General features: G+C 42.2%; 3 protein-coding genes across 8 annotated transcripts; all 3 read left to right on the forward strand.

Annotated features, from left to right (window-relative positions):
* Positions 1-92,676: 92,676 nt before the first annotated feature.
* Positions 92,677-398,869, forward strand: LOC124606047 (phosphatidate phosphatase LPIN2). Of its 6 annotated transcripts, XR_006978694.1 has the most exons (22): positions 92,677-92,787; positions 226,008-226,079; positions 266,797-266,847; positions 367,538-367,864; positions 368,082-368,338; positions 368,646-369,446; positions 370,151-370,431; positions 372,368-372,448; positions 374,983-375,242; positions 377,452-377,658; positions 377,818-377,968; positions 378,099-378,330; positions 380,918-381,162; positions 384,808-384,957; positions 386,573-386,729; positions 386,810-386,958; positions 387,072-387,199; positions 387,877-387,988; positions 391,003-391,117; positions 393,982-394,085; positions 394,367-394,555; positions 397,216-397,353. XR_006978694.1 is itself a non-coding variant. In XM_047138010.1 (21 exons), exons 5-21 carry the CDS (start codon positions 368,150-368,152, stop codon positions 397,406-397,408), a joined length of 3,555 nt encoding a protein of 1,184 aa, XP_046993966.1. In that variant the 5' UTR covers positions 92,677-92,787; positions 226,008-226,079; positions 266,797-266,847; positions 367,538-367,864; positions 368,082-368,149; the 3' UTR covers positions 397,409-398,869. The 6 variants fall into 6 exon arrangements, 5 of the variants coding, with proteins under 5 accessions (XP_046993966.1, XP_046993983.1, XP_046994000.1 ...); XM_047138010.1 differs by lacking the exon at positions 394,367-394,555 and having other exon boundaries at positions 397,216-398,869; XM_047138027.1 differs by lacking the exon at positions 394,367-394,555 and having other exon boundaries at positions 377,455-377,658; positions 397,216-398,869.
* A 12,795-nt stretch (positions 398,870-411,664) lies between these two features.
* LOC124576112 (FK506-binding protein 15-like) lies at positions 411,665-428,750 on the forward strand. Its single transcript, XM_047131204.1, has 3 exons — positions 411,665-411,770; positions 411,881-412,524; positions 428,337-428,750. The coding sequence occupies exons 1-3, from the start codon at positions 411,665-411,667 to the stop codon at positions 428,748-428,750; spliced, it is 1,164 nt and encodes a 387-aa protein (XP_046987160.1).
* Positions 428,751-499,637: 70,887 nt separating this feature from the next.
* LOC124576278 (fructosamine-3-kinase-like) lies at positions 499,638-543,533 on the forward strand. Its single transcript, XM_047131205.1, has 5 exons — positions 499,638-499,667; positions 540,392-540,730; positions 540,916-540,969; positions 543,102-543,243; positions 543,343-543,533. Exons 1-5 carry the CDS (start codon positions 499,638-499,640, stop codon positions 543,531-543,533), a joined length of 756 nt encoding a protein of 251 aa, XP_046987161.1.
* The last annotated feature ends 33,183 nt before the right edge of the window (positions 543,534-576,716 follow it).

A 576,716-nucleotide genomic window follows, 5' to 3' on the forward strand; every position in this document is an offset into this window, starting at 1 on the left:
ATAAATGATTTTTAAGCAATTTTCTTTGTAGACTGATTGTACTTCCCCAGTATTCTGCCAATAAACCGAAATCTACAACCTACTTTACCCACAATTGAACCCATGTGATCAATCCATTTTATATCCCTCCAAAATGTTACACCCAGTTATTTGTATTAGTTGGCCGATTCCAACAGTGACCCACTGCTCTTATAGTCACAGACTACTACGTTTTCTCGTCTTGCGAAGTGCAAAATTTTACATTGCTGAACATTTACGGCAACTTGCCAACCTTTGCACCACTTTAAAATCTTATCAAGATCTCACTGAACATCTATGCAGCTTCTTTCAGATAATACTTCATTATAGAGAACTGCATCATCTGCAAAACCCTGATTTTACTATTAATGTTGTCTGCAAGGTCATTAAAATACAACATGAACAGCAAAGGACCCAACACACTTCCCTGAGGTACTCCCGAAGTTACTTCTAATCTGATGATCACTCTCCCTCCAAGATTACATGCTACGTCATGCCTACCAAAACGTCCTCAATCCAGTCACAAATTTCACTTAATACTCCAATGATCATTTTTCTGACAATAAGATGTGGTACTGACTCAAATACTTTATGGAAATCAAGAAATACAACATCTACCTGATTCCCTTTATCTGTAGCTTTCAGTACGTCGTAAGAAAAGTGCGAGTTGGGTTTCACATGATCGATGCTTTTGAAATCCATGCTGGTTCGCATTGAGAAGCTCATTTTCCTCGAGATACCTCGTTATGTTTAGGCTCAGAATATGTTCTCAGATTTTACAACAAATGGATGTCAAGGATACTGGACAGTAGTTTTGTGGAACACTTCTATTATCTTTCTTGTAGACAGTTGTGACCTGTGTTTTTTCCGAGAACTGGGCACGGTTTTTTGTTCGAGTTATCTACGATAGATTATAGTTAGAAGAGAGGTTAACTTAGCAGAAAAGTAAGTATAGAATCTGACAAGGATTCCATCAGTTCCTGGAGCTCTGTTCAATATTAATGATTGCAGATGTTTCTCAACACCACTGACAGTAACACTGTAATGGAACTGACGAATAGACGTCATTTTATTTTATGATGCACTAATAGACGTCACTTTATTTTATTATTCACTAAAGTCGTGTTATAAAAGCTTTTGCTTAAGATAATACCACAGTCTAATATAACAGTCGCGACACTTCGCCTCGATTTTGTTGCCTACAGCGCCAGCAGCGCCCCAAGCGGCTGGTAGGTTACACTGTGAGTTCGGCGCGATCGTGAAGGAGAATAGTGGTTGTTTATTTTGATTTTTACAATGGCTTTTACTGGCGGGAGCGTTTGTAGCGCAATAAATTGCACCAACAACAGAAAGAAGACACCAAAGCTGTCTTTTTTTAGGTTTCCTAAGGATCCTGAGAGGTATAACCATCATGTTACTAAACTGTATCGTCAGGATTCACTTGCAAACTATATGTGTATAAATGATGAATGTTTCGTTTTAGGAGCAGAAAATGGCTTGTTAATAGCAGGCGAGAAGACCTCATGAAGAAAGACCCAGTGTACCTGTATAGTAATATTAGGTTTTGTTCGCTACATTTCGAACAAAACCAGTTCATGAACGCAGACAACAACAAACTCGTGTGGAATGCAGTACCCACCCTGTTTGACATTCCAAATAAGCCACCTCAGCTGACGATGAAGAGGAAACTGCCACAAAGATTCGACAGTCAATCTAAAGCAGTAAAACAGTCCTATGACACAGAAGCAGCTGGTTCAGCTCACCATGTATCAGTGCCAGATTCGTGTGAATCGTCAACACAGACCTGCTTTGACGATGAAGTGGTTAGATTAAGTGCAGCTGTTCGTGTCTTGCAAAAGCGTGTGAAGTGTCAGAATGTGCAAATCGCTAGACTTCGAGCGAAACTATTACGGGACAAGGAAAGTGTCTACAGACAGCGACAGAAATTGTATCAGAAGGAGCAAGTGAACAAGGACAAACGAATGTTAAAGACTATAGGATCCCCATATTTAAAAAAAGATGCCCTTGACTTGTTGTTAAGCCAGATTAGCATGCCATTGAAAGAGAAACGTGCTGCAAGATGGAAAGACGAAAATAAGCTGTTTGCTCTAAATTTACTATATTACAGCACTCAGGCATACAGGTTTTTATCAGAATGTTTTATGCTTCCATCAGTGCGTACACTACAAAGGTATGTGGAAGGCATACAAATAAAATGTGGGATAAGTGACAATATATTCCATCTTTTAAAGCAAAAGGTGCAACATTTTTCTGATAATGATAAACTTGTGAATATGTCATTGGATGAAATGTCGCTAATGGCAAATTTGACATATGACAGCACTTCTGACACTGTTATTGGTTTTGAGGACTTGGGGTTTACACGCACAGCTAAAATTGCCAACAGTGTGTTGGTGATAATGATTAATGGCATTTTTTCATGTTTCAAACAACCATTGCTTTACTGTTTTTGTAAAGGAACAGTGGGAGCTATTCATTTGACTGCTATATTTTATGAAGTAGTCAAAAGACTTAAGGAAATTGGCTTGGTTGTGAAGACCTGTGTGACTGATCAGGGTTCAAATTGGACTGGAGAAAGAGACTGGGAATTACACAAGACAATCCAAGTTTGGTATATGAGGAGCAGAAGATCTATTTCTTCTATGACACCCCACATTTGTTTAAGAGCATCAGAAACAACCTATTTAGGTATGACATAATTCATACATCAAATGATGGTTTGGTTGGTACTGCTTCTTGGAAGGACATTTCTCAGCTCTATTCGAATGACTTGCACAGGAAATACAAGTTAGCTCCCAAGCTGACTAAAAAAGCTGTCGAACTGCCAGCTTTTTCAAAAATGAAAGTGGGTACTGCAGTTCGTGTGTTAAGCCATACAGTGGCAGCTGGTATTGACACACTTGTGTTTTGTGGTAGTATGCCATTATCTGCAACTGGCACTTCAGACTTTTGTCAGAAAGTTAATGACATTTTTGATATCTTTAATACATACAGTGTGAAAGGGCCTGTGCATCTAAGGAACTGTATTAGGAGTGATTCAGAGCATCTGGATGTTCTACATGTGATGAAGCCATGGATTCACTCTTGGAAATTTGTAGGCTCTGATGGAAAAGATTACTCCCTGAGGATAAAATGTGTAAAGGGGCTTCTAAGCAATATATGTGCTTTGGAAATGCTTGCTGCCGAGGTACTGACTGGAACAAAATTGTACTTATTCTCACGTAAAATTAACCAAGACACATTGGAAAACTTTTTTTCAACTATAAGGCAGAGAGGTGGTTTTTGCAGCAACCCATCTCCAAGGCAGTTTTGTGCTGCATTTAACAACTGTACACTAAGCAAACTGATAAATTCTTCTAATGTGGCAAGCAGTAATTGTGAAGGAATTGACTGGGGTCAGGCAATACTGGACATGAAATCTGCTCAAACATTAAAGGTCTCACAGTTGTTATGCAGTAGTGATACAAGTTCTGCAACAAAGCTACCAAATGTGGAAGTTCCAGCAGACCTTGGAGAACAAAACAGTATGAGATATGTGTTTGGTTACATCTTGAAGAAACTTTTTTCTTTACATAATTGTGTCAAGTGCAGGAATCTACTTGTAGACAACAGCCAGGACTTAGATGCAAATGACAAATTTTATTGCCATTTCAAAAGTTACGAAGACAATTTTGGAAGCTTGGTTATTTGCAGTGAAAATATTTGTTTATTTTTTAGGGATTGTGAAAATCAGATGGCTTCAGTTTTTGATGAACATTCTCACAAGAAAAACTGTGGTGAATTATATGTGAACTTGTTGATGGCTGTCCCAGGTTTTCCTCCTGGATGTTGTGAAGAAACTAAGCTGCTGTTAATCAAGTTATTTGTTAAAGTGAGACTCGTTTACAGGCTGAAATATTGGAATCAAGACGTAGTTTCTAACAACAAGAAAGCAAATAAGAAACTGAAGAAGTTGGCTCATTTGGGCTGCTGATTTCTTTGGTATGTATTTCGTTCACTTCTGTTGTTAGTCACTTAATTTCCCTTGCTTCTTTCGTGTGATGACATTATTTTGTCAGCACCTTCTTCACTGACAGATTGTTTGAAAATTATACAAATATTTGGTTTTTCGTGAAATGTAGTGTAATCAGCTCATTATAGTGTTTTCAGCATATTCTTCCCACTATTTGGCAGTTGCTTGTCCCACTTAGAATAATAAAAAGATGAAGGTCGTACTTGTGGCAACAGGCGAAAATGACAAACAAACGCAGTAGGCCTACAGAACGATAAACGAGCTGTCGATCGTTTTTGCAAGTAGAGGTACATGTCTGTGCTTCTGACATGTGAATCTGTGTGTTTATATTCTTTTGATATGAACGTGGTAAGCTGCAATTCTGTCCAATGTCACAAGTGTTTCTTCACGAATGTGTTGTAGCTTGCCACTCTATTCATGATTTTTGTCCGTGCTGGCGCTTATTTTAGAATCATTTTTAGAAACATATATGCCTTCTGATACCACACAAACCCTTGGAGGCAAGAAAATAACTCAAATAATGCGGAAATTACGTAGGAAATGGATGTAAACAAACATTATGCTTACGACGCGTCTGACGTTCACCTTACCTACCGCTTGGAGCGCTAGTGTCGCTCCATCTGTCAAACGGCAACAACTTTTACAGCAGTGAGTGTCGCGACTGTTATATTAGACTGTGATAATACTAAGTTAGGTGTTGCGATCAATAATCGATATTGGAATTGTATGTTCTTTGTAGCTTATGACCGTGATCTTTGGTCTACTACGGGCTTTCGGTCACTTGTGTGTTGGCCGCGGTTGAGTGTAGTTGTGCATATAGTTCTTGCAATAAATGTGTTTGATACAAAGAAACCGTGGAATACTGCGTCATTTTTCGATAGTCCAGTAATAATTAAAAAACCCGCACCTTTTTCTTGGACCCAAAGCAGCCAAGGAATCATCGCCTAGACAACAAGAAGCCACAAGGACAACGCAGACACAGCAGCATCAACAAAGGAGACATCATGGCCAGCTCTACTAAATTACTTTACAGCCATTAGCCACACCATAACGGTGTCCTTATGGAGTTAAGTTTTCCTGCACAGTAGAGCCGGTTCGTGACAACTGGGGGCTCGTCCGGGATCTAGACATTTATATGTACTGGATTGACGAAATCTGTTGTGCAGAAGTCTAATGACCACGTGGTACGAAGCAATAAAGTGGACTGACCACACGCGTGAGGACCAAGACTGAAAAGATAAGTACATTTGTTTAGTGCTGTTTTTTTTTTCCTTTTATTATTTTGTGTGTGTGAAATTTCACGAAGATGACCATTGTGAAAGAGAAAAGTGGTGCGGAATCTGAACATGAGTGTGGAAATTTGTTAGTCTTTGGGGACGTAGACATACCGATAAAAACGGAAGACGAGTCAGTCAATGAAACGGATCAGAGCCTTAATCCCTCAGAACGTGAGACGTCGGACATTAAATTACTGTTACAAATGATGAATCAATCGTTAGTTTTTAATCAGACTGTTGCAGCCCGCTTACAAGCTAATGAAGAACAATTGCAAAGCATGAATCAGTCGGTCGCGGACAATTTTCGGGTTATAAATCAGAAAGTGTCGCGTCTAGAGGGAACTATGAACAAAAAATTTGATAATGTCTTAGTTTGGGGTAATAAACTTCGCAACGATATTTTAAAGATAGACAAGAAACTTAGCAAGGCAGAAACAAAGATTTTAGTGGTAGAATCTAAAGTGGGAGAAGTAAATTCTAGTCTGAGTAACAAAATTCAGTCTGTAAAAAATGAACTGGTCACAGACAGAGAGGAAAATGCAAAATGTTTTGTTAATGTTAATAATCAAATAGATACAGTTTGTGTAAATGTAAAAGCTATGGCAGTAGATCTTGAAAGTAGAGTAGACTCTAAACTAAATGTTGTGAATGATAAAGTGGAAACAGTCAGTAACACGGTAAAACTACACGAGATTGAAACTAAGACAGATGTTAGTGAATTAAAAAGTACAGTATCAGAGTTGAACCAAAAGTTTGAAATATTTAGCAATGAGGTAGCTAACAAAAAATTTTCTATGAACACATGTACCTTATTATCCAATATTCCAGTTAAAAACTTTTCTAATGAGTGTAGTTTGCATCCTGTCGACTTTCTGCAGAGTTGTAGAGACAACTTTTTGCCCAATATGAGTGAAAGTTTCAAAATTAAGTTTGTTAAAAAATTTTTGGAGGGAGAATCTTTGTCATGGGCCAATCAAAATTTTTCTATGGACATGTCTTATGCAGAATTTGAAATTGAGTTCTTGAAACGGTTCTGGTCCGAAACTGAACAAGCCAGGATAAAGAGCGAGTTCCTAAATGGGCCAAATTATAGAGAAACACAGGGGACTATGAAACAGTTTTGTAAGAATCAACTGAACAAACTTGTGCATTTGAGTAAACCCTTCGATGAGCTCACACAGATAGATGCTTTGAAGAGAAGGTTGCCAACAGATGTGCAATGGGACCTAGTGTATGGACCAGATGACAACATTGAACAATTTCTTAACTATGTGGACAAGCTTGACAGGATTATAGACAAAGTGGGGAAACCAAAAAACTATTTCAATCACGCACAAAGAGGTGGGGATCATAGTTGGGGAAACACTGATTTTAACAGGAGGGAAAACAGTAGGCCCAACAACCATAGTTTTCATCATAGGGAACAAAATAGTCACAATATTAATAACAATTTCCATGCAAGGGAAAACTATAATTTCCATTCGAGAGGACAATCTGGGAACAATTGGAACAGAAGTAATTACAGGGATTCTGAAAACAGGAATTGGCGTGAACATAGTGACACCAGGGGTCAAAATGCTATGGGAAGTCCTGAAGCAAAAAACTAGTGTACGCTCCATTGTCGGTCCACAAGGTAGGGGCGAAAAGCATAGATAATAGAAGGACCAATAACAGTGACTACATTGCACCAAGAGATACGTCTCAAGTAATGAGTAGTTATCTTATGAATGTGTACTACCCTCTAAACACAGTACCTGTTAAGAATGAACACATTGATTGTAATAAAGAGCCAGAGAAGATATTCAACTTAGTTGAATTTTATGAATGGGCAGAAGCTTGTAGTTTGTCAGAGGACCTGCAGATTAACGATTTAAATAATCTAGGAATTGATGCACTGATGAGGGAACCAAGTGAGCAAATTGTCGACACTGATTTAACGGGCAAAGAATTAAAAACACCTGGGTGTGAAAGCAACGTTTTAAGTTTTCGGGATAGAGAGGTTGATGATTGTAGTATGTGAGGAAATGAAGATTTAATGATACATGATGATGGTGAAAAATATTTTGTTTGCTTGAAAGAGGAAATGGAGGCATTAGGTGTTGTGGGAGATACTGATATGCATGTTGTAGATGTACCCAAAAGTGTTATTAACAGTTTAAGTGGTGTTAATGCCAGTGTCACAACCAATAGGCTCTGTAATCCAACATCTTATGAAGGAACCTGGGCAGTTGATAAAGATTCCCTGAACAGTGAAACTGACTGTGCAAGTAGGCTACCATGTACAATGAACAAAGGTGAATTATTTCTTTATAATATGTGGCTAAATAGTGATGCAATTAAAAATGATAGCAATTTTAGAAAAATGATTCTTAATATGTCTCAAATTTTATATCCTGATTGGTGGAAAAACATTAAACATATTATTGTTGAGCAACTGAAGGATAAATACCTTAGTGATAAACAATGTTATATGGGTGAAAATATTTGGATCAATGAAATTATCAATGCAAGCGACACTGCTAATGATGTGTGTGTTAATGTAATGACCATAGATAATAAAGGTCACTCAAACAAGAGTTTTTCACCAGAAATTTTGTATATAAAAATTGTCTGATTTTGATACCGTTTTGTGCCCTTGAAAATGTTTATTATTTGTTTAATATGTATTCACTGTATGAAGTGTTTGCAATGAATTTTCTGTGTAATATGCTAGCCATGTTAGTTTTTGATATTTCTGTATGTTAATGCAATTTGATTGAAGTTTAATAATTTGTGTACTTTTAGTTTGTGTAATTCTCACACCACACTTGTTGAGATGTCATTTAAAATGCAAGCCACTAATCTGCACTAAATCTGTCTTGCAACAATTAAGTTTTTTAAATTTGTTACTCTTAAAGGCAGAGTCCTAATTACTACATACTTAAGTGCTTGAGATGTCCAACTCTACAAGGAGATAATAATTTTCAGTAAACCACATGAATTACTGTATATTTCTCTCTCAACCACTGCAAATGCAAAGGCAGTAATATTTTTTTTAACTTTGATATATACATACCATTCCAAAACTTTCATCCATGATTCTACCTTTGCACTTTTATTGTGAATATGAACCCTCGGAACAAACAATTGAACATTTTTATCCTTGGAGTAATGTCTCTGTGATTAGATATTTTACACCCAATATGTTAATGCATTTGTATTACATGTTTATAGAATTTATTAGTATTTAAAGAATCTTTTTTGACCAGTTCATACCTGTATAGTATTACTCAGACAGATACTGTAAACTTCTCCCACTAGATAAACATTAGCAGAAGGTTAACTATGTATCCTAACCATGTACTTACATATAAACATTATGTAACTAAAAGGTAATCTCTATATGTGATTTTTAGATAACATGGCATTATAGACAACAAAGCAATACAAACAGCTAAGCTTTGAAAACAGACGCACTGCAGGACAAGCAAGAATCAGACCTTTTAACGGACGTCACCTATGTGCAGATGGTCAATGTGGGACAGACTGTGAGTAGTGTGAAAAGTGGACACTTAAAGAAAATAAAACAAGCCTGCAGTTAAAAGTTACAGTTCTTCAATGGTCTCATGTGAAGTGCTAAAACATTATGGACTCTTCTAAGTGAAAATTGTGAATCTTCTTTCGTATTTCATTTACCCTAAGGTTAAAAAATTGTATGTTTTCCTTTACTAAGTATAACAATTTCAGTGTTAGCATAACTCAAAGGAAACAGTCTTATTAAAAATTTTAATTTATTTAAAAACATTCTTGGCAGTTCCATTATTCTGTTGTCAGAATTTTGTTCGCATGTTCATACGTACAAAATTCTTGGGGGGCTATTGTAATGGAACTGACGAATAGACTTCATTTTATTTTATGATACACTAATAGACGTCACTTTATTTTATTATTCACTAAAGTCGTGTTATAAAAGCTATTGCTTAAGATAATACTAAGTTAGGTGTTGCGATCAATAATCGATATTGGAATTGTATGTTCTTTGTAGCTTATGACCATGATCTTTGGTCTACTACGGGCTTTCGGCCACTTGTGTGTTGGCCGCGGTTGAGTGTAGTTGTGCATATAGTTCTTGCAATAAATGTGTTTGATACAAAGAAACCGTGGAATACTGCGTCATTTTTCGATAGTCCAGTAATAATTAAAGAACCCGCACCTTTTTCTTGGACCCAAAGCAGCCAAGGAACCATCGCCTAGACAACAAGAAGCCACAAGGACAACGCAGACACAGCAGCATCAACAAAGGAGACATCATGGCCAGCTCTACTAAATTACTTTACAGCCATTAGCCACACCGTAACGGTGTCCTTATGGAGTTAACTTTTCCTGCACAGTAGAGCCGGTTCGTGACAACACTCATTTCATTCATCTTTTCAATGGTGCAAGGATTAAATTGGAGCAATTCTCCTGGATTTTCCTTTGTAAAGGAACATTTGAAAACGGAGTTAAGCATTTAAGCTTTTGCTTTGCTATCCTCAATATCAGTTCCTGTGTCATCCTTTAGGGACTGGACACCATTTTTGTTGCCACTAACAGCCTTTACATACGACGAGAATTTCTTTATGTTGTGTGAAAGATCATTTTACTGTACTCTGCTACGGTAGTCATTGAAGGCATCACGCATTGCTCTCTTGCCAACCAAAAGCGTTTCACTCAACATCTCTCCATCTATAGTCCTACGCTTCGCTTTACACCTATTATGCAGTAATCCCTGTTTCTTTATAAGTTTCTTTACAGCGATTATATGCCATGGAGGTTCCCTCCCATTATAAACTGTTCTATTGGGTTCCTATCTATCAGGGGAACGGTCAACTATTCTTCTAAACTTGAGCCAAAGTTCCTCTACATGCTCCTGACCTGTGCTGAAAGTTTCAAGTTCCTTGTTGAGATATGGCACTACTGATTTTTTATCAGGTTTACCGAATATATATGCCCTTCTTTTCTTGTAGTTCTTCTTTGTAATTTGATAATCATTGTTGCAACTGATAACAGTGACATGAGTGGGGTTCCAAATTCTCTGTTCTAGATTGTTTTCACAGAAGGCGTTTAGTAAAGTTTCACAGTATGTCTAATCACACCCACCACCAACAAAACTATCATTTTCTCTATTAATTGTTGGATGATTATTGTCCACTGATGATTACAGGATGACTGAGGAACTTATGTACAACTGAACTGAGGTTTTCTCTACAGTTTTCAGTGACATCAGGAGACAAATCTGATGGGCGACAGAAGTTCCCAATTATCATTTTATGCCCACTGCTGATGCTGAGTCTTGCCCAAGCAATCTCACATGCAGCTTCAATTTCTATCTCAGTGGATTTGACTTTATTGTCTACCGCAACAAATACATCACCTCCGTTTCCCTTTTTCCTATCCTTTCGATATACACTTAAATTACCCCCAAAAATCTCACTGCTATCAATTTTAGGTTTCAATGATCTTCCTGTACCTACTATTACGTGCTTTTCATGAGCGCTTCAAATTCTGGCACTTTGTTACCAATCCTTTGGCAGTTTACCATCAGGATTTTAATAGTCTCATCAATTTAGAAGCAAATGTTTCCTTTTATCTTCTGTCTGGACAATTTAAAAATCTATAATATGGTTAACAAGCTGTTTGTTTAACTCCTGGACTTGTTGATTGACAACCAAATTTCTTTTGCATTTTTACTCTAGAATTAGAATTTATCCATGTTAAACAGTCTCTTCCCCCAGTGTTGCTGTTGTTAACTACTAAATTACATTCTTTTTTACACTCTCCTTGCATTCGAAAGATATAATTATTTGTTAGATATTTGCACATTTCTTCTTTACTAAAAATACAAGCAAAATCTTGTGCTATGTCTAAATCTAATAAGTAATAGTGTTCCTTTTTAATTTCTTCTAAAATTTCTGGTAACTCTCTTAAGAATACATTTAACTTCAGCTTGTTCTTTTTTGTAAGGAACACCAATAGGATTATTATACAGTATTTTTGCCTTATAATTTCTATATCTCTGCTAGTAATTTTGTTTAACGCTTTGAACTATTTGTGTATTGGAATTTTTGCTTTAGTTCATGAGTAATCAAACTAAATTTAGAAACTCTAGATCTCAAAAAACTGTTAAATCTTCCACCAGCTACTTTTTTATGAGAAATTTTCTGTTTTAATTTTTCCTTTACAATCTATAAAATGTTATTTTTACGACCATGTTGTTGCTGCAAAATAGTTCTGCAATTGGTATAAATTCATCCAATTTTTTTCTCCTTTTCTGAAAATAATATCTCCTGTATTTGCAATAAAATTATTATTCTTTGAATTTTCTGTAAATAACCAGAACCCAAATCTTTTGTGGGATGGTTTTTATTTCCAAGTAGCTCTCTTTTAGGATATTTTTTGTTTTTAGTGCTTATTTCATTTCCAACTTCTGTTTATCAGACAAATTTTAATTTGAAGTAGGTAGAATTAGAGATACAAAATTTTTCTTACAGGACATAAAAATGCATAAAATTTAATTATTTTCAAAAGGTAGTTGAAACTGGGTAGTTGAAAAAAAGTAAAAGTTATTTTCGTACCTCTATGACTTTATCTCTAACCAATGAGTAAACCACGAAGGGTCATAGCCTCAACAATGTGAAGACAAAAAGCAAGAAAAATGAAGTACTTCATCCTTTAGAAATATTTGGTGGATTATTCAAAGATTATAAAGAAATTATTTGGAAAGGAGTTTTATCTGCAATCCTTACCTGGTCTCCAAGTGCTGGAGTTGCCATTTTTCTATGAGCTGACCATAATCAATCTGGCATTGAAGATGTGACTACACTTACTAAGGCAAAATTGTTGTGGAATCAATGGAAATCTGTGCCCTGTGGTTGGATATAGAATATTCAGTCGACCTTGAGCAAGAGAGACTAATAATTCGAGGATTCCCATATTTCTTTGAACCATAAACCATAGAGATTGCTGGGTTGAATGGAAAGAGAAATTTTGAACTAGATATCACCAATTACTATAATTCAGCAAAATCTGATATGCCTTATTTCGTCTATGTAGTTTTCCAGATAAAAAGGAAGAATAATCAACTGATTGACTCTTCCTTGTTTGTCCACATCAAATTACAGAATACCTATATAAATAATGAAAGAAATGGAATCCAGATCCACCAGATAACTGTCTGAAAGTGTGTGATGCTTCCCTAGATTTTAAGAGAGCCACACAACTGAATAGTGACATAAATAGAAGTACTTTCAGTTTTACAGAAAAGTATCTTATCCGTATTAAAAATATGTCTATGAGAATGAATTTGTTAACTACTCAGAAATGAACAGTGAATCTGTGTGCCACATTCAGTGATAAAACTCCGAATGGTACTCTTGCCTGTATAGTCATGTATGGGAAGAAACATTTAATGTATGATGCTCAACCTAGAATTTTGAGTGAAAATTCTTAATCTTCAAAAATTTTATTCTTATACACTACTGGCCATTAAAATTGCTACACCACGAAGATGACGTGCTACGGACGCGAAATTTAACCGACAGGAAGAAGATGCTGTGATATGCAAATGATTAGCTTTTCAGAGCATTCACACAAGGTTGGCGACACCTCCAACGTGCTGACATGAGGAAAGTTTCAACCCGATTTCTCATAGACAAACAGTAGTTGACCGGCGTTATCTGGTGAAACGTTGTTGTGATGCCTCTTGTAAGGAGAAGGAGTGCGTATCATCACGATTCCGACTTTGATAAAGGTCGGATTGTAGCCTGTCGCGATTGCGGTTTATCGTAACGCGACATTGCTGCTCGCGCTGGTCGAGATCCAATGACTGTTGGCAGAATATGGAATCGGTGGGTTCAGGAGGGTAATACGGAACGCCGTGCTGGATCCCAACGGCCTCGTATCACTAGCAGTCGAGATGACAGACATCTTATCCGCATGGCTGTAACGGATCGTGCAGCCACGTCTCGATCACTGAGTCAACAGATGGGGACGTTTGCAAGACAACAACCATCTGCACGAACAGCTCGACGACGTTTGCAGAAGCATGGACTATCAGCTCGGAGACCATGGCTGCGGTTACCCTTGACGGTGCATCACAGACAGGAGCGCCTGCGATGGTGTACTCAACGACGAACCTGTGTGGACGAACGGGAAAACGCCATTTTTTTCGGATGAATCCAGGTTCTGTTTACAGCATTATGATGGCCGCATCCGTGTTTGGCGACATCGCGGTGAACGTACATTGGAAGCGTGTATTTGTCATCGCCATACTGGCGTATCACCCGGCGTGATGGTATGGGGTGCCATTGGTTACACGTCTCAGTCACCTCTTGTTCGCATTGACGGCACTTTGAACAGTGGACGTTACATTTGAGACGTGTTAGAACCCGTGGCTCTACCCTTCATTCGATGCCTGCGAAACCCTACATTTCAGCAGGATAATGCACGACTGTATGTTGCAGGTCCTGTATGGGCCTTTCTGGATACAGGAAATGTTCGATTGCTATCCTGGCCAGCACATTGTCCAGATCTCTCACCAATAGAAATCTCTGGTCAATGGTGGCCGAGCAACTGGCTCGTCATAATACGCCAGTCACTACTCTTGATGAACTGTGGTATCGTGTTGAAGCTGCATGGGCAGCTGTACCTGTACACGCCATCCAAGCTCTGTTTGACTCAATGCCCATGCGTATCATTGCCGTTATTACGGCCAGAGGTGGTTGTCCTGGGTATTGATTTCTCAAGATCTATGCACCCAAATTGCGTGAAAATGTAATCACATGTCAGGTCTAGTATAATATATTTGTCCAATGAATATCCGTTTATAATCTGCATTTTTTCTTGGTGTAGCAATTTTAATGGCCAGTAGTGTAAATGGAGGTTCTGCTGAAGATGCTCAATAACACAAACAGTTCTAATTTCTTTAAAAAGAGTAGTGAGTTGGAAGTAAGTAATTTATGTTACATTACAGGATGTCAATATTTAAAAACTAGATACAGTGAGATAACTTGTATGGAGCTTGATAGTAAATTTTAAATTATTAGTGGTTGGGATTTTCAATTTCCTGAAGATGGAAATATTGAACTGTGATATAAGGGAATGAAGAAACTTAAAAATAATGATAATGAATTTCATGATCTAGAATTTTTGGTTCAATTGGAATTGGCTGCCACTGACTTGTTCATTATTAGTTTTTAAGCTATCCTTTTAAATATTTTTTGTTCAATAACTAATTTTATTTGTTAATTTATGCATGTAGTATGTGGTACGTTGTTGATTTTTATGTAGACGATATTGTTTGCTCAGTCATTTATGTTGTAGTGCGCTCAACATGCCCATTAAATAATGTCTGAACCACTACTTCCTCTTTAATGACTTTCGACTCTTATAACTGCAGTGTAGTTTTTGTACAACTTGTTGATAATTTATCACTCAGTGTATTTTATTCCTACTACCTTCAGAATTTGAAACAGTGTGTTCCAATGAACATTGTGGAAAGCTTTCTCTGAATCTACAAACGTATGATTGACTTTCTTGAACTGTTTTGTATGATAAGCTGTAGAGTCAGTAGTGCCTTGTGTGTTCTTACATTTCTCCTGAACCCAAAGTGATTCTCCCTGAGGTCGACGTGTACTAGTTTTTTCATTCGTCTGTAAATAATTCGTGTCAGTATTTTGTAAGCATGACTGATGTTCGGTAATATTCATACCAGTCAACACCTGCCTTCTTTGGAATTGAATTTATTACGTTGTTCTTGTACACTGTGTAAAATTAACTTTAATAATACAAATGCAGTAACTTGTAATGTTGATTGTGCATTCCATGTAATAAGCTAAACCTAAACGTTCTTTAATTTTTAATGAAAGTTTGTAAAGTAATTAATAATTTCTTTAGTCGAATAACTTTCGACGTAACTGTTACATAGAAGATGTAGTTCGGTGAAAGTCCGAATACGAATAAAGAAACAAATAAAAAAATTGTCTCACTAAACGCAATTACTTCGGTCAAAATCTTTGCACAAGGCTTTTGTCAGAAATGACGTGGAATGTCAGCGTTTGTGGATAAAGCTTTGAGTACATTCACTAAGAGAAATTTAAAATCCAAGAATCTGTTGAAATCGAGTCTCCGCATATGAGATAAGTTTTAGTTTTTCTTTTCGAATCGGTGTAACTCTCCTTTCGGCATTTCCCAGTTTTCTTCAATCTGCCCAACAGCCAGACCACATTTATGTTACGTCTTCAGTGCCAGGTCAGCTTTCCTTGTCCTTATCTACAACTTTTCTCTTTTTCTAGCCAGCATGCTAACTTTATCTTATCACTTTTCGCTCTCCTCTGTAGTTCTGACTCTCCTCATATTAGACAACATGTATTCCGATACAGTCCAGATTTGATACTTGTGCTGCTGCGTTTATGGTAGTAATTCATACTTCCATTTGACGGGAACGTAATGATAAAAGTTTTTACGTATATAAATAATTAAAAATCAGCAGCGAATCGCGTTGAAGAGGACCGCAGTAAGACAGCCGAAACGTCTGCAATTTAGTTGCTTTAGTAGTTTACAATGACTCGGGCCAATATCCAAAACTATTTTATGCAAAATGACAACGGTCTTGGTAGCCTCGGAACTTATAAAAACAAACAATTTTTCTCACATATTTTGCAGTAAAAGAAAAGCAAAGAGCCTCCAATTTCTAGAGTTTCTTATCCAAACGATTTGTTCGTTTTTAATATTTAATAATAAAGGTTACTTTTAATTACGCATATTTCATACGCTACAAACTATTTTATTTACACTTGTTCAGTTTGTGGCTGCTTGTATACAGGTGACACAGCTTAGCTATAGATTCTAAGAGACGAAGGGGTAAATATTAAGAACGAGCGCTGAATGTTGAAGCACACGCGCTGGCGCTTGGCGGCATGTAGAAGGGACGTTACGACACATCGCGTGTTTCCTCGTTAGTCGTCAGTACGATGTGATTTCGTCAGGAGCGGCAGAAGGACCTGGTGAGCGTCATGTGGAGAACAGTTAAGCGGACGGAGATCGTGGTCGGATGGTGGCCTTCCGAACGACCTTGCCACGGCTTTCTCTCCAGGAAGCGGCGCGCCGAGCTTATGTCCAACCCAACACCGTGCCAGATTGTACTGCCACCTGCCTTCACACCCACCCAGATCGTCCAGGACGAAACCAGGTCTTAAATTTGCGATCCTGGATTACTTTTTAAGATTCCGTACCGCAATCGGTAAAAATGGAACGCTTATAGTATCACTTTGTTATCTGCGTGTCTGTCCGTCTGTTAAGATCTCTATTTCACAGAATGGGTAGGGGTATCAAGTTGAAATTTCATGTCACATACTAAGGTCTACCGTCCCTTTGCTGTACGAAAACTTTAAACTTCTATGTCAATGCAGTCAAAAGATACGGCATTTACATAAGCTGATACTGGCAAATTCGCTCATCAAAAACTGTAGAGTATGTATCTATGTAGATGTAGGTTCTGCATGTCTAGCCGATCGTCAACGGAGCTCAGAGTGTTCGGCCAGACGGCTGGCTGCCCTCTGTAATAAAAAGACTGAGTGAGGTGCTCAACTAAGAACTTGAAGGGGTGTTTATGTGACGTTCGCCCAGACAAAATAATAACAACGACGAAGAAAATGAAGAATTTAGGAAACAAAAAAAAGGCATTAACGACTGTGTCTGGAAACCGAGGAGTCGCGCAATTGAATCTCGATCGAGCAGCGCATTTTTTCAGTTTTTGGTTTCAGTTGGCTTTCACCTCTTACATGGTGACCGTACGAAATTCCCGTCACCGGTTTCATTCATATTGATAGGGCGTGTAGGGCACGACTGGGACTTCATGCTATATAAATAAGAAGACGCAACTATCAACCGTTCTCGAGAAACCCGAGTCCTAACATTTTAGGCCTGCTTATACGCCTTGAATGGTCGTTAGCACTCAAGGAGTCCGAAACTGAGAGAATAAGCAGTTAGTTTCGCAAGCGTCAAGTCTTTGGATCGAATCTGCCTACCGGTAGTTATTTTTCATTCTCACGTTATTCTTCCAACGCGCAGTGTTAAAGTGATCCAGTTCAAACGCACTCTGCTGGTGCAACCTTATTTTTACATACTGGCAAGCAACCTTATAAAAAGACTATAAAATTGCGTGTATATCTTCGAACAGAATAGAGAGGGATAACTTCTAGACAAGTATGGATAAAAATTCAACCAATCATACACCATCAGCCATCTGTACCAATATACGGTGATATGCTTCCATATGTGTGGTTCCCTGCTAAAGAGTCTCATGATCGAGAACCGCTTATTAATGTCAACTATGTTTGTTTTGCAACAGATACACTAAAAAGTCGTGCACATGCAAAAATTCCTCACTCATCAAATGCTGGATCTCGCAATAATTACTAGTTTCCATGCTTCTACCATCAGTATCATCCTAATTCGTGCAATGATTCATAGGTTACCTATTACACCTGTTACAAACATAGGTACAATAATATTAATGACATGTCTATCTGATTTGATTGAAAGTTCTAGAGCATCGTTTTTTTTTAATTTCCAGTCTCTTTACGAAAAAAGACTTTTCTCCATTTTTCAGGATAAATATTATGCGTATATTAAATTAATCATTAAATACTGATAGGTTGCACAGTCATAATATATCTGTCTTCAGAGTCACGTGGCAATGAAGAAAATTACCAGTAGCGAGATTCCATCCAGACACTTTTGTGCTTATGGAACTACACGCTTACTCGCTCGGCAGCGAACTGCTCGAGTCTGTGCGACCATAAAAAGTATATAAAGAAGCCTAAAAGTTTCAGACTCGATCTTTTGGAAAACGGTTGTGAGTTGCGTGTTCCAGTTCAAATATGTTGAAGTCCTAGTCGTGCTCCACACACCCCGTCAACATAAATCATAAAAATGGTTCAAATGGCTCTGAGCACTATGGGACTTAACATCTGAGGTCATCAGTCCCCTAGAACGTAGAACTGCTTAAACCTAACTAACCTAAGGACATCACACACACCCATGCCCCAGGCAGGATTCGAACCTGCGACCGTAGCAATCGCGCGGTTCCGGACTGAAGCGCCTAGAACCGCATGGCCACACATGCCGGCAACAACATGAATCATATCGGTGGGGGGAAGTTCATACGGCCCCCTTGTCAGCGATGTGAAGAATCGCCAGAAACAACACGTGGTGCGGATTCCACATTAAACTGAGGTAGGTTAGGAACGCAAGTCGCCGAAGTGACGTACAACAGAAAAACTTACGCCAGGCCTTCATATATATTGAACAGCCAAAGAAACTGGTACACCTGCCTAGTATCGTGTAGGGCCCCGCGACCACGCAGAAGTGTCGCAATACGACGTGATATGGACTCGACTAATGTCTGAAGTAGTGTTGGAGGGAACCGACACCATAAATCCTGCAGGGCTGTCCATAAACCAGTAAAATAGTATGAGGCGGTGTAGATCTCTTCTGAATAGCTCGTTGCAAGGCATTCCAGATATGCTCAACAATGTTCATGTCTAGGGAGATTGGTGGCCAGCGTAAGTGTTTAAACTCAGAGGAGTGCTCCTGGAGCCACTCTGTAGCAATTCTGGACATTTGGGGAGTCACATTGTCCTGACGGAATTGTCCAAGTCCATCAGAATGCACAATGGACGTGAATGGGTGCAGGTGATCAGACAGGATGCTTACGTAAGTGTCACCTGTCAGAGTCGTATCTAGACGTATCAGGGGTCACATGTCACTCCAACTACACTCGCCTCACACCATTACAGAGCTTCCCCAGCTTGAACAGTCCCTTGCCGACATGCAGGGTCCATGGATTCAGGAGGCTGTCGCCATAGCCGTACACGTCCATCCACTCGATGCAATATGAAACGAGACTCGTGTGACCAGGCAACATGTTTCCAGTCATCCCGTTCTTGCAGGATCTTTTTCCGGCCGCAGTGATATTTGATGCTTTACCAGATTCCTGATGTTCACGGTACACTGGAGAAATGGTCGTACGGGAAAATCCCCACTTCATCGCTACCTCAGAGATGCTGTGTTCCGTCGCTCGTGCGCCGAATATAGCGCCACGTTCAAACTAATTTAAATCTCGATAAGTTGCCATTGTAACAGCAGTAACCGATCTAACAACAGCGTCAGACGCTTGTTGTTTTATATAGGCGTTGCCGATCGCAGCGCCGTATTCTGCCTGTTTACATATATCTGTATTTGAATACGCATGCTTTTACCAGTATCTTTGGCGCTACAATATAAAATACGTTGTACGGAACCCTTTGAGTTCAAGTCCTTATCGCCCTTGTCCACCCTCTTTTAATTGAAATTTTGAACATTGTTACTGGCTGAAGTCCAGCAACCGTGCGTTAACTTACAGAATATACAGAATATACTTACAGAATATACAGTCCGGGGACACTTTCAATTATTTATTGCACAACAACCAAACATTGTACAGATATCATACATATGTCATTTAGAAGAGAAACTCTGAAAGTTTTTTTTTCATATATACCGCCACAGCGTAGTTTGGTAATTTGACGACAGTCGGCGCTAGTCGCAAACACGGCTCGTTCAGGTGCGGCGCGAGCTTTCTGTGTGTTGGAGTTCCTGAAATGGCCTCCCCGATCACCAGATCTTACTCCGTGTGACTTCTTACTGTGGACACACATTAAAGATCTTGTGTAAGTACCGCCTCTACCAAGTGATGTAGCAGAGCTCCGGGAGAGAATACGGGAAGCGACTGCCACAGTCGACGATGCATGCTGGGACGGGTACGGCAGGAATTCGGTTATCGTATTGACGTCTGCAGGGTCACTCACGGTTCTCATATTGAATGTTTGTAAAAAAGAGCTTTCAGAGATTCTCTTCAAAATGCAATATGTATGACATCTGTACAATGTTTAGTTCTTGTGCAATAATTAATTGAAAGTGTTCCCGAACTTTATGTTCACCCTTTGTGTAGCCACCTCGCCTGCATAAAATTGTTGTCAAATTGACCATGGTTTCGACAGCACTAGGGCAGTCTAACATAGGATTACCTGTAATCATACCAAGAGTGAAAAACATCTGAGCAAAAATGCTATCGTCAATTTAATTGGTCCTTGCGTAGTCGTCGTCCCCCCCCCCCCCCCCCCGCCCCCCCTCCCTATAACCGTCCAGTATTGCGCACAACTGTCGTGTGGGGAGTCCCATCTATCTTTGACCAACCCAAAGAACTATTAGTTCAGTATAAAAACAGAAAATACATCAAGCAAATGTTATTTATCTACCATAGAGACAAGAGAGACATTAACCAACATGTCTGCCTTTCTAGCAACTTCGTTCGTTACGAAGACATGAACATATCTTTATTTGGTAAACCACCGCCTCCCCACAAGACTTGTTCGATATCCTACCACAGTGTGCCATTCACGTAAACATGCCGTTAATAAAACCGTTACACACAATTCATTTTGACTGTCCTCTGGAAGGATACAGTGCAGGCACCCGGGTCAGTGTTAACCGTCCACAGGCTGGAGCTGACACTGAGCAAATGGAATCACGAGGAAAATGCACACTGGTCATTCAGCCAACCGTCTTCAGTTGAAGCTTTTCTGAGTACAATGTACGCCAACGAAGAGAAGGTAGGAAAGTCAATCACCTGTGGAGAATAGAGATTAGCATAAGAGCAATGATCGTTTTGCCTTTTACTTTAATTTGTATTTATTTGCTATCGACTGCAGCAGGTGGATGAATTACGCGTACGCGTTAGCGCACGCGTCTTATGACAACCAACTGGAGCACGAAAACTTTGGTTGTAGGTTTACTCTACGGATTACATTACGAAAACAAATGTTAACGATATCTGTCAAAAATTTCGGAACATTCGTAATTTCGCAGCAGTGGTGCGAAATGCGGTTGGCGTTCCTGCACACGCCTGTGTTTAATGTGTAACTGCCGGACGTTTCATCGTTGTATGGCTGTTAGTTATTGTTCAGTGCAGTACTGAGTATAGCAATCTGTCGCACAGTTTGAGAATTTCGAGAAGGCAGAGTTAAACGAGCAACGCGTCTGCGTTAAATTTAGCGTGAAAATCAAAAAATTCTTTACAGTGGCACACTAAATCATGCAGGAAGCCTACGGTGATGCACGCTTAAGCCGCACTCGGTGTTACGAATGGTTCACATGGTTTAAAAATGGCCCGACAGAAGTTAAAGATGGACCTCGTTCAGAACGCTCTTCGACGTCCACCGACGACTCTCATGTCAGGAACGTCAACGAAATTTTGCGTGCCAATTGAAGACTGGCTGTCCGAAATATTGCAGAATAATGTCACATTTCAGTTGGATCATGTCATGAAATACTGACAGCATCTTGGAATGGATCATGTTGCCACCAAGTTCGTCCCACGGCTTATGATTCAAGACCAGAAAGACCTTCGGCTTGCAATCTGTAAAGAGCTTCTGGCTCGCGCAAGAGAGAACAAGATGTTTCTTGAGAGAACCATAACTGGTGATGGGACGTGGGTCTACGGTTATGATCTGCATCTACATCTACATCCATACTCCGCAAGCCACCTGATGGTGTGTGGCGGAGGGTACCTTGAGTACCTCTATCGGTTCTCCCCTCTATTCTAGTCTCGTATTGTTCGTGGAAAGAAGGATTGACGGCATGCTTCCGTGTGGGCTCTAATCTCTCTGATTTTATCCTCATGGTCTCTTCACGAGATATACGTAGGAGGGAGCAATATACTGCTTGACTCTTCGGTGAAGGTATGTTCTCGAAACTTTAACAAAAGCCCGTACCGAGCTACTGAGTGTCTCTCCTGCAGAGTCTTCCACTGGAGTTTATCTATCATCTCCGTAACGCTTTCGCGATTACTAAATGATCCTGTAATGAAGCGCGCTGCTCTCCGTTGGATCTTCTCTATCTCTTCTATCAACCCTATCTGGTACGGATCCCACACTGCTGAGCAGTATTCAAGCAGTGGGCGAACAAGCGTACTGTAACCTATTTCCTTTGTTTTCGGATTGCATTTCCTTAGGATTCTTCCAATGAATCTCAGTCTAGCATCTGCTTTACCGACGATCAACTTTATATGATCATTCCATTTTAAATCACTCCTAATGCGTACTGCCAGATAATTTATGGAATTAACTGCTTCCAGTTGCTGACCTGCTATTTTGTAGCTAAATGATAAGGGATCTATCTTTCTATGTATTCGCAGCACATTACACTTGTCTACATTGAGATTCAATTGCCATTCCCTGCACCATGCGTCAATTCGCTGCAGATCCCCCTGCATTTCAATACAATTTTCCATTGTTACAACCTCTCGATACACCACAGCATCATCTGCAAAAAGCCTCAGTGAACTTCCGATGTCATCCACAAGGTCATTTATGTATAGTGTGAATATGGTGTTGAAACCAAGGTTCAATCTTCACAGTGGGACGTGAAAGGCTCTCCAAGACCAAAAAAGGTCGTCAGGTCAGGTCAAGCTGACAGTGTTCTTTGGCTTTCAAGGATTAGTTGATCATGAATTCGTGCTACAGGGAGAAAGTGCTAATAGATGGCACTAACGGTTGCGATGCCTGTGAGAAAATGTGAGATGGAAACGGCCTGAAATGTGGCGAGACAATTCATGGCTCTTGCATCACGATAACGCACCGTTATATTCATCCCTGTTGATGTGTAACTATTCCGTAAAAAACGAAATAACTGTGCTGCCTCATCCGCCGTCCTCTCCAGACCTGGCGCCTGAAGACTTTTTTGTTTCCAAAGTTGAAACCCCTTCGAAAGGACGAAGATTTGCAACGACAGATGAGATAACAGAAAATTCGCAGACGACACTTCGCGCGGTCCAGCAAGAGTCGTACCAAGGCTGCTTCCGGAAGTGGAAACGACGTTGCGAGCGGTGTATCAATTTTGGAGGAGAGTATTTCGAAGGAGATCATGCGCAGTTAATGAAATTTTGTGGACGAAGTTCCGGTATTTCTTGAACAGACGTTGTGTTTAAGGAAGTACACTTTTCTTCCAAATACTATCAATAAAGTGCGCGACAAATGAACCGAGTCAATGAAGGTTTCATCTGCAAAGATTATATGTGTGAAATCAAGTGGGACAGATTTCTAAGGTCGTAATGTAGTTGACGCTCCTCTCACGGCTTCCTTAGGAATTTCCAAAACTACCTAATCATTTCGTTACATTACATATACACTACCTGATCAAGAGCAACCGGACGCCTATTAGTGCTCATTAACATGGATTGTGTCCACCCTTCGCCTTTATATTGGCTTTAATTCTGCTAGGGAAACTTTGAATGAAATATCTGAATGTCTGTGGAGGAATGGCAGCTTATTGTTGCTCAACAGTTGACGCCAGAGAAGATAGCGCGTACAATACTCGAATAGCTCCCGGGTCACGTCCTAAGTTGTCCATGATATTTCGACAAACAGACTCATTGTCATCTTGAGGTGACTCCTGATGATTGCTACTCGGCCAATCAGCAGCAGTCATCAGGAACCACCTGAAGATGGCAACGAGTCTGTTTGCCGAAATAGCGTGAAGAAGCTACGACGTGACCCGGGCAGATACCCGAGAATTTTAAAAGTCAGAAACACGCCTGGAAAATATCACATAGCATATCAGAGAAGGTAGTGGCGCGGGAACAAATTTGATGTTCTAACTCATCCCAGAGGTAGGGACTCTGGGCATACCATTTTGTTTCATGTTGACAAAGCATTGCCTCACAGATGCTGCTTTATGACAGGATCATTCTCATGTTGATACAAATAATCGTTGTCTCAGAACTGTTCCTCTATTGTAAATAGTGTTCAATGCTGTAAGATATGTTCATGTCCTTCGACATTCAGCGTTTTCTTAAGCGCAATAAGAGGACCACCCCTCAACCAACAAAAACACCACCATACCGTAACGCCATCTTCTCCATATTTCACTGCTGGCACCACACATGATGGCAGGTAACGTTATTCAGACACTCGCCAATCCCACGTCCATTTTTTGGATTGCCAGAGGGTGCAGAGTGCTTAATCACTCCGAATCACTCGTGTCCAGTCATGCACTGTCCAGTGGCGCCGCTCTTTATGTTGTGTCTAGGAATCCTGCATACTCGGTTCGCTCGACAAGCAATCAAACAACTCGCATTAATGAGTTTCATTACAAAACAATTAGTCTTCTTCAGAATGGACAACCATACATCTGCGCTACATAGGGATAGCTAATGATGGGTCGGTTAACGAAGTGGTTAATGTTGAAGCTGCTATGGAAGTCGGCTGCCACCAGTCGGGCGCGGCGCTTATGTCGTCTTCACGTAGGGGCCGCTGCTGTCGCGTTGTCGTCCTGGAGGGAGGTCGATCAGCATGGTTGACTTCTCTTCACAGCCTTCTCTTCTCTGTCGTTCCCGACTGGCGTGCCGGGGCTGACTTTACGCCGTAACATTCCTCCATCCCCCGCAAAGTGACGGACCGTCGTAGTATATGGAGCACGACAACAGGAAGGAGGCAGGAGCATGGTCGCTCTGATGGACCGAAAGCTGTGGCTGCAGGGGACGTCAGACTTCTGGTCGTACGCCGCCATCCGGCCTTCGCTCTGGTGGAAACGTCCCCTGGAAAACGCCCAGAAGGGTACACGGTCCACCTCTTCAGGCTGCTGCGGCGTGGGCTGGTCCTGTTATATCGGTAGGACGAGAGGAGGCGGAGGAGACGAAGTCTCCGTCTCCATGGGACCGTCCCGCGGTGTCGTGATGACACCCTGTGGCTGCGCCGTCCTCGGGATCCGTGAATCTGGGGGAAGAGATACAGAAGGATCACTGTGCCCATGACTGGCTAATTTGATTGTGATGTCGGCGCTGCAATCCGTCTGGGCCTGAAACGAGATACATACATGCGTCAAGTCGACGAAGGATCTCTCCTCGCGCCCACAGGCTACTTCCGTTAAAAACCCTAAAAAACACAATATCATGCGGCGCGAAGCGATACTTGCGGCCTTCCTATGGCACCAGATGCTGAGAATTGTGGAGCAGGTGGAGCAGTGTCCGATGGAAGTGGCTGTAAAGCAATTCCGCCGGCGATGGTCCATCGCGTGGATGCGAACGACAGTTGGCGAGAAACAGTTGCAATGCTTGGTCCCTGGTGTGTGCGGTGAGAAGTTTGGCCATCTGGTGCTTGAAAGTTCTGACGAAACGTTCCGCTTCTCCGTTTAACTGTGGATGGAACGATGCACTAGTTAGATGCTGTATGCCATTGCGTTCACAGAATGTTTCAAGTTCATTTGATGTGAACTGAGGGCCGTTGCCCGACACCATGACTTCAGGCAAATCTTCGAGGCAAAAAATAGAGGACAACGCCTGAACTGTGCTACGTGACGTTGTCGAGTTCATTGGCACAGCAAAAGGAAACTTGCTATGAGAGTCTACCACAATCAACCAACGAATGTTCCAAAAAGGTCCCGCAAAGTCCATGTGCAAACGTTGCCATGGTGATTGCGACTTAGGCCAAGCAGAGAATTTTTGTGGCGAAGCGGACTGATTTTCCGCACATGTGTGACGCTGTGATGTCATCTGTTCTATTTGGGTGTCCACACTCTGCCAAATACAGTATCGACGGGCTAACTGTTTCGTACGAACAATCCCGCAGGGAGAAGTAACTGGAACACTTCTTTTTGCAAAGCTTTGGGGATCAATACACTTGACTGCCCACTGTCGTTTTCAACAAGAATCATAACTTGCTGCACAGCGAGACTATGCCGATGTGCAAAGTACCGGTGCACTACAGAATTCGTTGTGCCCAACAATGAGCGAGGCAAAGATGTATGAATGTATTTTAGCAGAATGTTCAAATCCGAACCAGCTTACTCGACCTGTGCAATTTTCCTATAGTTTAGAGGGAAGGATAGAAGCAATTCAGAAACGTGAGTATCGATGTGACAACAAGATGCAACAGAAGCATCAAAGTATGTGTCAGGGGCAATCGGTAGAAATGAAAGTGCGTCCGCAAGACTATGTTGACCTGTCAGGCGACACACAATCTCGTACTGGTATTGAGACTACAACGAAGCCCATCTTTGTAATTTTTGGACTGTTCGTCCAGAAACCCGGTTCATCGGATGAAACAAGGACTGTAATGGCTTGGGATCTGTCACTAAGTAGAATTTTCTGCCATCAAATAGTGGTGGAATTCGGTGATACCATACACAGTATCCTATGCCTGTTTCACTATTTGTGAATAGTTACACTGAGCTTTGGAAAACGCTTTTGATGCGAAAGCAATAGGCCTGTCATTATCACCTAATCTGTGTGAAAGCACTGCACCGATTCCGTACGAGAAAGCGTCAGCTTGCAACACAATTGGTTTGTTAGGATCAAAGTGAACCAAGCATCGATCACTGAGCAATGCATCTTTAAGTTTTCGAAAAACTTCTTTGCACTCATCTGTCAAAACAAAGGGGACATTCTTGCGACGTATGCTATGCAATAGGCTGCGATTTCAGCAGTCGGTATGAACCGAATATAATAGTTCATTTTCTCTAAGACTGACTGCAATTCTGTGACATTGCGAGGAACTGACAGGTCACGTATGGCTAACAAATGCGACTGAAGAGGATGTACACCTTGTCTGTTTATGACATGACCAAGATACTGCAACTCAGGTTTAACAAAATCACACTTGTCCAGGTTACATTTTAGTCCTGTATCAGATAACACACAAAACAAAGCACGCAAATATGCAATGTGTTCTTCAAGTGTACGACCAGCTACGACAATATCGTCCAAATACTTTGAACAGTTTAGAACTTGAACAGTCAGCTGCTCCAAATACCGTTGGAAAATGTCGGGTGCAGAAGAACTGCAAATATTTAAACAAGCTCAAATGAGTGTTCACTACACACACGGTTTGAGATTCTTCATCTAGCGGTAATTGAAGACATGCGTCGTTCAAATCAGTTTTTGCAAAGTAGCGACCAGCGCCTAATCTGTCCATGAGATCCTCTGGGAGTGGCAATGGATAAGTATCAATCACAGTTTATGGATTGACAGTAGACTTAAAAGTCAACGCAGAGGCACGACCTGAAGGTTTGGGGAGCAAAACCAGTGGAGTTGCCCACTAACTTGTATGGGCGCAATAGCTCTTGCAATTATTTAAGTTCAGCGGCCTTTTTGTCCCGTAATGCAATGGGAACCGTTTTGGCCCAGCAAAATTTCGGCTGAGCATTGTCTTTCATAGTAATATGTGCAACAAAATTGTTAGCTTTGCCTAAACCTTCAGAAAAAGTTAAGGGAATTCTTTCAGCAAGCTAGCTACACTGTGTTTGGCATTGAATGCAGTCACTGACAACACATTATGGCGAATTTGAAAGCCAAACGAATCAAGGCCAAATACGTTCTCACAACCACGCGATTGTAGCACAGTGAAAGTCTCAGCTCGCATATGCGAGCGATACATGGCAGGGAAAGTACATTTTCTGAGAATGGGAACGTCTTGTCTATTATAAGCTGTCAGGTGCGTATTAGGTTTAGACAGGTGTGGGAAGCCTAGCAGTTCATATGTGTTACGATTCAGCAATGTAACAGAGGCATCCGTGTCCAATTGAAATTTCACACGATCTCCACAAAGATGCAAATGAACAAAAAGTTTGTTGGACTGGTGTAGCACTGAAGAAACTGTTTGCCTGCTTCTTTTGCTGATGCCAGCAGCGGGCTTTTAATACCCTGCATTGCACCACATTCACACATAGGCCCTGTGACTAGATCTTTGTGAGTGGGCAGAATTCGCATGTTTGCTCCGTTACAAACATATGGATTGTACGTGACCTTTCTTGCCACAAGCGTAACACTGCATGTCTGGAAGGGCTATCTTGGCGTTTGTGCCGTGAATAGCACCAAAGGCATGACTTAATTCTGTTCACTGATGTAGCCACCTGTTTAGAGAACTGACTACGCATCTTGGCGCACGTGTGCTGCTGCTGCCTACTGCGCCGGTTGTGAGCAAGGGACGACTCAACCCGAAAAATTGGTGCCTGCTCATATTTTTTGACTGCTACAGCATCTGAATAATGCTAATCAAGACTTTGCACTATGTGATGAAATGATAAATCTGACTGTTTCAAAGCTGTTCTCTAAGTTTGACATCAGTTGCACTGTACATGATCACATCATGCAACATAACATCTGAATATAAAGCACTACAAACACATTTTAATTTACATTTCCTTGTCATACCCTGAAAATGTGTTACCCACTCACGATAAGTTTGTTCTGACCTTCTCTTGCAATGAAAGAATTGACACCTAGACGCCATTACATTCACTTGTTGGTCATAATACACTACTGGCCATTAAAATTGCTACACGACGAAGATGACGTGCTACAGACGCGAATTTTAACCGACAGGAAGAAGATGCTGTGATATGCAAATGATTAGCTTTTCAGAGCATTCACCCAAGGTTGGCGCCGGTGGCGGCACCTACAACGTGCTGACATGAGGAAAGTTCCCAACCGATTTCTCATACACAAACAGCAGTTGACCGGCGTTGCCCGGTGAAACGTTGTTGTGATGCCTCGTGTAAGGAGGAGAAATGCGTACCATCACGTTTCCGACTTTGATAAAGGTCGGATTGTAGCCTATCGCGATTGCGGTTTATCGTATCGCGACATTGCTGCTCGCGTTGGTCGAGATCTAATGACTGTTAGCAGAATATGGAATCGGTGGGTTCAGGAGGGTAATACGGAACGCCGTGATGGATCCCAACTGCCTCGTATCACTAGCAGTCGAGATGACAGGCATCTTATCCGCATGGCTGTAACGGATCGTGCAGCCACGTCTCGATCCCTGAGTCAACAGATGGGGACGTTTGCAAGACAACAACCATCTGCACGAACAGTTCGACGACGTTTGCAGCAGCATGGACTATCAGCTCGGAGACCATGGCTGCGGTTACCCTTGACGCTGCATCACAGACAGAAGCGCCTGCGATGGTGTACTCAACGACTTTACGTGGGTGCACGAATGGCAAAACGTCATTTTTTCGGATGAATCCAGGTTCTGTTTACAGCATCATGACGGTCGCATCCGTGTTTGGCGACATCGCGGTGAACGCACATTGGAAGCGTGTATTCGTCATCGCCATACTGGCATATCATCCGGCGTGATGGTATGGGGTGCCATTGGTTACACGTCTCGGTCGCCTCTTGTTCGCATTGACGGCTCTTTGAACAGTGGACGTTACATTTCAGATGTGTTACGACCCGTGGCTCTACCCTTCATTCGATCCCTGCGATATCCTACATTTCACCAGGATAATGCACGACCGCATGTTGCAGGTCCTATACGGGCCTTTCTTGATACAGAAAATGTTCGACTGCTGCCCTGGCCAGCACACTCTCCAGATCTATCACCAATTGAAAACGTCTGGTCAATGGTGGCCGAGCAACTGGCTCGTCACAATACGCCAGTCACTACTCTTGATGAACTGTGGTATCGTGTTGAAGCTGCATGGGCAGCTGTACCTGTACATGCCATCCAAGCTCTGTTTGACTTAATGCCCAGGCGTATCAAGGCCGTTATTACGGCCAGACGTGATTGTTCTGGGTACTGATTTCTCAGGATGTATGCACCCAAACTGCGTGAATATGTAATCACATGTCAGTTCTAATATATTTTTCCAATGAATACCCGTTTATCATCTGCATTTCTTCTTGGTGTAGCAATTTTAATGGCCGGTAGTGTACCTGCAGCGTAATAAAGAGTGGAACCGTCGCCGGAAGTCGATAAGACGGTGACTCCCAATCTCTTAAAGCTGTACCAGCTCCGGCAGGCGACCCTGGAGGCCTCCGCAGCGCATGTTGGCTGCGTGCCTGGCGAGTGGCGAGGCCCCTGGAACTTCCGCAGTTGCCAACGGTCGTAAGGAAGCTGCAGCGCCGCTCATGGCTACCCGAGGATTGGCCCATGCAAGCCTGCGTGCTCACTCCGGGCTCTTACGCAAACTGCTCGATAGCCTCTGGCATACCAGCAAAGCTCCCAGTGCCATCGCCAATATGTTCTTCGGCATTTTTCCGTTTCTCAGCAAAAACGAAAGATCTGCATCCACATCCTGTAAAATGAAGAGGAAATATACACATAAATTAAAAATACTAAAAAATAAATGTAATATGCAAAATAATATGCAAATGAGGGAAATATAGGAATAAACAGTGTTTTACAGTTTCTACGAACTTCCAGCATGGTGGAATAACCTGGGTCAACAACTTCTGTTAATCAGTATAACGAAAAACCAGTCCAAAGTTCCAAATTTCACTTTTTTTATTCACTCAATGATTAGTTTCGGCTCGAGACCAATTTTCAAAGAATCGTAACATAGTCAGAAATGGTATTTCCGAAAATGAAATTTTGACTGCGTTACGATGATTAGAAAATGGGTCCCGGCCCAAAACTACTCATTGTGATTTTTCGTTGTACTGAGTGTTTTAAAGTTCCTGTTATACACTGCAACTGGTCGTAGCAGACGCCTAGTTGGCGAAGTCACACACATAACCATTTTTCCAGAAATGGGCCGTCTTCACGTTACAAGGAAAATAAAATCGATTCACGTTTTAAATCAGCGCGTTAATATTGGAATATGTTTCGTCGTTTCCCTATGACATGTTAGAAACAAAGAGAGCTAACATAATACATTTTCAGAATGAGATTTTCACTCCGCAGCGGAGTGTGAGCTGATATGAAACTTCCTGGAAGATTAAAACTGTGTGCCCGACCGAGACTCGAACTCGGGATCTTTGCCTTTCGCGGGCAAGTGCTCTACCAACTGAGCTTGTTTGGAAGGTAGGAGACGAGATACTGGCAGAAGTAAAGCTGTGAGTACCGGGCGTGAGTCGTGCTTCGGTAGCTCAGTTGGTAGAGCACTTGCCCGCGAAAGGCAAAGGTCCCGATTTCGAGTCTCGGTCGGGCACACAGTTTTAATCTGCCAGGAAGTTTCATAATACATTTTGTTTCTTCACTCATCGTGTCGGAAGAAAACAACATAGATTACAAATATTTACATCTTAACTAAGGACGAATAATAGGGACTGCAAATCTTGCACATCTACAGGACAGAACTTGGTAATCAAAAGAGCACTGACAGTGGGCAAAAAGCGAGACGGTAGAAGTGGGCCAAGTACCCGGGGAGGGACAGGGGAGAAAGAAACCTTCACAAACAGCACTCAAATCCTGCCTCATCACACAGTCACACCTATCAGTTTTGTATCAGTTTGAACAAAACCAGAACACGTAACGCATACTGTGTATCAACTGTGTCCAGGACCATTCTGTAGTGACTTGGCAAGACAGCCAAGCCACTCGGAGATAGCCGAAAGGCACGCTTTTAGCTCACGCAGACTGGCGTGAGCTCTGGAACAGTTAAGGGAATTAATAGTAGCAAATAAAGTACGTAGTTGATGTAATACTTAACTTTAATCCATAATTGGAGATCATCGCTCTTGTTGATACATCAATAATAATCTCAATATAAACTGGTAATGGCGCCTTGCTAGGTCGTAGCAAATGACGTAGCTGAAGGCTATGCTAACTATCGTCTCGGCAAATGAGAGCGTATTTGTCAGTGTAGCATCGCTAGCAAAGTCGGCTGTATAACTGGGGCGAGTGCTAGGAAGTCTCTCTAGACCTGCCGTGTGGCGGCGCTCGGTCTGCAATCACTAACAGTGGCGACACGCGGGTCCGACGTATACTAATGGACCGCGGCAGATTTAAAGGCTACCACCTAGCAACTGTGGTGTCTGGCGGTGACACCACACATTCCGTAGTGAGACCTCAGAAATATTTGGTCATTCACAGCGGAACAAACTTGTGCTGCACCCACTTCCCCTCTCGTCCACCAGCTCAGATCTTGAGAGCGCTCTTTACAAAGGCTGTGGTCCGCCCATCCCCTCATTCGCAAAACACAGGCTCCGTTAATTCATTCTAAAGTATAGGGTTGTGAAACGAGTCAACGTATACGTTAACAAAAATGGAGCAAATCATAATTACTTTATATACTGCACTTACAAAGATCTGTTCCTACACTGCTTAACGTCATTTGTAGTTTTTCAAGGTAAATTAGATTTTTTATTGAGGTGACATCCAATAACTAGTCCACATTGGGAAGCACAGAGCTCTCCCGAACCACCCACTGTGCAATTACTACTTCTCCACTGGCTACACAGTACTTGGGTTGGATTGATTTGGGGGGGAAGAGACCAAGCAGTGAGGTCATCGGTCTCATCGGATTAGGAAAGGAAATCGGCCGTGCAAAGGAACCATCACGGCATTTGCCTGAAGCAATTTAGGGAAATCACGGAAAACCTAAATCAGGATGGTCGGACGCGGGATTTAACCGTCGTCCTCCCGAATGCGAGTCCAGTCTATACAGTACTCTCCGCGTCCTTCTATGCAGGAGGGTCGCCACTCGTGCCATAGTGGTCAATATCCAGATGGTTTTGATCATAATGTGTACGATGCTGTTGGTCTGGATTTCTTTTTTCTGGGTGCAAATTTTTGTTGTATATCAGGAGGAGCAATTCCTTCTCTTCTCCTCTTTCCAGTCAAATACCGGCGGTGAGAATCTCTTTCACCAGCAGGATTCGAACCCGCTACTACCTATTTGAACGCCAACGCACAGGCGTGCGTTAGTGACCTCGGCAGCGAATGACGGTGGCCGGCCTAGTGGCGTGACACGGCGTGTTAGCATCACGCGAGGAGCGGTGTGCGTCACGCGTGTTTGGGATAGCGAGACGCTCCATACTGCTGTGTAAGCATCAGGGCTCAATTTTGTTTTGTCTGAGTATTGCGCGAAACCAAGCGAGTTGTAAGCAGTCCCATTCGTAGACTAACTGCGCAACACCTCTGCTATATTTTGACACAACATTTTTTTCTCTCAAATGTTATCAAATATGGCGCAAATCCGTTGAACGAAGTAAAGATGGACTTCTACGAATCCTTTACGCAGTAGACGAAGTGAGGCGAGCGTTACTAAGGTCAGGCAAGAAGCCTGTCGTTGGGGGAAGACCTGAGAGGCAAATTCAAATATAAAACTTCTCCAGAAAGGTTTGGCCATACATAGCCTGTATTGGCAGGTACATCCGCTGCTCTCGTATTGTGGGACCTGTGCCATACAAGGCACGTGCAATCAGGTGTACAGAAGTACAAAGCATGTGCATAAGTCCTCACAGTTTCTGGCTGTTCTCCCCGGGTTGTCACTGTGAATTTGCCTCCGGCATTGATTGTGGCTGATGTTAACTGCGGCCTGAAAGAGGAGGGGCGGTCCAACGAGGCTCCTTGGTATTTGGAATTGCGCACACTTCCAGTGTTTTACATTCCCAGGAGAGGTTTCAGTTTCATTTTGCTTCCCTCTTCCTGAGATGGATTTTTTTTTCTTTTTTTCTAAATTTGTTCAGTTTGAATGGTTTTCTTTCACAGACTGCGGAGAGGATGTTCTCAACTCTTACAGTTTTTATCATCCATGTGCATGGTGTCCCAAAATAACGTATACACTCTTTGAAACAGAATATCTCTTTAATTAAAGGAGACAGAAATACAATTTTTATGGGTAATAATTTAGAAGGCGGTGGAAAACATAACAATGCTTTCTTTTGTTTCAGGATTGTCAGAAAAAATGAAATGATAATTAAATGGACACTCAAGCTGCACTAGGCATTGATATACTTCATTGGGGACATGTTGAAAATGTGTGCCCCGACCGGGATCTCCTGCTTACATGGCAGACGCTCTATCCATCTGAGCCACCGAGGGCACAGAGAATAGTGCGCCTGCAGGGACTTTCCCTTGCACGCTCCCCGTGAGATCCACATTCCCAACATGTCCACACCACTACATTCGTAGTGCGCCTAATAGATGTTTGCCCATCATACTCATTACTCGTGGCAGATTAATCTATCTAGTCCCGTACGAGTTCGGGCATAGCATATGCGTTCGCACAAGAAGGTCAATGACCGGGAAGCCATATTTTAATTATATATGGCGGTGGTATCAGTTCCCGAAAGAACAGCTACCGTTGATGAACATGCAGCTTTGCTAGAATGAAATGATAATTAAATGGACACTCAAGCTGCGACTAGGCGTTGATATACTTCATTGGGGACATGTTGAAAATCTGTGCCCCGACCGGGGTCTGAACCCGGGATCTCCTGCTTACATGGCAGACGCTCTATCCACCTGAGCGTTTCTCAAACATACATTCGCTGCCAAATGGATAGGACGAAGAGGGAGTGTGGAGTATCCCGCTCGATCTCCAGATTTAACTCCTCTAGACTTCTTTCTCTGGGGTACTCTCAAGAACACAATTTACGCTGCGAGACCACACACACTGGATGGTTTTAGAGAGCAAACTGAGCAAGCTTGTGATGCTATTCTGTTGGAAACAATAAAGTTGGCATGTCGCTTAGTCGCAAGTCATTGTCGACGGTGTATTGCGATGGACGGACACCATTTTGAACATTTATCACCTTAAGTCTGACTATGAGGCACCTAACGCCACTAAAATTGTATTTCTAACCCCTTTCATTAAAGAGATGTTCAGTTTCAAAGAATGTATACATTATTTTGGGACACCCTGTATTTATCTCTCTTTTCCTTTTAGTTATTACTAACATACGCCTTTCCATTGTGTTTTGGGATACTCTAAATATGTATTTGGATCGTATACGCTAGTTTCTCTGCCGACGGCAGAATGTGACGGTGTACATTAGCTATGATCTTTCTGTTTAAGGCGCGCTAGAAATCTACTTTTGAATAAGCAGTTCAGTTACCATAAGGACTGCAAACCACTTTTATCCTCCTGTTTGTTGCAGTGTTCTTCTGTTTATTATTTTCAGTTGGCCACCGCTAGAAAACATTTTGTCAAAAGTTCAACAATTTATTAGCTATATCAAGTATCCATAGTCCACCCATCTGACTACAACCAAATTTGGTCTTCATACACAGAGCCAGGTGACGCAGTTATTAATTCATTGGACTCAGACTCAGGAGAAGCGGAGTCCAAATCACTGTCTGTACATCCAGATTTGGGCTTTCCGTTGTTTCCTTAATATGAGTGCGGTTATAAAATGCCTTTGAAAAGAACATGGTCGATTCTTTCCGGATCCAGCGAGACGGAAGCTTCTGATCTCTCCTTAGTAACATTGCTGAAGAGACCTTAAAACCTAGCCTCCTTCGTTTTTTAATTAGTTAGATATTTGGCTTACCAGATTATGTGCTCCGCTAAGTTCTTCGATTGTCTGTTAAAGTTATTCTCCAGCTGAAAAAATAGAAAACAAGGGAAAAATGTCATTCACAAATGCAAGATGCTCGGATATGATTCAGTGATTAGAGCTCTTTCTTCGTCCCTACAAAGCGATTAAAAAATAAATTTGCAACCTACCTGTAAAATATTCGGTGTGCGGGAGATTGTTCTGTGCGACTGTGGCTTGAACAACATGGGATATCGACCCACCACTCTTGCTGCCACACTCAGCTCACGCCAGTTCACTAGCTCTCACGGCCGCATGCGAGAAGCTAGGCACTAGGCAAGACATTACTAATTTCTTCAAGTTTCATAGAATGGAATGCTTTTCAGTTGCGACAGAAAACGCGCTCGCATACTAAAGTCGTCATACAGAACGTTTCCGTAAAAGCGTGCAAAAATTTAACAGGTCATAGGGAATGGACAATTTGAGGTAGGGAACCTGCGGTCGAAGAAGCCAGTTTAAGTAGATAATAGGAAAATCACATTACTGTGTACTTTTTTATTTGCCTTAGTTATAATTAACTGCAAATATCTTTAGTGAAGACAGGGTTGTAACCTCTCCCCGATGTTATTCAATCTGTATATTGAGCAAGCAGTAAAGGAAACAAAAGAAAAATTCGGAATAGGTATTAAAATCCATGGAGAAGAAATAAAAACTTTAAGGTTCGCCGATGGCATTGTAATTCTGTCAGGACTTGGCAGAGCAGTTGAACAGAATGCACAGTGTCTTGAAAGGAGGATATAAGATGAACATCAACAAAAGCAAAACGAGGATAATGGAATGTAGTCGAATTAAGTCGTGTAGTGCTGAGGGAATTAGATTAGGAAACGAGATACTTAAAGTATTAAAGGAGTTTTGCTATTTGGGGAGCAAAATAACTAATGATGGTCGAAGTAGAGAGGATATAAAATGTAGACTGGCAATGGCAAGAACAACGTATCTGAAGAAGAGAAATTTGTTAACATCCAGTATAGATTTAAGTGTCAGGAATTCGTTTCTGAAAGTATTTGTATGGAGTGTAGCCATGTATGGAAGTGAAACATGGACGATAAATAGTTTGGACAAGAAGAGGATAGAAGCTTTCGAAATGTGGTGCTACAGAAGAATGCTGAAGATTAGATAGGTAGATCACGTAACTAATGAGGAGGTATTGAATAGGATTGGGGAGAAGAGAAGTTTGTGGCACAACTTGACTAGAAGAAGGGATCGGTTGGTAGAACATGTTCTGAGGCATCAAGGGATCACCAATTTAGTATTGGAGGGCAGCGTGGAGGGTAAAAATCGTAGAGGGAGACCAAGAGATGAATACACTAAGCAGATTCAGAAGGATGTAGGCTGCAGTACGTACTGGGAGATGAAGCAGCTTGCACAGGATAGAGTAGCATGGAGAGCTGCATCAAACCAGTCTCAGGACTGAAGACCACAACAACAACAACATCTTTAGTAACACAATGAGCGTACCATTTGTATTGTTTCTTACAAAATGTGCTGAAAACTGACGGCCATCAGCCTCATTGCAAGTATGATATCGGCGAACAAGATTCTGAGGCACCCTGATAAATGTCCCTAGTGTGCTTCGAATCACATCACAGGCAGTTACAATTCTGACAGCTGATTCCCTCTCCATATAGACTGGGGTCTCATACCCAAGTGACTTTAGATATCCCCATAGCAAATAATCAGGGGGATTCAGGTCAGATGACGTCGTAGGCCGTGGAATAGGACCTCCCCTTCCAATCCAGCGACCAGAAAATACAGTATTCACGAACTGATGCGGTGCATCGCCATGTTGCATCCACATCCTCTCACGAATAGCCAAGAGTACGTTCTCCAGCAGCTCAGGTAGAACTCTTTGTACGAACCTAAAGAGCCGGCCGCGGTGGCCGAGCGGAACTAGGCGCTTCAGTCCGGAACCGCGTGACTGCTACGGTTGCAGGTTCGAATCCTGCTCGGGCATGGATGTGTGTGATGTCCTTAGGTTAGTTAGGTTTAAGTTCTAGGGCACTGATGACCTCAGATGTTAAGTCCCATAGTGCTCAGAGCCAACTACTTATCTCCATAGTCGCCGATCCGACTTAGACGTTTGTCGTAGCGTTGTACAAACTTTACAATATCCTCGTTATAGAAGGCAGCCACCAGTGCTTTCCGCCAATTCTCTATGCTGGCCTACAGCCCGTTCGTTGTCTGTGCCAAATTGTTGTCTTCATAGCCAGTAGTTCATGTGAGCAGTGACGAAACTCAGAGGGAGACAATTAAGGGCCATTGTGGGTAATCAAACATCTCCAATTGAAAACGATGCAGGAGCATCTTCATTGCCCCTGCAGAATGCGGATGAGAATTGTCTTGAAGAAGAAAACGCATGACAGTTACGTAGTGTTGGCTGCATAGCTTCAGACAAGATTTCTCACCAGGCCCTCGTACTTGGTGTTACATCACATTTGGATACGTGCATTTTATCGCGTATTATACAACTATAGGAAGCATAGCCAGAGTCCTCATGATATTTTATCTTTAACTTTGCTATCGGTACCATAGAAGATATAACACCATGAGATGGGGTGAAGAGAAACAATTGGGCGAATAGAAAAGAAATTTCCAAACTAATTGTATGCTGTCGTGTTGGAAGCAAAACGAGAATTCCATTCAAAAATTTGTTTTTCTGGGTTGGTGGTGAGTCAAACACAAAAATTATAAATTTCAACGTCGGCGACACTGTCAGTTGATGTTTTGTTTACCCTTCGAGAGGCATCGAATCTGTTTCTAAATTTGCTTACTTCGAACTTTATCTGTACGAACCAATCGAAATTATTATAATGGATCAAATATAATGACGCGATGTGCGTGTATTAATTTGTTACAAGTTATACATATTGACATGGAATAATATTAATAAAGGTCGGAGACCAGAGAGACAGTTTATTTAAATGTGACTTTTTTTTTTTGGTCATCAGTCTACTGACTGGTTTGATGCGGCCCGCCACGAATTCCTTTCCTGTGCTAACCTCTTCATCTCAGAGTAGCACTTGCAACCTACGTCCTCAATTATTTGCTTGACGTATTCCAATCTCTGTCTTCCTCTACAGTTTTTGCCCTCTACAGCTTCCTCTAGTACCATGGAAGTCATTCCCTCATGTCTTAGCAGATGTCCTATCATCCTGTCCCTTCTCCTTATCAGTGTTTTCCACATATTCCGATTCTGCGTAAAACCTCCTCATTCCTTACCTTATCAGTCCACCTAATTTTCAACATTCGTCTATAGCACCACATCTCAAATGCTTCGATTCTCTTCTGTTCCGGTTTTCCCACAGTCCATGTTTCACTACCATACAATGCTGTACTCCAGACGTACATCCTCAGAAATTTCTTCCTCAAATTAAGGCCGGTATTTGATATTAGTAGACTTCTCTTGGCCAGAAATGCCTTTTTTGCCATAGCGAGTCTGCTTTTGATGTCCTCCTTGCTCCGTCCGTCATTGGTTATTTTACTGCCTAGGTAGCAGAATTCCCTAACTTCATTGACTTCGTGACCATCAATCCTGATGTTAAGTTTCTCGCTGTTCTCATTTCTACTACTTCTCATTACCTTCGTCTTTCTCCGATTTACTCTCAAACCATACTGTGTACTCATTAGACTGTTCATTCCGTTCAGCAGATCATTTAATTCTTCTTCACTTTCACTCAGGATTGCAATGTCATCAGCGAATCGTATCATTGATATCCTTTCACCTTGTATTTTAATTCCACTCCTGAACCTTTCTTTTATTTCCATCATTGCTTCCTCGATGTACAGATTGAAGAGTAGGGGCGAAAGGCTACAGCCTTGTCTTACACTCTTCTTAATACGAGCACTTCGTTCTTGATCGTCCAATCTTATTATTCCCTCTTGGTTGTTGTACATATTGTATATGACCCGTCTCTCCCTATAGCTTACCCCTACTTTTTTCAGAATCTCGCACAGCTTGCACCATTTTATATTGTCGAACGCTTTTTCCAGGTCGACAAATCCTATGAAAGTGTCTTGATTTTTCTTTAGCCTTGCTTCCATTATTAGCCGTAACGTCAGAATTGCCTCTCTCGTCCCTTTACTTTTCCTAAAGCCAAACTGATCGTCACCTAGCGCATTCTCAATTTTCTTTTCCATTCTTCTGTATATTATTCTTGTAAGCAGCTTCGATGCATGAGCTGTTAAGCTGATTGTGCGATAATTCTCGCACTTGTCAGCTCTTGCCGTCTTCGGAATTGTGTGGATGATGCTTTTCCGAAAGTCAGATGGTATATCGTCAGACTCATATATTCTACACACCAACGTGAATAGTCGTTTTGTTGCCACTTCCCCCAATGATTTTAGAAATTCTGATGGAATGTTATCTATCCCTTCTGCCTTATTTGACTGTAAGTCCTCCAAAACTCTTTTAAATTCCGATTCTAATACTGGATCCTCTATCTCTTCTCAATCGACTCCTGTTTCTTCTTCTATCACATCAGACAAATCTTCACCCTCATAGAGGCTTTCAATGTGTTCTTTCCACCTATCTGCTCTCTCCTCTGCATTTAACAGTGGAATTCCCGTTGCACTCTTAATGTTACCACCGTTGCTTTTAATGTCACCATAGGTTGTTTTGACTTTCCTGTATGCTGAGTCTGTCCTTCTGGCAATCATATCTTTTTCGATGTCTTCACTTTCTCCTGCAGCCATTTCGTCTTAGCTTCCCTGCACTTCCTATTTATTTCATTCCTCAGCGACTTGTATTTCTGTATTCCTGATTTTCCCGGAACATGTTTGTACTTCCTTCTTTCATCAATCAACTGAAGTATTTCTTCTGTTACCCATGGTTTCTTCGCAGCTACCTACTTTGTACCTATGTTTTCCTTCCCAACTTCTGTGATGGCCCTTTTTAGAGATGTCCATTCCTCTTCAACTGTACTGCCTACTGCGCTCTTCCTTATTGCTGTATCTATAGCGTTAGAGAACTTCAAACGTATCTCGTCATTCCTTAGTACTTCCGTATCCCACTTCTTTGCGTACTGATTCTTCCTGATTAATGTCTTGAACTTCAGCCTACTCTTCATCACTACTATATTGTGATCTGAGTCTATATCTGCTCCTGGGTACGCCTTACAATCCAGTATCTGATTTCGGAATCTCTGTCTGACCATGATGTAATCTAATTGAAATCTTCCGGTATCTTCCGGCCTTTTCCAAGTATACCTCCTCCTCTTGTGATTCTTGAACAGGGTATTCGCTATTACTAGCTGAAACTTGTTACAGAACTCAGTTAGTCTTTCTTCTCTTTCATTCCTTGTCCCAAGCCCATATTCTCCTGTAACTTTTTCTTCTACTCCTTCCCCTACAACTGCATTCCAGTCGCCCATGACTATTAGATTTTCGTCCCCCTTTACATACTGCATTACCCTTTCAATATCCTCATACACTTTCTCTATCTGTTCATCTTCAGCTTGCGACGTCGGCATGTATACCTGAACTATCGTTGTCGGTGTTGGTCTGCTGTCGATTCTGATTAGAACAACCCGGTCACTGAACTGTTCACAGTAACACACCCTCTGCCCTACCTTCCTATTCATAACGAATCCTACACCTGTTATACCATTTTCTGCTGCTGTTGATATTACCCGATACTCATCTGACCAGAAATCCTTGTCTTCCTTCCACTTCATTTAACTGACCCCTACTATATCTAGATTGAGCCTTTGCATTTCCCTTTTCAGATTTTCTAGTTTCCCTACCACGATCAAGCTTCTGACATTTCACGCCCCGACTCGTAGAACGTTATCCTTTCGTTAATTATTCAATCTTTTTCTCATGGTAACCTCCCCCTTGGCAGTCCCCTCCCGAAGATCCGAATGGGGGACTATTCCGGAATCTTTTGCCAATGGAGAGATCATCATGACACTTCTTCAATTACAGGCCACATGTCCTGTGTATACACGTTACGTGTCTTTAATGCAGTGGTTTCCATTGCCTTATGCATCCTCATGTCGTTGATCATTGCTGATTCTTCCGCCTTTAGGGGCAATTTCCCACCCCTAGGACAAGAGAGTGCCCTGAACCTCTATCTGCTCCACCGCCCTCTTTGACAAGGCCGTTGGCAGAATGAGGCTGACTTCTTATGCCGGAAGTCTTCGGCCGCCAATGCTGATTATTTATCAAAATTTAGGCAGCGGCGGGGATCGAACCCAGAACCGAAGACGTTTTGATTACGAATCGAAGACGCTACCCCTAGACCACGGGTATCTGACTAAGGCCCTCTTTCTCGCAACAATTATAAATGAAAGTTTCTCCAACTGCGAGTTGGTCGAAAGCAGCGATAAAAAAAAGTAGAAATTCATGTGAGTGCTGCATTACTCGGGAATGCTAGGTTAGCTGTGATTCGTTCATGTAACAAGAAAACTTACTTATGATTTTACTTTTGTTCTGGACTGGGCTAGGGCATTCTATAGGTTTAAAAGCGTTCAGTTAGCTAGCAAACTCTTTCCTGTGACTAAATACGATATATTTAACAAGGTAAAATAATTTTCTTCGACTAAACCTACTGAGATAATCACCTCCTGCAGACAGATGGCATTCAGACTGTTGGAATCTATGGGGACTGATGGTGGGTTCGAGCCTGCTAGCGGTCCGGCTTTAAAGACGGAAGACTTAACATCAAATATAAATTTTCTTCTTATGCAGACCAGTGATCATTACTCCATGGGGAACGCTACATTTGCATGGTAGCCTCGAATCCGTCTGAAGTGATCCGCTGAATTCTTTTCTAACTGCAGTATTATAATAAATAGCAGCTGCGGCGGTGTCGAGCATACATAATTCTACGGCGACCGTCTTCTTAATATTACGCTGGAGCGTAAGTTCGTAGCGTCTTCCCATAGCTTTAATAAACACAACACGTACACGTAATAGAGTCGTTAGCCATCGATATTATATTGTTCTTCACCAATTACAACAGCCCACCAACGCTGGGATAACGTTTCGATTACGATAGTGTAGAAATCACATGGTTTTGAGGTGAAGAACTTGTCGAGTTATGTTCGGAGTGTATTTCATCCAAAAAGAAAGCTCTTGAAGAAGTCCACAGATAACAAGCAAGCAGAGGTGCAAATGTGGTCACCTGCTGATTTTTATGATTTTGGCTTTCAACATGAGGTACCCGTACACCAGTTACTTGAATCATCTCCATTGCATGCAAATGTTGCACGATGGTGGAGTAATCACAGTTCACCACATTTGCCAGTTCTCGAGTACAGTCATGTGGATCTTTGTGGATTAATGCGTTTAAAATCGTCAAACGTCCGATGACTTCCTGAACGTGGGAAGTCAGTAGTGTCAAAACTATTCTACTTAAATGGAGAAAGCCAGTTTTTTTGCCGTGCTCTGTCCAGTGGCATTGTTGTTGTTGTTGTGGTCTTCAGTCCTGAGACTGGTTTGATGCAGCTCTCCATGCTACTCTATCCTGTGCAAGCTTCTTCATCTCCCAGTACCTACTGCAACCTACATCCTTCTGAATCTGCTTAGTGTATTCATCTCTTGGTCTCCCTCTACGATTTTTACCCTCCACGCCGCCCTCCAATACAAATTGGTGATCCATTGATGCCTCAACACATGTCCTACCATCCGATCCCTTCTTCTAGTCAAGTTGTGCCACTAACTTCTCTTCTCCCCAATCCTATTCAATACTTCCTCATTAGTTATGTGATCTACCCATCTAATCTTCAGCATTCTTCTGTAGCACCACATTACAAATGCTTCTATTCTCTTCTTGTCCAACCTATTTATCGTCCATGTTTCACTTCCATACATGGCTACACTCCATACAAATACTTTCAGAAATGACTTCCTGACACTTAAATCTATACTCGATGTTAACAAATTTCTCTTATTCAGAAACGCTTTCCTTGCCATTGCCAGTCTACATTTTATATCCTCTCTACTTCGACCATCATCAGTTATTTTGCTCCCCAAATAGCAAAACTCCTTTACTACTTTAATTGTCTCATTTCCTAATCTAATTCCCTCAGCATCACCCGACTTAATTCGATTACATTCCATTATCCTCGTTTTGCTTTTGTTCATGTTCATCTTATACCCTCATTTCAAGACACTATCCATTCCATTCAACTGCTCTTCCAAGTCCTTTGCTGTCTCTGACAGAATTACAATGTCATCCGCGAACCTCAAAGTTTTTATTTCTTCTCCATGGATTTTAATACCTACTCCGAACTTTTCTTTTCTTTCCTTCACTGCTTGCTCAATATACAGATTGAATAACATCGTGGAGAGACTGCAGCCCAGTCTCACTCCCTTCTCAACCACTGCTTCCCTTTCGTGTCACTCGACTCTTGTAACTGCCATCTGGTTTCTGTACAAATTGTAAATAGCCTTTCGCTCCCTGTATTTTACCCCCGCCACCTTCAGAATTTGAAAGAGCGTATTCCAATCAACATTGTCAAAGGCGTTCTCTAAGTCTACAAATGCTTGAAACGTAGGTTTATCTTTCCTTAATCTAGCTTCTAAGATAAGTCGTAGGGTCAGTATTGCCTCACGAATCCCAACATTTCTACGGAATCCAAACTGATCTTCCCCGAGGTCTGCTTCTACTAGCTTTTCCATTCGTCTGTAAAGAATCCGCGTTAATATTTTGCAGCCGTGGCTTATTAAACTGATAGTTCGGTAATTTTCACGTTTGTCAACACCTGCTCTCTTGGGGGTTGGAATTATTATATTCTTCTTGAAGTCTGGGGGTATTTCGCCTGTTTCATGCATCTTGCTCACCAGATGGTATAGTTTTGTCAGGACTGGCTCTCCCAAGGCTGTCAGTAATTCTAATGGAATGTTGTCTACTCCCGGGGCCTTGTTTCGACTCTAGTCATTCAGTGCTCTGTCAAACTCTTCACGCAGTATCATATCTCCCATTTCATCTTTTCATCTTCATCTACATCCTCTTCCATTTCCATAATAATGTCCTCAAGTACATCGCCCTTGTATAGACCCTCTGTATACTCCTTCCACCTTTCTGCTTTCCCTTCTTTGCTTAGAACTGGGTTTCCATCTGAGCTTTTGATATTCATACAAGTGGTTCTCTTTTCTCTGAAGGTCTCTTTAATTTTCCTGTAGGCTATATCTATCTTACCCCTAGTGAGATAAGCCTCTACATCCTTACATTTGTCCTCTAGCCATGCCTGCTTAGCCATTTTGCACTTCCTGTCGATCTCATTTTTGAGACGTTTGTATTCATTTTTGCCTGCTTCATTTACTGCATTTTTATATTTTCTCCTTTCATCAGTTAAATTCAGTATTTCTTCTGTCACCCAAGGATTTCTACTAGCCCTCGTCTTTTTACCTACTTGATCCTCTGCTGCCTTCACTACTTCATCCCTCAAAGCTACCCATTCTTCTTCTACTGTATTTCTTTGCCGCATTCCTGTCAATTGTTCCCTTGTGCTCTCCCTGAGACTCTGTACAACCTCTGGTTTAGTCAGTTTATCCAGGTCCCATCTCCTTAAATTCGCACCTTTTTGCAGTTTCTTCAGTGGCATTATCGCCATAGAAAGCGCAAATGTTGCGGCTGGCTCCGCTGCTGTAACCTCTCTACTGAACTCAAACAAAATATGTCGGAAATGTTGCGGTTTCTGCACTTGGCACTGCATTTTCTAGCGTTCACAACTTCATTCACTAACTCCAAATGACAAAATGGCAATATGTTACCTCAAATAGCTACAGTGAACTACAAATAAAAATTTAAAAAAAAATGAAAAAAAAAAAAAAAACGCTACGACCTTACGGACCAATCTAATATTTTCAACTCAACGAGATACCGAGCAGCGTGTCCGACAAAAATTTCTGACGAACAAAATCTATTGCTTTAATCCTTTTTTTCTCGGATCACTATAGGAATTTCAACAGGTCTATTCAACAAACTTTAATGAACTGTAATTTAATAATCTTAGTCATCATTTAATGAACTTCATTGAGTTAAATTTGACAAGAGTAATAGGTTGCTGAACTATCTGTCGGCAGCCACGTAACTAAGTACCAGAAATATGTCAAGTATATCAAATATTGCCATTTCGCTATTAAATAGTGTAACGTTGTTGCTTTAATTTGCTATGAAAGCGGTGCTGATAGACAATAAAAGCGGGTTAAAAGCTGTGAGCTGTCTGGGGAAGTTAACCTTGCATTACTGCGCAACTGTTTCACCAGGTATCCAGTCTAGCTTACCAAATTCCCAACCAGACTAACATTAATTATAATCCTTTAATAGTCATACGACAACCGGTGATACATATATATATATATATATATATATATATATATATATATATATATATATATATATATATAAAAGAGAATTTAAATAAAAAGAAATAAATCAGTTTATATTTGGAAATTTATTTTAACATTGATCATTGAAATTTCAGCATATTAAACTTGATTCATAACTAAACTGGTGCCTTATTTAGGATTGTGAAAATGTGAGATTGTAATCTTACGGAACACATCAAACATGGAGCCAAGATTGGGAGACTGCATACAACACTGCCTTCATAAAATAACACACGAAGAACGTTGAAACATATGCAAGAGGAAATTAACCACAACCAACCGATTCAATTTTCACCCAAAGAAGTTACGTTCGTAGCACAATCCTGTCTGTCATATAATTACCACACACTGGTATACTAAATTCATACTAACTCCCTGTGAAATCTTCCCGAAAAGAGTAGCTGAGAGCTAGTTTGATGATTACACCACATGCTTCACGTGGTCAACTTGATTTACACAAAGAGTGTAACTCCACAATAATTTTGATAATTAAAATAAATTAGATCGAAAAGCAGTTTACAAAAGAAAAACCTCAAACTGATTACTATCGTCTTACTATTAACCTGATGGGTCAAACAATTGTATAAGCACGTGGTACTGGTCTCACAAAGTACACCCCACGTGGGTTGAACATAAAGAAAGGTTGCTATATTGAAAAATATTGTCAAGACGAGACGTTATAATCTCACGCACATTCGCATTGAAGATTGATGATGCTAGTTAGAGTTACTGATCAACACGTGGTTCCACTTTACTCACAAAGTAGTGACAAAGCAACTACCGGAATATATTCTGAACTTCACACTCGAATTACACTGCGTTGCAATTTAAGATAACATTAGATATTTTAGAGCTAAACCTGAAATAAAGGTAATTAAATTTTCAGTTAGGCTGAACTTAAGAAATCCATTGTCCTACGGACTTAGCAGACACGCGCTTAGCCGGAGATCTTACCACTTCAGACGCTCGCCTCGGACAGACTGACCTGGGCTCCTACCAAGGGTGCTTCCGTATACAAAACGGAAGTGACCAGAGAGGCAGCTTCCTATACCAACATGACAAGGGACGGACAGGACCATACTAAGGATAGAAACCTCTTTGCTTTTAGAAAGCGTAGCTGTTCCGACGTTGGTCCTACTGTTCTCTAGCAGACAGGCTTGTGTTACCATCCAGCATGCAACTAGAAATACATTTGCTCATTCATCCTCTCACACAGAAGGGAAAGGGGATGACAGTATCTTATCATATACAGTATATAAAAGAAAGCGGATGTGGGTTCCGTATGAGACTGTGTGATTTGAATCACATGTAACTGTGTTTTAAAGTGTAGTAGTGTGACAGATCGTTCTTGTTTATGTGTAAAAGTAACACGTTTCACTGCTCAGTCTCCTCCCAGATAGTCAGAAACACCACAGAAAATTTAGAAGAGGAATTTATGCCGTAAATGACCACATATTTAAGAAATTAACATGAAAGGAATCCAACAGAGACCTTTCAATAGTTATTTCATTGTGTTGATTTGATTTAAGTTCATGCTAAGCAAATGTGCAGTTCCGTTTCATTAACCAACAGTTCAGTTTTAAACTTTGATCTAACTTGTCTCAGGCTCATTGAAAATGTTGGGTTGTCTTTTTCTAGCTCCGTGGGTGAACAGAAAGGGTAACCTTCAGCGTTTCTTCAGCAGAAGATAACGAATTGTACGGAAACAAAGAACCCCAGGCACTTTTCTGAGCCCAGAAGATTATGCCGTCATTAAAGAATATGGAAAGAGTAAGCGGGCATTTAAATTCTATACATGTAATAATTTGTTATTTAGAAGGCAAAAGTTATGTTTTTTAAAAGATCAATACCGACTGAACACGTTTATTTTAACAGACGAGAAGTCATTTTTTAGTCAAGCAGTTCTTGTTCAAAATCTCTTTGTTACTTCTGGGAATAAAATTTGTTGATTAAAGGCATGGTAATTTAGGTAATTGATGTCAGTGACCTAATCTATTAACAAAAGAACAATTTCGTCAATTAAATGTTACAGCAAAGTAATTAGAGACATAATAATTTTTATTTGGAACACAGAATAAAAACTACAATTTCTGCATTAAGTTTGGTTTTTATATTAGAAAAACTTTTTTACAACAGTAATTTTGATTCTTATTCTCTTAGATCCAAAACATATTTTGGCGTGTCCCTAGTCATCCCAGGTACCAATAAATAGAGAGAGTAATAAGATTAACCCTGCTGTTTCTATTCATCCCTCTATGCGTGGTAAATAGAAACACCAAGCTTTTATTTTTTATGTTGTAAAAGCATGAGTTGGTCCCAAAACTAACTGTAAATTTAAATTTATGCGAAAGACATATAATCCCAAGCAACTCTGATTTTTATATTTCCTCTTAAAATTATCTATTTTTTTGTTTCAATATTGAAAACTGTTTCTATTCACACCATTCCGCGGTACACATAAATGAGATTTAACACTCATATCGCTATGCATGCGACAGCATGCGCACCTACTATGTTCCAAAACGCTGCGCATAAAAACGGGATTTTCCGATGCACATACCTCGGGTTCTGTTGGTGATAAAAAGGTAGGGTCAAATGTTTTGGATAGCCTTTGAACTAGGGACCATTTGTATACCCAACATGAGAATCGTCTTAGTATCACTATCCTATGGTAAAGGTCAATGGGAATATTGCACACTTCCTTCTTAAGCAAATCGGTTGGTTCTTTTTGCATTTAATGTGATCTACGGTGGACTTGATGGGACTCATGGAGGTACCATTAGTTGACGAGCGATTCCTTGGAAAACCTCACAAAATGCTTTTTTTTCTATATTTTCGGCGTCACCAGCGGACCAAAAGCCAGCTGACGATTCCACGATGGATGTTCTTTGATTTCAGTCAGGCATTTGACTCCGTCCCGCATTGCCGATTAATAATAATAATAAAAAAAGAATACACGCTTACGGAGTACCGGAGCAGACCTGCGATTGGATTCAAGAGTTTCTTGCAGATAGAACTAAACACGTCGCTCTTAACGGAACTAAATCGATAGATGTAAAGGTAATATCCGGAGTACCACGGGGAAGTGTGATAGGACCGTTGCTGTTTACAGCATACATAAATGATGTAGTAGAAAGGGTCGGATGCTCTTTAAGGCTATTCGCAGATGATGAAGTTGGCTATACCAAAGTAGAAACGCCAGAAGGTAGTAAGAACAACCTGCAGAGAACTGATGAATGGTGTAGGCTCTGGCAGTTGACCCTGAACGTAAATAAATGTAACATATTGCTCATACATAGGAACAGAAGTCCACTACTGTACAGCTACACTGTTGATGACAAACAGCTGGAGACAGCTTCTGCCATAAAATAACTAGGCGTAACTATCCAGAGCGACCTTAAGTGGAACGACCATGTAAAACAGATAGTGGGAAAAGCTGACACCAGACTCAGATTCATCGGAAGAATCTTAAGGAAATGTAACTCATTCATGAAAGAAGTGGCTTATAAGGCACTTGTTCCCCAGACTCTTGAGTATTGTCCATTTATCTGCGAGCCCTATCAGGTAGGATTGATAGAGGAGACAGGGAAGATCCAAACAAGTGATGCGCGTTTCGTCACGGGATCGTTTAGCTGGCGAGAGAGCGTTACGGAGATGCTAAACTAACTCCACTGTCACACGTTACAGGAGAAGCGTTGTGGATCACGGGGAGATTTACTATTGAAATTTCGGGACAGCTCTTTCCAGGAGGAGTCGGACAATATATTCGCCCCCCCCCTCCCCACATACACCTCGCTCATTGACCACGAGGAGAAAATTCGAGAAATAGGAGCCAATACAGAGGCTTATCGACAATCATTCTTCCCACGCACTATTCGCGGAGTTGAACAGTGTTGGAGGGATCAGATAGTGGTACTGAAAATACTATCCGCCACCCACCATTAGGTGGCTTGCGGAGCAAGATGTAGATGTAGATGTATGCACAACAATTGACTGAATTTTTTACTTTGTATTTCTAAGATCTCGATCTCGAACAGCATGAAAATTTTCTACATATCTTTATCCGTATACGAGATATAGAGGTTTAAAGTTTCCCCACTTGTACACGTAAAATCCGGTGCTAGGCGAAAAGGTAATTTATAAGGTGATGTAGTATGAAGAAGTATCCTGTAAAGTATCTCCGTTATCATCTGGGAATCAGATGTCCTAGTAAGGAAGCAAATGTAAAAATTTTTTGCCCGTAAAAACCAGTGTGAGGTATGAAATTAGTTTTCCATTATTTCAATTTCATATAAGTTAACTATCTAAATTTTACTCATCAACACATGTCTTTTCATACGCGTTATATGCCCTGCTGCAGCAGGGAAAAGAACCGAACTAGCGGAAAAATGCTCCTATCGGAGCGAATATGTTCCTGTTTATTTAAAAGACACTGACAGAAATGTGGCGTACCAGCTACCTCAGTCTGCCTTCCTCAACACCTTTAAACATTTTCCCAAAAATTTTCCCATGCGAATATATTCACACTTTTTCTTGCTGCGAGAGAAGAAGACAAGGGCAGTGGCAAAGAGACGGAAAAGTAATAAATGCTGGAAGACTGTACACAGTGGTTATGTTATAGAAAGAGCGAAGGAGACAATGGCAGTGTGAGAGAGAGAAAGGGGCACAGAGGTAGTGGAAAACGGTTGACAGAACGGTCCTAGGAAAAGAGAGAAGGAGACAGTGCAAGGGGGAGGAATAAAGAGAAAAAGAAAGTGGAAGTGTGTGGGAGCCAGTGATAATAAGAGACAGAGTATATGACAACGACAACGAGGAAGAGGGAGATAGTGACATGAGAAGAGACAGCAGCAATAGGAAGGAAGGAAGGAATGAGGTATTACCAGTAAGAGAGCGAGAGGGAGACAGTGACACTGAGCGGAGACTTGGTAGTACGACACAACGATGGGGGCTGTGCCTGTGACAAAGGAGACAATGACAGAGAGAGGCAAAGAGATAATGACAATGAGTTTGGTTGAATGAGTGAGTGAGTGAGAAAGGGTAACTGGTAGTTGATGGGTACGTGCGACTTACAGCGACGGACTAGTGGGAACGAGTAAGTTAGAATTAGGGGAGCTTGTGTGAACTTGTGATCTGCATGTTAAAAAATGCACGAATATGTTAGCGTGCCAAAAGTTAGGGGAAAATTTTTCAAGGTGCCGACGAAGGTAGAATGAGGCAGCTAGTACTGCACTTCTCAGTCAGTGTCTTTTTCGTCCAAGAGGCCTCCGTTGAAACTACACTTCTCGTGACACAGATGTGGTAATGGCAACGGCGGAACGGTGATCTTAATGTCTGGGTTGATTAGGGCACGTAGTTCATGTACATAAATTGCAACAGCTGAGCAGAAGTAAACAGATGCACGAGGCACGGAGCTGGCGGCGGACTCGCGAGGTGACGCTAGTAGAGCGCCCTCTCACAGCCAGCCATCAGCCTGAGGCCTGTGAGTATCCCGCCGCCCGCTGTCCAGGCGCGGCTCTTTCGCACAGTGGGCAGGCCGCCAGGCGGTGGGAGGCGCCGACACGGTTGGGTTTCGCAACCGCCTCCCAAATAGACCTCCGTGACCTTCGATACGCTACTTCCCAGACGCTCATCGTGGTCACGGTGCCTCGACGGGTAAATAAAACCTGGTCGCCAGCAGCGAATATCCCGACCCACGAGCAGTACTTGGAACCAGTCAACATGACTCTGCATCTCAAAACGAAAGAACTGGTTTTGTAGAATTGTATCATATATAGAGAGTAAATACCACTGACTACTGAAACCAACTGAACTTAGCGTGACCCCTACTACACTGAAGAGCCAAAGAAACTGGTACGCCTGCCTAATATCGTGTAGGGCCCCAGCGAGCAACACAACATGCCATGGACTTGACTAATATCTGAAGTAGTGCTGGAGGGAACTGACACCATGAAACCTGCAGGGCTGTCCATAAATCCGTAAGAGTACGATGGGGTGGAGATCCCTTCTGAACAGCACGTTGCAGCAAGGCATCCCAGATATGCTCAATAATGTTCATATCTGAGGAGTTTGGTCGACAGCGGAAGTGTTTAAATTCAGAAGAGTGTTCCTGGAACCACTCTGTAGCGATTATGGACGTGTGGGGTGTCGCATTGTCCCGCTGGAATTGCACAACGGACGTGAACGGATGCAGATGATCAGGCAGAATGCTTACGTACGTGTCACCTGTCAGAGTAGTATGTAGACGAATCAGGGGTCCCAAACTCCAACTGCACACGCCCCACACCATTACAGAGCCTCCACCAGCTTGAACAATCCCCCGCTCACATGCAGGGTCCATGGATTCATGAGATTGTCTCCATACCCGTACACGTCCATCCGCTCGAAACAATTTGAAACGAGACTCGTGCGACCAGGAAACTTGTTTCCACTCATCAGCAGTCTAATGTCGGTGTTGACGGGCCCAGGCGAGGTGTAAAGCTTTGTGTTGTGCAGTCATCAAGGCTACATGAGTGGGCCTTCGGCTCCCAAGAGCCATATCGATGATGTTTCGCTGAATGGTTCGCATGCTGACACTTGTATATGGCCTAACATTGAAATTCGCGGTAATTTGCCGAAGGGTTGCACTTCTGTCAGCTGAACGATTCCTCTTCAGTCGTCGTTGGTCTCGTTCTTATAGGATCTTTTTCCGGGTGCAGTGATGTCGGAGGTTTGATGCTTTACCGGATTCTTGATATTCACGGTACACTAGTGAAATGGTCGTACGGATAATGTCCACTTCATTACCACATCGAAGATGCTGTGTCCCGTCGGTCGTGCCGTTGTAACAGCTGCAACCAATCTAACACTGCGCCATACACTTCTTGTCTTATACAGGCGTTGTCGACCGCAGCGCCGTATTCTGCCTGTTTACATATCTCTGTATGTGAATACGCATGCCTATACCAGTTTATTTGGCGCTTCAGTATAGTACGGCCTCTGTAAATAAACATGTCGACCCATCCGCCCGGCGGTTTATCGACAAGGGACGGTGTGCCTGCAAGGCCGAATGTGGTTTTTAGGCGTTTTCCCACCTAGACTTGGTAAAAATAAATAAATGTCGTGTGCCACAACCGTCTGGTGCAATTTTTTCAATTGGGCCCCACTTCAGCGACTTGTGTGTCCTCAAAACCAACGGCACCTGCCTTTCCCCGAAACGTCACCCATCCACGTACTAGCCGGGCCCAACGTTACTTAACTTCGGGGATCGGTCGGGAACCGGCGTTACCAACGGGGCAAGGTCCTTGACATCCTCTAGCTGAATACATGGCTGGTACCCTAGTCCGCATCATCCCGTCTCTCTTACAAGATTCGCAAGCAGTTAGAAAACTTTCGCTCACTTCCACATGAATGACACTAAAAGCTGTCATTTGAGGCACGGGAGTTGCCTGGGTGGTGACTGGTACGTCTTCCGGCCATCCGTTAAATTAACCACGATGGATCCGTAAATAACCATGCCTACCCTAAGCTGATGCGCGACAAAGACACAAGAAAAAGAAGAAGAATCAAACGTGGCGATTGCTGGAACGTATCTGCTGCATGGAAAGGAAAGGAGGTTGCCAAGTCGAAATTCAAAGAGGTTACGTGCGCAACAATAGCAGATTGATTAGCGTTACACGACTCTGTATTTTAGAATTCAGTTTACAAGGGGAAGGCGGTCAACCGATTTAGCTCGTATTTGGTAGGTCGCTTGCGCACAATCTAAAATGAAAGACTGTGAGATACTCTGGCTCGACAACTACCCCTAAAATCCACGACGCGCAGTTGACTCTCAATTGACGAGATCGATAGATAACTGAAAACCGAGCATTTTTCATCTCAAATAAGGGGTCCACAAACGCATATTTTCCTAGAAATCTAGAAAGGGAATTTTTTCGACTTCCGCTTTTGCGCTGTTCGACGAAAGCGCCGTTGTTGTGGCGACCAGGCTCTGGCTGTGGAGAGGAGAACCTATGTTCGATTTCCATTATCACTCTACAGTTTTTATAAGTATTTTTGCCATTTCGAAATTGGTAGTCAGTGAAGCGTTAGTAAAGTATGTAAATCAAAACGAAATAACAACAAGGTAGGAAAAATACATTTATGAAACGACTTGGATCAGTAAAGAATTAAAAATTTAATCATAATCGATTTACAATGTCTCTACATTCAGTCTGTTACATGTCCATAATATCCTTCGGACCACTAAATGGGTGATGTCATATAAACATTCGAAGTAAATATACATGGGGCACCAAGAACATCTAACGAATGAAATTTCCGAGCAACAGCATTGTTCTTTCCGAAGATTCAGAGGAAAACAAACTTGGTTTACACTTTAAAATATGTATTTTTCGGAATTAATTTTGATTGATACCACGAGTACGATAACACAGTAACATTTGTGGTGAAAGTTGATCATGATTTATGCTGTGAATCGCTACTGCACCCAATCAGTTGTTCATTTACTGCTGGGTTTCCAGAAACCGATTATAATTTTAAAGCCTTGGAATAAAGTTTTTAATTTTGTGATTAAGTAAGCTTCACATGGCTGGCACACATGTGTGCAGTTTGGCGGTGTTACTTCTACAGTGCAAGTCGGTTGACCCTCACCCTCTATAAACATGCTGTCACACATGACCGTGTTAGTTTGTCCGCCCCATGAGTCTAATACCACATAAAACTTGATATCAGCCACGTTCGGTTTTAAAATGTTCTTAAGATGTGTTTTGAAAATTGAATTGTTCTATTTCCAGGATTTGGAGCAAGTGAGGTAAACATTTTTCAACGGGACGATTCAGATCTTCGATACCCCGAGGACCAAATTAATCATTAGTTACTTTTAAGCATGGGGAAACTTAGGCAATAGTTTTCCAGATGCTGTAATGAAATACTGCGCCGTGTACGAATATGTTATTTGATGTACACTACCAACTGCGACAAGAGTTAGTTTTTCTCCTGGTGCGACAACGTGTGTCTTGCTGCAGTCTTATTCCGAACTGGCTTCATGCAACAAGGCTTAAAATTTTAATTCTTTACCAATACGAGTCGGTTGAGAAATTTATTTGCCTACTTTGTTTTTATTCCGTATTGATTTATTTATCTTATTAACCCTCCTATGCCTGTATGCCTGTCAGTTTCGAAGCGAAGAACAATACAAATAAATAGAAAACTTGTACGTTGGCGGCAGCAACTTCAGCGGCAGTTTTCTCAAAAATGGGGGGCTCTTGGGAAAATATATATTAGAGTCTTTCATTTTAGGTTGTACATAAGTATCCTGCAAAATATGAGCCATGTTATGGAATCTCATAGTTGAGTGGGGGGAGGCGAGGAGGGGGGGGGGGGGGGGGGGAGGATTGGGAGGGACTACTACTGAGTCAGCTGCATCGGGACTTTATGCGGAATCAGCGGTGACGAGTGAAAATATGTACCAGACCAGGATTCGAACCCGCATCTCCTGCATACTAGGAGTTGCGTTAACCACACGCCATCCGAACTCAGTGTTTATCTCGCAACTGGGTGGACTATCTCGGAACGATTTCTGGCGGACCCACATTCCCACCTAGCGCCACGTATCCGCAACCGCCGTCCATGTACTCTATGTTCGCTGCTTTGAGATTCCCGCAGGAGGTCGAACGTAATTGTGCATTCACATTGAAGATGGTGGATTTGTTGCCCATTAAGACAAATTAATTATATGAATGCGTGGTGTCTGCTCTTGCGGACGTGTCCGAAAGAACAGATACCAAGTATTGATATAAATAATAAAAAGATAGCCGAATCGGTTGGCTAGGGTTGAGGTCTTCCCCTTGTTAGAGTAGTCTGCATCCTAAAATTGGTGGTATAGGATCAAAGGCTTTCCCTCTTACATAGCCCCCCAGCCCCCCCCCCCCCCTCCGCCACCACCTCCGCTAACCCCGCCCCTCTCCACCCGACCAGTTTTAGTCTAGTATCGCCTTATTAACGTTCTAGGCCTTTTTCCCGTGATGGTATTCCAGCTTGTTATCGATTACCCTATCTATGCCACCGACTCCCTTAAGAGACAATGAAACCGCGGTATACAAAGACGTCCAACACAAGATAGTTATAGCTGTGCTGACTGTGGATAAAAGCGGACTTACTGTGTCTTATAAAACAGCCTAATAAAAACGTTGAATGTTCATGCTCCGTGGTGACATTTTCTTTTTAATTTGTAGAATTGAAACCTTTAGTGTTCTAGAATACTTAGTCGATCCGGGAGTACAAAATTGCATAATCCGTTTTCAGAATGAGAGAGTCTCGATTTGGGTAAATAGTAAGAGCAGAGGAGAAAATAGCCGACGGATATGAAATCAGACATACTCCAATTTAGCTTCGGGCTACAACCATATCGTAAAAGCTCTGTAGAAACATAAATTGACAAGGTCAAAATGTATTATGAAAGTTATATTTGTGGGTTATTTGAGTAAAATGTAACTCAGGACCAGCATTCAATCAGAAGAATGTCGTAAAGATCCGGAAATCACCCTCAAATTGGTCGAAAGAACTGACTTCAGCGCTTAAGACTGAACCAAGAGGGTTCTGGTTTCCTAAATCTGACACATTGCCCTGCAGCCGTACCAACTTGGTTGCGGAATTCGTAGCCGTGTGACTGCGTCTCTCTCTGTGGTGCGCTCTATAGAATTAGAGATGATACCAACTCCTGGAGTGGACATTTTTTCGGCCTTGAACCTCTTCACTTCTATAGCGCAGAAAATAGCTTTTTATCCATCCGTCTGTTGTATCTTGATCCACACATGAAGGGCAGATGAGCACACTTGTAGTATGAAATGGCGGTGTTTCCCTTCCTCTTATAGAATCGATCTGCCGTGTAAAACTGAATATAATCTGATCATGTCCCCTCAGGCCTTATTTGCTCACGGAGAAACGGTAAACTGCTGTTTTTGCTAAATGGGGACAAACAGCAGGAAGCGATCGCTGTGAGAATAAGGAGCAAGAAACGTGTTGTGGACAATAGCCAAGAAATGCACGGTGTCAGTGCTACAGGATATTTATTAATTCATCATGCCTGTACAGTGCAGTGCAGTGGACGACACGCTTGATGAAACCACCGTTAGACAAGGTATTCGACGAGCCAACAGGGGCCTCGAAGCTAGCGCGACCACGGTGCAGCAGCTACTGACGCAGAACTTCAAATAGGCGATCCTCCAATTCAGCCGCGTCGCAGGCAGTCACAGGTACAGCCAGTGTCTGCGTGTCGGGAGTGGGCTCCAGATACACGACTTATTTCAAGTGTCTCCACCGGTAGAAATCTAAAGGGTTCAAGTATGGCATCTGGCTCGTCCATACAGCTGGACCACCTTGTCCGAGCCATCGGCCAGGGTAGATGTTGTTGAGATGTGTCTGCACGGAAATGCGGAACTCAGATGGAGCACTATCTTGTATTACCCACATTACCCTTTGGGTCACCAAAGGCACGTCTTCCAGCAAGGGAAGCAGGGTCATCCACAGGAAGAACAGGTACAACTCATCTGTGATGCATTGTGAAAGGGTGACTATTCCCAGGACACAGCAGCCAATAATCCCCGCTCACACACTGAGCCTGAACGTGTGCTGGCGGTTCGCTGCCACCATACTATGAGAATCCTCCATATCCCACAGGTGGGTGTTGTGAAGGTTAGCTATGGCCCCTTGTATAGGTTGCCTCATCTGTGAATAGTGTGGATGACAGGAATTCCAGCACCATGGTGGCCTGTGTGACTAACCACCGACAATAACATCGCCGTGGAGATAAGCCCGTATGTAATTAGACCTGCACGCATTGTAGGCGATACGGGTGGTGGCAGTCGCGGAGAATGTTCCCCGCGGTTGCCTGATTTAGCCCATGCTGGCACGCCGCACTCTAGATGCTGACACTGGCGTCATATTCTACAATGTTTCACACCTGTTCCTCTAAGGCTTATGTATATACTGGCCGCACCCACCTTTCATATTTAGCCATTCCCATAAACGAGCACATCTCACACAAACGATCACACACTGTTTCAAACAGTTTATGGCGCGATTGCTGTCAGCTCTCCCGGTACAGTCCTGCTGCTGCCGACCATTGTCATTTGGCTGTCCGCATGTACAGACCTCGTCAGGCTGTTGCTTGATGGGAGTACTGGACCGTTGTCTCACAGTTCTTAATTGCACGACACACGTCCACTCCTGAGTGAGTGAGCAACAGCAGTGAAGCAGATGTCCCGCAGTATTGACGTGTGAGCGGATCGCTGTCATAGATAACATTGTCTTCTTGAGTGTGAAGCTAAATACTAGTACTGACAGAACATTTCCATTTTTCTGGTGTGTTCTCATGTGAGCTTCCACTAATTGAAACCTACAAGATCTTTTATCTCCATCTTCAAGTGGATGTATCTCCCCTGGAACGCATTTCCAGCTATATGTCCATATGATCTGTTTTGCTCCTTACCTTTTCAGTGATTGTTTCGTGCAGTTGGTCCCCATATACGAAAACCAATCTACTTTCAGGGCCGGTTGTAATTCAATTAAAACTTATGAGCACGTGGTCCAATATACAGGGTGAGTCACTTAACGTTACCGCTGGATATATTTCGTAAACCACATCAAATACTGACGAACCGATTCCACAGACCGAAAGTGAGGAGAGGGGCTAGTATAATTGTTTAATACAAACCATACAAAAATACACTGAAGTATGTTTTTTAACACAAACCTACGTTTTTTTTAAATGGAAACCCATTAGTTTTGTTAGCACATCTGAACATATAAACAAATACGTAATCAGTGCCGTTTGTTGCATTGTGAAATGTAAATTACATCCGGAGATATTGTAACCTAAAGTTGACGCTTGACTACCACTCCTCCGCTGTTCGATTGTGTGTATCGGAGAGCACTGAATTACGTAGGGATCCAAAGGGAACGGTGATGGACCTTAGGTACAGAAGAGACTGGAACAGCACATTACGTCCACATGCTAACAACTTTTTATTGGTTTTTTTCACTGAAGCACATGTACATTACTATGAGGGGTGAGGTACACGTACACACGTGGTTTCCGTTTTCAATTACGGAGTGGAATAGTGTGTCCCGACATGTCAGGCCAATAGAGGTTCAATGTGGTGGCCATCATTTGCTGCACACAATTGTAATCTCTGGCGAAATGAATGTCGTACACGCCGCAGTACATCTGGTGTAATGTCGCCGCAGGCTGCCACAATACGTTGTTTCATATCTGGGGTTGTAGGCACATCACGGTACACATTCTCCTTTAACGTACCCCACAGAAAGAAGTCCAGAGGTGTAAGATCAGGAGTACCGGGCTGGCCAATTTATGCGTCCTCCACGTCCTATGAAACGCCCGTCGAACATCCTGTCAAGGGTCAGCCTAGTGTTAATTGCGGAATGTGCAGGTGCACCATCGTGCTGATACCACATACGTCGACGCGTTTCCAGTGGGACATTTTCGAGCAACGTTGGCAGATCATTCTGTAGAAACGCGATGTATGTTGCAATGCTCTCCGATACACACAATCGAACAGCGGAGGAGTGGTACTCAAGCGTCAACTTTAGGTTACAATATCTCCGGATGTAATTAAAATTTTACAATGCAACAAACGGCACTGATTACGTATTTGTTTATATGTTCAGATGTGCTAACAAAACTAACGTGGTTCCATTTTAAAAAAACGTAGGTTTGTGTTAAAAAACATACTTCCGTGCATTTTTGTATGGTTTGTATTAAACAATTACACTAACCCCTCTCCTCACGTTCGGTCTGTGGAATCGGTTCGTCAGTATTTGATGTGGTTTACGAAATATATCCAGCGGTAACGTTAGGTGACTCACCCTGTATAACTGTTTCCTGACGTTCATCCTCATATGCACGACCCATCTTCTTAGGTCCCATTGAGACATAAACTGACGGGAAAAAATATCGCAACACCAAGAAAGTTGGTAGACATGTTTCTACATCCGAAAGGTGATGTCTGCTCAGATTTCGCACAGCTTGTATAAGAGTGGCACTAGTAGTGCTATTATGAGGATGCAAATCAGGTTTGACAAAAATGCACGTTGTAATGGCCGTGAGTGTTAGTTATCTTCGAGATTGGACGTGGCGAGTTGATGTTAGTCAAGGATGCGTCTAAGGCGACAAAGACGCCATTATCGACACCTCACCGAGTTTGAACGACGTCGTGTTATAAGGCTGGATGTTCCTTCTGCGATTTTGTAGAAAGACTTGGCAGAAGTGTAGCCACTGTACATGATTGCTAGCAGCGGTGGTCACAGGAATGTACGGTCGCAAGAAGACCGGACTGTGAGCGGCCACATGCCACTACCGTGAGGAAAAACTATCGTGTTCAGCATACATCTCTGGTGCATCGTACTGCATCTGCAGCAGAAATTTGAGCAGCAGTTGGAACCAAAGAGACACAACGAACTGTTACAAATCGGTTACTTCAAAGACAGCTCGGAACCAGAGCCCTATAGCGTGCGTTCCACAGACAACAAACCACCGCCAACTGCGAGTTAATTTGTGTCAAGCGATAGCTCATTGGAGGACGAGGTAGAGATCTGCTGTGTTTTCTGATGAAAGCTGATTCTGCATCGGTGGAAGTGATGGCTATGTGTTCGTCAGAAGGAGGCCAGTTGAGTGCCTGCACCAACCTCTCTGCATGCTTTGGACCTACACCTGGAGTTATGCTGTGGGGTGCGATTTAGTATGACAGAAGGAGCACTCTCGTTGTTATCCCCCGCACTCTAACTGCAAAATTATACGTCAGTCTGGTGGCTCTAACTGTTGTGCTGCCATTAATGAACGGCTTTCCAGGGAGTGTCTTTCATGAGGATAACTCTCATCCACGTACTGCTGTTATTACCTAACATGCTATAAAGTGTGTTGACATGTTTTCTTGGCCTGCTCGATCTGCAGATCTGTCTCCAATCGACCACCTATGGGACATCATCGGATGACAACTCCAGCGTCATCCACAATTAGCACTAACCGCCCCTGTATTGACCGAGCAAGTGCAACAGATATGGAACTCCACGGCACAAACTGGCATCCGGCACCTGTACAGCATAATGCATGCACGATTGCATAGTTGCGTTGAACATTCTGGCACTTATGCGGGTCATTAATGTACCAGCATTTCACGTTTGCAATTGCTTTTCTCGCGCTTGTATTAACCTGTGAACTTGCAATATTAATCACTTACATATGTTACCTAGACACGTGTATTCCAGAAAATTTCATTACTCTGCATTAATTTTTACGTTTGAACCGTGGCGCGGCTGGCGCCTGTGTTCTCGCACTTAGAATGGCATCGCTGCCATCGATTATAGGGCCACCATCTTTGCCTTCCGCGATTCAGGCCGGTGGTCGGGTGGTTAACAGAGAGTAAAGAGACAGCAGAGTTGACATTCGCAGGGTCGGAGCTGGCCTGTTGACGTTTACCGTGAGGCCTGTGGTACGACGCATGTACGCTATGGGCAGAGTCAGCGGGAGATAATGCGCATACATAGGGGCAGAAATCCATTCCAGTACGATTATGCCATAGGTGGTAAATCATTGGAAGCGGTAACGACCGTAAAATACTTAGGAGTTACTATCCGGAGCGATCTGAAGTGGAATGATCACATAAAACAAATAGTGGGAAAAGCAGGCGCCAGGTTGAGATTCATAGGAAGAATTCTAAGAAAATGTGACTCATCGACGAAAGAAGTAGCTTACAAAACGCTTGTTCGTCCGATTCTTGAGTATTGCTCATCAGTATGGGACCCTTACCAGGTTGGATTAATAGAAGAGATAGACATGATCCAGCGAAAAGCAGCGCGATTCGTCATGGGGACATTTAGTCAGCGCGAGAGCGTTACGGAGATGCTGAACAAGCTCCAGTGGCGGACACTTCAAGAAAGGCGTTACGCAATACGGAGAGGTTTATTATCGAAATTACGAGAGAGCACATTCCGGGAAGAGATGGGCAACATATTACTACCGCCCACATATATCTCGCGTAATGATCACAACGAAAAGATCCGAGAAATTAGAGCAAATACGGAGACTTACAAGCAGTCGTTCTTCCCACGCACAATTCGTGAATGGAACAGGGAAGGGGGGATCAGATAGTGGTACAACAAGTACCCTCCGCCACACACCGTAAGGTGGCTCGCGGAGTATAGATGTAGATGTAGATCCCGGCAGTGACTTGATGGGACCTCGAGTTTGGTATCGCGGTGGCGCACTGTTGTGTTTTGGGGCTTTTCTGCTGCGAGGGCATGTATAGGTTCTTGTTAATGGCCATTGAAATTGAGATGTGTCTATGGCGTTACGGAGGAAATGTGTGATGCTCGCCGCTGTTGCATGTAAAAACGCTTCGTCTGCCTTGTGTCTGTGCAGGAAATTATGTGAAGCAAATAGCTGATACCACGGCGACGTCTTGCTCTCACGCGTTGTTGAATATATTTCGGAATTACTGAATGGTGAAGATAACCCACGTGTAAAGCAAATCAAGCCGTTTGCGCCATACTAAGGTACTGTTTTATTCTGCTTAAATCTCTGTCAGTTATTTGTGCATTTATATGCCCTGCTTTAGTTTCAGAAGTTATACAAGTGTGTAAACAGAGAGCTATGTGGAAAGGGATGTAAAGTTGAAACCCTTCCAGTAACTGAATACACTCGAACTCTGTATTACTGAAGGTGCCTTTCGATACCAGCACCCACCTTGGAATAAGTGTTATTCGGAGGTTGTCATCGTACTGTAAGTAATTATTATACACAAAATTGTTTATTCTGATTATACTAAATTGGAGATGTAAGATCAGTTGTGTGCCGCTGTAAATTACTATTGTCTCCTCTGTGTGGCAGCCTAGCATTGTCAGTGGCTTCAATCATTATTCCTGTCATATTTCGAGTTTTGTATTCGCGGGTTACGTGGTACCTTAGTTTGTTAAAGGTTAGAAGTATTTTACGTGTTATTAATATTCTGCTGTTTGCTTTGTCTAAAGAGGAGCTAGTCCTGTGAAGTAGTCGTTTATATTTTATTAGTGTGTTACGCGTTGTGCATTTCATGTTAATTGTTTTTAAAAAGCTACAAATGACTCTGTGTTTGTTGCAGGTAGCTGAAACAGACGTGTTCATGGGGGTCGCGTCCTGACGGGGTTGATAGTGGCCCTTTTTACCACGCCACATCCGGCTATCCTCCTTCAGTACATTTGTCTCGCTTCTATCGTTCCTAAGCTTGTCGAGTGTAATAAGGGCTTACTGTAATCACCTTATATATTTAAGTTAAGTATCTCCCTTGCCAGGAGCGAACCTTCGTGGGTATAGTCGTATTCTCATCTGTAAAGATTGATAGTATTATTCACTTGTTCTCGTCACAAGTATGATTATTTATCTTGTTATATTTAATGTCAGTAAAATGTAAGTGTTAGCGAGGTCCGAATTGGGACGTTGTATTCTCCTCTTGTGGAAACAAATTTAAGTGATTTTATTCCTTTTTTAAGTAGCTTTTAGATACGTACATTTTGCCTCCATGTTTGGTGTTTTTATGGCTTCCACGTTAATTAAAATTACAATAAAGGTAAATTTGGCAACGGAGGGTTTCGTGTATTCATTAGTTGCTATGTGGATCCTAAGTTAAGTGCAGGAACCCTACCAACGTTGTTGCTATTTTTTCCGCCAGTGTACATTAACCACACGGCGCATAGTATTGAGAACCTAAAAATACGAACATGGGCTCATTTGCTCTTCAACGATGTCTCCCTCTGGCGGGAACTAAACTTCAACGTTTACTTTCGTGTATCGGCCATGGCCTATGAGCCCCAACGTGTTGATGGATCACTATCGTGACCAGAGAATTTAGTGTCCTTATGGAAATTGGGAACAGATGTCGGCCCCATGTACTACAGCCTCGCTTGATCCTTTTCTGAAGATAGACAAGGGTTGAACAATGAAGTGACGGAGAAAACTGTGGAACACTTTTTCGGCTCTGTTTTGTGAAAGTTCTCATCGGTCTAGAGCAACACAGTCGTCGCAGCGTGAAAAGAAATCTGTGTCCTGTAACTTCCTGTACAGCGTCCTCTCCCAACAAAGAGAACAGAACTCTGTTGTCACGGACCATGTGACATGTTTGTCACGAGTGCTAGGTAATAGTAGACGCTACTGCAAAGGACGATACAGGGGGGAAAATACGACGAATTTGATGGAGGAAGGCCACTGAAACTTCATGGTAGGTTAAAGCTGTGTGGCAGACCGGGTCTCGAATCTGGGACGTTGCCTATGAACTGAGCTATTCAAGGATGACTCACGATGACGGCAGGAGAGAGGTACCGGAAGAAGTGAAGCTATGATGGGGATCCTGGATCGTGCTTGGATAGCTCAGTTTGTAGAGCACTTGCTCGCGAAAGACAAAGGTCCAATAGCTGGCCACTGTGGCCGAGCGGTTCTAGACGCTTCAGTCCGGAGCCGCGCTACTGCTACGGTCGCAGGTTCGAATCCTGCCTCGGGCATGGATGTGTGTGATGTCTTTAGGTTAGTTACGTTTAAGTAGTTCTAAGTCTAGGGGACTGATGACCTCAGATGTTATGTCCCATAGTGCTTACAGCCATTTGAACCATTTTTTGAACAAAGGTCCAAGGTTCGGATCCCAGTCTTGCACATAATTCTACTTAGTTGCATCACACACTCCACTGAAGAGCGAAAATTCATTCTAGAGGAAGAGGGATAATTATAATGTAAGGCAGAGATTATTTAGTATGACTATTTAGTGTCTAATGTTTGTTAACATATAGTATCCACAAGATTCTTGTAAACTTACCCTGAATAAAAGAACTTGCTTCTCGGAACCTATTCCTTTACATGTGGTTTACCACTCGTTATATGTGGATGAACCAAAGTTTAATATAGCGCTAATTACATGTCAAAAACGACCTTTCCTCCAAATACAGTGTAAGACAAAAAAATACAAACCGACGCAACACGAAGAAATTATCCGAATGGAACGGAAATCGCAGATGTGACGTATATGTAGAAACAAACAAATGATTACAGTTTTAGAAAAATTGGATGATTTATTCAACAGAAAGAGCTTCACAAATTGAGAGTCTGAGCTGCATTACTGGTCAAATTACGTGCTAGAGAAACCAAAATTGCAATTTAACCACAGCTACTCAAAGGAGATAGGAAGCTAGGGATGTTTGCTGATGGACAAACTCGTAGTTGGTACATAATTTTAATTTCAACTAAAGAACAGATTTCATTATTACAGAATCAGAATAACAATATATAAATTTAATTCGGACCTTTGTCCTCTTAAAAAAAATACAAAATACAAAATGGAATCACCGAAGATCAAGTCTTTAAATTTCGGACGCTTGTCCTTCACCAAAATTACAAAAACTATGTGATTGGATCATGAATTAATATAACAAACAGCATTTTAAAAATAATAATTAGATCTGATTGCAAAAGGACCACAGACGGTCACCACCATAAGCACACTATTAAGTTCATTGCTCACGTAACCAAAATTTACACAACACTAATGATTCACCTTGAGTTACTTATGAAAAGATCTCGTCCGTCCCGGCGGACAAGCCGGATATTTAAGTAAAGGACGGAACTGCGGCTTGTACTCGGAATAAACGAGCAGAAAGCAATCGCCAAGCAATTTCGAAGATGATCAGGCTGCAAGCCAGGGCAGAAAACACGCCGAACACACAAACGATCTCAGCCTGCCCGCCAAGGCGGCAACCCCATCTGCCTCACATACCAGACCATTTCTGTAACGCCAAATAATTCACGCGGCAGACAAATTCAAATTGTCATTCGCGTTTTTCAAAATTGTGCAAGGCTTACTAACTAAGTGACTATCTGTAGCCTAACTGAAAACCAAGCTGAGACATTTACCGAATAAAAGAACAACTAAAATTACACTGACTTAACCAAAGCTCTGCCCTTCATATTAAAAGAAAGTCTAAAACCAAGACTGGGCGAAGAGCACACTAACCAACATACTTCATCAAATTAACACAGCAAGGAACGTTTAAAACAAGCAGTAAAACTCTGTTTCCTTTTGCATTTGCCGAAACAATTAGACTCTGTTCCGCGGAAACAACACTTCAAAGCCTTAGACCTCGTAACTTCAGTATAACCCTGTCTTATTCAGAACCATCCTTAACTGATGTCCGACAGATACAACATGCCACCATAAGCTTCACAAATCTTCACAGGTTAACAGCAGAATATGAATCATACGTAAATTCATGCTTCCAGTTACGCGATGAGAAGACGTCCAGCATGAGACGACGGACCCGCCACCGTCTCGCACGCAATCGCGTTGACTAATCAGCACCGTACACACGGCGCGCTGCAAAACGGCGAGGACGGCGAGGACGGCGAGGACAGCGGATGGAGACGAGGGCCTGCCTTCAAAACATGTCGCCTCGTTGAACGCCGACCGGAGAGAGCCCCTCGGCCATACGCTTAAAGCCGGAAAACCCCTGGCCAAGCAGTCAGAGATATAGGACCAGGCGTGTCGATATAAGCGACGCAAGGGGAGCATAACTAGCGCCAGTCACCACGGCTCAAAGTCAATAATGTGTTTGTCCACCTCTGGCACATATGCAATCAGTAATTCGACTTGGCATTGATTGACAGAGTTATCTGATGTCTTCCTGAAGGATATCGTGCCAAAAACTCTGCCCAACGGGCGCGTTAGACCGTCAAAATCCCGAGCTGGCTGGAGGGCCCTGTCCGTAGTGCTCCTAACGTTCTCAATTGCGAAGAAATCCGGCGACTTCGCTGCCCAAGAAATGGTTTGGCAGCTGAAACTCTCGCCATGTGCAGGTAGGCATTATCCTGCTGAAATGGAAACCCGGGATGGCTTGCTATGAAGGCCAACAAAACGAAATGTAGAATATCGTCGATGTACCGCTGTGCTGTAAGGGTGTCGTGGATGGCAATCAAAGGGGTCCTGCTATGAAAAGAAATGGCACCCCAGAGCATCACTCCTGGTCGTCGGACTGCATGGCTGGCGGTAGGATTCGTATCCCACCGCCGTCTGGTGCACTTCCAGACACGTCTTCGCTGGATCTATAGTGCGACTAGGTTTGCGATAAGCCTTATCCCTGCAGTCTTCATCTATTAACGCCTATCCAACTGAAGCTACATGACAGATTGTCCAGTATGCGCTCGATAACCATACACCGTTCAAAACAGTAGTCAACCCCCATAGACTTCACATAATACTATGTAACACCTTCATGATAGTTCAGGAAGAACGAAAACCAGAAGTTTAGGTCACATCCAGCTGAAGCCACACATTGATAATTACAAAAAATGTTCAAATGTGTTTGAAATCTTATGGGACTTAACTGCTGAGGTCATGAGTCCCTATGCTTACACACTACTTAACCTAAATTATCCTAAGAACAAACACGCACACCCATGCCCCAGGGAGGACTCGAGCCTCCGCTGGGACCAGCAGCACAGTCCATGACTTGATAATTACATCTCGGAAGGAGAGCTACCAGGTAGTGGGGACGCTGATTGCTATTTTTCGCCTGCTGTTCCGAGTAGAAGGATTAAGATCAGGTGATTCACCGGATCAGTTGAGGTGCGATAAAGTGTCTAAGTGTTCATCAAACCAGCTACATACGTGTGCAGCCTTGTGAATATGGTTGTTGTCATCGTGGAAGATGGGAGTGTCCACACCATAATCATCATAGTGTTTGTTGGTCACCAAGAATGCTGGAAATATCCTGATTCACGTTCACGGTAACTTAAGTGGGCCCAACTCATGGTACGATAAACACAACGTCACAGAACCTCTGCAGTCTGAAATACGCCCTACATAAGCTGCGAGATGAATGCGTTATTAGACCGTCGGTGAACTAGATTTCTTGCATTGATTTAAAAAAGTAGCGAGTCGTCAGATCATACTACACAACTCCAACCAGCTATTATCCAGTTTCTGCGTTGTTTGGACTGTTGAAAACGGGCAGCTTTATTTGCCTCTGTGAGCAATCGTCTTCTACAAGGTGCCAGACTCCAAGTAACCATTACATGCAATTCTTTTTTCAATATTCTCTCCGTAACAGGTTGAGGTAAAATAATTTCATTGATAGCAGTAAAGCCTTTCACACTTGGAAAATTTTAGAACTTCTTAAACCGTATTAAGTGGCAGTTAATGGTGCACCATCCCTTGTAGACATGTTGGACAGTCAGAGATGCGCTGATCCAAACAATCGACTAGCACATACAAGCCACTTCACTGCCATGTCCGCCCCCTTAGCTGAATGGTCGGCGTATCTGATTGCCATGTAGCGGGTCAGGGTTAAATTTCTGGCTGGGCCTTGCCACGGTTCGCGCGGGTCCCCCGTCGGAGGTTCGACTCCTACCTTGGGCATGGATGTGTGTGTTGTCCTCAACGTAAGTTAGTTAGATTAAGTAGTGTGTAAGCCTAGGGACCAATGACCTTAGCAGTTTGGTCCCATAGGAACTTACCACAAATTTCCAAAATTTTCTCTGTTCGGGAACTGGGTGTTGTCTTGTCCTCGTAATCGTTTCATCATTATCGACACGCAAGTCGCCCAGCGTGGCGTCAGCTGAAAAGACTCGCGACTCGGCGGCCGAACTTTGCCAAGTGGGGAATCCCAGCCAACAGTGCCATAGGATCATTTCATTTCACTGCCAAGACTTTCTGTATGTCAATGGTGCAGATTCACATGTACCGGTTCTACACCGTCGACTCCGCTTTGTACTGACTAATGTACTTTTTTAAGGGGGTGATCAATAATTTGTATAGTGAGCTTATTTTACTACCCTACAGCTAACTAAACTAATCTAACACACTAAGAAATGAGGTTGTATGTCGCCTGTTGGGCGCCACAAGCTTCACTGGAAGCCCTGGTCCCATGACGACAAATTTACTGTCCATCGCCGGTTGGGCGCCAAAAACTCCACAAGAAGCCCTGGTCCCATGACGACAAATTGCTCAAGTGGCGGCCTGCCGGTCGTTACACGAGCGCACAGACCGGCGACCTCTCCACCTGGGGGTCCCAGCGTTTTAATTTCCGGACGCCGTCCATTGCAGGAGCGCCGCCCGCGGTAATTCCCCGTAAAACGCTGAAAAACACCGGATTGGGGATTAACAGCTCCCTCTGCATGCAGAGAGAGCACAATTAGGTTAGGTTAGAGAAGAGGACCCCAAGCGCTAGCGGGCCGTTTGCCCTATTTAACTCCCTAGTCGTCATCACCTTGTTTGGAGCTCACAGGCTCCAAGAAACAAACGTGACCGACGCCTTTGTACACCACTAAGACGACCAGATGGCATGGAAGATTCCCCAGCAAACAGTGCTGCGCTTTTGATAACTTCTCTTGGGGATTGGCAGAGACGCTGGAATTTTCTGCGACACGGGGAGAATTTGACCCGAAGCCTAAGTTGTAGCCCGTCTGATTCGAGAGCTCTCTAGCGTCACTGTTAGCAGGTAGAAGCAGGGAGGAGAGGAATCTTCTTGGGGGACCCCGCAGGTTCCGACCGGCAAAGCCTGACGCGAGGGCGACGGACGGCCACTGCGCCCGCCACTCCCATCTCACCACGCGTAGGGGCGTTCTTCCCACTGTCTGAGACCATTAAACCCCAGTGCAATCAGATATTAACTAGTATCCCCCTCTTTCACCATCATCAACATTAACACGTAACTATACTTTAGAATGAAAATGCAGTCACTTTGAATGCTTTTATTTGTACAATGACCCAAGATAATTGATATTTATTTTTGTAGGTATTTCATTAAAACTGTAACTAATGAGTCAATCAGGCAATTGGTACTGCTTATTTCTAACAACCTTTTTATCCTCTTCACTCCTGACATTAAAAAAAAATTCTCAGGGAATTTTTATTTCCCCATTTTCCACCAATACTAATAAACAAGCTCGACACTCATGCAAATGAAATACTTTTTTTGATGATTCAGTAATGCATAAATGGATGTACCCGTTTGTGGACCTGAAGTCTCATTTATTGTGAAAACTTACTAGTCGTAGCTGCGTATTTTCTCTCCCCTTTCATCCAATAATTTAAACGTTTTACTCGGCAATACATATATTTTATCTGAAACAGTAAACTGTATGGGTTAATGCTCACAGAAAATAGGGTTCTTAATGTTAATGTTTTTTAAATATAGGAATTCTAATACAGGTTTTTGTTGATAGTCTAAATTAACTTCACAGACGAAAGAAAATAATAACCATACAATCATTTCTGTTAACTAACAATTTGCCGTTGCTGTGGTCTGTAGTCGGAAGACAGGTTTGATGCAGCTCTCCATGCTACTCTATACTGTGCGAACCTCTTGATCTCCGATCAACTACTACAGCCTGCGTCCTTTTGAATCTGTTTACTGTATTCATCTCTTGGTCTCCCTCAACGATTTGTCCCCATAACTCATTCGAATCCTGCCCCGGGCACGGATGTGTGTGATGTTCTTAGGTTAGTTAGGTTTAAGTAGTTCTAAGTTATAGGGGACTGATGACCTCAGATGTTAAGTCCCATAGTGCTCAGAGCCATTTGAACCTTCCATGCCCCTGGACTCTTATTACTGTCGTCTGGTTTCTGTTCAAGTTGTAAATAGCCTTTCGCTCCCTGTATTTTGCTCCTGCTATCTTCAGAACTTCAAAGAGAATATTCCTGTCATCGTTGTCAAAAGCTTTCTCTAAGTCTGCAAATGATATAAATGTAGGTTTGTCTTTCCTTAACCTATCTTCTAAGATAAGTATTGCCTCAGTATTGCCTCAGGTGCTCCTACATTTCTCCGGAATCCAAACTGATCTTCCCACCGGTCGGCTTCTAATAGATCTTCCTTTCTTCTATAAAGGATTCGAGTTATTATTAAACTGATAGTTCGGTAATTTTTACACCTGTCAGCAACTGCTTTTTGTGGAATTGCAATTATTACATTCTTCTTGAAGTCTAAGGGTACTTTGCCTGTCTTATATATCTCGCATACCAGACGGAAGAGTTTTGTCATGGCTGGCTCTCGCAAGGCTATTAGTAATTCTGTCGGAATATCGTCTACTCCCGGGGCCTTGTTTGACTTGGGTCTTTCAGAGCTCTGTCAAATTCTTCTCACAGTATCATGTCGTTCATCTCACCTTCATCTACTTCCATTTCCTTTTCTATTATATTGCCTTTAAGTTTATCTCATTATGTAGACCCTCTATATGCTCATTCCATCTTTCAGCTTTTCTTTCTTTGCTTAGGACTTGTTTCCCATCTGAGCTCTTGATATTCATACTGCTGCTCCTCTTTTCCCCAAAGATCTCTAATTTTCCTGTAGGCAGTATCAATCTTTCGCCTAATGAAATATGCTTCTTAATCCTTACATTTGTCCTCTAACTATTCGTGCTTAGCCATTTTGTACTTTCTGTCAATCTGATTTTTTTAACGTTTGTATTCCCTTTCGCTTGCTTCATTTGCTGCATTTTTATATTTTCTCCTTTCATCACTTAAATTCAATATCTCTTGTGTTATCCAAGGAATTCTACTAGGCCTTGTGTTTTTACCTATTTGCTCCTCAGCTGCCTTCACTATTTCATCTCTTAAAGCAACCAGTTCGTCTTCTACTGTATTCCTTTTCCTTGTTCTAGTCAATTGTTATTAACGCTCCCTCTGAAACTCTCAACAGCCTCTGGTTCTTTCAACTTAGCAAGTTCCCATCTCCTTAATTTCTTACTTTTTTGCAATTTCTTCAGTTTCCATCTACAGTTCATAACCAATACATTGTCCGCCTCTGGTAGCAGCGTGGTCAGAGCAACAAAATGTCAATCCTAAGGGCCCGGGTTTGATTCCGGGCTGGGTCGGAGATTTCCTCTGCTTGGGGACTGGATGTTGTGTTGTCCTAATCATCATCATTTCATCCCCATCGACGCGCAAATCGAAAGACTTACACCCTGCAAACGGTCTACCCGACGGGAGGCCCTAGTCACACGACATTTACATTTTACCAATAAATTGTGGTCAGAGTTCACATCTGCCCTGGAAACGTCTATCAGTTTAAAATCTGGTTCCTAAATCTCTGTCTAACCATTACTTAATCAATATGAAACCTTCCTATGACTCCAGGTCTCTTCCTCGTATACAATCTTCTTTCATGATTCTTAAACCAACTGCTAGCGATTATTAAATTATGCTCTTTGCAAATTTTACCAGCTGGCTTTGTCTTTCATTCTTTTCCCCCAGTCCATATTCACTAACTATTTTTCCTTCTCGTCCTTTTCCAGTCCCCTAACACAAGTAAATTTTCGTTTCCTTTAACTATCTGAATAATTTGCTACCGCTAGTAAATAAATCTTTACGTTTCATGATAAGCTTCAAAACAATTATTATTCACAACACATAAATACATTGTACATTTGATGCACATTTCTATTGTCTTGGAAATTCAGCCAGGTTTCCTGCATTTTGAGGTAGTTGGCCAACTTTGTAAGACTTAACAACTGAAACTGGTTGCAGCACATCTCTTCTTGGCTTTTTATTCAGATTTTCTACATCATCTTCATCTCAGAGGAATGTACTGAGCCGGCCGTTGTGGCCCAGCGGTTCTATGCGCTTCAGTCTGGAACCGCGCGACTGCGACGGTCGCAGGTTCGAATCCTGCCTTGGGCATGGATGTGTGTGATGTCCTTAGGTTAGGTAGGTTTAAGTAGTTCTAAGTTCTAGGGTACTGATGACCTCAGATGCTAAGTCTCATAGTGCTCAGAGCCATTTGAACCATTTGAATATACTGAACTAGGACGTCTTCTCCTAGCCAGTGGCACAACATTTTAACGTTTTTATTGTTTTCCAGTCAGTTTAGTGTAGTTTAGGAGGACAATATTCAGCCAAGAATGAGAATTCCCTGTCAGACAATTCCACATTGTTGACATCAAAAATAATTAATGATTTCTCATCATTTAATATTTCGTGCAATGCTGTAGACCGTAGAAATAACTGTTATTTAGGTATTCCATTATTGGAGAGCTTTTTTTTCTTTATTGTGATTTTCAAACCTTTACATAAAGGTAGGCCGACAGCGGCCTATCTATGCCGCTCTTCGGCCATGGAAAAAGATACATTAAACAGGAAGACAGAAAAACGTACATGGAGGATACATATTCAAATAAAGGAAGGTGTTCACAGACGCACTGGTTGTATAAAAAAAATGTTCAGCAATATACACAAATGGAGACACAGAGTTGCACACGAGACTGTAAGAACAGTGAAGGAGAGACACTGATGATCTGATGGGAAGAGAAACACTAGCACAGTGGCGACGAACTTCGGCACACGAAAACATACTGTTTGGACGTAAAAGTCGGGGGCCTGCCATAGGGAAGAGGGGAGGGGAGGAGGGAGGGGGAGATGCCAGAGGGAGAGAAGAAGGGAGAGGGGGGAAGCGGGTATGGTGGTGGGGGGGTGGAGCCCAGGAAGGGGGGGGAGAAGGAGAGAGGAGACGGGAGGAAGTTGAGGAGGGAGAGATGGGAAAAGAAGGAGCCCTGGGGGAAAAACACAGGAGGAGGAAGTGGAGGATCAAATCTGGTAGGAGGGGTAGATGGAGGGGACGAGGACATCATCAGAGAGGGGGAGTTGGCGGAAACCACCTTGGGCAAGGGTATGGAGTGTGGTAGGATGGAGAGCGGGTGGGATGCAGATGTACAGGCACAGCAGCAGGGTGGGAAAGGATGGGAGAGGCAAGTGGGTGAGAGGGATAAAGTTTATGGGAGGTGTAAAGGATCGGTATCCGTTCAAGAAAGAGGAGGAAGTGTGGGAAAGGAATTAAGTCGTAGAGGATCCGCGTGGGGGATGGGAGGCAGATGCAATAGGCGAGGCGGAATGCGTGGCGTTCCAGAATTTGAAGGGACTTGTAGAAGGTAGGAGGGGCGGAGATCCAGGCAAGATGGGCATAACAGAGGGTGGGGCGAATGGGGGATTTATAGGTATGGAGGATTGTGGAGGGGTCCAGACCCCATGTGCTGCCTATATTGGAGATCTGACTGAATTTGGCAAATATGCATTAGGGCCTGACGTCCACATACGAGGACCTTCAGAAAATGTGTTATTTCGTAGTAATGAACAAAATTTGTGCAGATCTGAACTAATGCTCAACATCTAGAAACGTTAGCGTCCATTAAGCAAAAAACAGATTTTCAGTCTAATATTTAGGCATAATAAATATTCACATACCTTCCCGGTTTGCAGAAGTAATCATTTTCTGCTTAGGACCAGCTGTAAACTAACGCATGAGTCGTTCCATGCAAGGTGCAGCGCCCTGGTTTTAAAACTAGGAAGTGGAAGATCCACACTCGCGGACCGTCGGTCAATAAACGGAAGAGTACGCCTGTTTACGGAGAAAAACAATAATGAACGAAGGTCCACATTTGTGGACCGAAGGAATGGAGAGGCTGTGGAATGGTGAACAATTCTCAGTGCACTTCGAGCGCTACCTACAATCTTCCTCAGAAAAGAAGCGAACCATCCACATTGGGGTAGGCACACGTTGCAAAAGATGTTTCCTGCGCACCACTCCTCTTCCTAGCGGCACTTGCTTTACCCACAACTAGCACGCCCGTTTAATAGCTTAAAGTTAAATGTGTGCACTACGCTGTTTGTAAATCACTTGTTTGCTTGACTCCTTATTTCTGAAATGGCGCCGGCCGTTTTGGCCGAGAGGTTCTAGGCGCTACAGTCTGGAAGCGCACGACCGCTACGGTCGCAGGTTCGAATCCTGCCTCGGGCATGGATGTGTGTGATGTCCTTAGGTTAGGTAGGTTTAAGTAGTTCTAAATTCTAGGGGACTGATGACCTCAGATGTTAAGTCCCATAGTGCTCAGAGCCATTTGAACCATTTTTTTTCTGAAATGGCAGACATTGGAAAACTTCCGGTGGGACTGCTGGAATTACTGTAATCTCATCCGAAAGGTCTGCTGCAGTTCCTGAGGACTACGAGGGTTGTTGCGATACCCTTTAAACTTGAGGGCTCGGCCCACAAAGTAATCGCACACTGACACCGGGTGACCTGGGTGGACAGCCAGTGCCGCGACCAGACTGACCTCTGCAAACTGCTCTGCCATGACCTGCCAGGTGTGGAGGTTGTGTAAACGTGCTCCAAGGCTCGGAAGGCTGTGCGGGCAGTTGCTCCATCCTGTTGGAAATAATTGTAGGTCTTTTCCTCCTCCGTTAACACTGCCACAAATGGTTTAAAAATATCCGGGCCATTTTTATTGCCCCACCCTGTACAATGTAGGAAGTAGATGTGAGGTGTGTGGACTATGTGAGGAAAATGTTCATACATTCAATTCACAAGCTATAACATCCATGGTATTCTGGCACGCGTTACTTCTAGTATTTGTAATAAAAATATTTAATTATTGGGAACTTACGCAGTCAATATTACAGTCCTATGAAATAGAGACAATAGCAACGATGTTTTAAAATTAATTTAGTTTCATGATCGAAACATAATAGAACCCTTTTTCGTTTTTCCCCTCAGGGGGTAATTATCACATGCTGGGATTCACTGGTGCTTACGTCACACTGTTCTTACGCAGTCGCCCCACGTTTCTAAATCCTCCACAGTACACTCACTGATCGACTTGTTGAGAAGCCTTTAGGCATCAAGCTAGTGCTTGGTCTCACAGTTCTCAGTGGGAGAAGCTACTCATCTGTATTCAAGTGCCTGTTTGTTCATCGCATCGGAGTTCCATCCACATCACTACATCGATCCCCAAGTGTCATCGCCAGATCAACGTCGAGAGGCCAGCTTCTGCTGTCACGGACGATCGCTACTATCACCACCGGACCGCACGCGCTACGACAGCCAAGCTGTCAGAAAAAGGACATCCCTCGGAACCGCTTGAACCACTGCTACGACGACAACAGCAATTTACATCACACACCTTGCTGCCTGAACAACTGCTATGTGTCAGACGTTCGCTAGACCTTCCCAGAACTGGCGAATTGCCTGACGTTCACAAGCAGTTTTTAACGTTTATAGTCGCCGAATTACGACACCGACTTCGTGTTTTTCTAACAGATATTTACTTTTTTCTATTTGAAAAAAGCGTCTAAGAGAGCTTCAACGACATAACATGTATGAGACTTGATCAAATAGTATGAAGATAACAGAGCCGCAGACCACTGCCCCGTCGTCAGGAGGAGAGGTTCGACAAACGTCTGCCCTGCTATACAAATGTAAGCAAACAAGTATCTCAGTTATGGTTCTTGGGTTTACCAGCGCGCTTGAAACCCATCAGTCTGTGTTCTACTGTTGGAACAATCAGATAACTTGCTCGTACAGCTTCTGAGGCATGCACAACGTACACTCCTGGAAATGGAAAAAAGAACACATTGACACCGGTGTGTCAGACCCACCATACTTGCTCCGGACACTGCGAGAGGGCTGTACAGGCAATGATCACACGCACAGCACAGCAGACACACCAGGAACCGTGATGTTGGCCGTCGAATGGCGCTAGCTGCGCAGCATTTGTGCACCGCCGCCGTCAGTGTCAGCCAGTTTGCCGTGGCATACGGAGCTCCATCGCAGTCTTTAACACTGGTAGCATGCCGCGACAGCGTGGACGTGAACCGTATGTGCAGTTGACGGACTTTGAGCGAGGGCGTATAGTGGGCATGCGGGAGCCCGGTTGGACGTACCGCCGAATTGCTCAACACGTGGGGCGTGAGGTCTCCACAGTACATCGATGTTGTCGCCAGTGGTCGGCGGAAGGTGCACGTGCCCGTCGACCTGGGACCGGACCGCAGCGACGCACGGATGCACGCCAATACCGTAGGATCCTACGCAGTGCCGTAGGGGACCGCACCGCCACTTCCCAGCAAATTAGGGACACTGTTGCTCCTGGGGTATCGGCGAGGACCATTCGCAACCGTCTCCATGAAGCTGGGCTACGGTCCCGCACACCGTTAGGCCGTCTTCCGCTCACGCCCCAACATCGTGCAGCCCGCCTCCAGTGGTGTCGCGACAGGCGTGAATGGAGGGACGAATGGAGACGTGTCGCCTTCAGCGATGAGAGTCGCTTCTGCCTTGGTGCCAATGATGGTCGTATGCGTGTTTGGCGCCGTGCAGGTGAGCGCCACAATCAGGACTGCATACGACCGAGGCACACAGGGCCAACACCCGACATCATGGTGTTGGGAGCGATCTCCTACACTGGCCGTACACCACTGGTGATCGTCGAGGGGACACTGAATATTGCACGGTACATCCAAACCGTCATCGAACCCATCGTTCTACCATTCCTAGACCGGCAAGGGAACTTGCTGTTCCAACAGGACAATGCACGTCCGCATGTATCCCGTGCCACCCAACGTGCTCTAGAAGGTGTAAGTCAACTACCCTGGCCAGCAAGATCTCCGGATCTGTCCCCCATTGAGCATGTTTGGGACTGGATGAAGCGTCGTCTCACGCGGTCTGCACGTCCAGCACGAACGCTGGTCCAACTGAGGCGCCAGGTGGAAATGGCATGGCAAGCCGTTCCACAGGACTACATCCAGCATCTCTATGATCGTCTCCATGGGAGAATAGCAGCCTGCATTGCTGCGAAAGGTGGATATACACTGTACTAGTGCCGACATTGTGCATGCTCTGTTGCCTGTGTCTATGTGCCTGTGGTTCTATCAGTGTGATCATGTGATGTATCTGACCCCAGAAATGTGTCAATAAAGTTTCCCCTTCCTGGGACAATGAATTCACGGTGTTCTTATTTCAATTTCCAGGAGTGTATATGACAGTGAAACAATGAGTGTCGCCAAGCTATTAGAGCAGTGGTGGGTTTGTAGCCTGAAGAGTATACGGCTCCTGCAAAGCTCTCACGATGTCTTTGCAAACACTATAAAGAAACTCTAGAAACTGGAAGCGTGAAGACTAAAATACCCAAGGTAAAAAAAGTAAACTTTATGAAAATAAATGAAACTAACATTTTAACAGCAGTAAAACGCATTGCAAATGTCACTAAGAGACATCTCGGAAGTATGAATGGGTTCAACCACACGAGTGTTCTGCGAATTCTACATTCCATCGCATTTCATCCTCTTCACATTTCGCCGCATCTGCAGCTTCATGGCAACGACTTCCAAAATTGGTTACAGTTCTCCGAATGTTATCTACGAAAAGTGCAAAGTGATGCGGTATATCTACGCAAACTTTTGTTTAATTAGAAACATCGTTTACAAGCCATGGGCTAGTCAATCTGCGCAATATGCACTAATCGTCAGTTGAAAAGCCACGCTGACTCAAAGAAGAGGATGAAAGCAACGCTCTTAGTTAATCATCGTTTCTTGCGTGTTTTTCAAGACCGGCAAGACTGGTCCCTGTTTTGTTAATGAGACTCTAAATGCATTCAGGTATCTCGAGTTCCTAAGATATGCTGCTGCCGGAGTTGTTGGAAAACACCCCACTGGACTTACTCAGTGTGGTACCAACATGACGGATGTCCCTCCACTCCGCACATGTAATGACAGACCCTCTTAAGAGAACATTTGGAGAACATTGGAACTGTCGGCAAAAAAAAAAAAAACAAGATGTCTGTTAGAGAACAGCGACGACTCACGAAGGCATGAAATTCCTTATAACACATGCTTGTGCTGCCGTTAACTCCAGATGAAATTCAGTGTGCAGTAGAGTTTCTCCAGAATCACTTCATAGCGCTTAGCAGTGCTCAACGTCAACATTTTGAGCATTTGGTATGACAGCCACGATAACAAACACACGAACCGTACCTGAGTTACGTGGTTGCTTACATCTAGTATCAGAGGGAAATCGTTTGTGGAATCTCTTCTCCTGAAGGCAGGAGAGTCGTTTCTTGATACTGTTACGTCAAGTCCTATACATGTTAATTCGTTGAAGTTCTCTTAGAAGTTTCTTTCAAACGACGAGAAAAAAGTGTATAGATACATCAGCAAAAAAAAACAAAAAAAATAGTCGGTATCGGAAATCGGCGACTATAAACGATAAAAATTACTTGCGAACGTCAGAAAATTCGCCATATTGTTGTATACTCCAGGATTGTCAAGCTAGCGACTCATTCCCAAGAGAATCTCCATCATCATGGAAACCAGTGACCTATGTTCTCTTTCACCCCTACTCAGAATCATCTCCTCTTTAAGGGGAAATGGAGGAACTAAACACATCCATAACAACCCCCCCCCCCCCGGCCAAAAAAAGAAGCAACCAGAGCCTCCGGTTTATAGTGTGGACAGCAGTGACTAAAGGGATTGATTTGAGACTCAAAAAACGAGGACGAGGTCTGTTCAAAAAATTCCGGAATATTCGTAATTTCGTGCAAATGGTGTGTTTGAGCGAAATGCTGTTGGCATCCCTGCACACGTCTGTGTTTAGTGTGTAACTGCTGCAAGTTTCATCTGTGTATGTCTTTTAGTCGTTGTTCAGTGCTGTATTGAGTGGAACGTTGTGATGACAAAGTTAGAGGAGCAACACGCCTGCATTAAATGTTGCGTGAAACTCAAGAAAATATTTACAGAGGCACGCCAAATGATGCAGAAGGCCTACGGTGATGAGTGCTTAGACCGCACGCGGTGTTAACAGCTACCGATGACGCTCATGTCACGAACGTCAATGAAATTTTGCGTTCCAATCGAAGACTGGCTGGCCGATATATTGCAGAAGAGTGTAACATTTCATTTGAATCATGTCATCAACTCCTGGCACATCGTCTTGGAATGCATCGTGTTGCCGCCAAGTTCATCCCATGAGCCAAGACCAGAAAGACCTTCACCTCTCAATCTGTGAAAAGCTTCTGGATCGCGCAAGTGAGAACGAGATGTTCCTTAAGAGAATCAGAACTGGGGATGAGACGTGATTCTACGGTGATACAGTTGAGACCAAGGTTCAATCTTCACAATGGTTCGGGAAAGGTGCTCCAAGACCAAAAAAGCTCGTCAGGTCAGGTCAAATGTCAGAGACATGCTCATAGTTTTCTTTGACTTTGAAGAATTAGTTCATCACGAATTCATGCCACAGGGGCAAACTGTCAGTCGCTGGTACTGTCGGGACGTGTTGCGACGCCTGCGATAAAATGTGAGAAGGAAACGGCCTGAAATGTAGCGAGGCAATTCACGCCTCTTGCATCAAGATAATGCACCCACCCTGTTGATGAGTGACTGCTGCACAAAAAACGAAATCGCTGTGCTGCTTCATCCTCCATACTCTCCACACTTGGCCCCTGAGGACTTTTTTAATTTCCATAGTTGAAAACCCCGCTGAAAGGACAATAATTTGCAGCGACAGACGAAGTAAAAGAAAATTCGAAGACGGCGCTTCGCGCGGTCCACCAAGAGGTGTACAAAGTCTGATTCCGGAGTGAAAACGGTTTGGGAGCGGTGTATTAGTTGTGGAGGAGAGTATTTCGAAGGAAACCACGCACAATTAAAAATGTTCAAATGTGTGTGAATCTTATGGGACTTAACTGCTAAGGTCATCAGTCCCTAAGCTTACACACTTCTTAACCTACATTATCGTAAGGACGAACACACACACCCATGCTCGAGGGAGGACTCGAACCTCCGCCGGGACCAGCCGTACAGTCCATGACCCACGCACAATAAGTAAAAGTTAGACCTCATATAACCACCAGAACGAGAATTTTAAAATCCCACTGATATGCCCTCACTGCAAGCAACACCGTCTTCACAAACGGAAGATAAAGATGCACGAACCGAAAATCTCAGCTCTCACCCTCTTCCTTTGTCAAAAACGTGGACTCACTGTCCCCATACTTATTATTGATAAGTCACTCCTGAAAGCTGCCTGTTAAACAGCCACATTTAATATTCAATTTTGTTATTCTATGTTTCTTTTACTTCGTGAAATAGTTTCGTGGCATGATAGCAATGACGGTGCTGTGCGGAGCATCGGCTACAAATGTGAACATCTTTGGAAGTTTAGTCTGTGAGGATTGAATGAGTCTTGCTTCAAGACGCTTCCGGTAGTGCAGGCCTGAGGGCTGACCGGTCTGTAGTGCTATTGGTTGGTATGGTGAGCAATGTAGGGAGTTGTTGAGTGCGGCCTGTCGCAGGGAGGTTTACTGTTCGTGACAGTGTCGCTACTGGGACGGTCTGCAATGTGTGGTAACCGAAGAAAACTTCACGAGCCACGATTGCTAAAAAAACATTTTTTGGATGACCAGTTTCGACAGATCTACAATGTCATCATCGGATCTTATGCTTCGAAATATGTTGTAATATTTTAAAGCATAAGATCCGATAATGAAAGAGCAGCCCTGTTGAAACCGATCACCCAGTAAAATGCTTTGTTAACGATCTTGACTTGTTGAATTCTCTTCAGTTACCAGGGCTGTTGTTTGGTGAATGGTTTACGTTACTGGAGTTATCATTAGACATCATCCATCTCCAAAGTAATTTCATTGATAATTCGTGAGGTGCTTGTATTCCATGGTTAAATTTACATTCATGTTTCGGATTTGATATGAACACCGCGAGTGGACTTAACGTTCCACATGCCATTATTAATCCATTATGAGGTCAATAGCTACGAAGTTTGCAACAGAATCAGACTTTAGACTCTTAAGACGAAGAGTAATTCACTTTCATTTATTTTAACTTATTAAATGCTGTGTATCGTGCATGAATTTACAGTAAATAAGGCGAGATGCTGGAAAAGCTTGAAGAAACATTGTACGTACTTCTACCGAAGTGTATATGTTCAGTATTTCATATCTGATTGTTATAATCACTTCTCGGTTTTACATCTTCATTCCACGGTGACCGACTACGAGTCGTATTGGTAAAAAAATATTCATTATTCCTGGAATGAGATGATTTTTCGTGTTCACTTGTGTCCGATTTCTGATGGCATGCCTGCTAATTACCATTGTGCTGTTACGTAAGTGTGAACTGCTCCTTCAGACATTGAGAACATTTATAGAGCCGTCATTTGCGACTGACTGCTGAACGACTCTACTCCCTCAACGTACATTTCGCGAAAGGACCGCGACAAGGTAAGAGAAATCTGGGCTCGTACGGAGGTATGTAGATAGAAGTTTTTGCCTCACTCCGTTTGCGAGAGGGACAGAAAAAGGAACGACTAACAGTTGTACATGCACCGTATGGTAGCTTGTGGAGCATGTGTGTATAGGTAGATGTAATATGAGGTCAATCATTTTACCTTTTAGTTTCAATATGTTCCTTATTATACGTCAGCGATGGAGTGTCACGTGAACCCCTAGTACTAGATCTAGATTATCACGCAGACCAGGTACGAGTGACCAGTGTGCTCTGTTAAAGAGGTTTCTAATATTTCGCCGGGTGCAGAAACTGAGCGCACGTTAAGTGTGAAGGGATCATACATGTCATGCTGTTCGACAAGTCCTGTGAGTTTGAGTTGTTGCAAGCTGTTACTTCTCGGTATTTTAAGTTTTATACGTATTGATATATAAAGAGATGTTTCGTCAACTCAAATGGGAAGACGACGCTCTTTTCGTGAGGCACTATTGCAGAAATTTAGAGAACTGGCATTTGAGGTCACTGTGGCTCGATTCTATTGCCGCTAAAGTACATTTTGCATAAGGGCCACGAAGATAAAATACGAGAAATCAGGGCTGATGAGTAGGCTTGTAGACAGCCGATTTTCTCTCGCTCTGTTTGCGAGTGGATTAGTAAAGGAAATGAGAAATAATGGTATGATACCCTCCGCCATACGTAGTAGGGTGGCATATGGAGTCAGCAAGTAGGGTAGATGTAGATGTAGATGAAAGAGATCACTATAAAACATGGGACTGTAAGAAGGCTGTCACTTTTACCGAGAGACAGAAATGATTTGGTCAAAATACGCTGAAGATGAAGGGTCACATAATACGGTGATAGTAGTTCGTGCGTAGAAAGGTCGTTGCAGGCGACAAAACAGTAAGCTCCATATGTTCCCTCCATTCGCACTTGTAACGGCGGGGATTCATGCACTTCTAACGACGTGTACAGCACGAGACTAGTCACGCGGCGTGATACACCAGTGATTAGCAAACAAACATCTACCGGAGCACGTCGATTAATTCTAGGGACTGATACACTTGTGGAGGTCGCCAGCCGCTATTTGACTCGCAATGTAGGGTTAAAATAGTCGCTTCTCCAGTACTAACGATAAATACGTGCAAGCGTGCTCAAGACCCTACCACGGGAGATGAAAACAGACACCACAAACAGCCAATGTACCCCTTCCAGCTGGTTCCTTATAGCTTCAGCGGAAAGTTCCATTAAGACAAAACAGGATAACAGTTCAAAGCTATACCCGGTCGAGAGTCACTCGGAAATCAAAACACTTCAAATTTCCAACGAAGAAAATGAAGTTTATGAGCTTCAATCAGCCCTCACCATATCCGCCACGTCTATCAATACTACCGTCAGATAGATGATACACTGGCGGAAATTAGTACTTTGAGCGAACGGTACAAAAATGGTACTCCAGTAATTCCACGCCTGTGGATTCTCTTGATTAAAACTTCATGATGAAAACGTTTTTATGATTTTCAGACAGGAAGAAAGTCATTCCCGTAGATGAAAAAAGGTGAGAGTACGTGATTGCTCTTTGGTGTGTCTAACGTTACTGGGACTTGTATTGTGTATTATACTGGGGACCTAGAAACGACGGATAGGCTTCGTCCCACCGTAGCCCTCAGTGGTTCACAACCCCACAACAGACCGCAGCAATCCACCCACCCCACCACCGCCCCACACCGAACCCAGGGTTATTGTGCGGTTCGGGCCCCAGTGGACCCCCCTCCCCCCCCCCCCCCCCCCTCCTCCGGGAACATACCAGACGAGTGTAACCCCAAATGTTTGCATGGTAGAGTAATTTTGGAGTACGCGTACGTCGAGACAGTGTTAGCGCAGCAATCGCCGACATAGTGTAACTAAGGCGAAATAAGGGGAAGCAGCCCGTTGTGATGATTTGAAAATGAGTCTCGGCTCTAAGCTAGTCATCGAATGAATACAAAGTAAAAATTTGCAACTTGGACTGATTTTTCGTTCTATTGATTAGCGGAACTTACTGACCAAAGCTACTCCAGCATACTGGAAGTTCATAAAAGATGTGATCAGTTTTGTATTACCATTCAGAAACAACGAAGATGAGGCTTTAATGTTCCCCAACAGCTTCATTAGAGGCGGCATAGGAGCTCGGAATGGGCAATCATGGTAAATGATATTTGGACTACCTTGCCAACTGAAACATCCCAGTATTTGCGTCAAGCTATTTGAGGAGGCACCAAAAGCCAAAATCTGATTTAGTGAACAGGGCTTTGAATCCGCTCCTTCCGAATGAAGATCCAAGTGCCTCAATTGCTCCGATGTCTCGCTAGGCATGTATTGCTCGTTGGCAGACGTGATCGAGTTACAGATGCATCGCTGTATACACTTCTCGAACTTGTCCAGTGGCATTCCGAAAGTCATTTATATACTATTCTTGAAAAACTATTATCTCGGTCTCGGTATTAAGTTATGGAGCAGGTGATCAGACTGTATCAAAGGCAGCAAAGATGATACTGAAGTAATAGCAGATATAACCACTGTAAAATAGAAAAAAAGACATTGGTACTCATCAAAGAAATGCTCTGCTCATTCTTCGTGGACACAAATATTTCGTTTTGCATATCTCACTAGACAAAGAGTTACACGCCACTAATTTCCAACATTGGAGTAGTGTCAGTAGGTTCTGGGGTATGTACTGCTCCGAGAATGGCACAAAATTCTGGTACATCTTACAACACAAAGCCATAAGAACAGACGACTCACAATTTTAAAAGCACTTTCACACCGTAATATCTTGTCTGATTTGTGAAATATTTACATCATTGTATCCGCGATCTCGAAATAATGCACTGCACTGTTCCGTTTAAAACATCAACGTTGATATCTTCTCGACGCGTTCACTTCTGCACACCCTGTTTGCTGTCGCATTATGCAGCCACATCCAAGAACGATCGTTTAAATCATTTTTAGCTGCGACTATAAGCAGCACCTTTTCTACCATTAGGCAATACCAGGCGGGAAAAAGTGAAAAATCCGTTTTAAAGCGACCGAGGACAATGCATGAAAATTGAGGGCTGTCTTCAGCAACTGAGGACGTCTGGTCACTTTAGCTTAATGATTAAAAGTGTAAGAGAAGAGCCGAGCGGTCTAAGGCGCTGCTGTCATGGACTATGGGGCTGATCCCGGAGGAGGTTCGAGTCCTCCCTCGGGCATGGGTGTGTGTGTTTGTCCTTAGGATAATTTAGGTTTAGTAATGTGTAAGCTTAGGGACTGATGACCTTAGCAGTTAAGTCCCATAAGATTTCACACACTTTTTTTTTTTTTTTTTGGTAAGAGAAGATTTGCGCAGTTGTGCCGTTGGGTGTTGTTGGTGCTTGGTGGCGTGGGAGGGGTATAGGAGTGACTGATGGTAGTAAAAAGAGCGGACGTCATTTTTCAGTTCTCGCCTATGGCGACAAAACACCTAGTAATGGCCCTGCCCCTTAAATGGCCCTGTTTTTCAGGTTGCTCATTATATGTACAGCCAGCAAAGGATATTGAATGTCATAGTGCATTTCAACATTTCTGGATGACGATAAAGTAATAAATACGAGCTAATATTCTTTTATCACATAGATAAGAAAAATTCCGCCTTTTGCAACCGACCGTTTTATTTGTGTCTACTAAAAATGCCTCCCCTATTCATGTTAGGCATCTCCAGTAGTCTGTCCATTTAAGAAACCTATACTACATGCACCTAGTACATGTAGAACACCACACAGGTACATGAAAAGGACATATAAATGAATGTACGTGTAAAACACACAACTATATAGTTGCAAATAATTAGATAATTAAATGAGCTTCCAACAATCACAACAGCTCTATTATCAAAATATGTATAATTACATAATTTTCTTGTATATTATAGACCACTGAAGATGCATAGCACGAATGGGTGACACATGTTTGGTACACATAAATAAAATATTCGGTTGTAAAAGAAGGAACTTTTTCTTGTCTATATGATAAAGCATCACTGAAGCGGCAGCGTATTAGGAGGAATGACTGCATTTATTAAAAATATGGGCTACATACTCTCATATGGAGGAAGGCTATCTGACGCATCATGTGCCTTGCAGAGAAGGTTAAGGTTCAAATGGCTCTGAGCACTATGGGACTTAACATCTGAGGTCATCAGTCCCTTAGAACTTAGAACTACTTAAACCTAACTAACCTAAGGACATCACACACATCCATGCCCGAGGCAGGATTCGAACCTGCGACCGCAGCAGTAGCGCGATTCCGGACCGAAGCGCCTAGAACGGCTCGGCCACCGTGGCCGACGAAGGTTAAGGGATGTGCCGCTATCCCTTCTGTACATTACAGACCATTTTTGTTCTCATTGCTCTATCTTGACCAGACCAACTCCTAGAAGAAACGCACTTACTTTTCATGAGAAAATGTGATAAGTCCCGCGTACTGGGCACTGACTGCTGCTGCAGAAAAGCTGCCTCCCGATTGTGGACGTTCCTGATAAATCTTGGTACGTTTCAGGTTTATTTTTGGTTCATGAAACCCAGACAAATTTATGAACGCAGGCTTCGTGCTGAGATACGCTGATGACGTCGTTGTTTTAGCTGAAAATGAATGTATTGAAGCTGCGTTAAGTAGAATAGATAAAATTAAGAGAAAAATAACACAAAAATAAACGAGTCTAAAATAAAGGTTATGATCTGTGCCAAAGGAAGGGAAGAAAATGGTTCAAATGGCTCTGAGTACTATAGGACTTAACTTCTGAGGTCATCAGTCCCCTAGAACTTAGAACTACTTAAACCTAAGTATCCTAGGGACATCACACACATCCATGCAAGAGGCAGGATTCGAACCTGCGACCGTAGCGGTCGCGCGGTTCCAGACTGTAGCACCTAGAACCGCTCGGCCACCACGGCTGGCCGGAAGGGAAGAGAAAGCTAGAATACATGTATAGAACAAGCTATTGTAAGAAGCCGACTCATTTTCTTATTTAAGAAGCAACATCACGAGAAACTGAAGAATCAAAAAAGAAATAATAAACCCCAACAAAAAGTGTCTTCAGTGGAAAAATGGAGAAATTAATCACGAAAAGTAACAAGCTACCATTCAAAAAGATGTTCACAAAAGCCCACGTTTGGAATGCGGCGCTGTATGACTATGAGATCTGGACTCTAGAGACCGCATTAAGTAAAAGATTGAAGTCTTTTGACAAGTGTTATTACAGGAATTTCCTGAACACGATCACAAATAACAAAGTCCTTAAAAGAATGGGAGAGGAGGTTACTGATCACGGTTGTAAAAAGAAGAGTTCAGATTTATTTATGTCATCAGCTGAGACATGAGGGCATTCTAAAGAAAATAATAGAGAGGTGTGTCAATGGGCATTAGAACTAGAAGAAGGTCACGACTGTAGTACACAGATTATATTATAAAAGATGTCGGCTGCGGTTCCTACAGTAAGATGAAGAAGAAAGCAGAAAGACGTGAAGATTGGAGACTTGCTGCTACCGACGTTGCTGCCAATCAGACAGCTACCAACCAAACCTCGTATTCAGCACTAAAGGGAGGAAGGCTTGTAGACCATACTTCGGTTTCATGCCACCAAAAGATACACGAGTGTTGTCTTCTAGAAACGTCTCGCCAAAAAGATTCCTACGTAGTACTCAAAACTCAAGACGATAGCATGTTGTATCGTGTATTCCAACAAAGATGTGTGCAATAAAACGGAAAATGGCACGTACGACTAAGCACACAACAGATCAGGGCCCATGCAGAGCTTTTCAGCAATAAGTAGATCAATATAAATAATCTAAATAAAATTAAATTACAGTAAACCAAGGAACAATGTGTTCTAAAATAATGTAGGCTAGAAGAGAGTGTACCTGGACTGAAAAACTGCTTTGTCACAGTTCCACGCAAAGCCTCAACATCACCTGGGAAGTGAAGTAGGGTAATTAGTACAGGGCCCATCGATATTGTCTGTCATCCGAATGAGGCGCGGAACTAGACCGTGGAGAAGGTTGGACGTGCCAGTGTCTGGTCACTGTGGATTGCTTAGTAGAGGTACCAGAATCATTCTACGTTAAAGGAACGAATAAAAAAATCAACGGTCTCACACTGTAGGGTAGCCGAAAGACCTTAGCCAGTAGTTCACACCAACATACGGGACTTCACAGTCCTCTGTTTTAGCAAAGATAACAAATATCTCCAAACTCTTCTACTTTAGGTTTGTAGTATTTCTGAAAATTGGAATGAAATTCATCAGTTCGCTGTACTGTGTTCTCTGAAAAGAAATCACTTATTTGTGTTACGCTAATAGTGACGAGCGAATGGAAAATCAATAAATAAAGCTGAGCCACCGAAGGTGCTGTGGGGAGAATGAAGACATCGTTATTCAGAAATTCGTCCTCATTCCTGACGACAACAGAGTACAGATTCAGTCTTTGAATGATGATCGAACAAGTGACTTTTACTGACCGCTATGCAACTGCACTGAAAATTAGGACCAACATATACTTCGTTTTATTTCTTTCGTCCGTACCAGCGGCTTTCGCTACGGCCATAAGGAATCATGTGCTGGAAGATGGACGAGGGTGCAGCAAAGTACACATATTTATCCTTCAATTAGTCCGCAGTGTGAGATAGATATGTCTAGATACCACATTACAAATGTAGCCACACTGTATCATAGTCGCATTACAATAAGGAGACAAAAGTGATGGAATACCTCCTAACATCGTGTCCGACCTCCTTTTGCCCGGCATAGTTAGCAACTCGACGTCCCATGGACTCAAGAAGTAATTCAAAGTCCCCTGCAGAAATACTGAGCCATGCCGCCTCTACAGCCCACCATAATTGCCGAACTGTCGTCGGTGCAGGATTTTGTGCACGAACTGACCTCTCAGTTATGTCCCGTAAATGTTCGATGGCATTCACATCGGGCGATCTGGATGACCGAATCATTCGCTCGAATCGTCCAGAATGTTTTTCAAACCAATCGCGAACCATTGTGGCCTGATGACATAGCGCATTGTCATCCACTAGCATTTCATCGTTGTTTGGGAACATGAAGTCCATGAACGTCTCCATTTTTTTCATCATCTATCTTTTGAGTGGTTGGATGCGGCACTTCACGAATTCCTGTCCTGTGCCAACCTCTTCATCTCAGAGTAGCACTTGCAACCCACATCCTCAATTATCTGCTAGATGTATTCCAGTCTCTATTTTCCTCTATAGTTTTTACCCTCTTAGACTTCCTCTAGTACAAAGGAAGTTATTACCTGATGTATTAACAGATGTCCTACCATCCTGTCCCTTCTTCTTGTCAGTGTTTTCCATATATTCCTTTCCTCTCCGATTCTGCGTAGAACCTCCTCATTCCTGGCCTCATCAGTCCACCTAATTTTCAACATGAGTCTGTAGAACTACATCTCAAACTTCTCGATTCTCTTCAGTTCCGGTTTCCCCACAGTCCATGTTTCATTACCATCCAATGCTGTTCTCCAAACGTACATTCTCAAAAATTTCTTCCTCAAATTAAGATCCGTGTTTGACACTAGTAGAATTGTCTTGGCCACGAAAGTCCTTTTTGCCAGGTCCTCCTTGCTCCGTCCGTCATTGGTTATTTTGCTGCCTAGGTAGCAGAATTCAATCACTTCATATACTTTGTGACTATCAATTCTGATGTTAAGTGTCTTGCTGTTCTCATTTCTGATACGTCTCGTCGCTTTTGTCTTTCTTCGATTTACTCGCTGTCCATATTCTGTACTCCGTAGACTGTACATTCCATTCAGGAGATTTTGTAATTTTTCTTCACTTTCACTGAGGACATCAATGTCATCAGCGAATCTTATCATTGATATCCTTTCACCTTGAATTTAAATTCCAGTCCTGAACTTTTCTTTTACCTCAATTATTGCTTCTTCGAAATATAGATTGAACAGCAGGGCCGAAAGACTACGTCCCTGTCATACATCCTTTTTAATCCGAGCACTTCGTTCTTGGTCTTCCACTCTTATTATTCCCTCTTGATTCTTGACTCTTTCTACAGCTTACCCCTATTTTCCTCAGAATTTCAAACATATTTCACCATTTGGCACCATCGAACGCTTTTTCCAGGTCGATAAATCCCGTGAATGTATCTTCATTTTTCATTACTATTGCTTCCATTATTAATCGCTACATCAGAACTGCCTCTGTGGTGCTTTTACCTTTCCTAAAACCAAACTCTTCATTTAACAGTGGAATTCCCATTACACTCTTAATGTTACCACTCTTGCTTTTACTTTCACTGAAATTTGTTTTGACTTCTCTATACGCTGAGTCAGACCTTCCAACAAACATTTCTTTTTCGATTTCTTTACATTTTCCATGCAGCCATTTCGCTTTAGCTTCGCTGGAGCTCCTGTTTATTTCAGCCCTAAGCGACTTGTATTTCTGTATTCCTGAATTTCTATGAAGATTTTTGTACCTCCTTCTTTCATCGATCAACTGAAGTATTTCTTCTGTTATCGATGGTTTTTTCGCAGTTACCTTCTTCGTATCTACGTTTTTCTTTTCGGTTTCTGTGACTGCTCTTTCTGGAGACGTCCATTCCTCTTCAACTGAACTGGCTACTGAGCTATTCCTTATCGCATTTTCTATAGCCTTATAGAGCTTCAAGCGTATCTCTTCATTGTTTAGTACTTCCGTGTACCACTCTAAGTAGCTGAACATAAACATTTCAGGTCAATGATCGGTTCAAATGGAGGAGGGGAGCCAGTCCATCCCATGTAAACACAGCCCACACCCCAACAGCCACCGCCAGCTTGCACAGTGCCTTGTTGACAACTTGGGTCCATGGCTTGGTGGGGTCTGCGCCACTCTCGAGCCCTGGTATCAACTCTTACCAAATCAAATCGGGACACATATGATGAGGCCACTTTTTTCCAGTCGTCTAGGATCCAAGTGATATGACCAGGAGCCGAGGAGAGACACTGCAGGCGATGCCGTGCTGTTATCAAAGGCACTCGCGTCGGTCGTCCGCTGCCATAGCAACAGCACTGTCATCGTACGTCCCCCAACAATTTATAGGATTACTTCCCGCAGTGTTGCTTGACAGTTGGTGCTGATAACTGTACGGAAAAACCGCTGCTATCGATCGTTTTAAGTGAAGGCCGTAGATCACTTTGTTGTCCGTGTGAGAGATAATGCCTAAAATCTGGCACTGTCGGCACAATCTTGACACTGTGGATCTGGGAATATTGAATTCCCAAACGATTTTCGAAATGGAATGTCCCATGCTACCATTCTGCGTTCAAAGTCTCTTAATTGACGTCGTGCGGTCATAATCACGTCGTAAACGTTTTCAGACAAATCACCTGAGATGCCGGGAGATGCCGGTTGTGGGCTTGCAACCAATTTGTATTCGTGCTCCACACACTGCGCTTACACCTGGAGTTATGGTCTGGGGTGAGATTTGTACGGCAGCAGGAGCACTCTCGCGGTTATCTCACGGACCCTGACTGAAAATTTGTACGTCAGTCTAGTGATTCGACCTACTGCACTGCCAATCCAGGGGTTTTTTTCCCAACAGGATAAAGGTCGCCAACACTCTACAAAGTGTCGACATGTTGCCTTGGCCTGCTCGATCACCAGATCCAATAGCGACTTCGTTGGATGACAACTCCAGCGCTCTCGACAAACAGCATTAACCATTTCTGTATTGACATACCAAGTGCATCAGGCTTGAAACTCCATCCTACAAACTAGCATCCGGCACCTGTACAACAGAAAGCTCGCACGTTTGCATTCAACATTCTGGCGGTTACACTGGTTATTAATGTACCAGTATTTCACTTTGCAGTGGCTTATCTCGCACTTACATTAACCTGTGAGTCTGCAATGGTAATCACTTAAATATGTTACCTAAACAAATGAATTCCTGAAATTTCATTGCTCTACATTACTTTTTTTATGTAGCGATTTTTTCTGCTAGTGCGGTATATGTTTGACTACAGTAAGCAGTTTCAGCTGTATAAAGGATACCGTAGTTATGAAGATATGAAAAAATTTTCGCAAGACAGACTAAGGTGGAGAGCTGCATCAAACCAGTCTTCAGACTGAATACTACAACAGCAGCTATATGTTTTCGTGATTGTAAATGCCACCAGGTAAGTGTATATTGTAACCGAATTTTTTAGTGGATGCTTGTTTGTTTCCTTTCTCCTTCCGAGACTACAGATCGATTACGAAGCGCCTCCACCTGAATGTCTGGCGAGTCACGCCCCCCCCCCCCCCCCCCTTGCTGTCGGCTGACTCCTTCTCAGAAGCGGCGCGAGTACAAAAACAAGTGATGTTTTCGCTGGCGCCGCTCCCGCTACGCAGTAGGCCGAGAGTTAGCTGTAAACACTCCACTTACGCGGCCGATCGCACTACGCGCCGAGTCGGTCCGTACGACGCCAGGAACACGCCAGGTCCAGGGCCGTGACGTCAGGGGCGCCGATTGGCCGCTGCGGCAGCGCACGGCCCCGCGATTGGTCGGCGCGGGAGGCGTGTTCGCTCGGTTCCAAGGCCGGTCGCTGTCAATGAGCTGCGCGACGCTACATATATATATATGGCGGCGTAGCGGCGCCGGGCGCCTAGTACGTCACTCTCAGTCGGTCTGGCAGGTCCGCGAGACAGTGCCAGCCACCCAGGGTCGCAGCTACCGCAGTCTTCGTGATAGCACAGGTATGCAAAGCTTTCTCAAATATACTTCGTGGGACTGGCGGAAAAAGTCTTTTAGTTGTTAGCTGCATAACTCTCTTTCTGCATTAACATAGACATACACGGTGTCCCAGGAAGAATGGTTTATATACACGAATAAGAAAAGGATGCTCATTTGAAGCAAAAAAACCTTCATATGGACATGTGCCCTAATCCGAATGCCTTCATATGGACATGTGCCCTAATCCGAATGGTTTTCGAGAAACAACACATTTAATGTACATTTGTTTTAGGTCTAGTGCCACGCACGTGTACTTCTTATCCATGCAACTTTTTTGACGTTTTATTCTAGAGCAACATACATCATTGTTTTGAACTGCTTTGCTCGGGATATCTTTCTGCCATAGGAATAGGAATGGACTTAAGTTTTAACCCTGTGGGACTCCCTCTCTCATTTCTTACCCTTCCAGCATTGTTCGAATTATTCACCACGGTGTTTTGCATTTGGTTTGTTAACTGTGATTCAAACCAGTTATGTGCAAGGCCATCAGTTACATAAATAAATAACAATTTACATGAAACTCTTCTGGGTCTGGGCTCGCATTGTCAGCGTGTAAAACTTACGACTTTTCTGTCACTATTGTTGTAGGCGGCCTTCCTCAGGTTTCTATAAAAAAATTAAAAAAAATAAACTAGCTGAGGAAGTCCACTCGCAATAGTGGTCGATACGTCGGAATTTTTACGTATTGTCAATGAGGTCACATACCCAGAATAATTTTATTGACTGTGACAATGGCCGCGGATGGTTACGTTTGCATACATTAAATATGTTACAGCTCGGAAACCATTCGGAGTGGAGCATATGTCAATATGAAGTTTCTTGCTTTAAATCAGCGTTCCTGTCATATCCCTGAATATTGACCATTTCTCCCGGGACACCCTGCGTAATAATCGAAAAGGTAACTTCCAACTTATCGCTTATTTATGTAAATTTGTTACAAAAACGTGAATGCGCTTATCTTTGCGTCCGCTCAGTTCAATATCGACCAGGAGAAGAAAAATTACGTGTGTCTCTCATTTCTCATTTATTTTAAGACAACTGAAACTGAGTTGGCAGCAGAGACAAAATTGCTCAGCTGAATACCTAATCGATAGTAAAGGATACCTGACGATGAAAATAAAGGTGGAAACGCTGCGTAAAACCACGAAACTAATCAATAAGAGTTACGTCGTAGAAGAGGGCAGGTGTGATACAACTTCTATTCTCTCACTTTAGTGTTCTGCCACCATCGACGAAAATATGCAAATCACGTGCCATATATTGTCCACGTTTAACTGCTTTACACCTTAACCAGCCGAGGGCACCCCAAACGATGTTAAAAATCGCTATAATTCAACTATTAACGTAAAGAGATTTGGAAAGGGTGATCTACGAAAAATACACAGCAGGTTTCTACATCTACAGTTATACTCTCCAAACCACTATGAAGTACATGATAGTGTACTTTCCATTATACCAGTTATTTGAGCTTCTTCCCATTCGATTCAAGTATGGAGCGCGCCAAGAATGATTTTAAAACGCCTCTTTGACCGCTATAATATCTATATGCATATTCCGCAAGACACCTTATTGTGTTTGGTTGTGGGTACTTTGTGTGCTATGTCACTATTCCCATTTCCTGGTCAGAATCCCAGATGGTGTGCAGGAAAAATGATTGTTAAGTCTCCGTGTAAGTTCAAATCTCTGTGATTTTACGTTCACGGTCGTCTCGCAAGTTATACGCTCACAGAATTTTAACAGTAGCCCGTATCGCGATGCACAATGCATCTTTTGCAACGTCTGCCACTAGAATCGGACGAAGTTCTCAGAGACGCTTACGGGTTCCCTAAATCAACCTGTGACGAAACGTGCTGCTCTTCTTTGGACCTTCTCTGCTTCCTGTATTATTCCTTCCTGATACAGATCCCGACTCAAGAGCAATATTTGAAGTATCGGTCGAAACACGGTTTTATAAGCTACCTCCTTTGTTGACAGATTACGTGAGGATTCTCCTAATGAATCTGTCTGGCATCTGCCTCTCCCGCGGTTATTTTTACGTGATCGTTCCGCTTTAAACTAGTCCATAACTTTAAACTGGTCCGTTCACATACTCGCTGATATTTAGTGGATGTGACTGGGCCTTTCAGCCTTTTCATTTGCCGTATATTTCCACACAATAATCGCTTTACTCTTTAACTACTCGAGGGTACTCCAAACGACGCTAAACGTCTCTAAAGCTCCACCCTTTTCGTAACCAGGTACGGAAAGTATGATACACGAGGGCTGTCCAGAAAGTAAGCTACGATTGATCGCGAAATGAAAATCACAGTGAAAATCAGAAATGTTTCATTTGTAACAGTTAGCTACACCTTTCAGCTACTTCTCTACGTAGTCGCCGTTCTGACTCAGACATTCGTCGTAGCGTTGTACCAACTTTCCAATACCCTCATCATAGAAGGCAGCCGCCAGTGCTTTCCGCCAATTCTCTACGCTGGCCTAAAGCTCGTTGTCGGTGCCAAAATGTTGTCTTCATAGCCAGCGGTTCGTTTGACCAGAAACTCAGTGGGAGACAATTACGGGCTGTATTGTGGGTAACCAAACATTTCCAATTGAAACGATGCAGGAACATCTTCATTGCCCCTGCAGAATGAGACGGAGAATTGTCTTGAAGAAGAAACCGCACGACAGTTATGTTATGTTGGTTGCATACCTTCAGGGGAAAATTCTCACCAGGCCCTCGTACTTGGCGGGAGACACTATTTTCTATAACATCTTTACGTGCTCACTAAGAGCTCAGGAATGAAAAGAGCGACATAATTCTACCTAGAGTCATACTAGAGACACTGCCCAACACATCTTGGCACAGCTTTATCGGATTTTCATAGTCGTTTCCATTTCGCGACCGATCGTAACTTACTTTCTGGACAGCCCTCGTATATACGTATGAGGGGTAGGAAGGATATTGCTTTGAATGATCCCAATTTCATTTTGCGTTTTGAATCAGCTGCAACAACTACTGTAGTGTTGCACGGACTTCCGCGGGTACCTATCCACGAATGAGTCACATTCTAAAATTGCCATTTCTGAGATAACTAATTTGTGCAAATGCTTATGAATGGCACAATTTTTATTCAACGATCTAAAATTAAATGCCTCCTACGATTAAATTCAGGGTAACCAAAGAATTATTCACAAAAATATTTTAAATCGTAAAAGAATAATGCTAGGTTGTCAGTGGAAATTAAAAATATATAATAGAAAATAATCACAACAGTTGAGAAAAACTTCTCAGATAGTAATAAAAGCAATTAGGAAAAATGCCAGTCAAATACACCTTATAATGGAAGAACAGAAATAAGCATAAAAAGGAACACAATATTTCCGATCACGCTCGGCAATTGTAAATCTGCAGTTTATAAAATGACAATCAGTGCTAGAAATGCGCTATTTTTTTCTAATAAATACAGGGCCTACATCCCATATTCCAGAACGGGGCAAGTAACTCAGATCGAGCTTGGAATATTCTCTCATGACCGACTATAAGTTAAAATGTTAAGTTTTGTTCCACCAGACAAAGAGACAGCGGCATAGAGAGTCCCATCTTTCTTCGCAGTACACACTGAGCATATCAAAATAAAAGTCAATAGGGAAGTCTTTATCGTCTTATCTACTTCTTCTTTGTACATCTAGCATTTTTTTCTTGTATCGATTGGGAAACGAAAAACTTATTTCGGTGCGTAATCCACACAGTCGTAATTTTTCAGTGGCAAGCAATGGAGCCTATTGATATTCACAGTTGTTCTCTGCCATCCAATTTCTTCTTTTTTTATTTCTGCGGTGCGTCGTAATGAAAATTATGTAAAAAGTTATCAAACAACCATTACTACTACCAGTAGTTGAATTTATCCTCATTTTTCATCTACGACAACTTTCCGTAAACTCTCTCTCTATATGAACACACACACACACACACACACACACACACACACACACACACACACACACAAAGCGCTCAGACTCCTTTAACAGCCAGAAGTTGTTTGAGACAGAGTAGTAGGAGGGAACGCTGCCAACAGACTGCGCAAGTCTTACGCGGCGGCGTGCCGCATTAGTAACCCAAGTGCCATGAAGCGAATGCCCCGGAGCATAGGCAACCCCCCAGACGGGCGTGTCAGGCGCCGCGCGTATCGATTACGTCTCAGGCGCCACAACCATTCGGCGCCGGCGTACGAAACTGATACTGCGGGAAATCCATAACAGACTTACGTGGTGTGTGTAACTGTCGTGTAGTAAAGCTGTTTCTGGTCGCAGATGTGCAACACAATTACTTTCTGCCAACACATATTTCTCATGTTTTCATTATTTATGAGTTCGTTTGCACCTTAACATACTCACGAATATTCCGCTTTTAGAGGTCTGTTTATAAAAGATTTTTAACTTGTGTAAGTTCGTAATATTTCACGGCCAGTAGAATGCCGACTTACATAGTCGCCCTGAGAACGACCACTCCAATATCGGTCGAAACGTGAGCATTTGACTAATTTTAGTGTTTCATACTGATGGGGCCTAGTACCCAAAATGATTCTATTCAAGTTCTGTAACTCGGATAAATTCGACTTCTACTCATGGAGAAACCTGATTGACACTTGGTAGAAAAAAAAATTTAATTTAGTCCCAATTGAAGTGTGACAGTGCACGCCATATACTGCTTGAGATATGTGGTTGCTAAAAATAGCCAGTGAATGGTCGAAATCGGTCACAGTTAAAAGTGCGTTACTGTGATTGTGCCTACAGGAAATAATAAAAATATATGAGTAATGAAAATAGACATGTATATTCATTAATACATTTAGTTAACGGATTTCTTCCACTGATGACCTCATCTCACCCATAAAATATTTTCAAAAAGAAGTGAACTATTAAACATCTTAATCGAAGGAAGACGTTTCTTGTAGATAGTTTCACTTCTGACCGTGCTCACTCATTCATAGTCTTGTAGTAACTTACCTTTCTAGGAAACAAGTGCTTTGCAAACCGTATACCTGTGCAATTCTTTTACCATTCAGTCGTTCTCTCTACACTTTCTTGTATTTTAATGCGAATTTTAAACAGCTTTAATCGCAAATAATTGCACATCATATGATATACTTTCTCTTTTAAGGAACAGTACTTCGCATTCCATTGCTCTTTCACGAGTTTCTTACATTTTCGCAGTTACTCACCAGTATGGGAAAGGAAGAGGGAACCCTGATGTGAGAAAGAATAGAAAAATCAGTGAGATCTGGCAGAAAGGATAAACGTCAGAGCGGATATCATTGTATGTGAAGTAGCGTTGGGACAGGATATGAAGTGTGTATAGGTCCAGGATCGGGGAATGTGCTGTTGGGTCAGCAGCATTCTGGGGTTATTTACTCTAGATAAGGGGGGTGGGGGTGGGGGTGGGGGAGCGATAAAATTGCTCGAATGTTGTTTACATAATGTAGCTAAGGTAGATGGAGATGTTCACTGTGGCTGCAGGAATTTGATGAGCTGGTTCCGACAGCTTTTCATAATGGATGAACAGAGAGAAGAATTTGATAATTTGGTATCAGGTAACGGATATCTTCCGCCTTTCTTTGCAAGAGGCGATGCATTGGAGACGACGAAAAGAATACCAGCGCACGGATATCCGACCTGATTTCTGGGTGGACTGGCGACTTTCTAGCAAATATAACGCAGCATGTTGCTCTTAACGGCCATAAGTACCTTATGGCGTATCCTAAGACACAGTGATATAGATATTTTTGTTAGTGGATTACGTTGGAAACTCCGTGAACACGGACATACACTTGGTTCACGAATTGGCATTTGATCCTCAACATAAACAAATGCAACATACTGCGAATATATAGGCGGAAACTCACTTCACTGTATGAGTACAAGATTGTCAAGCAATCGCTGGTAATATGCAAACGTGCGGAATGATTTGAAGTGCAACGACGGCATAAAACTAGCCATAGGAAAGGCATAAGACAGATTCATTGTGATAATCCTCAGGAATTGTAGTGGACCAACGAAGGGAAAGAGATTGCTCACAAAATCCTCGTTCGACTTGTACTTCAGTGATGCTCCTCAGTATGTGACTCTCACAAGGTAGATTTGACAGAGAAGATCCAAAGGAGAGCAGCGCGACTCGTGACAGGTTCATTTAGTGAACGCGAATCCAGTTTCAGTGGTAGATGCTACAAGAGAGCTTCACGATGTGGTTTAATGTTAAAATTACGAGGGAATGGATACCTAGAACAGCCAGTCAACATACTGGTTCTACGTTCTACATAAACCCTCTGATAAGTATCCTCACATTACTGTATAATGCGAATCTGACTGCTAGATGTCACTAGAGGCGAGGAGTATTGTGTTGTCAGTAAGGAAGCGGTAACAGGAGAATGACTCGGTTACCAGAGGACAGTGACTTTGAACGAGGACTATTCATCTAACAAATTTACCAGTGACATTTAAACTAAAGCTCCACGAGTCGACTGTCGGTGATGTGATTGAGAAGCTAAACCGAGACCAGGCAGTCTAATGTACTGACGGCAGAGACTGTGGAGCACTGCGGAGTGTGGCTGTGAATAAATCGCATGAAATCGGCAAATGGAATCACTCGTGAGTTCCAAAGTGTTACCAGAAGTCCAGCTAGCACAATGACTGTGCAGTAAATCAGTGGAGCGACTCTTCATAAGCCACACACTCCTGTAATTAATGTTAAGCGTTGCTTGATGTGGTGGCAAGAGCGACGGCAATTGAATGGAAGAGGTGTGGTTTGGCGAATGCCTGGAGAATAACTTCTGTCACGTGTAGTGCCATCAGTGAAGTATGGGGAAGGTCGTGTTACGGTGTGGGGTTGTTTTTCGTGGTTAGCGTGTGACCCTCCCCCCCCCCCCCCCACCCCCTTTCCTGTTGCGCTCTAGAAAACACCAAATACGGAAATATATGAACGCATTTTACAGCACAGTGTACTACCTATAGCAGTGGAACAGTTCTGAGATGATGACTATATCAGCATGACAACACGCCCTCCCGTAAATCAGCACCTGTGAGGCAATGGTTTGTGGACAATAAAATTCCCGAAATGGACTGCCCTTTCCAGAGTCCCGACTTCAACACCACTGAACACGTTTGAGGAGACAGAACTTCGGCTTCGCTTCAGACCTTCTCCGATTTCGGCTCTTGAAGAAGAATGGGCTGCCATTCGTCCACAGCCCTTCAGAAACCTCTTTGAAAGTGTCCCCAGCAGAGTTCATGCGGTCGTAAATGAGAAGGGTGGACACATCCCACGTTAACCTCCCTAAATGGATGTCTAGATACTTTTTATCGCATAGTGTGTCTCGCGAAAACATCATGGAGGTAAAATTAGAGCCATCAGTCTTGTTTGAGAGACTTGACAGCTGCCTTTCTTCCAGCACTCCATTCGCGACTAGAACAGGGAACCGGAGAAGCGACAGTGCTGCACGATGTACCCGCTGTCACACTCTGTAACGTGGTTTCTGAGTGCAGGTGTGGATGTAGACTGGAGATGTAGACGAGCCGAGAGGCGAGAACATAGGGATTACTGGAGCTCGACACGGTCGGTGTGCGCCAGTGTGAGGCAGTGAAAGCCGCCAAGGACGCGGGCCGGCTGTTTGTTTACTGGAGCCCAGAACCCAACCTGCCAGCGGTACGGAGCGCTCCGTCAAGGACTCGCGCCCGAGGTCGCCCAGTCGTAAGATCGGTCTGTATCCGCGCCGAACCCCCTGCGTTGCTGCTGGGACCTCTCATTGGCTGAGGCGGCGCTCGGCGACCACGAGGACTTATCTCCTTTGCCGAATTTTGCTAACGCCAGAAATTAGTTGCATTGCTGCATATACTCGCCTCTAGGCAGAGGCCGTCGGTTTTAACGAGAACTTATCAGACGCGTGAGTCCTTGCTTGCACGATTGCTGTCTCGGTGGCCGTGGTCGTCTACCGGGTAGAGCACTAAACTCCAGCTCTGTAGGTCATGAGTTCAGTTCCAGATTTAGAGGGGGGTAAGGGAGTTTCTTGTTTCAGTCCCTCCAGAACTACCAGCACTGCCTGCCACCAAATGAATACCGAGGATCTTTCCCAGGGCTAAAAGGCAGTCGGGGCCACGGGCCCGACACTCTCCCCCTCCTAGTTCCGTGGCAAAGAAAGTTGCACCCTACCTGTAGTCAGGACAATAGCGCGGTCTTAGCTTGCCCAAGAAACTACACCTTACAGTACTGTCTCGTGTTGCTCGCTGGTTACTGGGTACGTGCATGGATACAAATCCAAAGGTACATCTTTCAATTCCCAGTCAGTCACGTTGTGTGTTTGTTTTGCTTATCGCTTCTTTCACCCATACCAACATCCCTTAATATGAAAAATGGCAAACTGTATCGAGGTTCGGATTCCACGTTTCATTGTGGGCTTCCCTATAACTGGTCGGCTTGCTCAGTTCAAAGTTGGGAGGAGAGCTATAGACTAACGCCTAGTAAATCAAACCAGCAATCGAATTGAGGACAAATTTACTTTTTTACCTCTCTTAGCGGCCATGAAGATAATGACTAGGCAACCGTAAGCTTGTTCGTAGGTGTAAGGGCAGTCATCCTCCCGAAACGCGTTCTTGACTGGAATGAGACGACGCTTTTTCATGGTACAATAAAAGATATCCTCTGCCACCCACCTCCCAGTAACTTACATGGCGTAGTTGTAGACTTAATTGTAGTTTTAGATAAAATAATGGAAGGCAGATTGAAGGACTATAGGGCATCTTTGTAACAATTGTGGACTAAAGAAAGTATATCGTTAATTTCAGATGCAATAAGATTGGCAAGTACAGAGGTACCTCATAATTCACAACTAATAGTAAACTAGCGACTCGCCCCACTGGCTGGGCGACTTCTCTGGCGAAGCAGTAGTAAATTATATACATAAACCTTCCTCGTGAATCAGTCTATCAGTGGAAACTGTATCAAAATTTCTGGGGTAGCATTCACATAATAACAGAAAAATGCGGAGGTCGAAATTAATTTGTGAATAAATCAGAAAGGCAGGTAAGTGTTAACAAGGACATAAGGCAGAGTTACAGGACGTAAGACAGAGTTACAGCTTATCACCGCAGTCGTTCAAGTAGTACAACAAAGAAGCAATGAAGGGAGTGAAAGAAAGCATCGGAAGAGGAACTGAAGTGCAAGGATAAGGGTTAGCAATGCTAAGATTTGCAGACAACATAACCATTGTAGTTGGCTGTAAAGGTTAGTAAACCTTCTGAAAGGAAGGAACTACCCAGAACGACTCATATACAGGGTGATCACAATAAAACTATACAAAACAAAAACGTCTGAACAGGCCTTGAAGGCCCAATGGTACCGAACGGCCGTCGTGTCATCCTCAGCCCTTAAGAGTCACCGCATGTGGATGTGGAAGGGAATGTGATCAGCACACAGCTCTCCCGGTTATTATCAGTTTTCGTCACAGGCGGCGCTACTTCTCAATCAATAGCTCCTCAACTGGCCTCATAAGCGCTGAGTACACCCCACTTGCCAACTGCACTCGGCACGGTGACCCACCCATGTGCTAGCCAAGCACAACAGCGCTTAACTTCGTCGATCTGGCGGGAACCGGTGTTACCACTGCGGAAAGGCCGTTGGCAAAATAAAACTGCCCAGAAATGTATTTCATGCATCCTAAGAAAGGCAACCCAACATACATCACCAGCTTACTCCCTACAAGGCAGGTGATATAAGTTGCATTGCCTGTCTTAAGACGCTTGAAATGTATTTCTGGACAGATTTATTTTGGTCATTTTGTATAACAAAAGCAATGGCGAAGGTGTTAAGGTAAAAGGCAAAGTTCCACATTCTGACCGTATACGGGCCAATCAGGCTCGTCCTATCGCTGTGACATCCTCATTAGATGAAAAGAGCCCCCAAACTTAGTGGATATTCTTTGGGTATGATACTTTTTTCTCTGTGTCAATAAATGTGTAAAATTATATGAAACTCTACGTAAGCGAAAGATTAAGGGACGATACCAGAAATAGGTTAGCATAGCCAAGAAAATTTTCTTCAATAACAAAGCATTTGAAAGTTTAAGAATAAAGAACTGAGAACATGTGAAATGTGGTGCTGCAGAAGAATATTACAGATTATCTGCGCGTATAAATTACGAAATGAATCAGCACTTAAAAGAACGGGTGGGGGAACAAGCCTCCAGAAAAAGGAATAGGTTATCGGGGCATCTAGGAATAGTTAGCCTGGATCTGGAAAGAGCAGTAGAGGGGAAACATAGCAGGGATGGATACCATCTGGAACACACCACACAGATTACATGAGAATGTTGTCGGGCCTGCTGATTGGCATGCCTGAAAATCCAAAGGTCGTGGGATCGAATCCCGAGAGAAATTTTTCAGTCTGTCATTAACCTAGCCTCCACCTCTCAACGACGTGAGCATTTACCAGGAGCGACACGTGGATCGGATTTCACGTTAAGCCCAAGGTCCCCTTCTCCTGAGAGAATTATTGGGGTCGGTTAGCGACACCTAAATCACTGGGACGAATGACTTGTACCAGGCGGCTGGGCCAGGCGGAATTATTTTTATTGTAGAGGATGTCGAGCGTTGCAGTTAGGTAGAGATGAAAAGATTAGGACAAGGTAGGGAAATACGGAGAACAGCACCAAACAAGTGAAAATGCTTTACGTTAAAGAAAATGAAGGCGTTAAAGCAAGAGTTAATAAGATCAAAACAGCGCACTACCTCACTACCGATATCTCTAATCAATATCCCTCAATTCTAAACTTAGACATTACTCTACAGTAATTCGCTCAGCAACACTTTATGCCTCAGACTCCAAACAAAAATACGATGGTGACAACACACTGGAAATCACAGAAAGTAAAATACTAAGGAAAATTTGGGGCCAGAGACCAAACGCAATACAGAAGACCTCTTAATAGTGAACATTATATGCATATTGGAAAAAAATTGCAGACATAATTATGAAAAGAGAATGGCTTTCTGTCGCAACAGACTGACAAACACTGTTTATTTATTTGGCAAATTTAAAAGGGAAGGGACTAAGATGAGATCCTAATTACTTCACAAGTTATTGAGGAACGACTGCCACTGAAAGAGAAATTACTAGATTCCAAAGGCTTTGACGAAAAACCCAACAAGACTGGAGCCACGAGGGCAGAAGAAAGAAGAGACAAACATATAGAAATTATGAGAAAAATATCGAAGAAAATATAATAGTAGTCCACAGTGGCTCATACGTAAATGAAGAAAAAAAAGGAAGAAAAAAAAGGAAGAAAAAGAAGAAGAAGAAGAAGAGATCCGCTGAAAACGCATTCTGGCGGCTTCCGGCGCCCTTTGTCTGTGAAAGGCCATACTGCTCCAGTGAATGCAGGCACAGTAGTATCATGAAACATACGCTGCCCTTTACCCTTTCAGAAACAAACGCTGTAGTAGTATTAAACTAGAGAAGCCTGGCAACTCTTCATATGGGGAAAAATGAGATACACGTGATAAGAGGGTAGCATATTCACCGAGCTTCAAAACTTGGACATCTGGAACAGGGAGCTAAATCAGTCAGAATTTAGTGAGCACATCTATTGTATTCGAACACAAAAAGAAAAAGTCTCGAGAAAAGACGGTTCATTGTCAGGGTGTGCAGAAACCAACAGACATGGTTGTCAGAGAGCTGAAGTCAGGAGCTTAAAACTATGTCAGCTGATAGACTGCAAGCAATTACTACTACTATTTTCTTCTGCAACCATTCCATAATCGCATTTCTCGCGAAGAATTACACTGATCCACTTCTGGTCGACACGAGTCATTTCTTTCTTATATCAAACGCGAAAATTGGACTGCCTTTAATATGATTCCAGGAAGGTAGATGATGGCGATTTCTTTAAGCTGTTCGCTCTTCTCAGGATCGGAACAACATCAAATCACTACCTTCGTGGATGTCAATACTGAAGTTTTTCGCAGAAATGAAGACACTTGCACAGGATGGTCCAGCTTGGAGAGCTGCATGAAGCCAGTCTACGAAATGAAGACGACGAAAACAGCTACATGTGACACTCCGGTAATATTGTGCTTGCTGCGATTAAAATAAACTTCAAAAAATAAATCGTAAACAAGCACCACTATTTGGTTTACGTCACATTTCTTTGCCATCTGTCTCGTACAGCTTAAAGGGAGAGTTCTCAATGTCGGCGATAAGAGTTGGCGACCTTTAAGAGCGGCAATTTATAGTTGGGATTTGGACGATCGTATAATTTTCATGCAATAATCGAAAACTTGACGGAGAAGTATGTAATTTCCTTCTCTTAGTAGAGATGGAAAGAAAATACATGGAAGTAATTATATCACTGCCGTTTGTCCACAGTGAACTTGCGCAGATTTCTTCTAATCACAGCGCGAGCGATTCAGTTGGGTTTTCTTCCTCTTCACATCATTCAAAACACTAGGAATGCGTTGTGTGGAGTTCTTGTGAAACAGTTTTCAGCGACGGCGCTGTCTGACGTCTTTACGCTACACTCAGTAACCGTGACGAAGACGGCAAATGATGCTACTGATGACGTCACGGTTAGCGATAATCTCGCCAGGTGTTTGTTCTCATTCTTGAAAACAACGCTATCAGCGGTGGTCGTATTTATCGTTTTTATCTGAGACTGTGCGGTGAGTGGTTAGAACGCAGTTCCGACATCTACCGCTAGAGGGCTGCAGAGTGGCCTTTCGCGCGTTGCCTGGCTGTATTCCGTCACTTCACTGCCAAGTTAGTTACGGTTGTTGTGAAATCAGGGCAGGTTAGAGAACATTTTTCCACGCAAGCGAGATATTATATGGCACCCTGCCTAGCTCCATTCCCGCTCCGCTAGGAAATTATTTACCTTTACTTGGACTCTTGTTTTGGATCTTTGAAATATAAAACTAAATCTGTGGAAATGTGTTTTTTCTATTGAAACGCGTACTACAGCAGAAATAAACTTATTAATTTTGTTCCAGCGCTAAATATTAAAAGAAGGAATCATTTCCATTTAATGTACATCTTAAGCTCCTTAAAATCTTTCAATGAAAGCAGAAAGTCAGACCTATTGTACAGCTCTAGGTTCAGTAAAAATAAGCAGAGAGGAAAAAATGAAAACAAAAAATTTGTTTTTTTTTTTTAGTTTAATAATGAAACTTTTTACAATCGTAGTTTACAGTTTGGACTTCAGTCGAAAAAGCGGAAAAGAAATACAAAAAAATATCGCCCAATTTTACGAGTATACTGACGTGTCCAATGTAAGAAAATGTTTAGCTGTGCAAGTTATATTTCTAGAAAACTCATCACCAAGTAGCTAAATTCCATAAAATTGATATAGACGATATTTTATGTATACAGCTGAAAAGCAAAACACAAAATTGTGTTTGACACGAAAGTGAAGTATTCCATTAACAAAGTCATGTGCAGACTGCACACGACCACAAACTGTAACATGTTAAGATAGGCCTTGGGTGAAATTTGAGCCCTACTAGAAGGGGACTTAATCGAAAAGTTTGTATTCCATATAAATTTATACTAACCAATAGGACAATATTTCATACTGAAAGTCAGTGACAGCTCGTAAGAACTCGCTCACCAGTTCTGTCGCCAACAGCTCTTTGACGGATCCATGTTTGCGCGAATGTATTTCCTTCTATTGACGTACACATAAATTATGGTACACACTGTATACAAATTTTGCGAGTGCATAATGTTTGAGAGTCTTGAGCTGCTCCAAGCACGTATCTTTCGTGCAGTTCAAAATGGTTCAAATGGCTTTGAGCACTATGGGACTTAGCTTCCGAGGTCATCAGTCCCCTATAACTTAGAACTACTTAAACCTAACTAACCTAAGGACATCACACACATCCATGCCCGAGGCGTGATTTGAACCTGCGACCGCAGCGGTCGCGCGGTTCCAGACTGAAACGCCTAGAACCGCTCGGCCACTTCGGCCGGCTTTCGTGCAGTTAGAGTTGATGAAGGACAAGAGATATGCTTTTGTTTCAGATAAATTTTATTTATAAGCGCAGCTGCGCAAAACATCCAGAAATAATACGCATTTCTTACAGGAGGTACATCAAAATGTTACCTTGGAGCTACACACTTTCACAGTGGGAATTCCTACAGTAGAGAATGAATCCACAGGGAGACAGTGCTGTGAAAGGGAACATGCGGTTCTTCTGGAACAAAATAAGAGAAGAATTCTTAGTTGAGGACTAAAAAAAAAAGGCCGGATTGGCCGAGCGGTTCTAGGCGTTACAGTCTGGAACCGCGCGACCGCTACTGTCGCAGGTTCGAATCCTGCCTCGGGCATGGATGTATGTGATGTCCTTAGGTTAGTTGGGTTTAAGTAGTTCTAAGTTCTAGCGGACTGATGACCTCAGAAGTTAAGTCCCATAGTGCTCAGAGCCATTTTTGAACTAAAAAAAAGAGTGTAAAATAAAAGCAGCTACACTCAAATAGCTTAAGGAATTCCAGCTGCTATGTTCAGAGGCTGCCTTCAATATAAGGTTGCTTTCACACGGGCACAACTATTACAAGCGACATTTATGTGGGTAATAGTTGTCACAAAAACCCATTGCGACAGCCCCTTACACACTCTCACTACATTTGATGCTCTTCAGTACGCCTTGTGGCTGACGATAAAATGGAGAGTTACCTGTATGCTAAATAGTATATTACTTCTTATGTGTAACGTTCAATATAATATAGTTATCACTAGCGCCCCGTCCCAACTTCACACCGGTTGCACTAAGTTTCTCTGGCCTGACGACTTGTCTGGCGTTGTGGTAATAGATTATATACATAACCTTAGCCATGAATCAATTTATCTGTTAGTGCAAACCGTATCAAAATGTCTACAGTAGTCCCTCACATTAGCCTTCACGTACAGAAAGAAAAACGCAACGGAGAACTTAAATTCCCAACATGTAATGATAAATACGTGTGGATTCCGGTCAAGTTTCAATGCTCTATGTCTATGGAGTTGCGGTGGCTGTCAAATTTAGTGATTTTCCCATCAGATTCCGCCTCTCCTGCAGTTGACAACTTGTAGCTCCCATAATTGCTTCAGGATGTCATTCCAAGCCTCAATTAAATAAGGAACATATAACAATACATTATTACACACTGATCATTACTACAATTATAAATTAAACACACAAACCTCCCTCGTGAATCAGTGTGTCTATTAGTGAAAACTGTAGCAAAATCCCTGAGTAGTTTCTGCATACAGGCACACCAAAACGTAGATTCTGTTAATACTAACCAGTCACTATTATATTAATCACAAAAAAGTCCGCCCCGGTAGCTGAGTGGTGCCGGCACGGTAGCTCAGCGTGTTCGGTCAGAGGACTGCTCTGTAATAAAAAACTGAGTTAATCGATCATCAACGAACTTCATCGGATGTCTTGCGACGTCCGCCCCGAGCAGATACAACGAACAAAAGCGAACAAAATGAGATTAAAAAAAAAGTGGGCAGCGCGACAGACTGGCAATCCTAAGGGCCCGGTTTCGATTCCCGGCTGGGTCGGAGATTTTCTCCGCTCAGGGACTGGGTGTTGTGTTGTGCTAATCATCATCATTTCATCCCCATCGACGCGCAAGTCGCCAAAGTGGCGTCAAATCGAAAGACTTGCACCAGGCGAGCGGTCTACCTGACGGGAGGCCTTCGTCACACGCCATTATTAAATTATTAAATCACAAAAAACCACGAATAAAATAAGCTGGTGCGACTCTTTACGGAATATACATTGTATATTAAGGCAGGAATATGACTCCTTCTCGGAAAGGAATAGAAAAAAAGTACTGACATCATTGAAACTTTTTTATTTTCCATGTAGTCTTCTAGTAGATTAATGTACTTGGTCCAACGATGTTCTAATGCCTTGATCCCATCTTGAAAATGAGTTTCCTCCAGGCCTGCAAAATAGTTGTCAACTCCGGCCATTAATTCTTCGTTTGAAGTCAATCTTCGACAACCAAGAAAAATTTTCAGTTTTGGGAAGAGATAGATGTCTGACGGAGCCATATCAGTTGAATAAGGCGGGTGCGACAACAGTTCATACCTTAGTTTGTGTAATTTTGCCATGGCGACGGCACATGTGTGCGGGCGTTCATTGCCTTGATGGAAGATAACTTTCTTCCTTGCTAAACCTGGCCTTTTCTCGCGTATCTTTTGTTGCAATTTGTCCAGAAAGTTAGCTTGGTATTCTCCAGTAATTGTTCGCCCAGTGGGGAGATAATCAACGATCAGAACCACATTCACATCCCAGAACACTGATGCCATCACCTTTCCCACCGAAGGAATTGTCTTTGCTTCCTTTGTTGGCGGAGAATCAGCATGTTTCCACTGCTTTGACTGTTGTTCTGTCCCTGGAATATAGTAGCGCACCCAAGTTTCATCTGTGGTCACAAACAGGCGCAAAATATCTTGTTTGTTTCTCCTAAAATGTGCATTCTCATGAGTTTTTGATCCAGCGTCAAGAGTCATGGCAGCACCCATCTTGTAAATAATCTTTTCATTTCTAATTCTTCAGTTAAAATGTGATATACCCTGATGACATCTGGCAAGCGTGTGCAATTTCATGCACATTCAATCGGCGATTCACCGTGACCATTTTGGCACTTTTGCAATGATTTCTGGAGTAGTAACACATCTTGGCCGACCACTGCGTGGATCATCATTTCCCGGCCAAATTAAATTCATTTGTCCACTTGGTAACAGTTGAATATGAAGGAGCAGAGTCCCCAGTGTATTCTGGAAATCAGTATGAATGTCCTTTGCTTTCATACCTTTCTTTATTAAGTAAAAATGGTTCAAATGGCTCTGAGCACTATGGAACTTAACTGCTGAGGTCATCAGTCCCCTAGAACTTAGAACTACTTAAACCTAACTAACCTAAGGGCATCACACACACCCATGCCCGAGGCAGGAATCGAACCTGCGACCGTAGTGGTCGCGCGGTTCCAGACTGCAGCGCCTAGAACCGCTCGACCACACCGGCCGGCTTTTATGAAGTACTTAATCACTGCTCGAATGTCGATTTTTTCCACCTTCGCAAATTACTACGCGGGAACGGCAACAGAGCCACGTCACCGCCACAGCTCTCTTCCAAGAGCACTGACGTGAGACGTGTTTGCAGGAACAGTCCAATGAATATCACGTGAACAACTCGTTGCGCTAGCGCTGACCTCTCGTGGTGAATCCGAGAACTTTCCAAACTACCCTCGTATTACGTTTTATGGTCGGAAATATTGAGTCCATAAACAAAACTGATGACAGTAGTGGTTTCGGAATTCAAAATAAACTTATAACTCCACATAAACAAAAGCATGTTGGTCTCACTGCGAATGCAGCACTGCATTAGAAAGTACGAAGAGTTCTAGCTCATCTCCTTTTCAGAAGAGTATACCCCATTAAAGCAATAACAACTCTTAATTAATTGTCCCTTGTAGTTACTGTGGTGTCACCGCCAGACACCACACTTGCTAGGTGGTAGCCTTTAAATCGACCGCGGTCCATTAGTATACGTCGGACCCGCGTGTCGCCACTGTCAGTGATTGCAGACCGAGCGCCACCACACGGCAGGTCTAGAGAGACTTACTAGCACTCGCCCCAGTTGTACAGCCGACTTTGCTAGGAAAGGTTCACTGACAAATACGCTCTCATTTGCCGAGACGATAGTTGGCATAACCTTCAGCTACGTCATTTGCTACGACCTAGCAAGGCGCCATAGCATTTGATACTTAATATTGTGAAGCTTGTACAGTAACGAGAGATGTTCACCAATTGTGGATTAAAGTTAAGTATTACAGCAACTGCGTCCGTTTTCTACGTTCTCATTTCCTTGTAATGTTCCAGACCTCGCGCCAGTCAGCGTGTAATTAAACGCGTGCATTTCGGCCTCCTCTAGCAACACAGTGTTGGCTCTTCTGCCAACACTTCAGTTACAACTTACAGCATTTCGCTCAGATTTTTCAGACTCCTTACTAAGATCAACCGGCCGGCGATGAGCCATTTATCGTTATACCTCAATGTCTCTGATCACGAGCATCTATGAGCAGAGAAGTCCCTTTAGCGCTCGAAATCAGCAGATAAATTACAGTTCAAACCAGCCTTCGTTACCGGTTTTGCAAATTTAAAACTGTCAGATTTCTCGCCATTAATTATCGTCATAAACCCCTGGATTAACCCCTCCAACCATATCGGCCGAAATATCCTATCGCGTGTAAGCGCCTAACTATCCTAACAAAAGCACTTCGTGATCGGCCGACTGAAACATCATTCACGGGCGTCTAGCGTACGCGGAAGGCTTTCTACACCGAAGTGACAAAAGTCATGGGATAGCGATATGTATGAATACAAATGGCGGTATTGTCGCGTACACAACTGCAAGAGGACAGTCCGTTGGCGGAGCTGTCATCTGCACTCAGGCGATTCATGTGATAAGGTTTCCGACGTGGTTGTTGGCGCACGACGGAAGTTAGCAGACATTGAACTCGGAATAGTAGTTGAAGCTAGACGCATGAGACATTCCATTTAGGAAATCGTTAGGGAATTCAATATTCCGAGATCCACAGTGCCAAGAGTGAGCCGAGAATACCAAATTTTAGGCATTGCCTCTCACAATGGACAACGCAGTGGTCGTTGGCCTTCACTTAACGACCGGGAGCAGCGGCGTTTGCTAAGAGTTTGTGTTAACAGATAGGAAACACTGCGTTGAATAACCGCAGAAATCAATGCGAGACGTACGACGAACGCATCCGTTAGGGCAATGCGAAGAAATTTGGCCATAGTGGGTTATGGCAGTAGACGACCAACGCGAGTGGCTTTGCTAATAGCACGACGTCGCCTGCAAAGTGTTTCCTGGGCTCCTGAACGCATAAATTGACTCAAGACAACTGAAAAACCGAGGCGTCGTCAGATGAGCCCCGATTTCAGTCGGTGAGAGCTGATGGTATGTTTAGAGTGTGGCAAAGACCCCACAAAGCAGAGGACCCGAGTTGTCAACAAGGCACTGTGGAAGCTGGTGGTGGCTCCAGAATGGTGTGAACAGTGTATCATTGACTGGAAATGGTTATGTTCGGCTACTTGGGAGATCATTTGTGGCCATTCATGTAATTCATGTTCCGAAACAACGATGGAATTTTTTATGGATGACAGTACGCCATGTCACCGGGCCACAGTTGTTCGCGGTTTATTTGAAGAACATTCTGGACAATTCGTTAGCGCCTGACATAAAGCCGGTCGATCATTCATGGGAGATTTTAGAGAGGTCAGTTCTGGCACAGACTCGTGCATCTGCAACACTTTCGCAATTATGGACGGCTATAGAGGCGGCTTGGCTCAATCTTTCTGCAGGGGACTTCCAATGACTTGTTGAGTCCACGCCACGTCGAATTACTGCACCACACTGGGCAAAAGGAAGTACGACAAGATATTAGGAAGTATCCCGCGACTTTTGTTATCTCAGTGTATAACGTTTTCTGTAAGATCTCAGCCACTGTCAGCCAAAGTTTTTCGCGTTTTCAGAGTGAGCCTGACCAAGAGAAGACTAAGAGTCGAATCAGAAATTCATATAATACTGTTTGTAAGTAACTTTAGTTCTCTATCCACAAGATGCCATATCATTTAATCATGTATGTTATATTTTTAAAGATATTCAAATCTCTTCAGTATGAATTTTCACTCTGCAGCGGAGTGTACGCTGACTTGAAACGTTCAGGCAGATTGAAACTAAGTGCCAGACGGGCAGTCGAACTTGTGACCTCACCTTTCGCTGGCAAGTGCTCTGTGGACTGAGCTATCCAAGCATGCTAAAAACCCGCATTCACTGCGTTACTTTCGTCAATGACTTTTTCTCGTACCTTTCATACTTGAAAGGTTCTCCTGCATACCTCCTTGAGGCTCAAGATGGTTCAAATGGCTCTGAGCACTATGCGACTTAACTTCTGGGGTCATCAGCCGCCTAGAACTTAGAACTAATGAAACCTAACCAACCTAAGGACATCACACACATCCATGCCTGAGGCAGGCTTCGAACCTGCGACCGTAGCGGTCGCCCGTTTCCAGACTGTAGCGCCTAGAACCGCACGGCCACTCCGGCCGGCTCTCCTGGAGGCCAGCTCTCCTTTCCTCCAAGACGTGCTAGTCCCGTAAGGCACGCAGAACTTCTTTGAAGTTTAAAAGATAGGTAACTAAAGCTGCGGGGGAGCGTCTGGAGCCGTGGTTGAATAGCTCAGTCGGTAGAGCATTTGCCCGCGAAAGACAAAGATCGCAGGTTCGACTGCCCATCTGGCTCACAATTTTAATCTGTCTGGTAGATTCAATATAAACCTTGCGTTTTTTTGGAATAGCCATAAAGCAGATTTTGGCAGCTAGACTTCAAACGTTTCAGGATATGGAAGTTCAGAAGCCAGAGAACTCTGTAGCACTTTACGCCCTTAAAACTAAACTGTTTCTGTTTGCAGCTACTCGGAGGAACTCTAAACACAGTTACTGGAGTTATATTTCAAGAGGCCATACGCGTTTCACCTATGGATGACTGTGCTGTGGCCGAGCGGTTCTAGGCGCTACAATCTGGAACCGCGCAACCGCTACGGTCGCAGGTTCGAATCCTGCCTCGAGCATGGGTGTGTGTGATGTCCATAGGTTAGTTAGGTTTAAGTAGTTCTACGTTCTAGGGGACTGATGCCCTCAGCAGTTAAGTCCCATAGTGCTCAGAGCCATTTGAACCATTTGACTATGCTCTTTACCAGCCGGCAATTGGGCGACGGCCCGTAATTGGCTACTACAATATCGAACCCCGCGCAATCTAAAGGTTCAACGACCGCATTACTGTGAAGCCATTAGAAAGACAACTTGCCCTACGATTACAGACAAGACGTGGGAATGGCCTTAGCAGTATCTGCCGAGTAATGAGCCCGCATCCTGCGACAGGATCGTGGCCAGCGTAGCGAAGTGCGGTATTTGAGGCACCGCACTAGCTAACATTCGGCAGGAGTTTGACGGACATCCGTCAGCGTACCTCGATTTCGGCTCCATGCATGCTATGTGCTTGCCGTGACTAAGTTGAAGCTTCTTTTTATCTCACACAAATATAACGGGGCATTCTTACACACCTTGTTTTCTCTGCAAAAGGTTTTACAATTTACCTGTACCTGCAGTAAGGAACGTAACATAGCACTGCTGACTATGGGGGAACCTCACATTCCTTGCACCAAGCATGAGGTGTTTAATCGTGGAATGATGGTCAGTTTTTGATGCAGTAATACCTCTTTAATATTTATAGTCTTGCAAAACTAGATTAGACATCATTATGAAAAACGTTCACGTTAGCAGTATTCTCCTCTCCGACCTGGCAGTGAGGTACCAAACGTGTAGTTGTGTTGATGTTTTTGTTATGAAAGATTATGAAGTGAGATTTAGTGCTTCTGATACTAGGGAGCAATATCTAATGAAAAGAAGGGACAGAGTGAAATTCAGTGCCTGCCTTGTGGTCCGTTCTTGCCAAAATTATTGTGAAGCTAAACGCACACACCTTTGCTCACAGTATTAAGAACCATTTAATACTAAGAAAATCCGCAGCGTAATGGGTCCAAATATCCTGGATGGACATTATGGATTACGAGGAAGGGTAGACCTATACTGCTAAAATGAAAGATTCAGTTAAAAAAAATAAGACTAGTATGTTCGGGCCATCTGTTTACGGCAAATTTGAAGAGGCTGACAGCAAATTTTCAGTATTACATTGATGAATAGACCCTCGAGTTACTAATATGTTTTATATTTCACAACTGGTTTCGGCTCTTATGTTGAAGTCATTTCCCCGTAGATCTGAAATTGACACGTAAACGCATAATGTAATGGATACGTAAATGCTGTACATAATAGGTCACAAAAGATCGAAACAATGTCGTGATTACGAAAGGAAGTCGGGTTGATTTAAAAGTGACATGCCCAATAACATCATAGGAAAATTAGGCGTTTCATGACTGTGAAAACTGTACATTCTGATTCACTGACAGTAGTGTCATATGTTACCTTTAGAAGGATATATATTTTGGCGTGTTCGAAAGTTTAAGTTGAATGCTTTAGCAATTGAAAGTAGTTATTATTTAACAAAATTCTAAAAAGTTGCGGGACAACAGCACTCTCTAAATATAAAGGAACTAAAATTTTAATGTACTTAACGGTAGCCGTAAAATTTCCGAGAAATAGTTCATGGAAGTGAAAAGCATCTTGAACTGGCTGGATTAAATCGAGGGTATATCTCAGACCGGAAAAAATATATGTCAGTGGTCGACAACTTTAAAGACTTCCATGCTGAACAGAAAGCCAACAGGGAAATTTTGAAATTTGTGGTAAGTTCCTATGGAACCAAACTGCTGATGTCATCGGTCCCTAGGCTTACACACTAATTAATCTACCTTAAACTGACTTACGCTAAGGACAAACACATCTATACCCACGCCCGAGGGACGACTCGAACCGGTGAGCCGCGACAACCGTGCGAACCGTAGCAAGGCGCCTCAGGCCGCTCGGCTAGTGATCAGGAGGGTGGACAAACAAAAAGAAGACAGATTGTTTGAAAAAGAATGCCAAAGCTTTGGGCTGTAAAGAAAGCTTCCAGTTATGTGTAATAGTTACCTAACCTAGTCTTTAATAGCTATTATCATTTTTTTAAAAAAGAGAAGAAACGTCTCTTCTTGCTTTTCTGCCAAATTCCGCTGATGAAAGTTTCACTGACGCCAGGACTCGCAACTCTGTCGTCCACCGTTTGATCGACGGCCTTGCATCATCCATAGTTAGCGACATTCACAAGTTTCGCGAGATTGCATTTCGCACAAAAGCAACATGTGTGGTAAGCATATTCCGTTTGATGCAGTGTATACGTGGCAGGGCAGCCCCGCCTCAGATCCACATACAAACTGTCACTGCGGGACTATACTTCTGGTGCGAGTTTCTGCTGACGCGTATTCCTCATTCAGAAAACCGTCTACTGTTCGCAGAGAAGAAGATGGGAAAAGTAATCAATTATTTTATTTTAACCACGAGATGTCTGTATAAAAAACCAAAGCGATGGGTTTACAAATGAAACAATATTTCAGGGCTTAAACTGTAGCAAAATTATAGAACAAATACGCAATTTGAGTGGCCGTGTGGTTCTAGGCGCTACAGTCTGGAGCCGAGCGACCGCTACGGTCGCAGGTTCGAATCCTGCCTCGGACATGGATCTGTGTGATGTCCTTAGGTTAGTTAGGTTTAATTAGTTCTAAGTTCTAGGCAACTGATGACCTCAGAAGTCGCTCAGAGCCATTTGAACCAATACGCAATTTCAGTTACTTACGGTATATTGCAACTTACTGTGATGGCATGAACATTAAAGACAAAACATTTTTCTTTAAAAAAGGAAGTGCGGTATAACTGACAGCACATTTAATCCATAAAATAAAGCTGAATCACGTTTGATAAAGTGATTGCAATCTCCGTGTGAACATACTGCAACAAACAAATGGACAGTAAACAGGTTATATAAGCTGCCGAGATAAAATTTCTAAGATCTGTGCCAGACTATGAATAAAAAAGAGGTAATAATACATGGAACGAACTGAACATTTCAATATAAATGGTGGAAAACAGGGCACCAAACTAAAATGGAAATAACGTTTAGAACGGATGAACAATAAAGATTTCAAAGGTCTTTTTGGAGTGCAAGCCAAAAGGACGATGGGAGCACAGTATCTCTCGAAGAAGGATCCAGGCACATTGGTCTAAGTGTTACAGATAAAGATGATGATGATGATGATGACGATGATGAAGATGCAAATGAGTCCCAGGAACGGATTGAGAAGCTAGAGACGTACAGTGGGCATTTAGGACTGAATGATGGCGTCACGCAAATATTCTCTATACAATTTAGAACCATTTTCGTGACAGTCAAGTTCGCGAACACCTGAATTACGTTCAGACGGTAACATCATGAAATAGAGAATGATCAAAGCCTGGAGCTGAGTGAGCATTATGTTGTGTATTACATTAGAGCCTTGTCAGACACACAATGAGAAGTCACGTGTCTCCTCGGCAAAAACGATGCCACCATGGCTTTAAATAACGTCGTACTCTGAACGTTTATCTCAAGCATCACCAGCAATATCTCTCTCTCTCTACTGACTGCAGTCGGACTTGACAGCGAGAGCCAAGCGGCTCGTACACAAACACAAAGGAGACACAGTGCGTGCCGCCGGCCCAATTGTTCGCTACTCACTATATGGTACTTATGGTCGGATGTCCCTGGCAATACAGGCAAGGAAGGCTACGACAAACGAACAGCGCTCGCCGCTACACTGACGAGGAGATGTGTAACAGATAATAATATACCTTTTTTTTCCTTTTTATTTGTTAGTATCTGCGAAGATATCTCGTAGACAGCGCTTTTTCATTGGCACTCAAGTCGCCGAAGTGGCGTCAACTAAAAAGACTTGCAATGCGGTGGCCAACCCCGAAGGGGATATCCCGGTCAATACATACCATACGATCATTTCATTTACACTGACTAGCTTCATAACACCGTACCGAGCGAGGTGGCGCAGTGGTTAGCACACTGGACTCGCATTCTGGAGGATGACGGTGCAAACCTGCGTCGGCCGTCCTGATTTATGTTTCCCGTGATTTCCCTAAATTGCTCCAGGCAAATGCAGAGAAGGTTCCTTTGAAAGGGCACGACCGACTTCCTTCCCCATCCTTTCCTAATCCTATTGGGCCGATGACCTCGCTTTTTGCTCCTCTAAATGGTTCAAATGGCTCTAAGCACTATGGGACTTAACATCTGAGGTCATCAACCCCTTACATTTAGAACTACTTAAACCAAGTAACTTAAGGACATCACACACATCCATGCCCGAAGCAGGATTCGAACCTGCGACCGTAGCAGCAGCGCGGTTCCGGACTGAAGCGCCTAGAACCGCTTCCCTGGTGGATGACGACGTACATCAGACACAGAGTTTCTAGAGGCATCCAGTTTGTCGACCTCTTTGCTCCATCTTCAAGGCACTGCTCAAGTGGGCGAAGAGCTACGCGATTATTCGTAAGAAAACACGCATTGATCATCAACGAAGATAATAAGAACGTGATTAATCAGGTATTCCCTGCGTGTCTCAAGTCCTCTTTATTCCGGGCGATAAGATACCTGCAGACAAACAGTCTGAGATTGAGGCTTCCACTCTGTCGCCTCCGCTTCGAGATATGAAGCGATACGAGATGCCTAGGCAAGCGCAACGCATCTCCTTTGACATTTCCTGGATATGATATTTGAAGTTAGTATCAAAATGGGAAACCCGGAAAAGAAGAAAACTGAAACATTTGAGATGTGCTGTTGCTTAAGGATTCTGAAAATTAATAGGACTGATAAGAAATGAGGAGCTTCTCCGTAGAACTGACGAGGAAATGAGTATGTACAAACTATGAGGGGGACTTAAAAAAAAAAAAAAAAACAAAAAAAAAAAAAAAAAAAAACTAAGTCCGCTAGCGTTGCTACCTCTGGATCACGGGGTCCCGGGTTCGATTTCTGGCCGGGACGGAGATTTTTTTCCACTATGGGATTGGGTGTTTGTGTTGTCCTCATCATTTCATCACCATTCTGGAAAGTGACGAGACTGGGTTGTGTAAAGATTGGGAATTTGTACGGGCGTTGATAGCCGCGCAGTTGAGCGCCTCACAAACCAATTATCAACAAAAGATAATTTACATTGTAGTCTCTCGCTAGAGCTATTGAGCAACAAGAGTGACACATTGTCAGAAGAGAGTACAAGTTCTGGGTTTCCTGCAGACACAGCTCTGCTGCGGTATGGATAACAGTGTGGGAATGAGATGGCGCGCCAACTGGAAACACACTCCGAAGTGAAAGCACGCGGGGCAGTACGAATCCTGTATTACAAAGTCTAAAGTGCGGACAAATTCACTATGAAGTTCTGGTGGTGTCTGGACCAAATGCAATGTTTCGTCCAGCCGTTGTGAAATGTTGCCAACACTCTGGTCGAGGGTGCAGAAGCGTGAGCGATGGTGATCAAGAAGGAAAGCCATCCACATCGACCACTGACAACTGTGACCAGGCAATTGAGATTCTGGTTCGCACCAATCGCAGATCTTCCGACGATGATGACGTTTACACATTGTTCTCGGATGGCTCCGTGAGCAAGCAGCAGATTTCTTTCGTCTAGAAACCGAGCGATTGGTAGAACGTTCCAATCACTGTTTACAGAGATATTGTGACTGTTGAAAATTAGTGTCACTCTGAATTACATACTTGGCCTGCCATAATAACATGTAACTTAATTTTTCTACATCTACACCTACATCTACATGATCACTTTGCAATCAGCAACTAAGTGCCTGCCAGAGGGCTCAATCGAACAAGTTTCAAACTGTTTCTCTACCGTTACTCTCGCTAAGAGTACGGGGAAAAAACCAACACTTACATTTTTCCGTGGGAGCTCTAGTTTCTCTTACTTTATTACAATGATCACATCTCCCTGTGTGGGTGGGCGCGAAGAAAATACTTTCGCGTGAGGAAGAAAAAGTTGGTGATTGAAATTTCGTTAAGCGAAAGAGTCTTTGTTTTAATGAAAGCCACTCCAACTTGCGTATCATATCCGTGACACTCTCTCCCGCATTTCGCGATGATGCAAAACGAGTTGCCCTTCTTTGAAAGTTTTCGATGTCCTCCGTCAGTCCTATCTGGTATGAATTTCACACCGCGCAGCAATACTCCAGAACAGGACGGACAAGCGTAGGATAGGCAGTCTCTTTAATAGACTTGTTGCATCTTCTAAGTATTCTGCCAATAAAACGTACTCTTCGGTTAGCTTTCCCCAAACATTATCTATGTGATCATTCCAACATAAATTACTCGTAATAGTAATCGCTAAATGTTTAGTTGAGTTTACAGTCTTTGGAGTTCAAATAGTTGAAATGACTCTAAGCACTATGGGACTTAACATCTGTGGTCATCAGTCCCCTAGAACTTGAAACTACTTAAAGCTAACTAACCTAAGGACATCACACACATCCATGCCCGAGGCAGGATTCGACTCTGCGACCGTAGCAGCCGCGCGGCGCCGGACTGAAGCGCCTAGAACCGACTTTAGACTTGCGTGATTTGTCGCGTAACCGAAATTTAGCGGGTTCCTTTCCAATATTTAGAGTCAACTGCCACTTTCTGCATCATGTATATCTTGTCTAAATCATTTTGCAGTTGTTTTTCATCATCGGCAAATGACAAAATCATCTGCAAACAATCTAAGAGGGCTGCTCAGATTGTCTCCTAAATCGCTTACATAGATCAGGAAGAGTAGAGGGCTTATAATACTTCCTTGCAGAACGCCAGATATTATTTTTGTTTCATTTGATGACTTTCCGTCAGTTACTACCTTTCTGACATGAAATCACGAATCGAGTGGCACCCACTGAGACGATAGTCCATAGGCACGCAGATAGATTAGACGTAGTTTTTCAGGAGTTGTGTCAAAATCTTTCTAGAAACACAGAAATATGGAATCAATTGTTGATCCCCTGTCGATAGCACTCATTACCTTGATGCCTCGTGAAAGGTGGCTACACTGTGCCACTGCGCCAGAGATTGCGCCAAAGAGTACTATTAAGCCGCCTCCACAGTGGTTGTCGAGAGTTCATGGCAGTCAGTGCTTGTTGAGAGTTCGTGGAGGTCAGTGCTAGTAGAGAGCTCGTAGAGGACAGTATGTGTTAAGAGTTCGTGCCGAGATGTGCTAGTGGGCACTGCTTGTCGTGAAGTCGGAGTGAGATGTGGTAGTAAAGAGTGTTGTTCCATGTTTTATGCAGTTATTTGATGGGAGAGATAGCAGATGTTATTGTAATGAGTGCATTTCGTCAATATATATGAAGGTAAAAATTACAATGTTCTTTTATTAATTGTGTGTCTGAAATAATGCGTCACTACAGGTTCAGTCAACAAAGCATCTGGCTTGTGTTCTTGTATTAGAGTGAATTCTGGTTTTCTTGCGTAATTATAGTTTTCTAATTTTCTTTTGTCACGTCAGTATAAATGTTAATAAAAAAATTCTTGTGTTATTGAAGAAGAACCGTGCCAGATGCGTACGTTGAGTCACACTCCCACATACAGAACAGTTACTTTTCTGCTTATTGGTTTCGTAGATTTTATAGTTGCTGGGGACTTAATTAATTAACTGTGTTCACGAAAATTTTCGTACATTGTTTGTTGCAGTCAGATAGCGTAATAATACTAGTCAGGGCCAACCGATTAAGAGACACAGCGTAATCGGACATACAGCTACCAAAAACAAAAATTTAAAAAGTATTTTCAATTATATTTAATTAAGCCCCCATGCACTCGTTGTAGGTGATAGGAGATGTTTTAAGACATCAGGGAGTAACTTTCATGATGCGAGATGGAGCCGTAGAGGGCAAAAATTTTAGAGAAAAACTAAGTTTAATATGTATGTAACAAATAACTGAGGACGTTGATGTTAGCGCTACTCGGAGGTGAAAAAATTGACAAGGGGCGAGAGAATCGTGATGAGCCACTAAGAAGTATAAGTCGCGTTTGCCCACGGTCCCAGGATTTATAAGGCCGTACCTACACATGGGCAGAGAATCAATCAGCTTTTCTGATTGATAAGTGGATTAAACGGGTTCGCTCCCTGGCAACATGAAGGGATTTTCCTTAGTGTGGGAACTGGAACGACATCTACGAAGCCGCGAGAGGGTTACTGAGTAAGTAGCTGAAGGAGGAGTAGAGATTCCGGTTTCGAAAGCCATCATTTATGACCAGGGAGGGGAGTGCCCAGAGTAATCGCCCACTTCCAAGATTGCCGTCAGACGACATCTTAGAGAGCTTCCACTCGAGACCAAAAGGTATGGAGGCAACTGAATTTATAGTGAGTTATTCAGGAAGGATGAGTGTCAGGCAACGTGAATGACTGGCCGAAACACTGTCCGGTGTGATGTACCATGTTCAGCTAGATAGGAAAGTACTACACGGTCCAGTCACGTTAATGTGACAAATGGTTCTGTTCGACGTGGACGTGCAGTAACCACTCACAGACGTCAGGTGGCAGCAATAGCACTGGAGGATATATAAATCGTGTCGGGGTAAACAGCGGAATAGTTGTCGTAATGCGGAAACGGAGCGATTTATCTGAGGTCCAAAAGGGCACGACCATTGGCTTTCGAACCAAAGATGGAAGCATTTCCGCAATGGCTGAGCTCGTAAATTGTTGGCGTGGCGCTGTTGTAAAGTATACTGCGCAAAGGACATTGGCGCTAGTCAAAATCGGCGCCGAGGCAACTGGTTCACCACAGGCCACAGATAATAGGCGTGAAATACGGCTGCGGAGATGTGCTCCGGCGAATAGACGTGCGACTGTTCTGACGCCTAGATACACCAAGGGGCTAACAACAGTGTCTCATCAACGACCGTTCGGCGAACGTTTCTGGTATGGGTTCCGCAGCAGGTGCCTGGTTCACTCGACCGTGCTGACTGCTGTTCATCGCCAACGAGGGCTGGAATTTGCACGCGTGTACCGTAACTGGACGTCCATTGAGTGGTGACAGGTGGCCTTCCCAAATGAATGGCGTTTTATGCTCCATCGGACAGACGGCCGTCCGCATCTAGGGCGTGAAACGTCTGAAAGCAAACACCCTGCAACAATCGTCGGAAGGGTCCAGGCCGGAGAGCATTCCCTGCGTGAACTCGTCGTTCTCGAAGGCACAATGGATCAACACAAATATGTATCTGTTCTTGGGGATCAAGTCGACTTCTACATACACATTATTTTTCCTTGGCACGACGTCGTCTATCAGCAGGACAATACAACGTATCACACAGCTAGCAGTGAACGTGCGTGATTCGAAGAGCACCAGGATGAGTTTACTGTACTCCCCTGGCCACTGAGCTCCCGGATTTAAACCCAATCGATAATCTGTGGGACGGCGACGACGGGGCTGTTCGCGCCAAGGATTCTCGACCGAGAAATCTAGCGCAGATGGAGTGGGCATGGTTGCAAATCCCTGTCGGTATATTCCAGAACCTCATTGACTCTCTTCCTGCATATCTCACTGTGATCCGCGCTCCAGAAGGTGGTTCTTCAGCCTGTTGACAGGTGGCCACATTAGTTTAACTGTACAGTGTGTTACCAGATAACATCTGTCTTTCACGGCACGGTAAAAATATTTGATACAAATGAAACAAGCCTGCATTCAGTTATTTCGATGAGTGTTAACGTTAATTTCGTTATTTACAGGGTTCCCAGTCCTTCGTAAACAGAAGCAAGTAAGGTCTTGGATTGAAATGAAATGATCGTATGGCATTGTTGGCCGGGAGGCCCCATGAGGGGAAGTTCGGCCAACCTATTGCAAGTCCTTTTTAGTTGACGCCACTTCGGCGACTTGCAAGTCAATGATTATGAAGAACACACAACAACCAATCATCACGAGGCAGAGAAAAATGCCTGACCCCACCAGCAATCGAACCCGAGACCCCGTGCGCGGGAAGCGAGAACGCTACCGCAAGACCACGAGCTGTGGACTAGGTGGGTCTTGGATTGATCGGTAATGAAGCAATGCAAAATTTATCGCATTGTCGTTGCAAGCAATGATATTTAGCACAATGTGTTGTTGCAAGTTCTGGATTATTTCACAAGCTCGCCGGACACACAATTATTCACCCCCTTAGAAGAGCATAGTTGCCTACTTGGAGCACTTTAGATGATGTGGAACTGATGGTAGGTGCTCAAGTGACTGTCCACCGCTGGCGTAAAAAATGGCAGTGAAACAGTGCGTATTTACCATTCGGTTGTAAGAAATCATCGTAGTAAGATGGGTCGAAGTGGGGACATTACAGAATGGCAGAAACGAGTTGTGTTTGGTCGTACCCGTGACCATACTGCCAATAATGTTGCCTAATACGTTGGTGTATAAATGCTTTCTGTTCAGCGGCTCTACAAGGAACAGTGCATCATTCGCAGCCACGTAAAATGGTCTCAGAGCAGTGACCGTAAAATGGTCGTTGAAGAAGTGAGGCACGCCTTGCCGGTGACAATTGGCTAAGTCACCTGAGTCAGGCCATGTTAATTCTTAATGTCGGAGAAAATTCTGAGACAGATGGTGAATTCTGGCAGTAAACGTCTTTGCAATTTTGTAGCTCTGCGGAACCTAATCGTCAATGAGTGGCTTCAGCTGGGCGGACAGCTGTATGTAATGCGGAATTGATCACTAAATGCCGTGCGACATGGAGCCGCCAATATAAATTGAGGCAGGAAGTGTTGTCAGTAGGGAAGCAGAAACAGCAGAATGAATCGGTTATGAGAGGTGAGTGACATCGGACGTCACCTATGCACTGAATGCCTCCTGAGTAACAGATCCACCAAGAACATTTCAAACCTTCTAAAGATGCCCAAATCGACTACTGGTGATGTGATTGTGAAGTGGAAATGCGATGTATCAACCATAGCTAAAGAAAGACCAGGCAGACCCTGTGTACAGGCGGACAGCGACCGCACGGCATTCCCTAGGGTGGTTGCAAGAAATCTCATGAATTTAGCGGAAGTAATCCCTCGTGAGTTCCAAAGTGCTACCAACATATTGTCTGGGCATAGGAAGTTGAAAGGAACGGGGTACAATGGTCGAGCAGCTCCTCATAAGCCACACATTCACTATGTGCTCAAAAGTATCCGGACACCTGACTGAAAGTGACTTAAAAAGTTCATGGCGCCCTCCATCGGTAATGCTTGAATTCAATATGGTTTCGGCCCACCCTTACCCTTGATGACAGCTTCCAGTCTCGCAGGGATACGTTCAATTAGGTGCTAAAAGTTTTCTTGGTGAATGGCAGCCCATTCTTCACAGAGTGCTGAACTGAGGAGAGGTATCGACGTCAGTCGGTGAGGCCTGACACGGCGTTCCAAAACATCCCAAAGGTGGTCTATAGGTTTCAGGTCAGGACTGTGTGCACTCCATTCCATTACAGGGATGTTATTGTCGTGTTACCACTCCGCCCCAGGCCGTGCATTATGAACAGGTGCTCGATCGTGTTGAAAGATGCAATCGCCATCCCCGAATTGCTCTTCAACAGTGGGAAGCAAGAAGGTGCTTAAAACATCGATGTTCGCCTGTGCTGTGATAGTGCCACGAAAAACAACAAGGGGTGCGAGCCCCCTCCATGAAAAACACGGCCACACCCTAACACCACCGCCTCCGAATTTTAATGTTTGCACTACACAGGCTGGCAGATGACGTTCACCTGGTATTCGCCATACCCACATTCTGCCATCGCATCGCCACATTGTGTACCGTGATTCGTCACTCTACACAACGTTTTTCCACTGTTCTGTCGTCCAATGTTTACGCTCCTCACAACAGGTGAGGCGTGATTTGGAACTTACCGGCGTGATTTGTGGCTTATAAGCAGCCGCTCGAACATGAAAGTTTTCTCACCTCCATCCTAACTTTCATAGTGGATCCTGTTGCAGTTTGGAATTCCTGTGTGATGGTCTGGACAGATGTCTATTACACATTACGACCCTCTTCAACTGTCGGCGGTCTCAGTCAGTAAACAGACGAGGTCAACCTGTACGCTTTTATGCTGTATGTGTTCCTCCATGTTTCCACTTCACTGTCACATCGGAAACAGTGGACCTAGGGATGTTTAGGAGTGTGGAAATCTCGCATACAGACGTATGACACAAGTGACACCCAGTTATCTGACTACGTTCGAAGTCCGTGAGATCCGCGGAGCGCCCCATTCTGCTCTGTCACGATGTCTAATGACTACTGAGGTCGCTGATATGGAGTACCTGGCAGTAGGTGGCAGCAAAATGCACCTAATATGAAAAACGTATGTTTTGTGGGGTGTCCGGATGCTTTTGATCACATAGCGTATATGTAGTCAATGCTAAGCGACAGCAAGTGGTTGAAGAGCGCCGGTACTTGACACTGGATGACTGGAAACGAATGATTTGGAACCAAGAAATACGCTATATCACGCGGCAATCTCATGGAAGGATATGGGTGAATTTATACTGCCATCATGAGTGGTACCAACAGTGAAGCAAGGAAGACGTGGTTTTACAGTATGAGAGTGTTTTTCGTGGGTAGGCAGGGGCGACCTTATTGCGCTTAAGAACACGCTAAATGCGGAAGGACTTCGTCGAGCAGAGGAACAATTCGGCGACAAAGTTTGTTTTTATGAGTATGACATTACACCTTCTCATGAAGCAGCGTCTGTCAGGCAACGGTTTGTCGACAATAACATTCCTCAAATGGACTGGTCTGCACAGAGTCTTGATCTGAAGCCAGTGGAACACCTTCGCTCCAGACCGCAGTGTCCAACATCAATACTTTCTTCGGTGCGATTCTGGAGCAAGGATGGGTTATCATTCCTCCACAGGCATTCAGAACTCTGAAAGTGTCCCCAGCAGAGTTCAAGTCGTCATAAGGGCGAAGGGTGGGAGCACCGGACATTAATGTCCACTAACAAGTATCCACATACTTTTGATCAGATAGAGCAGCATACCGGAAGAAAGTTGTGGACACTCTTTCTTGTCAAATTGAAACCATTATCAAGACTGGAGGTGGTGTCACACGGTATCAAAGCGATTTCTCATAGGGTTCAAAAAATGCTTCAAAGACTCTGAGCACTATGGGACTTAACTTCGGAGGTCATCAGTCCCCTAGAACTTAGAACTACTTAAACCTAACTAACCTAAGGACATCACACACATTCATGCCCGAGGCAGGATTCGAAACTGCGACCGTAGTGGTCGCACGGTTCCAGACTGTAGCGCCTAGAACCGCTCGGCCACCTCGGCCGGCTTTCTCATAGTGAAGACTCTTTTTTGTGCCATATGGTTACGTGACAGAATTACTGAAATTTGTTTCTTTTAATTCAGTGAAAAGTGATGCTGATGTGAAGGGCTGCAAATCGCCGTCCTGGCCTGGTCGCCACATGCCCTAGTTACGTCACCGGCGTTGTTGTGGCTGAGACCGGACAGGTGGCGCTGGCGGGTTGGGGGCCCGCCTTGATGTGCCTTGCGGAGGTACGGGAAAAGATCGCGACCCTGGCAGGCCCTGGGAATTCGCACGTGTTTACGCGGCGGCACGTGGTGGCTGCGGCTGCTATGTTTAGCCTATTAGCCGCCTCCCGCCATATTCGGCCCCTGGCACTCGTGTTTTCTGCGCTCTCCGTCTGACCGAGCGGCCGATGCGAACCGGACGCCGCTACAAGCGGTAAACAGCGGCCGCAGTCGCCGCTTATCTTCAGACCGTGACTCCGGTTGCGAAACCCGGGATGCGCTTCTTTTGTGACGAGATCTGCTGACGGCTGGGCGACTCCTATCATCAGCTAGCGACGTCAGTTGCCAGTTCTCGGGATTTTACCGCTCTGTGGAATGGCAGATATACAGTGCAACTAAAGTTGAAATTCCAGGTCGGCGAAGAGGTTCAAATGGCTCTGAGTACTATGGGACTCAACTGCTGTGGTCATAAGTCCCCTAGAACTTAGAACTGCTTAAACCTAACTAACCTAAGGACAGCACACAACACCCAGCCAGAGAAGAGGTTGAAAGTTGCGACACTATTTGTAATCGTCGTGCCGGCCGGTGTGGCCGTGCGGTTCTAGGCGCTTCAGTCTGGAACCGCGTGACTGCTACGGTCGCAGGTTCGAATCCTGCCTCGGGCATGGATGTGTGTGATGCCCTTAGGTTAGTTAGGTTTAATTAGTTCTAAGTTCTAGGCGACTGACGACCTCAGAAGTTAAGTCGCATAGTGCTCAGAGCCATTTTTTGTAATCGTCGTGAGTACTGCCTAGATAGCTAGACTTTGGTACACTTAGCTCGGCAGGACTATTGTACTACTCTAATCTCGTTAAGTTCGGGTGTTCTGCCGGTGGTCCGCCTCTTCCCAACACGATATTGCGGCGCCGTTGACTCGACTTCATCAGGTCTTCCCCGGTCTCAGGGGAAAGCTGATGAGGACTTCGAGTTACGGTGTCAAATATCGTGTTGGCAAGACGGCACAACACCCGATGCCAGCGAGATGACAAGTCACTGGGAAAGCGTAAGATATTCAAATTGTAGTACTTTCACTAATTATCACATTTGCTTATTTTTTGAAAGACATGTATCTTTTTAAAAGGGGTTCGTGGTCTCCTGTGGCTGGTTGGGGTAACTGCATTTTATTGAAGGTAAACTCTTCTAGATTGTTACCGTATATCACGTTCCTCTTCAATGTCTTCTGTACGATAGATGTTTCGACCCCTCTGGTGGAATATTCTTCAGGATACCGGTACTGTTAATTACCAGTGTCACGTTTACTAATAAAAAGAAGTTTTCACGCGTTTATGCTGAAGAAGCGTAGTTATTGGGTGAGGTTTTTCCGGTAACCATTGGTGGGCCATCGTCGTTAGAAAGCGAAACAGGCAGCACAAAATAGGGAGTGTGTTTATTAAGATATTGTAGTCACGCCGCCGAAGTGGCTTCCTGATCGTTGTTTGTATTCTTCGCGCACCGTATTTATGTCCTTGGTGGCAGGAGGCTGAGAAACTGTAAGCCTATGGCCCTCTTCTCTACTGAAGTTACTTTAGTTTTCGGAAATTTCAGTCGCTTCTCGGAGTTTCCAGCTATAAGTGTTGATTTTCTCGCGCAGCACACGTACCATGTTTAAAACAGTATCTTGACCGCAGATCTTTTGATGTTTCAGCGGGTGAGTTGGTGCAGTCGTTAGCACACAGACACGCATTCGGGAGGAGGACTGTTCAAATCCACGTCAGACCATCCATGATTTCCCTAAACTGCTCCATGTTAAAGTCAGGATGATTCCTTTAAAAGGGTACGGTCGATTTCCATCCCCTTCTTTCAAACATTCCGACCTTGTACTCTGTCTACAACAACCTCGATGTCGTGAGACGTTAAATCCTGATCTTCCTTCTTTTTCCTGATGTTCCGCTACCACAAATTTCACAAACTGTTTTAACCGCATACTCTTTAATACGTTCTTTTACAATCCGGACCCTTTCGTCCGTATACACCATGCCACAGCCACGCGTCACGTCAACGTTCTCCCTCTTTGCAGCTACCGGTTTCGCTTATTATGTACAATGACGATGACTTGCCAGTAGCAGCCCCAAGAATTTTATCTAATAACCCCACTACCTCAACATAAGCGCGGGAAAACTCCCTTTTATTAGTGAACGCGACACTGGTCTTTAACAGTGTTCGACTTACCGTAAACACTAGAATATTCTGAAGAAGATCCCAGCATAGGGGTCGAAACGTCGATCGTTCGGAAGAAAATTAAGAGCAGCGTGACTGGGCATATAGCATCCTAGAAGATTTTGGTTCCAATGACATCGGACACGGAAGACTGCGGAGTTAGATAACTGCATTTAGCGTGATTACTTATCGCCATTTATCTTTGTACCTGTATTCCACTAGCGTCCTTAGAAGCTGTGCTACTGAGAATTGGTCACTTCCATGCTAGGAACCACAGTGATTGTACATAATGGTAAATGGCTCTGAGCACTATGGGACTTTACATCTGAGGTCATCAGTGCCCTAGAACTTAGAACTACTTAAACCTAACTAACCTAAGGACATCACACACATCCATGCCCGAGGCAGGATTCGAACCTGCGACCGTAGCGGTCGCGCGGTTCCAGACTGAAGCGCCTAGAACCGCTCGGCCACACTGGCCGGCGTACATAATGATAATAATTGGTTAGTCGGGGTTATCCTGTACTATCGCCAGCTCGGTCACCGGGTATGACACCAACGATTTCTTCTTGTAACGCTACGTGAAGAGGCTCGTTTACTAGACTCCAATCGATATTCACGTGGATCCGGTTGCCATGATTGTCGCAGCCGCCAGATAGTACGTCAAACTTCTGCGATGATTGTGCAGACAGTCGACGATGCTCTGCTGTACATCCTGCCGTGGTCAAAGTAGTCGACATTTTGAACAACGCCTGTGCGGGAATAGTTATGCGTTTGTTACATGCTGTACTCTGCAGTGACAGAACAGGTAGAACACACTATTACAAATGTGTGTTTCCTCTGTTGTTGCATTAATCTGTGTTGTGTGTTGCTCTGTTTGGTTACTGCGCATTGCACGCCTACCGCAGAAACAAAGGTAGATGGGATAACAAACCGTATCATATCTTATATCAACATCCTCAGAAAATATCCCTGAATGACCTCTGAAATTTTGTTGGAAGAGATCTGATTCACACAATGTGAAGTTTTTTCATTGAAGAATGGAGCATGGGAAGAGTGACTGACTGGACGCCGCTGTGCGAGCTGTTTTTCGCTTAATTTAACCTGCACAATTTCTAAGACATAGATACTTTGGGGTCTAGAGAATATTCGTAGTTTGATTTAGGCCTAGAAAAACTGTTTCTGAAGTTTTCTGAGCACTTTCTTACGAGTTGCACGCGCGGAGTCTTTCTTCGAGGGTTTGTCAGTTGAGTTTTTTCCGCATGTCACTGACGCTCTATCTTGGGTCAAACAAACCTGTGTCCTTGTGTTGCCCATCTTTGGGTACGTTCAGAATCCCGTTTCAGTGCAATTTGGCGTCCCACACAGCTGAGCAGTATTCTAGAATGGGCCACCCGAATGTTTTGTAAGCCATGTCGTACGTAAAATCGTTCCACTTTCTCAGTATTCTACTAATGAAATGAAGTTCGGCAACTTACACCCAGTAATTTGTATAAACTTACTGATTTCACATGTGACTCACTGAAATTGTAGGCACAGAATGCCAATTTTTCTCTTTTTGTCAAGTGCACGGTTTTACATTTTGTACCTTTAAAGCAAGTTATCAGTTTTTCCAAAATTTTGAAATATTGTAAAGATCTGACATCGTTTTCCAGACAGTAATTAATTACAGATTAGTGCATCACCAACAGCAAGTCTGAATATGATCTACCAGATTATTAATACATAATATGAACAGCAAGTGTCCTAAAATACTTCCCTTGTGCACGCTGAAGTTACTTTCACATCTGTCGACGGCCCTCCATCCAAGACAACATGCCGCGTCCTCTCTGCCAAGAAATTGTCGACCCCGCCATAACTTTCGTTTCGTATCACAAACGATCGTACTTTCGTTAATAAGCGTTGGCGTGGCACTGGGCCAAATATGGTTATTGCGGCTGTTCTGTTGCCAAAATACACAGAGTTGTTCTTATGGGGCAGCCGCAACTATGTAAGTCCATTTAGTAAAATGAAGAAACAGCACAAGAGTTGCTTAATCCACCATCTTTTATTGTGTACACGACAGGTTTCCGAACACTTAAAGTTCCATCACTTGGTGTAAAAAGTAAAATCAACCATCTGAGGTCATGCTAACCACAATATCATCATGGAACCAAAGGTATAGTGTCAAAAGGATAAAAGGGACATAAATTCCATCCAAAACCGTCTCCTCCCTCGCGACCGGAAGCACAAACAGGAAAGCTGTCTGCTATCTAGTAAGCGCTAGGTACAAACCATCCACGAAGTGCGTTGCATTGTATTGTATGGGACTGGGGACCTAGAAACGAAGGAGAGGCTTCGTCCCCGCCGTAGCCCTCAGTGGTTCACAACCCCACAACTGACTACAGCAGTCCACTCATCCCAACGCCGCCCCACACCGAACCCAGGATTATTGTGCGGTTCGGCCTCCAGTGGACCCCCCCCCCCCCCCCCTCCCGGGAACGTCTCACACCAGACGAGTTTAACTCCAACGTTTGCGTGGTAGAGTAATAATGGTGTACGCGTACGTGGAGAAAGTGTTTGCGCAGCAATCGCCGACATAGTGTAATTGAGGCGGAATAAGGGGAACCAGCCCGCATTCGCCGAGGCAGATGGAAAACCGCCTTAAAAACCATCCACAAACTGGCCGGCATACCGGATCTCGACACTAACCTGCCGGGCGGATTCGTGCCGGGGACCGGCATGCCTTCCCGCCCGGAAGGCTGTGCGTTAGACCGCACGGCTAACCGGGCGGGCAACGAAGTACATAACTTTCCTGTTTGTGTCACGGGTCGCGCAGCACGGGGGAACGGTTTTTATGGAATTTATGTCCCTTTTATACTTTTTACACCGAACTTTCGGTTCCATGGCAACATTGTGCTGAGGGCGACCTCAGATGGTTAAGTGATTTTATTTTTTCACCACAAGATGCATCTTTAAATGTTCCGAAAGCGGTCGTGTACTCAACAACAGATTGTGGATTAAGGAACACTTGTATGGTTGCTTCATTTTACAAATATTTCCAAAATGTAGAGCTGTCCTTCCAGGCAAACACTTCGCTTTGTTGTTAAACTGTTATACCTTAGAATAACCGGTCACCCACTGGGTCGGGTTGTTCCGAGGCGCATTATAAGAGAGTTCTTCTCGGGAAGGACTCCGGTTGTTTACCATCAAGCTACGTCGGTCGCAACAACCGAATGTATTTGGAAAGCTCGTTCTCCTTGAGGGCACTCTGTCGGCTCCGGCCGTGGCATTCTGTCGCTGAGCAAGCACCGCCTACGACCTGTGCAACAGCCACGTAACTTATGTGACAGTAGTGGCCTCCGCATTCAGAGAGACGAACTTGTGACGAAATGATGCGACGAAGCAGTTCCGTAGCTCCGCCACGCAGCTCTTGAAGGCTAGAGTGCCCAACACGAAGAGGTACACATACGTCACACCGACTGTTGTCTCTTGGAAACGTCGTTTAATTGTTTTATTAGGACGAGATTAGTGTTTAGCGTCCCATCGACAACGAGATCATCAGAGACGGAGCGCAAGCTCGGATTAGGGAAAGATGGGGAAGGAAATCGGCCGTGCCCTTTCAAAGGTACCATTCCGGCATTTGGCTGAAGCGATTTAGTGAATTCACGGAAAACATAAATCTGGGTGGACGGACGCCGATTTGAACCGTCGTCCTCCCCAATGCCAGTCCAATCTGCTAACCACTGCGCCACGTCACCCGGTTAATATTTATTAGCTATTTGTGTACTATATTTTTTTATTATATGTGGGGCTTCAATAAGTAAAGCAATACATTTTTTCTCGACCAATTTCGGTTGAAAAAATTCAGATTTTGTTGTGGAACATCGTGGAGTATTCACGCTCCAGTCCCTGTAGATTATTGAAGTTCCGATAGATGGAAACGCTGTATTTAGCCTTCAAATTGACGCCTGTACGGAGAAGCGTTCCCAGAGCTGTCAGTGAGTTTCTTTTAGCGGGAAACCAGAGCATCCCAGACATTCGTAGGTGCTTGCAGAACGTCTGCGGAGAACTGGCAGTGAACAACAGCTCGGTGATTCGTTGGGCGAGGCGTCTGTCATCATCACAACAAGGTCGCACAAGTTTGTCCGATCTCTTGCCGGCCAAAAGCACACTCCTGCAATGTCGGAACGCGCGGATACGCTTGTTCGAGGTGCTTGACGGATCGCAACACATCGCTTCTCAATTGGACGTCTCTGTCGGTAGTGGGGCTCTCTGATGTCCTCCCTCATGATGCAAGCGTGAATTGAACTGTATCGTGCCAGCCTCAGGCTATTGAAGAGAAGGCCTCAGCGTGTTCTTCGCCACAAAAATGGAAACGAACTTCCTCGTTCTCCATGAGAACGCAAAGCCTCGCACAACTCTGCGAACCCGAGGGCCATCGTTGTACTGTTCTTCCCCATGCGTCCTACAGCCCGGATCTCGCACCTTCTATTTGTCTGGGCCAATGAAAGCTACACCCCGCGGGAAGCAGTATGTGGACGATGAGGAGGTTATTGATGCACCAAGACGCTGGTTCCGACGTCATACAATAGAGTGGGACCATGCGGACATGCAAGCCCTCTCAGTAAGGTGGCATAAAACCGTCGTACCGAACGGAGATTATGCGGAAAAATAGTTTCGTAGCCCCTCGTACAAACTAGTGTATCGAACAGTGAGAGAAAAGCAGTTTTACCTTTATCGCACCTGACTAAAAAGGAGAAAAAGAAAGCGGTGGTCAGCCTTGAACTGAAATGAATAACAGCTGTAGATTGTATGATTCTACAAAACAAAAATGGTTCAAATGGCTCTGAGCACTATGGGACTTAACATCTGAGGTCATCCGTCCCCTAGAACTTAGGACTACTTAAACCTAACTAACCTAAGGCCATCACAACACATCCATGCCCGAGGCAGGATTCGAACCTCCGACCGTTGCAGTCGCGCGGTTCCGGACTGAAGTTATATAAAACACTTAGGAAGTGCGTCCGTCAGACTTTTAAGTTCCATAGTGATGGAAGAGCTTGGGTCGTCTGATATTAAATTTTTCACGGTGGAAAACAAATTCTCTTCATGACGTTTTTAATTTTATGTCCAAATAACTGCATTTTTTGATTTCTAATTTAACTGCAACCAATTTCGAACCAACAAGATATCATCTTGATGCACATAATGCAGTAACTGATGTCAGTACATCCGCAACCAAAAATATCCGTACATTACTGTGTAGTGCGGAATAGACCATTAGGTGTCACGAGAGGAGGACTAATGTCCAATAATAAAAATGCTCAAATGTGTGTGAAATCTTATGGGACTTAACTGCTAAGGTCGTCAGTCCCTAAGCTTACACACTACTTAACCTAAATTATCCTAAGGAAAAACACACGCACCCATGCCCGAGGGAGGACTCGAACCTCCACGGGGACCAGCCGGACAGTCCATGACTGCAGTGCCCCTGACCGCTCGGCTAATCCCGCGCGGCTGTCCATAAATAGCTGTCGAGATACTTTTCATCGGATAACGTATATCATCTGAACATGAAGCAGCCCATCCAGCCAACAAAGCGTGTGGCTGCACCTCAAGCACCAGATACAACCAAAAATGTTCCGCTGTGAAAGTAGATCTCTCAGTTTAATTCCCTTTACGAATGTCAAAAATACCTCAAACTGAGCGATTGTGGGAAAAATTTCTCCTGCCTAAACTCGTAAACTTACTAACATGGTGGAATGCGCCATTACCAATGAAAATATAATTATTACACTTGAGTAAATCTTTCGATTAATTACTTAACCAATACGGTTTTGCGTCTTTAATAAATTGACTGGAGAAAGGTGGGGCAGCGTCCAGACTGAACAATTTTAACCATAGTAATAAAAGCAGGTCGTTCCATTTTTTAAAAAAAATCTCACCAGTGAAGTGCATATATTCATACGTTCAAATCGCAGACGCCAGTCTATAGTATAATTATGCCACACGTTTTACACTCGCCTATTATGAAATTTGTGCAGACTAGAAAATCTCCTACCTAGTAATCAGCGTGTATTCTGCAAACAAACATCTTGTGAAAGTAAATTTGCTCTTTCGGTGCATGAGATCCAGAAAGCCGTAGATAATGGTGCCCAAGTTGTGTTCCACGTCTCCGGAAAGGGATTCTATACGACACCGCACTTTCGCTCAGTGGACAAAAGAAGTGCTCATGGATTACCGAACCTGCTTTGTGATGGGATTCAGAACGTCCTAGCAGACAGATCTCAATAGGCTGTACACACCGTCACATGGTAGCAAAGATAACATCGTTTTATCTAGAACAACGTTAAGCCACACGGTAGCAAAGGTAAAACTTAATCTTTTTATCTTTGCTAACATGTGATTTTGCCTTTTTCAGCCACATTTGTACTTCAATTTGCATACGAGGAACCAAGAGTGGCGTTGTTATGTATTTCCATTGTTTCGTCTTCTGATTTTATACTGTGGGACCTATTGTACCATAGTTTACATAATGTATAATATAAATTTACACCGTACAGAGGAACGGACTGGCTGCTTCAAAATTGCACAAAAGCGAAATTAAGGTGGCCCATCATAAAATATAGACAACCACTAACGAACATAACATCTTACAATCAATTTATAGCCAATTAAGTTAATGGAATCTACTTTATTTTTCAGTCGTTTACGTATCACTCTCGCAGAAACCGTGTAGATAAAATTACACTAATCAACAGCTCGCACAGTGGTACATAAGTGACTGTGCTTCCCTCGTTCCATCAGCGAAGGGAACGAGAAGAAATAATAGGGGATAATAAAAAAAATGTGGACTGCCAAATATTTGATGCTGGTTCGCGCACTGTAGCTGAAGGTGTATAGTCTATTCGACTTGACGTTTAGCTCTGGGTTTTCACTTTCCAGAGAATTTAATTACATTGAATGTTATGCAGCAGAACAGGAGCCTTTGTTTCACATATATCTCTCGGCATATTCCCACTTGTTATCGTCTTACCTTATTTTTAGACTGCTCAGTTTTCTGCGAAATACCGCCACTTCTCAGACTGCCGCTATTTACAACGCTATACGAAGGTAACACCAACAAAGTTTCGACCCAGAAAGTCTTCCAAGTCTTCCGCAGAGCCACCCCCCCCCCCCCCCCTCCTCACATACACCTGATAAATGTCGTGCTTCCTTTGCTTGTGTTTTCTACTTCCGTGAAAACATCTGTAGACTCGCCGGTGCCCGTGTTTGCTATTCTGAGGCCCCGACATAGAAAGCACCAACCAAATGCTTCAAATTTATCTGAAATTGCGTCAGTCTCTCGAAACAGAAACAAATCTCACCAGCTTGTGTAGCAGTCGTGATATCGTGAAACTTGACCTGGACTCGAAACCAGAACATTACCTTTCGCGGACAATACTCTTACCGGCCGAGCTATTAAAGATCGGCACCCCTGTTACAAATATGCAAGTTGCTCTCTCCTGGTTCTCAAACTTTACAGCAATCCTTGCAGTGCTAGTCTGGTAAGGTGTGCAGCTGAGGTTCTGCGAAGTTTGTAAACTGGAAGTGAGTCTCTGAGAGTTCTTCGTGCCTCGTGCTTGACAGCTCAAGTGGAAAGAGTACTGCCTGCCAAGTCAAGGTTCTGGATTCGAGTCCCGGTCCCGCACACAGTTTTAATCAGAACAGCGCACGTTACTGTGTAGGATAAAAGATTCGTTCTGGATTCGCAAATTCGGCTGAACTGCGTAAACTTCTTCAAAATGCCGTTGACTTTTAGCGGTATAGGTAACTCCTTTTCGGTTCATTGGAAAGAAAAGACTTCCACTTGGACTAGAACATTCACTGATAATTTTCTGAAAAGACGTAGAACAGAGTTTTCCAAAGTGGTACACATTTAATGCTGCCGAGTTATAAAATAATAGAGGAGACTAGAATGACATCGCCGGCCGAAGTGGCCGAGCGGTTAAAGGCGCTACAGTCTGGAACCGCACGACCGCGACGGTCGCAGGTTTGAATCCTGCCTCGGGCATGGATTTGTGTGATGTCCTTAGGTTGGTTAGGTTTAAGTAGTTCTAAGTTCTAGGGGACTTATGACCACAGCAAAAATGGTTCAAATGGCTCTGAGCACTATGGGACTCAACTGCTGTGGTTATCAGTCCCCTAGAACTTAGAACTACTTAAACCTACTAACCTAAGGACATCACACACATCCATGCCCGAAGCAGGATTCGAACCTGCGACCGTAGCAGTCTCACGGTTCCGGACTGCGCGCCTAGAACTGCGATACCACCGCGGCCGGCTATGACCACAGCAGTTGAGTCCCATAGTGCTCAGAGCCATTTGAACCATTTTTTTAGAATGACATCAAGAAACTGATGGGATACGTTGTGGCAGAGCGAAGCTCTGGACCACACCATCGTTCAAGGCTGGATGTTTTTTTTTTTTTTCGTAACAACGAATAAAATCTTCAATAAAGTCGTCTGTGAACGCCTGGAGGCCAAACAAAAAGTTTCAGTGCAGTACTCCATCTCTATTATTCTAAACTTCACTGGAGTTCTGCTGTGTACATAAGTTCTAATATCTACCGCAGACGGAGCATATATTCGGATTGGAAAAGCTGTGGAAGGAAATCGAATATTTCATTATGAAAATGAATCGTCCCAGCATCTAACTTAAGTGATTTAAGAAAACCAAGGATGATGGACCCAGGTTCTACCGAAAGCCAGTCCAGGTTGAAACTTCCTGGCAGATTAAAACTGTGTGTCCGACCGAGACTAGAACTCGGGACCTTTGCCTTTCGCGGGCAAGTGCTCTACCATCTGAGCTACCGAAGCACGACTCACGCCCGGTCCTCACAGTTTTACTTCTGCCAGTATCTCGTCTCCTACCTTTCAGTCTGTACAGAAGCTCTCCTGAGAACCTTGCAGTTTTAATCTGCCAGGAAGTTTCATATCAGTGCACACTCCGCTGCGGAGTGAAAATCTCATTCCACTCCAGGTTCTTAATCACTGGCAAACTCGTTCCCGACGTTTATGGTAATTAACAACTACATATTATTTTAGTCAGCTGTATTAGTACAGCATTTTTATTTGCAGTTGTCACATCGGAAGATAATGCGACTTTTTTTCTGTTCTGCGTGTCATGTCTTTTCAGAAAGATGGCGACCGTTGTGCTATATTTTTCACATTTCTCAGATGCTCAAATCAATGTGACAATATCTGGGATGTCGAGCCAGCACAGGAGGTTGTGCGACGTTGAAACTCTTCTCCCACCAAAGGCATGTTTCCTTTCTATCTTTCCTTCAATGATAAGTTGCACTAAGCTTCGGAAATTGTGCCCAAAATACAATACTTTCCTGAGTTTCATAGTGGTTATGACTTCAGTTTTGTTATCAGTACGGCGAAATACCTCATGACTGGTCAAGTGGTCTACCTATTGATCATTAGCATGCAGCGGTACATCCACATTTCAAACGCCTTCACACTGTTCATGGATGAGATTTTAAGTCTGAAAGACTCTGCTTTACATAGTAGTACAGATAACGCACCCGGCTGGTGTGGCCGAGCGGTTCTAGGCACTACGGTCTGGAATCGCGCGACCGCTATGGTCGCAGGTTCGAATCCTGCCTCGGGCATGGATGTGTGTGATGTCCTTAGGTTAGTTAGGTTTAAGTAGTTCTAAGTTCTAGGGGACTGTTGACCTCCGAAGTTAAGTCCCGTAGTGCTCAGAGCCACTTGACCCATTTTGAACAGATAACGCAAGTAATGTATGGTAAATCGAAGATCGCAATTGAATTTTTTAAATGCTGCCCGTGCTCTGCTCTTTATCGTGATTCCATATTTCTGCTAGCTAGCATCTTAGGAATTCAATTTTTATTATACTCTGAAGTATGTCCTATACAGTGTGATAACCTTTTTGTCTGTTCTTTTATTGTTAATTACCATAAGTTTAGTTTTTTTGGAAATATATTCAAACTGTTTGCTAGTGTTCCTCTGCTCAGGAGTTGTATGTTAGTCGCGCGGGGTAGCCGTGCGGTCTGAAGCGCCTTGCCACGGCTCGCGCGGCTTCCCCCTTCGAAGGTTCGAGTCCTCCCTCGGGCGTGGGTGTGTGTGTTGTCCTTAGCCTAAGTTAGTTTAAGTTAGATTAAGTAGGGTGTAAGCCTGGGGACCGATGACCTTAGCAGTTTGGTCCCATAAGACCTTACCACCACCAGGTCTATGTTATCAGAAAGTATCACATCGTCCTCTGCGTAACATAGGTTGTTTACATGTGTACCATTGACCTTGATTTCTTTGTGGATTGGTTCGATGATTTTCGACAGATAGCTTCGGAACATAAGGTGAAGTTCGCAGAAGATAATCGGCAGTCTTGTCTGATATCTTTTAGTATTCTGAGTTCATCTGAAACACGGTTGCCAACCTTAATGTGTCGCGTTTCGTTCCAATACAGCTTCTCAACTGCTCATTTTAAAATAGATTCTATGAATCTGAGCTGATCAATAAGACTGTGCTGTTTAACATAGTCTTTTCACGATGTATGAACGTCTGTTTACTGACTGAGACCATTTTTCGGTTACACCTCGACTGTCAACAATTAATAAAGGAAAGGAAAGTATCCCTGCAGGTCGTAGATCATTGAAATATGGGAGCTTGATTTCAATGAATCATTCAAGACAATAGAAATCACACATTGGCTGTTTGAACTTTCTAGTACTTTTCTTTTCATATTTTATGACAGAGCAATCCGGGCGGACTGTTTGAGAATTCGGCGCTTTACAGGGATTGGATCTTTTCAGGTAAGTCTCAAGGAGCCGCGATGGGGGCGTTCCCAATAGAAATATGTGCTGCTTTAATTGTTTTAGTTCATGTACAGTGAAAAGTATATGCGACGCTTCAAACCAATGTGCAATACACGTCCCGTACTTTCCCCACACACGCAAGCCGCAACATAACACTTCGACCGCCTTGAAACGTGCTTCAATAAAATTCTGGTACATTCCATTAAAACCATACACCTGGAGATTAAACAGATGATGGACAATTGGTAACTATGTGGTGGGCTGACGCCACATTCCCCGCAAACTTCATACTACAAACCACACTGAAAAACGTCGTTCCATGCAAGCAGCATATTACATAGCAAGCTAGTTTTAATACAGTAAGCATTAAATGAGAAATTTTAACTTCGCAAAACGTCGTCTGCCTGGTGTTAATTCTGTCAGCCAGTCACGGCATAGGACATGTGACGCCATCTAAACGTTACTATGTCGTCACATACGTCACGCGCTGTCCCCGCGCCAAAAGTTGCAGCAACTTCTAGGCATGTCAGGTGCCGCCGACGCAATAGCCTGAACTACTAACATTGGCCCACTTACCAGAGGACATCCCGTGGCGCGAGAATAGTACGACATATACAAGATTCAATTCATACTAAACGATCAGTACGATAGCTTCTCGTGAAGTAGTATTTGTTGGTTTCGCCACCTCACAAGCAAATTAGCACCGTTAAAGCTAACCTTGGCGTTTGGCTACACTACAGACTGCCTGTCAACACAACCTACAAAATAAAACAAACAATAATGCAGACATACTGAACTGAACTTTGTCGACGTTCTGTTTTATGCCCAGATCCTATATTTGTTTGATGTTGCGTGTCCTGTGTTGCGATTAAGTTGATGGGTGGCAATCGAACGACATACAGCTGGTTTACAGCTTGGGAAGCCAAAGTATCATGTTACATTGGATTACAAATGGCTCTGAGCACTATGGGACTCAACTGCTGTGGTCATCAGTCCCCTAGAACTTAGAACTACTTAAACCTAACTAACCTAAGGACATCACACACATCCATGCCCGAGGCAGGATTCGAACCTGCGACCGTAGCAGTCGCACGGTTCCGGACTGCGCGCCTAGAACCGCGAGACCACCGCGGCCGGCGCAGTACATTGGAATACATAAGTAATCCTATTGAGAGGGGTCTCTAGGATGTTGAAAGAAATCAAAGGCGTATATTTTATCAAAGTACATTACAACAGAATAAATTAATATTATGAAAATTATTGTGCTACTGCAACCATGTTGATTATAAAGTAGCCTGCTACTGTGAAAATATTCTTCAGAGCAGTAAGAGAAATGACCCAACAAAATTGTTTAATTTAATCAAAGATGACACCATATTACCCACAAGCCGTTTAAAATGAGGAAAACATGGTATTCATTCATATGACTGATCCCTTAAAATTGTTGCAATTGTTGTTTTTGGTCATCAGGAGGCTAATCAATATATGTATTTTTGGGGCCTAACCAGCTGTCAGAATACCAAGTATATTGATGAGGTTTGTGAAGAATGTAACACCAAATTTTTATAATACGATTCTGTATTCTGAAAATACTGTTCTAGTAAGTTAAGTTTTCCCAGAAGTCATTCAGTAGTTAATTAATAAATGGAATATGCAGAACAACAAACTATTTTCTTCTTCGTTTTGTTCACCATAATCGATGTTTAAGGAAAGCCTCCAGCTGTGCCAGTCATGCTTTGTGCAATGGAAAACTGCACCAGTTACTTCTTTTGCCATGATTAGCGCAACGCGTTTCGAGAATTCATTCTCATTTTCAAGTGCATTTGTTTACATACATATCTTTAGCAACGTTTGCATGCGTGATTTTCAGCCTATCTTGCAACGACGTTGCATTTTCGAGGCTATACTGCTATCGGAAAATCGGACAACATGAAAAAAAAAAAAAAAATGGCTCTGAGCACTATGGGACTTAACTTCTCAGGTCATCAGTCCCCTAGAACTTAGAACTACTTAAACCTAACTAACCCAAGGACATCACACACATCCATGCTCGAAGCACGATTCGAACCTGCGACCGTAGCGGTGGCGCGGTTCCAGACTGTAGCGCCTAGAACCGCTCGGCTACTCCGGCCGGCGACAAAATGAATCTTGGAATGTTTCTTATATGCTAATGCTAGAGATGGTATTTTTTCTGTCTATATACAGGTTTTGTGCCTCCCTCCTCCATTGCACAGAATATCACACGCACGCAATTCATCCATTACACTGTTATTTTTTATCAAACATTTTAAGTGATGAGCTGCGTGTCCGTGCTATTCTGTGCAATGGAGGAGGGAGGCACAAAACCCGTACATACACAAACAAAAATACCATTTCTGACATTAGCATATAAGAAACATTCCAAGATTCATTTTGTCAGATTTTACGATTGCAGTATAACCTCAAAAACACAACGTCGTTAGAAGAGATGCAGAAAATCACATATGCAAACTTCGCTAAGGATGTATATGTAAACAAATGCACTTGAAAATGAGAAGAATTCTCGAAACGCGTTGTGCTAAGCAAGAAAAAATAAGTAACTAGTGCTGTTTTCATTCTGATTTTCTTTCTGCTTCAAATAAGTTTTAGCAGTAATCACGCGAACCGCAAACGTAGATGAATGAGGCTTTTCTGTGATTCTATGCAATGTGTTTCCAATTGAGGTTGCTGTCTATTTTTAGCCCCAAAAACGTCTTTGATGGTTTTCGTATTTAAACTGACGTTCTACGAAAATATGGAGGTACCATGCAACGGATTTAATGAACTTACGGAAACGTATCGTTTTTGGCACGAAAATAGTGGCGAATGCGACGACAGCCCACGGTAGACATCTTGTGAGTTGTGCTCAGATTGTAACGTCTTTCCCACACGAGCCGTCAGTCCCGTGAGGACGGGACGCCCGCGGGCTGACAACAGCTGCTCTCATGCGTGGAGCGCCTGGCTGACGCCGGGTGACCTTGGGCGGCGGCGCTTACGACCGCGACCGCCCAATTGCACGCTTGTTGTCCGCACCGGAAGCAGCCAGGCTGGAGAAGACCAGCAGCAGGCCAGCCGCCTGCTGCAACGCACGGGCCCCGCCGCCCTTGCCCCCACACACGGCACTGACAGCTGAACTGCGCCCGCCTATTGAGACTACCCCGTGGGGCTCCTCGCACTGTGTAACCTCCCCACTATAGTTGTTTCTGTCTGAAATTTAGCCCAACTTTACCTCCTACCTTAAAAAACCTAAGTATTACCAAAACCATGTTTTCACAAACTGCTACCCAACTGACACTCACATGCTAACCCTTGACCAGACACAACCTAATTTGAAGTGAACTGTAACTGATCTGAATGCAACTTGTCTTTACATTAAATGTTCAACTAAAGAAAACAATCTGGCCCTAATCAAAATTTCCACTTACATCGCGTCTTGAAAACACTGTTGCAGATTTCTCGAAATCACAACCGCAAACAGCAAGCAGGCAGCGGCTCCGCTAGATTTCTATTTCTAAATAAAATTTCCAAACTGTATTCAAAATGGTTCAAATGGCTCTGATCACTATGGGACTTAACATCTGAGGTCATCAGTCCCGTAGAACTCAGAACTACTTACACCTATCTAACCTAAGAACATCACACACATCCATGCCCGAGGCAGGATTCGAACCTGCGACCGTAGCGGTCGGGAGGTTCCAGACTGTAGCGCCTGGAACCGCTCGGTCACCCCAGCCGGCCAAACTATATTCAGCCTGTTTCATACCACACGGTACCATGTGTTAAATATGTAATGATCAATGATGGGATGGATAGAGTAACTATTCATATGAAATGAAATTCTAAGACAACAATTCTAAAATGAAGTATGTATTCAAAAAGACAGAGTAAAACTTCGCGTGAACTTCACACTTAACATAGGTCTGAACAATACTATGCTTAACAAAGTACTATGTTAACAGTGAATGCCTATAAAAAAATCTGCTTAATCGGTTAATATGTTAATGCATGGCCGGCCGAAGTGGCCGAGCGGTTCTAGACGCTTCAGTCTGGAACCGCGCGACCGCTACGGTCGCAGGTTCGAATCCTGCCTCGGGCATGGATGTGTGTGATGTTCTTAGGTTAGATAGGTGTAAGTAGTTCTGAGTTCTAGGGGACTGATGACCTCAGATGTTAAGTCCAATAGTGCTCAGAGCCATTTGAAACATTTTTTTGTTAATGTATGACTCGGTGAAATGGGATGGTCTTTCTTTCAGCTATGAGCAAATGTACAAAGTTAACTGACAACAATCATCCTAAGAGACTAGGTAAGCAGTGCTGCAGTCTTACCTCAAGCTTCTTTTCTTCAAAAGTAATAACATTATTCAAACTTTATATCCTCTTCACTTTCTAATATATACTTCTTATTCGTCCTTGCTGTCCTTTACAGTCTTCCTTCATCTAACGGATATAATCATAAGTGAACACAGCATTACAGAATACCTGGCACACTCCAATTTCGAATATGCGCAGAGATGAAGACTGTGCAACAAGACCAAAGATTGTTTAACAGTAACGTAACTTGCTCTCTCTCTCTCTCCCTCTGACGTGCACATCGGAAACATACAAAAACCAAAATGACATGACCACCTTACAATTGTCAGTAACCGTCCTGGTATATCTATCCCCGCTGTTCTCATGAGTGGCTCTCGGTAAAACGTCCCGAAATACGAGGGCAGTTCAATAAGTAATGCAACACATTTTTTTTCTCGGCCAATTTTGGTTGAAAAAACCGGAAATTTCTTGTGGAAAATTTTCAAACATTCCCGCTTCGTCTCGTATAGTTTCATTGACTTCCGACAGGTGGCAGCGCTGTACGGAGCTGTTAAAATGGCGTCTGTAACGGATGTGCGTTGCAAACAACGGGCAGTGATCGAGTTCTTTTGGCGAAAAACCAGGGCATCTCAGATATTCATAGGCGCTTGCAGAATGTCTACGGTGATCTGGCAGTGGACAAAAGCACGGTGAGTCGTTGGGCAAAGCGTGTGTCATCATCGCCGCAAGGTCAAGCAAGACTGTCTGATCTCCCGCGTGCGGGCCGGCCGTGCACAGCTGTGACTCCTGCAGTGGCGGAGCGTGCGAACACACTCGTTCGAGATGATCGACGGATCACCATCAAACAACTCAGTGCTCAACTTGACATCTCTGTTGGTAGTGCTGTCACAATTGTTCATCAGTTGGGATATTCAAAGGTTTGTTCCCGCTGGGTCCCTCGTTGTCTAACCGAACACCATAAAGAGCAAAGGAGAACCATCTGTGCGGAATTGCTTGCTCGTCATGTGGCTGAGGGTGACAATTTCTTGTCAAAGATTGTTACAGGCGATGAAACATGGGTTCATCACTTCGAACCTGAAACAAAACGGCAATCAATGGAGTGGCGCCACACCCACTCCCCTACCAAGAAAAAGTTTAAAGCCATACCCTCAGCCGGTAAAGTCACGGTTACAGTCTTCTGGGACGCTGAAGGGGTTATTCTGTTCGATGTCCTTCCCCATGGTCAAACGATCAACTCTGAAGTGTATTGTGCTACTCTTCAGAAATTGAAGAAACGACTTCAGCGTGTTCGTAGGCACAAAAATCTGAACGAACTTCTCCTTCTTCATGACAACGCAAGACCTCACACAAGTCTTCGCACCCGAGAGGAACTCACAAAACTTCAGTGGACTGTTCTCCCTCATGCACCCTACAGCCCCGATCTCGCACCGTCGGATTTCCATATGTTTGGCCCAATGAAGGACACAATCCGTGGGAGGCACTACGCGGATGATGAAGAAGTTATTGATGCAGTACGACGTTGGCTCCGACATCGACCAGTGGAATGGTACCGTGCAGGCATACAGGCCCTCATTTCAAGGTAGCGTAAGGCCATAGCATTGAATGGAGATTACGTTGAAAAGTAGTGTTGTGTAGCTAAAAGATTGGGGAATAACCTGGTGTATTTCAATGCTGAATAAAACAACTCCTGTTTCAGAAAAAAAATGTGTTGCATTACTTATTGAACTGCCCTCGTACATCGCGAACAACAGGCCAAAGAGACATACGTGCTAGCTATAACTAGTGAGTAGACTGACTACTCAGTACGTCACTAGGCTCTGCTCAGGTGCTGCCTGCAACCATCGATCTGATCTGATCATACATGACTTTCACGACCGGTTGCCTTATTACTGGCGAATCTTCCGGGTCGTATGGTCGTGACCCATGAAACTTTTTTAGGGTGCGGTCAATATAGCCGGAAAACTGGAAATTTGTGGTAAGGTCTTATGGGACCAAACTGCTGAGGTCATCGGTCCCTAAGCTTACGCACTACTTAATCTAACTTTAACTTCCGCTAAGGACAACACACATATCCATGCCAGAGGGAGGATTCGAACCTCCGACGGTGGAAGCCGCGCGGACCGTGCAAGGCGCCTTAAACCGCGCGGCACAATATAGCCGATTTCATCGCCAGAACGTAGAGATTTCGGACGACAATAGGTGAAATTCAAATTACGAGACTTCCTGACTGATTAAAACTGTGTGCCGGAGCGAGACTCGAACTCGGCACTTCTGCCTTTCAGGCGCAAGTACTCTTACCGACTGAGTTACCCAAGCACGACTCACGGCCCACCCTCATAGCTTTCTTTCCCGTCCAGTACACAGTTTTTATCTACCGTGAAGTTTCATATCGGCGCACACTCCGCTGCAGGGTGAAAATTTCACACTGAAAACACCCGCCAGGCTGTTGATAAGCCTTGTCTCTGCAATATCCTTTCTTCCAGAAGTGCTAGTGCTAGGTTCGCAGGAGAGCTTCTGAGAAGTTTGGAAGATAGGATATGAGGTACTGGCGGAAGTAAAGCTGCGAGGGCGAGACGTGAGTCGTGCTTGGGTAGCTCAGTCGATGCCGGCACCGTAGCTCAGCATGTTCGGTCAGAGGGTTAGCTGCCGTCCTCAGAAAAAAAAAGAACTAACTTAGTGAAGGGATGAACGAAGAACCTGAACGGGAGTCATCGGCCGTCCAATCCGAACGAATTCAATGTACAATATAGAACAAAACGAGGTAAAAAAAAAATCGGTAGAGCACTTCCCGCGAAAGGCAAAGGTCCCGGTTCGAGTGTCGGTCCGGCACACAGTTTCAATCTGTCATGAAGTTTCATACCAGCGCACTGGCCGCTGCCTTCGTTCATAAAATTCAAATTAGTTTGTTTTTTCGGCCACATCGATCGTCACGGTACGAAACATAGATTGTGAGAAGGTGATAAGTTTAGTTAAAGAAGGAGTTTGAGGCAGCCTGAAAATGAAAATATCACGGTCGGGACGTAGTTCGGAACCTATAGACTGGAATCGCATGTTTATTGGAAACCGCAAGCAGGCAAAATAATGGTCGGAAATCTTGGGTGTAAATTATAAACTCAAAAAATAATTTCATCAAGTGAGAAGGATGGCGTATCTTACCGTCAAAGCTACTGTCGCGAACCTTTTCTAGGTCGTGAAAGGCGAGCTGTCTACAAATTATTATTACTGCTTACTCGCGTTCTGGTGCCTGTAGGGTGGTGATTCTGTTTCTGTCACATGAAGTGGTTTGTAATATGGTGTATGTGTTTCCACTTTCCAGTGCTAGATGTTCAGACTGTCTTAATCTAAAGTTTATGTTTGTCTTTCACACGTAAGCTGAATGGCAGTCACTGGAGATTAACTGACCTATGTATACACAGTTTCAAATAAATTCAGCAAAACAGAGTGTTTGTAATCTTGCTTTTCAAGGTCGCCAAAAATCGTCTCGAATACGTAAAGCCGAAGACTCATATGTGAAAGACTTTCGGATAGCAAAAGCTAATTTAGAGTAGCAGGAGAGGTCTGATTCGAACCTATTTTAATTTGCCTTCATAGTGAGTATGCAGTGGACACCCCCCCCCCCCCCCCCCGTCTTCAAAAGGTGACAATATCCGGGTTCACAACGCTGCACGCCCATGTTCCTGGTTTGACTAAAACGACGCATTTGCCGCACCTAGACTGGCCTGCTAAATTAGCCGATCTTTGTTGCACTGAAATCGTCTGGAATTACACTATTGGCCATTGAAATTGCTACACCAAGAAGAAATGCAGATGATTAACGGGTATTCATTGGACAAAGATATTATACTAGAACTGACATGTGATTACACTTTCACGCAGTTTGGACGCATGGATCCTGAGAAGTTAGTACCCAGAACAACCACCTCTGACCGTAATAACGGCCTTGATACGCCAGGGCATTGAGTCAGACAGAGCTTGGATGGCGTGTACATGTACAGCTGCCCGTGCAGCTTCAACACGATACCACAGTTCATCAAGAGTAGTGACTGGCGTATTGTGACGAGCCAGTTGCTCGGCCACCATTGACCAGACGTTTTCAGTTGGTGAGAGATCTGGAGAATATGCTGGCCAGGGCAGCAGTCGAACATTTTCTGTATCCAGAAAGGCCCGTACAGGACCTGCAACATGCGGTCGTGCATTATCCTGCTGAAATGTAGGGTTTTGCAGGGATCGAATTAAGCGTAGAGCCACGGGTCGTAACACATCTGAAACGTAACGTCCACTGTTCAAAGTGCCGTCAATGCGAACAAGAGCTGACCGAGACGTGTAACCAATGGTACCCCATACCATCACGCCGGGTGATACGCCAGTATGGCGATGACAAATGCACGCTTCCAATGTGCGTTTACCGCGATGTCGCCAAACACGGATGCGACAACCATGGAGCTGTAAACAGAACCTGGATTCATCCGAAAAAATGACATTTTGCCATTCGTGCACCCAGGTTTATCGTTGTGTACACCGTCGCAGGCGCTCCTGTCTGTGATGCAGCGTCAAGGGTAACCGCAGCCACGGTCTCCGAGGTGATAGATAGTCCATTCTGCTGCAAACGTCGTCGAACTGTTCGTGAAGATGGTTGTTGTCTTGCAAACGTCCCCATCTGTTGGCTCAGGGATCGAGACGTGTCTGCACGATCGGTTACAGCCATGCGGATAAGATGCCTGCCATCTCGACTGCTAGTGATACGAGGCCGTTGGGATCCAGCACGGCGTTCCGTATTACCCTCCTGAACCCACCGGCTAACAGTCATTGGATCTCGACCAACGCGAGCAGCAATGTCGCGATACGATAAACCGCAATCGCGATAGGCTACAATCCGACCTATATCAAAATCAGAAACGTGATGGTACGCATTTCTCCTCCTTACACGAGGCATCACAACAACGTTTCACCAGGCAACGCCGGTCAACTGCTGTTTGTGTATGAGAAATGGGTTGGAGATTTTCCTCATGTCAGCACTTTGTAGGTGTCGCCACCAACGCCAACCTTGTGTGAATGCTCTGAAAAGCTAATCATTTGCATATCACAGCATCTTCTTCTTGTCGGTTAAATTTGGCGTCTGCAGGACGTCATCTTCATGGTGTAGCAATTTTAATGGCCAGTAGTGTATTTTGAACTAAGAGTGAAACGCAGGTATCAACATCCCTGCAAGCTGGTAGCTCTACACTTTGAAGGAGTGGCTTCAGCTGGTAACGGCATACCTCACTATCATGGATACAGGCAGTGCTACACGATATAAGTGTGATGTCTCCTGAAGAACGAGTGCATTACTTGGGTTAGTTGTCAAGTCACTAGCGTTTGTCTTAATGTTCTGCCACCACACCACGTTTGTCATGTTGTCTTTGTTGTATATGGAACAGGACATTGTTCTCAGATGACCAAGGAATTGCTGCAAAGGATACTTCTGAAAGCATTCTGTCATTATAGCTAGGTTACTCTTCTTCCAGCTAAAAGAAATATTGGTTAAAGCACTTTCGCTCAAGCACAGCTGAAACGTTCATCGAAATGCGTATACCGATTCTTCATTTATATGTGAAAGAGTTTGATACAGTGAGAGAATTAGTACTTTTTAATTCATCCTGCCGCATCTCTCAGTGACAACTGACCCTTTTTTTCCAAAAGGAAGTCTCCAATTATTTAGAATAATTGCAATGTACGTTTTTGAAAACTCAGGAAATGGTCAAATGGCTCTGAGCATTATTGGACTTAACATCTGAGGTCATCAGTCCCCTAGAACTAAAACTACTTAAACCTAACTAACCTAAGGACATCAGACATATCCATGCCCTAGGCAGGATTCGGACCTGCGACCGTAGCGGTCGCGCGGTTCCAGACTGAAGTGCCTAGAACCGCTAGGCCGATTATCAGCAGATGGTGGCAAACCATGCTTTCACGTGAACAGGCATTCTGTTCTACATACGTTCCCGTGTAATTTATAATCATGTGATTTGAAATAAGGTGATTTTATTCTGTATTTCGTACAGCGCTGGCACATTTGGTGGAAGATGAACGCTCCCTGTGTCTCTGTGAGTGCTGTGTCGCCGTTGATAATACGGCGCCCTATGCATGGTCTCGAAAACAGCCTTTGTAGGTGCTTTTTGTGAAGTAGTCGGGTGAATAGAGTGGCGGCTTGCGTAATCACTCTTCAGGTAACAACAGACTATAGATGATACTATTTACTGCGCCATGTGTGTTAAGTTTATTCACATTCCATCAACGAACGCTACAAGAGAGGAATTAACGCCTCCGTAAGAGCTGTTGCTTGTTTGCTCTTTCAGATCACTGCAGGAGAGTTATATAGGGAGCTGAAGGATATTCGCGCAAGCTTTTCTCTCTACGTATTGGATAACTGCGATATCTGAGAAAAAGTCCGAATTTACAACTACCGACGGTTTTGTTGAGATATAACATAAAGATGAGAGTGGTTCTATTACTTTTATTGCGGCACACCAGAAGCTGAATGTGTCTATGGACGACTCTCTTATTTTTTTAATGTGAAAGTACCGAATCGTACCGTGGTTCGAAGACCACTTTCAACTGTAATCAGCCCTGTTACTGTAAGGGTTATTCAATTCAAAGGTCAGAGGAACGCTGGGAATGCCTTCTCCAATAAACCGTGGCTAGGAAAGCACTATGGAGCTCCTGCTCGTGTCGCCAGTACAGCTGTGCTGCTGAGCCTGCTGCAGCATAAACGAATGTATTTATTTGGAGGGCAATAGGACCCATTCATCGCTGTCTCACTACCGGGCATTGACACAGCCTATGAGAACCCCGCTCGGCGCAGCCGCCGCTCTCCCCCCCGACATTCTGTGGCTGAGGTCGCGGTTCGACCTACACGATGTGTATCGATCTCTCGCAGCGCGCCGCAGCCGGAGCGGCCGCGGCATTGGTCGACTTGGTCACGTGACACGGCGCGGCGCCCGCATCGACCGCCGGGGACTGTCCCCGATTCCTGCTCTCTCCAGACCCCAAGGCCGCTCCCGCACCCCACTCCACCTCGCCTGCTTTAGCTGTCAGCTGCCTGCCGGGACGGGGCGTTTGTTTGCAAAGCACATGAAATGGAGCTAGTTAATTCGCCCCAGTTTCCGTGCCCCCCCCCCCCCCCCCCTTCTGGACTGCCGAAGTCTGATTCACATGCGGATGATGTTGATCGCTGTATTTTGAGCAAAAGCAGTTCATTTCGCGCAGTCTTCATATCTACTCCCACAAAAGCTCACACACGATTCCAACGGTGTAGCAAATTAGTTACGGAGTTCCTAGTACCTCGTAGATAGTACGCGTGCACCATCTCAGTATCGATGGAGAGTATGCAGTATATTTGGATCACACAGGCACTTTTTCAAGCCACTGTTCAGTGTGTGTTATGTGAGTTAAGCGAGGGAAATACGACAGTCTTTGTATAATCCGCGCATTACAAACTCACACTCGTCGCATTCACATCAGTAAATGGAAAATGTCCATCCGATCGCTCCTGTCAATCACCGCTCCGTATGTCGGTTTGCACGTCCAAATTGCACTGGAATTTACGAAGTTTGCTGCAGGATTGTCGAACAGTCTATCTCGAATACCGTTTTTCAATATTTCCTCAAATGTGTTTTGAGAGAACAGTGTGGGCTTCAAACGGTGGAACAGTATGTGACGTCTTTCACAGACAGACATAACTTTCTCAGAACCAAAGGCCGAATATGTCTTCCATTCCCCTTCCCTGCATCCTCATACCGATATTTATGTAACTATAGTCGTCGGAATAGCTGAGCTTCAAATCTCGATGATGCACACCAGCTAAATGGATGATGAACCTAATAACAGTCCACGAGACTTCTTGGATTCTTGTCTTGTTAGAATGGTTTCGGTAACTAAACTACCTCGTTCGTCCAAAAAGATCCGAGACTGATTTCATTCTTGCCGTACGAGCGATGTCAGCGCAATAACTACCGTGGCAGCTTGTACCAACACTTTTAAACATGTACATTTTTTGAGTGTGTATGTGAAATATTATGGGACTTAACTGCTAAGGTCATCAGTCCCTAAGCTTACACACTACTTAATCTAAATTATCTTAAGGACGAACACACACACCCATGCCCGAGGGAGGACTCGAACCTCCACTGGGACCAGCCGCACAGTCCGTGACTGCAGCGCCCTAGACCGCTCTGCTAATCCCGCGCGACAAACATGTACATTCGACCAGTCATTTGTGAGTAGGCAGTTGGTAATGAACCTACGGCCTTAATGTGTCAACGTTGTGTGACGAATCGCAATGTAGGAATGAACTGAACATAACTAAATCAAGTGTTCAAACTATTCTCCAAAGTGTGTTCAAAAAGAGCGAAGCGTATTCGGTGTCCAGCACATCTCGGCCGGCCGCTGTGACCGAGCGGTTCTAGGCGCTTCAGTCTGGAACCGCGCGACTGCTACGGTCGCAGGTTCGAATCCTGCCCTGGGCATGGATCTGTGTGATGTCCTTAGGTTAGGTAGGTTTAAGTAGTTCTAAATTCTAGGGGACTGATGACCTCAGATGTTAAGTCCCATAGTGCTCAGAGCCATTGGAACCATAAGAGCACATCTCGACTCCCGAACAAAAAGCGATGGCTCGTGAACGCTTGCCGCATCATGGTTGAAACGAATACGCGAACAGTTCTTTTCTGTAAAAAGTCACCATGGGTGACGAGACTTGGTGTTATCATCACGAGCCTACAACAAAACGATAAAGTGCATAATACGTCTCTGAGCTTTCGTCAAGACCGAAGAAGGTGAGAATGTGGCGCGCGAGTTGAACACTATCACAAAGCAGGATTTCCCACAGTTGCATATGGTCATGACTCAAGCTGCTCAGACTCCCCTCTGCTCGCAACGCGCCAGAGGTTCTCCATACACAAAGATAAACAACGGCACAGCTACTATCATTTCGTCGTTGCCATCGAAACATTTCAATGAAGTTCCCTTGGCTATTACCCAGAATTTCGTTATAATTACAATCAAGTATATACAATCAGAAATAAGTAACATATTACATGGATTACATATTAAATATAGTTTCTATAATAAAGTTTACAGCTTCAGAATCATAAGTACAGCACAAGTTATCAAAGGATCAAAAAATTTTTGAATGATGTAGAAGGTATTTTATACGCATTTTCGGTGTTACATGGCGACATACCATCAGACTCCCGGAAAAATATCGTTCCGTGCGTTGTATTCAAATGGGGGATTACTTTGTAGCCGCCGGAGTGGCCGAGCGGTTCTAGGCGCTACAGTCTGGAACCGCGCGACCGCTACGGTCGCAGGTTCGAATCTTGCCTCGGGCATGGATGCGTGTGATGTCCTTAGGTTAGTTAGGTTTAAGTAGTTCTAAGTTCTAGGGGACTTATGACCTCAGCAGTTGAGTCCCATAGTGCTCAGAGTCATTTGAACCATTTTTTTTATGACTTTGTAGAGCACCTGACACATTGAAACCACCGTCTACACTTTCAAAGCAGCCTATACTAATGCGAAATTTTTTCCCAGTTGGAATTTTTCAAACATAGGCTTCGCATTCGTTACTTCTCCGGTTAATATCAAAACGTTATTGAGTAGTGTCTTTTATTACTCGTGAGCCATATTTTACGATTCTCAGACTAAATTTATACCAGCGAACAACTGCAAAAAGAATAACAGAAAAGATACACTAACTTATACACAAGTATCTGACGACAGTCTGGTATACGATTCTGCAAGGAATTCTCAGCTCCAACACATTAGGAAGCTCCAAGAATTTTCACTTCATTCCACAAATCGTCATTAATTTACGAAGTGATAGAAAGGTCGGTAACTCGTAAATAATGGAGGAAAGTGAACTTATACACATACATTCTGTCTTCCTGCAGTTCCAAAATGTGTCTGACCAGGAACGAATTTATTTGGTAGACGACAAAAGCAATATTAAATGGAGCGAAGGTTAGAGCTCATATCAGAGTTTAATGTAGAGTCGACAACGAAAGCTCTAGAACAGAAGACTAGAGAGAAGAAATTGCCGGTGCCATTGTCGTGGTTTCCCTACTTGCTTTAAGGCAGTATCGGAAGGGTTCCTTTCAAACAAATGCTGGTATTTTGATTCCACATCCATCCTTAATTTGACCTCGACTTCCGTCTACACTGGACTCGCATTCGGGAGGACGACGGTTCAATCCCGCGTCCGGCCATCCTAATGTAGGTTTTCCGTGATTTCCTTAAATCCCCCCAGGCAAATGCCGGGATGGTTCCTTTGAAAGGGCACGGCCTACTTCCTTCCCCGTCCTTCCCTAATCCAATGAGACCGGTGACCGCTATGCCTAGTCTCCTCACCCAAAACAACCCACATCAAGTTCCGTCTCGAATGACCTCGTCGTCGACGGGACGTTAAGTCTTGATGTTCCTTTTCACTCTGTCTCGGCACAGACACAGTGAAGCCATGAACCCAAGTTGTCAACATGGCACTGTGCAAGCCGGTGGTGGCTCCGTAAAAAATGGTTCAAAGGCTCTGATCACTATGTGACTTAACATCTGAGGTCATCAGTCCCCTAGAACTTAGAACTACTTAAACCTAACTAACCTAAGGACATCACACATATCCATGCCCGAGGCAGGATTCGAACCTGCGACCATAGCGGTCGCGCGGCTCCAGACTGAAGCGCCTAGAACCGCTCGGCCACTCCGGCCGGCGGCTCCGTAAAGATGTAGGCTGTGTTTAAACGGAATGGACTGTGCCCTCTGCTCCAACTCGACCGAAAATTTGCTGGAAATCCTTATTTTCGGCTACTGGAAGATCATTTGCAACTATTCATGGATTTCATGTTCCCAAACAAGTGTCGTGTCACTGGGCCACATTGCTCGCGATTGGTATGAAGAACATTCTGGACAGTTCGAGCGAATAATTTGGCCACCCAGGTTGCCAGACACGAATCTCGTCTAACATTTATGGGACATAATCGAGATGTCAGTTTGTGCACACAATCCTGCACTGGGAACACTTCATCAATTATGGACTGCTATAGAGGCAGCATGGCAACGGCCTTGCCGCAGTGGATACGCCGGTTCCCGTGAGATCACAGAAGTTAAGCGCTGTCGGACGGAGTCGGCACTTGGATGGGTGACCATCCAGGCCGCCTTGCGATGTTGCCGTTTTTCGGGGTGCACTCAGCCTCGTCATGCCAACTGAGGAGTTACTCGACCGAATAGTAGCGGCTTCGGTCAAGAATGCCATCATAACGACCGGGAGAGCGGTGTGCTGACCCCACGCCCCGCCTATGCGCATCCTCAATGAGGATGACTCGGCGGTCGGATGGTCCCGGTAGGCCACTCGTGGCCTGACGACGCAGTGCTTTATAGAGGCAGCATGGCTCAGTATTTTTGCAGGAGACCTGCAGCGTCTTTTTGGGTCCATGGCACGTCGAGTTACTGCACTTTGCCGGGCAAAAGGAGGTCCGGCATGATATTAGGAGGTATCAGACGACTTTTGTCACCTCAGTGCGTATGTCATGTACGTAGTGTAATTTTTCTGTTCATATGAATGTGTGCGGGTGTGCCTAGAAACGAGGAAAGTTTAGTTTGCGGATATCTGGGACGTGAGACGCATTCGTCAGAGAAGGAAAATCCCGGCTGCACGCGCCAGACCCCCTGTGAGTCACTGGCCAGACGGCGGCCGGCAGATCGACCCCTGGCTTAGCGCCGCCGCTGCTGTCAGCGTCCTTCCCGCTGGTGCGCCCGCCGCCAGTGCAGAGGCTGCGTTACGTGGTGTGGCTGAGAGGGGAGGGGGCGCGGGATTAAGTAACAGATGCGCCGACTGCTGCAGCGTCGCCAGCCCTCCGCTGCAGTCGACTCCGCCGCAGACAGCGGTATCGATTACTGGCGCGCGCGGCACGCCGGGAAATCACTGTGTGTAACCAACCACCAGCCGCCAGGCGTGTCACCCGCAGTTAACGACTACGTTCGCTCCTGAGAGGCCAGCTCCATCATCAGAATGCCCTCCGTACTCTCGCGTCCATTTCATACTTCCGTAATGCTGCTTAAGAGTGATGACGTAAAAGAAACTCGAACCTCAATCTAAGTCAGTCACTGGAATAAATCCAATGGCAACAAATGAACATATGTACCGGTCCGGGACTCTAACCGGATTTCCTGCCTTAGGCGAGTGGTCGCTTTAATGGCTTCGGCTATCCGAGCACGCTTTCCCAATTTTCTGCACACTGAATTCGTAGCGTCCACCGACAATTATCGTTATTGCTCGAGGCCTCGTCTTATCTCCACAAGAGAAGAGTTCTCATGTATTGTGCATCTGTACTGCAGGTATCGGAGTCTGGTGCATATGGCTGCTCAAAAAAAAAAAAAAAGTGTCGTTTACCTTGAGAGGTGATGGCACTAATCGAAAGAAAAATAAGCGCAATAATCATTGGTCCGGAAACGCAAACTTTCCGAGATAAACACGTGTTCATAGAGAGGTCTGCGCTACGCTTGGTTGCGGATATTAGCACAGTCGTTGCATTGGCACTCCATCAAATGTGTCGGCAGGGTATTATGATGACTTACAGCACTCTACCTTCCTTTAGGTGGTCTGCAGTCAGTCGTGTTGTAGGCTACGTTAGTATTCCTCGTGTTTGTGTGCCTTATTGCATAGTACTGTTAACTCTGGGTACGTATCATGGTGTTTTGCCTGCTTCCAAACGTAAATTCACTGATGTGTTTACTGTTCTTGCGCCGTTCGTACGTGCAAATGGTGTAATACATTTACATTTTCTCTCTTCCACCACTTGTTAACAATGAAAGCGTACCACTCGACAAGTGAAATGGCGGATATGATATTCTGCTATGGTTTTGCAAATGGACGTAACCAGCGAGCCCGTTCCCTCTACGCTGAAAAACACTCACAGCGCAGAGTACCTCTGATAAGCTGTTCTTCAGACTTTTCCAGCATCTGAGGGAGACATGTACCCTTGCACCTCGGAAGGACGACAATGAAAGGCCCCGCACAGTCTGGAGCGTGTGCTACGTTCGATGGAAGAAACCCCTGGGACCCGTGTGCAACGACTAGCAGCAGCAAAGGCGAGCCTCACTCGTATATGGGGGTACTTCATGAACAACTGCTCGCCGTCCGCTGTGACGGAGCGGTTCTAGGCGATTCAGTCTGGAACAGCGCTGCTCCTACGGTCGCAAGTTCGAATCCTGCCTCGGGCATGGATGTGTGTGATGTCCTTAGGTTAGTTAGGGTTAAGTAGTTCTAAGTCTAGGGGAGTGGTGACCTCAGATGTTAAGTTCGATAGCGCTTAGAGCCATTCGAACCATTTGAACGACTGCTGTACCCCTATCTTCTACAGCGTCTTCGGGCCCCAAGGCCACAGGATCGTCATGGCAGACAGTGGTTCTGTCAACGGCTGTTGCAGATGTGTGCCGCAGATCCACTGTTTACGTCCAAGATTGTATTCACCAATGAAGCAGGGTTCGCAAGAGATGGTGTTGTTAATTTCCATAACCAGAATGAACGGGTAGATGTAAACCCCAAGCAATTCAGGACAGAGGGCACCAACACCGATTCTTAATTAACGTATGGCGTACTTGGCAATAGGACATACTTGCTACATTCTTCATTATCTGGACTTTCTCAGTAATGTATTTCCTATCTTGCTGGAGGCTGTGCCACTGCAGCAACGAATACAAATGTAGTTCATGCATGATGGCGCACCAGCACACTATAGTCACAATGGCCGCGAACGTCTGACGCACAAGTTTCAGGACCGCTGGACTGGTCGGGGGGGGGGGGGGGGGCACACCTTGGCCTTCTCGTTCCCCAGACCTCAATCCCATAGACTTTTGATTATGGGGACACTTGAAGGAATTGGTATACACCACGCCAATCAACAATGTACGGACGCTGCAGGGTCGCGTCTTCATTGTGTGCCAGCAGGTACAACAACAACCGTATACACTTCAAAGGGTGCATCATTCCTTACACCGAAAGGCAGAAGGGTGCTGTTTCATGAATGGACGCCACGTTGAACACCTCCTGTAAACATGTGTTTATAGCAGAAAGTATACATTTCCGGACTCACGCTTATTGAACTTATCTTTGTTCCGATGAGTACTACCGTCACTCAAAGTATTTTCCCTGGTATTCCGGCAGATATTTGCAATTTCGTTTCCGTATTATGTAACTGGACTAAGCCCAGACATATACTGGGTGTTACAAAAAGGTACGGCCAAACTTTCAGGAAACATTCCTCACACACAAAGAAAGAAAATATGTTATGTGGACATGTGTCCGGAAACGCTTACTTTCCATGTTAGAGCTCATTTTATTACTTCTCTTCAAATCACATTAATCATGGAATGGAAACACACAGCAACAGAACGTACCAGCGTGACTTCAAACACTTTGTTACAGGAAATGTTCAAAATGTCCTCCGTTAGCGAGGATACATGCATCCACCCTCCGTCGCATGGAATCCCTGATGCGCGGATGCAGCCCTGGAGAATGGCGTATTGTATCACAGCCGTCCACAATACGAGCACGAAGAGTCTCTACATTTGGTACCGGGGTTGCGTAGACAAGAGCTTTCAAATGCCCCCATAAATGAAAGTCAAGAGGGTTGAGGTCAGGAGAGCGTGGAGGCCATGGAATTGGTTCGCCTCTACCAATCCATCGGTCACCGAATCTGTTGTTGAGAAGCGTACGAACTCTTCGACTGAAATGTGCAGGAGCTCCATCGTGCATGAACCACATGTTGTGTCGTACTTGTAAAGGCACATGTTCTAGCAGCACAGGTAGAGTATCCCGTATGAAATCATGATAACGTGCTCCATTGTGCGTTGGTGGAAGAACATGGGGCCCAATCAAGATATCACCAACAATGCCTGCCCAAACGTTCGCAGAAAATCTGTGTTGATGACGTGATTGCACAATTGTGTGTGGATTCTCGTCAGCCCACACACGTTGATTGTGAAAATTAACAATTTGATCACGTTGGAATGAAGCCTCATCCGTAAAGAGAACTTTTCCACTGAAATGAGGATTCACACATTGTTGGATGAACCATTCGCAGAATTGTACCCGTGGAGGCCAATCAGCTGCCGATAGTGCCTGCACACGCTGTACATGGTACAGAAACAACTGGTTCTCCCGTAGCACTCTCCATACAGTGACGTGGTCAACGTTACCTTGTACAGCAGCAACTTCTCTGACGCTGACATTAGGGTTGTCGTCAACTGCACGAAGAATTGCCTCGTCCATTACAGGTGTCCTCGTCGTTCTAGGCCTTCCCCAGTCGCGAGTCATAGGCTCGAATGTTCCGTGCTCCCTAAGACGCCGATCAATTGCTTCGAACGTCTTCCTGTCGGGACACCTTCGTTCTGGAATTCTGTCTCGATACAAACGTACCGCGCCACGGCTATTGCCCCGTGCTAATCCATACATCAAATGGGCATCTGCCAACTCTGCATTTGTAATGATGAACACTAACCTGTTGATGCTACGTACTGATGTGCTTGATGCTAGTACTGTAGAGCAATGAGTCGCATGTCAACACAAGCACCGAAGTCAACATTACCTTCCTTCAATTGGGCCAACTGGCGGTGAATCGAGGAAGTACAGTACATACTGACGAAACTAAAATGAGTTCTAACATGGAAATTAAGCGTTTCCGGACACATGTCCACATAACATCTTTTCTTTATTTGTGTGTGAGGAATGTTTCCTGAAAGTTTGGCCGTACCTTTTTGTAACACCCTATGGTACTCAACACTTCTTCCATGCGACACCTAGCGTCGACGGAAAGCATCTGTTTGTTTCCCGTTACAAACAAAATGAATTTAAAGTGAAATTTTAGGTACCCATTCGATAGAGCGCTCCCAGTTTAGTCTAGTGCGCAATTTTTTTTACCAGTATGTACTGACAGGGGGAGTAAAACAGGAAGAGTAACCAGTACTCCAGCGGTGATAGCACTGTCCTGGCACACGCTGACTCATACCGCCAAGCATGCAGCGTTATTGAGGCTCTGCTGGATTGCTGTTTATTCTTAGTGTCCCTGTTAATACATATCGATAGAACGAATATCAAAAAAATGGTTCAAATGGCTCTGAGCACTATGGGACTCAACTGCTGAGGTCATGAGTCCCATAGAACTTAGAACTAGTTAAACCTAACTAACCTAAGGACAGCACAAACATCCATGCCCGAGGCAGGATTCGAACCTGCGATCGTAGCGGTCTTGCGGTTCCAGACTGCAGCGCCTTTAACCGCACGGCCACTTCGGCCGGCTGAACGAATATCGAACTAGACTAAATTGGGAGCGCTCTATCAAATGTACACGTAAAATTTCGACTTAAAATAACTTGCACTGAATTTTCTGTCGGTGCCTGGCAGAACATGATAATGATATTAAAAAGGAAAAACACTTCCTAATGTTCTGAAAAATCATACTTACTTGGTCACGAACGGGCTTTCGGCTTCTCAGGCCATCTTCAGGTAACAACTGTCGCAAACAGAGATAAACATGATGGGCGACTTACACAGATATTATTTGTGCAGAAGATACAAAAATGTCAAAGCATTTGCAAAGGAAAATATTACAATACCTTCTAAAACGGACATTAATATTCAACTCGATACAGAGGAAACTGCAGCTCTCAGTACTCATACATATCCAGAAGCAGAATGTCCCACATGTAAAGATCATCAAGAATTACAAAATGTTAACAGAATCTTCCGTCGGTTCTTGGTAGAACAACATTATAATAATAAATGAAAAGCAGCAGTTTGCTTTTGTTCTACAATATTATTTTTATTGCTAACCGGTTTTCGGTTTACAAGGCCATCTTCAGGCATTTAAATGCCTGAAGATGGCCTTGTAAGCCGAAAACCGGTTAGCAATAAAAATAATATTGTAGAACAAAAGCAAACTGGTGCTTTTCATTTATTATTAATTACAAAATGAATAAATGAGGCTATGTGACCGGCGTCTTGTTCAGACAGAATAGTTTGAAACTGTGAATTAGGAGCGGCTGGTCCCGGCGGAGGTTCGAGTCCTCCCTCGGGCATGGGTGTGTGTGTGTGTTTGTCCTTAGGATAATTTAGGTTAAGTAGTGTGTAAGCTTAGGGGCTGATGACCTTAGCTGTTAAGTCCCATACGATCTCACACACATCTGAACATTTTTTGTGAATTACGAAAGAAAGGGAAATACATTGTCTTTGAAACCCTAATTAAAAATTCCTCGTTGTATGTGGCCACCGAAACGGATCTAGCCAGGCGGTCATTGGGCATATTCAGAAGAGAGACAAATACGTAACGAGAAGATTAGATTACAAATGGGTATAAAAGTGTCATTAATATTGAGCAAAAGCATTTAATATGGTATGATGGCCTCCAACGGATGGATGAATCCAGGTTACCTAGTAGGACTATACTTTGAATAGCACCGAGCAGCAGAAAAGGAGCAACGAGGGTAGTTTGGAAAGAGGGAAAAGTAAAAACAATGAGATCAAGATATTTAAGAGAAGATTAATGGTCAGTCTGGAACCGCGCGACCGCTACGGTCGCAGGTTGGAATCCTGCCTGAACCATCGATGTGTGTGATGTCCTTAGGTTAGTTAGGTTTAAGGAGTTCTAAGTTCTAGGGGACTGATGAACTCAGATGTTGAGTCCCATAGTGCTTAGAGCCATTTGAACATTTGAAGATCAATGGAGCGATAGAGAATCGTGGGAATTGGACATCGTAAAACGCCGCAAGATATTCTAAAACTGATATAATAATAAAAAAAAGTAAACGTTATCTGAAAAAGTGACTGAAGAAACAGATGTAGCTTTGCTTCATCTGCGTGGAACTGAGGCACGAGAAACCCCTGTTACCCCACATTGTGGATGCAGGAGATTCAGATTTATTGCTGTACACGTAAATTCAGATTTATTGCTGTGAGGAAATTCATTCCCTATTTGCAGGGCGTATCAGGAACACCTTTTACAAATTTCGGAGATATTAGCCTCGCATCAAAGCAGAAAAATCTATATAAACAATTCTCAGAGAATCTTTTTCTTAGTTAGTAATGGGTGTTTACATTCAGTGTGTTTCGGGATAAAATCCGGTAACTGAAGTTCGTAAGCAATAATTAAAATTTATTTTGTTATCTAAACCACTGATACTATCAATTCAACTTAATTTCAAATGGCTCTGAGCACTATGGGACAACATTTGAGGTCATCAGTCCCCTAGAACTTAGAACTACTTAAACCTGACTAACCTAAGGACATCACACACATCCATGCCCGAAGCAGGATTCGAACCAGCGACCGTAGCGGTCGCACGGTTCCAGACTGAAGCGCCTAGAACCGCTCGGCCACACCAGCCGGCCAACTTAATTTGTTGGTGCATTCTTTATATTCTTGATTAGAATGTGTTGCTGTGGAGGTATCTTAACATTCATGTAAATTTTAGGTTAATTAGTTTTGAACTTTTGACTTAAGTAGTAATAGTAGTAGTAGTAGCAGCAGCAGCAGCAGCCAGCAGCAGAAGCAGAAGTGTGCTACGTAACAAATTATCAGTTTCACTAATGCATGATACTCATTTCCTGAGCAGGTGGATATAATTTTATTGCTCTGTCGCACGGACGGAAGTGATACAATGCTCCATGGCGATGTCCAAATACGTTTCCAGGCAGAAGACGGTTGAGTCGTACACTTTAGCCTGTGACTGAACGAAGATGAGTCTTATCTCCTCCTCCTCCTCTTCCTCTTCCTCCTTCCCCTTCCCCTAGTTCGACAAATAATTGTACAGCCGTGCTAAGTGGATTGCTGAAAACCTGATTCTATGACAGCAAATTGTGCTATGTTGCGTTGCATGCAGTTAGATAATATTTCATTTCTTAAAGTGGTGATCTTTTCGACCTCGATTTTTCACGTTTTTCCTCACTCTGTGATTAAAGTGCTGACGGTGGTGTCAATAACCGGTTGTTTACAGGCAAATGGTATTCTATTGTTGCGATAAGTTGTTGCAGTATGACAATGGAGTGTCCACGTGGGAATCAAAGACGGTTGTCGTTTATTTAATGCTGAGAATAGGCCCCGGAAACCGCGCATCAACATATTGGAATGGTCCATTTCTGGAGATCGGTGAGGACTTTACGAGAAAGAAGCAGATAACAGTCTGGGTGCCGTATTGTGGCAATGTTCCATAAATCATCACATCCGCGTTGAGTGCAGGACAATGCCGAAACCGCCACCGCTGCGGAGAAAAGGCATAGTTTTTCGTAAGCACCTGTGTTAGAATTCTTTATCCAAAAACTGTAGGAGAGGACACGTGTCCCCTCTTGGCTTCCTGCCCAAAGTCTCTTCGGACCGAAGACCGCAGCAACATAAATATGACCATTGCGTCTCACTCGTCTACATAACACATAAAGTACGGTTTAATATGGACACTTTCCATAATAATAAATTGTCTTACGTGTGTTAGTTATCGTCCTTTATGACTGTCGGTGAATTGTTAAATATCTAGTTCGTGTCGAACTCGGGGTTGGATTTGGATCCATTTTGATTTGTCGTTAAGATACTTCCTCTAGAATACTAAATTCAAACTGAAATCTCGGAACTGCGGGTACATATTTAAGAAGTACAGAGCTAGGCGTGGGGAGTGAGTCAGCATCTCCGAACCGCGCTTGTGAATAACCATTAGCCGTTGGGAAGAGGCTGCGTGAGTCAGATTGCTGGTGCGCGGTGTGGGTGTCGAACAGAGCGCTGGCCGAGCCTGCAGGGGACTTTGGACCACTGGCTCCGCTCCAGTACCGAGAGACGCAGGCGGGATCTGTCGGCCGCGGCTGCCAGCGAGCGTGGGTGGCCAGGTACACACGGGTACCTTCTGGACTGTAGACTCCCACACAGACCGGAGACCGCCCATCAGTCTACACTACTGGCCATTGAAACTGCAACAGAGCGAAGGCAGCATGCGTGGATATGCTAATGATCAGCATCTTTTAAAAGCACAAAAAGTAGGTAGGTGCAACGCCATCTGCATTACGTGTGTAAGGTAAGATTGCGCAGCGATTTTCTCATTCTGAAATGGTATTTCAGTGTAGCTTGTTTGTGGGAACGCCGTGTTACGGCTTGCGTAAGTAGGAGAAATGTCTGCCAGCATGTGTCGGAATTTGAAACAGGAAGAATCGTCGACTATAGACACCTGGTTTATCTTTCCGCGGCATTGTTGCTAGTCTGGGACGGGATCAGACGAATGCTATCCGAATATGGAATCGATGGGTTCAGAAGGGCCATACTGGAAGCCACCAGCAGCTCAATAGGTCCGTGCGACTAGCGCTGGGAGAACATATAGAGGGTGGGCAAAACCGCCGTCTATGAAAAACGTTGGCATTCGAAACAGCTCCCAGTCGCCTCGAAATGAATGAATACGGGTGCTGCATGGTTTTCAAAGGTATCTTATACTATTTTCCCTGCAAAATATTCGCAAGTTCAGCTAACGATGAGGGAGGTGGATAGCCATCACCAAAGTAGTCCACAAAGGGTCAATAATATTGAGAACTGGTGACTGTGGTAGCCAGATGAGATGCGACAATTCATCCAATCGTGGACAATGCGAGCTGTGTGAACAGGGCTTCCGTCGTCTTGGAAAACAGCATCACCGTACTGGAACGAACATTGTGCCATGGGATGGACCTGAAGAGCCGAAATGGTCACATAATCCTTGGCAATAATGCGACCTTGCAGAGTACCCATGGGGCCCACGATTTGGCTGCCCAAACCATCACCGAACCCCCCCCGCCATGTTCGACGCTTGGGAAGTAAACTCAGCCAGAAGCTCGAATCAGTGTGCAACAAGACTCATCCGACCAAATGACGTTCTTCCATTACTCCGTAGTCCAGGATTTACGGCTTCAGCTCTATGTTTCCCTGTTATGTGCATTTGCATCAGTGATGAGTAGTATTGGATTTCACGCTCGCCCTGCAATTCCGTGCTTAGGCAGATCTCTACGTGTCGTGCGCAGACAAGGCTCGAGAGTGCGACGTTCGGTTCTACAGTGACCTTTGCAGCTGTGGTCGTCTTAGGTTTCGATACAATCCGCCACAGTCACCCACTGTACCGCACTCTCAATACAAAGATGTTTTTCCGCTTTCCCTGTCCGCGGTATAAGTCTCCGATGCGGCATCTCTTTAAACATCAGACATCTCGGCCACAATGGTTACAGAAACGCTCGCCATTCCAGCATCAACAATGTGCCCATGTTCTGATTCACTTAGCTCCGACATAATGCCCTCACAACTGCTCAGAACACTGTCTTAACTCGACAGATACTTGCAACTTATTGGGGCATTGCACATCTGCCGTTCGTGGTCAAATAAAACAGCGCAACCTACACTGAAGCGCGAAAGAAACTGGTATAGGCATGCGTATAGAAATACAGATAGATGTAAACAGGCAGAATAAAAAAAATTGTTCAAATGGCTCTGAGCACTATGGGACTTAACATCGGAAGTCATCAGTCCCCTAGACTTAGAACTGCTTAACCCTAAGTAACCTAACGACGGCACACACATCCATGCCCGAGGCAGGATTCGAACCTGCGACTGTAGCAGCAGCGCGGTTCCGGACAGAAGCGCCTAGAACCGCTCGGCCACAACGGCCTGCTAAACAGGCAGAATACGGCGCTGCGATCGGCAGTCCCTATACAGGACAAGTGTCTGTTGCATTTGTTAGATCTGTTACCGCTGCTGCAATGGCGCGTTATCAAGATTTAAGTGAGTTTGAACGTGGTGTTACAGTCGGCGCACGAGCGATGGGACACAGCATGTCCGACGTAGCACTGGAGTGGGGATTTTCCCGTACGACTATTTCAAGAGCGTATCGTGAATATCAGGAATCCGCCAAAACATCAAATCTCTGATATCGCTGCGGGTCGGAAAAAGATCCTGCAAGAATGGGCCCAACGATGGATAAAGAGAGTCTTCAACGTGACAGAAGTGCAACCCTTCCGCAAATTGCTGTTCATTTCAGTGCTGGGCCATCAAGAAGTGTCAGCATGTGAACAATTCAACGAAACATCACCGATATGGGTTTCCGGAGCCGAAGGCCCACTCGTGTACCCTTGATGACTGCACGACACAAAGCTTTACCCCTCGCTTGGGCCCGTCAACACCGACATTGGTCTGTAGATGACTGGAAACATGTTGTCTGGTCCAACGAGTCTCGTTTCAAATTACATCGAGCGGATGGACGTGTGCGGGTAAAGAGACAACCTCATGAATCCATAGACCCTGCATGTCAGCAAGGGACTGTTCAAGCTGGTGGAGACTTTGTAATGGTGTGGGGCGTGTGCAGTTGGAGTGGTATGGGACCCCTGATACGTCTAGATACGACTCTGACAGGTGACACCTAAGTATCATGTCTGATTACCTGCATACGTTTGTTCATGTGCACTGTGCATTCCGACAGACTTGGGCAATTCCAGCAGGACAATACGACACCCCATACGTCCAGAATTGCTACAGAGTGGCTCCAGGAACACTCTTCTGAGCTTAAACACTTCCGCTGGCTGACAAACTTCCCAGACATGAGCATTATGGAGCATATCTGGGATGCCTTGCAACGTGCTGCTCAGAAGAGATCTCCACCGCATCGTACTCTTACGGATTTGTGGATAGCCTTGTAGGATTCATGGTATCAAATCCCTCCAGCACTACTTCAAACAGTAGTCGAGTCCATGGCACGTTGTGTTGCAGCACTTCTGCGTGCTCACGGGGGCCCTGCACGATATTAGGCAGGTGTACCAGTTTCTTTGGCTCTTTGGTGTACATTCTTCCTACTAGACGTACACGTACATAAGTATAATAGGTTATCTGCTAGCCTTCCTAACGTTGCATTTCCACTCGCCAGCAGCGTATCTATCACAGCCGTACTCGAACTCTGCTGCGTGTAGGATGATCAATAAAAAGGATTGAAAAATAAAATGGTGAGACGGCAAATAGAACTGGTCTCAAAATTTCAGCTGAGAAACCAAAATTCATGACAAACATAGAAATGCACCAAAATTCATAGAAACACAGATAGCTAAAAGAGAGCGAGTACGTAATTTCAAATGTCTTGGAGAAAACAGAATGCATTAGAAAAATTTTCAGTAGATGTAAGATTTAACAAAATGGGGAGAGCGCGTGGTTTGACAAAGAATATTTACAACAAGAAAGGCATATCTAGAAAAACAAAACCAAAACACTATACCACAGTGGTACTACCAGTATGTTTGTAAGGATGTGAACGCCTAACAATGAACTATAAGCTGGACAGAATATTGGTACTTGAAAGGCAGATAGTTAGAAAAATAGTGGGTGCAATGCAAACAGCAGATGGCTGGAAAATGAGAAGTACTGAGGAGATCTACCAAAATGTAGAGAAAATATCAGAAGCAATGGCTAAATGAAAACTAATCTTTTTTGGATATCTCTACCGAATGAACGGGAACAGGCTCACGAAAGAAATATTCCTGTATTTCTAGAAGAAGAAATCGACAATAGCTTGGATTACAGAAATAAGAAGAGATCTACAAAGAAACAACATCAAAGGATCAGAAATACCAGACAGTAGTCTTTTTAAGAACAAAATATTAAAGTTAAAAGGCTTTCAATGCCGAAGAAATAAGAAATCGGGAATAACATTGACAGAAGAAATGGAAAGACAACATGTGGAGAAGACAGAGGACCCGGCTGGAGTGGCCGTGCGGTTCTAGGCGCTACAGTCTGGAGCCGAGCGACCGCTACGGTCCCAGGTTCGAATCCTGCCTCGGGCATGGATGTGTGTGATGTCCTTAGGTTAGTTAGGTTTAATTAGTTCTAAGTTCTAGGCGACTGATGACCTCAGAAGTTGAGTCGCATAGTGCTCAGAGCCATTTGAAGACGGAGGACTGGAAAAACAGAAAATAACAAGGAAGGATGAGGAACTGAGAAACCTCTGACGCAACTCATTTGCTGCGCATGATTTCGAGCGTCATTCAAAGGAGCATCAATGCCTTTCTAATCTGTTTTATTTGTTACCTTTAGTTATATGATTCTACAGAACTTTCATTTTCTTTTAATTTTCAAGTTTTGTTCACGAACAGTGAAAAATAATTTATTATAGATGGGTATTCTATTATTTTCCTAACTAACCTAAAACTTGCAAGCAGTTAAATGTTTTTTGCACAGCCAGACTTTATGCTGCTCTGTTTGATACCCCATTTGTCCATTTCTCACTCTTCGCTTGGCTATGAAAATTTGGACACAAGTACATTGTGTAGTTTATAGTGTGTCTTGTTTTCATACAGCTCAACGATCTGACCATAAAGTACACAAGCTTATGTAATTTTTTTTGTTGCAGGTAAGTCCTCGTTTATTTGAGGAAGAATTGGGCTACGCATTGCAGCAGTGAGTATTCATTGCCACCCAGTACATTAATTTACCGACTATGCCGAGATACTGAATGTCTTCGCAGAGAAATATGGTAGCGACACATCCAACACGCCCGCCATGAAGCGGCTCTACGATATGTTGTAGAAGACACGGAGCGTGGCAGATGCGGCCAAAAGTGCAGGAAGTGCCGACATCGGAGAAGCTGTTAGACGAGCTGGCTGCCAGTATGAGCTCTCCGTTGTTATTGCCCACAAGGCGCTGCCAGGGCGTCTAGATAAGCAAACGTACAAAATTCCTGCTGGTCATGAGGTGTTTCCTGAAGGCAATGGAAAGCATGTAGCTTTGAGTCTGTGGTTCATGTCATCTTTAACGCCAAATGGGAAAGAACTCTATGATAGGTTCCGGTCTGACGTGGATTGACTCCACCTTGATGTATATGTGAAGGTTCAGAATTCAGCCTTTTAGTCTACAGGAAACACATATCAGCTCTGAGAGTGTAGTCTGGACGATAGAAAGTCTGTGTTTCACATGCTACGTAGACCATCTTTATCATTTCTTTCATAGCTCTGAAATATTGACCGCTAAGTTCAGATGATGCAACAATTTGTAAATACCATACCTGTAGCAATAGACGACTTGCCCAATAAGTAGATTCCAAGGAGACGACAGTGACTTCATAAAGGCCTCACTAAAGGTTATTGGATGGTTAAGTTCTTTCGACGAAGAACTCTGCAGAAACTACTTAATTAATAACGTAGCTAAATGTTCGCTTGCTTTATTTTTATAACAATTTGTTAATAATGTCTTATGTTTGTCTTATATCTTAATTTTGTGATTGGAATTTGTCACACTTATCTTTAGTTCTGCCATGTGTTAAATAAACATACGAATTACATCCGCATCCATGCTCTGCAAACTACTGTGAATGCATGACAGACAGCACTTCCCATTGTACCACTTATTAGGACTGCAGCGCGGCAAGAAAGAGTTTTACATGCATAATCTTGTCCTCAAGGTCCCTGTGGGTGCGATGAGCACGGAGTTGTTGTATATTCCTAGAATCACCATTTAAAGTCGGTTCTTGAAACTTTGTAAGTACGCTTTCTCTGGGTAGTTTGCTTCTATCTTCGAGTTTCTGCCAGTTCAGTATCTTCACCTCTGCAACATGCTCCTAACGGTCAAACAAACCTGTGACCATTCGTGCTGCCCTTATCTTGGTACTTTCAGTATCCTCCGTTGATGCTATTTGCTACAGGTCCTACACACTTGAGCAATATTCTCAGATGCGTCACGCGAGTGATTTGTAAGCAGCCTCCTTTATAGACTGAGTGTATTTTCCTCGTATTCTACCAATGTACCGTATTCTACCGCCTGCTGTAGCTGTGACTGAGCGTACGTGATCGTTCAGTTTCATATCCCAGGTACTTGTATGAGGTGACCGATTCCAGTTGTGTCTCGTTGATACTGTAGTCGCCGGCCGAAGTGGCCGTGCGGTTAAAGGCGCTGCAGTCTGGAACCGCAAGACCGCTACGGTCGCAGGTTCGAATCCTGCCTCGGGCATGGATGTTTGTGATGTCCTTAGGTTAGTTAGGTTTAACTAGTTCTAAGTTCTAGGGGACTAATGACCTCAGCAGTTGAGTCCCATAGTGCTCAGACCCATTTTTGATACTGTAGTCTAAAGTGTATTTTGGTTTAGTGAAGTGCACGATTTTACATTTCTGAACATTTAACGCAGTTGCTGATCTTTGCACCATTTTGAAATCTTGTGAAGATCCAATCATATTTGCGTGTCTTTTTTCACATGATGCTTCGTAATCGGTAAGTGTGTCATCGGCGAAAAGTCTGAAGTTACTGTTAATATTGCCCGCAAGGTAATTAATATACGACACGACCAGTAAGGGTGACCACATACTTCCCTGGGGCACACCCAAAGTTACTTTCGATCCGAGATAACATGCTGCGTTCTTCCCAACTAGAAATCCTCAATCCAGTCTTAAATTTCGCGAGCTGTCTAACGCGCTGCAGTCATGGACCGTGCGGTTGGTCCCGGCGGAGGTTCGAGTCCTTCCTCGGGCATGGGGTTTGTTTGTCCTTAGGATAACTTAGGTTAAGTAGTGTGTAAGTTTAGGGACTGATGACCTCAGCAGTTAAGTCCCATAAGATATTTTGCTTGATACCCACCCGTAATTTCATAATTTTGATAATAAGTTACAAACACAATTAATGCAGTTTAAGTTCTCGTTTCCAGAACGCGTTACACGGAAAAAATGTAAAAGTGTTGTAGTAGCTTCAACCGTATAAGAAAATGGCACATGGGGCTAATTGCGACTGGGAACAGTGGTACGTCACTGGAGCAATATAAACAGTCGAAAGAGAGGCAAGCTACTGGCCGAACATTCGCGAAACATACATCAAACCCTCTCTTACTGCACGGCGTGGAAGCGTCTGCAAGCATTTGGACAGCTAACAATAGCAAGCGCGGCGTGAGGACAGAAAGCGTTCTGAAATAAAGAGCGATGTCTGCTGCTGAGATCCTGTCTCCAGTGTAGGCTGTGAGCCAGTCCTTGTGGTCTGTCTGCGGTGCAGCGCGCCGCTCCAGTCATGAGAGCTGGAGCAGGCCGTGTTACGACTTCCGCCCTGCTGCAGCTTGTCTGTCCAGTCCCGCACTCGTCAGCACTGTTTATTACCACGAACACATACGCCGCCATGACGCTGCTCTTGCCAGCGATACGCTTCGAGGTTGACGTCTTTCACCTTTACTTTTCTGTCTTACACTTTTAAGGATAATGAAAACTAAAACACACACACACACACACACATACTCTTCGCAAGAAACTGTACAATGTGGCGAAGATTACTGCATACCAACATTAGCGATTTTCTCTCCCATTCCAACGAGGAATGCGCCGTAATGCCGGCCACTGGTGGCCGAGCGTTTCTAGGCGCTTAAGTCTGCAATCGCGCGACCGCTACGGTCGCAGGGTCGAATCCTGCCTCGGGCACGGATGTGTGTGATGTCCTTAGGTTAGTTAGGTTTAAGTAGTTCTAAGTTCGAGGGGACTGATGACCTGAGATGTTAAGTCCCATAGTGCTCAGAGCTATTTGAACCAATGCGCCGTAATCTCTTATTTTTTTCCTTGATTTCTACGGAAAATATTCGACGGTGGCAGCATAATGGTCACGCAGTCTTTGTCGAATACTGATTGAGCAACACAGTTTCGCAAGAACAACACCATCTTTTCTCCATAGTTTCCCACTGCAGTTCCCTCATCATCTCTGTCTCTTTCGTACGGGCTGTACCTGGCCTGTTACGATCTTAAGAAAGCATGTCAGAAGTCGTTCGAAGTCTACTCCCATGCCTACCTCTGAAGGACTCCGAATACTGGGTCATTACTTTCAGACAACTTCACACAAACGTCTTGTATGTCGTTTCTTTTGCTTATGCATTGCACTTTCCCAGGATCCTTCCAAACAATCTAAATCTTCTATCTGCATTGCCCACAACTCTTTATAGTTCAATTTTAGAACGTAGCACTGCTGCGTTCATACGGGATCAACGTAGATGAGGAGCTCTTAAAATACGCGTGCAGTTCGGTGTTTATTGATAGAGAACTTATTTCCCAAAGCGTAACGTTCCATGGCGTGTATTTGAGCCAACTTTCTACTGCTGATTGGTGGCTAAGGAACGTATCATACCGCTCACAGAAACAACGTCGCCATCAAGGAATTCTTCTGGTGATAAGCATCTGCCTGTTGTATCGTCGAATGTAATAGGTTTTGAGTGAACAAAGCAGCTAGTGCTTTGATGTTAGCAGAGAGGCAGCAACAGCAGCAGAATGGGTCGATCAGAAGAGCTCAGTGACTTCGAACGTGGGCTAGTCGGTGGATGTCACCTGAGTAACAAATCATCCTTTTTAAAACTGCCGAAGTCGACTATTGTTGACGTGACTGTGAAGTGGAAACGTGAAGGAACAACCACAGATAAAACAAAACCAGGCGACCCTATATCACTGACAAACAGGGACCGTGAGCATTGTGGAAGATGGCTGTGAAAAAGCACACGAAATCAGGGGAGAGAATCACACGCGAGTTCAAAAGCGCTGCTAGCATTCCAGGTAGTACAGTGATTGTGCATAGGGAGTTAAAAAGAATGGTTACAATAGTCGAACAGCTTTTCATAGGCCACACATGTCTGTAGTCAATTAGGTAAAGAGAAATGCCGTCAGCCACACACCGTAAGGTGCAATGTGGAGAGCAGAAGCCGATTTAGACTAGAATGACGCAGTGGTGAAGGCGTTGAACCACTGTTGTGGACGAGATATTTTCATCAAGGAAGGAATTTGTTATAGACCATCTAAATCACCTGAGACGAATGCTTCACCAGCCTTGCCCAATTCAAGCTCGTAGTGCGTCGGCAATGACGTCGATGTTAACGACAGCCTATATTAAAACTTTCGATATTTGTTCCTCGTTCCATGGGAGGAAAGTAAAAAGTGCCCTCTCAACTGTGGACACGGTTCGATTGACGGAAAGTGGTTGCAGGAGTTCATTCAAGAAAGCATGCGGCCACCGCAATCTCCGCCTTGTTGGCACCGGCTACCAATCTCCAGGCGGCAGTGAAAGCGACGCCAACGTAAGGGAACTGGCCATTGGCCGTAATCGGTTGCGTAACTCCTGGACTGAAGGCGCGGACCTGTCTCCACTCTGAAGTCCGTACAGCTAGAGGAGGCACCTGTGAGCTGACCCATAACTTAGGTACCGCGCGGCTGCGTCGCTCGCCTGCCACGATCAATCACGTGAAGCGAATTGTTTACGCTTCCATGGCAATATCAATTCGTGCATCGAACAGATCTCAGTTACAGCTTAATTTCAGCGGGGTAAGTTGTGTTTGTAACACTCAAACGCGGCCGCGCGGGATTAGCCGAGCGGTCTGAGGCGCTGCAGTCATTGACTGTGCGGTTCGTCCCGGCGGGGGTTCGAGTCCTCCCTCGGGCATGGGTGTGTGTGTTTGTCCTTAGGATAATCTAGGTTAAGTAGTGTGTAAGCTTAGGGACTAATGACCTTAGCAGTTAAGTCCCATAAGATTTCACACACATTTGAACAACTCAAACGCGCTCGCATAATACAAATGGATGTCATTTCTACAGTGCTGTCCACTGGGTGACAAAAGTCATGGGATACCTCCTTATATGGTGTTAGACTTCCTTTTGCCTGGGGTAGTGTACCAATTCGATGTGACATACGTACAAGAAGTCGTCGGGAGACCCCTGCAGAAACGTTGAGCGATGCTGCTTCTATAGTCGTCCATAATTGCGAAACTGTTGACAGTGTAGGATTTTGTGTACGAACTGACTTCTCAATTATGTACCATAGATGTTCGATGGGATTCATGTCAGGTGATCTGTGTGCACAAAACTTTCTTCAAACCAGTCTCGAACAATTCTGGCTCAGTGACATGACGCAGTGTCATTCGTGAGAATTCCATCGTTAGTTGGGACCATGATGTCCTTGAACGGTAGCAAACAATCTTCAAGGAGCCAAACAGAACCATTTCTAGACAACGAACGGTTCAGTGGGGCCAGGGCAACCAGTCCATCCCATGTAAACACAGCCCACACCACAATAGCCACTACCAGCTTGCACAGTGCCTTGTTGACAACTTGGGTCCATGGCTTGGTGGGGTCTGCGCCACTCTCGGGTCCTACTATCAGCTCTCACCACATAAAATCGGGACGCTTATGACCAGGTCATGGTTTTCCAGTCGTCTAGGATCCATCCGATATGATCAGGAGCCCAGGAGAGGCACTGCAGGCGACGTCGTGCTGTTAGCAAAGGCACTCGTGTCTGTCGTCTGCTGCCATGTCTCATTAACGCCACATTTCGCCGCACTGTCCTAAAGGACATGTATGTCGTACGTCCACCATTAATTCATGCGGGTACTTCAAGTAGTATTGCTTGTCTGTGAGCACTGACTACTCTACGCAAACGCCGCTGCTCTCATACGTTAAGAGAAGGCCATCTACCACTGCGTTGCCTGTGGTGAGAGGAAATGCCTGAAATTTGGTATTCTCGGCACACTATGGACAATACGTCGGAAATCTTTTCACATGAATCACCTGAGTACACATACAGCTCCGCCAATGCGCTGCCCTTTTATACATTGTGTACGCGATACTACCGCCATCTGTATTTGTGAATATCGCTATCCCATGACTTTTGTCACCTCAGTGTATATTTAACTTTCTTCATGCGAGTTATCTCAGTACCTTTGCAGACTGCATTCAGGTAGATTCATATGGACGTCACCGAAACTGAACGGAGCGGAACAGCAGTTAGTTACGTGTTCCATTGAACAATCTCACAGTAACCGTTATGATGTGGAACGTGTCCAGTGCATAAAAATGCATGGGTGAATCAAAGGGGTTTTTGTGTTGTGTTCGCGCAATACTGAACGCCAACAAAACGTCACGTCTCCTAGTCGAGTGGTTGGTTCAAATGGCTCTGAGCACTATGCGACTTAACTGCTGAGGTCATCAGTCGCCTAGAACTTAGAACTAATTAAACCTAACTAACCTAAGGACATCACACACATCCATGCCCGAGGCAGGATTCGAACCTGCGACCGTAGCGGACGCTTGTTTCCAGACTGTAGCGCCCAGAACCGCACGGCCACTCTGGCCGGCCCTAGTCGAGTGCTTCAACATGGAAATAGGGTTATGAGGTACTAAAAAAACAGTATTAAGGAAGTATCATGGCAGCAGAGCAGCGTTACCGGGATGCGCAGACGGAGGCCAGCGCACCGCATCGAATGGCGGTTCGCACCTGACTGTTCGTCCACATAAATCTTTTCCTCGTCTTTCATTCTGTCCCGAAATGAGAGGGTGAGACTTTATTTCCACAAAGTTCTTCCAAGCCACATTTGACGAATGACAATTTTGCGGTTCTCTACGTCAAAAATTGAGCCATATGATATGAACTTTATTTTATTTTGTGTCCCTTATGCAGTCACAGTGAAGGGTGTGAGGTTCACGATATTAGGAAGTCCGTACACCCCTGATGTATTGTAAATCCTACACTCTACTGGAAACTGGAGGAACAGAAAACGTATGCACCAAACATTTTGAAAGATTGTTTATTTTCTCTCGAGAAGCTATATGCATGCAAAGGCAACAAAGAACGGATGGCTGCACACCGTCCTTTTGTTTCACCCTTTGCATCTTCTTTTCTTTCTTGTTGCTAAACAACGAAGTACCGTATCAGGGCACAAAGGAATAGCTGCCAGTGGCATTCCTTTATATCAATGGGGCAAGTTGAAAATTTGTACCGAACCACATTCGGACCCGGATCTCGTGCTTACTAGACAGATGCTCTGACCACTACGCCATCCGGGCACTGTGGTCACCACAACCGCACTGACACCCTAGCAGACTGAAATTCTCAACTCATACCACACACCCTCCCGTAAGAGTTAGAGCTTGGTGTGCATCTGCACTGAGGGGATCACTGGTCGTCATAGCCTTTTTTCAGAATGTCCGAAAGAACGGACACCATACATACAAATGTTCTGTATTATTCTCGCTCACTGGAGTTGACTGTTTCGTTGTTGAAGAAGCTATCACTAAAAAAACTGTTCTTTATCTGTCTAACTCTTATTGATACAGAGTGTCAGTCTTTTCGTTGCCGAGGTATTGCAAAATCTAAATAATTTTTTGCATTCAGACATGTCTCCCCTCGGCTAAAGAACAATTGAAGGAAAAATATGAAGTCCACTTGCAATCTTTGCAATAACTGTAGTATATGGAGAGGTTGTAACAATGGAAAATTATACTGAAATGCAGGAGGATCTGCAACGAATTGACGCATGGTGCAGGGAATGGCAATTGAATCTCAATGTAGACAAGTGTAATGTGCTGCGAATGCATAGAAAGAAAGTATTTTATCATTTAGCTGCAATATAGCAGGTCAGCAACTGGAAGCAGTTAATTCCATAAATTATCTAGGAGTAGGCATTAGGAGTGATTTAAAATGGAATGATCATATAAAGTTGATCGTCGGTAAAGCAGATACCAGACTGAGATTCATTGGAAGAATCCTAAGGAAACGCAATCCGAAAACAAAGGAAGTAGGTTACAGTGCTCTTGTTCGCCCACTGCTTGAATATTGCTCACCAGTGTGAGATCCGTATCAAATGTGGTTGATAGAAGAGATAGAGAAGATCCAACGGAGAGCAGCGCGCTTCGTTACAGGATCATTTAGTAATCGCGAAAGCGTTACGGAGATGATAGATAAACTCCAGTGGAAGACTCTGCAGGAGAGACGCTCAGTAGCTCGGTACGGGCTTTTGTTGAAGTTTCGAGAACATACACTCACCGAGGTGTCAAGCCGTATATTGCTCCCTCCTACGTATATCTCGCGAAGAGACTGTGAGGATAAAATCAGAGAGATTAGAGCCCTCACAGAGGCATACCGACGATCTTTCTTTCCATGAACAATACGAGACTGGAATAGAAGGGAGAACCGACAGAGGTACTCAAAGTACCCTCCGCCACACACCGTCAGGTGGCTTGCGGAGTATGGATGTAGATGTAGATGTATAAACAAAGAGAGCAATACAATATAGATTCAGAACATGCAAAATCGTAAACCCCACTACTATAACAAGTGCGGGCGCGTCGAGAGTAGATTAATAACCAATGTTAGCAGGCAACGTCAAAATCAAAGCTTTCTTCCCGAGAGTTCTTTACGCTGACGTTTCGTTCCGTTTTCTTGACGACCTTTGCGAATGCCGCCATTTTAAACGCATTCTGGAATGTTTTGACATTCCTTTCCGTTGTGTGATGTTCACTGTGAATCGCCCTTTATGCTCTCAACAGTCTCTTGTAGTTTTCTACCCAGCATAATACATAGCCACTGCGACAACACGTATTACATAGTACAAAGGTATGCAGGTTAATATTCCGCGCAAGCCCATGGCAGCGATATTTTAGTTCTGTACGTGACCCATTTTCCGCCCACTCATTTCAAAACGAACTGGGTTAAAACTACGGGATCTGTCCAATGTAACGGCATCCCAAGAGCCGAGAAGATTCCACCGGCTGTAAGCGCCTTCAGCTCCCACCACTGGGTCAGTACCATTGGCTCGGCTCCACTTTTGTGTAGACTGCGGCAACTAAAATAATTGCCGGCAATTTTGGCGTACTTTTTTATTTTGTTCAGCGTACATAACCTGAACGTATTCGAGGTGAACTAGTTCGCGGAACTGTTTGCCTCCGGCATGTTGTGTACCGGTTTCGCAAGCCTTCCTTGAATTACTTGCCTTCGAGAAAAGAAACAAAAAAATTTCCGAGCGTTTAGCGTTCCGAACGAAATGTATGTTTACTCCATCCATTGGAAGACGAACAGCAGTCTCGCAAAAGCTTTTCCTGGCCTGTTTCGTAGGACGTTCTAGAAAATTAGCGCAAACAATTATATATGTGCGTATTTTTCGAATTTAATCTAGAAGAAAGATCATATAGTAAAAGAACCAGGTGATTTATCATGAGTGTATACCAGCCTTCAGGTCAAGAAACTATTTCGCCCTTAGAATTATTATGAATTTTCCGTTTCTTTTACATCGCTGGTGGCTCTTCACCACAAATTTAGCTGTTAACGGAGAAGAATAAGTTGCAAGACGGCATCCTTTTGATGTTCTTAACGTCCTCACAGTTACAAAAATGTTAAGTTTTAAATTATAAATTCATTTACCATGGCGTCCTGATATTTGGTAGAACCTTATACATTTTCAGTTAATGTTTGTATTAATGAGGTTGCTTAACAACATTAAAGAAGTAACAAAATGCGAAAATCACTCAGCCACATTTCTTCAACAAAATGTACTAAGATATTTGTTTTCTTTTTTCAGTTTGGTTTCATTTTTCTTTTCCATGGTATGTAAAAGCTTCTGAATAAGAGATATATTTATACCTTTTAGAAAAATTATGTAAAATTATTGCTGTTGATATTCATCAGTGCTTTGCAGAACACTTTAAACTATAATTTTATTATTCAGTATACTTGATCTATGTATCGTAAAAAGATAGAGAGAAAATGCGAATGACTCAAAGAAATTTTAATTTCAGTGTCTCTAAATCTTAGCTTCTGGTAAGTATGATCTTATACCATGGAGTAGCCCGACAGTATTTGGAATTTATAGCAGGATGGCATGTCAACTAATGTTCTTCCGCAATACGACGAATAACAGCCAGTTTTGTAGATTCGTTGATGCTGTTTCAGTAACCTTTATTTTTTTTAAGTTTTAACCCTGACCGCATTAAAGAGTCTTATGCCACTTAGTATCTGGTTGCCTGAATGCCAGCTGTAGCCAATGACAACAACAAAATAAGCCACTATCTCTAGCACTGATTATGTGGCTAGCTAACGAAAGACAGATCAGTCTTCTATTGTAACATCTCACAACGTTATTAATGAATTAGAGCAGTTTACAAACTTAGTCAATTCCTAATACATACTTGGGTCATATACAGGGTGAGTCACGTAAAACGTTACACCCCTTTTATTTCGTAAACGGTTGCACGTATCGGAACGTCAACCGTATTAAAGTGAACCATCTATGTACTTTTTTTATTATAATCTACTATTAAAATCTACTGAGGAAGCACGAAATGAACAAATAAGACAAAGATACATTAAACCTATAAAACACACTCAAAAAGACAAAACTAGTGAGGAATCTAACATCTCAAAATATAATTCGAATCTTCAGTACGGAACTACTGGTATTTTCCGTTTATTTTTATGATATCAGTATTTGATTACTAGGCACTGTGCGGAAGATATTTATCCAGTATTGTATTGGGTAGGAATAGCGAATTATTACAGTCCATTATTTTATCTCAACTCCTCCCCTGCCCTCACATCCCGAAGGGTAAAATGTCACCACTGTCACTCAGTTACCCCAAAACCTACAGATTGAACACTAATATAGTTAGTTTTCGATTAATTTTACGTCACCCCCTTCACATTCCCACGCCATCGCTAAGAGTGCTGGCGGTGTCTTACGCCAGCAGTATAGTTTACCACATACTGAGTCATATACGCAACAACTTTGCTTCAAATTGCCTTAGACAAGCCACATTTATACCTACATATGACAATCTCCTTGGTCCCATCTCCGCAGATAGGGATGCTAGGGACATATTACCACCACGATAACTGCCTGCTGCTACTAAAAGCCATTAGTCATATACGCACCACAGTTCGTTCAAACTTCTCCACACTTTCCAGAGTCATACTGGAACATACACAAACACACCGTGTGTGTGTGTGTGTGTGTGTGTGTGTGTGTGTGTGTGTGTGTGTGTCTGCGTTGTTGAGGGGAATTTTCTGGGTGTTTTGGTGTCATAGACACGTGGTCTCCGGCGACTGCAATTAATTCGGTTTGCAGCCCCAACAACCCCTGTTTATGTGAAAATACTTTCACAGCAGTGGAAAATGCAGTATTACGCAGTCAGCAAAACGTACACCACTAAACACAGAGTAGACAGTTATGTAGAAATACAAAAGCGTTGAATATTGTTCTGGTGAGGTTACTGAAAACGTCGTCCGTTTATATTTATACATAACTGACACCTGGGTGCTAATGATTGCCTATCAAGCTCAAAACGACCAGGTATTTCACAAATAATGGCTGCATCTTCAGCTAGACGGGCAACCAGCTCTTCTGGAGTGTGTCGTACTTCAAACGTTTCATCTCCCATCACAAAAAGAAAACCAAAGCAGTTCAGCAACATCTCTAAAACAATATTTATCACACTGCAGTCTGAACACCGTCCCTGAACATCATTAAAGTCAAGTCCTTCACGGACCCCTGGCGGGGAAACGGTGTATCTGTGACTTTTTGCCACAAACAATAGCGTTTCTTCTTTTTATCTCTCCTAAATATTCCAAATTTTTTAATATGTTTTTTTTACACCGTATATATACTGCACGTCCCCCCTCAAGTCATCAGGGTCATTTTCTTTGGTGTTTGGGCAGATATTACCCATTTTGTTTTCCAATATGTAGGTGCAGTCAACTCAAATACGGCTCGTCACATGTTTCATACGACACCCAGTTGCTTTGATTCTTCTCTCAAACAAAACAATAAACCACGTTTCCCTTGACTCTGGTGTCGACACTGAAACACGAGACGAGCAAATAATTTTGTTTGAATTTACTCCCTGTTTTGAGTCATCGGGCTTACGATTGGTTTGATGCAGCCAACCCCGACTTCCTCTCCTGTGTCAATCTCTTCATCTCGAGTAGCACTTGCAACCTACGTCCTCAATTTCTTCCTGGATGTATTCCAATCTCTGTCTTCCTCTACAAGTGTTGCACCCTGCAGTTCCCTCTAGTACCGTGAAAGTCATACGCTGATGTCTTAACAGATGTCCTATCATCCTATCCCTTCTCCTTGTCAATGTTTTCCACACATTCCTTTTCTCTCCAATTCTGTACAGAACCTCCTAATTCCTTACCTTATCAGCCCACTTAATTTTCAACATTCGTCTGCAGCACTACATCTCGAATGCTTAGATTCTCTTCTGTTCCGGTTTTCCCACAGTCCATGTTTCACTACCATGCAACGCTGTGCTTCAAACGTAGCAGCTCAGAAATTTCTTCCTTATATTACGACCCATGTCTGATGCTAGTAGACTTCTCTTGGCTCTTTTGCCAGTGCTAGTCTTCTTTTGATGCCCTCCTTACTCCGCGTCCGCAGCTCGTGGTCTAGTCGTTAGCGTTGCTGCCTCTGGATCAGGGGATCCCGGATTCGATTTCCGGCCGGGTTGGGGATTTTCTCTGCTCGGAGACTGGGTGCTTTTGTCGTCCTCATCATTTTATAATCATTCGTGAAAGTGGCTAGATTGGACTGTGTAAAGATTGGGACATTGTGCGGACGCTGATGACCGCACAGTTGAGCGCCCCACAAACAGTCATCATCATCATCATCATCATCATCATCATCCTTAGTCCACCCGTCGTTGGTTTTTTGCTGCGTACTCCCTCTGTACATTACAAGAACGAAACTGCAAATATCTACAGAAACAAAGGAGGAAAGGTACCTAACAATGCTTAGGTAATAATTACGATTTTATTAGACATATCATAGCGCGTTCTCGGCAAGTCTCTTCTCCGTGTAGCTTCTGCGAGATAAGAGACGGAAGGGCTGATCGACCGCGTAGCGTGACAACAGTCTCACCACAAACCGCACGCCAAATTCCCAGGCCGTGTTAGGCCGGCCTTGGGTGTCGCTCTGTGAGACTGGGAGGAGGCGGAAGGTGAGCAAGAGCTAATCCTAGCTGCAGCCCAGCTTAACGAAACAGCCGACACGTAATCGAGGTGCAGTACACTTCCGCAGAGCGGGGGCGGTTTCGTATATGCAGACGCGGGGGTGGTGCTATATCTGACGGCTGCAGGCGCAACGGGACCGGCTGCTCCGGCAGCAGCACTCTCGATTCGTTGTACGACTCCTTTTTTAGCCTCCGCCATTACGCCCACCTCCGCAGACGAGGTCGCTAACACAGCCGTGTACAAAGGCGCTCGTCTCGGTGGTAGCCAGCCCGTGTAATCCACGTTAATGCAGATGAGGTGGGAAAACAAATGTATAATATCCGGATAAAGTATTGGTACCGTGTCGTTTGACAGAGTCTCGTCGATTAACTTCACTCTAAGAAAAGAAAATAACCAATAACAAAAGACGCACCACGAAGGAGTAGATAAGATGGATGAATACAGACAAACAAATGATTACATTTTCAGAAAAATTGGATTTTTTATTGAAGAGAAAGAGCTTCACAAATTGAAAAAGTCAATAACGCCTGGGTCCACTTGTCACTTGTTGAGTGACAAGTAGGGTCGTTTGGGGAGGAGACCAGACAGCGAGGTCATCGGTCTCATCGGATTAGGGAAAGACGGGGAAGGAAGTCGGCCGTGCCCTTTCAAAGGAACCATCGCGGCATTTGGCTGGAGTGATTTAGGGAAATCAAGGAAAACCTAAATCAGAATGGCCGGATGCGGGACTGAACCGTCGTCCTCCCGAATACGAGGCCAGTGTGCTAGCCACTGCGCCACCTCGCTCGGTGCCTGGGTCCACCTCTGGCCCTTATGCAAACAGGTATTCGACTTGGCATTGATCGACAGAGTTGTTTTCTATCCAATTGGCGCGTTAGATCGTCAAAACTCCGAGCTGGTTATAAGTGTCCTGTCCGTAATGCTCCAAACGTTTTCAGTTGGGGAGAGTTCCGGAGGCCTTTACTGGCCAACGCAGGGGTTGACAGACATAGAGACAAGCAGCAGAAATTCTGGCCTTTTACAGGCAAGCATTATGGTGCCGAAATGGTAGCCCAGGGTGGCTTGCCATGAAGGACAACAGAACTGTGTATAGCATATCTTCGACATACTGGGTGTAGAATATCTTCGACGCGGATGACAACCAAAGGGGTCCTGCTGTGAAATGAAGTGGCACACCAGACCATCACTGCTTGCTGTCAGGTTGTATGGGGGGCGACAGTCTCGGTGGTATATCACTACTCTCCGAGGCATGTGCAGACACGTCTCCATCCTGGAATCTCTGAAGGACACGGAGTTGCCTAATAATACTCGTGTGAAATAGCGTAATCAGCACTTGACAGAGGTGCACCTGAAAAAGGGATCATTAGGGTCTCTTCCTGGTCGGCTGGTCGAATTGTGCAATATACGAGTTTCTGGGGCATTCGGATGTAACATTGGCCCGATGTTGGACCGCAGGGGAACGCGAGGCCAGGGATAACTCTTCTTCAAGGTTCCAGTCGACCAAACCTCACCACCAAAAGGAAGGATGGCCCTATTCCGCACAAAGCACATTATAATCCCTTCACATCAGTGCCTGGCATCCAGAAACAAGTAAAGGGCGCCCTGCAACTTTCTCTGTCATTCCACACCATGTAGCAGCTGGACTACAGAATTAGCGTCCCACGTGTAGGCTGCCCTAGCACGACAACACAAACTGTGCGTTTAGAGTGGTACTGTGACCCGAGAGCGAGGACTGCTGTTGTGTGGCGTCGCAAATGTGTTCAGCGATATTCTCCACTAGCCCCGACGATCCGCGACCCACGAGTATTTCGGCGACCTAGGGAGTGCTCCCATTCTTCCAATGTTTTGGAGAGCGAAAGCGTTGTTATTCCTGGCGGCATGGTATGGAGAGCCATCGGGTATGACTTCATGACACTGCTCGTAGTGGCTCAGGGAACTCTGATGACACAGTGGTACATCACGGGCATGCTGCATCGTCATGCGTTACGTGACATGCGAAAGTACCGTGGTGCCATTTTTCAACAAGAGAATGCTCGTCCACGCATGGCACGTATCTCTATCAAGTGTCTGCGTAATGGCCCAGTAAGATTCCCAGGTCTTTCCCCAAACGAACATGTGTGGCATCAGCTGAGGCATCAACTACATTGCAGTGCCTGTATGCAGGATAACAAGGACCATTTACAACAGTTGTGGACTAGGGCGTCTCATGAAGAGAATCAGTACATGCATCCAGTCCAGAGGGAAAAGAGAGGGGGGGGGGGCTGCAACATCATACTGATAACTGGGCTCATACTGCCAAACGGAAATTTGACTCGATTTTGTAATCACCACGATAACTTCAAATATTCACTCAACTCGTGAAGTTTCATATTGTTTCCTCCTCCTGTCATGGGTAATTTACTTTTTTTGCTAGCCAGTATATAAGAGGATTCACATTTGTGAGGGATGACTTTCAAAACCCTGTTTGGCCAACAGTATTTACAGTTGTGTCGTTTTTCATAAATCGATTTAAACGAATGCAGGCAAAGTTCCTTCAGACATGTTTCGCTGCGTTCTATGCCCCCATCATTGTCCGACTTGGTTGACGTGTGTCTCGAATTACTTAGATGTCGACGGACCACTAAATTACATTGTTCAAAAGAATTAGGAGAACATGAGTTCTGGGCGTCTGCCATACTCCATTGAGCAATAACTGATGACTGGGTATGTTACTGAATTATACATTTATCTTTCAAAATTAAGTACACAATAATAGATTATCACAGCCTCGATCGTTTACATAAAAAGAACTGAAATGTCCGATAGGCGACGCAAGCAGAGTCGAAACAATCATTTACCCCGTCATCCTAGTGTTTTTCATTGGACTTCGAGAGCCTCAATAGTGTGTATACTCTCCGTGAGCGTTTGTCACTGCCTGACAGCTACATAGCATGCGCCATATAAGTCTGTGGAGCCCACCCTGTAGTATCCGTTTCTGTTCTTCAATGAGGGCCCATAAGCGTTCTTGGAGAGGCTGTGGTGGGACCACCACAGACACGTCTGTTCAGCAACTCCTGCATGTACACGTTGTGGTTTAGGTCGGGTGACACCACCGGCCGTTCCTTTACTTCAATGACCAGGCTTCACAAGACATTCCTCCTGACGCTCGCCACGTGGGCCCTGGCATTAGAAGGAATTCAGGACCACCACCATATGCAGCATCCACCAAATGGTCCAACAGGATCTGTTCGATGTACTGCCTGATAGACAGAGACAAGAGCCCCTCAACATCGCAGAACCATGGAAATCTGTCGATTTCCTCGACAACACTGGGCACTTACAGCTAACCACGAGTCTCCGCACACCAACCTTGTGTCAGAGGACATCTGCACTCGTCTGTGAACAACACATTTCGCCAGTGACGGAGTTGCCAGTTGACATGGGAACGGTAGAATGAACGCGAGCTGCAAGATGATGTCACGTGAAGCGAGGTACTGTAACAGGACGTCTGGGTCATACGGTCCATTCTCGTAACCTGTTCTTTACAGTACAATCGGACACAGCCGTTCCAGTGGCCCTTCTGAGATAGTGTCCAGTGCTCTGGCGGTATCCCTACGACACTGCAACGTTTAGATGGCCAGACATCGATCTTCACGTGGGGTTGAAATGCGTCGGTGCCCTTGCCCAGCTTGCCTTGTGAAATGACTTGTCTCCCTTTAGTGTGTCCATAACCAATGGACGAAGCATGCAGATGCATTGGCATCTGCGGCAACATGACCGAAATTGCATCCTTTTTGGATCAAACAGGCTATCCTAGCAACTTGCACTGCATTAAGATGTCGCAGTGCATGTGCGTAGTTGAATACAACGTCCACAAATGACAACTTCCATCTGTATATATGACCGGTATTCACTTCCTTCTAAGCTGTCACCTGACATTGTAATGCATAACACAGCCAGTAGACGGCAAATAATTTTAATTGTTGTCTACATTGACAGCTAAGATCTCAAGCCATTCAGTAAAACCACAAGTGCCGCCTGTATCAAAACAGATTTAACATTCTGAACTTTGATGCACGTGTCCCCCTAATTCTTTCGAACAGTGTATCGAGATAGTCCCACCCTCTGTAATATGGCTTCACAGGGATAAATATTCTGTGATAAAATTAAAGGATCTGTATAACACAGGAACATTCTAAAGGAAATATTGCACAGAACCATGCTGCCCGGTAGGTTAGTACGGATGCGGCTTTTGGATAGAAAAATAGTGCTTCCTGAATATAAAAAAGCAGCAACAATATGTTGCTCTTAAAAGAATATATAATGCTATTACTAATAAGTAACACTCCTTGTGAGCGCTATCACAAAAGAGAAGCGACATAACGATGATTTTACATAAGAATGGAAGCGTACAATTTCATTTATTTATTATTTAACTTCTGTTCTTTATGAAATGTAACCAGATTCCACCATGTGAGGTTCGTATGTAACATACTTTACAATCTAATTTCTGGCATATTTTAGAGGACTTTTTTTCAGTAGTGCGCTTCCAGTGTGCCCATTCCTGACGTTTAGTTCTTCGTATCGGGACTACAAAGTGACGTCACAATCAAAACCGACACCCATACTCAAGGCTGGTGTCGAACCTCCACTCTCCACGTTGTGTCCGTCGACGTTGTTGGTCGTTAGAGTAGAAATGCTAGGTCTGTTGTTCAAAATCCGCGAAGGAAATGTGCGGGATTTCTTGTGTAACAGGCAAAGAGAGATGTATTGCCGTATTATCTTATAAAATACTGAAGCACTGAAATATATCCGATGTTTCCACCGTACTGAAGTGGCGTTCCACAGGGCATAGTCTGAGGAAGGCATTTGCAACACGGTCGAAACGTCGGGTATATTTGAGTATTTTATAATAAGATGCGAGATTATATCCAGAGGGATTATAATGAGACTGACACCCGACGCGGAAGCCTAGTTATTTGCGAGGGGCTTTCAATAAGTAATGCAACAATATTTTTCTGAAAGCAGGTTGGTTCTATTCAGGTTTCCACTACGCCATATTATTTTCCACTCTTTTGGCTACAAAGCCCTATGTTTCAACATAATCTCCGGTCAGCGCGATGGCCTTACGCCTTCTTACTGGGAGATCCTGTACGCCTTTATGGTACCACGCTACTGGTCGACATCGGAGCCAAATTCTTGCTGCATCAACAACCTCCGCATGTCCCAATTACTGTTTCCCGCAGAGTACAGACCTCATTGGGCCAAACAGATGGAAGTCGGAAGGTGCGACACCTGGGCTGTAGGGTGCATGAGGAAGAACAGTGCAACGAAGTTTTCAAAGCTGCTCTCGGGTGCGCAGACTTGTGAGAGGAACGTGAAACACGATGAAGTCGTTTCTCCGATTTCCTGAAGGGAACGCAGCTGTGTGCGGCCGCGCGGGAGAATCGGACGGGTTTGCGAGACCTTGTTGCGATGACAGTCGCCTCGCCCAACGACTCACCTCGCTCTTGTTCGCTGCCACGTCTCCGAAGACGTTCTGCAATCGTCTATGAATATCTGCGATGCCCTGGTTTTCCGCCAAAAGAAACTCAATGAGCGCTTTCTGCTTGGAAGGCTCTCCGTTACAGATGCCACTTTAATGGCTACGTATAGCGCTGCTACCTATCGGAACTTCATGAAACTATAGCGGATCCATGACGTTCCACAAAAAATTCCGCATTGTTTGAACCGAAATCACCCGAGAAAAAATGTGATACCTTACTTATTCAACGCCCTTCGTATATCAGATCAACCCAGAGTTTGCCTGTGGCTGCTTACGGAATACATACCGAAAATTTAACCGCTGTCGTACCTCCCTGGGTGGAGACTGAGATTTTCTTTCTGCTTACAAGAGAACCTCCCCATCGAAGCCCCCTCAGATTTAGTTATAAGTTGGCACAGTGGATAGGCCTTGAAAAACTGAAAACAGATTATCAAGAAAACAGGAAGAAGTTGTGTGGAACTATGAAAAAAATAAGCAAAATATACAAACTGAGTAGTCCATGTGCAAGATAGGCAATATTAAGGATAAGATGACACCAGGAGCGCCGTGGTCCCGTGGTTAGCGTGAGCAGCTGAGTAACGAGAGGTCCTTGGATCAAGTCTTCCCTCTAATGAAAAGTTTAATTTTTTATTTTCAGACAATTATCAAAGTTCAGGCACTCACACATAAACAACTTCGCTCTCCAAAATTCCAGGACACGTTCAGATTTGCTCGGACATATGCAGGATTTGACGGTCTACACGCGGAAAAACTTGAAAACGTTAAAAACATGCTTTGACAGAGCGCAGGGAAAACTGTGCGACTATGAAACTGTTGCATTCATTTGTTGCAGTTTATGTGACAAACTCTATGTTTTCATCACTTTTTTGGGACTGCTTATCACATCCACAAGAAAACCTAAATCGGGCAAGGTAGAAGAACCTTTTTACCCATTCGTCAAGTGTACAAGTTAGGTGGGTCGACAACATATTCCTGTCAGTGACGCACATGCCGTCACCAGTATCGTATAGAATATATCAGACGTGTTTCCCTGTGGAGGAATCGGTTGACCTATGACCTTGCGATCTGTTTTCGGTTCCCATTGGAGAGGCACGTCCTTTCGTGTACTAATCGCACGGTTTTGGGGTGCGGTTGCAAAACACAGACACTAAACTTATTACGTCAATGAACGAACGGACAGATCATAACTTTGCGAAAAAATAGAAAGTAAACTCTTCACTTGAGGGTAGTCTTGAACCTAGGATCTCTCGTTTGCAGCTGCTCGCGCGAACCACGGGACCACGGCGCTCCTGAGCTCACGTTATCCTTAATATTGCCTATATTACACATGGACTACTCAGTTTGTGTATTCTGTTTATTTTTTCATATTTCCACACAACTTCTTCCTGTTTTCTTGATTGATCTTTCAGTTTTTCAAGGCCTATCCACTGTGCCAACTTATAACTAAATCTGAGGGGGGTGCGATGGGGAGGTTCCCTTGTTAGAACGAAGTCACCTTTCCATCTGCTTGTTGACACTGTTGTAACAAGAAGCTTGGACGAAGTCAGCAGCATTTCAAAGCCACACCCCTCCCCCTTTTTTGCGGCGTTTGTTTGGTGATATGGCGGATCTCCGAGAAACACACAGTGACTTCTGTGAGCTGAGGTTTCGCGCACAGGCACTTTGTCCAGTGCAGAGTAAACAAGCCGGCCCTCGGCGTAAACAGAATGTGCGGCGTGTTTGCCAGGGCCCTTGGCTCCTGCGCGGGATGTTTGTCGGCGTTCGGGAGCCCGCGGCTCGCGCCTTCCCATCGCACTTGTTTGCTCCTGGTCCCCTCTCCTGTTACTCTGTCACCGTCTCAAGTAGTGTCGCCATTGTGCTATTCACGGTTCTTTGTTAAGAATCGCAGCTCAGATCTCGTGATACCTATTTCAACATTAGCTTTCAGTGTAGTTATCCGTAACGCTCGGACATCGCTAAGCGGATTACATGGACACATACCATCTGAACTAATGTGACTGAAATGGAACAAAATTAACACTGCTAAAGTAATCAATTAAATGCGTGGATGTGACACTATATCAGGCAAGTTCGGTTTGAAATTCTGGACAAACAAATATACGTATCTGACGAGACCATTTGCTTCAGGTTGGGGGTTGGGTTGATTTGGGGGAGGAGACCAAACTGCGAGGTCATCGGTCTCATAGGATTAGGGAAGGATGGAGAGGGAAGTCGGCCGTGGCCTTTCAAAGGAATCATCCTGGCATTTGCCCGGAGCGATTTAGGGAAATCACGGAAAACCTAAATCAGGATGACCGGACGTGGGAGGCTTCAGGTGATTGTTTACAATAAGCAGGAGAGCCGCGTTAGAGTCCAGGACTCACAACTGTTCGTGATGTCGCCAAAAGGACGGTTTCTAATGTAATTTGTGAGTCACTAATGATGGTAGCACATCTTGTGAGTTCGGTGCTATTTTCAAAAAAAATGGTTCAAATGGCTCTGAGCACTATGGGACTCAACTGCTGAGGTCACTAGTCCCCTAGAACTTAGAACTAGTTAAACCTAACTAACCTAAGGACATCACAAACATCCATGCCCGAGGCAGGATTCGAACCTGCCACCGTAGCGGTCTTGCGGTTCCAGACTGCAGCGCCTTTAACCGCACGGCCACTTCGGCCGGCGGTGCTATTTTCATACCATAGCACTCTGAGTTCAGAAAAAATTGAAAACGGCGTTTTAAGAATAAATTAGTTACACAATCGAAATAAAGTCTTAATAAATATACAGCCTAATGGGGAAAACGTCGTTGTCAATTCAACAGGTTTATAGCTAGGCCGCCCAATATATAGATGTCGAGATTTTACACATTATTATGGGAGGCTAAGTAACGTTTACTGAATACTGCACTACGTTTCAAAGTGAGGCAGATACACGACACGTGCTCTTTCTTGAATACCGGCTCTCCACTGAAGTCTGCGAGAACAACGTTCAAGGATTCCCACCTTTGCCTCCCGATGTGGCTACGGTCGCAGGTTCGAATCCTGCCTCGGGCATGGATGTGTGTGATGTCCTTAGGTTAGTTAGGTTTAAGTAGTTCTAAGTTCTAGGGGACTGATGACCTCAGATATTAAGTCCCATAGTGCTCAGAGCCATTTGAACCATTTTGATTCCCACGTTTCTACAAACGACGGTCGGAAAGTTTTACAAATTATTCAGTTCTTCGACAATAAAAATGCGCTCCTTGGTCACGAGGAAGCCGTTTGAGAACTGCTGTGTGAATGTCCTCATCATTGGAACCCTCCAGATGTTCTTTCTGCTTGTCGAGAAGATGGAAGTCGCTCGATGCAATATCTGAACTTCCGAGCGGCATGACCGACGTGTGTGCTGGCTTTGTCAAATTTTTGGCACCATTTCATTACGGATGGTCACGACACTGAATGTGGTGCGTATACCGCCAGAATTTGACAGTGAATCTGCATATAAGTTAGAGGTTCTGCCCACAAGAATCGTACAGTCCTGCACGCTTCAACTTTGGAACATGTTTCCAGTAGCCGAGCTACTTCAGCTGCACGCTGAGGCACCTGTAATTCGTACCACAGCAGACCTGCGTCTGCAGCAGACCCAGAACATGTACACTCTTCCGACCATGCGCCACTCTTCTTCCCCATTTTAGAGTGGAAACCTTACCTTTTGAAGTTCCTAAGAACTTGCCGTAGATTTCTTTCCTCGTTCATCTCCCTACATTTATTCCTTTAACTATCGCTGTCTTGCCCGCACACCACCATATCAACAACAATTTTTAACTATCCACTAACTTCACACGAAAGTGTCTGCATTTTTTCTCAGCTACTTCACCACGGCAGGCGCTACATTACCATGCAACACTGTGCTCCAGATATATATATTCACGCAGTTTTCACATGAATACGATTGGGTCGAAGAATTTATTGTTGATATAGCCCAGTACCTTATACGGACAACGAATGTTAGACATGACCAATGTCAGTATCGAGTGTGCCGCAACTAATCGTAATAGGACCGCGAATGTTCTCAACACACACGAACAATGTAGCAATTAAGATCAACTCTACCTACTCACATTGTTCACTAACGATCACGTTAACAGGAATATAGGTGAAGGAAAGTAAGAAGACTAAGACTTGAACTTCTCCAATTCGATGTATTGTATGGCAGCTCTCTTTAAATGTGGATAAATGCTAAATGAGGATAAAATGCAGGAAACGATCCCTGAGAAAATGTCGTATTCACATAAGACCAGAAAAGTGTTCCACGGCAGGTACACCCTTTTGAAGGTGTATATAAAAGATCTGACAGTGACCCCAGTATCAGCACTAAGCAAGTAGCCTGCCAGCATGGCGTAAGCCGACCGTGTGGAACATTCTCCAAGACAACTGCCACTACCCTTACAATGGGTACATGCCTTGTTACCTACGGACTTACATCCATGGCGACGGTTTTGTCGCTGGTTCGCAGCACAGAACATCACGGTGTTGGGATTTCTGTCATCCATCATCCAATTCACATATGAGACTACCTTAACGAGGGATAGTATCATTAACCTTCACAACACCCCCGTGTGGGATGGAGAATATCCACGGAGTGATGGCCGCGAATCATCGCCATCGGTTTAGCTTCAGTGTGTGCGCGGGTACTATTGGCGACCGCCTCGTGGAACCATCCATCCTTCTAGAACGCCTCAGTGGTGAGACATATCTGGCTAAAACTCTACTATAGACAGAACATTCCAACTCGTCTGGTGTGCTTCCCATCACTAAAACCTACACTGTCAAAGATCTTACATCTCCACCTTCAAGTGAGTATCTCACTTGAAAGGCATCTCATTTTTGTTGTTCTCCCCCTTCCGTGTTTCGGCCATTTTGCGTAATCTTGTTTACCGAACTATGTTAGCAACCTGAATTAATTCACTTCTTCACTGCTCTTTAGGAATCAGATGTGTTATCCACTGAAATGTTGCTGTGAGGATTTCTACAGCCAAGTCACTGTCGCTTCCCTTCTTCTGTCCATTCGCAAAGAGTAAGTATTCTGTGTGCAACAACTACGAACGGACAGTGCCAACGGAAATTTAGAAAATACTTGGTAAATCAATATGTCGCTAAGAACATGGCCTGTCTGGGAACGGAGCGCGATTACGCTAGCACAGCAGCGCAGTTCGCGCCACCGCGCTGTATCGTTCACTGGCACGTCAAGGTCAGCCATCTTAACACGCTCTCACCTCTGTAACACATGATCAGCGTCGTGCTTTTCCACTTAGCTACTTTGCTTCCGCTGCCTATTTTAAGGCATAGACGTGCTTCCATGCGTCTTCATAAATTATAGAAACAGGGAACAAAGAGCGAAGTGATAAAATTGCAAAAAGAAGACCAGTAGTTACCATACTATAATAGCACATTTTGCTGGGAAGTATGGCAGCGTAAATGGAACTGTGACTCACTCAGCATTTCTAATTAAATGTTTTCTATCTGAGACTGAAGAATCAGTCCATTTATTGTACTAAATTGGTTCCGCCTGATTTTACGCAACACCAATTGTTTTTAGTTTCCTTACCGAACGTATTTTAATACATCTTTATTATCAACAGTATGGTCTTTATTACATTTGACTGTCATACGCGCTGGATGCGACTAAACTTCGTGGTTTTGAAATTAGCGCCTAACGAATTTGTGATATGCTGACTTGTATATAATACGTAATATAATGACTTGTCGTAGGTTGAATCATTCACGGAGTCATTAACAGCCGCGGAGTTCAGAAGATCCAACATGGATAAAATAACATACATAAGTAGTGTTTTTATTCCTCCGTCTTCCATGCCTCTGCATGCTTGGGTCCGGGGAAGTATATCGGTCGGCGAGTCTAGCCTTGGTAAGGAACTGCCGGCTGATCTAATTTTGGGGTGTGATTTAATCAATAAAACCGGCTTGGTCATGGATTATTCCGGGCACACCTTTTCCTTTAAGTTCACTCCTGATGAGAAATTTGGCCTTTGCGAATGCGCTAAACCTACTGTGCTTCTAACTGTCGGCGCGTTGGCCTTTGACTTCGTAGCTAACGAGTTTGATCTGGCCCGTTTATTGCCCCATCAGGGTTCTCAGTTACGCGATTTTTTGCGCACTTTTCCCCAGGTCCTGAACGATAACTTGCATGTTACTAACGTTCTTGATTATCATATCCGTCTGTTCGACAATATTCCGGTTAGGCAGTCCCCATATCGCCTCTCACCCCCTAAGGTGAAGATACTCAATTCTAAAATATCTCAGATGCTCTAACAAGGAGTGATTAGGCCCTTCTACATTAGCTTATGAGTCCCCAATATTTCTTGTACCTAAAGATCAGGGTCGCGATTTCAGACCTGCGGTTGACTACCGCCGTTTAAACGCTAAGGTTGTCCTCGAATCGGTACCACTACCTGATCTGCATAATTCTTTTACTTGGTTTGCCGGCGCTGATTGGTTTACGGTCCTTGATTTGAATCAGGCCTATTATCAGATTCCCTTGGCTGAAGAATGTAAACATGTTACCACATTTTGTACTGATTGGGACCTGTTTGAGTTTAACAGAGTTCCTTTCGGGCTAGCAACTGGCGCGGCTGTGCTTACTCGTTTGCTGGATAATATCCTTGACGACTTGAAGTTAGTCTGTGTGTATAATTATTTTGACGACTTAGTTATCTATAGAGGTTCGTTTCAGAACCATTTGGAACACATCCAGCAAGTTCTTTCAAGATTACAGATAGCCGGGCTGAAGGTTAAGCCTATTAAGATGACGCTAGCCAAGCAGCAGGTATCTTTCTTAGGTCATATAGTGTCGGGTCAGAGTATTCGCATTGACCAAGAGCGATCTAAAGCCTTACGGGCTTTGCCTCCGCCTACTGATAAGCGGAGAATTGCTAAATTCATAGGCATGGCGAACTACTTTAGGCGTTTCGTTCCCAGTTTTGCTCAGTTGAGGGCACCCTTAAATCAGTTACACCGGAAGGGCGCGCGTTTTGAATGGGGATCCGCCCAGGAGGCTGCCTTTGAGCACATTAAGGCAGCAATAGCCAATCCTCCGGTTCTTGAAGTACCCGATTTTAATTAAAGGTTTGTTGTTCGAACTGACGCTTCTATAGTTGGTATTTCAGCTTTTCTCTCCAGAAGTTTGAAGGGCAGAGACAGCCATTAGCCTACGCGTCTCGTCGGTTAACTAAGGCCGAACTTAAGTACTCGGTCTATGAGTGCGAGGCTTTGGCCGTTTTATTTGCATTAGAGAAGTACCGCTTCTACCTTGAACATCGGGTTTTCCAGTTAGAAACCGACAATCAGGCTTTGAGCTAGGTGTTGGCTAGGCCGCGTAAAACTGGCCGTATTGAACATCTTCGAAGCATGGCAATGATATCTAGGCTGAGTGTTGTTCCGGCAACATTGAGACTCATGACACAGTGATGGGGGTACGAGGTATACGGGAAAACGTGCAATTGTTGCTATTAGATAACGCACAAAAGAGCTGGTTCATACGACTAGTAAGAGAATTCTTAGTTGGATGAGACTGAGCACCAGCCCAGGATTCGAACTTGGACATCTGCCTTACACGGACACTGCTGTTCCATTGCATGACCCCATGAGGATTCCGTTGTGCATATTATAATACTTTATAAAAAAGCTACCAATCTCAGATTTGATGACATTCTTCTCTAACATATTTTATCGTTTCTTGTCGTCAGCTGTTTCGAAAATTCCTCGCCAGATGGCTGCATTGTATTTACAGGACAAACTGTGAAGTGGTCAGTGAGTGGTTCTCAGTGATCGATGAAGTTACTCGGCCGGTAGATAAGGCAACAGCGATCTGAAAGGATACTTCCTAGCACAGGTGTGGTGTTGTGGGAGAGATTTGCTGTTTAGTGAGCACTCAGATGCCCGGCAGCCAAAAGCCTCATATCAGAACGCGGAGCCATTGGTAAGCTGAACGTGGTGTTTAATTGAAAAGAGGCGGGCTTAATGAGGTCCAGCGGAAGACAATAAATGCCGTTCGTATCCGTGGAAACTTAGAGTGCTGTTTCTGTCAGTATATGTTTCCTTCCTTGACTTTGAACTGTTATCCTGTTTTCTTTAAGGAGGTAACTATCGGCGGGAGCTACTGCAAGCCAGTTGGACGCTTTGTAATGACTGTTTACGGCGTTTTTTCCAAATTAGTGGTCTAATTTCATAGTCGTTTGGATTTCTACAGGGCATTAATTAGTTATATAGGACTAGTGACAATTTTAACTCTTTTTCGCGGATCAGAAAGAGCTTAGCGACTTTTAATAATTTTTTCATAGTGTGGGGCCACAATCATAATATATTTCTTTAAAGTCAGTACCGCATTAGACTGTTTTTTATTTGCACTGTTACATTTGCACGATCATGATTTCGGCTTCAAAGTGACATTAATAAGTGTTTTAATGTTATATAGTGCCTAAGATGGCATTCTGTCGTATTTAAAATACACTATTAGACACATTTTAAATACAACAGTATGCCATCTTAGGAACTGTATAACATTAAAACACTTGATAATGGCACTTTGAAGCCGAAATCATGATCGTGTAAATGTAACAGTGCAAATAAAAAACAGTCTAATGGCGGTACTGACTTTAAAGAAATTTAGCGAGTTTGGTGACTAAGGCATTCTTCCTTGCAAATGCGAAAACTGCACACAAATGTGTTCACACGTTAATAACAGGTACTGCATATAATACATTTTAGCAGAAACCAGCGTTCCACATTCATCCTCTCACCCCAATGAAATTTTAAATGCAAATAATACGCACTGTTATACTTTCGTCATTGGATCTACTAGTGAATCCTGTACAGCAAAAATTTACCAAATGCAGTAGCATTCAGTGTAGTGGAAGTAAGTTTACATTGTACCACACGATACCATGTACAAACATCCGCTTTGACATGGTATACTACTGCTGCACAATAGTACCTGCTACAACGAATACGTCTTCTGTCACTAACACCACGAAGCGTACTCTGTGGGAAGAAGCAACACATACTCATTTCCGTGACAAAATGTAATAAAGTTGAACACAAGGTCTGTCAAAAGCTGCTAACATAAAGTTCTCCATCAAATGCGAGAAATTACGAAAAATAGATGCGAACAGAAACAAAGTAGAATACGAATAATATACTTACTACACATTTAAACCGAGCAGTTCACATATAGATTCGTAGGTAGCAACAAATGTATACGGAACACTATGCGACGAAGCCTGCTTTTGTTTCATATGAAAGAAAAATAGTATGGAATCATTTACTCCGCCTAATATTACAGATGCTAGCAAAAATGAAGCAGAATACGAGCAATATGTCCAAAACGCAATTCAAAGAGTGCAACACACACAAGAAGTCACAGTGAGCAACACAGTGTGACGAAACCAGCTTCGACACTGACGGAAAAAAATCGCAACATCAAGGAGGAGTTGTGCGACAGCACGAAGGCTGGTAGGCGTGTTTCTACATCTGAAAGATGATGTCGCTTCAGATTTCGCGACACTCGCGTAAGAGTGGCACTAGTCGCGCCACCATGATGATACAAATAAAGTATGATTTAAATACACGCTGTAACGATCGGGAGCGTTACTTACCTTTGAGGTCGTTTTTAAGGCGACGAAGTCCCCATTATCAACATCTCAATGAGTTTGGTTGGTTGATTTGGGGGAGGGGTCCAAAGAGCGAGGCCATCGGTCTCAGCAGATTTGGGAAGGAAGTCGGCCGTGCCCTTTCAAAGGAACCATCCCGACATTCGCCTGAAGCGATTTAGGAAAATCACCAATGAGTTTGAGCGAGGTCGTGCAATAGGGCTACGAGAAGCGGTATGTTCCTGCTACGATATTACAGAAAGACTTGACAGGAATGTAGCGTGGTTCATGATTGCTGGCAGGGGCGGTCACAAGAATGTACGGTCGCAAGAAGACCGAGAGCTCCGAGAGGGAAGTCCGTGGCGTTGGATGTATGGCTCTGGCGCATCGTACTGCATCTGCAGCAGCAATTTGAGCAGCATGTGACACCACAGTAACACAACGAAGTGCCACAAACCCGTTACTTCATGGATAGCTCCGAGCCAGACCTCCTGTAGCGTGCATTCCACTGACCCCAAATCACCGCCATTTGTTTCAATTGTGTTCAAGCAGGAGCTCTTTGGGGGAACAGGGTGGGGATCTGTTGTGTTTACTGATGAAAGTTGATTCTGCCTCTGTGCCAGTGATGGGCGTGTGTTGGTTAGAAGTAGGCCAGTTGAGGGCCTGCAGCCAACCTGTCTGCGTGCTAGAAACACTTGACCTTCACCTACACTTGTAATCTTGAGTGCGATTTCATACGATACCAGAAGCACTCTCGCGGTTATTCCATTCACCCTGACTGGAAATCTGTTCGTCGGTCTACTTATTCGACCTGTTTTTCTACCACTCATGAACAGCGGTCCGCCGGTCGGTGTGGCCGAGCGGTTCTAGGCGCTTCAGTCTGGAACTGCTCGACCGCTACGGTCGCAGTTCCGAATCCTGCCTCGGGCATGGATGTGTGTGATGTAGTTAGTTAGGCTTAAGTAGTTCTAAGTTCTAGGGGACTGACGATCTCAGATATTAAGTCCCATAGTGCTCAGAGCCATTTGAACCATTTTGAACAGCAGTCCACGGGGTGTTTTCCAACAGGATAACGCTCGCCCACATTCCGCTTTTCTTAGTCAATTTGCTCTACGGAGCTTCGACATGTTGCTTTGGCCTGCTGGATCACCAGATCTGTCTCCAGTCGAGCACATACAGGTCACCATCGGACGACAGCTGCGGTGTCATCCACAAACAGCGTTAACCGTCCGTGTACTGACCGACCAAGTGCTACAGGCATGGAACTCCAGCCCACAGAGTGACACCTGGCACCGGTAAAACATAATGCATGCACGTTTGCATGTTCACATTCAACATTATGGCGGTTACACCGGTTATAAATGTGCCAACATTGCATATTTTCAGTGGCTTATCTCGAGCTTATATTAACCTGTGATCTTGCAATGTCTTTCCGAAATTTCGTTACTCTACATTACTTATTTTTGGTGTCGCAAGTTTCTTTCCGTCAGTGTATGTACTACGAACAAAAACAAGTGTGGTAGGTTATAAATTACCCAATAGAAAACTGGGATGAAAGGTGATCAACTTGCAGTGCTCCAGGGGACAAGGCAGCGAACGAAAATCATCTTATCCGATGTCATTATGAGTTTCACCCCCCTGTGTGCGACCTAACATGTCATTAAAGCTCTTAGGAGGCGACACATGTAATTTTTCAACGCGACCGTTCGATTGAAAAGACCTTGACCGTCTTCCTTGCCCCCAATTTCTGCCTATACTCTGAAGACCTTTTGGTCAACTGGACAACTTCCTTCCTTCCTTTTCAGCTTGAAGACAGCTTTACCTATTAGTCATTATCATCTTCGTCAATTCGGAAGATGAGCAGCAAGCGGTGATACATATGAGTAAACAGTAATAAATCTCCTTTTACTCAATGATCCGAAATTCATGAGGATAAGCGGCATACACGAAAGACTGTAGTGTTCAAATGGTTCAAATGGCTCGGAGCACTATGGGACTCAACTGCTGCCGTCCTTAGTCCCCTAGAACTTAGAACTAGTTAAACCTAACTAACGTAAGGACATCACAAACATCCATGCCCGAGGCAGGATTCGAACCTGCGACCGTAGCGGTCTTGCGGTTCCAGACTGCAGCGCCTGTAACCGCACGGCCACTTCGGCCGGCGACTGTAGTGTAATGTAAAGTTCGCCCTGTGAAGAAAGCGGATGGTAACGGTTACGTTATTATATATTCTGGTGAATCAGAAATAGCTGTTAGGGTCGGTACCAAGAGTTGTTCACGGCCAGGAAGAGCAAGTTCGAGGAAGGCAGCTGTGTAGCAGCCCTCTTGTCCTATTGCGTCGTGTACCGCCTCTCACCGCTCCCCTGCAGCCTCACAACGCAGTAAGGAGTTGCCTGCCGTGTAGCGGCGGATGGGGTCGCTTTAAGCCGGACAGAACGGCCGCGCGCCGGACTCCGCTCTTGGCACCAACACGCGGAGACGCGTCCAACTCCACCTAAGACATTCATTCACGTCACACGAGTAAACAACGGTTACGTATAATTCGCGGTCAAGGTGTCATATAAATGTTGAAAAATGTGACCATTTTAAAAGAAACGTGTAAGCGTCGTGTACCATTACATACAACACACACTGCCGGACAGAAAAAACTGAAGCACGCGAAAGACATGGTCGGCTGTCAACGTCTCTTCATACATATACACACTATCGGCCGGTATGCAAATGATTAGAGTTGCTGTTCCCTGTGACAAGTACGACGACCACCAGAGGGCATTAGTGTCGTTCGCATTTAGTGTTCTTCCCAGGCGTGGTGGCGTATAGAAGGGTGGGAACAGCGTCAAAATGTTGAGTGACCGCTGCGGAGGACACAGAGGTATCGCGTACTCGTTTGAGACAGCATTATCAGCACCTGACAGAGGTCGGAAAGGACCTCGTTGTAGGCCTCTATTCGGCCGGCTGGTCGATTCCTGCAATATCGAGATTTGTGGGGCATTTGGATACGACAGTGCCTGATGTTGGACTGCAGAAAAAGTGAGAGCAAGCATACTTTTTTAAATGCAGCCTAGTCGCCAAATATGGGGTGTCTAGGAAACCTACTTTCTCGGATCGCTAGAAAACATTCATATTAATGAGTTTTATTATAAAATTTAAAAAAACACAATACTTAACTTGGTGTTACACAGATGCGTCGCAAGCAAAGGGCGACAGACAAAATAAGAAATATGTTCTATAACACTCCCCAAGTCTGCGTTACGTAGACAGTACAAGCAAGTGATTAGAGTTGACGCTTCTGTCCAAGTTGCTAGTCTTCAAGCTGCTGTAGAGGTGGCCGCGACAAGCCGGGCACGGCGCTGGTACCCTCTTCGCATGGGGGCCGCAGCTGAGACGTCGTCGTCCTGGCGAGGGGTCAGTCAGCGTGTGATCGGCTGACGTCTCCTCGCAGCCCTCTCTGTTCTATCGGTTCTGACTGGCGTTCCAGCGCGTGACTTTACGCCGTAACGTACTTGATATCAAGTTCCGGTCGACCACGTCTCACCATCCGAAAGGAGTATCGCCTTATTGTCCACCAAGACCAACTTACACATTGAATTTATTCGCAATTGCAAATATGGAAAACCATTAGCTGTGGAATGGAAGACGACAGTGAAAATTTGTGCCGCACTAGGACTCGAATCCGGATTTGCCACTTACCGCGAGCGGTCGCCTTACCATTCGGCTATCCGCGTACGACTCACGGCCAGACACAAACTTACATACGCCGTCAACCACGCGTCTACAACCTGTACCCGTACATCTATTATGCATATACCCGTACAGGTCAGACATTTTACTTGAAAGTCGCCTGCTCGGTATCGGCAGATAAATACGATATTGCAGTGCCTGTGTTATTCCGAACTACGATGCAAAGTGCCCTTGGACGCACACGCATCGTAAAACCATCGTAATTCCTCCATATCTGCGCTTCACATTCCAGAACAAGTAATGGACTTCCTGCTACATTCTGCTTGGAGACTTGTAACATCCGGACTAGGGGCTACCATCCCATGCGTAGGCCGTGTTTGGAGTGGCTTTGTGAATGGGAAGCGTGGACTGCTGGGGACGAATGACGCCGCATTGTCTTCAGTAATGACTTGCGGTTCTTCGTTCCCCCGGATGGCGATCGTCGTAAAGAGCAGCGGAGGCCTGCAGAGAAACCCCATTCTTCCAATGTTTTGGAGAGACACAGCGGCGTTACTCCTGTCGTCATGTTGTGGGGAGCCGTCTGATATAAAGTCAGGTCACGGCTGGAATTCTGACGTCACGACGATACGTCACAGAAATCCTGCTTCCTCGTGTGTTACCTCTCATCTGCCAGTGTTGCAGTGTCATCTTTCAAAAGAACAACACTCGTCCACACACTGCACGTGTCCTTATAAACTGTCAGCGTGATGTTGAGGTACTCCTATGGCCAGCAAGATCCCGAGATATGTCCCCTATAGAAAATATGTGGAACCACCTCGGATCCAGAAAAATTATCCAGAATATCAAGGACCAGTTACAACATTTCTAGGCCAGCTTATCGCAGGAAAGGATACAAAACACTTACAGCACCCTTCCCATCCGAATAGTACATGCAGAAAGGTTACAAGTGGCCTGATACTGCGAAGTTCTGTCTAAATTTCACTTGATTACACATTGCAGTAACATGATCCATGAAGTTTCATTTCTTTTCCTCCTTCCTTTCTCGGTACTTCATTTATTTTGCTAGGTAGTGTACTTACTGCTGCCGCGCGGGATTAGCCGAGCGGTCTAAGGGGCTGCAGTCACGGACTGTTCAGCTTGTCCCGGCGGAGGTTAGAGTCCTCCATCGGGCATGGGTGTGTGTGTTTGTCCTTAGGATAATTTAGGTTAAGTAGTGTGTAAGCTTAGGGACTGATGACCTTAGCAGTTAACTCCCATAAGATTTCACACACATTTGAACATTTTTATTTACTGCTTCTTCCTCTTGTCGAATCGGCCTTCTACAGATCACACTATTTCCGATGGACATTTTTCCTTGTGCCAGTGCTTCCCTTTAGTCCAATTTTCCCGCGTTCTAGTCTGACTTAAATGATTTGGCATGTGACTTGTAACGTCCAGAGTAGCTAAATTGTAGCGCCTAGCACTGTTCACAGGGGCGCGTCACAGCTGTGTGTTCTCCACACTGATCTACTGGTTTAAACTGTTTCTCTCTCTTAACAAAATCACGCAAATAGTCTGAAATTCAAGTAAGATGTAGATCTGCGAAGTATAAACATCTCAAAAATCTGTTCTTTAACTACCGTCAAGTTTATGTCAACTTTTTAAAAGTCCTTTCTCAGGTACTTACCCGTCCGAAAAACAGTTTCATATTTATGAGGCTGTATGTCGAAAATTATTAAGCTCCTCGTGATACATTTTTTTGTTTATCACCAAAATATCTGGCTCGCCAACGAGTCTTTCCAAAGCTTCCTGGCACTTTTCATTTTCTACGTATAAGCTTAGGAAAACAGTCGTATTCGCAGCTTTCTCAGTATTTAACTAGTAACAGGAATACGTTTAAAGTATCTATCATCGACAAAAAATCACAAAAGAGTAGTGAAATATGGCTCTGATCACTATGGGACTTAACTTCTGAGGTCATCAGTCCCCTAGAACTTAGAACAACTTAAACCTAACTAACCTAAAGACATCACACACACCCATGCCCGAGGCAGGATTGGAACCTGCGACCGTAGCGGTCGCGCGGTTCCAGACTGTAGCGCCTAGAACCCCTCGGTCACCCCGGCCGGCAGTAGTGAAATATAGATGTAATACATACCTCTGTAAAGTTTCTTAGCACCTCAAAAATCCATTCCCAAATATAATTAGGGCCTCAGTTATAATTTTTTCTTGATGTAGGAGTACCTTTCACGTGTGAATAATTTCCCGCTCCTGACGGGTAAAATGCTTTGCGCTAATTAGGGCCTCAGTTATAATTTTTTCTTGAAGTAGGAGTACCTTTCACGTGTGAATAATTTCCCGCTCCTGACGGGTAAAATGCTTTGCGTAGCGCGAGTGCCAGAACACAGGGAGCCGCCTGTGGCAGTGCAGTTGCAACCGGTGTACATACCAGGCCAGCCAAATCACAACTAATATCAATAGGACCTCGCTTTTCCTTCCTCACTTTTCAGCGTTTTGCCAGTTTTTAGTTTTGGCTATTCTTGGGGTTTCTTCTCGAGCTGAACACATTTTTTGGATACCATGTGTTATCACCACTTATTTCAGAATCTGATTCTACCGCGATGAGACACGCCTCCTTATCTTGATGAGAGAGTAGTGAACATCCGATTATTGAATGAGCAATGCAATCGTAGAAAACAACCCACTTCCCACGAATGATGTCTGCGATTTTTCCTGCAGCGCGGGAGAAATAAAATAAAACTGGCCCGGAAAATATTCAATGCACGTTAAGATAGGCAACCACACTTACATCATCTGCCCCAGGCGTGGATGATGTTCAAATGGCTCTGAACACTATGGGACTTAACATCTGAGGTCATCAGTCCCCTAGAACTTAGAACTACTTAAATCTAACTAACCCAAGGACATCACACACATCCATGCCCGAGGCACGATTCGAACCTGCGACCGTAGCGGTCACACGGTTCCAGACTGAAGCGCCTAGAACCGCTCGCCAACACCGGCCGGCGTGGATGATGTATTTTGGGTTCAGATCTTAAGGTGCACGGAATATTTTCCATGTCAATTTTATTGTGTCCACGCTGTGCATGTCCACAGAGTTCATGGTTCCGTCACCTTCTAAATTCACCATTTTCTTTTACTTTGCCTAGAATTTTGCTCAATATCTGTTTTCCTCTTACTTCTAATTTTTGCCTGCCGGTGTGACCGAGCGGTTCCAGGCGCTTCAGTATGGAACCGCGCGACCGCTATGGTCGCAGGTTCGAATCCTAACTCGGGCATGGAACTGTGTGATGTCCTTAGGTTAGTTAGGTTTAAGTAGTTCTAAGTTCTAGGGGACTGATGACCTCAGATGTTAAGTCCCGTAGTGCTCAGAGCCATTTGAACCATTTTTTTTTCTAATTTTTGGATAGGAATTTCACACAGCAAGTTATTCTGCGGCGCGAAGGGCCTCCGGTCGTATTAGTGTGTTGTAATGTCGTAATTCGGCGTTGATGGATACTAATTTCCCATTGTAGACCCTTGTGATAAGCTCATATCTATTGTCCTGGTCCGACGACAATCTTAATATCTCGGATATGCACAAGTAGCAGGTACACAGTTGCTGGCAGTCCAGAAGTCAGTGCAGTAGTCGAGGCAGCGCTTGTATGCCATCAGATTCGGAAATTCCATCCACTGAACCGCGCGCTAGCTTCCGGTTCTGTGTGTTGTTGAGCAAAACGCCGTCCGAGGCTCTGCAAGTGGTGAGAAAACCCCGCGAAAAGCAAGAAGTGAGCTAGTAGGCCGAATTGATCGTGAAGGTCACGTAAGTGCTGTATACAGTCGGTCGACCTTCCGCGTCCACACTTCAGGAAAACGCAGAGTTAAATCAGCCGGGCAGAAGGACGAGTAACGACAGACGACATTCAGTGTCAGCTTATCACATGGCACGTTTCCAACAGGAAACGATCAGAAGAATGTGCTGGAAACAACTGTGTTTTACTATGTGGCAGCGCCCCTGGATACGGTCATTAAAAATTAAAATTATCCCATTAACAATACGGTACCACACCCTGCTCACAGTGGCCGCCCCATGTTTCATGAAGTGCGAAACTGAGACAACAAATGTGACGTTCCGGTTGGAAGCACTTCCTCAGAAAGTATCACAGCAATCTTAGGAACACTTGAATAAATGTTGAAGTAAGTGTGTGAACGCAGGTGTGGAAGACTTTGATGGATGTTGTACCCCTGTTGCAAGGTTCGCTTTTTATCTTTATTTGGCAAATATATATTACTGTGATTTTGTGTCTGAATATCCTTCCTGCCACCCGTCGTAGATTGACGTAGGGGAAGAAAGTGGTGTCCGCCATTGCTCGTGAATCGTGTATGCTTCGTTGTGTGTGTTGCCGTTTTTTAATTTTCTGGGTGTATTGTTTTCTGAGGCGGGGGTTGTGGAGCAGGGCAGCATTTGCCTAAGCAAGTATATTAAACCGTTTAAAAACCACACACATTTTTCTGTATCGGGCTAAACACGAGACAGATATTTCCGGAAAAGATCTAACATATACCTTTATACTCAACACCTGCTTTTTAGAAACTTTTCTTTCTTCAGGAAAGTTTTTCTTGGTATTGCCGGTGTATATTTAATATCCTCTACTTCTACTGCCACTTCTTATTTCGTTACCAAATTTCAAATCTGATCTGCTACTCTCAAAATCTCATTTCCTAATTCAATTCCTTCTTTATCATTCTACTTCATGTGGCCACATGCCGTTACCCTTGATATGTTTTAATTGATATATTTATCTTATAGCCTTTTTCTTCAATACACTATTTAGTCTATTGAGCTGCTCTTTCAAGACTCTATACCTTCTCTGAAGGATTTGCAATGCCATCGGCAAACCTTGTGATTTTAATCCATTTCCCAGAACGTAATTTCGTTTCCAGTTGCCTCCTTAATTTTGTATACTGCTTGCCCAATATTCACACTGAATAATCGAATTCCCTTCACAGTTACTGCGTCCATTTCATATCCCAGTATTCGTACACCACTTCTTTGGCAGTCGCCTTGGTATACTTAGGGAAATGTAATTATCTTTCACTTAATTGGACGTTTTTGCTAATGACGCATCTTCAGACATAGGTGCGCGTATTTAAAAAACGTGAGCAAAGAAACGTTTGTGTATAAATTGGGTTGGGTTGATTTGGGGGAGGAGACCAAACTGCGAGGTCACCGGTCTCATCGGATTAGGTAAGGAAGTCGGCCGTGCGTGCCCTGTCAAAGCAACCATCCCGGCATTTATCTGAAGCGATTTAGGAAAATTACGGAAAACCTAAATCAGGATGGCCGGAGACGGGACTGAACCGTCATCCTCCCGAATGCGAGTCCAGTGTGCTAACCTCTGCGCAACTTCTGTGTGTAAGTGTTCTGTTTTCCGGTCACGTCAAATCTGGGTACAACCTGATGCTTTCGACTGTCACCTCCACCGCTTTCGTCAGAAGTAACTGACGAAGCAACCAAACAATTGCTCGTAACGAAAGCGATGAAGGTTGTATTCGAAAGTTTCAAGTTTCCCAGATTTGAAGCGGTAAGAAAACCGACAGCGTTTTATAGAAGTCATCGCTATGAACATACTTCCCAAATAAACATTTAACTATGGAAGCCCAGAAATAATATAGCAACGTAAATAATAGACAGAAGCGTAAGAATTTACTTCATTATAGTTCTTAAAAATGACCTGGAATAGGAGACGATGGCGAAGTTGCGCCATTAGCAGGAACCATACCGTCATTCACCAGGAATGACTTGGGAAAACAACAGAAATCCCAACTGCGGTCTCGCAAACTAAGCTCCATCCAAAATGGAGGAAAATAGATTGATAACTGAACCAACCAGCTTTGTGGACAGTGTTCCCTAACACTGCATGAGAAACGTTTCGGCGCCTAGCTATGAAGAATCCTCATTATTCAGAGTCGGTGCTGTACAAATTGGACGTAAACGGATAAGAAAGCAGCTGAAGATTTTTTTACTCGAATGAAATGTAATTACGTCAGAATCGTGTCTAATTATCATTATGTGCGTTCAATATAAGCAGCAGATTCCGTTAGAGATCGTTTCCATCCCTGATTCCAAAATGTCTACTTCCAAAAATTTTCCATCTTATTGAGATACTTTTTCATTCCGTGCTGTAATGTAACACTAGTTCGTCTGCAAAAACCATGTTGTCGATAGAATTACTTACATGCGCAAAGCAAATCACAGCGCAGTCGAGTCAAACACTCTTACGGTGTTTGTACGGCGCATATCAGGCTTTTAGTGGCCGTTATCAGGAGCACGCCTTTTAGTGACATGCTAGTTAAGGCGACTGTTTGTGTTGTAGCAGCGTTATGACGATAAATATTGTTTCCTTTTTGTCGGCAGCGGAAAGTGGGACGTGCGTTGAAATATTTATTCAAGGCAGCTGCGTTTGTACACGCTACAACGCAGCGATGGCATTGCAGACGCTTCACTGAAGCGTAGGTTCCTACAACACTTCACGTATTGATGAGGCAGAAAACCATCTCGGAAAACGTGTTCGTTTATAAAGTTTGATAAATGCTGACCGGCTACCGCTTAAGCTCATTATCACGCTGGAGATTCCAGCTAGATGAGGATTTCACGCCAGACAGGAAGACAAAGGCTTAAAGTGCCAGTACAATGCTCCGGCAGCCGAGCTAATGCCGGCCTCAGTAGCAAACATACAACTTCTTGTTGGAAAAAAAAGACTGTCTTATTTTATTCGGACTAAGCATACTCAACTTTTTGGGATAAGATGATACCTACATCGAACTTCCTGCTGTATTTTATGGCACTGTTGACTGTTTGTTTGTTGGTTGGTTGTTTTAGGGGTGGGGATCAAACAGGAGGTCACGGTTCGTTTGGATTAGGGAGGGATAGAAGAGGAAGTCGGCCGTGCCCTTTCCGGAATTTGTCTGAAGCGATTTAGGGAAATCGCGGAAAACCTAAATCAGGATGTCCGGACGCGGGTTTGAACCGTCATCTTCACGAATACGAACCCAGTGTGCTAACCAGTGCGCCATATCGCTTCGTGACTATTTGTGAAGATGTGTGTATTTAGCAGAACAATAAGCAAGATTTAACACTTTTCTGAAATTCATATTTCGTGGAATAATAAGCAACATTCAGTGCTTTTCTGAACTTCAGAAATATGAAACTCTCAAAAACAATCAACATTGCCACAAAATGACGCAGGGTTTCCTATGTAAGTAGCACAAAAAGCAGTCATTTTCTTACAAAGTTGGGCAGGTTTTTTTAGTTCAGTTTTATGTCCCGATAAAGTAAAACAGTCGTTTTTAGCATTCCACACCTCAGTCGATAAAAACGAAACGCTTACAGGTTCACCTTGTTCTCTGTGTGTCTCTCTGTCCGACTGTTCTAAATCCCTTTTCTCAGGAATTAGTTGGCGTATCAAGTTGAAATATATGTCTGATATTAAGGTATACGTTCCTTTGTCGATAAAAAAATGGAAGTATGGAAGTCGATGCAGTCAAAAGATACAGCCGTGTATGTCAATTATTTTGATAGTCAGAAATCACTCATAAACCTACAGGCTACTTCTCGTTCACCGAGAATCATCAAATTTACCAAGAAGCAAGGTTTCACACACCAAAAAAAGAAAAAACTTCGAAAATGGATAGTCTGCAATTATGTAACACTAAAAAAATGTTTGCCGGCCGCGGTGGTCTCGCGGTTCTAGGCGCGCAGTCCGGAACTGTGCGACTGCTACGGTCGCAGGTTCGAATCCTGCCTCGGGCATGGATGTGTGTGATGTCTTTAGGTTAGTTAGGTTTAAGTAGTTCTAAGTTCTAGGGGACTGATGACCACAGCTGTTAAGTCCCATAGTGCTCAGAGCCATTTGAACCATTTTTTTTAAAAAAAATGTTTGCCACTTGTTATCAGACTTTGTCCGTCCGTCTGTTAAGATCCCTTTCTCTCAGGAACGGGTTTACGTATCAAGTTAAAATTTATGTCACGTACTAAGGTCTATGACCCCTTGGCGATATAATAAACGTTAGCTTCTAAGTCGATGAAATTAAAAGATTCGGTCATCTATATCACATATTTTGATACTCGTAAACTCACTCATTTAAACCTATAAAACCTTGAAATAGAATCATGAAATTTGGCAAGAAGAAAGGTATCGCAATACAAATACAGCAAAAAATCCGAAAATTGTAATTATATCACACGAAAAAATATTTTTATTGTCATTTGTTATTCGACTTCAGACTTGAAATTGAAACATTCTCGAAAGTCTTGGAATCTGTGGGACCAATATCTTGCCAGTATCAGTGTCGACAACAGGCAAAAATCGTGGAAATCCTCGATTCCAGCAACGGATGAAACGTCTGTATACATAATTAAATCTGTTTGGAACCCTTAGTGCACAAGTCCTACTACCTCTTGGCCATTTTTCTAACATTGTTTATCGATTAGTGAGCACTACGGATTTATTTAAGCACATGCATATCATCCCAGTCCAACGGATCATTATCTACGGATACTGTAGAAATTATTTATTTCACTATTTCAGTTTCAGACTTTGGGCCATTTTCAATCGGTACTGTTAAAGCTTTTGCTTCAGCAGCATATCAGGCTTTAAATCATCCGCCATGCATACATGAACTTGGCTTGTATACATGTCGGAGGATCTTAAAGCCTGACATGTGCTGAAGGAAAATCTTTAGCAGTACCGATTGAAAATGGCCCAAAGTCCGAAACTGAAATAGTGAAATAAATAATTTCTGCAGTCAACAGTGTATACGACGTCCTTTAAAAATTCTAGATGATGTGCACCCGACCATGAGAAGTTAATCTACGGATATATTAGTGACTTGTTAACTCTATGAATTTATCTACAATATTCCCGCAAGCATGAGCAATTCTGAGATGCATAATGAACAGTACGTTTAACCTACTTTTCGTTGATTCAGATTATCTGCACTATATCTCTTGGCAACCTGATAAGGTTTCTTGTGCCAGAATACAAAATTCCGCGCTGTGTTGAAAAGAAGGATGTACAGCCTCTGCGGGACAGGAGAACGTGCCTTCAACATTTTATACGAAGGCCCGCTCTAAATTCTGGCGCCAGTTACAACGGGCTAAGCACCAGCCTTGCGGATTATTCCCGTCTGCAGTTTTCATCTGGTGAGCTGGCAAATTTCCAGCCTGTGACTCGCTCCCAATTGTCCCCGGCAAATTCCTCTCAACCTTCAATCACGGCATTAAAATTTCGCTACAGTAGCAAACGTGTATTCGGTCCTTATTAAATTCTATTTTATGACGTTCAAATTTTCCTGACCATCAGTTCTAAGTAATGTGTCAACTAACAGTAAGTACGCCTTTTAAAATGGTCCAACCTTTAGTCCATGGAATTACTATTTCGTAAGAATTGTCAACTAATATCCAATCTTCTTCAACTTCTGGCATCCTACGTTACTGATAAGTAGTAATATTAATGCTTGGTGAACAGTGCTGACAAACAGTATGAAAATATTTTAATACGATCATCAGCTTTAAAAGTTACGTCATACTGTCGATAAATTCGCTGCTGTTAATGTTTTTGGTGTTGAGACAGCAACCAGCCACAAATTTAAGTTTCTTTATTCAAAAGGTACCGTTACCGGTTTCGAGTCATTACGATTAATCGTCAGAAGGCTTTCATTACAACACGTGCTGCGTTTTTTACTGATTAGTTATCGTGAAATGTCGGTTTGGAGTACTTTCTTTCATAGTTTTCGTCCAGCAAAGTATGTCTTGATAACTGTACCGTTCTCCATGTACTGACCATGACTCTAGCATATTGCTACATTTAAGTACAACAACTGCATCTGACTAAATCCGTCTTCACCAGAACAAACATTTACAGTAACAAATAGCTGAGTTAGATGCAGATAGAGTTTATGATAGCTGCTACAATATTTTTATTCATTAGACATTCATAAACGTTACCTTTTGATCTTACACATCTAAAGGTTTTTTTCCATGGGTGAATGAATTCGTTGATCGTCCACGTACAAGTATGTGGGCTAAGTAAAAAAAAATAGTACAGGTTGTAGAAAATAAAATCTAATAAGAAGGTTGGTATATGGAAACAAGCCACACAACCTTAGGTTAGAGATGTACTTTTGTGATATAAGCCCATAACAGTGATTATTAGTGTCAACATGTTCATTGACCTCTGTAAGGAGTTTTCAAGATACGAATCTTATCAGTCGCAACATCGAGATAAAAGTTGATTGAGGACACATTAATACAAAAGTACATAGGTAAAGCTGACACCAGGCACCCCCACTGCGACGTCCGGAATAAAACCTGTTGGTAGTTCTGTGGAGGACTCTTGAGTCATACAATCCGCTTGCCGCTTGGGAACACAGGACATTGACGTACGAGATTCCGTAGTCCATTTGTCACGCTACCTGCGTAAGACTACGCTGCATCCATTAAACGTACAACACCATGAAAACAGCATTCACCAAACGTACGAAACGTCACATTGCTATGAAAAGTACAACATGCTTGACTATTGCAAATGATTAGCATTTCAGTACATATGGTCAAAACAGCTAAGAGAAAAGGTATGTAAATTACCTAGCGAATTTCTCATTCAGAAATCTTATCTGAATGTTCATTGTAAGAGATCGTGTTATGCCTCGTGCAAGTTTCTAACAGGAAAATATCTAAAATTGTAAAAATCAGTAGTCCTGCATCTCATGATAGTTTCGAATTCATTGTGCTAGATGTAACGCCACTTTACATTCCGTGCATTCTCACGTCGTTTCGCTTGGTACTTTGTGTTTCATCCAAGCTTTGCACATCGAACATTTTTTAACGTTACCTCTGCTTTATTTATTTGGTAATCAATATATGTTTCCTTTCTCTGACCGTGTATTGCTTTCTGGATAATGTACATATTGCGTAGAGCCATATCATACGTACGAAAAAAAAAAAAAAATTGCCGGCTTTCGTTTCCACGAGTGTGACTGTTCATGTTTACGTTTGGTCCGCATTTGCTTCCACGAGTTGGATTCGTCAAAGTACGGCAAGAGGTTAGGGCAACATATAGTAACACAGCCGTATCTGTCCGTCAGCATATACCATAGTTGGAGCCATTGTGGCTTCCATAGGTGGTATATCTATGTACTAAACTTCGCTCCCTGTATACCTCAGAGTCACCTACAGATTTAATCGCTATTGCTCCTACTACACTGTATACGCACAATAAGAAAAAAAAAATTCATATTTGCTATCCTCCAGTTTTAATGGGCAGCTACGTATTACGTGGACTACATATTCAAAGAAGACACAGCCGTGCACCTATACTGGCTATGGCGGGTGACGGTGCTCTTTTTGTAGGTCGAGGGAAGTTCTCAGAGATTGTTCTCGGAGGCGTCACATCCGCACAGCGTTGAGGCCGCGTGTATCTGGTGATACGTCCGTCTGACGGCGGATGTTGTGACAGATCCCCTCCCCGTTTGGTAGAGGTTTGTCCCAGACGTGTCGCCACCGAGTGTAGAAACTTCCACACCACATCCGGTGTACCTCCCAGGTATACCTGTATACGTGACCTGCGCATCTACACAACCATAGTGTACCAAATGACAGACGTTCTATTCTACACTTCCTGATCAGAAGTATCCGCACACTCCTATGTAATGTGGAACTGACCACAGGTGTCACGAGAAGCGGAATCGCCAATACAAAAGGGAGAGGGGGGGGGGGGAAGTTTGTGTTGTCAGTTGTCAGCAGAGATGATCGTTCAGGAGAGCTCAATGATTTCGAACGTGGACTAGTCATTGGATGTCACCTGAGTAACAGATCAAATGGTTCAAATGGCTCTAAGCACTATGGGACTTAACATCTGAGGTCATCAGTCCCCTAGACTTAGAACTACTTAAACCCAACTAACGTAAGGACATCACACACATCCATGCTCCAGGCAGGATTCGAACCCGCGACCGTAGCGGTCGCGTGGTTCCGGGCTGAATCTCCTAGAACCGCTCGGCAGTAACAGACCCCTCAGGGACACTTCAACTCTTGTAAAGCTGCACAAGTCGACTACTGGTGATGTGACTGTGAAGTTGAAACGTGGAGGGACAACTACAGAACTACAGCTAAACTAAGATCAGGCAAGCCTCACATATAGCCGGCCGAAGTGGCCGAGCGGTTCTAGGCGCTTCAGTCTGGAACCGCGCGACCGCTACGCTCGCAGGTTCGAATCTTGCCTTGGGCATGGATGTGTGTGATGTCCTTAGGTTAGTTAGGTTTAAGTAGTTCTAAGTTCTAGGGGACTGATGACCTCAGCAGTTAAGTTCCATAGTGCTCAGAGCCATTTTGAACCTCACGTATAGACGGACAGGGACCGTCTAGCATAGCGGTGTGATTGTAAAGAGATCGCATCAGATCAGCGCAATGAATCACTTCTGAGTTCCACTGTGCTACCATCCAACGCAATGACTGCGCGTAGGAAAAAGAATGGAGTACGATGCTCGATCAGTTCCTCATATTCGTATGTCATATAATTATGTAGTCAGTGCCAAGCCACGCTTGAGTTCGAGTTAAGAGCCAATCCCATTTGGCAGTCTATGACAGGAAACGAGTGATTTTGGAATGATGAAAGATGCTATATCCTGTGGAAATCTGATGGAAGGGTTTGGGTTTGGCGAATGACCAGAGGACGTTACCTGCTACCATGTGCAGTGCTAACAGTGAAGTAAAGACGAAGCGATGTTACGGTATGGGGGTATTTTTCGTGATTACGGTGTGGTCTCTTTATTGCGCTCAAGAAAACCCTTAATGTGAAAGAAATGAACCCATTTTACAGCAATGCGCACTGCTTAGAGTAGAGAAGCAGTTGGGAGATGATGATTGATAGTAGCAAGATGACATTGCACTCCTATTATAAAGCTGCGTGATTTGTGTACAAGAACATTCCTGCAATGGACTGGCCAGCCCGGAATCAGTTGGAACACGTTAGGAATATGTTAGAACACCGGCCCTCGGCCAGTATTACTGCCTTCTCTGGTTTCGGCTCTTGAGGATGAGTACCTTGTCATTAAAGACATTCAGACATCTCACTCAATATGATCCAGCAGAGTTCAGGCCCTCATAAAGTCAAACGGTGGATGCACCCTATGTTAACGTCCACTGTGGCTGGATAGTTTTGCCCGATTCTTGAATATTGTTCATCTATCTGGGATCCCTATCAGGTAGGACTGATAGAGGAGATAGAGAAGATACAACGAAGAGTGGCGCGTTTCGTCACGGGATCGTTTAGCTGGCGAGAGAGCGTTACGGAGATGCTAAACTAACTCTACTGGCAGACATTACAAGAGAGGCGTTGTGCATCACGGAGAGATTTACTATTGAAATTTCGGGACAGCACTTTTCAGGAGAAGTCATACATCATATTACTTTCCTCTACATACATCTCGTTTCGGGGTGCACTCAGCCTCGTGATGCCAATTGAGGAGCTACTCGACCGAATAGTAGCGGCTCCGGTCAAATAAAACCATCATAACGACCAGGAGAGCGGTGTGCTGACCACACGCCCCTCCTATCCGCATCCTCAAAAGAGGATGACACGGCGGTCGGATGGTCCCGATGGGCCACTTGTGGCCTGAAGACGGAGTGCTGCATACATCTCGCGTATTGACCACGAGGAGAAAATTCGAGAAATTAGAGCCAATACAGAGGTTTACCGACAACCATTCTTCCCACGCGAGTGGAACAGGGTTGGAGGGATCGGATAGTGGTACCGAAAATACCTTCTGCCACACACCATTAGGTGGCTTGCGAAGTGTGATGAAGATGTAGATGTATAACGTACGACATAGATTAACCCACTAGACACCACGTGTAACTTCTTAAAGCTTTATTATTACTTCTAAAGTCAAAGACATTTATTTACTAAGATAAATAAAGAACAGAATACTTATTTACAACCTTCAACATCTTCTCCATCCTGCTCTATCACTAGCGGTATGACCTGTTGCACAGACCGACTAATGCGTGTTCCGTCAGGTGTCTGAAGAATTAAAGTCCCCATTATTCCGTCTCTTCCTTGTCTTCTTTCATTTATGCGGCCTCTATGCACGTGCGCATCGGCTGTGTATCCCCCTGTAACAAGGAAGGCGTTTGACAGGTTTCCTGTTAGGACGCTAGACTTCATGGTAGTTTGTTATTTCGAGAGGGCGCTATTTCTTCCATCTCGTTTTGCATCTTTTCTCTTTGCCTCTCCTCTCCTCGAAGATCCTTCGTATACTGAGCTCAGGACCGGTGGGTAATGTAGTTAGCCTTTCGCATGTTGAGAACTGACTTGATGTCAGTGTTTCCGCGTCGCCTTGCGTGATTGGTGGCAATTTGATTGCAGCTTTTATTTCCACGAGTAAAGCTCTAAGTATATCCTCGTCTACAACGGATGTTTAGAAAATCTGTCTCTGGCAATGTTTCGTTGTCTGTACCATACGCTCCCACCAGCCTCCCCAAGCCACCAGTGATACAATGAATTTCCATGAAACACCGCACTGAGCAATGTGCTAGCTGACCTTCGTGTTCTTACAGAAATGAGAGAGGTCTTTTAGCTCCATGTTCGCGGCTTGAAATTTTTTATATTATGACAATAAATAGTGTTTGGGAGTCCTCTCCTGGCGGAAAATCTTCTGAATTTCATCAAATGATAGAAAATTTGTATTCAGTTTTTCATCGTCATAAACAGCTTTCACCGTATAAAAACTGAAGCTCAAAGCAAATGTCAAGCGACGAAAAGTCCCAGTGTGCATATTACGGTATGATCTATTGGCAAACTTACGCTCTGTGTGTCCGCAAACACGACCCATACTCTCCACACTGTTTTCATCAAAGTGGGCACCTGCTGTGGCGTGAATTTCAGATCAATATGCAGGGTTTACTCTGAATGTTCTCTCAACTTGTTTACTCCACCATCCGCGTGAACTCAGCAGTGTCTCACAGAACAGATAAATCACGCTTTGGGCGCATGTATGTGAAACAAACAAAAGAGGGGGCGGATTTCGTCCTTTACTCCCTGTGAGATGGTGTTGACAATAATACTTGCTTCCCAGAAGCTTTAGGTAAATAATGGTTAAACAAATAAGTTGTGATAATATTTTGACTCGATAGAAAGTTCTAAAGAGCCAAACGAGTAGTGAGTGTATTCCAAAATTGTTCAAATGGCTCTAAGCACTATGGGACTTAATCTCTGAGGTCATCAGTCCCCTAGACTTAGAACTACTTAACCCTAACTAACCTAAGGACATCACATACAGCCGGCCGAAGTGGCCGTGCGGTTAAAGGCGCTGCAGTCTGGAACCGCAAGACCGCTACGGTCGCAGGTTCGAATCCTGCCTCGGGCATGGATATTTGTGATGTCCTTAGGTTAGTTAGGTTTAACTAGTTCTAAGTTCTAGGGGACTCATGACCTCAGCAGTTGAGTCCCATAGTGCTCAGAGCCATTTGAACCATTTGAACATCACATACATCCATGCCCGAGGCAGGATTCAAACCTGCAATCGTAGCAGCAGCGCGGTTCCGGACTGAAGCACCTAGAACCGCTCGGTCACATGGCCGGCGAGGATATTCCGACTTAATAGAATGTTCCAAAGAGCCACATTCACACTTCCTTTATTTCTGTAACGGCTAGTCGATTCGTACTACAGTGGAATAGTGTGTGTGTGTGTGTGTGTGTGTGTGTGTGTGTGTGTGTTTTGTTTGTTGTTTGTTGAGAGGAGACGTCAATGTGAATCAGAGCGAGCAAGCTGATGCGGCATGCGTATTGTGCAACACAACGCAACGGCAGGGAAAGTGGTAGTGGGTGGCTTCTCCATTACCGCGACGACTGGCCGTGGATCCGCCGGAAGATATCAGCTCAGGCTGTGCCAACCTGTTCCACGGAAGCGCCTGAATGTTACAGTAAGCTCAGCATCAATGCATTGCACAAAACGCAACACTAGCAGAAACAGCCACCTAAGTGTTTGACACCACGGAAAACATTTACAGTGACGTAGGACAGTATACGCGAACTCATTAGAGAGGATGGTAGTATTTCTTTTTATTCATTTGTTTTCTGACTGGTTTGATGCGGTCCACCCCGAATTCTTCTCCTGTGCTAGCCTCTTCATCTTATAGTAGCACTTGCAGTCTACGCCCTTGTAAGGTGGCTACAATTTCGCACCTTACAAGCACTCATTCACATACTTTGCCGTGATCTACAACCACATTAGGTATTATTTGACAGGTAGTACATCGTATATATGAATATTTAAAGGAGACTGACATTGTCACATACGCCTTGTAAATAATTTTTAATGCTTATTGCATGAAAGATGACGGAGTGTCTTTATTATCATACTAGTAGAGGTTGGAAGACAGTGGAAATGAAACGGCAGACAGAACTCAAGCCTTGGGTGGAAGGCCCACACTGGTGTGTTGGTCCTGCTTAAACACAGGAAATAGCAAGACGGACGTCGTAGCACCTAAGCGCTGGAGCACAATAGAGTCGCGACTGTCCGGCTTTGTAGCCGAACCGGAAGGATTATACTTCAGAAACTACTAAAATCTTGGACGCAGGTGAGAGGAACGAAGAAGCGGCACCTCGGAAACCACGCAGGCTAGGTTATTTCCAAGGGTTTTTTCTCAGAAGCGTACCATTGTACGAGTATAGGATTCTCCTCGCAAACTTTCCGCGCTGGACGAAAAAAGACTACAATATGGTTGGTCGGCGTTTGGAAGAATCTGTAGAGAGGGAGAATATTCCGTGGTTTCGGGAATATGATTCATTTTCGGAATTACGATGGTGGGGAGCCAAGCCTTGCTGGCAAGCCAGCGGTGGAGATACGAGGTCTTCCGTTGTGAGCGCCCTTGTGTGACGGTCGCGCGATATCAGGTTTTGTTGGTACAGATGGACTTGCTGTCTTTGCTCTCAGTAGAGTTTATAGTTAGAACAGTTAGGAACTGTACTGTTGCGAACCTATACGATTCTGGACTTAACCTCCGGTCGGACATTGTTTCCGATGGATAATCCGGAAGAAAAGCTTGTCTACAGGATTTTATGGCGTCATCTACCCAGACGTTATTTGAGGTTTGTCCTGCGTTCAACCATGTCTCGTCCAAATAGCATACAGGCTAGCCTTCATCTCTCAACAATTGTATGGTTCGCAGATAATGCCACTTCCATAAAATATCATCCCTGGCTATTAGCGTGCCAACGCGTCCAACCAGAACATACTTAAAATTAATTCTTTTAATGATTTATAAAACATTGTTCTCCGAATCACGTTTAAAATCCCCATCCAGTCACCCACACATACGTTTTTAATGTTTTTATGAATACTTTAAGGCAGATACTGGGATGGTCCATTTGGAAATGATACATCTTTGTCCTATCCGACATTGCGTTCCGTTTATAATGACATGGCACCCTAATCATTTCTCTTTTCCCCTTTTGCTTGAATCGGGATGTCTCTAGAACTTGTAAACATCTTAGCTTACTGTACTTTTATCTTATTATAAGGACAGATTTCCACCGGTTTCTTTACTCAGCCAAAGAGGCAATCAACTGGGAAAGTATACCACTCTTGCAACTCGTCGAAAGCGAGTGTGGGAAGGTGCCGAATGTACCCGAGTGTGGGGAGCTCCCAGTTCGGCATCTGAAAAATGGTTCTAATGGCTCTGAGCACTATGGGACTTATCATCTGAGGCCATCAGTCGCCTATACTTAGAACTACTTAAACCTAACTAACCTAAGGACATCACACACATCCATGCCCGAGGCAGGATTCGAACCTGCGACCGTAGCAGCAGCGCGGTTCCGGACTGAAGCGCCTAGAACCGCGCGGCCACAATGGGCGGCTGGACATCTGACCCAGCTCCGCTGGTTACACGGGCATTATAGTGCCTTACGAGCGTTTACCTTTAAGGCGTCCTCTCATGGTACGTGAAAACAATCGTGGACGAGGAGTTGGTGACCTCGCATCGCAATTCCACGTTCCATTACATCGCGAAGCTTGAATGGGATATCTGGCACTTTAGATTTTTACCTTATTGACGGGAATGTGGTCAAGATGCAGCGTCGATTTTACGTCACAAGCAGGACTTAGGAGACACCGTAGGGAGTTGAACTCCGTATTTTGTGGTTTATATATTATAGCGTACGCTGTGTGAATGTAATTTGTTTCAAAGCACCAGCAAACTGAGAATCTCTCGAAAACGCGTCGTTTTATGTACGATTTATTATAATAAAATGATAGGGAACTACATATCGGCAGATAAAGGGTTCTAGAGTTAAAGTGCTATGAAAGTGCGACTTTTCAGTTCTACGGCACAAGTGAATGGTTTTTTGTTCAATTTTTCATAGTTAAACGTCAAGTAATCACATTTTTAGCTCCAAGCTTCAGACACTGTGTACCATACAACTAAAACTATGTTGTCAGTTTTCAAGTCTTACTATAGTTGATAGGCCGGCCGCGGTGGCCAAGCGGTTCTAGGCGCTTCAGTCCGGAACCGCGCGACTGCTACGGTCGCAGGTTTGAGTCCTGCCTCGGGCATGGATGTGTGTGATGTCCTTAGGTTAGTTAGGTTTACGTAGTTCTAAGTTCTAGGGAACTGATGACCTCAGATGTTAAGTCCCATAGTGCTCAGAGCCATTTGAGCCACTATAGTTGATAGTGTCGTAGACTGTAAGGAGAAAGGTAGCAAGTTCGCATCTGGCCACTTGCGAAAGTTTTTTCGACTTTTGTTCTCTAAAAGATTTTGTGGCTTTATTATTAATCTAATACAACTATTATCTCCGACAGTCGATATTATTAATAATGTATGAGGGGCAATCAAAAAATGCTGTTTGAAGGTGTTGCTGCGGCGTATATGTAACGTAGTGCGACTCGGATGCGGATGTATTAGCTCAAACATGTAATCAAGAGAATAGTATGGCATTTGTGTCTTTCCGATGTGCGTGCAGTAAATACGGGAACATGAACTATGGCACGTTCCTTCAGACGTAGGAAGTCATTTCTGAGCATGTAGGAACGACGACGAATACCGTGTGTAACGTGATTCGCAATTGGTAACACTTCCGGTGTAAGGACAGCATGCCCTTGCCTGGGTCATATCTGCGGGCGTGCATGCCTCGGGGCCGGTGTGCGCCTGTGCTGGCAGCTGCCCGCTCCTGGCACGTGTCGGTCGCGTGCGCGCGCACACAACACGCCCAGCGGTGTCTACTCACGCGCCGCTACACGTGCTACTGCCAGCTGCCAGCTGACTCCCTGCTACACCTGTCCCGTCTCACACACACACACACACACACACTTGAACAGGCTTCACCTGTCTGACTTACGGAGTAGCCTTTATATCCTTGCATTGCTGCCAAAGTTAATGTTGCTAGGGACGTCCCGAAATTGGGAATACGAGCAACAATCGATACTGTACCGCGACATTTATGTCTACGTATATATTCCGTAAGCCACTAAACACTACACGGCAGAGGATACCTTCTGTCATTCACTGCTAGTCTTTCCCATCCCTGCCGCGCGGGATTAGCCGAGCGGTCTGAGGCGCTGCAGTTATGGACTGTGCGGCTGGTCCCGGCGGAGGTTCGAGTCCTCCCTCGGGCATGGGTATGTGTGTGTTTGTCCTTAGGATAATTTAGGTAAAGTAGTGTGTAAGTTTAGTGATGACCTTAGCAGTTAAGTCCCATAAAATGTCACACACTTTTTTCCCCATCCCTGTTCCATTTGCAAACTGAGCGCGGTAAAAATGACTAACTCTACGCTTTGTACGAGCCTCCGTCGTGACTTAACGGGGCTTCTTGCCTCGGTGGAAAGTAGTTCAAGCAATCTGTACTGCTGTTCCTGCTGCTGCCTGTGGTGTTTGTTACTTCTTGGTTCGAATTTTTGTCTCGACGTCACTGTTTTGGACTTGGTCTCTTCTTTTGCTGCTGGTGCGTGATCGCTACTCGCGCAGTAGGTCCGGCCAGCGTGTGGTCGGCCGCCAGTGCATCTGATTGTCCGAGCCACTGCCCAGTTGCTTTTCTGACTCCCGCGTTGTGGCGTAGAATCACTTTGCTATTTGCCGGAAGCGCTGTTTTAGCAGCGGTATTCCAAAAAAAATTAGGAAATTTGTGGTAAGTTCCTATGGGACGAAACTGCTGTAATCAATCAGTAGGCTTACACACTACTTAACCTAACTTAAACTAACTTGCACTAAGGACAAAACACACACACACACACACACACACACACACACACACACACACACACACACACACACATATGCCCGAGGGGGGACTCGAACCTCCAATGGGGTGGAGGCGCGTGAACCGTGGCACGGCGCCTAGACCGCGCGGCTACCATGTGCGGCGCGGTATTCCAGCAAGCTGGCGAGCGAACTCTGCCGGGAGGAGACGATCCGCCATCTCCTCCATTTCTCGCTACGGTCCGCACACCAAGGCATCTCAGCATCGTTCGTAAGAGTCCGGACACCACATGTCTTCGCGGCCCTTCCGTGACATGTTTGGTGGTGGCTCTGAGCACTATGGGACTTAACATCTGACGTCATCAGTCCCCTAGAACTTAGAACTACATAGACCTAACTAACCTAAAGACATCACACACATCCATGCTCGAAGCAGGATTCGAACCTGCGACCGTAGCGGTCGAGCGGTTCCAGACTGAAGCGCTTAGAACCGCTAGGCCACTGTGGCCGGCGTTTGGTGGTGCCAGGAGGATTGTTTTCTAAACTTTCTCGGTAGTTCAAATGGTGCAAATGGCTCTAAGCACTAAGGGACTTGACATCTGCGGTCATCAGTCCCCTAGAATTAGAACTACTTAAACCTAACTAACCTAAGGACATCACACACATCCATGCCCGAGGCAGGATTCGAACCTGCGACCGTAGCAGCAGTGCGGTTCCGGAATGAAGCGCTTAGAACGTTCGGCCACAGCGGCCGGCTTCTCGGTAGTGTTTTGCGAAATAAAATGCCTTCCAGGGACTCCCATTTGGATTTCATGGAGTGTTTCCGTAATACTCACGAGTTGCTCGAACCTACCGGTGACAAATCTAGCCTAATGGATTTACTGGTGGCCAACTCCTTTTACTCCGTCGCTGACGTTTTTCGTAGAACCAACTGATGTGAATACAAAACAATATGACCACTTGTTTAATAGCTTGCTTGTCCGTCTTTGGAACGAAATACGTCACTCATTCTGCGTATCTGGGATCCGACAGTTTGTTGCTAGATTTGCGGAGGTATATGGCATTAGATGTCTATGCACAGGTCACGTAATTCGCGTAAATAGCGGGCCGCTGATTTGCGTGTGCGGTGATGGCGCCCAATGGCAACCAAGATGTGTTCCATAGGATTTAAAACAGGCGAATTTGGTAGCCGAAACATCAACGAGAATTGACTATAATGCTCCTCAAACCATTGTAGCACGGTTCTGGCTCCGAGACACGGACAATTATACTGCTGAAGGGTGACATCACCGAGGAACAAGACATCAAGCATGAACTGATGTAGGTGGTTCGCAGCCGTCCTATACAAACGCAGGAGAATGTCTACCATAGCGTAATACTGCCGCCACAGCCCGCGTCCGTGGCGCGCTGCATGTTTAGAGCCGCCGTTCACCCCGATGACGGCGTCTGTGGAGAAGACCATCAGCCGAGTGCAGCAAAAATGTAGTTCACCCCTAGATCCGTACCTTTCCATTGGTCGACTGTCGAATCCCGATGGTCCTGTGCCCACTGCAATCATAATGGACGATGTCGTTCGATCAACATGTGAACACGTAAGAGTGGTCTGATGCGGAGCTCCAGGTTCAACAATGTACGATGAACGTTGTGCTCCGAAACACTTGTGCGTGCACCAGCATTGTTGTCGCGAATGGGTCGCTGATGTGAGTAGAAATGCATAAGATTGCACAAGACGAACATGTAGGAATGCAACCTAACGTCAGCCAGGGCGCTGGGAAGCAGGAGAGGTTGCGTTTTGTGGCAAGGTACGCTGGAGCTACATGGCCAGCTACGACAGAATGTTCTGGAAGGACGACAGGATACGGGAGACGTGCGTGATCGCGGGGGATTGCATCAGACGAGGCTGTATAAGCAGGGCCTGAGTTACTTTTCCCTCGGGACGGGACTTAGTTTCTCGTTTGCTCAACTTACATTCAATGTGTTGGTGCCTCTTAGGGTTCGACAGTGGTCTTATCCTACCTCGTGTTTCGTCTCAGTTATTTCATCAGAAGTATACGTCCCTTAACCCACCGAGTTCCCTTATCTGCAAAGAATTTCCAGCTTGTTTTCCAGCGCCAGGACTTCGAGTTGGACGAGCCATCTCATTACTGGATTTAGCGTCTAGCTTCCATCCTAATCCGCTCGCACGATACTACAGACGAAACATTGTGCTCTTTCGGCACAGATGCCGCAGATCACCATCTCTCCTCAGACAAGCCTACGAACCCCACGTTCTGTGAAGGGTCATGCACTTCAACCGTTCAGCACCTAGTTTCACTGTCTTTCTACCTCTTTCGGTAGATGCTCACGACAGTAGCACGTGAACGTTTGGTCAACTTCGTCGTTTTCGAGATAGTCTTTCACAGGGTCTGCGTAATAATATCTTCCCTTTGTCAAAGTCGCCTATCTCAATAGAGTTCCCCATTTGCTAGGGTGGTTCTCCGTCCATGTCTCCTTCACTTACATACTCTTGTTAGCGCATCACGTGCCCGCAACAGGTTACGCCCAACATCGCGGTGGACAGTGGTCGTAAATGTTTCGACTCATCAGTGTATGTGTTAGTAATAGTATGAAATAACGCGAGTATTAGTATACTTTCGCAGTACTGTAATGCGACCAAGCTGTAAAACGGTTTCTTCTATCTGATGATCGCTGCACAATAGCCTAAGAATTATAGTACTTTCAACACTACTGCCCAGTCAGCAATCGTGATAATCTAATATATAAGAAACTATCAGCCTCGTTTGCGGTAATGAAACCAACCTTTACCTAGGTTTCAGCCCAAGTAATTGAGCCTTCTTCAGAAGACAAACGCGGTGGCCGAGCGGTTTTAGGCGCTTCAGCCCGGACCCGCGCGACTGCTACGTCGCAGGTTCGAATCCTGCCTCGGGCTTGGATGTGATGTCCTTAGGTTAGTTAGGTTTAAGTAATTCTAAGTTATAGGGGACTTGATGACCTCCGATATTAAGTCCCATAGTGCTCAGAGCCATTTGAACCTTTTTTTTTCAGAAAATAAACCTGATTATATAATATGTCTACGAGGGCATGGTCTAGAAATAAAACTAAAACAGCCGGAATAGGCCTAAGAGTTATCCTACGTCACTCAGTGGATTGAACATTTACATGTTTTGTGACAAATTATTTATTACCTTTTAAAGAAAATTATGTTTAAGAATTTTTTACCCATTTCACATCCATAAGGGACATTTCACATGGCATCTTTGGGACATACATTAGCATATTTCTTTTTCTTTCCAATTATTGTTTGTGTATTCTCGTTTTTCTGACATGATCTACATCCTGTAGGAGCTCCTCATTGTGGATCTCTTGAAACGAGAAGTACATCAAATCTAATTTAACACCTCTGATCTGCTTCCAAGTCTTCCCTTAACACGACCCGGCTTGGATCCCAGATGAATGACTCCAAGTGATGTGTCGCTTGTGTGGAAAAATGTTCTCCATCCAGCACGTATGGGTAGCAAAAAATTTATGTCAAGGCCAAAATTTTGTTTCCTGTTAAAATATTACTCCTGAATCACGACACACGAATTTCGATCGAAATTCCTCTACTGAAATCTAATAAGACCTAATAAAACATTTCAGCTGCAGATGAAACCATTATGTTGGATACCGGAAGCATCAAATTCGGGTTGTAGAATGTTTTCAGAAACATCCCATTTGAGAGAGACAGTTGCAAATGCAGTGACGATACCTGCCGCTTCCTGATACGAAAACGTAGCTACCTGGCTGCACTGCATCTTGTCAGTGCTATGCATCTGTCAGTATTTTGAATCGTTTAAGAGCCATTCTTATCAGGAATGAGTGCACAGCACGTGGGCCGTGGTTACGCAACTAGTGATCCTGTGTAAGCATCCAAAGTCGCCACATTGTTATGTTATCTTCACAGTAACAACTGACTAGAGGTGACTGACCCGTGCAACTCACCTTTAACAAAGAGCATTAGGCGCTAACTATCGATCTCTCATGTCGTATCTTCCACACGAAAGAACTCACTCCGTCGCTAGTGACTTCATCGTCGACGGAAATTTTCACACTAAACTTCGTTTCCTCTTTCTCTTCAGAAGTGGCTGCGCACGCATGCCAACAAAATGTGGTGCCGCTGGTGGAAATATTTTGAAAATCAGAAATTCGTACAAATATCTTGAAACATTGTTTATGAACGCCGTACACTCCTTCGTAATTTTTTCTCAGCTGTGTGTCACAGTGAACCGATAGATCTTTTTCTTAATATGTCCCAGCATATAAAAATTGAAGTGTCAAAATTCTTACCAGAAATACTATCGTTTTCAAAGTTTTAATTATATTTTGATGGTTTGTGACTGCAAAAGGCGTTTTATAGTGTTATGAAGTGGAATAAATCATTTGAAAAGAAGAGAAAACTGCTATTACAGTTTAACGTGCAGAGCTATAGCTTCCAGGAGAGGGAGGCGAGGTAACAACGAATCGGAAACGTGTCCAGAATTTACCAACTTCGCGTTGGTACAACTGCCAGCACGATGACTTTTCTGCAGTTTTCCACACTCGTCCAGGTAAATACCGAGCCGTTTCCCCATCTATGTCACAAAATGACAGCACACAAATGGTTACCAGTATGGTTCACACACAAAATTTACATGAATCCCAGATAGAGGTGGCGTAGGACTCTTCTAAGAGAATTGTGGCGAATCTTATCGTATCGTGCAATGGTTTTAAAAATAAAACTGCCCGCTCGTGACTGAGAGAGTAGCTATCATTAGCGGCTGGTATTCCCATGGCTGGACAAATACTGAACAAACATAGATTTGACGGTAAAATCCGTCCAAATGCATTAATGTGCGTTTCTGGTGATTGCATATTATGACAATAAAACATCTTGCCTTTTTCTTCCAGGTTTGCGTTTCGTAGTGCGTGAGCAGTCTACTGTCTACGAAACACTTCTTTGGACGAATCACAGTTTGTGAGGTGAGTACATATTATTTCGTGGTATTTTTTCCCGAGCGCACGCTAATTACAACGATATTTACTTTTTTTTAGCAAGCAGTTATGTCTTTGAAACAGAAAAGTATTCAAATCCCAGTCCATCACTCCAGATTTAGGTATTTTATCGTTTCCCTAAATCCTAACAGAGTTATAGCAATTCACGAAATATGAGGTTTAACGTATCGCTTATAAATGTTGTTTTGTCGGTAAAATCAACAACGTATCGCTTATAAATGTCTTTTTATCGGTGAAGTGAACAAACAAGTAATAATAATAATAATAATAATAATAACTGAAAAAAGAATACCATACGTGTGAAATCTCTAAGACTGGAGCCTTGCTCGACATACAGAGTGTCTAAGGAGGAATGGTCAATATTCAGGGGTATGACAGGAATGATCACACGAAGCGAAGAAGTCCACTAAACATGGGCTCTAAAATGCATACCTTAAGAACTATGAGTACTTGTTAAATAGAAGAGATATGTTTCTCAGTATGAGAAATGGACAAGTGGTCATAGTTCTTAAGGTATATATATTTTAGAACCCGACTTTGCTTCTAATAATCGTTCCTGTCACATCACTGAATGACCATTCCTCCTGAGACATCCTGTACACAGAAAGATCCAAAGTAACCTAAACCTGTCACGGATTTAGTTAATAATATGAATTGCTATCACATGTTCATTTCTTCCTTAAAATGGAGCAATAGAAAATTGTCGCACTACGGCAATAGGGGACTGTGCATATTACTTTTTATTTTATTTATTTTTATTCAACCTAATCTGATTAGGGCGATCAGCCCCTCTCTTACAACGAACCAGGGTTTTTTACATCACAGTTGCCTAACAAATAACAATTTTAATATGACAAATAGCATTAAAATGGTTTAATGTCTATAATCATAATCTCAGGAAATAATACTGACTGTGAACTAATGAAGTTAATGCTGGCAGTGCTTCTACTACTGCTGCTGTCGTAACTGATGATGACGACGACGATGATGATAATCACGAGCCTGAAAACGAAATACTGAAAAATCAACAGTGAAACATATTGCAAAAACACACACGCAATGAGTCTTCTACACAGGATTGGTTATGGTAGTCATAACCATAATATTCCAGTCGTAAAATTTCGATGTAAATAATGGTTCTACGTTAATTTTTTGTATGGTTGCAGATGACAAACCATGAGATAAAACAAGTACATTAAATAACAAAAACAATCCAGGAAATCCACCGGATATGTTAACAAGGCTTATACATAAAAGTTTGTCTATTTTGAAAATATGTCAATACTGTCTTAAAAACTCAAATTTATATATACAAGTAATAAACAGTATTCTTCCTGTTTTATAGAAGGATAATGAAAACCCACTGATGATGCTGAAACTTTAGCGAAATATATTTCGGAAATAAAAAGAAAAACAAAAATGGTGTTTTGCTCAAGACAGACCCTCTCCAAAAACAAATCTACGTTCCCGTACTTTGAATATATCGGAGAATACATCAAACCGACAGCTCTTGCAAAAACCTCACGGCAAAATCGCCTCCAGAAAAGCATAGTCCAAAACCTCTACAACAAAAAGTCCATGTCAAGACACTAAAAATTCGACGCAACAACACAGTCATAAAACCAACAGTCGTCTACGCAAGTGAAACACTGACCTTCAACAGAAAACACGAACTGGAAGAAACCAAAAAAGAAGAGAGAAAGATCAGGAGGAAAATTTTAGAGCAAGAAATACTCAAGATGCTTACCTTCTGCAATGAATCAAAACAACACAAAAACTTTCAAACATCGAAACTGAATTTAAGAAAATGCGAATGGAATTCTTTGATCATTTCAACTGACTGCCAGAAAAAGCGATTGACAAAAAGGATAATAGACTACAGAATATCACTTAATAACTCAACATCTTGGCTGAGTGAAACTCGAAAGGACCTCAAAAACGCAAACGTAAGACCAACTGTGAGGGATTTCGAGAACGTGACTAAACGATGGAGTGGGACAAAGGATATTGCTCTAATGGCAACGGGAGTTCCTGCAATGTTATCAGACGAGAGCGTTAAGGTAGAGGAGAGAGATGGCGTACAGTGTACGTTGATAAGACAATAGAGAAGGCAGAGGGTACGGAAATCTCTACACTTTTCTGTGAAGAATTAGGATAACTGTGAATATGATGGTGAAATATGGTCAGAGAGTCGAACATCACAGTACAACGAACACACTCATACATAATCAGTTCCAGGCGCCGTGAGGTTTCCTGAGAACGTCCTTGTAGGAAAACAACGTTGTGATCAATAATTGGAACTATAAGTATTTGTACAAGTTTTTTTTTTTTCAAGTCAAAAGGGAAGGGCTTTCTACATTTTTGTAGGTCATGGGGAGACGCTGATGGATTCTTGCACACTGCCGTTACGTGCTCAGCCCTTTTCCGCCACAGCCGGCCGAAGTGGCAGAGCGGTTCTAGGCGCTGCAGTCTGGAACCGCGAGACCTCTACGGTCGCAGGTTCGAATCCTGCCTCGGGCATGGATATGTGTGATATCCTTAGGTTAGTTAGGTTTAAGTAGTTCTAAGTTCTAGGGGACTGATGACCTCAGAAGTTAAGTCTCATAGTGCTCAGAGCCATTTGAACCTTTTCCGCCACAACTGAAGTCAGTAAGGCATTGAAGTATAAAATTTTAGCCTCCAAGATCCAAGCAAGTTCTTAGTCCAAATACTGGAATAAAAAATCACCCTCAATTGCGTACCATCTTATTGTTCAAGCTCGTCGCCGGTTGGCTGAAATGAACCGAATTGGACAAAGGTACCAGTTCGAAAACAACTCACTGCGCGTACATCTGTAGGGAATGAAAAGTAGGAGAAAGCTGAAACAAGGGATATTTACGGGAACTGAGAAAACACAGTTATAAAATGTGCCCTCGTTAGCAACAGACAGCTACCTAGTGGTGTGTACCATCCGGTATCGCTCTCATGACGTCGTTGTGGCAGGGCTACTACGGACACCGAAAGTGTCAAAGTGCCATCCTTATCCGTGACGGCAGACTCACTGCCACTGCTACGATCTGAGTCCAAGGTATTTTCATCTCGCTCAAGCGTGTTCCAGGTGTGCTGAATAGACCTGAGTTTCCACACAAGCACCATCGTATCCATGGAAAGCTCATCAAGCCATTTTGACACAACTAATCAGGGATGCGGAGTACTGCAGGCGTAAAAACGAAGAAAGAAAGGTTAGGGTTTAACGTCCCGTCGATGACGATGTTCTTGCTAACGTAGCAAAAGTTTGGATGGAGAGGGAAAACAACCGTGTACTTCTCAAAGGAATCCTCCAGGGTTGACGACATACGAGGCGCGTTGAGTAAGGAAAGAAACGCAGTTTGTTTTTCTGAGAGCAGGTTCGTTTAATTCAGGATTCCAATACACCACGCTATACCCCTCTCTTTTGTCTACAAAACTCTATTTTTCAACATAAGCTCCGTACAATCGACAGCCTTACGCCACCTTACTGGGAAGGCTTGTATACCAGCATGGTACCACTCTACTGGTTGACGTTGCCTCCTGCGGAGTGCATGCTTCACTGGGCTATACAGAAGGCACTTGGAGGGTGCGAGATCCGGGCTGTAGGATGGATGGGGAAGAGCTGGTGGACGAGTGTGTCAGCACCACCAACAGAGACGTCCAGTTGTCCAGTGAGGTGTTTGGCTGTGATCCGTCGACTACCTCGAATGAGAGTGTACGCACGTTCCAACACTGCAGGAGTCAACATTCTGCAAGTGCCTATGAACATCTGTGATGTTCTGGTTTTCCGCCTAAAGTAACTCAATGACGGCTCTCTGCTTGGAACCCATCGGCATTACAGACGCCATTTTAAACGTTATGTATAGCGCCGCCACCTATCGGAACATCAAGTTACTATTGTGGCTGAATCGGGAATATTCCACGATGTCTCTCAGGAAATTCCACATTTTTTTAAACCGAGATTGACCAAGGAGAAAAATGTGTTGCATTACTTATTGAACGCCCCTCGAACATTCCTTACCTATGGCGTCGTACGCAGCCGCAACACATTTGTGAATATTATCTGTTCGAGCACTGCATGAACGAGACGTTCTTACGCATATCGGATCACACTGTTTTCGCCTCCATTGTCTTTCTGTATTACCTAGAGTTCATGCCCCTGTCGGTAAATGGTAGTTCTTCTGGAGTTTCATTTTTTTTTTTTTTTTTAGCGTTTCTGCCTTCAGAAATATGGTGGTGACGTCCGAGATGGAAATAAAGAAAGTAGGAATTCTATTCTGGAAAGGACAGATAACTAGTTCGTATATATTGAAGAAACACAATTAAGAGGGTCAAGCGCGCACGATATATGGGAATTTATGGACTTTATTTTATATGATTTAGGATGCTCTTTGTCGTTGAATATCAGGGGACAGAATCTCACGGCTCCTAACTTCTTAACTTCTTAACTTGAATTACGTGAGGACGATTAATATTTTCATTGATGTTTGGTCATATAATTAGTTTCTTTAAAAACTATTATGATTGTTACTGATGACAGTCAATTAAACTGCAAGTAATCATTTAATTTCTTAGTCGAATTTTCTCCGATCAGTTGAGTCCATAGTGACATTGTACTTTCGCAAGGCCGACCTGCTCAAATGGTTCAAATGGCTCTGAGCACTATGGGACTTAACTACTGTGGTCATCAGTCCCCTTGAACTTAGAACCACTTAAACCTAACTAACCTAAGGACATCACACACATCCATACCCGAGGCAGGATTCGAACCTGCGACCGTAGCAGTCGCGCGGTTCCGGGCTGCGCGCCTAGAACCGCTAGACCACCGCGGCCTACCCGACCTGGTCCTACAATTTTAACTGGGCAGTAACGAATGTGAGTATCGAGAGACTTTCATGTAACGAAGCTGAAGCTGATCCGTAGCACTTTAAAGAGATCATGGACGTTCCCATAACAAGTGGCACCCAGCAAGTGCACGTGTCTATTGTCACTCTCCCCTCCCCTCACCCCCCTCCTCTCCCTCTGCCCCTCCATAGCAGAAGTCACAGACGCTACAGCCGGAGCTACCAACACTCGTTCACAATACAAGGCATTTCTCTAAGGCCCGCCGTAGGCGATCGAACAGTTTGCCAAATTATTTGGCAGTGTACTGTTTCGTTTGGCGTGCCTGGCAAAGACGGGATTTGGCGTGTTTGAGAGAATTTTGGACTGACGGCCAATTTGACAAATAACTTCACGTTAGATTTGACAAATAGAACTCAGTTGCTTGCCAGACTTCCGAGAAGAGAGACCGTATGCATTTGGATGTTGACAGCGTATTTTAAGAGAAAAACAATTTGTATTTCGGTTCATATCGTTGTATCGTGAATTCTCTCTTCTGCATGAACTAAGTTCGGAGAAATGTATGGACGTAGAAAAAAGATCAGATGCCATTACGAAAATAGGTAAGATGTTATAACTTTCCTGTCTCAATACAACGAGGGAGATACACGGAATTAGTATTTTATGCGCAACCTACTTCAGAAAGTAAGTGACACATGTCGTCCCATGCTAAGACCATGGCGCAACGAGTGTGCCGCATTGCCAGAGGAGAGTACACGGCTGGTCCCGGCGGAGGTTCGAGTCCTACCTCAGGCATGGGTTTGTGTGTTTGTCCTTAGGACAATTTAGGTTAAGTAGCGTGTAAGCTTAGGGACTGATAACCTTAGCAGTTAAGTCCCATAGGATTTCACACACATTTGAACATTTTGGAGAGTACATGTTCCGGATATCCTGAAGGCACAGTTCTGATGCGGTACTGATCACAGGTGTTTCACAGTACGTGACTGAAATGGTACGGCAACTGGAAGTGTACTCCAAAGTTGAAGTGCGCGGGACAGTGGTACCATGCGACTTCCATCGTCTCTGCAACCTGAAAGAATATCTGGGGGAAAAGATTTTCCAAAGATGAGGACGTTCGCAGCGATTCTCAAATGGCTCTGTGACTAAGGAACGGATTTCTGTCATCGAGAAACTGATCCGTTGGTAGAACGTTCAGACTATTTTATACAGTGACTTGCTGACTATTTTGAAAAATAGCGTAATGTATTGGAAATTTGTGGTAAGTTACTATGGGACCAAACTGCTGAGGTCATCGGTCTTTAGCTTTACACACTACTTAATCTGACTTAAACTAACTTACGCTAAAGACAACACTCACACCCATGTCCGAGGGAGGTCTCGAACCTCCGATGGAGGGAGCCGCGCGAACCGTAGCAAGGCGCCTGAGACCACGCGGGGTAAGTGTGAAACGTCCCCTTTGAACAATTATACATGACTGTCCTTAAACTGACACACAATATTTTTAGTGCAACGCAATCTGACTTACAAATAATCCGTACAAAAGAATGGCCCTGACTAACATTAATCTATACGTTTCACAAATCACTTACCTCACAAAAATCTTCGTTACTCGAACTACTGCAATACAGCGAGCGCCACTACTGCCAGCTAAATAAAAGATTCAAACTACTGAAGGCACTAACTACTGATAGGCATAGTTAGCGAATGAAAGATTTTGATAGAGAACAAACAATGTATTTACCTTAATAGCGTTCAAAAGTCATAATATAAATATATAGCAGTTCATGACATCCAGTCTTACAAATTTACTCTTTCTTAGTGAGACACGTCCAGATCGTCCGCTCTCAAAATTCCGCCATCTCTCTCCCCACGTCCACCACTGCTGGCGGCTCACCTCAAACTGCGCAGTGCTACCGCACTGTTAACAGCTAACTTCCCAACACTACAATAGCCAACAACAATGCAAACCAGCCACAGACTGCACGCAGCACAGCCAGTGATTTTCATACAGAGCGCTACATGGCGGTGGCGTTACCAATGTAAGAACCTAAATAGCCTACTTACATAGCCCCCATGCTCCCCACAAAAAATTTTACAAATTGTTTTGGGCAGTGGCCAACTATGATTTGATAAAATTTTTCATAATTACAATAACAAAGATATCAAATGCACACACTTATTGATACAATGTTGGTCAAAAGCTAAAATTTTCTCACAGTCCATAAAGACAGTCCTGATCGTTCATCACAGTAAAATAGCAGTGTTTTTCTCAAAGTCTGAGCAGTAAAAGAAAATGCACACGGAAGTAGTGGATTTCCATGCAGTCTTGAAGATGTAGTGTTGTCCTTCCAACGGAAAGACAGTGCTGACTCTTGACATGCAGACAGGTAATGGGCCACAACAGAGCAAACCCACTGCAGAGTCAGTCGAAGTTTTGAAGAATATTGGTAGGTAGGTCATCACAGAGTAGACCCACTGTAGTCCTGGTAGAGATTACGGTATTGGTGAGTCATCAAAGGTGTAGACCCACTGTAGTCCTTGTAGAAATAATGGTATTGTTGGGCCATCAAAGATGCAGACCCACTGTAGTCCTTGTAGAGACGGCCAGCAGCCATCTGTTGCGACTGTGTAGGTGCACAATCACCATCAAAGAGTCTTGCGGACAATATAGTAAGTCCATAAACCACCACTCGAGCACTCACAAAGTTTTGGAATTGTCCTGTTGCGACTGTGCAGGTGCACAATCACCTTCGAAGAGTCTTCCGGACAATATAGCAAGTTCATAAACCACCACTTGTGCACTCACAAAGTTTTTGGAATTGTCCTTAGAACCAGCAATGCTGTTAATCAGTCCCTTGCTGAATTATTAACACACGTCCAAACACTAACAGTCCTTTTTTTTCACATATTGTGCATATACTATGACCAACAGAAATGTGTGCAGTAAAATGTAACTTGATTTGACGAACTGGTGACTATTACAATTGTATAACATGAGAATACAATAACAAAGGTACAAAATAAATCATTAAAGAACATAACAATACAGATAACATTTGTAGTGGTACAGGCTTTACAAAAGAATAGAAATAAACATATACACCAGTGTTACAGGAATTATGATATAATTAAATACATAAAAGATCAGAATAGCTTTTGAAACACATGAGCATTAAAACAGAACAGAATAAATAATGTCCAAACATCTTTACAAAGAAAATAACATATTATTAGAAAAATTCCACAACATAACTCATATCAGCTAAACACATAAAGACAGGAGAAACACAAATTCACGTAGCGTAATAACACAAAAATACAGGACAGGGTTTGTTTTCAGTGTGACATTTGGTAATGCAGTCCAACCCAAAACTTCATTCCATAGATCTTTCGTCTTATTTCAACATTTGTTTCCACCAAAAAAATCCTATCCAAGCATGCTTTCTGTATTTATATGTTCACATATTTCTTACCTCATTATTTATTTTTCATTACCTTACCTCATCATTTATTTCCAAGAAAATCCTACCTAAATCTGTTGTCCATAAACCCTACTTTTTTGTTCATATCCTCTTTCAAAATATTTTTTTGGCCAAACCATTTTCTTACAGCTTCTCAATGCATTTCTTCCAATTCATCACAACTCGTTCTCTTATATAGCCTACCCTATCTTCAGCTAACTTAAATCTACTGAGCTCAGACGCTAAACTAAGGGACAAGGCAATGCAGCAGCACAAAACAATTAACACAAACACCAATGACAAAAAAATGCAAATTGGCAAAGCAAGCAGCACTAAATGTAATAACTTATATCTAAACATGACAAACCCACAAGCAGAAAAAATAGTACACTAAAGACAACAATGCAGATAAGGGAAATGTATATTCACATCTTAATGTCTATGTAATTAAAGTGGTGCTCCACAACTTATTCTACAAAAGAAATTACTAAGTACTTGAAAAGAAAATTCTGTGTGCAATTCCTGTGAAGGGAAATGTCTTTTTGTGCTCCTTCGGTTTTTTTTTTTTTTTTTGAAGTACATCATAAAGTTATTATTTGCTGGGTCTGTAGCCATAAAATATTTATGTTAGTACATCTATAAAATTTTATTTTAACCAATGCTGCAGTGCAGCTAGAAACTAGATATTAAACAAAATAGGCAAAGCAAGGCGTGAAACGTCTTTCACTAGCCATATGGCATTTCATAATCCAGTAAACAATCTTTCAACTAGCAAGACAATAGACGTTAAATGTTTCTCATCATTTCATTTCAGCAAATATCATAAATTAAGAACTCTACAGTATAATCATGTTTTCAAGTTTGAGCGTGTCGTATTTGCGATGTTTTCTACAAAGAACTGTCAATATCGAGGTTAATGGCCTCTTTTTTTCTCCACCTAATGGCTTTTTTTCTCCAGGCGACGCACAGCTGGGCGTCAACGACGCATTACGTCGAGGTCACTTAGCTTTCTTACCGAAATATTTACGACACCAGTTTGCACTACAGTGACAGTGTCCTCGGAGTCTTTCGTGACGGCATACATGAATAAAACGTTCTCGGTTTTCCAGCCGCGCCAGTTCAAATAAAATGCTCGAGCTTACGATGGCCATCTCCGCCATCGTCGTCAGGAGTTCAGTGTGCAAAAAATTTTCGCCTGCATTGTGATACTCTCACGCATTTACACACATTTCATAACTCTTAAAGTACGATTCTCAGCTTATTGATCATAAACATACCTCAACAGCATAATACACATCGTCATCGTAATAATATCATAACAGATCAATCACATCTCAGAATCGTCGCAGCTTCTTTCAATAATTTCAAGACCTTCAATAAAGTCATCTACCTCAAACGTACTTCAAAAATCATGATCCCTTACCAAATACATCATTCAAAGCTCTCATAGTATCACAATGGTTCCGAAAAAAATATGAACAGTTCACAAAGTACAGACAAAATACAATTTCATAAGTGTGAAGTTATCCAACTGTGTAATTACGTAAACATCTGACACTGATGTAGTAAAATAAATGTTTGTCTCTCTCAGTTAAATGATCAGATAGCTGTGTAATTTATGTGTTAGAGAAATATGGTACCGATGTGTAAAGTTGTATAAGCAAACACCATATTAGCTAGGGCTCCTTGTGCTTGCCAAACACATGGTACACAAAGTAGGCGTGTACACCTCTTAGGATTAATGTAATTATACCCTCAGGTGTTACAGATTACAGCAATGGAATGAAATGTATCACGGAAAACCTCTGTATCATTGTAATTCAAAAATCTTTAAAAATAAATGTTTTAAGTACAAAATTAATCACTCAAATACGTGTACTGTAGCGCTAAACTGTACGTCTTGTTATAAGATAATCTCTGTGGAAGTGCCGTAGTTATCGTCCTCCGAAAGCTAAGTTCTGCAGAAGTCAATGTACTTACCTCATGATAAACAAAATTGAAATGCTTTGCGTATAGATATCTTACTTATTACGCTTATTACCGTGATGAAGAAAGTATTGCGCTGTAACGTATTGTTGTGCTACAGAAAAGGCTGTCTCATTGTAGCTATACCACAAAAGTTACTACTAAAACATGTTTTACTTTCCAGAATAATTCAGAAAAACTGTGCAGATATAAAACAGAAACACCGCAAAAGCAACATTGTAAATTGTCACTCATTAGTAGCGTTGTGATAAAATCGTGTAGCTGTCACATAAACTAACCACTGTATCATCTGGTATCTCACAGAAAGTACTTTAAATCCAGAATGTATTTTCAAGTAAACCAAAATGTTGCATTAAAATCTCATTAGCAGTACCAGTATATGTTCTAAGTATGTAAGCCTGATAGTCGTTACGTAATCGTGCAACTAACAAGCAAGAACGTACAAATAACAACACTGTGTCGTCTGTTCACTACAACAATGAATTCGTAATTTCTGTTTAAAAATGTTCCCTAGGTTCTAGACTGGATAGTTAACTTTAAAACATAGTTGCATGTTAACAGTTTCTAAGTGTGACAAAGCATACTAGTAACGTGAAGTGAAAAGTTTTATAGCAAAGACTAAGTTAAAAAGCAGATTATCTCTCAATAAACGGTTTTACATGTGAAATGTGGTGCAATCCTTTACTCTTCCTAGTACACAGAGGTTCAACTTGAACGCAATTATCATGCTGTATACGTCGGTAAGGAATGCTAAAATTTTTCTCAAGGTTAGCGTCTATGTTATTTTTCTCTGAGCCAGCCGGCGCACGTGGCTGCCTGCGGTGCGAGTCATTGTCTGCAATCTCTTTGTTGGCGTGCGTCGTTATTGGGATTAGGAGACCAAACTTCTGCAAATTCACCTTGTCGAGAGGGCCATGCCCTGTTTGAATCCCGCCAGTTCTGATGCAATTCGGGTCTGTCGTTACGATCATATCGTCTGTCGTCATGTAAGTAGATTCCATAGTTTCTTTCTTGTGGGTCACGTGGTGGAGAATTTCTCCCTGAATCGTAACTGCGCACTGGACCGTTGCGTCTGAAGTTATTCTGTCCCCCTTGATAATACTTATTTTGATTCCCATATTGTCTGTTTCTCTCATTGTCTCTGTGATAGCCATTACTGCGGAGAGGTGATCTTTCCCTGTAATTATTACTACTCTGCCAACGGTTGTCATGCGGGTGGTGTCTGTTTTGGTCACGATTTACGTTGTAAGAATAGCCTTGTCGTGTCCATTTATTATTTCTGTCATCGCGGAATTGTGACGGATGTGACCTGTAATTGTTGTGCTCCTGTTTTCGCATTCCGCGATTGCGAGCGTCAATTTCCAATCCTTGTAACAGTCCCTGAAAAGCTTCAATGTCGTCTTTGCAATGTCCTGCCAAAATAATATGTCGTAAATGTTCAGGCAATTTGATTAAGCAAATGCGGATGAGTTCTGAGGGAATGTAAGGGTTTGACAGGTGCAACATGTCTTCAAAATATTTAACAAGACTGGAAAATTCAGATTGTTCGAAGCGTTTCATCATTATGATGCTATGTTTTACTCCGTCTTGTGTAGCTTGAGACCAATATGCTGAGAGGAAGGCATGATAAAATTCTCCTTCACTGTGACAATTGTGAATGACCAATCACATTCTTTCAGGTGGTTCATTCTCTAAGTAGCCACACATAAATTCTAATCTATGCTCTAATGACCAGTTGGGAGGAAAACAATGAGAGAATTGATGGAGCCACGCTAGTGGATGAATGTCGTTGCCGGAATTCTTAAATTTTTTGAATTTACGTGTAGTAATGAACAGTTTATAGTCAAAATCATCGTGTCGGCGAGTAGCATATCGGTCATTGTTACGTCGTTTCGGCGGTTCCATCTCAAAATTCGGTGTACCTTGCCAATTTCTTTCATAATTTCCGAAGTACCCCGTGTTATTATTTTGTGGCTGTTCCGTATTTCTATGTCCCTCTTCCCGTATTGGAGCGCGAGTGTCCTCTGAAATACGTAATTCTTGTATTACCTGTGTCAGCTGATCTTGTACTTCACGGATTTCTCTTTGGTGTTGCGTATTAATTTGATTCTGATTTTGTTTGAATTTCCTAATTTGTTCGCACTCTTCTGTGTCATTAAAGACGACCGGTTTTGTGTCGTTCAGATTATCATCTACCTTCGTAGTAGATAAATCATTTAGCTGATCCGAAAGTTCAACTCCTTTCTCTTGATAATGAACTAATTTCCTCCGTGTGTCTTTCTGAAACAATTTTCAGAGTATCTACTGTGTCCTTTAAGTGAGTTTTTGCAAGTTGCGTAACCAAATTGGTAGATGCAACTGAGTCAGTTTTAGCTTGCAAGGTCTCATGATTTTCATGAACAATAGTTTGCAGTTCATTTATGGCTGCTTCGTGATTCTGTAATGCATTGTCATGCCGCGAAAAAATAGGTTGAAAATGCTCACAAATTTGTGTTTTTACGTCATTACAGACTCTTTGACATTTCGATTCAATGTTATGTAACTCAGTAGTTAAATCTTCACGTGTTTGTTCAAGCGTATGTTCCACTGAGTCTAACTTTTGAAGCTTTTGTTCCATTGCGTCTAACTGTTGCTGTGTTTGTCTCTGGTGTTGTTCCATTGTGTCTAACTTTTGAAGATTTTGTTCCATTGTTTCTAACTTTTGAAGATTTTGTTCCATTGTGTCTAACTTTTGAAGATTTTGTTCCATTGAGTCTAACTTTTGTAGCCTTTGTCCCATTTGTTGCATTAACTGTAATAACAATGCACTGGTGTCTGAAACATGTTCCTCACTGCTTTTCGACAGTGAAGTTGCACCGGCAACATTCACATTTTGACAAGCAGAAAATGTGTCTTGACTTATTTGAGAAAACGGTGAGGACCCAAAACCTGAATCTGCAGTATTTGCAAGATTGTGTCCTGTCATTTCGCATTCCTGAGGCAAACTGTTGCCGACCGATCGATCGATAATGGTTCCCTGTTCACTAATTGTTTCACTGTCTACACCATTATTTGCAGCCCGCTCCATTTCCCTATGCACAATTACCAAATTACTACTTTGAACATTAGTTAATTCATTACTCGGCGGCGCTAACACACTGCTTTCGTCTTCACTGTCATTTCTCAGTTTACTTTGGAGCCTAGTATTACGTTTTTCACACGCAATAATTGTCACAATATTTCACACGATAGCACAGAAAAGCACAATTTGAAAAGCAAAAATAAGAAAACACATTAACATAGCACTGAAAATAATATCTAGTTAATCGCAAGCGCAGCTGCGAAATACTTGGTGCAAACTACATGTATGCCACAACTGTTTTACTGTACAACAATGAAAGACTGCAACTACAAAGGAGATTCTCTCTACAATTACGCGCTAGATATAAACAAAAGCTACACTAATTACACAAACTACAAGAAAAAATCAGAAGATTCCAGTGAGGTATCCTCGGGTAAGGGTCGACATATGAAACGTCGCCTTTGAACAATTATACATGACTGTGCTTAAACTGACACACAATATTTTTAGCCCAACGCAATCTGACTTTCAAAAAATCCGTACAAAAGAATGGCCCTGACTAACATTAAACTATACCTTTCACAAATCACTTACCTCACAAAAATCTTCGTTACTCGAACTACTGCAATACAGCGAGCGCCACTACTGCCAGCTAAATAAAAGATTCAAACTACTGAAGGCACTAACTACTGATAGGCATAGTTAGCAAATGAAAGATTTTGATAGAGAACAAACAATGTATTTACCTTAATAGTGTTCAAAAGTCAAATTTGTAAGACTGGATGTCATATATAGCAGGTCATGACATCCAGTCTTACAAATTTACTCTTTCTTAATGAGACACGTCCAGATCGTCCACTCTCAAAATTCCGCCATCTCTCTCCCTACATCCACCACTGCTGGCGGCTCACCTCCAACTGCGCAACGCTACGCTCTGTTATCAGCTAACTGCCCAACACTACAATAGCCAACAACAATGCAAACCAGCCACAGACTGCACGCAGCACAGCCAGTGATTTTCATACAGAGCGCTACGTGGCGGTGGCGTTACCAATGTAAGAACCTAAATAGCCTACTTACAAGTGTTAGTCTCAAGTGAAGTACAGCATTCATTAGAAGTTATTTGGCCTGCCTGCTATAATAATGTGTATTGTAATTTCTGAAGTCTCAGGCTCTCCGGTTTTTCGATAGGCGTCTGTGTATGGCGATATCTTGCTACTTTAAATAACTGACATTTGAGACTAAGTAGATATTCGTTGAGAAACGGGAATAGGTCTTTGCACGACAGTGCCCTCATTTTAAATACGAGGGCGAAGTAATTGTAACAGGTTATTAAAAGTTTGACTGTCCAATTGGAGAAAGTTGATGTAACAAATCATCAGGTTCTGTGCTTCTTATTTTCTTTAACAGATTTCCATGTGTATACTTATCTCTTACCCCTCCTTATCTCTTTATTCCTAGGTTCAGCGTCTTATTTTCTTTTCATTAACCCACAGTGCTAAAGTCAAAGTAAATAATGCTTTGTCTGCGTTGGTAGCTATTCCCACTTGCGCCAAAATACTTGCAAAATAAATGCAAGGGCTGCAGCAAAAATGTGCGCTTGTTTGACAAATCAGACAGGGAATTTGCCAAACAAGTTTCGTTGTTTACAGGGTCCTTTGCCTCGTTCCTGTGAAGGTGGAGATCTGGTTGCCATACTAGCCCACCGCTGCAACAACAAATGCACAACTTTAACTCGTGCCCCATTTGACGCTGTCTGGCTAGTGCAGGGGTAAACCGAAGAGTAAACATCGCAGGAGCCGGGCATTGTGTAGTGCCCCATGCTGGGTACGACCTTGACACTGAGCACCTGCTGTCTCTCAGAGAAGGAGAGTATATAGCACTCAAGATCTGACCGCGGTCATATGCGCCGATATAGCAAGTCTTTCCCCATACTGCGTCGGAAAGCCACACGGTAGGCCAGTGTGAAAAGTTCCTTTCGACCGTACCTCGAAGCTTCTGTGGCGTAGAACGAAATCACACTCGCCGCCTCGGGCAGAGTCCCCGTACTCCTTGATACGCGGCGCGCGTGACAAATTACACGGCATACTGATCCAGCTACGGCCGGACCCGGATTAGTTCTCTTTACTGCCACGGTATCCAACCAGATTAAATAACGGTCACGAGCCTCGCTTCAGCACGCAGGACAGGGTTAAACTTCTCACTGCTTCGAAGTCAATAACGTAATTCCAAGCCCCGCATCAGTCCATCTACAGATTCCGAGAACCAGGCACTGAATTGCAAAGTGTAAAACGATAACAGTTAACAGTTCGTGCACTGCTTCCAACTGGTAGCTAGGAACACCCGGCAAATATTACCACCACAAAATAACATGAGTATAGTTCAAAGTCAACAGGAAAACAAATGGTTCAAATGGCTCTGAGCACTATGGGACTTAACATCTGAGGTCATCAGTCCCCCAGACTTAGAACTACTTAAACCTAACTAACCTAAGGACATCACACACATCCATGCCCGAGGCAGGATTCGAACCTGCGGTCGTAGCGGTCCCGCGGTTCCGGACTGCAGCGCCAGAACCGCACGGCCACCGCGGCCGGCTGGTTGTTTGGAGGAAGAGACCAAACAGCGAGGTCATCGGTCTCATCGGATTAGAGAAGGACAGAGGAGGAAATCGGCCGTGCCCTGATAAGGGAATCATCCTGGCATTTGCCTGGAGCGATTTAGGGAAATCACGGGAAACCTAAATCAGGATGGCCGGACGCGGAATTGAACCGTCGTCCTTCCGAATGCGAGTCCAGTGTGCTAAGAGCGAGCGTAGTGCAGAGGCTAAAGTTCACGGCTACCTAGGTGTCGATACTGGTTCAAGCCCTGCCGGCGTTCCTCTTTTTTATAGTGCAAAATCATTGATAAATAGTCCTCTTAGAAGTATCAATTTCATTGTAAATCAGTTATTACACCACACTTTCTGCAGTACAGTGTACAACAGCGACCAGGACTAGCACACAGGCGGCTAGGAAATGATGTTTTACAACTGAAACAACTGGCGACATCCCGGTCACGTGAGACGCCAGACTATTTCACAGCGATAAGAGTGCTGTCTCTCCAATCAAACAGTTATCCCTAATCCATCCCCCCCCCTCCCCCCGTATGTATAGTGACGCTACTGCGGTAACAAGGCTCAGTTCAGTTTCTGTTAGTCTTCACTGACTATAGAAAGGCTTCCTTAGAAAGCAATTTATTTTAAACAGTTTTTTTTTTTTCTTCGGCAGGCATTTCTCTCCATCTTTCTAACGTACACTCTCATTATTCTATGTCACTCTGACTTAGTATTGCGTCTCTTACTTAGAAATGTTTTATCGGGAAAGTCAGCCAATGTTCCGCCAGTGCATTGTAAGTGTTGCTCTTATCGCATACTGCTCCTAGGCTGCGCTTCCTGGTTTCAGACCATTCCTTTCCTGTGAAGTTTCTAAAGAAGGTCGGACTGTAACAAAATAATGCTCTCTGTACTGCATCTACTGTAGTTTCACAAGACAAAACATACTAAATGCTTCGAGGATTTGTTACTAGAGTTTGCGAAATTTTGCTGTTCATCAACTAGCAGCTACCACAACAACCTGTAACCAATACTGTGCGATATTATTTCCGTTATATCTCCTCCTTCTATCTTTACAACCTTCTTTTCGTTCTCACTTTCTTTTTTTCCATGATATAAAATTACCAATAATTATTACTGTGATCCTCATCTTTTAGTTATGCTTGGGCCCTGTTCCTTCTTCAAGAGAAATTTTCCTCCTACCTGGTGAGAGGTTTTCCTACGTTCCCCCGCCATTTCGGCTTGTACTGCAGCATAATCTTCGGAATTCCTGTATTGTCCATTCGTTCTGTTCTTTCCGTATTCGCTTATCGTCTTATATTCTGTCCCTTATATGTAAAAGTTCCACTTCCTCCAGTATATAATTTTTTTACCCATGAACGTATAACCTGCCAAAGATCTTAAAAACATCATCTCTGCACCTTCTAAATTTCCTCTTGTCTACTCTATTTATTGTCCAATTCTTGCTGCCGTGTGCTGATTATATACGGTAATCGTAAAAACAAATTTCGAATTCTTCAAGAACTTTTGCTTGTTGCTTAACAGTAGTACTTTTCATAACAATTTTATAGATTTTTGTGGAAAAAAATTTAAGCGTCGCTGTTTCTATATTGTGGAGTCCCGGGTTCGATTCCCGGCCGGGTCAAAGATTTTCTTCGCTCGGGGACTGGTTGTTTGTGTTGTCCTGATCATGTCATTTTATCTTCGTGACAAAGACGCAGTGCCGTAAAATAGAGACTTGCACCAAGCGGCCGAAAGATCTCAGATGTGGAGGGGGAGGGTCTTCCGCCAATATCATACGTTCACTTCATTTGCATTCTTGCAACTGTGGCACGTGTCTCGGTGTAATCAACTTGACGTCGCTACTTGGACACTGAAGCAACAAAAGCGCACACGTGTGCTTACACAAACGACGTATGGTAAAAAATGAACGAACTAGAAAAAGCTACTGAAATGACCGAAACGCACCGCAATAAGACAAAGGTTAGAAAATATTATTGTCCATAGTATTTAAGTACAAAATCGTCCCATTATAAATGCGGAATAATTTCACGGGACTAATGGACTTCACTGAAGAAGGAGCAGCCACATCGGACGAGGTATGTAGATTGAAACAGAAAATCAATCTCCTTTTCGCAGAGGCATCAAAATTATTACAGCCCACGTAGCTCACGAGATGAAAGAGACGTAATTATCAGCCGTACTGCAGCCTTTTCCGTTATTTCACGGGCGATTAATTGAATTAGCAAATCGTATTCCTACCGACGTCTTTGCTGACAAAGGGCCGCAAGAAACGTGGGAAACACGACGCGAAGTCTTAACATGTTCCCGTTGTTCCAAACACGGTCGCAGATGAACGACAATGCCGGAGTTTCAGGTCACTTCGCGCAGCTGGCGCTAGTGTGTCACGGGTGGCTCGTCATGCGGGGGGGGGGGGGGGGGGGGGGGGGGAAGGGAAGGGGAAGTGAGCTAACTGGAGGGGGAGCAGCGTGCTCTCAACAGCTGTTCGGCTTGAATGCGATTTCCTTTGTCTCCTCTGACCGTGAAAATGTAAAGTGGAAAGGAATGACGGCTTTCGTTTTCATTCGTAATCGGTAAAACACAATACGCATATGTTGTGTAAGATACGAAATAGATTTTATCACTCCTTGGATCAAGAAATACGAACACTGTCAAATGATGATTTGAACTTACAATTCTGTACCTAGCCGCACATACCAAGCCAGTCGAAGCACGAGTGAATGAGTAAACCGGTCTTCGTGTGTTTAAACTATCACATTCGGCGCTGGGGCTCCTACTTTAATTCTTCCATGAGTACTACATAACCAAGCACATCTCTCGCTGCTAGTCAGTAGAGACGTGTTTGAAAGTAGACAACGATAGCCAAATACATTAATTCCTAGCCCCTACAGTGTCCCTTGGAACTAAATTTTCTGAACGTCGGTAACGAGCGCGTATAGATTCTCTCTTGTCACCAGGGAAGCCGTAATCGACTGTTATGCTAAACATCTGAATTGTTTCTCGCGACTGAGCTATCGATCGCTTTGTACCGTCTGTATGATGTCTGCGTAATTTATGCGTCCGACAAAATGGCAGAGTGGCAGGCTTCTTCGTAAGGCAACATACGTTTTAATGTAAATGTCATCATTAAAGAAAGGAAATGCATTCACAAGAATGAAACGCTCGCTCGACATGCCGGACTCGTCCACTAACAAACAGGGACAGACGTGTCAATAAAAGACATCAACAGAATAAAACGTAAGTGGTACGCATTGCTATCATAGTCTTGTAAGTTCTGCTCACGAGCTTCACTGAATCTACTATCCAGTATGCAAATATTAAGGTAGCATATAACGTAAAATATTATACTGAATATCGATGGATGAATAACATGAAGTGCGTATAGAGCACAAACAAAAACGAACCGAATACTATACAAAATGGCTCTGAGCACTATGGGACTTAACATCTGAGGTCATCAGTCCCCTAGAACTTAGAACTACTTAAACCTAAGAACATCACACACATCCATGCCCGAGGCAGGATTCGAACCTGCGACCGTAGCGGTCGCGCGGTTCCAGACTGAAGCGCCTAGAACCACTCGGCCACACCGGCCGGCTACTATACATGATCTTATGTTAACACCATAGTTATTGCGATTTTTTATGCATGATCAATACGTCAACACTGTCAAGTACTGACTAGAGAACAATTTGTGAACGTGTTTATTTACTTCCTAAGTTTCGAACAATAGGTTTCCTCACAACATACTTCATTGAAATTCAAATCAGAACAATGGCTTTGTGGTAAATTTTGTCATTTTTAATTACGTCTTATTTATTCTACATTTTGATTGTCCTCTGTGTGAATTCATTATCATCAACTGTGTTTCACTGTAATATTTTGCGTTAAGTATTTCTTGAGCACAGTTAACCCTAGAGCATTAAAGGGGGGGAAATGTTACATTGCTACTAAATCATTGTACATTTTATTACTCCAAATTTTATTCAAAGCAAGTCATAATTTATAGGTTATGCACTAGTTTATTACAATCATTAGATCTCCAGCGGAATGTTACATTCAAAATAAATATAACATTGTCTGCTTTTTAACTCTATAATGACAATTTGATGCTCAAAATGTTGTAGAAGAGAGGTCATAATTTATGTTATGCACTAGTTACAAATTATTAATTTTATCTCCAAGTATTATACACATAAAATGAGCAGTTTTCTGATTTAGACACTATTATTACTGTGTAAGCAAGACGTAGCTCGGTCTTCGATAAGCATCCAGGGATTCTTCTTCAGATTCCTCGTTTCTCTCAATTGCTATATCAAATTCTGGGTCTACATCACTGTCACATTTACACAAAATATTATCTTTTTCAAGAAAATCTCCCTCTTCACAATGCATTGTCTATTTCTTCATCAGCTTCTTCAAGCAAATCAGCCTGTATGTTGTGTCAAAATCAGACACAGCACCATCCATATTGCGCTCATTTCAGTAGCAAAAGAGGAAGTGAGCACTTAAGATACACCCACGATGCCACACTACAACAAATATGTCGTTATTAGAAAACAGGCACACCATTCCTTATATTTACGACAATAGCGCCATTGTCAGCAACCCGTGGAGTAAGGCAATAATTAATTTAGCCACTGTTAACAACTATGTTTGCCATGAAGGTACTCAAAGAGCACGTGTCGCTCAAGTGTTTAGACTGGCAGAAACCGCGGCGAGATACCAACTGCAATTGTAAATTATACAACAGTTAGTAATCTAGGGTTAAAAGTGGGCAGCGGAGGAAGTAATGATGCGTTGAACATAAGACAGCTGCAGAGAACGTAGCGCGCATTTTATTAAGATGTAGATGGTGCAATTTCTCTTCACAGTTAAGTTGTAGGTAGTGCCCGCGATGAAGTAGAACAGTTTCTTCACTCGATATAGTGCAAACAACCAGACACATACAGCAAATTAAAACCCAGTACTGTATTCAAAATTGACTGCTGCATGCAACATTATTTGACTAATAAGGTTTGCATTCGTCGGATTCGGAACACTGATGACCAAGTCCTCTGGTTTCTAGTGGTTCCTACAGTAATTTCATCTTTTAGATTTTCCTTCATTACGCATATCTATTGTGCTTGCATGTTTTCAGACCTGTTTAAGGAGTACTAACACCGTTTATTTCTGTATAACACGTTTAAACATCTCCCTCCTCGCACCCCCCCCCCGCACCCCACCCCCCACCCCGCCCCCCCACACACACACATACACATAGAGCAGAGTCAGATGGGAGCAGCCACGTTACTGCTCTTTAGCCGACTGATGTTCAAATATATACATACACAGGGTTTAGAGTAAAAATGATTAAAATAATAGGATTAAAATACAATGAAAATGATATCTTCTGATGAACTACTTCAAAAACAGAGATAGTATGGCTTGCTAAAATGATGATATTGACGACGCCGGTGCTGCTTTTGGGAAGTTCTTTTGTTAGCTTCAGTAAATGCTGTGTTGGTAGGAAGGGAGGATGAAGGTATGAGGGACAACGGAACAATAAGGATACCGTTAATTCGCGACATCCTAATCGAATTTTTAAGCATAACGAAGCCCAGCACAGTGACATCTTGTCGGGGTGAGGCGGGGAGGAATTCAGTAAAAACAAGCTGCGCTTTCCTCACGCTGTTCTGAGCTCTGGTATTATACACATCATCACTGAACCGCAACTGTATTGTTAGATCGGTAGCGTTGGCAGCGGCCTGGCAAAACGCTCGTGGCCGGAAGTCCACCGGTTTCAGCCGATCCACAAGTAGGGGGATCTCGCTCAGGACGTTGTGAACAACTACGTCTAAGCCGTTATGTTTGGGGAAGGAGTTAATGTTGGCCACGAAAAGGCGACTGGTTTAGGAAAGAGTGTTGAAACTTCCTGGCAGACTAAAACTGTGTGCTGGACCGAGACTCGAACTCGGAACCTATGCCTTTCGCGGGAAAGTGCTCTACCATCTGAGCTATCCAAGCACGGGCCGTGACTCGTGCTTGGATAGCTCAGATAGTAGAGCACTTGCCCGCGAAAGGCGAAGGTCTCGAGTTCGAGTCTCGGTCCGGCACACAGTTTTAATCTGTCAGGAGGTTTCATATCAGCGCACACTCCGCTGCAGAGTGCAAATCTCATTCAGAAAAGAGTGATAGTGGGTCAGGAGGCTGCGAGAGGTATTGGATCCTTAATCTAAGGAAACGATTTTGTTCATTATAAATGGTTTTCTTGAAAGCCTGCGACTGTGGAAACCATGGGTTTGTTCATAAATAGCTTTCTGCTACAAGTCACGATTTTCTTTTATGTTCTACATGACGCGTTTCGGGAAATGATTCCCATTTTCAAGAGCGTTTTTCATTGTACTATTTCATTTTTCGCAATGTTTTTGGTGTGTGAGGTTCTGCTTTGCTATACTGCAATATGTAAAAAGAGCGCAATTTTTTGTTACTTATCGCTACTAACTACATATAAAATTGATAACTAATTAAAAATTGCGCGTTTCTTACATGTTGCAGTAAAGTCAACAGAACAAAGAAGAACCTCACACATCAAAAACATTACAAAAAAAAGTGAATAGTACAAAGAAATACACACCTGAAAATGGGAATCATTTCCCGAAATGCGTCGTCTAAAAATAATAAAAGAAAATCCTGACTGGTGGCAGGAAGTTATTTATAAACAAACCTATTAAGGAAACTGTATGGGGGCAAGGACTATAGATGGTAGGACCCGTAGTTGCCAAGAAGGATTTGTTGGTCAGGAAAAGCGAGCCTGTTGAAATTGCCTTGTCCCACATTCTGTCAGAAAATCGAAGAGCGAGCTCACATTCGCTACCCAGAAATCACTACAGGTTATTCCAACAAGCATATAGGTTTGGCGACCCTTCCGCAGCGCTTCGTTTGTATCCGTGGCGGAGCAGTGTCCACATACACACAGAAGCGTTTACTATTCATTAAATACGTTAAAGCAGTTCGGAATACAGAAATTAGTAGCTAATATAACTAATACAAAAAAAAGTTTGAACAATTTACGTAAATCACAGCACACTGTACTGCGCTGCTAGCCGGGAAACTGATTCTTAGTCACTCGTGTTTTCCTGGAAAGGCTGCTTCTCGAACACAAGCGCCGCTCGCTCTTCGATCCATAGACACATTGTAGGATTTGGAGGGTGTGTAGGTGGAAGGTGGGTGGGACATGTCGGTGGAGGCAAGTCAGCAACTTGAGACTGGGGAAGATTGGTAGAAACGACGAAGCTTCTATTTTATAATGTACGTGATATATAGGATAGGTGGAGACGTTAAAGAAATTTAAGCAGAGAGGATAGAGGATGCTTGTAGGAGAGCGAAGACGGAAGCGGAAAGCGAGATGCTGTGCACGACGTTCCTGGGACTTTAACAGCGAAATTTTGCAGGTGTGGATGTCCAAGCTAAGATGGCAAAGATAAGAAACGGTCGGATAAGGTGTAGAGGGTGATGGATGAGAGCTTCATGTTAGTTTGCTGCCGACAGTTAGTCCAAGATACGAGGGCTATGCGGAAAGTAAAGTTCCGATCGGTGTAAATGAAAATGTTTTATTTGCAGCAGTTTGCTACACCTTCCAGCTACTTCTCTATTTAGTCGCAGCTCCGACTTCGACATCTGTCGTATCAACTTTCCAGTACCCTCGTCATACAAGACTGCCACCTGCGCTTTCTGCCACTTCTGCCAAAATGTTGTATTCATAGCCTGTGGTTCACATGAGCAGAGATAAACGTCAGAGGGAGCCAAGTTCGGTCTGTATGATGGTTGATCAAACACTTCCCGTCGAAAACGCTGCAGGGGCGTTCTCATTGCCCCTGCAGTGTGCGGCCGAGAATTGTCATGAAGAAGTAAATGCATGACAGGTACGTTATGTGGGGTTGCATGAAATCAGGCGAAACCTCGCATCAGGCAGCCGTACTTGGCGGGAGACACTACTGTTCTAGGCATCTTTACGTGCTCACTGTGTCCTCATAACTGAAAAGAGCGACATGGCGAGATCGACAGGCATACTAGAGACACTTCCGAACACACCGGCGCAAAGCTGCATCGGATTTTCTCTATCGTTTCCGTTTCGCGATCTAATTGACCTTAGTTTCCAAACAGCCCTCGTATACTAGTGGGTTAGTATGATGGGTAGTGTGATTAGGGACAGACCTTTAAATTGTCCAATGTTGTAATGGCTGGCGATCATTCAAGAGCGGATGACGTGGGTAGCGGGCGCGTCTGGTCGCAGCGACAGCCGCACAGAAATACTGTCCGCCTGGCCTGTAAACGTAGAAGCTGCCAGCACACCAAAAACTGTCCAAGGACGAGGCCCGGTGCGATGGCTGGACTCAGTGCTTATTGTAGTTGTTCTGTGTTACCGTGTTATTTCGATTTAATGAGCAGAGCAGGTTATCCTTTCATGTTTTTGGGTTCCAATTTTGATGATAAGGTTGCACAATTTTGCACGAAATAATGCCCACCATAATAGCTCACTGTTACCCAAACTGTGTTCCACAGAACAGTGGTGTTCCTCCGTAAATGAATAAGTGCTCCGCGAGAAACTGTTAATAAAATTTCGTTCTTTTTTTCCAGATTTTGACGATACTGATTTTAAAAAATGGTTCAAATGGCTCTGAGCAATATAGGACTTGACTTCTGCGGTCATCAGTCCCCTAGAACTTAGAACTACTTAAACCTAACTAATCTAAGGACGTCACACACATCCACGCCCGAGGCAGGATTCGAACCTGCGACCGTAGCGGGCGCGCTGTTCCAGACTGTAGCGCCTAGAACCGCTCGGCCACCCCGACCGGCTATTGATATTTAAAAATTTTATTGTGATTTCTGCGTTATTATTAATGATTTAAAATTGAAATAATCACTGAATAAAACAACTTTTTCTCATTTCTAAAAATTTTACTAACCTTCCAAACAAACAGTGTTCCACCATAGTACAAGGATTCTCAGACTGTTCCCTCAGAGGAAAAATTTGGGAAAACTGCCCAAGACCTAGAAGTTTGTCGTCCCTCCCTACATCGAAAATATGAATTGTTCAAAATACCATACAGTCATGATCATATCTGGTTAAAGTCATCATCATTTAGGTGTTCGTTAGTAGTAGTGCAGACTCTTCAACCACTGCCACTACAATGTTTTTGTAGTGTTTCTACAACTGTAAAACTTCTGCTTAGTTAACTTATCTATGTTCGCATACAAAAGTGCTCTGTCCGTTACACTTTGAGCTGTGCACTGCATATGTATGTCAAGGTCTTGATAACAAATCTAATCAGGTTGACTTCTGGTCGCATGTTTACGACATTTGCCTCCTCGTTTGCGTAAATTGTGTATAAGTGAGGTTGGAAGCCTCATTTATTCTTGAACATAAATGTTTGTTTTCCAATTTTCGCGCTCTCTCTCTCTCTCTCTCTCTCTCTCTCCTGTCGTAGCTTAGTAATTAATGTCGGTAGCTATTCCGAGAAAACTACACAGTTTTTCTGCGTGCCTGTGGATAGTTACTGCAGGAATCGGTTTCTGAGAATGTGCTTCGGCAGAGGGCAATATACTAATGAGGCTGGCCTGCCTTGAACTTAGAGCCCTGTGGCGTAACCCGTCTGCCGTACACGAACGTTTGACACCTACCTAGCTAACACACGCTGATGAGCGAACGTGCCAGACGTCAGTAACGCTCCACCTATACAATCGACATGGCGCTAAACCTGACCTGGATACCATGTTATATGACCCATGCAACAAATGCAGTTTGTCTTGCGGGTGAAATGTCTTGTTCTCTAAGCCCTAAAGCCTTTATTTTTCGTTTTTTCTGTTTTTAAGCTATATGTTAGTTTAAGATAATCTGGCTCACTAAGTTTGCTTGATACTAAGGACAATTCCCATTCGGGAAAATACATGCGATGCGTAAGAGAACATTGCTACGAATAAAGAGTTGACAATTTGTTCGCAAATATATATACCGATATCATCATGCTGGAGTTGTTCTCACTGTACTGGTTAGCTGTGTTCAAGGATTGATACCACGTTTCGTGCTTAATACAGAGTGACAGAGATTTTTAGGGCCAACATTACACAAACGGTAAGAGGTTGCTAAACTACGGTCAGAAATACTTGTTTACTTTCTTTATTGACGTAATCAACATGCACCATGCAGTAACAACTTCGGTTCTTAGCTTATGTGCTAAACAACGACCGCCAAATTCAATGCATGCATTACAATGGCGCATAAAAGCTTGTCGCACTCTGTCAAATACTCGTATTGTCTGTTGTACAGTGAGAAAGACAGCTAGGACTCTGTAGCTCACTTCATTTTCAGGTTGTATTATAGTTTGACACATCAACAATTTATTGTACCTCTGCAGGAGACATCGCCGGCCGTGGTGACCGAGCGGTTCTAGGCGCTACGGTCTGGAACCGCGCGACCGCTACGGTCGCAAGTTCGAATCCTGCCTCGGGCATGGAGCTGTGTGATGTCCTTAGGTTAGTTAGGTTTACGTAGTTCTAAGTTCTAGGGGACTGATGACCTCAGAAGTAAAGTACCATAGTGCTCAGAGCCATTTGAACCGATCTGCAGGAGACATCAAGATGATTGTACTGTATGTACATTGTTTTTGAAGGCAGCGACTGAAACATCGATGAGGCAGGCAACTGATTGTTATGAAACAGAAGAAATTTATAAACACGTGTCTCAAATACATTGCCCACTCAAGAACTCGTACTACCTGTAATATGTATTTTCCGACCATCGATTCCCTGTCTTAAAAGAGTCAGTATAGTCACGCTACACTCTGTATAATATTCGCCCTAATTGTTGGAGCGTACTGTGCATATATCGTTATCTAAGGACGATAAAAAGGTACTTGTTCCCTTCTCACGTCCCTAAACTACTCAAAGTTTCTCTACGAGTCGGTTTGGATACACCCTTGAGGTAATAATTACTTGTGGGTCAACGGTCGAGTGCAAGTCTTTCGACTGGACGCCATTTCGGCGACTTGGGTGTCCCTATCGTACCCCTGTTATCCATCCGGAGAAAGGGAACCTGCAGTGTAACGCCAAATCCGATCTATTTATCGTTCCTGGCGGTTACTCACATCGTAGAGAGGAGAAGGTTGGATAAAAGGCAGACTGAAAATTTCCGTGGTCCGATCGGGATTCTATCCAACAACCTCACGATTTCCAGGCACGCGCTTTATGCTAAGTCTTCCTCAAATTCTCTTTCACCTCAGAGGTAATTCGTTGAAAGAACGTTGTAGGGCCGACCGCGGTGGCCACGCGGTTCTAGGCGCTGCAGTTCGGAACCGCGCGACTGCCACGGTCGCAGGTTCGAATCCTGCCTCGGGCATGGATGTGTGTGATGTCCTTAGGTTAGTTAGATTTAAGTAGTTCTAAGTTCTAGGGGACTGATGACCTCAGATATTAAGTCCCATAGTGCTCAGAGCCATTTGAACCATTTGAACATTGTAGGAAGGCTTATCAGAATCTACTGAATCAATGTTAGACACTAGATTCATGACACAGCCTCGTGCCAACAATACTTCGAATGTCAGACGTATAAGGTTGCGCTTGTTTGCTCACGTTCACGATCGGTGGTCTCTGATAAAGTCTTTTATCCATTCCAAAAACATCGGAAGAACATCGCAAGAGTTAACAATATCATCTCTGTTCTGCGAATCAGTGATAACTGCGGGGCAGAGGGTACATTTTATTGCACCATATATTAAGGTTACTTCCCGTTCCATTCATAGAGGGAGTGTGGGAAGAAACTGTCTGCCCGGTTTAGTGTAGCGAGGTGTTATTTATTTAATTTATTCTGCACGGCCTTTACATGATAAGCAGATAGGGTTCGAAGAATATTCGTAGTTGCTGCCCTGAAGAACAGTTTTCTAAGTAGTTTCTTGAGAAATGTACGTAGAATGTCGGTTAATCTGGAAAACTTTTAATATATCTGTTACACTCTCTTGGCCATTCGCGCCGCTCTTCTTTGCACATGTCCAACATCCCTTGTTAGTTCGACGTGACGTGGCTATCATTCATTTGAAAAATACTCTTATGATTTTTCTGTACTGAAGCTCTTCTGTAGACAAACTGCAGCATCCTGGAAAGGAATCACAGCCTTGAAGGACATCAGATATAGAGTGCTTCCCGCATATAATCGATCCAGTAATCAATGATAGTTAAAGGAAGGTAGACATGTAATTTAATTTTGGATGTACTAATTAGTTACGAGACAGTAAAACTTCATGCTCGAATTTTATGTGTTTAATTACGTTGGAATGAGCAAGGAGAGCTTCAATAACCTCGCCGGATACAGGAGTCACTGTGCCCAAAGATTCGGCTTGATAGCATTAGCTGGGAATTTTTAAATTAGTCCATAAGATGGCCGCTAATGAGAAGTAATCGTTGTGCAATTTGAAAGCAATCACTTCTTTAAAAACTCTCCTCCACCACGGATCCGTGTGCAACGTGTACTAGAGTCCCTCGGTGTGGAGTCTGTACAACCCCAAATCCAAGGTTTTAACCGCCCGCCAACCTGGTTACTGAAGAGGCCCGGAGTGATTTTAGATTTATTGCAGTACACGAGAGATTGCACTCCTGCCACCGTTTTTAATGCAGCATTTTCTGCCATTTTATCTGAGCACCACGACTATGTAGTTGTTTTTACGGATGGGTCGAAACAAGGGGATTCTGTTGGTTGCTCAGTTGTTTTTCCATATCGTGTTCTCAAGGTCCGACTGCCTCAGACTTTTACTGTCTTTGATGCAGAATTGTTTGCGATCTTGCGGGCACTGGAGCACATGAGACATTCTTCCTCTCCTAAATTTCTTGTCTGTTCCGATTCACTCAGTGCCCTTCACTCATTGCAACGTTTGTATCCGGCAGACAAAATTGTCCAGACCGTCCATGATGCCCTCCTCCGACTACAGCGACTGGGGAAGGTTGTAGCTTTCTGCTGGGTTCCGGGGCATGTTGGCATTGCTGGGAATGAAAGGGCAGATCTCGCAGCCAAGGAGGCGTGTCTCGCCCCACAAGTATCTCAGTGTGCTATCCCCTTGCACGCACTCACCTCGCTGTTGAGCTCACGGGTCATGCGTCGGTGGGAGGATGAGTGGCTGGAAGTGACTGACAATAAGCTCCGTATAGTCAAGCCCACAACACGTGTGTGGTGTACTTCCTTTCAGCCCCATCGACGGGACGAGATTCTCCTCACTCGGCTTCGAATAGGCCACAGCCCTATGACGCATGGCTTCCTGCTCCGGCGAGAGGACCCTCCAATGTGTGGTGCTTGCGGCGTCCAGGTCACTGTGCGCCACGTTTTATTGGATTGCGTTTTATTTTCTGACCAGCGGGTCGCGGCTGACTTGCCAGCGGACCTGCCGTCTCTTTTAGGCAACACTCGGACGAATGTGGTTAAAGTTTTAAAGTTCTGTGCCTTGTCAAATGTTTTTACAAAGATTTTTGGGAAAGGATTTTAATTTACTCACTGTGTGACAAGCTCACCCATATTTTATGTAAGTGGCCAGCCAATAACAATTTCCTGTGACATTCTTGTTGCTATGTTTCCCCTTTCCTTAGGTTTTACTTTCTTATGCAGCATTTTCCTTCTTTTCCTGCTTTCTTTGAGTGTGTGCTTTAGTTTTCTTAGGTCTGTCCCCATTCGATCCTTTTAATGTGTGTCAGGGCGCTGATGACCTCGACGTTGAGCGCCCATAAGCCCCAACACACCACCAACAACTGAATGCCTTTCCAATTGTCCCTCCCTGTTCCAGGGAGTGGCTGTAGGCGCAGATGCTATCGTCACTAGAGAATTGTTAACATGCAGCGTTAGGTAGTCTCCTATTTTTCTCAAATCAAGCTGATAAAACTGTAAGTGTACTTCAACTCATTCGTACCGTGTGCATACGCTTCTTTCGGATCAGGTCGTGGCAGAGACGAGTCGTCCTATACAGAACACACAGGGTGTACCATTAGAGTTAGACGAACAGCCGTTAGCATAAGGCGTGCATCTTTGTATGTGATTCGATACACATGGTTAGCAAGTGTTGGAGAGCCGATGAAATCAAGCAATCCGCGCCACATTAAGGCATATTTTGCGTACTATTAATTTCACCACCCGCTTTTCGACGTTATTCGTAATTCAGCGCCGCCGCGGCTGCCGCAGTGCCAGATGCTACAGCTTCCTCTTCAGAACGTGCAATCAATCCAAGAAAGAACCTTTGTCGGGAGTTCAGTTTTTCACAAGTGATCCCATTCTTGCTACACCTGATTGCTCTTTCTAACCATTTATTTATGCTTAGGCCTTGGGTATTAGTCTTGCAGTGTGCTAAAATGTGTCAGTACTAGGCTACGGTCAGAGAAATGATTGTTGTGTGCACTGCCTTACATGCGATAGGTACAGACCCTATTTTAAATTGTTGATTGAAATTCCTTTTAACGGTTCCCGTGAATTGTTATGATGCAGTACCTGCCACGTACAGTGAACAGTATTGTTATTTGTCAGTGATTTACCTTCTGTATAAAGCTCATCAGTGAGAACCGAAGCTGCCCGACATGCTAAAGAAAACAGTTAATACGAGAGGCCATATTTGGATGTACGAGAGCTAGTCATGAAGTTTTAACTATCACCTCGAAAAAAAATAAAGTTACACAACAATTTTTTTGTTTATTTGCAGTTGTATGTCTTTAGTCCTCGTACACGCTGAAATCCACTCGCCAAAGTACCGTACCTCGACGGTAAGGGGACCGAAACAAAATTGCACAGCCCACTAATCAAGCGTAGTATCTTGCGCTAATTTGTTTTCTGCATTTGAGGGGGAACAACAATACATGCCAAGCTAATGCGAGTGTATAGTAACAATTTTTTTAAATTTGTGGTAAGTACCTATGGGACCAAACTGGTGAGGTCATATGAGACAATTGTTAGCTGGTCCAGGCACTTCCAGTGTGGTCAGACAAATCACAATTATGATAAACGAAGTGGCAGACCATCTGTCTGTGAAGAGCCGGGAATTAGAAGAGGGGTGGAGGCCCCAGTGCTCGTAGACAACTGAGACAACTGTGGAAAAAGTGGAGGAGTAGTCATTGTTCAATTGCACGGCAATTTGAATAAGACAAAAACTGCCACGCTCCGGCGTCCACGACGGCTCACTGTTGCATCTCAAGGGTCGGGCGACAGGGTTCAAGGAAAAGAAAAGTAGTCGGTTGGGCTATTTGAGAGGGTGTCTTGATCTCACTATGTTGTTAAAATGCCCTTATTACAGAAGGTAAGGCTCAGAGTAAGTAATGAAATGACAAACACTGTATTTTAAAACTTCTGACTTCATTCATAAAACAGTGTCAACTCATGATATACTTGCTCTAAAGGAAATGTATCTACGAAAAGACCAAGTCTTCACATCGAGACAATTACTATCATCGTTCTTTCTACTTAAAATGAAACTGTCATGCTAACTGAGCCCGCATCCACGACACGACACGAGGAAGTCCATAGCTATGCGACTAGGATTTCATCAGCTGCACTTTGACTACTTCACATAACTCTATTATGTAAATTTAAGGTGGAGGGAGGGAGAAAGGAAAGAACTCACTCAGCACGCCTCCCTGCCGATCCACATACCCGCCCAGCACCACATATCCGCAGGACATGTCCGAAAAATCAGACAGTACGCATTTACATAATAGCATATAACTGCTTTTAGCCTAGCCTGGCTATTCTCTTCGGCTGCCCCTACTGATACTACTACCAACTTCCTACTCTGACTGCAATAGATCTCTCGAAACATCCTATTTCCGAGTTTTATTCAGTTTTCCTCTTCGTCCCCGCCAGTCCCTGACATGGCATGTTGTCGAAGTTTCCTCATGGTCGCAATGGCTCTGTCCACTATTCGTCGGAGGCTGAGTGGAGAGACGGAGGCATCTATCATTAAATAAAGTGTCAGGCGTGCTATAGGCTCTTCATGATGTATAAATGCCCCTTCCAACGACACTCTCCACTCTCTTACCCTCGCTCCTTGTCTGCAGTTATATCGCTCTTGTTTTTACAGTTTATAGTGTTATCGCTATAGACGACCGTAGCCACGCTGGCCCCTCTGACCACTATATTTCACCGATGCGTTTAAGAGCCTCCTACGTTTTATGTAAAGGCCCTCCAAAGTCAAGACAAGGCCATTATCCATGGGTGCCATATCATATCCCATCCATCAAAATCGATGAACCGAAACGGAGCGGAAGAGTGGCAACTGTGTCAGGCCAATCCAGGTGATTTCTTTAGCCATCTAATCGCCATGGACGAGTGCTGTATGTATCACTGCGATCTTGAGACAAGGGAGCAAAGCAAGCAGTGGAGTTCATTGGGACTGCCGTAGTGCTGACATTACGCTTACAAGAGCAAACCGTCACAAGAGTATACCAACAAATCTACGGGTGGAGCTGTCAAGACGAAGTGAAGTGGGAAGCTGTTCAAGGGGATGTTTTCGCTGCACTGCTATTCTCCAGCTCATTCTGCACAGGACACAGTCACATATGCTGCTTCTTTTGGCTATCAAATTTCCCCCGCCCCTCTCCTCTCCTTTGTGTTCTCCTGACGTGGCACACAGTGACTTTCACCTTTATCTCGCATCAAGAAACCATTACGTGGCAGGCATTTCCAACCTGACGACAAGGAGTCTTTCGAGGTGGAACATGTCCTGAGCAGCCAAAATGCGGACTTCTACAATCTAGGTTCCGCCAAGAGATCCATAATTGGGAAAAATGTCCCGCATTGAAAGATGAATATGTGGTCAATGACTAACTCCAAGTTTTATAGGCACAGCATTTTTTTCTTCTTTCGAGGAGGTAATTAAAATGTTAGAGACACGAGATGTCTACCGGTGAGTCTTAAGAAAGAACATATTTCAATTGTTTACTATAGACAAACTATAAAACGTAGGAACGATCGAAGTTATGACACAGCTGCGCTGTTGTTTGTTTGTAGCAACATGGCGACTACACAACAAGAGAAATCATTTTGTGTGTTAGAATATGCGCTAGGTCAATCGATTGTTAAAGTGCAACATGAATTCAGCCGACGATTCAACAAGAAGCCGCCTCTGCAGGAGCCGCCTCTGTGGCATACAGAGTTCTTGGAAGTTGGTTGCATATACGAGGGGAAGAGCACTAGTCGGCCACGCACCTCTGATGAAAATGTGAGGGTATCCGAGCTGCATTCACACGGAGCCGTCGGAACTCAACAAGACGGGCAGGCTTGGAACTACAACTTCTTCAAACAAAGATGTGGCGTGTTCTGAAACGATGCCTGCATATAACGACTCACAAATTACAGATGCTGTAGCAATTGCGTCCAGGCGACCGCAACTAAAGATACGAATTTTGCATTTCAATCCTCCAGGATAAGGCAGAGGACACTTTTCCGAACGACTCATCTTTTCGGACGAATTGACGATCCATCTGTCGGGTAAATTAATGCTACAATTCCGGGGCCACAGAATCCTGGCATTGTCGTCAAACATGGAAGAGACTAACTGAAACTGAAAGTCCTTGGTGCCGTTTGCGTTCACAAAGTTAATGGACATTTCTTTTTTGCGGAGGAGACTGTGACATGAGTGCATTACCTGGACATGCTGAAAAATTGGTTGTTTCCTCAACTTCAGGAAGACTTCAGTGATTTCATCTTTATCCATGACGGCACCCCGCCTCACTTTCAACTTGAGCTGCGGCATTATGTTAGCAACACCATCCCGCAGTGTTGGAAACAAGATCTTATTCATTGTTTTTGCGATTTTTTCCGTGGGATGCATAAAAAACACCGTATTTGTCCTGTCTGTGGCAACCACTCTTGAGGAACTGAGAAATCGAACTGTTGAAGCTGTCGATTCAATAAACAGGGACTGTTAAGTCATGTGTGGAATGAAATGGACTACCGATTCGATGTTTCTCGAACAACGCATAGTGCTCACATTGAGTGTATGATACAGTGTTTGTGCAAACGTAAGACTTCCTCTATCCAGTGAGATGCGCAATGTCTTTCTATTTTTCATAGTTTATCTGTAGTAAACAACTGAAATCTGTTCTTTCGTTTTGAATCACCCTGTATGTCGATATCCAGTATGGATTCAGATTGCATGGCTGCTGAACATCCTGAATCTACCATCATGACCGTCTTCATCATCATCATCATCATCTATTGTCGCTTGCACATCTAAATCCATTCAAAGAGGCACCCCGAGAGGTGTCTCGTCAACACGTCCAGTTTCTCATCAGCGCAAGTTTGTTGTACGGACAAAACGCAAGGCATTAGCTGCCAGGCGCCGGCGAGAGAACGCGGAAGGGTGTCAGAGCGCAGCGTGCGATCCCGTCTGGAGGCCCCCTTCTGCTCTGTGCCGAGTGTGAGGCGGAGAGGCGACTCCGGCTGCGGCAGTCCCTGGTGGCTTAGAAAGCTGCCTCCGCATGCCATTGCGCAATGCCTCCAGCCGCCCAGCTGGTTGCCCGGCGAGTGTCAAGGGGCCATCACTACCGGACCCCGAGCCGCACTTCGTACGGCATCCTCTCTGATAGCAACAAACACCACGGCCGGAGCATTGGGCGCTGACCACAACTACGCTATTGTCTGCGAAAATCGGAGCACCTTGCAAGTAAGGTGCTAATGATATTCACATACAGGAGAGTCAAAGTAGAGAAAGACGATGAGGTTTAACATCCGGTCGACGGCAAGAGAGAGTACAAGCTCGGACTCAGGAAGATGGATAATGAGCTCGATCACGTGCTTTCCAAGGGAACCATCCCAGCATTTGCCTTCAGCGATTTAGAAAAAGAAAAAGCATAAAAATTTGTATGAACGAACGGAGATTTGAACTGCCATCATTGGTAATGTGGACAGTGTGTCTCAACTTTATTCCACCTATGTCTGTGGGTAGACATAGAGAATGAAGAATAACTGACCACACTTAACATAATGATACCACTCACATTACTTGAGCAGTGTGTGATGTAAATCTGATCACCTCGCCGCGTCTTTCATAAATCAGGGTTCGATTACGATAAATTGATTTGCGCTGAGGTGGCACAACTCATGGGATACCTCTGATATCGTGTCGGATCTCCTTTTTCCCGGCGTAATGCAGCAACTGGACATGGCTTGGAGTCAACAAGTCGTTGGAGGGCCCCTAAAGAAATATTGAACCATGCTGCCTCTATAGCGGTCCATAACTGCGAAGACTTGCCGGTGCTGGCTTCTGTGCACGAACCGCGATTATGTCCCATAAATGTTCAGTGGGATTCATGTCGGGTGATCTGGGTGGCAATTCATTCGCTCGCGTTGTCCAGAACGTTCTTCAAACCAGTCGCCAACAATTGTGACCCCCTGGCATGACGCATTGGCATCCGTAAAAATTCCAATGTTGCTTGGGAACATGAAATCCGTAAATGGCTGCAAATTGTCTCCAAGTAGCCGATGGGCCAAAGGATCAAGTCCATTCCACGTAAACACACGCCCACACTACTAAGGAGCCACCTCCAGCTTGCAAGGCGCCTTGTTGACGTATTAGATTCATAGCTTTGTGGGGTCTGCGTCACACTCGAACCCTACCATCAACTCTTACCAACTGAAATCGAAACTCATCTCACCAGGCCACTGTTTTACAGTCGTCCAGCGTCCAACCGATGTGGGTAGGAGCCCAGGAGAGGCGCTGCAGGCGATATCATGCTGTTAACAGAGGCACTCGCGTCGATCGTCTGCTGACATAGTCCATTAACGCCAAATTTCGCTGCACTGTCCTAACGGATAGGTTCGTCGTACGTCCCACATTGATTTATGCGGTTATTTCACGCGGAGTTGCTTGTTTGTTAGTACTGACAACTCTACGCAAACGAGGATTTTCACCTGCCTCGAGATGACTGGGTGTTTGTGCTGTCCTCATCATTTCATCACCATTCATGAAAGTGGCGAGATTGGACTGAGCAAAAGTTGGGAATTTGTAAGGGCGCTGATAACCGCGCAGTTGAGCGCCCCACAAACCAAACATCATCATCATCATCATCATCATCTACGCAAACGCCGCAGCTGTTGGTCGTTAAGTAAGGCCGTCCGTAGTGAGGGATAATGTCTGAAATATGGTATTCTCCCTAACGGTTTTCGAAGTGGTATGCCCCTTATGTCTAGCTCCAACTACCATTCTGCATTCAAAGTCTGTTAATTCCCGTCGTGCGGCCATAATCTTTTCACATAACCTTTTCATATGAATCACCTGAGCGTAAATGATAGCTCTGGCAATGCACTGCCCTTTTATAGCGTATGTGCGCAATACTACTGCCATCTGAATGCGTTAATTTCACTATCCAATGTCATCTCAGTTAACTCAAATCGACTGCCTTTTTTTTGTCATATTCAAATCTTTTCATAACATAAATTCTACGTAACAAATGTTGGTTCTGATATAATATGACAGACACTTTAGACCGTTACACAGAACTGCCTGAAATTATCCATCCCTTTTCACACTGATCCTTTTACTTGATTTTATTTCGTCTGCTTTCTTCGTGTGGTTAAAATTTTCTTATTTGTTTTCACTTTTAGAAATTATACCCAGCTTGAGTTACATGTACTGGAAGTCAGAATCACCTCTTATTCACAGTGACATAATTGGTTTTGTAGGAGATGGCTGCCATGCCATCAACCAATTCTGTGAACCCTGATGTGAGAACGCTGTTTCTTGTAATTCTGAAACTTTCTTAGAGAATCCTTTTGAAGAAATTGATGTATTTTAGTGAAAACGGAAAGTCGACAACTTTCAAAATACTTCGCCTAGACGAAATCCAATTACAGTTTTGTAATCTTCTGATCAAACGGAATCATTTGATGTACATAATAACATCCTGTTAGATTTTTATTGGTCACTTTTCTAGTTATTTTTGTTTTTGTTTGTTTCAGCCCTTTCCACCCATTTCAGTCTGGTTTAGTCAAAAATATAAATACAATTTTCATGCGGCCGTAACTGGAAATTTGGGAGGGATTCCCAGTGTTATTTGGATGCACTGAACTATTTGTATTATTAGCTATCAACATAAATTTATAAGATGCTTAATCTGAGTCATAAGACACGTCGTAATTCTTGCATAGGGAATGACGTTACTAGCCACTGAGTACAAGAAGCTGCCTCAGCCGAAGGGACCTCATTTTTGGCGGTGGCACTTGTGTGGGCGGTTATTTTGGTGAGTCTTATGGCGCGGCATTGTTTTGCCTAAGGTGAAGATAGCAACACTGTCTCACTTAGGCAGCAGTATATTGCAGATGCTTAGTCATCTACTTCATGTTGTTTATGTGCAGAACAACAACTAGTCAAGATTATTCGAAGCTTTTGTTTTTCATTAATAAGGTTAAAATATCACGTCTGACGTTTTGTATGAAAGCGTGGACCTGTAAATCTGGACAACAAGCGACTGCAAGTAAAGTATACCAATCGGAATTGTGGATTTGAGAATCTGCGCTGTTAGTGGGGGTCCGAATTAATGCCAATAAAAATAAATAGATCGCAAGCGATTTATCAATAAATTAGTCGGGCATATGAATGATCGCATCCGTTACCATGCGGCTCTAAATGGTGCGTAAGACTGCACGATTCGTCACTGGCTTTTTTTTGTCAGCATGAAAGTGTCAAAATAATGGTCAACTAATTGAAGTGAGAAACTTCACAACAGAGACGATGTAAATACCGGAGAGACTTTCTCACAAAATTTCTGATGGCTGACGTTCGAAAGTGAGTCAAAAAACATGCTCCTTCTGTCAACATACGCCTCGAATAATGGGGACGATACTAAAATTAGAGACATTGCGGATCATACAGTGAGGTGCCAACAGGCTCCCTTTCCATAAACTACCCACTAATTGAACTGGAACGGGGAGGGGGGAGGGGGAGCGAGACTGTTGCACAGTGTACATGGTACGGTGGCTAGCAGAGTACAAATGTAGATGTAAGTGTAAAGAGCAATACTGCGGAGGGGGCTGGGTAGGGCGATAAGGTGGGGGGGGGGGGGGGTTATAGATAGTCAAACACAAGAAAAATAATGAGTGTAGTACGTTTCTAGAGTTGAAAAGAAGAGATTACTGCAAGATAGAAAGAAATGAAGGATGCCAGCAAACCATGCAGTGAAAACTCATGAAATGCTCTATGTTTTGTGTCATTTCAGCATCTTCTTGCAACTGGCTGCACTCAAGAGCTATCAAAAACAAATGGTTCAAATGGCTCTGAGCACTATGGGACTTAACATATGAGGTCATTAGTCCCCTAGAAGTCAGTTCTACTTAAACCTAACTAACCTAAGGACATCACACACATCCACCCCCGAGGCAGGATTCGAACCTGCGACCGTAGTGGTCGCGCGGTTCCAGACTGAAGCGCCTAGAACCGCTCGGTCACAACGGCCGGCTATCGAAAACATCATGTTATAATATATGTCAAATTACAAAGGTTGTGTATCGGTCAGTACTCAAAAGATTAGAATTAAGTGTTCAGGAAATCATGGGATGGTTTCTGTGTGGAATCAGGAAAGGAGGAGGAAAACGAGATGTGCGAAGTTTCCCGGCGTATTTCCAGTTAGAACAGTTCTCGGGTATCCGACCGGGTAGCGTCTTCATTTCTCCACGATATTTCGACAGACGTACACGTACACAGGAACCACCTGAAGATGGTAGCGTGTATGTCTGCCGAAATATTGTGGAGAAATTACGACGCTACCCGGTCGAATACCCGAGAACTGTTTAAAACGAGATGTCATTTGATGTCCGAGGATGATAGGACGAAGAATGTTCGAAGTTAATAGGAATATGTAAATTTGTTTGTTGGTCGGGAAGATGAGTTTAACAGAGATAATGAGCGGCATTTGTGAAGATGCTGAAACATTTTGTGTAGAGTGGAAACGCGGAAAAAGGTAAATAAGATGAGAAGTAGTAGTAAGACTTGGGGACGAGGAAACGGCCGAGACGGGTGTTGGAACAAATGTTAGACAAGCATTTTGTTTGCTTTTCAATGTTTATATAAAGCATTACAAAAAGTAAGAGACACAATAATATGAAGAGAAAGCATAAAGACAATTAAATACATAAAGGATCAAGCTGTGTAGGTAACATCACAGGAAGAGCTACAATGTATCATACAGAGTATCACAAAAATGGGAAAAGCATAGGGAATGAAGATAAATGTAGAAAAGGCCGAAGTATTGAAAATCAGAAAAGATGACGGTTTCATCAAAATATGTAAGGGAAGACCTGAAAGGAAGTATTGAGGAATTTTGATGATGTTAAATGAAAGCTGTGAGGAGAAAATAAAATATGAAGTATTCACCGGTAAAAGCGCTCTTCAATAGATGAAACGGTTGTTAACGGAAAAATAACTCTAGTAGAACAAAGGAAGATACAACAATTTGTTTGTCTGGAGTGTAGCTTTATACTGGGTATTTCACAATTCCTATTACAGGCTTATAGTGGTCGTCGAGTGACACAGTAGATAAAGTCGTGAAAAGGAACCCAAGTCCGGAAACGCATACATATCCGAAAATATACCATCGGGATGTCGAATAAGTTTGAAGATCGCACGTTTCACGGTGCGTACACAGCGGAGACAATGAGCTAAGAACTGTGCACTCTACAATGTTTCGAAGACTCGCCGGCGGGTTATCTTCTACATGCCGAAGGACGCCCTACTCAAAGTCGGGGGTGTGGCTTGTCCGTGGAGCACTAGAGTCAACCCTCCTAGTTGCGAGCGTACCAGTTTCTCGGACCCGTTGTTGTATTGTGACGAAAATCGTATGTGATGTCATAATTACAATAGCGACTGGCGACGCCTCCATCTTGTCAGTTTGTGTGCGTTGTCTTAAGATAGATAGACCAAAAGGAGAGAGTCCTTACTGACGTCACGTCAAGTAAATCTCACTATAATTGCCGAAGCGTGGATGGCGATAGCTGCTACCAAAAACAGGGCATCCGCGATTCAAGGGGAAACGTTTTGTACACGGACGCGGCGCCAAGGCGAGTGCGTTGAAAGGCTACCGCCGTGTGGTCGTGGAGTTTATCGCTTTCTGTCCTGGCGCCACAAGGCCACGGAGCGCAAACAGCCGCACCCCTCAGCAGTACACTATACAGTACGGCATTGGCGCGTGTCCGGTGTGTGTGAATGAAGGCGAGAGTGGCTTCTACAACAAATGGACTGGCTAGTGTCGTGACGGGTTGCAAACACTCTGCGACAGAAGAGAGCCACCTGTTCCTGCCCTGTAACATTGTCTTTTATGCAGTAAATTTCATGTAGGTGGTACCTCAGACATTGTGAACACTTAGAGAACGTAATTATTACCAAGATAAGCAGCTGCTTAAATAAAAAGTTTTTATTTGCTACAAGTTTCCGTCATGTAGATCATCACCAGTCACCTGTATAACAACGGAAAAGCTTGGATAGCATTTGGCTAAGTTTTGTCGTTAGAATAAATAAATAAAATGTGACATACTGTACGTAGCGAACCGCAGAAGATAATGACACAGGTTTTGAAGTATCTTGTACACAAGGGCCACTCTTTCTTAATGCAAATGCAAGAGAAATTTCTATAAACGTAGTTCTGTTTGATATCTAACTCGTTAGATATCTCTTTTTTCCCTCTTTTTTTCTTGTATCTTATATATCTTTTCTGTTCTAGGTTACCAGTGTGTTTGATCTGCAGCGCCACATCGGTCGAGCGGAAAGGGAGGTGAGTAATTTTGAACAAACATCCTTAATTATTTTATATTTGTTGTGCAAGATGCTGCTAGTCCACGAAGAATTCTATAGAACGCAGTCTACTGGAAATGTCCAACTGATAAAAGTATTTCAGCGGCCAGTGTCGTAGTTACCTCCAGGATCTACATGCTTCTATCTGAACAGATATACCAAAAGGAGAGTTTTTGGTGTTACCGGAATGATAACACTTACTCTTTTCTATACAACACTTATTATTCTAGTCAACAAATTAGAGACATGGGCTATAAGACTTACCGTGCAAAAAACCTCATATTTATCTGACGCTGCTTTGCTTCTTTGCTCATACATTCATTTTAGATTTTTACATACTGTTACACATAAGCCTGTCACCCACAAAGATCATGCAAAATGGAACGCAAATCTACTGAAGTTTGGGTAATGGCCAGTGTCTATATGAAATCAAAATTTTTGCTATGGCCAAGACATGAACCTTATGCTATTCCGACCCGGAATTTTCTATATCACTCGATGCCTCCTCACACATGCCGAATAATTAAAGCAGAAGTTATCTCATCACGTCAATAACATACGTAACTGCAAAGGAGCAGAAGTGGAACGTCGTGGCTGCTTTCTAGAAGCAGGGCATGTCGCTATACATACATACAATTGGTATGCGAAATTAGTGACTTATCGTTCCTTATCACTCACTGCATTAAAACATTCTCTGGCTGCCTAAAATCGGCCAAGGCCCTCCGTTTCCATTTAAAAGCACGGAGAACTACTGTTTTCTCTCTCCAGTACTGTAGCCATGCCCGATTCAATTACTGACGATTGTATTTTAGTACGTTTTACCATCTACTTGATTCTCTTTCGTTGATAAGCACATACGCATGTGCTCAGTTATATCATTTAATTTTATCATTACAGTGAGCGCATGCTGTAACAGCACATTTAAAAGCCATAATAATTCGCCAGGAGGAAATATAACCTATGACCTCATTTTGACGAGGCACTGACATTACACCCTAAGGCCATGGAAGCAGCCAGAAAAGTGTTTTCCTGCCCTTCTGTAGTGTTTTTGTTGAAGTCATCGCTCCGAAAACTGATTGGATGCAGCTCTCCACACTAGCGTACCTTGTGCAGTTCTCTCCGCCTCTGCATAACTACTAAACTAAACCTATATCCATTTCAGCCGACTTCTTATAGTCAACTCTTGGTCTCCGTTTACAACTTCCACACCCTAGTCTTGATGATTTATTGATGCTTCAAGATGTGTCCTATCAACACATCCCTCAAGTTGTGCCATAAAGTTATTTGCTCCTCATTTCAACTCAGTATGCATTATTTAACTAATCGATATATTGATGTAATCTTATACAGCTGCGCTCTGACAAACTTACGGTCTGGTAGTTTTAATAGAAATATTGAGTGTTAGGATTACCGGTTGTATTAGTAGCATTGGTAGGGAAAGAAATATACATGAATAGTTAAGCGGAGAAATCGGAAGCTGATGACTTCTCTTTATTTTTTGTTTCTTTCTTTGTTTCTTTTGCACGTTACTAGAATCGCGTAGTGAATCGTTCAGTGTTAGTCCATTGTGCATTTTATATCCTTGCAGAGTATAAATGGAATTTTATAAATAATAAAAATTAGCTGCTTGTAAACTTCTGCGCCCTTATGTAACAAAAGCAATTACATTTAATGAAAGTACAGTTTACATGCACAAACAAAAAAACTGCGTAATTATTATTATTTTCCACTCAATATAAAGTTATTTATCACGATTAAAGGCGAAAGTTTTTCTATTATTATTGATAAGAGCGGAAGTTGTTTAGCAGTAGCAGAAACATGTTTTATATAAGCTCACCGAAGTATTGAAACGGTATTTGGTGTGTTTTTGTTCTGAGTTTTCTTTAATTTTACCTTTTTTTTTTTTTTGAGAAAATTGAGTTTTCTGGCGCTTTATGATAAACCTGTATTTTTTTTATTTTTACGTGATTACCCTGTTTTACGTAACAAATCAACACTTTTCGAATAAAACCTGAATAAAACATTGACAGTTTCAATCTTGCTATAAACATTGTTTGCTTTTAAGTAACAGATAGGTGAATAACTACGTAGAACAATAGTGTTCTGTACTTTATGTGACTAGTTATATATCCTCATTCAGTTTCTAGACGGTTCTCTACCTCCGGCTACTAGGGGAATCTAGTAAAACACTGACCATATATACAAACGAAGCTATCGAAATCATGTAACGCCCAACATATATGCAGCACGTCTCTTATCTGATCAAAACTACTAGGAAAGCTACCGTAGTCTACGCTGACTCAAGATAGTCTAAGGTAGCCTGCGGTAGTTCTACAACTGTAAATCTTTAACATTTTCATCTAACACCAAATTTCAAAATACTTTGTTTTCTTGTCTTTAATTATTGTCGTCCTCTTTTCACTTCCCTATGAAGCTACACTCCGAACATACACTGCCAGGAAAGACTTGCAATAACTTAAATTTATATTCGACTTTAGCATATTCTTCTTTTCCAGGAGAGATTTCCTTACTATTTCCAGTATATATTTTATATACTTTCTACCTCTGCCATTCTGGAGTAAATATTCAAATTCCTCGCCACTGCGTTCTCTCTTTCCTTCTGTACACAGTATCTGCATATAATACTTGTACATCTCGGAAGCAAATTTTGTCACATTTCTTCGAGTCTTCACGTGGCTTGTTAGCATTAATAGTACGGCCTGCAACATTTTGGTGTAATACGCATTACACGAGCGACTTTCTGGTCAGAATCGAATACTCGTTGTGGGTGTTTGTGTCGAGCTTGCGTGTAAATTAACCACCAACCACGTCATAAGTGGGTCAGTGACGTCAGTGATCAATTCACTGTACCTAGTATGGATTTATAAGATTGTGAGTACGCCGGAGACAGCGTATGCGCGGAAACAGGAGAGTGTATAGTCGTTTACAAAAATCGAAAGTTGACCTATCTCGTCGCACTGAGGCCTATTACAGTAATGGATTTCGTACTTTTGTTTCTTCTTAATCTTTATTTGCAACCAACGAGTTAAAATTTTAACTCGTTGTTTGCAACCGAGACAGCCTCTTCTTTCTTGATAATCTATATGTTGTTGTTTGCTTTGTTCAGGCGACACATTGTAAAGGCTGCACATTGACCTGTTTTTCCTACTATCGTCATTTCACAAGAGATACGGAATATCTGCAAGGGAAACATTTGTTTACATATCAAATGCGTGAACAAAAGACTAAGTCTACACTGTGCAGAAATGAGAACGTAGATAGATAATTAATTTCAATGAAAATTGTTTCAGCAGTGAAAAGTTGGACACATTTAACGACAAATATAATTTTCCATGTTCTTTCGCATTTACAAGGAAAACCAGATACGAAGGACAAAGTAAGATGGTGCTCTTTACTACCTTGTACGTGTTATTTGACAAATTTGTAAGGTCAGCAGCTCGTGGTCTTGGGGTTAACGTTGCTGACTCTCGATCATGGTATTCAGGGTTCGATCGCGGCCTAGTCGGGGACTTTATTCCGCTCGAGACAGGGTGCGTTGTCATCATCATTTACGCGCAAGACGCCGAAGTGGCGTCAAATGAAAGAACTTGCAGCCAAGCGGCCACATAGCACAGACGGGACTCTCGGCCAATAAGGCTATACGCACATATCAATGCATGTATGTATTTTCTCGGGACAAAACGTGGATGTTTTGAATTGTTTGGACGACAGTGTATCTCTTCTTTCAGTTCTCAGAGGTGTGGAATATTAACCATACGCTCTTTGTCAAAAACATCAACTACGACTCTTGCTTTCGTCATCGAGAAACGTTGTTATCTTTGTTGTTCCTACATTATGCTACTACATTTGGATTTTTTCGTAAAAGGATCGCCCCTCATAACCCCACTTTCACCTTTCAGGTGCCAGACTGCACAGCCGACAGCTCTCACTACACGCGAAATTTTAACACTGATGTGTAAACAATAACGACCACGGCTGACAGGCGAGACTCGTACAGGAATAAAATGCTAGGGGGCGCTTCAGTAGACATACTTGCCACGCATAGTCGATTGCAACAAGAAAGTCTCTCGTGTAAAGGGGCTTTAAGAAAGCTGTAAATGAGGCTGAGCACGTCCCTACTGAGTGACCTCGCGCCTTGCGGTTTGGTGGCTGTGGCGTAGCCGCCGGGTTTCAAAATCGCGCGCGGCTGGGCCAAGCAAGCAGCAATTGGCTGCGACCTTCCCAAGTGGGACAAGGAGCGGCTGTCGAGAAAGCCCGTCCCCCCTCCGCCGCGCGCCGTCGCCGCCGCTCTTGCACAACGGGCCCTGTCTGTTGCACCTGAGGCGAGCAAGGGCGATACCTCACCTCCCACACTGCCTCTGCCCCCCTGCGATCCTCCTCGCTTCCGTATTTGGACGTCCGGCGCACTTCCTGCAACAACTTACTCCTCCGGCAAGGTAACTTAACGTTGTTAGCGGCAGTGGCACTATTGTTGCAACATCGTCCGGAAAGGGGGGCAGAGGAGATTGCCCCATTCAACTAGGTGTTATCGACTCGCGGGCTCGACACAAAAATGGTTCAAATGGCTCTGAGCACTATGGGACTTAACTGCTGTGGTCATCAGTCCCCTAGAACTTAGAACTACTTAAACCTAACTAACCTAAGGACATCACACACATCCATGCCCGAGGCAGGATTCGAACCTGCGACCGTAGCGGTCACGCGGTTCCAGACTGAAGCGCCTTTAACCGCACGGCCACACCGGCCGGCGGGCTCGACACAGTTCTTACTTTTCTTTTCTTTAATTGCATCTATTTGCCGTCTAGTTGCACAGCTGTTTGGACAGTTATTTCATCTAGTTATCCTTCCGTATTTGTTTGTTACGGCAATACCCCATTTTCAACATATCACACCATTTCTTGATAATGTATTATCGCGGCAAATACCAAAACATTGCACACTCGTAATCAGTTACAAAAATGAGTGCAAAGGGTTTATTATTGTGGTATCAGTTCGCCTGTTGATTCAACCAAGTAATGCGGTTGCTGTGGCTCGGTGTTTACACGTCTCAGAATTTAGACCTGAATATCCGTCCGTAGAAAGTATCTTGCGACGTGGACAGAGATTCATGGCCGTCCGTTACTGTTGTGACTCTAACACTCTTCCTCTCGCGATCTGCATGTGACGTTAATGAAGGCATATTTCTCTGTCTTTTCTGAAAACGATACAAAGGCGGTAAAAGTACGTTCTTGTTTACTTTCGTTTATAAGCTACACGTTTATTTTTGCTGCAATATATCTATTTAATTTCCCAAGCTCATTTCGCACCTTCAATGAATTTGTTGTTATTTTAGCCTGTCTTGATAAACTTGTAACCATAGGTTGAAAGACACATTTACAAAATCAAATGGCTCTGAGCACTATGGTCTATGGGACTTAACTTTGAGGTCATCAGTCGCCTAGAACTTAGAACTACTTAAACCTAACTAACCGAAGGACATCTCACACATCCATGCCCGAGGCAGGATTCTAACCTGCGACCGTAGCGGTGGCGCGGTTCCAGACTGTAGCGCCTAGAACCGCTCGGCCACCCCGGCCGGCACACACATTTACACTTGACGTGCAAAATTTCGGCACATTCGAGTGAAATTTTTCGGTTATTTTGTTTTTCCACATTTGTTTTGCGTTTACTGTATGGTGCGAAGCTCTTTACAGGCGATCTGGAAATCAGTTCATGTTGCAGCACGAAAATTTTCAGCAAAAATCATCAGAGTTCTCTGAGTTAGGGGAGGTAACCTATATTCGTTTTGTTGAAGCATGAGAACAAACCACAATATCTTACAAAATAAAACTGAGAACGATTCGAAACCTGTATTTATTCATCCCAAAAGATACCAATGTTGTCACGTCCCCAGCACACACTACCTATGACGTGCTTAACTGAGACAGTATTGTTTCTGCTTTGCGTGAGCTTTGTGCTTATTATTTCGCTGTTAGACACTTTCAGCGTTCTTATTTATAGTAGATTTTGACGTTGGCTAGCAACACAAGAAAAAAAAACGGCGCGAATCGAAGGTGCGACGCTACTTTTAGAGCCCACAACCTTTTGGCATCTTTTTGTTGCAGAGGAAAATAGAGGTTATCCACGAAAAATTCTCTGGATTTCACGACAAATGACTCGTGTTACACTTGCATTATCCATTTCATGTAGCCCGCCCGGCTAGCCGTACGCTCTACGCACTGCTTCCCGAGCGAGAAGGCGTGCCGGTCCCCGGCGCGAAACCGCCCCGCGGATTAGTGTCCAGGTCTGGAGTGTTGGCCAGCCTGTGGATGGTTTTTAAGGCGATTTTCCATCTGCCTCGGCGAATGCGGGCTGGTTCTCCATATTCCGTCTCAGTTACACTGTGTCGGCGATTGCTGCGCAAACACTGTCTCCACGTACGCGTACACCATAATTACTCTACCACGCAAACTTGGGGTTACACTCGTCTGGAATGGGTTAGGTGTGGGTGGCGGTGGGGTGAGTGGACTGCTGTAGCCTGTTGTAGGGTAGTGTACTACTGAGGGCTACGCCGGGAACGAAGCCTCTCCGTTGTTCCTAGGTCCCCGGTACAATACGTACACACACACACAAACATACATACATAAATCCATTACGTGTTGTGGCTTTCTTCAGACAATGAACTGATAAGTCTTTTTTGTGCGGCGGGGTAGGATACGAGTCCGGTATACACAGATCCCAACATTATTTTCTAGAGGGGGGAGGGGGAAGGGGGATGCATGTCTTGTCCTGCTCCTTGCTGCTCTTTGCATTCATCTCAAACGACGATTGATCAACAGCAACCACCCAAGGGAATCCTTAACGAAGACGATGGTAAAGACAAAATGAATAGTTTGCTGGCGCACAAGAGCGGATCTTGAAAGAAAACTTCTAGTTCTATAGGAAAGTAAGACATGTAGTCACTTCCCGCCGGACCTGTTACATCAGCACTTCCACGTATCTTAAGGATATCGAAGGCTGAACAAGGTACCAACGTCAGGTGCACAGGAATCAGAAGTAACATCAACGTAGTCGTTAGAGTTGGAGTACATGCTCGGAATGAGGAGGAACTGTCACGGCACTCGCCTTAAGCGGGTGAGGGGAACCGCCGAAAACTTAAATTTGGATGATCGGACTGTGCTTTGAACCGCCATCCTCCCGAATACGAGTCCGACGTCTTGCCACTGCTTTACCTCGCTCGGTCAGAGGAATTCGAGAGCGCTTGCTTCCCCTAAATCATGTGGGTGGAAGGTGCCAATGCTTCCTTCAGAAAGGCTAGTACTAATGTCTTTTCCAGTCGGTGAGTCTCTTACCCCAATGTGCATGTTAGATTGCCACCGACTGATATTACAAACCAGGTTGTGTTTTCTGCCACACAGTGCTGACTTGGCACCTTTAGGTTTGGATTCCGTACGTACTGCATTCTCTAAAAGAAACACGCATTAACCTTTACCACACGAGCTGGTAGACAGTACGTGAGTAAAGTGTACTTCCACATTCGTGTTGCAACCTAACTTCTTGAAATTTTCCAACATGGTTTCCACAGCGTTATAGTAATTTGGAAGTTTTTATTCCGTAGAACGTTTTCAGCAACAGACATGAAAGCAGTCCATGCATCTTCTTTTTCCTAACATTCATGTTTTTCCAACTTCGTGATGTTTCATCATTTTGTGAATTCGAGGACCAACAAAAAATACTAGATATCAATTTTTCTAGACTGATGAAGGGAAAACTAAAAACACTTTTCAAATGAGCATAAAAAGTAGTTAAGGACATATATTTATTTCCAATCGTCTGATATCATGCAGACTGGTGTGAGGAAATGCACGCATCAGGTTCGTCGAATCGTCCTCAAAGAAACGCAATAGACATGCACTTGGACGGAAATGGGGGAGGGATGGGGAACACGTCTGCGACGAGATATGTGCCATAATTCTCGGAGACGGTTTCGCAGTCGCCCATCTGTAGCTCGTTAGAAACAGACACGAAGCTTGCCGAAGAAAAACGAAGGAAGCGGTTGGTGAAGAGCAAAGAGCATGTCTCCCTCCGCAACACTGCGACCTCGCAGCTGCCGGTCGCGTGATATACGGCTCAGTTGCTGTGGTCGCCGATTCCGCTAATGCGAACATAAGTTGGTTTAAACCCTCTTCGGGGGTGGGGGGGGGGGGGGGTGTACTGTAACTTTCTCACTGATGTAATAGATAGCGAAAGCTTGTAACTGTAACAAGGGAAAATGGTGACGTACGAAACTGCTAGAGGATCATTCGTTTTCGATAATACTCGATTATATGGTTCATCATGTTAAATCACAAGTTCTTAGTGGTGGTCTTCAGTCCTAAGACAGCTTTTACGCAAATCTCCACGTCAGTCTGGTCAGTGAAAGCATTTTCATCTCTGCATAACTACTCAGGTCTTCTATAATTTTTACCACCCTCCCCCCCCCCCCCCGCGCACACACACACACACACACACACACACACACACACACACACACACACACAAACTTCCTTCATATCCATCGATCCCTTCGTTTGATTTGATCAAGTTATCCCACAATTTTATTTTCGTTAGTTCGATTTAGAACCTCTTAATAGCTTACTCGAACTATCCATCTGATGTTCAGCATTCTCCTGTAGCACAACATTTCAAAAGCTTTTATCCTCTTCTTTTTTGAACTGTATGGACTGCCTTATCGTCCACGTTTCACTTTCGTACAAGGCTACACTCCATTGAAATGCCTCCAAAAAAGACTTAGTGACACTTAAATTTATGTCAGATGTTAACACATTTATTTATTTATTTATTTTAGAAACACTTTTGAATCAGGATACGATATCAATTATTTCCCGAGCAGCAAAGGTCTTTTTGACTCCAGGTGTTCCTTCGCACATTTGCTTCCCAGTTCTCTTTGTTGTTCTCCCGCAGATCTTCTCGATTTTCAGTTCTGCTTTCACGATGAATCTCATCCAAAGTTTGTATTGTGAACACACACTTCTTGCTAACATTTGGAGTTTTGAGGTATTAAAACTCACTATATACTTTTAAAATGGTTTGTAATGATCATTTGTTTCCCATTTGTAGTCGAACATCTTTTTGGTTAGTCTATTTGGTCATTCGGTACGGGTGTCTCAGGAACGCCGACCTCCTTCCTTCATGCTTTCCACGTGTTACGAAACTTTTTTTTTCTTATTTAGAATTTGGAGGTCCCCACACAATCATCCATCACTTTTTACATTGCTTACACACGTTCTGTTGTGCGTCCGCCTCCCTAGCGCAGCGGTAGCGTTACTGCTTCCACTCCACTGCCCGGGTTCGATTCCCGGCAGGGGACTGGGTGTTGTGTGTCCTTCATCATTATCATCATCATTGACACACAAGTCGCCCAAGTGGCGTCAACTAAAAAGACTTGCAATACGGCGGCCGAACCCCGAAGGGGATATCCCGGCCAATAAATGCCATACGATTATTTCTTTTTTTTCTGTTGTGCGTTTATGATAGCCGTCTTACCGCAATTGCTCTGGTTGCTTTAGACTTCAGTTTCAAATGCCAATTTTTTTAGCAGTTTAATATATCGATTGACACATGCTAAACATTGTTTTGCTATGTTACCACAATTGTTCTTTGCCCGATTATAAGGCCTTCTGCGTTACGACACAACGGGCATTCCTAGAAAAATCGCGTTTACAGCCTCAGTCTGAAGCACGATGACGTCCACTCAGCAGAAGCTTTTTGGTGTGCTTCAGTTGAACAAGTGTAGGTCAGTGATGCGATGTTTCGGAATTGTTTCGCCTCTGATGAAAAACATCTGTCGTTTTTATCTCCAGTTTTAAGAGGCAGGATATCTATCCAAACGTGAGAGTCCTGGTCGAAATTACACTTCTAATGGAAGAGTGGAGAACATTCGACTATCTTTTAAGCGGATCCCACGAAAGTCTGCTCGTCGAGCAGAACTTCCAAATCAACATACGGCTAGCGAGTCTAAAGCGTTGTTCGCTCTACAAACCATACCGACTGCAGTCTGCAGTTAGTCTAAGCCTTCGTGTTTCTCACATTTACCGCGGTAAATTATCAGTGGTAAGCAACATTTCATGGTAGCGGTACAGCTAGGGGGCATAATGCTCGGATATGAGGACTCCAAAACCCTCATGAATTCGTAGAGCAAAAAAGATATGCACGAAGTGAACGTGTTTTCGCATGAGACGGTATATGGCGCATTCCTTTTTTGATTGCCATTCCGTGACTGGTATAAGTCGTCTTGAAATGCTGCAAACATGACTTTTTCAATTTCAAGAGGACTATAATAGTTTCATGAAGGAACAGGATGAAACGTCATCACAGTCATAATGTACGTGTTTCTCTGTGCCACTGTGCCTCAACGCAGAAAAGGGCGTATGGGACCCCAAGGCACAACCCTATGTTCTTAGCCTCCAAGATCTCGTCCAAATGTTCTTCATGGGATTGGCAGTTGACATGTGGAGGATTTATAGAAACATAGCCTTAAACTTCAGGGTTCTAGATCGACATGACTACTCTGGTTGTCTGGCAGAGGGTTCATCGAACCACCTTCCCACTATTTATCTTTGTTCCAATCTCTAACAGCGCGTGGGAAACATGAACAATTAAATCTTTCCATACGAGCTTTGATTTCTCTTATTTTATTACGATGCGATGATCAGTTTTATGTTGGTTGGCGACAGTAAAACGTTTTCGCATTCAGAGGAGAAAGTTATTAATTGAAACATCGCGAAAATATCTCACCTCAACGACAAACGCTTTCGTTTCAATGATCGCCACCACAACTCATGTACCATATCCGTGAAACTCTCACCCCTTTTTCGCAATAATTCAGAACGAGCTGCCCTTTCTTGAACTTTTCCAATGTACTCCGTCAATCGTATCTCGTAACGATACCATACCGCTCAGCAACACCCTAGCAGAGAACGACTGATAAGTGAAGAGAAGCCGATCTCTTTAGTAGATCTGTTGCATCTTGTAAGTGTTCTGCCAGTAAAACGCAGTCTTTGATTTACCTAGCCCACAATTTTATCCATGCGATCGCTCCAGTTCAAGTAGTTCGTAATTGTAATTCTTAGTATTTGGTTGAAATGACAGCCTTTAGATTTACGTGATTTGTCATGTAACCGAAATTTAACGGATTCTTTTACTACTCATGTGGATGAATTGGTGCTTTGAATTATTTACAGTCAATTGCCACTTTCGCACCATATAGATGTCGTGACTAAATCATTTTGCATTTGGTTATTGTCTGACGATGACTTTACTAGACGGTAAACCACACCATCATCTGCAGACTAGTTAAGAGGGTTGCTTAGATAGTCTCCCGAACCGTTTATACACAGGGTGTTACAAAAAGGTACGGCCAAACTTTCGGGAAACATTCCTCACACACAAAGAAAGAAAATATGTTACGTGGACATGTGTCCGGAAACGCTTAGTTTCCATGTTAGAGCTCATTTTATTACTTCTCTTCAAATCACATTAATCATGGAATGGAAACACACAGCAACAGAACGTACCAGCGTGACTTCAAACACTTTGTTACAGGAAGTGTTCAAAATGTCCTCCGTTAGCGAGGATACATGCATCTACCCTCCGTCGCATGGAATCCCTGATGCGCTGATGCAACCCTGGAGAATGGCGTATTGTATCACAGCCGTCCACAATACGAGCACGAAGAGTCTGTACATTTGGTACCGGGGTTGCGTAGACAAGAGCTTTCAAATGCCCCCATAAATGAAAGTCAAGAGGGTTGAGGTCAGGAGAGCGTGGAGGCCATGGAATTGGTCCGCCTCTACCAATCCATCGGTCACCGAATCTGCTGTTGAGAAGCGTACGAACACTTCGACTGAAATGTGCGGGAGCTCCATCGCGCATGAACCACATGTTGTGTCGTACTTGTAAAGGCACATGTTCTAGCAGCACAGGTAGAGTATCCCGTATGAAATCATGATAACGTGCTCCATTGAGCGTAGGTGGACGAAAGTAAAATGAGCTCTAATATGGAAATTAAGCGTTTCCGGACACATGTCCACATAACATCTTTTCTTTATCTGCGTGTGAGGAATGTTTCCTGAAAGTTTGGCCGTACCTTTTTGTAACACCCTGTAGATTAGGAGCAGTAGAGGGCCTTTAACACGTGCTTGGGAAATGCAAGATATCATTTTCATTTTACTCGATGACTTCCCGTCGATTACTACGAACTGAGATCTTTCTGACAGGAAATCACAAATCCAGTCGCACACGTGAGACGATACTCCACAGGCATGCAGTTTGATTAGAAATTTCTTATGAGGAACGCTGTCGAAAACCTGGAAATCTAGAAATATGGAACCAATTTGAGATCCTCTGTCGATAGCACTCCTACCTTCGTACGAACAAAGAGCTAACTGCGTTTCACAAGAACGATTCTTTCTGAATCCGTGCTACTTGACGATAAACCCTTTTCTTCTAGGTAATTCATAATGTTCGAAGTGTTTGTGGGCATTTGCAACGTCTCCCTGTTTTGTAACATGTTTCCACCAATAAATATAAATGATTAAAATGAAGTCATTTTCTTAACACAAAGTATATTCGGCTCTTGTTTTCAAGCGTACTGTAGCCCCTCGAATACTGTTGTGAGGCGATTGAGTGAGTCCTGCGCCTGCTGAAGCTATACTGTGTTCATCATAAGAATAAACCTGATGTAAACATTACGCCATGTATTCTTCCGCGTTTGCTTTAATCTCATTGGATTTAGTTTCACGTGGAGCGGAAGCCAAGCTGTGCCCAGTACAGACAAGTAAGATCTAAGATCATAAGGATGCGTTTTATGCTGTGTTCCGCACATAGACTTGACCTATAACGCGGGACAACAGCTTTATCGGCGCATTAAACTTTGACAGCACTGACCAGCCAGAGGTCCAGCTAACATGCAATGGTATGAGCAGTTGCAGTTCGGACGTTAAAAGAGACGAACAAAGAAACAATGTAGCTTCGAATGTCACTGAATTTTTAAAAAGAATGAAATAATATTCAGCCAAACTCCAGCACTGCAGTACGCTTCTTAGGTGACGAGACGGCAAGCGTAAAATGCTCTCGTTCTCACCTGACATAGTATTCTAATTACAATCATGAGCCATGAAAATTCCTAATTAAAATACAGGGTAATTTTTCTGAGCGAGGTACGTTTGATGCAAAAGCATACTGCATTGCTTTCACCATACTGTTGGATACTGAAGCCACTGAAGCTATTAATTACAATTAGTCCTTTCCTAATCTCTCCCTCACGGAGTGGCCGCGTGGTTTGAGTCGTGATGTCACGGACTGCGCAGCCACTCCCGCCGGAGGTTCGAGTCCTCCCTCGGGCATTGGTGTATGTGTTGTTCTTAGCATAAGTTAGTTTAAGTAATGTGTAAGTCTAGGGACCGATGACCTTAGCAGTTTGGTCCCTTAGGAATTCACACACATTCGAACGTTTGCTAATCTCTGAGCTCCTTCCTTATCTGAATCCGAGAAATACGTGTCAGTTCTGGAACTGTCATCTGATTCGTTGATAATGAGCCGATCAACAACAGAATCCACGAAACCAACCAGGCGCCGCATTTTCTCCTCTTCCTTTATGACGTGCCGTCTGTATCCCTCCATTGTTCGGCAGTGGCATGTGAAAAAGCTGCGTGCGTTAGTTCCATTACGTCTGGCAGCTTAACGGTCTTGTTATTTCTCGGGACAAATCCTTTAACTTGGCTCCAGATCAGTTCTGTTGGGTTCATATAGTAATGGTACAGTGGCAAATGTAAAAATGCAGCATTTGTATGTTGTGCTCGATGCTGTGAAAATGATTGTTTTCCATGTTTCTACGACAATTACCAACATCTGTGGTATAAACCAATAGACACAGTCTACAAAAAGAGTATTTGGTTCTTCATTTTTGTCTTAAAAAATTAAATTGTTTTTCTTTCTTAATTTAAGCAACGTTTATTAAGTCTTTCATAAAATATCGCTAGTTAAAAATTTATATTTGAAATGAAAACAGAGACGTGCGTTATTCATAAAGTAGGATGATTAATTTTACAATTACGAGATGTAGGTATTTCAGATTGAACGAGAAAAAAATGACGTCGACGAGACTTGAACATGTGAACCATGACTTACAGAGAATAAACAATCTGCTACGCTACCGGTAGCGCTACGCATGGAATGTAAATATCGAACTCAACTGTGTCTAATACAGTCAGTTGCAAAACTTCAAAGACGATTATCTCTGTAAACTTGTGAAAAACATTAAGAACTACCTATTTCTCGGCACTTTTTAACCGTGTTCCACACGCATGTTTCACTACGGAACAGTAAAAAGCCTCAGGCATTTTCATAGTGAGTATTAACAGCGCGACAGAGCACAACAGTGCAGAGGCTGTGACTTACACGATTTTTGGAGTAAAAGATACATAGCTAAAGTGTGATTAAGAAATACATTCGAATATCTTTAAAGTTTCATTTAACGTTAACTTAGTAATTATGTATAGCATACATAAGTAGGACCTACTTCCAAGAGCGTAACAACACCAGTGTACGTGTGCTACCGCTCTTGACCAATCATCACGTTTGTGTTTGTTTACATCAGGTTTATTCTTATGATGAACGGAGTATAATAGCTGCTGCTGCTGGTGGGGTCGACATCCGACCGCCCGTCTCTATCTCTACCACAGCAGCGGCGGCTGCGTTGCCCAGGGTCGGTGCCCGCTCCACCTGCTCTCCGCTCACCCATTGGAAGACGCTCCACCGTGCCAGGCATTTGGGGATTTCCCCGCTGTAAGGCAGCCAGCCGCCATGGACCAGGAGTCTCCCGGGCCAACTCTCTCGACGTCTCGCGGCCGCTACACAACTTCTGCCGCAGTCCATTGTGCCTATGACATCAGCCAGTGGCTGCGGCTTCGTCTGCTGCTATAAATAGCAGTCGGTGACGCCTTCCCACATGTCTAACCAGGACACAAAAAGACGAACAGCTACACTACTTTCTGGCCCTCGCACTCATGTAATTTCAAAACGTATTCCCTCCCACACAAGAAATCATTCCTGAGAATTAACGATCCTATCACGCGAAGCATTACGCACCCTACGACTAATTTAAGAAGATAGGCTGAAGAAAAGCAAATCTATGTTTATACCGTTTGTAGATTTACAGTAAGCTTCTGACAAAATTGGACTACGATCTCTGAAATTTTGAAGGTAGCACGGATAAAACACAAGCAGCGAAAAGTAATTTATAATTTGAACAGAAACGTAACATGAAAGGGAAGCCGCAGTTGAGAAGGGAGGCTTGTAGCCTATCCCAGATGTTATTCGATCTGTAGATCGGGACAGCTGTAAAGCAAACCAAAGAGAAATTTGGAAAGAAAATTAAAGTTCAGAGAAAAGAAATAAAAGCTTTAAGGTTTCCCGATGACACTATAATTCTGCCAGAGACGCAAAATGTCTCGAAAGAGAAGTTGTGCGGAACGTATAATGTTTTGAAAAGAGGTTCTAAGACGAACATCAACAAAAGTAAAACAAGGATAATGGAATGTAGTAGATTTAAATAAAGCAGAATAGGAAATGATACTCAAAAAGTAGTAAGGTCTCCTATTTGGGGAATAAAGTAACTGATGGTGTCTGAAGTAGAGAGAGTGTAAAAATAGCACAGAAAGCATTTCTAAAATTCTGTAATTTGTTAACATCGAAACACAGAAGCTGGAAAGAAAAACACAGCTACAAAGAAGGTAACTATAAAGAAACCATGTGTGATAGAATAAATACTTCAGCTGATCGATGAAAGAAGGAAGTACAAAAATGTTCAGGGAAATTGATGGATGCAGAAGTACAAATCGCTGAGGAATGAAATAAATAGTAGGTGCAGGGAAGCTAAGAAGAAATGGCTGCATAAAAATGTGAAGAAATCGGAAAAGAAATGATAGTCGGAAGGACTGACTCAACATATAGAAAAGTCGAAACAACCGCCGGTGACATTAAAAGCAAAGTTGGTAACATTAAGACTGCAACCGGAATTCCATTGTTAAATGCAGAGGAGAGAGAGGATAGGTGGAAAGAGTACACTGAATACCTCTATGAGGGTTGAAGATTTGTCTGATGTGATAGATGAAGAAACAGGAGTCGAATAGAAGAGAGAAAGGATCCAGTATTGGATTCAGAATTTAAGAGAGCTTTGGAGGACTTAAGATCAAATATCAAATAAGGCAGAAGGGATCGATAACATCAGAATTTCTAATATCATTGGGGCAAGAAAAAGAAACGACTATCCACGTTGGTGTGTAGAATGTATGACTCTGGCAACATACCATCTGACTTTCGGAAAAATGTCGTCCACACAATTCCGAAGGCTGCGGGAGCTGAAAGGTGCGAGAATTATCGCACAATCGGCTTCATGCATCCTAGTAGCTGACAAGAATAATATACAGAAGAATGGAAAAGAAAATGGAGGATGTGCTACATGACGATCAGTTTGGCTTTAGGAAAGGTAAAAGCACCAGAGAGGCAATTCTGGCGTTGCGGTTGATAATGGAAGCAAGACTAAAGAATAATCAAGACATATTCATAGGATATGTCGACCAAGGAAAAGCGTACGACAATGTAAAATGGTGCAAGATGTTCGAAATTCGGAGAAAAATAGGGGTAAGCTATAGGGAGAGACGGGTAATACACAATATGTGCAAGAGCCAACGGGGAATAATAAGAATGAACGACCAAGAACGAATGCTCGGACTAAAAAGGATGTGAGACAGGAATGTAGTCTTTCGCCCCTAGTGTTCAATCTGTACGTCGAAGAAGCAATGATGGATATAAAAGAAAGATCAGGCGTGGAATTAAAATTCAAGGTGAAAGGACAGTCTAATGAGTCCAGGGTATGGACTGAGAGTAAATCGAAGAAAGACGAAAGTAATGAGAAGTAGCAGAAATGAGAACAGCGGGAAACTTAACATCAGTATTGATGGTCACGAAGTAGATGAAGTTAAGAAATTCTGCTTCCTAGGAAGGAAAGTAACCAATGGCGGACGGAGCAAGGAGGACATCAAAAGCAGACTAGCACGGGCAAAAAGGGCATTCCTGACGAAGAGAAGTAAGTCTACTGGTATCAAACATAGGCCTTAACTTGAGGAAGAAATTTCTGTGAATGTACGTTTGGAGCACAGAATTGTATGGTAGTGAAACATAAACTGTGGGAAAACCGGAATAGAAGAGAATCGAAGCATTTGAGATGTGGTGCGGAGGAACACGATAATGAGCAGAGTGGGACTCAATTACCCACGGCAAAGAAGAAGAAACGAAGCGCACACTGTTGCTAAGCAGTAATTACGAGATACAGAATTTACATATTTTATCTCGTTTAACTCGACATCAAATTGTGAAAAAATATTCTGTTTATGGGATTTGTTTTAGGAGGAGACAGAATAAATGGGTCATCAAGAACGAAGGAGACGATGTGGTATCCAAAAGGCGTACTACATTAGATTTTTACGAAACAATGAAGCGTCAGAATTAAAGACGATTCATACACATTACACTGGAACAAATATTGTCGAATGATCGTGAGCGAGACATATCGTCAAAAAAAAAGTGCCAATCAGTGCCTGATTGTTGAGCTGCACATGCCGCATGTCATCCGCATATAGATGTTTACGAATACCTCCCATTGCCGATTTCCGGGCGTAAACACGACTAGGCTGTCACTATGACCTTGTCGTCAGTTTGCTATGACGTCTAATATGCATGCCCGTTGTTCTATTTGCTAAGTGCACGTGGAAATAACTGTTACGTTGAAGCTGGCGAATAGTGGTAAATGATACGCTATTTGTTATTCACATAATATACAGTCTCAGGGGAACCGTGATCCATTTAAACACTATTTGATGGATCTAACATACGGAAAACTAGAGAAGTTCAAAGTTCAAATGGCTCTGAGCACTATGGGACTCAACATCTGTGGTCATCAGTCCCCTAGAACGTAGAACTACTTAAACCTAACTAACCTAAGGACATCACACACGTCCATGCCCGAGGCAGGATTCGAACCTGCGACCGTAGCAGTCGCGCGGTTCCGGACTGAGCGCCTAGAACCGCTGGACCACCGCGGCCGGCTACTAGAGAAGTATTATTTCTACTGTACTAAATTATGTAGCTGTTATTTTATCCGCACTGGATCTGGAGATGGGTGTTATATCCGGAAACCATCCATGAAACTTTTTAAATGTATTTGTGGTACGTTGAGTTTTCTAACAGTAATCAGTAACAAAAGATCTAGTCTATTACACTAATAAAGATGCTACCTTACAACTAAATAAGACACTAAGAAATGTGATTGTACGTCGCCGGTTGGGCGCCACAAGCTCCACTGGAAGCCCTGGTCCCATGACGACAAATTTATTGTCTATCGTCAGTTGGGCGCCACAAGCTCCACGAGAGGCCCTGGTCCCATGACAACATGTTACTCAAACACTTGAGTAACTCAAGTGGCGGTCTGCAGGTCGTTGCACGAGCGCATAGACCTGCGGCCTGTCCACCTGGGGGTCCCAGCGCTTTAATTTTCAGACGCCGTCCCATGCAGGGGGCGACGCCCGCGGTGTTGCCCCGTAAAGCGCTGAAAAACACCGGGCGGGGATTAGCAGCTCCCTCTGCGGGCAGTGGGGGCGCAATTAGGTTAGGTTAGAGTATGGACTACCGCAGTTTCCCGCGGCAATCCAAAAGGACCCCGCCCGCAGGCGTTCTGTTTGCCCTACTTGACTCCCACGTCGACAACACCTTGGTTCAAGCTCATTCGCTCAAACAAAGAAACGCAACCGACGCCGTTGTAAACGAGTGTGACAACCAGACTGCATTCAATATATCCCAGCAAACTGTGCCCGCTTTTGGCAACTGCCCTCGAGGTTTGGCAGATGCGCAGGAATTCTCTGCGAGATGGAGAGAATTTGGCCCGATGCCTAAGTTGTTGTCCGTCTGATTCGAGAGGGCTCTGGCGTCGCTGTCAGCAGGTAGAAGCAGGGAGGAGTCTCCTTGGGGACTCCCCAGGTTCCGACCTGCAAAGCGTAGGCGAGGGCCACTGCTGCCGCTCCCACCCACTCACTCCTTACAGGGCCCACGGCACTACTCACTTCTTTTTTCAGTGCTTGCGTCACACTCCTCGTATGCCGTTACCAGATGACAGCAGATATGCGACAGTACACTTATATTACCAAATCCCACATCCCATCCCCTGTCAACAGTTACCAGGAGCCCAGTCATATCATTCTCCTAATTAAGACAGTGTACATGAAATATATCACAATCACCCACTAGATGCCATTTAAATAGAGCAATAGGTGAATCGTTGCCTGAGCACTTGCCAAATTTCCTCAGATCTCTCTTTCATTGCCAGCCGTTGAGGAATACTCACCTGTAAAATTACTTGTTGCGGGCACCAACAGAGGAAATTTTCAAACCATACAGTGTGTAGTAGTGCCATTATACGGCATTCAGAGTTGGTCCCAAACATAACACGTTCGTCATTAATATAGCTAATTCAAATATAGCAAAATTGCTTATAACAATATTCTGTTTAGACGAGTAAGATGGAAAGAGTTGACCGAGCCGCATCGTCAGCCATGTGTGCTGTTTTGACAGGTACGGCTGTTTTGTCCAAGAAATTTTTGGCACGTTCCCCCCCAGTGTGTGTGTGTGTGTGTTGCGAGACAGATTAGATCAGGAATGAATCTGTGCCAACAGTATCTGACGAGCTTACGCGGCTTTTCTGAATGACGGACAGTGACTCTGCGAGGGGAGTAACATTGTCGCTCGTGTGCCTACCTACCTAGGACAACAGTCAAGTGCCTCCACTCTATGAGTGTTTGCCTTCGATATTCCACAGAGTTTTCCTGCAGAGTCTGCTTCAGTAGTTGCGGAATCGAGGGCATATACTTTTCGTCATCTTGTGGTTTGTTTTTGTTGCCGAAATTCAGCTGTACTGATTTTATTCGTCTATTGGATATGGCTGAAAAAAAAACTCTTCTGTAAGAAATGCCTTAAGAATTTCCGTAGAAAAAAATTTTTACAAATATTAAATACGCAATGAACACAGATATTGGTCAAATCGAATATTTTTGAAAACTAGACATCTTGGGGAGATAGTACAAAAAATGCGCTAGAAAAAAGCTGCTATACGGGAAAGGATGCATAAGATGGGAAGAGAATAATGTGGTACGACTAAAAACTTTTACAACAAACAGTGCCTGTCTAAACATGCAGAAGTAAGACATTACAGTAACATCACAATACAGTAGTGAAGTCAGATTATCTGTATGCAAGTGACTTATTTTAGATAAATTAGAAATACTAGAAAGTCAACCGAATCATTAGGAAGACATTAGGTCCATGAAAAAATGGAAGGCTGAAAATTACATAGTAACGATGAAATTTATCGAAGCATTGAAAATATATCACAAGTAATGAGAAAAATAAGACTGGGTTTTTTTTTTTTTTTTTTACATTTATATCGAATGCAGGACAGTAGATTAACCAAACAATCTTCAAATTTTTGTGGGTTATGAAATCAACAACAATGGATTCATGAAGCAAAAAATGATTTAGAAAAAGTAATGTAAACGCTGAAGAAACAACTGACAGAGAAGTACGAAGGAAAAAAGTATTGAATATGGAAAGGACTCCAAGGTAGGAGACTGAGAAACTGTTCTGAAGGAATCAGAAGATAGGAAGAAAAAGTCATCGTGAACAGATGAAAGAATATTGGAAGATAAGAAGAGAACAACCAATAAGGGAATGAAATTGGCACGTGCTCCTTACATGGCCAATGCTAGAAGAAAGACAAGAAAAATGACCCTGACGCTCCCCCGTTATATGGCTAATTTGAACATCGTGTACGTCTTCAAATAACTTAGGGAATGCAGCCGGATAAAGTCCTCGGCCCTTCATCAGAATGGTCTGCGGGTCGTGGTTTACTGGTTGGGGTTGGTGCCTCTAAATCGCGGGGTCCCAGGTTCGATTCTCTGGAGTGTCGGAGATTTTCTTCTCTCGGAGACTGGCTGTTTTGTGCTGTCCTAATCATTTCATTTCATCTTCATCACAAAACGCGCAAGTTGCCGAAGTGTTGTCAAATGAAAAGACTTGAAGCAAGCAGCCGAACAACGCCAGTTGTTGTCAGATATTTCAGCTCATGAGGTTTCACGAAACAGACAGCAGTACTGTTCAAGCGTTCTACCAGCAGATGAGCTCCCCTTGTGACTCACCTGCTGATGTTCCGTAGTAGGCTCCATAATTCAATAACAGCAGGGCTGCATTCGTCCTGGGAGAAAGCCCCGGACCAATTTTTGAACTTAACATTTATCTCTTCAGATGTCCGTATTTTCTAATGTATGTAAAAGGAGGACTGTATATCCCCACAATGTTGGTATCTGTTGCTTATACAGCAAAGCATAGACGACATCCTGTGAACCGTTGTTGCTTTGTTTGTCCTGTAGCTGAGTCAGTTTGGTGCCATTATCTCTCTCTCTCTTCTCTCTCTCTCTCTCTCTCTCTCTCTCTCTCTCTCTCTCTCTCTGACTCGCTGTGCCCTATCTACACCTGCAGTGCTATTGACCTGTCACGAGACTCGCGACGGCTTAGTGCTCACTGGGCACACCTATCGTGTCTCACGGAAGCCAGTCGCTGTCTAAGCCTTTTGGTATTATTCCCGCTGTTCTCTACTTCTGAGTATTCCACTCAACATTACCAGAAGTACCTTCCACGTTCGTGGTTTCATGGTTCAGAACAGCTGCAGTGACCTCGACATTGTACTGCCCCTTCTCTTCTGGTTATGCTCCGTTATTTCTCGTCTTTCTCTCCCATCTTATGTTTGCTTCCTGATATTCCAAGTTATCAGTTCGATTACCGCAATACTGAACTGGGAAACGCCGTCACATAGAGTAACAACTAACCTGTGAGCCCTATATCTGCCTTAGCCCGTACTAAAGTAAAACAGAGATCCTCGGGGAACTTAAATGCGAAATTTGTGAGAAAGTGGCATTGCCCTCGCGAAACTCTGTAGGTTATATTCTGGTTAGACAGAAACTGTCTGAGAAGCTTGTAAGGATGTAGTAGATACAACCAGCGTCAGTTGTTGTCATATCGTAGATGATAAAGCGCAAGACTACTGAGCCTTTCTACTTTTCTGCCGTCCCATGTACAATATTTGTATCGTTCTCTTGTTCGATTTTAGGAAACCAAATGAAGATGTTTGGCGACACCGTCCTGGCGGGCCGTTTGAATTTGTATGTACAACGACCTGGTACGCTAACTTCAGTACTAATTAACTCGTAAAGGACGCAACGTATCGAATTTTTTTCTTGACAGTTATTTCTCAGCACAACCAACCCTGCAACACCCTTACAAGCTTTTCAGACTGTTTCTAACCACACTGTATGGAAAGCCGGTAGTTCAGGAAGACCGTACGACAGTTCTGTTGCCATCATGAATATATCTCGCGTAAAGATCGTGAGTGCAAGACAAGAGAGATCATGGTGCGTACAGAAGCAAACAGTCATATTTCCCTCGTTGTATAGGACAGTGGACTCACTAAATTAACACGAAAAACTGCGTCACGCACTGAACAGTGGCTAGCGGAGTACACGCTGGAGGAAGAAATAGCGCAACACCAAAAAATAATAAAGAGTAATGAAATTTTGTTATTACATATTTAAACGATTAACATTGCAAGTACACAGGTATATGTAAGCGCGAGATAAGCCATTGCAAATGTGAAATTCTGATAGATTAATAACCGGTGTACCCACCACACTGTTGAATGCAAGGCATGCAAACGTACGTTGATTGTGTTATACAGTTGCAGGAAGCTCCATGCCTGTTTCACTTAGACGGTCAGTACAGGGACGGTTAACCCATTACTGGCCATTGTCCCTTTTTTGGGACGCGTATCTTTTACTTATTTCTACGTAAGTAATGGAGCTTTTAGCCTTTATTGTTGCACCTGTAGCTTCAGTTAACTGCTATAATGCCTGTAAATGAAAATAAATAATTTTTTTCTAAGTACTTCACGTCAGGAAAATTATAAACTTGCCGATTTTTTGTTCTCGCACTTGGCAGCACTCTGTCTGCTGGTAGTTCCTGGACGACAAGGAGCTGTGATTTAGTTGTCTGGGCGTGTTTGTTATGAACATACGAATGTCCGTGTAAGATTAAGTATACTTCAGATTTTTTGAAGTAAGTGCAATATCGATATATTTTATGTGTCCCAATAATGGGACAATGGCATGTTACACTATCATTTATTGTTGGTGTGCCCTATTCTTGTATACACGTATTATACAGAGAAGAATTGCATTTTACGTTCTTTATATCTGCTTTTTTCCATATTCTACTCGAATTTTACGATTCCAACGGGATAAAAACATGCCGCGTGGACTTACACTTGAAGAAATTCTAGTAGAACTAGAGAACCATGAAGGGAGTGACGATGAAGATGATGACGTAGAATTGGCGATTATTCCACCCGATGCAGATGTAATAACAGATGAAGAAGACATTGACTAAAATGTACTGAACAATGAGTCTGTTGTACAAGATGTAGCCGGTACTTTAGCGCTCATAAGCAGGCGAAATGAAGCTAATACTACAGTTGTACCTCCAGAGGCCAAAAGAAGGAAAGCGTTAGGATATGGAGCAGAAAGTGGTACGTTTCTTGGTGTACACGACAAGTGTTTTGCTTTCTTTCATACTGAATAGACATTCAATAATGTTAAAACATTCTTTATTTATTGTTTGTGTTGCTTCTTACAATATTATGCATGGAGAATAAGGTTGTGAATTTGGATAGCGCATTTGGCCAATGTCCCAAAAATGGGACGGTCTGTAGTTTTTATGCTAATAAACTGAAAATTTTCAAAACAACTTTTTATTCAATTAATCACTCAATGTAACGTATTTGTGTATAAAAGTTTGCAAAAAATGATTCGATAGAGTTTTGGCCAGTAATGGTTTAATGCTATTTCTGGATGACGCTGGAGTTGTCCGGCTACGTCCCGTAAGAGCTCGATTGGAGAAAGATGTGCTGATCAAGCAGGTCAAGGAAACATGTCGACACTCTGCATGTTGGTCTACAACAACGGTATGTGGGCGAGTATTATCCTGTTGGAAAATACCCCCTGGAATGCTTTTCATGAACGGAGCAAAACAGGTCGAATCAGAAGACTGGCTTACAGATTTCCAGTCAGGATGCGTGGGATAACCACGAGAGTGTTCCTGCTGTCATATCATATCGCACTCCAGACCATAATTCCAGGCGTAGGTCCAGTGCATCTAGCACGCAAACGGGTTGATTGTAAGCCCTCAACTAGCCTCTTTTTAACCAACAAACGGCCACCACTGGCACCGAGGCAGAACCATCTTTCATCAGAAATACAACAGACCTCCACTCTGCCTCCAATGAGCTCTCGCTTGACACCACTGAAGTCACAATTGGCAGTAGTTTGTTGTCGATGGAATACACGCCACAGTGCATGTAGCTGTTCTTGAAGTAAACGATTTGTAACAGTTGGTTGTGTCACTGTCGTGTCAACTGCTGCTCAAACTTTTCAGTACGATGCGCCAGAGCCATGTGCCGAACACGATGATCTTCCCTCTCGGTAGTGCCACGTGAGCGTCCGGAACGCAGTCTCCTTGCGAATGTATAATCTCCTATCCACCGCTGCCAGCAAGCATGTTCAGTGTCTACATTCCTACCAAGTTTTTCTGTAGTATTGCTGAAGCAACATCCAGATCCTCGTGGCCCTATTACATGGCTTTGTTTAAACTCTATGAGGCGTTGGTAGTCGCGTCTGTGGCCATAAAGATATTCTTGACTAACATCAACTCAGCACGTCCAATCTCAAAGGTAACTAACGCTCACGATCGTGTGTAAAGTAAGTCTCATTTACATCCTCATAGTGGTGCTACTGACGCCACTTCCGTGCGACTGTTTTAAAATCTGAATGGACAACATCTTTCAGATGCAGAAACTCTCCGACGAACTTTCGTTTATGTCGCACAGCTCCTTCTTGGTATTGCGAATTTTTCCCGTCAATGTATATACGAGGGGAAATCAATAAGTAAATACATTTTGTTTGTTTCATTGGTTGATAGCACTGACTCAACAATGATATGCCTTAACCTCACTGGTTTTTGTCGGTTAGCAATGTTGGTTCAGTGATCAGCTCTTTTCGTGATTTCCGAGAATTTCATTACTAGTGGCTCTCTGTTCGCATGCATTAAACAAGAAATTAGGGAAGTTATCCGTTGTTTGCACTAAAGCGTCAGAGCTACTTCTGTAGAATGCAGCTTCAGTTTGGTCATAGCTATCTTAGAGAACGAAGAATCTGCGGGTGGATAAATTGCTTTAGAAGTAGCTTGGTATCTGTCTGCACCGAAGAGCGTTCGGGTAGGCTGTCCACTTCGAAAGTGGACAGGAATATAGACACTGCTGGGAGCACGATTTTAATGATCATGGTGCCAGTTGTTGCTCCAAGTTCAGCGTCTTCAATTGTCCATGAATCTGTACTGTCGCAAACTTCGTGTCCTATGTTTACCACGTCGACTGACAAACACAACCAGGAACGTTTGGAAATGTCAAAATCAGATTTAAGTCGTTTTGAAAAGGGAGAGACTTTCTCAGTTACCTGTACGTAGTAACCGTTAATGAGACATCGGTCCATCATTACGAACCATAGTTAGCGACAAAGCACGTTTATTTATTTTTTGTTATTTATTTGAACAAGTTCCATTACAGTATTTGTAATACTACACGTTCGCAGTGTGTGTGTGTGTGTGTGTGTGTGTGTGTGTGTGTGTGTGTACTGTAATATTTGTGTTGTATGATGATAATGAGAGAATGAATAATGCCAGATGCTGTGAAATAATGAGAGGTCTGAAACGCAAAATCAAAACAGAAGGAAGCATCCTAGAGGCGTAATTTTGCTTGGGGATAGTGCCTGGCTTCATTCAGCTACGGAAAATAATTAACTGCATTCAAAATCTTGGTTTTGCGCTGGCGGAGCAATCACTGTACTTTCCTGACCCAGCTCAAAGTGATATTCACCGTTTTGATCTGGCGAAGGAGCGTCCACTTGAATCCAGGATTCCGTCGGATGGAGAGGTTGTGGAGGCGGTGCAAGAGTGAATGTGCACGATGCCCCAAAACTCCTTCCAGAACGGAATAAAGAAACTTATCAAGATACGGACCGGGCGCAAAAATGTTGAGAGAGAATTTGTAGACTAATGATGTTGCCGACAGCGTACGTTCAAAGACTAGTTAAGTAATATATTGCTTGCTCATGCATCTATCTCGCGGAAAGGTCACGAAGGTAAAATTAGAGAGACTGGAGCCCACACGGAGACTTGCCAGCAATCATTCTTCCGCGAACCCGTGACTGGAACAGGAAAAAAGGGAAGGGACAATGACGCACAAAGAACCTTCCGTCACACAATATAAGATGGTTCCCGGAGTGTAGATGTAGGTGTAAACATAGCCGTGCATCCATTTCTGTAAAGAGAAAAAATTGCCTTTACTTTTTGACATGCCCGTACCGTCCGTAGTGGGGCTTTGTCGAGGCTCCCACAGTTTTAGTGCCCGAAACGACTGCCCCGGCGTGGTTGGGACATTAAGAGGACAATGATAACCACAGAGAGTTGTGAATACCGTGTACGTGTCGGGAACTGACGAGGACGGGGCTGTCCGGTCATCCGTACTGCCTCGTGACTGCCGCAAATATAGCAGCGCCACAAGGGACACGGGTCGATACGGCAGTCGCCTGCCCTGCCTGGCGCCGTCGCGCTGCTGCTGGCGATCGAAGGCTGCGTCGCTTCTGCACGCTGTTGCTGTTGTGGAACCCGGGTGTGGCTCAGCGACCTCCAGTACCGCGGAGAACTTTCGAAACAGGACTGGATCTGCTGGCCCCGGGGATCCAGAGAGCAATAGACAGCAGCCGCGTAGCTGTAGGTATTAGCAATGTCGTCAAATTCTCGAGTGCTCCACAAAAAACAAAAAGAAACTTGCAAATAATGCACTTTATAGAGCAAAAAGCCGTTAGCAAGCAAGGAACTTCTTAGAAACTGAAAGTACCACCACTTCATGTGAATGGGTGGTGTTTGTACTTTTAAACATTTCCAGAAGAACAAACGCGCATTCATATAATCGATTCGCCTCGAAGGAGTATGAATGCTCACTTACGTTCGACCTCCAGTGGGAACCTAAAATTATCGATCATAGAGGGCATAGACGGGGCGGTGGATAGATGGCGCTAGGTGGGAATGTGAGTCATCCGAGGAAACGTGCCGAGATAGTCCGCGCACTTGCGTTAAACACTGTGTCTGGGTGACGCAGGGGTTTCGTTAACGCAAGTGCCTAGTAAGTAGGAGATCCTAGTTTCGTATCCCAGTCCGGCACATATTTTCACTCGGCGCCACTCAATCTGCAGAAAGTTCTGATGCAGCTAATATCATCCTTTCCTTTCCCTCACATAGTACAAACACATGTTTCGCGCTCTTATTTCATCTCATCTATCGTGAAATTCTCGCCAGATGCTGACACTTACGTTACTATTTTATAGAGCATTCTTGCGATTACTAGCATAGTGAATAGAAGTGCCAATGGGAGAAAAAAAGGTTCAAATGCCTCTGAGCACAATGCGACTTAACATCTGAGGTCATCAGTCGCCTAGAACTTAGAACTAATTAAACATAACTAACCTAAGGACATCACACACATCAATGCCCGAGGCAGGATTCGAACCTGCGACCGTAGCGGTCGCTCGGCTCCAGACTGTAGCGCCTAGAACCGCACGGCCACTCCAGCCGGCGGAGAAACAAACGACTATCGTTAGAACTATGAAATCATCAATTAATGACGCATCAAAGCATACAGACTGATTCGAGCGTGAAGGTTCACCCACTCTATTGATTCCCCTCTGTTGAAGGAAAATTGTGTGGATGTTGGTACGACTCACGGAGCCTCAGTTAGTTGAGCCTGCCAGAAGCAGGTGTACTGTCGAGAAGCCGTGCCCCCCAAACCTCTATCACATGGAGCTAACTTGAAGTTCAAGGAGCAGCCATAAGACTAGCTACTACTTGTCTGAAAAACATCACTAGACACGAAGAGTTCAAAAAATGTTGACTGTTGTTTAAATCTGTGAGGAAAATATTAGAAATGCTTTCCGATATTTTTTAAATGATTTTGTGATGCCTTCTCCGCTACGGTCGCAGGTTCGAATCCTGCCTCGGGCATGGATGTGTGTGATGTCTTTAGGTTAGTTAGGTTTAAGAAGTTCTAAGTTCTAGGGGACTGATGACCTTAGAAGTTAAGTCCCATAGTGCTCAGAGCCATTTGGACCATTTTTTGATGGCTTCTCTGACATTTTCTTCATTTGATGCAGATTGTACAATTTCAGCCTTAGGCCATTCTCTGGGATCTGACTCGGAAGCATTGTAAATTGAACGTGTTAGTATCATTTATGCGTTAACATAATAACAAGTCATATCCTAAGACAGACTAGGAGGAGCATAACTTACTGTCTGATAGCTTAAATTCCGTAATATACTTCGGAAATGTATATTTTAATCTATCGTTTGGTGTGGCTCCACATAGTACCTTCTGCAATGGGTCATGCTTGGTAGACCAAAGACACCCAGGGGTAGAACCCGCGTTCTTTGACTTCTATAAGTTTCGCGATTCAGTTCTGCGTATGAGAAGCATTTACTAGATAACAACATTGCCTTAAGAACAATTCTTTCGCACCTCCATTTCTAATGACCTCGTCAACTAATGAGCGTTAAACCCTAATCTTACTTCCGTCTTCTTTTTTAAAGGACTAGACGCCGTTAATTTGGGCGAACTTTTACCATCGTAGTCCAAGCTGCGGTGTGGAATGTGAGGATGTGGAAGTCAGAGTACACTGTAAGTCATTAATCAGTGAAATGCTTAGTATCTATTCCGTTTGTTTTCGTAATTTGTTTCGAACCTGTTTGTCAAACAAGCGCTTAATTTGATCGGACGGGTTTGAAAAGTCACCTAGAAACTAAAACAATACTGTCTGGTGTACGAGACCAGAGGTCGTTAACCTACCTGAGAGTGGATTGAACGATACAGGTTTCAATCTCGTGTGGCCCTTGACTAAGTTGTCATTTGATAAAGTGACCTGAAAACTTCTGGTTATGTCGTTGTTCAGATTGTTCAACTGTACCTAGTGAACTGTGCTTCTCAGCGTCAATGGACCTTTCTTATGCCAGCTGTTTCTTCATTCGTTTCCTCGTGAAGCAGCGCTTGCACGTTTTAAATGTGCTTATTTGGTCCTTCCAAAAGTGTCAATGCTCTCTGAAGACTTACTGTCGAGTGTTTTGAAGCCTTTTGTGATCATTATTATGATCCTAAGTACTTTGCCGATGGGAGCGTAAGCTCCTGGTAGGGGAGGTCTCAGGGGATGAGCCAGATTACGGGAGGTAGTCTGGTCCTCCTGGTTGTGGTTTCGGTGTAGTTCTAACAACCTTATATCTGTAAAAAAACGTTATTGTTATGAAACCCAGAAAGAATCCTCGGATATACGGCAGATGTCCTTTATGACTTTATCATATGTGTGCTCTCTACGTACTTCGTTCGAACGTTCGCATTACGTAAGTAAACGTGACAGCAGAGAAAATACACTGAGATACTAAAGGTTCACGACTTATGCGCATGCTATAAACTTTCTGGGAATCCTCACAAAAATACGAAACTAAAAATAGATGTTGTTGTTGTTGTTGTGGTCTTCAGTCCTGAGACTGGTTTGATGCAGCTCTCCATGCTACTCTATCCTGTGCAAGCTTCTTCATCTCCCAGTACTTACTGCAACCTACATCCTTCTGAATCTGCTTAGTGTATTCATCTCTTGGTCTCCCTCTACGATTTTTACCCTCCACGCTGCCCTCCAATGCTAAATTTGTGATTCCTTATAGATACACTTTTAAATTTAAATTTTAATATGTTGGAGAAACTATACAGCAGAGTCGACCTGAAAAAAGCATATGGTTTAACTAAAAATATCTATAACAATAAACACATCTCCTATATTACAAAACTAATACACTATACCATAGTGATAAGCGCAGAATTTTTAACATGTGAATGCCAGCATGGATTACAGAAGTGATGAACAATAAGATGTACAAAAGAAGTACGAACAGTTCTCTACGTCAGATGTGGGGTTTTTTATATTTATCGTCTCTTACGACAGAAGTGTCAGTACCAGATTTTAAACTGTAAGACATTTCCAGCCGCAGATGTGGACTCTGACCATAGTTATGTTCATGAACTGTAGATTAAAACAGAGAACCATTGCAAAAACGTAGGAAATCAAAGAGACGGGCCCTAGATAAGTTGAATGAACCAGAGGTTGTTGATAGTTTCGGAGGGAGCATTACGCAACGGTTGAATGGAACGGGGGAAAGGAATACAGTAGAAGACGAATGGTTAGCTTTAATACTTGTCATGTATTTATGTGCACAAAATAAAGCCGTAGGGTTTCTTTTTACTGATTTAATGGAATTTATATTTTTTGAAAATATTGGTTTGGATTTGACTGATTGAACGCGGAAAACAATAATTGAATGTAATTCTTCGATGGAGGCTCTACTTCTGCAGAATAAAATATGAAACAGGTAAATTTTCGTAGTTGTTTTACTCCCTTATATAATTGTGATGGTTTCTGCACTCCAGCTGTATCAAGGCATCAGAGCAGCGAGATGTTGCAAGGCGACATTGTTAGGCGGCTAATGACGAATCTGAATCAGCACACCTTTCGCGTGTAAACAAGCCCGGATCGCCAATAGAAATGATCGGAAAAATGATCTCAGAGACGTATGGATTTGAAATGACGGAATAAGCGACGAATTAATACTATCGGTGTTCGTTCATGGCCACCCAACAATGTTCCCGCAACTTGTCTCCAATGAGGCCTCAAACATTACTTTAAAAAAACACACAATAAAATTCCAATACGGTAAGCGTGGATTAGGAAGAGCCATAGAAATAGTGACACAGCTACGTAATATAAATCCACTGTAATTATTCAATTAAAGTACAAAAACATGAGCGACATTCACGAAATACGTGTGCTACGGCAGCGAAGAGAGAGAAGTGAGTAACATTCACTTTTTATCCAAGACAGGAGAAGCAAGTGCGCACTCTTGTTCCCTAGAGACCAAAAATTAATTACCTATCATCGCTTTTCAAAAATGAATCGGATGAATAAAGAAGGGAAAGCTGAAAGGTCGAAGGAGTATATAGAGGGACTACACAAGGGAAGTGAACTTCAGGGCATTAATATAGATAGGGAAGAGGACTAGATGAAGATGAGATAGAAGATTTGATACTGGGAGAAGAGTTTGACAGAGCACTTAAGAATCCAAGTCGAAACAAGGCTGTTGCACTCCGTCTGGTGTGCAACAGACATGAGATAGGCGAAATACCCTCAATCGGTACTTCAAGAACAGTGTAATAATTCCCATTTCAAAGAGAGCAGGTGGTGACAGGTTTGAATATAACCGAATTATCAATTTCATAAGTCATGGTTGTAAAATATTAACACGATACAGAAGAACGGGAAATTTGGTAGCAGCCAACCTAGGGGAAGAACAGTTGGATTCTGAAGAAATGTAGGGCGACCTGAAGCAATACTGACGCTTCGAGTTACAATAGAAGATTGGTTAACGAAAGCAAAATGTACGTTTATAGCTTTTGTAGATTTGGAGAAAGCTTTTGACACAATCGGTTGAAATACTCTCTTCGAAATTCTGAAGGCAGCATGAAATTAATACTGAGGTAGCAGTGGCTGATAAGAAAGTGACAGAGGGTTGTAGTCTATCCACGATGTTATTCAATCTGTTCGTTGAATAAGCACTATATGAAACCAAAGAAAAATTTGGAAAAGGAATTCAAGTTCGCGGACAAGAAATAAAAAACTTTGAGGTTTGCCGATGACATTGTAATTCTGTCAGAGACGGGAGAGGACTTGGAACAGCAGTTAATGGAATGGACAGTGTCTTGAAAGGAAGATATACGATGAACATTAACAAAAGCAAAAGAAGGGTAATGGAATGTAGTAAATTAAATCAGGCGGTGCTGAGGGAATGAGATTAGGATAAGGAACACTGAAAGCAGTAGATGAGTTTTGCTGTTTGGACAGTATAAAGACTGATCATGGCCGAAGAAGAGAGGATATAAAATATATACTGGAAATGGCAAGAAAAAGTTTCTTAAGAAAAGAAATTTATTAATATCGAATATAGATCTGAGTGGTAGGAAGTCTTTTCTGGGAGCTACTTGTCTGAAGTGTAGTCTTGTACGGAAGTGAAACGTAGATGATAAGTAGCTGAGACAAGAGAATAGATACTTTTGAGAAGTAGTGCTACAGCAGAATGATGAAGATGTGATCGATAGATCACGTAACCAATGAGGAGGTACTGAATATAAGAAGAGAAGAAAAGAAATTTACGGCAGAACTTGACTAAAAGAAGAGACAGAATACCCTGCGACTTCTAGGAATTCGATAATCGAATGAAGTTCAAATGGTTCAAATGGCTCTAAGCACTGTAGGACTTAACATCAAAGATCATCAGTCCCCTAGACTTAGAACTACTTAAACCTAACTAACCTAAGGACATCACACACATCCATGCCTGAGACAGGATTCGAACCTGCGGCTGTAGCAGCAGCGCGGCTCCGAACTGAAGCGCCTAGAACCGCTCGGTCACAGCAGCCGGCTCGAATGAAGTGTTTGGGTTAAAAATTATAGAAGGAAACAGAGATGAATACAGTAAGAAATTTAAAAGAATGTATGTTGCACTAGTTATTCGGAGATGAAGAGACTTGCACAGTTTAAAGTAGCGTATAGAGCTGCATCAAACCAGTCTTCGTACTGAAGACCACAACAATAACACCAATTGTAGAAGCGACTGCCTCAGAGAAGCTACAAAGCCGCTGCCGTTGCCGTGCGTGGAGGGCTGGGCGAGCTTTGTCTAGAGCCGCTCCCGTATGACTGTGTGGAATGGAGCGAACGCCCACGCGTCGTCCCAAGACCGCAGTCGGCAGCCGCCGAGGCACGTCTCGCCGTAAACTGTGCAGCCGTGGCGCATCCCAAAGGCCGGCCGCCTGCCGGCTTTCCCGTCACGCCAAGGGCGGACCCCGCCGCGGCGGTTATGGCCACGGCTGCGTCTTCGCAGTGTCTTTTCCCAGCACAGTACTCTGGCAGACGAAATCTGATATTGCCACCCACATTTACGAATCTTCTCAGTGGATCAGACGAATGAGATCCGTTGAAATGAAATGAATGGGTGACGAAGGTGATAACAGTGCGATGATGCATTGACACTGAATGATGCCGGCTGAGACTGGTCAGAAATGCTGAGCCAGCAGTGTAATGAATATATACGTATATAGTTCTGGCAATACCGGCCATGACCTCCTTCTTCTATGCGGATGCACTCATATTCCCCGAACTCTTATGGGACTTGGTAAGAATGTCTTCCACGAGTAATGAGTGTGTTGGGGTTGAACGCTACGAATGTAGTGTGTGGACATACCAGATGAGAATGTGGGTCTCGCGGGAGGCGTGCGCGAAATAGTCCCTGTAGTCGCACTATCATCTGTGCCCTCGGTGACTCAGATGGATAGAGCGTCTGCCATGTAACCAGCAGATCCCGGGTTCGAGTCCCGGTCGGGGCACACATTTTTCACCTGTTCCCGTTGATATATATCAACGCCCGTCAGCAGCTGAAGGTATTAATATAATTCTAATTTCGTGTACTGAATATGTCGCAGGCGGAACAGGGAAGTGATTGACTAGTAGTGGTGCAAGGTAAGTACGCTTCGTCATGCACCGTATGGTGGCTTGTGAAGTATGTAGATGTAGGCGTACCAGCGTAACACATGAAACTGTTACACCATCAGATCTCCGGAAACAAAACCGTTAGCACTGTACAAGCGGTAATCGGTCCTTTATCGAATCTCCGATGTGGTCATGTACCGGCTGATCTAAAAGTCAGTATAAATTTGGAAACTGAATAAATCACGGAATAATGTAGATAGAGAGGTACAAATTGGCAGACGTGCTTGGAATGACATGGGGTTTTATTAGAACCGAAAATATACAAAAGTTCAAAAAATGTCCGACAGATGGCGCTTCATCTGATCAGAACAGCAATAATTAGCATAACAAAGAAAGACAAAGCAAAGATGATGTTCTTTACAGGAAATGCTCAATATGTCCACCATCATTCCTCAACAATAGCTATAGTAGAGGAATAATGTTGTGAACAGCACTGTAAAGCATGTCCGGAGCTATGGTAAGGCATTGGCGTCGGATGTTGTCTTTGAGCATCCCTAGAGATGTCGGTCGATCACGATACACTTGCGACTTCAGGTAACCCCAAAGCCAATAATTGTACGGACTGAGGTCTGGGGACCTGGGAGGCCAAGCAAGACGAAAGTGGCGAGTGACCACACGATCATCACCAAACGACGCGCGCAAAAGATCTTTCACGCGTCTAGCAATACTTTGTTTTTTTTTGTTTCTTGTTTTTTTTTTTTTTTGGTTCTAATAAAACCCCATGTCATTCCAAGCACGTGTGTCAATTTTTACCTCTCTGTCTACATTATTCCGTGGTTTATCACGTTTTCAAATTTATACTTACTTTTTGATCACCCGGTATATCTGGAGCATAGCCCATGGACGTAAGGGTTTACAGCCTTCCACAATATAGCCACGCGCTACACTTATACTGGTGTCTGCATTTAAAAGCTCTAGTATTTCTAACCTTAATACTACATTCAGAATGTCTTCGTGTTCGTATTGTGGAACCGAAATGTCCGTGTTCAGCGCCCTTCACATGAATCGTTAACCCTCCTGGCGAAGGCATTATCAAATAACTCCGCCCGTTATCCTGAATTCTTGAGACCTATGACCATATCGACCGATAAAAGAACTAAACGACCACTTCCTTCAATAAGCCATTACAAATCATCTGTCGTCATAAGTTATTTGTGTGAAACGACACACAGAGTTAGTGCTCTGTATACTATATTGCAAGTCTTCCGCCACTGGATGATTATCAGTTGTATGCTTTCGAGACTCTGGAGGTTTACCAGTAATTGTTATTCTTCCTCAAGATGCGTGACCCTAACCAACATGGAATATTCCGGACCTGGAGGGAATTTTGATACCACCATGAAAGGCGGTGGAAAGTGAAATTGTGCTGGGTTGGAAGTTAGGACAAGTAATGAAAATTTTACTTCTTTTCGCAACAATATTAAGAGATGGAATTGGTCGGGGAAGTTTAGAACAATTAAGTTCAAAATGGTTCAAATGGCTCTGAGCACTATGGGACCTAACATCTGAGGTCATCAGTCCCCTAGAACTTAGAACTACTCAAGCCTAACTAACCTAAGGACATCACACACATCCATGCCCGAGGCAGGATTCGAACCTGCGACAGTAGCGGTCGCACGGTTCCAGGCTGAAGCGCCTAGAACCGTTCGGTCACAACGGCCGGCAATTAAGGTACTAACTAAACGGAAACTAGAATGTTGACTGTGCCACGTTTCATTTGCGTACCCCTTGTCTCAAACTCAAGCAGGCTGTGAGAGCTGGCCGAGGGTAGTGGCGGCGGGAAACTTCAGATCCGGAGCACAAACTAAAGAATTAAAGAATTCAGTTTCTGGAAGAGGCATGTCAGGCGTTGTTTGGATATTGAGTACATTGTAACGCGAACTGTTCTAAAGCTGTCACGTCTGGAAAAAGCAGTTGCAATGTCTCGAGACATTTTCCTATTGATAGATTCTGCGGTACGTCGAGCTGTACCTGTTCTAAAGGGTCACGGGCATGGTATTAAGCGATAATTTCGGTATATTTTGGTGGACATAAATTAGAACTTCCGGACTGGGCTTTGAGGCTGTATACTGCGGATTCGGCTATGCTTTGCTATTGCGTCAGTTGTCCTGTAGTGCGCTGCGCCGCAGTTATGACGCAACAAGGAGCAGGCGGCCACGTTGGCCACCTAGCTGTAGCCACGTTGGCAGTGACGCGTATCCGCGGGAGCGTTAAACGGCTGTGCAGCGCGAGCAGGTGCGTCTGCTTCCAGCCAGGCACCACTTGCCAACAGCGATCACCATCAAGTGTGTATGTATCTGCTTCGCACACAGCGGGTCTGTTCCTTGCAGAGGAGACCTATATGTCGCATTCATAAAGTGCTCAAAATAAATGTTGTACCACCTGCATGTCTGTGGCCGCTTGAGGGCTCAGATTCAACGGGAGAAGGGAATGCAGGAGAAAATTTATGAAACCAAAATAATTTTACTGTAAAATTGAAAACACAGTTACCAAAAAAGGGAGCCTATTGAAACGTACACATCTGCGAAACCAAAATCTCCTGCTGTGTAACATTCAGTATCGTTTTGCTGCACCCCTTTTAACATGGTTTGATGTTCCTTCGTGGTCTGCCCAAAAAGTGGTAGAGCTGTTTCTGAGCCGAAGCCTGTCCACATTTCGACGTCGACCTCCAACGTTCAAGGAGGGTTCCCACGACTAATCCCAAGCCTGCTCAGTCGGGTTCATGCCGGCAGGTGTCACAGGCCATTCTATTCGGTTGAGTTCTTTATTCTGGAGGAAGGCGTTCACATGTTGGCGCAGTGTGCTCTCCCATTATCGTCTTGGAAAAGGAACCCATCGCCGAAATCTTGACTCTATAGTTAGCTTTTAGTACGGAGGATCCTTTCCCAATAGTGCAAAGCCGTCACGTTACTCTCTATAGCGCTGAATGCAATCGGACGTTCTTGCCTGACATAGGCCCAAGACACGACTGATTCACCTCCTTCTGGACTTCTTGGGATTATATGCCTGAGATGCATGTTGGTGCCTTCTGCGACGGGAACAGCTGGAATGCAACCTGGATGAATAGCTTCGAGTTCTCTTCACCGACGAATGCAGCACCTTTCTGACGCATGTTCCCTTACCTACCTTCTTCTAGCACCACACTGTTTATGGTTTTGTACTCTAGTTCGCAACTGACGCTTATAGAACAAATTAGCCGTATGGAGACCGTCTTGGTCGACTCAGTCCTCCTAGTTGCCTCCCCAAAATAAACACTCTCAGTTGTGTTGATCCTCCTCGGGGTACAAACAAGCCATAATTTGTTGGTAGCGGCCGTCATCTGATGTTGGTATTGGGTGACCGCTACGAGGCGGATTTTCAGTGTTTTGTGTCTCACGACAGTATTCGAATATTCAACGTCGCTGTGGTGTATGCCTTTTCGGCGGGCAATTTCCCGTGCTGACAATACTTTTGCTCTGTAACAATTTGCGCACGATCTAAACTGGAAACAACATACTGAACACTATACGAGTACATAGGTCGCATTGTCCCTTTCTCAATTGCAGACACACTAGACAACTGCACAGAAAACGTAGATTTACTTTCATCTCCATTGCACAGGTATGGTTAAGAGTATCGAGAAGAGAAGTTTCCCATCTAGAAACTACAAACTGTAATAGTCTTTGTGCAAACCTTTACTTGGAGCAGTTTATGATTCCTTGAGGAAAGACATGATGCCACCAAGCCGCGCGGTGTATGGCGCCTTGCAACGGTGCGCGCGGCTCCCCCCGTCGGAAGTTTGTCCTCCCTCGGGCATGGATGTGCGTGTTGTCTGTCCTTAGTGTAAGCTAGTTTAAGTTAGATTAAGTAGTATGTAAGGCTAGGGGCCGATGACCTCAGTAGTTTGGTCCCATGGAGACTTACCACAAATCATCCCACCGAGTTGTATTTTAATATTGTATTTTATTAAGTACTAGTTCCGGATATGGCCTATTTTCAAGTGTACCTGAAAACATAACACAGCATAATGAAGAGATAGTTACGACATAAAATCCAATACTACTACACACAATGCTGTGCTTAGACAAATATAGTAATCATATATATTATTTCTCAAGTCAACATCCCTTCCTCTCAACGCATACTAATCATGCAGGGATGAATGAGGTATCGTTAGAAATATTTTTTAATCGGCTTCCGACATAGTATACCGATTTTGCGCCAAAACTTATGATTTTTGGAAAATTTCAACATAAGAGACTTTTAACTATCAAGGAAAAGGGCATCTTAATGCCCAGCTTCTTGCCTATGTTTTACAAAGCCAACTTATTAATCACGAGTAAGAGACTCGGTTTTCAATTATCTTGTTACAAATACCATTTTATTTGTTTTGAAGTACTTATTAACTGGACAGCAGTTTTTATACAGCATTACCATAAATAACAACTGTGACTATTACGGTAGTGCATCAAATGGTTCAAATGGCTCTGAGCACTGTGCGACTTAACTGCTGAGGTCATCAGTCGCCTAGAACTTAGAACTAATTAAACCTAACTAACCTAAGGACATCACACATATCCATGCCCGAGGCAGGATTCGAACCTGCAACCGTAGCGGTCGCTCGGTTCCAGACTGTAGCGCCTAGAACCGCTCGGCCACTCCGGCCGGCAGTGCATCATCTCTGCCCGTCGTACAAGTTTACTTTTCTAAACGAATGTATGTTCGAAACGACAAGCATATTTGTAATTGTCGCCTTGCCTGTGATTTACCTATTGCTACTATGGCCTAACGTCCTTATTATTTTGTTCAAAATTATGTGCACGTAAATGTATATACAAGAATGTATCATAAATTCATGATTATTATTTCTCGTCGTTCGGTCCATTTTTAAAGATTTTTTCTCTTTGTTCCCACTTGTCCTAACGACTGCACTCAGTCCAAATGCCATTGTTATTTAAAACCGGAAAAGTGCGGCAGTTTTGCACGGGTCCCCTGGTTACCTACATCAGTTGTGGATACATCGACCGTGCCTCGTCATACAAAAATCGCATGCCATGAATAAATATACGAATAACAGCACGTATAAAAAGGTTCTGTACCGTTGCTCACGTTCGACACTGTTTCGTACCGATAGTGCTATAAGATCTTTTGTATCTACATTGTATGACTGATGGTTACAGTTTTCCAGCACAGACTTGTATATATGTGACGATATCTTAAACAGCTCTGTGTAGGTGTTTCGTATCTGTGGATCACAAGGTTTGTCTTCTTCATATCACTGGCTATACAGGCCTGGAACAATGCTCATTATTCAGTGATATGATAGGAACGACCATTCGAAGCAGAAAATTCGTAGTAAATACGAACTTTAAAATGTACACCTTAAGAGCTATGTGCACTTAGTCATGTTCGATATCATAAAAGAAATCTGTTCTACTGCAAGCTCTTTGCTTTCCATTTTATTCTGGAACTGTCTTTCGATTATGATGTGTTTCTAGATGCACTTGAATAGACCACGCCCGAAAATAGTAGTGCTGAATAAAGTCAAATTTTAAAATACAGCGTGCTACAATAACACCTTTCTTCAAATTTATCGAGGTTGAGGTGATCACCCAGAAGAAAATAGTTTCTGCTACCGGTCGTTACTTGAGTTTATTGCACTAACGATGTAGGTATTAAAATCCAGGGAGAAGAAATAAAAACTTTGAGGTTCGCCGATGACATTGTAATTCTGTCAGAGACAGCAAAGGACTTGGAAGAGCAGTTGAACGGAATGGACAGTGTCTTGAAAGGAGGGTATAAGATGAACATCAACAAAAGCAAAACGAGGATAATGGAATGTAGTCGAATTAAATCGGGTGATGCTGAGGCAATTAGATTAGGAAATGAGACACTTAAAGTAGTAATGGAGTTTTGCTATTTGGGGAGCAAAATAACTGATGATGGTCGAAGTAGAGAGGATATAAAATGTAGACTGGCAATGGCAAGGAAAGCGTTTCTGAAGAAGAGAAATTTGTTAACATCGAGTATAGATTTAAGTGTCAGGAAGTCGTTTTTGAAAGTATTTGTATGGAGTATTTGTATGGAAGTGAGACATGGACAATAAATAGTTTGGACAAGAAGAGAATAGAAGCCTTCGAAATGTGGTGCTACAGAAGAATGTTGAAGATTAGGTGGGTAGATCACGTAACTAATGAGGAGGTATTGAATAGGATTGGGGAGAAGAGAAGTTTGTGGCACAACTTGACCAGAAGAAGGGATCGGTTGGTAGGACACGTTTTGAGGCATCAAGGGATCACAAATTTAGCATTGGAGGGCAGCGTGGAGGGTAAAAATCGTAGAGGGAGACCAAGAGATCAATACACTACACAGATTCAGAAGGATGTAGGTTGCAGTAGGTACTGGGAGATGAAGAAGCTTGCACAGGATAGATTAGCATGGAGAGCTGCATCAAGCCGGTCTCAGGACTGAAGACCACAACAACAACAACAACAACAACGATAACCGCCACCTATTTCGGAACCAACCACAGATGTTTATTGCCAGAAACTAGTAAATGACAGTGCCGTTCACCAAAGTGAACACTCCTGACTTTCAAAGTGATCTCCTGAGCAGCGGCAAACGAAGTAAACTTCTAACTTGTTGCTACTGGTTGTATTCCAATGCAACGTGGGCGGTGTTTACCGGACATTTGAATGTCGCTGAGTCAGTATTCCTACGTGCGTCAGAAGCAGCAACATAAACGCTTGGCCGGCAAATCCTCTCAGCTGGCAATAACATGACGGTGGGTAAACAATTATTGGCAGACAAAGCCTCAAATCCATTAGCAAGTCGCACCCGGTGACGGCTGGCTGCTGTGGTGTTACTTGCCAAGGAGAGTCGCAATCAGCTGGCGAGCTAGATATCCTTGCGCAAATCACACTCAGAGCAACTACCTCTATTCTCGCTCCTCGCATCGTGTAAACAACTACGTCATGCTCTGATAGGTATACAATTGGTGAGCTCAGGGATTAGACCGCTAACAAAGAAAAGCATCCTGTCACGGTGAGGTTGTAACTCGCTTCTCCGGGCACTTCGGAGCGTGGCGAACCCAGGCGGTTGGTTGTTCTGCGTGCTGCGGTAAACACGAGACCGCCCGAGGACGGAAGGGCTCCCTTTACAGCGCACGCTCTTGCTGGCGGCTCGTAAACACGGATACGTGATTATTTTAGGAGGACTACATGTGTGAGCAGGAGGAAAAGGTCTCTGCACAGCAGGACCTGTTTGCTAGAGCAACGAAAACTGTGCCAGAGTTCTGCAAACGATCACTGTGTCTACCATTCACTGGGTACCTTCCGTTCTTACGAAAACGAAGACAATCTCAGAAGAGGTCGTGTTTTGTTATTCTTACCATCAAAGGGAGACTTCACGGATATCGAAAGAATCGAGTCATACGTCAACAGGCGGTAGCTGGCACGGCATGGTTCTGCAGAGGATGCTAATTAAAAAAAATTACTTTTGAATACATTATGGGAGTGGCAGTGATCAATGTCTTACAATTATTTACTATTAAAAAGAGTCTTGATCACGATGTATTTATCAAGGTGACCGGTTTCGACCACTACTGTGGTCATCTTCTGACCTTGATAAATAAATCGTGATCAAGACTGTTTTTAATAATAAAAAATAGTTTTAGGCTGCCGCTAGTGGCTACTATAAGAATTAAATATATGCAGAAAAGTTGCTTCTTCTAAAAATATTTTTTTATAGCTGCTCAACTGTTGCTTTTTCGTTTACTTATTTATACTGAGCATTTGCACGCCTTTATTGGTTTCAGAGACCATTATACCTCTAGCGTAATGAAAAGGTTAAAATATGAACGTTAATATTTACAGGAATTTACATCAACGAGTCCAGATATTCTGATAAATTATAGTACTGCCTGCTCAGGTACTCTTATGGGCCAGCTGGTATAACGTATCGCGCAGCGCCCTAACTTGCGTGACTGGGATGTGAGCCAGACCCAAATCGAATTCGCGTGGCGGTTTAACGACCTTGGCTATTACACTCGGCCAGCCTGAGTATGGTTTTTAGACGGTTTCCTACGCTCGTTTAGGCAAATGCTGGGATTGTTCCCTAATTCCGCCTCGGTAGACACAATACAAAAACCAGTTAAAATACGGTATCGCACATAAATAAAGTTTGCACGATTCACAGACAGATGGCGCACACGACGTCCTTTCGTTAGGTTGCCTGATGACTGTGCCGTCAGGAAGGGCATCCGACAACAAAGTTAAATAATATAAAAAATTGCCAAATCTCGTGAAGGCTGACCCTGTACTAGACGACGTAAAAGATAGGTGAAATAAAGTAACGTCGTCTTTACTCTGTTTCTGAGTACCTGCAATTTTTCAATTTCCTACCTGATGTTTAGCGACAACCTGTTTTAGACTGTTGCCGCAGAATACAAAACTCTACTCGGAACCCTAGACAAAGATGCATAATCTAGAAAGAAATTACGAGGGACATTCAGTAGTTAAAGAGACAAACTGATGTAGAAAAAAGCTATGTATTTTTGCAAAATGAGACTTTTACTGTTTCTCAGTATAGTTCCCGCCATTGTTAATACGCTTAATCGAACAATGAACTAGCTTTTTATACCTGATGCAAAGAAGTCTTTGTCGTGTTGCTACAACCGCTTTTCCACAAATTCTTTAGCCTCGTCGTTGTTGCTGAACTTTCTCCACCTAAGGCGTCCTTGAGTGGAACACACAAATTAAAATTTTATTTATAAAAGGGTCACCCACCCTTTCATAGCGTTCTTTAAAGACTGTTCGCACTCGGTCTCGTTTCCTTGTTGAACTGCATTAACTCTTTCTGGATCCACCCTGCACTTGTTTCTCAGTACTTGAGCTCGTTACGGATAATGTTATGAACTGTGCCAACACTTTCGCAACTGTATTTGCTACACGTTCAACTGTAGCACGTCCGTCTTCACCAATAATGTCAGTGCGGGTTTCCAACGAAGGAGTTGACATTTCAACTGGCTGGCCAGCACGTTGTTAGTCAGTAACTGAGGTTCGACCGTTTGCGGACTGGTATGTCCACTTATTAGTCGAGCACAATATTACTGGAACTGGGAGTTCGGACGCTCTGGTCGGGTTATCGTGATTCAGCGCCTAGTCGGGGTTGATAGTACAGTCCATGCACAACTGACCAGAAAGCATTGGCAGTGCGGTGTATTTTCCGTAGTCAACAGTATTTTCGATAACGGCTAAGTGCAATAATATCGTGAATGAATAGTATAAAAATTTCCGCGATTCATACAGCTTTCACCATACTCTAAAATCCGCTGAGAAATGGGTTTAGCCGCATTTTCACCTTTAGAAAGCAAGAAACGGATCATCGAAAGTTGCTTAACTAATGTGGAAACTTTAAGCGAACACATCATCGTTAAATGTAACATCAAGATTGCAAACAAAACAGTTTTTATCCGTCACCTTTTCTCAGCTCAGCCCAGTGATGCCAAAGTATAGTCATGAAAGTACAAAACTATTCTTATAAACTGTTCCATATCTTATTAAAAACATGCAGTTAGGTGGAAGGCATGTATGTCTACCAACGTTACTTTTTTGGTGGGCTTTGACGAATTAACATGTTGTAATCACATGCAAGTTGAAGTAACTTTGATTCATTTCTACATAAATTTGTCTCTCTAATTACTGAATGTCCCTCGTATTTTTAATTCTAGTATTTTTCGGTGTGAACTGCACAGCTTATCCTAAATTCGGTCTTATTGTTTACTACTAATACCTTTAGGGAGTTAGATGTAAGTGCAAGAATCCCAAGATCCCTAAAGAGGCTTTAGCAAGACGATCAGTTATCTACTTTACATAATACTCTTACTGAACGCTTCTGTGGAATAAATATTTTGGCCTCAGCTGCAATGTCACAGAGGATAAAACTGAGCGAAAATAAACGGAGCGTGTTAGCAATCCAGTCTACTGGTCACATAGTAAGAGATGTGCAAAGCAGGCAGAACTGAGATTCCCGGTTAACTTATTTACGAGCTGTTGCTCAACAGTTCCATTTCTGAGGCTATTCCCCATCCAGAAATGACTGTAATGTATTAATTGGTTTGAGAGTCGAATCAACGATAAGAGGTTGAGAAGAACGGATAAATTACAAAAATGGCTCTGAGCACTATGCGACTTAACTTCTGAGGTCATCAGTCGCCTAGAACTTAGAACTAATTAAACCTAACTAACCTAAGGACATCACACACATCCATGCCCGAGGCAGGATTCGAACCTGCGACCGGAGCAGTCGCTCGGCTCCGGACTGTAGCGCCTAGAACCGCACGGCCAATCCGGCCGGCGGATAAATTACAGTTATACACACTAACATTCAGGAGAGTTAACAGAAATTCAGATAAATAAAAACTCCATGTGTAGAAAGATCACCTTGAAAAGCAAATAAAAGATGAATAAACGCTGTAAACATCCAACACTGCGCGAAACCATCGTTGACTACCTTTTGGTGCGGTAAGGAACCCAAAATATACTAGGAGACAACCAGGGACGACTAAAGGAACAGATCTAAATTTTGAAGCATTGTTTTTTGTACTGAATTTGATATTCTCAAGAGTATAAATTCTTGCGAAAGGAGACACGTCACTAGTAATGAAATCACTTCGTGAAATAGTTTCTGACCGGATTGTGCAGCTTATCTGAAAACGTCCGGTGATAAGATACACGTTCTTGTATCTTCAAAGAGAACAAAGCCGATGATTAATAAAAATCACCACTGTTTATCAGGATATGGATCCGAAACGACGTGTTTGACAAAGGAATGTCAGCTGATTAAGTCAGAGACTGCACTGTGTTATTTGCTTAGCAAGTTATATATATATTTTAAGGAAGCTGACACGTGTATTTATCACTTAAGTGAGAATTAAAGGTAAATAAAATCATACTATGACAAAATAAGTTGGATAATGCTAGACAGTTCTTCTCAGAGTGCTACAAAGTAGTGGAAACTACCGCCTTTGCAAGACTTGACGTCAAATAGTATGTACTTGGTACATCCTATCAAAACATTTTGAGAAAGCACCGTATTATCCACGTCCAGAAACCGGCAGTTCCTGGGATGCTAAACGTTGCCAGAGGTCGGGTTCGTCTAATCTTGGGGTGAGGAAGAAAGTGTATTGTGCAAAATCACCACTGTGCGGTGGATATGGAAGTGTCTCGACTCGCAGCTGTTAGTGTTGTGGCGCCGTGTCTACAAGTGCATTGTAGTAGCAGAATAAATTAAAGTCCCACGCTTGTAAATCTTAATGTGAAATGCTCCAGATTGCCGATCTGTGGTTACTATGCGTTCTTGAAGTGTTACTGAGAAGTGTCCTCTCGCAGCTCAGGAAGTGTAAGTCATTTGTCTGACCACAATCCTCACTCGTTTCGCTTTAGCTAGATGAGGAAGTTCCAGATTGGTAACTTCCACTATTGTGTAGCAATAACGTCCTCAAGTGCTACATAGAACTGAGATTTGGTAGCAAAGGGATAGTGAATCAAGTTCAAGCTCAGGAAGTAAATTTTGGCTGAGTAATTGTCACCTTGAAAGGAGAATGGCCATTTGGGATACATGTTAATGAACACTATCGGTTGTAGCCACTCCACAGGGGGAATACAATACTGCAACGATTTGTGTGTATCTATACAACAGAGGGCCAGGTTCTAGCCACATTATCATCCTCTACATGTCCGCCCCCAGTAGCTGAGTGGTCAGCGCGACAGAATGTCAATCCTAAAGGCCCGGGTTCGGTCGCGGTTGGGTCGGAGATTTTCTCCGCTCAGGGACTGGGTGTTGTGTTGTCCTAATTATCATCATTTCATCCCCACGGACGCGGAAGTCGCCGAAGTGGCGTCACATCGGAAGACTTGCACCCGACGAACGGTCTACCCGAGGGGAGGCCCTAGTCACAGCCTGCCGTTTTGGCCGAGCGGTTTTAGGCGCTTCAGTCCGGAACCGCGCTGCTGCTACGGTCGTAGGTTCGAATCCTGCCTCGGGCATGGAGGTGTGTGTTGTCCTTAGGTTAGTTAGGTTTAAGTAGTTCTAAGTCTAGGGGACTGATGACCTCAGATGTTAAGTCCAATAGTGCTCAGAGCCATTTGAATCCTAGTCACACGACATTATTATATGCTCTACATGTTAGACACTGTCATCTCTTGGCGCCTTTGGTCCAATATAGCCTATACGCTACATTGCAGTGTATGGAGAAAGAGTAAAAAGCAAAGGTAAGCTGTCTTCATTTCTAAGTTTGGATTGAATACGGAAGTGCTATATTATGTATAGTCCTGTTGGTGCTGGTATCCGTTTGCCTCCTTTCGACTTTGAATGGACTTATCTAACCGGTCTTAGGAGGGACCTGCAGTTTAACTTGCAATCGTAAAAGGCATAGATCACATTAACAAAACATTCCCAGCTGTGAAAGAAACGATAAGTGAAAGAAACATCCTAGACCGGACAGGGGATCCGAGGCTCGGACTAGAGGCGGTCGGCACGCGCATCAGGCTCGCTGTTACTCGTGACCTTGGCCGCTGTTCAGGAGTGGGGCAGTGAGAAACTCGGACTCGAGTAACAAAGGCTCACGAGTGAGGCGGCTCGGGTCACACACGTAGCAGAAGGGGAAATCGGAGAACTATGGTAATGCATGACCTGCAATGAAAACTGCACGCATTACAAGTACGATGAATTCATTACTTCATCGTCACAATAATCTGATCTTTGCATTTTCTTCCTTTTTGTGTTTACATACATTCTAGTATAAAAATCTACACACAGTTCATTCATTGACCATTAGTCTAGAAACAAAATGTTTGTATGCTATAATCATACTCAGGTTATGAAGTTCTACATCTACATCTACATTGATACTCCGCAAGCCACCCAACGGTGTGTGGCGGAGGGCACTTTACGTGCCACTGTCATTACCTCCCTTTCCTGTTCCAGTCGCGTATGGTTCGCGGGAAGAACGACTGTCTGAAAACCTCCGTGCGCGCTCGAGTCTCTCTAATTTTGCATTCGTGATCTCCTCGGGAAGTATAAGTAGGGGGAAGCAATATATTCGATACCTCATCCAGAAATGCACCCTCTCGAAACCTGGCGAGCAAGCTACACCGCGATGCAGAGCGCCTCTCTTGCAGAGTCTGCCACTTGAGTTTATTAAACATCTCCGTAACGCTATCACGGTTACCAAATAACCCTGTGACGAAACGCGCCGCTCTTCTTTGGATCTTCTCTATCTCCTCTGTCAACCCGACCTGGTACGGATCCCACACTGATGAGCAATACTCAAGTATAGGTCGAACGAGTGTTTTGTAAGCCACCTCCTTTGTTGATGGACTACATTTTCTAAGCACTCTCCCAATGAATCTCAACCTGGTACCCGCCTTACCAACAATTAATTTTATATGATCATTCCACTTCAAATCGTTCCGTACGCATACTCCCAGATATTTTACAGAAGTAACTGCTACCAGTGTTTGTTCCGCTATCATATAATCATACAATAAAGGATCCTTCTTTCTATGTATTCGCAATACATTACATTTGTCTATGTTAAGGGTCAATTGCCACTCCCTGCACCAAGTGCCTATCCGCTGCAGATCTTCCTGTATTTCGCTACAATTTTCTAACGCTGCAACTTCTCTGTATACTACAGCATCATCCGCGAAAAGCCGCATGGAACTTCCGACACTGTTCAGTGAAAGAAATTATATTCTTTAAGATGTGACATCGACTCCGCTATTTGGTCCACAGGACTGAAAGTATTGTTTTCAGTGTTTGTCTGGAATTAAATATAGTATTGATAAACATTTGCTGTGTCGACTACAGCTCCCTATCTCGATGTCTTACAAAGTCCAAAATAAATCGTGTTTTTCGAAACTACGTAGACGGCAAGAAAAAGCAAAGATGTAAACATAATGCTGGTTGTTCCCATAATGATCTCAAGCTGAAACTTGGACAGTCCCTTCGGTAAATAAGAAATATTATTCAAATTTTGCGCTCAAATCAAAGGAAAGCTTTTTCTAAACCTGTTATCAAAATGTTTTACATTCAAACTCCCGTTTCAAATTTTTTTTAAACCGAAACCAAGCGATATTCCCGGAACTTCGTCTGGAACTGAGCCTTTTTAAGTTTGTCTGGAATCGAGGTAAATAAGATGGCGAGCGAAGGAAATGGACCAGTTTTTGCAATTTTAACATGTCATTGTTCAGAAATTGTAAAAAGTGCAAGAATAAACTTAGGCACTATCATTTCAAATGGTTGTAAGTGTGAACAAGGGAAACCTCACGAAAATCCGATAACACTGGTTGGGCAGCGTGTTCATATGACATTAAACGACGCGAATCCCTAAAAAACTGAACGACTTGGTATTTTAAATTACCCCAGCTGGAGCTACACCATACGGCATGCTGAAAAAGAGAGAGTGAAAGTGAGAAAGAGAGGGAGATATATATACGAGCGTATGATAAACTCCTTCCTTCTAAAATATCTCTCTTCTTCATACCTCCTATATGTTCCCACAGATGACGTGTCATTGATCTCATTTGTACTACGATTGCAGTACACCCGAGGTATCTTATTTACCCCCAACTTCCTGAGTGGAAGGCATAAGTTCTAATAAATGTTCATCAACCTGCAGTCTTCAATAGTTGTTCTCCCCTGGGCATAATACAGCACGTAGGTCGTGAATCCGTTATCTTGTGGTTGTAAGAAACTCTTAGGGAGGAACTGTTATTATACAAATAATTAAATTTCCGATCAGTTCGTTTATACGGGATGCCACCCACTTTTTAGTGGCAGAACACTAGAAACTGCACAATTACATTCCACTTTGGAATTTCAAATAATTTCTATTCTTCAACAAATTAATGAACTGCATATTTCTGCAATTACAAACACACACTTTTCCCAACTACACGTCCATACAACCATACAGTGCTAATAAAGTCTTAACCTGACACCGACCGCGGCAGACATGTCTGGCCTCCGAGGCTTCCAAACCTGCTCTGATCTTACAGCCGAACCACTTCGCCTGCTATCCAATTTAGGCGAGGATCCGAAGATCACCGAAGTGATGATAGCACGCTATTTGAGAGATGCTTTAATATGAAATCCAAGTGAATATGCTGCATAGTTTGTCTAATATTAATAACAGAAATTTATCATTTTGGGGCGCAACTTCCGAACGCAGCAGCCAATCGCGGAGAAGAGCCACAATTTAGGCGGTCTTTTTCACGATACCCGTACCGAGCAAACCAACTGTCAGCGGTACCTCACACTACATTACGTCATATTGTCACTGCTGCCTTCTCAACTGCTCTAAAAAGAGCTTCTTGTAGACGAGTATGATCGCTACAAAGCCAGAAATATTACAACCAGGTCAATCCAGACCTGTCCAGTAGAATGTATGTCCCATCCGTTACCTCCGTAGAACAAGTAAGCCACTTCGTCGTCGCAGCATTGTGAACGAGTGGCACACGATTGTCAACGAGCTAGGGGAGAGCGTTGGGAACTCGCAGTATACTGCCGAATTCTGCTCCATAGCACTTCGTGGCTGCGAGTAATCGATTATGTTACATTGCGGTGACGAGCTTACGAAATAATCCGAAGGCTATGACTGTCTGTACCGAACACTAGGGTTTATAGTGTGACACCCATCGACTGTGAGGTACAAATCCACGCTTATGGTCGGAATTGCGCAAAAGCGAGGCCTGGCGGTCATAACCTCAGTATAGTGAGAGAGCACACCTTCACATTATTCTCTCGAGAAGGTCCGAGCCCAGGAACGTTTGCCATCGATTTAAAGATTGCATATGACACGCCCCGTTGCACAGTGTGAAATTCTGTTTCTCCCTGTTACGGTATGTAGCGTTCTCATTCTGCTCCTATGACTGAGCCTTGAAAGGAAAGGAGAATGCTAACCAGGAACTGACACTTGCTTATCCTACTCGAAGGAGAGCAAGCGGGTGCCTTGTAAGGTGCCAAGCTTGTACATCTGCTCTTACGACCTCATCGTCCATTAGACGCTGAACATTAACCTTCTTTTTTTTCACAAACCAAACAATAATTACGGATATTGCAGTTGTTTCAAAGAAAATGCCTTTTGCATGCTGCACATCGAATTTTTTTTTTATGTCGGGATCCCCGAAATCCGCTTTTCGTAAACTGATTTCCCAACACCGCTTCTGGGTGGTGGGGTAAATACTCCGGTATCGATTCGAAAATGCGGTTATGGCTGCCGAACAGCCACTTCCAAAAGTGATATTCGTTGTCTGATAAACTTAACTGTCCCGGCGGGGTCAGGGATTTTCTCTGCCTCGTGATGACTGGGTGTTGTGTGATGTCCTTAGGTTAGTTAGGTTTAAGTAGTTCTCAGTTCTAGGTGACTGATGACCATAGGTGTTAAGTCCCATAGTGCTCAGAGCCATTTAAACCATTTGAACCTTTACTCCGACCTGGTGAAGATAGCCAACAATTGAGTAGTATTCGAGAATGGGTCAGCCTAGTGTTTTACAAGCGGTCTCCTTCAGAGCTGAACCACAAATTCTTAAAATTCTCCCAGTAAACCCTCCTTACCGCAGCCCTCACAAAAAAAGTACGAAAATACTGATAACCGCACTTGTTCGTGCAGACGAAATCGTACATTTGATTTACAGGAATCGTTCGTGTAAAATACTTATTTTTCGGAAAACCGATTATTTGGTCGGGCTAGAGAATTCGATGCAGCCCTAACAGGTAGCGGAAAACTATTGCCGAAATTTGGGTTTCGTTATCGAAGTGTTTTGTAGCACGTAAATGCGGTGAATATAATATTGGAAGAAAACAATGCTTTTGATTGTGTACTAAGTTGTGTGGCAGATGATCTCTTTTCAGCTTTACTTATAATCTATTACTCGTAGTTCGTTTCTATATTTAGTTCCCTGTTAGCAGTCATTACATAAAACAACCATGTCATAAAAATAAACGTACAATTGAGAGGGCAAAACAAACAATCAATTTGAAACATAAAATAGTTGTTGCTCTGCGCACCGCAGCGAATCCCGGATGTTTTTATCCTCGAAATTCGGCGCGCGACAGTCAAGTGTTGGGCCGCTCACGTGCCTGCATCACGGAGGAGGAAGCGCACTCTTCCGGTTACGTGCACGAGCCCGAACCCTGCTGGCGCGCGGCCCGCTGTTGTGGCTGGGACAGACCCGAACCCTCTGCATCCGCCGCAAGCTGCCGGACTACCGCAGAAGTCTGTCGGCTGCCCTCCCAGATGAAACACACAGTATTACGGGCGCGCCAGTCTTCGTTTCCTCGGTCCGTATCACGAGGCGCGTGAGCCAAACGTAGGTACCATAAACCCGTAAGCATTTCCTGTACGGTATTTTTACATCCCTTCGCTCATTGCTCAAGAGTTGAGAATAATTAAAAATGTAATCATTTTCTTCCAAGTGGCCAAGGACAAAATGACAAAATGAAACAACAGAACATAAACTAATCATAAGCATCGCAGAATTAAATAAAAAGACAAAGAAAAGAATAAAATAAAAAATTGCCCTAAACTAAACTGCACACTTAAGTAGTGTTCATTCTATAATAGGCCACATCGGTAACGTTTCATTTGCGATTAAAAGTTCACTTGAACTTCGAATCCAAGTGTACTGGAGCATGTGGGAGTTCGTTGGGTCTTCTTGAGACGCGGATATTGAAATCCATCGAGAAACCCCACCTTTTCAGATTGTTCTTGGATCAGCCAGCACGTGAGTCCAGCCTATTTGGTGACTTCCATTAAGTCCACGATTGTTTGTACCCAGGTTGTAAGGCATTACCATTAGGTGTCTGCATTTCTGATGTCTCAGCTTGTAATATGCCCCGTCGGTGTTAATTTGACCTATTATCCACATTGGTCTTTCATGAAAATTTGAGAGGCGCAAAGTTTGCAATAAACTTTCTTGTTTATTTAGCTCGTCATGTAGAGTTGGCTCCAGTTCTTCTTGTCTCGGGGTCTGATTCCTGAAGTAGAAAATGTCACATTTGAGGTCCTCACGGTTGAATTGATCTAAATACATTTGAAGATTGTTGTTGCAGAATTTTTGTTTCTACGTAAATATATTTTTTCATATTTTAGTGTATCGTACAGTTTTTTGATTTTTCACATTAACAAAGCCGAAATTACATTGTTCGCACAAAATACAAAAGTACGTCCGATCACATCAGAGGCAAGTTTTCCACACTATGTGGAAATAACTGTATTCCAAAGGGTTGACAGTTTTTCTTAACAAATGAATTTCTGTTAGTTTCTGTTACATTATTGCTTCCTATTATTATTCCATAAATGAATCCATAAATAAACATCGTAACCAGTACAATATTACGTAATCAATAATTGAAATTTTAAGTTTGCCAATACTTCGTGATTTCAAATGTTTCTAAAAAAAATTAACTTTACATTCAGAACTAGTACTTATTTACTATAACATAGAGACTAAAACATTTTATAAAGTAATTCATTTCCATAAATGTTAGCTTGAAATATGTAACATACTGAGTATAAAATTACATGAAAGTTTTCAGAAAAGCAGCTGAGATAATACTGACCTGTCCAAAATTCGAAAAATAATACTGGTATCAACAACTAGTGTTGAGGAAAAGTAGTGCTAGAGGTGGATGTCAAGTTACAAGCACTAATGTAGAAGACAAAGGACCAGTAATCTGGAGGTCAGCGTTTCAAATCTCTTCTGGGCATCCCGACTTAGGTTTTTCGTAGTTTCCCTGAATCTCTTAAGCCGATGTTTGTCTCTATCGATTTCCTTCCCTGTCCTGACCTAAATAGATTTTGTGCTCCGTCGTTATGGACCATATCGCCCATGGGACGCTCAGCCCTAACATTCTTTCCTTCCTTTCAGTGCACACTGTGTCAGCCCGCATTTGCAGTGAATAGGACTTCAGGAATAATGTTCGTACGAATCATGCTCACTCGAAGGAGCTTGTGCTAAGCTAGAAGCGCAGACTAATCCTTTTATGTCCCAGACGTAAAAATGGCTGCATTGATTACTAACCGCGTGCATTGCAAAAGATGGGAGCAGACGGTATAGTCTGTATGTATTGTAAGCACCGCTGTTGTACGAAAGAGTTACTGTTTACTGCAAATAATTTACTGCTGAATCTAAGCCAGCGTGTAGAGTAAATTTAAAATGGTTATTAGTATGTAAGGGGCCTTGCCGCAGTGGCTACACCGGTTCCCGTGAGATCACCGAAGTTAAGCGCTGTTGGGCGTGGCCGGCACTTGGATGGTTGACCATCCAGCCGCCATGCGCTGTTGCCATTTTTCGGGGTGCACTCAGCCTCGTGATACCAATTGAGGAGCTACTCGACCGAACAGTAACGGCTTCGGTCAAGAATACCATCATAACGACCGGGAGAGCGGTGTGCTGACCCCACGCCCCTCCTATCCGCATCCTTCCCTGAGGAGTACACGGCGGTCGGATGGTCCCGGTAAGCCACTCGTGGCCTGAAGACGGAGTGCTATTAGTATGTAAGACATTGGTGCTAGCAGCTATCAAGCACGCCCTGTACACGCCGGTATATCAGATAGTCAATAATGAGTATAAATAGGCTGTACCTCCAGTGCCATCCATTGCTCTCCGTCAGTACTCTCATCACGTTTATGTCAACAAACACCAATGCGCTCACTACTCAGCAGCAAAGACTCTTGAGGCAAGTCATGTTTCTGATTCTTCGGAAAACTGTCTGCGTTAGCTGATTCTCATCTCGCACAGAAAGTTATGGAGTACCATCTTCAAACAACCGCAGCTGGTGTACGGGAAACTGTTGCCAGTGAGTAGGTGTAAAGAGATACAGGATGATATGGATGGAATTTTTATTTAGTGCGAAAAATGGCAGAGTGACGTGAATGTACCTAAGTATTTTGGTGCGGATGGATAGGAAAATATTAGTATAACATTTTAATACATGTAGAATTAAAGGGTATGCTGCTTCACTTAGTCATATCCATTGAATATCTCAGCGGAACGTTGCGAATCAACATGAAATAGAGCGAGTACATAAGTTTCGTCGTTGAAAAGGCGACTGTCCGACATCGGTTTCCTAGGGAAGTTAAGCGAGAGTATAGCATACCTCTACATCTACTTCTACATCCATACTCCGCAAGCCACCTGACGGTGTGTGGCGGAGGGTACCTTGAGTACCTCTATCGGTTCTCCCCTCTATTTACAGTCTCGTATTGTTCGTGGAAAGAAGGATTGTCGGTATGCTTCTGTGTGGGCTCTAATCTCTCTGATTTTATCCTCATGGTCTCTTCGCGAGATATACGTAGGAGGGAGCAATATACTGGTTGACTCTTCGGTGAAGGTATGCTCTCGAAACTTCAACAAAAGCACGTACCGAGCTACTGAGCGTCTCTCCTGCAGAGTCTTCCACTGGAGTTTATCTATCATCTCCGTAACGCTTTCGCGATTTCTAAATGATCCTGTAACGAAGCGCGCTGCTCTCCGTTGGATCTTCTCTATCTCTTCTATCAACCCTATCTGGTACGGATCCCACACTGCTGAGCAGTATTCAAGCAGTGGGCGAACAAGCGTACTGTAACCTACTTCCCTTGTTTTCGGATTGCATTTCCTTAGGATTCTTCCAATGAATCTCAGTCTGGCATCTGCTTTACCGACGATCAACTTTATATGATCATTCCATTTTAAATCACTCCTAATGCGTACTCCCAGATAATTTATAGAATTAACTGCTTCCAGTTGCTGACCTCCTATATTGTAGCTAAATGATAAGGGATCTTTCTTTCTATGTATTCGCAGCACATTACACTTGTCTACATTGAGATTCAATTGCCATTCCCTGCACCATGCGTCAATTCGCTGCAGACCCTCCTGCATTTCAGTACAATTTTCCAATGTTACAACCTCTCGATATACCACAGCATCATCCGCAAAAAGCCTCGGTGAACTTCCGATGCCATCCACAAGGTCATTTATGTATATTGCGAATAGCAACGGTCCTACGACACTCCCCTGCGGCACACCTGAAATCACTCTTACTTCGGAAGACTTCTCTCCATTGAGAATGACATGCTGTGTTCTGTTATCTAGGAACTCTTCAATCCAATCACACAATTGGTCTGATGGTCCTTATGCTCTTACTTTTTGTTATTTAACCTACTGTGGGGAACTGTATCGAAAGCCTATAAAGGAGGTGGCGTACATACGTTTGTGAGACTCATTATTGAGTACCGTACTCATTGTGTGTTTGCAACCCCTATCGCCGGCCGGTGTGGCCGTGCGGTTAAAAGCGCTTCAGTCTGGAACCGCGTGACCGCTACGGTCGCAGGTTCGAATCCTGCCTCGGGCGTGGATGTGCGTGATGTCCTTAGGTTAGTTAGGTTTAATTAGTTCTAAGTTCTAGGCGACTGATGACCTCAGAAGTTAAGTCGCTTAGAGCTCAGAGCCATTGCAACCCCTATCAGGGCGGATTAAGGTAAGACGTCGGAGCAACTGAGACGCGCGCTGTTAGATTTGTTACCTATCGATTCGGCCTATACAAGAGTCATACGAGCTTAGATGTGAATCCTTAAATGAAAGACGCGATACTTTCATGAAATGCCATTGAGGAAGTTTAGAGAACCACTATTTGAGACAGACTGCAGAACAATGCTACTGTCTCCATCTCTCGTAAGAACAAAATAAGAAACATGGGGGCTCATACAGGCAAACGTTTTCCTCTCGCTCGCTCCATTCGTGATTAGGACAGGAAGGAGAACTGCACCCTCCGTCATGCACTGTTCAGTGACTTGCGGCTGGCAACAAAGGCTCGACACGCTGAAATATCACCTACTGAGCTATTTTAATCAAAGTATAGTGCGGCTAAAGAGAACTTCACTTTCATCAGTCAACGGCCACCTCCCTCTGCCCTCCGTCCGTCGTCCGTTACAGCAAACAGCTCGCACATCGGCGATGTAGGTGTAGATGCATTAAAGCCTGTGTAGGGGAGTCCAGCTTACACATTTGTCACTGGTGCATGCGTGACATCATTGCGATAACTTGTGGACGCTTCGCGGCGCCAGAGCAGCTGAAGTGTGACTTGGTGGGCGGTTGCGTTGAATGGGGGGCGTAGTGGTGTTAGTAGCAAGCTGCGGCTTGTCAGTCCCCGTAAGCTGCCGCCAGGGCTACATCCGCAGCACTCAACACGGCGCTGCGCAACTGGCGATGTACAGGCTGTTTGTTGCAACGGACGGCGGAAGGAGGGCCCCAGGAAGCCGGCCGCTGGCCGGAGCAAGAATAGGTCTCTGCAGACGCCCTATACTTCGATTAAAATAGCTTTGTGAGTGACGTTTCAGCGAGTCGGGGCGTTGGTGCCAACCATTCAAGTGTAGTTCTTATTCCGCCGTCACGTACTCACTGTGTTTGCTGTGTACGTACATGCCGTCTTGCCAGTTGTGCCTGGCTGCACGTCGAGGTGTGTTTCAGGCAATAAGAAAAGTCGTAAGACCTACGTGCAGAAGTATAGTCCTATCCCGCAGAGGTAAATTTTTAGTGTAATTATGGCACATATATCGCGGTGGCGTATGATGACTTCTCTGGAGAACGAACAACTTCTCAGTGAGAACACTGATCGTATGAAACCCAGCTTGTGCTGTTCGGTCAGGAGATCCAGAAGGCAGCAGATAGCGAAGCTGAGGCTGAGGCCATGCTTTTTGTTTTTCAGCTAGCGCTAGATACAAGTCCGACAGGTGACGAAGTACACTATATACACTTTCTATAGCTTTATTTACGTCCAAAACACGTCTAGGATTTTCACTCATCTTCAATTGGCATAAAGCAGTAATATAATTTATTATATTATATTCGAGTCGATTGCATTTTGAATGTTTCAGTTGCCCTCGCAAAATAATAATTTCTGTAGCTACCGTGGTTTTCATGTCGTACAATTAGTCTTATATACAGTTAAGTGCACATAATTTAATTTTGTGCACTGTAATTTCTTGCTTCGGACTTATCTACATATCTCGCCGACTTTCATATATTCTGCAGTATAGCATTCCCCATGTGACAGACTTACGGGCTGCACCAAGTGAGGTTGCGCAGTGGTCAGCACACCGGACTCTCATTCCGGAGGACGACCGTTGGTCTCTTCCCCCAAATCAACCAATTAATTTAAGGATTGCCTTACACGCCAAATTACGCCTAGTGAAAGATTACAATTTTCGTGCTTCTTTGGAAAGTACGTCTGAAGTCGGTTGCACTATTGTACTTAAAATCTATGACCATCAAACTCCATAAAACCTCTTTATGAATGGGGAAAACGAAGCTCTGCTGTTGTCTTCTTCATAGCTTAATATACTGTGCGTGTTCTGTAATAATTAACGCTAGCTTTTATAAAGGCAGACTATTTGTTATTCAGATAACTGTAGCTCAAATAACAGTAACATTTTTGATGAATAATGTGGAAATGGCATTTTACAGCAGAAAACCACGTGTTTTGAGACAGACTTTAAGTGGTTATTCAAATAGTGGAGCAGTGTCTCTTTGGTTAACAGTAACACTATGTTAACAAAAGTGGCGAGACTGATCCAGAGTAATATTGCATTTTTTACGTTGAAGACTAGACTATCCCAAAACGCAGAATTTTGATGGTTTACCTGGACTAATGAAACAAAGACGATGGCGATAATCTGTTGGCAAGAACAATAAGAAATAATATGACATACCTTACATACAGTCACAAGATTGCCATTTGGAAGAACATTGGTACGTCCTTACTGGTCAAGCTGATGTAAATTCCTTCACACTATCAGGATTCGAAACGGCATTTCTGTGTTCAGCAGTCCTTCAATAGCATCTTGGGTTAAGGGGCGACATTTGTTTGTTGTTGTATGAAGTTCCACCGTTAACTTGACATCGCGGGCTGTCTGAAGGTTGCTACTCACGTCACTACATGGTGAATGTGTTGCTCACATTCTTGGCAAGGCACCTCTCAAAGCTGGCGTAACATCACAAGAGATAAAAGACACACTGAGATAAAATGCCTACGCGTTTCTGCGGGGGGCGGGGCGATTGTTTGTGACGTCACCACTTACGCGCGAATCGCCCCGTTTTCACGCCAAGCGCTTCCATTCTATCGGGGCAAAGGCCGCCTCCCAGTGCGCAGCGATCCAGTAAACAACTTAAAACGCATAAACCATAGCGCACTTCGTCGTCCCTAGCAGTCTCGCCAGCGGTCTGGAGGGCAACACGCAAACGCAGCCGCGCTGAACATCGCAGCAAGCTACGGGGAACAGGTCAGCTTTTCACCTGGAATGTCAGAATATTTCATTATCACGGTCAGCGTGGGTCACTGATTTCCGCTTTACTGCGTTTCAATTTACAGCGAATAATCTACATTTTTCTACTGATATATAGATGACTTATGAAATGACCTGGAATTATTAAGATTTATTATTATTAAGGCTAGTAAACTTTGTTTTTTGCTGCCTGAATCCTTAAATTATCTACATTTTCTCTGGCTCTTAGTAGATGGCTCAAATGTCACAGTAACATTTGTTTGTGCCTATAGGTTTCACAAATTGCGGATTATTATGAGGGTTAGTTTGTAGTTTGGTCTGCCATGCAGCTTCCGCAGTTTTCATACACACGACCGTCAATGCGTTGCTGGTTTGCTGTAAGTTATCGCCGCATGGGAAAATACATGTGCGGTATTGCAGTTTCATACTATAGGTATACCACTGCATTTCGTCATTCTCACTTCTGTTGCAATGTTGCTTGGAGTTCTTCTCCAGATGTTATTAGTTCGTAGTTTATAATCTTGATCTTTTTTGTGGTGCATTTATGGTCAGCATCTACGTTCAGATCGAGTGAAGCTATATACGCGTCGCGAGTGATTTATGATCAGCTTGAGATTGAACTTTTATGATTGAACAGACGAACTAAAAAGACTCCAGCCAATAGCTTAATTATAGCTTAATTGTAGTTATGTACACACAAAACTACAGTTTGCTGCCATTTTTTGAGTGATTGGTTAGTTGTTGTTCATCTTCTATTTGTGTGAATATTTTTACAGTTGTTGCAAGTTGTCAGTTTGAATCATTCGTCGTATCTGCGTTATTACCAATTACTTCTTCTGTCTACGTAAGTTTAATTTCTTCGTGCACTATCCAGAACGTATAATGGATAGAGATCATAAGCAAAAGCCATTTTTTGAGAAATCTTCAAACTATATCGGTCTTTGTCACTGTTTTCTTTGCAACTGATAATTCTAGATGGTCCAAAGCGTTATAAATTCGATCTAAATGAGCAAAGCATTTTGCTCAGACTGCACTAGTTGTGCATCTGTTCGCAACGCTGGACTATAGAGGCACTGTAATATAGGAGTACAGCATGCTCCACGCAATTAACATGGCTTATGAAACCAGTGTTGAATATAAGTCACGAGACAGTGCAAAATCTGTAATATATCTGTTGTATCTTAAGTCTGGCGATGAGTGACGGCGCTGGAAAGTAGTAGCGAGTAAAACTAGTGTGAACTCAACGCAGATTTATTAGCCACTGTCGTATTGTGGATGGTATTCCCATATACATTTCTCTTACCTTTGAACTGACTTACCCTGTGCTATTTATAACGGAAATTATAGTTTAACGTGGACTCTTACCCACGGTCGTAACTGGTGGCTTCTTAGAAAGATGCATATGGCGGGCGTATTTATTGTCAAAATAATACTGCTGTTTATAGAGATTAAACTGCAGTTCTTCGCCGGTACAGTGGTTAAAACAGTTTCGATAGCTCTTGAGCTCATTTCGTGAGAGCAGCCTTTAAGTAAAAGCTAAGGTACATATCACAAGCTTTCCATCCTGAGCGCACTGCTTATCTTTCTGGGTTACGCGGAACAAGATTTTGTCTAGGTTCACACAATGATAATTGACTGAGTCTCTACGCGTTGCTTCTGGTGCGCCTTCGAGTAACCTATCTCCACAGTATGGTACGCGTTCCCATCTGTCGCTCGCGAGATTCTGGAATTGTTGAACGATTCTAACTATTAAATTTTATACCCAAAAGTAGCGAACAGTGCAGTCGCTACAGCTTAATGATCCGTCGAGGTTCTCACTGGCGGGAAAGCAGGCCTGATTAACAAGCGTGGGGGAAGCCACGCAGAGTTATGAGTTCAGTATCAGTTGGAAACAACTGACTAATAATGGATACTGACTAGTAGCAAGAGCCATTTGTTGTGAAATCTCAAAATTATTTCGCCCTCTGCCGTTATTTTCTTTGCAATTGATAAATGCGAGATGGCTCTGGATTCTTAAGGCTTCCAGTAGCGCCGTATCTTTTATTAACGATGGTGTTTCTAGGGTTCGTAACCAATGCATGAAAGGTCACCTGCCTGCTTCTTGCACTGTACCATAACAATACTTCCATTCTAACGAAAATCATGGAATCTTAGCTTTAACTACGAAATGACAAGAGTGTGATATAAATAGATGCCATGTTCATTAACCAAATAAATAAATAAATTCGTACTCTTAGATTTCAATTTCTAAGTTTCCTATTGTAACAAGCCACTAGCACGATCTGGATCTGACTGACTGCATATGTAGGAGTTTTGAGATTTGATTTTGACTTCACCAAATCTCGGACAGCATCGGCCACCGACGCTATTTAGTTATAAATTAAACAGCTACTGACTACTGTTCACATAAAAGGCCACTGTTATTTTACACGAAGACCATCCCAGAAACCACTCGAACGGAAGTGCTATTCCTTTGGGATGTCTTTCATACACATTAAACCTATTCAGTTTTGCTTAGTTGCCCGCATCTCGTGGTCGTGTGGTAGCGTTCTCGCTTCCCACGCCCGGGTTCCCGGGTTCGATTCCCGGCGGGGTCAGGGATTTTCTCTGCCTCGTGATGGCTGGGTGTTGTGTGATGTCCTTAGGTTAGTTAGGTTTAAGTAGTTCTAAGTTCTAGGGGACTGATGACCATAGATGTTAAGTCCCATAGTGCTCAGAGCCATTTGAACCATTTTTTTTTTTTTTTTTTGCATAGTTCCGCGCGCAAATTCGTGCGGCCCTCAGTCCCAGGTATGTTAATGACTGCCCGCCACATTTTAGGAACGGTTCGGAGCATAGACTCTGTGTGCCTGAGCTATTTAGTCACATGTGTGCGCTCTGTGAGGGAATCTCCCTTCAACACTCCCGCTTTGCTCGCAAGGAGTCATCTAAATGTTCTAAAATTACGTCTGTGGCCAAGACGAATAACTGAAATGAAATGAGGCCCAATAAAATATACCTGCGACAGAATCTTTATAGTGCACTGTCAGTTGCCTATGCGAATAAATAAATAAAAATTAAACGAGCTATGACATTTTCCCACTAATCTAGTCTTACATTTTTTGTCACATGCAAACAAGGCAGCAATAAACAGGGTGGGATACATCACTGATTGACTGGAAATTGATACCGGTGAGCCATACTACGCTCATCACATACATTAACCTTAAGTGGGTAATATTTCATTATCTGAGAGGCGTTTTAGGTAACAAGCTATATTTAAAAAAATCAGGTTCAGAGTCACTATATTGAAACCAGAACGCATAGATAAGATTATCTTGTTAAAGGTAGCTTCCCTCGAGTTATCATCGTTTTCCGAGTTGACATGTGGCTCCTTCTCGTCAGCCCAATTCGATTGTCGCATGAGAGTCAGGTATTTAAAAATGATCAGAATACGAAAACTAGTTGCACCATGTTTAGCTGTGGCAGTTTTCTTTGTGTTGAATTAAATTAAATTCACCGAAATTAAATACGTGGAATCATTTGTCACTGATTTTCCCATCCTGTTGTAGTAGGGAGATATATTTGTTACAATACTAGTTTCGTATGGCTCAATGGTGTGACTCAAGTCATTCACTTGGCCGCCACTTCGGTGGTTTGTGTATCCCTATCCTACCTCAGTTAGCCAACTGGGGAAAGGGGATCTATAGTTTTTTTTTTTTTTTTTACGTGGGACCCGAGGCCTCCTCTCATCGTTGAATCAGTTACAATGAATGTTTGCTTCGTTAAATCAATTTCAATGAACGTTTGGTTCGTTCCTGGAGATATAAAATTGTTGGTTAAGGCGGCTGCTCGCAGTAAATGAAAGATCCAGTTTCCAGAGAATCGTTTGAAGATTATCTTCATGCTCTGGTATTTCTCAAACCTGTAAGGTATCGAAGCAAGATTTCAACAGAATAATAGTATGCCTACTTAACATGTCTGTATGGCGAAGGCCAGAAACATTTTATCTTCCGAGATATCGCGAAACATGGGAGAGAGTGTCCCTGAAATGATACGGGATTTAGGGTGGACATCATTAAAACAAAGGTGGTTTTCGTTGCGACGGAATCTTCTCACGAAATTCCAATCACCAACTTTCTCCTCCGAATGCGAAAATATTTTGTTGACACCGACCCTCATATGGAGAAACGATCACCACGATAAAATAATGGAAATCAGAGCTCGTACGGAAAGATATAGGTGTTCGTCCTTTCCGCGCGCTATACGAGATTGGAATTATGAAGGTGGTTCGATGAACCCTCTGCCAGGCACTTAAATGTGATTAGCAGAGTACCAATGTAGATGAAGATGAAGATAAATGTTTTTATACTGGAGTACGTTTTCTAACAGTATAGAAGACTCGTATAGAGATTCAATGGTTATTAGCGTTTGAAACAAAGTTTTTTCGCTAAAATTATCTGTACAATGTGCTAAATGTGAGGCTGAAGTCTGCTAATAAAGCGCAGTCTCTGTCCAGTTACTGTACTTCGCAAAGCAGCTGAACTGAGCCTCACATTCGTCATAGCAGCCAGATATTTTTGAAAAAAAATCGCTGTAAATATTGTCAGTCATGCCACTGTGTTGTTGTTGCCGAGTTGGTAGACATATAACCTATTGTAAAAGGCATTGGCTTGGTGTCTATCTTGTCTACGACAATGCGTTCACTCTGCAGTTCGTAGCAGCTTACCTGCATTGCTACTTCCTTTTCATTATTGCTCCTGCATACTCCCTATTTGATTTTGTATTTGTAATCCTGTAGTCACCTGATTAGAACTGCTGTTCTTCCTGACAGTAGCCTTCAGTAATTCCCGCTATATCCATCTTTAATCTATCCTTTTCAGTTTTTAAATTCGCTAATCTAACTCCCCGATTAAGGGAGCTAACATTCCACGCTTCCATCCGTAGGATGCCAGTTTTATTTTTCCATATGACAGCACACTACTGAACCGTCCATTCCCGGAGATGTGAATAGGGGACTATTTCACACTCTGGTTGTTTTAACCAGCAGGATATCATCACTATCAAGTCATACGGTAGAGCTATTGATCCTCGGAAAAATAATGGCTTTAGTTTCCCCTTGGTTTCGGCCGTTCTCAGTACCAGCACGGTAAGGCCATGTTGGCTAACGTTACAAGGCCATATCAGTCAATCGACCAGATTGTTGCTCCTGCAACTATTGAAAAGGATGCTTCCCCTTTTTCGAGAATAACAAGTTTATCTGGCCTCTTCCTTGCGATGTGGTTGCACCTACGGTACCGCTATCTCTATTGTTGAGGCGCCAAATACGTCCGTCCCACTTCGGCAACTTCGATAATTCATTTGGGACTACTGTTAAATAATACATCCTTTCATTTATCAACAAACATTTTCTCGTGCTACGCTGTTAGTGACTGTTACTTTTAGGTTGGACATGCATCAGTAATAACACATGGAATTCGGCCACAACATTTTATTTTCCTATCAAATTTAAAGCATTCCTGGGTTAGAGCTCCATTGTCAGGATGACATTATGTTTCTGAAGTGTACAGCAACTTCAGTTTATTCAGACAGAGAACATTTGTCGTTTACATCGACAGAAGACTTCCATTTTCGTACCAGCACTTCCGACATTCGACCAAGTTTCTTGCATACACGACAAATTTCATGTAGTGTTAGTGTGAATGTAAAAGTTTTTTGTATATGGTAACGTCAGACATTTTGTTGTTAAATAAAGATGCTAAACTGAAGCAGATGTTACTTTCATAACGTCAAAGAAATCCACGAAATTGGTAGTTGTTGCAATACAGAAACAATTGGTCGGACAGGAAATACACGCCCCTTGTTCCAAAATTTTGAACTGATTATCAACATAATGGGTGCCTATGTTGCATAAGAACGCCTGAGCGTCATAATAGTTATCCGAAGGTAAAGGAAACAATTATCACGTAGATGGTGGTAACATCACGCTGTTTCAGTAGCCACGATTATACGCGTAATATGCTATGTCTATGCTCTCCTGCCGCTGTTTATTAAGGAGTGACAATATGTCGATGCAAACGCTTGTCATCAAACTTCAGTCCTTGGAAAAGCAGAAGAAGAGATCAAAATCGAAACCATCTCCCGACGCTGCACAAGGCTTCTTCCTCTTCAACGCGCGACATATTGGCGGTCGACATAACGGCGCACGTTTATGAAGGACAGTTCTGTTACCGAATTTGTGTCGTAAGTGTGGTCCAGTTTTTCAAGCGTCGCAGTATCTTGGCAGGGATCCGAAGGTCTCTGCCTCGGATGTAAAAAAGTAATTGTTTGTGTTTCTTGAACTTTTTATTACAGCTGTTGCCATGAACATAACAGAAAAACTAGTTATGTTAATTCAAGTCAAGTGTGGTGTAGCGGACGGTTACAACAAGGCTAACGAGTACTGTTATTAGCAACAAGTGTCTGGAGCTGTTACATGAAGAGAGACTACCACAAAGCATTAAGTGAAAATAATATAATAAACGGATGTACGTCATCCGAAGTTCCTACATTTTGAGAAACATCTGACTTTGATTTCCTTGACGATCTCAAGGCACCAAGGATCGTAAACGACAGGTAACAATGTAACTGAGATCCTGTTCTGGAAGATTCATATTCATTTCTTGACTGTGGAAAGTTGTGTACGCAAGTACAAACACCGTCTTGAGAAATGAGTGATACGAATCTCGTTCCAGTTAAGGAATATTTCTTGGAACAAAGATGTTTATTCAGAATACATTATCTGTAGCATCCATCCTTATTCAAATAACATGACTATTAGCTGTGCCAACTTAGTGACCACTTTCCTCCGGTGGAAACTGTTTTAGATCGGACATTGACGCATAAGCACGTTCTTTTGCTATTGTGCACGTTCGCCTCTAGCTGACCACGCAGGGTAAGGCATGGATGGATGACACATTAAAAGCGAAAGTCCTGTCCTTAGCCGGTGGTTAACACAGTTGACCCACATTCTTGGGTTCAAACGCTGGTTCAAACACCGTTTTCTGTGGTAATCCTAAGTCGTTTAAATAAAATGCCGGATGGTTCCCGTGAATTGTAGACGGCCGATTGTTTTTCCGATTCTTGTTTCCGTCTTTGATGTCATCGCCATCGATGATACGTTAAATCCTAATCTTCCTTTTTTCAATTTTACACATTATGGACAGAGAACGGCACTCAGGCTGCAGATAGTTGGCATCCTCCGTCGTAAAGAAACTTCCACACTACTCTGTCTAAAATTTCGCCGCGAACGAGGAAACTTGCACACTATTCAGTATTAGTTTGTAGTTCCCGTTAACGAACGTAGCTATCGAAGATCGTGATACAATTTTGGATAAACGTGGTGGTCGTAATAATGGTAAACTCTTACTGTGCGGGTAGCTACTATATATAATACGTAACTAGAATGAGAACCAAATATTCAGAGTGTATTTACTATTATGATCCTTGCCATACAGTTTTTCGCTTCCGAACACCGTAACTTCAAGCACATCTGTGTTTTCAATGTACAGTACTTCCATTCCCAGCGGTCTTCCGCCACGCACATCACCTATCACTGCCATGTTTGTCAGCTTTTTTACCTGATACGTGTATCTGTTCCGGCTCGTCCCGTGGCAAATTTCCATCGAACTCTCCCTGGGCTGTACTTTTCAAATACCGCTCAGTAATAAGTACACGCCCACTACTTTAAGGATTTGTCTTGTGTATTACTAGCTATTACCCGACGTTGCTTTATTATCTATTCATCCCGACCTTGCTTCTTCTTTGGCCTATTTTCCTTTTTCTACGGGGCCGGCGTTGTGGTATGGGTTGGGGCAATGTTAGTGAAAGTGCTGCTATGATGCTTGTGGTACTGTGATGACCTGCTGTCACGTAGTTTTCCACCGTGGATCTCTTTAAAAGTTTCTAGCGATATTTGAAGTGGTACACTGCCCATACCCTAACGCGGTGAGGATTTGTCCATGAGCGTTACAAAACATTTTATAGTGCAATCTACTGTACCAAATTACAGCTCGATGGCTTCGCTGTAGGTGGCTTGCTGAAGTGCAACACGGACGTAGGCGGCAAGCAACGATCAATGAACGTCGTTTGAGACTGCAGTGGCGTGTAAGGCCGTGAGTCACGCCTACAGAGGTCAGCGGCCTTTGCGCTTTCTTTGGCGTTGCAGGAGACGCACGCAGTGCATCGCAGCGGAAAGTGTCTGCTCCCTGCGGCTGGCCTCTGACAGGAACGGACCTGCGGGTCAACAGAATGGACTGAGAGGAAGCGCGGCTTGAGGGCAGGCTTTGACTTGCCGCAACGGCTCCAGTCCACGTCGCACGGTGCAACCGTTTCCAGTTCGTTTTACGGACTTGACTAATGGGTGCAGGTTTTGGATGAAGAGCTGCATATGGCGCTGAGGGCGTCCTTACGTACACAAGTAGACATAGACAACTTCAGTATTTCGAATCAGCCAATGAAACTTAATGACGTCCTTACATCGTAACAAAATGGCCATTGTGTTATATATAATATTAGCTGACAAAGGCAGCAACGCCCGACTATTTATTTTGTTAGTTTTCTATTAGAAATGAAAACCAAAAATGAACAATGTTTGTTGTGTATTATAGAAAAATTTCATTTCCATGTATTCTTGAAAAAACCTTTGAAATTATGAAACAGTTGTACAAAGAAGTATGCGTAATGTACAAGTGTATGAATACGGCTGCTTCGCGTCTCTACAACGCGATTTTGTAACTGTCTCTGTGGCAACGCCTCTTCGTAGTTCTGTAGACGGCTATTGTTTTTGCCTACAGCCGTTAGCACTTCGCTGTTTAAAGCTGTCAAAAGCGATATCAGGTGTCAGAGATTTCTTCAAGTTAATCTGACTGTAGGCGTGTCTCAGTAGGAAAACTTCATTCACGATAACGGTGTCCAGGCCAAAGAAATTTTGATGTTAGTTTTTCATATTAGTACTGCCCGAATTTAAAATGCTTTCGTAATCCAGTCATTAAGAGGTATATTCTTATGTTAAAGGTGTTACATAGCGAGACAAGCATTAACAGTTAGGAACTGTGTGTTTCTTTTGAGGCAGCTTAATTCACAGCGAGCCAATACCCACACTGTGTTCATCCAGTATTTGAGATGAACGCACTTAGTGACTTGGAACAAATGTTACATATAATTTCAAACTTTTACGAATCTTTTCTCGCAGACGCCCCCCACAAAGCGATCAAAGGAAAAAAAAGTTTACCACTAACTACATTTTCGCTGTTCATGCAGTTCAAATGGTTCAAATGGCTCTGAGCACTATGGGACTTAACATCTGTGGTCATCAGTCCCCTAGAACTTAGAACTACTTAAACCTAACTAACCTAAGTACATCACACACATCCATGCCCGAGGCAGGATTCGAACCTGCGACCGTAGCAGTCGCGCAGTTCCGGACTGAGCGCCTAGAACCGCTAGACCACCGCGGCCGGCATGCAGTAAAACAGCAACATCAGGTATAACGTTTTAATATATTACTTATTTACTACCGACTCTATTCGCAACATGTTTTCCAGATGGTGTCCACATATATCACAGAATGTATCTGCAAAATTAAATCATTATTACGACGCAGACCAGGCGATATGTCGTCATGACCACAGATCCGTAAAACTAACTTTTGCGTACAACGGAGCGCAAATTATCAGACAATACTCATCCAGTATTTGAGAATGACAGCAATTAGCGACTGCCAACAGAATTTAAACATAAGTTCGAACCTTACCTAAACTTTTTCTCTCTTACATGCGTGACGTCAAATATTTAACACATTAACTTATTTCTAAAGTAATAGGATGTTTGAAGCAGCTTTATAAATGGGAGTCTGATTATTTACAGAACATGAGTTTACTAGTTAACTTTAGCCTCAGAAGCACAGCTAAAACTGAATTTCCATACGCAACAAAAGTGTGCATTCGTTTCTATACGCTGCAGCCAAAACACTAGTGTCACCGTTTTCAATGTGGCGCCATCCAAAGTTGTAAGGGCAGGCATCAATATAATCGTGCAGGTTATTGCAGCAAAAGTACGCCAAATATTTAAAAAAGCGTAACACATGGATATCAGATACACTGAAAATTCATGCGTTGTACTCAACCAAATTTCGAAGCTCATGGTTTATGCCAATTACAAACAGAACTCACTCGTTGATTCTGTCATGACGCACCTAGTGATACATGCAACTGAAATCCATATAGTGTCTTGTTTCAATAACAAGAGCTTCAGTAAAATGGAAATTATAGTGCCTCTATCCTACAGAAAATTCTCTTGTGATTCCAATTTTCAGACCTTCAACTGCATGTGTGGACGGATTACCCTGTCGTAACCACAATATGAACAAACTACTACCAATGAATAATTATAATAGGTTCTCTGTAGACCCTTAATTTCCTCCACAGTAAGAGAGGACTGGGTCACTGGAAAACTACATCTGTTATTAATTGGTAATTTATACTTTTTATCGACAATGTAATATACATATAAACAAGTTTTACCCATTGATTCGTTCGTATGAAGCTCGTATACATTCGGCGTATAAATCTATTATTGTGTACTCGCAAGAGGAATGACAAGTATCGGGATTGTCAGCAAGCTTGTAAATGAAAGAGGGAAAGAGAATACTATGCGTTTGTTAACATGCAGAGCCTTATTATATCATCTTATTTTATTATAATTGCTGGAATGTTATCGTGCAACGTAAAATGCTCAAAGTTTTGTGTATTGGTTGCGAGTACAGTAATAACAAAATAATACTGAATACAGAATAAAAAGCAGTCATTGCGCCAGCATGGACGAAGACTATGACAGAGACAGTTCCACGGCAGAAGCGACATCATTTTTAGAGTTCCGCTAAGGCGTGAAACCGCAACGGATTGAGCACGGATCTGGATACGACTGTGTATCCTCTGAACCCTGAATACTTGCATAATCCGCGGAAGAGAGCGGAATCAGGCTTCTGCACAGGAGTATTGCACACCGAGAAGCCACGTAACTTCGTTCGCCAAAGCGGTGAGCCCGTTCTAGGACTACCTATTAGAAACACTTCATGGATACGACGGCCAGTATTGCACACAGTTCTGTCCTGCGGCGAAGCATTGATAACCACCGCTGCTTTACGAAAAGTGTCATTGAGACTCGTCACGCTTTACACCGAAGAGAATTGTGTTTGCGTAACTGACATGTACTAAACAGCGAAGTCGATCACATACTCGTCATTACCATCGGAGACAATGCAGTGGTTCCGCATTCACGTCTTGGGCAAGGTCCTAGAGGAGGCAGCTCGCCATTGTCTTGCCCTGACCTATCATGAAGCATCAAATGGTTGATTACGATAACTGCTTGTGTCTTGCAGTACTGTTTCTATTGTCGTGGATGAGCTAGGAGCGCAAAGCGTGAATATGGTTAAACTGTGTACCGGATTGTTGCTTTCGAATAGCATCAAATTTTTATGAAATGTTTTCCTATAGTAAGATATTATTGGAAGTGCACTTTTGTTGAATGAAAGTCACATCTTCCACTGACGAAAGAGTTCTGTGAATTTTCTTGCTCTACACGATGTGTTGTAGGTTTCCAAAGGTTGAGCGCTACTTCCCGTGCATACCGAAAAAAACCTCCAAATTTCAGGCACCAGTTGAACGCGCCGCACCCAGCAATTTTGTGAACTAATCAATCATGGCAAGACTGGTAGCTTCTCAAAGCAAACACCCCTTAGCCGCGCGAGGTAGCCGCGCGGTCAAGGGAACCTTGTCACGGATCGAGCGGCTCCCCCCGTCGGAGGTTCGAGTCCTCCCTCGGGCATGGGTGGGTTAAGTAGTGTGTAAGCTTAGGGACTGACGACCTTAGCAGTTAAGTCCCACAAGATTTCACACACATTTGAACATTTGAGCAGACAGAAGGTGGTTCAGTTATGCTCTTTTGATACAGTTTTCCTTCTTCGTTTTCTCAATTAAAGGGTCTGGAAGATTCTTGTAGCCTGCTGCGGATTCTTTGGCGGTATTGTATGTCATTGTCTGACTCATCATTCCGTTCTCATTGTGCCGTTTCCCGAGAAAATGCAATGGTAGATGCATCGTTGACGCGTGGACAGTGACTTATTGTGTTTATTACTGGAATTGGGCCTCAGTCATAATTCTCTTGTTGCGAACAAAACAGCAGACGTCACCTCTTCATTCATTTCTCCGTTTCACACTTCGATACACTTTTTCTCTCAGTGAATCGGATTACTTTTTTTAAGAAGAGTCCGTGGGAATCACCATACGAAACAAGCGGTTTCTAAAGTGGCAGTTTCAGCAAAAAACCTGTAACTACTAGGAAGATGCAGTAAAGCTGATATTTGTCTGCAAAGTCATCTGTTGACGCAATGCTTATGAATTAGGAATGAATTATTCTTATATCACTCCTAGTTACGAGTAGCGACGGTTATAAGACTTGTCTAATTTTCTTTAATCGTGCCACTGTCTAGCACTACGTGCTAACCAACGCCATGTGAAAATAAGATAATTTTAATTATACACTTGAAAACCTGTTTATATGGGCACTATTTATTAAACTTCTCCGCTAGTAGGTTCTTAAAAATTTCTCTCTTATGGCTCTATTCTGCTGCATTGTTCCGTGTATGGCTGAATTATCTTTTACAGGAAACACTGATTCAGTCTTCGTCAGACATATCTTCGCGACTGGGCAAATCAGACAGCTGTGATTTTTATCGATATAGTACGGACTTCCAGATGCTTAATTCCGATGTCATTTCTAGGAAGTAGCTATTGATAAATTTACGTGTGTCATTTACGAAGAATGAGAAAAAAGAAGCACGAAGGCATGGACCGCAAGTATTTGCCCTTACAGACGCCGGCTACCTCCTCTGACTCACTACTGAGGGAATAACACATAATACTTGACCTTCAATGCCTCAGCTCTTCTTACAATGAGCAGAAACGGCGGTTATAGTCGGTTAGTTCAACATTCATATCCGCTTGCTTCAGAGCTTCTGTATGTAGTTATCTCGCAGTTATTAATAATTAATTGTTATTGAGTGTAAGAGTAACTGACGTATTGTTAAAAAGGAGCTACCTTCCGATAAACTCAACAAAACCTGGACTGATTAATTTATCTACTACTTATTCATTTTTCAAATTCCATGTGATCGCTCTGTCAGAAAGTCATAGTTGTGGAATGTGCAATGAGCATGGCAGCAAATGAGAAGGGACAATACAATAATCAATATTATTGCAACACATGTAATGAATGTTCGTGAGGTATCATCGCACTGAACAGATCGTGTTCGATACCTTACAACTTTTCTGTTCGGCCTTGAAATTTGTGATTGATCGTTGTAGGCTTTGGTCGGGGTCACAGTGCACTTTCCTGAGAGTTAGTTAGAAATGTATATAAGAAATATAGATTGATATTCTCCCTTATGTGGCTCAGTGAATAAGTATAAGACTACAAATCCAAAAGTCATGGGTTCCATTCCCACTCGATCGAAGAATTATTTGTCATTAATCGCTTATTTCACTTCTGACAACAATTTGTTAATCCGAAAAATACCACAGTGGGTCCCCCCATAAATAGCTGGGACGTCCGTTCAAAGTTTGGGGGAACGCAAATGCAAGGGTATACAGATCCATGCCTTGTAAAGCACTGTGGAATTCAAACCAACATTCGGGTTGAAGGCAGCTATAATTACTTATTCGCTATCATATTGTGCGTACATAAATGACGCAAGAGTTTGAGCCTATGCTAACAAAAGAAATATGGCGGCAGAATGAAAATACTGGGGGACAATGTCATATTCAAAGTATCTTAAATAGAGTCATACATGAAATTTGTAATGCTATTCGTTTTACAAATTGCTTTGATCATCATCCTCTTAAACTAACACTTACCCGTTGTTATAGGACTAATTATCACAAACATTGAGGCACGCGACATCAAAAAAACAAAATTATATAAAATATTAGCGGAGAAAAGCAGCGTTACCCAGGTATTTATTGATGTGCGTCCATGTCTGTACCACGCAGCGTCTGGCGTTGTTCATAAGTGTTAGGAAGTCCTAAAGCCTGTATTGTGCCGTAAAATCATAATTTTGTCGGTAAATTCAGCGACATATGTGGATACTGTCTGCAAAATTGGTTGCAAATAGAGTTAGTATTAAAGAAACGATAACTTATGCCTCTTGCGGTACTTTTACTGCATGAACTGCGGAAAAGTAGTAAGCGATAAATATTTTTACTTTCATCATTTTGTAGAGGTTGTTTCCGAGACAAATATGTTGATAATTACACTGAAGAGCCAAAGAAACTGGTGCACCCACCTAATATCATGTATGGCCCCCGCGAGCACGCGGAAGTGCCGCAACATGACGCGATAGTGGCTTGACTGATGTCTGCAATGGAACTGGTGGCAACTGACACCAGTGCAGATCTCGTCTGAACAGCGCGTTGCAAGGCATCCCAGATACGAGGTGCATTCAAGTTCTAAGGCCTCCGATTTTTTTTCTCCGGACTGGAAAGAGATAGTAACATGCGCATTGTTTTAAAATGAGGCCGCGTTCATTGTCAATACGTCCCAGAGATGGCAGCATCGTACGGCAGATGGAATTTTACCGCCAGCGGCGAGAATGAGGTTTTAAATACTTAAAATGGCGACGTTTTCCTTACTTGAACAGCGTGCAATCATTCGTTTTCTGAATTTGCGTGGTGTGAAACCAATTGAAATTCATCAACAGTTGAAGGAGACGTGGTGATGGAGTTATGGATGTGTCGAAAGTGCGTTCGTGGGTGCGACACTTTGATGAAGGCAGAACATCGTGTGACAACAAACCGAAACAACCTCGGGCTCGCACAAGCCGGACTGACGACATGATCGAGAAAGTGGAGAGATTTGTTTTGGGGGATCGCCGAATGACTGTTGAACAGATCGCCTCCAGAGTTGGCATTTCTGTGGGTTCTGTGCACACAATCCTGCATGACGACCTGAAAATGTGAAAAGTGTCATCCAGGTGGGTGCCACGAATGCTGACGGACGACCACATGGCTGCCCGTGTGGCATGTTGCCAAGCAATGTTGACGCGCGACGACAGCATGAATGGGACTTTCTTTTCGTCGGTTGTGACAATGGATGAGACGTGGATGCCATTTTTCAATCCACAAACAAAGCGCCAGTCAGCTCAATGGAAGCACACAGATTCACCGCCACCAAAAAAATTTCGGGTAACCGCCAGTGCTGAAAAAATGATGGTGTTCATGTTCTGGGACAGCGAGGGCGTAATTCTTACCCATTGCGTTCCAAAGGGCACTACGCTAATAGGTGCACCCTACGAAAATGTTTTGAAGAACAAATTCCTTCCTGCACTGTAACAAAAACGTCCGGGAAGGGCTGCGGGTGTGCTGTTTCACCAAGACAACGCACCCGCACATCGAGCTAATGTTACGCAACAGTTTCTTCGTGATAACAACTTTGAGGGGATTCCTCATGCTCCCTACTCACCTGACCTGGCTCCTAGTGACTTTTGGCTTTTTCCAACAATGAAAGACACTCTCCGTGGCCGCACATTCACCAGCCGTGCTGCTATTGCCTCAGCGATTTTCCAGTGGTCAAAACAGACTCCTAAAGAAGCCTTCGCCGCTGCTGTGGAATCATGGCGTCAACGTTGTGAAAAATGTGTACGTCTGCCGGGCGATTACGTCGAGAAGTAACGCCAGTTTCATCGATTTCGGGTGAGTAGTTAATTAGAAAAAAAATCGGAGGCCTTAGAACTTGAATGCACCTCGAATGCTCAATAATGTTCATGTCTGGGGAGTTTGATGGCAAGTGCAAGTGTTTAAACTCAGATGAGTGTTACTGGAGCCACTCTGTAGCAATTCTGGACGTGTGGAGTGTCGCATTGTCCTGCTGGAATTGCCCAAGGCCGTCGGAATGCACAGTGGACACGAATGGATGCATGTGATCAGACAGGTTGCTTGCGTACCTGTTACCTTTCAGAGTCGTATCTAGACGTATCAGGGGTCCCAGTCACCCCAAGTGCACACGCTCCACACCATTACAGAGCATCCATCAGTTTGAACAGTTCCCTGCTGATATGTAGGGTCCATGGATTCATGATGTTGTCTCCATACCCGTCCACGTCCATCCGCTCGATACACTTTGAAACGAGAATCGTCCGACCAGGGAACATGTTTCCATCAGCAGTCCAATGTCGGTGTGGACGGGCCCAGGCGAGAAGTAAAGCTTTGTGTCGTGCAGTCATCAAGGGTACACGAAAGCCCATATCGATGATGTTTCGTTCAATGGTTCGCACGTTGACACTTGTTGATGGTCCAGCATTGAAATCTGCAGCAATTTGCGGAGGGGTTGCACTTCTGTCAAGTTAAACGATTCTCTTCAGTCGTCGTTGGTCCGTACGCAGGGATGTCGGAGATTGTTTTACTAGGTTCCTGATATTCACGGTACACTCGTGAAATGGTCGTACAAGAAAATCTCCATTTCATCGCTACCACGGGGATGCTGTGTCCCATCGCTGGTGCGCCGACAGTAACATCATGTTCAGACTCACTTAAATCTTGATAACCTGCCATTGCAGTAGCAGTAACCGATTTAACAACTGCGCCAGACGTTTGTAGTCTTATATAGGCGTTGCCGACCGCAGCGCCGTATTATGCCTGTTTAAATATCTCTGTATTTGAATACGCATACCCATACGTTCCCTTGCCACTTCAGTGTACAATTATGTGTAAGGTTTGTTTCAAATTGCTAAGTATCTTCATCTCTAATACTGGATGAATAACGTCTGGAATTCACGTGTCGCGGACTACGTTTCATTTTCACCCCTACCCCCACTCCTTTGATAAGTAGGTGGATCTTACCCCCACAGCGATTGTCGCCTGACAGTACCAAGTTTGGTTGAATCGGCAGAATAGATTAGGGGGCGATGTGGGACACACACAGACACAGACACACACACACACACACACACACACACACACACACACACTCTTTTATAATATGCATCGGTAAATGCATATTATAAATGCATATTAGATACAGGCTCCCAGGTAGATGCTATTTTTCTTGACTTCCGGAAGGCGTTCGATACAGTTCCGCACTGTCGCCTGATAAACAAAGTAAGAGCCTACGGAATATCAGACCAGCTGTGTGGCTGGATTGAAGAGTTTTTAGCAAACAGAACACAGCATGTTGTTATCAATGGAGAGACGTCTACAGACGTTAAAGTAACCTCTGGCGTGCCACAGGGGAGTGTTATGGGACCATTGCTTTTCACAATATATATAAATGACTTAGTAGATAGTGTCGGAAGTTCCATGCGGCTTTTCGCGGATGATGCTGTAGTATACAGAGAAGTTGCTGCATTAGAAAATTGTAGCGAAATACAGGAAGATCTGCAGCGGATAGGCACTTGGTGCAGGGAGTGGCAACTGACCCTTAACATAGACAAATGTAATGTATTGCGAATACATAGAAAGAAGGATCCTTTATTGTATGATTATATGATAGCGGAACAAACACTGGTAGCAGTTACTTCTGTAAAATATCTGGGAGTATGCGTACGGAACGATTTGAAGTGGAATGATCATATAAAACTAATTGTTGGTAAGGCGGGTACCAGGTTGAGATTCATTGGGAGAGTGCTTAGAAAATGTAGTCCATCAACAAAGGAGGTGGCTTACAAAACACTCGTTCGACCTATACTTGAGTATTGCTCATCAGTGTGGGATCCGTACCAGGTCGGGTTGACGGAGGAGATAGAGAAGATCCAAAGAAGAGCGGCCCGTTTCGTCACTGGGTTATTTGGTAACCGTGATAGCGTTACGGAGATGTTTAATAAACTCAAGTGGCAGACTCTGCAAGAGAGGCGCTCTGCATCGCGGTGTAGCTTGCTCGCCAGGTTTCGAGAGGGTGCGTTTCTGGATGTGGTATCGAATATATTGCTTCCCCCTACTTATACTTCCCGAGGAGATCACGAATGTAAAATTAGAGAGATTAGAGCGCGCACGGAGGCTTTCAGACAGTCGTTCTTCCCGCGAACCATACGCGACTGGAACAGGAAAGGGAGGTAATGACAGTGGCACGTAAAGTGCCCTCCGCCACACACCGTTGGGTGGCTTGCGGAGTATCAATGTAGATGTAGATGTAGATGTAAGTAACGAGCTCTTTCTTATTGTAGGAGTGCGTGACACGCAGGAGAGTTTTTTCTCTGTCTTTACTTGTAAGAATACAACGTCTCCAACATCGCTGATTAAACGTTCGTGAATTATGTCCTATACGTGCCATTCTGCTATGCTCATCTGAATCTGGGATAAATAGTGGTCTACCGTCCATTCGAAAATACTTGCAGTCAGCGGAAGAATGTTGCACATCTGCATTAGTTACACATTAACGAAGTATTAATTACGTGATCCAATTCGTTTTATGTAACAGTTTATGAAGTCAAACGTGTAGAAAGTATTTAGATCAGTAGACCAAGATAACATAGCGCAAAATTGAGATAATGTCTTCGGAAAACATCCTCAATCACTCGTAAAGTAGATTTTTTATTGTCCATCTAGACTGCTTTTATTTTTTAAGTGGCCAGCATCAGTCAACATGAACCATCTTAAGATCTGTAGATAAATTCATCAACTTATACTCTACGTAGTCTATGACATACAAAGTTGCAGTCATTCCATACCATCAAACATCCCATGTGGAAAAACGTACTTGATTTAAATATAAAATGTACATATTTCGTCATCGGGTAAATTGGAGGTGTAGTAGAAAGGGAGCAGGCTGCGATGAAGACAGGCCTCCGGCATTGCCATGGATACGGATGCTATCTGCCGTTCACATTACAAATTTTTGTACTCTTTTATAACGTTTTCATCATAAGTTTTAATCAAGTATTTCCAGGAACAGTATTCTCAACAAACAAAAAACTCATTATTAATTCAGTTCGGACACGTATTTTCACTCATATTTGACAAATGCACCAGACGCCACCTGCGACAGTTTCCCTGCGGACTTTGTAAGCGTCGTGAATTCTATCAGACCAATACTACTTTATCCTGAGAAGTAGCACATAAATTTTACTAATAGTTGGACGGACTATTCTTGTAACCACTACTATCAGTTATGTTGTGGTATATTTCATGTGTGATGGTAGGATATAATAGCAACATTGTACATTGTAGAGTTTATGTTGATTTGTTATTTTACTTTCATCTAAGTATCTGAGGAAGGTTCATGTGAACCGAAGCAGGTCATTTAGAAAAAAAAAAAAAAAAACTGAAACAGTCTAGACGGTCAATAAAAATATTTAATAACATAGTGCGACCGTGAAACAGTTTTGAGTTTCAGTTTAAAAAGAACAGGGATGACTATTACTGGCGAAATCTGCAGCGACTCCGTGGGACTTAGTCTTTAGGAACGTGTAAATTTTTCTCTCAATCATTCGTCACTTTTGTGCATGTGTTGTAATAAAGGAATGATAAAAGATCAAGGCACGATACCTCAGAGACTACGTTTATATCAAGTCGTTCCTAAATGGAATACATAGAAATTTAAGAATGCTTACTTGTTTTAAGTTCTAAAATACGAATGTAACATTCATTGATGTGGGCTACATAGGCGTTGCCTGGACTTAGAAAGCCACTTAACATTTCGTGTTATATTTTTGTTTAGAAAATAGTAGCACCAGTAACCGAGCCTATGTGAAACCATCTTCTCTGCCGACATAATGGTATGCCTTTGCTAGACCTGTCGCTGTCTGCAGTGTTAGGGGAGTTCGTTTACTCCGAGGCGCAAACAGTTCAAAGATGGCGTGCAAAGCTGACTCACGACTTTAACCGCCACGCACTGATGGAGTGGGGGCGAATCCGCCTGTGCTGGAGCGAGAGATAGAATCGTCCAACTTCCAGCGCACTCCACGCGTGTCACGACTGAGAGACAACTGTATCAGGTATTTGCGCTATGCGAAAGCTAATATCAATAACTGAAACATACTGTAGATTTCCGAGCACGCTCTGATAGAGGCAGGTTCTTAATAAAATTCTGGTCAAGTGAGGGGAGCATTTATTGTTTCGCCGTACATCCCTTTTTATTATCAAACTGAGGTCCTAGGACTGCATGTCGCCAAATCAAGAATTCGTGCGCCCGCAGTTCCGACAAACAGCCGAATCCACAAACGTGAAATACCGTAAGTAGTTTCTTAGGGGTATAGTTCGTCAGCAATTATTGTCACAATGTCAGGGTCGTTGAGCGTGGCAGCAGCCCAAAACAGAGAACAATCTACATTAAGTGTTATGAATAGTGCTGACTTTTGAAGACCAATACTCTGTGTGGGTGACCAACTAATACACCCTTACTATAGTTAGTCTATTGGGGACTCACAACATACTAATTTATGCAGGTTACCATTTAATAATAAGATCGGTACATACGCGGTCCGAGGTGTTCCCCACTATGTCAGTATTGACTCTTGAACAAATAAGTTTGACGGCTACTGAGTCTAGACCAGTAGCAGCATCATATTAAGAGAAAAAAAGTCTGTTGGTGTCGAGATTTCGATCGTCCTTCAACAGTCTTCACCTAGCCACTGAAATATCTGACTGTCGCAGATAGCGCTCTCCTGTATGTAATAACGTGACTTGGCATTCAAGCCTAGCAGCTGCTATTAGCCTGCATGTTCATGCTCTCTAAAGGGCTCTCTCCCTGTTCTTAATGTCGGTTTTAAAAACCGGAGCTTATGCTTCTTCAAGTAGTTCCGCAGCAGACTTCTCAAAGCTGCGGGTCACACCGTTCCATGCCCCTCTCTTGAAAAACTGCAGCTCCGACAACTGAGCCAGGATCCTTTGTGTGGCAATAAAACACAAAGATCCATCAGGAACGGAAACAGACCTCTGATATGTCATCAACCCCAAGTTTGGTTTGAATACCACATGATTTACTAGGGACCTTCTTATTGGAGATAGTATGCCGTTGCCTTACTCAGACTTTTGAACTGACTTGCCCAGCCAGTTATGGAGACCTACAGTTCGACGTGGAGTCCGAACCACTTTGGAACTTGACATTTTTAACTTTAACAAATCATTACCTGAGGTGGAAAAAAGATGACAAGTGACAGAAAAAATCCGTAGACTGAACGGGGATTAGTCTCCAGAGCTCACAAGCGGGCTCTCTCTGTGTGCACTCCTTGTGTTCCATTTGCGGCTGAATGTGACAACAGGTGTCAGATGCCTAAAACATCGTTGTCTCAGTGTTGAGAATGGGTGGAGTGATGATACGCTAGTCAAAACAGGGAGAAAACAAGATAAGGGTTTTACTGCCTGCCACTGACAAGCTTTTTAGAGACGGAGCACAACCTCGAAATAGAAAAGTATGGTTCAGGACTTCGATCGTCGCCTTCTCAAAGGAGCTATCTCGGCAATCGCGTCGTATGATTTAGGGAAACAATGGCAGAGTTGAATATAGGTGGTCGGCTGGGGACTTAAAAACCACCCATCCCGAGTACGAAAACTATAAGGGGTACAGTGAAGAGTATCTGATTCATCAGAGAATTTTCATCTAGGATAGCTACAAGTGAACCATTCAGTATTACCATAGGAAGACAGAAGAGGCCTCTTCCTTATTTAGACCCGTCCGTTGGACTTCTGACTGATAGCTAGGTTATGTAGCACAAGTGTTCAATTTCCAGCATTTGTATATGTCCTTGGCTAATTTTAACAGGTAGGATGGTTTAGTAGCATGATGAGCCGGAATCTGTGGCAAGCCACTGTTAGCGTAAAAGCTGATTAGTCAGCGTGTGCCAGCAAATGACACTGGAGTTTAATTTCACGGCTTTGGACTCGCTTTCAAACAACTGGGTGAATACTAAAGAGGTCAGGGCAGGAGCATGCCCGAATAGCTACTAACAAGTAAGCTGTGAGAGGTTACGTTTTTACGTACATGCCTCCTGTTACTTTTTCGAATACAGAGTTGGTAAGAAAGTACCATGGCTGTTTATTTTTGCCGCTCTAAATTTCCGCTTGGGGATATTCCGCTTACAGACCGGTTTAGAAATACATACTCTACAGTATTAATTTATTTGGTTTGGTTTTCGGGTTAAAAGCTCATATTCAGACAATAACTGACAACAGTCATCAAATATGGTATTATACTGGTGAACAATTTTGTTATAGACGTCATAGAAAGAAAACATGGTGCAAAAACGGAATAAACGTTATCTTTGATAGTGCAGTTGTAAGACAACTGAAATATGAGCTAAAGAATAAATAAATGTAAAGGAAATATTCTAGAAAACATTAAAACTGAATTTAGTTTTTGGTGTGCTCCACTGTTGACGTTATTTGAGCAATAATAACAACAAAATACGTAGCCTAATTCGTAAGTACGGCATATTTCCAGTGAAATATATAGGACTGTACAAGGGAAGTGAACTTGATGACAATATTGTAGAAAGAGAAGAGGGAGTTGATGAAGTAGGTGGAATATTTAATACTACGAGAAGAATCTGAGTGATTACTGCAAGACCTCAGTCGATAGAAGTCCCGTGGAGTAGAAGACATTCCATCATAATTATTAGGATCTTTGGGAGAGGTAGCCATGGGAAAACGATTCCACCTTGTAGCAAGATAAAACGTGTTCATAAGTTATTGATACGAAAGTAACCTTTAATTATGAAAAGCGTAGCCGGCCGGAGTGGCCGAGCGGTTCTAGGCGCTACAGTCTGGAACCGCGCGATCGCTTCGGTTGCAGGTTCGAATCCTGCCTCGAGCATAGGTGTGTGTGATGTCCTTAGATTAGTTAGGTTTAAGAAGTTCTAAGTTCTAGGGGACTGATGATCTCCGATGTTAAGTCCCATAGTGCTCAGAGCCATTTGAACCATTTTTTTGAAAAGCTTAAATAAGTTACAGAAATGTTAGATGCAGTACTGAATGCAGCATATTTTCAAGTTTTAAATCCGCCTAACATCGTTAGTTCTCGATGTTCCCGCTAGATGGCATGCATAAATTAGTTATTGCAACAGTCATCATGGAGTCGTACAACGGTGCAGAGCGCGCGCAGTGTTGCTTATGGTTTCATAAATCAAAATCCGCTGCTACAGTTCAGAGACAGTTCAGGGATAAATATCGCAAGCCAGCATCTCAGAGACAAACTATTATTAATTGGTACAATCGTTGACCTAACTGGCTGTGTATCAGCTCAGGTCGGCCAGCAGTCTCGAAGCGGTTAACAAGATCGGCAGTCTTACACTGGTAGTCCGGGTAAATCCAAGAGACGTGCCAGCTGAGAATTGATCGTACGTAGTGGTGCAGTGTGGAAGGTATTACTGAAGCGCCTGTCATTCAAACCCTGCAGATTGGAACTGTTGCAAGCTTTAAGAGAAAGTGACAAAGAAGTGTAGAAATGTGTAACAAAATGCAGAGTCAAGACGATTTTCTTGATAAAAATGTGTTCAGTGACGAAGCCACTGTCTTAACATGTGGTAAAGTGAATCGCCGCGATATTCGGATATGGAGTAAGCAGAAACCACGTCACGTAATCGAACTAACAAGATTTACGGTCCTTTTTTGCAGGGAGAACACTAACTGACCTGTCATACCCGGACATGATTGAACATTGTCTAATGTCTCAGTTGCAACCCGACATGGGCAGAGAATTTATTTTTCAGGAAGATGGTGCGCCACCACACTTTCATCGTGAAATTGTGGCGTATGTTCGTAGGAATGTACCGGCTTGGATTGGACGTAATGGGGTAATACCTTGACCACCACGACCATCTGACTTAACCCTAATGAACTTCTGCTGGTTCCCCTTACTCCGCCTCAGCTACATTATGTCGGCGATTGCTGCGCAAACAAGTTCTCCACGTACGCGTACACCACCATTGTTCTACCACGCAAACATAGGGGTTACACTCGTCTGGGGCGAGTTTTGCTGTTTGGTCAGCAAAATAACTGATTATGATCGAATTAGAGAGGATATAAAATGCGACCACCAACCAATCGTTGAGTATGCTTTGGTTCACACTGTGTTTGAGCTTAAGAGAGCAAAGTGTAGTGAATGTTGTCGTCAGACATTGAAATGTAGACTAAAGACGTATTAAGTACGTTTTGCTAACAACCATTTTCTTTAGTTAAACTATGAAATGTTATTGAAGCTCTGCACCAGAAAGTTCGTCCATGCTCTCTTCCGGCTCTAAGTGCGGTGTTTCCAAAGGCTTTTCTAGCGCTGCTGACAATAAGGAATACGGTGGTAAGTGAACACGCGAGGACCCGACCTTCTCGGGAGTGCACGGCGGGGCTGCCTCCCACGGGCTCGGCGATGTCACTGGCAGCGAGGCTGCCGCGAAGGCTGAGCGGCCAGTAACTTGAGCCTCCACAGCGTGCTATACAGTACGTGGCTTCGAAGGCTCACGAAGAGAGCACGAATGCCTTAACCCGCTCTGTAGGACAGGGGTCAAAATAAGCGAAAACGTGTCTCTGCTTATCCGTAGATACTCGACCGTTTCTGGAAAAAGAGAGAGAGAGAGAGAGAGAGAGAGAGAGAGAGAGAGAGAGAGAGAGAGAGAGAGAGAGAGAGACGGTCAAAGATTTCGAGGTATTTTCGAGGTACTTCGTGTGTGTTTTATCGCGCGATATCCTCAGACGAAATCGTAGTACAGCTGTTAGCATCGTGGCTTCTTAATTTTGCGCCTTATTTTCGAATCCTGATTATTACCTTTATTTTTGCTTTTCATTTAGGTATCCGCGTCTGTAGAAGATTACTAAACGAATGTTTTTTACTGTATATTGATATAACGTTGTCCTTAATCGTCTACTAAATGTATGTCAGATGAATGAAATAAAAAAAAAGATTATTTGAAATTGTTTTCCGTCTAGTGTGTCTTGATCCATTATCAACTGCAAGCGCCAATTTTCGGAAAAGTAATCCGTCATGCATGGTTTGCAGCGAAATTATTGCCAACGAGCCAAATCTGAACCAGTGTTAATGAAGTTTCCTTCGCGAGTGAGACACATACGAAAAAATGTCACTGTGGCAAAGTGCCTTCCCGCGATGCTTGTAGTGTTGGAACATATGTGTTTCTATTGTTTCTATGATCGGTATCATGCAGCTGAGCGCATTAAATCTCGCTGAAGAATAAACATATGAATAAAATATAAGAATTGATATGTGTACGTAATATTAGGCTATGAGAATTTAAAGAGACTGTAACCCCTCAACATACCGTACACACATTTATAGTAAGTGTGAGACACTTATTGTGAAATCCAGTTGTAAATTTACAATTAATACAACGCCCTTGTATCCCTTAATTTGATAAGAAAATTCGTGTAGTAACCTTCTACGGACATGGGTGGACAAATGAAAACAATAAAAATAAAATAAATAAAAACAATAATCGGGTTTCGAATGCGACGCTAAGTTAAGATGCCGTGACGCTAACTGCTGAGTCACCATTTCATCTGAGAATACTGCGCGGTAAAAGGCGCATAAAGTAACTCGGAAATACATCGAAATCTTTGATCGTCTGTTTTATTTCCAGAAACCCTCGAGTATCTACGGGTAAGTCGAGACATGGGTTTACTTATTTTGACTCCTCTTCTACTGTGCCAAGTTCCTGGGAAACCGGATGATGACACTTGCCGTGTTCTCCTCGTCAGTCAGAGAGCGGACTGCCCGGCAAGCAGAACCAAACAGAACGCACTGTTGCCCGCTGGAGTCAAAGTGCGGGCAGGGCTCAGCGTTCCAGTTGTCGGATGGCACTCGTTGAAAATCAGTCAGCTATACGTGTGTAGTAGATCCGATGACTGCCAACTATTGCTTTTGTTTGCGCTCCCTTTGAGGAAGCGAAGAAAGTCGCTACATCATATTAATAGCAAACAAAAAACTGTGGTGCATTTCACCGTCTCTTGTCTCGTAAACATCTAGGAACATTACACACGCTCGCGCTAAATAAATGTTGCATTTAAAATACTCTTTGTGTAAGTAATTAATACTACGAAAGCCTGTCTCTAGAGGTTTGGTAATAATACGTTATAACGGGATTCACAATCTGGAGCGGCGAAGTTCAGCCTCTCATTTAACCATCTAGATTAATGATATTTGTGCTTCACTAAATCGCCTCAGCGAACGCTGGGAATCTTTATATGTAGGCCGAATCAGGAGGAAAGGTATAGGCTTTGAGGGATTACAGTGTTGGTGATTCTGAACAAAAAAAACTACAAATGAAAATGTGACCTTTTCGCAACCGAATCCGACATACAGCTGTTTGAAAAACACGGGCTTCAGCCCTACTGAAAGTACATACGACGTCGTGTTACCAAAGGGATAGTCTCAAAGTATTCCGGTAACACATTCGGAAGCAAATCAAGATACTGTATTCCTTTGAGACGGTTATCTAAAACAACTGGACCAATAAGTCAGTCATCAATAATACCGCATCACACGTCCACTGAAAAACGTCGTTGAAAATTTGTTTCCACTGTAGCATGCAGATTTTCATCTGCCCACAGGTGAGAGTTGCGCGTGTTATTGATACCTGTTGACTCATCAGTTAACAGAAAATGTGGATATCAGTGTTCCGCGCGAATGAGTTCAGACAAGCAACACACCAATTCTCTACAATAGCTGCAAAATCCATTGCAGTTGACGGTGGACATTTTGAACATCTTTTGTGAGGAAATGTACACAATTAAACAAAACATTAGATCACAATATTTCATTACCATCGCCTTCATATGTCGTGTTCCCCATTGTTTTCATTAGTTTCCACGGAAACTGTTAGGAATAGAACATAACGTTTTTTGTCCAGAATCACTAACACTATCACTCTTCAAAGCGGGTACCTTTTCTTCTTTTAGTTAGGCACAATCTTCCCTGTTCGAATGACCTAACGGTTCGTCTCTAATGACTTCTTGGAGCGTCAGTGGTGTAGGGGTATGCAGTGCTCGCGCCTTGTGCAATGTTTACACTTTGCGCTCAGGCACTGCACATCTGCGATAGAGTTGGAGTCCCGTATACTATCAAGGCATAGTCAAAGAAAGGAAAAGGACATTAGCGCACGGCTGAACACTGCCTGCCGGAAGGGTTTGGTAGATAAGCGCACTTGCAGCCACATGTTAGACAAGCGGCTGCCATCTCTTGAAAGTGAGTGTGGGACGAATGGTTCCATTTCATGAAAATCTGGCAACACCCGCATGAGTTACAGCACTAATAAGTTTCAGAAATAGCTTGGTTTCCCCAAAGCAAAAAGTTACTTCGAACTGAACATTAGACGATTTATTGTAGAAAAATAAAATGAGAAACTGAATGGATATTTCCAGTTTAACTGAATCTATCAGCAATTAAATGTACGTAGAAAATTTCTAAAGAAAGTAATTATAAGATCAAAGAAAATATCATTTGTGCTAACATATTTCAAGTTAAGAATTTAGAAGCTGTAGGATTGTGTCTTCTGATGCTGCGATAATATCTGAACAATAAAAAGTGACGCGCGGTTCTGGCGCTGCAGTCTGGAACCGCGAGACCGCTACGGTCGCAGGTTCGAATCCTGCCTCGGGCATGGATGTGTGTGATGTTCTTAGGTTAGTTAGGTTTAACTAATTCTAAGTTCTAGGGGACTAATGACCTCAGCAGTTGAGTCCCATAGTGCTCAGAGCCATTTGAACCAATAAAAAGTGAAGCCCATTAATTTTCTTACACTGAGGTGACAAAAGTCATGAGATACCTCCTAATATCGTGTCGGACCTTCTTTTGCCTGGCGTAGTGCAGCAACTCAACGTGGCGTGGACTGAACAAGTCATCGGAAATCGCCTGCAGAAATACTGAGCCATGCTGCCTTTATAGCTGCCCATAATTGGAAAAGTCTTGCCGGTGCAGGATTTTGTGCATGAACTGACATCTCGATTATGTGAAGATGATGTTTGGTTTGTGGGGCGCTCAACTGCTCGGTCATCAGCGCACGTACAATGTCCCAATCCTTACACAGCCCAATTTTAACCACTTTCGCGAATGATGATGAAACGATGGGGACAACACAAACACCCAGTCAGCGGACAGAGAAAATCCCCAACTCGGCCGGGAATCGAACCCGGAACCCCGTGCTCGGTTATGTCCCATAAATGTTCGAAAGGATTCATGTCAGGCGATCTGCGTAGCCAGATCATCTGCTCGAACGGTTCAGAATGTTCTTCAAACCAATCGCAAACAACTGTGGCCCTGTGACATAGTCCACTGTCATCCATAAAAATTCCAACGTTGTTTGGGAACATAAAATCCATGAATGGCTGCAAATGGTCTCGAAGTATTCGAACATAACCATTTCCACTTAATGATCGGTTCCGCTGGTTGAGAGGACCCAGTCCATTCCATGTAAACACAGTGCACTTCGCTATGGGGCCACCACCAGCTTACACAGTGCCTTGTTGGCAGCTTGGGTCCATGATTTCGTGGGGTCCACACTCGAACCCTACCATCATCTCTTACCAAATGAAATTGGGACTTATCTGACCTGCCAACGGTTTTCCAATTATATATGGTACAACCGATATAGTCTCGAGCCCAGGACAGACGTTGCAGATGATGTGCTGTGAGCAAAGGCAGTCGCATCGGTCGTCTACTGCCACAGCCCAATAACGCCAAATTTCGCCACACTGTGGTCCTAACGGATATGCTGGTTTCTGCGGTTATTTCACACAGTGTTGCTTGTCTGTAGCTCTGGCAATTCTACGCAAATTGCCGTTGGCTACTGCGACGCACGTGGTGAGAGGTAACGGCACACCCTTGACTCTGTGGATCTCGGAATATTGAAATCCCTAACGATTTCCGAAATAGAATGTCCCATGCATCTAGCTCCAACTACCATTGTGCGTTCAAAGTCAGTTAATTCCAAACGTGCGGTCATAATCACGTCGGAAGCCTTTTCACGTGAATCACCGCCAATGCATTCCCTTTTATACCTTGTCTACGCTTTACTACCGCCATCTATGTATATGTATATGCATATCGCTATCCAGTGACTTTTGTCTCCTCAGTCTATGTCCACCATTTTCTATATTTTCCCATTACTTTCCTAGTGTCTACCTTGGACAATGTCTCTGCGGATGACCGCTGGTCGATACGGATCAGCGCTGAAACGTCTCATTTTTGCAGTGTTCGCGGAGGTAGTATTCGCAAATACATAGCGCGCTGTCTCCGACGCGATAGATACGGTGCGTACCTAGCGAACACTGCACGTGCAGGGTAGCTTCTGTACCTCAGGCAGCGCCCAGCTCGGCACTACACACAGCATTGCTAAACACAAAACAGCAGCAATGACTGACCAGCAGACTGCGGGCCTTGGGACGATGGGCCGGAAAGGAGGACCTGTTTGCGGGAGAGGGAGGGCCAGGTGTGGGGTGACGGTGACGTATGCGTAAGGCGTGTGGCGCCAGATCAGGCCAGCCTGTGGCGCGATGTGAGGCGACGCCGCCCGCCAACCAGGCGCGAGCACGGCTCGCTCCCTCGCTCGCTCTCTCTGTCGCGCTGCGCCGGCGCCCTCAGGTAGGGCGCTTCCCAGAGGTCCGGCCGACGCAACCTGCGTGCGCGTCGCGCAATCACGTAGTATGGGCGTCACACCAGATAGTATCGACGCCCAGCTAAAGGAACCTCACTTAAGCATTTTGTTTTCCGACTTGGCTGTAACACGCTGACGTTGGTGCTATTTTAATAACAATAAGTTTATTGCAGCCAAATAGCGATACAAATTCAATCTACAGTGATAATAATAAGATAAATTAGAAACTTCACATATTGTGATTTGCACAGTCACTTATTGTTCGTGTCCTTTTGGTACAGAGCTCTATATGGTAACGTTTGATAATTTGGTGACACAGTTTACACTCTCACATTTCGTTTGGTTCATGATATGACGTGTTGTTGCAAATAAGGTGGTGGAAACCATGGACTGCCAATCTGGAGATCACGTGTCTCATTTCGAAGTTTTCCTTTGTCCATGTTCGGTCAATCATGACACCTGTGCTGTAAAATTCTGGAGGTATGTCTTCCCTTTTTTTTCTTCAATGTTTTAAGTAGGCTTTCCAAGGCGCTGCTATTAGTTGGCATCAGGATTGTTCGAAGGTCTTCAATAAGGAAGGGTTCCCTCGCCAGCAGGTATACAAGTCTCGATGGTGTCGTTTTGGACACTCCCATTGCTTTCTTTATATAGGTCGCCTTCACTCTTACTAGTGTTGTTAGGTTGTTCACTGTAAGATGTGGTCCAACAATTTCTATGCCGTAGGTCAGTGCTGGGAAGGTTTTGTCTCTGAATAGTGCCATTGCTGTCTCTAGGCTAAGGGATCTGATGTATTGTATTTCACGTATTGCCATTATTGCTTGCATTGCTTTCTCTGTTACGTGTTTTGTGAAACATTTTGCAGTTGTTTGTATTGTGACCGCTAGGTACTTGTAGTCCGGTACAATCTTCAGTTTTCTCTCTCGTATGAAGATCTCAGGTGACGCAGGTGTTCTTCCTCCATTTCTGAGTAGCATCATTTCTGTTTTCGCCACATTTATTTCGAAGCCGTTTTCGACACACCAATCTTCTATATCGTTTATCGCTTCTTGTAACTTTGCAATATTCTTTGCACCTATTACAATATCGTCTGCATATGCATATGAGACTACACCCTCCCTTTGGGGTATTCTTACAATTTCTTCCGCTGCAAGGATAAATAACAGAGTACTCAGTGGGTCTCTCTGTAGTACTCCGTTTGATTGGAGTATCGGCTCCGATAGGGAGAGATTGTCTGATATTCTTACTTCGTTCCATTGCAGTATTACGCTTATAATTCGTGTCCAGATGTTATTTTTTCCCAGGGTTTCCTCTAGTTTTTTGTTCATTAATTTTCTGTTTATAAAGTCAAAGGCTTTTGTAAAATCTACGAATACTACATAGAACTTTGCTCTGTCTTCAAGGGCTTTCCATACGCTCTTTAGCAGGAATTTTATTGCTGTCAGAGTTGATTTTCCCTTACTGAATCCCATTTGGCTTTCGGGGAGGTGTTCATCGATTATTTGCTTTATTCTTTCTGTTATTATTTTTGTGAACACTTTGAAACGTAAGTTTTTTAGGGCTATGCCTCTGTATTTGCTAGGTTCCTTGGGGTCTCCTTTCCCTTTATAAAGGGTGATATTTTGTCAACAGATTTTATTTGGCACGTGGCAAAAATAAGGCAAAATAGATCATAAGACAAAATTATGAAAAGGGAAGTTGCCACTCACTATATAGCGCAGATGCTGAGTTGCAGATAGTGACAACTAAAAGGCTGTCACAAATGAGCTTTCGGCCAGTAAGGCCTTCGTCAAAAATAGACGACACCCAAGCGCGCGCGCACTCTCACGCAAACGCAACTCTCACACACGTGACTGCTGTCTCTGGCAATGAAGGTCATAAAACAAACATACGAAAATATTAACAAACTAGTGTGATATTGTGACGACTAAACATTAATAGAGGTTATCAGTGTCAGCTTTACATTAGAGCTCCATCTGGGAGAAGATATTATGAACCTTTCAGTCCCAATGAAATTCCTCCGAGGCAATAGCTGAACAATGTGTGATATGTGGGAATGCTGCTGCATTCTACAGGAACCAGTTCGAAAAGGGCGCCCAAAACAACATGGCGCTGTGGCATGTCTCACTTGGTAAATTGTCTTTGCCACCTGTCGACAACAAACGACGCGTTGCGCACTGTCGTCATATAACAGTTAGTCGAAAAGGAAGGGTTACGAAATTTCGGAAGTTTTAAATGAGATAGATTGCGCAGAAACGATTCCTTTCATACCTTATTGTATAGAAGGCACGACGCATGAAACGTCAAAGGTATTTTTCTAATACGAAGTCGCTCTGAGAACGTCCCTGCCACTTATCGCAAAAATTAGTGGACAAATTTCACTATCGAAACTGAAGTTGATCAAGAACAGGCTTCGAAAAATTGTTAGAAGGTGGGCTTCACATTTTGGCTTCGCCCAGTATTGGTTCAAATGGCTCTGAGCACTATGGGACTTAACATCGGAGATCATCAGTCCCCTAGAACTTAGAACTACTTAAACCTAACTAACCTAAGGACATCACACACATCCATGCCCGAGGCAGGATTCGAACCTGCGACCGTAGCGGTCGCGCGGTTCCAGACTGAAGCGCCTAGAACCGCTCGGCCACTCTGGCCGGCCCGCCCAGTACTCAAACTGATATTTTAAGACAACTTTGTTCTAAACTTATTTGGTATGGAGTTAAGTACAAACCAGTTGTCCATTTTAAGGCTCATTTTTCGGCAATCATTGTAATGTATTAAATATAGATAAAGTTTGCTTAGCTGAAACATTCCTCCTGCTGCTAGATTGCGCTTTTCTAAAAAAAAAAAAAAAAAAAAAAAAAAAAAAACCTGAAATGCTGCATTACTTTGCTTTTAATTCGAAAACTGCTCTAAAATGTTATTTCTATAGATTAGTCATCACAATTTCCCCAGGTAAGGATGGCACAACAGATTCAGCCTAATGGTCGATACATTGTAAGTGTAGCCCTGCATATCCTAATGACTTACATAGTTAGTTACCTGCTGGCGGACGACACTGTCGGATGTGTGCGTTCCTCTACACTTGTTTCTTCTGGCAACTAGCTATTAGTTAACTAATGCCAATTTATCCATCAGAACTACCCATTGAAACTACCCTCTACATAAAATTATTGAAAAAATTGTGACAGTAATACGTTTCTCATTCAAAAGTTTATGGAGGAGGTGACAAGTACAGTGACAGTTTTCTGAGTAATTATAAGTAATTTCAGTGGCTATAGTATTGTATGTGCAAGTTCCTTTTAGAATAGTTTCAGGAGGGTCGAGAATCTGATGGTTTTTCTGGAGTATTTACCGTTTCAAGAGCTGTATGATAGGCGAGCTACTGAAGAACCAATCTCCCTTTCAGACCTGGCTTTCTATCCGTAGACAACCCGGTTTCAGAAAAGAAGACAAGTGATAGTCTACAAAAAATTTTTCCCTCCATTCCTATCATGGTATCGAGCCATTCTCCTCCTCCACAACACGCCACACATTTTTGCCCTGCGCATGCAGTAGTTCATGTCTGTGAGAAGACTGGAGCCATATCATTCAAGAAACAGTGCGTCGTAGACAGGATTGTCCTCAAGCTACTGTCTCCCTTTTGTCACCATAGCCACATTACCTGAACGCCCCAGTAGGACGTGGTTAGGCGCACCTGTGGCTCCGCAAACACTGCTAGGTTGCTCTTTTTTCTGGATTCTATGTAGATAACCCATGTATGGACCATGTACAGTACCAGTGGTTGGCTGAAAGTTACCCTTTTGCAGTCTGTCCTTGAAATTTGGGACCTGCGAAAGCGTGGAACGGGCAATCCTGAACGTTACTGCTATGTGACACCGTCGGCACCACCTCGTTGCAGTCACGTCTTGGACGGTCTCAACATCCCCATTTATAGAGAGTAACAGTTGTCATCCCTGTCCCACATTTTATTCGATTCGACGAGTGACTAGAAGAAGATTGAAGGCCGGGTATTTGATAGTTGGGTTTTAGACTCACAAGAAACCTTGCTTATATGAATATGGCCACTCTGAGATCTAGCCAACCATAGGATGAAAGTGTTAACAGGCTCGTGACTCAGACTAGTTGACGAGATTTCAATCGCATTCTAGAACCATGCTGAATGATATCGAATACGGGACGATAGTGATTCGTCTGTATTATTGCCCATAACCAAGTGTTAGCTTCCTGTCTTCTTACGTGAGATAGAATGATGTGCTGAGCCCTGGGAACCACTGAACAGGCGTAGAAGAAATTTATCCGTTAGGGAAGAGAGGCAGACTCTGAAATTGCCATTTTCGGTATAAATGGGTTGGTTAGTTTCGAGACATATGCCACAATAACTAAATATTATTGTTGACACCAAAAACTTATTGTATTCTAATATCCTAGCCCCCATTTGCCCCCCCCCCCCTTTCTCCCTCTTGCGGATGCCTGTGAGCGGAAGACAGCAAGAACTGGGAAATACGTGTTTTTGTCCACAACAAGAAAAATATGGCTCTCAAGAATTACATTAAGAACAACATTAGCACAATTAATATAGTAGTGACTTATAAATAACCTTGTAATGAAACTTTCTTCTTGAACATACAATATTTATTTTATTTCTTCCTTATGCGTTGCGGCATTACGCCATTGTCAAAATAATACACGTTTACATACAGGGATAAAAGTTCTTGATCCTCCTCTTACATGTAGACAATATTGAAATATAGTGAGCAAGTTCGTTTGCTGACTTCCGTCAAATGCTCGTCTCCTCCGCTTTTTCATCTCCTGCGGAACAGTACATTCGTAGCGCACTGCAGTCCAGCACTGTGCATCCGCTGCATCAGCCAAATGAACACATCCCTTGACCGACCTCAGACTCTCTCGGCGCCTCCTACACAGCCAGACTAGATGGGGCTCAGATATACTCGTTAATCAACTGCTTCCGCTTAACGCTCTGGTGGTGGCCGGTTACTATATTAGGTGTGTATTCATATGACAGGATTGTCCTCAAGCTACGGTCTCCCTTTGGTCACCAAAAGAATGTTACCTGGACACTCCAGCGGAGAACGTGGTTAGGCGCATCTGTGGCTCCGCAAACACAGTTAGGTTGCTTTTTTTCTGGACTCTATGTAGATAATCCATGTATGGACAATGTATTGCGCGTTGGCTTGCATTGCTGCGGTCTGCGTCTTTAAATTCGCTACACGAATAAACTAATGTTATTTATGTCAACATTGGCAAATGCAATTGCTAAGATTGACGCTTTGAAACCTCAACTTCACTTAGACTCTGTCGATTATAACGAAGCCAACAACCACCAACACGTCTTCGAAACACAAGTCTATAGAATTCCACTCCAGTACTAGAGTAAGTACTTCCCATCCCCACGTTTCTCACGGTGCAGTTGACGTTAAGCCACAGTACTTGAAAATCTACTCTCCCTAGTTTACCAGTTCCCTGTCTACAACATTACTAATTTCTACCGGTGTAGAAAATGTCCTTGGGATGTGACGTTGTACCGGCACCAAGTTAGTCTTAAAGATTTCATCCTCAAATTTTCCTTTTGATTCTCGTCCTGCAGTGTCTTTGACATTATCGATGATTTAAGAATTCCTGATACAAAAAAAAATTAAAAAAAAAAAAGTGTGTGAAATCTTATGGGACTTAACTGCTAAGGTCATCAGTCCCTAAGCTTACACACTACTTAACCTAAATTATCCTAAGGACAAACACACACACCCATGCCCGAGGGAGAACTCGAACCTCCGCCTGGATCAGCCGCACAGTCCATGACTGCAGCGGCGTAGACCGCTCGGTTTCCTGATACAGTTTAAGGACTGTGAAGTCCTTAGGTGAGTGGCGATATTTTAGAAAGTGAGGTGACACAATGGTTAAGATACGTGTCTCACTTTCGAGAAGATCGGCGTTCAAATCCCCGCTCTTCCATTTCCGTTGTTTTCCTAAACAAATTCTTAATATTGATGATGCGCTGATGCCTCCAACAAAGCTACACAGCATTTATTTATACTTTTTTTACTTTACACGTTATTTGTGATACATCCTGAAGAGTATTTATGATGTTATAGGAAATCACAACTCTTTTCGACAATGCAGTCTTCGACATTAATCAGAAATCTAGTTATATTACTGCTAATATTTATACAAGAAATTTATCAATATTTCAGAAGTTAATTATTGGTCCAAAAACTATTCGGATTACAGTATGATTGTATCTTGGTTCTCAAATAATTTATCAAGTTGGAGTTACATCATTCTCTGGCGACGGCTTTCTGATAGATTGTCTTGGTTATCTGATACCACGGAGACACCATCTGTAGAACAAGAAGTTCTGATTTAATTCTTACTGTGTAGTATTCATCGCCAACGGCCTTGCCGCGATAATAACACCGGTTCCCAACTGATCACGGAAGTTACACGCTGTCGGGCTTAGCTAGCACCGCAATGGGTTACCATCCGGGTCTACCGAACGCTGTGGCAAGCGGGGTGCACTCAGCCCTTGTGAGGCCGATTGGGAGCTACTTGATGGAGAAGCAGCGGTTCCGGTCACGAAAGGTGAAAACGGCCGGGAGAGCGGTGTGATGAGCACATGCCCCTCCACTTCGGCATCCAGTGATGCCTATTATGCCCCTCCACTTCGGCATCCAGTGATGCCTATTACTGAGGATGACAAGGCGGTCGGTCGGTAGCGTTGGACCTTCCGAGGACTGTTCGGATGGGGTTTATGGTAGTATGAATTGATTTGTAATTAAAATGAAATGCAATAAAAATTATGACTGAAAATTGCTTCCTCCCTCGCAAAGCTGTCACTGTGAAGACTGAGATGAACAGTGCAGTGGTTTACTACAATTTGGAACAGGTATTCCCCTATCTCCATCCAAACTACGAACTCTGTGAATTGACTCATATATCCAGTTCTTGGTGGACTTGGTAGTTTAAGGCGAGCGACTGGCCTTTTCAGCAAAATATCGTTAGATTTACCACGGATGAAACGTATGAAAATTTTTTGTAACGAATCTACGTTAGAACACAGGTCCTTACCACTCATCCGAGCAACCATCGAACCATGTTCATCCATCCCATTTGGTTGGTGCATAGGTTCGCAGCGTTTTTCCATAAATTTAATAAACACAACAGATACACATAACGGAGACTTCAGCCCAACAGATACACATAACGAAGACTTTAGCCTCAATAATACTCATTTATTGTTCTTCACTATTTACAACAGTCCATCAACGCTGGGAGAACTTTTTTATTCCACGACTGTAGAAATCACGTGGTCTTGAGGCGAAGAATTCGTCGAACCATATTCGGAACGCATTGTCATCCGGAAAGGAAGTTCCTTGATGGTTGTTCAATAGAGAGCGGAAAAGATAAAAATCTGAGGACGCAAGATAGGGTAAATAAGGTGTGTGCTGAATGACTTCCCAGTCCTCCTCCTGTACGCAGGATGTTTCCGCAAGTGCGTACAAAATTAACAGGACGTAGAGGATGCTCCACTGAACAATTTGAGGTGGGGAACCTGGGGTTGAAGAAGTCAGCTTAAGGAGGTAATAGGAGTAAAATCACAGTACTGTGTACTTCATTTACATTCGTTGCAGTTAACTGCAGATACCTTCATTGGCGTAATGAATGTACTATTTGTACTGTATCTTACAAAATGTGCTGAAACTAACGGCCATCAACCGCAATGAAAGCATGATATCGGCGAACAAGATTCTGATGGTTCAAATGGCTCTGAGCACTATGCGACTTAACTTCTGAGGTCATCAGTCGCCTAGAACCTAGAACTAATTAAACCTAACTAACCTAAGGACATCACACACATCCATGCCCGAGGCAGGATTCGAACCTGCGACGTAGCGGTCGCTCGGCTCCAGACTGTAGCGCCCAGAACCGCACGGCCACTCCGGCCGGCAAGATTCTGATGCACCCTGACAAATTTACACGGTGTGTTTCGAATCACATCACAGGCAGCTACAATTCTGGCAACTAATTCCATATACGTAAGCACTGGGGTCTCATACACAAATGACTTGAGATATTCCCATATGAAATAATCAAGGGGATTCAGGTCAGGTGACCTCGCAGGCCATGGAATATGGTCTCCCCTTGGATGGCGTCTGCAAGAAATCTCAGTTGTTGACAATATGTCAGCAGTGGTGGTCATTCCTCGGGGAGCAATTCGTAGCACGCCACTCCGTTGCTGTTCCACCAGGTGCATAACATTATCTTTTATGTATGCGCGGAGGTCTTTGTACGGAGAGTTGCTACTTTGTTTGGGTTTAACCATTCCTTTCTTTTCCTTGTGTTAGCATAAACACATCATTTATCGTCACCAGTAAAGAAACAAGATAGTAATGATCGGTGTTGTTTACGAACCAATCGATGACAAGCAAGCAGAGATGCTCATATGATCATCCGCTGTGATTTTCGTGATTTTGGCTTAGAGCATGCGGTACCCATACACCCGATTTTTTAACCTTCCACATTGTGTGGAAATACTGCACGATGTTGGAACGATCACAGTTCATCACATTTGGCTGTTCTAGAATACAATGACGTGGATCATTGTGAATTCGTGCGTTTAAACGATCTTCATCAAACCCCGAACGTCTTCCTGTTTGTGGAGAGTCATTGATGTCTTAATGATACTCATTAGAACTAGAAAACTATTTTCTTGCCGTGCTCTGTCCAATGGCAGTAGCCTCCTACGAGGCGCAAATGTTTCTGGCTGCCTCCGCTGCTGTCAGCCCTCTATTGAACTCAAACAGAAGAATATGTTGGATATGTTCCGATTTCTCCATCTGGCATTCCTTTTTCCAGCGCCGAATAAACCCATGGCAATCGGAATACCAACTTGCGAAACTAAAACGCTACGAAGTTACACACCAACCTAATACTACGGAGTGACATTAAAGTTAACAAAATTGACAAAACTTCCGTATAATATTCTAACCAATCTCCCTTTACACAGAACCCTAACAATTTCAGTTCGTGTTCGAAGTAACAGTTTTCTTAGACTAATATAGGCCTACACGAAGTCTCGCAAAAATACGTGATTGCTGAATGCTGGTCTTCTCCTTCCATTTTTAAAGTATGAATGGCTACTGTAACAAATGTGGACTGGAAGGCCGATGTTGGAAGGTTCTCCAATACATTTCCTCTGGTAGAACCAGCGGTAACTCTCCAGCATGAAAATTGTTCCATCACACACAAGGCATTTCCGGTTTGTTGCTACATGGTTTGCTGCAATAAAGCTTTAGCTTCGCCCAGAATATTACATTCAACTGCCTATTCTTTGTTAGTGATATTCTGCTACAAACTGTGCACCCGTTATTCAGAATAATGATCGACTAAATTTTCTGGACAGACATTCTTGTAGTGCTCTCGATTTAACAGTTTTGTTTCTTCTTCCTGTCTTTATCCGCGTGTTTTGTTTTGTTCGCAGAGATCTCACGTTTCGTGGCAAGTCGAAATATGGAGTAAATGAGCGTGGGTGTAAGAAAAAAAAGAAGCAGACCGTCCTCAGACCACATTATAATCATGGCAGTGTACTTTCCATTACGGAATATCTTTTAAGTGAAAACGTGATTGTATTAAGAACACAACACACAGCGAAACCGTCGCATGGCGACGTGATCGCTCAGTGGTTCGCGCGTAAAATTGCAGCGATCGCTCTCTGATCGCATGGAAATTCCAGGCAATCTGATGAATTGTACGAGATGTGGCCGCTCGGTTGAGATTCGTTTGTCTAGTTATTAGGCGTGGTTGTGTAGTTTTGTTTAGTTTCACTTTGACCACGTTGAGTAAGACTGTTACTTCAGAATTTATAGTTATTCAGCAACCACGAACCACTCTGAGAAGTGAAGCTGAGGTTGGAATTGCCATTGTATTAGGAAGTAATACAAACTACATCCTCCGATTCTGAAGTAATTGGCGTTTTGAAGCTTGTGCTGTAGCAGTTGAATTGATGGGAAGTTTGTGGTAATTGTCACGATACACTGGGATCCATCTGAAGATTTCGATTTCTTTGTGAAACAACTACCATTACACACATTATTGTGGATTTTAATTTCCAAGCCGCGCGGAGTGGCCGTGCGGTTTGAGGCGCCATGTCACGGAGTGCGCGGCCCCTCCAGCCGGAGGCTCGAGTCCTCCCTCGGGCATGGGTGTGTGTGTTGTTCTTAGCATAAGTTAGTTTAAGTAGTGTGTAAGTCTAGGGACCGATGACCTCAGCATTTTGGTCCCTTAGGAATTAACACACATTTGAACATTTAATTTCTAAACAGAATGACATGCAGCAGTATTAAGTGGGCATACAAATTTAAATCTTCAAGACAATTCTGTTATACAGCTATATTAAAGTCCCTTATTATTTCATATAACCTGACTCTCCCTTATACAGTTCATAACCCAAGTTCTGGCAGTCTGTAGTTCTGTTGTTGCCCCATATCTACAAGACACATCGAGTTTGCAGAACAAATTGTGCAAACACTTGCAGTTAAATTATGAAACTAATGAACGAAAAAGTTATTAACGACTAATAAATGAAAAACGAGTTCGTAAGCTTCCAAGGTCAGCGTCATTTTGACTAAAATAATTTTGCTGTTAGGCCGCGTCATTTTAAAACACTAACTTCCCGCCAGTACTAAAGTGGTAACCGCCCTGAAGACGACAGTAGCAAGTCAGTCGAAACGTCGGTAATTTAGATGCTGTAGTGTTTTAAAATGGTGTGGTCAAACATCCAATTTTATTTTATTCAAAAAAGAAAAATGATTTGTGTTAACCCACTGAGAAGACGTACACAATCCCCTTGGCGTCAGTGAAGAATTTAATACAGTCGGTAAAGTATCCTGCAGTTCCCAAGCAAACCTTTTCAGAACAAATTTAATAAATTACAATTGCCGTTTTTACAAATTTATTTTTGTGAGAATTCTTGGGGATACGGAGATCAACCGTCGCTGCTGCTAAACTTAGCAGTTCGTTTCCCATAGCAGAACTTCTGTACACAGTGGCGTTCATAATACTATGCATATGGTGTCGAACACCACATAAGGCGAGGACGGCCTATGATCCCGTAAGTGCAGATGCTCACCAAGCTCGAACTCTTCTGAGAATCTGCGAAACGCCACGAGTAATGAGGATAATGGGCAAGCGGCACTACATCAGTAGTGTGTGGATAAATTGAAAACTGGGTCCGAGAGGAAATCGACTAAGGTAGTTTGTGCAATTGCGATGACCACTGTGATCGAATGGCCGCCGGAGCGGTAGGTAGCTCAGCGTGTTCGGTCAGAGGGTAAACTGTCCTCTGTAGTAATAATAATAGAAAAGACTGAGTGACTGGCTCAACGACGATCTAGGAAAGGTGTCATGGGACGTCCGCAACGAACAGACTGAAATAAAAAATAAAAAAAATGCATAGTCGTCAACGCATCTGTCTAGTAAGCGGGAATTCGAATCCCACCCGGTATAAATTTCCAACTTTCTCCAGTGATTTAAATTAATACTCACTTGCAGCTAAAGTCTTTAATTCTTTTGTGTCTTTGCCCGTAATATTCGTTAAAATTGCTTGGCAAATCGCTCCTGTGTGGCGGTTTCGAGGCGAGTGCTATTGCTAGCGACGGATAGCTGCGATCGGTCGTTCATGCATGGGCCCGTTAGACCTGTGATTGTTTTATATTATCATTTGTTAGAATATGGGACATACGGTCTAGGAATAAGGAATGAAAGTTTATTAAGAGCATTGTTACCTAAGCCGACGAAATCAAATCCACATACAGTTCCCAAATGCGACCGTTTCCGAGTGACTGGTGGAAATCACACAGTCATGCATGCAGTTATGCCTCGAGTGTCGCCTTTATTATTATTATTATTGCGAAATTTATGTATAATACAGAACTGCGCACTCGTCGAAGGTCTTCCACTTGGATGTGAGTGAAGGCAAAAAGAGCCTGCGTAATTGTGCAGTGTTGTCATGGGGCTGTTTCGCGGTGCGTTCAGGTCCCACTTAATAGAGAATATTTAAAAAAAAAAAAAAAAAAGAAAGAAAGAAACCGAATTCTCCGAATAGATGAGTTCATTCCAGCGCATCGTAAAATCTATTTGGCCATTGTCTACATTCCATGCAGTGAAGGGCATATTTTACATTGATTTTTTTTATTTTCCGTCGAACAAATTGACATTGCAGTGCTCAGTGGAGGGAAACATCGGCACCAAGGGTGACTGTACTTCACATTCGCGGTCCCAACTGTTATGTTCTCAAGGTAGAAACATACTGCCGGCGATCAACAGGATAAGACAGGCAGTACAACATGCAGCCTTGTGCGGACTAGCAGATAACTCGTTCGCGGATTATACAGTTTACATGTACTCTTTATGCTGGTAATGATACATATAGAAAAGATTTCTTCAGTTCTCTAAGCGGCTGGAATAATCCATCTTTATGCCCAAAATCTTGCTGCAAATTACTGATTTCAGGGCAGACATAAGAAAATTGCGGCGTAGATAAAATTGCTGCTACTATTATTGAACGGGTCTCTGTTTTATTGTCTTCCGTAAACATCGTAGAACAGTTGAAAGTAAAGTGTATCTATTGTTTCATACACAGTTCCTGTGACACAAAATGCATCATCGTGGATAAGTAATTCGTTTAAACGGTCTTTTTCAATCTCTAATTTGTTTGAGTTGCTCTCCATGTACGTCGACATGCACATTCATCTTTTTCTAAGAAGCAGGACGTTATTCTTTGTTACAGGTTTCAGCAAAGCGCTGTAGTCGCAAACTCGCTTGTCGCAAGTGCCGCTAGGCGGCAGCACCGCAGCTAGTGACGCGGCTCGTCGCTCAGTGATCAGCTGTGTTTGGCGGCAGAGAGTCGAGTAAGAGGTGGCGGTGTAGGTGCTCGCAGAAGAGTTGACAGATTCAGCTCTTTATTGTGAAGATATACTTGCGTCCTCTTTGATACAAGAATCCCGTTGACACAACGCACGGGAATTTAAAGACTGCCATTGTGAAACAAAGACCTGAGCATATGCTCTATTATCGGGAACAATAACTTCTGGGGAACAGACAGTCTTCTGAAACGGTAAGTGTTCTTGATTAAGCTGTCTGTATTTTGATTCTCTATGCGGGAAGAAAGTTAAATGCAAATGTCAGTTTGAGTTATGGCAGTTAAATTATTTTCACACGCTTTTTTTATTTCTAATGTCAGACAATATTAAGATCCGTAACGGGAGCACTTAATTTTGGAGCTCCCTGTAATTATGTACTGAAGCTACAAAATTTACTTTCCACATTTTCAGGTTCTAGAAATGAGAGCATAAAAAGCTGCAAGAAGCATTCTGAAGTAGGACGACAAGAAAACGTTGTGATGTACAGCATGCATGCAATCGGAAAATTCATAAGCAACTTCAGGGACTTCTACAATGAAATCAACGCAGCAACGCTAACAGGTGCAATTGACGTGGTCGTTGTTGAACAACCCGATGGCAATTTTACGTGTTCACCATTTCATGTTCGCTTCGGAAAACTGGGGGTTTTGCGTAGCAGGGAAAAAGTGGTACGTATTGTCATATACAATAACTCGTACGTAACAATAGTAATTACATTTTACCGCTAATACTATGCATTTTGAAATGACAGATATCATCTGTTCTTGTAGCTGTTTTTTTTCTGTGGCAGAACAATGACGCGCTTGGTGCAAGATGGATTTTCTGTGAATTTGGTGTGCTCGTTGTATTTTGAAGTGTGAATTATCATTTAGTTTGTAGCGAAAAATGTTTGACTATAGTAACCCTTAAGATGTTTCAACGTACGCGCTTATGCTACTGATTTTTGATGATTAATCAGTATATCTACTTTCTTAGGTGGACATTGAAATAAATGGAGAACCGCAAGATATTCATATGAAATTGGGAGAGAGCGGTGAGGCGTTTTTTGTTGAAGAAGTTCCAAGTGGTAATGGATCTGATGAATACATACCACCACATTTAGCCTGCTCTCCGATACCTCAAGATTTTTTCCCACCACATTTTGCAAGTCGGGAGCTTCACGAGGAAGAGGCAGCAGCAGAAGCCGATACCGACGTCCATCACAGCAGTGACAGTATACATGATGAAACTACGTTTGTAATGGATGATGTATCTAGTCACCCAGATGATGATCAAAAAGACAACACAAGGTCTTTCGAAAGTGCCACGGGCAAAGAAGTTACTGAGTCTCAGTTACCTGATAGTGCTTCACTAATTCAGCCAAAGACTTTTTGTGCAGAAACTCTGAATGAAAGTAGTGATTCAGCCGAAAAGGTCCGTAAAATTAGCATTGTTCAAGGGGAGTTTAGGCCGATTTCGGTGGATGGAGATTTTGAGCTAGATGAAAGTAGACACACTGGCGCTCAGCATGACAGTGTTGCTGTTGCCCCTCAGAGCTTATCAGGAAGGAAGGATTCTCATAAAGAGAATTCCGCACCATCCGAGGACAGTTTGAAACCTGTCAATTCAAACAATAGGAGGAAGAAGCGTAGGAAGTCATTGAAGAAAAAGGCTGGTCAGAAGAAGACTAATGGAGGAGGTGGCTCAAGCAGTCAAACAGATCATTCCGAACTGTCAGAGGGCCGGGACGCGAAGGACCAAGACGATGTCGCAGAGCAGTCGTGCCACGATGAACAGGTCAGTAAATTTTCTGCAGATGATGGTACTCATAAAAATAATTGCCAACTTTGGTGATATACGAATCAGTAATTTAACATATTTTGCATACTTTCGTTCACTGAAGTCCTAAGAAATGATATTCTGGTATGACTTTACATTCAGACAAAGATAAAATACCACAAAAGTAATTAGAATTATACGTTGGTTGTTCATACATACATAAAGAGATACCTCTTGCTAGTATATTTAAGAAGTTCCGAATGCTAACCAAAGCATTACAATAGCGTTATGTGCTGATGAAATTTAACGTCAATCCATTTTCAATTAACGGCTATAGATATTCACAAATACAACAGTAGAAGGAAATATCTGCACTTCATACTTCATACTTTTGGAACAGAAAGGAGTGAAGTACATAGTTACTAGAATTTTCAGCAGTATGCTCATAAGAATAATAAGCTTCACAATAGGGATGTTTTAAATATAGATTGGTGATCCCTGCATACAAAATTTTCAGTACTGTGGCATAATCCTGTAATAGGATGCAGTCAATTACAAATTTTAAGATGACCAATATGAAGCCGTATTTTTTAATTCCCCTGGAATCGTTTCTTATATTGATGCATTCAGTATCCTCATGGCCCATTGTACAAAATATGAAGGCACTGATTTCATTGTTTCTTGGCGTATGGATTGCATGTTGAAGAAGTCTTGTTTTTCAGGCTGAACCACCTGTCACATGCAGCCACCTTGGAGGTGTTATTGTGGACAGTGATGTGACAACAGTGTACTGTTCAGAGTGTGACACGTGTCGTAAAAGCCAGTTAAAACCAACAATTACGGTCAGCAGTCCAGATCCGCATACTTCTGTGTGTGATGCACAGCCTGATAGTGTACTTGTTGCAGCGGCCAGTAACTTGGCTGAGCTTTCAAGGATACAGCATGCTTCCACAGAGACTGACTTCCATTTCTTCAGTGACACTGAATTGACTCCAGGATGCAGGTAAGAAGTGATGTAAAACTTAATTTTCACTACTATCTTACCTCAATAATCTGTTGGCATTGTTCCTGTGAGTATTACGTTGTTCTAAAAAGAATGAATCATATCAGTCCAACCAAAAGAATGCATTAGACCTAGTTGTTTCATTTGGAAGTATTCTTATATCTGAAAATATTGGTCTCATACTTCCTATGAAATGTGGCGATACCTTTCTGTAAAGACTTTATCTGGAAATGTGAAACATGTGAGTGGGGCAGAGAGGCGTTAATAAATTGATAGTGTATGGTAGTAGAAGTCGTAACAAAAGCAACATAGAAATCACTACTGAACCAATTTATTTATGGGGTTCCTTTTTGCTGTGTGTCATTCCACTTTGAAGTAAAACATGATTCTTCAACAGGTTATGTTTTTTGTGTGTGTTTCTGCCTAATAACCTCACTGTGGACATGATATTAAATTCTAGAAAAGACAGTATTAGAAAGAAAGTGAATTGGTGTGAAATTTGCAGCGTTCCTGTATTATATATTGGTTTTTCTAGCCTTAGAGAGCAAATTGTATACATACTGTCATCTGAATAATATGCAACCACAACTCATGGTGGTTGTAAGAAATTTATGAAAATGACATTTTACCTTAAAAAAGTATTTACGAAGGTGTGCTTGCAACATATCAGAAATGGAGTTGCAGGATTATAACACAACTATAAAAGATGATGAACGAGAAAATCTAAATCGGGGTAAATACAGCCTGAAGTAACTAAATCTGGTTGGAGTTACTCCAAAGATTGAAACATAAAGCAAATGCAACACACAAAGTTTATTGCATGAACCATAGAACTTCTTGTTCAGAGTAAATTTCAAAAAACTGGAATTGTTGTTCTGATTTAGAAATCCTTAAGCCGTGCAAAGAAAATAAAGGCATTACGAAGGATTGAGACATTTCACATCTGTGGTGCTTTCCAGATATTTATAATAAATAAGATATTGATGCTTAATAAGGAACATTAAAAAAAAGGCAACTGAATTGTAGTGAGATAAATGCTCATTATTCTGCAGGATGTATGTTGGCACTTGAACACTCAAGTGTTCTAGGAAAAAGAGTAAACGTGTCTTTTACTCAGGTCTGAACAGTGTTTTATATTGACCTTGTGTGTAATAAAAAGTGATGTGTACAAAATAGATTACGTTATATCTTGCACATTTTGACCTCCTTGTGTGAATGTGAAAATAAATGTCACCATTAAATATCAGGAATGTGTAACAGAGAAAAAGTGTTACTGTTTCATGGAACTATTTAACCATATGGTTTATGTGGAAGACTGACTCGGGCACATTGTGTTTGCCAAACTTTTATGCAAGAACAAGTAAAAAGGTTAAATGAAATGTTTGATACAGATGGCCAGGAATTTTATTCAATAGCCTAAAATAGGAAAGAAGGTGGAAGCAGCAGTGGAGTGAAAACATTGTATTAGGAGAAAAATGTTATTTACTGGAAACAATATACCTTATGACAAGGTTGATTTTCTGCGCAGTGAATGATTTCTTCATATAACTTGTTCTCTGGAATCTCTCTGCTTTGTGGAATATTGTAGTTTCAGTCACAGTTTAATTTGTGTCTTGTTTGTTAATATTTCTTTGGAAGTATTGCCATTTTTCAGATATACATTTCAGGCTTCCAGAATGGGAGGATAGCCAGAAAATTATATATTTCCAAAGGAGACCAACCAATAAATTGTCCTACATCATTTGTGAATTGTGTAACGTGGAATGTGTGTCAGATCACACTGCTGTCGCTTATTATTTGTGCTATGGAGTCATTTATACAAAATTAAAGTTCACTTTCTAAGAAGTGTTTTGCTGCTTTATTGTCTAATTGCTGAATTCTCATATACCAATGCTGATGGAACATAATTGTTTTCTTCTGCTTAACTTCCTCACAGAAGAGAAATTCCGAGCTGCCGAATTACGTCTGCTCTTTCAGAAACAGCCTTCGAAGTTTTAACATCAGTCCTGAGCCATTTGTAAATAACACTTATGAATTAATACACCATTAATTTTATCTGTGTTCTAGTTTTTGTTACTGTTGTATGGTTCCTTTCATCAGTGGTGCACTTGGTGGGTCTGGGACCCCAGTGAAATCCCTTCTGCATGAATTGTTCTAATTTCAAACATTGTCTACAACATTCTGTGATATATCCTCCTGTGGACGTTGCATGCATGAAATGGTGTAGAGCCATTAGAACTAGTATTTTTGTTAATATCGATCCATTGGTCTTTTTGTAAGACAGGCAGTCAGTCATTAAAAAATGTTCACAGATCTAATTGAATTTACTGTTATGCTCTTTGAAGTAGTAGTGTATAGCACTATTTTATATTTGTTATATTTCAGTAAAAATAATTCCTGCATGATTGAATTCAAGCAGTGCTTTATAGTTTTTGTACGCATGTAATTGATATAAATGTACACATTCCCTGACTTTGAGATTGAGTTTATTTTTCCCGGATATATTAAATAATTATTTATATTGCCAGTTATTGTTTCATTTAAAGTAGTGTAGGATATTTTATTAATTATAAGGTTGATTCATTGCTAAGAATCTGAACTAGCCATAAAACTCAAAATTTAATTTGTTTTGGTATTAGAAAGAAGTGTAGCTTTTCATTGTGTTGGTTACTGCATACATTCAAAATACTTCTTAACAGTGATACGCATGATTGGGTTGTAATAGATTTTCCATTCTTTTTGCTGAATTGTGTTAAGATTTTTGGAAATATACAGTTGTTATAAAAATCACATGCAGGTCTCCATAAGTATATTTTACTGTCATGTTTCACAGTTTGTTTTTGTGCATTTTCTTCTGCTCATATCTTCGCCAACTATAATTCTCTCTTTCTTGTCTGACACTGAGCAAGTTGGTGGTGTGCCAAGACACTGCTGACAGTTCAAATCCCTGTTCTGCCATCCACATGTAGGTTTTCTGTGATTTCATAAATCACACAAGGTGAATGCTTGGATGGTTGCTCTGAGAGGATGGGCTTCCATTTTTTCTCAGGCTGAGGTTGTGCCTGTCTCTCAAGACCTTGCTTATTGGTGACAGTATGTCATCTCATTAGTGTCCTAATCAGGTTTCATTTTAGTCTCTGCTGACCTTTCATTGCAGATGAACAGTATCATCATTCTGTCCACTAACCTATTGTGGAGCTGTTGCTAAGTGTTGATGATCGTAACAGAGCTGAACTTGGAGATTGGGGGGATCAGTCTTCAAATTGAGCATCACCTGTGATTTTATGTTTTTGTTAATGCCAAGTGATTTCTTCACCAAGTTCTGCTGATGTCAAGGTGATTCCTTCACCACGAGTCATATCCTGTTTAATAGTATGATTTTGCTGGCAATCAGTGTAGTTCATCTATAATGTTCTTAACCTCAGAGCCCTTTAACATTTGTCGCACTCACTCCTGCCAAGTGAAGTCGTACTTATATGTGTGCTATGTAAAACATGTGTGTTCTTACTGAAATGTTTCATCTCAGTTGGTTTTCTCACAAAATTCAATGTCCTTTAAAACTATTCAGAAGTATAGAGTTTATTATCTACATAGAAGGGTTTTGTGGCATGTACAGCCTATGAACTAAGTATTGATCACACTTGCTTCTGTTACTGTGTTCAGTACTAGCAATTTACTCATAATTTTTGATGCTATCATTCATGTCCATGGACAGAAACTGACCTTAATTCAATGGCAACCATCCAAACTTGTTTTTGTGGTTTTCCTAAATTACTTCAGGAGAAAGCTGTGGTGATTGTCATGAATCAAATGTAGCTCATTTCTTTTCCTGCTCTTATCCAATAAAGCAAGTGCTCAGTCACTAATTACCTCAGTGTCAATGGGATGTTTAAGTTCAATACTTCTCTTCCACCATGAGAGCAACCTCTCACAGTACTGCTCACTGTTCACATGTTTCAATCTGAAGAAATAAAGCTGTGCGTCTAAAGACTGTAGGTTATACTTTAATTTTGTTTATATGTTAGTAGTCAGTTTTTGACATTTGTGTATGATGATGTAGATACAAAGATATAGTTTGTCTATTAAATAGAACGAATTTTGGAGTTGCAGTTTGGTTAGTCAAATGTTGTACAGAAACACAGCAGAAAATGTGAAATTAACTTTCCTGTTCAGTTTTGAAACTGATGTATTCAATGTAAGATTAAACTATTTAGGTAATTTCCTTCATTTAATTCGAGGAGTGGATGTGTTTCATACTTTTCATTGACTATTGAGTTAATGTTTTACTTCGGCTATTTAACATCTTGCCATACTTTCTAAATGTTTTGTTCATTCATTAAGCACAATTTAGTTATTGTTAGCCTTCTCTGCATCAGCTTGCTTGAAGATAAATAAAATCTACCTCTTGAATTATAGCGTATGAATAGTCATTTGCATTTACACATTAATTTAGTTATTAAATGTGTTACTATGTGTTACCATTATTTTCTTGACTGTCCCCATATGATTAGTACAGTTAAGTTGGTGACTCAAAAGTCTGATGTGATCTAGCCCACAGGACTCACGTCCCAGCTCCCCAGTGCAGTCAGATACAGAGTACGAGGTCAACAGACAGTCAAAGGGTGTTAGTACGGAAGGATGCCTCAGCCAAGATGAACATGGAGTAATGCAGCAATCATGGCGATGGGGAGAACTGCCTTCCCCACCAGCCAGATCTCTGTCCACACAGAGCCCACGTGTGATGACTAAGGAGAAGCCCGACCTGGAGCCGGTATCTTCTAGTGATGAGGATGTCCAGAAACAGCAACAAGGTTGGTCTCCTGTTTCATGTAATCATTTAGAATTCTGATATAGTTAATTAAATCTAGAACAACTTTCCTTTAGTGGGTTTATACCACAACAAATTGCACACATATATTATCTGCAAATAATACAGAAACTGTGCTGTAAACAAAGACTTTCTGTTTCGTGTTACATTGTAGTGATGTTGTCTTTAGTTTGTTGCTGTACGGTGACACCTCTCGAAGTTCGAACTGCCAGTGGTCTGTGACCACTGTGTAGATTTAATTTTAGGATGAACCTTGATAAGTTTCACTAAGGCCAAAATTGTCTATTACCACTTATTCACAGACCTACATCTTTATCCATACTCTGCAAACTACTGTAGTGTATGGCAGTGTGTGCTTCCCATTGAACCACATAGTGGGGTTTCTTCCCTTTCTGATCACATGTGGAGTATGGGAAGAATGACCGCTTAAATGTCTCCGTGCAGGAATACTTAGGATGCTACTGTATTTACATAAATTCCTTACTTGATGCAGTCTCTAATGTTAATGTACCTAGTGTTCTGACATAATACACAGTTTACAGAAAAAAATTACTGAATTAAGCATTAAAGTGTATGAATGGTCAAAGAGGACATTGAAGATGGTAGTTTCCTTGGGTTTTGCTGCCAGATCACAAAATCAATGACTCAATATTTCGATAATCGATTTCTTTGCCATCTTCGGGAGACAGAGCTGCTGCTGAGTCCAGCTGAAAACTTATGCTGAGGCTGGCAACTTGTCCTAAATGGGCCATCGTACCATACACAGCATGTACGGTGCCCACCACTGGTGCTGCACGTAAGACCAGGCTTATGGTGCTGTTGGGAAAGTCTTTAAAGTCATAGAACATTAAAGGTGATCATTATTTGTTGTTATAAGATGATCACTGCCACACGAGGAATTGCTGAACTCGATATTGAAATAGATAACACAATATCAACAAATCTTTTATAAATTGGGAATAAGTAAAGAAACAGCTTCCATGCTGCAAGAAACTCAAATCTGGATAATTGATCAATATAATCCTGGAATGTGGTCTACAGATTATACTATGACACGTTATCCAATGCTGGATGTGTTTTATTAATGAGAATGAAGAAAGTATACAACCACAGTACCTTCTTGCAGATGTGAACAATGGTGGAGGTTTTGCCTGGCCATATCATGATTTTTTAATCCATCAGTCTTGTCACACTGAGGGCTGTAGAGTAGTTTCAAGTGACTGAATTAATTCAATGTCACCAACATTGTTCTATTTTTAGAGATTAAAATCGTCACTCTCATTGCTGGAAATGTCAGATTGTTTCGACAAGCCTGAGAAAAGAATAGCATGCCCAATGTGGCCTCTGTAATTTGTTGCTATTTATATATTTTCATGAAAACAAAGGCAGTTGAAGATTTGCTCCTGCTATATATCTCGAAGAATGATGAATGTTTCTTTGTGAGAAATTACACATAACCCCATAACTTCCATTCAGGAGCTAAAAGCACCAGTTACCCGTATGTCAGATTGTTTTTGTTATCAAAGATACATTTTACACTGTATTAATAGATGTTGATATTTTGCCAAGAACCTTAGGTACTAAAGAATTTCTGTAGTTCCACATGTGTGGCTGACATTTTTAACTTATTGTTAGTAGTGACAATTTTAGCAACTACTTTTGAAAGGAATATTGTTCCTGCTCCTCTGTAAACTGAAAACTGACTAATTGTATTGAACTGTGTTTACACAGATGATACTCCAGCAAAATAATTTAAACCTTGGTTATAAGTGCCCTAATATACACATTTAAAATTTTTGTGCCACAGGCATAGATTCTGACATATATGCATTTTCTCTATTCTATTAAAGTTTATGTTAGGACTCTCTTGGCTGTATTTAAAGAGTGCACAGAAAATTGTACTCTTAAGTCTAATGCACATTTTTTCTCTACAAAATAAGCTGCTGCTTGGTGGATGGTACTGCATCTTCTCATTGCTATGCAGGCTGTGGTAACAGGTTAAAAATAAGTTTACTAACAAATAAAAATTGTAGAAGTAATTGGTAAGGCATAAATTAAAGTGATTTTTCTGGTGCTATTAGGATTTATAGTGGGCATGCTTGGGGTAGTCTTGCCTGTGGGTGTCAGTTGCATGGTTATTGCATGTAGCTTTGCAGCTATTGCAACATGGCGAATGTTATGTGGCTTTGCAGCAGCAGAGGCAGCGCAGAGGTCCATGCTGAGTGGCATGTTCAGTTTTATGAAGAAGACAAAAAGGATTCGCCACAACCCAGAGTCTGAAGGAATCTACTTGTCTGATCTCAATATGGATGAACTGGACCCTGAGGTGGCTGCCCTGTATTTTCCCACGTCTTACAGGCAGGGCCCCTCTACTGCTGCTCCTCAACATCTTCAAGAAGGTATATGTTGCTGATGCTGCTTATGGTGGCTGGGCTTTATTAATGAATTTTAAAAAAATTCCGATGAGTTTATTACCACTTTATTCATACAATAAACATTTGATTGTGTGTCAGACTATAAATACTAATTAATCTGATAACGTTCCTCTTTTTGTTTAGAACCACAAGAGAGGCAGAGAGAAGATGATGCAGAGTCAGGAAATGGAACGTCTCTACCTCAGTCTCCAAACAGTGTGGAAGGAGCAGTTTGTGGTCCAAAGTCTTTGGATAGTGATTTTGATGAATTGAAACACTCAGTTTTTGAAAAAAAGTATGTATTTTAACAAGAATGCTAATGAAAACTGTGGATTTATATTTAAATTAAATTTCTGTTCATCAGATTATGCAGAGTGAGCTTAATATTTTTTTGCTAAGATATCATGTTTACTGTTCATATACAGATCGTATGGAGAAATATCCTTGTCACTTTGTGGTGGATTATCAGATGGAAGAAAAGGACCATCAGAGGATGCGTTTCTACAGAATATTATTGCATATGATGATATCGTTAGAGATCCAAAGATTATTGAGAGCCCAAATTTAGTTGTGAGATTCAATGGAAAGTTCTACAACTGGAAGACAGCTTGCCCAATAGTGATGTCACTTGTAGTTTATCAAAAACCCCTGCCTCAGGTTAGTAAAAGAATTTTGTTGAAACCTTTCCACATTGTGAAACATTGTTTTGTGACCTTTTCTTATTTTTGATTGTTACATTATTGAGAACTAAACTTCTCCAAAGTGTAAACATACTGTCTTTTAATTCCATTTCACATCAAAGTATTTGGTTTTTACGTTAGAAAATCAACATTAATCAACATTCTTATTAGAATAATGTACTTCATTACTAATGCATGTGGTATCTTGTGTGGTTTGACTCAAAAACATATCATACATTTATGAAGTGTCGATTAGCTACTTTCAACTAAGCGTCAGTGTCAAGCACATTTGTAACATCTCCACAAGTGACATCAAATGCATGTGTTACAGATGTGCTAGACGGTGATGCTTAGTCGAAATTAGCTAATCACATGATTAAATTAAAATTGCATTACAGCCTACTACGGACCATGTTTATGTTTATTAGGCATCTGCAGGCTGTGGATCCCCAAAAATACATAATTTATGAAGTCATCTATGAGTGAGCTATGAACTCTTACTGTTATCATCCTGCTAAGGTATTCCTTCAGCATACAATTTATTCAACACTGGTGTCATTCAACAACAGGCTGTCCTCCTGATTTCACTTTATGCATGTATGTGTAATTTTTAACATTATTTTTCTGGTGGGGTAAATTTCTCCATAGGCATAAATAAATTGAACAACGCTTGTTTGTTTGTAGAAGAACTTAGTGGAACGTTATCTGTTATTTTGTGGTATAGCAACAGTACCGTATTTACTCGAATCTAAGTCACACTCGAATCTAAGCCGCACCTGAAAAATGAGACTCGAAATAAAGGGGAAAAAAATTTCCCGAATCTAAGCCACACCTGAAATTTGAGACTCGAAATTCAAGGGGAGAGAAAAGTTTTAGGCCGCACCCCCAAATCGAAACAAAGTTGGTCCATTGTAATATGAGAGACAATTTAGGTCGAACGAATGACGATACAGCTACAGTAGTTTGGTTCGAGTCGTAGGCTTGGCAGTTAAGCTTTACCAGGTAGCCATTTCTATGCGTCAGGCGCTCCGTCCGTATTTATACGGGTACCCTTCCTTTTTCATGTGCTTTGTCTGGTTTCAATCGATTGCTTATTTTGCTTTGATCTGATAAGTGCTGTTTTCTTTGTTATAGGTGTTTGTCACTCTAAGCTGAAAATGCATTACTGTACTGTGTCATGCATTGTTTGTCACATTCTGATAGTGCGTGTTTACGGCCTGTCGCCGCTCGGGGGGGGGGGAGATCCAAAAATTTTTTCATCTGAGGAAAAATCAGTAAAAAACCCAGGAATTTTTCATTATTTTAGTTATCAGTTAAGTTTTTGTAATGTTGACTGGTAGAAACTGATACTCCAGCAAAGAATATTACTGTATCCCACTTCTGCAAAATAATACTGTGGCAATAAAACAAATGAGAGGAAAAACATAATAAAACATTAGTTGCAAAGGAAATGTGAGTTGTTGCTTCAGTTGCTGAAGTAGAAACCATTAAGGCTTCGTACTTCTGCTATTTTCATTCATTAATGTCATATGCTATTATATTCTGGGGGAACCAACCTCTCGCAAAGGAAATTTTCACTGCACAAAAAAAAGCCATTAGAATAATGTGTGGTATCCATCACATCAGAAATAAGTCTTCAAGCTGCCATTTGCCAACCTGACTACCTGCTGGGAATATGCTGTACACTCAGAATTTCATCAAATTGTGACCACAGTCATCACACAAGTTGCAGCTTTCCATTCCAAGCACCACATGACTAAGCAAGTCAATAAAAAGCTTACAATTTTCAAAAGTAATAGCGTATACTGTTTACAGCATTTATAAAAGTTCAGATCTCTGAAAAGTTTGTTGCTTTATAGGTACCCAATTTGTGCACAAGTTCAATTGTTAAATGTATCTGCCTATAAATGCAGCAAATAGAGCAGTTACAGTATTGGATTGTAAGGACACAGACTTTTCACATAGTAGTTTACCGAATTTATAATAACTATTCTAAAGATCACGTGCTCATAACAGTATGGAAATGAACATTGTGAATCAGTATCTTGTAACAAACATTTTGCTAGCAGTGAACATGAAACATTCCATTGTGGACTCAAGCCAGTTTTATAGTAAAAATATGTTTTTAATTACATTTAAATACAATTAATACAGAGACACTACCTTTTGAGGTAAGCTTTGTACAGTCTCATTTATTGTCTAAATGGTGAAACTGGCTTACAAATGTATTGCCAATAAAAAAAATTGTTCAGAACTGCAATTGGTTTTTGTTATGAGCAGTTCAGACGTGTTGTGGTACCATAAATATTAGTAACAGTCTACAGTTTCTATACTAAAATGATTAAATAACTTTACACGTACATGTGCTATGGGCAGATGATGTCTGCAGATCATGAGAGTAGATCATGTTTCAGTTTCACTGGGTGGCTGAAAGTGTACATGAATCTTCAGTTGGTAATTTAGGCAGTAGAAGGTAGTCTGCCCTGTTCTCTGTATCACTCAGTTTCCATTGAAATAAATATGGTTACTAAATTGTTTGACCTGTTTTCTTTTTCCCCCCACAGGAAGTAATTGATACACTGTGTGCCGAGTACATGACAAGTAAGAAAGATTCAAAGCAGTCAACATACTCTTCGTGGTTTTATTGGAGACGCGCAAGCCAGTCACAGAAACGTGATGAAGCTCCTTCCCAAGAACAGGAGTTATCATCTCCTGAAGCAGAGAGGTTGTCTGATGTAAAGGAGGATGCTTCAGTTACCAGTGGAGAAATGCCAGAACAACTGAAAGATACCTCCAGATTGAAACAGAAGTAAGAATTATTTCTTAAAGATGATGTTTTGTCATTGTTGGCTCATTATTTACAGCTCATTAAAACTTCGCTACTGTGTGTTGTATGTTTGTAACTTAGCTCTTCTCAGTGCATAAGTGCTAGAATACACAATTCCAAGTGTCCCAGGTTCTAACTACAGTCAGTCTAACAATTTTTTTCTGTCTTGTATTACTTTTTTATTGTCTATGATGATGATTTATTAATGTGAGAACTGTCGGAACATTACTTCACTTTCTACTACTTAAAAAAATTGTACAATTGCAGTAGGTACTACAGCAATAAACCTTAAGAATGATCATGTGGTTAACTGTTGTTGGTCCCAAGCCTTGTGGTAATTGTTGAGCCTATTCCTCCACTTTATCTTGCATGTTCCTTAAATTGTGAATCTAAAGCTTGTCTTGGAGTCAGTGTAATACAAAATGTCCTTGCTGCTGTGTTGTGTTTTTATGACATTGACTATGAAAAATCAACAGTGCACAATAAATCCTTGAATGATAAGTTTCTTACAGTTCTTTGGCATTAATAATGATAATAATATAATGATGATGATGATGATGATGATGATGATGATGATGATGATGATGATGATGATGATGATGATGATCAACGCAATACAGCTGCATTGCTACATTGTCATGTCTTCTGGGGTATTCTGTATTTGCTAGTATTGTACATTCACTTGCGATGTGATCTACTGTTTCTATTTGGTGTTTGCAAAGTCTGCATTTATCTGCTGTGGTATTGGGATCTTTAATAATATGCTTGCTGTAATATCTGGTGTTTATTGCTTGATCCTGTATTGCAATCATGAACCCTTCTGTCTCACTGTATATATTGCCTTTTCTTAGCCATTGGAGAATGATGAATACAAATTATACTGGAACAGAACCATTATAACAGATAAAACAACACCACATAACAAACCTGACATCATAATCACCAATAAAAAGAAGAAATTAACACAACTAATCGAAATATCCATACCCAATACAACAAACATACAGAAGAAAACAGGAGAAAAAATTGAAAAATACATGCAATTGGCTAAGGAAGTCAAAGACATGTGGCATCAGGATAAAGTTGACATTATACCAATTATACTATCAACTACAGGAGTCACACCACACAATATCCACCAGTACATCAACGCAATACAGCTGCATCCAAACGCATATATACAACTACAGAAATCTGTAATTATTGATACATGTTCAGTTACCCGAAAGTTCCTAAATGCAATGTAACATATACTGTACAGTTAAAAGGAAGTCACGCTTGATCAAGGTCCGCGTCACTTTCCATTTTTAACCAGACATAATGTCTGAGACAGGAAATAATAATAATAATAATAATAATAATAATAATAATAATTAGATGACGGCATTTCCACAACTGCATTAATAGTTAAAAGAAATAAAGTTTCAAATTCAGAAACTGAATAATATAAACACCATATTCATTCAATTATAAGACGAGATTTTTTCGGGAATTCGCTACTCGAAAAATACAGGGTCGTCATACATTCACAAATTAAACTTTTGCTTATGAGGTCAATGTTTTTACATTGTTAAATAGACTAATATATGGCTCATCGTACATTCACAGATGAAACTTTGGCTATTGAGATTTCATACTGATTTTGTTTTGAACAATCCTTAAAGGAAGGACATGTCAAACAACACTTGTGTTTGAATAGGCTCAAGAATTCTTGCTATGCCGAAGCTCGATACAGTAGCAACCATGCTCGAACAATCGAGTGACGTTTGACTTGTAGCACCAATGCAAGCGATCTGTGTGAAACTATGAACTAGCCACAACAGTGTAATGCTCTGGTTAAAAATTGACAGTTTTGAGAAACACAGGAGGAAATAACATTAAATTCTATCAACTTACAAACTTTTGTAAAAGTTCTCTTACGTGTATGGGTACCATATATGTATATTTAGGCTGCTTTTTAAGTAAAGATAATGTTCAACGGTGAAAATCTTGTCCTTCAAAAAAATTCTGAACCCAAGCCAATATTATATTTGATTATGAGAAACTAATGACTTATCAAGTGGGTTGCAAATGAGAAATTTGGTCACTTTACACATATTACAATACTGGAGGAAATTGTTATTAGATTTTAATCAGCTTTGGAACAAGATGATGACATTCAGATGAAACAACAAGAAAAATTAATTTAGAATAAAATATGCAACAAATGAAATAAATCATATTAAACTGACTGTAATTATTGTTGTGAGAATAAATTACAACTGAAGACCTGTTGTGGAGACAGTATAAGCAGATGTCACTAGATTGTGGGCCGATCAAAGTTTGAGAACTGAACAGAATAATGATGATCTCTTACTAAGTATTAGTTGCTGTTGTCACACATGACCTGCAGCCTAAAAGATACTGCCATACATGTTTCACTCTTGCTGAATTACAGCACTATACAATGAGAGAAGGGAGGGGAGTGTTGAGCAGGCAGAAATTTCATCGTGCAGCCAACATTGGGAATGTATACTGCTTACTTTAGCTTTTTGTGAACATCTACCGTGTTTGAATTGCAGTTTGCCTGAATCCATTTGCACTTGGAATCGAACTTACTTTAAAATTGAACAGATACTCAACAGTAGTATAAATTTCTGCAGGAGATGAGAAAAGTGTAGATGGGGACCAGTGGCATGCTTAAGTGTTTTGTGCAGTAATCTTGTGGACACTAACTGTGAAGTATGATGGGAAGGACTGGGAGTGTCAGCTGCTGGTTCCACGCAGCCAGTAAAAGAGCAGTGGGCGGATGATATGTTTTGTTGGAAGCAAGAGGCATTGTTAACATTCTCACATCAGTACAGAATCATAATCCACTGCGTATTCAGGGAAAAAAGCTTTTCTTATGTCCCACAGTAACCACAACCTCAGAAATTGAAATATATTTAGAAGAAACAGCCAATTATTTGTGGCAACAGAGGTAAAAGTTTCACAGCTATCCTGTTAGGATGATAAAAAAATAGTAATTCCATAGATGACAGGCAAAGTAACAAAAACTGCAGTGAAGATAAAAAGTAACGTAAACAATTTTTTTTATTTCATTTCTCCTTGTGTTATCAAATTGTAGATAATCAATAAATGGCATAAATGTAGAATAGATGTAATGTTAACTCTTCAGACAAATCCCTTACATCAATAAAAGTTTGTAATTTGGATTAGTCAGAATTTCTCAAGGAGCCTCTTAAAAAAGGGGGTTAACTTACATTCAGGGTTCTTATACGTGTATAAATACAGTGTATGTATCAGTAGGCTGATTTCCTCAGTAGCTACAGTGAAAATTTCACAAGCTGTTGAGGTGAATAGCTGCTTTAAATGCTAATCAAATGACCAAAGCGCGCGCGCGCACATGCGCACACACTGCTAATCAAATGACCAAAGCGCGCACGCGCGCGCCCACACACACACACACACACACACACACACACACACACACACACACACAGAGAGAGAGAGAGAGAGAGAGAGAGAGAGAGAGAGAGAGAGAGAGAGAGAGAGAGAGAGAGAGAGGGGTTACATTTTTGTAAAGCACTGTATACAGTAATTTGCGACCCAAAACAAAATCCTAAAATATTATACATTGTGTTTCAGGAGCTTGAGTGAAGAGGAGGATATGGCAAAAGAAACGGAAAAGCAAGAGCTACCAAAATCAGAGACAAAAGATATTAAAACTGATGAAATAGAATGTTCGCAAGAAGCAACCTTCCAAGAGTTGGAAACAATGACAGCTGCTCAGAAAGAGTAAGTTACTATCAAGCTTGGTATTTGTAAGAATGAAAGCTATACAGTAGGTAATGGGAGGGTTCCATACTTAATTTTATAGCAAATTGCATTAAATCAGTTTCTTCAGGCACTATTGTGATTTTATGTGGATTATTGAAGTGTGAACAGTTTAATGCTGTCAATGTAATGTTAGTACTGTGTAACTTTTTTGTAGCAAGTCTGTTTGTTTTTACTGTAAATTTTCACTGTACCATTAATTGTTATAATCTAACCCTTAGCAGCCCTGTTTTTCATTAGTTTTACTGCAGAAGTATTTTGGTTCTCTTTTAAAGGATATGGCACCTTTCAATTGGAAGCATGGCCCTGGGAGCCTCAGTATGTATAATTTTTACCAGTTAGCGATTGAGGATTCCAAGATTTTCCTTAGCCAGACATAATTTTCCCTGAACTTTTACACTGCTTCTAGATAAATGCTGAAGCAAGGGACAGGAATTTCTTTAGAGCTTCCACTAATAATTTGGGATCTCTTACAGTTATTATGTTGACTGGGCAATGTATCACCTAAAGTGCATGTACAAAAAGCCTTCTTTGTACCCCAGTCAGTCAGCTACTGGTCTAGCAGGTTCTGAAGTGTAGAACACTCCTGAGCCGTTTAGATGTATCTTATAGTCATCACTCTTACAGTGGAATTATAGGAAGTTGCAGTCTACCTTGTTACAGACATTTTGAAATAACTCGTTAAATTTAGAAGTTCCACAGATTTCAAACTATGTGTTTGAACATTTCTTGCAATTTTACTTGTCCTCTGGCCGAACCTACAAGTTTGCGTCTGTGGAGCCACGCCATATGCATGTGTTTCAGAGTATCTATTTACATATCTGCCACTAAACTTGACATAGCAGCCTCTAGTCAAATGCACTTTTAGTAGAGGACCCTATTATTCGTCCGCAGCTGCTGGTCTATCGGCTAGCATTGCTGCCTCTGGATAACGGGGTCCCGGTTCAATTACCAGCCAGGTTGGGGATTTTCTCTGCCCGGGGATTGTGTGTTTGTGTTGTCCTCGTCATGTCATCATCATTTGTGAAAGTGGCTTGATTGGACTATTTATGGATTGGGACTTCGTACGGACGCTGATGCGTACGGACGCTGATGACCACAGAGTTGAGTGCGCTGATGACAACACAGTTGAGCGCCTTGCAAACCAAAGATCACCACTCCTCTTATGTATCCCATGAATCAGTTGCATTCTATTAATCGGTGTGATTTCTGTACATTGTACAGAAATTGCAAAGGAATGTAAGGTTTTACACCAATTTCTCTTCATATTTTTCTTGTTTGGTCACTTACACGGTTCCTCCCAGGGCATTTTTGCCACAGATTGAATTTTTTACAGGAGTGGTTTCAGGACTCAGAATTCCAGTCCAAGAATAAAATGCTGAGAGCAACTGGCTTTCCACTAGTTGCCTATCCATGTACTTTATTGTATCATCTCTGTACGCCCTGGAATTCTACTGTTTCTAGGGAATTACTTAATGGTGAATGTTAGGTCTCAGTGCAAATGTCAGTCATTAGAACCAAACTACGTAATTAATTGATATATTGTGACTTATTGATACAATGACTTATTTTTCAGATCAAAAGAGGAAGGGTACAGTGGTTCAAACTCTTCAGATGAGTCAGATGGTGGCCAAACAAAACAGCAAATCGTGAAGAAACCTCTTGAGAAGAGATCCTATTATGATCATCCAGAAAAGTACAGGAAAACTTTGCGTCTTTCTTCTGATCAGATAGTAAGAATGCATTACATTGCAGTGTAATTAATAATTATTTGTAGACGTGCAGAATTGAATTTATTTTTGTTACTTTTCAGGCTAAGCTAAATCTCCAGGAAGGTGCTAATGAGGTTGTCTTCAGTGTTACCACAGCATACCAAGGAACAACTAGGTGCAAATGCCACATATACCGTTGGCGTTATGATGATAAGATTGTTATCTCTGACATTGATGGGACAATTACCAAGTAAGTTGCTTTGACATAACTGTCCAGCATCTTGTTCTTATCATCTCGTGTGTAAATGTACATTTGATCATTCATGGTACAGATCCATACTTACAGTGCATCATTTTACTTAGGTCTGACGTTCTTGGGCATATCTTACCCATTGTTGGGAAGGACTGGGCACAGAGTGGAGTAGCACAACTTTTCACAAAAATAAAAAATAATGGCTATAAGCTGTTATATCTCTCAGCACGGGCCATTGGTAAGCATGTTTCTTCTTTTCTCTGTTGTGTGATTTTCAATTTATGTCAGTAGTGTTAGTGACTACGTGATACGATAGCAAAGTAGCAATTCTTGCCTTTCATTAGCGGTATTTCTCATTGTCATTACACCATAGATTCATGCTTAATTTTTTTTTTTACCTCTGCTAACTAATATATACACTTAGATATTTTAGAAACAAAATTTGTGAAGAACCACTGGGAACACTTTTGATAAACATTTTTTGCAAGAGTCAGCCAATTGTTCTTTCATCTATGGATGATTTTTTACATTGATCCTAGACTTCTCAGTTCTGCACAAGAATAGCGGCGCGCGCGCGCACCCACACACACCACACACACACACACACACACACACACACACACACACAGTAGAATGACAGTTCTTTTTGAATTTTTAAAAATATTTACGTTTCTGTCACTAAACTACCCTTTGCTATATAGCATTAAGAGATATCATTAAATATTTCAGTTTCATTCTGTTATTGCAGTGTGTAGACTGACAATATTCCCCTGTTTTATTTGTTGATATGTCAGTTAGTGTTTGTTCTGATGTGTACTTGTAGCATTGTGAGATAAACTTTTTGTTCGTTCGTTAAAAAGTCACATAGCTATTTATTTGATTAATTTTCTGAAAAATGATTTCGTTTGTGTACAGGTCAGGCACGTGTAACAAGAGAATACCTTAAGTCTATAAAACAAGGGAATCTCTCGCTGCCTGAGGGCCCACTGTTGCTCAACCCCACCAGTTTGATCAGTGCATTCCACAGGTATTTGTAAACAAAACTCTAGCTTATTGTACACCCACACATGATTCATAAACTCACATTGATAGAGAGGTTGTACACACAAGAAGAGACAACTATTAATAAAGCACAACAAGCACTGAAATTTTGTCACTTTTGCTCGTATGTACATTCTCTCATATGTGTAGTGTATATCTTTTACTGGTGCTGTGTGGTATAGAAATTTACTTTTTCAGTAATTCATTTCCAACTTATGATTGCTACTCAGAAGGAAGAAAACTTGTTTCTGCTATAACATGAAGCTCGTGGGTTTCCAGCTGAGTAAGTTCCCCAAAATGGTGTATTCAACTCACTGAGAAAGACAATGAGATGATGATCATCATAATACTTAGGGGTAGAGTTTAAATTTGGAAACTCCTGTTACAATGTTGAAAGCTGAAGGCATTTCTTGCCTGGTCCTTTCATACGCACCGGCAAACCATGGGATAAGTAGTTACTTAAATGCAGTCATTTTCCTCTTAGGATTGTGTATCTGTTGAAAAAGAAAGTGCGACAGTTATTTTATGTTTATTGTTTCAGCCAGGCTGTTGTCATGTTGTTGTTGTGGTCTTCAGTCCTGAGACTTGTTTGATGCAGCTCTCCATGCTACTCTATCCTGTGCAAACTTCATCTCCCAGTACCTACTGCAACCTACATCCTTTTGAATCTGCTTAGTGTATTCATCTCTTGGGCCCCCTCTATGATTTTTACCCTCCACGCTGCCCTCCAATACTAAATTGGTGATCCCTCGATGCCTCAGAACATGTCCTACCAACCGATCCCTTCTTCTAGTCAAGTTGTGCCACAAGCTCCTCTTCTCCCCATTTCTATTCAATACCTCCTCATTAGTTATGTGATCAACCCATCTAATCTGCAGCATTCTTCTGTAGCACCACATTTCGAAAGCTTCTATTCTCTTCTTGTCCAAACTGGTTATCATCCATGTTTCACTTCAATACATGGCTACACTCCATGCAAATACTTTCAGAAATGACTTCCTGACTCTTAAATCTATATTCGATGTTAACAAATTTCTCTTCTTCAGAAACGCTTTCCTTGCCATTGCCAGTCTACATTTTATATCCTCTCTACTTCGACCATCATCAGTTATTTTGCTCCCCAAATAGCAAAACTCCTTTACTACTTCAATTGCCTCAGTTCCTAATCTAATTCCCGCAGCATCACCCGACTTAATTCGACTACATTCCATTATCCTTGTTTTGCTTTTGTTGCTGTTCATCTTATACCCTCCTTTCATGACACTGTCCATTCCGTTCAACTGCTCTTCCAAGTCCTTTGCTGTCTCTGACAGAATTACAATGTCATTGGCGAACCTCAAAGTTTTTATTTCTTCTCCATGGATTTTAATACCTACTCCAAATTTTTCTTTTGTTTCCTTCACTGCTTGCTCAATATACAGATTGAATAACATCGGGGGAAAGGCTACAACCCTGTCTCACTCCCTTCCCAACCACTGCTTCCGTTTCATGTCCCTTGACTCTTACAACTGCCATCTGGTTTCTGTACGAATTGTAAATAGGCTTTCACTGCCTGTATTTTACTCCTGCCACCTTCAGAATTTGAATGAGAGTATTCCAGTCAACATTGTCAAAAGCTTTCTCTAAGTCTACAAATGCTAGAAATGTAGGTTTGCCTTTCCTTAATCTAGCTTCTAAGATAAGTCGTAGGGTTAGTATTGCCTCACGTGTTCCAGTATTTCTACGGAATCCAAACTGACCTTCCCCGGGGTCGGCTTCTACTAGTTTTTCCATTCGTCTGTAAAGAATTCGCGTTAGTATTTTGCAGCTGTGGCTTATGAAACTGATAGTTCGGTAATTTTCACATCTGTCAACACCTGCTTTCTTTTGGATTGGAATTATTATATTCTTCTTGAAGTCTGCGGGAATTTCGGCTGTCTCATACATCTTGCTCAACAGAGGGTAGAGTTTTGTCATGACTGGCTCTCCCAAGGCCGTCAGTAGTTCTAATGGAATGTTGTCTACTCCCGGGGCCTTGTTTCTACTCAGATCTTTCAGTGCTCTGTCAAACTCTTCACACAGTATCATATCTCCCATTTCACCTTCATCTACATCCTCTTCCATTTCCATGATATTGTCCTCAAGTACGTCGCCCTTGTATAGACCCTCTATATACTCCTTCCACCTTTCTGCTTTCCCTTCTTTGCTAAGAACTGGGTTTCCATCTGAGCTGTTGATATTCATACAAGTGGCTCTCTTTTCTCCAAAGGTCTCTTTAATTTTCCTGTAGGCAGTATCTATCTTACCCCTCGTGAGATAAGCCTCTACATCCTTACATTTGTCCTTTAGCCATCCCTGCTTAGACATTTTGCACTTCCTGTCAATCTCATTTTTGAGACATTTGTATTCCTTTTTGCCTGCTTCATTTACTGCATTTTATATTTTTTCCTTTCATCAATTAAATTCAATATTTCTTCTGTTACCCAAGGAGTTCTACTAGCCCTTGTCTTTTTACCTACCTGATCCTCTGCTGCCTTCACTACTTCATCCCTCAGAGCTACCCATTCTTCTTTTACTGTATTACTTTCCCCCATTCCTGTCAATTGTTCCCTTATGCTCTCCCTGAAACTCTACACAACCTCTGGTTTAGTCAGTTTATCCAGGTCCCATCTCCTTAAATTCCCACCTTTTTGCAGTTTCTTCAGTTTTAATCTACAGTTCATAACCAATAGATTGTGGTCAGAGTCCACACATCATCCCCTGGAAATGTCTTAAAATTTAAAACCTGGTTCCTAAATCTCTGTCTTTACATTACATAATCTATCTGAAACCTGTTCTTCCATGTATACAGCGCTGTTGTCAGTGACACACACACACACACACACACACACACACACACACACACAGCAAATCTTTTTCTTGTTTACCAGTGACATCACATGGTAATTTGTTGTAGACGTAATTAGTTATTGGTTAATATATCTTTCACCTTCAATTAATTCTATGTTTTTATATTTTCAGAGAGGTAATAGAAAAGAAGCCTGAGGAATTCAAGATCTCATGCCTCCGTGATATTCAAGCATTGTTTCCAGAAAACAGCAAGCCATTCTATGCTGGATATGGCAATAGAATTAATGTAAGTGTGTTGCTCATCAGAGGCGTTTTGGTATCAGTAATAATATTCGAATATGAAGAGAGAATTGGTTAAGAGTTTGCAATTAAATACAGTGATCTTATGTTTCTGGCGAATATGTGCCCTTCAGGGTTCACTTTTTTTTCTCTTTGAGAAAGTTGTATTCTTCAATCCATTCATGCGGATCAACATTTTATCGTATGGAATTTGTTGGCCGGGAGGCCCTATTCGGGGGAGTTCGGCCACCAGCCACACACACCGTTGTGGAGTCTCTCGGCGTGTTCATTTTTGTTTGTGAGTATTTGATGGAGAACACTGCTGACAGCACAATACATGCGGAGATTCATGCCGATGGTAAAATAAGTGCTGTGATTCCCTTTTTTAGTGCTAAAGGCATTTAAGTGCTGAAATTCGTTATCAGATAAGTGAAGTATATGAAGAAAATGAGTGATACGATGGTCCGCAAACAGTTGAGACATCTTGAAGATGGCCATTCGAATGTGCATGATAAGGAAGGAGGTGACCTCCAATCGCGACTGATGACTCAGTGCAGAAAGTTGGTAAAAAGAGGGAGAGAACAGACACTTTACAGTTTTGATGTCATGTGAAGTTTCCTCAAGTGTCAAGAAGTGTGCTTTTTACATTTGTTATAGAAGGGTTTAAATTATTGAAAGTTATACTCTCACTGGGTACCGAAAATGCTGACTTACGTGCACAAAAGCAAACATGTAGCCAATTCATTGACTTTCCCAGAACAGTACAATGAGTTTTTTAGTGAAATTGTGATGGGCCACAAAACATGGATGGCTTATGTTACACATGAATGAAAGCAGCTGTCCAGGGAATGGCAGCATCATCACAACCCAAGAAAAATTCAAGCAAACAATTTCAGCCCACAAAATCTTATGTAATGTTTGTGGAAAAGGAAGGAGGTGTTGCTTCTGGATATTTCCCCCTCGTGGCGACACCAGTTATCGTGAGACCTCAAAAAATTGTGCCATGCAGTTCAAAACAAAAAGTGTGGCATGCTGAGTAAGGGAATTGTTTTGTTTCATGACACACACACACACACACAGCCAGTCAAACTTGAGCTGATCAGATCATTTGGCTGGTAACAACTTTATCACCCTTTGTACATCCCTGATTTAGCGCATAGTGACTACCATGTGTTCCTGCAGCATCTGGGTGGTCAGTGCCATGGTGACGACAAAGGTGTCAAAATGACTTTGTTGCAGTAGTTATATAATCAGGTGGTAGATTTCAACGAGAATGGTATTAAAAAGCTGGTTGCACAGTATGATAAGTGCTGCCTTAATATTGGTGGGAATTATGCCGAAAAGTAGATTGTAAAGTGCAGACTTTCACGTAAAAATAAAATGCTGAGAAAAGTCTACTAGTTTTTTATTTTTGTTTCAAAAAGGTACTCAAAAATGCACCTAGTAATTTTCTGTAAAGATGCAAACATTTCATGTCATATTTTTGTTCTTCTACTTGTAGTTGCTGTATGATTTTTGCTTACGCATTTCTGAATAGGACATTTCGACCTGGAGAATACTTTTCAGTGCTTTTGAGACCACCTGAGTCTCACTCGGACATTGACTGTACCGTTGCATATGTAGGCCTTGGATACCACCTTGAAAGTACTAAGGATTTTCCATTTAGGTTAAACCACGGTGGTATGTAATGTTCTCCTGTCGGTCACTTAATCCTTAGACTTCCTAAACTTTAACCCACACACTTAAACAGCACTCCATGATTGCTTATTGAAACTGAAGTCTGCTGTAATTCATCACTTTTGTGGTGGAATAGCTGGTTACTTTCTGGAAAGAAAATCTTATTTTCATTTCTACTCTCAGTAAGGAGCTGACGTCAAACTGTCACTTTATTGTAACAAAGAAAATGCCAGGATGGAAACAATAAACAAAAATGAGGAAAGATAACCTGTCTCTTGAAGCTTCTTTGGAATTTACACTTTGTCGTTTCTGAAGGTCTTGAGCGTCTTTGCCCATTATTGTTTCTGTATTTGTTGCAAACAATGGTTTCATTAGTAACTAGATTTCACTTAAGAATGAAAAGCACTGTAATAAATTAAATTATTGATAATAATTAATTCTCTCGTCTTTGTTTTGAACAGAAACTACATGTGAACATAATATTAAAAAAGTGTTCCTTAGCTGTTAAAGTAGTCAGTTACATGAAATTGAGTAGCATGCTGAGCAGAACTGTTGTGTTTGTTGTTGGGAAGGTGTAAGAATGGTCCACCACTATTCTTATGAGGTTCTAATTGTAATATTTTCGTTCTGATGCTGATAGATCAAGCCGTGCGTTTGTCACAAAACTAAAAATAGCTCCTTGGCACCTACTTTATAATCAAAAAGTAACTGCTTCTCTAATAGGTATCATGCCATTTCAAAGTTAGTACTAAGACAACATTGTATTTATTTTACATATTAGCTTTGTCTATTTTAACTGAATACACTGCAATGTAGTGACTCCTTTTTATGCAATCCGCAGAAATTGTGGTGGAATAGTGTTCTGTATTTATGGGACTTGAATTCTAATGAATAAACTGAATACGCATATTACATGTTATATTATTTTGTTCCAAAAAAAATATTATTTGTTTAAGAAAATAGTGTTTCAACACATTAATAATTTTTCTACTATTCTTTTGTATTTATTAGCTTGTCATACAGTAATAGAACCCAGCTTTAGCCACTTGGTAACATTATTTCATATTAGGGTGTAACACGGTAACATACCTGGATAATTTATTGTACCTGACAATGGGCGCAAAAACTTGAGCTCATACATAAAGTGCTGAGACTGAAATACTGTATCTCGTTTGTGTTCGTTTCTGCTTTCAGGATGTATGGGCGTATCGTGCTGTGGGCATTCCAATTTTCAGAATATTCACCATTAATCACAGGGGGGAACTGAAACATGAATTGACGCAGACATTCCAATCTTCGTAAGTAGTTTTAGAAAATTATTTAATATTTTGGCACTTCCTCTCACTCTCTCTCCATCTGCCTGTTTATCTTTTTGTAGATAGCTTAAGATCATTTACAATTTTACATTGTAGAAAGTTATCGATTCTTTAGATTTTGAATTATCAAAAGTAAAATAATGATCTTAATTCGGATAGAAATTTAAGGTCTTTTAGTATTTAGTTTGTGGCTGGTGTTCCATTTACAGTATCAATGTAATTTTTTGTGCATGCTGTTACACAATTTTTATTTGCTTTTTCAGTTACTCAGGACAAAGTTGCATTGTGAATGACTTATTCCCACCACTTGTAGTATGTTAAAGCAACTTAAACTGCACTGCAGCTAATTACAATGAGATATATTGATTTACTCGACCATTTTTACCGATGGCCATCAGTCTTCTGGACCAAGAAATGTTAGGGTGTGTAGCTGTATCACCAGCTGCCATCTGGTAAGGGCTGTGACTGATGCGCATGTTGTGCGTTTGAGACTTCTGCTAGTTTCTTGTGCCTGCATGTCCAGTTACTTCCTTATGTCATTGTGGTTCTATAACTGGAAGGCATTTGACTCAAATGTGCTAAATTTCCCAACATTTGAAACGTTTCATTCTCTGAGATATTCTCTTAATTTTCACATTTCTTCAATACTGGTCACACCAACAAGATTTAGTTAAACTTGTTCAACATTTGATTTCTAGCTGGAGCAGTGATTGACCTCACTCTCAACACCTTAACAGGAGAAATAATGAACAAAGTGACAGTCAATTTGTTAACTCCTCTACTGTTGATTCTATGACATAACCTGCACCTTATTCTAGCAGAGCTTTGTCTTGGATTAGCAACCATGAGAACTTGCAACTAATGGTTGTGTGTTTCAGCATGTATGTTCTATTCTTTTGCTAACTGGGAAAAGCAACACTTACATTGTCATCATTTAAAGTCTGTTCTTTTGCTGATGCTTCTTGTTTTCATTGGTGTTCATTACTCAGTAACTTAGTGAAAGCTTTGGCTTCACAGGACAGCCATTTCAGCTTAAAACATAACAAACATGTTCATGAGCATGCTGGAAGCATTTAAATATTATTTTTTACATTTGTGAAAGAGTGCTTATTGTTCCTTAATTTACAGTAGTGTAATCAGTGTTTGTCTGTAAAATACAAACAATTAAAGGAATTTCTAACAAATAGATTTTGGGTGCAAAAGTTAATGTCATCCAGGTACACACATTGTTAAAATAGTGGTACATGAACAATGGACATACATGTGACTTGATAAATTCGTGCATCTTCAGTAATTTCCTCAGTGCACTAAATCTGCACCATGACTTGTATTTGTCTCTTATATTCATTGAACAGTTACTAAATTTTGTGAACAGTGCCCTTAAACATTAACAGAACTTGGTGGGGGTTGATAGCATTGGAAAGGATTTTGAATTTGTGCAGCGGTAGTATCAGTTTGCACTGCAGTCAGCCGCAGTATGATGTTTTTGTGAAACAATGTAGATGTGTGGTTTTATGTTGAAAATTTCTTTACCCTTTATTAATTCTTTCTCATAATTGTAGATACCACTGACTTGGATTTCACACATGATTGTGTCAGTAACTTTCGTAACTTTAAAGGGTTTATAAAGTGAAAAAACATCCAGAGTTAATTGCTTCAAGGTACATGTGAACACAGTGCAGAGGGCTGGCTGAAGATTTTCTTTAATACACTAGATCCTCATTTGGAAGGAAAAAGATAAAGATCCTCACCCAGTCCTTCAGATGTTTATTTCCCAAGGTTTGCTATGTGGAAAGCCTGGTTTTGATTATTGGTAGTGCCAGGTATTTTTCCTTGGTGGGAGAATGAAATTGGGTGCTTTCAACCTCATTAGGACATTTGAGGAGCTAATTGTATAAATAACTGCTCCAGGATTCAGAAAGTTGACAACTGGAAGAGTGGTGTGCTATTCCCTACATCCCTCAATACTGCATCCAAGTAATTCTGTAGGCAAAGCATAAGGACAGTGCTGACTTCACACTGTCCTTACCCAGTTAAAGCTGATGTTTGATGTGAAATGACTGAGTTGTCAATAAGATATAACCCTATCCTACTGTCTCCCCTTTATGATGCTTTTAGTGAGAAGTATGGGAACATAAGATATTCATTCGTGGGTAAAAGTAGGAATACATTGTGCGGTAGATTAAATAGAAGCTGACCGCATTTATAAGTTGTCTTCATGGATTTTGTATTGGTTGGTAGTGATACTCATTATAAGCTTACTGGTTGCTGATTTTGTAGAAGAAAGGGAAGGAGGGAGGGAATTTATGGTGAAAGTGATGGAAAGATACAGAAGTATGTGGAAGGCATATTAACAGGTATGTTTGGAGATTGCAGCAGAGGCTCATTCTGCTCTGGATTTATTTTTGTATAGTTTTAAATTGCAAATGTACATGATTAGAAAAATATATTTGAATATTTGGAAGTTAGTTGTAAGCCACAACACGGAATGAAACCTGAATCTCTGTTAGAAATTTTTGGAATAATAATAATAATAATAATAAAAACACTGTGCTTCAAGTTATTAGCTCAGCTGCTAAATCATGTATTGAAAATATCAAAGATCTGAAATTAAAAGCATTTATGACTCATTTTTGATCTGCAATGATTACCTACAGTACACACATTTGTTCTGAGTGTTGGGTTCATTTGGTCTAGTTTTGGAATTTTGCAGTGGGAACAAGATTGTGGTAATTGTTACAACAATACTGATTTTTGCATCATCAAGTTCACTCTGCAACTGTTGTCATGACTTCCTATGAGTTTGAAGATCCTGTCACACTTGTAAAATTTAGGTTACGATGCGCCATACTATCAACTGTGAATAGTGAAGTAATATCTTAAATGAAATCATTTGAATATTCAAAATAATTGTTGTCCAATCCTTGTACAAAACACACACACACGCAAGGGAGAGAACATTTGGCATGCTACTGCAGGAAAACATTTTTCAGAGTTACACATTGATCATAGTATCCAAAATAAAACTTTTGAGCTATTTATTACTTGAGTGTTTCTGTACCATTTTCAGTGGCTCCTCAATGTTATCTTCAACTGAAATTTTATTTTCCAGGTATTCTAACATGAGCTACATTGTGGATCAGATGTTTCCACCTCCTCCAGAAGATACAGCTGAAGATTTCTCCAATTTTGTTTATTGGCGAGATCCCATTGCTGAGATAGAACTGGATCCATCACTTGTGTCAGGCCATTCTGCAATATCAGCTAATGAGGCAGGACACAAGAAAGCAGCTGGCACAGCTTAGTTATTATTTATTCATATAAGTACCCTCATTTAGATTCTCTGCCACATTGTTCACTTGTTACACAAGTCCTGAATTAAAAAAAAAATTGCTTTAAAAGAGTGGTAAATGTGTTTGTTGGTAGCAGATGAGCCATTTTATGAAATTAAATACCAGGCTTTGTTTTGTGTGTGTGTGTGTGTGTGTGTGTGTGTGTGTGTGTGTGTGTGTGTGTAGAAATGTGGTTGACCAGAGAAAGCAGCTTGCATTGAGTAATTTTTAAGTGCAAACAATTTTTTGACAGTATTTCAGCACTCTTAGGTGCAAAACTAAACTGGATCGTAATATTCTGTCCTTTGTACTTGATTTTAGGTGCTAAAATATACATTGTGATTGATTCTCCAGAACAATAGGAGTTCGTTTGCAAATTTACTAAAAAGCCATTAGTTATTTTTTTCTTTGTGCCCTTATTGTGACAAAAAAAAAAAGAAAAAAGGTGAAACACAAGGTTCCATGAAATGCCTTAGACTGTTTCTGTTGTATTTGATGATGAATTAGTTTTTTTTTTTCAAATTTGGCAAAGGAGCTTGCACCTAAGTGTAACACCCATTGTTATGAGAGGCTACAGCACATTATATCAGTTTAAATAACTTGACCCAAACTGATATGGTTTTCTACTGATGTTTTCGTAGAAAGGTTAGGTAGCTATATGTTGTGAGTCATGCTTCTTTTTTTCCCTATTCTCGAGGAGAATTTTGTGATATATGATTAAGTTCAGAATGATTCCTATTGACCTTATAGTAATTTTTGTACATAGTACCTTATCAATATTTTTTTAGGTCATAAATTTTGAGTTTTTTCTGAAACATGTTTGATCTCTCTTAACTCCATTCCAGATTATATAGGTCTGGTGTCAAGTATCTGTTGCATAAAAAATGAGTTTGTAACTTCGTTTAAATGTAGAAATAGAAAGTTTATATATGTTGCACTGTTCGTATGACTGTTCATTGACAGTGTATTTATTTACACTTCTTGAGCACTAATACAAAGACTGAGTAATGTACAAACTAGCGCTTCACCAGACCTCTTTTGTTAGCGCAAGTAATTTAAATTTAGTCAACACACCATATAGTACAATATTTTGTATTTGTTTTATTGTGTTTTCCTTCGTTGTATGAAGGTTTGTGCTATTTGTACCATTTATGTAACACTCCTTGTGTACTGAATTACAATACCTGTGTCTTTCCTGACAGCATCTATTAGTTCAGCTTTAGTGAATGTAATTTGTTTTTCTTTTTTCTGTTTCAAATGCCATGACATTTTGTTAAGTCCAGAGCACAATACACCAAATAAAGTTTCAATAAAAGATTTGTGATGATATAAAACAATTTTCAATTATATTTCAGTACTGGATGTTATTTTGCCAGTGTCATACAAACAAGTGAATGACTCAGTCAAGTGCAGAAATAAATTACATACTGTAAACTTTCTCTATTCATTCACAAATTGTTGCCTGAATCCTCTCATGGATGGAGCCTTCAGGGATGTGGATCAAGCCAAATAAGACATTAACTGGCGGAAGCAGCTGCTGAAGGCTGCTTCTGTGAAGTATGTAATAACCAATTACAACTAATTCTGACATATTCATCAAGATTATAGTGAGAAATATATCTATATTTCTTCATTAATACAAGCACTGCCTGATGAACAAGTGGAGCACCCAGAAGGCCTGCTCAGATGACAATGTAATATTGTACTGACCATTGGTAATGATCAGTCACAACTCTCTGTGATGGGTAGAACAGCCACCATTATCCATTAATGATATGTTAGTGTCATCAGGCACGGTAGGTAATGTAAGGGGCGTGAATAGCGAGATGTCGAGTGATCACCAGTAGTCACAGAAATGCCGCATGCTTCACATGCAACAGTGGTACCAGCACCTGACAAGAGTTTGAAAGGGGCCTCATTATTGGTGCCCATTTGGCCAGCTAATTAAATCATTTTGTGGAGCTTTCAGATATGATAGTGATCTGATGTTTGACTATGTGGGACCAGCCCCCAGAGCTACACCATTTCCAAACCAGGAAAAACTTTATAGTAGCGGGCCCCCCTTTGAGCGTTTGAGGTAGGATGACAAAAATGAAAAAAAAATTTAAAAAAAAGTTCATTTTGTTATGCATATCTTACTGAAGAGTTTGTTGTATAAAACGTTTGTTTGGGGAAATGTAAGAGATGTTATTTAGTCTTAAGCGTGCCAAGGTGAAGTCCCACACCTCTTCACACAGCATTGTTCTGTTGTATGTCATTGTATTTCACTCCGTAGAGTTCAAGTGTGTGTATTTTGTAATGGAAGCCATCAAACATTTATTCAGGACAGTGGAAATCGAAATGTTCTGTGGTGCCTCTCCTGCTCCCAGTCGGCCTGTTTGACATCCTATCCCCCCCTCATTTTTTTTAGAAATTAAAAAAAAAAAAAACCCTAAAGTTACACTAGATGGGATTATTTGTAATGGGAGAATAACATCACTTGGGAAAATTTGCACTCTTAATTGCCTATTAGCTAATAACTTTCTCTTTTGTGTGGCATAAAATTAAATGTAGGAAACATAAAACCAGTACAGATTTCTTCTATCCTCAAGTCCCAGCATCTTTTCTCTATAACCTTGCTACAGCTTCGCATGACATGCATTCCTTTCGGTGAAAGAATCTATTACCTCATCAAAGTTCGTCAAGCATTTTGCTACATGAATAGTAATCAGGTTGGATGTAATTACATCTATTTTGTGACTGTCTGCTAGATAAAATGAAATAGGTCTTTCTAATGCTCCAGCAATTGTAACACATGCCAAATAAGCGATATTCTTTTGGCACAAATGGTCATTTTTTACCTATCTCATGCATAAATAACATGACAGAATATAAGTCACGAAGTGCCAGTACCAAATGCGTACTAGGCCTATTGCAAGCAAATAGTTTTATGTTAGGAAATAGTTTCACATTTGATTCATATGCACCAGTATCTCAAGCACGAGATTCAAAAGTAGCAGTACAAAATTTTTATATATTTAGAATCATCATATTCCTCCATACAATTTGTGTGATGTCCTCCTTTCTTCTCCTTCCCTGTTATAATAATCTATCTTATCACTAATGCTGTAACTATTCCTGCCATTGTCAAAACTTATTCTCTGGTTAAATTCAATAATCATGTGAGAATCAGTGGTTCAGTTATCCCGTGTTTATTCTCCAGTTAGGCATTGTTACATGTTGTACATGTTTTCTGCGCATTCTGAGAATAGAACTTAACATGACTGCTAACTGGGGACTGTCCAACTGGCCATTCATTAGTAGTGTAGTGGTCTGGCAAAAATTTTATGCCGAAATTTCATTTTCTTGGATACACCAAGAAGATTATGTAATCCTTCTTACCTATTATTCCTATTAGTTATTTATTTCTACTCAGGTAGTCTGAATCTACGGGTTTCACTAATGATTATAACACTGATCATTCTCTCACCCAGTCAACCAACAAAACAAACAGCAATTGGCGTTCACCTGTTTGGGTTTATTCAGCTCAGCTTGTATGGGCCTGTCTCTTTGTGTGTGGGAAGATTTTTTATTTCTAGATCTGAAGGGGATTCCCCTGGCAGACACATCGTGTACACTATGCATGCATTAAAAAATCAACTTAATGATTCATTCAGAAATCAACTTAGAATGTATCCAAAAATGTTCAAAATCGTGTCAGTAATTGATAGAGCAACGTGTGCTGGATGCTAGGCACTTTGTGAAACAAGATTTATTTTCTTGAAGAATATTCATTTGGCAGTCCCTGTACCCCCCCCCCCCCCCCCCCCCCAAACCCCTTGAGGTACTAATAATAAAGAAAGATTAAATAATATAATAAATATATTTTATACAATTATGTAAATTAATGTAATATGTTATTAATATGAAATTAAGTTTATATTAAGTTAACTTAAATATTTATTATTTATATAATCTAATTATAGATAAGTCTTTAATTACATTATTATAATTAATATAATTATTTATATTAATATAATATTTTATTTTTAAAGTTAATAATTTTATTTATTATATCCAATTATTATAATATTTAATATTAAATTACATATTATTATATATATTATAATATAATAACCTATTTTAAGCTAAAACATAAGTAGCTATAATCCTAGGTAAATGAATGTATTAAAATAATCACTTAATAATAATAAAATAAACTTATAAGTATTTAAATTTAATTATATATACACACACACACACACACACACACACACACACACACACACACACACACACACAAAGATGATGTGACTTACCAAACGAAAGCGCTGGCACGTCGATAGACACACAAACAAACACAAACATACACACAAAATTCAAGCTTTTGCAACAAACTGTTGCCTCATCAGGAAAGAGGGAAGGAGAGGGAAAGACGAAAGGATGTGGGTTTTAAGGGAGAGGGTAAGGAGTCATTCCAATCCCGGGAGCGGAAAGACTTACCTTAGGGGGGAAAAAGGATGGGTATACACTCGCGCGCGCGCGCGCGTGCGCGTGCGCACACACACACACACACACACACACACACACACACACACATATCCAGACACAAGCAGACATATTTGAATCAACAAAATTGAAAATAATAGTATTGTCGATGCTATTGCTTGGACAATAAAATATTTAATTGATGACTCATTTATTATTATATTTTTATTTCTTGTTAGGAGCGGAATAAATGAAAGTAAGTTGATCTCAAGCCCTATTCAAACTCCAAATCAGGAATTTGATGAAATGGACAGGATCGTTCCTATCATTAATGTTGATAGGAAGAGAAGTTTTGTAGAGTTGTTGGTCATTAAAAAGGAGAGGATTGATACCTCTATATATATTAATAGAGGGAAACATTCCACATATGTCTGCTTGTGTCTGTATATGTGTGGATGGATATGTGTGTGTGTGTGTGTGTGTGTGTGTGTGTGTGTGTGTGTGTGTGTGTGTGCGCGCGCGCGAGTGTATACCCGTCCTTTTTTCCCCCTAAGGTAAGTCTTTCCGCTCCCGGGATTGGAATGACTCCTTACCCTCTCCCTTAAAACCCACATCCTTGCGTCTTTCCCTCTCCTTCCCTCTTTCCTGATGAGGCAACAGTTTGTTGCAAAAGCTTGAATTTTGTGTGTATGTATGTGTTTGTTTGTGTGTCTATCGACGTGCCAGCGCTTTCGTTTGGTAAGTCACATCATCTTTGTTTTTAGATATATTTTTCCCATGTGGAATGTTTCCCTCTATTAATATATATAGAGGTATCAATCCTCTCCTTTTTAATGACCAACAACTCTACAAAACTTCTCTTCCTATCAACATTAATGATAGGAACGATCCTGTCCATTTCATCAAATTCCTGATTTGGAGTTTGAATAGGGCTTGAGATCAACTTACTTTCATTTATTCCGCTCCTAACAAGAAATAAAAATATAATAATAAATGAGTCATCAATTAAATATTTTATTGTCCAAGCAATAGCATCGACAATGCTATTATTTTCAATTTTGTTGATTCAAATAAAGTATTCAATAGGGTGGGAAACAGAATTTATTCCATCAATAATAATCAGATCTAGATTATTATTAAAGATTGGGGCAGCACCTTTTCATTTCTGATTTCCAGAAGTAATAGGAGCTTTGAGATGAAATAACTGTCTAACATTAATAACATGACAGAAAATTGCTCCAATAATGGTATTATCATATTGTATTCAACTAAGAACTTTCATTTGAACAATTATCATTTTAAGAATCATTATTGGAGCAATAGGGGGTTTAAATCAAACATCTCTATGTCAACTTCTAGCATATTCTTCAATTAGACATTTAGGGTGATTAATTAGATCCCTAACAGTCAGAGAAAACATCTGAGAACTATATTTTATTATTTACTTACTACTAAGATTAATTATGGTATTATTATTTAAGCAAATAAATCTATTTTTCAGGAACCAAATTTATTCAGCCAGAAATATAAAACTGAAATTAAATTCATAATATTCTTATCTCTCCTACCTCTAGGTGGTTTACCACCATTTCTTGGATTCCTACCAAAATGAATTGTTATACAATCATTACTAGAAAACAACATAACAACTATTATAACTATTATGGTCGTACTAACTACAATTACACTTTATTATTACATACGTATTAGATTCTCAGCCTTAATTATATCATACACAGAAAATTCATGATCTATAAAGATAAAGTCTCAAAAATCAAGAATTATTCTTCCTATAACAGGAATAATTTCAACAATAGGGTTGATCTCAACATCAACTCTAATCTCATTATACTAAGGACTTCAGTTAATTAAACTAATAACCTTCAAAGTTATAATTAAAAGAATAATCTTTTAGGCCTTAGTAAAATTTTACACCTCTAGAATTGCAGTCTAGAATCATAATTGAATATAAGACCAAAATATGGTAAGGGAGAAAGTATCTCATAAGTAGATTTACAGTCTACCACCTAAAATTCAGCCATGTTGTTGTTGTTGTGGTCTTCAGTCCTGAGACTGGTTTGATGCAGCTCTCCATGCTACTCTATCCTGTGCAAGCTTCTTCATCTCCCAGTACCTACTGCAACCTACATCCTTCTGAATCTGCTTAGTGTATTCATCTCTTGGTCTCCCCCTACATTTTTACCCTCCACGCTGCCCTCCAATACTAAATTGGTGATCCCTTGAAGCCTCAGAACATGTCCTACCAACCGATCCCTTCTTCTGGTCAAGTTGTGCCACAAACTTCTCCTCTCCCCAATCCTATTCAATACTTCCTCATTAGTTATGTGATCTACCCATCTAATCTTCAGCATTCTTCTGTAGCACCACATTTCGAAAGCTTCTATTCTCTCCATATTACCGCAAAAATGATTATTTTCAACAAACCATAAGGACATTGGTACTTTATACTTCCTATTTGGAGCATGCGCAGGAATAGTAGGAACATCAATAAGAATACTTATTCGTGCTGAACTTGGTCAACCAGGGTCTTTAATTGGAGATGATCAGATTTATTATGTCATTATTACAGCCCACGCATTTGTAATAGTTTTCTTTATAGTAATACCTATTATAATTGGTGGATTTGGTAATTGACTTGTACCATTAATAATTGGTGCACCAGATATAGCATTCTCACGAATAAATAATATAAGTTTTTGATTATTACCACCTTCATTAACCCTTCTTCTTACATCTTCTATAGTAGATAACGGTGCTGGTACAGGATGAACAGTTTAGCCTCCTCTAGCAGGAGCTATTGCACATGGAGGTGCATCTGTAGATCTAGCTACTTTCTCACTCCACTTAGCAGGTGTATCACCCATTCTTGGTGCAGTAAACTTCATTACAACAGCAATTAATATACGATCAGAACGTATAACTTCAGATCAAACACCTTTATTTGTTTGATCTGTAGCTATTACAGCCCTTTTTCTCCTTCTTTCACTTCCCGTTTTAGCAGGAGCTATTACCACACTATTAACAGATCAAAATTTAAATACATCATTCTTTGACCCTGCAGGAGGAGGAGACCCAATTTTACACCAACACCTATTCTGATTCTTTGGGCACCCAGAAGTTTACATTCTAATTCTACCCGGATTTGGTATTATTATACACATCGTATGTCAAGAAAGAGGAAAAATCGAATCATTCGGAACATTAGGTATAATTTATGCCATACTACCAATTGGACTAATAGGATTTATTGTATGAGCACATCATATATTTACAGTAGGAATGGATGTTGACACACGGGCATACTTCACATCAGGAATTAAGGTATTCAGATGACTAGCTACACTATATGGAACTAAATTCAAGTTCAATCCACCATTATTATGAGCTCTAGGATTTATTTTCCTATTCACAATTGGTGGATTGACAGGATTAGTACTAGCAAATTCATTACTTGATATTGTATTACATGATACATATCATGTAGTAGCCCACTTCCATTATGTATTATCTATAGGAGCAGTATTCGCAATTATAAGAGGTGTTATTCAATGATACCCACTATTTACAGGATTAACCATAAACAATACATGATTAAAAATCCAATTCACAATTATATTTATTGGAGTAAACATTCTTCCCTCAACACTTCTTAGGGTTAGCAGGAATACCATGACGATATTCAGACTACCCAGACGCATATACATCATGAAATGTAGTATCAAGAATTGGATCTACAATTTCTATTGTAGGAATTATTATATTCATTGTAATTATATGAGAAAGAATGGTTACAAACCAAGCAATTATATTTAGAGCTGATATAAGATGATCAACAGAATGGCTAGAAAATAACCTGCCTGCAGAACACAGTTACTCAGAATTACCATTAATTTCTAGATTCTAATATGGCAGATCAGTGCAGTAGATTTCAGCTCTTCAAATAAAGGTTTGACCTTTTATTAGAAAATATTATAAATGGCAACATGATCAAATTTATCCCTTCAAGATGGAGCTTCACCATTAATGGAGCAACTATCATTCTTTCATGATCATAATATGGTCGTATTATTATTAATTACAGTAAATGTAGGTTATGCCCTAAGTTATATATTATTTATTGCCTGTACAAACCGAAACATACTTCATGGACATTTAATTGAAACAATCTGAACAGCATTACCAGCAATTACCCTAATTTTTATTGCTTTACCATCATTATGACTATTATACTTACTTGATGATTCAGTAGATGCAATAATTACAATCAAAACCATTGGACGACAATGATACTGAAGATATGAATATTCAGACTTTATAGACGTAGAATTCGACACTTATATAACACCAGAACAAGATCTAGAAAATGATGGATTCCGACTTCTAGACGTAGATAACCGAACAATTCTCTCAATAAATACAGAAGTACGAGTATTAACAAGAGCATCAGATGTTCTACACTCATGAGCAGTTCCTGCATTAGGAGTTAAAATTGATGCAACACCAGGTTGACTAAATTAAGGAACATTTACAATAAACTGACCTGGGTTACTCTTCGGACAATGCTCAGAAATCTGTGGAGCAAACCACAGATTTATACCAATTGTAATTGAAAGAACTTCAGTAAATTTATTTATCAAGTGATTGTCTAAGATAATCTAAGGAGTTAGTTAAATAAATAAGTGGAGCAAACCACAGATTTATACCAATTGTAATTGAAAGAACTTCAGTAAATTTATTTATCAAGTGATTGTCTAAGATAATCGAAGGAGTTAGTTAAATAAATAACATTAGAGTGTCAATCTAAAATAACTAAACAATTAGTACACCTCGAAACATCAGAAGACTGAAAGTAAGTAATGGTCTCTTAAACCAAACAATAGTAAATTAACGACTACTTCTGATGGGTAAATTAAATCTAAATCCCTCAAATATCTCCTCTCATATGATTCTCCCTATTCATTATATTTTCAGCTACCCTAATCCTATCTAATCAAATAAACTTTTTCTCATTTAAACCTAATATTATTAAAAGAGCAGAAAAAAGAACAATTGAGATAAAAAACTTAAATTGAAAATGATAACAAACTTATTCTCAACATTTGATCCATCAACTAACATTTTCAATTTATCATTAAATTGAACTAGAACATTTTTAGGACTGTTATTAATCCCATCAATGTTCTGACTTACACCATCACGAATTAATATTATCTGAAATAAACTAAACCTAACCTTACACAACGAATTCAAAACACTACTAGGACCAAAATCATTTAATGCAACAACATTCATCTTTATCTCAATTTTTATTATAATACTATTTAATAATTTCATAGGATTATTTCCTTACATCTTTACTAGAACAAGACATTTAGCATCAACATTTGCAATCGCCCTACCTGTATGATTAAAATTCATATTATTAGGATGAATTAATCATACTAATCATATATTTACACATCTTGTTCCAGAAGGAACACCACCTGCATTAATGTCATTCATAGTATTAATTGAAACAATTAGAAATGTCATTCGACCTGGTACACTAGCAGTACGACTAGCAGCAAATATAATTGCAGGACATTTACTATTAACCTTACTAGGAAATACAGGACCATCTATAGCAATAAACCTAATCTCACTACTAATTATTGGACAAATACTTCTATTAATTCTAGAATCAGCAGTGGCAATAATTCAAGCTTATATTTTCTCAATTCTAAGAACTTTATATTCTAGAGAAGTATACTAACCTATGTTAACAACTCAGTCAAATCACCCATTCCACTTAGTAGACTATAGACCTTGACCACTAACAGGAGCAATTGGAGCAATAGTCCTAGTATCAGGATTAGCAAAATGATTTCACCTATTCAACATCAACTTATTTATAATTGGATTGGGAATTACCTTACTAACAATAATTCAATGATGACGAGATGTAGTTCGAGAAGGAACATATCAAGGACTACATACAGGGTTTGTATCAATTGGATTACGATGAGGAATAATCCTATTTATTGCATCAGAAGTATTATTCTTCGTTTCATTCTTCTGAGCCTTCTTCAGAAGAAGACTAGCACCAAAAATTGAACTAGGAATATTATGACCTCCAATAGGAATTCAACCTTTTAAGCCTATACAAATTCCAGTACTTAATTCAGCTATTCTTCTAGCCGCAGGAGTAACTGTAGCATGAGCACATCATAGTTTAATAGAATCTAACCATACTCAAGCATTACAAGGGCTATTTTTTACAGTATTATTAGTACTATATTTCACAATACTTCAAGCATATGAATATTGAGAAGCACCTTTTACTATTGCAGATGCAGTTTATGGATCAACATTCTTTGTTGCAACAGGGTTCCATGGTCTCCACGTAACTATTGGAACAATCTTCTTAACAACATGTCTACTTCAACACTCAATAAATCAATTCTCGCCAAGACACCACTTTGGATTTGAAGCAGCAGCATGATACTGACACTTCGTAGACATAGTATGATTATTCTTATACATCTCTATTTATTGATGAGGTAGATAATTGTTTTTCTAGTATAAATAGTACATTTGACTTCCAATCAGAAAGCTTGATATACATCAAGAAAAACAATCCTAATTCTATGTACAAGAGTTTTTATTAGATTTATTATTCCAATAATTGTTATAATCCTTGCAACAACATTATCAAAGAAATTAATCAATGATCGACAAAAAAGATCCCCATTTGGATGTGGTTTTGATCCAAAAAGATCAGCACGAATACAATTCTCTCTACGATTTTTCCTAATCGCAGTAATTTTTTAAATTTTCGATGTAGAAATTGCACTAATTCTTCCAACTGTAATTATTTTCAAAACCTCAGACATTATAATCTGAACATTGTCAACAATATTTTTTATTTTAGTCCTATTAGGAGGACTATACCATGAATGAAATCAAGGAGCCCTACAATGAGCAGAATAAAGGGTTGTAGTTAACTGTAACATTTGGGTTGCATTCACAAAGTATTGATATAATCAATCAACCTTAAATAGAATAAGAAGCGAAATATTGCAGTCAGTTTCGACCTGGAAGATTGGTAAATAAAATACCCTTATTCTCATTAACTGAAGCCAAAAAGAGGCGTATTACTGTTAATAATATAATTGAACTATAAAATTCCAATTAAGGAAATGTAAAGCCAATATGAAAGCTGCTAACTTTTTATATTAGCGGTTAAACTCTGTTAACATTTCTAAAATTTATATAGTTTAAATAAAACATTACATTTTCACTGTAAAAATAATATATCTATATTTATAAATACCTAAAAGTAAAAATACTTCCTTAACATCTTCAGTGTCAGGCTCTAATTATAAGCTATTTAAGTACATGAAAAATAATATCACTAAAATAAATATTCAAAAAATAAAAGTTAAAAGATAAATCTTAAAATTAGAATCATATCAAACCTGAATATATCTAATTAAATAAATAAATTGTCTATATAAACCTTGACCACCAAATAATTCACCTCAACCATAATCAAATGATTTAGATGAATAATAACCTAACTTTAAAGGAATATATCTAACAAACTTAGTTGAAAGAAAAGGTATAAACCATATAGAACCAGCAAATCTAACAAAAGAAAGCATACTTAAAGAAAATAAATCATGAGAAAAATCAAACTTAGAAATAAGGTAACCCAAATAAGCACCTAAAACAACTACTATAATAGTTAAAAACTTTAAATAATAAGGCAAAGCAATCACATGAGGAATAGGAAAAATTAACCAAGACAAAAGACTACCACCAAAAACAGCAACAAACAATAAACCAATTATACCAAACGAAATATAATAACCCTTATCATCAAAAGAAAATCTAGAATAAAAATTATTATCCCCAGATATTGAATAATAAAATAAACGAAACGAATAAGAAGCACTTAAACCAGTAGAAAAAATAAAGAAAAAAAATTAAACAATTAATTCATCTTAAACAAACCATTTCAAGAATTAAGTCCTTTGAATAAAAACCTGCCAAAAAAGGTATACCACACAAAGACAAACTAGAGACATTAAAACAAACAGAAGTTAAAGGTATAAAATTAACAATTGAGCCCATAAAACGAATAACCTGAGAATCCTTTAAATTATGAATTATTGAACCTGCACACATAAATAATAACGCCTTAAATAAAGCATGAGCTAATAAATTAAAAAATGCAAGTTTTGGATGACCTATAGCCAAAGAAAAGGGAATTTGAGCTCTCTTAGTTACAGCTGCCAAAAAAATTAATATAGTAATAAGCTTTATTTCAAAAGAGTTGGAAATAAAATCATAATAATAAATATAATTCCAACCACCAAAATTCAATATTCAAGCAATAGAAATAAAATAGCATCATCACCAATACAATTAGAAAGTGCAGTTAATATACCAGCACTATAAGATTTCACATTTTGGTAATAAATAACTAAACAATAAGAAACCAAACCTAAACCATCTCATCCTAATAAAATTCTAATCAAATTAGGACTAGTAATTAAAAATGCTATAGAAAGAATAAATATTAAAACAATAATAATAAAATGATTTATATTCTTTTCGCCCAATGTATAATCCTCTTGTAATGTCTCTTGCAGCGGTCTCTCCACGATATTTTCAGAAATTTTATAAATTATGTAACTCAGTACATATCTCGAAATATCTCTTCTTATCTTACCGATTATCAATGCAAAGTGGTTTCAAGCCCAATTATTCCTTGGAGCGTCCATTTACTCCATGGAATAGCTTCTCTGCTGCTTCTCTGCTATCTATGTTTTCTCTTATGAAAAGAATAGGAACTTCTTGCCGATTAGTCGTGAAAAAAGAAAATATATGTATGTATTGTTGAGCGAGTCACCATCTTGATGAGATTCTGTATGGGAAGGAGTTTAATACATGAACTAAACTAAAGTAAGTGTGTTCGCGTATTATTTAACGGATTACTATTATTGACAGTGTCTGCTTACTACGCTGTGTTGCACGGGATCAGTGGGGAACGTCTGATTTACACTGGACGAACCTGCCGTTTTGAATGCTCAAGATATCCAGTTACTTCAAATAAATACGCTAACACGGTCTTACCAGCAGATCTCCGGTCTTCCCCATGTGATCACCGAAAGTTAATAATTATTACAAATGTTTCCAGGAGATCGACTCACAATTTTCGTCGCACCGAGACTTCGAAATTGCTTCACTGCCTTATGGAATTTAAGTTAAGCTTAATTTAATCAGGACAGAACAGTATTGATCTGTGTGAATGTGATAAGCCTGCTTTGTCAATGAAAATTCCCTTAATATACGCATGTTTTTACTATCCTGATCAGTGAAGCTAAATCAGGCCGGTGTGAGAGAGGTTCTTTAAATTTTAGAAATATTAAATTTGGCGACCATGACAGGACGTTGTTCAATTTTATGTTGCATGTGCACGAGAGCAAAGAAGACGAGGCCTGTTCCAGAAGTCACAATTTCGCCACAACCTACGAGAACGTCGTTCAGGCCAGACAATATACAATTAAATTTTTGTAGATAGAAATTTATAATAACTATTTAAATGTCTATCGGGTTGAACTTTAGATAGGAAGTGTTTAATAGTAGTGAGTATTATGCAAAGTTTAGGTCAGTGACATTATTAACTCAGATGCGAGTGACTTTATATGTTTGTTGTTCTGTGTATTAAGGGTTCTTACTAGGGCGGCTTATAAAATGGCAATGCAACAGCAGAGCGAATCACAACAGCCCTCAGCTGTTTCTGAGGTTAGTGAAACATTAGACGCTAGCTTAACTGAAGTAGTGCCTAGCGGCAGCATTAGTCAGGCCCCACAACAAAGCTTAAGTGTTTCGATGTCATCTGAGCAGGACGAAATAAACCCATTGACTGTAATCTTGCAGCAGTTAACACTGTTAGCCAAAATTTAACAGACTTAACTAAAGCGCAAATAGAGACTAAAAGGGAATTAACTAAAGCGCAAATAGAGACTAAAAGGGAAATAAATGAACAATTAGCAGCCAATCAAGTGAAAGTCCAAGAGCAATTAGAAGCTAATCAAGCGGAATTAAATAATAAATTAGTAGAGAGTTTTCAGAAACTTGATGATAAATTAAATAAAACTGTGGAAGAATTGAAAATTCAGAATGAAAAGACAGAATTAAAATTAGCTGCTAAAATTGAGCAAGTCACTCAGCAGTGTAATGAAAATGCGAAGAAGTTACGCCTAGAGCTAACTGAGTATGTTGCTACTAAGCTTGATACTATTACAGAGCAGGTCGAGTCAATCCCACAGATAATTCAAGCACAAGAACAGATGCAATGTTCTATCGCAGTAATTCTGGTATTAGTTGAAGTTCAAGATGAGTTAAAGCAACAAGTAAACGAGATGTCAGCAGATATGCAGGATTTGAGACAATCACAAGACAAGATCCCGAAGGACATCCAAAATTTGGAGAAATCCATCAATAACATAAAGGAGAGACAAGACGAGGTTGATCATAAGATTCTCGCGGGAAAATTCTCGCAGTTAAGTTTAGAAAGGAAAAGCATTTCTCCAGACAATATTGAACATACGGTCAGAGCAGCTATACAATCTATGACCGAGAGTTCTGAAGAAAATTTATTTAATAAAGGTTTTTGAGAAGCCAAAGAACAACTAGGCGAAGAGCTTAAACAATGGAAAGAAAACATTGAGAGATCTTTAAATCTATCTCGAGAAGACTTGTGTTCCACGCAAGGAAATGAACCCATGACAAGATCTATCAATGAAGCTACATTATTTACCCGATCAAGTACAGACAGGGACATTAATGCACACGTTCGTTTTTGCAATCAACATCAATCACAACACTATGAGGGTAGTCATAATGCCTGTAATTGTAAAAGCAATACTGAGGAGAAAATGCTGGAACAACGTCAGTTCCAGATCTACAACCCAGACAAGAAAAATATTCATCCCGTAGTGTTTATAAGAAGTTTTAGGGGAGTATTGCCAAAACATTGGAGTGAGTGGCAAAAGGTTAGTTTCGTGACCGGTTATATTCAGGGGTCAGGAGCTATATGGGCGTCTGATATGATATCAACTTGGGACACATACGAAGATTTTGAACGAGCATTTTTATCCAAATACTGGTCTGAAGGAGTACAAGAACGTTTAAGGCAGGAGGTATTATACCCGGAATCTTTTTCTTTTTCACGTGGGTCTTTAAAGAAATACTTTGAGAAATATATAAACAAATCGCGGTATTGGGATAAGCCTATGCCTCTACAAGACGTGATTGGTATATTAAAATCTCGACTTCCGGCCAGCATCAGAAATAGAATGCTGTATATTAATGAGCATGACCTTGACTCTTTCATGACTACGCTTCACACTATAGATATGATCGAGGAAGATGAACATTGGCCAAGACAACCGGTTATGCAGAGGAGAGCGATTGAGGCGCCAAATGCAAACCGGAATGGAAACGGATTTAGTAATTATTATACTAGGAATAGTCAGAGTTTCAACGGAAACAATTGCAACGGAAATGGAAATTTCAATAACAGTGCTGCGAGGGGCAGATTCAGAGACAATCGAACAGGTCGCAGATACAACCCAATGTTTGGAAATGCAAGAGATTATCAGAACCAGCAGTTTTCAAATAATAATAATGCGTACAGAAATTCTGACACTCGATTTGAAGCAAATAACACAACCAGTCATCAACAACAACCAGTCATAACAGAAGTAGTAGATGATTCAAAAGGGAATAATAATCGACATTTAAACTGAAGAGGGCCGCTTTATGCTCCGTAAAGTCGGCCGGGGAATACAAAAGGGGCAAACCTGTTTTAAACAAAATTAATTCCGTGGCAATGGTGAGATATAATGAAGGCATATTAATGACAGATGAATTGACAAGAGACTTAGAGGCCTGTGTAGTCGAAGATAAAAGGGTTCCTGTGTCTGAGATCATCACAGAAGTGGGAGGAATTTTAACCAATGTTGTATTGGAAACAGCTTCATCTACAGACGTAGTATCCGGAACTTTGTTTTGCAGAATTAGTAAAATTAAGAAAATCCCTGTCCAACCAGTACAAAATTGCCGAGTTGTAGGTGCAGTGGGAGCAAAATCCAGGAACGTCAAGATACAAACGCTTATAGAGATAAAATTGGGAAATGTAGCTAAACAATGCACATTCCTTGTAGTGGAAAAGTTGTTAGTAGATTGTATTCTTGGCATTGGAACTTTGCAAGCCTGCAATTGCAAGTTGGACTTGGTAGAAGGAATGGTGCATTTTAAAATCGAAGATCAATTTGTTACACTGATATTACTGAGAAAGGAGGCAGTGTATGAGCGATATTTCCGTGGTGCTGCTGTGCAGTTGATTTGTGCTGAAAATAATAATATGTGCCGACTACCGATCAAGTCAATTCAAGAAGAGGATTTCAGACAAACAGTCGAACAGAAGATCGCTGAGTCAGATTGCCTAACGGATAGTCAGAGGGAACAATTATTCAATATATTAACAGAATATGAGTCAGTTTTCGATGAAAGGCCCAGAATTATTAGAGGATATGTTTGTACATTACAGATTAAGCCCCATAAGACATTTTGCCGCACACACTATCCCATTCCCTGGCGATTAAAACAACCACTTCAGAAAGAGATACAGAAAATGTTAAACTGGAATCTTATTGAACCGTCGAACAGCCCATATTGTTCTCCGTTGCTTGTTGTACCAAAGCCAGGAGGAAAAGTTCGATTGGTATTAGATGCAAGGGAAATTAACAAAATTATAGTACCTGTGCGCCACACATCCGGAGAACATCGATGAGTTAATACAGATATTTCAAGATGGATCCTATTTAACCAGTATTGATTTGAGAAGTTCATTCTGGCAAGTCCAGTTAGACAAGGACTCAAGAAAATATACTGCTTTTATATATGGAGGGAGAAGCTATCAGTTCAAGTTCGTTCCGTTTGGTCTAAATATCAGCTCTGGAGTTTTTATTTCTGCGTTGGACTATGCCCTAGGACCAGAACTACGTAGTTGAATAACGATTTTTGTGGACGATCTATTAATTGCCTCTAAATCTTGGGAGGAACATGTACAACTCATTAGGAGGATTTTTGCTGTGTTCAAACAAACTGGTATAACTGCAAATCTAAAAAAAATCCCAATTTTCTTTACAGAGAATTAAATTCTTAGGACATATGATTAATGCAAAAGGCATTCTTCCAACAGAAGCGAAGATTAGTGCGATAAAAAATTTTCCAACTCCAAGAAACAGAAGACAACTGAAAGGCTTTATAGGCTTGGCTTCATTTTTTTGTCGATTTATTAAAACTCAAGCAATGAACTCTGAAGCACTAAACCGGCTCCTGAGGAAAGATGTACCATGGCAATGGTCTATTGATTGTGAAAAGGCTTTTTGTGAAATTAAGGAACAACTGATAAATGCTCCGTTATTATACCACCCTGATATGAATGTCGGATCCTGTTTAGCCACTGATTCATCAGATGTGGGATTAGTATCTTGTTTATTTCAAATTAGGTAAATCGATGGTGTAAAAACCTTTGGTCCAATTGCATTTGCTAGCAGAGTATTATCCACCTGTGAAAGAGCATATACCACTACGGAATTGGAAGCTTTAGCAGTTATTTGGTCTTTGAAAAGGTTTAATTATTATGTATATGGCTCAAGTATATCCGTTTATTGTGACCACCAATCACTAACCTTTTTACAAACTTGTAAGTTGCTGCATCCTCGCTTGTCAAGGTGGACGCTGGCGCTGCAAGAATATCAGTTTCGAATTATTCATGTAGCCAGAAAAGAAAATATTATAGCTGACGCGTTGTCAAGATCTCCAGAAGGAATAACACCTGAACTGGATGTAAATAATAAGGCACAATTTCCAGTGCTTCTTTTTCAAGAAAATAATTACAAGTTATATTATATTCATTTATGTAAGACAATGGCTCAGCTTCAGAAGAAGGATCGACGATGGAATGCTATAATACGACAATTCAATCAACAAAATCCTATGGTCAATTTGGAATACTACTATTTTTTAAATCTGGGAAGGCTGGGAATCCAAAGTGGTGTGTCTGCATACCCGAAGAATATGAAGAACGATTAATTTGGTTCACACATTTGACCTGGGGTCATGTTGGTGTTGTTAAGTGTGCTAATAAGATTAGATATTATTGTTACTTCCCAAATATAAGGCGAAAAGTGCACAAAGTCATCCAGAAATGTATTCTCTGTCAAAACGCTAAGCCGGACAACAAGGGAAATAAAATTGCGCTTCACACAATAATACCTGAAGCACCAAGATCGCTTATATCATGTGATATTTGTGGACCACTTCCTAGAGCCAGAGGTGGTGTTAAGTACATTATTGGATTCTGTGATGTGTTTACAAAATATGTTAAACTATATCCTATAAAATCAGCAACTGCAAAAGCTGCCGCAGTAAAGATTGTAAATGACTACATTCCTCATGCAGGGATTCCAAAATCAATAATCTCCGACAATGCGAAGATATTTACTGGATATTTATGGAGAAAATTAGTATCACAACTAGGAATAAAACAGATATTTACATCTTGCTATCATCCACAAGGGAATTTAATTGAACGGGTTTTTAGAGAACTAAACAGATTCATGAGAACGTACTGTCATGATAAACAAACTACCTGGATAAACTATTTGACCGAGTTTGAGCAGATTTATAATAATTTACCTCATAGTTCTACAAACTTTACCCCAAATGAACTGATGTTCAGGGATAACGAAAGAAACTTTTGGGTAGATAACTTGCCTAAACTCGAGGACACCAAAATGTCATGGGAAGAAAAAATTCGCAATGCTCTCATTAATATTACGGAGAAAGCAAGACAGCGAAAGGAAATCCATGACAGAAACATCAAACGGATTCAGACTTTCAATATCGGACAGAAAATTCTTTTAAGAAGACCATCAGAAAATGGAAGCTAATTTATACAGGTCCATATATAATAGTTGATATACCGAATCCTGGTGCGTATTTATTAGCATATCTGGATTCTGGAAGAATAAAAGGATTATTTCCCCATGTAGACCTAAAGAGGTACTTTTAAGGAAAGTGTTTCAAATTAAATGAAAGTCTGTATGAAGTATTTGGGTGTTGAAAAAATTGAAGTGCGAAGGACAGTATGCCTCAGCTACTGTGATAGGTTAAATGACAGCATGCCAAGCATCTGTGATAGTTCAATGAACAGTAAGCGATTGCTCCTGTGATAGTATAGGAATATTTAGAAAAGTAAGTGGAACTGTAGCTATTGCTGCTGTGAAGACTTACGGTTTATCTGTCTACATGATGATCACCTAAGAAGCTTGTGCGTGTGAAATAATATATATTCAGGGAGTGTTAATCTCCAGTGAGAATAAGTTTACTGAAACTATATGATCGAATACGGTGCTTCCGAGTGAAGTTAGTGTTTGTAAACTGACAGTTCACAGGAGAACAAATGAACCGCGTTAGGAAATTAGAATCGATTGCTACTGTCCACAGATATAAAGACTCGCTGGTTTTTTTTTTTTTTGGCATGAGCTAAATTCTATTCAAGAGAATTTAATTAACCAGCTTAGTGTGTGTTTATAAAATTAGAGTTAATAAGAAAGTTCTTCATTGAATTTATAATAATGTGTCATTTCCCAGTTGGATTTGTTTATTGTTATATTGCATTCATATATGTTCATGAGAAAATGCGGCATTTGGAGTACAAAAGAGAAAAATTAATTTCAGCTGGAGAGGTCATGCAGCAAGACTTAATCAAACCTTCTCTTTCAGCAAAATTTCATTTTAATCATGTATGAGTAACATATAATTTTTTTTTTGGAAATTGTCTCCAATAATAAAGTTTTTAACATTCTGACATGCTATCCACATTCGTACTTGAAACCAAATTAGGAAAGATTCAGATCTACTTCCACCTGGAAAAGCCAACGAAAATTAAATAAATAAATAATAAAAACCAGGATTAGAACCTTTCGGCTTACTCAAGAAGATGGATGAAATTATCCATGTTTTCAAAATTGTTTTCCGATCTGGAGTTGTGATATTGTGCAACTACAGTATCAATTAAGACACCTAAGTGTGGAAAGTATAAGACGAATGGATTTTGCCATTCCTCAGATGGAAGATTGGATGGATCAGGTCCATATTTGAGTTCAAAATGAATCTGGAAAATTTCGACTAACCATTCTCTTCCAGGAATCTTTAATAGTTGACCATTCCTTAGACCGATTTCAATTGTTTCATGCCACAATCCTGAGTACCTGTTCCTGAGGTTTCTTGTGGTCTCTCAAATCCATTACGTCTCCTGTCCGGTACGCCAATGCGACGCCTGTCCTCCGTGCCGTGTCCCATGTTCCTGTTCGATCAGTTTCGCCGCAGTTCAGCAAGACATTGATGAAGAAAATTTTTCAGAAGATTGTAAAAAAATTTGCATGTGTAAAGATTTTTTTTTGGCTATGAGGCAGATTTTCTCTTTCCTATGAATTCTAGAATATCTCTCAAATTTCTAAATTATTCTGTCTTTCCTATCATCTGTGATACCTAGTTGGGGTCTAAGCCTCCAGGTTTTCCGGGGTTTCCCTGTGAAGGCCAGTTCCTGAATAGGTAGACCTGATTAACAACTATATAAGTCCATCTCCCCTGGTTGTGTACGTGGGATGCGGGTATGCCCCAGTACACGTGAAAGCAACAACTAGGCATCTAGGTAACAAAGATACCAAATCTCTTTCAATTCTTGTAATCAAAAAAAAAAAAAAAAAAATCTTACTAACTTCTGAAAATTTATAGGAACATATGTTCCAGAAATTCTAACGAGTTAGCTAAGCCAATAGTTAGCTCACAAAGTGGATACATATCAACTTTGCTTGCTGCGAGGGGCGATGTAATGTCTCTTGCAGCGGTCTCTCCACGATATTTTCAGAAATTTTGTAAATTATATAACTCAGTACATATCTCGAAATATCTCTTCTTATCTTACCGATTATCAATGCAAAGTAGTTTCAAGCCCAATTATTCCTTGGAGCGTCCATTTACTCCATGGAATAGCTTCTCTGCTGCTTCTCTGCTATCTATGTTTTCTCTTATGAAAAGAATAGGAACTTCTTGCCAATTAGTCGTGAAAGAAGAAAATATATGTATGTATTGTTGAGCGAGTCGCCATCTTGATGAGATTCTGTATGGGAAGGAGTTTAATACATGAACTAAACTAAAGTAAGTGTGTTCGCGTATTATTTAACGGATTACTATTATTGACAGTGTCTGCTTACTACGCTGTGTTGCACGGGATCAGTGGGGAACGTCTGATTTACACTGGACGAACCTGCCGTTTTGAATGCTCAAGATATCCAGTTACTTCAAATAAATACGCTAACACGGTCTTACCAGCAGATCTCCGGTCTTCCCCATGTGATCACCGAAAGTTAATAATTATTACAAATGTTTCCAGGAGATCGACTCACAATTTTTGTCGCACCAAGACTTCGTAATTGCTTCACTGCCTTATGGAATTTAAGTTAAGCTTAATCAGGACAGAACAGTATTGAACTGTGTGAATGTGATAAGCCTGCTTTGTCAATGAAAATTCCCTTAATATACGCATGTTTTTACTATCCTGATCAGTGAAGCTAAATCAGGCCGGTGTGAGAGAGGTTCTTTAAATTTTAGAAATATTAAACTCTCTATAATAAATAACTAAAGAAGAAATATATATAACAAAAGATATAAAAATAAGAGACATTCAATCCAAGAATAATGTTATAACAACCATAGAACCATTTAAATTAAAAAGTTCCCACTCAACAAAAACTCTATAAGCAATTATTAAATAATAAATACCTAAAATAAAAGTTATAGTTCTAGAAAGGAATAAAGAAAAAAAACTCAAAGAACAAATAGAAAATCAATTCATGGCCTAAGATGAAAAACTTCATATCATTGATTCCACAAAACAATATTTTTAATTAAAATATTTAAGCAAATTAAACAAAGAAATATTCACCCTTTAAACAAAGAATATTTAAAGGCAATCAATCTAAAAGTAAAAGATGATATTCACGAAAATAACCAAGAGAACACGTATAAACCCCAGAATAATAATTACCATGCTGAGAGTAAGAATATATATATATATATATATATAAAGTATAAACAGCTTTAAAAAAGATAACAAAATTAAAGCAAAAAATATAAAAGAAGATCAAGACATAATTGTATTTAATAATCTAAGTTCACCTACTAAATTTAATGAGGAGGGAGCAGCTATATTTGAGGATCTCAAAAGGAATCACCATAAAGCCATTCTAGGTATTAAATTAATTATACTGTTGTTAATTAATAATCTTCGTCCACTAAACGTTCATAAATAATATTAGATAAACAAAACAATCCAGAAGAACATAAACCATGACCAACCATTAAGGAAAGAGAACCTATACAACCTCAACAATTTATAGTTATCAATCCACCAATAACCATTCTTATATGAGCAGCAGAAGAATATGCAATTAAAGACTTTAAATCAACCTGATGAAAACAAATAAATCTAACAATAACCCCACCAGATAAACCTAAAGATAATAAAAAATAATTAAACTTTTACCCAAATAAAAAATAACCATTATAACACGAAAAATACCATAACCACCTAACTTCAATAAAACACCAGCAAGAATTATTCTACCAGAAATAGGGGCCTCTACATGAGCCTTAGGAAGCCATAAATGAACCAAAAACATTGGCATCTTAACTAAAAAAGCCAAAATTAAAAACACATAAAATATAAAATAATAAGAACCAAAAGCAACCAATAAAGGCAATCTAGCAATCAAAGTATAAAAAATTAAATAAAAACCAGCCTGTAAACGTTCAGGTTGATAGCCTCAATCCAAAATCATAAGTAAAGTAGGAACCAATCTAGCCTCAAAAAAACATAAAAAGAAAGAAGACTTAATCTAACAAATGAACAATAAAGCATAATCATTAAAATTAAAACCATAAAGACAAAAAAATTAGAATGATATGAACTTAAATAAACTGAACCTCTAGCAGTAATTATTAAAGAAGAAATTCAAAAACTCAACAAAATCAAACTAAAAGAAAACTAATCAATACCAAAATAATATCTAATTATATTAAATCTGCATACGAGTAAACACAAATTATAAAAACAAAACTCGACAGAAACATTAAAGAATGAATCAACCGTCAGTTATTATTCAGCAAACAAAGAGGTATCAAAAAAATAGTTATAAATAAATACTTTAACATAAAGATAGTCCAAAAGAATTCAAAAAATCATTACCATTAGAACGAATTATTGAAACTAAAAAAGAAAGACCGAAAGCACCTTCACAAACAGAAAAAACTAAAAAAATAACAGGAAAGAAATAATCATAATCAAACTCAATAAGAAAAACAATAATTAATATAAACAAAGAAAGAACAATATACTCTAATCTCAGAAGAAACATCAATAAATGTTTACGTTTAGAAGAAAAAACACAAACACCAGCAAAATAAACCAATAAAGAAGTAAAAACAGAGAATATAAACATTAGTTTTAATAGTTTAAAAAAAAAACGCCGGTCTTGTAAACCGGAAATAAGTCTAGCCCCCACTTTTAAAACTTCAGAGGTGGAAAAGCTTCCATTATCGGTCCCCAAAACCGATATTTTAAATAAACTAACCCCTGAAATGATTAAAATAACAATTATATCACTATCAAACGTAATAAATATTAATTTTATTAAATTAAGACACCCAATATCAATAATGCTTTTCATTATCTTACAAACTTTTTTAGTTGGATTAATAACAGGAACAATAATGAAAAAAATCACTGCATAGTACCAGAAGCAAAGGGAGCAAGTGAAGTGCTTAGTATATTACAGGAAGGGGAACTATTACATTTAAAGCCAACTGTTAGAATACTTTACCAAAATGTTCAATACATAAACAATAAAACAGAGGAACTAGAGGTAATATTACAGAAGTATAGGCCAAACATTCTAGTAGTTACAGAACATGGGCTAAAAGAAAATCACATAGGAATGTACAACTTGAAGAATTATGTGAAAGTAGCCAGTTTTTGCAGAACTTCCTATAAAGGTGGTGGGGTTGCCATTTTTTCTAACTATAAATCAACTAAAGCCATAAATATAACAAAATATGCTATAGAATTGAGCTCTGAAGCTACAGCACTGGAAACTAAAATTGCTGGGAATTTATGTTGTGTATTAGGTTTGTATCGATCACCAAATGGTATAATTAAAACCTTCTTTGAACAGCTGTAAGATATAATCCAACACCTCTCAAAAACATATGCTTATTTGATCATGATAGACATAAATATAAAGACTAGTGATTCAGTGCAGAAGATATGGGAGATGAGAAGACAGAACTACCCACATAACATAAATCTGCTAAAAAAGATGTTAGAGGCAGAAAACTGGGAAACAATATATGCAGCTAAAGATGCAAACACCAAATGGTACCAGTTTTATTCTTTATTCAATTATTATTATGATGTTACATGTCCTGTTAGTAAAAGGCTTGTCAAACAGCAACAAAAAAAAAGAAAAGCTGGGTGACTGGAGAAGTAATCCATGCCAGAAATAATCTGAGAGTGTATTATGACCTCTCCAAACAAAAAAATAATGAGGCCTACAACACACTGTATAAAATAAAAAAAGAAAGAGTACTGTAGTTTTATCAGAGAAACTAAAGCATCATTCATCAGGATGTCTATAGATAAGGGAAAGAACTACTCAAAAGGTTTATGGTCGTTCATTAATGGAGAGAGAGGAAAAGTAACAAATCGGGCAGAGGACATCTGCCCACTGATGAGTGGGAAAAGCAACGCAAACCCTCTAGAAGTAGCCAATACTTTTAACAGATATTGTATTACTGTAGCAGACGAATTAATAAGTCAAAATAAAACAAATGCAGTAAGTAAATTGTTAAACCCCCCACATACAAATCATACTATGGTTTTCATACCTACAACAGATGCAGACGTGTCAAACCTAATAAAACAACTTATAATTAAACATTCTTCTGGCTTGGATGGTGTCACATCACATCTCATAAAGGAATGCAGAGAATGTATATTAAAACCATTGACACACATGCTGAATGCTGCGATAGAAGAAGGTATATTTCCAGATTCACTGAAAGTAAGTAAAGTGAAGCCAATATATAAGAAAGGGAACAGGAATGAATTAGGAAATTACAGGCCAATATCATTGATCTCAACATTTGCTAAAATCTATGAAATGATAATAAAGAATAGAATTGTAAGTTTTATAACAAAGTACAGTATACTGCATTCATCACAACATGATTTCAGAGAAGGGAAGTCAACAAAAACAGCATCAACAAATATAGTTGTTCACATTCTCAATTTACTTGACAGGCAACAAAAGACTTGTGGGATTTTTATGGACCTATCTAAGGCATTTGATTGTGTGAACCACTCAAAATTAATGATGAAATTATATCAGTATGGAATTAGAGGAAAATGCTATGACATACTTAAATCATACATTACAAATAGGAAACAATGCACAGAAATCAGACATACTAGTGGGGGAAATATAACAAACTACATATCAGAATTACAAACAGTTAAACACGGTGTGCCGCAAGGGTCTGTGCTTGGGCCAATACTATTTATACTCTACGTAAATGACTTCCATAGCTATATAAATCAGAAACTTATAATGTATGCTGATGACACAACAATCATTTGCACAGCTGACACAAAAGAGGAGCTTGAGAAGGAAGCACTCCTGACTATTGAAAATGCAAATAAATATTTAACACATAACAACCTGTTTATGAATCAGTCTAAAACAATGAATGTAGTATTTCAGACCAAGGATAGTGAAATTTATAATATAAATGTTAATATAAATGGAAAGACTATTAAAGAAGTAACCAGCACAAATTTTCTTGGAACTATAATAGACAAACATTTGGAATGGGGGGAGTACATAGATGCACTGTGTAAAAAGATAAACAAACAGATCTTCATCATGCATAAAACAGCTAAGACTGTGGGTGATAAAGTCCTCAGATCAATGTATTATGGACTTGTCTTCCCACATTTGTCTTATTCAGTTCATATATGGGGAAATGCACAAGCTCGCTACCTAAAAAGAATATTCACAATTCAGAAAAGGGCAGTGAGATGGATTGCAAAAATACCACCAAGACAGACCTGTAGGCAAGCTTTTGTACACTATAATATTATGACAGTATATTCACTGTATATATACCAAAGCATAATGGTGGTAAGGTCAAGTGATAAACACCTCCTAAATAAAGATGTACACAAACACGGTACAAGAGGAAATGAAAATTACTATATGATAAACAGAAATCTAAAACTGTCTATGACGGCCCCAGAAGAAGCAGGCAAAAGGTTTTTTAATAAACTCCCCAAAATCATTAAAAAAGAAACAGATCTAAAATGTTTTAAAAACCATTTGAAACTATATCTCACAGAGAAATTTATATACAGATTGAGTGAATACTAAGATGGTGTTTAAATATATCATTACTGAAATGTACCTGTAAAAATTATCATTTCTGTATGTTTTTTTGATCTGTGTGTACATATAATGTGAAACATGTAAAACCTTTGTATGATTATGGACTATTTCTGTTTAATCATTTGTTTCATTTATATATATATATTGAAATCAAGTTTGATGTTAATAGGCTATTGTATGACGTACCCAATACTCTCAGCTGGATTTTCAGCTGGAGTCCATGGGCAAAGAATAAATAAATAAATAAATAAATAAATAAATAAATATTGATCATCATATATTTAATTTTTAACGTTTCTTGGTGGTACATTAGTTCCATTTATTTATATTACAAGAATTGCATCAAACGAAATATTTCAACCTAAATCAATTACCATAATTATTACCTTAACAATATGAGTATTTATTATATCAACATTAATTATCCTAGATACAACAATATTTACAGACTTTTTCAAAAATACTGAAACTATAAATATTGATAATTCAATCAATTACCAAGAAATAACAATACCTTTAGAAAAATTATATAACAGACCAACCTTCATTATTACAATAATAATAATTATTTATTTATTTTTAGCACTATTAGCAGTAGTTAAAATCACTAATATTAACCAGGGGCCTATTCGTAAAACAAGATGATTTACTAATGAATAAACCCTTACGATTAAGACATCCTTTAATTCAAATTATTAATAACTCTTTAGTTGATTTACCTGCACCAACAAATATTTCATTTTGATGAAATTTTGGGTCCCACCTAGCGTTATGCTTGGTAATTCAAATCGTAACTGGACTATTTTTAGCTATACATTAGACATCAAGTATTGAAATAGCATTTAGTAGTGTAGTACACATCTGCCGAGACGTAAATAATGGTTGAATTATTCGAACTTTACATGGAAATGGAGTATCTATATTTTTTATTTCTTTTTATTTGCATGTAGGACGAGGAATTTACTATAGATCTTATATATACATACACACCTGAATAATTGGTACAGTAATTCTATTCTTAGTTATAGCAACTACATTTATAGGATATGTTTTACCTTGAGGTCAAATATCATTTTGAGGTGCAACAGTAATTACTAATTTATTTTCAGCAATTCCATATTTAGGAACAGATTTAGTTCAATGGGTATGAGGGGGATTTGCCATTGATAACGCAACATTAAATCGATTTTTCACATTCCGTTTTGTATTACCATTTATAATTGCAGCTATAGCTGCAATTCATTTATTCTTTCTCCACCAGACAGGGTCTAATAACCCCTTAGGACTAAACGGAGTAAATTGAAAAAAATCCCATTTCACCCATACTTTACTATCAAGGATTCTATTACACTTGTATTAATAACATCATTATTAATTATGTTATGCTTAATTAATCCTTACCTCCTAGGAGATCCAGATAATTTTGTACCTGCTAATCCATTAGTTACACCGGTTCATATTCAACCAGAATGATATTTCTTATTTGCATATGCAATTCTACAATCAATTCCTAATAATTAAGAGGTGTTATTGCATTATTCTTATCAATTAGAATATTAATAATTTTACCATTTTATAATAAAACACCGTTCCGAGGTATCCAATTCTATCCTGTTAATCAGATTTTATCCTGAATCATAGTAGTTGTTGTATGCTTATTAACATGAATTGGTAAACGACCTGTTGAAGAACCTTACATTATAACAGGGCAAATCTTAACAATTATCTACTTTACATACTTCTTAATTAATATCCATGTTGCAAATGCATGAGATAAGCTAATTAAGGAATAATAAGCTAATTAGCTTAGGAAAAGCATATGTTTTGAAAACATAAAACTAGAAGTTTAACTCTTCTATTAACTTTTCTTAAAAAATTTCACTAAATAAAAGAGATAAATAAAATCTTTTAACCAACAAAGAAAATAAAAAAATTTAAAGATAAAGGTAAAAAACTTTTTCAAGCTAAGTATATTAGCTTATCATAATGGAACCATGGTAATGTACCCCGAACTCAAATAAAGCCAAAGGATATAATAGCAAGCTTAATAAAAAATATAAAAGAATAAAAATCACCACCTAAAAGAATTAAAGATAATAATATGCTTATAAAAACAATTCTAGCATACTCAGCTAAAAAAATTAAAGTAAAACCTCCTGCACCATATTCAATATTAAAACCTGAAACTAACTCAGACTCACCTTCGGCAAAGTCAAAAGGAGTACGGTTAGTTTCGGCTAAACAAGGAGCAAAGCAAGCTAAAGCTAAAGGAAAAGAAATAATAACAAATCAACAATAAAGCTGATAATTTATAAAATCAAACATGTTAAAACTACCAATTAAAATAATTAAAGATAATAAAATTAAAGCTAAACTAACTTCATATGAAATTGTTTGAGCAATAGAATGAAGAGAACCTAATAAAGAATAATTTGAATTAGAATATCAACCAGCAATCATAACAGTATAAACACCTAATATAGTGCAACATAAAAAAAACAAAAACCCATAAGAAAAAGAACATATATAAGTTAAGTAAGGGAAAATTACTCAAACAGCCAAAGAAATTATTAAATTAAAAACAGGAGAAAAATAATAAAGTAAATAATTAGATATAATAGGAATTGGCTGCTCCTTACAAATCAGTTTAATAGCATCACTAAAGGGTTGTGGGATTCCTACAAACCCTACCTTATTTGGACCCTTACGAATCTGAATATAACCTAAAACCTTACGCTCTAATAAAGTTAGAACAGCAACGCTAATTAAAACACAAATAACTAATAAAAGAAAATTTAAAATAAATATAAATAAATCATAAAGTATCAATATTATTTGTAGAAAAAAATCCACATAAATGAATTCTAAATTCAACACATTAATCTGTCAAAATAGTAAATTAATTAATATTAATCAATATAATAAAAAATATTTCAACCATATGGTCCTTTCGTACTAACATGGATTAATAATCTTAGGCTAGAAACCGACCTGGCTCACGCCGGTCTGAACTCAGATCATGTAAGAATTTAAAGGTTGAACAGACCTAATTACTTTTGTGGCGGCGTTCGTAGCAACAAACAATTTGCTGTAGAAACGGCTTACGAAGTCACCGCCACACTTAATAGCGGGCCGACTGGTCCGCTGGAACAGTGAACAGAAAGATGAAAACCCAAACACTCTGATTAAATAAAAGTCGGTACTTATCTTTATTAACGAAGATACAGAAACACAGTAGTGAACTCCGTGTCTACAGAAATCTCTAGTTCGAGTCGGAGCGGCCGGGTCAGCGTCGGCTGACGACAAACAACAACTCTGCTGCGATGAACACACAACTGACTAGCAAGTACACAATTCGGTGGCGAGTATACAACTGAGCGGCGAATACAGAACTGTCCTAGCGCTCGCGACTCCAGCGCTTAAGAAACCAGAAGCCAGCGGTGGCGCGCACAGACTTGCGGCGATTTCCTGTCTCGCTGGCGCTGCTTATGCGGACGGCGTCCGGACTTTGATGCTGCCAACCTTTTGGCAGCGGGCTCAGGTGGCATTACTGGCTAGGATATAACACTCCTCCCCCCCAAATCACCGCACCGTCGTTGAATAATGACGTGGCGAGCGTCGACGGCGGGGGAGGGGTCTGGCCGCAGGCATAGCAGAAGAGACCGGGGCGGAGACTGTTGTCGGTGGCAGTCCCCGGTCCGCACCCCAGCATTGGCTGCGCGGGGCCTCGGGAAACACTGACTGAAAACCGAGGTCAGGGTGCATGCCTGTGACCACGGGCGCAGCTTCTGGTACTGGACGTGACGGGGCGTCGGGACCCACGAAGAGAGGCAGCGTCTCCTGACGCTGCGTCGACGGCTGCTGAGTGGGCGCCGGACAAGGCGCTGCGGTGTCAGACTCCTTGGGGGTGCCCAAGGAAAGCGGCTGCAGGACAGGCTGCACAGCCACCGCTTGGGAAGGCGGCCCGGCTGAGGGGTCGACGTCCATCAGCTCCGAAGGTGGTGGCGACTGAAGAGGTACCGCAGGCGTCGGAGCGACCACCTGGGGCGCTCCCGGATGAAGCTGCGTGGGAGGCATCAACGGGACGGGCTGTCGACGTGGTAGCAGCGACGGCTGCTGCTGCTGCCCTGGGGGCGGCAGCGAAGTCGGAAGGCGCGGCTGGAACCCGCCGCGGACCAAATCTGTGGACAAAGAACTAGCGTCAGAATCCGGGCGGCCAGCGCGGCGCAACTGGTTCTGATGCCTCCTGTGCACCCCAGTAGCACCTTGAACAGTATAAAAACCGCGACCCTGGACACTTATCACGGTACCACGTTCCCAACGACGGCGACCGTGATAAACTCTGAAAAAAAACGGCGTCGTTGCGCTGAAAACGCGTGCGATGCTCAGAAGCGGCGGGTCGATCCGGGGGGTGCAACAACCGTAGTAGGGTGCGATGACGACGGCCGTGGAGAAGCTCTGCAGGCGAAGGGCCGTCGCGTGGCGTGGTCCGGTACGACGACAGGAACGTGATGAGGGCCTGCTGACGACATTGCGTAGCACGAAGGCGGTCCATATGATCCTTGAATGTGCGGACAAAACGTTCCACTGCACCATTCGATTGAGGGTGGAACGGCGGAGTAAGAACATGGCGAATGCCATTGGCAGAACAAAAACTTTCAAATTCAGCAGAGGTAAATTGTGGACCATTGTCAGACACTAAAACTTCTGGAAGACCCTCAAATTACTAAATGCATCTATCACGATGAGCCAACGAGAATTCCAATATGGACCAGCGAAATCAATATGTACTCGCTGCCAGGGACCGGCAGGGCGTGCCCACTCAAAATAGCGTTGAGGCGGAGCAGCTTGGTGTTCGGCACACGTCGAACAATCTGTAGACATCTGCGTGATCTGCTTATCAATGCCGATCCATGTACAATGACGGCGGGCAAGCTGCTTGGTGCGGACCACTCCCCAATGACCTTGATGCAACAAGTCGAGGACCTTGGATTGGAGCACTTGGGGAACCACTACACGAAGCTGGTCATTCTCGGTGCGTAACAGCAAAACTCCGTGCGAAACAGACAACAGATGACGTTGCGGATAATAGCGACGAACCACAGGATCCGATATGTCCTTTGCCTTGGACGGCCAACCACGTTGAACAAAACGTAATAGTAAACTCAGATGAGGATCCGTAGCTGTCTCACGTGCCACCTGACGATAATCAATCGGAAAATCCCGGAGGGATTGATGCTCATCGGCGTCAATCTGATGGCAAGAGTCGTCAGAGGAATCGAAGACATCATCCGCAGCAATCGGCAATCTAGAAAGCGCGTCAGCGTTTGCATGCTGAGCTGTAGGGCGATACAGTATCTCATACTGGTATTGTGATAACAAAAGAGCCCAACGTTGTAGTCTCTGAGCTGTCCGCTGAGGAACTGGTTTAGACGGATGAAACAGTGACGTCAGAGGCTTGTGATCTGTTACTAAATAGAATGGTCTGCCATAGAGGTAGTGATGGAATTTCGTGACACCGAATACAATAGCCAACGCTTCCTTGTCCAATTGGCTATAATTACACTGAGCTTTGTTTAGCAATTTAGATGCGAACGCAATAGGACGTTCGGTGTTACCGACTCGGTGAGACAACACAGCACCGAGGCCGAAAGAAGAGGCATCACAAGCTAACACCAGAGGCTTGTTAGGGTCGTAATGGACCAGACAACGATCATTCAATAAAGCCTCTTTAAGCTGCTGAAAGGCTGATTGGCAATCAGCTGACCACACAAACGGAACATTCTTACGGCGGAGACGATGCAACCGTGCAGCAATCTGTGATGCATTAGGTATAAACCTAATATAATATGTCAATTTGCCAAGAACTGCTTGCAATTCATGCAGATTGCGAGGGGCGGGCAAATCACGAATAGCTGCTAAATGTGACTGGGAGGGACGAATGCCTTGAGCATTAATAACATGTCCCAGATACTCCATCTCCGTAAGGAAAAATGAACATTTATCGATGTTGCAACGTAGGCCTGCCTGAGACAACACTTTAAACAAACACTCCAAATTACGGAAGTGTTCAGCAGGCTTCCGACCGGACACAACAATATCGTCTAAATAGTTGCAACACGATGGCACATTAACCAGAAGTTGTGACAAAAAACGCTGAAAAACAGCTGGAGCTGACGCACAACCAAAAGGCAAACGCAGAAAACGGAACAACCCCAACGACGTGTTTATGACAAAATACTGTTGTGATTGCTCGTCGAGGGGCAATTGCAAATATGCTTCACGGAGATCAATTTTGGAAAAGAAACGAGCTTCCCCTAACTTATCCATCAGCTCGTCCGGTCTAGGCAAAGGAAAAGAATCAATGACAGTCTGAGGATTAACTGTCGACTTAAAATCAGCACACAAACGTAACTTGCCAGACGGTTTCTTTATAATAACTAAGGGAGAAGCCCACTGGCTCGCTGAAACGGGTTGAATAACACCGTTGTTTTGCCAACGACGAAGTTCATCTTCTACAGGTGCCCGGAGGGCGTGAGGCACTGGACGAGCACGACAAAATCGAGGCTGAGCATTATCTTTTAACGTAATATGAGCGGCAAAGTTCGCAGCACAACCTAGTTCGTCTTTAAATATGTCACTGTATCGTTTACACAAATCGGTTATGCTGTCTTGAGGAACAACAGAATTAATTTGCAACACATTGTCTTGGATAGACAGGCCAAACAAGTCAAAACAGTCTAATCCGAAAATGTTTACACTGTCTGTAGCGCGGAGCACTGTGAATGAAACTGTTTTTGTATTGCCACGGAATGTGACTGGCACGCTACATACACCTAACACAGGAATTTGTTCTCCACTATAAGTAGCCAAAGAATGTTTTGCCGCTGAAAGTTTAGGGCGCCCGATAGCCGCATACGTAGCACTATTTATGAGAGTCACAGACGCACCAGTGTCTAATTGAAAATTGAAGGTCTTATCCTGGATGCGTAGCTTCACAAATAGTTTATTACACTGTCTCTGGATCGGTGCAGTGGAGGTGGAAGACACAAAATCAGCGCGTTTAGCGCGTGTTCGCTGCTTACGACAACTCGTGGGTTGGGCGAGTGGAACAACAACTCCCGCTTCACTTGCAGTCTGTACATTACTTTTTACAGAGTTTGAATTACGCTTGGGTCGCATAGCAGAGGGCTGGGTGGGTGGCTTATTGCGAACAAGTTTATTACCCACACGAACCGTGGAAGAGCCTTTAAACGCGACCTTCTGGGCGGGCTGGCTTTGAAGAACATGAATATCCATGGGCTGGGCAGCACTAGAATTGTTCTTGCGTTTACGCAAACAAACAGTCTGGATGCGTCCTTTCCTTTGACAAAAGTGACAAGCCGCGTTTCTTAACGGGCAACGTTCACGAGGATGAGCACGAACACACTTAGGGCAAGACTTAACTCTATCATTTTGCACACGCGGCTGACGAATGTGTTTAACATGACGCGGCCGGCTAGTGTTTACAGTCTGACTCTGCCGGTGGGGCCGCGGGCGTGACATAACTTGCTTAGCACAGGCAATTTGAGAAATACATGGCTGATCTAACTCACTCTCAGCATAGTCAAAAGTATCTTGGGCTTCAATGATGTTCATCACAGTCTCTAATGACGGGTCAGGCAACTTTAATATAGTAGCACGAATACGAGAATCTGCAATGTTTTGAGTAATAGCGTCTCGTAACATGACATCACTGTAGGAAGCTCCACACACACAATTAAATCGTCACTGACGGGTGAGGCCGCTTAAATCTGTTAACCACTGTTTATTAGATTGATGTGGCAGTTTCTTTAATCTGAAGAACTTGAATCTGGCTGCTGCCACATGAACTCGCGACTCGAAATACTCAGCAAGCTTGTTAACAACAACGTCATAGTCTAAAGCTTCTGGCTTGGATTCCGGGAACAACTTACAAAGTAGTCGATAGACTTCCACGCCTGCAGTGGAAATTAAATAAAGCTGCCGCTCAGTACCCGTGATTTTGTAGACTGTCATGTGCGCCTGCAACTGCGCGAAATATTCTCGCCATTCTTCTCTTGATGCATCAAAAGCACGGAAAGGTGGTGCTGCATCTACTTGTTCCTTTTGTGTTGGAGGATTAGCCGCTTGTTTGGCGATTGCTTCCACCAGACTTCGTATTTGCTGACTCTGTAACAAGATCAACTGTTGTAATTCGGCAGACATAGCGAACACAAATAAAACCAGCCCTGCACACGAGTTCGGAAGTCCTCATCTCCAGTTTTGTGGCGGCGTTCGTAGCGACAAACAATTCGCTGTAGAAACGGCTTACGAAGTCACCGCCATACTTAATAGCGGGCCGACCGGTCCGCTGGAACAGTGAACAGAAAGATGAAAACCCAAACACTCTGATTAAATAAAAGTCGGTACTTATCTTTATTAACGAAGATACAGAAACACAGTAGTGAACTCCGTGTCTACAGAAATCTGTCTAGTTCGAGTCGGAGCGGCTAGGTCAGCGTCGGCTGACGACAAACAACAACTCTGCTGCGATGAACACACAACTGACTAGCAAGTACACAGTTCGGTGGCGAGTATACAACTGAGCGGCGAATACAGAACTGTCCTAGCGCTCGCGACTCCAGCGCTTAAGAAACCAGAAGCCAGCGGTGGCGCGCGCAGACTTGCGGCGATTTCCTGTCGCGCTGGCGCTGCTTATGCGGACGGCGTCCGGACTTTGATGCTGCCAACCTTTTGGCAGCGGGCTCGGGTGGCATTACTGGCTAGGATATAACAACTACTGGGCTCCTGCACCCAAAATTTTTCTTAATCCAACATCAAGTTCGCAATCTGCTTTGTCGATATGAGCTCTCAAAAACATTTACGCTGTTATCCCTAAGGTAACTTAATCTTATGATCATAAATTATGGATCAAAACAACAAACATAAATCAATGATATAATAATGAAGAGTTTATTTATTCTTCATGTCACCCCAACGAAACATCATCATTAAATATAGAAAGACAAACAAAAAACTATATAAAAGTAAAATGTTAAGCTCTATAGGGTCTTCTCGTCCTAAAGAAGAATTTAAGCCTTTTGACTCAAAAGTTAAATTCAAAAATTTATTAAGAGACAGTTGATTTCTCGTCAAGCCATTCATTCCAGCCACTAATTAAGAGACTAATGATTATGCTACCTTTGCACAGTCAAAATACCGCTGCTCTTTAAAAATCCGCTCAGTGAGCAGGCCAGATCTCAAAGTATTTTCAAGAGGACATGTTTTTGATAAACAGGCGGAAATCAATTTTGCCTAGTTCCTTATAATAAGTTTACAAGGTAAAAATTTTATACAAATAAATATACTAATTCTATCATTATTACAAAAATTCTAAAATTAAATTAATAATCTTAATAAAAACCTAAAATACTTATAAAATCAAAATAACAAATAATGAACTAAAACGTAATCTTAAAGATAGCTGGTTTAAAGCTTAATATTATATTTTTATAAAACAAATTATAGGTTATTAACTTCAAAGCTTATCCCTTAAAGAATAAATAAGTTAACATTTATAATTAAAAAATTAAATAAAAACAATTAACTTCAAAAAAATTAAATGTTTTCTTAAGAAACTAGATATCTTAGGAAATGATTAACATCTCATTTCTATAAATAATTTAATAATAATTATGATACATTAACTATAAATTATTTATAAATCAACCCAAATCGAGACAAGTAAAATAAATACTAAAATTTTGGTAAACCCTGATACAAAAGATACAATAAATAAAATCTACTTTAAAAAATTTAAAATAGTATTTCATAAAACACTTACATTACCAATAAACTATAATTTAAAAAATCAATTCTATAAAATATACTAAGACAAAATTCAACAAAATTATTTATATTAAATAATTAAAGAAACAAAAAATAAATATAATAAAATAAATAATCAAGATATCCTGATTTGCACAGAAAAATTTTCATTGTAAGTGAAACACTTTACTAATAAGTTATATCTTGAACTTCTTCCTAGATACACTTTCCAGTACATCTACTATGTTACGACTTATCTCATCTAAATTGAAGCTACCTTAAAATAATAAAAATAGAATAATCAATAATGAGAGCGACGGGCGACGTGTACACACCTCAGAGCCAATATTAGTTAAATTAAATAAATTAAATTACTATCAAATCCACCTTCATTAACAGTATTTCACCATCAAATCCGTTATAAACAAAAATCTATTGTAACCCACCTCCTCTTAGCTATAAGCTGCACCTTGACCTAAAATATTTTATAATTATAAATCTTGAGAATTGTAACTCTAAAAAGATTCTCTGATAACGGAGATGTACAAACAAATAAATTAAGTAGAGTAAATCGTGTATAAAAAGAAAGAAGACTTAATCTAGCAAATGAACAATAAAGCATAATCATTAAATATAAAACCATAAAGACAAAAAAATTAGAATGATAAGAACTTAAATAAACTGAACTTCTAGCAGTAATTATTAAAGAAGAAATTCAAAAACTCAACAAAATCAAACTAAAAGAAAAATAATCAATACCAAAATAATATCTAATTATATTCAAATCTGCATATGAATAAACACAAATTATAAAAACAAAACTCCACATGGTGGAGGCATACTCACTGTGAAGATTCTGGTCTACCATATCTGACCACAAGGGAGTATTGCCTGTTGTGTGCCCAGCATGTCGTAACCATGTCTGCACCTGCCATCTGAGCAAACCATTGATTGGAGACTAACAACTGGCTTAGAAATTTCCATCCCACATGTAGGCTTCCATTAACACCACAATACAAGTGTATGTGGCCTGCTGGTGAATAGCATTGCATTGTGTTCCGAGGTGAATCACAGTTCTTCACTACCACAGACAACCATCGTGTGCGTGTGTGTGTGTGTGTGTGAGAGAGAGAGAGAGAGAGAGAGAAAGAGAGAGAGAGAGAGAGAGAGAGATGAGGTACTTCTGTGGCCAGCAAGATCCCAAGATGTTTCCATCAGAACGTGTGGGACCAGCTTGGACATCAGTTGTCCCAGTCTCCAGCATATTAAGGACCAGTTGCAATAGTTGTAGGCCAGCTTGTCTCAGGAGAGGATGCAATGGCTTTGATCTCATTTCCAACTGAATTGGTGCATGCACCCAGGTCAGAGGGGATGCAATCTTATGTTAATAAAGGGGCTATTTATCATGATTGTGTTGTCACTGAAATATCACATAACCTCCTTTTTCGTTTAGTATTCTTAACTGAAGTATTTAGAAAATGGCACTGATATGTTCGTGTTTCTGTATCACTGTTCTCAACAGCAGCATTGCTTGTTTCTTTAACATTTGCCTTAACCATTCAGACGTGAACTATTTTAACCCAGGAAAAGAAATATTTTGCATCAGAATTTGTACTGATACACTGAAAGGAATATCTAGACAGGTTTTTGACTTTTTTTCTAGTCTTCATTAAAAAAATTGTGAGACCAATTGTGCATAAAATGTCAGAAAGATTACAAAACAACAAAAGTGTTGAATTCACAATACTTTATTTCATTCATAGAAATGAGAGAAAAATGCAGGAATAACTTGAAGTCAAATATAAATACAATTAAAAAGGTTAGTAGCTAGTTGACCCTATGTATATATACAAAACAGTTGCTATCCACTTTCATACATATACAGGGTGACAATAATTGAACTATATGAAATAAAATTGTTGTAACTTCTGAACGGTTCGCATTAGGACGTTCAAACTGCACAGTTGTCTGTGGGGCATGATGGGAATTAGTACGCACATGATGGTTTGGTTTAGCGATGAAGCCCACTTTCATTTGGATGGATTCATCAACAAGCAAAATTGGTGCATCTGGGGGACTGAGAATCCGCATTTCGCGATTGAAAAATCTCTTCACCCTCACCGGGTAACTGTATGATGTGCAATGTCCAGCCACAGAATAATCAGTGTGATATTCCTTGATGGCACAGTGACTACCAAACGACACATGAAGGTTTTGGAAGATGGTTTTACCCCTATTCTCCAAAGTGACCCTGATTTTGATGAGATGTGGTTCATGCGAAATGGAGCTCGACCCATCAAAGCAGGAGAGTGTTTAATGTACTGGAGGAGCACTCTGGGGACCGCACTCTATCTCTGCGGTACCCAGAGGCCAAGGGCATGGGCCTCGATTGGGCACCATATTCTCCAGATCTGAACACATGCGACTCCTTTTTGTGACACTGTGTTAAAGACAAGGTTTACGGCAATAAATCAAAAACTATTGCTGAGGTGAAAACAGCCCTTCAGGAGGTCATCAACAGATAAATGTTCTGATACTTTAGCACGTCATGCAGAATTTCTCTATTCATCTGTGCCACATCATCGCCAATGATGGCAGGCATATCGAACATGTCATAACCTAATTACAAATATCATTAGTGATGTTTACATGTTGAATAAAGTGTATGCTCACTGTACTTTGTAAGTAATTTACTTTTTTTCATATAGTTCAACAATTCTTACTCTGTATGTACACAACATTTGTCACGATAAAAGTGAGACTTTGTAACAACTTTTACATTTACACCTTCTTACTACTTAAATCCATACGGTTGTGGCATACAATCTGTTGCATCGAGTCTTCCTTCATTAATAGGCTTACAGCCGTACCTGCAATTCTCATTTCATGGTAGTGTGTCATCATTAATTTGTCTTCCTCTCTTTGATGCCACTTTCACTATTTTTATAAGCCTGTAAGCAACCTTAATGCAAAACTGCATCAGTCTAACACATTTTTCTTTGTATTACCTTGCATCTAATCCTGTGGAGAGGATAATGTGTGAACTGTGGAAGATGTGTTGGTTATATTGTCATTTTTTGAAGAGCATATATATTGGTGTATTCAGCCATTTTATCAAAGTTGGAGTCTTTTATATATCTTTTGAAATCTGAAAGAGATCTTAATAGCTTAGTATCATTATACATTGCTGCAATTTCTTGAAATGTGTCTGGCCTGATAAAGACACCTTTCTTCCATTTATTTTTCATAATGATTACATCACCATGTTCTCCAGTCACATGATGATATTCTACACTCAAATGACAGCCAGAACTGCAATTTTCATTGATCAGCATCTTCAGAAATATTTGCCACATCATAAGGCCCAATTCCATCACCATGTTCTTGTTTGAAGTTCATGCACTGGGATCCATTTGCAGCAAACATTCATATTCTTCTTCATCACTTAGCTCTCACTCTGAGAAACAGTCACATTCTAATAGTCGAGTCGCAGTCTGAATGTCCTCTTCCTTATTCAACTCAAAAATGTCTGTACAGAAGTTGATGTTACATAGTGTCATAATTATTTCCCATACAATTAGTAATCTACTGCAATTACTCAGATTACTATGAATTTACTTCAACATATACCTTACAACTAAAAGGTGTAATAAGTACACAACTAGTTGGTATCTTTTCCAGCAATTCAACAAAACCTCAAAATTCGTGCAGTACTAAACAACAATTTGATGCTACAACATTTATGTGTCTTATATAACTGATATCATGCTATCAAGTATTTCAACATTGAATTTAATATATAATCTGAAAAAATAACACTACATAATTCATAGATTCCTCTTAGGAGCAGAAATAAGAGGTTGAATTCTTAGCTGCCATGCGTGGTCATAGTTGTAACTAGTTCCTCACTATATTTCTTGCATGTAAAGATAATTGCAGGTAGTAGTGCATAATTATGTACATGGGGTCTGAAGGCATTAAAATGTATGAGAGGATAGGGAACTGAAGTATAGCAGTAGAAGAGGTATATCCTAAACATTTAAATTAGTGTGCACTTAATATTCTGTTAAACTGACAATTTTAATAGTTTTTTTTTCGTAATCAGTTAGAGCCCAATGTATTGACTATTACTATTAATCCATTACAAATTTTACTTTTATGGCACAAAATTCAAAATGCTACTTACCTCAAAATCCATGTGTTTTACTATTTTTAGATCTTGTGTTCTTTCTTAATAGAAGTAGTAACTCTATGCTCCCTCAACTCCATCTCACAGAGCTCATGCTTGCTGAATAGCTATAAGTTCTAATGTAAAGTTCTTATTCCACACAGGGGCAGCAAAATGAAACTAATCAAATCCACACAACCATGCTTAATAGCTAAACAAATGAGTTACTGCCAAGCACCTATAGTACTGTTAGTACAAATAAAAAAAAAAAACAAAAAAACAGAGTTAAGGAATTGTTCTTTTCGTATTTACAAACGTCCAGCTGGGATCCAATCAGTTTCCTTGCTGAGATTAATTTGAACTCTTTATGTTTGCATTGTATATTGATCATTATGATACTGTGTCTCTCAGTGAGCAGTCCAGCCTGTTACTTTGATCCAATGTAGGTAACAGTCAGATTCAGTCAATAATTTCATTGTCACGGATTAGCTCATCTAAATGCCTCTGTAGCATTGCTGTTGCAACCAAATATTACAAATATAAGTAACTGTAGAAAAAGAATTTGCGAAGATGGCATGAGAGTACATTCATTAACAAACATCCATCACCGTTCCCATGAAATATACACTCCGAAGAAAGTGCAAAAAGCTCCCTATTACAAAGAACACATGTAAGCAACAATAGCCAAATGGTTTTGAAGCAAATGTGAAGTTCTCTCAATAAATTATAAAATGCCTGCATAGAGACTGGTGATAGTCACTTTGGGTAGGTGCTATGAGTTTCAAATTGTTGCAGTGGAATATAAGCCATTTGTTGATGAAACACTAAATAATAATTTCCAGTCATCAGTTCCTTACCTCAAAGTATTTGTCGGATTAACCATCTTTACAATTTTGAACCTAAGGCTTTGGGACATACTGTATATCATTTTTCCAGTTAATTACGTTTTCATGTACTGAGCACCCATTGTTGCCCAGTTACTCACTTTTAGATATTTTTATGTGTAGAGGCTGTCACAGAGCCGAGAGGATGTGTGTGGAGTTGTACCAGTTTGTCTGATACACAGTAATGTAGTTTAGTTTCTGTTTTTAATGTACTTCCACAAAGAAGAGAATTGTGCCTGTCTATCTTACTGTCTAGACTAGTGTTCACTAACTTACTCTAAGGTTTTTTTTCATTATTGGATAGATAAAAAAATCTACACACTAAGTGGCAGCAGGAGAACACATACATAGTAAAAAGCATAATATGTATGCAAGCTTTTGGAGCCAGTGGCTCCTTGCCTGGCAGAAGGGTTGAAGGGGAAGGAAGAGGGACGAAGGAAAATGACTGTAGAGGTTTAGGAAAAGGGGTAGAATTTGTATTGAAAAGTCCCCCGGAACCCCGGTCAGGGTCAGGAGAGATTTGCTGATGGAATGAGAAAGAAGACTGATTGTTGGGGCTGCACCAGACGAGATTTGAAAACCTGAGAGCTTAAAGATGGAAAGTAGGGTAATATGAAACAGAGATTAGTGCTAAAACATCATGCATGAGTTAATAAGAGTGAAATGCAAAGTACATTGTATGTGATAGAGGTGGGAGAGAGGGATGGTGAAAAATAGGTGGGTCAGAAAATGAAAGATGTAGAGAACTAAAATGGAGTGAAGAAAACAGGTACTGTGAAGAAATGCTGAGATCAAAGAAATTAATGTAAATTAAGGCCAGGTGGGTGATGACAGCCAAGGACATGTTGTAGCGCTAGTTGCCACCTACAGAGTTCTGAGAAACTGGTGTTTGGGGGAAGAATCCATATGGCAAGTGTGGTGAAACAGGCACCAAGGTCATGACTGTCAAGTTGAAGTACATGCTCTTCAACAGGACATTGTATGTTGCCTATGCCCATTCATCCTGACTTTGTAATCGTGCCGATGTAAAAGGTCAAACAGTGTTTACATTCAAGCTATTATATTACGTGTCATTTCACAGATGGCTCCCCCTTTGATAGTATAAGTTTTTCCAGTTACAAAGCTGACATAGCTGGTGCTATGAGGATGCATAGGGCAAGTCTTGCTGCAGGAATGTTCACAGGGTAGGGAGATGGGTGCAGTAGGAGCATAGAATCTAACTAGAATATTGTGGAGATTGGGAGGGTGACAAAAAACTGTTCAAGGTGTGGTGGGAAAAATCTCTGACAGAATGGACATCATTTTAGGGCACAATTTTAGGGAGTCACAGCTGTGTCTAAGTAGCTGGTTAATACATTGAGGACTAGGATAATAATTGAATGAAGATGATTTAGTTGTAATCTGTCTTGCATATTATTGTCTCTTCCACCGCCAAACTCTCAGGTTTTCAAATCTTGTCCCATACAGTCCCCAGCAAATGTTCTTTCCTTCTGATCCCATATGGTAAGTCTCCCCTGACCCTGACCTGAGTTTCTGGGTGACTTTTCTGAACTCTGTCCCTTTTCCTAAACCTCTTCAGCCCTCTTCTTCCACCCCTCTTCCTTACGCTTCAGCCCTTGTGCTGGTTCCGAAATCTTGTGTACATAATACATTTTTTATATGTGTGTTCTCCACCAGCCGCTCAGTGAGTAGACTTTTTATGCATACAATTACATTATATTTTCAAAGATTGATTATTGTTCGTATTTTTTAGTGCATGTCATTGTGTGAGGTGACTTTCTCGGGTAGTATAGAATAAAGGTAGTGTAGCAATAGCCTTAGATTGAATTCAGCAACTTCTTGAGTTAGTGTTACATTACATGCATTACTTGTGATGCAGACAGAAATTGGTTGGTAATTGATGAGTACTGTGCCTGGTGAGTACAGATTCATGGGGAATGGGTCACTATTACAAACAGCTGGAAGCTGTGTTGGTCATGTTCGGCAGTCTTTGGGCTGATGCCCTGTGTTACAGTGGCATGGGGCATCTGAGACGAGCCGGCCGTTGTGGCCGAGCGGTTCTAGGCGCTTCAGTCTGGAACCGCGCTGCTGCTAGGGTCGCAGATTCAAATCCTGCCTCGGGCATGGATGTGTGTGATGTCCTTAGGTTAGTTAGGTTCAAGTAGTTCTAAGGTCTAGGGGACTGATGACCTCAGATGGTAAGTCCCATAGTGCTCAGAGCCATTTGAACCACTTTTTTTTTAGCATCTGAGATGAATGCTTTGGCATCTCTGGAACCTATAGTGACACCTGGGAGCACTGATGCCACTGCACTATCCGATTCACACCTCTCTGCAGGTTGACACTTGCCTGACAGTGGCAAGTGAAAGAGTCACAAATCTCTGGATGAAAGGCAAAAGTGGGTTCTGGCCACATGGCTGTCCCCTTACTCCTCAATAACAGGTTCGAAGTATTTCCCACTGCTGAACCTACTTCTGACCTGACACTAGATGCTTCATTTGTTGGGGGCACAACTGATCTCTGTGAGAGAGACTGGAATTACTTGTCACTGGGAGCTCCAGTGTTAGGCTTGTCGGGGGTCTCGTCCAAGATGGGGAGGCCCTGGCAGCAGAGAATGCGCATCCTGGGTGCACTCAGCTGCAAATTGTGGCTTGTGTAAGCATGAATGAGGTCTGCCGCATGGATTCAGATGCCTTTCTCGGTCACTGCAGGCTGCTGGGTGACTTGTTGAAGACAGCTAGCCTCACCCACGGAGTAGGAGCAGAGCTATTGCTTCGTAGGATCATTCCCTGAACCAGACGCGGTCCTCTGGTTAGGAACTGAGGGGAAGGCTTTAACCAGAGGTTCAGATGATTCTGTAATGAACTTGGATGCAGATTCATTAATCTCCACTATTGGTTGGAGAAATGTAGAACCCACCTTAGTACATCATGTGTGCACTATATACAGGAAACAGCATCTAGAGTAGTGGAGTACATGTGGTGTGTACATGTGAGCCTTTCAGGATAGCAAAATCCCTTCACAGACCTGAAAAAACATGTTTTGAGTCCAGACAGAGAAAGAAAATGTAAATATAGTATTAGTTAACTGCAGGAGCGTATACGGAAACATTCCAAAATTAGTCTTGCTTATAAACTGTAACAGCGCCCACATAGTACTATGGACAGAAAGCTGGATGAAATCAAAGATCAATAGCAATGAAATTCTAAAATCCGACTGGAATGTGTATCACAAAGATAAGTGGAATGCTGGTGGTGCAGGCGTCTTTGTAGTGACAAAAAATATGATAATATCTAGAGAGGTAAGAACAGATTCAGAATGTAAAATAATTTGGGTGAAGTTAAACATTAAAGACGGATCAAATATCGTCACTGGGTGCTTTAATAGACCCCTTGTCTCAGCAGCAGTAGTGGCGGGCATCTGAAGGACAACTTGGAGAATATTTCTTGTAAATTTCTTGGCCATGGTATAGTTTTATGTCGAGGTTTTAATTTACCAGCTACAGATTGGGAGATTCAAATGATTAGGAAGGGTAGTAGGGACAGAGAATTGAGTGAAGTTGTTCTAAGGTGCTTTTTCCGAAAATTACTGACCAGAGACATCTTAGACCTACTGATGACGAGCAGTTAGCGTAGAACAGGGAATTCGTGAGTGTAAGACCATTATAGGATCACTGAGTATGGCTGCAAATAGCAATATAAAGATAGATAGGTAGCTCTTTCTGTTTAGCAAGAGCGACAAGAGACAGATTTCAGATTAAATGATAGTTAAGCACGGAAATTTTATATCCAGCACTGACAATGTCGAGAAGTAATGGACAAAGTTTAAGAGCACCATACAATATGCTTTTTAGACAGGTATATACGAAGCAAAAATGTGAGGGGTGGAAAAGACCCACCATAGGCTAAAAACTGTGTTGGAGTACTGCTGCAAAAGCAGAGGACTACACAACAAATTTAAACATAGCCAAAGGGTCACAGAGAAACAAAAACTAAATCAAGCATAAGTGGGGCTACGTGTGAATTGTTCAACAAACTGGAAAGTAAAATTCTATCTACCATCCTGACAGAAAATCCTAAAAAGTTTGATCTTACGTTAAATCAGTAAATGGATTGAACCCATCTGTCAAGATGCTCTGTGTCCATAATGGCAATGAAACAGAGTATGACACAGAAAAGACCGAAAAACTAAATGTCTTTTTCCAAAACCATTTCACAGAGGAAGAGTGCAATGTAGTTCCTCCTTGAAGTTTTTGCATGAATGACAAAATGACAGGTATTGAAATAAGTGAGCAAGGAATAGGAAAGAAACTGAAATCACTCAGCAGAGTAAAAGCCATTGGCCCTGATGGACTACCAGTTTTATTCTATGTAGAGTATCCGAATGAACTTCCCCTTCATAGCAGCAGTATACTGTAGGTCTTTAAGAGGAGAAAAGCATTCCTAATGATTGCAAAAGAGTACAGGTCATTGCCATTTTCAAGAAGGGCAATGGAACAGATGAACAAAAATGTGGGCCTAAATCTCTGACATCTGTATGTTGTATAATTTTGGAATATGTTTTATACTCACGCACTATTACATTTCTGGAGGCCGAAAATAACTTCTGTATGAATCAACATGGGTTTTGAAAATAGCAATCGTTTGAAACCAAGCTCACTGCATTCATCCATGAAACACAGAAGACAGTAGATACATGTGCGCAGGCAGAGCTGCATGACTCTGGTAGATGTCTGATATAGTTCTGCACTGACACCTAATGAACAAAATAGGAGCATAGGAACATCAGACCAACTGTATAATTGGATCGAAGAGTTTCTGACAAACGGAACATAGCATGTCATTCTGAATGGAGATATGGATTACATAATTGCAGAATAATGACTGGACGCAGTTACTTCCATAAAATATCTGGGAATACGTGTACGGAGTGATCTGAACCGGAACTAAAAAATTAATTATGGGTAAGGCAGATGCCAGACAGACTCGTTGGAAGAAATCTTAGGAAATGTAGCCCATCAACTAAGGAAGTAGCTTACAAAATACTTGTTCGACCACTACTTGAAAATTGCTCATCAGTGTGTGATCCGCATCAGATAGGATTGGATCAAAGAAATAGAGATGATCCAAATAAGAGTAGCACAATTCATTACAGGCTCATTTAGTCAAAGCGAAAGCCTACTTCAGTGACAGATGCTACAAAAGGGGCTTTCTGCCTGTTGGTGTGGTCTGCTATTAAAATTCCCAGAGTGTACATTCCTAGAAGAGTCAACCAATACATTCACTGCTTCTGCTCAAAAAGACCATAAAGATGATATCAATGAGATTTGAATGGGTATGGAGGCTTGGCAGCACTAGATGATATCAATGAGATTTGAGTGGATATGGAGGCTTGCCAGCACTAGTTCGTGCCTCAGACCATACACGATTGGAACATGTAAAGGGGAAAGTGACAGTAATACACAAAGTATCCTCTACCACGCACCATAACTTGTCTTGCGGAGTATGGGTGTAGACATTGGATACAAAAAGTAATGATCTCTTTCTACAGCTCATACTGATTATTTATGTGTGTCATCCCCTTCACACAATATTAGAGAGGAAAGTTGCTACTCACGATATAGCGGAGATGCTGAGTCACAACAGGCACAACAAGAAGATTCACATAAGTATAGCTTTCAGCCATTAAGGCCTTTGTCAGCAATAGACACACACGCACACACACACACACACACACACACACACACACACACACACAAATGCAAATTGCACATATGTCTGCAGTCTCAGACAACTGAAACCACACTGCGAGCAGCAGCACCAGTGCATGATGGGTGTGGAAACTGGATGGGGGTAAGGAGGAGGCTGGGGCAGGGAGGGGGAGGGATAGTATGGTGGGGGTGGCAGACAGTGAAGTGCTGCAGTTCAGACGGAAGGCAGGAGAGAAGGTTGGGGGGGGGGGGGGGGGAGTAGGGGAAAGAAGAGAAATATAAAGAAATTAAAAGACTGGGTGTAGTGGTGAAATGATGGCTGTGTAGTGCTGTAATGGGAACAGAAAGGGGGCTGGATAGGTGAGGACAGTGACTAACGAAGGTTGAGGCCAGGATGGTTATGGGAACATACAACGTATTGCAGGGAAAGTTCCCACCTGCGTAATTCAGGAAAACTGTTGGTGGGAAGGATCCATATGGCACAGGCTGTGAAGCAGCCATTGAGATGAGGAATACCATGTTCGGCAGCGTGTTTTACTGTGAAACCAGTAATGTGATTTACAAGCTAAGCTGCAACCATTGTGCTGCATTCTATGTAGGCATGACAACCGACAAGCTGTCTGTCCGCATGAATGGCCACCAACAAACAGTGGCCAAGAAACAAGTGGACCACACTGTTGCTGAACACGCTGCCATTAATCACTGTCCTCATCCATCCAGCCTCCTCCCTTTTCCCATTCCAGCACTACACAGCCATCATTTCACCGCCACACCCAGTCCTTTTAAATTCTTCCCCCTACCATCTCTCCTGCCCTCCATCTAAACTGCATCACTTCCCTACTTCCCTGTCCACCACCTTTACCATACTATTCCTCCCCCCCCCCCCCCCGCCCCCACCCCAGCCTCCTCCTTAACCTTATCTGAGAATGCAGACGTATGCGCAAGTTGCGTTTGCATATATGTGTGTGTGTGTGTGTGTGTGTGTGTCTATAGCACCTCCCCTGTACTGGATATTTCATTGTTTGATCCCCTACACACACACACACACACACACACACACACACACACACACACACACAAAAGTCTGGAAGACATGTCTCCATCCTCTCCACATTTATGCTTACATATCACCACATTTCCTCCCCTACCCCCAAAGCCTTATTCCTAGGAGCATTCTTTTAGTATCACAACATATTTTCCCCAAAGAGTGTCCACTATTTTAGGGAAAAATTACTTAAAAGTGTGGCACAGTTACACTTTACATGGCACTTCTCATACCAACCGTCCTCCCCTCATCCCTTCCTCCCCTCAGGGCTTAAATGTTATCAGCACTTTCATTAATTGGTCCAACAACCTGAAGACTATGCGTTCAACACTAATAAGTTCGTTTTTCACACACTCACTCCATTCCCGAAGGTACATGCGAGGTTACTAAAAAGAGAGTACATGAATGAGTCCGCTCCTGAGAATACATGAACAAAAGTGATGGTAAGGGATGGATAATTCCTGCGATTAAAGTATCTTGTGCAAAGATCATGCTCGGCCTCATTCAGAGGGCAAGCTATAGTCGAGAGCTGAAACTCTGTTGCCCACAATTCTGCAAAATCCTCCATTCTTTTATTGAAAAAGTAAAACTCCTGCACTATATTAAAAAAATAAGACGCACCAAGAATATGGCGAAAACTATTTGGAATGTAACTGACAAGAAACAAAGAAAAATAGTGACCTAAATGAAATTGACAGTGTAGCAAATGTGACAGTGTATCAAAACAAAATAGGCCCTGTTTGTTCTAAAGAAGAGTGGAGTCAGAATATTGAGTTAAGCTGATAATCGATGATCTTGGAACAGTGCCTCCAGGGACATAGCTATTATTTTACTTCTTACTTCCTAAAGTAATATTTGGTTCATAACAAGACTGATTTAGAGGTGAAATGTAGAATTCACTATCACAATACTATGAGTAAAACTCTCCAGATATATGATTATTCAGAATGGAATTTTACATTCTGGTGCAAAAGTTTCTGGTAGACTTCAGGGAGGGGACTAAAAATCTCAACTTAGAAACAGACTGACCTATAGCTGACCGGCTACATACAAGGTGGAATCCAAAATTTTTGGGATTGGTGCTGCCATATGGAAAGTACGAGTAGTAGATCTTTGCACTGCTAGGTGGCGAGAGCTGCATATCTGATGACTCCGTGTGCGGAGTGGCATTCGGCTGAGAGGACGTGTTGCGTGTCCACAGTGATTTCTGTAATACTCTGTGTATGGTGTGCGGCAATTTTATGATGGATCCACGAACAGAACAGTGCATGCGTATCAAATTCTGTGCGAATCTTTGGAAAAGTGCTACGGAGACCCTTGCAATGATTCAACAAGTGATTGGCGGACAGAGCGTGAGCCATATGCATGTGTTTGAGTGGCATGCTCGGTTCAGGGCTGGCCGTACAGACGTTGAAGATGATGCTCACAATGGAAGGCCGTTAGCCACACAACACCAGACATTGTTGCCAAGCTTCAAAAATTGGTTTGTGTGGATGGACATTCAACGGTTCAAGACCTTGCAGATGAAGTGGGTATTGGTTATGGGACATGTCAACGGATGTTGATTGATATTGGGCATGCATCGTGTCACCGCAAAATTTGTGCCAAGGATCTAGACTACCGATCAGAAGGCACAGCGTGTTGAAGTGTGCACAGACCTTCATCAGACTGCATCTGATGATCCAACCTTCTTGTCACGGGTTATCACCGTTGATGAGAGCTGAATTTACGGTTGTGACCTAGAGACAAAGCAACAGTCATCCCAGTGGAAGAGCCCGGGCTCTCCAAGACCCAAAAAAGTGAGACAGCTGAAGAGCAAAGTCAAGAGCATTATCATTGTTTTCTTTGAGACCAAGGAACTGTGCACAAAGAATTCATCCCACCCAACCAAACAGTGAATTCCGCGTACTACTGTGATGTTTTGCGATGGCTTCGTGAAAATGTGCGGCGATGATGGCCCGAACTTTGGCATCAAGGGAACTGGCTGCTGCATCATGACAATGCACTCTGTCACACATTGTTGCTCACCAGAACCTTTTTGGCAAAAAACAACATGGCAGTTGTACCCCAGCCACCGTACTTGCCAGATTTGGCACCTTGCGACTTTGCACTATTTCCAAAACTGAAACTCAAGCTGAAAGGCTGTCGGCTCAACACTCCAGAGAGGATTCATGAAGCATTGCTGGTGGTGATAAACACCCTCAAAGAACAGGACTTCCAGAAAACGTTTGATCAGTGGCAGATGTGCTGGGACCGATGTCTATGTGCGGATGGGAACTACTTCAAGGGTGATTGTAACCATTAGTCCAAAGGTAAGGTTTTCAACAGATGACAACACCAGTCCCGAAAATTTAGGATATCACCTTGTATATAACTTCTAAGAATATACTGTATCTCAGACACGTCAAAAACTGTAAAAATATGATCTGCAACTTCTGATAACTAAGGTATTGTACAGTACTTTCCTTCATGAAATCATCCTTCAGGGCAGCATGTTTTGTGTATGATTTCACTCAGTGCCCGTTTTGAAACTGCAGTAAGAAATTCTAGATTTAGTGGTGGCTATTTTTAGAAATCTTAACATCACCATCACCTGCTCATGTGGAGAACTTGCTCTTCTCATACAACTTTTTCTCCTGTATTATACTAGAAGATATGAGTTCCAAAAGATACTTACATATTTCTAAATCCATCCTCGAGTTCGCTCTGCAATTCACGAAGTAAATTTATGTGCAAAAACTGCTTTTGCTTAAGCAGTCACTGGGTAGACCATTTTACTTGTCTTTCTGTTTTTGGCGTTTTTCCAACATAAGTTATGAACACAGACTGTTAAAAAGTTTCCTCAATTTCTGAAGAAATGAAATAACTTTTGAGGACGAGAGTGTAGTCACTTGCCACTGGAATTTCTTTTCTATGCCGACAGTGGGATTTGTAGCGATCTATTGCATGCACAGACTTTCGCACAGATGTGTGTGCGGTCATATTGTTGTGTGTGGACGGGCTTTTAGGGAAGGACGATTAATTGCAGTCAGTTGACTAATTGTAATTATTCTGGCAATCAAGTCTTGTGTACTCTCAAAGTGGAACCTCAAGCTTTTAATGCTTGGCTGTTTCATTTCTGTGTCAGATGTAATGAACTCTGCCTTGCTGAAACAACCTGGCAGTCAAAACATGCTCAGAAGTTATGAAATTTCAGTTATAAAAGAAGCCATTACAATTTTGCAACCCTTACACGAAGTAACCGAAGAAGTCAGTGGCGAAAATTACATAGCACGAAGCAAAGAAATACCACATTTGTTTGCTTGCCATGAAAGTTAATAGAAAATATTTCGACAGCAGAATGTAGATGCCTCAAAGAGAATCTGGAAAAAACTACCGATACACGAAAGACGCTTCCAGAATGATAAAAAAGACGAAACTGTTGGAACTGTGCTCGACTCTAAATCCTTGCCTCAAAGGGCTCCATTTTCACGGTCTCCTTCGCAGTAATTACTGCCGTTAGCAAGTCGAATGCCATCGTTCAGAAGAAACAGACACAGAAAGTAACCTATGTCGAAGAAGCATAATTATAGTTACCATCTGCTGCAGATGATGATTCGTGGAATACGCATGAGACATTTAGTTTCAGTGGAGCAGGAGCAGACCCCTACCACAGTAACAGCGAGTATCCAGGATTTTGCCACTGAAGCTCGACTCTTATTAACAACAACCTCTAATCAAGAGAAAATAATCTCCTCTGCTCGTAAATATCTGGGAATAGTGGTTTCCTCCGCTTCTTTCAAAAGACTGTTTTCTAGGGCAGGTACCAAAGCGACAGCTTGACATTTGAAACTTAGTGGAAAAAGATAGCATGTTAATTAACGCTTAATATTAAGTTGGTGTTCCTCAGTTCACCTCTTGAAAAATATCAGTGCTTGTAAGAATCTTCAATGCAGCATATGTGTTAAAAACAACAACATTAATCAGCTTTACTAATAAATGTTGAAGAGGTACACATTCTCGCTAAAAATAAAAAGATAGTTATGTATTTCATAATACTAAGCAACTATTGTTGTCTCTAATGATTCCTGCTTAAATTTCACCATGAACAGATTGGTAACCACTGGAGATGGGTGCTGCCCATAGCTCCCCTTTCTGTCATAATATTGGCCCCCATAAAGAAAATATACGATATTGACGTCAGTATATGACTGAACAGGCCCATCAGAGCATAGAAAAATTTTCCTGCCATCAGTTCCAATGATTCTTTCAGTGGTATGGTCATAAAAAAGGAGACCGCATTAAAACTTACCATTCCCAGCTAGCACTCAAGCTTATTTCAAGGTGGATATTGAGTTTAGGTTCAGTTGAAAATTCAAGATTGAAAAATCAACCTGTTACACAGCTTATTTCAAGGTGGATATTGAGTTTAGGTTCAGTTGAAAATTCAAGACTGAAAATTCAACCTGTTACACAGTTTACATCAAGCTGTAAAAATTTAGCTTGAATTAAAATAATTTTCCCAAGCTTGAAATAAACTGTAATTTCCCTGGAAGGCTGTACAGCAGATACGCGCGCGGCATAGCTTTCATAGACGTCCACGGGAAGCGCCACAAGCGTTTATAAGCCTTGCAGTTGCAATGACTCTGCTAGGTTTACGGCCATTTTATTTTTGTGACGTGCGTTAATGATTGTTGACTGTTGTGAAGTTTGTTTTATACTGGAAAATAGTTCGAAAAGTGTGTGGCGTCCCCTGCCTTACTGCTACACCGGGTCTGAAGAAGATATATAGTGTATCACAGGTACGCTGGTGCATTTTTTCCATGGAGGTAGAATAAGGGGAGATGGCGCTACAGACTTACGCTGTACGTTGTTTTGAAGCCAGTGGGTGGGGCCTGCCGCCATCTTGGATCCCCCAAAACATTAGCAGACGAGTGTTTACAATTCTTTCGTGTTCGTTATTTCTGTCGTGTGCACGCGATATTTATTTTATATAGTAAATGTTACACTGTTTTAGTGAACAACACAGCATAAGGAATGCAAGTTCAATCGTTTTTCTGGTCTTAAATGCATATTCGATGCAGTAATACGACACCAAAATATGAAGCTTCTGGCCTCAGTACTATAATTCCTTTTTGTTTATACAACGAATAACCGAGAAGAGAAGTATGTGCTGTGAAAAGCGTGCTTTCATAATCCATTTCTGTTCACTTTCATTGTGTGTGTGCCGATAATTGATAAAGCCAGAACTCCAAAACAATGATTGATAGTTTACAGGCACCGATTTGTATTCGTTGCATTTTCAAATGTTCAGGTTTGCAAGAAACTTGCCTTATTTCCTTTGGTGTCCCATAGATGTATGCAGGGACGATATAAACAAGCCAGCTGTCATGTCAACAAAGTGAAAGGTTCGTTAAATTACGAAGGAAAAGAACGGAATTTAAGATTGTCAGGCCCATCGTAGTCTACACATCTACTTTGTTTTTAAATTGTACCTACCAAGTGACATTCAGTGTGGCAAATAACAGCAATTTACAGGTTAACACGACAACACAGTGATTAATATAATGATCTAAGTAGCCTGGACATTGATAGGGAACTTTGCTTTAACAAATATGTAAACCTTAAGTACTCATAATTTAACCACTGTAACATGTGTTCCACAGATTTTACTGAAGATTTAATTAACTACATGAAGTTACACTACTTTTATATTAAATTATCGCATTTTAAAACATTAGTCTACATTTCCAGGATATTTATTGCCAGGACTTTTCAGTTACTTGAGAATAACCAAACAATGAAAACCAAGTGTATTGCTCACCTCCAGAGAGTTCTTCTCATTGGACTGATCGGAAATCTAAAGTCAAATCACAGAAATAAAACCATACTGTATTACTTCACAGTGCATCAGAATTTCAAGTATATATAAGAAAATAGCGATTAAATAAGTCCACTTAGGGATGAAATGTGGTTTGTTTAAACTTTAGACTACAATCAGAACGATTAGTACACCAGTAAGCGACGCAAGCCGGCATTTTTTATCAAAACACTTCACGACTACACGAAATCAAACTACCAGAAGCGAATGTTTTGGGGTAGCTAACATGGCGGATCTTGACTTGGGTCGGCTTCAAGTTTGTGACGTCATGACAACTGCTCTTATTTTTACCTCCATGATTTTTTCTCTAGTGGTATGTTAATATTACAAACGTTAAATATTATTACATAACGTAAAGAAATATCATATTCTTTTACGTAGAAAAATTGAACCTGGATGAAAGTGAAATGGAATACCAGCTAAGAAAACGTATTACAAGTTGTTCAGCAAAAAGAGGTCATTTTAAACTAGCTGTCTAGTACGTGGCACCAATAAATTAAAACCTAATGTTATTTTACCTTTTTAAAATCTCGCCTTTTTATATATATCGCCCTATTACATTTGTTTACTTGTAAATACTCGCATGTGTCACACCATGAATGAATAATCGTGAAGTGTGAAAAGTTTCTTTGCTAATACAAATAGTAATGACATGGTGAACGGGAAAAGTGCATCAAGAACCAGTCACTACATAGGTGTCAGTCTTTTTTATTTACGTAGCTTTGACTGGTCTTCAATTGCTCTTAATTTTGTTGTTCCCTAGGTGAAATAATACTGCAAGGCCTACTGGTACTTCTTACTTTTATTGTTATTTGTAATGTGGCTGAAATCTAATAAAAGGCAATATTAAAATATGACAAGGAGAACATTTTTTTGTTCTTTTACATTACAGTTCCACTGAACTGGTAATTTCTTAAATTCATTTCAATTTCATCTTTTATTTCATTTTGATTCAGTTTTACTTACTAAAATATAATTGTGGATAGAATAAAACGTCTACATTTTTCTAAACCGTAGTTTCCTTATAAGCTTCCAGTATGAGGTGTATATGATTTCAAGTAACTGTTTCTTTATAATTCAGATTAAATGGCCCTGAAACTGTTAGAAATAGTGATGTGTAGCTTCTTCATGAAGTCATCGCAAAATTACCCAAATGTCATCTTTACTTTAAAAATTTCAAACAAAAAAGTTATTTCAAATTACTTTAAAAACTCTTTGGAATGAAGTCACCAGAAGCAGCTGCTTACTCAGTGACGTTTATACTAGTTAATGATTCTTACTACATCAAATTTGAAGTTATTTTGCTAATCCAGGGCATAAATTATATTTAGGTTGATAAGTTTCTACTTTTTACATTTTTTATGTTTAGGTATGGCTAACATTTTCTTTTACCTGTTACAGGATCATTATACCAGCAGAAGTCAGCGATATTTGATCCTGCTCTGGTCTGTGTACTGGGGCTGGAGGGGCTTCAGAATAATTAAATTTTAAAATAAAACAATTTTAAACACTTCGAAAATAAAATTTTTTAAACATACATGTCTTAATAATTTTTTTCACACCATTTCCATTTTGATATTTATTTAATTAATTAGGATAAATAAATTCAGATTAATAATTATGTAGCTTAAAACAAGCTGTAAATACCAGGCTGTATTCCACGTGTGTAGATACAGCTGGAGCCAAACTTGATAAGTCAAGCTTGAAATATATGTTGAACTCTGCCAACTTTGATGTTTGTTTCAAGCTTGAATCCAACTAACAGGCCTGAATATTCCAGCTTTGATCAAGCTTATATACTTGAACTTTACATCTGGAAACAAGTTTGAAACTGGCTTACTGTGCTATCTGGGTTATATCAGATTCCATGATATTTGGTTTCTAGAGACGTTGTATGAAGTCCTCTGAGTTGCGGATGTGGCGAATATACCAGTTGTACTGGTATGAAATGAGCGTTTTTTTTTTTTTTTGTGAAAATGAAACAATAATTTTGAATTGAAAAGTAAAAACATTTTATTCAAAGTACTGACCATTGCTTTCTACACATTTTGACCACCTTCCTGGCAATTTGTGGACACCATGCCAATAGAAATGTTCGTCTTTCGAAGCAAACAATTCAGACACCCAATTTTCGACTTCTTCGTAGGAATCGAAGTGTTCCTCAGCCAATGCTTGTCCCATTGATGAAAACAAATGGTAGTCGGACGGGGCCAAGTGTGGTGAATACGGCGGGTGAGGTAGCAGCTCCCAGCCAAGTGATTTGATTGTATCCTGAACCAGTTTTGCTTTGTGTGCAGGTGCACTGTCGTGTAAAAAAATTACTTTGCCCTGTCTTCTGGCCCATTCTGGTCTTTTTTCGATCAAGGCATAGTTCAAATTGATCATTTGTTGTCTGTAGCGATTATTATTCACAGTCTCACTGGGTTTCAGAAGCTCATGGTACACCACACCTTTCTGATCCCACCAAACACAGAGCATTGTCTTCCTGCCGAATCGATCTGTTTTTGCAGTCGATGTTGATGGTTGTCCCGGATTAACCCATGATTCTTAAAATAAATCCATTTTTCATCGCCAGTAACAATTCGATGAAAAATTGATTTTCTTTCATGTCTTTGAAGCAAAATTAGACAAATGTTTTTACGGTTTTCTATCTGTCTTTCATTCAATTTAAGTGGCACCCATTTTCCACACTTTTGGATCTTTCCCATAGCTTTCAAACGGTCAGAAATTGTTCGTTTGCAACATTTAGCATTGCTGCCATTTGCTTCTGACTCAAAGTATCATCTTCATCCAATATTGCTTGCAATTCGGCGTCTTCGAACTTTTTTGGTGGTCTTCCACGTTCTTCATTTCCTAAATCAAAATCATTATTTCTGAACCGCTGAAACCATCTTTTGCATGTTGCTTCTTATAGAGCCTGATCACCATATGCCTCGACAAGCATTCAATGCACTCTTCAACACTTTTTTTCAAATCAAAACAAAAAATTAATGCTTTACGCAAATCATCACTTTCTGGTACAAAATTCGACATTGTTAACACGATGAAAACATATGATGTTGTTTGTTCCATGACTTAATCTATACTAAATATCTTTGACAGATGTCATACCAACCAAACAAAAAAAATTAAGTCTCGTTCACAACAAATGTTCCCTATTGACACATTTGTATCTTAACGCTCATTTCATACCGGTACACCTGGTACTTACCTCATTGCCAGATCCACCTAAACTGTAGGGACTACCTAAGTATGCCATGTTAAATTAGCCAACTCCTAGAGTTTCTGCAGTTCGTGATGGTCCCCAGGACACTACAAAAAGCCGACACAGTTTGTTCTTAACAGGATATGTGACTGCCAAGGATGGCAAAGTACGCTGTGCAACGTTCTCCCACGCTGGCTACAAGGCTGGTAAAGGTTTCTTGTGGTAGGGTATTCCATGTCTCCACCGGAATGGTTGATGACTGCTGGATGATCATTGGTACATGTGGGCATGCTGCAATACATCTCCCCAATGCATCCCACACTTGCCGGTGCAGTTTAAGTCAGGAAATGGGCAGGCTAGTCCATTTGCCGAATATCCTCTCGTATCTAGAGCTCGTATCACAATAACTTTGACAGAAGAGTGTACCGTGTTCAAAGATTTGGAGGTCAGAACGCCCATGAAACATTATGCCTTCCCACACCATAACACCTGCACCACCACAATAATGAATGTATCTCTCATATGTCAAGTGGTGGGAACACATTATGCACCATAGAACACTGAATGTTATCATTTTGGTGGTTCTGGTGTAGGGAGGCATTATTTTGTGTGGACATACTAATCTCCAAATGTTTAAACAGTAAATCACTGTTCAACTTTATTGTGAGACTGTACTCCTCCCCATGAGCATCTTTTCATGGCTGCATTTGTCCCTGACGTCATTTTTATGGACGGTAAAGAGCCATGACATGGATCAGCACAGGTGGAGGAGCTCTTTGAAGGAGAAGATATCTGGCAAACGATCTGGCCTGCCCATTCCCTGACTTGAATACTATTGAGCACATGTAGGATGCATTGGGGAGATGTATTACAGCATGTCCAAATGCACCTACGACCATCCAGAAGCTGTCAGTCACTCTGGTGAAGGAATGGAATACCCTGCCAGAAGAACTACTCACCAGCCTTGCAGCCAACTAGAGATGGGCAAAACTGTTCTTTTCAGAGATCGGATCAGAACTGTTCACTCCCTGAAATGAACTAGCTCTTTTTCATGACTCACCACTCATTCACAATAGAAAATAAATGGAAGGCACATTGCCCTTTAAACTTGGTTTATTCCAGTACTATACCTGTATTTTGATCTTATTTGATCCTGTTTTGAAGTAACACAGATAATGAGTAAGAATTTTGAATTGTTTATTGAAATTTCCACAATATGATAAAGTTTTTGATTATTGATTTATTTTGCACTATTGTGGTTTTTTGGGTGATCGGAAAATGTTGTAACTTGAGATTTACATTAACAATATATTTGGCTATAATGTATTAAAATTTCATTAAGCTCGTACAAATACATCGCAAGCCATATATTTTAAAAGTAAATGTTTCCTTCAGGAGACGCCTAAAATCGCAAAATCCGTACCAGAATAAGAAAAAAATATATATAAATTTGACTGTAAGACTAAAGTGCTGCATATAGCCTTACGCAGAATAAAACAAGGAAAATATTGGTGTATCACATTTTGCGATACATTTATCGGTTCGCTCGTAATTAAAGCGTAAATTCGAGTGTCCATAATAAAAATCCTAAGTAAGAGGAGTCGTCAGGAACGTAATCTGATCAGTTTAAACAAATAAAAATAAAATAAAAACAAATGATGTATACATAACATAATAATGTAATATACATAGCGGTATTACTACGAAGAACAATATCCAGTAGAGACGAACTCCGATGCAGAGGCGCTGAGTCAAGCAGGCTGAGCCGCGAGCTGTATTACTGCGTGAGCTAAGACCGCAGAGACCAGAGTGACACCTGAGTTGCTTTGCTCAACGCTCTGGCTAGAGTCGAGAACGGTGGGATGAGCGTTGAGCGGATGAGTTCCGAGGGTTGGGGGGAGCGGTGAACTGCCACCAGTCACCCGCTCCGAGACAAATCGTCCGTTCTCTTGCGAGCAGGTTGTTGCAAGTAGTTCTTATGTTCTCCGCTAGGAGGCTCTCTGTCCTGTTACTCGCATCAACTGCCCAGAGGGCAGGACGTGCGACTGAAACGATCGCCGATGGAGTGCGATGCTAAGTTCAGCTGCGCCAGACAGTGCACGTGGCAGAGGTAGCACTGAGACGGCATGGCATAGGTCAAACACAAAATCCAATGGGGCACTGCACAATGCAGGCAGCCAAGGCAGAAGCAGGGCAGAGGCCGGCGCTGGCTGTGTTGTGTGGCGTGTAGTGTGCTCTGACCAGCACTCTGTCTCTCTCTCTCTGCTGTGGGAAACGTTTGGAGCTACCATTCTTTTTTTCTCAATCACTGATTGTTCACTCCTTTGATAGATTCAACTCTATGAATCAGTTCAGGAGCGGATCCCCCATCTCTACAGCCGGCCGAAGTGGCCGTGTGGTTAAAGGCGCTGCAGTCTGGAACCGCAAGACCGCTACGGTCGCAGGTTCGAATCCTGCCTCGGGCATGGATGTTTGTGATGTCCTTAGGTTAGTTAGGTTTAACTAGTTCTAAGTTCTAGGGGATTAATGACCTCAGCAGTTGAGTCCCATAGTGCTCAGAGCCATTTGAACCATTTTGAACCATCTCTACAGCCAACATGGAAGCACATTGTGGAGCATACTTTGCCACACTGTTAAGAACCATTTCTTGCTATTTTTAATGTGTAGGGGATCATCCTGAATTCCGATGACTTCAGTGTAATTACTGTTTTTGAATAAAGGTATCATGTCTGTTTGTCTCATTGTGTATTGCTTTCAGTTACCTTCTGTACTATACTGCAGTAGCTTTTGTATGCAATGGTATTGTCCAGGTTTCATCCAGCTATGTGACTTGGCAGTGACACACCGCGTGAAACTTATTTCATACTTAGTTTTCTTATACCACTGTATAAATGCTCTTATTAAAGCTTTTTGTCATGGCTTGCCCCCCTTTGATTCACACCTGTACTGTTTGCGGATCAGGCTGTTATTTATGAATAAGTTCCTACACTAGAAAATTGTAGTAAAATGCAGAAAAACCTGCAGAGGAGTGGCGTTTGGCACAGGAACTGATAGTCAGTGGTCTGTCAATAGAAACAACTGTAATGCAATAATAAGCAGATGGGCCTGTTACTGTTTGATTGCACGACTGCCAAACAATTACTGGAAACAGTCACAGCCATTGATTATCTGGGAATATGCATAAGGAGCGCTTTAATGTGGAAATGCCACATAAAATTCACTGTAGAAAGGTAGATGCCAGGCACTGATTCATTGGAAGTATCATACGGAAATATAATTCATCTATGGAAGAAGTTAAAAAATCCTTTGTGACAGATTTGCGAGTATTGCTCCTTAGATTGCGGTTCTTACCAGGTAAAATCGATAGAGGTAACAGATATGATTCAAAGAAGAGCAGTGAGTGCTGTCACGAATATTCCATCGATTATCCCAGAATGAAACAGCAGCCTGTCTTGGCCAGTGGTTTTCAAACTTTTCCTCTGGTAGAACACTTTCAGAATTCTTTGTCTTCAATGAAACACCTTCTTTATTTTGAAGGTTAATAAAATTTAAAAAAAATTAACTAACTTGTTTCATTCAGTGATTACTCCAATTTTAAATCATAACCCGGTAATCATAATAAAATTGTAAAAAAGTAATTAGTATCATTAAAATGCTGAAAAAATGCCATGTTAGCAATTTTTCGTGGAGCAGTTATTCACTTCCCATGGAACACCAGTGTTCGGCTCAACAACACTGGTCTAGGCCAAGTGTAACATCCCGTCATCAGTACTATGCTGTACAACAAGTGGTGAGCGACCATACCAGTCAGAACCAACTCCTTATTATAGAGTACAGAAGGAATCATCCTAGACGTGTACCTATGACCTCAGCACAGCACAAGGCACAGCGGCTAGCATGGGTGTGGGAACATTGCCATTGAGCAGCAAAAACGTGGTAAAAAGCTCCAGAATGAATTTTCTCTCAGTAGTGGAATGTGTGCTGATAGGAAATTTCATAGCAGTCTTAAACGGTGCTGGACCATGCCTTTCATGGACTGGTACTCTGCCAATTGAGCTACCCAAGCACAACTCGTGACCTGACCTCACAGCTTTACTTCTGGTAATTATTCATCTCCAACCTTCCAAACTCTAGTTGGTGGAGCACTTGTCCTCGAAAGGCAAGGGTCCAGAGTTCGATTCTCGATCTGGCACACAGTTATAATCTGCCAGGTAGTTTCATGCCAGTGTACACACCACTGCAGAGAGAAATTCATCCTGGAAATATCCTCCAGGCTGTGGCTAAGCCATGTCTCCGCCATATCCTTTCTTCCACGAGTGCTAGTCCTGCAAGTTTCTCAAAAGAACTTCTATGAGGTTTGGAAGGTAGGAGACGAGGAAATGGTGGAAGTAAAGCTGTGAGGCCGAGTTGTTAGTTTTGCTTGGGTAGGTCAGTGGTAGAGCACTTGCCTGCAAGAATCAAAGGTCCTGTATTCAAGTCTCATCCTGGCACACAATTTTAATCTGCAAGGAAATTTCATGCTAAAAGGTTGCCTGCACTGATGAGTGGCAGGATACGTTGATGCAGGGGCTGGACAAAAATAGGAAAACGCCTCACACAACACGTTAGCACGCCCAATACGGTGTAAGAAAGCCGCTGGTATTCATAACAGCTTCCACTCGTCTCAGAATGGATAACTAGGGTTCCTGTATGGGTTCAAGGGAATCTTACACCACCCTTCTGGAAACAGCGTGAAACAAGAGTCATGTGACCAAATGACATTCTTCCAATGCTCCATAGTCAAGGTTTTATGGCTTTGGTATCAATTCTTCTGTTACGTGCTTTTGCATCACTGACGTGTGGTTTTGGAACTTCAGCTCGCGCTGCAGTGGTGCTGATACGGTTTGTGAGTGTGACATTCAGTACTGCAGTAACTTCTGCAGCTGGCGTCCCCCTCTTACTGTTCGTCGCAATCCTCTTCAATGGCTAGCCGCCACGATTACTCAACACACCCTTTTGTCTGCAATGTGATTCAGTGGTTGATGTTGTACCGCTCTCCATGTATGCGATGTAAATCTCCGATACGGTGCCCCTTGAAATACCAAACACTTCGCCTATCTTGGTTACAGAAGCGCCCATCATAGGAGTACCAACAATTTTCACACGTTCAGATTCATATAGCACTGACAGAATGCACTCACAACTACACAAAACACCGTTCTAATTACAGATACTTGCAACATATAGAGCGTATTGCACAGGCGCTGTTCATGGTCATATACAATAGCGCAACCTTTGTAATCTTATGCATTTTTATTCAGGCAAGCGCTTCTCAGAGAGTTCCATATTATTGCCCCACCAGCCCAAGATCTACGATATTTCCGAACTAGGGAAAAAATTGATATTGGCGCCGACTCTGCCCCCCCCCTTTCCCCCCCCCCCCCCCCCCCCCCGCCCAATCCCCCCAAGCGTTTGAGATAGGACGTCAAAAATTTAAAAATAACTGATTTTTTCAAAAATATGTTCATTTTGTAGCGCACGTCTTTCTGAAACGTTTTACATATATAGCATATGTGTTGGGGGAAATGTAAGACAAGTTATTTGCTCTTAAGTGTCCTAAAGTGTAGCGCCACCTCTTCACACAGCACTCTTCTATCGCACGTCACTGAATTCGCTCTGTGGAATTCAAACGGATATATTTTGTAATGGAAGCCATGAAATCTACATTCAGGATAGTGGAAGTTAAAATATCCTGAGGTGCCTCTCCTCCTCCTAGTCCGCCGGTATGACAGCCTACCTCCTTAAAAAGAAACTCACAATTAATACTTGGCGAGTTATTTGTAACTGCAAGAATAAGAACTCTTCAGAAAATCTGTACTCTTTATTGCCTATTACCTAATAAATTTTCTTTCAGGTGACATAAAATTACATACAGGAAAAAGGCAAGACACAAGCAGGGCAGTACACATTTCTTCAATCCTTAGAACCCAGCATTTTTTTTTCCGTGCCGATCTTGCTAAAGCCTTACACGGAGTGCTTCCCTTTCTGCGAAAGAATCTATTACCCCACCAAAGTTCGTCAAACGTTTGGCTACATGAAAAATCAAAATGTCGTTCTCTAGCACTGAAACAGCTGTTAACACAAATAGTACTCAACCTGGCGTGGTTTCTCAATCTGATTACATCTATTTTATCACTGTCTGGTGGATAAAACGGAATAGGCCTTTCTAATACTGCAGTAATTGTATCACACGCCAAACAAGCGATACCGTTTTGGCACAAATGGTCATTTTTACCTATCTCATTTACATAAACAATACGACAGAACATAATTCACAAAATGCCAATATCAAATACCTATTACACTGCTGGCCATTAAAATTGCTACACCAAGAAGAAATGCAGATGATAAACGGGTATACATTGGACAAATATATTATGCTATAACTGACATGTGATTACATTTTCACGCAATTTGGGTGCATAGATCCTGAGAAATTAGTACCCAGAACAACCACCTCTGGCCGTAATAACGGCCTTGATACGCCTGGGCATTGAGTCAAACAGAGCTTGGATGGCATGTACATGTACAGCTGCCCCTGCAGCTTCAACACGATACCACAGTTCATCAAGAGTAGTGACTGGCGTGTTGTGACGAGACAGTTGCTCGGCCACAATTGACCAGACACTTTCAATTGGTGAGAGATGTGGATAGTGTGCTGGCCAGGGCAGCAGTCGAACATTTTCTGTATCCAGAATGGCCCGTACAGGACCTGCAACATGCGGTCGTGCACTATCCTGCTGAAATGTAGGGTTTCGCAGGGATCGAATGAAAGGTAGAGCCGCGGGTCGTTAACACATCTGAAATGTAGTGTCCACTGTTCAAAGTGCCGTCAATGCGAACAAGAGGTGACCGAGACGTGTAACCAATGGCACCCCATACGATCACGTAGGGTGATCAGCCAGTATGGCGATGACGGATACACGCTTCCCATGTCCGTTCACCGCGATGTCGCCAAACACGGATGCGACCATCATGATGCTGTAAACAGAACCTGGATTCATCCGAAAAAATGACGTTTTGCCATTCGTGCACCCAGGTTCGTCGTTGAGTACACCATCGCAGGCGCTCCTGTCTGTGATGCAACGTCAAGGGTAACCGCAGCCGTGGTCTCCGACTTAGTCCATGCTGCTGCAAACGTCGTCGATCTGTTCGTCCAGATGGTTGTTGTCTTGCAAACGTCACTATCTGTTGACTCAGGGATCGAGACGTGGCTGCACGATCCGTTACAGCCATGCGGATAAGATGCCTGTCATCTCGACTGCTAGTGATACGAGGTCGTTGGGATCCAGCACGACGTTCCGTATTACCCTTCTGAACCCACCGATCCATATTCTGCTAACAGTCATTGGATCTCGACCAACGCGAGCAGCAATGTCGCGATACGATAAACCGCAATCGCGATAGGTTATAATCCGACCTTTATCATAGTCGGAAACGTGATGGTACGCCTTCTCCTCCTTACACGAGGCATCACAACAATGTTTCACCAGGCAACGCCGGTCAACTGCTGTTTGTGTATGAGAAATCGGTTGGAAACTTTCCTCACGTCAGCACGTTGTAGGTGTCGCCACCGGCGCCCACCTTGTGTGAATGCTCTGAAAAGCTAATCATTTGCATATCACAGCATCTTCTTCCTGTCGGTTAAATTTCGCGTCTGTAGCACGTCATCTTCGTGGTGTAGCAATTTTAATGGCCGGTAGTGAACAAGCAAACAGTTTTATGTTAGGAAATAGTTTCACATTTCATTCATACGCTCCAGTTTCTTAAGCATTACATCGAAGACTAGTACTATGAAATTTTTATATAAATTTAGAATCGTCATATTCTTCCATGTAATTTGTATAATGTTCCCGTTTCTTTTGTTTCCTCGTTCTAACAAACAATCTTGTCGTCACTAATTCTGTAACTATTCCTGCCAATGTCAAAACTAATTCTCTGGTTGGCTTCACCAACCCTGCCATAGTCACCCATTTAGTTATTCCGACTTTATTCTCCTGTTAGGCGTTATTACGTGTTCATACAACGCGTTTCCCGTGTTATTCCGAGGATAAAACTTAAGCGGTTGCTAACCAAGGACTGTACAACTGGCCATTAGTAGTGGAGCGATCTGGCAAAAATTTTGTCAAAATTTCGTTTCCTTGGCTACACCGAGAAGATTAATATGTAATCCTTCTTTATCTGTTACTCCAGTTACTCGTTTATTTCCACTCTGGTACTCTGAATCTATGGATTTCGCCAATAATTATAACAATGCTTATCATTTGCACACAATGCGACTAGCATTCACTCGTTCGGGTTTATTCGGCTCATCTATATGCCTCCCCCTCCTCCCCTCCCCGCCCCCCCCCCCCCTCCCCGTGAACCATGGACCTCGCCGTTGGCGGGGAGGCTTGCGTGCCTCAACGATACAGATAGCCGTACCGTAGGTGCAGCCACAATGGAGGGGTATCTGTTGAGAGGCCAGACAAACGTGTGGTTCCTTAAGAGGGGCAGCAGCCTTTTCAGTAGTTGCAGGGGCAACAGTCTGTATGATTGACTGATCTGGCCTTGTAACACTAACCTTGCTGTTCTGGTACTGCGAACGGCTGAAAGCAAGGGGAAACTACAGCCGTAATTTTTCCCGAGGGCATGCAGCTTTACTGTATGATTACATGATGATGGTGACCTCTTGGGTAAAATATTCCGGAGGTAAAATAGTTCCCCATTCGGATCTCCGGGTGGGGACTAGTCAAGAGGACGTTGTTATCAGGAGAAAGAAAACTGGCGTTCTACGGATCGGAGCGTGGGATGTCAGATCCCTTAATCGGGTAGGTAGGTTAGAAAATTTAAAAAGGGAAATGGATAGGTTAAAGTTAGATATAGTGGGAATTAGTGAAGAACGGTGGCAGGAGGACCAAGACTTCTGGTCAGGTGAATACAGGGTTATAAATACAAAATCAAATAGGGGTGATGCAGGAGTAGGTTTAGTAATGAATAAAAAAATAGGTGTACGGGTAAGCTACTACAAACAGCATAGTGAACGCATTATTGTGGCCAAGATAGACACGAAGCCCACGCCTACTACAGTAGTACAAGTTTATATGTCAACTAGCTCAGCAGATGACGAAGAAATTGATGAAATGTATGATGAGATAAAAGAAATTATTCAGGTAGTGAAGGGAGACGAAAATTTAATAGTCATGGGTGACTGGAATTCGTCAGTAGGAAAAGGGAGAGAAGGAAACATAGTAGGTGAATATGGACTGGGGCTAAGAAATGAAATAGAAAGCCACCTGGTAGAATTTTGCACAGAGCATAACTTAATCATAGCTAATACTTGGTTTAAGAATCATGAAAGAAGGCTGTATACATGGAAGAAGCCTGGAGATACTAAAAGGTATCAGATAGATTATTTAATGGTAAGACAGAGATTCATGAACCAGGTTTTAAATTGTAAGACATTTCCAGGGGCAGATGTGGACTCTGACCACAATCTATTGCTTATGAACTGTAGATTAAAACTGAAGAAACTGCAAAAAGGTGGGAATTTAAGGAGATGGGAACTGGATAAACTGAAAGAACCAGAGATTGTGCAGAGTTTTAGGGAGAGCATAACGGAACAATTGACAGGAATGGGGGAAAGAAATACAGTAGAAGAAGAATGGGTAGCTCTGAGGTATGAAATAGTGAAGGCAGCAGAGGATCAAATAGGTAAAAAGAGGAGGGCTAGTAGAAACCCTTGGGTAACAGAAGAAATATTGAATTTAATTGATGAAAGGAGAAAATATAAAAATGCAGTAAATGAAGCAGGCAAAAGCGAATACAAACGTCTCAAAAATGAGATAGACAGGAAGTGCAAAATGGCTAAGCAGGGATGGCTAGAGGACAAATGTAAGGACGTAGAGGCTTATCTCACTAGGTGTAAGATAGATACTGCCTACAGGAAAATTAAAGAGACCTTTGGAGAAAGGTGAACCACTTGTATGAATGTCAAGAGCTTTGATGGAAACCCAGTTCTAAGCAAAGAAGGGAAAGCAGAAAGGTGGAAGGAGTATATAGAGGGCCTATACAAGGGCGATGTACTTGAGGACAATGTTGTGGAAATGAAAGAGGATGTAGATGAAGATGAAATGGCAGATACGATATTGCGTGAAGAGTTTGACAGAGAACTGAAAGACCTGAGTCGAAACAAGGCCGAGTAGACAACATTCCATTAGAACTACTGACAACCTTGAGAGAGCCAGTCCCGACAAAACTCTACCATCTGGTGAGCAAGATGTATGAGACAGGCGAAATACCCTCAGACTTCAAGAAGAATATAATAATCCCAATCCCAATCCCAACGAAAGCAGGTGTTGACAGATGTGAAAATTACCGAACTACCAGTTTAATAAGTCACAGCTGCAAAATACTAACGCGAATTCTTTAAAGACGAATGGAAAAACTGATAGAAGCCGACCTCGGGGAAGATCAGTTTGAATTCCGTAGAAATGTTGGAACACGTGAGGCAATACTGACCCTACGACTTATCTTAGAAGAAAGATTAAGGAAAGGCAAGCTTACGTTTCTAGCATTTGTAGACTTAGAGAAAGCTTTTGACAATGTTGATTGGAATACTCTCTTTCAAATTCTTAAAGTGGCAGGGGTAAAATACAGAGAGCGAAAGGCTATTTACAATTTGTACAGAAACCAGATGGCAGTTATAAGAGTCGAGGGATATGAAAGGGAAGCAGTGGTTGGGAAGGGAGTGAGACAAGGTTGTAGCCTATTCCCGATGTTATTCAATCTGTATATTGAGCAAGCAATAAAGGAAACAAAAGAAAAGTTCGGAGTAGGTTTTAAAATCCATGGAGAAGAAATAAAAACTTTGAGGTTCGCAGATGGCATTGTAATTCTGTCAGAGACAGCAAAGGACTTGGAAGAGCAGTTGAACGGAATGGACAGTGTCTTGAAAGGAGGGTATAAGATGAACATCAACAAAAGCAAAACAAGGATAATGGAATGTAGTCGAATTAAGTCGGGTGATGCTGAGGGAATTAGATTAGGAAATGAGACACTTAAAGTAGTAAAGGAGTTTTGCTATTTGGGGAGCAAAATAACTGATGATGGTCGAAGTAGAGAGGATATAAAATGTAGACTGGCAATGGCAAGGAAAGCGTTTCTGAAGAAGAGAAATTTGTTAACATAGATTATAGATTTAAGAGTCAGGAAGTCATTTCTGAAAGTATTTGTATGGAGTGTAGCCATGTATGGAAGTGAAACGTGGACGATAAATAGCTTAGACAAGAAGAGAATAGAAGCTTTCGAAATGTGGTGCTACAGAAGAATGTTGAAGATTGGATGGGTTGATCACATAACTAATGAGGAGGTATTGAATAGGATTGGGGAGAAGAGCAGTTTGTGGCACAACTTGACTAGAAGAAGGGATCGGTTGGTAGGACATGTTCTGAGACATCGAGGGATCACCAATTTAGTATTGGAGGGCAGCGTGGAGGGTAAAAATCATAGAGGGAGACCAAGAGGTGAATACACTAAGCAGATTCAGAAGAATGTAGGGTGCAGTAGGTACTGAGAGATGAAGAAGCTTGCACAGGATAGAGTAGCATGGAGAGCTGCATCAAACCAGTCTCATGACTGAAGACCACAACAACAACAACATATAGCCCCGTCCCCTTTCGTCTGCAAGGTTTTCTATTTCTAGAAGCGGTGGGACAGAGACTATGCACGCATTCTAAAATCAACTTATGGCCCGTTCAGAAATCAACTTAGACTTAATTGAGTTCTGCCCACTCGCCTAGGAAGCTGTTTTCCCGGATCGATAGACAACAGTACAAGCAAATCGTATTAATGGAGTTTATTACATTAAGTTAAATTGACAATACTTAACTCTGCGTACTGAAAGGTGTGTCACAAGCAAATGGCGACTTGTAAATAATCAGTGTCCTTTGGTGTACACAATTTCAAAGCAAGCAAAACGATACAGTTCATAAGTGACTGCTGTGGCGTTTGTATGATGGCTCGTCTTCAGTTGCGGCCGCGGCTAGGCGGCGCGGCGCTTGTATTCTCTTCGTGTAGAGGCCGCTCCTGTCTCGGTGTCGTCCTAGAGGGGTCTGTCAGCGTGCTAGTGGCTGACGTCGTCTCACAGCCCTCTCTGCTTTCCCATTCCCGATCGTTGTGGCAGCGCTTGCCGTTACGCTGGAAGAAGAATGGGTTCAGAAATGTTCAAAAACCAACAGGAATCCGTTTCAAAATCGTACGAATAATCGATAGCCCAAGTGTGCTGGGTGTTAGGCTCTTTGTAAAACAGGTTTTTTTCTTCGACAATCTACATTTGGCACCCCCTGAAATTGTCACCTGGGTCAGATAACCAGATTTCCCTCCCCCCGCCCCCCCTCTGCCTCCTTGGTTTGGACCTGTGTCCAACCCCTGTAGTACACAGGATGAAATAGAGCCCTCGATAACTCCGAAGTCATTTTTCATTGGTAAATATGCGAGAAATATTTGAATGTCTTGGGTCCAGCTTCCACCAAACTCTGTGATTTCTTAGTGGGCCTGGAGTGGTCATTACTGAAGATGCTTTCTAAGCTTTCAGTGTTTCTTTACACCATGACTCATCGCCTCAATCGCAAGGTGTTCAAATGCTTGTCAGGCATCCAGATTTACTAACTGTGCACTCAAAGAAGATTCTCCAGCAAGTGGCTAAAGGGAATGGCTATATCGATAGAAGTGAATGGCATCCGTTGGTAGAGATCGTGCAAAATAACGTGGCACATCCACAGGAAAGAATTCTCTTCATGAAGGTTGGGCGAGTCCACCCCATTGTTCCAAGAGATAGCTGCCTCATGCGCAGTCTTTGTGCCTGTCGATGCAAGTTAAGTTCTCCATAATCAGGCAAGTGTGCTTATGCACAATGCCTTTATATTTTTGTTGGAAGAGGGGAACAAGGAGGCTAAACTCTCACTGTGCTTGGGAGAGTTTCAGGAACTGCTAGCTATTCCAGTCGCTCAATAAAGAGAATAAAGGAGCTGGGTAAAACACAGCTACACTTCCCAAGTTTCACTACTTGGGAAAGACGTAGCATAGGGAGAAGAAAATTTTTATTTTTAGCTAATACTGCAGAACAGGTTGTTAGGTAACGAACATAATTTCTGTGTGACATATAATCTTTCTTGGATATTGTCAGTGTCGTAGTAACTGAGGTCTGCTATGCTACTTCTTGATTCCTTTTTTTGTTTAATGATGTTTCCTTATGGTAGCGCGTGATCGGTCTTGTTTAACTTTGGTTAGTCCTTTGTTTGAGACTACAAGGTGTGTCTGAAAAGTTCTGCGAATGGTCTCAAAAATAAAGGAAACGAAAGTTTATTTTTCTGTCTCTCAAAATAATCACCAGTAGCCTGTAACACACTTCTGACGTCGATTGTAAAGCTGTTGGGAACTACCAGCAAATGCATCTTGAGTAATTGTTTGAAGCACCATCATCACGTACTGTTGGATATTCGCATCTGTGAATGATCGTGCTTACACTGTCGTTGCTTATCTTCAACTCTTCTGCTCTCACTCTCAAAGACTGCCGCCAATCATTTACAAGCATCCATCAGATTCCTACGATGTTATGCGTGTTGACTCCTTCCTTTCTGTCTCTACATCATTTAAACCATTCTCGCACTTTTTATTTACTGCTTCAGCACTGTACACTTGCACTGATATTCCATGAGTCTCTGTCGCCGTTTTCTGTAATTTGAAGCAAACTTCGTGTTAACGTGTTGCTGCATTTCGTGCTCTATTTTGCAGTGACACACGTGTGATGGATATTTTCAGTAAAGCTACTCATTCCACACATTATTTGAAGATAAGGTTGTCAACAAACAGAAACAACTGATATCAGTCCAAAGTCGTGCACCATCATCCAACTTCTGTTAAAAGAGCTGCTCTCATTAGCCACTATACTGATAGTCATTGATAGTGAATAATTAAGAGGTTTTCCACGATTTCCCTTGATCGCTTAAGTTAAATGCCGATATGGTTCCTTCGAAAAAATACTACCAATTCCCTTCACCATCCTTTCCTAATCCGCGGTTGTGCTCCATAGCTAATGACCTAGTCGTCAATGGGATGTTAGAACTTGAACTTGCTTCCTTTTTCTTCCATTATCAGAGGCGAAACGGGGTACATTACGAGTAGCTAACGCGAATTCAGTTGTTCATGTAAATATTTTAGATACTCCGGGACTTAGTAGTCACACATGAACAAATCTCTTTTAACTGTGTAGCACTGTGAAGGGATGGAGATTGGCGACCAACAATGATTAATTTGTAAGAGAGATTTAATTTTTGCATGACTAGATAAGTAGTCTTTTGTATCTGCACGGGTGTGACAGAGCAAGGAACTGTCACTGTCAGCACAAAATATTACATACTATGCTAGCCGATAGTGACTTGACTACAAACTGGGGCAGGTGAAACTGGGAAGAGGGAAAGAAACTCGAGATACGAGTCCGTCTACCGGGAAGCCAAGAGTCCGAAAACACATAGAGATGAGCATAGAGCAGACACAATGCAAGCAATTGAGTGACAGAATAAGCTTAGGAAACGGAAAACATGGTAAAGTGCGAGGTGAAGGCCAAGATCGAGATAGTTGATGTTCTTGTATGAACTGCCTGGCTAGGTCTTTTGCCCCCAGAGGTAAACACCTGAGTTAGCGGCACAGCCCTTGCAGTTTCTTGCACACACCATCTGTGGCAGCATTTTGCACTATCCCGCTACTATATCTATACCAACGTATCTGCATCCATCTCGATATCTCAAATCCTTCTCCCTTGAAAAAGCCATACAGCTTTGGAAATGGGCAGGTTTGTGATGCAGCAGCGTTCCAAGAAATTGAGGCAAGCTATGATGTTGTGAGTCATACCACTTGGGATGCAACAGATCTATAAGATCCTGTAGCTGACACCCATACATATTCTCTGACAGACTGCACCTACTAATCGGCGTCGCCCAGTACATGGCAAGGAAACTAGACAGTGGGTTGTCTTGGGACAAGGCATATACAGACATCTTCATTTTGCCGTGCGGTCTAGGGCGTCTTGTCACAGTCTGTGCGGCTCCCCACGTCGGAGGTTAGAGTCCTCCCTCGGGCATGGGTGTGTGTGTTGTCTATAGCGTAAGTCAGTGTAAGTTAGATTAAGTAGTGTGTCGGCTTAGGGACTGATGACCTCAGCAGTTTGTTCCCATAAGACCTTTCCACAAATTTCCAAAATTACATCTCCGTTTGTGTTTCAAACATTCCCACAAACCGCTCCACCTCTGAGTTAGAAGCCGGCTGAAATGGGGTGATAGTCAGGTGCTGGATACCATTACAAACACAAAAATCTGCAAATTCCCGCAACACTAATTTCAACCATTATCAGAGATGACGGTCTGGAGAAAGGCATTGTTAGCAAAAATGACCTGCAGTACACAAATAGTTGCAGTCCACATTGTGGAGGACAGTTTGGCCACATAAGGGAAATTTAAAAATGCATCAACTACCAACAACCACATGCATCCAAAAAAGTGCCTGCAAAGAAGACACACACCCTGTACCAAGTGTGCACTAGAACTGAACACAGTGAATACTGACTTGGTGGCACAGCCTAGTCCTGTGCACAGACTACAAAAGCTCTCACAACATGTTCAACATCACAATCAACCCCAGGCTAGCAGAAGTGATGCCGTACCAAGGTCTTCATACAGGACATATCTCAGGGAAATACACACATCTGCTGGTGTGTGGGAGGATGCAACAGTGGGAAGACGATCACTGAACAGCTTTGCTTCTCCATTGCCAGCATGAGGGTCCCCTGGACAATGTAGAGCTACTCCTGCAGCCACACCGAATCTGCTCCCGAAGGAGCACACTCTGGGCATACTGTCTGCACTGCTGAGACAATTTTTCAAAAAATTGAGTCGGCAGCCATGGTACCACCTAATCTCCTGTGCCATCAAAGGAAACTCCAGCGATGTCTGCTGCAAAGTATTCTCCTGTGCAAAAACTAGAGCCACCTGTCGATCAAATTCCAGATCAGGTCCTGCTGGCAATCACAATAGCACATCTGTATTAACATGCTATGTGGTGGACTGGCAACGAATATCATAGCAATAATTACTGAGAAACAGAGTCCACCTCTGTAACTGATGGACAGTCTGATGCGGTAGCTCAGAGTGAAGGCTAAATAAGGGGAACTGGGGGCTCGTGGTTGCTAATGGCTAGAAACTATGCTTCAAAGAAAAAACATGAAATTTTTTAACTCCTAAAATGATAACCATTGCTTCCTTTCCCACCTGCGAGTAGTTACGCTGCACTGTGGAAATCCTCTTTGACTTGTAATCGATGGGTTGCTCAGTGGGAGCTCTACTTTGGAAAAACTAGATCATTGCTATACTGGGATGCATTAGCGGCCAGGGTTAACGCTTTATCCAGCGTAAAGTAAGCCAAACAGGTAGTGGAACATAAACACTGTTTGAGGAACTGAAAAGCCCATTGGCAGTATGCAGACGACATGTATTTGACACCCCTTTGGCACAACATGTAAAGATGTGCGCAGTCAGGGAAATCAACTTAGCATAATAAGAAATCTTGCACAAAAGGGTTGGAACTCCTCCCAGCCAAAGCGATGAGGCCATCTTTGGTAAGCAAATGTCCCAAAAATGAACCTTTTGGGGAAAGATTACGTATGTCCTCTTGGCAACGTGGACTATTCACCAAAAGGCGTTTGAAAACCACTTGCAGAGTTCGTAAATGCTGCACTCACGTGGAGCCTATGACCCATATGTCATCGAGGTAGTTTATGCACAGGAAATGTGATTTAATTGCTCCAAATATTGTTGATAAATTTCATGTGCAGACGAAATCCCGGAGGGCAGGCGATTAAACTGGAGAATCCAAGTCTCGAAAGTGGACCACTTGAGACACTAAATGAACTTTGTTAACTATCTGGAAACCAAAATCAGAAAAGGCATCTAAACAAAAATATTTTGTACCATCTGTGGATTAGCTACTAACAACGAAAGTTGCCATTCTGCATTATTATAACACTCAGAGATGGAGAATTGCCCATCAAAGAAATATACTGCTTACTACAAGATACAACTTGACGCAGTGGCAGTTGCGATGCAGCACAGCCCAAGAGCCTATGTGTATTTAAGGTAACAGAGATGACCGTTGCTAACGTGTCTCCCTGAAACTCAGTCAATCGCCCATCCGCTATCAACGTAAGCAGAATACGCTGAGGTGATAACTACCAGCATACAGAGAATATACTGGAGCAATGCCTGCAAAGGGAGTGGACAGGTCCTGGAGTATGCATAGGGCTGATGATAACAGAGCTCGTGTGTTGGAAGCTGTTAACTTGTCCCCTGGGAAGGCAAAATCTCGAAGACTTTTGTCCAGAGTGCTGAATATTTCATGCACAGAAATTGCAGAGACTAATGAAGAATCTGATATTAAAGCAATATTAAAGTCATTTGATAAATGACCTTAATGACGAACGATTTGGATAGGTACTTGAAGTTTGCCGACAAATTACTGGGAAAGTTGAACAAAAATCCACGTCCAAAAGAACACATCATTTGGACAGTAGAGGCCAAATTTAATGTTTCTGGAAGTGTTAACAGACACAACTGCGGGCACTGGAGCGAAGAATATCCTAATCTAGACATCAATATGCATGATAGAATTGCATGATTTTAGTCTTATGTCAAACCTGTAGGTGGATCAAAACAAAATGTCCAGACACTCTGTGACCAAAATGGTACTAAACAGAGGATGACAGAATAAAGGCCGAAATACTAAATGTCTTTTTCCAAAGCTGTTTCACAGAGGAAGACTGCACTGTAGTTCCTTCTCTAGATTGTCGCACAGATGTAAAAATGGTAGGTATCGAAATAGACGACAGAGGGATAGAGAAACAATTAAAATCGCTCAAAAGAGGAAAGGCCGCTGGACCTGATGGGATATCAGTTCGATTTTACACAGAGTAGGTGAAGGAACTTGCCCCCCTTCTTGCAGCGGTGTACCGTAGGTCTCTAGAAGAGCATAGCGTTCCAAGGCACAGGTCATCCCCGTTTTCAAGAAGGGACGTCGAACAGATGTGCAGAACTATAGATCTATATCTCTAATGTCGATCAGTTGTGGAATTTCGGAACACGTATTATGTTCGAGACTAGAAATCTACTCTGTAGGAATCAGCATGGGTTTCGAAAAAGATGGTCGTGTGAAACCCAGCTTGCTCTATTCGTCCATGAGACTCAGAGGGCCATAGGCACGGGTTCACAGGTAGATGCCGTGTTTCTTGACTTCTGCAAAGCGTTCGATACGGTTCCCCACAGTCGTTTAATGAACAAAGTAAGAGCATATGGACTATCAGACCAGTTGTATGATTGGATTGAAGAGTTCCTAGATAACAGAACGCAGCATGTCATTCTCAATGGAGAGAAGTCCTCCGAAGTAAGAGTGATTTCAGGTGTGCCGCAGGGGTGTGTCGTAGGACCGTTGCTATTCACAATATACATAAATGACCTTGTGGATGACATCGGAAGTTCACTGAAGCTTTTTGCGGATGATACTGTGGTATATCGAGAGGTTGTAACAATGGAAAATTGTACTGAAATGCAGGAGGATCTGCAGCGAATTGACGCATGGTGCAGGGAATGGCAATTGAATCTCAATGTAGACAAGCGTAATGGGCTGCAAATACATAGAAAGAAAGATCCCTTATCATTTAGCTACAATATAGGAGGTCAGCAACTGGAAGCAGTTAATTCTATAAATTATCTGGGAGTACGCATTAGGAGTGATTTAAAATGGAATGATAATATAAAGTTGATCATCAGTAAAGCAGATGCCAGACTGAGATTCGTTGGAAGAATTCTAAGGAAATGCAATCCGAAAACAAAGGAAGTAGGTTACAGTATGCTTGTTCGTCCGCTGCTTGAATACTGCTCAGCAGTGTGGGATCTATATCAGGTAGGGTTGATAGAAGAGATAGAGAAGATCCAGCGGAGAGCAGCGCGCTTCGTTACAGGATCATTTAGTAATCGCGAAAGTATTACGGAGATGTTAGATAAACTCCAGTGGAAGACTCCGCAGGAGAGACGCTCAGTAGCTCGGTATGGGCTTTTGTTAAAGTTTCGAGAACATACCTTCACCGAAGAGTCAAGCAGTATATTGCTCCCTCCTACGTATATCTCACGAAGGGACCATGAGGATAAAATCAGAGAGATTAGATCCCACACAGAGGCATACCGACAATCCTTCTTTCCACGAACAATACGAGACTGGAATAGAAGGGAGAACCGATAGAGGTACTCAAGGTACCCTCCGCCACACACCGTCGGGTGACTTGCGGAGTATGGATGTAGATGTAGATGTAGATAGAAGTCCTGAGGTGGTGATGTGGAGTGGTATCTCTTACGGTGGGTTGACAGGTCCCTTCTTTTGCGATGATACTGTTACTGGAGAAAGTTACCTTAAATTGCTTACAGACACTGTGTATCCATTACACTGGACATTAATGACCTGTGGTTGCAGCTAGCCGGAGCATCGCCATAGTGTTGCTCTTCGTCTCTGGGCATTAATCGATTTGTCTGGTGCAGTGGTGGACCATGACTTGGAGAACAGAGATTAAAATTCTTGCATGGAAAGGTGTGAGAGTAATGTGTTTATGTTTAAATTTCTATTCAAGTGACGTTGCTAGTTTCTTTACCACAGTTTTTGAAACATCATATACATAATTATGGGCCATCCTGTACAATAACAAGGAAAGTATCTCAGTTCGAGTTTTACATCTCATTGACATGATTTACCTGCAGAACTCTGCATTTGTGTACAATCGATGCTTGAAGGTTAATGAGTCTTAAGTCGCTGAAGAAACAATGCTGTATAACAAACAATTACATTTTGGTAGACAGTACAAACTCTATGATAGATGTCTTGTTGGTTTTGTATGCTTGCTAATAGACAAACATTATATTATTTGTACTTCATCATCTGCCTTCACTTTGTTATCTATAAGAAACCTTTTCTGCATCGAGATACAGAGCCATATCAACATGAGCATGGCAAAGAGATGCTCTCTAAATTTACACTCCTGTTTCATCATTTGATAGTTTCATGACTCTGGCTTTTGATATTAGACTTCTTCCATATCCTAACATATAAGGGCAGTCAAATGAACACCAAACACCCACCACAATGGGACCGTGGAGTGATTCCACTCAAAAGTAGTTACCACACGCATTAAGACATTTATCCCGCTGGGAGACGAGACGACCAATTCCTGTTTTGTAGAACGCAGTCTGCCGCTGACGGATCCCCAACCTCACCCATAAGATCCTTGTCTGACTGAAACCGATGTCTTTTGTCAGGTCATCAAAGATGCGAAAATTGCACGCCGTATGGAGGATGATGCAGTGTTTCCTAACCCAACTGCTAAAGCATAAACTTCGTCCGATTGGTAGTGTGGTGGCGAGCGTTGTCGTGCGACAGGACGATTCTCTACCACAGCATTCCTGAGCGTTTTGATTATATGGTGAGTCGGCGTTTCTGAAAAGTGTCTGCATAGCGCTACACATTGCTTGTGGTTCCATGCTTGAGCAACTCGAGGGCACCTGCAGTCGAAAAGAAGGCCGTCATGACCTTACTGGGACTTGTGTGGTTTAGATTTCTTTGGCGAAAGGCAATGAGATGTTTCCACTGCTGGATTTGCCGTTTGCCCTAGAGCTGTCGGTTGGAATCCTCCTGTAGCCCCCACAGTGCCAATCAGACAAAATCTACACTTGTTTGGTAAACATTGCAACATCCTCCGTACTGCCCAGATCCTTCACTGTGTGATTTACAAATTTTTTGCGACCTGAAGAAACATATGAGTCGACGTCGGTTTCAGTTGGTCGAGGAACTACAAGAGTGGCTGCGGCTATGGATCCATCAGCGGCTAATCGTGTTCTACAAAACAGGAATTAATCATCTCGTCTCCTGATAGGATAAATGTCGTTACGTGTGTGGTGATTGCTTTTGTGTGGACCTTTCCATGGTCCCATTGAGGAAGGTGTTGGGTTTTCATTTCACTGCCCCTCATACATATACAGTCACGACACTCACTGCTGTGAAAACTGTTACCGTCTGACAGAAAGACGCTAGCGCCCCTAGCTGCGAGAATGCAAGCCCTGAGATTAATATTTATTTTTAATTTATTTCTCTACTTAATTAACGAGATGGTTATCATATTTTTTGCTTTCCAAGCTTTAGTAAATGATCAAGAGACAAGAATGATTTTTGAAATAAACGCAAAAAATCCGTGCCTCATTTATTCAATGACATTAACTTATTCACGAAGAAATACTTCCAAATATGAGTATGACTAAAGTTTATTCCACTGAAAGCAAGAGAATACAAACATATATTTCATGCATGAGAAGCATGAAAGGCTGTTTCCCTGGCACATAACAATTTTCTGTGGGCTCTAATGATCCGCACATTTTACACTCAACTTTCTAAAATACGAGTATTTTTGGAAATATAATTACTTCCACTTCAAAAGCGAATGGGTTGAAGATTCTTGCCGTTTCTAGTTTAGATGTAGCAACAATTATGGAATTGACTTCTTCTGTGTTGGGCAACAGTTTTATTACTTTTGACATGTTATTATGTCTGTGTGGTTTTCCCTTCCGTTACAGCTGTGGTGGCTAATTTCGTACATTAAATAATGTTGGTAATGCATTTCAAACACGTTACGTACGTTCCACATTCACTGGTTCGTAATAAAATGTCATTCGTCATTAAATATCTGTAGGTTACAAGAAAATTGTAAATGAACTGTTCTGTAATGTACTGTGTCTTAGCTTGCAAGATCCTTAGGAAACTAAAGAAAGATAAATGTGGTGAGAATACTGACCAGTGTCAATTTTTATGGCAGTTCATACGCTCCCTATTGTAAAAACTATGTTACAGATCAGCATAAATGATACTGTTGGCATTCATCCGATATCATATTCCTAAGTGTAGCTTTCTGTCCGCTTGCGGCGAGATAAGGTCCTCAATATGGTTCTCTTTTTGTATAATCACTTGTACCTCCAGCAAATTCCTGGAAGAAAGAAGAGTTCATGCTTCATTGCACACCCAAGTATGTTCACTATTTGTAAGAGATTTAAGCAGAATTTAGAAACTAATGGTAGTGCAAAAAAGTGGCTGTCTTTTATTTACGAGAGAGGTGATCCAAACATGAGCCCCATGTATTACAGGCATGCAAAGTCTGGAGAGCCGGAAATAAAATAAAAAAATAGTTAATATTAGCAAACACCCAAGTATGAATATTTACTTTTCCAGTATAGAGTGCAAATAATTGTAGTTTTACGTGAAATCCGCCCACCGCATTTTTCATGACTCCACAAGAAGCATCATATTCGCCAAATCCATTTTTGTCCTTCGTTGTACTACGAATACAATTTATTGCACACTGGGCGCTTCGTATCTTCACTGTGTCATTTTAATCACTAACATCTGCTTTGGGGCCATATTAGGAGAACGGCCTGCATTGCAAATGGTACTTGATTGCCAAAGGTAAAGCTGAGGTAAAATATGTTTAAAAAATCCAAGATAAAGCAAAGAATGCTGTCTTGCTGCAATTAAGAAACTGGTTCTTTAATGTTTATAATTCACCGTGAAACACATTCTGTAACTACAACATACCAAAAACTCACCTTTGGTCTGAAAAGAATACACAAGATTCAGGACAGTCATAGACAACGCTTCGTATTTCACACACTTTACTGGACTTACCAGTGGCATCTGCACAAGCACAGAGTTTAGCTAGTGAAGCCATATTGGATAAACGGCCTTATTTGGCTCCTTTACCTTACAGTGTATAACAAAAAATTAGCAGGAGCATCTTGACTGTGTGAGTTAGAAGCGCTACTGCAGTGTGGACAAACTGAATATGGTGCACCTTATCCACTTGTCCTTGTCAAGCGCGCATACTGCGTTCGAATTACTTCTCTGAAACTCTATATTTGCACCTCAGTGAAAAATAAGGAAAGAACGCACGACAACACAGCAACTTCTATTTTCTGAAATATGACTTTTTAAGGGAAAAAAAAGAAGGAAAGAAGGTTAGTGTTTACATCCTGTTGACACAAGGGTCATAGGAAATGGAACACATGTTCAGATTAGGGAAGGATGTGACAGGAAATAGCTGTACCCTTTCAAATGAACAATACCGACATTTGCCTTTAGCGGTTTACGGGAGTTCCGCAAAACCTAGAGCTGGATGATAGGACAGGGTTTGAATCATCGTCCTCCTGAATGCAAGTCCATGCGATAACCACTGTGCCATCTTGCTCAGGGGTGACTTTGTACATAAGTACTGGAAGTGCCAATGTATGTTTTTCAAGCAAATGTTTAGCTTTTTGTCTAATACTACTTGCTCTATAACTCTTATCTGCCACTCATAACTGTCTGTGTCACATGGAATTGTTTCTTCAAGGACTTGTGTTTCTGAGTCTTTAACCTTCAAACATCAATGGTGCACAAATATAGTAGTTTTTTGCAAAGAAATGACTTTGATGGGTTTTAGGACAGATAAGTAACCATGTTTTAAAGTAGTTTTTATTATAATTTAGCCTTCCCAGCTGATGTACTTCCTTTTATGTCTTGGACTGTGACTCTGGAGGTCAGCACTTAAACATCTCCCTATGGGGATAGACAGCAGTAATGGGTCAGTGGGAACTGTAGGACACTCTGCATCATTACCAGATCTCCCCCAAGGTTAAGGTCAAGGTCACTCTCCCCCCCCCCTCCCCCCCTCGCTCTTCTCCTCACCAACCGGATGAGATGAAAATGGTGGGAAATTAAAAAAATGAGTGTTCTATTGATTAGAAAAGCTGGTTCATCCTTCATGGTTGCCAAATTTATCCAATATGGCGGCCACTTAGTATAAATGATGACCTGCCACGACTCCTTTATGACGTATGATGGTGTGCTGAAAAGTAATGCCTCTTAATTTTTTATGAGAAAATTCTTAAAGTTTTTTAATTAAAACATACTTTATTAACATTCTACATCTTTATTCTTCTCGCCTATATACTTATTTCTGAACATAATGAGCCTGATGACATACACATTTCTCCAAATAAGAAACCAGTTTGTTGATGCTATCACTGTAGAATATTAGATTTTGTTGATGGATTGACAACCTCATCTCTGCTCCACTGCTTCATCACTATCAAAGTGAAGTTCTCAAGGATGCTCTTTAAGTTTTGGAAACAGTTGAAAATCAGATGTGGCCAACTTGAGACTGTATGGAGGATGATCGCCGACAGTGAATCCAAGGCTTTGGACTTTTGCAGATATCGCAGTGCAAGTGTGACGTCTGGCATTTCCATGCTGAAGGCGAGCGTGCTCCATGTGTGGATGAACTCTTCAAACTCGAAAGTTGATTATAACACACTGTTTCTCATGCACTAACATACTTACATTACACACCACCATGTTACACAACACAATTCAGAGCCCTCTAAGGGCTGAGGGCTGCAACTTGCATCAGTGAAGCAGGAAATCAGACCGAATAACAATACATGAAATGTAATACCTCAGCTGATACTGAGAATGGAATAAAACAGCTTGAGGCATTATGTACTTTGCAGCATGCTGTCATATTTTAAGTCACGTTCCCTCTATGATTTATTTCCCAAAAATGGTGAGAAAGCTGGACCAGACTACATGTGTATGCTGGAACATTAAGAATATTTTGTATGTTTCATTGTGTGTTAGTTTACTTCTGACATGCTGTTGTCCCCTGGCACTTTGTGTTACAATTTGATGCAACATCAGTATGTGGCTTTCACTATAGTAACAAGCAAGCACATGTAATAATGTTACAAGATCTGATGATGACAGCGTGGATCTGTCGAAACCGCTCATAGTAATAGAACGTATTCTTACCAATCTTGGCAAAATTGATTTTTCAAGAATCATATTAACTTTCAGATCGCTCCCAACGACTGATGGAATGAAATATTATATATTTCAGTTTTTTCCCTCATGTTTGAAAAAATTAGAGTCACATATACAATCAATATGGAATATAGCAGTACTGTACGCATATGTCAGTGAAATACAACATGTCGAACAAGTTTTCTGACTGTAGTGATAAATGTACAAAAATGTTACAGCATACCAGCTTTACTAAGAAGTAAACTGTTATAGCAAAGGGGGTGGTCGGCTGCTATGGGGGGTGGTGGAACAGGGTAACTGGAGGTCAGGATGCCAGCGGTCCATCACCTAGGTGAGGTAGTAGAGAGGCAGAGAGGGGCTCCCAGCATATGTCAGACATGTGCTCAATGAAACTGCATTGATATACCACACTTTTGTTACTCAGTACTTCAATAGTCATGTCAGTGCCTAGAGAGGCCAATTTCCACAGGAAGTAAGCCATACATCATTGATGGGAAGGCACTGTGGTCAGCACGTGGCTTGACATTGTTGTACAGGCTAGGAAATAGTGATGCCAATGCCAATGCAAGGACGCTGACACCAGCAGTTGGCATTTCTGTGGCAACTGTATTGCCTAGAGGCGGCCAAGTAGCCCCAGATGAGTAAAGGCTGTGAAGCATGAGATCATGATGTGAATGCAATGTAGAAAGGAAAGCTCATCATAGCAGTATCTGCCCACATGAGTGGAGGTTGGCAGCCAAGAGTTCGCCTGCCAAAACAACCTTGGAGGAGTAGCTGCGCAGGCCTGGACAAGAGCCAGATATTCTCAGAGTGAGGACGCTATGTCCACAGCATTAAACTTGGCACCAGCAGCAGGGCTGCAGTTAGTATTGGCAGAGTCTGGAGAGTGTAATTCATTGAGCCAGGTCAACTCATAGACTAATGAACCAATGTAGGTCTCTAAACCTTTGACTAAAAGTGACAAATATTTATACAGTCTTTGCTCATCCTTATTTTGCTACAACATCAATTTTTATGGTGTATGTCACAACAAATGCATGGCTTGGCCGTGAAGTAACTGGGCCACCAATGCTGCAATGGCTCCTCCGTCCTGCCACATAGTTGATATTTCCACTCCAGCTGCGTCCTGTGTTGTGGTAAGTGCCTGAGACTATAGCACAGTTCTTGTTGTATCAGCAGCAGTCCCCAGTGCATTCACTTTTGGTCAACTCTGGTATGACCTGCTTATGTGGCTTCTTGTATTAGCCATGGCAGGTGTCTATTTTTACTCAGCATTGACCATTTAATTATTTGTACAGCAACAGGCCCCCCTCTTTCAGTAGGTCTGATCTCTGAATTTATGCTCATGGTAATTCTGCAAAATCTGGACATACATTTACAAGTTGACAGCTACATACAGGACAGTTAGTTTTCCTCTTACGTTAGCTCAGCTTAAACCACAAGGTCCACTGGCTGTGTGTTTAAATATTATTTTCTCCTTTTAATTCATGGAGCAGCCTCGCTTCCCTACAGGAAATGGTCTCACTGAATCATTACCTACAGACCAGTTATATAATATTATTAAATTCTCCCATCTTTAAAAAGTCCTCAGTAGGCGTTTCACAGAAGACAATCTGGATCAATTCCATTTTATGCTAATGTGTCAAAAATCCGCCTCAGTTGCGAAATGTTACTGGTCTTCACCCAGGTTTCAGCTAGAGTAATCAAGCCTTCTTCAGAAGCATAAAATAAACTAATACATGCCAGAATAAGGCTGGTCAAACATGAGAAGCTAAAGTACCATGGTACCATGTCAAGCTACATTACTTAGCTGAGGAACAGCCCTGGCCCCACTCGCAGAAAGTGGTCGGTTAGCCATGGACGCTACATTGGAACTACTACAGTTCTGTAGACCGAGATACTTATGGTCATAATGTTATGGTGTTGTTTATCACAATACTGTCATAAATGTTGGAACATTCTCTGAATGGTACTTCAATCCTTTAATGAGGCTACAAGCTCATCCAATGAATAAAGTAGATCTGTGCATCTTGAAACATTCTCTGTAGTCATAAGCTCATCTAATGAGTGGAAGAGATCTGTATTTAGGATGTCATTTAAATACGTCAGGTTCTGTATTGGTCACATGTCTGGCAACTTCTCCAGCCAGTTCAGTGAAGCCTTTGTCAGATTCATTATGGTTTTTCCAAATATGGTAGCCGAGTGGTAGAACACCATACCTGCTATGTCACAGGTCTTTCCATTTGTTAATGTTCCACTACCTCATAATACTAACCTCGTCATTCCTCTGGGCCTTCCTCATTTATAGCTGTTTATTATCATAACCCCTGGAGTAAACACAGAGCATACCCAATGCGTGCCCACCCCTGAAGATATGGATGTGATGTCAGCACTTCCCTTGGACTTCTTGCTGCTTTTCTTTTACCTAAGAATAACTGAAATTCACAGCCCTGTTTTATGATCAGAACCTTCCTAGTTGGACATATAATTATCTCTGTCTGGCACAAACGTAACTCATCCTATTCTAGGTGTTCTCAGTGGTAATGCCACCTGTGGAAAAGGAATTCGCATCATTCCTTCTCTCTTCTCAGAAAGTTGGAGGTACAGGATTCATTACCACACTAACATAATGTCATAATAACACACTCCTGTTCACTTATAAACTAAACACCACCCACAAAAACTTGGAAAATGCAACATGGCAAACACAACAGTATCCTATCCCCCTGATATCTGTTGGTGTGATGAGAGTGCATAACAAACACTATGTACCTCCTGCTCTTCAGTTTCCTTTTCTTTCTTCCTTTCTTAGTCTTAATGTCCTTCATTGGAAACGACACTGGCACATGTGCAGAGTACCCACAGTTCGTTGAACAGGTTAATAATTTTTCAAAACATGTTAGGAACAACACTAATCTACTGTATATCCTATTTTAATGAAAATAATCAGTCGTGATGACAACTGATGTTTCACGTCTGGTGATTGGTTTAATTCTCAATAGACCATCTTCAGACCAGTGTGTGACACTGAAATATTATATGAAATTGAGGGAGTTCAGGAATTACACAATTATTTACCTAATACAGTAATCAATACACATTAAATTCACAAAAGTGGAACAGTGTAGCTGGAGGTCAGGTTGCTGGCAGCCCATCAGTGCAGGTGGAGTAGCAGTAAGGCAGTGAATGAATGCACAGTAGGCATTCGACGTGTTGTCAATGAAAGAGCTTTGATAAACCATACATTTATTACTCAGTACCACAATAGTTGTTGTGATGTCAAATGAGGCCAGAATCCTTAGGACATAAGCCATATACAGCACATCAGGGAGGCACTGTGGTCAGTATGTGGCCCAATGGTGTCGTGTAGATGAGGAAATGATGATACTAACGATAAGGGAAGGCTGCTGACACCAGCAAGTTAGTGTCACTGTGTGCCTGCCATGAAGCCTAGTTTTGGCTGAGTAGACACAGGTAAGGCATGGCATGGCACATGAGTCATGACATGGGCCCAGTGCAGAAAGGGCAGCTCGCCACAGCAATATCTTCCCACATGAGCACAGGCTGGCAACCAGGCATTTGCCTGCTCAAGTGATAGTGGATGAGCAGTTGCGTAGCCCTGGATGACAACAGAGTCTGCAGGGTGGAAGGCCATCAGTATGAGAGCTAACATCCCAAAGATGTCTGGGCTCACATGTGGTTCCTCTTCGTCGAAACGTCTTGGCTCAAACTCGTCTAGGGGCTGAACCGCATGTGTCGCATTACATACCCTAAATAAGACACTTGTGACCGTTTGGTTAAATTGTCTACCTGATGGAAAGTTTGCGAAATACATAGTTAACATAACATATAATAGCAGTAATAATAATATTGGGAACTAAATTAACAACCCATAAATGATATAGACCACACTTTTGTGATTTGGTTAGTATAATGTTTATTCAGAAAGCAAACTAATAGCGAAGGTGGTCGTATTTAGAGTTACTGTTATACTCGAGCGCATATCCATTTGACACAATTCGATCATCCAAAATCTAATCACGAAACACAAGTCCGATACTCCATACAAAAAGTTAGAGTTCGCACCAGGCATGCAGCTGCTCACCGCTCAGAGACTAAGTCCCATGATACCAAACAACGCGAAATTTTCTAAGTCGTTTCCCTTCCTAGCTGCCTAAAGGCCGACTGTCCGCTTTCGCGTCTCAATCCGAACTGTACCCTTTGGTGTCTCGATCAGAACTGCCCTCTGCCCGTTGCCGTCCGTCTTTCCCAAGCGCCGAACATCTTCGCTCAACTGACTAGCGCAGTTCCCTTTCCTGAAGCCGTCCATTTGTTTGGCTACAGCTTATTCTCCGTTACTTTTCATTTTAACATATTTAAATAATCAAAGCTTGACCACTTTCACATTCTAAATAAAGTAACAATAATATCCATTACATAATAGACGTTAAATTCTTTTACATAAAACCAATACAATTTCCTTATCAACTTTGAATGTCACGGCCAGTAGCTTTTGCACCAATATGCTTCCTGAGGAAATAAATACAGAAAAAATGAAGTGTTATGCACTAAACTTTACAACAAATATTCTATTACCTAATGATTCAATAAGGTGTCATGCTGTCATCGTTCAATGTGTTTTGTGTGGAGGAAATGATGATCTGGTCCTTAACTGAAAAAAACTGATAATTTAAATTTACTATATATTTTAAGCAAATGAAGTTACAGAATTGATGTTTACAATATTTGACGTTTTAATGATGCGCTTCTATATGGAATTTCGATCGTTAAGGTCGACTAAAGCGTTCAGATTTTAGCATTCAGGTCTTTGTTACGAAACTTGTTAATTTCACTTTAACAGTAAATCCTAGACTATTACAGATATAATCAATATTCAAGTTTTATTGGAATCACCATGAAAATTTGTGAAGGATGGTAGATAAAATTGCTGTGGCTTGATTCCCTGCACTACTACAGAATTAAATAGTTTTCATAAATGTTTCCCTTTATGACCTATCTTAGGTCCACTGTATTTAACACTACTACGTCTCTTTGGCCACAAATGGCTGCTACTGGGTTTCCCTATGATGTAGGTTCTCGTCTGTCTCACTCGCACACTACAGTGCACAGGCCTCAATAGACAATAGACGCCTGTGAGTTTCCCCATCTCGTGGATAATCTGCGCCCTTTGTGGCATGTGGTCCTGGACGACAGGTTCGTTTCACAATTCCTGTAGGCTGACTCTTTCGGCCATATATTTAAACGAGTGTGCAATGCTCGTTAACCCACAAATAGCTGAAGTGGGCCTTCAAGTAGTCTGTCAGTTAGAGGGCACTAAGTCCACAGCATCAAACTTGGCACAGGCAGCAAGCAGTAGCAGAGTCCAGAGAGGATGAATGGTTTCGCCATGCCTTCTCGTAGACCCATAGACCAATGTAGGCCCTTCTTCACGTCTGATGGCTTGCAGACTGCAATTCTTTTGACTAAAGACGATGAGTACTTACGCAGTCTTGGTGCGCCCCTGTTTTGTTACAGCATCAGTTCCTATCATGTAAGTCACAACAGATCCATGGCTTAGACTTGAAGTAACTGAGCCATTGATGCTATAATGGCTCTGCCTTCCTGCTGTATTATTGACATTCCCTCACCAGTTGTGCCCTGCACTATAATGACTGTCTAGCATTGTAGTGCAGTTCTTTGTTTATCAGTGGCAGTCCCCGATAAAATAATGTTCTTCAGCTTCGATCTGACTCACACATGCAGCCTCTTGCACTAGCCATGGCAGGTGTTTGGCTGTCCCCAATTAATTATTTGTAGTGCAACAGATATCTAAACTGTGTCTAACGATAGTTGTTTCTGGTTGTATCTCGTTTTGCTTGAACATCTGACTGGGATGATGTCCGCTGGGAAAGGACTGCTTATTTTTATTCCCATATATTTAATACCAATTGCATACAGTTTCTGATTTGCATCACAATTTTTCATTGTGTTTTGTTTCTAGTGTTAAGAGAATGGTGAATTAATTTTTTTGTACCAATTCTAATTGATGTACTAAAAACGTGCTAACTCTCATATATAAATATATAGCAGTGACAAGATTTTGAATGATAGGAATAGCAGTCTATTGTGGTCAGATTTCTTTTACGGTGCATTTATTCTCATGACTTCTTTCTATGATTCAAAAAAATTATGGGACTTGCAGTGCCCCCCTCCCTTTTGATACCACTCCTTTCTTTGATCTTTACTTCTTTAATTAAATTTTAACTTTTAAATAGTATCTAAAAATTCGATCAAAACTTTGATAAGTGTAAGTATCTGTGTGTATGATGGTGACCATGTATACCCTAAGACATTCGGACAAATATGTGGGAGAAGTAATCACCACAATTACCACACACTCCAGTTAAAGTATATTTAATGAATAAAGCCACTAGCAATGAAACAAACAGTCACTAGCAGTATGTGGCAATTATTGGACTTTGATAGTACTCAGGGTTTTGCGATTTAAATATTAGTACCTCTAATTATGAAGCATTACCATTAATTCCATAAACACCAACCAAATACACATAGTCACATTTATGAAGCTAATAACACTTTTGGCACAAAAGCACATTTACCCAACATATGGAAAAAAGTCTGGGAAACAAATGTACGTAACCTACACTTTAAATTAGTGCTGCATAAATGTCTTGAAGAACTTATCATTTGTAGACACAACAACAGCTCTATGAAAAGTATCCAGTATTCAGTTTGAGAAAGCCGGGGTTAACTGAGTTCTTTGTAGCAACTTGAACTAAGGGCATCAAGAACACGACTTTTGTGATACTTTGTAAAGCACTTGATGTTCATGTATAGAGTTGTGTGACACCTGGAATAGCAGTTGATGTCTGTTCATGTGTGTAACCACAAATAGTTCTGTCTGGAGTCAACTCAGTGTCGATTTAAATTCAAAGTACAATAATGTGCATTTATTTGTCGTTTTCTTACGTCTGACATCCAGGCAGTTGCTAGTTGGAATGTTCAAGTAGGATGTTTGAAGGTTTTAATTAACAAAACTTATATAATGCAGAATAAGATCAGCTCCAGCAACTGAAAGGATTATGCATTAGTAAGATGTTATAATTGTCAATAGTATTCACTGTTAACAAAATGTATTAACCTTCTGTCATTACCAATACAAAAGAGGGTCGCTACAATGTAAGTTTAAAACAGTTTATGAACCTTTGATCAAATTAATTTGGTGCACAATGGAATAGAAAAGCACCTTTTTCGGCGAGCAGTGTGGTATACTTGCACTTTTTTTTGTCTGTGTGGCTCTTATTTTGAAGAGCGCTTTCTCTCAATTTTCATGACCATTTTTCGATTTATTGACAATCATGATTAAAACAGTACAGGTCACACTAAGAGATAACATGCTTTTTTTATCATCCTGTTGTTGCAATACATGTTAACCATAAGCTACACATCTCAAAGTTTACTTCAAATGCCTCTACTTGACATTGTCATTTGCAGCATTTTAGTTGCACGCTATTCACAAATTTGTTGATTAGTAATGTCTAATATTGTGCTCTATTTTCCACCAACATGTAAATATAAACACTCTGCATAACAGCATACTGTGGGCCATGTCACTCATTGTCAAGCCACTTCTGTATAAATATTCTGGCACCAAAATTTACATTTATTGCCCCTGCCTGCCTTGCCAAAATGACTCCAGTAAATTACGCTACACATTTACACTCTCTCTCTTGCCTTACAACCATCTTATACATTTTCAGACCATAAGAAAACTGGCATTCTACGGATCGGAGAGTGGAATGTCAGATCCCTTAATCGGGCAGGTAGGTTAGAAAATTTAAAAAGGGAAATGGATAGGTTAAAATTAGATATAATGGGAATTAGTGAAGTTCGGTGGCAAGAGGAACAAGACTTCTGGTCAGGTGAATACAGGGTTATAAATACAAAATCAAATAGGGGTAATGCAGGAGTAGGTTTAATAATGAATAAAAAAATAGGAGTGCGGGTAAGCTACTACCAACAGCATAGTGAACGTATTATTGTGGCCAAGATAGACACGAAGCCCACGCCTACTACAGTAGTACAAGTTTATTTGACAACTAGCTCTGCAGATGACAAAGAAATTGAAGAAATGTATGATGAGATAAAAGAAATTATTCAGGTAGTGAAGGGAGACGAAACTTTAATAGTCATGGGTGACTGGAATTCGTCAGTAGGAAAATGGAGAGAAGGAAACATAGTAGGTGAATATGGATTGGGGCTAAGAAATGAAAGAGGAAGCCACCTGGTAGAATTTTGCACAGAGCATAACTTAATCATAGCTAATACTTGGTTTAAGAATCATGAAAGAAGGTTGTATACATGGAAGAAGCCTGAGATACTAAAAGGTATCAGATAGATTATATAATGGTAAGACAGAGATTTAGGAACCAGGTTTTAAATTGTAGGACATTTCCAGGGGCAGATGTGGACTCTGACCACAATCCATTGGTTACGAACTGTAGATTAAAACTGAAGAAATTGCAAAAAGGTGGGAATTTAAGGAGATGGGGCCTGGATAAACTGACTAAACCAGAGGTTGTACAGAGTTTCAGGGAGAGCATAACGGAACAATTGACAGGAATGGGGGAAAGAAATACAGTAGAAGACGAATGGGTAGCTCTGAGGGATGAAGCAGTGAAGGCAGCAGAGGATCAAGAAGGTAAAAAGATGAGGGGTACTAGAAATCTTTGGGTAACAGAAGAAATATTGAATTTAATTGATGAAAGGAGAAAATGTAAAAATGCAGTAAATGAAACAGGCAAAAAGGAATACAAACGTCTCAAAAATGAGATCGACAGGAAGTGCAAAATGGCTAAGCAGGGATGGCTAGAGGACAAATGTAAGGATGTGGAGGCTTATCTCACTAGTGGTAAGATAGATACAGCCTACAGGAAAATTAAAGAGACCTTTGGAGAAAAGTATGAATATCAAGAGCTCAGATGGAAACCCAGTTCTAAGCAAAGAGGGGAAAGCAGAAAGGTGGAAGGAGTATATGGAGGGTCTATACAAGGGGGATGTACTTGAGGACAATATAATGGAAATGGAAGAGGATGTAGATGAAGATGAAATGGGAGATACGATACTGCGTGAAGAGTTTGACAGAGAACTGAAAGACCTGAGTCGAAACGAGGCCCCGGGAGTAGACAACATTCCATTAGAACTACTGACAGCCTTGGGAGAGCCAGTCCTGACAAAACTCTACCATCTGGTGAGCAAGATGTATGACACAGGCGAAATACCCTCAGACTTCAAGAAGAATATAATAATTCCAATCCCAAAAAAAGCAGGTTTTGACAGATGTGAAAATTACCGAACTATCAGTTTAATAAGTCACAGCTGCAAAATACTAACGCGAATTATTTACAGATGAATGGAAAAACTGGTAGAACCTCGGGGAAGATCAGTTTGGATTCCGTAGAAATGTTGGAACATGTGAGGCAATACTGACCCTACGACTTATCTTAGAAGAAAGATTAAGGAAAGGCAAACCTACGTTTCTAGCATATGTAGACTTAGAGAAAGCTTTTAACAATGTTGACTCGAATACTCTCTTTCAAATTCAGGGAGGGAAAGGCTATTTACAATTTGTACAGAAACCAGATGGCAGTTATAAGAGTCGAGGGGCATGAAAGGGAAGCAGCGGTTGGGAAGGGAGTGAGACGGGGTTGTAGCCTCTCCCCGATGTTATTTAATCTGTATATTGAGCAAGCAGTAAAGGAAACAAAAGAAAAATTTGGAGTAGGTATTAAAATCCAGGGAGAATAAATAAAAACTTTGAGGTTCGCCGATGACATTGTAATCCTGTCAGAGGCAGCAAAGGACTTGGAAGAGCAGTTGAATGGAATGGACAGTGTCTTGAAAGGAGGATATAAGATGAACATCAACAAAAGCAAAACAAGGATAATGGAATGTAGTCGAATTAAGTCGGGTGATGCTGAGGGAATTAGATTAGGAAATGAGACACTTAAAGTAGTAAAGGAGTTTTGCTATTTGGGGAGCAAAATAACTGATGATGGTCGAAGTAGAGAGGATATAAAATGTAGACTGGCAATGGCAAGGAAAGCGTTTCTGAAAAAGAGAAATTTGTTAACATCGAGTATAGATTTAAGAGTCAGGAAGTCGTTTCTGAAAGTATTTGTATGGAGTGTAGCCATGTATGGAAGTGAAACATGGACGATAAATAGTTCGGACAAGAAGAGAATAGAAGCTATCGAAATGTGGTGCTACAGAAGAATGTTGAAGATTAGGTGGGTAGATCATGTAACTAATGAGGAGGTATTGAATAAGATTGGGGAGAAGAGAAGTTTGTGGCACAACTTGACTAGAAGAAGGGATCAGTTGGTAGGACATGTCCTGAGGTATCAAGGGATTACAAATTTAGCATTGGAGGGCAGTGTGTAGGGTAAAAATCGTAGAGGGAGACCAAGAGATGAATACACTAAGCAGATTCAGAAGGATGTAGGTTGCAGTAGATACTGGGAGATGAAGGAGCTTGCACAGGATAGATTGGCATGGAGAGCTGCATTAAACCAGTCTCAGGACTGAAGACCACAACAACAACAACAATATTTCTTTGAATGTATTAGCTTTACAGAACCATAAACATATTAAACACAACATTTTTAATTACCAGTCATTACCATGTCTGTGAGAAGCGGATTTTTTTATATTGGGTGGTACTACTTCATACATACTGTTGTCTAGTGGTATTCATTAATAAACAGAACAGAAGCTATATGAAACTTCCTTGCAGACTAAAACTGTGTGCCGGACCGAGACTCGAACTTGGGACCTTTGCCTTTCACGGGCAAGTGCTCTACCAACTGAGCTACCCAAGCATGAAAGGTCCCGAGTTCGAGTCTCGATCCGGCACACAGTTTTAATCTGTCAGGAAGTTTCATATCAGCACACACTCTGCTGCAGAGTGAAAATCTCATTCCAGTAGTTAATGGTTCGGCCACCAGATGGTAAGAGTGCACAGATACCGTCATAAATGGGCTCATCCTCACTTGGCGTATATTACTCAGTGTTTTCTAGCGCAGCATGCAGATGGCGTGATAGTACAGCTGTAGTCTTTTTGTGTATGTGACAGCTTGCTAAAGACTCAGAACTACAGTGATGGAAAAAAGTTCGCAACACCAGAAAACAAATAACAGGGTAATGGGATTTCAGGAATAGATTTGTATACGTAACAGATTTAAGTAATTAACATTGCAATATCACAGGTTAATGTAAGCGCGACATAAACCATTGAAAATGCGAAATACTGGTACGTTAAAAACAGGCGTAACCGTCAGAACGTTGAACGCAAGCACGCAAACATGCATCTACTGTGTTGTACAGGTGACAGATGTCAGTTTGTGGGATGGTGTTCCATGCCTGTTACCCTTTATCGATCGATCAACGCAGGGGAAGTTAATGCTGGATGTGGATGACACTGGAGATAATGTTCCAGATGTGGTCGACTGGTGGCAGATCTGGTGACAGAGACGACCAAGGCAACATTTCGACAATCTGTAGAGCATGTTGGTTTACAACAGCAATATGAGGACTAGCGTCATCCAGTAGGAAAACACCTCCTGGAATGCTGTTTATGAATGATAGCACAACATAGACAAGATAGATGTACAAATTTACAATTAGGGTGCATGGGATAACCATGAGAGTGCACTTGCTGTCATACAAAATCGCACCCCAAACGATAACTACAGGTGTAAGTCCAGTTTTCCTAGCATGCAGGCAAGTTGCTTGCAGGCTCTCAACTGGCCTCCTTCAAGGACACCGAGGCAGAATCAGCTTTCATCAGAAAACACAACAGTCGTCCACTTTGCCCTCCTATTAGTTCCTGCTTGACACCACTAAACTCCCAAATGGAGGTGATTTAGGGTCAGTGGAATGCACGCTACAGGGCGTCTGGCTCAGAGCTGTCCTTGAAGTAACCAATTTGTAACAGTTCATTGTGTCACTGTGGTGCCAACTGCTGCTCAAATTGCTGTTGCAGATGTAGTACAATGTGCTGGAGCCATATGCTGAAGGACACTTGCTAGCGCCACTTGGCCGTCTGCTCACGACCATTACAGCGTGTTTTTAAAGGCAACCTGATCTGCATCTTCATAGAGTCGCTACTGGCACCGCTTTTATGCGACTGGTGGGAAATTTTAACAGACTATTGTTTTTTAGGTCTACAAACTCGCCTTCCAGCTTTCATTTGTGTAGCACGATTCTTTCTTGGTGTTGCAATTTTTTCCCTTAGTGTATTTACCAGAAAGAGCGGGTCATAGCTCATGAGAAATGGGGCAAGGTAAATATGCTTTGAGCTATTTATATTGCTCATACCTATGGTTAATCTCAGAAAGAAACAGATTTTATGCTCTTTTTCGATAATGCCTCTTAATTTGTTTTCCTAGTGTGTTAGTGAATGACAATGCTGTTTCTGTCAATGTGTATATTTCAATAAAATGGGCCAACATTCTGTACTGTGTAGAAGTTCATGCATACATCGTTGATGGTTACAATGTATGCGTTTATACAGTGACTGTATCTTTACATTACAATTACATGCACACACGACTGAAGGAACTGTTCTGACGATTACAGCTGTACTACAAAATTTATTCGCATTTTGGGAATCCGGATCGATGTCAGCTGTTTGAGACAGATGAAAATTGGTGCCAGAACGGGAATCGAACCTGAATTTCCCGCTTATTGTGAATGGTCGCAGACTGTTTTCATATATCTGAGCATGCCTTCAGGACCATAACCTAAATTTCCATATCACACCTCGTAATTCCTGCACAGGGAGGGACAAATAGTTCATAGTAATTTCAATCCATAGATGCATGGATGCGTCATTGTTGGTTAGAATGTCTGTGTTTATACTGTGTCTGAATGTTCAAATAACAATGTGACACTTTTCTGATGATTACAGCTGTGGTAAATGAATCCGGATTGACGTCAGTGTTAGTGACAGATGAAATTTTGTGCTGGACCAAGACTTGAACTCGAATTTCCCATTTATCACAAGCTGTTCTCTTAACCACTTCAGCCATGTGAACATGCCTCCCAATTCGCAAAATGTAAATCAATTTCACAGAATGTACCACAGCTGTAATTGTCAGAACAGTGTCTGAAGGACATTGGAATCTGAAGGTATGGACACTGTACAAACAGAGCAAAGATCAATGACGTATCCAGTCCTCGACAGGCTAAAATGGCGATAAAATATTTGTCTGTCCCTGTGTGTCAATCATGAAAGCATAAGCATTGTGGACTCCGTAATGTGGAAGTTTGTTTCAGCAGCATAGTAGATCAGAGTGTTCGGTCAGAGGCTTAGCTTCCCATGGTGAAAAAAAAAAAAAAAAAAGCTGAGTGAATGGATCGACGATGAATTTGGATGCGTCTCATGGGACGAAATGAGATAAAAAAACTGTTTAAGGCGACCACTCATGGTAAATGGGAAATTCGGGTGCGACTCCCATACTGGCGCAACTTTTTGTCTGTCAAAAACAGCTGACATCAATCCAGATTCAAAAAATGTGAATCATCTTTGTAGTTCATGCGTGCAGGTTTCTGTGTATCTATTACTAGTTTGTTTGCTCACTACCAGGATATTATGTCGTAAGTGATTTCATTGTCTACATCTTCGAGTGTGACTTCTCCACTGGTCATTGGTATGTGAAAGTGTTTTCATTGACTACAGCTTGGACGATGGCTTTTCCATACAGATATGTATCATGTTCATCTCAAAATGAGTAGCTTTAAGGTATATGCAAGGAAAGGTCATTAATGTTTAAACTGAAGAGGTGTATATTTTTGCGAAATAAATATTGTGAAGGTGTAACTCTGTTGTCTGTATTTACAAATCTTCCCAGTCTTTCGGCAACAGAATGTTCAAAAATCTTGGAGGTGACAGACAATATTCTGATAATACTGTCAGCAGTTGTGTTAGTTTTGCAATTTATTTAATGTTTTCTGTCGTGTCTTCTTCCATAATCAACTGAATTTCTTTCTGTGTGGAAATCTTCCATGTAATCTAGTCGTTTATGGTGTCCAAGTCTGTTTTGCAGCTGTTTGAAGACTTTGTAATAACGTACGAGTTCGTTTTCTTTTGACTAGTTTCTCATAGAAGTATTTTTCCATTTTCTGATTTGTGAAGGCTGATTGACTCCAGCCATCATGTGACATCACGCCAACGTTATGTCAGGGTGTATCCACACTGTTCGTCACGTTAGTCCACTTAGCACAGTATCGAATGGCGAAAGTGAGATTATGAGTTACTGGGTTGTGTGAATAAAATGGAGAATCCACATTATTCTCGGAATTTCGGAGGAAATACTCAGGTTTGCATGAACAATGCTATTTGGGGAATATACTTCACCTGAGAATGTTCTCAGCTTGAGGAAAATGGTGGGGGAAGTTGCTCAACGTGAAGAACATGATCTAGTATAGTATAAATAAAAATAGAGAGGTTTGTCACAAGCAGAGAACATTTTACCAAGTTCTTTTTAAGTAAAAATGACAGAAATTATGTTATTCTGAAGGGAAAGAAAGATATATACAGGGTGTTACAAAAAGGTACGGCCAAACTTTCAGGAAACATTCCTCACACACAGATAAAGAAAAGATGTTATGTGGACATACACTCCTGGAAATTGAAATAAGAACACCGTGAATTCATTGTCCCAGGAAGGGGAAACTTTATTGACACATTCCTGGGGTCAGATACATCACATGATCACACTGACAGAACCACAGGCACATAGGCACAGGCAACAGAGTATGCACAATGTCGGCACTAGTACAGTGTATATCCACCTTTCGCAGCAATGCAGGCTGCTATTCTCCCATGGAGACGATCGTAGAGGTGCTGGATGTAGTCCTGTGGAACGGCTTGCCATGCCATTTCCACCTGGCGCCTCAGTTGGACCAGCGTTCGTGCTGGACGTGCAGACCGCGTGAGACGACGCTTCATCCAGTCCAAAACATGCTCAATGGGGGACAGATCCGGAGATCTTGCTGGCCAGGGTAGTTGACTTACACCTTCTAGAGCACGTTGGGTGGCACGGGATACATGCGGACGTGCATTGTCCTGTTGGAACAGCAAGTTCCCTTGCCGGTCTAGGAATGGTAGAACGATGGGTTCGATGACGGTTTGGATGTACCGTGCACTATTCAGTGTCCCCTTGACGATCACCAGTGATGTACGGCCAGTGTAGGAGATCGCTCCCCACACCATGATGCCGGGTGTTGGCCCTGTGTGCCTCTGTCGTATGCAGTCCTGATTGTGGCGCTCACCTGCACGGCGCCAAACACGCATACGACCATCATTGGCACCAAGGCAGAAGCGACTCTCATCGCTGAAGACGACACGTCTCCATTCGTCCCTCCATTCACGCTTGTCGCGACACCACTGGAGGCGGGCTGCACGATGTTGGGGCGTGAGCGGAAGACGGCCTAACGGTGTGCGGGACCGTAGCCCAGCTTCATGGAGACGGTTGCGAATGGTCCTCGCCGATACCCCAGGAGCAACAGTGTCCCTAATTTGCTGGGAAGTGGCGGTGCGGTCCCCTACGGCACTGCGTAGGATCCTACGGTCTTGGCGTGCATCCGTGCGTCGCTGCGGTCCGGTCCCAGGTCGACGGGCACGTGCACCTTCCGCCGACCACTGGTGACAACATCGATGTACTGTGGAGACCTCACGCCCCACGTGTTGAGCAATTTGGCGGTACGTCCACCCGGCCTCCCACATGCCCACTATATGCCCTCGCTCAAAGTCCGTCAACTGCACATACGGTTCACGTCCACGCTGTCGCGGCATGCTACCAGTGTTAAAGACTGCGATGGAGCTCCGTATGCCATGGCAAACTGGCTGACACTGACGGCGGCGGTGCACAAATGCTGCGCAGCTACTGCCATTCGACGGCCAACACCGCGGTTCCTGGTGTGTCCGCTGTGCCGTGCGTGTGATCATTGCTTGTACAGCCCTCTCGCAGTGTCCGGAGCAAGTATGGTGGGTCTGACACACCGGTGTCAATGTGTTCTTTTTTCCATTTCCAGGAGTGTATGTCCGGAAACGCTTAATTTCCATGTTAGAGCTCATTTTAGTTTCGTCAGTATGTACTGTACTTCCTCAATTCACCGCCAGTTGGCCCAATTGAAGGTGATGCGACTCATTGCTCTACAGTACTAGCATCAAGCACATCAGTACGTAGCATCAACAGGTTAGTGTTCATCACGAATGTGGTTTTGCAGCCAGTGCAATGTTTACAAATGCGGAGTTGGCAGATGCCCATTTGATGTATGGATTAGCGCGGGGCAATAGCTGTGGCGCGGTACGTTTGTATCGAGACAGATTTCCAGAACGAAGGTGTCCCGACAGGAAGACTTTCGATGCAATTGATCGGCGGACACCTTAAATGGACGAGGCAATTCTTCGTGCAGTTGACGATAACCCTAATGTCAGCGTCAGAGAAGTTGCTCCCGTACAAGGTAACGTTGACCACGTCACTGTATGGAGAGTGCTACGGGAGAACCAGTTGTTTCCCTACCATATACAGCGTGTGCAGGCACTATCAGCAGCTGATTGGCCTCCACAGGTATACTTCTGCGAATGGTTCATCCAACAATGTGTCAATCCTCATTTCAGTGCAATTGTTCTCTTTACGGATGAGGCTTCATTCCAACGTGATCAAATTGTAAATTTTCACAATCAACATGTGGGGGCTGACGAGAATCCGCACGCAATTGTGCAATCACGTCATCAACACAGATTTTCTGTGAACGTTTGGGCAGGCATTGTTGGTGATGTGTTGATTGGGTCCCATGTTCTTCCACCTACTCTCAATGGAGCACGTTATCATGATTTCATACGGGATACTCTACCTGTGCTGCTAGAACATGTGCCTTTACAAGTACGACACAACATGAGGTTCCTGCACGATGGAGCTCCTGCACATTTCAGTCGAAGTGCTCGTAGACTTCTCAACAACAGACTCGGTGATCGATGGATTGGTAGAGGTGGACCAATTCCATGGCCTCCACGCTCTCCTGACCTCAACCCTCTTGACTTTCATTTACGGGGGCATTTGAAAGCTCTTGTCTACGCAACCCCGGTACCAAATGTAGAGACTCTTCATGCCCGTATTGTGGATGGCTGTGATACAATACGCCATTCTCCAGGGCTACATCAGTGCATCAGGGATTCCATGCGACGGAAGGTGGATGCATGTATCCTCGCTAACGGAGGACATTTTGAACATTGCCTGTAATAAAGTGTTTGAAGTCACGCTGGTACGTCCTGTTGCTGTGTGTTTCCATTCCATGATTAATGTGATTTGAAGAGAAGTAAAAAAATGAGCTCTAACATGGAAAGTAAGCGTTTCTGGACACATGTCCACATAACATATTTTCTTTCTTTGTGTGTGAGGAATGTTTCCTGAAAGTTTGGCCATACCTTTTTGTAACACCCTGTATAGCCCAAAGAAATACCAAAGAGAGAAACTGCTGATTGTACTGGTTTCACAATAAAAACATTATTTGGTTGATGAATCATTTCCTTCCCAAGAATTATGAAAGAAGAGGGGGCTAGCTTTAAAGGGAAAATAATAACATTTTTGTGTTCTTTAGCAGATGCAGGTTTTCAGACTGCTGCAGTGGAGGTTCAAAGTACACACCAGACAATACTGTCACTGACATTTTCAGACACTCTTGGTGATGTACCCAAAAATCACTTTTGTGGATCCAATTTCTCAGGAACATAGAACTATAAACAGCACTAGGTAAGTGGCAATCAAGCTACCAGTTTCCATGTACAGTGAGGCTTGTTTTAGGTACTCCAGAAAGTATCCAGATTCGAAAGATTCATTAATTATGTCTGTTAATGGGCCCTTAATGGAGTCTATACAATCTTTAATTACGCAGACTGGGATTTCATCAAGTCCTACTGAAGTTTTATTTTTTAGTTGGTGTACTACTAGTGCCACTTCCATTTCTGTAGTTGGCAAGAGCACCATTGAGTTTGTTGGCTGGTTCTGAGTAGGTAAATCATACATATCTGGAAATTTCTGCTGTAATTTTTTTGCAATACTACTGAAATATGAGTTTACAAAATCAGCTAATTTTTTAGGGTTACCTACTGGTACATCTTTGTTTTTAATATGTGAATTGAAGTCCTTTTTAGCAGAGTTAGATGTTTCCTGTTTGACGATGTTCCAGGCTGCTTTGCTCTTGTTTTCAGCTTCAAGTAATTTTCCTGTACTTTTTGTAGGATTGCAGAACTTCTGGGTTAGATTGATTATTTTTTATGGAGTTGAGATATCTAAGAGTTTCTGAGGATTTTTTGATACCTGTAGTCACCCACTGATTTCTGTTTGTAGTTTTAATTTGATAAAGAGTTTTGGGAAACATCTCTTCAAATTTGAGTTTGAAAATTGACATGAACTTGATAAATTTCTGATTTGCGTTGGTTTCTGCATAGACTTCCCTCCAATCTTCATATTCTAGCTGGGATTTAAACTGATGCAGGGCTGATTTGAAAAACATTCTTTTGTATGTACAAAGTTTAGGAGGAGTTTCTACATGAATGTTAGTTTTTAAGATCTGGCAGAGGTGGTCTGGTAGGCCCAGGTTTTGGACAACAATATGACATTTTTTACTATCAATATCTGTAGCTACATGATCTATAGATGAGGAGGATTCTTTCTATATTCTAGTTGGACAATTAACAAGGGAGGATATTCCATAAAAGCTTAGAATATTCACATATGTTGCTAGCCTTATCAGGCTTCATCATATTAATGTTTAAGTCACCACAGATAATTACATTTGCTTTTGGTCCAGAAACCTTGTCTAAGCTTTGATTCAGTTTTGAGAAGAATATATCAATGTCTCCACTGGGAGAGCGGTACACACAAAATATGACTATTTTTTTTGCTATGCCAGGTCCTATTATTTCAACAGCGGAAAGTTCGAAATGTTTGTCCTCACCTAGATCTAAAAGATCATATCTTACTTTAAATGACATACCTTTTTTTACATAGATACATGAACCTCCACCATTCATTGAGATTCTGCTATAGTAACATGCAAGGTCAAATGAGGCTAATGCAATGTGTTCAATTTGCTTCCCTTTGCACCAGTGTTCAGTGATACACACAATTTGGCTATCAAATTTTTCTAATTCTACTTCTAGCTGTTGTGCTTTGTTCTTTATGGCTTGAATGTTTTGGTGAAACTCTGTTAGGCATTTGTTTTCACTTACCTTGGTGGCACCTTTCCCTTTAGACCTGATGCTAAAAAATCTTTTAGATGAGCTGGTGGCATGGTTATTCTTCTGTTGATGACAGTGGAGGTGAGTCTGTTGCCAGTTTGACTTGGAAGTTGGTGTATCTGAAGGTATCTGTCTTGTAACTGAGGCCGGGTATCAAAAATCCTGCAGAGTTGTAAGTTTCCTGGTTCTTGTGCTTCTTCTGTTTGCTTCTGTTACTGCTGATGATGGTGAAGCTGGTGAAAAGTCTTTCACTGTTGAAGACTGAGGAGCGGCCAATACTGATGAAAGGTCATTGGCTGTTGGCACATCAGGCGTTTTTTTTCTTGTTAATGATGCAGTTGTGTAGTATGTAGCTGCATCTGCTGAAGCTGCTTTGGAAACTTCTGTCCTAGTTGAATCATTTATCTCAGCTGTTTTGGAAGAAAGTGGAGATTTAAGTGCTGGACCTGTTGTCAGTGATTCAGTTTCATTTTCTTGTTGGAAATTTTCAGTTGCTGTGTTTGGTGGTGGAAGTGGTATGGTCGTGCTATTCTTGTCCTTAACTGCCTTCACTGCATTAAGGATTTCTCGACTAATGAATGATTTTCCGAGTTTATTTCTGTGAAGCCCATGCCTTGTAAAATGACTTCTCTCTGCGGATGGTACGTCCACATATGTGGCATTTGGGAGGCGTCGGCAGATTATGTGGCATTTGGGAGGCGTCGGCAGATTTTCTCAAATTTCCTATTAGTAACTGTGATTTCTTTGTTGACACAGGATTCTTCTATAAGATCATGTCTTTGTAGGATACTGGCAATGAAGAAGTTGACATCTGTAATTTTCTGTAATGTACTTCTTAGAGCTCTTGTGGCGAGTTTGCCCTCATTGCTATAAACATCATTAGCACCTCCTATTATTAGACAGTTGCTTCCCAGCTTCAAAGAATGTTCAGTCTTTTAAAACTTTGCGCAAAGGGGCACCCGGTTTCGTTATTCCACTAACCTTGAATATAGTTTGCATGTTACACAAAATGTCGGCTAAGCCCTTTCCATGACTGTCTGAAAGTATGAAAATATCTTCTTTTTTCTTCTTACCTGTATTGGTAGATATCTTGTTTGCACGATAAGTATGTTCCATGTATTTTCTGGTATTTCCTTTCTTGTTATTACAGGACTTCGTAGGCCTAGTGACGTGATTTGTGGTCGCTGGATTTGATGAAAGTACTTCCTTTCTTTGGCTCTTTTCACATATTTCATATTCATCACACGTTAAAAATTCAAACTTATTTGCTTGTGGGAGACGAAAGTTGTTTTCGTTACGATTAACACGACAAAACTTTTTAGGCCTAATAAAGTTAGCGTTTTGTTCGTTTACAACCGTTTCACTACCCTTTGAATGGTCTATCACTTCTCCAGCTTCTGTACACTAACTATCACTGATTCAAGCCTCTCTACATATAGTTTAGCTAACATAAGATCATATTTTAATGAAGAAGTCGTGCATTCTTCTTCGCATTCCGTTTGTAAACACACGATATAACGATAGTTACAGTGCACATTTACACAGTCACAGGTCATGTTTTTTTCCTCTAAGACATTTAAACAGTTGGAACGGCTGCTTGGATCGGGTGCGGGGGCTCATCTTGGTGTGGTTCCTGTTGATTATCTCAGTAGGTGGGACTATACCAGGCACGGCCTACATCTCAACAGGAAAGGGAAGGGGAAACTGGCTGGGGTAATAGCAGGAAATTTAAGGGGGGGAGGCACTGCCATGAATGGTAAAATACCAGTGGTTACAGGTGTTGGAGCAGCACCTTTTTTAGGATAGGTAAGACAGAAAGATGTCAAGTTCTACGAGAGGTCAGGATTGAAACAAATCTTCAGTTTAGGAAAGAAATTAAACAGCACAATTCTAGCGCATTGGATCACCAATCACAGCTATCAATTATAAATTTTCACCAATCACCAGAAATTTTATCTCCACCAAGTTGTATCTCAGTCCTAGGTAATTCCATTGATGAATTAAAGTCACCCAACCCAGTTGTCATAATCTGCCTCTCTGAACACCATGTGACCACTGGTATAGGAACTAGGCCTAAGCACAATGAGAAACTCAGACAGGAGAGTACTGCAAATGTTAGAATAAGGAAAGGTTCTCATAAAAGTATAATTAAAAATAATGTAAGTATATTTCATCAAAATATTGGGAGTTTAAAGAATAAAGTAGATGAGCTTCTGGTTTGTTTAGAAGATTTAGAAGCTGAGAATGAAATAGATATACTATGCCCGTCTGAGCATCACATTGTTACTGATATGGATAAGGTAAATGTAAGTGGTTATAAGCTCTCTGCACATGTAATGAGAGAAAATATGGAGAAAGGAGGAGTTGCCATATATGTCAAAAGTTATCATTGTGCAAAAAGTATAGAAACAAAAAAGTTTTGTGTAGAGAAACATATAGAAGCATGTGCCTGTGAGCTTAAATTAAATAAAGGCACATTTATAATTGTAACTGTATATAGGTCCCCATCAGGAAATTTTCATCTATTTCTGAAAAATTTGGACTCCTTGTTGTGCTATCTGTCAGACAGGGGGAAGCAAATTATTATTTGCGGGGACTTCAATGCAGATTCTCTGAAAGAGGGTAATAGGAAAAATGACCTTGAAGTATTACTTGGTTCTTTCAATTTGACACCCGTTATTGATTTTCCTACTCGGGTGGTAAAGGATAGCAGCTCACTGATAGATAACTTCTTTATAGACCAAGATAAGTTTAACCAGATAAATGCTCAGCCTGTTGAGAATGGTCTTTCTGATCATGGTGCACAGCTGGTTACAATATATGACATAGCTCCATTCAGCAATACTAAACAGTCCTCCAAAGTAGTACGTTCAGTCAACGATTTAACAATTGCAAATTTCAGGGAAAGCCTACAGCAGTTAGACTGGGATGAGGTGTACCGTGAACCTGATGCCAATTTAAAATATAATTTATTTCATGACATTTTTGTAAATGCATTTGAAAACTGCTTCCCCAAGAAAATAGTTAAATATACTCGTAAGAAACCTTGTAACAAACCATGGCTTACTAAGGGTATAAAAATATCTTGTAACCGGAAAAGGGAAATGTATCTGACAGCAAGAAAGAGTAGTGACGCAGAAACTATCAAAAATTATAAAAACTACTGTGTTATATTAAGAAAAGTTATTAAAAAATCCAGGAGTATGTGTATCATGTCTGAAATCAGCAACTCTGATAATAAAATTAAAACAATTTGGAATATTATTAAAAGAGAAACAGGTCAACCAAGAGCAGAGGAAGACAGTATTACCATCAAATTGAATGAAAACTTTACGAACAAAAAGTCAGAAGTTGAAAATATTTTTAATAATCATTTTCTAAATGTTGTGGATATAGTAGGATCCAGGTGTTCATTAGAAGATGCTAGGCTGTTAATGGAAGAGGCCATACCTATGCAATTTGATACAATTGAAATCTCACCCACTTCTCCCTCTGAAATTAGGAAAATAATAAACTTGCTTAAAAGCAAAAACTCACATGGAATTGATGGCATTTCCAGCAAAATACTAAAGGCTTGTTCTCAACAGATAAGTAAGATTCTCAGCCACCTGTGTAATAGCTCTCTGGAACAGGGCATTTTCCATGATAGACTGAAATATGCTATTGTTATACCTTTGCATAAAAAGGGGGATAGATCTGATGTCAACAATTACCGTCCAATCTCCCTTCTAACAGCTTTATCCAAAATTTTTGAGAAAGTAATGTATTCAAGAGTAGCTTCACATATCTGTAAAAATGAAATACTAACAAAATGTCAGTTTGGTTTCCAGAAAGGTTTTTCAACAGAAAATGCCATATATGCTTTCACCAGTCAAATTTTGAATGATCTGAATAACCGAACACCTCCCATTGGGATTTTTTGTGATCTCTCAAAGGCTTTTGATTGTGTAAATCATGAAATTCTGCTAGACAAGCTCAAGTATTGTGGCATGAGTGGGACAGTGCACAAATGGTTTAATTCGTACCTAACTGGAAGAGTGCAGAAAGTTGAAATAAGTAGTTCTCGTAACATGCAAAGATCAGCACATTCCTCAAACTGGGGAACTACCAAGAATGGGGTTCCACAAGGGTCAGTCTTGGGTCCTTTGTTGTTCTTATTATATATTAATGACTTGCCATTCTATATTCATGAAGAGGCAAAGTTAGTTCTCTTTGCTGATGATACAAGTATAGTAATCACACCTGAGAAACAAGAATTAACTGATGAAATTGTCAATACTGTCTTTCAGAAAATTACTAAGTGGTTCCTTGTAAACGGACTCTCACTGAATTTTGATAAGACACAGTACATACAGTTCCGTACAGTGAATGGTATGACGCCATTAATAAATATAGACCTTAATCAGAAGCATATAGCTAAGGTAGAATATTCCAAATTTTTAGGTATGTCCATTGATGAGAGATTAAATTGGAAGAAACACATTGATGATCTGCTGAAACGTTTGAGTTCAGCTACTTATGCAATAAGGGTCATTGCAAATTTTGGTGATAAACATCTTAGTAAATTAGCTTACTACGCATATTTTCACTCATTGCTTTCATATGGCATCATATTTTGGGGTAATTCATCACTGAGGAATAAAGTATTTATTGCACAGAAGCGTGTAATCAGAATAATAGCTGGAGTCCACCCAAGATCATCCTGCAGACATTTATTTAAGGATCTAGGGATATTCACAGTAGCTTCTCAGTATATATACTCTCTTATGAAATTTGTTATTAACAACCAAACCCAATTCAAAAGTAATAGCAGTGTGCATAACTACAATACTAGGAGAAAGGACGATCTTCACTATTCAAGATTAAATCTAACTTTGGCACAGAAAGGGGTGAATTGTACTGGCACTAAAGTCTTTGGTCACTTACCAAATAGTATCAAAAGTCTGACAGATAACCAACAAGTATTTAAGAAGAAATTAAAAGAATTTCTGAATGACAACTCCTTCTACTCCATAGAGGAATTTTTAGATATAAATTAAGAAAAAAAATATTAAAAATATTAAAAAAATAAAAAAAATAAAAAAATAAAAATAAAAAAAAACACAAAAAAAGTAGTTATATTAACTTAAGTATGTTGTTAAATTAACCTAATTATGTCATGTATTGGAAAATTCGACTCGTTCCACATCATTACGAAATATCGTATTCATGATCCATGGAACTAGTATTAATCTAATCTAATCTAATCTAATCTGACGATGGATCCATTTCTGTGACCACGAACATAATTTAACACCATATTTCACCTTCTTACTGCATTTTACACACACAGGATTTAAAAACTCGTAATTTTCCGCGGATCAGTTTATTAGTACGTCTACACGCGCCGCCATCTTTTGCACTTATATTCAATATTCCTCATTAGGCCTATTTGGCAGAGGTCCCATGCACTTGAGCGATACTGGAGAATGTGTCACATGAGTGATTTGTAAGTAATCCCCATTGTAAACTGATTGCATTTCCCTAGTATTCCCCCAGTAAACTGAAGTTTGTTGCTTGCTTTACTCATGACTGAGTCTATTTGATCATGCCATTTCATATCCGTACAAAGTGTTACACCCAGATATTTTTATGAGTTGAGCAATTCCAACAGTGACTCGATATTATAGGAAACTACCTTGTTTTTGTTTTGTGATGTGCAGAATTGTACGTTTTTGAACATTTAAAGAAAGTTTCGAATCTTTGCACCACTCTGAAATCTTATCAAGATCTGACTGAATATATATGCAGTTTCTTTCAGACAGTACTTTGTTATACATAACTGCATTATCTGCAAAAAGCCTGATTTTACCATTAATATTGTCTGCAAGGTCATTAATATGTAACGTGAACTGCAAAGTTCCCCTGCACTTCCCTGGGACACACTAGAAATTGCTTCCACATCTGTCAATGACTCTCCATCCAAGACAACTTGCATATTTTCTGCTATAAAATCATCAATACAGTCACAAATTCTGCTTGATATCTTACACAACAGTACTTTTTGATAAAAAGCTTAGATATGGTGCTCACTCAGATGATTTTCTGAAATTGAGAAATATTGCATCTACCTGACTATCTTGATCTAAAGCTTTCAATATGTCACGTGAGAAAAGTACATGTTGGGTTTTGCATGATAAATATTTTCGAAGTCTGTGCTGGCTAGCATGCAGGAAGTTACTGGTACTCTGTTTCAGATACCTCACTCATTAAATTTGTGGTCAGGATATGTTCTAAAATTCTATGAAAAATCAGTGTCAAAGAATTGGACAGTAGTTTTATAGATAACTTTTATTACCCTTCTTGTAGAGGGGTGTGACCTGAGCTGTCTTCAGGACAGTTTTTTGTTCAAGGGATCTACGATAGATTATAGATAGAAGAGGTGGTAACACAGCCATAAATTCAGTATAGAATCTGACAGAATTTCCATTGGGTCTTATAACTTTGTTCAATTTTATCGATTTCAGCTGTTTCTGAATGTTGCTGACACAAATACTTCCCCCAGGGGGCTCGCCACTCTTTGAATGGTCTATCACTTCTTCCAGCTTCTGTACACTAACTATCACTGGTGGGTTTGTGCTTGGCTACCAAGGGGCCCCAGCCTTTGCAGCATCTTTTTCCTTCTGTGCTACATGTCTATCCTCTTGCTATTCTTTTTCCCCTCCCTTGGGGAACATGTCTGGGGTTTTATTGGGAATGTTTTGCATTGTCCATTGCTGACATAAAAACAGTGTCATTCCTCCGCTTCGGCGTTTGATGTTCCTCTTTTTCTTCTTCCTCCCTGTGCGCTCCTGACGGCTGGCCCACATGTCTGATGGGTAACAGATGACTTGGTAACGCGTAAATTCCCAGCCTCTGATCGACAGGTAGGGTTTGCATGTACCCCTTGGTACAAGCCAGCTGCTACCTTCGCAAATTGCTGACTGGTCCCTCTGTCAGGTGTTCGGGAGGTGTGACTTGAGGTGTGAGCAATTGCCTAAGGTGGGTGCGTGCGTCCCCTTGTGAAGGGGACCACTAGTTGGAAGCAGTGTGCCACTGGAGACGCTGGCAATTATGGGGGATTTTCTCGCAGTGAGCCAATCATCTCCACAGTTAACGTCTACACAAGATAAGTGGAATGAGGCTAATGATTCAAAGATCCTTCCAGCCGCACCTGTGGTTTCACGCACTGAAGACAGTCAGTCCTTCACAACGGCAGATCCGTTTATTATTCAGAAAGGTATTGATGCAGTTGCTGGCCCTGTGAAATCCTCCTCTCGTTTATAGAATGGCACTTTGGTTTTGGAGACTACTTCTGATTCTCAAGCATAACAACTGCTTGCCACCTCGCTTCTCCACAGCTGCCCTGTTCATGTTGAGGCCCACAGAACTCTGAATTCTTCCCGTGGTGTTATTTACACAAGGCTGCTCGATGGTCTGACTGAGGCCAAATTCCAATCATACCTCTCTGATCAGGGTGTCGCCGTCCATTGGGTGACGAAGAAGGTAGATTCCTCCTCAGTGCCCACCTACACTCTTTTTCTCATCTTTAATAGAGTGTTGCTTACATCCAAGATCAAAGCAGGCTATGAAATTATCACAGTCCAATCGCACATTCCGAACCCAATGTGCTGCTGCCAGTGTCCATCATTTCAACCACACCAGAACGTCTTGTCGACACCTAGCCAAATGTGTAGCCTGTGGTAAGGGCGCGCACGAGTGCGATTGACTACCACCTTCTCCCCACTGTATCAACTGCAATGGCAGACATGCTGCCATCTCTCGGGATTGTCCCCTGTATCTTGATGAGAGGGCTGTCTTGGAGATTGTGGTAAAGGAAAAAAATGCCTTACCCAGTTGCTCGCAGGTTACTGGCTAGTCGCAAACCTTACGTTCTCCCATCTGGCACTTACAGTTCTGTTCTTGCTACCTCTCACTCCGTGAAGGACATGGCCATGCAGACACGTGACCTCAAATTCAGCTCTGAGATTGTGAATTCGCCCAGTGTCAAAGTAGCATCACCATCCAGCTGTGCAACAAACCATCAAACTCTCACATCGAGCAACCAGCTACACAACCAGCTACACAAACGGTAGGCCAGAAAGGACAGAAGTACTACTCCCGTGAAAACTTCCCACGTCCCTGCAGCCAACCAACGTATGAGTCTTCCTTTGCTAACCGGAAAGAACGAAGATGTCCAACAAACGCAAACGGTCTTCTCCTTCTCTGACTCGAAGATCCTTTTCCGTGGTATTGCCATGTGATATCTTAGCCCGCTGGCCTCTGTGTCGCTAGTGCGCACCACCAACTGTTTTTCTGTGTTGGCATCCACAGACCAACAGCATAAGCAAGCCGATGCTTCAGTGGACCCCATGGAGCAGGATCCTCCTGCTTCTGTGCCCTCTAACAGTGAGTCTTCGCAGGCTGTCATTCGGTAGCCGCCAAGGTGACACCCCTTCATTTCTTCCTCATCATGACTCTTCTCCAATGGAAAGTTCACAGCCTTCGGTTCCACAAGGAGGATTTATGGCTGCTTTTAGCATCGCAGCATCCCCTTGTACTCTGCCTTCAGGAAACAAAATTGTGTCTTCATAACTGCTTTGGGCTTTCAAATTTCTTCCTGGTTTGTTTTGACCTTCCTGCTGAGGTTGGCATTCCATCTCATGGGGGCATCATGCTGCTCATATGGAATGATGTTCGTAGCCAACCCATCTCTCTGACTACCCATCTTCAAGCTGTTGCAGTTCGCCTTTTCCTTCCTCACCTGTCTTTTTCCGCTCTGTACTATTTATGTCCCTCCATCATTCGATGTCACCATGGCTAACTTCCTTCAGCTTATTGGGTAGCTACCTCCCCCATTTGTGCTACTTGGTCACTTTAATGTGCATCATCCCCTTTTGGGGCTCTCCCTGAACCTGTCAGAGAGGTGTCCTCTTGGCTGATCTTCTTAAGTGACTTAAACTCTTCTACCTTAACAGTGGGGCACCGATATTCCTTTCCGACTCCTTGCACACCTATTCCCATTTGGACCTTTCCTTTTGCACTGCCAGCTTGCCCATTGTCTTGAGTGGTCCGTTCTTCCTGACACCTACTCGAGCGACCATTTCCCATGTGCTATCCATTTGCTGACGCCTACCCCACCTGCATGCATGCCCAAATGGCAGCTTACTAAGGCTGGCTGTCAGCCTTGTCCCTCCCTGGCAACCTCCGAAGAACAAAATTTCTCCAGATGGAATGTCTCACAAATGTTATCCTTAGTGTTGCAGAATGTTCCATTCTTCACACTATGCTATGTCCCAGTGTGCGGATACGTGCTTTCCGTGTTTTTAATCATCATCCTACAATGGCAAACTGCATTAATTATAAAAAGATGAGTGCAAAGTGTCATCACATTCTTCGGGATAGCAAAAAAGCTAGCTGGATTTCATTCACTAGTTTTTTTAACAGTTCCACCCCCTCCTCTGTCATGTGGGACTGACCTCCATTTTCAGGCCTGAGAGTAGCAGATGTCATCATCGAGCCTATTGCTGTCTCCAACACATTGGGCTGCCATTTTGTGGAAATTTCGAGCTCTTCACTCTATCAGCCTGCCTTCCTCCATCGGAAATGAGTGGAGGTGGCTCGAGCGATACCCATTTCTTCTCAGAATTGTGAGTGCTACAATGCCACCTTACTATAAGGGAGCTAGATCATGCTCTCCGTTCACCCCGATGCTCCGCCCCAGGACCAGACGCTGTCCACAGCACCTTTCTCTTTTGGGTAAGCACTTTCTGCTTAAACTTACAATGGCATCTGGACAGAGGGCATGTTTCCCAGATGTTGGCATGAAACCACCATTGTACCCTTACCTAAGCCCGGTTAGGACAAAAACCTTCCTTCTAGCTACTGCCCCGTCTCTCTCACCAGCTGTGTTTGCAAGGTAATGGAACGTATGATTCAAGCCATGCTGATATGGTGGCTCAAGTTGCGCAATTTACTAACCACTGGACAGTGTGAATTTTGAGTGCGCCATTCTGCAGTTCGCTATTTCGTTACTTTGTCCACCCATGTCATGAATGGTTTTCTGCGGAAATCCGAGACTGTGGCTGTGTGTTTCGATTTGGAGAAGGCCTACGACACCTGCTGGAGAACTGGTATCCTCCGTACTCTTGCGCATGGGGCTTCTGTGGCTGCCTGCCCCGTTTCCATCAGGAATTTTTAAACGCCCGTGTTTTCAATGTGCATGAGGGTTCTGCCTTGTCGGACACCTTTATCCAGGAAAGGGTTCCATCCTGAGCGTTGTCCTCCTTGCTATTGCCATTAACCCTATAATTGCTTGTCTCCCACTCGGCATCTCCGGCTCCCTTTTTGTTGATGATTTTGCCATCTATTGCAGTTCTTCACAGACCTGTCTCCCTGAGTGGCGTCTTCAGCGATGTCTTGATTGTCTTTACTCCTGGAGCATCGACAATGGCATTCGTTTTTCCTCTGACAAAACCGTCTGTATGAATTTCTGATGGTGCAATTGGTTTCTCCCACCATCTTTACATGTAGGGGTTTTTGCACTTCCATTCGTTGAAGCTACATAATTCCTGGGGCTCATGCTCGATAGGAAACACCCTTGATCCTCCAATATGTCTTACCTGGTAGCCTGTTGTATGTGGTCCCTCAATATCCTAAGTGTCCTCAATGGTGCTTTCTGGGGTGCAGATCGAACCACCTTGCTCTGTTTGTACCAGTCCCTTGTCCATTCGAAACTCGACTATGGGTACGTCATTTATGCGTTTACAAATCCGTCCCTCTTATGGCGTCTCAACACTATCCACCATTGTGGCATCTGTTTGGCCACTGGTGCCTTTTACACTAGCTGTGTTGAGTGTCTGTATGCTGAAACTGCTGAACTACCACTGCGCTACTGCCGTGACATTCTCCTCAGTAGGTATGCATGCTGTTTGTCAGCCATGCATGGCCACCCATCCTATGCCTCCTTCTTCAATGACTTCTTTGATTGCCAGTATGGGGTGCATCCCTCTTCTGTTACCTCCTGGAGGTCTCCTTCAGGACTTGTTGCGGCGGCTTAACTTCACACTACCTGCAGCTTGGCTTTGTGAAGTGGCCTGTGTTAATCCTAGCCTTCATTCACTTCCTAAGGACACTACTCCAGCCTCGCTGTATCGCCGTCAATTTCATGACCTTTGCATGGAACTTTGTGGTAGTACTTTTGTGTACACTGATGGCTCTTGGACGGACCGTAGTGTTGGATGTGCCTTTGTCATTGGCGCCAACATTTTTCGATATCGGCTTCCGGCACACTGCTCAGTATTTACAGCTGAGGTCTTTACCCTGTATCAGGCCATGGAGTACATCCAACGACACAGACTTTTCAATTGTGTCATGTGCTCAGACACTCTCAGCACTCTTCAAAGTCTTATGTGCATTGTACATTGCCGATCCCTTCGTGCAACAGGTCTAGGGAAACTGTCACTTGCTCACTCTTGGTGGAGCCACTGTGATGTTTATATGGGTTTCTGGTCATGTTGGTCTACCAGGAAATGAGGCTGAAAAGGCTGCATTCCTCGTACCACAACCCACTAGTTCCTACATTCGCTCCAATGATCTCTGTGTTGCCGTCTTTGAGGAGGTGGTATCACTTTGGTATCACCATTGGTCCTCCCTTCATGGGCATAAGCTCTGGATTATTAAGCCTCTCCCTGTGGCTTGCACAACCTACTCTTGGCCCTCCCGCTGGGAGGAGGTCATTTTAACTAGGTTGTGTGTTGGGCACTGCCTTTTTAGTCATCATCAACTGTTACGAGGCTCTACCCCACAACTTTGTACACACTGCGCCCAAGCTTTAACTCTCTGCCACTTCCTGACGGATTGCCCATTTTTTAGCTGTTCATGTTCCTGCGTGGGTTTACCATCTGAATTATCGGCTGTTTTAGCAAATGTTGACCGCGTTTTACTTTTTATCCTTTGTAGCAATATGGTGGAGGCCATATAAGTTTTCAAAAAATGTTCAAATGTGTGTGAAATCTTATGGGACTTAACTGCTAAGGTCACCAGCCCCTAAGCTTACACACTACTTAACTTAAATTATCCTAAGGACAAACACACACACCCATGCCCAAGGGAGGAATCGAACCTCCGCTGGGACCAGCCGCTCAATACATGACTGCAGCGCCTTAGACCGCTCGACTAATCCCGCGCGGCTATAAGTTTTCATCTGGACCTCCATTTCTGTATGGTGTCTTGTAGTCCTTTCTCCACATCCCTGTTTTTAGTTTTCTTCTCTTACGTTAACTGGGATTGACATGTTGGTTTTTAATTGCTCTCTGTCTTCATGTACTATAGTTTTGACTTGGGCGCGTGTGACCCTGGTTGTTTTTGCACCCTATAACAAAACAAACAACAAACACTAATACTTATTTCACTCATTTTTTCTGTGGTACGAGTATTAAATTGGGCCAATTCCCCTGGGTTTTCCTTTGTAAAGGAATATTTGAAAGCAGAGTGGAACATTCCTGCTTTTGCTGTGCTACCCTCAGTTTCAGTTCCTATCTCATTCACTAGGGACTGGACACTAACTATGGTGTCACTAACAGTCTTTACATACCACCAGAATTTCTTTGGGTTTTGTGCAAGACCATTTGACAATATTCTGCTACGGTAGTCATTGAAGGTTTTGTGCATTGGGCTCTTGACAACCAAATGCATTTGATTCAGCATCTCGGTGTCTACAGGCCTGTGCTTTTTTTAAAATTTTTTTTTATTTATTTTTATTTATTATTATTATTATTTTTAAATATATACCCGTTATGCAGTAATCTCTGTTTCTTAGGAATTTGTTTACAGTTTCTGCATATCATGGAGAGTCCCTCCCGCCATAAACTGTTCAGCTATGAATGTGGTCAACGGTTCTTTTACATTGAGTCATAGTTCCTGTACATGCTCCAGTCTTGTGATAAAAGTTTCAGATTCCTCATTTAGGTATGATACTACTACTTATAAATCTTTCTGCTTGTTTTAATTGCTCCTTGTAATTTGCTAATCATTGTTGCCACATCTGCGTCGTGGTAACCAATCAGATTCGATGAGCACATTTTCAAAGAGGTCAGGCCTATTTGTTGCCACTGTATTATCATCATGAGTGGCGTTCCCAGCTATCTGATCTAAGTAGTTATCAGAGAAAGGACTTAGTAAAGTTTCACAGGATGACTTATCATGCCCACCACCAACGAAACTGTAATTTTCTGAGTTTACTCTTGGATGATTAAAGTCTCGACCAATGATTATAGTATGATTTGGGAACTTATATACAAGTGAACTGATATTTTCTTTGAAGTTTTTGGTTACATCAGGAGATGAGTTTGGTGGTCAATAGGAGGACCCTATAATAATTTTACGCCCACCCTTGATACTGAGTCTTACCCAAACAATCTCTCATTCAGCTCCAATTTCTGTTTTGGTGGATATGAGTTTCTTGTCTACTGTGACAAATACACCACCCATTTCCCCATCCTTTCGGTATAAGCTTAAATTTTCCCCAAAGATCTCACTACTGTCAGCTTCAGGCTTTAACTAGCTTCTTATGCCTAGTATTATGTAATCTTCAGTGTTCTTTTTGAGCACTGGCACTTTGTTGTGAATGTTTCAGCAGTTAATAACAAGGATTTTAATGTTCTCACCAGATCCACTGATACTTCCATGTCTCATACAACTGTTCTTATCTGAACTGGATGGAAAGCCACCTAATCTAACAAACCCTCGTGTGCACCCTACACAGTCAGCTACCTAGGTAGCATCCTTTGACATGTAGTGCACAGTTGACCCATTTAGGGGACTCTATAGTTCTCAATCTTATGGTGCAAGTTTAGTATAGTCCATCCTTTTAGAATGATGTCTCAGATTTACAGTTGCAGTGTTTTCTGACTGACAACTCAGAAGAATTGTTTCCTTATAATTTGTTGTTTCCATGTCCATAGGAAATGGATGTTCATAGCAGTAAATCATGTAATATGAATTTTAATTTGGGGACTGGTTTCATGCACACTTCATTTAACTTGTTAGATCGTCACAGCTGGTATGCACAATGAGTGCATATTGAAAAGTAATCACTCTGAATTTATTCTGTTCTCAATTTCGGTTGAGGTATTACTTGTCATGTATGAGGGTCACTCCAAAAGAAATGCACACTATTTTTTTTGAAAAAATCCATCTTTTATTCTACATGTTTGAAAGTTTTACAGTGTGTAGATACATCCTTTAGGAACAATATTTTCATTTCTCCGCATAATTTCCATCCGCCTCAACTGCCTTACACCATCTTGGAACCAGCGCCTGTATACCCACATGGTAAAATTCTGGACCAACCTGTTGGAGCCACTGTTTGGCAGTGTGCACAAGGGAGTCATCATCTTCAAACCTTGTTCCACGAAGATAGTCTTTCAGTTCCCCAAAGAGATGATAGTCACATGGAGCCAGGTCAGGACTGTAGATGGGTGTTTCAGTGTTGTCCATCCGAGTTTTGTGATCGCTTCCATGGTTTCTTGACTGACATGTGGCCGTGCATTGTCGTGCAACAGCAAAACATCCTGCTTTTGCCGATGTGATCGAACATAACTCAGTCGTGCTTGAAGTTTCTTCAGTGTCGTCACATATGCATCAGAATTTATGATGGTTCCACTTGGCATGATGTCCACAAGCAAGAGTCCTTTGGAATCGAAAAACACCGTAGCCATAACTTTTCCAGCAGAAGAATTTTATTTTCTTGGGTGAATTTGCATGATGCCACTCCATTGATTGCCTCTTTGTCTCTGGTGAAAAATGATGAAGCCATGTTTCATCACCTCTCACAAGTCTTCCAAGAGTCATCTCCACAATTCTCGTACTGTTCCAAATGTTCGCTGCATCCAGTGTTTTTTTTTTTTTTTTTTTTTTTTTTTTTTAAAAAAAAAAGATGGGGATGGTAAACCTGTAGAAACTTGTGCACTCTCTTCCTCACCAAATTGAGTTCATTATCAAGGCTAGAGACATGGTACTAGCATTATGTTTCCTGGTGGTGACTAATTTTTTTGTCTTGTGTGCTTAGTTGAAAATAGCAGGTCATGGCAAGAGCTGTTGAATTCCAATAATCATTCTGAATCAGCCATAAGATTATGGAGGCCAATCATGATGTCCTCTGCTAGAGGCAGTGAAGTGTTGGCAGAAGAGCCAACACCGTGTTGCTAGAGGAGGCCGAAATGCACGCTTTTAAGCTCACGCAGATTGGCGTGAGGTCTGGAACAAGGTAAAGTAATTATCCTATAAAGAAAAGAACATAGTTCTTGGAATACTTAACTTTAATCCACAATTGTAGAACATCGCTCTTGATGATACATGCTTCACATAATAAATATCAATTGAATACGGCGCCTTGCTAGGTCATAGCAAATGACGTAGCTGAAGGCTAGGCTAACTATCGTCTTGGCAAATGAGAGCGTATTTGTCAGTGTAGCGTCGCTAGCAAAGTCTGCTGTACAACTGGGGCGAGTGCTAGTAAGTCTCTCTAGACCTGCCGTGTGGTGGCGCTCGGTCTGCAATCACTGACAGTGGCGACACGCGGGTCCGACGTATACTAACGGACCGCGGCCAATTTAAAGGCTACCACCAAGCAGGTGTGGTGTCTGGCGGTGAGACCACATTCCTTCCCCGCAAATCGGCATATGGTTGTGTTATAAGGCTTCCGCCCACCGTGGGGAGGACCCCATGTTGTCGTATGCGACGAGGTGGGGAGTCTAACAACAGGCGAGGCTGTGCCACCCGCACCAAGCCATTCAGTCCGAGGGGAGCTAGGAAACGCCTGAAAACCTAGTCCAGGGTGCACGCCAACATGCGGTGTATGCGCCCGTAGAGAGACAGGAGGGGCCGAAGGGTCGACCTCCATCGCGTCGGGGTACCCGACGAGCGAAGACATCTGGTCCGGAGCGGGCAAGAGTTCCATGTCGGAGGACAGCTGATCACGGGAAGCGATCGGCGGCGCGTGACCCAGGGAGGCGCTTGGTGGCTGCAGCAAAGCGTCCACTGCAGGCGGTGCCGGCGGGAGAACAGGCGGCGGCGGCGCGTCGCCATGGGGCAAAATGGAAGGCAGCGTCGGTAACACCTGGGGATGAGGCGAGCCAGTAGATGCGTCCCCAGGGCGCTGACCGGACGGCACCGTCGCTGAAAGCAGACGGGGAGCGGCAGAACCCATGCGACAACAGAGGTGCAGCTGGTTGAGATGCCGACGCATCTCACCAGAGGCTCCCAAAACCAGATACATAGCACGGCCGAGGCAGCGAAGAATGCGCCCTGCGAGCCAACGCCGTGAACCGCGATAGTTGCGATAGTATACAGCATCGCCTGGAACAAAAGCAGGTGTCTGCCGCTGCACAGGAACCTGATGCGGCGGATGCAGCAGACATCAAGGTTCAATGAGGACGACCGTGGAGCAACTCAGCCAGCGAGCGACCATCTCGGGGCTGAGAGCGATACGAGGACAAAAAGAGCAATAACGCATCCTCCCGAGAATGCGACTCTTTCAACTTCAACATCTGTGACTTGAACGTCCTGACCAAACGTTCAGCGGCACCGTTGGACTGAGGCGAAAACGGCGCGGACGTCAGATGTTGAATACCAGTGGCCTTGCAGAATGACTGAAATTCTGTGGACATGAATTGTGGGCCATTGTCGGAAACAATAGTCTGTGGAAGACCTTCAATACAATAGATAGCAGATAACGCTTGGATGGTGGCAGATGACGTCATGGAAGACATCCGGACAACAAAAGGAAAATTACTGAATGAATCTTCCACAACCAACCATCGAGCATTCCAGAATGGACCAGCAAAATCGATGTGTAAGCGTTGCCAAAGGGAAAGTGGCGTGTGGCCATGCAAAGAATTTCCGCGGTGGTGCGGATTGTTGTTCGGCACACTCCATGCAAGAAGAGCACATATTCGTAATCGCAGCATCGATTCCGAACCAAGTACAGTGTTGACGAGCAAGTTGTTTCGTTCGTACTATACCCCAATGTCCTTGGTGGAGAAGCCGTAAGACAGAGGACTGTGACGAATGTGGGACCACGACTCTGGACTGATCATTATCGGAACGCAACAGCAAAACACCACGTCGTACAAAAAGTCTCTCCTTGTGAGCAAAAAATCGGCGAACCGACGGATCCCCGATCCGTGACTTTGACAAGGGCCACTGCGTAGCAACAAAACGCAGAACGGTAGCAAGGACAGGGTCGGCAGCTGTGGCTGTAGCTACGCGACGAAAATCAATCGGAAACGATTCGACCACGTCATCGGTTTCCGCAGCAATGAACATGCAAGCAAGTTCGGAAGAATCGAATGCTCTATCCTCAGCAACAGGCAAACGGGACAATGCATCGGCGTTTCCGTGCTTAGCAGTGGACCGATACAAGATATCGTAGCGGTACTGCGAGAGGAAAATAGACCAGCGAATGAATTTCTGCGTTGTACGTGGAGGTACAGGCTTGTTCGGATGAAAAAGCGACGTCAAGGGATTGTGGTTTGTGATGATGGTAAAGTGACGACCATACAAGAAATCATGAAACTTAGTAACACCAAATACGAGAGCCAAAGCTTCTTTCTCGATCTGCGAATAATTTCTTTGCGCAGACGAGAGCAATTTGGACGCAAAGGCAATAGGGCGATCGTGCGAACCATCTTTGTGCGCAAGCACAGCACCGATCCCGAAATCTGATGCATCTACCATTAACAAAAGGGGTTTCTGGGGATCGAATGGCGTAAGGCAAGTATGAGAAAGCAACGCCGATTTCAACTGGCGAAAGGCGCGTTCGCATTCCGTCGTCCAGACGAACGGAACACCTTTACGGCGTAAGCGATGAAGCGGAGCTAAAATGGAAGAGGCGTGTGGGATATATTTATGATAATAGTTGATTTTTCCCAGCACACTCTGTAGCTGCTTCAAATTCTGCGGCGAAGGCAAGTCTTGTATGGCACGGAGGTGCTCTGGACTCGGATGTATGCCTTGGGCATTGATTACATGTCCCAGATAGGGTAAGTCACGAGCAAAATACACACATTTGTCCTTCCGCAAGTGAAGACCATTTTGGCACAAGACCTGAAATAATGTTCTGAGATTGGCTAAATGTTCTTCTTCTGTCTTTCCGGAGATCACAGTATCGTCCAGATAGTTTGCTGCAGTAGGGACCGACGCACAAACAGTTTGCAGATATTGCTGAAACAATGCAGGGGCAGATGCACACCCGAATGGCAGTCTTTTGAATTGGTACAAACCAAGATGCGTGTTAACCACCAAAACGCGCTGGGATTCGTCGTCCACTGGTATTTGCAAGGAAGCATCGGCGAGGTCCAACTTCGAAAAATAATTACCCGGGCACAGTTTGTCAAAAAGATCTTCCGGGTGGGGTAAAGGAAAAGTTGCAATCACTAGTTGTGGATTCACTGTAGCTTTGAAGTCCACACAAAGTCTCAATTTTCCGGAAGGTTTTGGCAATATTACTAAGGGTGAGGCCCAGAGAGAAGCCTGCACACGTTCAATCACACCTTGTGATTCCAAATCGTGTAAGGTTCTTGCGACCTCATCACGCAATTTTCGGTTGCGCGTTTACTTTCAGTTCCAAATGCGCTTCATAGTTCTTAGTGCAACCAAGGCCCGGTGCAAAAATGTCTGCAAATTCGTCACATAGACGAGAAACACTGTCTGAAGGCACAGTCTGGTTCACTGATAGGACCTGATTTACTATAGACAAGTTAAACAACCGAAATAAATCTAAACCAAACAAGTTTACTGCAGAAGAAGAACGAAGGACGTAAAAAGACACAAGTTTTCTTTGTCCCTTGTATGTTGCAAGAAGGCTGCACTGTCCTAACACAGGGATATTCTGACCGGAATAACTATTTAACGTAACATTTGTGGCACGCAACGGAGGTGTGGTGTGCCCAGTTGTTTGTACGTGTCTTTATTGATCAATGAAACTGCAGCTCCAGTATCGAGCTGGAATGGGACCACGTTGCCATTAATATCCAAGTCTACAAAATGTTTATTGTCCTGCTGACGACAAGAGCGACTGTCTCGTGCAACGTGAACAAACACTGGTACAGAAGCACTTGCGACTTGACGGGATTTCTGTCGACGGCGATGCACACTATTTGTGGGACGAACATAGTCACTGTTAGAGAGTGTGGCACTGGGCGGAGTGGAATTAACTACATGAATGAATGTCCATGGGCGAAGGTTCACGAGCCTGAGTATTCTTGGTTCGACTCCGATTCCGGCGCGAAGCAAAGGGCCTGGAATGGTAGTGTGTGTCCGATCTGAGCTTTTTCTGGCAAACGCTCTGAACATGTCCTTTTTTATTACAGAATAAGCAAATAGCTGGCGTGACGGGCAATTCTCACGCGAATGTCTAGTTGCACACCGCGGACATGATTTTAGCACTGCATTGGCGCGCTGGCGTGGCACACGTAGCGAAGAGGTAGTCGGCAGCTGCGCGGACGGGCGCGAGGGCTGTTTACTGTTCCGTGCAGCTCGCCCGGCGGGCCGGTTAATGTGACACACACCTGGCGAAGGCTCAAACGATTCCTGAGCAAAGTCAAGTGTGTCTTGCCTATCCAATATGTCCATCACTTGTTGAAGGGAGGGATTGACTAGTTTCAAAATTTGGTCCCGTATACGAACATCAGAAACGTTCTGTGCAATTGCATCACGTACCATAATATCTGAATAAGGGAGTCCACATTCACACTCAAAAGCACAATCCCTAGTAAGGCCTTGCAAAGTTGCAACCCACTCCCTATTAGTTTGACCGGCCGTACGTTTTGTACGAAAGAAAGTATACCTTTTTGCAACTACATTGACTGATTCCTTGAAATATGCATCTAATGCAGACAAAATTTCGTCGTAGGACAGAGTTGCTACGTCGCGTCGGGGAAACAATTTCACTATCACACGGTACGTGTGCACCCCGACAGATGCTAACAAAAAAGGCTGCCGCTCGTTACCTTGAATTCTGTAGGCGGCGAGATGGAATCCAAATTGGCGTGACCACTCCGTCCAGCTTTCCAGTGCCGCATCAAAAGGACGAAAAGGTGGTGCAACAGCATGTTGTGGCTGCGGTAGCGGTGGAGCGGCAGCTGCCTCATCGTTTTGCATTACACGTTGACCCTGGACGAGCTGTCCAAGGGCATCCAATAAGGCCTGCGTCTGCTGATTCTGCAAGCGATAAAATTCGGACAGTACATCTGGAGATTGTGGCTAAGCCATGACACGAGTAAATTAGAGCAATACGCGCCAATATGAAGTGTTGGCAGAAGAGCCAACACCGTGTTGCTAGAGGAGGCCGAAATGCACGCTTTTAAGCTCACGCAGATTGGCGTGAGGTCTGGAACAAGGTAAAGTAATTATCCTATAAAGAAAAGAACGTAGTTCTTGGAATACTTAACTTTAATTCACAATTGTAGAACATCGCTCTTGATGATACATGCTTCACATAATAAATATCAATTGAATACGGCGCCTTGCTAGGTCGTAGCAAATGACGTAGCTGAAGGCTAGGCTAACTATCGTCTTGGCAAATGAGAGCGTATTTGTCAGTGTAGCGTCGCTAGCAAAGTCTGCTGTACAACTGGGGCGAGTGCTAGTAAGTCTCTCGAGACCTGCCATGTGGTGGCGCTCGGTCTGCAATCACTGACAGTGGCGACATGCGGGTCCGACGTATACTAACGGACCGCGGCCGATTTAAAGGCTACCACCTAGCAAGTGTGGTGTCTGGCGGTGGCACCACAGGCAGATCATAGCCTATCTCTGTGCTATTGAATGATGGACTTATTCCAACTCCTCCACCTGTCGCACAATGGTCAGAAGCTAACTGCTTCCATGATATGTTCTGGCAAGAAAACTCTTAACAATCTTGCATCAGAAAGATGATGAAAGAGGCTCTGTGGATTTCTCTTCTAACAGCCAAGGCAAATTCAGTTGTCCCTTCTCTATGTATGAATTGAACAACAGCTTGTCTGTTGCTAAGAATTGGCACCAGGGCTGGATGTTAATATGAACAGTACAAAATGTTGGAAGTATAAAGAATTGCAAGACATCCTCTGCACCCTAAAAGCAAGGAGGTTTGTCATCTCAGTACAACACTCTCTCTCTCTCTCTCTCTCTCTCTCTCTCTCTCTCTCTCTCTCTCTCTCTCTCTGTATTAGAAAGATCCTTTAATACATAGTGAACTTGTAGTGTACTTGTAAGAGTGTGAGAAACCATTGAGGGTTGCGCCTCCAAAAGCACTTACTGGGGTGGACAAAAATATGAGCAAAAACACAACACATTACCATGCATAATGCAACGTAGGAAAACTGGTGGCATTCAAGACAGCTTCCAGTCATCTCGTAATTGATAAATTCAGGTCATATTTGGTTTTCAAGGGAATCTTATACCGTTCCTCCTGTGAAGAAGTCGCAAGTTCAGGTAAAGATGATCAGGGTGGATAGTGGTCATGCACTCTTCTCTCCTAAACAAAGCACAAAGACTTAGATCTGGTGCCAGTCCTGGACACTGAAAGATTAGAAAACGAAAACAGAGGGAAGAAGAGAGTAGTTTTCTCCACAGTAACTACTCTTTTCTTCACTCTGTTTTAATTTTCTACATCTTTCATTGTCTTACCTGTCTGTTTTTCACTGCCCTCTCCCATCTCTGTTATGTAAAATTCACTTAGCTTTTCAGTCTTATTAACTCACGCATGATGTTAAAGCAGTAATCTCTGTCTTGCATATTGCCCTGCTTTCCACCTTTAAGCACTAAGGTTTTCAAATCTCATCTGATGCAGTCCCCAACAATCAGTCTTTCCTTCTCATTCCTTGTGGTAAGTCTCCCCTGACCTGCCGTTCTGGGTAACTTTCCTGAAATCTACGCCCCTCTTCCACTTCAACCCTTCTGCTTGAAGGAGGAGCCACTGGCTCTGAAAGTTTGCCTAATTACAACAATCTTTTATGTGTGTGTTCTGCCACCGCTTGGTGAGTAGACCTTTTATCTATCCAATTAAATTGTTGTGTCAAATTTTTTTTTGTATGGATAGGTTTATTAGAAAAAAGCAACTACATGAGAGAAAGTCCACTGCTCCTTCTGTTTCATTAATCACCTCCTGTTATTGGCTAATATTTCAAATACTGTTCAGTGGTTACATAACTTTACGCAGAACACTAGCAGCTGTATGTGTTATTGCAAAGTAGAGCCTTTTTAATAGAAACATATAAGCTCAGTGGAATTTACTTTCAAGTGTCCAAATACTCACAAGGGAACCTCCCCATTGCACCCCCCTCAGATTTAGTTATAAGTTGGCACAGTGGATAGGCCTTGAAAAACTGAACACAGATCAATCGAGAAAACAGGAAGAAGTTGTGTGGAACTATGAAAAAATAGGCAAAATATACAAACTGAGTAGTCCATGTGCAACATAGACAACACCAAGATAATATTAGCGCAGGAGCGCCGTGGTCCCATGGTCAGCGTGAGCAGCTGCGGAACGAGAGGTCCTTGGTTCAAGTCCCCCCTCGAGTGAAAAGTCTACTTTTTCATTTTCGCAAAGTTATGATCTGTCCGTTCGTTCATTGACGTCTCTGTTCACTGTAATAAGTTTAGTGTCTGTGTTTTGTGACCGCACCGCAAAACCGTGCGATTAGTAGACGAAAGGATGTGCCTCTCCAATGGGAACCGAAAACATTTGATCGCAAGGTCATAGGTCAGCCGATTCCTCCACAGGAAAACACGTCTGATATATTCTATACAACACTGGTGACTGACGGCATGTGCGTCACATGACAGGAATATGTTGTCGACCCACCTAACTTGTACACTTGGCGAATGGGTAAAAAGATTCTTCTACTTTGCCCGATTTAGGTTTTCTTGTGGATGTGATGATCACTCCCAAAAAAGTGATGAAAACATAAGAGTTTGTCACATAAACTGAAAATAAAAAATTAAACTTTTCACTCGAGGGAAGACTTGAACCAAGGAGCTCTCTTTCCGCAGCTGCTCACGCTAACCACGGGACCACAGCACACCTGAGCTCACCCTATCCTTGATGTTGCCTACGTTGTGCATGGACTACTCAGTTTGTATATTTTGCTTACTTTTTCATAGTTCCACACAACTTCTTCCTGTTTTCTCGATTGATCTGTGTTCTGTTTTTCAAGGCCTATCCACTGTGCCAACTTATAATTAAATCTGAGGGGGTGCGATGGGGAGGTTCCCTTGTCAGATAAATTGTAGAAGTGACTACTAAAGTACTCATTTATTCTGTTTTTGAATATCTGGTAATTTTCAATTTCCTGCCTAAAATTGTCTGGCTACCTGTAATACTTCTGGGCATCAGAATATAAAATTGCATTGTGAAGCCTAGAATCCATCGCCTATATGGCTTTTTTTTTTAAATTTTGGTATTTTAATTGTGAATTGTATACTTCATTATAAATTCACTCAACTTTTTAACCACAAAAGCCATTAGGAACTACACAAATTTGTTGGTAAGTGTAGGAATCCAAAAGCCTCTGAAATGACCTCTGCAATAATGTTGTTAGTGCATACATCTACAAAATAAATATTTTTGTAATCTTAGCTACATTGCCTCAGAAGGTTATGCCATAGGGCAGTTTTGTGCAACAGTATTCAAAGTGCTAACTCATCCTGTTGGCAGATCAATGCAGTGAAAGAGATTTCTAAGTACAAAGCAAGCAAAATGGAGCAGTCTGTTTAGGAGTGGACCAAGAGCTGAATCTTTTGTGACACAGAATTTAATGTTTTCCTAGTTTAGATTTAATTTTTCTATATAATTTGTTAAGGTGACCCTCTGTTTTCTTATGTCGTAACATGACTCCACCCATGCAAGGGAAATGCCTGTAATAACATACCATTTTACTTTTCCCAGTAGAGTACACTGTATTCAATTTGCTGATGATAACAGTGATCTTAGCAGCTCCTGAAAAGAACGTGAATTATATGCTAAACATTTTATCTGACATCTTGGAAAGCCACAAACTGAAAAATCAGTGTAAACAAGATGAAAATAATGGTGAGAGATATATTTAACAGACAAGTAAGGGCAAACAATTACGAAATGTATATTACTAAATGATCATCCCCGTTTGTGGGATAATTTCAAAATATCTCAGGCTTTCAGCTGGGTGGCGGTATTCAAATATGCATCCACATATCTGGACACTTCATCAGAAGATGATGAATTTGACACTCTTCGAAATGTCGCAGTATTTTAGTACTTCCACCCAGCTGAAAACCTGAGAGCTTTTCACTAACAGTATATGCTGGGAGAGCCTACATTCATGTATACTTCCCCAAATTTTTTCTCGCTTAAGACCCCCGTAAATGATCAAATGTTTAAAAAACTCGTTCTTATCAAGCCACGGATTTGCCAAGCCAGCCCATACACGTTCAAACAATTTTTGTCAGTTTAACACCAGCTTGAAACAGATGCCGTTCGTGCTTGTGTGCATTTTGACAGTAAGATTGGCCTCAAAGGCATACAAAGCTGTCCTGGCGTGACTTTGGCACTGTATTTAAAGAAGAACAAGAAAACAATACTCTGGTCCAGCAAATGGCTTAAAATGTGAGATTTACCCATGAAGACCTGCTAAAGGAAATATTACTCCGAGACTGATGATTACAACCATTTTCTGCAAATGGGCAGTGAAACTTTTTGAAACATGTGAAGGCCTTCCTAAAAGAGCAAACTTGCCTGTTAAGTTTGCTCTTGTGTGTAAAAAAAGCCTGTACACATACCAAAAAAGACAATCAATTTCACTTTATGTTTGAAGCAAATGCTTTTCCCGTATGCTGCATTTTGGTAATAGGGGGAATGGCTACAAATGCAGATAAAGCATTTCTAATGTTCCCTCTGGCTCTGTGTTTAAAGAAGAAGAAAACAAGATGCTTTTCAGGGAATGGTTTAAAATGAGCAATATACAACTGAAAACCAATTAATGGAATACACTCGGAACGTGATGATTACATCAACTTTCTGCGGATGGCCAGTGAAACATTTTGTAACTTTTTTAGAGTTACTTCGCCCTCACATTGAAAAAGAAGACACAAGTATGCAAAAACATATTCTCATCTACATGGTACTCTACTGAAAATTGATTATAATATCACAACCGGAGAACATACAGCCCACATTGTCCATGGAAGAACCGGAGAACTTGAATTTCTTTTATACCATTCCATCCCGCTCGTATGTTACTGTATGCGTAAAAATGTTGTTCATAACCTCTTCATGCATAGTATGTGGCTGGGAAGGATATGGTACCCCAACCATTTTAGTAATTGGCTGTCATAGTTTGATTTTATAATTGATTGTAGTTTTCATAGTCGTGGAAAGTCACGATACAATGAGATAAATTGTAATAAAAGTCTTTTTCAGTAAACATATGTGGTGACACACACACACACACACACACACACACACACACACACACACACACACACATACACACACCATCACCATCTTGTCAAACTTCCCGTCAAACCAGATTTCTCACAAACACATCAGTCATGATCTGTGCTTACAAACACATCAAACATCACTGTACACATTCAAATATTTGGCAAGCATAGTTACATTTGACAAAATGTTTTATTGTTTACGGGGGTCTTTATATACATAAAACCAAATATTGAATACATTAACTCACTTGTAAAGTAATCAGAAGTTTGAAGCTGTTTTATACATAGGAATTAGATCCTTTCAACAATCAGTGTTTTAGTAGTACAGTACTAATGCAAGAACAGTATTCTCTTGATTATTTGAGGTAATGTGTAGGAGAAGATGCACAAATAAGCAAGATATTTTCAAAGATGTATTCTTTGTTTGAATGTTTATCCAAGGTCTTTGTGTAGGTACTGTATGCTTCTTTATTTCTTAAAGTAGTCTCTGATGCTAGTCTGCTTCTGAGAGGAGTTGACATTTTTTCACACAGCCTTTCGAATTTTTCTTGTAGCAATAATGTCATTGTACTGAAACACTGCATGGACCATACAATCTAGAAGAGTATCAACACGTTACAGTGACGTACCATGACTGACAAGGTCACTGTGTTCATCCCCACTTTCACATTCCCTATTCTCTTCATTGTTTTATTGTGAAGCAGCAACCACAACCTCGGCATAACTTACGTACTGGAAGCTGGGTTCATATCTGTTGACCCTCAGTCACTCATTCAAGTTTTCTTCATCGACATCTTCAAAACTATTTAAACTCATTGCCGGATTCATTATTTGTCCAGCTGTTATTTCTTCATGACTGAAACCTTAAAAGCCGGTTTATTCTACATGTGGAAGAATTCTCCATGATCGAACTAGTTCATGTGGCCTAACTTCCTGCTTGCATCAGAAATCTCTTGTATGGCATCTAGAATTGTCAACTTCTTCCAGAATGCCACCAAATGATCCTCAACAACTAGCATTTTCAGAGGACCAGTCCGGCAATGCTGTTTTACTGGTGCAATTATGCCTTGGTCCATTGGCTGTATAATGGCAGTCAGGTAAGGAGGTACAAACTGTGTAACGATGAGACCATAATCAGGTATGAGGATTTTCTCATCGGTATGTGAAAGGGCATTATCAAGCAATAAGACAGTCTTCTGTGGCAATCCTTTCTCTTTTAGAAATCCCTGAACTTGTGTTACAAAATGTGTGTGGAACCATTTTTGAAAATTTCACTATCCATCCATGCTCCATTTTGCTTTTAATTATTTAATTATGCATATAGAAAACCTTAGGGTTGAATGCTCGGTCTTACACACACACACACACACACACACACACACACACACACACACACACACAAACCCGCGCGCGAAACGGGTGAGGCATTTATAGTGTCATGGCCATTTTACTCTGAAATGAAGGGTAAAATCAAAAATATTTTCATACAAAATTTGCAGTATTCATTAGGGGACATAAGAGAGTGACTGTAACTTGTCCTTGAAATGCCAGTCTAAGTGTTTTGAGTTTAAAAGTTGTAGTACATTTACCTGCTAGGGGTTATAGATGATGTGATATTGGACAAATAAGACAGTAAATGGTTGCCACACACTATGACTCCTCTCTCTCTCTTTCTTTTTATTTTGCTATTGCTATTCAGTGAAGGAAATTGATTTGTTTACTTAAGGTGGTTTGTTGATCTTTTATTTGTATTCCCAGAAGGATAAACATTTGTTTACAGTTTTGTTGACATTGGTACGAGTTTATCCAGTGCCAACTTAAACCTCATAAGAACATGACATACTGCTCTTAGCAAGCTCCACGTCATTTTGTAATATGTACATTCAGTACACGATTAATGAGAGGATTGATACAATTTACATTTATGATGAAGCTCGTAATAATGGTAGAGCAGCTTGCAGCTTCTACGGAGAATGGTATCCTGAAAGGAGATGGCCATACTTTGAGCATTTACATGACATACTGCTCTTAGCAAGCTCCACGTCATTTTGTAATATGTACATTCAGTACACGATTAATGAGAGGATTGATACAATTTACATTTATGATGAAGCTCGTAATAATGGTAGAGCAGCTTGCAGATTCTACGGAGAATGGTATCCTGAAAGGAGATGGCCATCTGTATGAAGTTTTCAATGACTTACGAACTTATTCTCTGAATTTGGAGGTTTTGCACTGAGAAAACATAATCAAAGAAGAACTGCTACCGGGGTGAATTTGGAAGTCGCTGTATTAGCTGCTGTTACTGCTAATCCTCTCGTAAGTTCCCCCGTCTGTTAGAAAGTGATTCAGGAATTTTGCAAAGGAGTGTTCTTCAAATACTTAAGCATAATAAATTCCATCCATATTGCATTAGTCTACATCAAGTCCTTCATGGGGATGATTTCCAGAAGCATGTTGAATTTTACCAATGGGCTATTTTTAATTTGATGGTACATTTTCAAACATTTTATTTTCTTACAATGCAACGTTCCCCAATCATGCTGAGATGAACTGACATAATGTGCATTGTTTGTCAGTGGAAAATTCAAGATGGTTACAGGAAGCTGAGCATGAAAGGCAGTGGAGTGTGAATGTTTGGTGTGAATTCAAGGGTTATGAATCATTGGACCATACTTCATTGAAGCTAAATTGAATACCTGGAAACTACGAAAATTTTTGGACCAAGATCTTCCAGTGTTGTTTGAAGATGTGCCCCTTATGGAACAGGGTTCCGTGTGATATCAACACAATGGTTGCCCATCTCATTACTCAGCTGTAGCTCGAGGATGACTAAACAGAGATCATTCTGATTAATGGATAGGATGTAGAAGGCCTGTCCAGTGGTCTGCTTGCTCTCTGGATCTCACATCTCCAGACTTTTTTTTATTGGGATATATTAAGGACAACGTTTATCAAGAAATGCCAACCACACCCGAAAATCTATGCCAACAAATTAGGAATGTCTGTGCAGGAATAAGCAAAGAAATGTTGAGGCATGTTCAACTGTCTATTGAAGCGTGTCTTTGGAAATGCGTCGAAGTTAATGGCTGTAACTTTGAGCATTTACTAAATTGGAATTGTCTGTTATGTGAATAGAATTATAATTATGCAGTGTACAAGTACTGTACATGTTGTATGTAAATGGATGACAGTAAAGTCAAAGTGTGTGAAACCAATTTGCTGTCTTATTTGACCAACATTGCATCATCTGTCACCCCTAGTGGACAAATGTACTACAACTTTTATACTCAGAATTGAATGCCCTTTTCATTTCTGTAGAATAAAATTCACCACTCTATTTTAAAAAAATGATAATAATTTGACCCTGAAAAACGTTGAGAATGGCATTTCAAGGAGTGTTATGGTCACTCTGTTATGTCCTCTTATGAATACTGCAAATTTTCTATGAAAAATATTTCTGACTGTGCCCTTTGCTTTGGAGCAAAATGACCACGACACCATAAATGCCTCACCCTGTATATATTTCTTGTCTAATCACTAGTAGTTTCACTTCGCGATTCCCAGAAGCAGTAGCAGTGCTCAAAATTGTAATGCATTTTGTAGAGACATGTTTCAGAGCACGGACTTTGCACTTAAAAGTAAGGATTCTATTTGGTAAACATTTCCAATACAGACCACTTTTGCCTGCTTCATAAATTTGGTCTGGTGTGAAAATCTCTTCTTCCACAAATTTTAGGAACTCTTCCTGGAAGGAATTGGCTACCACAGCATTTGAACTAAGCCTCTCTCCTTACACAGTAAGTTCATGAATCCTATGATATTGTTTGAATCTGGTTAGCCATCCAGATGAGGCATTAAACTCATCTTCTAACCCTAGAGCTTCATGAAAAAATTAGCTTCTTTGTCATATGTTGTGCCTGAAATAATGACTCCTTCTGCTCGATATTGGCTAAACCATTTCAAAAGAGCAGTATCTAATTCATCATATGTAGATCTTGTCATGCTTTTTCATGCAGATGGTCCAGCACTAGAATAGCACCTACTGACAAAATCTTGTATGTTCTGCTATTCTTTTTAATGTCCCAAACAGTCTTATTTCCAGCACCACAATCAGCACGTAATTTTGCGGCAGTTTCCCCCCTTCTCAAATTTTTTGGATCTAATTTTCTTTCATTTCTTCCTCATCTCTTTTACAAATTCTTTTTCAACTTGCTTCATTGACACTTACACACCAATTAAAGTCAGGAAACTCCCCCCAGGAGGCTCACGGGTTCGTACTGGGCTACCACAGGGCCCCAGCCCTTGCAGCACTTTTTCCCTTTCGTGCTGAATGTCTATCCTCTTGCTATTCTTTTTCCCTTCCCTTGGTGAACATGTCTGTGGTATTAGTGGGAATGTTCTGCATTCTGTCACTGACATGAAAACAGTCTCAACTTTATTTTTGGCTCCCTTTTCCTTTCTTTGTTTCCCTTCTCCTCTCGTTCCCCTGTTTCGGCATTTGAAGATCCTCTTTTTTCTTCTTCTCTCCTGTGTGACCCCCATGTGGGTCCGGAGTTTAGAATAGGTCCGAGGTATTCCTGTCTGTCATAAGAGGCGACTAAAAGGAGTCTCACATGCTTTGGCCTTTATGTGATGGTCCCCTGTAGGGTTTGACCTCCATTCTCCAAAGTTTTTCTGAAGAGGGAGCCAATTGGTGAAGGGCGCCTTGCATGGTGCATGGTGTCCATCATGCCTTGAGATCTGTAGCTTGCTTTCTTGCGTCACATTGCAGTCCCACTCATCCTCCATCTGTTGTGTGAGGACACCTTCCTGGGTGTGTTTTCCACCATGCACTATGCAGTGTCGCTTTCTGCGCCGACGATGACCATGGACTTGGTTGCACCTCATATCCAGTACGGTAGCCAGTCCGTTATGGTAGGGCTGCCATGTGCCTGTTGGTTGTAGCCCCCCTGACAACACGGGTCGCTCTGTTGATGCCTGCACCGTTAACTCCCCACATATGCCAAGGAGTAGATGCCTGTCACCCTGGGGCATCGGGACTCCTGGTAATGGCCATCCTGCCAGGTGGCCTTTGCTGCGGCTCGGTGGCGCCCGTGGCGAGGGCCCCTGGTCAGAGTGGATGGCATCAGGGCGGATGATGCGCGACGAGGCATACCACGTCATCACTTGCTGGTGATCAAACACAAGCAGTCTCTAAGCGTTCTAAGTCTCGGTAGAATGCAAGGAAGTACGACCCTAAATCATTCCCCTCCCTGCCAGGCTAAGGATGGCAGCGAACCATATTCACCCCCATACCTTGTATGTACGAGAACTGATGGGGACTCCTTTGTTTTGGTGAAGCCACAGTTTTTTTGTAGACCATTTAGAACAAGTTTGGTAAGGTGGAGGGATTGTCCAAAATGCGGTCAGGGTCAGTCTTGATAAAAATAGCAACATCTGCTCAGTCACGGGCATTACTCGCTTGTGACAAGCTGGGGGATGTTTCCGTTACCATCACGCCCCATAAGAGCTTACATATGGTCCACAGGGACCTTCTTTTGAAATCTGACGACGAGCTGCGTGCCAGCTTAGAGTGACAAGGTGTTCATCTTTTCCGGCATGTCCATTGGGGTCCGAGGGATAATCAGGTTGCCACCGGTGCCTTCATCTTGGCCTTTGAGGGTGACACATTGCCAGAGAAGGTCAAGGTGATGGTCTTCCCCTGTGATGTAAAGACATATATCCCTCCCCCTATGCGGTGCTTTAAGTGGTGGAAGTTCGGCCATTTGTCTTCCCGCTGTACTTCCAGTGTCACATGTCAAGATTGTGGACGTCCATCACATCCCAATACTCCATGTGTCCTGTCTCCCATCTGTGTCAACTGCATCATTCCCCCTGTTCGGCAGACTGCAGGATTTTACAGTGCGAAAGGAAATCATGGAATACAAGTCCCTGGACCGACTGACCTACACTGAGGCTAAGAGGAAATTTGAGCATCTACATCCTGTGGCTCTGACGTCCTCTTAGGCTAGAAGAACAGTTGTAGCCCCATCCGTTCTGCGAATTCCGGTTGGCTCTCTGAGCCGGAAGACTACACTTGCCCCCTTGATGATGGGCGGTCACTTCCCTTCCTGTTGCTCCCTCTCCATCTACCTCAGGAGCACTGCACCTCCCCCCCCCCCCCCCTGCCCCTCCCCAACCAACCATTGGGGACACCAGTCCACACTTCTCAGCCAGAGAAGTGTAAGTCATCTTAGGCACCTCTCGCTAGGAAGGGGTACCGTGGGTCATTTCCTTCCGAGGTTTCTGCGAATGGAAAAGATGACTCCTGCCAGTGGCTGAAGTGCCTAAATGTAGCTGGTCGTAGGGCATCACGATCATCCTCAGTCCCAGAGACTGAATCAGTCAAGTCCTCCCAGCCAGAGAAACCCAGGGATCAGCAAGAGAAATCCAAAAAGAACACCCCCAAGACCAAGGGACTTGCCGTGGCACCCACACCACCACTACCTACAAGCTTTGCTCCTGAGGATGAGGTGGAGATTCTGGCATCCACTGGACCCTCAGACACCATGAATACAGATGGCTCAGGAAATAAATCGGTGGGAGCAGGTGACCCTGAGACGTAAACTGCCTCATCGAATGTTCCATGCCTTCCTAGCCTCACAATCACGTCGTCCTCCAGTGGAGTTGCGGCGGTTTTTTCCACCGCCTGGCTGAGCTACCTCAACTGTTAAGCTTTACACCTGCTTTCTGCATTGCCCTCCAGGAAACCTGGTTCCTGGCAATGCAGAACACTGCCCTCCGCTGCTATAAGGGAGATTACAGGAACCTTAGCAACTATAATTGAGTGTCAGGTGAAGTTTGCGTCTGTGTCCTGAACTCAGTATGTAGTGAACCTGTGCCCCTTCAAACCCCTCTTGAAGCTGTGGCTGTCAGGATAAGGACGATGCAGGACATAACTGTCTGCAATGTATATCTTCCTCCAGATAGTGCAGTACCCCTGAACTCATTGGCTGCACTGATTCGTCAGCTCCCTAAACCTTTCCTACTTTTGGGAGATTTTAACATACATAACCCCTTGTGGGGTGGTACCATGCTTACTGGCCGAGGCAGAGATGTCGAAACTTTATTGTCTCAGTTCGACCTCTGCCTCTTAAATACTGGGGCCGCCACACATTGCAGTGTGGCTCATGGTACTTACTCGGCCATTGATTTATCAATTGGCAGCCCAAGACTTCTCCCATCTATCCACTGGAGAGCACATGACGACCACTTACCCATCTTCCTGTCACTGTCCCAGCGTCAGGCCCGTGGACGCCTGCCGAAATGCGCTTTAAACAAGGCAGACTGGGAAACTTTCAGCTCTTCTGTGAACGTTGAATCTCCACCACACTGTAACATTGATGTGATGGTTGAGCAGGCGACTACATGAAAACATGATCCCTCGCTCGTTAGGGTGCCCCCAGCAAAAGGCTGTCCCTCCGTGGTCGCCGGAAGTCAGTGAAGCAATTAAGGAGCGTTGGCAAGCTCTACAGTGGCATCAGTGGCACCCTTTCCTGGAGCACCTCATAACCTTTAAACGGCTCCGTGCCCGTGTTCGCCAATTTATCTAATGACGGAAGTAGGAGTGTTGGGAGAGATTTGTCTCGACCATTGGGTGCCATACGTCACCTTCCCAAGTCTGGGCAAAGATCAAACGTGTTTTCAGGTACCAGACCCCAACAGGTGTTCCCGGTGTTAACATAAATGGCGTGTTATCTACCGATGCAAACACGATTGCCGAGCACTTTGCAGAGCACTATCTCGAACCTATGCATTGGAGAACCACCCCTCTGGCCTTTCGCACTCTCAAATGGCGGCTGGAAGGGGAAGTCCTCTCATTTAATACAAACTACAGTGAATCCTGTAACACCCCATTTACAGAGTGGTAGCTCGTCAGTGCCCTTGCACATTGCCCCAACACAGTTCCTGGGCCAGACCGGATCCACAGTCAGATGATTAAACATCTCTCATCTGACTACAAGCGACATCTCCTTGTCATCTGCAACCGGATCTGGTGCGATGTCTTCTTTCCATCGCAATGGTGGTAGAGCACCATCATTCCGGTGCTCAAACCCGGTTTAAACCCGCTTGATGTGAATAGCTATTCCCCATCAGCCTCACCAACGTTCTTTGTAAGCTGCTGGAATGTGTTCCTTGAGTCTGCCATCCGAACAGCCGTTTCCAGACACCAACACCTAGTTGCTGTCTCTTTTGATTTACGAAAAGTATATGACACTATCTGGCGACATCATATCCTTGCCACATTATACGAGTGGCGTCTCCGAGGAACGCTCCTGATTTTTATCCAAAATTTCCTGTTGCTTCGTACTTTCCATGTCGAAGTTGGTGCTTCCCATGGTTCGTCCTATATCCAGGAGAATGGTGTCCCGCAGGACTCTGTATTGTCTCTCTCTATTTTTAGCGGCCATTAATGGTTCAGTTGCAGCTGTAGCACTGTCGGCCTCACCTTCTCTGTATGCAGACGACTTCAGCATTTCGCACTGCTCCACCAGTACTGATGTTGCTGAGCAGCGCCTACAGGGAGCCATCCACAAGGCGCAGGCATGGGCTCTAGCCCACAGTTTCCAGTTTTCGGCCGCAAAGTCGTGTGTTATGCACTTCTGTCGGTGTCGTACCATTCATCCAGGACCAGAACTTTACTTTAATGACGATCTACTCACTGTAGTGGAGAGACATTGATTCTTAGGGCAGGTTTTCGACACCTGATTGACTTGGTTTCCTCACCTTCGTCAGCTTAAGCGGAAATACTGGCAGCACCTCAATACCCTCTGTTGCCTGAGCAACACCGACTGGGGTGCAGATCGCTCTAAGCTGTTGCAGCTCTGCAGAGCCATTTTTCAATTCCGCCTTGACTATGGGAGTCTGGTTTATGGTTTGGCGGCATCCTCAGTGTTGCGTTTACTCTATCCAGTGTGCCACTGTGGCCTTTACCTAGCGACAGGAGTTAACAGGGCGAGTCCGGTGACCAGCGTCCTTGTGGAGACCGGAGTCCCTCAATTGCAGGTTAGGCGTGCACAACTGCTGGCCAGTTACATTGCACACGTTCATAGTTCTCTTTCGCATCCAAATCATCGTCTCCTTTTCCCACCCATGGCAGTTCATCTCCCGCATTGGTGGCCCAGGTAAGGGCTTCCAGTTGCAGTTTGTGTCTGATCCCGTCTTTCCAAACTGGAGTCCTTGCCTTCACCAACTATACTTGAGGTCCATTCATGTACACTTCCACGGTGTACACCTAGGCTGCGGCTTTGCCTGGACCTTTCGCATGGCCCTAAGGACTCACTTAACTCCACCGCTCTCCACTGCCACTTCCTCTTGATTCTTGACGTGTACCCAAGCCATTATGTGGTTTACACCGACGGCTCAATGGCTGATGCTCACGTTGGCTTTGCATATGTCTGTGGAGGACATATTGAACAGCATTCCTTGCCTGATGGCTGCAGTGTTTTCACTGCCGAGCTGGTGGCTATATCTCGTGCTCTTGAGCACATCCGTTCAAGCCCTGGCGAGTCATTTCTGCTATGTGCTGACTCCTTGAGCAGCCTACAAGCTATCGTCCAGTGCTGTTCTCGCCATCCTTTAGTAGCTACCAACCAGTAGTCCATCTATGCCCTGGAATGGTCCAGTCGTTCAGTGGTGTTTGTCTGGACCCCAGTTCACGTCAGAATCCCAGGCAATGAACTTGCCGACAGGCTGGCCAAACAGGCTCTGGGGAAACCGCTTATGGAGGTCGGCTTCTCTGTAACTGACCTGTGTTCAGTACTATGCTGCAAGGTTTTGCGGCTTTAGGAGATGAAATGGCATAACCTCAGCACGCACAACAAACTGCGTGCCATGAGGAGACTATGAACGTGCGGCAGTCCTCCATGCAGACCTCTCGCAGGGACTCTGTAGTTGTCTGCCGGTTCCGCATTGACCACACTTGGGTGACACAGCTACCTCCTGCGCTGTGAAGACCTGCATCAGTGTCGATGCGGTGCTCAGTTGACAGTGGCCCATATTCTGGTGCACTGTCCCACTTTGACTGCCCTCTGATGAAATCTTCGGTTATCAGACTCTTTACCGCTAATTTTATCTGACAATACCTCATTGCCTAATTTAGTTCTACGTTTTATACGTGTCGGTGGGTTTTATCAATCTATATAAGTTTTAGCGCATGTCCTTTGTCCCGTTGTGTTCTGCTCTCTAATGCTTTTAGGATGGATGTTTCAATGTGTCGCAGAGTGGCTGGCTTTTCCTTTTTATTCTCTTGGTAGGCCAGCCACGGTCATCTGCTCTCCTGTTTTTACCCCTTCTACCTGTTTCTTGCTTCTCTCTGTGGTTTTCTTTTCGTGTTTTGTCCATGGTAGTGGGGTTGTCCTTTTGTCATTCTTCTGGTGCTGCCTTTCTCCTGTTATTGTGCTATATGTCTCCTTTCTTTTCTTCTTTCTGTTGTGTAATTATTTCCCGGGAACAAGGGAACGATAACCTCGCAATTTGGTCCCTTCACCCCCTCTTTTAACCAACCAACCAACCAACCGGCCAACCTCCCTGTGTGCTCCTGAAGGCCAGCCCACGTGTATGATGCGTAATAGGTGACTGGGTAGCACGTAATTCCCAGCCCCGGGTCGACAGGTAGGGTTCGCACGTACCCCCTGGTACAGGCCAGGCCCAGAGAGGGGTGATTGCCTGAACTGTAACCTTCCCAAATTAGCGATTGGTCCCTCCATCACGTGTTCAGGAGTTGTGAGCTGACGTTTGAAGGATCACCTAAGGCAGGTGTGCCTCCTTGTGAAGGGGGCCGCCAGTTGTAAGGAGTGTGCCATTGGAGATGCTGCCAATCATGGGGGATTTCCTCACGATGAGTCATTTCTCCTACCCATCGATGTCTACGAAACGTAAACGTAATGAGGCTACTGATTCGAAGACCCTTCCCGCTACACCGTGGTCTCACGTACTGAAGACAGTCAGTCCTTCGCCACACTCAATCCATTTATTATTGAGAAAGGTGTTTATGCAATTGTTGGCCCTGTGAAATCCTGCTATCGTTTACGGAATGGCACTTTGCTTCTGGAGATGACTTCTGATTCTCAAATACAACAACTGCTTGCTGCCTCACTTCTCCACGGCTACACTGTTCACGTTGAGGCACATAGAACTTTTTTGAATTCTTCCCGTGGTATAATTTACACCAGGCCGCTTGACGGTCTCACCGAGGCTGAAATACAGTCTTACCTCTCTGATCAGGGTGTCATTGTTGTGTATCGTGTAGAGAAAAAGGTCGATTCCTTCTTGGTGCCCACTTGTACTCGTTTCCACACCTTTGATGTGGTGGTGCTGCTGTCCAAGATCAAAGCAGGCTGTGAAATTATCACAGTCCGGCCATACATTCCAAATCTGATGTACTGCTACCAGTGTCATCGTTTCAACCACAATCGAACATCTTGTTGACACCCAGCCAAATGCGCAACCTGTTGCTGGGATGCGCAGGAGGGCGAATGTCCGCCTCCATCTCCCTGCTGTATCAACTGCAATGGTGGCCATGCCGCCTCCTCTCGAGATTGTCCTGTGTATCTAGATGAGCGGGCTGCTCAAGAGATTCGGGTAAAGGAAAAAGTGCCTTACCTAGTAGCTCTCAAGTTACTGGCTAGTCGCAAACCCTGTGTTCTCTGGTATGGCACCTATAGTACTGTACTTGTTGCCCCTCGCTCAATGAAGGACATGACCACGCAGACATGTGACCTCCAATTCGACTCTGGGGTTGTGAAATCGCTCAGTGTCAAGGTAGCATCGCCATCCTCCTGCCCCGCTGTGCAACAAACCGTCAAACCCTTTGTCTCAAGGGGCAAAGCAACCCATTACACAACCAGCAGGCAGGAAAGGACAAAGGAGTTCTCCCGTGAAGACTTCCTCCATCCCTGCAGCCAAACACCACCAAAGTCTTCCTCTAACCAGAAGGGCTTGAAGAAGTCCGCTAAAGACAAACGGTCTTCTCCTTCGCCAACTTGGAGATCCTGCTCGATGGTGTCGCCACGTCATCCCTTAGCCCAGCTGGCCTCCGTCTCGCCAGTGCACACCACCAACCGTTTCTCAGCATTGGACTCACTCCACGGACCGACCACACAATCACGCCGACACATCTGTGGACTCCATGGAGCAGGATCCTCCTGCTTCTGTGCCTGACTCTACACCGGCTGTCACTCGGTGGCCTCTGAGTTGTCAACCCTACATCTCTTCCTTCTCATGACTGTCCTCCAGTGGAACATTTGTGGCCTTTGGTCCCACAAAGAGGATTTACGGCTGCTATTAGCATCGCAGCATCCCCTTGTACTCTACCTTCAGGAAATGAAATTGTGCCCTCACGACCGCTTTGAGCTTTCACATTACCGATTCAATTTGACCTTCCCCCTGAGGTCGGCATTCCATCTCATGGGGGCGTCATGTTGCTCATACGAGATGACCTTCGTCAACTCATCTCCCAGACTACCCATCTTCAAGCTGTTGTAGTTTGCCTTTTCCTTCCCTGCCTGAATTTTTCCCTCTGTACCATTTATATCCCTCCGTCATCCGCTGCTGTCACCAGGGCAGACTTCCTTCAGCTTAGTGGGCAGCTACCTCCCCCATTTCTGCTACTCAGTCACTTGAATGCACACCATCCCCTTTGGGATTCTCCCGGGACCTGTCAGAGAGGTCCCCTCCTACCCCTCCTTCTTTGATGATTCCTTTGATCATCAGTATGAGGCTTGTCCCATTTACCTCCTGGAGTCGGCTTTCGCCACTTGCTACAGCGGCTTAACTTTACGCTACCTGCAGCCTTCCCAGCGGGTGTGAGCCCATCACCACCTTGGCTTGGTGAAGCGGCTCATGTTAACCTTGGCCTTCATTCGCTTCCTAAGGACACTACTCCAGCGTTGGTCTATCGCCTTCCGTTTCACGATCTTCGCATGGAATTTCGCGATAGTACCTTTGTATACACTAATGGCTCTTGGAGTGACCGTGGGGTTGGGTGTGTCTTTGTCATTGGCACCTGTGTCTTTCGATGTTGGCTTCCAGCACATTCCTCAATATTTACAGCTGAGCTTTTCTCCTTGTATCTGGCCACAGGGTACATCTGGCGATGCAGCCTTCCCAATTGTGTCCTTCGCTCAGACTCACTCGGCACCCTCCAAAGTCTCTGTGTGCTGTACACTGCTCATCCCTTAGTGCAGCGGGTCCAGGAAAACTGTCACTTGCTCGCTCTTGGTGGAGCCAATGTCATGTTTCTATAGGTCCCTGGTCATGTCAGTCTGCCAGGAAAGGAGGCTACTGACATTGCTGCCAAGGCTGCAGTCCTCATACCTCAGCCTTCGAGTACCTATATTCCCTCCGATGATCTCTGTGTTGCCGTCTGTCAGGAGGTGGTGCCCCTTGGGAATCACCAATGGTCCTCCCTTCATGGGAATAAGCTTCAGATTATTAAGCCTCTCCCGGCCCTCGCACTGGGAGGAGATTATTTTAAATCGGCTGCGTATTGGGCACTGCCTTTTTAGCCATCATCATTTGCTCAGTGGTGCTACCCCGCCACTTTGTATGCATTGTGCCCAAATTTTTTAAATGTCCGCCACTTCCTGCTGGAATGCCCTTTTTTTTTTAAAACGGTTTACATTCCAGCTTGGGATTGCTTTCTGATTTATCACCCGTTTTAGCGAATGTCGTACGGCCTGTCGACCCCGCTTTACTTTTTATCTGCCAAAGCAATATGGCGAAGGCAATTTAATTTTTAGTTTTGGACCTCCAGTTTTGTATGGTATTATTTTAGCCTCTTTCCCATGTGCCTGTTTTTAGCTGTCACCTATTCTGTCCATTGGGACTGACGTATAGTCGTTTCCCTCCTATCTGTGTTCGTGTTCTATAGTTTTGATTTGGGCGCGTATGACACCAGTTGTTTTTTGCTCCCTAAACAAAACAAAATAAAAAAAAACTGAGTTTGTTTTCAGTTTACACTGAACAGACTTTCCGATAACAATGGAAACAGTACTCTCTTGTCGAGTGGCAATTGTTTAAACAATGGAAATAACACTTATTGTCATGCAGTAACTTGTTGATTGCTGTTTACTGGAGAAAAATGTTGCACTTTTTTTAGAGGCATGAATAATGTGCAAACTGGATAATCCAAATGAATATTCAGGAGTACACTGTAAGTGAATTTCGTTTCTTTGGAAGTATTACAGCAAATGCAGACAAAAGTATATTGGATGTTAAGGAAAGAACTGAGATGGCCTAACAAAACTTCAGAAATAAGAGTAATTTACTAAAAAAAAAAAAATACCTTAAAAAAGAGACAATAAAGAAATTCATCAAGACATTTATTTGGATCATTTTAAGTTGTAGTTGAAAAGGATGGGCTATAGGGAAGCAGGAAAAGAAAAAAAAAAATAGAGGTAGCAGTATTGTGAAAAGGAAAGTTACTACTCACCATATAGCAGAGATGTTGAGTCACAGACAGGACAACAAAAAGCATGTCACAAACATAACTTTTGGCCAGTAAGGCCTTTGTCAAAATTAGAAGACAAACACACACATACACCCTCACAAAAACGCAACTCACACACACAACTGCAATCTCAGACAACTGAGACCACACAGGCAACACTGTGAAGAGCAGCACCAGTGTATAATGGAAGTGGTGACTGGGTAGGGTTGAGGAGGAGGTTGGGTTGGGGAGGGGGAGGGATAGTAGCGCAGGGGTGGTGGACACACACACACACACACACACACACACACACACACACACACACGTGACCACTGTCTGGCCCTGGAAGCCAGAGACAGTGGTCACGTGTATGTGAGCTGTGTTTGCATGAATGTGTGTATGTATGGGTATGCTGTCTATTTCAGAAGAAGGCCTTCTGATTGAAAGCTTATGTGTGTAGCAGTCTTTTCATTGTGCCTGTCTGTGACTAGACATATGGTGAATAGCAGTCTATAATTTTCATAATATTGGCTTTTGTATTTTGTTGTTTTATCAGTAGGTGCAACGTTTGGTGCCTCTGTAAGTAACTGCATGTTAGTGATCACCAATCGTAAAAAAAATCTGCAACAATTGCTTCACTTTGTTAATGTGTGCTTTGACCTGTTCCACATTGCTGAAGATCCTCCTCTGTAATTGGCACTATACAGTATGACTGAATGGTGAAATAATGAATGAATGCAGTGCAAAATTTTGAGACTTTGGTATTGTGTTTGATGAGTGTTGACATTTGTTACCTATCTTAAACGCCACAAGTGTGTTATTTATTTTCTGTACCATGTTTATTGTTTTTCAGGCAAGGGAGATATTTGATTGTGAATATGAAAGTCTAGAAGCTATTGCAGCAACAAACATAATACATGTCCCAAAGCCTCTTGCAATTGTGGACAATCGCTTGGGTGGAGCTTTGTTTGTTTCAGAGTATATTGATATGAAAACACTGAACCAGTTCTCTCAAGAACTTGGGCAGCAATTGGCAAGATTACACCTGCATAATGCTGTTCTGGGCAAACAAAAAATCAAAGGATTTGTAGGGAAGGAGGAAAATGTCCAATTTGTAAAAGAATTTGGTTTCCATGTTAAAACACGATTTGGGAACACACTTTTGGAAAATGAACGGTGCAGTGACTGGCCTGTAAGCATAAGTATTTTTGTAATAAAATTGTGATCATATGTATAAACATGAATCAAAGCAGATTTTTACCACTACTTTGAAAAGGGAAGTGATGTTAATATTTATGAAGATATTGGGTTTAAGCTGTTCCTGTATTATTGCTGTAGTCTTTCAAGTGATTCTTCTTCTTCTTTTTTTTTTTACAGACCTTTTTCGTGAGACACAGACTCAGCTATCAATTTAGATTACTTGAGGAGAATGTGAGTATACAAATGAGAAATGTAATATTTGTATGCTAATGAGGGAATTTGTCTTGTCAGCAGTTATTATCAGTGTGTATTTTATCTTAAAAAACTGAAAACAATTCAAAATAAGAATCCTCATCCCAGAGGTGGTATTTTTAATCATTTGGAAGTCTAGCCCCTCTGGTGTGCCGCCCTCTCCTCACTCCCATACAACTTATCCACCATTATATCCTAAATTTTGACACTCCATCTTACGTGCTTAGCTTTCGTCCTCTGTCCTTCCACATCATTTGGGACGAGTGTGTATCATTGTGGTACAGACCAGTACTGGCCACAGTATGTTCACCCATAGCTTTCTTGATCAGAATTGTGTGTGTGTGTGTATGTGTGTGTGTGTGTGTGTGTGTGTGTGTGTGTGTGTGTAAGCGCTTGCACACATTTGTGTGCTGTTACAGAGAGAGAGAGAGAGAGAGAGAGAGAGAATTTTTTCATTACTTTACATTGCCAGCAGAACTCTAAACAAGAGGACCTCCAATAATAAGCTCTCCAGTGATGAATTACCTCAGGTAAAGGGACCAGTGACCACTAAATGTAATCCCTTTAAAAATCAGCAGTCAGTCTCTGTCTTCTTTCCCAAATTTTCTTCTACTCACAGGTAATTTACTGAATGTTTAGGATGTGAAACCTTGATTTCTATATTGCTTCTCTTCCTGTTCAACTTTGGAGCTATTGGTATTTGTATTTCTGCTTTCTGTTAGACAATTTGCACCTTTCTGCTTCCACCTTCTCCACTTTTCATGTCTCCAGAAGGAAAATGTGTGAAATAGTTAAAATTCTTTTTCTTTGGGTATTGTGGTCAGTATTTTCATAAGTCTCTGTTGTCTTTACTCCAGAAACATTTGCCTTCATGGAGTCTGTTAGTATCCTATTGACATTTTGACATGAAAAATTGTGACACACACGCACACACACACACAAACACACACACACATACACACAGAGGCAGACTGCAATAGTGAAGTGTATGTTGGACTTTGTCTTGCATAAGTCCCTAAAATTTTATTTACCATTTCTGTATTCTCCTGCATGTTCTTGCAAAGCCTCAAACAATCAAACTCATTACTTTAAAGGCACTTTATAAGTTACTTTCGTGGAAGGAAGGGAGATTGGAGTTTAACATCCTTCCGACAATGTGGTCAATAGAGACCGACTACTAGCTTGGATTATGAAAAGATGGGGAAGAAAATTGGCTGTGTCCATTTCAAAGGAGCTGTCCTGACATTTGCCTGGAATGATTTGGGGAAATTCTGGAAACATAGAACTGCCTGTCAAGATAGGAATTGGAACTGCCATTTTCACGAATGCTAGTCCACTGTGCTAACCACTGCCATCTTGCTCGGCTGCTTTCATAGATTCATTTCCTTTATCAACAAAGGTGATACAGTGGTAAGACAATGAACTTCTGTTCAGGAAGGCAGTAGTATAAATCTTTGCCCATCCATAGAGATTTAGGTTTGCATTACTTACCGAAATTGCTTAAGACAAATGTTGTGTTGGTTCCTTTAAAATGGACAGCGCTGATTTCCTTCCTCAATGTGAGTTTGTGCTCTGTTCTTCATGATATCATTCTTAGGACATTAAACACTAATCTTTCTATCTTCTGTCCATCTCTCTTGCTGATCATAGGCCAATATTTTCATTTGGAAACTGCTGGTTGTTCTTGTTTTTCACTGAATCCACCATTCTACTTTTACACATTTCTAGGTGATACATATTCTTTTCCACACACTCCAAAAAATATAATATTTCAGTAGCCTAGTTGGTTTCTTTTATTACAGAAAGAATAGTTTATTATATTGTTAAAACTTGAATAGTAAAAGAAATTATTTATTATGTTAATATGAGAATATTGTTTCAAATGAGTAAATGATTTCATTAAGGTGTTCTGTTGCCAATAAATCTTAGTATTTTAATTTTGCTACCATTTGTGGTATGTGCATGACACTTTAGAAAAAATATGTTCAGTATTGAGTGATAGTACAATATATATCAAGGGAATACATTGATTGTCAGCATGACTTATTTGTAAGTAAAATGCAGAGCAGAGTATTGTAGTTTGTGCATGACAGATTTTATGTTTTCTACAGTATGCAGATGCTGAGGCACGAGAACTGTGGTCACAGCTACTTAGGAAACTACCACAGTTTTTTGAAGGAGCAGATATAAAACCATCATTATTGCATGGGAACTTACAAAGAGACAATATTGCGGAAACTAACACTCATCCAGGTAAGACAAATGTAGAAACATTGTCATAAAAAAATATAAAAAAATAAGTAAATGAAAAGTAATATGTTTGAAAACTCATTTGTGGTTTGTTTTTCACAGTCACTTTTCATCCAGCATCTTTTTTTGGTCATCAAGATTTTGATCTGGTTACTTCACAAATGTATGGTGGTCTTGGACAAGCATTCTATAATGCGTATTATGACATAATACCTAGGGCCCCGGGTTCAAGGAAAAGGAATCAGATGTATAAATTATTTCATCTCCTAAATAAGTGGCAAGTATTCATGTGAAATATTCGAACAAAATGTAGGTGACTATAATACGTATTAATTGCTGTCCTGTCATTAGACTCTTTGCACACTTTTGCAAGCACTGTTGGTAGTGACATTATGAAACATAATGTGCTATATAGAGCATAAATATCAACTATGCTGCCTGAACATCACGACAAGCAAATTGTTTGAATGAATGCTGAGTTTAAACACTTGTTACCTAGCTTTGGGACATGTGTTTCATTATATTTGTATTAAGCATGTCCGGACATGTAATTTTTGGGGCCTCAGTGGATATCATTGGTCAAGATATCAAACAAGCAGTGTAATTGTACCATGAAGTAACATCATCCAGTCAACAAAATTATGCTAGTTAGGCTCCTTGGAAATAACAGCAAAATATCACAGAAATCCACAATTTCATATGAAATTAATAAAGGGGATGCATTGTTGGGGGAGGGGTAAAGATTGCTGTATCTGTGGTATTTTTGATGAAGCTACATGTGCCCCTAGAGCGTTCTAAATGGCAAGTGTCTCAGATAGCTCATCATTTGTTTGAAGAGTGTGTCCTTCCTTAGCTAACGACTTATGCACATCACAAGTCCTCTGTAACCATAAGCTTGACTCACAGGCAGACCCAAATTTCCATATTCCATCAACCATTTGTTGACATGTGCTCGGATAGCCAAATGGTAGGTGACCGCTCATGATAAGCATGAAATACGGGTTTCAGTCCCAGTCCAGCACGAATTTTCATTGTCGTCATCTCATTATACACCTGATAATTGTCCATATTTGCAACTGCAGATACATTTCATGTATTTCATAATGGCTACAGTCACTGCATTGTTGCATCATAATTTGAAATAACTTAGGCACTGCAATATTGTATTTATCAGCCGACGTTGAGCAAGCGACTTTCAAGTAAAATGTCTCCACTGTATGGCAGTATACATAATGGATGTGCGAATACAGGCTGTAGATGCATGGTTGGTGACATGGAAGTTTGTGTATGCTTGTGAGCTATGCTCGAATGGCCAAATGGTTGGAGCACCACTTGAGATAAGTGGAAAATCCGGGTTTGAGTCCTGATGCAGCACAAATTGTTACTATCGTCATTCCATTGTGCAGCTGATGGTTGTCCATATTCACAACCGCAAACACATTTCGTGTATCAATTGTACAAGGTTTACCCAGGCAAGTTGGGCTCTGTCTGGGTGGACACTTACTTCCCTGCATGCTCATTGAACTTCCATGAAGCCTAAATCCCTTATTTCTACTCACAGTAGTTCGGTTAGTCCATTGGGCATTATTAACACCCAAATCTCAAAGCGACCTTGTGTGGCTAATCCACCCAAAAAGCGGTAATTGAAAAGGACAGTTTCCTATGGTGTAATTTATTTATTTGCTGAAGGTTCATTTGAAAAATTGTCAACTGTCTACATCCATAAAGCTCTAGAGGGTCTTGCAGGACAACTTAAATCTGTGAAGAGGCTGCACATTGATACACTCCTAATTGAGATACTGGAAGCTACCCATGTAAACACATTATCAAATTGATGACGGGTGACACAGTCACTGTGAGGGTGACAGCAGTCCAGCGTTACGAAAATTTGTAAATTCCACAACAGTTCCTGATTGCAAATATTTGTTTATTCAATTACTGGTTTCAGTCATCATGATTGTCTTCAGATTGATCTGAAAAGAGAATTTGTGCTTGTGGTAAACACTCATGACCCGTAATGCTGAGCCATTGCATGGTGTACCTTGCTCACAACTATGGTGCAAACAGCTGAGGGGGCATGGCTGCAAGATGTCACTGGTCAAATGCATCTACATCTACATGGATACTCTGCAAATCACACTTACGTGCCTGGCAGAGGTTTCATCGAACCAACCTTCACAATAATTCTCTATTATTCCAGTTTCGAACAATGCATGGAAAAACCGAACATGTGTATCTTTCCGTACGCGCTCTGATTTCCGTTGTTTTATTATGATGATTGTTCCCCCTATGTAGGTCAGTGTCAACAGTGTAATATAAAAATCATAAATATGACCTTAGACATACTGTGTAAAACTAAATCAGATATATTAAATTGCACTTCAAGAAAAAGGAAGAGTTTAATGTGGGTCCAAAGAGAATTTAGTTTAAATTATAAAAGGTATTGGAAATAAGTGTGCATGAAATATGCAATATAATAAAAGGTAAGATCACAGGCACAGTGGCATACCAAGAACCAATACAAGAAACTGTGTTCGGCATGGGGCCAAGACATAATGCAAATGGACAGAATAAGAAATGCAATTTAATAAAGGCTCAAGAGCTTAAATAAAGGTATCATAATGACACTTCATTCAAAAATTATAGACACTAGTTCCTAGTGGTTGTCTGTGAAAGCAGCATATCAAAGCAAGAGGAAAAGGCTGTGGGCACATCAGGCTTGCCGAATCTGAGACAAAGAAATGTGGACAGCTCAGGACTGGGGGAGAAATGGAGCTCCACCAGTTTGTAAGACCTTCAACAGCCTGTCATATAATGAAAAATAAGTGTTCGGTGCAAATTTTTTCTGTTGATTAAGAAGTTTAGAAGGGTGGTGTAAGATCATATTTCTGATGTATCGTGCTGTTGCAAACCGGATTTGGCCAGCAACATCTAGTGGCTATGCCCCCTCACTTGTTTGCACCTTAGTTGTGAGCGCAGTATGCCAGAAATGACCTGACATTTCGGGTCATGAGTGTTTACCATTTTGTCACAATTTTACTCTATGTGATGCCATTTATGGCTATATATTTTATTCTCTTATTCTGTAGACTTCATGAAGACAGGTATGTTTGCTAACTTTCCGGACTATTTATATTACTATACTGCATGTAATAGTTGATAGCCTACAAATACGTACATTTTTACATGAATATGCACATGTTCTCTTTTCGGATCAATCTGAAGGTGATCATAATGACTGAAATGGGTAATTGAATAAACAAATATTTGGGATCGGATACTGTTGTGGTATATACAAAGTTATCAAATGCTGAAGTAATTGGAGAAGGTACTATTAACAGTGAGCAGAACAGTGGGCCCAGTTGTTGTAAAGGAGTTATGTGTGGGGACATTGTGGTTACAGATACCAAAAAACTCTTGCAGGAGTGAGAAAGTGAATGTATCAGTGAAGCCCAGAACTTTGTGAAAAGGGTTAGGGTTAAGCTCCCAAATCCATTCATTCTACAAAAGTCATTTGAATATATTGTGGCAGGCTTTTTCCATCTTAAAATCGGTTCCTACGAATTTAATCCAATGCATTTTCTTAAGTGTCAATGCTTTGGTCACACCACCATGTGTTGTAAGGTCAGGCTCCATGTGGAAGATGCAGCACCACTGCCCACGAGCCTGGTATTCAATGTACTGCCCCACCCATGTTTTTCAATTAGTCCCAAACCCATCCAGTTTGGAGTAAAGAATGCCTTGTCCAGATGCATTGAAGAAGACATTTAAAGCCATGCTGCCATCCAGGTCTCATGAAGTATTTTGTCTCAATATTGAAGCAGTCTATACAGAAGACTAGTGTGGGCATGTAGACTTTTGACTGCTGAGCACAGCACATTGACCTGCAACTGTACATGCAGCTGCAGGCCTGCACCGCTACTCCCACAACCAAGCCTCCAAACACTGAAATAATGGTGTTTGTGGAAACCAATGGTGGGAAGGATAGACTTTCATAGCAACAGTAGAAGAGACCCAGCAAAATTTCTGTTAAAATGGCCTTGCCTTGCCACCATGCGCAAAACCCAAGCTGCGGACAAAAACCAACAGACCAGAATGATCAGGTCCTAAGCCATCAGACCATGTGACCTTGATCCTTACTGCTAAATCACATGATAACAACATCAATGGTATGGACATCAACATCTACCTGAAGGAACCGATGAGTACAAGTAACCCCCCTTTGCTGCAGTTTCCCCACCATGCAGGAAAGACAGAGGAAAACTTCTCCGTTAAGATAGCTTCTGTACTTCTGGGTTTAGGACACGTGAGAAGGAACTCCATTGGGTAGAGAAATGTTTATGTCATCAGGAGACTCATTTTATATTATCTGATGCCCCTTCTCTCCCTCATGACCAGCCCACAAGCAGTTGCTATATCAGTGCATGTGTGTAACAGGTTGACCATACTGTTCCTCTAACTGTCCCCACATGAGGTGCTAGATGAAAAGGCTCTCTGTGATCTTCTTACTCAGCTCCTGTGCACCTTCCTCCTCTGAGGTGATATTAATGCACACCATGTGCTTCGGGGCTCTGCCACCACCTGCCCCAGAAATACAGCAATTGAAAGCCTTCTCTTCTCCTCATGTGTATGTTCATTGAATGTGGGGCTGAGCATGCACTTCAGCACTGGTACAGGGTAGTTCAGTGCTGTCAATCTCTTGGTACGCTCTCTGACCCTTGCACTCAGCTTTCAGTGGAAAGGGGCTGATGACATGCGCTCAGGTGATCACTTCATGATCTGGGTTCACCTGCCAGACATAGTAATGCGTGACACAAAGCTGCCTCAATGGGTGTTCAGTAAATCAGGCTGTATGCTTTGCAGCTGACTTGCTATGTTTGAACAGTGTCTAGGAATGGGTGAATCATATTACGACAATATCCACCATGCTGCTGCAGCATCTAATATGCAATCTGTAGGCCAGCTGAAAAGGCAACCTGTCCCTTGGTGGAGTGATGAATGCTGTTCTGTAATCAGGTGGGTGGTTCACTCTAGATTCAAGTGCTGATCAGCTGCAGAGAAAATCTCAGCCCTTTGGGTACCAAGTGTGAAATGTCACTGAATTGTTAGGAACAGTAAAAAGAGATCGTGGCAACAGTTTCTAACCACCATAAACCATTCCACTGAAAGTGCAGATATGTAGGAGACTGTCAGGAGAATTTCTAGGAGAGGAGGAAAGAGCCCAGTGGCTGCTGAAATGGGGAGTGGCAGTTTCCAGACCATCTCTTGAGACATTGCCCAGACAATTGCAGCCTATTTTGCTACACTTTGCATTACCAGCCAGAATTCAACTTCCCAGTGGTACAGAGTGGCTGCTGAGAAGGGCAGTTGGGACTTCAGGTCCACCACTTGCGAAGAATACGGCCACCTCTTCTCCAAGTGGGTGCTGGATTTCACATTACCTGTGACCCGTGATGCATCATTTAGTCGTGGTTAGAGCTTCCATTATAGTATACTATGGCACTCACAGGGTGGAGCCAACATATCCTACTCATTCTTTTTAACTTCATTTGGATGTCAGTATACTTTCCCGACCTGTGGCGAGAGGTATTTTTAATTCCACTTTTACTCCCCAGTGGGCTCACGGTTGTTTCGTGAGGTAGTGTGCGGCAGACATCGGGCCCCGAGCTATTGCAGCCCTTTGTTCCTTCCTGGGCTGCATTAACTTCTCCATGCCTCTCCCTCCCTGTCCTCGTTCCTCCCCCTCTCTTGGTTTTCCTGTGTTAGTTGACCTGGCTATCCACATGGTTTCCTGTATTCCTTGCAATTTTGTCCCCCTTGCATTTTATCTTCCATGTCTTCCTAAAAGCAAATGTATCTTCACTGTTACAGATGATAATTGATAACACGTTTCCGGTTTCCAATCAGTTACTTACGTCAGATGTGAGTTTTCATTGAAAAAAGTTTTACTGTTGCTGGTCTTGCTCCACCGGAGGCAGCGATGGCACTTGTACCAATCTGCCAGTTGGTGCTTGCCAGTGTGCGGTGTCGGCATCTGCTGCTGCTGACTATGCGATCACTGCACTACCACATTCCACATGGCACGTCTTCCTTTTTGGCGTTTTTTGAATATGGATTGGGGGGAAGAAATGAAAGAGGAAGCCGCCTTGTAGAATTTTGCACAGAGCATAACTTAATCATAGCTAACACTTGGTTCAAGAATCATAAAAGAAGGTTGTATACCTGGAAGAATCCTGGAGATACTACAAGGTATCAGATAGATTATATAATGGTAAGACAGAGATTTAGGGACCAGGTTTTAAATTGTAAGACATTTCCAGGGGCAGATGTGGATTCTGACCACAATCTATTGGTTATGAACTGGAGATTGAAACTGAAGAAACTGCAAAAAAGTGGGAATCTAAGGAGATGGGACCTGGATAAACTGAAAGAACCAGAGGTTGTAGAGAGTTTCAAGGAGAGCATAAGGGAACAATTGACAGGAATGGGGGAAAGAAATACAGTAGAAGAAGAATGGGTAGCTCTGAGGGATGAAGTAGTGAAGGCAGCAGAGGATCAAGTAGGTAAAAAGACGAGGGCTAATAGAAATCCTTGGGTAACAGAAGAAATATCGAATTTAATTGATGAAAGGAGAATATATAAAAATGCAGTAAATGAAGCAGGCAAAAAGGAATACAAACGTCTCAAAAATGAGATCGACAGGAAGTGCAAAATGGCTAAGCAGGGATGGCTAGAGGACAAATGTAAGGATGTAGAGGCTTGTCTCACAAGGGTAAGATAGATACTGCCTACAGGAAAATTGAAGAGACCTTTGGAGAGAAGAGAACCACTTGTATGAATATCAAGAGCTCAGATGGCAACCCAGTTCTAAGCAAAGAAGGGAAAGCAGAAAGGTGGAAGGAGTATATAGAGGGTTTATACAAGGGCGATGTACTTGAGGACAATATTATGGAAATGGAAGAGGATGTAGATGAAGACGAAATGGGAGATAAGATACTGCGTGAAGAGTTTGACAGAGCACTGAAAGACCTGAGTCGAAACAAGGCCCCGGGAGTAGACAACATTCCATTAGAACTACTGATGGCCTTGGGAGAGCCAGTCATGACAAAACTCTACCATCTGGTGAGCAAGATGTATGAGACAGGCGAAATACTCTCAGACTTCAAGAAGAATATAATAATACCAATCCTAAAGAAAGCAGGTGTTGACAGATGTGAAAATTACCGAACTATTAGTTTAATAAGTCACAGCTGCAAAATACTAACGCGAATTCTTTACAGACGAATGGAAAAACTGGTAGAAGCGGACCTCGGGGAAGATCAGTTTGGATTCCGTAGAAATGTTGGAACACGTGAGGCAATACTAACCTTACGACTTATCTTAGAAGAAAGATTAAGAAAAGGGAAACCTACGTTTCTAGCATTTGTAGACTTAGAGAAAGCTTTAGACAGTGTTAACTGGAATACTCTCTTTCAAATTCTGAAGGTGGCAGGTATAAAATACAGGGAGCGAAAGGCTATTTACAATTTGTACAGAAATCAGATGGCAGTTATAAGAGTCGAGGGGCATGAAAGGGAAGCAGTGGTTGGGAAAGGAGTGAGACAGGGTTGTAGCCTCTCCCCGAAGTTATTCAATCTGTATATTGAGCAAGCAGTAAAGGAAACAAAAGAAAAATTTGGAGTAGGTATTAAAATTCATGGAGAAGAAGTAAAAACTTTGAGGTTCGCCAATAACATTGTAATTCTGTCAGAGACAGCAAAGGACTTGGAAGAGCAGTTGAACGGAATGGACAGTGTCTTGAAAGGAGGATATAAGATGAACATCAACAAAAGCAAAACGAGGATAATGGAATGTAGTCGAATTAAGTCGGGTGATGCTGAGGGAATTAGATTAGGAAATGAGACACTTAAAGTAGTAAAGGAGTTTTGCTATTTAGGGAGTAAAATAACTGATGATGGTCGAAGTAGAGAGGATATAAAATGTAGACTGGCAATGGCAAGGAAAGCGTTTCTGAAGGAGAGAAATTTGTTAACATCGAGTATAGATTTAAGTGTCAGGAAGTCGTTTCTGAAAGTATTTGTATGGAGTGTAGCCATGTATGGAAGTGAAACATGGACGATAAATAGTTTGGACAAGAAGAGAATAGAAGCTTTCGAAATGTGGTGCTACAGAAGAATGCTGAAGATGAGGTGGGTAGATCACGTAACTAATGAGGAGGTATTGAATAGGATTGGGGAGAAGAGAAGTTTGTGGCACAACTTGACTAGAAGAAGGGATCGGTTGGTAGGACATGTTTTGAGGCATCAAGGGATCACAAATTTAGCATTGGAGGGCAGCATGGAGGGTAAAAATCGTAGAGGGAGACCAAGAGATGAATACACTAAGCAGATTCAGAAGGATGTAGGTTGCAGTAGGTACTGGGAGATGAAGAAGCTTGCACAGGATAGAGTAGCATGGAGAGCTGCATCAAACCAGTCTCAGGACCGAAGACCACAACAACAACAACGATCTCCCTTTGGGGCTTGACCCCCACTTCTACATTTTCTCTATGTAGTGTGAGCCATTTAGGGAATACCTCCCTCCCTAGTGTCTACGGCATGGATTCCTCTTCTCCCTTCCTTCCCCTCTTCCTCCTATGCCGTAGCCCCCTCACCATCCTGCTAGGTTACCAGCACATGTAGCCAAGCCAGATGGCTCTTGCTGTGGCTGGGTGACACCTGTGGGGAGAGTCCCCGGTTGGAGCAGGTGGTATCAGGGCAGATGCTCTGTGAATGAAGCGTATCAAGCTCCAAATATCTGGCTGTTCTCCTATAGCCATCTCTTCGATAATAGAATGCTGCTTTGCTTCCTATGACCCTGAAGCCTACCCTTTCCTGGCTACACGCTGGGAGAAGGGCTAGACTCGCCAGATTGGGGTGAAACACTTTCCCTGCTACATGGTCTGTACTAGTATGGATGGGGGCACATTCATTGCCACAAAGCATTTATTTTTTGTGGAAAATGTGAAAGACATCTTTGATGAAGTGGAGTCTCTCAGTAAGATGCAGTTGGGTTCTCTCTTTCAATACTTTAGCTGCCCAATCTGCAGCTTTTAATACTTCTAATCTCTTGGCAATGTCCCGGTGTCCTTTACACATAACAAGTCTTTGAATAGTTCTAGGGAGTCATTTTACAATAGGACCTCATCCTTTAAACTGATGAACTCCATGCCAGTCTGGGATGACAGGGCATTCGTTTTGTTCGGCATGTGCAGGAAGGTAATAAGGACAACCCCACAGATACCGTCACCTTTATTCTGGCTTTTAAGGGAGGTAGCCTCCCAGAGAAGGTCAAGGTTGTGGGTTTTCAGTGTGACGTGAAGCCGTATGTCCTGCCACAAGGTGATTTTGGTGCTTGCATTTCGGGCATGTGTTCTTGATGTACGGTGGACCCTCTGTGTGATGGCTTTGGACACCCACTCCATGAGGGCAGCCGTTGGGTACTGCCACCCGCGTGCGTAAATTGTCACAACTGTCACTCTCCATGCTGACCAGGTTGCCCAGCTTATAAGAAATAAAAGAAGATACAAGCGTATAAGTCCCTGGATCGTTTCTTACACTGAGGCTCGTCAGAAATTTGACCAACTCTATCCTGTGTTGATGCCCTCTACTTTTGCTTCTCTTACATCCTTTCCCCCTCCTTCCTCTGCTATACTCTAGTCCCGTCCCCCTCTCATGTCCCCCTTCCCTGTGGTTCCCATGCTCTCCCTGGCCAAAGAAGTGCCCGCCTTCTTTGGTGCCTGCTGGTGATGAGGCTCTCCCACCTGTGATTCTCAGGCCGGAGGCTCTACATTGATGCCCAGTCCCTGACTGTGCCCTCACCCACTTCTGTTTCTTGGTTCTTATTTTTTACTATCAGCTTACTTGGTTGTTCCAAATTCGTCATTTGAAGATTGGCTGTTTGTGTAAATTCAATGTTGTTCGCTTGCCTTTTGGGGTCCGGATCATTCAACCCTTGTCCATCTGTACCGGGCATTAGTTATGTCTTGTTTCGACTATGGTTGTCAAGTTTATTGATCAGCTGCCCCTTCAATGCTGCTCTTTTTTGACATGGTCCACCATCGTGGTACCTGTTTAGCTGCTGATGCCTTTCTCAGTAGCCCTGTTGATAGCATTCTGGTTGACACTGGGATCCCTTCCCTTTCGATTCAGCTATCCCGGCTCCTGGTTTCCTATGCCATCACTATCCACTCTTCTGCTGCACACCCCTCCTATTCTGTGGTTTTTTGTGGCTTTGGGCCCCCGTCCACCTGCTGCCAACCTTTGGGTGGGTTTATCGATTGGGCTCTGCCTCGCTTCTCTCCACCATGACTTCCATCTCCCATCCTTGTCCTCTTACCAAAGTTCTCTCCCAACCACAATCCCTTGGTTAGTTCCTCGGCAACGGATTCGGAAGGATCTCTTCCGGGTCTAAAAGCCTCCATCGCTCCAATGGTTTGCCATTGTTTGTTCCAAATGCTCTTACGGGAGTTTCAGGATGCCTTTGTTTTTACACTTATGGCTCCTAAATCTGCTGATCACATGGGATATGCCTTCAAGTCTTGTGTTGGCACAGAACATACCTCTTGCCTGCCAAGCGTGGGGTGTTTACTGTGGAACTGATGATTATCTGTTGGGCCCTCTTTTTTATTAAACTGTCCTCCCTCATCTGAGTTTTTTTGTTATGTACAGAATGAGTGAGTCACGTTTAGGCTATTACTCAGTGTTTTTCCCACCACCCCTTGGTCTCTGCCATGCATGGCCTTCTCACTAGTCTTGGTAATGCTGCTTGCTCAGTTGACTTCCTCTAGGTTCCTGGGCCCGTAGGTATTCTGGGTAATGAACTTGTTGATTATCTGTCAGAGAGGGGGAGGGGCAGGCGGCCACCTACCCCATGTTCTCAGTGATCCCTCAGGGGGCAGATGGATGGCTTTACATCAAATTCCTTTTTAGAATTATATTAATACCTTCAGCTGCAAATGGCGTTTATATGTGTCAACAAGGTCAGGTGAAAATGTGTGCCTCGATTGGGACTCGAACCCGGGATCTCCTGCTTACATGGCAGATGCTCTATCCATCTGAGCCACTGAGGACACAGATGATAGTGTGACTTTAGGGACTATCTTGGACACGCCTCGTGTGAGACCCACATTCTCACCTTGTATGTCCACACACTACCTTCGTAGTGTCCCACCCCAACACACTCATTACTCGTAGAAGATATTCTTACCAAGTCCCGTAAGAGTTCGGGGAATATGTGCGCATCCACACAGAAGAAGGAGGTCATGGCCGATATTGCCAGAACTATATACTTTTATGGATATGGTGTCTAGAATGAAATTAGAATTATATTAATACCTTCAGCTGCTAACGGGCGTTGATATATAGCAACAAGTACAGGTGAAAATTTGTGCCCCGATCAGGAATCGAACCCAGGATCTCCTGCTTAGGGACCGATGACCGTTGCAGTCTGGTCCCTTTAATCCCACAAATCAACCAACCATCTCCTGCTTACATGGCAGACGCTCCATCCATGTGAGCCACTGAGGACACAGGTCATCAGTGGTGACTCTTCTTTCGGACATGTCCATATAAGTATATAGTTCTGGCAATACCGACCATGACCTCCTCCTCCTGTGCAGATGCACACATATTCCCCGAACTCTTACGGGACTTGGTAAGAATATCTTCCACGAGTAATGAGTGTGTTGGGGTGGGACACTATGAAGGTAGTGTGTGGACATAAGAGGTGAGAATGTGGGCGTTCTGGGAGGCGTGCGTGAGATAGTCCCTGCAGTCGCACTATCCTGTTTGTCCTCAGTGGCTCAGATGGATAGAGCGTCTGCCATGTAAGCAGGAGATCCTGGGTTCGAGTCCTGATTGGGGCACACATTTTCATCTGTCCTCGTTGATATATATCAACACCCGTTAGCAAGTGAAGGTATTAATATAATTATAATTTCATTCTAGACAGCTGCAGGTCATCAATGGTGGCTGTTCTTTCGGATATGTCCGAAAGAACAGACACCATATCCATATAAGTATAAATTCCTTTTTGCTCAGTCATAGGCTGACTCTTGGGAGTCTACCCCATGTCTAATAAACTTTGCTTACTCAAGGAGACTTGTACCTATGCAGAACTATTATGGGTAAATCAAACAAAAAATTGTTCATCACAGAAATTAAAAAAGCAAGAGATGAACTGATTGAACTCTTAGAAACATGTCAGAAAGGAAAAGCTCAGGTCATTCATGAAGCTTACAAGGGTAAGAAGAAAGCATACATTAGGATGATAAGAGAAGCAAAGGCCAACCACCAAAAATCTGGAATACAGTCTTCTTCTAACATCTCTGAAGCAGTCTGGAACTATATAAATGAAAACAGAAAAGAATCACATGCCTTTAAAGATATAAATATAGCATTGACAAGGGAAGGGAAAGAAATGACTGATCCACAACAAGTGTGCTATATTTTCAATCAGCACTCTATAGCTATAGTGCAGAAACTCCTGGGGGGGGGGGGGGGGGATGCACATCAGTACCAAGAAGAATGGAAAGTCCCAAAAAGGTGGCCGAGAGTTATATCTCCTCCCTACAGATGAATCGGAAGTTCTTAAAAAAAAATTGAAGCACTAAGAAATAAAAATACCAAAGGTCTGGATGGCATCTCAGCAAAAATGGTCAAACACTGTGCTAGATATCTTGCTAAGTGTCTAGCATTCCTGATAAATTTAGTAGTGCAATAAAGAGTATTCCCGAAATGTTTAAAGATGAGTAAAGTTGTGCGAGTATTCAAAGGAGGGTGCAAAGGAGATCCCAGAAACTGTAAGCCCAAAACGATCACACCACTTCTGTCTAAAATAGTAGAAGCAGTGGTTAAAGATAGATTTATAAGCTTCATAGAGAAGCATAACTTCTTAAATGAGGCACAACATGGATTTAGAAAGGGAAGATCCACCAAGATTGCAGTGACAAACTTCATAACTGATATCAGTGAGGCATTGGATCATCAAAAGAAAGTATCTAGGGTCTATTTAGACCTTTCAAAAGCTTTTGACTGATTGTGTCTGCCATAAAACTCTTCTACAGAAGCTGGACTGCTGTGGCATAAGAGGGAAAGCTGGTGATATTATAAAAAAACCTTTGTTAAAAACGGACAACAGTGTGTTGAAATGAAACATTAATCAGGAAATGCAAAGATGTCTTCTGATTTTCTGCTGGTAAAATATGGAGTGGCTCAGGGTTCAGTACTAGGACGTCTGCTCTTTATCATATATATAAAAGATATGCCCACTGCTGTAAATGAAAAAGTGGTCATGTATGCCGATGACGTAACTTCACTAGTATGTAATGACTCAGTGAAGGAGTTGGAAAAAAGAGCCAGTGAGAACTTGCAAATGGCAGAAAAGGATTTTACAGAAAATAACTTATTGATCAACAGGATGAAAACTGTGTGTACAAATTTCGAAACCAACGGAGCTGAGGAATTTACTCTGTGAGTTGGGGATGTACACTTAGTATCAAAGGATTGTAAGAGGCTTCTGGTATAGACATGGACAAATTTCTGAAATGGAAAACCACATTGACAGGATCTGTTCCAAATAAGTACAAATATATTTTTAACGAAAGAATTGTGCTATATGGTGGACACACAAGCCTTGTTTAAAATGTTCTATGGACTTATTTTCCCAAATGTATTGTATTGTGTCTCAATATGGAATGGTGCAGCAGATATACAAGTACAAAGAACTTCAAAAGAAAGCCATTAGATGCATACTGTACTTCCAAGTTTGTACAAATATGAGACAATGCTTCCTCTAATGGTAAATCGTACAGTACCTCTAAACAGACTTTCATGACCACAAGACAAGAACCAGAGAAAAGGCCACATCTATGGCAAAAGAATGAAAATGACAGACAGGGGCCCTACAATTGCAGGAAGCTTATTTTACAACAGACTACCCTCTAACATTAAGAATATAAAGAAACTAAACACCTTCAAAAGAAAACTCAAGGAACAGATAATGCAGAAGAAAACATACAGAATAAGATGTAGTGATGCAATTATGTATAAATGTGCTAATATTTATAAGCAGTGAGTTTAACATAGATGAACTAAAAAAAAATTGCTCTTCAGTTCTTATAAATGTATTACTTATTATTATTTCACGTGTGAAATTAGTGTATTAATTTGCAACATAAGATGTCTCAAATCATTGTAAAACTGATCAGTGGACAAAAAATAAACTATAACCATAACTATGTCATGAAGGAATTAAGCCCTTACTGAGCCTTTGCGTTGAAGTTAGTGAGGTGCCACTTCACATGCGGCAATGACTCTTTATATTGCGATAGGCCAATAAAACACTGTCCATGGCATACGCACCTGCACACTATTGTTGCTCGGGCACCAGTGGTTAGGCTTTTCCATAATTAACAATGAACAACAAGGCACTATGGGTTTGACAAAGAATTAACTTTCAGAGATGGTTGTGGCTGGTTTGAAAGTTTTATACCAAAGTTGGGGCAGATCTCCACCTTGGCTTTTACAGGGGCCCAGAATTATCCTATACTTGCAAAATTATAAGGGGTATAGCACTCTGTTGTTTAACATTGTATGTAGGTGTCACAGTTTTAAAGTTGTGTACACTGAAGACTCCAAAAAGGAGTAATGCCTAAGCTGTTCAGTAGCGTTCACTGATTTTGTATTCCAGATTCGCCTCTCCCATGAATATATTGTATTTACAACAGAACTTCATGCGATCTTGAAGGCACTGGAAGCAGATGAGGTGCCTTTGGGGTGAACAGTTTTTCATCTGACGTTAGAATGAAGGCTTTCACGACCAGATAACATTGCTGCTGGTAAACCTTTTGGGGTGTAAGGTCTTGGTTCGTGAAACTCTTCTGTTCCTAACATTTTGTCAAGACCTGCATTGGACATCTAGCTGACTCGACAGAGGAGCAATACCTCTGAAAATGTTCAGTGAAGTTTTGGGCGAAATGTTGCGAACAGAAGAGTTTCGTGGACCACGAAATTATACCCAGAAAGGTTTACCAGCAGTTTTTCATCTGTTTCCTTCAGCATCAAACTAGTCTCAGGACTGAAGACCACAACAACAACAAATCATTCAGTGGCCTACATTCATTGCACCAAAGAAAATTGTGCAACTAATACAAGACCAACTGTACTTCCTTCATCAGCAGGGGAAACAAGTATAATTCTGCTGGGTACTGGTATATATGGGAATTTGGCGAAATGAATGAGCAGACCAAGATACCAAGGAGACCTGCCAGGAACATGCCACGAGGAAATGTGCTGTTCATCTGGAGCCTGTCATTTCACTGTTGCATTGAAGATCCATATAATTGTGGAAGGAGGAATGTGATATGCACGCTGAAGCAAATTTAGGTGGGATTTGCCCCTTGTTTTATCTGATAATGAGGCAAGTGTTATGAAGATTTTAAAGTTTTGTTAAATGTCTGGACTCCAGCTGAAGCTCTTAGGCTGGAGGTTTTAGTGTGTTGCGGAGAGGTTGGGTCATCCTTTTTATTCCAGTGATAAGACAGCCACAGATACGTGCTATGATATTTAACTTCTTTCTACCACTTTTTCCAATTTTAGCCTAAGTTTAAGGCCTGATACAATACATAATTTTTGTATGTCCTTGAATGTGTACATGTGTTTGCTACATGTTTTTTAATTGTAGTTGCAGTTTTATAATTTTGTGAACTATATTTTATCCCATAAAATTGTAGTGTGACCACTAAAGACGTTGCTGTCATGCACGCCTCACCACCATATCATCATCATCATCATCATCATCATCATCATCAATTAGTAGATACCTCTAATCCAACCAGATTACACAAGTATGAAATGCAGAAGTGGCTGGTAGGTCAACAGTGTGATGAGCTGTCAGCCAGCTACAGATGTTTATTAATTTTCATTTGTTCATTGTTACATTACTTATTTCCCTATTAATCTTCCTTTTATTATGTGTTTTAGAACCATCCTGCTTTCATGAGTTCAGGATGTTTTAAAGCACAGCTGTGTTTGTGTGGGGATGTGCCTGGAAAAATTTTTTACACTTTGAAGCCAAATCAATGTGAAACGGTCCTGCTACTTTCCACTATACTGAACTAGTGTAGAGAGTTTCAACAATTTTTAGTAAATCCAAACCCCTTTAATATCTGTCAGAATGCCACTGATAGCACCTGATAATGTTAACTACCTCTAACGATGTGTGACGATAAGCGGTGTGACTTTGGATTGCAAGCAAAATCCACACCTCTCTCACATCGGTTGACTTACTTGATCTGTGCAGCTGATCTTCTTTTCTGGATTGCCAGCTCTGTCAATCTCCAAAACTTTCTTCTCCGAAGAATAATACTGGTTACGGGAATTTGTAGGATACTCTCTCTATTTTCTAAATAATTTAGTACTCGAAGAAGTATATTTCAACTTCCACAGAGAACAAATTCTATATTTCTCTCATCAATATTCAAGTGTTTATAAGTTAACCAATTTGTCTCGCGTTAGGCTCTATAAAATACATCTACGATAGCGTAGTTTTTACAACCACATAATTTATGAACATGTCTTGCTTCTAGCAAGTCCAACACATGAAGTACAATTAAATGTCTATAATCAGTTGTTCACTTTTCTTTAACAGTAATCACAGACACTAAAACAGCAAGGAATACTGCATGATAACTTCTTGTTCTTCCAATACGACTTCCGTGGCGCAAGCGGCAAACACTTGTCGATGCCGTTCAACCATGTCGTCTACCTTAGGCTCGTGACTCCTTTCCAGCTTGCACACACAAACATGTGGCACAGTATGTACGTTCTATCACACTTATTTTTAAAATATCTAATGTTTGAGATGGTAGAAGGATGAGTGGTTCTGGAGTTTACGCGGAAATTCTCGAAGTGCTACATACCCCCAAAGCTATAACTTCATGGTTGTAATTAGCAGGTGGCTAAAGCTGAAGATGCTGTTATAAATGATTCACATGCTAGTACCTTGCAGTGTCACTACTGAATGCTCCTAACTGGAACTACTGCATTTTGAAAGGACATGTCTCTCATTAACCTGATTCATTTTAACCAAAAGAAAACACAGGCAATGTAAATCCCTCACACATGCGTATACAAAATCTCTCTCTCTCTCTCTCTCTCTCTCTCTCTCTCTCTCTCTCACACACACACACACACACACACACACACAGGTTGACAAATATAGGGAAATACAATGAGAAATGCTTTATGATCAGAACAGTGTTCTCTATAGTTATGAGATCATTATATCAGAGCTAAGGGATTTTAAATGTGAGCATAATGTTGGTGCTTGTATGGGGAGTGCTTCTGTAACCAAGTGTTTGGTGTTTCAAGAGGTACAATATCGAAGATTCATACCACATACAGGGAAAGTGGAGAAACATTATCTGCTAAGTCACAACTTGGATGAAAGTGTGTTAAGCAGTTGTGACAGATGGTCATTGAAGAGGACTGCGACAAGAAATATGGGAATAACAGCTGCAAAAGTTACTGCAGAACTGAATGTCAAACTTGTGAACCCTGTCAACACTGGAACAGTATGAAGGGAGCTCCATAAACAGGGAATATCAGTGTGAAATGGAATTCCAAAACCTATCATCACTGATGCAGATGCTCTCAACAGTAAAGTGTGGAGCCAAAGCCATAGAACCTGGACTGTGAACCGATGGAAGAATGTCATTTGGTCAGATGAATATTGTTGCACACTGTTTCCAAATTTTGGCCAAGTTTACATCCCAAGAGTGTAACATGGCAGATGTTTGGTGGTAATTTGGGCAGCCATATCATGGTATTCTGAGGCACCCATGGTTACTGTACAAGGTTGCATTACTTCCAAAGATGTGACCATTTCAGCTGATCTGGTCCATCTCATAGTAAAATGTTTATTCCCCAGTGGTGATGCTGTGTTCCAAGATAGCACCCCTTTTAAACAGCTCACATCATCTAGGACTAGTTTTGTGAACATGAGGATGAATTGTCTCATCTCCCCTGGCCATAACAGTCAACAGATCTCAATATTATTGTGGTATTGGCCACTATCTCTTTGGCTGCACTTTCAAAATACAATGAGATACAAGCATCCCCCCTATGGAGTTCCAGCGATGGGTGTACTTAAGTTCGAACATTTATGCTCTGAGCCCCTTTTTTTGTGTTTTTGCTGGCAGAATAATGTTAACAGACTGTCATAATCTGAATAGATGTTGTATTGAAGTGTGACAGATTCATAAATCTTTTGTATCTGTATATATTTCAACATTCAAATCTACTGTTAGCAATTGACCCTATGTATTGCTCACACAGGGATCACGAGAATAAGATTAGAATAATTACTGCATGCACAGAGGCATTCAAACAATCATTCTTCCTGCACTTCATATGTGAATGGAACAGGAAGAAACCCTATTAGCTGGTACAATTGGACATACTCTCTGCCATGCACCTCACAGTGCAGAATGTAAGTGTAGGTGTAGATGTAGTGTAGATGGTACAATCTGTGGTAACAAAGTTGTGTATTATTTTTACTATTTGGTATTAGATGTAGAATAAATTAATATCTGAATTCTCTTTCATGATCAGCATGTGTTCCTCACTCCTGTATCCACTAAAGAACCACCAGCATTCAAGGAAGACATAATGCCTTTGTGATCTACTTTGGAGAGAGGGGTGCATGATAAATATCCTCTTCCATCATCTTTACTGGAAGATGCCACTGTTGTGCAAGAAGAATGGTATAAGATACCCTTGAATATGATACTGGACTGATATTTATCCATTTTGAAGCAAATGGAAGCTATTTTGAATGCTAAGTTTTCCTGTACCGTATTAGTCATGGTAATTCATTGTATTTTTGGTGTTTCCATATTTTTGTCCACCCCTGTATGTCTTATTAATATTAAAAAGCTCCTGATGTGATGTAGATGATACTTTGAAAAGTAATTAATATAGTACTTATGGGGCCACAAATGTCAGGAAATACCCTAAAAGTGAATGACAAATATTGGACATGCGATGTCAGCTGAAAACGGGCATCAACACATGTGCTGAACCTACCCTCACTGGAAGGGACAGTGCTATACATTGTTCTGCTAGATTTTTTCTATTGGGGTCATGTGAAGCAGGTAGTTTACAGTACCCCAGTAGAGTCCAAAATGGGCCTCATAGCCCAAATAGCCGTCACCACTGTGGAGATCCAAAACAAGTAGGGTATTTTCAAGCGTGTGGCTGAAGGGATGATGGGGGGGGGGGGGGGGGGGGTGATGCAATATTTGCATTCAAGCAAACACTGCAGATTTCAAAAACCTTTTGTAAATGTGTTCTCCGGAAAACGTAGAAGTTACAAAATTATTAACCTGTTGTTATTTGTGTTTCTTTCCTTATTTCCCTTCTTTTTCTGTTTACAGACATTATTTAGTTAAGAAAAGATAGCTCATTTATTGGTAGTGGTGCACTTTGGAAGCTAACACTCATTTACTTGTGACTTAATATGGTAGGCTGTTGTTGTACTGTACTTTGCAAAAACCAGCAGAGACTATGAGACCAGTAAACAAAATAATAAAACTTAACTGAATTTAAACACACAGTTGTCTAATGCAATGCAAATAAATACTGCCTGCCGGATCCAAGACTCGTACCCTGAACCCCACGATCTGAAGTTGCTCACAAAGGCCCCAAGACACACTGATGTGAATACTTGTATTTGGTTGGGATGATCAGGTGAAATAGACCTGTTGGCTCAATCACTGTGTGTATGATGAGGTGCGTCATCTGATGATATCACGTGTTCAACATTTGTCATCCACTTTTGGGCTGTGTTCCAACATATGTGGCCCTGTGTGTCTTACATTAAATTATTTGTCTCAGCATCTTCTACATAGCATTGGAGTTTTTTAAACATTAATAAGAACAAACCTGCACTACTAATGTGTATTGGTTGTTCAATACCTTGGGTGAGATATTCTAACTGAAGTTAATAGTAAATGTGGCCTTTTAAAATAATGGTATGTATGAAAGTGCAAAGCTGCACAAAAACTGTGTGCTATTGCAGTAAAAACTGATATGCATGGTAGAAATTTGTAAGATCACTTCTGCTAACATTTGTGTGACATAAAAGGTAGATTTTGCTATTTTTGTTATAAGTCATGGCATGTTTTAGCATCTGTCTTATTCTTGCTAAGCAAATATGAATGTATTCTTTCTTTTGCTACACTTGGACATACTTAGAGAAAATACACACTTCAGTATTTGCAAAGTGGTTTTTTACAGTAAGTCTAAGGGACAGATGTTATCTTCTACACCATTGTAAATGTTTCCACAGTCCCTTAACTCATATGATTATAGATTCTAGCTGCAAGAAAATTTTGGACTGATTAAGATGTAATGAACCTCTGAGTCATTAACTAAAGACTTTGGTTTTACTGTTTTTGTTCTTATATATGCCTATGTGATAGTCTGTTATGATACTGTCTTTACACATTGCAAAACAGTGCTTGTCTGTGTATAAATCACTGCAGTATTTGTGTGTGTCACCTGGTGTTGGATGTTCTCTGGTGATGGAATGCCACAGTTTGTTTTGGTGAACCAAGACAAGGTAATCTGTAGCTCTTATGCTACCTTCATTGTCAAGACAAGGTAGTTGGTGCTGTCTTGATGATGACAAAATTAACAAAAATGCAAAATAAATTTTGGCTGCTTCTCTGACATGTACCCTTGTCATAATATGCAATGTGTAAAATTTTTAGACCGTTTAAGGGCAGGATGTAGGATTGAAATGTGGCAGGTGAATAAAACAGACACAGGTGTGCTCTCTTAACAATGGACAACTGTGTAACTATATGTTTAAATGGCAAGTGGTCACCTTTATTGGTTTCCACTATTAAATATCGTACACATTGGTCCTTACATAGATTATGCTTATTTTTTATAATGTAGTTGACAGTCAGTGCACAAAACAATAGCAGCCAGTTGCTAAACAACACTGCAGTCCATAGAATGCTTCTGTTGTCATCTGTGCTGGATCTTGAGAAAAAATTTCTGTCTTGAAATTCTTGGTTTTTGCCTTTTTTCTCTCTTCTAAATCTTAAACTCTTGCAATTCCTCTCCTGTATCGAATATCAGAATTTGATTTCTGTTATAACCTTTAATCACCAATAATTGCGTGGATATTCAAACACACTCACTTAGAAACAATAGCTCGTTACATGATAACAACTCAGTATCTCTTATTCGACTGCCGTGCCGTGACATGCGGCCGGTGCCGTTCGTAGCTAGGTGGCGCTCCCACGCTCAGCCGAGTTGCGGAGCGCCTCTATCGCCGTTTGCGCGTACTGTCGTGGCGGCACTGTTAAATGTCATGGCACTGTCACAACACTTTTCCCCCTTGAAAAAAAAAAAAAAAAACACTCACTTCCTTGGAGACACGGACAGTGTGGAGACATCCATGGCCTCTTGTGAGGCCCCGAGAAGATCCCGCGGAGAGACATGAGAGTATGGTCGAAAATGTCCAGGACGGAAGCTCATGCGTGGAACGTGCCTCCTGGACGAGATGATGGGTAAAAACTCCGGAGCAGCATCCATAGGTGTCATTGGTCTGGGGATGTGCTCCAGCGAGATGGGTCCCGGAGAAGGCAGCGTCGCGACTGGGGCCGGGGCCGGTTCCGGCGTACTCGGAAGCGGTAGTGACGTTGGCTGCATCAACATGTACGGTAGATCGGCAGCAGCGACAGGACTGGCTTATCGGGCTGGTGGAGGCGAAGGAAGGGGCGGTGGCACCAGCGTGGCCACCACTCGTGGGCGCATCTGGTCATAATGGTGAACAACCATGCCGTCGTCTGTACGTATTTCACAAAGCCGGCGACCGCGAAGAGCCTTGACCACCCTGGAATCCATTTAGGGCGAGATCCATACCCTCGTGCCCACACGTCGGCACCCACCGAGTATTTTCCCACACTAGGGGACACAGCACAAGGCCTGACAGGGTGAAGCAGGTGCAGTAGAGTGCGCGGTTGGTGCCCATGCAAGAGTTCAGCAGGGCTGCGATCACCCAGAGGCGTGAAGCAATAAGAACTCAGAAATTGCAGCAGAGCGTCATCTGTGGAAAAATCACTAAGGAATTTTTTCATCTGGCTTTTGAAAGTGCGGACAAGGTGCTCGACCTCCCCATTCGACAGCGGATGGAAGGGCGGTGCTGTAACATGATGAATCCCTTGTCCAGTACAAAAATCACGGAAGGCCTGCGAAGAGAACTGAGGGCCATTGTCCGTGATGATCGTGGATGGAAGACCTTCTAGCGCAAATATTTTGGACAAAGCCAGCCTCGTCGCCGCAGTGGTGGGCGACGGACATCGAACAACAAATGGAAACTTCGAGAAGGTGTCAATCAACAGTAGCCAATAAGTACTGAGGAAGGGGCCAGCAAAGTCAGCGTGCACCCGTTCCCATGGCTGCGCCGGATCAGGCCACGGAGAGGGCATTGTACGAGGTGCAGCCAGTTGTTGTGCACACTGACCACACGCAGCAACCATGTGGGCAATGTCCGAATCAATACCGGGCCAATAAACGTGCCTGCGGGCCAGGGACTTAGTCCGAGAAATACCCCAATGGCCTTCATGCAACAGTTTGAGAACATCTTTGCGAAGAGAGGCTGGCACCACGACCCGTGGAGATGCGCCATCCGTGGCCAGAAGATCATCATCATCACGAACAGACAGACGAAGGCGCAAGGCATGGTAGTTGCGAAGGGGATCCGATGCCCGGCCCTTGGTCCTGTCCGGCCAACCCCGTTGAACAAGACCGATCACCTGACGCAGGACCAGGTCCCGCGCAGTAGCCGATGCGACCTGCGAACCTGTAAGTGGAAAACCCTCGACTGCACGACGTTCTTCCTCATCAATGTGGAAACAGAGTAGTTCATCACGATCGAAAACCGGGTCGGGATCCATCGGCAATCGGGACAATGCGTCAGTGTTGGCATGCTGGGCCGTGGGGCGATAGTAAATTTCATAGTGAAAACGAGACAAGTATAAGGCCCAACGTTGCAGGCGGTGAGTTGCCTTATCTGGAAATGACGCCGATGGGCTGAGCACAGAGACCAGCGGCTTGTGGTCGGTGATGAGGTGAAACTTAGAACCATACAAAAAAACGCTGAACTTTTTTTAGAGCATAAATGATAGCGAGCGCAACCTTTTCGATTTGAGAGTAATGGCGTTGCATATCGTTGAGGGTCTTGGAAGCATAGGCGATGGGTCTTTCTGACCCATCCTCATACCGATGGGCGAGAACAGCCCCTAGGCCGTACTGTGACGCGTCAGTTGCCAGAACCAAGTGCTGACCTGGACAGAATGTGGCAAGACAAGGTGCCGACTGCAAATGAGCCTTCAGGCGGACAAAAGCCTGCTCACACTCGTCGGACCAACAGAAAGGGACGTTTTTGCGTAACAGCTGATGCAGAGGATGAGCTACCGTCGCTGCGGATGGAATGAATTTGTGATAATAAGCAATCTTGCCTAGAAACGCCTGAAGTTCTTTGACCGTAGACGGCCGGGGTAGAGTGTTAATGGCCGCAACGTGCTGACGTAGAGGACGTATACCCTCACGGGACAAGTGGAAACCAAGATACTCAATGGAGGGTTGGAAGAACTGTGAATTGGCCAGATTGCACCTCAACCCAGCCGAATGCAAAACCCGAAACAGTGAACGCAAATTGTGAAGGTGCTCCTCAGTGGAGGCCCCCGTGACAACAATGTCATCCAGATAGTTGATGCAGCCGGGAACGGAAGCCATGAGCTGTTCCAAAAACTGCTGAAAAATGGCCGGCGCGCTAGCGACACCAAATGGTAACTGCTGGTACTGATACAACCCACAAGGAGTGTTGATGACGAGAAATTCCTTGGAAGAAGCATCCAACGGCAACTGATGGTACGCCTCCGATAAGTCAAGTTTGGAAGAGAACTGGCCCCCAGCGAGCTTGGTAAATAACTCCTCAGGACAGGGAAGAGGATAAGTGTCAATAAGGCTCTGAGCATTGACAGTGGCTTTAAAATCACCACACAATTGCAGACTCCCATTTGGTTTAGAAACCATGATTGACGATGCCCATTCACTGGAGGTAACAGGAAGGAGAATCCCTGAAGCTGTTAACCTGTCTATCTCAGCCTTAACAGGTGCACGCAACGCCACCGGAATAGAGCGTGCCCAGAAAAACTTAGGGTGAGCTGTAGGTTTAAGAGTAATGTGGGCTTCAAAATCCTTGGCACGACCCAGACCAGCAGAGAACACAGACGAAAATTCAGAACACAATCCATCCAGCTGTTGATATGGAATATCCTCAGATATGAGGTGCACATCATCATCAATGGAGAACCCGAACAACTGGAAAGCATCATAACTGAACAGGTTTTCAGTGCCCGCATGATCCACCACATAAAACGTGAGGGGCCTAACAACAGACTTGTAGGCAGTGGAAGCATCAAACTGGCCAATTATAGGAATTTTCTGTTTATTATAAGTTCTCAGATTTCGCGTAACTGGAGACAAGGGAGGGGAGCCCAACTCCAAATGCGTGCGAGAATTAATGAGAGTTACTGCAGAGCCAGTGTCCACTTGCATGCGAATATCTTTATCCAGAACACGAACAGTAACAAACAACTTATTTGTTTGAGAAAGCACACAGTTAACATCCATGTCCGATGCCTCGTCCTCGTCGACAGGAACTTTAGGGGACTGACACACAGAAGCAATGTGGCCTTTTTTCCTACATGAATTACACGTGGCCCAACGTTTTGGACACGCGGCCCTGTCATGCTGCACAAAACAACGTGGACAAGAAGGAAGTGCGGATCGAACCTGCTTCTGTGGTTGCTGTTTTCACTGCGAGCGTTGCGGCCCAATGCGACGTTGTTTACGCAAGTGAACTGCCGCCACATCTTCGTTCTCCTGTGAAACAGGCAAATTGTCCATGTCGAAAGTTGACTGTACAGCGCCTACATCACGCCACGCGTCTATTTGCATGCCAGCAGTGTGAGACACTTCAAAGGATTGAGCGATGCTTAGAACTTCCGACAACGACGGGTTTGGCAGTTGCAGGGCACGTTGCCGAACTTCTTTATCAGGAGCAAGCCGTAGAATAGCATCCCTAACCATTGAATCAGCATAAGACTCATGATGAGTGTCCGTGACAAACTGACATTTCCTACTCAGACCGTGTAGTTCTGGCGCCCAAGCCTGGTAAGATTGATGGGGCTGTTTACGAAACCAGTAGAACACCACGCGGGCGGCAATGACGTGGGTGTTTTTTCGGTAATAGTTAGACAATAAGTCACACATTTCTTGGAAGGAAAGAGAGGCAGGTTCCTGCAGAGGGGCTAACTGAGATAGCAGCTGATAGATCCGTGGGGGAATCCAAGATAGAAATAACGACTTACACGCAGGGGCCTCGACAACGCCGAGAGCCAATAAGTGTTGCCGCAAACGCTTCTCATAATTCTCCCAATCTTCAGCGGCCTCTTTGTAAGGAGGGAATGGAGGCGGAGAAGAGAAAGACAGACGATGAGTAAGCGACGTCGACAACGCCTGAATAGCAGCCGTCAGCTGTGTTTGTTGTTCAGTGAGCACTTGTATAAGCTGGTCCATGGCTGCCCCGTCACGAACACACAAATCCACAACGCAGTGAAAATATCCGAACTCGTCGCCAAAAAGTTGCGGAGCGCCTGTATCTCCGTTTGCGCGTACTGTTGTGGCGGCACTGTTAAATGTCGTGGCACTGTCACAATTTCTCCTTGACATTTTGGTATGCTGTTGCAACAATGGAAAAGTAATTGTTTTCTAGAAAGTCCTACATTCTTCTTTTCTCCATATGTTAATACTGCATACTCTGTCATTGTTATCTCTCTTGGATCTTCTTGAAGTTCTCCAGCTACCACAAAAGATGCTTATCTTTCCTCCGAAAGTAACCTTTTTTTCAGTAATGAACTCTGTTTTTGTTCACATCTGTCTATATCCTTCCGAGTATGGATCAAGACTAGCTTCTTCCATTTGTTACTTACCTATTAACAAAAATTTATCAAAGATTAAACTTTCCCTACTGGACCAAAGAATTAGACTATGTAGGAGCTACATACAATTATGTTTACAGAATAATACAACAAAAATTGTACAATACATCACATCACACTTCCTTTACGTCACGACATGAGATGAATAAGATAAATTAAGAACAAGTGTTTAATTGCAAAATTTATTGTACATCTGGACTAAATAGCTTGGTGCAAAGCTGCTTGATGATAAAAGGCCTGAAAAGATGCCCATTGTAACTGATAGGCTATTTTTAAAATTACATCTTAGATAACAATACACACTACAGAAGAGCAAGCTTCAAGGTCTATGTGATAACTATATTTTAACTAACTAATTAGTAACAATTTAAATAATGAAAAAAGAAAATTTAATTTTTAATTTACAAAGAAAATTTTGTTTTAAATTTCTTATTCAGTTCGTTTCAGTGGTAATTGGCTTTGATGTGAAATGTTGTTAGACAGTTAACAATTTTTTGAATTAATTTTGGATCCTTATGAACAAGTCCTTCATGAATTTGAGCAAGAAGATGGAAATATGAGAGCCCTTTCTTTGATCGGAATTTAGAGTTTCTTGATGGAGAACAAAGGCATTTACTGCAGTCTTTGAGAGTGTATGGAAGAGTAATTTATTATGTGACTTCATGTGTTTCCCCATGAACAAAGCTGACAATCCAGCATGTATGTGAGGAGAATTGGACGAGGGAAAACACACACACACACACACACAATGGCACTGTCTGTCACTACATCGGTTGTGGGTTCACTAAAATTTATTTTGAAATAAAAAACTATTAGCTGGTTTCTAGCTGATAATTGGCCCATGCACTGGGCAATTTACTGAGCCAAAGCATACTTTGACGTGGTCTTTTGAGAACATTGTTTTAGTGTGATGTAGGCTTAGGCTCGACTGCCAAATTCTGTTGTACTAATTCTTAGAAATTTTGTCAGTCATCTGCATTATCATTGTCTAGCCACAAGTAGTCTGAAATGTGTTTACAAGGAATGTTAAAGACCGTACTTATGACAGGGTTTATACACACCGGGACAACCGGGAAATCTGAGAAAAACATGGGAATATTTGCTTTTGGAAAATATCAGGGAAAACTTGGGAATTTTTTAGAATCCTTGGAATTTTTCATTGTTTTAGTTTGGTGTTAAATTTTTGTAATTTTGAATGGTAAGAACTGATACTCAAACAAAGAATTTTATTTTAGCTCGCTACTACAGAATAATACTGCAGCAATGAAACATAAATGAGAGGAAAACACCAACATAAAACTAAAGTTGCAAAGAAAATGCACCATTAACAACAACAAAACACAGTGCACACAAAAGTGTCTGCCTAAAGTGAAATGTCTTAAAAGGCTTTAGGCTGAAGACAATGCAATACTTCATAACAGCAAACTGCTTTTGATGAGTGTGGCATCACAATTGCTTAAATTAGGCTGTTTTGAGCAGTTGCCATCGTGTTCATGCACTTGCGTAGAGCTGGAGTCGTGTATAAGCAGCACTGTCTCCCATTTCTTGCTGCTTGAAGTGTAGCTATTAGATGAATAAGCCATTGCTGCAAGCAGCCAGATGTTACTTAGGAAAATTTTGCTGGTGTGCCAAAGCTGCCACGTTCACACATGAGCAGAGCAGTCTGAATTGCAGTGGGGAGTGACCCACATTTAGATTTCGTGATTCTGCTTTTGTCTCTTCGTTTACAGCTTTCCAAATGAAGTGAAAACAAAATGCATTTCTGTGTTTGGAAGCTATCAAATGAATTAATGCATTCACACAATTATGGAAGACTAAAATATGTTGTTAGTTTAAGTTTTCTGATTTTATGTTATTTCTGATTTATTGGCGATCGAGCATTATCCGTTTTGCGGAACAATGAATTTATTTTTGTTGGTTTGCTAAAGAAATTTGGCTTTTATTAATCTTCTCCACAGAGGCAGTTAATTTATTTGAAACAAAGTGTTTCATTCCGCACTATTAGCTAGTTTCAATTGTTCTCTGAATTTCTAGTACACGTTTTCATCTTCTGGCGCATATGACATTATGCTATAATATAGAACCAAACAAAATACCGTAATGGTACTCCAAGAAAATTGGATTCCCGAAAACTATTTTGGAAAACTTTAACATTATTTCACATATCTGCCTTCTGTGAAACACTATGTTTTTCGATCACAAGACATGTTTCGGCACTTGTCTGGTACCTCCTCTAGGCTTGAAGTTATTTCGTAATTTGTGTAGTTTGTGTTGTAAATTTACAGAACACCATTCTTCAGTAAATTATAGACTGGTAGCACCGTGTTTTATCATTGTGACTCCCCACAAGGCTTTATATTTTCTCTTCAAGTAGAATATAAACTGCCAGTAATATAATTTGTTGGCTTCACGAGTAACCTTGTTAATTTTATACAATTTGAAAAAGTCATGAAAGGCTTATTGTTCGTAACTCTGGTGTGCATAAACAAACTTTTTTTATTTTTTGCAAGAAAGTTGTATTTCTTTTTGCTAACTTTCTGCAGTGCTGTGTGGATGTAAACTTGGTTGGAAATGCCACATAACAGTATTACAGAGTACGAATTAAAAACTATTGAAGTCACCATGGAGTAAAATATAAGGGTACGTTGAGTAGTAGAGTATAGTTTTGAAATGAATATTGTGCCAAGGACTGCTTTCTAACTTTGCAGTCCTTATCTGGATAGGATATGATAAAACAATTGTCCTAAGTACAATAACTCTGTATGTCCCCTCCGAACAACATGCCGCACTGCTGCAGATTGTAACAAAGTGCATTAGTTCAATGTGGGACTACAACAGTCACTGAGCAGACATATCATCCAAAACCTCTTTGTTATGGGGTACAGAAGCCACTGTCCCATGTGTGTCCTCTCTTCACTGCAAGTCACAGGGTATGGAGATAAGAAGGGTCACAGAAGAGAGCCATTTGGTGGTCAAAACATTTGTAAAGGCCATCTATACTGAAGGTCTGTGTTAAATGTTGGTACATTACAATGGAGGAAGTAGGAATACATTGAAAAGTAGATGAGTTTCTCATGTGGGGGCAAAGGAGATGTTTACAGGATCATTTCAAAAGCAAATGAAACAGAACCTACCCAAGTGATGTGTAACTGTTCATGTACAGTACCTTGCAGGTGCCTCTGAAGTATGTCTGAATGTTTTCAGAAATGTTGAAGGTTTCATGTACTTTAGCATGCCTCATGCTTACCCATTCTCAGTCATATTAAGCACATCTAGAACACTATCAGGGGAGATGTGCATACCGTGGGCTCAGCTCTGACCATGTCCATGAGGTGTTGATGGGCAGTAAGTGGTCATTCATCAGGATGGCTCTGCAACATGTTGCCAGCTCACAAGTGTATAAAGTATTTAGTAAAGGGAAGGGGACAGCAGTAGAGTAAGTAAATGTAATTTGACAAACTGGGAAGTGTGATCCAAGAGAGAAAAGTTCTATGTATGTATGTAATAGCAGCCTGTAATTTACCTACTTGTCCTAACTTTTATTTCGGTTTTTCAGGAACCAGTCTGGAGAAGAACACAAGAAGAAAGCTATATCTTTAATGAAGTTTTTGTTGAAAGGACCATAAGAATTCACTACTACTACTACTACTACAAAAAAAAAAAAAAATTACAGTTGAAAATAAACACCATTTTACAAAATTAATTTTTTTGTGCCATGTATTTATCTGAATCAAAATGTAGCATTCAGTTTTAGCTTTCAGAAATTGTGGTATGTCTGCTTTTAATGTAAAGGATTTTTGAGATTCTCGATTACCTGAACATAAACATGTTTCTGAAATTTTAAAGTAGTTTGCTGAGCTGTATAGTGGGTGAGATAACAGAAGAAATAATATATTTTTGGATTGTAAATTTTATGTTAAGTGTAATCACAGAACTGGATGTTATTTATTTGTTGTATACTTGTATTGCTTGCATAGACAATAACAAAGATTCATCAAGTAAACTGTGCCATATTCCTGACTGTGAACATAAGTAACATTCTAATTTGCAAACATAGTAACAAATTAAATAACATTGTAACTAATAATTATGCTTTTGAAATGATTTGTCTGCAAAAAGTAACTGGACTCATAAAAAGTATGGAGGACATTCCATTATGTATCACTGCCACACTGTATATTCCTTTGTTATAAACTTTATACTAATATACTAGTGAAATGAATGAAGAAAGAGAGTCTGACATTGTTTGTATTACATTATTCTTATTATAAATTTAACAACAGACTATGCATGAGATGATGATGTAGCTACATGTAGCTGATAGCTAAACTACTGTTTAAAATTTACACAAATGAATTAAAGATGCTGAAATGAAATTAATGGATTCATTGGTGTAAAACTGATGAAGATGCAGTGACATGAAATGATTTCAGTGCAAGCTGATCAAATATGCCAAACGTGTTGTAATAACCTTAGAGTACCAACTGAAAATTTGGCCAGACAAGGACTCACACCCAGATTTTTTGTTTTTCAGAAGCAGTTGTTCCAGGCATTTGTCAAATTCACTGTAAAACATCAAACTCATAGTTGTGCCAACTTATCATGGGCCTGCATATAAGCAGCTTCTGTGGCAAGCATTAATTCCAGAGAAACAGGGTGGACTCACACTCAAAGGCAAATTTTCAGGGGTTGAAAAAGGGGTATTTTGTGAATGAGACCTGTGGTAGTTTGTGGCTGATTACCGGATAATTACATTTAATTTGATTTTGTACCCCCATTTATCCTTGTATCTGAATTCCAATGAAAATATCTGCACAACATTGTAAATGACAATGGTTCGCATGACCTGTCTTGGTTGGAAGCACATTTTTTTCATTCACTCACAGTACTTACAGTTGATAACAGTAGTACCCACTTTACAGCTCGTCCTCCCGCTCTCATTCATTAGTGCTTGGCTCTGTCTCTAGTTTGTTTAGTATTAGTTGCATGTTAACGATGATACACAGCTGTATGAATAATTTTACTGATGAGGAGTTGGCCGTTATGCACCTCAGATATGGGTTCACTGAGTATAGTGGAAGAGCACCTTGATTTCTCTATATTGAGGTCTTCCCACATTGATGATGACCAAATCCCTGCACTTTTGCATCTACAACTTTTGCAACTCTGCATGCTGTTGACATTTGCACTGTCGTGCCGATATTTACGGTGCAGTACAGATACAGACATAAATGGGGGTTAATAATAACAAAAATAAAAACAAAACTGAGACAATTATTGTGTAATGAGCCGCCAGAGATTACTGGTCCCATATATAAAAATATTGGGAAAATATCTCTGAACAGCCTCCGAAATTTTGTACTTGGTGCTAGGGTTTATCCTGTATATATGGAACACACTACAGCTGATATTACAGTTAACAGTACATTGTGTCATCCTCAATAATGTAAAATGTCGGATGAATGTAAGTATTATGCTATGAGAGGGATAGTGCACTAATAGTTTCTCATGTTAAACTACACTCCTGGAAATTGAAATAAGAACACCGTGAATTCATTGTCCCAGGAAGGGGAAACTTTATTGACACATTCCTGGGGTCAGATACATCACATGATCACACTGACAGACCCACAGGCACATACACACAGGCAACAGAGCATGCACAATGTCGGCACTAGTACAGTGTATATCCACCTTTCGCAGCAATGCAGGCTGCTATTCTCCCATGGAGACGATCGTAGAGATGCTGGATGTAGTCCTGTGGAACGGCTTGCCATGCCATTTCCACCTGGCGCCTCAGTTGGACCAGCGTTCGTGCTGGACGTGCAGACCGCGTGAGACGACGCTTCATCCAGTCCCAAACATGCTCAATGGGGGACAGATCCGGAAATCTTGCTGGCCAGGGTAGTTGACTTACACCTTCTAGAGCACGTTGGGTGGCACGGGATACATGCGGGCGTGCATTGTCCTGTTGGAACAGCAAGTTCCCTTGCCGGTCTAGGAATGGTAGAACGATGGGTTCGATGACAGTTTGGATGTACCGTGCACTATTCAGTGTCCCCTCGACGATCACCAGTGGTGTACGGCCAGTGTAGGAGATCGCTCCCCACACCATGATGCCGGGTGTTGGCCCTGTGTGCCTCGGTCGTATGCAGTCCTGATTGTGGCGCTCACCTGCACGGCGCCAAACACGCATACGACCATCATTGGCACCAAGGCAGAAGCGACTCTCATCGCTGAAGACGACACGTCTCCATTCGTCCCTCCATTCACGCCTGTCGCGACACCACTGGAGGCGGGCTGCACGATGTTGGGGCGTGAGCGGAAGACGGCCTAACGGTGTGCGGGACCGTAGCCCAGCTTCATGGAGACGGTTGCGAATGGTCCTCGCCGATACCCCAGGAGCAACAGTGTCCCTAATTTGCTGGGAAGTGGCGGTGCGGTCCCCTACGGCACTGCGTAGGATCCTACGGTCTTGGCGTGCATCCGTGCGTCGCTGCGGTCCGGTCCCAGGTCGACGGGCACGTGCACCTTCCGCCGACCACTGGCGACAACATCGATGTACTATGGAGACCTCACGCCCCACGTGTTGAGCAATTCGGCGGTACGTCCACCCGGCCTCCCGCATGCCCACTATACGCCCTCGCTCAAAGTCCGTCTACTGCACATACGGTTCACGTCCACGCTGTCGCGGCATGCTACCAGTGTTAAAGACTGCGATGGAGCTCCGTATGCCACGGCAAACTGGCTGACACTGACGGCGGCGGTGCACAAATGCTGCGCAGCTAGCGCCATTCGACGGCCAACACCGCGGTTCCTGGTGTGTCCGCTGTGCCGTGCGTGTGATCATTGCTTGTACAGCCCTCTCGCAGTGTCCGGAGCAAGTATGGTGGGTCTGACACACCGGTGTCAATATGTTCTTTTTTCCATTTCCAGGAGTGTAGAATACTGCAGAATGTTGAAATAAACAGTTCATATATTGTGGAAAAATAAACAGATTCCTCAAACTGGTAATCACATTCAACAAACAATAATTAGCTGAGAAAATTGTAAATAATATCTTCCAGAAAATTATTAAGTAGTTCTCTGCAAATGGACTCTTATTAAATTTTAATAAAATTAAGTACATACAGCTGTGTACAATAAATGGCATGAAATCATTAATAAATATAGAGTTTAAACATAAGTCAGTAGTTAAGACAGAATATTCCACTTGTGTATGTGCACTGATAAAAGGTTGAATTGGAAGAAACACATTGATGATTTATGGAAACATTTTGAGTTCAGCTAATTAAGCTATTAAAGTTATTGCAAATCCTGATGATAAACATATCAGTGAATTAGCTGACTA

This window comes from Schistocerca americana, chromosome 1, assembly GCF_021461395.2.
Source record: "Schistocerca americana isolate TAMUIC-IGC-003095 chromosome 1, iqSchAmer2.1, whole genome shotgun sequence".
Classification (NCBI taxonomy): Eukaryota; Metazoa; Arthropoda; class Insecta; order Orthoptera; family Acrididae; genus Schistocerca; species Schistocerca americana.

Excerpts from the sequence above, each read along its gene's own strand:
- LOC124606047 (XM_047138010.1), top strand. The coding sequence starts at position 368,150 with ATGTACAGCATGCATGCAATCGGAAAATTCATAAGCAACTTCAGGGAC. Across the intron at positions 369,447-370,150 it reads AGTCGTGCCACGATGAACAG|GCTGAACCACCTGTCACATG; the intron begins GTCAGTAAATTT and ends CTTGTTTTTCAG. Across the intron at positions 377,659-377,817 it reads TCCTCAACATCTTCAAGAAG|AACCACAAGAGAGGCAGAGA; the intron begins GTATATGTTGCT and ends CTTTTTGTTTAG.
- LOC124576112 (XM_047131204.1), top strand. The coding sequence starts at position 411,665 with ATGGCAATGCAACAGCAGAGCGAATCACAACAGCCCTCAGCTGTTTCT. Across the intron at positions 411,771-411,880 it reads AGTGCCTAGCGGCAGCATTA|ACTTAACTAAAGCGCAAATA; the intron begins GTCAGGCCCCAC and ends AAAATTTAACAG. Across the intron at positions 412,525-428,336 it reads CAGACAATATTGAACATACG|CTTCTGGTACTGGACGTGAC; the intron begins GTCAGAGCAGCT and ends CCACGGGCGCAG.
- LOC124576278 (XM_047131205.1), top strand. The coding sequence starts at position 499,638 with ATGGTTATTCTTCTGTTGATGACAGTGGAG. Across the intron at positions 499,668-540,391 it reads TTCTGTTGATGACAGTGGAG|GCAAGGGAGATATTTGATTG; the intron begins GTGAGTCTGTTG and ends ATTGTTTTTCAG. Across the intron at positions 540,970-543,101 it reads TTAGATTACTTGAGGAGAAT|TATGCAGATGCTGAGGCACG; the intron begins GTGAGTATACAA and ends TGTTTTCTACAG.